The sequence below is a fragment of the Anabrus simplex genome, chromosome 5 (assembly GCF_040414725.1).
Source record: "Anabrus simplex isolate iqAnaSimp1 chromosome 5, ASM4041472v1, whole genome shotgun sequence".
NCBI classification, from domain to species: domain Eukaryota; kingdom Metazoa; phylum Arthropoda; class Insecta; order Orthoptera; family Tettigoniidae; genus Anabrus; species Anabrus simplex.
Genome location: NC_090269.1, coordinates 135,238,673 through 135,677,881, shown reverse-complemented (window position 1 = coordinate 135,677,881; position 439,209 = coordinate 135,238,673). Strand labels below are relative to the sequence as shown.

The following is a 439,209-nucleotide window of genomic DNA, read 5'->3' as shown; positions in this document are numbered from 1 at the left end:
AAGATCCTCTCCGTGGCTGGATTGCTCACTAATAATATAACGGGAGTCAGGAAATCTAATATAATGCACGGCCCATGAAATCTGGGGGCAAGCTTGCCCGCGGTAACACAATTTCTAACCATGACTTGATATCCGACTTTTAAATTGGTGGGCCTCCGTCCACGATCATATCTTTCCCCAACCTTTTCATGAGAAACCTTCAGGTTGTGCTTAGCTTTCTTCCATATATCCCTAATATTATCGGGATTTATTTTCTCTGGCAATATCTCATTAAGAGACAAAAGATTAGAGAGCGGCATGTTTGGAACAAATTTGAACATCAGAGAAGCTGGAGTGAACTTGTGAGACTCATGAACCGCCGAATTTAAACTAAAGGCTAACCAATGCAGGGACGTATCCCACCTGGAATGATCTTCATGATGAAATGCAATTAGCGCAGATCTAAGATTACGATTGACCCGCTCAGTCAGAGATGTTTGAGGATAATACGCCGATGTAATACAAGTGATATAGACAGATCAAAACAGAATTTACGAAAGAGGTTGGATGTAAATGCTTTAGCATTATGTTACGGGCTCGCAAAATTACGCTATTATGTTCATCCGTCGTCTTACCTTTTTGCCTACTTCATCGCCTTGTGGCTATCTACATTCATACTGGCATCGCTGCACTCCGTCTCCTCATCCGCCTAGTCTGCGACTGCCTGCTCGTCCTGCTGCCTGTTCTGCACTTGATTTCGTCACCCATTACAGTATGTTCTGGGCCTCGCTTCGCTACGGTATATAAATTCGCCGTATCCATCGAATAGCCGTTCAGGCATATTCTGTCAATATAAGCGGCGGGAGCAGGCACCTTTACGCACGGCTGGCCCATGGCGATTTTTAAATTATTACAGTATTTAATTCTACGAGACTTCTCTTCTTCACGGTGCAGGGTGAGCAGACTTACAATCATGTTATTTTGACTTAAAAACTTCGGCTTCTTACGCCCTAACTTATTTTCTCTTTTCGAACTCTAGCCCATGCTAGGTACTTCAAGCAGTTTAGGATGGACTATTTCTGCCCTACAGTGTTTGTGATATTTCTGCAAGGACTTTGTGCTTGGGCGAATATCTTTCTCTGTTACTAACTTTCTGTACTTCCTGTGTGCGTGTGATTTCAACGAAAACAGAGACAGCAGCCTGTTTTTTCCCTCCTTCCATCCTTGCCATTCACGTCACTTCTTTTCCTATTCCCAGTCCTTTTTCTTCCCTTTATTTCTTTTATGCTTCGATTTGTAAAATCGGCCTATACTTATTTCAAACCAATTGGTATTAGGTGTGTGATTTGTCGTGCCTTTTCTTTCTTTAAATATTCAGGATTATTGTTAGTCTCCTTCTTTAACTGCGATAGTATTACTCTGTTCTGAGCCGAAACTGCTTATTATTCCTGCAGTGTGTTCCTCAAGTGTAAAAATATGTTGTTTTTCCAGTCATCGGGTTATTACCCAGGTCTGGTCTCGGTCTAAAAGATCGCCCTTTGTAAATTCTTTGTGTAACTATCACCCTTTGAAAATTCTAGTCAAACGAAACTATTTTTGTAACTTGATTTTTACAATAGTGTGAATTTCTTGGTTGTATAACGTTTTCCCCTTTGGTCATGTTATTAATACATCTTGTGGTTTGAACCTTGTGGTTTAGAGGTGTACTTTACTTCCCCACTTTCCCTATTCTCAGGTACCTACCACGATATGCCTCCTGGGCACAGGTCCAGACAATCACTGCGCGAACTCGGCTGGAATCTTGTTTATTTTGATTTTTAACGCTTCGAACTATTTTTTTCGTCGCTTGGTGCTCGAACTCCCGTTCTTTATGCATGTTACATGGCCGGTGTTCCCTATAAGGCGTGACCTTGACCTCAGCGCTTCTGGTATCTGAGCACATACTGATTTATGAGTGGACCTTTTCATTATCTATGCATTCACATATGTTATTTTTAAGACTACATTATCTGAAAAAATGACTCGCAACTACTGAATCATAACAAATGGTAGCAGAATATTTTTCATTTTGACTCGTTTTTTAGTAACTCAATCTGTACTTCTCTTTACTTATTCATTTCTTTCCTATTTTTCATTATCCTCAAAGATGGCATGCTTTTCTGATAATTTTCCGTTGGGGAAAGGTTCTACTTCATTACCTTCCCCATTATCTCATAATTTGTCTTTGCCTAACCATCCTGTTTGTGACTTAATTTCCTTTTCTAGTTCTACTTCTCCTTCCATTTACCCATCATCTACCAGTAATACACCTGACCTATTAACCGAAGACATAAAACCTTCTTTTCAACAGTATTCTATGGCTCCGTCCCCACCTGGTTATTCTGCTCCTCTCGTACCTCAACTTGCTTCAGTTGACAGTTCACTCAGTATACAGATTATCAAGCAATCATTACTTCAAGTTCCTCAATTACAGGAAACTGACCCTCGTACCCTAACCATATGGCTTTTCTCGTTTCGAGAATTTTTAAATATTAAGGTCGCTTCCTTTCCGCAGTTAATTGGCCTCTTATCCGCTAAGACTACGGGTTTTTTCGACTTTTTGGTTAGATAATATGTTCAATTTTTCTAATTGGTATGAATTAAGGCATGCCGTACATAATTAATTTTTACCCCTTGAAATCCGATAATATAAACTGAGTACCGAATTCATTCGACGTCATCAATTGCCCACTGAGCCAGCACATGATTACCTAGATTCAATCATCACCTATAGTAATGTTCTCAATATTGCTTATAATACTTCGGAATTAATTTCCATTGTACAATTCTATGCAGCTCCTTCATTCCGTCAGCTATTTACTGTACTTAATCCTCCCGTTTCCCTTTTCCAGGTATATAATTTAGCTCACCAACATGCCATTAATTCTTTAGGTGATCATTCTTATTATGCTTCTATTCCACCACCAGTAATTCATTCTACTTCGTCACCTCAATCATTGTGTCCCTCTTCCCTCCCTACAGTTCGTGCCGTTGTAGTTTGTTTTAGTTGCAAAGAACCTGGCCACAGTCCAACATATTGTACCACTCAGACTTCGGGAAACGTCTTTCACCCACGTCGTTAGGCAGTAGACGTTTACTGGGGGAAAACCTGCCTTCTGCTTCTCAGGTATCTCAACCTTACTCTTCAATATACATTTTCGAATTTTCCACTGATTGTGCCACATTTTTACCTCGTACCTTCCACGTTCTTGTAACTGTAAGCAGTTTACCCTCTGTTGCTCTCCTTGATTCGGGAGCTGCAGTTTCTCTTATTAGTTTCCAGTTTTTTGAATCTTTAAAGTTAATTTGTCCCTAACTACATTATCTTCCATCGTCTACTCAATGTCATTCTGCTTCGAATCAACCCTTGCATGTTCTTGGTACGATCTCTTTGAATATCAAAATGCAATATTTCTCTTGGCCTTTCACTTTTCTTGTTGTAGAAGATTTATCATCTCCTATTATTTTAGGTTATGATTTTTTCTCATACCGGTCTTGTTCTTGATTCCGCGCATTCCAAGGTTTTTTTCATTTTTCTTCCAAGTCAGTTCCTTTGGTGGATACTTTCGATTACCCCCATTCTTTACATTCTACTTCTTCTAATATCACTTCTCTTCATTCCGATCACATCCAAGCTTTGCTTACTGAATTCTCTGACGTCATCACCCCAACTTTGGGTACCGTCAAAAATTTCTCTGCACATATTGATCTTACTGATACTACTCCAGTTCGTTCCTCCCCTTATTTTCTTAGCCCTCCTAGGACGAAGGCTTTGAAACAATTAATTGACAAAATGCCTAAAGATAATACTATCATTCCTTTGTCTTCTAATTACGCCTCACCTGCATTTGTCGTTGACAAGCCCGATGGATCCACTAGATTCATCGTAGATTACAGAAAGTTGAATGATAGCATATTATATGACGCCTACTCCATGCCTAAATTACAATCTGCTTTCCAACATTTTTCCGGTTCAAAACATTTTACCATTTTCGATCTCGATTCTGCTTACAATCAAATACCTTTGGACGAAATCAGTTCTCGTTACACTGCTTTCATTGTTCCCAGTGGCTTATACCAGTTCAAAAAAGTTCCTTTTCGTTTAAATCTTGGTTCCCAGATAATGAAACGTTTTGTTGATTCTTTGTTTTCTGACATTAAGTATAAGTATTTGTTTCCCTTTATTGATGACATTTTGATTTATTCTCCCGATCTTCAGTCTCATTTGTTCCACGTTCGTGAAGTCCTTACTCGTCCTCGCACTATTGATATAACCGTTAACCCTTCGAAGGTTATGATTGCACAAACTTCCATTAAATTTCTTGGACATATTTTGAGTTCCCAAGGTATCGCGGTTGATTCCGATAGAGTCTCCGCTATTCACAAAGTACCTCCTCCAAAGAACCTAAAACAATTACGTTCTTTTCTTGGAATGGTTGGTTTCTATGCCAAGTACATCCCAAATTTTTCATTAATTCTGAACCTTTAAATCTTCTTAAAAGGAAAGGCATCAAATTTCATTGGTCCTCCCCTCAACAAACTGCATTTGATATGTTGAAATCTAAATTATCTCACGCTCCCCTTTTACTGATTCGTGATTTTAATGTAACATTTGGACTTTTCACTGACGCCTCTGATGTAGCTATCGGTGCCGTTTTGCAACAAGCCTTTGATGACCACACTCTCCTCGTTGCGTATTTCAGCCGCATCTTATCATCTATTGAACGCAAATATTCCGCCTATGAAAGAGAAGTCCTTGCCCTCATTCTTTCCATTGAGCACTTTGCCGATTATCCTGATCACCGCGAATTCATTGTCAGTACTGATAATCAAGCTCTTCATTCATTCATTCATTCATTCATTAATTCATTCATTCATTCATTCATTTCAATTAATTCCAACGAGCCTGCAGGCTCATACATGGGAATTGTGCAAGACATTACATACTGGCGGGCACTTACACATCAAAATATAGTTTGTGTATATAAGATTATTAGTAAATGGTTGAGCATATAAGCACATACAATATATAAATTATGTACATCATCAATATGAGGATTGCATGGCTCCTTCATAATGCACTTAAAATAGGTCGCACCGGTAGTTGGTTGCTCCGTTTATCCCGATGCAAGTTTACTCGTAAGTTTATTTCTGGTTGTAACAATTCCCTTGCTAACGCCCTATTCCGTCTTTTTGAAGATCATCAGTCTCGTGATTCTGAAATAGCTTCTCTTCCGATAAATTCCATTACCTCTATTTCTTCTCTTACGAATTTTCCTCTTTCTTTTCAGTCTTGCTTAAAATATCAAAAACTTGACCCATACTGCCATGCTTGCTCGAGATCTTTCCTCCCCTGATTATTCTGGTCCCTTCTATTTACAGAATCGGTTAATTCTTTTCAAACCTACTCCTTAGGCTACCCCTCATCTTGTTCTTCCTTCTGCCTTACACTCAATGATTTTTCAATATTTTCATGGTACCCCTTTGGAGGGCACTTTGGTAGGGCTAAGAGCTACGCCCACATTGCTCCTCAACGTTTCTGGCCTCAAAGGCGTAAAGATGTTTATTCTTGGGTTCGCTCATGTGACGTATGTCAGAAACATAAGCCCCTAAATCATCTCCCATATGGTACTTAGCCACAAACAATTTTATTTTACAAGTAAATTTAGAAATACGAATTTTGGCAAGAATGAAACCTAAAATTTTTAAGGGAGACGAGTTAGCCGAAACGCATTGGACAGAAGACGAACAATAATCAGATAATTTACAAACAGACTTTAATTTGGAATACCAATCAGCCGAAATTAGGGAACAAAAACTGCCAGATTCTAATAGAGCCGTGACCGGTTCATAATTGAACTCAATTTTAAGAAATGGTACAGGTGTGGGGGTCTCCACCACAATCCTGAGACATTCTTTAGGGCTTTCAAATGATGGATTAGAAGACCCTTTATTCTTACCAGAGCTTTCGCTGGGTTTACCAGGGGCTGAACCATGGGAAGATGGTCGTGCCGACACAGCCGTTGGTACTAGTCACTTACGATTATTAGAGTTCGTGGAAGTTGCACCAGAAGTTGAGCAGGAGGGTGTGCTATTGGCATTAGAGCAATTTTTGGCGAGGTGAGTAAACGAGCCACATTTGAAACATCCATGCGATGACCCTGCCCCATTCTTTGTCCCACTGGATTTGATCATAGGGCACTTGTTACGGAGATGTTCCGTAGACCCACAAGCGTAGCATTTACGGGCGTTAAACGTTCGTCCAGGTGAAGGCCTGAAATTACTAGAAGACGGAGAGGACACCTACGGAGTAATGATAAATAATTTGAAGAATTTGGGAATGGGGGAGAGAAAACACAAGAGCGTGTTCTTGGAATTCAGCTAAAAACCTTAGAAAGGAAATTACATCGTTAGAAAAATTGACCTAAATCTTTGAAATCCCCCTAAGCAACATAGTCAAAGGATGAGGCAAACTACTGAACCCAGGTGACATAATAGGTAATGGCCTAGAAGGTTGAGAAGTCTGAGACACAGCATTATTTAAAAGAAAAGTGGAATGGATGTACGACGATCAGGCTCATTTTCTACTGTGGCTGATATTTGTTGCGTTGCCACAGATTTTCTACCGTCTACACCTTTGGAAGAACCTTCCTCAGCAGGCAAGTTGATTGAAGTAGCTTGATCGGATTTGGGAGTAGCTGTCCCAGACAACAATTGGTTAACTCTATTTAACATTCCAGATAGATGGTCAATTAAATTACTAGCCTCCATAGCCTGGTCTCCTTTTAACTTGAGAGACAATAGGTCCCTAACCCTATTATAAAAAATGGAACAATCTAGCTTGAACTCTCTTAAGCTGATTAGGAGATGGATCACTCACTTCAAAAAACTAACTACAGATGCTAGCTCGGTGGTGGTGTCGGTGATAGTGGAGTGAGCCTCATCAATTTCTTTCTCTCCCAAGGTTGGGATGCTATTAGGTAATTCTAATGACTCTTTGAGCTTGGTGGTATCTGCCGCATCTGTGCTTCCAGATTGAACACTCCTAATAAGTAATTCATAAATGAATTCCTCCTTCGCAAGTAGACGGGATGGAGGACTTTGCGAGGGCCAGACATGATGAAAGAAAATTTACAAATTTAGAAGAAAAAAATTCCAGCGACTGAGAAAATACTTAGAGTTCGAAACGGATACCATGCTTAGCCGTCAAAAAGGGCTTAATTGGGATACATTCAACCACGCTCTGTCACCAATGGTTTAGGGGATACCCGTGGCGCAGAAAGAGGTGAAAGAAGGTGCCGGGGTGAATGGGTCTATCTACAATGTCAAAATTAATTAAAAACTTTATCAAGGGTTATATTTCTTTAGAATTTCAAAAATCAACAAATAACAACGTAACAGGTACAATTAGCAATTTAGAAACAAGTCAAGGAAAACACAATATTAGTGAATTCTACAGGTCCTGGGCTTCAAGCCTCTCGTTTTTCCTTTCCTGAGCTCCTAGCTCAAATTTACAAAAGAGCACAAATTATTCAAGGGTAGAAATCCCCTCATTCAAGAACACATGCTCTCCAAAATACAAAAATATAGCCTCCCAGAAGCCCTCTTTACAATATACAAAACTTGAAAAAGAGCTAACAGGCTCTCAGTTTCTTACTGCCTACTCAAGGCAACGTTACCTCAATCTCTGGTCTCTCAAACTACTATTTACAAATTGAACTTACTTTCACAGGGGTATTTAATACCCAAACTAAAGGGCCTGCATGGAAAAAGATTATGTAGGTAACTGGCCCAAACACAAACTGAGTAGAGGCGTATACTTGTACTCCTAGATATGAACACAAAAACCTAAATGGCTCGAGGCCGATTAAACAGGGGCTATTCCAGCCTACTGAGGTGACACGTATAGAAATTACTTTAACACATTACAGGCAGATATCTGTCACAAAACGAAGTCACCTCAAATCAAGATGAAGGGGAGCTCGAGAGGGTACATCACTCTCTATCCCCGGTTTACACTTAAAGATTTTATGAAGTTCTTACATTAGCGGGAAGAAAGTTACGTTTTAGAAAAGTTGTTACATACTAAAGAATCGGACCTTACCATCGGGTTAAATTGATATGTGGCCATTACCTTGTAGATGTTCTAGCTGCCGACGAAAGAGGCGGCCCGCCTCCTGCTTAACACACACACACTCAGATGGACGTCGATCAATTGGCCAAGAAAGTTGAAAAGCCGCAGTTTATAAACTCTCAGGGAAGGTTCGAGATCATTCAAGACTAAACAAGCCATACTCTCTCAATTTAATTGGTCAATTTCAAAGTTACACTCAGAATCGAAGAAGAAGCCTGTGATAGGTTGAAAATTAATTACAGAAATTATTGATTGGCTAGATTCAAAACTGGCGGAAAGAAAATGGAAATATTGCCAACCCACAAATAAATGAACATCAATCAGTTACAGAAACCTAGAAATACAAAACTTCTCTAAATTATAAATTATAACTTCTTACACCTTGCCCAGGGTGCATGATCATAGTTTTTTGGTAATGGTAATGGTAATGTCATCTGTGGAGAAATGTCCAAACTTCTTGATGCATAGCTAACAAAACTAGGAGAAATTCAGTCAGTATAGGAAACTTCACAATAACAAAATTACACAATATTCTAGTGGTGACATCTTCTGATTAAAGTTCCAAGTTGGTGTAGTTTCAGTTTCACTGTTTTACCAATAGAGGAGTTCATTTAGGCCCTAGTTTTGAATGAGGTGTACCTAGCGGTACAATTCCCATGAGGAACTTCCACCCCATCAACGCAGTAATTAGAACTGAGAGAATTTTCGTAACTGTGAAACTCACAACCTGACTTTAACTCCGTTTATAATCATACCAATGCCTGCTGTCCATCTCAGAACATCATCGCAGTCATTTTGCAGTTGCTCACAACCTTGTGACTTACTTATTTCTCTGTACAGAATAACATCAGCCGTAAGAAGCCTTATATCTGATTCACCTTCTTTTCTCATATCATTTACATACGTAAAATCGGGCGAGTTGGCCGTACGGTTATGTCACGCAACTGTGAACTTGCGTCCGGGAGATAGTACGTTCGAACCCTACTGTCGGCAGCCCTGATGATGGTTTTCCGTGGTTTCCCATTTTCACACCAGGCAAATGCTGTGGCTCTACCTTAATTAAGGCCACGGCTGCTTCCTTCCCACTCCTAGGCCATTCCTACCCCATCATCGCCATAAGACCTATCTGTGTCAGTACGACGTAAAGCAAATGTAAGAAAATATAAAAGTCCAATAATACTGCCTTGAAGAATTCTCCTCTTCATTGTTACAGGGTCAGATAAATCTTCGCTTGCTCTGATTCTCTGAGAGATCTATTTTCTAGAAATATACCAACCCATTCAGTCACTCTTTCGTCTAGTCCAATTGCACTCATTTTTTGCCAGTAGTCTCCCATTATCCTCCCTGTGAAATGCCTTATATTGTTAATCGCGATACATTCCATTGGCCTCCTGAATCCAATATATCTGCTATATCTTGCTGGAATCCTACAAGTTGAGCTTCAGTGGAATAACCTTCCCTAAACCCAAACTGCTTTCTATCGAACCAAGTATTAATTTCGCAAACATGTCTAATATAATCAGGAATATTGCTTTCCAAATGCTTACATGCAATGCATGTCAAACTGACTGGCCTGTAACATTCAGCTTTGTCTATCAATCTTTCCTTTATACACAGGGGCTACTATAGCAACTCTCCATTCATTTGGTATAGCTTCTTCATGCAAACAAAAATCAACTAAGTACTTCAGATATGGTACGATATTATATCCCAAAAAATTGTTTTAGTATATTCCCCGAAAAACTTATCAATTCCAGCTGCTTTTCTAGTTTTCAAATTTTGTATCTTGTTGTAAATGTCGTTGTTATCACCGGTGAATGTTAATACTTCTTTAGTATTATTCACCTCCACTATCTGGACATTATCCTTGTAACCAACAATAGTTTTTCTTAGCCACGAAAACAGTGAACACAACAGTTGAGTTAAACTCATCGGTATGAATGGTGTTTTATTTCATTTGCGTAAATAAGTACCAGTAACCGATTATCACATGGTGAAAGACTGATAAGTATTCCAAGAATAAAGATTGAACAAATTGGCAACAGAAAGCACAATGCCTAGTGGTATTCTTTTAACTATAAGTAACAAGTGGAACCCCAATATAACAATGCGTGGCAAGTATCAAAGCGGCATTTAAGCCGTTCAGAGAAGAGCCTCTTAATGCACGTATTGTTGCCATTCCTTTCTGACGTAAGTTTCCGTTCCGAGTGTCGCTTCATCATGTTGTTCCTAGCATTCTTTCGTTGTGATGTAATTGGGTTTGCAGCTGATAAGACTGCAATTTATCCTTAAAACATTTCATGGTTAATCAAAAGCATGATGACAGATATCCTAGACAGTATAACTTAGTGTGGCATGCAAGAATTGAAGTACTTTGACTTTCAGACTAGCAAGGTAAGTTCTCTATAAGTAGACTCTGAGATCAGAAAAATAATAAAATGGCAGATATTGCTGGTGTAGTTAATTTTATAGACGAAATTGAAGAGATCCAGGAAATTATTCAGTACGTTGTGCCTAATCCTCGGCGTGTTATAAAGAGATGCACGGAACCCAGTTGAATTTAATACAGATAATGAGTTCAGAAAACGATATAGATTCGACAAACTTACAGTATTAGATGTACTAACCATGTTTGAAAACGAATTACAGAAATATAATAATCGAGGATCACCCACACCTCCAATAATACAGTTGCTAATTTCGTTAAGATTATTTTTTAACTTTACGTCACATCGACACAGATAGGTCTTATGGTGACGATGGGATAGGAAAGGCCAAGGAATGGGAAGAAAGCGGCCGCGGCCTTAATTAAGGTACAGCCCCCACCAGCATTTGCCTGGTGTGAAAATGGGAAACCACGGGAAACCATCTTCAGGGCTGCCGACAGTGGGGTTCGAACCCACTATCTCCCGGATGCAAGCTCACAGCCGCGCGTCCCTAACCACACTGACAAATCGCCCGGTCGTTAAGATATTATGCTACAGGTAAAATTACTGTTACTACAGCGCAACGTTTTTGCACTTTCTACTCATAGTGTTATCTACTTAGGTTAAGGGATGATCAGCACAGATAATGCATTCTTATGGTAAATACAATAGTCTTTCACACTTCCATGGTTTTCAGATAACTTCCAAATTGATTCCCCTCATTTACGTGGAGTAAGCCAGCCCTCAGTATGTAGAATATCGAATATCGATCCTGACTGCCCGAAAGAGACCAGAGTTTGTTTCGTTCCCAAATGAAGCTGAATGCGAAATGATGCGCGACGTTTGTATGAAAGATCCCGATTCCCTGGAGTGGTTGGAGCTATTGATTGCACCCATGTACCAATAATAAGTCCAGGTGGCAACCATGCTGAGGTTTTCCGCGATAGGAAAGGGATTTTTAGTTTCAATTATCAGGGCATAGCCAACCACGAGATGAAGTTTATTGATTTCGTTTTCAGCCATATCTTTCTTCTCTTTCATAGTTCTAGTAACACCTCCCTTTCATAGTTGTTGAAGGCATTTTTTTTTTCTTTCCATCGCCGAGAAATAAAAATTAACTGTATTAACTGGATCTATAACGCAGGAAACAGCTGAATTTCTTCTTCTTCTACCTCTTTATTAAGAAAAAACATTGAGTGATGGGAGATGCTACACTGCTCTTCCATTGTTTTCATTGCCAACTTCATATCTACTTCTTCACATCGTAACTTACCAAAGTCTACTTACGGCAGTCTACTTTGTAAAAGTTGCGTTTATGAAACAGACTTCCACGAAACTCAACTAAGCGAACTTACGTAAGTCGAAGTCAAAGTCACGTTCATGAATACGACCCTAAGGCCCCATTCACAATGCAAACGTAACCGTAAACTTAACGACGTAACGTAACCGTAAAATTAACGTAAAATTTGTGGTATTCACAATGGAGGAACGTAACATTAACGTAAAGAGTACACAGCAGCCAATCGAAACACTGCCATGTTATTTAGCACGGAAGTCGGGTTTTGGGCTATCTCGCAGTTTTATATTTCAATACCTCGATGGAATCAAACAACGTGGTAGCGGAATTCATATTACTTCAAACATCTATTGCTTTGCTCCTGGGAGCTGTGTAGGCCTACGGTACCTGGAAAGGCGATCTAAACAACAGTGCAGAAAATGGGTTCATCCCTTGAATCAAAGAAGGTTATCTCAGGGCGATTTCGGTAATCTACTGTAAGAAATGACCCTCATCAGTTCGTTTTGGACATGCGGATGAAACCTGAACTGTTTGCCTTTCTTACGATTCGCTTCCCCTTTTCTAATAAAAAGAAATGTAAGGTCTCCTTTACCGACATCTATGCCCCTATCTATCACACTCCGATGAGATGTTTGGATGATATCGTTTTCGTAAACTAGTAGTCCGTCATAATGTTAAGAAATATACAGGGATACTGTTTTATTTATGACAGGGATTGTCTCTCGTCCGTTTGCCAGCGCTGCGAGCTTGTCTCCCGCCATTTATTGTCAGATTTCATTACTGCAGGATAATTATTTCCATCTATTATTTTTCGGTACAGCGTATTTGTAATTCTTTTTCCTTCTATGATACATAGCCTATACACAAAGACTATTTTGAAAGAGAATTACAAGTGTTTCGTCGAAAGAAGTCATTATATCGTGCACAACACACAATGTTTACCTCTGCTCTGATTGGCTGGTTCTTAAAGTTAACGTAAAATTAACCGCAAGAGCTTGGAGTTTGCAATCTCTTAATTTTACGGACTCGCAGTTAAGTTTACGTCGGCGCATTGTGAATGGATCCATTAGATAAGATGGCCGCTAACTTCTAAGTTAACGTTAATTTTAAGTTTACATTACGTTACGTTTGCATTGTGAATGGGGCTTAAGCAAGGTGTTAGTCAAGGATCATATAAGAGAAATAGATCCGTCACTCCTGTATAATAAAGTAGGCTGAGAAAACAGGTCATGGAAGCTACAGCGGCCACTTTCTCTCTGCCAGCATAAGGAAATAAATCCCACGATAGTACCTCGTAGTGAACACGATGATGATAGTTGTTACTTTGTTAAAATTTTAATTGTGATAGAGATAATGATTGTATTTCAGTAGGAAAGTTGTATCTAAAGCTTCACAAGTGTCTTTTACTTGAAAAGTAATTTGCAATTACCGTATTTGTATGCTGGCAATACTGTTATAACGCTAGCTTGTATCGTTGTTTCACCGTTCGCATTTTAATGTAAATTTACATCTATTAAGTGATAAATGCAACATTGATTACTGAAAATGTTAATGCAGTTCATATAAAACCCCAAAACGCCCATACTTGCCTAAATCACGATCTAACATAACCTCATTCTTTCGTTCGTTCGTTGAACCCTTCCCACGACTTTTATGTATGGGAATGGAAAACACGAGAAGGAAAGGATGAAAGTAAAACACAGCATAATGCACACAGTTTATATTTTGAACTTATTTATTCCAAACAGCAGGTAAGAAGCACAATCACACAGACGTTTACTCACAACAGCTAGGTAGTTCAATGTGAAGTACGTTCATGATCATAATACTATTTCTTCACACTAAGAACGCGCATAATTATAATTTCACACCATACTCTCAAAAAACTGGATCAAAAATCTCGTTCAATGCGAAAGAATCTCAACAAATTTTCGTCTAACAAGCACTATTACATACCGTACGACCAAGGTCCCTTCGCGCGCAACGATAACGGTGTTGTGTTTTGAATTTGTTGTACCACGCAACTGAATGTGTAATGCTAACCTCTGCCTTCTAAACCCTCTAAAAGAGAATCTTAGTTTTCATTAGTTGGCGGAGATCGATTGGCCCATCTCAGAACTGCTTCGGACGCTCCCTATGAAGTGTCACCCCCCTGCTTCATTTCACTAACACCAGGGGGTGACACTTCATAGGGAGCGTCCGAAGCAGTTCTGAGATGGGCCAATCGATCTCCGCCAACTAATGAAAACTAAGATTCTCTTTTAGAGGGTTAATTTAGAAGGCAGAGGTTGGCATTACACATTAAGTTGCGTGGTACAGCAAATTCAAAACACAACACCGTTATCGTTGCGCGCGAAGGGACCTTGGTCGTACGGTATGTAATAGTGCTTGTTAGACGAAAATTTGTTGAGATTCTTTCGCATTGAACGAGATTTTTGATCCAGTTTTTTGAGAGTATGGTGTGAAATTATAATTATGCGCGTTCTTAGTGTGAAGAAATAGTATTATGATCATGAACGTACTTCACATTGAAGTTGCTAGTAAACGTCTGTGTGTTTGTGCTTCTTACCTGCTGTTTGGAATAAATAAATTCAAAATATAAACTGTGTGCATTATGCTGTGTTTTACTTTCATCCTTTCCTTCTCGTGTTTCCATTCCCATACATAAAAGTCGTGGGAAGGGTTCAACGAACGAACGAAAGAATGAGGTTATGTTAGATCGTGATTTAGGCAAGTATGGGCTTTTGGGGTTTTATATGAATTGCATTAACATTTTCAGTAATCAATGTTGCATTTATCACTTAAGAGATGTAAATTTACATTAACATACGAACGGTGAAACGATACAAGCTAGCGTTATAACAGTATTGCCAACATATAAATACGGTAATTGCAATTTACTTTTCAAGTAAAAGACACGAGAGAAGCTTTAGATACAACTTTCCTACCGAAATACAATCATTATCTCTATCACAATTACAATTTTAACAAAGTAACAACTATCATCATCGTTTTACTACGAGGTACTATCGTGGGATTTATTTCCTTATGTTGGCAGAGAGAAAGTGACCACTGTAGCTTCCATGACCAGTTTTCTCAGCCAACTTTATTATACAGGAGTGACGGATCTATTTCTCTTATATGATCCTTGAAATGAAGGAATGTGTTCACGAAGAGCGCTGTCTCAAAAATTTGTATTGTTTTCTTATTATTTTCTTTTTGAAGGAGGACTACAGTTCAGTTTTATGTGGTTATCAATGCGTGAACTACATTGGACCTCTGATAGTGAGACCTTATATTTGTTGTATTGCGTATCCTTTGGGATAGGAAAAAATCGTCATATTATGTATCGGTCATCTGTGGGGTGAAAATTTTGATTCAGTTGACTGTAACAAAGTTTGCCATGTAGGCCTATACGGCTAGACAAATTGGGGCAGCTTTTTTCATGTCGTTGATCCATTTGAGGGGAAACTTATAATTCAGTTGACTGTAACAAAGTTTGCTATGTAGGCCTATACGACTAGAGAAATTGGGGCAGCTTTTTCCATGTTGTTGATCCATTTGAGGGGAAAACTAATCACCCACGATCGATTTTTTTTACACGATTTAGCATAGCATTGCCTTCCCAACTGATATTTGGTAAATTCAGATCTCCCACTACAATCACATTCCTTGTATGACTTCCTAAGACTTTGTTATGCAAAATCTGACTAGGAAATTCTATATTACAAATCTTTCGCGTCACACTCCAATGACAAGATTGCTTTAGTCGATGATACTTTCAATCTGTTACGCTCATCAGACCACTGAGTATCCATGACATTGGGAGGGTTCTTATAATTTTATCTTAAATGTTTGAAGTGTTTATGTGCTGATGATGACTCCAGGAGCCGGGACGTGCACACTATTTTTTCGTAAATAATATTTTCAGATTGTAATGTCATGTATTGATCAGGTGGTTAAAACTATATATTTTTTCAAGTTATATATAGCCAGTACGGACAGATATGAATATGATTACTTGTAATATGCAATATGTTCCAAGGTGTCAGTGGAGAGATGGCGTGGAATGACATTAATAGACAAATCTGAGTGGTGTTTTTAAAAGCAATTTAGATCACAACATGAAAATGAAAGTTGGTACTCAAAGACGACGAACTGAGGCAAATATTCATTTATAGGAAGAGGAGTTAGGGATTAGTATAATTTATCAAGGCAGGGGTTCGATAAAATTCCAAAGTCTCTGAAATTATTTAGGAAAATACTAGGTAAATAACTGATAGGAAATCTGCTACCTGGGCGACTGCCCTAAACGCAATCAGTGGCGATTGTTTGATTTGTTTGATTGCTCTGCCTTAAAGTACCTATACGGTACATACCCTTGCATTTTTCACTAAAATGTGTGTGACTGTCAGTTATGCTTAGCCTACCAGCATACTGACTTATTTGGTAGATTCAATTTCCTTGTAAGCTCTTTCGATGTATCCTCACTTTCACGCCCATTTCTAACTCTATTTCTTTAAAACCTGCACCTCCTTCTTAGTCCCTTTACTTCTCTGTTATGCCATTTCTTACCACCTTTAAAGCTACAAACCTGAGTTCACATTCCTCAAAAAATGCTTTAAACCCATCCCAGAGTGGTTTACATTTTATTTACCGTTTTCCACCGAACATAGTCACTTTTTAAAAACTCCCCCATTCCGGTTTTACTAGCCATATGGTACTGCCTAATATCCCTACTTTTAAGACCTTTCTTTCTATCACATTTCTTTTTAACTACGACAGAAATAGCTTCGTGATCACTAACACAATCTATTACTTCGAAACCAGCACCACGTCCAGAATATTCTCCCCTCTAGTTGGTTCCATCACATTCTGAATCAGCTGACCTTTCCATATTAACTAATTTGCCATTTGTTAGTCATGCTCCTGTCGTTCGCATTACCTCCCCAATTGACATTTGGTAAATTGAAATCTCCCGCTACAATCACATCCCTTTCAATATCGTTTCCCACATAGGCCTAGATGATTATCTTATTAAAAAATTCTGAATCAGTGTCAGTGCTCCCCTTTCCCGGTCTGTACACTCCAAAGGCATCAAGTTGCCTATTACCTTTAGACATGAGCCTTAAGGCCGGTCTCCACTGATTAACATTTAACACCAACATGTTAAATTTAACATGTTATAATTGACATGCATATTGTGATTGTGTCTTCCAATTGACTTTGCATGTTAACTCAGAATGTTGAGGTTAACACTTTTAACATGTTGGCGTGTTCTGCGATCCAGGTGGAAAACATGTCAAGTCAATTCGTTGTTCGTGAGATGTCGGCACAGCTTCGACAACTTCCGTTCCAACAGATTGCCTAAACGACACAAACGACCTACCTACTTCTCGTGAAGTAGAATTATAGTTACAACACTCCGCAATACTCATTCTCTTTCTTATAAGCTACAAATACAGTACGCGCACGTATGTCCTTCTCTCTGTACTATAACGCTACTAAAATTTATAGTCAGAAATGGAGCGGAGCAAGGAGATTACTCTGGACTTAATGATATAATAGAAAAGCCTTGTTTGTGGGATGTCTCATCAAAGGAATTCAGTGATAAAGCGAAGAAAGCCGACAGTTCCCAGGAACTCGAAATTATCTAAAATTGTTCCCGCGAGTGCATCGAAAAAATACTAGCGTCCCTCCGCTCCCAGTGCGGTACAGTCGAGAACTGTAAAAAGTTCAGAACAGTCGGGAGCGGCAGCGGACGAAGTTTATATTTCATAGTGGTTTGCTTTTGAAGCAATGAGCAGGATGAGGGGAGGAAATGTGCCTAATTAAATTGCATTTCTAAATCATAACAAGAAGCGACAATGGCAATAACAAAGGCCAAATACTTTTCTTTTTTTCTTTTTGCTAGTGGCTTTACGTCGCACCGACACCGAGTGGTCTTATGGCGACGATGGGGGTAGGAAAGGTCTAGGATTTGGAAGGAAGCGACCGTGGCCTTAATTAAGGTACAGCCCTAGCATTTGCCTGGTGTGAAAATGGGAAACCATGGAAAACCTTCTTCAGGGTTGCCGACAGTGGGATTCGAACCCACTATCTCCCAGATGCAAGCTCACAGCCACGGGTCCCTAACCGCACGGCCAACTCGCACGGTAATCATTTTCACCTGAGTCCATTGTCCTTGTTTGAAAATACTAGTCACCACCTAAATGTAGGCCTGTTACCACAAATTGATACAACGTACTACCTGTATATAGAGAAAGAGAAAGGAAGTCAAGTTTAACATGTTTATTAAGTGTGTTAAATAAAACATTATTCAACCTTTAACGTTTAACATGTTGATGGTGTCACCAGTTAACATTTAATATGTTGTTAAATGTTAATCAGCGGAGACCGGCCTTTGCATCCAGAATTTCATGTTTATCACATTTAACATTGTCGTAGCTTACATATTCTTTTTTCATCAGAATGAATACTCCCCCTCCTGCCATTGCTATCCTATCTCTATGAAACACACGCCAATTCCGTGATAAAATCTCTACATCCTTTATATTATTTCTCAGCCATGATTCAACTCCTATTACAATAACTGGTAAGTATATACCTATTAAATTACTTAACTCTATTCCTTTTCTTCACAATACTTCTACAGTTCAACACTAACATTTTTATGTCATCCCTACTTGACTTTCAGATCCCTGTACCCTTATCACCGCTCCCTAGTCCATCCCGTTTTCCTGAATGTACCTCCATATAACCCTTCTAAAGAAATGTCTTAGTAACTTTACGTGCAACTGCGGTTTAAGAGAAGGTCATCTGAGCGCAGATCACTATCTCTTACCCATCCATTAGGATCTAGAAATTTCACTCTCGGTTTCCCACATACCCAATCAATAGTCTCACTTAAATTCCCAATTACCTTACAGTCAGTATCCCTCCTACACAGTAGCTCCAAGCAACCTTAAGTCTATTTCCGATGTTACGCCCGTATGTATAAAGCACACGTATTAAGCCTATAGCCGCCATGTTCTTTCGATTTCAGCTCCAAGTCCTGGGAAGTTAAGTTAGGTTAACGCGAGGTCAGCGTAACGTTAGGCCTGCAGTTATCCCAGGAATTGAACGTGAAGTCTAAAAGCATACGTATTAGGCTTTATGGTCGCCATATTTCCAAGTTCAGCTCCAAGACCTGGGAGGTTAAGTTTAGTTAACGCGTGGTCAGCGTAATGTTAGGCCTTCATTTAGCCATAGTATCGAACATGGAGTCTAAAAGCATACGTATTAAGCATTATAGCTGCCATCTTGTTCCAAGTTCAGCTCCAAGTTCTGGGAGGTTAAGTAAGATTTACGCATGGTCAGCGTAACCTAAGGCCTGCAATTAGCCCGGGTACAGAACTTAATCCTTCTATTCGCCATCTTGTTCCAAGTTCAGCTCCAAGTCCTGGGAGGTTATGTTAGCTTAACGCGTGGTCGGCGTCACGTTAGGCCTACAGTTAGCCAGGGTATCGAACTTCTAGCCTAAAGGCATACGTATTAAGTCTTATAGCCGCCATCTTGTTCCAAGTTCAGCTCCAAGTCCAGGGAGGTTAATTTAGGTTAACGCGTGGTCAGCGTAACGTTAGGCCTGTAGTTAGCCCTGGTATCGAACTTGAAGTCTGTTAGGTTAAGCTTCATCTCTTATGCGGTTAGCCCGTGTATTGAACTATGAGTCTCTTAGGTTAAAGCTTGTACTGTTAGGCTTCGAACTAGGGTCTGTACGGTTAACGCCCTTAGGCCTGGAATCGAATATAGCAGCCCGCACCACGCTGTGCCGTCAATCACCGGATCAGGCCTCGAGCAGATCAGTAGTGATTGACTGAAAATACTTATTTTTGCCTAAATGAGTACTGTAACATTTCTTCCATTAATGCAGTAATTATAAAGCTTTAGTCGAGCAGAAAATAGTATGGCTAGAGATGAAAATTGTAGACACGAATAAGTTACAATGCAAACGTATTTAACCAAGGAGCAAGTGTATTCTACCCGCACGACGGTTCTGCAGTGAGATTTTGCATAAGTAATAGCGATCTCAACTATCAGAACCTCTCAAATTTATGCAGTTCACCGGCATAACTGTAGAGTGACTAGCTTACACTTCCGTCTTGTTGAAATACGTTTACACAGAGCGAGTTGGCCGTGCGGCTAGGGGCGCGCTACTGTGAGCTTGCATCCCGTAGATAGTGGGCTCGAACCCCACTGTCGGCAGCTCGGAAGATCGTTTTCCTTAATTAAGGCCACGGCCGCTTCTTTCCAACTCCTAGTCATTTCCTATCCCATCGTCGCCATAGCACATATCTGTGTCGATGCGACGTAAATACATTTGCTTTCTAACCTATTCTTTCCTATAATATCCAACTCTAAATATGGCCTAATGTTTCGATTCTGCAGCTTAGTGCCGAGTGGTCAAAGAGAAAATTATTCGATTGGTCGATTCAGATCGAAGATAGCTGCCTCTGTGGATCAGTGGTAGAGTGTCGGCCTCCGGATCCCAAGGAAGCGGGCTGAAAGACGGCAGATGTAGTCGGATTTTTGAAGGGCGGGAAAAAGTCCATTCGACACCCCATATCGTATGATGTCGGCATATAAAATACATTTGGTGTTTATCCAACACAATTCATTAAATCTCAGCCATAGACGCCCAAGACAGTTTCTGTTTAAGCGGTCTGCCATCTAGTACCCTAAGACTAGAATAAAGCAGAACATTGAAATTATCGAGCAGACAGCCAGATGGCGTCAAATTGAAATGTCTAAACACGGTAGTTGAGGCCATACGATAATAATAACTAGATCGAAGATTACCGGTACTCGAAAACTTGTCCAGCTGTTGTGGACAGCGCGTTGACACCAGCTGATCGAAGAACTTTCAAGTCGGAAGTTATATTTCCTGGACTAGAGAGAAATGTACCAATATTTTGTCTTAGTCTTCAAATGTTTAAGTGCTATGCCCATGAAGAAAAAGCGCTATGTATCATTATTAGTAGACAGCATGTACGAGGGCAAGTCAATAAGTATCAGCAATTTTGCTCTAATAGTCTTTACGTTGTCTCTGTGACTTTGTATGCTCACCAGCCGCTAGAAGGCACCGTTGTCTACGTCTGTGGTAGGTTTCAGCGTTATCAGATCAATGCAGATTGCGCTGTTGCGACGTAAAGATGGCCGCGCCACTCTCTGTTTGCACAAAGGAAGAACAGCGTTCCGTAATCAGGTTTTTTGTGGTCTGAGGGTGTACTAGGAGCGGAAATTCATAGAAGACCTTCAGCACAATACGGGGATAGTGTTATGCCCCCGCGGATGCTTCCATTCCATGCTCTGACTCTCTCCGGTTCGAAGTGGCGAAACAATGTTGCATGTCCAGTGATGATCCGTTTCATATATGTTTCACCTTCCTTAGCATGACGGTCCTGTAGATGCTGACAAATTCTCGCACGATTGCGCTTCTGCTCTTCACTGAGTTGTTTCGGAACACATCTCGAACAGACTTTGCGAACGTTAAGCTTGTTAATGCATGATTTCATATGCAGAACCATGGCTAATGTGCATATGGTTTGCCACATCATCAACAGCCACTTGTTTGTTATTCAGCATCATATTACGCACTTGTTCAATATCGGCATCAGTTACGGCTGCAGATGGACGCCTGTGTCTTTTCTCATTCTCCACGCTCGTGCGACTCATTTTGAACTGTTCAATCCACTGGTAAACATTTCGCTGTGGCAAACAGGAAGTGGCGTGGCAATATTTACGTCGCAACAGCGCAAGCTGTACTGGTCTTACGACGCAGAAACCTACCATAGACGTATACAACAGTGCCATCTTGTTGTTGGTGAGCACACAACGCCATAGAGCCAGTCTAAAGACAATTAGAGCAAAATTGCAGATACTTATTGACTTGCCAACGTAGAATACATAAAGGAAGGAACTTCTTTCTTTGCGGAAATATGAAGGATTCATCGATTATGGAAATATTGATATTGAAGAACCTGAGAGTTTGGTTACACAAGCGTTAATTTTCATATTCGTTGGTTTGAGGGAGTTTTGGAAGTACCTGTACCCAATTTCTTATTTCTTTGTAGCCGGGCTGAGTGGCTCAGACGGTTGAGGCGCTGGCCTTCTGACCCCAACTTGGCAGGTTCGATCCTGGCTCAGTCCGGTGGTATTTGAAGGTGCTCAAATACGTCAGCCTCGTGTCGGTAGATTTACTGGCACGTAAAAGAACTCCTGTGGGACTAAATTCCGGCACCTCGGCGTCTCCGAAAACCGTAAAAGAGTAGTTAGTGGGACGTAAAACAAATAACATTATTATTATTATTATTATTATTATTATTATTATTATTATTATTATTATTATTATTATTATTATTATTATTATTTCTTTGTAGATGAATTGTCAGGGTTGAATCTAGCAAGTTTAATCAGGGTTCACCTAACTTCGACAGCAGAACATGTTATCTCTGTTTTGTAACTAACTTGTGATTGTTGTAATGTAAATGTTGAAGCTCTGAAGCAACCAGGGTGTCGCTGTGTGAATAGTTCGGTGGACACAAAACATCACTTCAGTTATTCTATGTTCAATTTATATGTAATTCTTATACATGCCATGTTCTCAACACGCAATTGACTTAAAAGTGTTGCATGACTCAGATGCAGTGGCGTGCACTGAAACCCAGCTACCCCAGTGCTGCTGCGGCAAATAATTTTGTATTTAGATGTTATTATATTCCTTAGAACGTTTCTTTGTCAAGTTAAAAAATCTGGAAACAGCTAAGTGCAACTGTGTCGGTAACCCGCTCGCTCTACCGCAGTCCTGGGGCCTGTACCACGAACGAACTTTGCAACTTTTCACTTTGCACTTTTCAGTTTAGATTTTGTTCCACCATCACTTTTCAGATTTAGCTTGCAAAGTGAAAAGTTAGGAATCTTTTCACTTTTCAAGCCTATTATGTTCCTCCATTGGTAAAGAAATGCAAAGTGCAAAGAAATGAAGTGAAAAGTTTCATAAATCATGCAAAGAGATGATTCCCTTTTCGTCTGTTAATTAACAAGTATGTGCACTAGTTTCTCGGCGTAGAATTTTGTTTAGTGATATAAACACGTTACGACGTGAGCTTTTGTTAGCATCAAGCGAGGACGGTGATGAAGAATCCAATAAGGGAACGTACAAAGACGAGATTAATTTTCATAACCTCACTTCGACGGACTTTCGCGAGTGATTTCGTATTACCCCAACACAGGCTGATTATATTCTTGAAAGTGGTGGTGATGGTGGTGATTATTGTTTTACGAGGAAGTACAACTAGGCAACCATCCTCTATATAACACTAATCAGAGAGAAAAACGGAAGGGGTCGACACTTCGAAAAATGAAGGCATCGGCCAAAGGAAGACAAGGGCCACGAAGGACGTGAAAATGAAAGACTCCCTAGCCGTCGCAAACCTAATAGCGTCGGGGTCGGAAAAGAACAAGAGTTGACCAAGAGAGGTCAGATAGGATAGATGAAAGTGAGGAGCCTGGCACAAGTAAGTGGAAGCAATTCCAGGACTCAGCTGAGGGCCCCGTGGTCGCCAACCCACGCTCCAAATTTCAGAGCCCCTGGGGCCCTTTTAGTCGCCTCTTACGACAGGCAGGGGATACCGTGGGTGTTATTCTACCGCCCCCACCCACAGGGGGGTATATTCTTGAAATGATCGGTCATTTATTGAAACATGCAACAAAAAGAAGTCAATTCCTTTCAGAAAAATAATAAATTCTTATATGCTTATATACATTGGTTAATAAATGGTGCCCAGCTGCACGGTGTAGCACCAATGCATGAGACATCAAAATCAATTATTTGCAGAACTGTTACCAAAGTCGTAGATGTTATAGTAAATGTAATATTCCGTTTCCTAACAATACGGTGGCCTGATATTCCACATAATATAGCGACGGGATTTCTAATGAAGGGTGAATTTCCTTCTGTGTGTGAATGTGTTGACGGTACTCTCGTTAACATTGATGTGTGTCATCATTTGAGAGGTTATTTTTAAAGTTGTCAAAAAGGATGTCACGTTTCTCCTTGACAACTTCCAGCACAGCCAGCTTCTTATAGGCTAATACCAACCTTCCTTTCCCATGATAAAAACTTAATCGGTACGACAATTATACCGTCAAGTTCGCCGCGAAAAGTAAAGCATTCAAATAATAGAGTATTAGGCCTATACAGTTTGCTCGTCGAATAGAGGACGAGTTCGACAGCCGTAGTGGAAGGACGTGTTCCTCCCGCTCGCTCTCTCTCTCCTTGCCAGGCGCTCTGTACTTTCCCAGTACTAGTCAGGCAGCTGTACTTGTTAGTACATCTTCGAAAGAGCATTGTCTGAGCTGTAGCACTTTTCAGTGCTCGCTCTTTCTTCTGTTTCAGGAATTCTTACAGGAGGACCAGGATGGAGAAGCCGACCCTACCAGTGAGGCTGGTCGACTACGACTACGAGGGAGCCGTCGACAAGCTGCTGGACGCGCTCGACGCGACGGATGTCCCCAGCTACGAACGCCCGGGACTGGTGGTGTTCAACCGGCTGGGGGAAGGCGACCACCAGGGGACGCTGCGCGTCTTCGACAACCTGAATGCGACTGCGGAGTTCATCGGAGAGCCTCTCCTGCCGATCATCGGCATTATGGTTCCTAACTGGGCGATCATCATTCGCCCTAACGACGCAGCCAGCTCCAGGATCTACGAGGAGCGCGCGTCCCAGCAGTTCCAGGTTGCCCGGCTACCAGGACTCAGGGAGCACCTGGACGTCTCGGGCTACCAGGAGGCAGCCTCGCAGACGGAGCCAACGACCGAGGACGACGGCGGCGCTCCCGAGCGCCGCGACGGCGCGACTCCAGTTGGAAAGCGGTTCTTTACGAAGTTCACGCAGACCAACAAGGCGACAGCCAGGGCGAAGTGGTCGCAGACACAGGCCTACCAGGAAGGGCCTGTTACCCGGGCGCAAACCAGGAACGCGCCCGTGTTGGTGGAGAGCAGCACAGCGGTGGAGAAGGACGCCCCCTGGCGTACTGATACTGCTGCCCAGGTCCAGCCTGCCTGCACGTCTGTCGAGTTGCAGACCTCGATGTGCGCCCCCCAGGACAGGGAACGCAGTCGAGTGTTAGCACCGACCGACGCCACCGCCGCCGCCAGCCAGGAGAAAGAAGAAGATGGCGACGCAGAGGAGTCGGCAGCTACCCCGGGGTCACCAGGCCGGGAGGAGGGCCACCAGGGCGAGGCCTCTTCCCCCGCCGAGAAGCAAACCTCGGGAACGACCGACGCCGCCGCCAGCCAGGGGAAAGAAGAAGACGGCGACGCAGCGGAACCACCAACTACCCCGGGGTCACCAGGCCGGGAAGAGGGCCACCAGGACGAGGCCTCTTCCCCCACCGAGAAGCAACCCCCGGGAAGAAGAAGAAGACGACGCCGCACCAGGAAGCAGAAGGCGACGCTGGCTCACCAGGAGAGGACCGCCAAGCCGCAACCCAGGACTGCTCCCAGGACAGCAGTCAACCGAGGAGCCAACCAGGAGAGGACCTCAGCAGGTAGCGGCTGTCAGGTGAGAGTGAAACGTCCCCCTCAGCAGCTCTTGCAGTGTTTCCGCTGTCTGAGGTGGGGCCACCGTCAGGTCAGCTGTGGGCTCGAGGTGAGGTGCAACCGCTGTGGTGGTGATCACTACTACACGGCCTGCGCAACACTTAGAGACGCGCCGGTGTGCGCCAACTGCTCGGGGGGCCACCCGGCCTCCCATCGCAGTTGCCCTGTCTACCGGGCCATGGCGCGGGCAGAGAGGAAGGAGGCCCGGCGCCATGACCCACCCCTTTCCAGGAGGCCCCCGCCTCGGCGGGCTTGGCCTCATTCTCCGGGATCGGAGACTGGGTACGAGGTACCCCAAGGAGGTGGAGTCGTGCGACAGGCCCTAGTGGTACTTGACGCATGGCTCCGCAGCCGGCAAGGACCGCGCTAGTCACAGCAGTGCCCAGAAGGACTGATCCCCTGAATAACTGGAACGGCGAGGAACTGGTTTATGTTTTGTGCATGTTACCTGTTCCTAACTAACACAACCTCTGGTCTTTTTCCAGCCCACATCCTTGCATGTGCTATCACAAGATGTCAGGTTTTACATGTAGGCTCTTTCTTCTTTCTGCCTATGTGGTTTTTCCCTGACCCTTCAATACCAAACTTCAATACCATATACCTAATACAATATCGCCTGGTAGCGTGTTTGACATGGAAACAGGCAGATACTCCTTGTATCACTTCCCACTCTTCCCTGCTATCTCTTTCTTCTTCTTAGAAATAATAGCATGTCGGAGGCCATGTAGATTGAGTCGTTGGTCACGCGGGGGGAGCGGGCTTCGGGGGCCCCCCCGAAAAAAAAAAAAAAAAAAAAATCGTCGAATAACCTCGATCGGATCACTCATTCGCAAAGACTTTTCACTTTGCGAAGAAATTGAAAAGTACAACCTAGATCATGGCGGAACAGCAAGACTTTGCAAGAATTGAAAAGTGCTAAGTTGAAAATTTGCAAAGTTCGTTCGTGGAACAGGCCCCTGGTCTCTGCAGCATGCTGGCGCGACGCGGAAGATAGTTACCCTTTCGAAATTAAATCCGCTTGGTTGATGCATAGGATTTAAGCCTTCTTTTCTTGGGGAGTCGGGGTTATAGCTGTTGGCTTCGCTTGAGATTCACAATACCTTACGGCAAAGAGAATACGGTGGCGGAGCGCCGCTAGCTAGGGTACATGTCATTTCTTACAGTTAAAACTCGAAGTGTTCAGCGCACACCATAGCCTACAGGAAAAAAGCAGTATAGACACTTGCCACTTGCACACAGTCTTGGTAATAAAATTGCCATTTCATGAAATCAAATATAATAAAAGTATTTATTTTACTTTTGGATTTGGGCATATATGAAGTTTTTGGGAGAGATTCATTGATGGAAGCAGTAGTGGCGATTAGAGGGGAGCGAGGCGGGGCAGTCGCCCCCCCCCCCCACCTACTTTGTGGAGAAAACTTTACATTTGTATTCCATTTTAGCTGGATGAAACAAGGAACTATAGGAATTATTAAAACAAGCAATTTGTACAAGGCCTGTTGTTTTATCAGCTAATGATTTCTTTAATTAATTAATAACGAAATTATTAGCGGAAATACGCAACAAAGTCGTTCACGCGGTTAACCGATTTGTATAGCGCCAGTGGAGACTTTTTATGTGCTGTGAGGAAGGGTACGTGCGTATTCGTTAGTCTGGCAGTCTCTTTAGTGTCTGTTAGTTTTTTTTTGTGTTTAGTCAAATACTAAATGATTTTTAATTATATAATCACGCCGTACGTCTATTTAATTGTAATACATGTGTAATATTGTTCCTCTCGTGAAAGTATTATTGTATAGTATTGAATCAAAATCTCAAATAAATATTATCAACACAGTTAAGTTGTTAGGCTGAGAATCTTTACCTCTCTGTCGAAATTCTATTTAGTAGCTTTCTTTTCCAGTTTTAATGTATAACGTATATATACCCCCCTCCCCCCCTACCGCTATATTCCACAAACTCGGGTACTTTTTTGTCTTTACATTTTTTGCCCCCCTACTTCTAATTCTCAACCGCCGCTACTGGATGGAAGGTACAGCGTATATTTTTCGATGCACGTGGAAAAATATTTAAGTTGCCCAGCATGAGCACAGAGTCAAGCGCGAAGTACAAGAATTTCGTATTTGATTGTTGTATACGAGTGGGTTTGCCTGTAATGGTGCTTTATTGTGATTTTTTTTGTAACGTTCCTATTGTATTATAGGTGAAGATTTCGCGAGTTCTGTGGCATTCTTCATGAGTATAACAGTAGTATAAGCTGTGAGGAATATTTTCCCTCGTTTGTCGTTGATGTACCTACGCTCAGTGAGAGAGTGAGCTGTATACAACTTCGGTAACGGTAAAATACCTGCTAAATTCTGCTCATTCAGTTTAGGTTAGACTTTTTAAGTTAAATAAACAATAAGTTAGTCCCAGTATACGTCCGTGAAAACCATGACTGTACTTTTACGAAGCGTCAGCGGGTGAAACTATAACTACATTGTTTAAAATCTGCTGTAGCTTCATTAAATTACTAGCAGAAGTACCCGTTCTTCGTACGGGTTATCAGAAACTGGCTTTAGTTACTCACACTATCGGGGTGACTGACTTCATTAGATATTTATGTCACTATTGTATTTACTTAAGTATGTAGAAATTATTTGTCATGTTTGGAATTATAGATTATCTTCTTCTTCTTTTCTTCATGGGGGCCTGTAAATATTAGTTCCGAATTAGCGTCGACCTCTAAGATCTTTTGCTACCATGTTTTTCCTTCATTCCGACCTAGATATACCTGCTCCCTTCACAAAGTTGCAGGTTTAGTGTAAGTATGCTTTCGCCAGATAGTACCACAAATATAGATATTATTGAATGTATTTGTTCGATCCGACATTTCATAACTATTACAAATGATAAAGGAAATACGCTATGCATAAAAGAAACTACTATAATTATCGAGAATTATAATTCTCAGAGCTTGTCACTCATGTCGCACATCATATAATGAATCTGAGTATAAATGTTGAAAAATTTTTTCGTCATCTTGACAATTGTGTACAGTATATAGGTCAACATATACTATGATTTGTTTACCAACTACTTTAAAATCATTAGCTTTGATTGTAAGAGTATTAGGAGGTTGATTTGGATATGAGGTATCTAAGTTTTCTTTGTCTTATAACTTATTATCCTTAAAGACATTTATGATATCTAATTTACAATGATCGTAAAAGTGGACCAAAATATCGGCACTAATAACATCAGTGATCCTACTACACCATGATTTGATAGAAAATAGTTTAAACTATAGGTAACAGACTCCGCTAAATGCTGAAACCTAAGCCAGTACGTAAAAACGGAAGCCCGTCGTCAACCGCTGGTCGCTGTACTACGGAGATCTCCGGGGCTATTATTTTTATACTTCTCTCCCTTTCCATCCCCGCCCAAAGGAGTGCTATGAGCGACTTACACAACAATTAATTTTTTCCAGATAGTAAGTCATATGTGTATGAATTTTGGTTGGCAGCTATGCCCAAACGTACATGCATAATCTCGCTGCTGTAGAATCCTGGAGCTGACGTTGCCATGGTTACGGCTGTTCGTTTCTTTATCCGATTCCTAGAGCAGTGGTAGTGTGGTTCCAATATCTCCATAACGGTTGGTTTTAGGGCCTTCAAACATGGTTTTCGAACCCGAAGGGTTTACCGAGTTTTGTTCTTTGCGTCAAGGGGCTTAAAATGAGCTTTGTCTCGTCCTTGTACGACAAATTCGATTTCGCCTATATTAGCCTATTATTTTAATATTTTTATACTTCCCCCCGGTTTGTTTTGAAAATAAAATACAGCCCATATTACTCACTGGCAATGTAGCTTTCTACAGGTGAAGTACTTTTTAAAATCAATTCAATAGTTTTTGAGTCTATCCGTTACAAATATACATTTGTTTCCTCTTTATAATATTAGTATAGAAGTATAAATTACATCCCTACACATACGGTTGCCGTCAGGAAGGGCATTCAGCCGTAAAACAGGGTTTAATCTACATGTGCGACACAGTTCGCACCCGCAACCCCACAGGTGTGGGTAAAGCGATAGAAGAAGAAGATACTCATTTTTTTAATTCACCCGCTTTTTTAAATCTTTTCACCCCCTTAAGTGGATTTTCCAAAAAAGTGTGTTCACTTTTAAAGGAGATTCCAAGTACAAATTTTAAAGTCTGTAACATCTTCTTTCTTTGAGATATATGTATCCTCATATAAATAATTCAACTCCTTCTCCCCTTAAGTGGAATTTCTGAAAAGGAATATTTGCGTTCTTTTATTTTTAAATAGGATTCCAAATATCAATTTTCATGCCTGTAACATGTTAAGTTTTTGTGATTTATTGTAGATAATTTCGCTGCTGTAGAATCCTGGAACAGACGTTGCCATGGTTACGACAGTTCATTACTTTACCCGATTCCTATAGCAGGGGTAGAGTGGTGCCAATATCTCCATAACGGTTGGTTTTAGGGCCTTAAAACATGGTTTTCGGGCCCGTAGGGCTTACCGAGTTTTGTTCTTTGCATCAAGAGGATTAAATTGAGCTTTATCTCGTCCTTATACGACAAATTCGATATTTTGCCTATATTAGCCTATTATTTTTATATACCCCCCGTGACCCCCACTTCGAATTGTTTTGAAAATAAAATACAGCCCATGTTATTCACTCGCAATGTAGCTTTCTATAAGTGAAGAAATTTTTTAAATCGGTTCAGTAGTTTTTGAGTCTATTCGTTACAAACAAACAAATGTTTCCTCCTTATAATATTAGTATAGAAGTATAGATTTTGGTGTGGTCACTGCCGGTAAATATGTTGGATGTGGTTGAAAATATTCTTATTCACGTAAGTTATAATTTCATAAGTTCTTTAATACCTAAATTGTCTTATTAATTTACTTACTAATTTATTTATTTATTTATTTATTTATTTATTTATTTATTTATTTATTTATTTATTTATTTATTGTCTGATATGTTTGCTTGTTATATTTTCACTTAGTTATTGAGTGAGTTTATAAAATAGTAATGTTTAGCTTTAGAGAGAGTGGTGGAACTGCGATTGCGTTTTCAAAAATAATTTTTGCAGCTGGGGTAATGAATGTGTTCATCGCACGCCACTGCTCAGATGACAACGTTATAAAATAGGATCATTTTGTAGGAGTGTTCCAAGGATCAGAACAAATACAGTTGGCTAACAAATTGGGTATAAATATATATAATTTCGTGTGGCTATTTCTAGCCGAGTACTTTTTTTTTTTTTGCTTTACGTCGCACCGACACAGAGAGGTCTTATGGCGACGATGGGACAGGAAGGGCTAGGAATAGGAAAGATGCGGCCGTGGCCTTACTTAAGGTACAGCCCCGGCATTTGCCTGGTGTGAAAATGGGAAACCACGGAAAACCATCTTCAGGGCTGCCGACAGTGGAATTCGAACCCACTATCTCCCGGATGCGAGCTCACAGCTGCGCGCCCCTAACCGCACGGCTTAGCCGAGTGTAGCCCTTGTAATGCAGACCCTCCGATGAGGGTGGGTGACATCTACCATATGTGAGTAACTGCGTGTTATTGTGGTGGAGGATAGTGTTATATGTAGTGTGTGAGTTGCAGAGATGTTGGGGACAGCACAAACACCCAGCCCCCGGGCCATTGGAATTAACCAATGCAGGTTAAAATCCCGACCCGGCCGGGAATCGAACCTGGGACCCTCTGAACAGAAGGCCAGCACGCTGACCATTCAGCCAACGAGTCGGACAACAAATTGGGTTTGAAGCACATTCAGTTTTATAAACACAAGATGAATGTTAAAGTAGCTGTATAAACCTTGAGACCATTCTGTTTATGCAGATTTTTGATAGAATTGTTGACTTACTGAATTCCAAACATCTCTTGCTACTGGCTTCCAAAAGCCCTTTTCTGGAGATAATTTAATCATGGTGATAAAGATGATTGATGACTCGATTAAGTAACTCCTAGGTTTGAAGATCCCAGACAGTCAGCTACTGATAACCCAAAGAAGGGAAATATTTGTACTCGGATTTCTTGTTTCTTCACCGAGTCTCAAATTGTTAGTATTAGATTTACTGAGAAGGTAGGTAAGGGTTATTCTGCCCGAAGGCAGGTCCGAACCTCCGCAGAGGTGTTCCTGAGCCGGAGTTCACGTGCGGTAGGATAGCCAGTTCCACTGCCTTCGTAATGTCCAGGCCGTACTGTACCTCTGATGACGTCACGCTTTGGGGGGGACTTGAAGGCGATACGCATACGCTCCGCTTGAATAACACACTCGTTTAAATTACTTAACGAACTGTTAACACCTTATAAAACCAAAACCTATCCTCAAATATTTGTTAATTCTGACATACAACGCATATCCTTCTCTGTAACGTTCTATTTCTCACGTATACACGTTCGTTTGCGTGAGTACAGCCTAACATTTTGAGACATATTCTTGCGATTTTATCCATTTTCTGGTCAACTGGAACATTCACATCATACACACTGACAGAAAACATGCAGCCAATTACCATTACTATTTATTACAAATATAAATTATTTCTGTACCTCACTGTTTCCACTCCATGAACACTGCAGCTTTTCTGGACCTCTTACAGGAAGTTACACCAGTATGGAGTAGGTCTGCTCTCTTTGAAGCACTTTGTTGAATACACAAGTCGGTGTGAATTTTGGAAAAGTTTTTTAAAAATATAATCACCCAAATATAAATAGGCCTACACTGTCCGGCCAGGTCTTCCAATTTCTTCCCACAGTCACAAATGACTAGGGAATCTGCCAACTGCATTGACTCCAAAGCCAGAGATTTTGTGCAACACTTAGGATCGTCAGAATTTAGAAATACCATCTTATATGTATCTGACACTAACACACAAAATACTTTGTACACCTCAATTCCAAGTTCTATAGACATGTCTGGTGGATATTTTAAGCCCCCTCGATTTAGGAAATTCAGATATCTTACTTCTGAAGGTAATTCATATATAAGATCTGAATCTGTCAGAAGATAAGATTTACATAAATCACACTGCTATTTGATACTTTAATTTTTTTATTTTTTTTATTTTTTATTTTGCTATTTGCTTTTCGTCGCACCGACACAGATAGGTCTTACGGTGACGATGGGACAGGAAAGGTCTAGGAATGGGAAGGAAGCGGCCGTGGCCTTAATTAATGTAGAGCCCCAGCATTTGCCTGGCGTGAAAATGGGAAACCACGGAAAACCATCTTCAGGGCTGCCGACAGTGGGGTTCGAACCCACTGTGTCCCGAATACTGGATACTGCCCGCAGTTAAGCGACTGCAGCTATCGAGCTCGGTAATACTCATAAATATGACTTGCATGTTCAAATACACCGAATTCAGATAAGCCGTGGGTCTGATTACGTAAAAATATAGGGCCTACCTAATGTTACCCATGTTTATGACATAATAAAACAAATTAACTCACCATCTGGACGGGACACTCTTATTTCTCTCAGGATGTGATTTTCAGGAAAGTGCTTGATACACACAACTGTGTTGTGATTAATTAAATTCTCCCTGGGAATAGCCTTCTTCCATAACTTAACTCGTTCTTCATCAGAAGGAAACACAAATACCGTAGTGTACTCTCCTTGTTTATAATTGGCTTTGCAGCCAGGCACACAGCAACTGTTAGGCATGGTGATTTCCCTCACTGATCACCTTAATTCAAGTATATACAATTCGTGGTTAATAATAAAACACAGAATGCACTAACTCAATTAATTTTACATTATAAATATAACCTTCCACAAACAAACTACAAAATTAAAACACTGAAGAACGATCTTCTTAACCTATAGTTTCACATATATACACGCTCACACTAAGTTTTCTTCACTAATTAACGACTTTCCACTTAATAATTCCGTCGATGACGACTCATTCTCACATATATCTGAGTGAACACTCGGCCATCGTTAAAAATTTCAATAAAACTGCGAAAATCTATGTTTAACTCTACTAACTCATGTGCTAAACTTCCCCCCTAACGATCAGCTGATTGCTTTCCCGCGCTCGTTACAGTACGGCCTGGACATCACGAAGGCAGTGCCAGTTCCTTTCCGCTCCTCCATTCCCTTACCCACCACCAACAGCGCGTGGCAACCCATCCAACTCCTGACCACGCCCAATGTTGCTTAACTTCGGAGATCTCGTGGGATCCGGTGTTTCAACACGGCTACGGCCGTTGGCTACTGAGAAGAGGAAAGTGATAAATTTAGCTACCGGTACTTGCTAACTTACACATTCTCACAAGATCATCTTGAACTATTGTTTTCACGTATCAGAGCCAAGAATGTTTTCAGTAACAACCCTGATGCTCAGCTGAAAGCAAGATTGAGAAGAATGTTAATTAGGAATTCCATTTTCCCCTCAGGATATTCTGACTGTTTGACTTTCGGTACAGATTCAGTTAAAATGGAGGAGATTCTCAAAATTTTCAGAAAATCTACTCACTGAACAACCTCTGAAGACATTTGGAATGCCCTGTAACTTAAACTCTGTAACCTTGACAGTTTCAAAGAAGCAATTTTGTGTTGTATTGGTTCTTATATAATAAGGCAGAAGGAATAACTTACATACAATGAGATTGCGTGAAGTAATACATCTAGCGGTATATATACATCATTGGGTCAATCCCTCTACATCAAGGCTGATGCCATAAATCTAAATATTAAAATCACCTAGGCCTATACGAAAATAATCGTCTTCATATCGACTGGTTGTGTCAGTTTGTCCTGTTAAGAGTTTCTCTACTTAAGGAGTAAAAGATGAACTATAGGCGTTTCGAATAAATTGGTTTAACTGATCATTTTAGTCTAGTGTCACCATGACCTCAGACAACGATGGTAGATCTTGTTTTTGCGTAGTAAGTGTTTCTGCAATGACGTCTTTAGGTAAAATATCAACCAGTTTTTGTGGTAAAGATAAGTTTCGATATTCTTCTTCTTCTTCTTTTTTTACAACCGGCTTTACGTTCCACCGACAGAGATAGGGATAGGAGAGGACCAGGAGCGGGAAGGAATTGGTCTTGGCCTTAATTAATGTACAGCTTGCTTGGTTTGAAAATGGGAATCCACGGAAAGCAATCTTCAGTGTTGCTGACAGTGATGTTCCAACCTACTATTCCCCGAATGCAAGGTGATAGCTACGTCACCCAAAACACACAGCCACATGCTTGATCTTCTATTTCCTCATATTGTTTCTCCTAGTCTTGAGATGTTTCCATTGTGATAGAACATGTAGTAGGCTTAGAAGATGAGGTAGAATTAAACAGCTCTTATAGAAGTGTACCGATTTAAGGTTTCAAAAATAAACCAGTATCTGCTCGAACAAGTTTGAGCTCTTTAAACTTGCTTGGAATATTATTTCGTGCATGGATGATACGTTGGCTAATTTCCCCGCTTGATGGTGACATGGCATCGGTTTCAGATCAAGTACAGTCTGTAGCCCAATTATAAATACTTATAAAATGGTCAAAGCCTATGCCATACCGATCGCGATGAACATCACTTTCTTTATCGATAGCCAGAAAGCTGTAACGTTACGATAACCAACATGTAACACACATACTTTATAAGTAATTGAATGCGATATCAATGTTAAAATGATCGTCACACACAATGCTGAGCTCGTCTTTTTGGAAAAGCACAGTGATACTGGTACCGTCACTTATCAACTGTTCAGGCACACGGGAATAGGTTTAACATAAATTCATATTCATGGCATCTCGTATTTAGGTAACCAAGAATAATGTCTTGGAGTTCCGTAGCGACGTCGTCAAAGATCATAAAAGAATTGGGAAGCAGAGACAGTACTTGCTCACTTGTATTAAATTGAAAATACCTCAAATCACTCTTTTAATCAGATCCTACATGATCACTTGTAGAATCATACACAGCGGTGGGTACAGTGACTTTGAAGAAATGTAAGTATTCTGAAGTCGTATGCCATTTGAAGTGGTAAACAGTCTGAATAAAATATTTGTCTTACCCCATCCCGATGATAGAGTGATCCAAACCAAACCAAACCAAATCCCATGGCAAAACAGCCCCGAAGGGCCATAGCCTACCAAGCGACAGCTGCTCATTCCGAAGGTCTACAGATTATGAAGTGTCGTGTGGTTAACATGACGAATCATCTCGGTCGTTATTCTTAGTTTTCAAGAGCGGTGCCGCTATCTCACCATCAGACTGCACTTCAATTGCAATCACAAAGGTTGAGTGGACCTGACTTGGCCGGAAATAAAACCCTCCGGGCCTCTGGGCAAGAGACTGGCCAGTTACCCCCTGGACTTTGGGGCCGGCGATGGTACAGCGATCGTACATCCAATTGTAGATGAAAATACTGTTCCATGATGATTTTGCGTAATTGTAACAGACTTAGTACAGGAAGTGCGTTTTGCTGCTTCTTCATGTTGACTGAATGAAAATGAAGAACACGATGAAAAATATGTAATGTCGGATAGGTAAAACGAATGACAAGAAAAGTAATTATCAGTAAACAAATCATTGTTGAGGAGAGACGTCGTGTGCAGAATGGTCAAACAACGGCGTCCAGAAAACATCCGCAATCATGTTTGGCCATGCCCCTGGCCATATGATGCGTGAAGTTGCTGGACTGTTTGGTGTTTTGCAGCAGACAGTTCAACATGTCTGTAACCAGCGGTGTACTCTCGTGGACAAAAAAGAACACGACATCAGAATTTTGGTCGGAAATAGATCCTGACTGGGAGGGACTGGAGACGCGTTTCACAGCTTGTGAATGAAAATCGCTTCCAAACCCGACAGGAATTGCTGCAATCAGTGAATGAAGGTCCATCCCAACCGGTTAGCGAGAGAACATTGCAACGGGAACTGCATGCAATGAACGTTTGGAGTCAGTCACCTCGCAAGAGACCATTGCCCACACAGGGACATAAAGCTGCGCGTCTTGAATGGGCTAGAGATCATCGAACGTTAGCGGTAGCTGACTGACGTAACGTAGTGTGGTCTGTGTGTGGAGAGTTTTTGCCTGTATTCCAACGACGCACGCCGTCGAGCGCCCCGAAGGCCAAATTAAGCTTTTCATCCTGGATGTGAGCAAGGTCATGTTCAAGCCAGAGGTGGATCTGTGATGTTTTGGGGCTGTTTTTCGTATCATGGATTGGGCCCGCTCACTGAAGTGAGTACTAACATGAACCAGCATGTTTATTTAAACATTCTGGATGATCAGGTGTTGTATTTGAGACAACATATGCATGGTGAGTATGCTACTGATACCCTGATTTTTCAAGATAACAGCAAAATTCACCGGGCTGAACGCAAATGTGACTGGTTTTATGAACACTCCCCCACCCTATCATATCTCGATTGGCCTGAAAAATCACCTGACTTGAACCCCATTGAAAATCTGTGGGATCTGTTGGAACAGTGGGTAAAACGCCGACATCAGCATCCCCGCCATTTGGCGGAATTGCGCAATCAAATCCTCAGCGAGTTACTTAACCTGGATGCGACGTACCTGCACAACCACATCTGATGGACTGCTTGGACTTTCCTATTTCATAATAATGGTATCACTGGTTTTACGCCCCTATTAACTACTTCTATGCTCGACTATGCCGAAATATAAATACAGTATTATATGCCAGAAAACTGAATCATAATGTGGCTCATTATAGTTCAAGTTTCATTATGATGCAGGTTCTCTACCAATCGGAGTTCAGATTTCCATTATGATACAGGTTCTCTACCCAGTCTAAATCAAGTTAGCAACGGAAGTGGATGTGCTGAGTGGAATGTGCAGAGTAATGTTTGGTGTAGAACAATGCCGAGCAGCTACAGGGAGGTGGCAATGGCGTATGAAGGTGAAAACAACTGAGAAAAGGGAGTACAAGAGTGATTTATGGAAGATAGGAGAGATGGTGCTGATGGTTGTTGTGGTTACGACGCTGTTAGTTACTGGGGGCGTAGAACTCAACCCCGGCCCGAATGCTAGCGGAAAAATGAGCTGGGACGATATAGAGGCTCATCATCATCATTATCTAAAGGCTTTGCCTTGTCGCTGCAACTATTGATCTCTTCTCTCTGCGAACCTTTTCATCTCTCCATAACCTTGACATCTCATCATCTCACCTACCTATTCAATGATCTTCTTCCGTGGTTTCCCTCTGCCTTTCTTTCCCATCACCTTGCCTTCGAACAAGTTCTTTATGAAGTCAGATATAGAGGCTATTAAAGGAATAATGAGGGAGGCGGTGAAGGATTTTTGTACTACAGACCAACTAAAGGAGATGTTCCAGATCCAGTCAAATAAATTTGAAGAGATGGAGAGATGGATAAAGGAGAACACAGAAGAGGTAACAGCGAAGACGGGAAGTAATGAAGCAGAAATCGCGAATCTGAAGGAGTAAGTCAAAAACCTGGAAGATGAGGTGACGAAATTGAAGAAAATAGAGGCGAACTGTTGTCAGGAAGGGATGAAGAAGTGCATATTCATATATGGAGTGAAGCAAGACGTAAACGAGACTAAAGATTCAGAAAGTGGTGGAACCAACCAGAGGGAAAAATATCCTGGATGTGGTACTGATAAAACCAGATGAGCTCTATAGTCAAACTGAAGTAATAGATGGTATTAGTGATTATGAAGCTGTTTTTGTGATAGTTGAAAATAAATGCGATAGAAAGGAAGGTCTTAAAAGTAGGACTATTAGGCAGTACCATATGGCTGATAAAGCAGGCATGAGGCAGTTTCTAAAAAGTAACTATGATCGGTGGAAAACGGTAAATAAAAATGTAAACAGACTCTGGGATGGGTTTAAAGGAATTGTTGAGGAATCCGAAAGCAGGTTTGTACCTTTAAGGGTGGTAAGGAATGGTAAAGGCCCACCTAATTGTAATAGAGAAATAAAGAGACTAAGAAGGAAGTGCAGACTGGAAAGAAATAGAGTTAGAAATGGCTGTGGAAGTAAAGAGAAATTGAAGGAACTTACTGGAAAATTGAATCTAGCAAAGAAGGCAGCTAAGGATAACATGATGGCAAGCATAATTGGCAGTCATATAAATTTTAGTGAAAAATGGAAGGGTATATATATATATAGGTATTTTAAGGCAGAAACAGATTTCAAGAAGGACATTCCAGGAATAATTAATGAACAGGGGGAGTGTGTATGTGAGGATCTTCAAAATGCAGAAGTATTCAGTCAGCAGTATGTAAAAATTGTTGGTTACAAGGATAATGTCGAGATAGAGGAGAAGACTAAGGCCAAAGAAGTAATAAAATTTACATATGATAACAATGACATTTACAGTAAGATACAAAAGTTGAAAACTAGAAAAGCGGTTGGAATTGATCAGATTTCTGGGGATATACTAAAGACAATGGGTTGGGATATAGTACCATTTCTGAAGTACTTATTTGATTATTGTTTGGTCGGAGGAGCTATACCAGATGAATGGAGAGTTGCTATTGTAGCCCCTGTGTATAAAGGAAAGGGTGATAGACATAAAGCTGAAAATTACAGGCCAGTAAGTTTGACATGCATTGTATGTAAGCTTTGAGAAGGCATTCTTTCTGATTATATTAGACATGTTTGTGAAATTAATAACTGGTTCGATAGAAGGCAGTTCGGTTTTAGGAAATGTTATTTCACTGAAGCTCAACTTGTAGGATTCCATCAAGATATAGTAGATATCTTGGATTCTGGAGGTCAAATGGACTGTATCGCGATTTACCTGTCCAAAGCATTTGATAGGGTGGATCATGGGAGACTACTGGCAAAAATGAGTGCAATCGGAATAGACAAAAGAGTGACTGAATGAGTTGCTATATTTCTAGAAAATAGATCTCAGAGAATTAGAGTAGGTGAAGCTTTATCTGACCCTGTAATAATTAAGAGGGGAATTCCTCAAGGCAGTATTATCGGACCTTTATGTTTTCTTATATATATAAAGGATATATGTAAAGGAGTGGAATCGGAGGTAAGGCTTTTTGCGGATGATGTTATTCTCCATAGAGTGATAAATAAGTTACAAGATTGTGAGCAACTGCAACGTGACCTCGAAAATGTTGCGAGATGGACAGCAGGCAATGGTATGTTGATAAAGGGGGTTAAAAGTCAGGTTGTGAGTTTCACAAATAGGAAAAGTCCTCTCAGTTTTAATTACTGCCTTGATGGGGTGAAAGTTCCTTTTGGGGATCATTGTAAGTATTTGGGTGTTTTTATACGGAAAGATCCTCATTGGGGTAATCACATAAATGGGACTGTAAATAAAGGGTACGGATCTCTGCACATGGTTATGAGGCTGTTTAGGGGTTGTAGTAAGGATGTAAAAGAGAGGGCATATAAGTCTCTGGTAAGACCCCATCTAGAGTATGGTTTCAGTGTATGGGACCCTCACCAGGATTACCTGATTCAAGAACTGGAAAAATCCAAAGAAAAGCAGCTCGATTTGTTCTGGGTGATTTCCGACAAAAGAGTAGCGTTACAAAAATGCTGCAAAGTTTGGGTTGGGAAGAATTGAGAGAAAGAAGAAGAGCTGCTCGACTAAGTGGCATGTTCCGAGCTGTCAGCGGAGAGGTGGCGTGGAATGACATTAGTAGACGAATAAGTTTGATTGGCGTTTATAAAAGTAGGAAAGATCACAATATGAAGATAAAGTTGGAATTCAAGAGGACAAACTGGGGCAAATATTCATTTATAGGAAGGGGAGCTAGGGATTGGAATAATTTACCAAGGGAGACGTTCAATAAATTTCTTTGAAATCATTTAGGAAAAGGCTAGGAAAGCAACAGATAGGGAATCTGCCACCTGGGCGACTGCCCTAAATGCAGATCAGTATTCATTCATTCAAAGTCGATCTCATATATAAGGTGGTCGAAGTATTACAGAATAAGATGAAGATCAACTTTAGCGAACTGGATATTGACGATGTTGAAAGGTTGGAAAAGCAAGAAAGATTAGGCCAATAAGAGTGAAGTTGCTATCAACTTTGATGGCGGAAATCATATTGAGAAATGCGGACAATTTGCAAGGCGAAAAAGTTATGGGTGGGAAGAGATATGGGGAGTGATGGCAGCAAGTGCATAAGGAGACATCTATGGAGGGCAAGATACCAATGTCTTAGAGCACATATCAGGGGCCAACAGTTGATAGTATCCAACGGTAAGTGGTTGAGACGTCGGCCGGTGAAGAAGTTGCAGATGATCGATGACAAACTGAAGCGAGAAGAAATCATGGAATCAAGTCAAGACGACAGATAGGTGACAGAGGAAGCAGTGCGGATCAACTAAGTAAGCAAGAAACGCACGCCAGGGGTCAGTGTACCGAGCAGTTCAACGAGCAGTGCAGGAGCAGAAGTGGGGAGTCAGCAAGTGCTGACAAGATGACTCACAAGAACCGGAAAGCTCAAACGTAATTAGGCAACTGCATAACAGAACAAGGAGCACGTGAGGAAATAAGAGGGCGGGACGCTCTGAATAAAGGGAGAAGTTTAAGTCTAAAAGACCGATGGGGCAAGAAAAGCAAAGCTGTGGGAGAGAAAGAGGACAAGGTGCGCTCCAAAGTACAAAAAATAGAAGGATTGGGTATAGAAGGGGATAGAGCCATGATAACGAGAAGTAAAAATGAGGGAGGGAGGCAATGAAGAGGGACGGGAGGTTAAGTCATACTTGGACTAGAAGATATGGTTTATAAATTTTGAGGGATTATTAAATAAGCTAGGTAATGAGGTAGTTATAAACATGTAGAAAGCGTTGACATTGTGGCGCTCCTAGAAATATGGCTTGAATTCGGGAAGGAGATAAAATGGAAAGGGTATGAGGTAAAGTATAAATCCAGAAGGAAAAAGTGTGAAAAGGTGAAAGTTCTGGGGTGAATAGCGTTATTGATAGAAGAAGAGATTAGTGAGCTAGTAGATGACATTAAAAATCAGATGGAGGAAGTATTCTGGGTTAGGCTTAGTGAGAAAAATAAGATATGTCTGGCTTTTGCATATTGTCACCCCCAGGGTGCTTATGAGAACGAAAATTGTTATGAGGAATTATTACTAGAAACAAGTATCATAATAGGGAAATTTGATGAAGATTGAATGTTGTTATTCGGGGACTGGAATGCTAGAATAAGAGAAATGTGCCCTGTTTACAGCAAAGAAGACGAGATGATGATGAGGGTAGGAAAGCGGAGTGAGGATAAAGATAGGAATGGTTATGGATCAAAGCTGCTGGAGCTATGTGCCGCTGGCAAATTTTATATTTTGAATAGATGGAGGGAAGGAGATGGCGGCGGGGTGGGGGTGGGGGGTGGGGTAAGCTGACGTTCATTGCGGAACAGTGTGGGAGTGTGATTGATTTAGTATTGTGTTCAGAAGGCATGTTAGGGAAAATCAAAAAGGATAATGGTTAGCGACTGGACGGAATCCCATCACGCACCAGTTTGTGTGATGATAGAAAGATGTAAGAGAGAAATAGAGGGGCGAGGTAAAGAGGTGTATTGAGAAAGGCATTAGTTATACTAAATACAGATGGACGAAAAAACAAAACAAACTAAATGCCTTTCTAGAAAAAGAGCTGGATTTAATTGGGTGTGGATGGAGGAGGCCTTAAGAGTAGGCAATACTGATAGAGCGTTAGAACTAAATGAATGCCCAATTAAAAGGGTTGCACAGGCGAATATTGTCCCAAGGAGGCTGAAGAAGAATGAAGAGGGTTGGTACAATAAAGAGTGTAAAGAAAAAAGAAAATTAGTGATGTAGGCGATAAAAGAATTTAGGAAGAAGGGATGGTATGAAGAAAGAATGGACTTTTTGTAACTCAAGAAAAAGAATACAAATTTAAAATTGCAGAGAGGAAGAAAAACTGAATGAAAGAGCAAGCCGAGTTAATAAATATTGAGTGCAAGATGAATCAATGGAGAGGATATGGGGCAGAATAAATAAAATAAATAAGGGAGGGAAGAGGATTGGCAAACCGAATATAGCTGACGACCAATGGCTTGACTATTTCCGGTATCTATTAGGGGGTGAAGACAAATGGAGCAAGGGGAAAAGGGAAATGGCATTAGGGAGAATTTTAGAGGTACAAATTCAGGAACCTGATGAAGAGATTTCAAGGGATGAAGTGATAAGAGTGATGGGTAATCTTAAGAGCAAGTCAGCGGGAGGATGTAATTGTATTAACAAGGTTTTTTTCAAAGAAATGGGCAAATACGAACAGATGATCGAGGGTATTAAATTTTTTAACAGAATTTTTGAAGGTGGGAAGTACCCAAAAGAGTGGGAAGTTGGAGTAATATGCCCAATTTATAAAAAGAAATGTAGCAGAAACTTACCAAAGAACTATAGAGGAATAACACTATTGGACTCCCTGAGTAAGGTATACACAGGAGTATTGTCGGACAGGTTAAGCGTCTGGGCAGAGAGACAGTCGATATTGTCAAATTTTCAAGGGCGTTTAGGAGAGGACGAAGAAGAATAGACGGTATAATGACCGTCAAGATGATTATAGAAAAATATCTGGATAGGAAATGGGTTAAAGTGTAGGCCTACTTAGCTGCAATAGATTTTGAGAAAGCCTTTGACACGGTAAGTAGAAGTGCATTAATAGAAAAATTAGGGAAGGTGGGGACGTCAAGGGAGATTATCAAAGCGATTCAAGCGTTATATGAGAAGGTTCTCTACCAATCAGAGTTCAGATTTTCGTTATGATACAACTGTTTCACCAATTAGGTAAGAATAGTACCGCTCCTGCGCTCAACGCACTAGCTTCGCACTTGTTTCCAAAATCAAACATGACGGACACATATATCGACATCAATGCACCTTCTACTTCCAATATTCTACAACCACACGGCACATTCCCAAAAATATACTTCACCAATTGTACAATAAACAAGTTGAATTTGAAATAAAGCTATGTTATGATAACCTTCTAACAAATATTTGAAAATATATGACATTGAAAAGGTCTCTTATCCACTCATGGAAAATCAGCGCTCTGCGCTCTGTTCAGTAAACTCAACTGTCAAGCGACATCTCGAGAGAAATGTATGAATATTTAAAACATAGAGTTATAATTATCGTCCAGTACAAACAGTCGTATGCAACTCATCTATAATGATAATAAAGACACTTGTATGGAAATTATAAACATACTCGTGTCTTAATTATTGCCATTATAGGCTTGTTGCATAATGTACTAAAGTTTTAGAAGTCGAAGAGATACTGGAATTTCCTCCCGCACTTCTCTTACGTGCCAATAAATCTACTGACATGAGACTGACATATTGAGTACCTGACTGAATTGGGACCGAACCTGCCAATTTTTCAGTTCAAAGGATCAGTGTTCTACCACCTGAACTACTCAGTTTGGCACTTAACAGGATATTTTTGTTATTCTATTTTTTTTACAAGTTGCTGTACGTCGCACCGACACAGATAGGTTTTAACTTGACGATGCGATAGGAAAGGGCTAGGAGTGAGAAAGAATCGACTGTGAGCTTAATTAAGGTACAGCCCCAGCATTAGTCTGGTGAGACAATGGGAAACCACGGAAAACTACCTTCGGGGTTGCCGACAGTTGAATTCGAACCCACTGTCTCCTGAATGCAAGCTCACAGATGTGCGCCTCTAACCGCACGGCCAACTCGCTTGGTTTTGTTATTCATTCTACGTCGCACCGACTCAGGTAGGTCTTATGACGCCGATGGGATAGGGCAGGCCTAAATATAGAATGGAGAAGGAAGCGACCATGGCCTTCATTAAGGTCTAACCCCCAGTATTTGCCTGGTGAGAAAATGGGGAACGTCGGAAAAACTACCTTCAGAGATACAGGCAGTGTGGCTCGAGAACTGTTTCCCGAACGCATAACCGCGCAACCGTTCGGTACTTTAGACTAATGTTGCAGAGTCCAAATGTTCCAGCGTCCTATGAGACCAAAGATCACCGTCGAATCAGCAGTTCGAATAATTTTATTTCATTTTTTGTAGTTTCAATAATAATAATAATAATAATAATAATAATAATAATAATAATAATAATAATAATAATAATAATTTAGCACGGGAATGGAGGTTATTGGCCGACCGTCCCTACAGGACAATGAGGGACTGCCTCTTGGCCGTTCGTGTTCGTCCTCTGGCTGCTTCGCGAATAAACTATTCCTTAGTCAGCCTAAGACCACATTTCCTACTCTTTTAAAAAAGTGCGCTTTGAATTGGCTACGGAGGAGTGAAACTGAGGAGGATAATCCGAAAGAACTTTGTGTACAGTTTCAAAGCTTCATTATGATTTTATTCTCTAGTTTCCATAGTAGCTCTACACATTTCTAGAATCTATTGAACTTCTATTATTTATTATGTACTTATTTCATCCGTTCGCCCTCCAGAATTGTCCTTTTCCCTCGGACTCAGAGAAAGATCCCACTTCTACCACCTCATGGGCATTGTCCTAGAGTGTGAAACATTTGGTCAGGGATACAATTTGGGAGAAGGGCCAGTACTTCGCCCAGGCGGCTTCACCTGCTATGCTGAACAGGGACCTTGTTATAGATGGTAAGATTGGTAAGGACAGGCAAGAAAGAGGGAAGGAGGCGGTCGTGGTCTTAAGTTAGGTTCCATCCTGACATTTGCCTGGAGAAGAAGTGGGAAACCACGGAAAACCACTTCGAGGATGGCTGAGGTAGGAATCGAATCATTTTCTCAGTTGACTTCCCGAGGCTGAGTGGACCACGTTCCAGTCCTCGCACCAGTTTTCAAACCTTGTAGCAGAGCCGGGAATCGAACCCGAGCCTCCGGGGGAGGCAGCTATTCCAGGGTGGAAATCCAACAAATTTACCCATATCACCATTCATTGTAATAATCGTCCACCTCTGTGTTGTAGTGGTTAGTATAATCAGCTGCCACACCCGGAGGCCCAGGTTCAGCCATCCTCGAAGTGGTTTTCCGTGGTTTCCCACTTCTCTTCCAGGCAAATGCTGGGATGGTACCTAACTTAAGGCCACGGCCGCTTCCTTCCCTCTTCCTTGTCTATTCCTTCCAATCTTCCCATCCCCCCACAAGACCCTTGTTTAGCATAGCAAGTGAGGCTTCCTCGGCCAGGTACTGGTGCCCCCACGCGCCCACCACAGCTCTACCCCCGACCCAATGTTTCACGCTCCAAGACACTGCTGTTGAAGTGGTAGAGGTGGGATCCCTCGCCAAGTCCGAGGGAAAAACCAACCCTGGAGGGTAAACAGATTAAGAAGGAAAGATTGTAATAATATTTAAGCTTATACCGGACCATGACTTTAGCCGACCATCTCAAGTGTGGCCTTCCTCACTCCTCCTGGAGACAAGTGTGAAAGCAAAGCAAGTGGCAAGCATCTTCGGGACCTGCTGTTTTACGTGGAATTCGAAACACAAGGGCATGACTTTTCACTATTTTTTTTAAATAACAGAACCAACACATTACCTAAATAATAGCTCAGTGGTAGAGCGCCAGCCTCCCTATCCCAAAATCGCGGGAAAAAATTTCAGTCGAGAGTCGAGACTCCATGCCGTCTGATGACACGTACGTAGTTCACCCGACAAAATTAATTAAAACTCAGTCATAGACGCCCAAGAGGGATTCGGGTTACTTTGGCATTTCGCTTATTTCGGCCTCTCTTTCATTGAGTGAAGTTCCTGGCAAATCGGGTTGTTAAAAAAGCCTCCATACACGTACAAGCAATTTGCGCAACAAAGGGTTTTGCACAAACATACTCTACTGTATTTGCTTCATCTACCTGAGTCCGATTTAGTATGGCGTCAACAAAAAACGTTAATAAAGAATTCTGACGAGAGTTCATCTCAGTTTATCGCGAGTTGCCTGAACTGCGGAAAGTGAAGAGTGAGGTGTATAAAAATAGGAATATGAAGGATGCGACGTGTGAGAAACTGGTGGAGAAGCAAAATTAATACGGTACCCTTCGTACTTCGTACCGTAGAGAACTTAAGAAACTCAATAACAGCAAAACATCCGGTGCAGGAATGAAGATGTGTATGTACTCAATTGATGGTATTTCACCGATGTAGATTTTCTGAGGGACCACAAGGCTCAAATGCAAATCCATTAGAAGATTGTTTTTGTAATCTATTGCAGAACTTATTTTTAGCTCTGCTATTAAACGATTCTGGCTAAAGTCACTCCTCTTCTTCATCCATATTCTCTGCTATGTTTTTCGCTTTGTTGTTTTCTTTCCCGCAAACAAGCAATAACTATCGCGGCGCAAGTAGCTTCTGTGTCGGACATCCTCTTCCGAGAATTTCAAATTTTTTTTTTTTTTTTTTTTTTTTTTTGCTATTTGCTTTACGTCGCACCGACACAGATATGTCTTATGGCGACGATGGGATAGGAAAGGCTTAGGAATGGGAAGGAAGCGGCCGTGGCCTTAATTAAGGTACAGCCCTAGCATTTGCCTGGTGTGAAAATGGGAAACCACGGAAAACCATCTTCAGGGCTGCCGACAGTGGGGCTCGAACCCACTATCTCCCGATTACTGGATACTGGCCGCACTTAAGCGACTGCAGCTATCGAGCTCGGTATTTCAAAAATTAACTGAGTCTTGCACAAACCATTGCAACGTGTATGTACCAAAGTTTGCGCAAACAGGACTTTGCACAAACCCTTTGTTGCGCAAATTATTTGATCGTCTATGGGGGCTTTTACACTTGGCAGATTCCCCTCATTAGTGGGGTAGAGTGGTTAGCTTTGCCCCCAAGAATTAACCTGGTACTCATTTGAGGTGTAGGCTGAGAGAACCTCACGGTCGTGAGCACTTCCGGAAGTGAAAATCTCGTTTCTTAAATTCTTCGACTTCATGACGGGGAATCGAACCCACGTCCTTCCGGGCGAATCTCTTCGATCGGGCAGCCTTTTGCCATCTAGCAGGCCTAGAGTAAAACGAGACATTGAAATTGAAGAGCAGGCAGCCAAATGGCGTCAAATTGGAGTGCCTGTATGCGGTAACAGACATGCGAGTATTTATCTCAATAATGCTTGGAACATTTACTAATTCTAGTTCCTGCTAATTATTATAGACCTGATTCTTGTTCTTGTTTATATCTGAAGCAATAGATAAAGAATAATATCGACATATTTATGGTGGCAAACTATTTAAACTGATAGCACATTATGTTAATGAGGTCGTGTTTTGTTTAGCCCCATTTATAGTATGCGCACTTTTTAGTGATAGATTTTTGTACTCGTTGGAGAAGTAAGAAGGGTTCCGTTAATACTGCCAACAGAATGGAAATGAAATCTGAATTGAATCGATAATATGATCGATCGATATGAATTTTCTAAACCTTTATTATTTTAAGCAAACAACTGAGTCACACACACAATATATAATAGTATATAACATTTCCCGTTGCGAAACGTGTTCCTAGCATGAATTCTATAGTTTGGCTTTGCTGTGTAAACGACAACAGTACGAGTACTTAAAGTGTACGACAGATGGCGCACAACGATGATAAGCGATTCTTAGTTTGTGTTTCAAAGGTTGCCAATACGAATCTCGAAGATAACCAAAGTCGACCGCTTCAGCACTATAGGGTGTAAATCTATCACTAAAAAGTGCGCAGATAGTACTTCCCTCATACAAAGTTAGCTGAGCGTGTGAAGGGAAGTAACCGTAACCGTAAATTTGAGAGGGATGCGAATACAAATCCTACTATCGGTCATTCTAAATTGAATTTCTGTAGTTAAGCCAAAAAATGTCAGCGGCGAAATAATAGTCTTCTTAATCTGTTTACCCTCCAGGGTCGGTTTTTCCCTCGGAGTCAGCGAGGGATCCCACCTCTACCGCCTCAAGGGCAGTGTCCTGGAGCTTCAGACTCTGGGTCGGGGGATACAACTGGGGATGATGACCAGTATCTCGCCCAGGCGGCCGCACCTGCTATGCTGAAAAGGGGCCTTGCGGGGTATGGGAAGATTGGAAGGGATAAACAAGGAAGAGGGATGGAAGTGGCCGTGGCCTTAAGTTAGGTACTATCCCGGTATTTGCGTGGAGGAGAAGTGGGAAACCACGGAAAACCACTTCCAGGATGGCTGAGGTGGGAATCAAGCCCACCTCTACTCAGTTGACCTCTCGAGGCTGAGTGGACCCTGTTCCAGCCCTCGTACCACTTTTCAAATGTCGTGGCAGGGCCGGGAATCGAACCCGGGCCTTCGGGGATGGCAGCTAATCACACTAACCACTACACCACAGAGGCGGACGAAATAATAGTATTGTGTTAATTGTTATGACGACATGCTTTCCGGAAATAATCACAGAGTTAAATAACGGGATTACTTCGCTTTGTAAGTAATATTCTTGCACAAATGCATAACTTTCTTTCTTTCTTTCTTTCTTTATCTGTTTACCCTCCAGGGTCGGCTTTTTCCTCGGACTCAACGAGGGATTCCACCTCTGCCTCAGGGGCAGTCCTGGAGCGCGAGACATTGGGTCGGGGAAAACAACTGGGGAGGAGTACCAGTACCTCGCCCAGGCGGCCTCACCTGCTATGCTGAACAGGGGCCTTGTGGATGTATAGGAAGATTAGAAGGGACAGGCAAGGACGAGGGAAGGAGGCGGCCGTGGCCTTAAGTTAGGTATCATCCCTGGAGAAGTGGGAAACCGCGGAAAACCACTTCGAGGATGGCTGAGGTGGGAAGCGAATCCACCTCTACTGAGTTGACCTCGCGAGGCTGAGTGGACTTTTTTCAAATTTCGTGGCAGAGCCGGGAATCGAACCAGGGCAGCTAATCACACTAATCACTACACCACTGAGGCGGACTAGAGAACACAACACCGAGGTAAATGAAGTAGTTGGACAGGCGCTTACCTTTTAGGGCCAGTATCAACGCAGTCTGTATCTTTTAGGAGGGCTTTTAATCGCGAGAGATTTATGTCCTTAGATTTGATAGGACGTTGAAGAAACTCTTTTCAGGACAATTCTGGCATTTCCGATGTATTATTATTATTATTATTATTATTATTATTATTATTATTATTATTATTATTATTAGCCGGACTGAGTGGCTCAGACGGTTGAGGCTCTGACCTTCTGACTCCAACTTGGCAGGTTCAATCCTGGCTCAGTCGGGTGGTATTTTGAAGGTGATCAAATACGCCAATCTCGTGTTGGAGAATTTACTGGCACGTCCTGCGGGACTAAATTCCGGCACCTCGGCGTCTACGAAAACCGTAAAAGTAGTTAGTGGGATGTAAAGCAATTATTATTATTATTATTATTATTATTATTATTATTATTATTATTATTATTATTATTATTATTATTATATACGTTCAAACGTCCGATCAAGTAATAACGTGTGGTCAAGGAGTGAGGATAAACTATCATTGAATATCCTCCCTGGATTCTGTGTTTCTATTGCACATGTCTGGAAACTCCCACACTGGTTTCAGTAGGTACGCATACTATGGTTGGTTTTCTTCATGAACACCTTACGATCAGTAATACAATAAAATCAAATCTATGCGCTGATGTGGGTGATCTATTTCACTTTTCACTTGTTCTCAGTCTTTTCCACATGCGAACTGTTTACGTTCTGTGCTGCTATCTATAAGAGAAATTCAGAAGCCTCTTCGACTGTGCTGCTATCTATAAGAAAAATTCAAAAACCACTTCGACGGTGTTGGTTGTTGGTGGAATTTGAAACTCCCAATAGTCTCATTCCAAGACCAACAGTATGGTCTGTTAGACATGTAAGTTGGTGTGTTGTGTCGGAAGTGTTGGTAGTTTTGTTCATTCACAACCACAGTGGCAGGTTTAAATGGTGCTTGGGAGTTCATGTGTTTTCTGTCAGTAATGAATTTACAGTGTTAACGTCGTGTGCTTCTAAACTACAGAGATTAAGTATGGCTCGACTTACAGAAGAAATGGTTATAGCCCGGACTAAAGCATCTGATCTTTCAAATATACGGAAATTAAATTGCTGGTAAGTAACAGCTTACCTGTGTTCTCACCTTTCTTTCATTGAGTTCTGATTTTCTCTAATCGATGATAGGAAAACACCACAAGTTGTGTAAGATTTCATTATAGATGTTTAAATGTTACCATTCATCCTTCAGTAGGCTATTTGTTTACAGTGTAATGGGGGCAATACGTACGGTGTTTTCCCATATTATAAATGAATTACATTGTATTTTGAACATTTTTCACCTTTCGAGGGGACTATTTGACGTTTGGCAGATTTGAGTATTACTAATCATCCCTAAGTATTTGTTTACAGTGTATTGGAAACAATCTCTATGATATCTTCAGTTCTATAAAAGACTATTTAATTGTAAACCTCTTACCTTTCCAGGGGTAGTGAGCTGTCAGATGTTAGTTTACTAAGAAAGATGCGCAATGTTGAAGTATTGTCATTGAGGTAAGTACTATAGTCTGTTTACTGGAATTCAAAATAATTCATATAGCATGGCATTCATGTTTGGTCAGTTGTGTAGTGCTTGTAAATCACTCGTGAAAACTAATCTTAAATTATCATTTCGTAGGTGATTATTTTAGAGTATGTAAGCAATGTAGCATGTGATTTTTCCTTTGCCTTCGTGTCGACTTTTTCTTTGTAACCAGGAGGGAAGTGTATATACTGTATAGGTAAGGATGTAAAGGAGAGTGCATATAAGTCTCTGGTAAGACCCCAACTAGAGTATGGTTCCAGTGTATGGGACCCTCACCAGGATTACCTGATTCAGGAACTGGAAAAAATCCAAAGAAAAGCAGCTCGATTTGTTCTGGGTGATTTCCGACAAAAGAGTAGCGTTACAAAAATGTTGCAATGTTTGGGTTGGGAAGAATTGAGAGAAAGAAGAAGAGCTGCTCGACTAAGTGGTATGTTCCGAGCTGTCAGCGGAGAGATGGCGTGGAATGACATTAGTATACGAATAGGTTTGAATGGCGTTTATAAAAGTAGGAAAGATCACAATATGAAGATAAAGTTGGAATTCAAGAGGACAAACTGGGGCAAATATTCATTTATAGGAAGGGGAGTTAGGGATTGGAATAACTTACCAAGGGAGATGTTCAATAAATTTCCAATTTCTTTGAAATCATTTCGGAAAGGGCTAGGAAAGCAACAGATAGGGAATCTGCCACCTGGGCGACTGCCCTAAATGCAGATCAGTATTGATTGATATTGATTGATACTTCCATGACCTGCAACTGTTTAATGTACTGTATATAAGTATGGAAAATTGTTTAGTAGTATCAAATGTAGGCTGTCGTTACCATCCCATATATTTACTACTGTTGCAGTAGCCAACAGTATCAGTAAATTTCATTCCAGTTATTATACACAGAGTATTTTATAATTATGTCATTTCCATTACATTTGAGATTTGGGCATGTGTCCTTTGAACAAGCAAAACCAAAGGTTCGAATGAAGTTGATGGGAAGACACTAAAAGCATCATGCTATTTAAGTTATGCAGTTATCATAGATGTAGACCATTCTCAATTAAGCTTATTATGTTGAAGTAGGTGTAAGAATTGTGGGAGGCAACTTTGAAGAAAACCAGTTCATGCTACTTCTTCCAAAAATCATTTTTGCCTTGCTTGTTCCCTGCTGTTGGTAATGATCGTTCAAATTGCAGTATGTCTCTTTTAAAATTAATATGCACCAGCATGAGAGGATATGGTTGTAAGTTCCTTTGTGTTTACTGCGTTTTACAATATTAAGTCTCTTAAAAAGCTTAAAATGGGCAACTTTTTGAAAAATGGAATTAGAGATTCGATCAATTTGATATTTGTTGTTCCATTTGGAAATTTATTGCATTTATCAAGTGTGTGTTTGCTCATGCAACACACATACTTAAATTTGATGGAAAGGGTTTGGCTTTTACAGAAATATTCTATATTCAATTTGCAGGCTAGCTTGATTAAGCTGGACCAAAAAAATAAATTTGATTTGAAGGATGTCTGTATAGAAAATGTCACAGAATGTTGTTTGGATAAACCAAATTAGAGTTTTAAAAGAAAGTTACACATATTGAAAATGAATATTCTCTCAAGAATATAATTACAATGAGGAAAAAGTCCAGTGCATCATAATTAATTCTCTGATATTTTGACAATATCTCGAAGCTCCTATAGTTAGTTCTCTAATTATTATTATTATTATTATTATTATTATTATTATTATTATTATTATTATTATTATTATTATTATTATTATATTTGCCTTTATTTTGTAGTGGCAAAGTTAGGACTCATGGTCCTCTCTTTTTAACCACACTTCATTAACATTGTACATCTGAGAGCAGTATTCATAATCTTATCTTAAAACTACCATTACAAACTAGAAATAAAATATAAAACAAAATAACATAAACTCTATAAATATTCTTAGTCATGTCTTAAAACTATCGTTACAAATTAAAAGTTGATTGACACTAAATACCATAAGCACAGTAAACGTACATTCATACACACATTCACTCTACCAGATTCATTCAGCCTGGCGGCACACATCGAGGAGATGCTCACGGCAAGACAACTTGAAGGAATTTAAGGATTTTATGGCTCTAATGTTTAATAACTCCATTGTATTGTATAAGAAGTGATGCTAAACCAGTATGATGAAACAGTGTTGATATTAAATTCATTACATAAGGGTCTCAAAGTAAATGATGCAGTATGGCAAAAAGCTTACTGGTCCAGTAAACTTTAGTGTTAGCGTAAAACGGATTTGTAGTGAGCTGTAAGGAATCTTGCCAGACTGAGTGGCTGAGAAAGTTGAGGCACTGGCCTTCTGACCCCAACTTAGCAGGTTTGATCCTGGCTCAGTCCGGTGGTATTTGAAAGTGCTCAAATACATAAGAAAACTGCTGCGGGACAAAATTCCGGAACCTCGGCGTCTCCGAGAACCGTAAAAGTAGTTAGTGGGATGTAAAGCAAATATTATTTTTATTATTATTAAGGGAATCTTAAAGTATAAATATTCATCCATCTACTTTTGATAGGTGTGGTTATTGTGAGAAGCAGTTGCTGTGATGGTTTGTCATTTTATTGTATAGTCCCTAAAAAATTAGCGCATACTATTGAGTAAGTTCCTCGCAGATACACTTTTCTCAGAAACAATTGAACCTATAGATATAGGGCCTAATGTTTTTATGGGTATCATAAGGATTGTATCTACATGGAAGGTGAATTAGATTTTGATACTAATTCAAATTAAATATGTTAAAATATTAAAAACGAGGAACATAGGAAAATACAATACCACATACTCATTCTTTTTTTGAGCGACTCTACAAGAGAGTATTCTTATACGTTTCGGTCGTATAGGCTACATAAATTTTTTTTTCTTTCTTTCTTAATCGGTTTTCCCTCGGACTCGGCAAGGGATCCCACCTCTACCACCTCAAAGGCAGTGTCGTGGAGCGTGAGAGGGGGATGAAACTGGGAAGGAGTATCAGTAGTACCTTGCTAGGCAGCCTCATCTGCTATGCTGAACAGGGGTCTTGTGGGGGGGATGTGAAGATTGGAAGGGATAGACAAGGAAGAGGGACGGAAGCGGCCGTGGCCTTAAGTTAGGTACCATCCCGGCATTTGCCTGGAAGAGGAGTGGGAAACAACGGATAACAACAATGGCTGAGGAGGGAATCGAACCCCCGCCCCCCTCTGTACACACTTGAGGCTGAGTGGACCCCGTTCCTGTCCTCGTACCACTTTTAAAATTTCGTGGCAGAGCCGGGAATCGAACCCGGGTCTCCGGGGGCGGCGGCTAATCACACTAACCACTACACCACAGGGGCGGGCATATTAATTATAGTCACTTTTAAATTGCTAGTCCAATTTAGACTGTTTTAGCTCCTGTAAGTATATCACTTGAGACATCATGGTTTACGATTCCGTGCACTTGGTGATTGCGAATTCTGTCTTGATACCCAGTGTGGCAGGCAAGAAAGCAGTAGTGACATTCGCTGCTGCTGCTTCTCAATCTCTATCCCGAAGCCTGAACGAGGCGAGTCACTAAGTTGCTGTGGGCGTCATGGGTTGACGGGCTTTCTGGGTTATTTGGTCCAGCGTCACCTGTTTTGTCTCCATTATATAGCTGGGCGAGAAAGGATATCTGTATAGGAAATTTCTCAAAGAATGTAGTTTGGATAAACCAAATTGGAGTAAATAGTCTCCAGGTCGTTCTTGATTTGCATGGCTGAAGCTCTCTTTGGAGACAAGATTTTCCTCTGCATTGGAAATTGCCGCCAGAGTAGTCTAAATGTAAAACTCTGTTCTTTCATTCTACATGCATGACGAAACCAGCGCAGTCGCCGGTTTTGTATTTCTTCATCGGTATATTGTTCGTTGTTCACAGTAACACATTCTAATGGCAACCACGTGTGATATCCAGTATTCACTGGCATTACAGGCGGTCCTGCACCAGCGTCTACGTTTCTGCTCCATACTGTAGAACTAGCAGGACAAGAGCCCGATACATTGCGTGTTTTCGTTGTCCACAGGCACTAATTCAGTGATCCCAAGGCGCCAGATGCAAGGGCAATTTTTGTGTATACTTCTGCCGTCGACATGTTTCGTTTTCAATTCTTGGACTAGGAAACCTAGCTGTTTAAACTCAGGGACTTGTTTTGTTAGGACTCCGTTGAGTCATTGGTAGACATTTCTTTCTCAGCGTTCATGCTAAGGTGATACGAGTGGGCGGTGCTACCAAATTATACAGGATGTCAGTGGCCTCAAATTCATCATTTGTCAGTATAGCACTTTCCTCAGTAAACGTAAGATCGGTTATAACGTAATTTTACTTGTAGTTGGAGGGTGAAGCATGTTTCTTAGGCTGAGTTCACCCTCAAACCGGTAATGAATTCATGACTTCTGGGAATCCAAAAATTTTACGTCTCACTAATTTTTTACGGTTTCGGAGTCTCGGATGTGCCGGAATTTTGTCCTGCGTGAGTTCTTTTACGTGCCATTAAATCTACAGACACGAGACTGACGTATTTGAACACTTTCAAAAACCACCGGACTGGACCAGGATCGAACCTGTCAAGTTGGGGTCAGAAGGCCAGCGCCTCAACCGTCTGAGCCACTCAGCCCGGTGGGTTTGATCCGAGGCGAAGTTTTTACAACGTGTCCTTCTAGGCATTCGGTTTGTGTTACAGTATCTCGTCTTGAATAGCACAATTCATGCTGTAAAATAGTGCCCCGGCATTGCACAGTGTTAGTCTCTCTATTATGTCGCGTGGCTGGTTGGATTCTCAAAATAGGCATAAAGAGGAATAAGGCAGTATGCCATTGCTTTCATCACTGAGCCAGAAAGTGCCACTGCAGCAAGAACAGCACCTTTCATAACATCTGGCTCCAAATGTCATGAGTCAGTACCACACATTTTATCTCAGCAGCTTATATATCCTCGCAACCATAAATGAGACTGGGAAAGTGTAGGTAGTGGTATGGAGAAATCGGTACATAAGTTACCAACCGGAGATTAGGGAGGTATCCTGGTTTTCAGCCTTATTACACAGTACGGGTCGTATAGCTGCAAGTTTGGATTGCGGACATTGTCTATTCGAACCCCACTCTGAAGATGGTTTGCCGTATTTTTCCATTTTCCCTCCATTACAGCCCATGGAGGGTCTAAGACGAGTGGAAGGAGGGTTAGTCTATGCTCGGCTACTTTTGCCACCTAGAATAAATTCATATTGATTTCTGCTGTAGGCTAGCGTCGATGCCATGCGCCCCCCTTAAAATAAAGTCTTGTTTCTAAATTTCTCGATTTCCTACCGGGGAAACGAACTCCCAAGTCCTTCCTGATAAACTAGTAGACCCTTACCGCCTTGGCTAAGCAGTACCTTGCTCTTGGTGCAACACACCGAGGATTCCGTTTCACGCCGACGATACAGTACGTTTACGACACTCACTGCAGAAAATGCTGGCATAGTGCCCTCCTTTATACGTCCCACAATTCCGAGATTGTGCCTTGATTAAGACCAGGGATGTTATTTTCCCATCTAGAGACTTGCACTGAGCTTGGAATAGCTCTCAAACCGCTACGCCTGTTCGAGGCTGAGAATGGGACTTGCAGGACTTGACTCTTTTGAGCCAGCAGTGAGTCTACATTGTCTGTTTATTTGAGCCTGCCGAGCTCATTGTGCCAGGCTCACTGGGCGGATGGGCGGGACGTACCACACTGAGGCGAAACGAGTTTCCTTAAGGCTCGTGGGTCGGTTGCGGCTGTCACTTGAGGCCGAAACTCGAAGGCATGGTGTTGTCTAATGAGGCCATTCAATTTGCGCACTTTAATAGGTTTTCAGTGGGCGTGGGAAGTAAGGGCCGCCAAACTGAATTTCGATTAATCTTCTAGTGAACTTCTCAAATAATTTCAATATTTGAATGACAATAAAAAGTACAATTAGCAGTAGCATACATATCTCGGAGCATGGTGAGTCTCAAACTTGACTCTTGTTCCGACTAAACTCAAACCCATTCCAAACTTAGCCGGCTCTATCTCGAGTCTGTGAGTTTTTCTGGGCATTGAGCTTGAAATAGGTCCCAAAGTGGTTCGCAGCTCAAACACAGCCAGCCTCGCCGAGAAAGCTCAAACAAGCTCATGAGCCGGGTATGGGCTCTAACAGTGGTGATTGTAGTTAACACTAATCAGACGGAAAGAATGGAGGAGTCCGACAGTTCGAAAAATGAAGGTATCTGCCAAAAAAAGGGGGGGGGGGGCACGAAGGGTGTGAGAATGAAAGATTCCGTAGGCCTTGATGCCTAATACCTTCTGGCCGGAAAAGGACAAAAGGTCGGATAGGATAGATGGAAGTGAAGAACCTGGCACAAGTAAGTAGAATTGATAGGACTCAGCTAAGGGCCCAGTGGTCGCCAACCAACTTTTCCAATTTAAGAACCCCTAGAGCCCCTTTCAGTCGCTTCTTACGACAGACAAGGGATAGTGTGGGTGTTGTTATACCGCCCCCACCCACAGGCGGTGGGCTCTAAAGGCGACGGAGTTATGAACACGGTCAGAGACTAATGAACCTAACGAAACTCGATTTGCCCACACAAACTCATAGACTCGAGCACGTTGGACTGATCGAGCCGACTGAGTTTGGAATAGGTTTGAGCCTAGTCGGAGCAAGAGTCAAATTTGGGACTCACCAAGCTGAAAATTGTGTGTTAGCTACTGGGGTGTTGCCAGCTGCGCCTTTTACTCTCATAGAAGAATTTTAATCCGTTCAGATGTTTTCTGGACTGTGGCACAGAAATTCACTTCGACGGTTTTTTTCCTTTGCTGATGAAAGCCTATTAATGCGCGCAAAGAGAATTCAAGAGGACAAATATTCATTTATAGGAAGAGGAATTAGGGTTTGGAAGAATTTACCAAGAAAGGTCTTCGATAAATTTTCAAATTCTTCGAAATTATTTAAGAAAAGACTGGACAAACAACTGATCGGGAAGCTGCCCTCTGTGCTACTGTCTTAAATGCACTTCAGTAGTGATTGATTGATGACGTAATTTGACAACACCGTACGTTTGAGTTTCGGCCACAACCGATCGATGAGCCTTAAAGAAACGTATTTCGCCGAGTCTCAGCGCATCTTATCTACCTGCCCAGGAAGCTTAGCTCAGTGAGCTCGGCAGGCTCAGATGGTGGTGGTGATTATTATTTTAGGAGGAGGTACAGCTGGGGAACTATCATCTATTAACATTAATCAGAGGGAAAAAAAAATGGAAGGGTTCCGACACTGCGATAAATTAAGGTATTGGCCAAAGAAAAGCAAGGACAACTAAGGGCATGAAAATGAGACTCCCTAGACCTCGAATGCTCTAATACTGTCGGGATCGGAAAAGAGCAAGAGTTGACCAAAGGAGATCGGATACGATAGATGAAGGTGTGGAGCCTGGCAAAAGTTAGTGGAAGCAATGCCAGGGGTTTGAGCCTAGTTTAGGCCTATGGTTACCTTCCTGTTAATCTGTTGCTACTGTGTTGGTAAATGTGATTTGGTCAAAATTTTCTTGGATACTTGTAGCATCTTTTCTGCATAATATTTGATTAGAATTAGCCTAATTTTAGTTATTATCAAAATGCAATTCACTTCCCATGTAATTAGGTTACAAACCCTGTGGATGCCCACAACAAACATTTCTTTCTACGTAAAATGTACCTGCGAGCAACTTAAACAATATCATGCGCTCACTTCTATTTTTGAGCGACTGTACATATGTCCGTGCCATTTCAGTGGTTTTAAATCTTCATTGGTTGGCAATTATAAGCAACTATTCCCTTTATATACGTATTGTAAATACCTTGATGTTGGTATTTTGTCCATCCATCGTTATCCTTATCCGTCGAGGTATAGAGGCCACTAGATTCGAGGGCAGTTACAGATTGTCCATCTCATGATTCCACTCATGAGGTGATGAACCCAGAGATGGTCTTGTGTTCATTGCGTCCGATTTGACCTCTCCGTCAAGGGTTTAACCTTACCCTTTCTCCCCTGTAATATTAAGGTATCGATTTATAGTTACTTTTCTTGCTGTTGGGTCTTTTTCAGTGTCGGTAACCATACAGTTTAGGGACCCTACTTGCCGATACGACGTCTTACATTTACCGTTAATCTGGCACGTTGGCAACGTTCAATCACTGTTCTAGCGTGAATTGCGTGTTGCCACCGCATTGCCGTTAAAGTCACTAGTGATACATTTGCGAGAATATTTAAAGCATATTTTCTTTTTCTGTGTGATTGTAAATCTATTTATCTAATACCAGGTAAGTAAAATTGTGGCATGTTCGGATAATGCATTTAATAACATAGTTTGTGTGAAATGATGAGTGTTCAAATACGCCAGTCTCATGTTTAGATCTACCGGTACATGAAATACGAGTAACTCTTGCGGGACGAAATTTTGGCAGTAGAACTTATAACATTATTATTTTCAAATCCGCAGTGAACTTGAAAGCTGACCTAATTTCCGTTTACGGAGCTTGGCACGTTAGAATTCCTATATGCTTCCTGATAAGCTTGAAGATATAACCAGCCTGCAGGCTGAAAATATGCCCAATAATCTCTCTCTCCTTACTGGTTACCGGTACCGTATTGAAGAGAGAAGGAAATGTTCGCGCAAAAGAAAGGTAAGTTATTGGATGTCTGGAACTTTCGAAAATCACACTGCAAAGACTTATTAAATAAATTACATCGTTTAACACGCCCCTCTTTTCAAGAATATGGTTAAAGTTCGCCTAATGTATATCAAAATAAAGACAGATATATGTAACATTTATTTGAGTGAGAAAGTGTGTTTATTTCCTTAATTCCTCATTGAGCGTGGAAATCGACTTAATTATGAATATCTTGATTTATTTTATCTTAACTTTTATCATTTCCTAGGGTAGGGAAACATTCATAATCGGTGTTTACATTGAGGTTAGTTTGTTATGGTTATGTCTGGTGATTTTAATATGTAACCAGGCAGGTTGGCAGCAGTGATCAGCCATTACAAAAAAGAGAAAAGAAGAGCATCGGGCGGCGATATTTACTTTCTGGGGTATTGCCTTACGTGGCGATTACTATATATGACGCTACACTTCGCCCAGACAAGTCTGAAGCTCGAACAGGCCAATCAGTAAGTTCAATGTATGCTTATTGAGCAAAACAAACTTGAACTCTATGGCTGGTATGAGTAGTTCAGGAGAGGTTCAGCTACAACTGGATCATCATATCATGGAAACGCATTCTCATACTCGGAACCATACAAATGTTTTGCATGATATACACATTTTGGATAATAGTGTGATCATCTTTTTTTTTTAGGAGCACCATGACAAACGAGGCCGGCGTCATGTAATCGGTTGCAACAGTCTGGAAATATTCCATAAAATCGATGTCTTCCTTAAGATGTAATGTTTTCAAAAATGCATTCTGCTCTGAGGTAGTAACCAACAAGTTGTCATCCTGAAACCTTTCTCAAACACTTTCCTCCGTAGTGGCTGATTTCCTCTGTCAGTTGTCAGCGTCTGGATGTTGCGATGTGAAACGCTATTGCTGCGCGAACAAGTAATCCACCATCCTGAATGAAAATTACTACACGCTCACTTAAGCGTGTGTGTATTGAAGTGCTATGATTTAAATGCAATGTATTAAACTTAATCGAACACTTAATAGGCTAAGTGAAGCTAAGTTATATTATTGTTCTTTTAAACACACCTCATCTAAAGTTTGGCATAATTCCGTAATCGTTTTCTGGGTCGGCTAATAATGCAACAAATTCTTAGTCTATTTTTACAAGGTCAAGAAGGATTAGTCTTGTTATTTAACATCATTGATGGGAAAAGTACAAAATAAACTTAATTGGGTTCAGTTACAGTTCCTCTTCTTCTTAATCTGTTTACCCTCCAGGGTAGGTTTTTCCCTCGGACTCAGCGGGGGATCCCACCTGTACCGCCTCAAGGGAAGTGTCCTGGAGTGTGAGACTTTGGGTCGGGGGATACAACTGGGGAGAATGACCAGTACCTCGCCCAGGCGGCCTCGCCTGCTATGCTGAACAGAGGCCTTGTTGGGCATGGAAAGATTGGAAGGGATAGACAAGGAAGAGGGAATGAAGCGGTCGTGGCCTTAAGTTAGGTACAATCCCGGCATTTGCCTGGAAGAGAATTGGGAAACCACGGAAAACCACTTCGAGGATGGCTGAGGAGCGAATCGAACCCCCCTCTACTCACTTGACCTCCCGAGTTTGAGTGGACCCCGTTCCAGCCCTCGTATCACTTTTCAGATTTCGTGGCAGAGCCGGGAATCTAACCCGGGCCTCCGGGGGTGGCAGTTAATTACACTAACCACTACACCACAGAAACGGACTCAATTACAGTTACTAATTACTTTTCAAAAAGTAATCAGTAAAATTACAATTACCTCACAGAATGCAATCCTTAATCATTGACTTTTTTTTTACATGGTGATAGAATGATACTAAAGTTTGCAAAGAAGAAATTACTCAATTTTGTTTTTTCTAGCATAGAGACAGTAAGAGGCTATCATCACTAGATGAAACGTGCGCCTCTATGGGTATATGGTTAGCGTGCTGGCCTTTGGTCACAGGGGTCCCGGGTTCGATTCCCGACAGGGTCGGGAATTTTAACCATAATTGGTTAATTTCGCTGGCGCAGGGGCTGCTTGTATGCGCCCTCTTCATAATCATTTCATCCTCATCACGACGCGCAGGTCGCCTATGAGCGTCAAATCAAATCACCTGCATCTGACGAGCCGAACTTGTTCTCGAACACTCCCGGCACTAAAAGCCATACGCCATTTCGTTTTACTAGATGAAACTACCCAGATTTTCATAATTATTGCTCTCAAGCAAGATTTGCATGTCTCTTTCATGTTTCCAGGATTTTTATTTATTCATTTATTGAAATTGGGGAATGGAAATGCCTTAAGCCCTTCAGTCACATGTTTATTTCGCTCAGTTCTCGATCACGTAACTTCTGCGGGCGACAGCGGTAGAATAACATCAACCAGTAACCGCAATAACCTGCGAGTAAGTGAAAGAGTACGCTTTTTTGTGTTTTGTTTCGGGGGAGGCCCTGAAGTCCGCAACCCCGCGTAGCGATCAGTTCCTATCTACATCGGCTTTGACATGCCATTATGCCAAGTTTACACGATGCCAGTTGATGAGACAATTGTCAGAACACAGTTGATTGGCTTACAATTATTGTCTACGTATGAACATTTCGGTCCAGTTGTCTAGGCGGTTGCCCTCACAATTGCCCAGGCAATCGATTGTCTCGAGGAGTATCCCTCTGTGGGTGAAGGCGATGTAATAACACCCAGGGTTTCCCCTGCCTGTCGTAAGAGGCGACTATAGCACGCGTTTTTTAGTAACAGCATACTGTATATTTTTCCTTTTTATGGTTTTCCGTGGTTTCCCATTTTCACACCAGGCAAATTATTTATTCATTTATTGAAATTGGGGATTGGAAATGCCTTAAGCCCTTCAGTCATATGTTTATTTCGCTGTACCTTAATGAAGGCCACGATGGCTTCCTTCCCACTCCTAGCCCTTTCCTATCCCATCGTCGCCATAAGACCTATCTCTGTCGGTGCGACGTAAAGCCACTAGCAAAAGAAAAAAGAAACCATAAATCGAAATTAACGCAACATTCAAATTCTCAGATCATTGTCCTCTTCAGTGGGATGATGTAATTTCTTGTGATCTTCATTTGAGTCTGAATTACCCTCCATAGCATTTTTATAGAATGAAAAATCATTCATATTTCTCCACTCGGACCCGAAGTGTTTCGTCAGTAGAGCATCCGCAGCTGAAAGATTTTCTTTCTTTACGGAAACTTGATTTGATTGTGTCTCTCGTCTCCTGAGATATTGTTTTCCTTCTCTTCATGACTGATTTGAATGCTTCTAGATCTGATTTGTATTTTGCTTCCCTCTTAATCACACTTTTTTGTAGAATCAGTTTTCTTGAGAATGAGTCTTTTTGCTGCAGAAAATTTGAAATTTAAAGGATGGAGAGAATATTGGAACCAAAACAACAAATAATAGTAATCTTGCTTATGGATGGAAGAAGTTCTGAAAATAATTCATGTAGGGAAAGAGATGGTTTTAAAGCAATACTCATGGTGGAATGAGAGCTTTGAAAAAATACATCGTCTTTAAAGTTAAGTTACGCAGGGAAAGAGCAAGTTTGGCCATGAAATGGGCAACGGATTGGTTAGAAGCGTTGTTTGAAAGATTGAAACCGCCATTACCTTATTTTTTTAAAGTAGAAGGAAACTGTTTTGGAAGAGGAGTCTTCATCCTATATGATTTTAACAAATACTCGAAATGCCTAACGTGATTATTATAACCCAGATATGTACAGTACAATAGTATAAATTACTAGCTGATGTACCAGTGCTTCGCTACGGACTTCTAGGTTAGGTAGTGTACACGTCGCAAGCAAGATTTTATTAAATTGTATAGCTCTTAATGGTACCCCAGAAACGCGATGGGGAAGTCGCCATACGTCTTTCCTCATGTGAAGACTGGGTTTGGGAATTTTCATTGTAATGGTAGGCCCTCTTGCCTACCATCACTCCCAGTCAAGTTGGAGAATTTTCATTATAATGGAAGACACTCTCCACCTGCCTTTTTACAACCTCAGAAAGGCTGGTTTTCCCAGCTGAAATCAACACAGGTCATTATAATGACGTGAGTGGGAATGTTGCGATTAAATGAAAAACCACACATTTTCTCACTTTTAACGAAATGTACTACGCTGCCAATCTATGCTATCATTCCGTTAAATGTGCACGCTGCTCATTCCAATCAGTGCCTCGGAGTAGGGATAGAATAGCTGGAACACTATGATGAAGCAGTGCGTTACGTATCGGTAATATCAGAAAATGAATGAACCGGAGAAATGGCATGTTAAAGAAGAAAGTTATCTTGTTGCTTGTTGTTTTAAGGGGCCTAACTGAAAGTTATCTAACTTCCCAGCTACTTCCCGCCAATATTCAGGCAGGCTGTTATACTCGGTTCACAGCAGTAACCCCATCTATCGGAGAAGAGTGACAGCAGGAGAGATAAAGAACATCACAACAAATATTGGTCAGTGTAATGTTATTGTTGATCAGTTTTATGAGTTTTCGATATCGTAGGCTTTCAGATTTAGTTTCCTCCCGTCTCTGAAATAACACTTATCATAGTCGGTACGGTAAAACTGAATAAAACATAAACAATAGGAAATTGTATTCTGTATAACTTTTGTTATGTAGTACTTTTTATAGGACCAATAACATAGGTATTTAAAAATTAAAATTTTAGGCGCCTTCCCCTAAACTACCATTTCATCCAGGGTGAATAAAATTATTTATACCCTTGACTGTAGTTCCTTGTTCTCCAACTCTGCATACTGATTTTCATTAAATTCTGTTTACCTATTATCTCATGGCTTGGCATTGATATGGACTTGGCAACAAAAATACGAATTCATGAATATCTCTGTTATCATAGCCGTACCCTAAATTAAAAAATGTGTAAGACATAAATGATCCGAAATTTAATACTATATAACTTTATGTAATATTTATCGATAGGCCACTAATAACATCAATATTTGAGGATTACATTTTAGGCCTTCCCCATAACTACCATTTCACTCGAGCATTAATAAAATTATTAATGGCCTAGATTATAGTAGTTATTTGTGTTGAGAAATGGCACCTAATTAAGGGTTCATTCGAATCGATGGTAACCTTTCCTCTTGTTGGAGTTCATTTTGAAGGAGAAGTGCACTGTTGTTCTCAGTGAGATCGAATTTCTACGTTATTGCTATGTCTTCCAACGTCACCACCTTTTTTTTTTTTTCCCGAGTATTTCATGTGAGATTAGCGTACGTCACATTTTATCATTGGTGTTGAATTGATTTTTTTCTGTTATCTGGGTTAGGTTTTACTGACTTGTGTAACTACAGTGTGTGTTTGTGTCCGTGCTTAATTTCTCAACTCGCTGAGCTGTTGTGATTTCTTAAGTCCTTACAGGTATGTTAGAGCTCCTTGTTGCTGCCGGAACTCAAGTCGTGTGGTCACAGTTTTGACCATGTGTGGTTGTACATATGTTTCTTATCCTCGTCCTGTGTGGAGCTCTTCATATAAAAGTATCATTATAATGTGGTCTTCCGCCTTACCAATTAGAAGCCTTACGTTTTCTTGAAAGGAACTCTTTCTCTCTCACACACACCTGTTCTCACGTTTCCGCTATGTGGTCATCATTACAACGCGTAGCGGTACACTTTGTAGTGAGCCAACCACACTGGTTCATATTTCCAACATTTGTCGTAGCTTAGCTCATTCATGTTTCGGTCAGAATGTCCATAATTGGAGTGGCTTGTTTTGATACAGAAAAGGAGTGTACATTTTCTGTTTCTTTTTTGTTTTAAAGGTCTCGTAACATAAGGAATTTGCAAGTTATCTTTTTTTAAACTGTGTTAATTATTTCTGGGTGAAGTTACGTGGAATCGAGTAATTGCGATTTTTGGCCTGATGAAAGGACGTTACACGTTCTCTATCCAGTCAGTAGTCAGCATCGCCCATTCACATTCAGAGGAAATCTACCACCTATTTACTTCAGTACCGCCGGGCTGAATAGCTCAGATGGTAAAGCGCTGACCTTCTGAACTAAAGTTGGCGGGTTCGCTCCCGGTCCAGTCCGATGCTATATGAAGATGCTAAAATTCGGGATTTACTGGTACGTAAAAACTCCTGCGAGGCAAAGTTCCGGCACCTCGACGTCTCCAAAAACCGTTAAATCTAGTTAGTGGAGCGCAAAACAAATTTTTATTATTATTATTATTATTATTATTGTTATTATTATTATTATTATTGTTCCGAGGTATCTGTGGTACAGCAGAGGTGAAAGAAGGTGCGGGGTGAACAGGTCTCAGGCTACGAAATTAAAGTTAATTTAAAATTTAACAAGGTTATATTTTCTTTGCAAAATCAAGAAATAACAAGCATGGCAGGTACAGAGTAGCAAAGCAACAAAAGTACAATTACAGTATTTACAGGATTTGGGCTTCGAGCCCCGAACTCACAATTCTTGAGCAATTAGCCCAGCTTTACCCCAAAACAAGTTTCAACAGAGGGGCAAAAAACCCCATTCATGTCCAGGAGCACTTGCTCCAAATTACACAGTAAAGCCTCCTCGAGGCACGCAGAACCAAATTTCAAAAAGAGCAAACCGCTCTCAACGTTCAAGCCTATAAAAGGCCACACCAAACTCCACCTTCAAGTTGTCCTCTAAGGACATACACACAGGGGTAAAATACCCAACCTACTGAGGCCTATTAAGTGAGAAAAGGTTAATTACATGGCCTCTAAAATACTAATTTGAGAGGAGGCGATCTGCACTCCTAATACATTTTGTTTAAAACCTAATCTGGCTCTAGGCCGCTAATGCAAGGGCTAATCCCATACTAAAGAGGTGACTTTAGAATGAAACAATTTACATTACGTTAAGGAAGAAACGGTTGAGAAAAAAAAATAGGTTCACCTCAATGCAATATGAGTGGGAGCTCGAGAGGGTTAAGCACTCTCTATCCCAATATGCAGCTTAAGAGAGAATAGATACTAAAAGAGTATTTACATTTTAGTAGTGATGTGCGCGAGTGATGCCTGGAATCGCGGTACTCGATTCTTTCGAGTCCAGGCTCGGACTCGCTTCGCTTGCGAAGGCTCGATGATAGCATGACGTCACACGTTCGCTCACTCGCCGGCTCGTAGATGGATGAAGCATGCGTACAAGCGGTCGCTGAGGGTTTATGGGATTGCGACAGCGCGGTACGATATGAAAAAACTGAATGAATGCGGAAAAGGAATAACCTAAATTTGATAATTACTTGAGAACGATAATAATGCCACTTAATACGCATAATAAGGTATGAAAATATCCGTTTACGGCGTCTCGCACACACTTCACTGAATATGCCATCTATTCTAATATTGATAATATAGCTTATCTGGCCTTCATAGCCCAACTTGGCCGGTTCGATACTGGTTTATTCCGGTAGTATTCGAAGGTGCTCAAATACGTCAACCTAGTGTCGGTAGAATTATTGGGACGTAAAAAATCTCCCGGGGGACTAAATGCGGTACCTCGGCATCCCCGAAAACCATACAAATGTACGTACTTGGACGCAAAAGTTATAACATTATTATTATTATTATTATTTCAAATCCCTGTCACGGTATGTATGTTGTAATTAGTGTATTTTAAACATGTGCTATTTTTTTTTTTTGCTAGGGGTTTACGTCGCACCGACACAGATAGGTCTTATGGCGACGATGGGATAGGAAAGGCCTAGGAGTTGGAAGGAAGCGGCCGTGGCCTTAATTAAGGTACAGCCCCAGCATTTGCCTGGTGTGAAAATGGGAAACCACGGAAAACCATCTTCAGGGCTGCCGATAGTGGGATTCGAACCTACTATCTCCCGGATGCAAGCTCACAGCCGCGCGCCTCTACGCGCACGGCCAACTCGCCCGGTAACATGTGCTATTTGTAGACTATAGACGGTATTTCTGCACACATTGTATTGCTTCGCTACTGGTAAATTATATCTCATGTAGCCATTATGCATATACACGGGCGTAGATGTGCTAATATGATCGGTAGTATGACAGATTTATTGTAACCATAGCCTATTGCTAACCGTGCCAAAGCCTACAATCGTCCGGGGGAACAGGTGAATTACAGCAGTTTATATGTACATCTTACTTTCGACAGATATAATGTCGGGTATTAAGATGAGGCGTCCAGAATGTGACGTACGTTCACGCAGCAAATCAGCGGACAGAACGTCATTCTGTTCTAGCTAAACAGCTGACAGTTTGTTAGTAAGTCACAACCTTTAGTGCCTATGATGATGATGATAATAATAATCATAACAATCGAATTATTGACGACCGATGACTGAATAACATCAATCATCAGCAGAAAACATATTGCACTCCACACCACAAAAATATTCTGTGGGTGACCCTGAATGCCGTGCACTCCAGTACAGTATATTTTAGTTCTAAGGCATGTCCACAGATAGCGACACCAGTATGCTTGGACTCGAGTCTGGAGTCGAGTAATACCGATTCTAAGAGCACATTACTCGATTCCGTCGCTAGCCCATCACTACATTTTAGGGAAAGGTTACATGGTGGAAAAGCATCGGACCTGCCCCGAGAGTTAAACTGCTGAGCTAGCAAGAAAAGAAGTTATTAAACGGCCATTACCTTGTTGTTGAACTGCTGCCCGAAGAAAGAGGCGCTTCCCGCCCCCTGCTACGTACTTTACACACCAAAAGATGTTACTGGAGTGGCGCGGCGACCCGAAAATCAGCAGTTTATATACTCTCGCGGAAAGTTCGAGCCGTTTCAGGAATGAGAACACCCGCCCACAATCATTTCATTGGCTAGGGTTAAGCAACATATCCCCTTTGGGGAAGATACACCTTATTGGTCATAAATTAACTAAAGAAATTCGGGATTGGCTAAACTCAAAACAAGGGGAAAGAAAGGGTTAATATTGCCAACTTAAACCATGACTGCAAGAAATTTAACAAAGAACAAACTTATGAATTCAAATTTTCTCCAAAAAACAGTTCTTTCACTTCGCACTAGGGTGCACCATTGTAGTTCTTCAGTAGTGTCCTCAAGAAGAGAAAGTTCACACTTCTTACTACAGGCAAAACAAAATACATCGAAAACGACCCAGTTCAGAAACTTCAAAATTTCCAAGCAGTGACATCTTCTGAGAAACTTGAAAATTAACCCCTTAGATAAAGTTCAGACTTCCTCCAGTAGGGGAGTTTCAACTGGCGCAAAGTTTGAATTAGCGACGTGGAGGTGTACCGCCCGGTACAATTATTATTAGAGCCTCCGTGGCTCAGACGGCAGCGCGTCGGCCTCTCACCGCTGGATACCGTGGTTCAAATCCCGGTGACTCCATGTGAGATTTGTGCTGGACAAAGCGGAGGCGGGACAGGTTTTTCTCCGGGTACTCCGGTTTTCCCTGTCATCTTTCATTCCAGCAACACTCTCCATTATCATTTCATAGCATGCATCACTCATTAATAAATCACCTTGGGAGTGGCGACCCCATTGTAATAACAGCCTATATACGTTTCATTCATTACATCCCTGACCTGGTCAGTGACTAGAAAACAGGTTGTAGGTTTTCATTTTCATTATTATTATTATTATTATTATTATTATTATTATTATTATAATACTTCGGTATAGGATTTTTTTACCGCCCGACTTATCTAAGTCATTTGACGTTTTTTTTTTTTTTTTTTTTTTTTTTTCTGGGTTTAGCACACACTAGCTGATGTACTTGTGCTTCACTACGGAATTCCACACTGTATACAGAATTCTCGTAAGTAGTGTACACGTTGTGAGTAAGATTGCATTAAATTGCATAGCTCTTAACGTTACCCCAGAAACGCGACGGGGAGTCATCATACGTCTTTATGAAGACTGTTTCCTACTGTCAGTCACAATCAAGTTGGGGAGTTTTCATTATGATTGTAGGCCCACTTGTCTGCTGCCAGTCAGAATCGAGTTGGGCATTTTTCGTTGTAATGGCTGACGCTCACTGTCCATCGCCTTTTTACACCCTCAGAAAACCGTCTGTGGTTTTCCCAGCTGAAGTCAACAAAGGTCATAACAATGGCGTCAGTAGGAAGGTCGCGATTAAAAGCAGTGCTGCCATATAAATACTTGATCAAATGAAAAACCGCACATTTTCTCACTTTTAACGATCTAACTGTTGATCTAACAGTCCAAAGTTCCAGAGCTTAAATTACCAGGCCGCAGACAGCCCTGAGCACTCCTCTCCCATTATTTCGTTAAGTGTGCACACTGTTCATTACAATCAGAGCCTCAGCTTAGGGATCGAATAGCTAGAATACAATGATGAAACGGTGTGTTACGTACCATTAGTTACCAGCAAATTTATGAATCAGAGGAGCAAATTTATGAATCAGAGGAATGTCATGTTAGAGAAGGGAGTTATCTAACTCCCCAGCTACTTTCCGCCGATATTCAAGCAGGGGGTACACTCGTTACGCAGCAGTAGCTCTATCTATCGGGGATGAGAGGCAGTAGAAGACACAAAGCACATCATAACAAACAATGGTCAATTTAATATTATTCTTGACCAATATTATGTGCTTTCGATATTGTAGGCCTTTACATTTAGTTTTCTTCCGACTCTGTGATATTAGGGCATCAAATGTAAAGCGAGTCCTTCTTTCTTTCGAAGTGTCAGACCCCTTCCACTTTTCCTCTCTGATTAGTGTTATATAGAGGATGGTTGCCTAGATTACTCTTCAAACAGTAATCACCACCACCACCAGTCTTATAGTCTGTACGGTAAAACAGAATAAGACATAAATGGTCGGAAATTGTATTCTCTATGACTTATGTAGTACTTTTCGATAGGACCAATAACATAGGTAATTGAAAATTAAAATTTTAGACGTCTCCCACTAAACAACCATTTTAACCAGTGGATAACATTATTTGTAGTGTAGACTGTAGTTCCTTATTACCCGACTTCATATACCAATTTCCTTTAAATTGTGTTCGCCCATTTTTTTTCATGGCTCGGTGTTGCTATGGACTGACAACACACGTTCATGAATATCTCTGTTATCATAGCCGGTACGTTAAAAATGTATGACGGAAATGGTCGAAAAGTTAATTCTGTATCACTTCAGTTGTGTAGTATTTATCGGTAAGGCCACTAATAACACATATTTGAAAATCACATTTTAGGCCTTCCCCTATACTACCATTTCACTCAGCGTGAATAACATTATTAAAATCCTAGATTGTAGCGACTTATTCCCCGACTTTACATACCGATTTTCATTAAATTCCCTCAAGTCTATTTCTCGTGATGAGTGTAGATACAGACAGAAATTCCGGGAAATTAAAAAGTGCATTTCCTGGTTAGTGTGGACACGACCGATATAGGAATACCATTCTTTTTTTAATTCTGAGCAATGTACAGACAAAACTCTTATTATATATATATATATATTATTATGGAAAATAAATATTTCATATTTCGCCGTTTTAATCCAATGTTCGTATATCCGGTATATATATAATCCAAGAATACAAAATACATTATAATTTTAAGTCTATCATTACTGGTTACGAATAAAAGAACGACGTTCGTAGGGGTGGAAGCTGGTATAAAGGCAGGTCCGCTGTTTGACTTGCATCAGTGATAAATGTAAACAGTTATAGCGTGGAGGTGTCTGCAAACTCCGTACAGTTCACACTTACAGCAGTTGTAATAATGTCACGTAGAAAGCCTCTCCCGGCGAAGAGCAAGCAAGTATTAAGGCTTACAAAGAACTGGGCCTGTCTAATCGCCAAATTGCTAAGAAATTAGGGCTTTCAATTTGCGTTATTGATAATTTTGTCGAAATGGGTGCACAGTACGGACGAAATGGCAAATATGTTCGGACAAGAAAATTGTCAGCATCGGATAAGCGTCTGATTCTCAGTAAAGCAAAAGTCAACAGCTTGAGTTTCTCTCAAATCGTAGCTGATTTGCAATTACCAGCCACTCCTAGACGCGTTAGACAAATCTTGGCTGAAGGCGAGAATCTTGCATTCAAGAAACGGCTTCGTAAGCCACCTTTAAACAATGCTCTATGGAGGCTAGATAGAAGTTTTCTGAAGAACGTATGTCACGGATCTTAGAATGGAATAAGGTAATATTCGGTGATAAGGAGAAGTTTTATTTGGATTGTCCAGATGGTTTTCAGTATTATTGGCATGATCCCCTTAAAGAACAAGTTCGGATGAGTAGAAATTTTGGCGGTGGCAGCGTAATGATCTGGGCAGCATTCTGAGTTAAAGGTACTTCTAAAATAGCATGGCTGCACCCCGAAATGACATCTGATGATTATACAGAAATGCTGGAATTTGAATTGGTTCGTATGTATGAGGAATTTGACTATGATAATTTAATTTTGCAACAAGATAACGCTGGGATTCACTGGTCTGCCAAGACAAAGAAGTGGTTTCAAGATAAAGGAGTTGCGCTTATGAGCTGGCCATCAAGAAGTCCAGATTTAAATTCGAATGTGGGACATCCTAGTAAGACGTGTCGGTTTCCCATTTTCACACCAGGCAAATGCTGGGGCTGTACCTTAATTAAGGCCACGGCCGCTTCCTTCCCACTTCCAGCCCTTCCCTGTCCCATCGTCGCCATAAGACCTATCTGTGTCGGTGCGACGTAAACCAACTAGCAAAAAAAAAAAAAAAAAAAAAAAAAAGTAAGACGTGTCTATCACAATAGACAGCAGTTTGCGACTATGGCTGAGCTGAAAACTGTAATTCGATTGGAGTGAACCTCAATCTCAGAAGTGATCACTGCTCTTATACAATCAATACCCGAGAGGATTTTCAGTTATTGAGAACAGTGGAGGTTCCGCTAAATACTAGGTCGTTGTTCTGATATGTTTACTGTTTACCGTAGTTTATTCTAACAACAATACAAAAGTGCCTTTATATCAATTTCCACATAGGTATAAGATATGTATTATTATTTTAAGTAAAAATGCTATACGTAAAGCGATAATGTATTTTCTATGCTTTGATTTGTAAACTGTACGGAAACAAATGCGTGCAATATTAAATCAGTAAATAAACGTCCCCCCCCCCACCACATAAAACCACGTGCCTTTATACTATCTTTATAATTTCCACTACTGCATATTTATATTTCTGCAATAAAAACAACAAGAATTCTTCTAATTTTCTTTGATAGAAAGTGTAACAAAGCAGACGAATTTATCAGTTTATACAAAAATAGTTCTTAAATGTGAATTATTTGAGAAGATAAGGACTTAGTGCAATATCAAACATCCTTTTGAGTTTGGTTGTCAGTCAGTATTCTGGTCATCTTTCATTCCAGCCACACACTCCGATTTCATTTCATCTGTCAGTCGTTAGTCATTGCCCGAGAGGAGTGCGACAGGCTTCGGCACGATTCCGGTCCTCGCCGCCACATGGAAGCTTCATTCTTTTCCTGACCCGGTCGAATGACGGGAAGGAGCCTATGGATTTTGATTCATTGCATGAGATAGCATTGTGTATAGTTGCTTCATGTAGAAGTGGAGGACAGCGTGGACACAATCACATCTTATTGTCTATGTGTAATCTCATTTTTGTAGTGTTTGTTATAATTATTCGGACACAGGGGAGCAGGAAAACATAAACATAGTTTTATTCCAGCATTTGAGTGTAGCGAATATTAAAATGACTTCGGTATAATCGCTATTATGCCTTTGCTGGCGAGTTGTAGTGTTTACAGTGCACTATGTACGGGCTAGAATAAATTTTGTTACTTTCATTGACCTTTCTGTCTCACCCTTGGCTTTGACAATTTGAAAGTGACGGATGTATGAGCGATGCTAGGAATACCATTCCTTATGCATCCAGTCCCTGTTGTGAATGGTGTGGAAATATCGCTCATAGGGTCGGTTGATGCATGCATTTCAGTGGGCTTGGCATACTGATATGTAATAACTTCTGGCCCGATGAGGAAAGCAACGCGAAACTACCTCACTCCTCATTTCCCTAGTATACCTCTTCAGTGATACATAGGCTATCTATGAGAGATCTTGGCAGAGCTGTGGAGGATCAAACCAGCCTTCGGGCTGAATACCCAACATACACACATAACCGCTATTATCGCCGGAATTCGGACTTAAGGTATTTTAATCGGTGCGCGCTCCCCTCTAATCCACGCTATTCCGTAATTGTTGGACTTGTGTGTATTAAGTCGCTTACCTTCCTTATATAAAAAAAAATGCATTTCATCTTTATATCGTTGTAAAATACGTTGACAATAAATATTCTGGCGTTTTAAATGATAACCTGAGTGTAAATTATTTAAAATCTGTTTGTCGATTTTTCTTGTTTACTGCATCCCTAGTGTAACTGTATTCCAAGGCCTGCCAAATGAAGTTCTGGCAAGTGTTGTTTAGACTGTAATATAATTCCATTCGAACTCGGCAAGTAGGCGTCGGGGGCAACGACTCAGTTCTTTTTGTTTTAGTTCTAGCTCTTAATTTCCTATTAACTTGAGGATCATTAAGAAGACTACAGAACATCCTTCCGCTGACTCAAACTAGCGAAGGCGTTCTCTAGAGTCACTGCTAGTCGTGAATAGATTGTTTCAAGGAGGATCTTATATTTCATTACATCTGGGGATGCACGCAGTCTGGAGTGAAATATGACTTCAGTTTTCTGTAAAGATCTTACACGAACGTGTTTAAGCAGTTCAAGTATGTGTGAAAGCAAATATGAAAGAGCCATATCAATTGTGCTTTTCCCGCAACTGATCAAGAAAAATGGCTGTGAGACTTAAGAATTGCTATTTTAGTATCCTCGTGCAAAACATCATTTACATATTTTCATGCGTTACGGATAACATGAACATTGTGCCGTGGTTTGCTTTCACTGGAGCACTATTTTTATCCTGCATGTGTTGCACTGTTACTTCTACCAAGATTAATTTGTCATGATCTGCTGAAAATGCGACCGGGTTTTCTAATTGAAGATGAAACTTCTCAATACACTGGACAAATATCGAACCTGATTTGGTTTTAGGGCCACTGTGTCTCAGAAATTGGCCTGTAGTGCATACTGTAAACATGCTTGTGGTACCATGACGTACATAATATGGAATCGTATTATCGCCGAGCGAGTGGCCGCTTGGTTTGGGGAACGTAGCTGTCAGCTTGCATTCGGGAGGTAGTGGGTTCGAACACCACTGTCGGCAGCCCTGAGGATGGTTTTCCATTTTCACACCTCACACCTGTCCTATCGTCGCCATAAGGGGTGTGTGTGTGTGTGTGTGTGTGTGTATGCGACGCCAAACAAATTCTAAAATAAAAATCGTAATGAAATTGAGCACTGTAAAAGCAAAATGTTAAGACTTCTCAATATAATTACAAACTATTTTAAATTCAAAAGCATGTTTCTGGCCAAGCTGTTGTTGAATTTACTTTTAAACCGTTTTGTTTTCATACTTCTCATTTTTTACGCTTTGGCATATTGATAAACTCTTCCTTCGTACTCTTTTGCAGAGTTTACATGATAATCTTCTCCTGTCGTTAATGTGCTGACTCGATGGCCGGGCGGAGTGGCTGCAGTGCTTCGTCTTATCGTCTTCCAGTTCTTTTTTTTTTTTTTTTTTTTTTTTCTAATTTGCTTCATTATTTTACTTTGTATTGTTGAGGTTATCTTAAATCTCGTCCAATATATGTATCTGTAAAAATTGAAAAGCTGTTGAGGCATTTCAAAGATCACGCTCAGACGGACAGGTGTGTTGCTTTCTTACGTATGTAGATGTTCTGTTAAACTAAATTTGTTTGTCCCTTTTCCTCCCAGTACGTTGGGCAGCCATATCAGCTTCAACTGGGCGAACTACGAATGCGAGAGAATTCTTTCATTGGTACTTCATTGCGAGCTTTAATATCTCACCCATCTGCATAATATGTTTTCGTGGGAGAGTTGAGTCTTATCAGACTGAGATCTATGACAAAATAAACAGCATCAATAATCCGCACACATCTTAAACAAAGACAAAATAAAACCTTTCTTAATCAAATAATTTTCCACGAACCGCGCCAAAGTGATCACTTTACACGTGTTGAAAGCACGTTGTATTCTTTTTTTAAATAACATAAAGACAAGAGGGCGTGAATTTTTTGAAGAATTTTTTGTAAGTGTTAAATATGGGCAATGTTAAATATTTTTATGATACTGAAAATACAAGCTGTTGTGTTGCGAAAGTGTGATGCAAATGTACAGTCCGCTGAAAATTATCAGCATGTTTCCTTGGACCTACGTTTTGGACTCTCCCCTTCCCAGTGCAGTATACAGTACATCGTTAAGTAATTCTCCGCTTCGTACTTTTCAGCGCAATTTACCACTGTCCGTTTTCCCAAGGTGTTCATTATTCACCAAAACCCGTTTCTGGATCTTATGCCCTTGCATGGAGCTGTGGATGTAGTTGAAATTTTGCGTTGAAGATGATGGTGGAGAAAAGAGAATTGGTGTGGGTCATTGAAAACGCAGGAGGCTTAAATGGTATAGATGTTAACTTCGATGTGAATATTTTTATAAATATGTATTTTTTAACATGAAACTATCCAATGATTTCGTACGCGTGTCTGAATTAAAACGGCGGCGGTTTGCAGTCTGGTGTAGGCTAACATCAGTGGGTATGCATTTAACTTGAGGATATTGCAGTCTCACGTTTTAACGGTTTCTAAAGGATTCCCTGGTGAATAGCGGCTACCGCCAGAGACTGTCTGTCACGCTGGTTAACTCCGCTTTGAATTCATACTCATGATGTTGCTATTGGAAGTAAGGAAGGTATAAAATAGACGCGTTCCTTTTATTTTGCTGTGCAGGTGACAAGAATTTCTTCGATATGTATATTAAAAACGAACATATCCGAGCTTTTTCATGTCAATAACATTTCTTGAGAATCATTGATATTTCTATGAATATTGAATTTTCAGGACCGCATTGTAATCGAAACAGACTTTCAACCTATTAGGTCGTGTTACGTACATTTAGTACGTGTTGAAGAGATTTGTACAGAACAAAAATGGCCAACCAGACACCAAGTGAGATCCGAACCCACAACCTCCCGATTTCGCATAGTACCAGACCTGTAGTTCAGATCCTTTCCAACAGAACAAAGATGGCCTAGGCCACCATCGCTCAATTGGTAGAGCAACCGACGCGAAATCGGGAGGTTGTGGGTTCGGATCCCACTGGTGTCTGGTTGGCCATTTTTGTTCTGTACTTAACATCTCTTCAACACGTACTAAATGTACGTAACACGACCTAATAGGTTGAAAGTCGGTTTCGATTACAATGCGGTCGTGAAAATTCAATATTCATTGACTTGGCCCTCAACGGACAACTTAAAAACGCACTCTACAGTGTGAAGGTAGTAGTACCAGACCTGTAGCTCAGATCCTTTCCAACAAAACAAAGATGGCCTAGGCCACCATAGCTCAATTGGTAGAGCAACCGACGCAAAATCGGGAGGTTGTGGGTTCGGATCCCACTGGTGTCCGGTTGGCCATTTTTATTCTGTACTTAACATTTCTTCAACGCGTACTAAATGTACGCAACACGACCTAATAGGTTGAAAGTCGGTTTCGATTGATATTTCTGCTTCAGTCTCTTGTGTAATTTAGAACGTGCATTTGCGTTTTATCAGTTCTCATAATTAGATTCATGTCAGGTGTGCATGTCCTCTTACCATATACTGATAAATTTTTTTGATCTTTGCAATTTGTTCGAAGACTTCGGTTTTCGACTCTTTTTTTTCGCATCTACTCCATACTTCCTTGTAGAACAAGAACTTTTATATTCAGAAAAAATTGAGTAATATGTAATTAACATTGTTCTTCATATTTCTGTTGTGATGGTTTGTCTGTTGTTGTTGTTTGGGTCCTCAGTTCATAGAATGGTTTGATGCAGCTCTGTATGCCACCCTATCCTGTGCGTATGTAATTCCTACTTCTGCTCTAATCTGTTTCTCATATTCATACCTTGGTCTTCCTTATCGTCCTTACCGCCTGCACTTCCCTGGGTGTCTTTAAGATGTGTCCTATCAGTCTTTCTCTTCTGGTGAAATTTAGCCAAATCGATCTCCTCTTACCGATTCGATTCGGTATTTCTCATTCGGGATTCGATCTACCCGTCTCACCTTGAGCATTCTTCTGAAACACCACATTTCAAAAGCTTCTATTCTCTTTCTCTCTCAGCAAGTTACCGTCTATGTTTCACTTTCACACATTGCCACGCTCCAGACGAAAGTCTTCCAAAACTTTCTAATTATTCCTATATAAATCTTCGAAATGAGCTAATTTCTGTCCTGAAGAAAGGGCTTTCCTTCTTGTGCTACTCTGCACTTCTGCCCGCGTTGGTACCCAAGTAACAGTATTCATCGTGTACTCCTTTTCCGAGAGTGTATCCATACCTGTCGGCAATTTCTCCAGATCTTCTGTAGACTCAGATAAAATAATATCGGCAAATCTGAGTTTTGATTTCCTCTTCCTGGATTTGTGATTCCTTTTCCAAATCGCTCTCTGATTTCCTTTATCGCCTCTTCAATATAAAGATTCAAAATGAGAGGGAACAAACTGCAGCCTTGTCTCACTTCTTTATAGATTGCTGCGTTTTCATAATCCATGATTTTTATCACTGCAGGCTGATTTTTGTATAATTTGTAAATAATTCTTTTTCGATACCTTATCCCGATCACCTTCAACATTATCAAATACCTTTTCTAGATCTACGAACGCCAGGTACGTGGGCTTGTCCTTAATTTGATCCTCTAAGATCAGGCGTAAAGTCAGGTTTGTTTCACGTGTTCCTTCATTTCTTCTGAAGCCAAACTGATCTACTCCCAGTTCAGCTTTTACTTGTCTTTTCATTCTTCTGTAAATAATACATGTTAAAATTTTGCTGGCAGGAGATACTAAGCTAATGGTGCAGTAGTTTTCACACTTGTCAGCACCTGCTTTCTTGGGAATGAGTATAACAGCATTCTGTCTAAAATCGGATGGCACTTTTCCTGTATCATACATATTACACACTAAATGGAATAACCTCGCCATGCTGCTTTCTCCTTAGGCAGACAGTAATTCTGAGAGTATATCATCAGTTCTAGGTGCCTTGTTTCTACTCAGGTCTCTCGAAACTCGTTGATTTCTGACCTCGAAATTGAGTTTCCCATTTCATCAGCAAAAAGAGCCTCTTCCTGTTCCATGACCTTATCATCTCATTCTGTCCCTTGGTACAACTGTTGCATATGTTCCTGCCATCTTTCTACCTTATCTTCTTTCCCTGGAAGTGGTTTTCTATCTGAAATATTAATATTCATACACCCAGTTTTTTCTTTCTCCAAAGGTTTCCTTGGTTTTCCGGTATGCAACATCTACCGTTCATACGACCATATGGCACTTCTCCTGCAGTCTTCCTTTCTTAGCTGTCTTGCACTTTCTGTCTACTTAATTCTTTTACCACTGAGCTTGATAGCTGCAGTGCGGCCAGTATCCAGTAATCGGGAGATAGTGGGTTCGAGCCCCACTGTCGGCAGCCCTGAAGATGGTTTTCCGTGGTTTCCCATTTTCACACCAGGCAAATGCCGGGGCTGTACCTTAATTAAGGCCACGGCCGCTTCCTTCCAATTCCTAGACCTTTCCTACCCCATCGTCGCCGTAAGACATATCTGTGTCGGTGCGACGTAAAGCAAATAGCAAAAAAAAAAAAATATTTTATCACCTGTATTCTTTTCTGCCCTCCTCATTTTTTTTTCATTTTGCATATACAGTACTTTCGCCGTTCGTCAGTTAGGTCTCTCGCGTTATGCAGTGGTTCTTATTTCATCTTGTCTCTCTTTACAGCCTTTCTCATCTGTTGTGCTTTCATTTAGTCCTTAAACAACTTGTTCCTTTAAACAATCTCTAACACACTTTTCTCAACTCGCCTAGATCCCTCTCCTTGCTTTCCTTTCTTTCTTCAATTTCTTCAGCTTTGTATGGCATTTCATGACTAACAAACTGGTTATTGTCCACGCCTGCTCCTGGGAAAGTCCTGCAATTCAACACCTGGTTTTCTGACCCTTTGGCTAATCATAATTAAGTATATTTGATACCTTCCGGTGTCTCAAAGTCTCGTCCATGTATACAACCATCGTTTGTGTTGTTTGAACCAAGTATTAGCAAGGAGTAAATTATGATCGGTGCTGAATTCAACCAGTAGACTTCTTTTTTCATTCCTTTGTCCCAGTTTAAATTCTCCTACTGCATTAACTTCTCTTCCCCGACCTGCCACTGCATTCCATTCCCCCATCACGATTAGATTCTCGTCATAGTTTACATATTGTATTACATTTTCTATCTTTTCATATATGCTTTCGATTTCTTCATCATCCGCTGAACTAGTAGGCATATAGAGCAGCAATATTGTGGTGGGCATTGGCTTGGTATCTATCTTCACAACAATAATCCTTTCAGTATGCTGGTCATAGTAGCTTACCTGCTGCCCTATTTTCTTATTCATCATTAAACCGACTCCTGTATTTCTCCAGTTTGATTTTGTGTTAATTCTGTAGTCACCTGACCAAAAATCCTACACTTCCTGCCAACGTACAGTACTTCACTTATAACAGCTACGCCTAACTCTTGTTTATCCACTTCCCTTTTCAGATTTTCAACCCACCACAATGATTCATGCTTCTAACCTTTTACGCTCCGACTCGCAGAATATCAGTATGCATCTTCCCCTCTCGTGCAGTCCCCAACCGGAGATCCGAATGACGGAGTATTTTACTTCCTGAAATTTTACCTGGGAGGAAGCCATTATCAGTAAATCATTCAAACATAGAGAGCTGCATGTCCTCGGAAGTTAGTTACGGCTGTAGTTTCCCGTTGCTTTCAGCCGTGTGGCAGTATCAGCATAGCTGCGCCTTGTTAAATATTATTACAATGCCATATCATTCAACCATCCAGACTGCCGCCTTTGCAATTTCCGAAAGGCTGCTACCCCCCCCCCCCCCCTTTCGATGAACCTTTTGTTAGTCTGGTCTGTAGACAGATGCCCATCCGATATCGTTGAACCTGCGGCTCGGCTATCTGAGCTGGAAGCCAGCAGTCAATCATACTCTGCACCCTGCTGAGTTAACGAGTTCAAAGTGATCCTTGTTTGGTGTGGAGAGGTTGTCAAACCCTTTTCTTCCACACTCTCTTCAGTCTTTACCCTTTCGTTGTGTCGAGTGCAGTGGACGATTTGGCAACTCGGGCTATAGTAGACCATACCTGCCAACTTTTACGGTTTGTACGTAAAATTTACGGAAATTGCAGCATTTTACGGTTTTACGGATGGACGGTGTCATTTTACGACTTCGCGGACAAAAATTTGAAACGTTAACATTAGATAATCGCTCCACTTCCGTACAATCGATTGTTTGCGTGGGTCGAAGCACGCTTGGTCTTGGCAAGACCGACTACAATATATCGTAGTCTGTCTTGGTCGAAGGCAAGTCCACGATAGTCGATAACTCATCCTTTGATATGTCCGACTCGTTGGCTGAACGGTCAGCGTACTGGCCTTCGGTTCAGAGGGTCTCGGGTTCGATTCCCGGCGGGGTCGGGGATTTTAACCTTAATTGGTTAATTCCATTGGCACGGGGGCTGGGTGTATGTGTTGTCTTAATCATCATTTCATCCTCATCACGACGCGCAGGTCGCCTACGGGAGTCAAATAGAAAGACCTGCACCTGGCGAGTCGAACCCTTCCTGGGATATCCCGGCACTGAAAGCCATACGACGATTCATTTTTTCATTCTTTGATATGATTGGTATTTTTAATCGTGTGATGTTTGTGTCGTTGTTGGAATTGAATTCAAAGCCGGGATAACAGTACTTCCGTGTGAATCTTAGGTGTCGACAGGCTCTGCTCCGCAAATTCTTTGTTCCGCTCCGTTCGTTGGATTGTGAAGTCAAATTTCTGGGAATTGTAGGCTGCTCTTTCCCTTTTCTTAATCATTTTTTATACAAACTATTATGATGCTCCGTTCGCTTGTTATTTAACCTGTATTATTTGACCACGTGATTGTTGTTCTTTGGTGGCCTTTTGAGGTTATGACATATTTTGATGAGGGGTTCGAGGTTTTGTGTTATAACTTCATGCTTCGCAGTTTTCTGTATTCCTAGGACTAATTACACTCGTTCCGATGACTGGGTATACCGCTATTAGCGAAGCCCCTTAAATGACAAAGAACAACAATTACATTCGTTCCACGTGCGTATGTTTTTTACCATGTGCACATTCTTCATTCACGAGGTTGGCGTCGTGTTCATTTAATCTTTTAAGGCTTGTTGTGTTCTGCCATGTTTTAAGGAAGTGTTTGACTGCCTTGAGTGTTTGTTATAATTTTATGTGACGTTCAGTGATCCTGGTTCCTTTCGATGTTTGAATGGATAGACATTTTGTTCTCGGCCAGACATTTAAAGAATCATATTCTGTTGATTTTCCGTGCATACTAAAGTGAAGAAAGGGAGAAAAATTTGCCTTTTGTACGGTATGTGGGTGTGATATTAATATTGCACATGGTGGAAGAAACGACTTAAGTAATCATGTGAAGTGCGGTAAATACGTAAGTTACGTTAAATCGAAGGAAGACAATAATAAAATCAACACCTTTTATTCCAAGTCTGGAAACGTTGACAGTGACGTAATTAGGGCTGAGTGTTTACTTCCTTTTTGTTGGAACACAATGTGCATTTAAATGCGGCTGATCATGCTGGTGCTTTATTTAAGATGGTTCCCACATCAGATGTTACAAAGAAATGCAGTTGTGGTCGCACAAAAACGGCATGCATTGTAAATAAACTGGCAAAAAATGCATTATCTAAAGTTGTTAAATGCCTTCAGAATGGACCCTTTTCTTTGGCAACAGATGGAAGCAATGATACGAATGCCAAGTTATATCCTATTGTTGTTGCATTCTACGATATTCCGCGGGAAAAAGTAGTGAGCACTGTGCTATCCATACCAGCGTTAGAGGGGGACTCAACAGTGCGAAACGTAGGTAACCTGATGTTATTACAGCTGAATTCTCATAACATACCAATTAAAAACTGTGTGGCTTTCTGCTCCGACAATGCTCCTGTTATGATAGGACAAAAAAAAATGGGGTTTCAGCAGTTCTGAAGGAAGTTCAACCAGGTATTGCCGTCTTAGGTTGCATTTGCCACCTGATTAATCTTCTTGATTGTTATTTTCATCTACAAATCATTGGCCTGTGATTTAAGTAGATTTGATTTCATTGAAATATTCTGTTTAAAGCACGAATTATTGCATTTTGTAGCTCAGAAGTATTAATATTTTCGTCAAGCCGGGGTATGTCGAAAATCGTTAGATTTTTCGTCGCGCGTGAGTTTTACTGATAGCCCTTTTCAAAAGTTGGCAGGTATGGCAGATGTAGTGAATGCTATAAGCTGCTAGTAGACACCGGGCTACCAATAGAGAGAAGTGGTGTGGAGCGAGGTCGTCATGTTTTGTACCAAAGTGTACCTACGAATTGTTACATCGTTGGGACTTGAGTATGCTTGAAGATGTGCTAGGACATGCCATACGGATAGTGAGAGTGCGATTTGTATTATTTTCAAGTAGGCAAGAATATTATCGTTATACATTTCTTTGAAGAATATACTTTCTTAAATTACAGATTACCAACGTTTTGAATACTGCTGTAAGTTGATTTAATGTGGAATCATAACATAATAAACTGTGCTGATTTCCAGTAACGTATATTATCGTGAAGTATCTCTGAGTAATAATGAAACAAATTAGGTGATTATTTTCATTTCGGGTCAGGAGGGAACGCGAACCTAGGTTTAGGGTTTGTCACTTGGCAACCAGCGAAATTTGAGGAAATTATACTATGCATCTTTGACATAGAATATTCCTTGGATGCAATTTACCTGTCTTATATACTTGTAATCGTACGGTTAAAATGACTATCCTTGGAAAACGCACATCGCATTTAAAACTTGTCGTTGGGCCTATTGTAGAGAAAGACTGCTTAAAACAGCGGAAGTGAAACAGATTCGTTCTTCTTGGTCTTTTCCTAATTGATTGAGATCGGCACTGGGTGTGTATTTGTCCAGTTCTACGTCCGATTACTTTTCCTGACCCCAACCCTATGTATGAAACTAAAATCAAATTGAGCGTACGCGCACTTGACAAGGCAAAGTGGGAAGGAGGACTGATCGTTCGTGGCCGTATCATACTCGTGCACAATGGAGTCAATAAGTGAATTTCGGTATTCGTACCTCATCCAGAGAGGATGGTTGCCTAGTTGTACTTCCTCTTAAAGCAATAACCACTTTACCCAGAGGAATGAGAGTGCTATCATCGTTGCCTAGCCTATTAATTCACGCTCTGTTAAAGGGCTAACAACTGCACTGTTCGAAGATTCGCGACGCTAACAAAGACCGTCTTACATGTAGCTTCTCCACCTATCAGTTGTTCAGTCGGAAAGGAACAAAAGTTGGATAATGGAGACCGAGAAAGAAAGATGAAAGCGCAGAGCCTATTACAAATCAGTGGAGTTCCATGGTGGCCACTGACTTTTCATGCCGCTGGGAGTGGTAAATAGCTGACATGAAGATTCGTTGATAAAGAAAGCAGTATTTACAGAGTGGAATTGTGAGGTCTAATTTATCCTGGTCCTTTTGTTAGTAAAGCCAGGTATTGGGAAAACACCTTGAGTATCTGTTTTAATGGCTGTCTGAGTTAATTGATTAGTAAACTAGAAGTGTTTACTAAATATAACGTGAGTTGCGTGCTAAGCTTGTCGTCTCCTGCTTGTTGGTCGGAAGGGTACGCGTGGTATTCCTGGACTCGTGCCAGCATCATTATAAAGGTCCACGGCTCAATTTCTCGGCGATGGCGGCTGGAAATCTGAAAACAGTATGCGGTAGTATACAGAATATACTTAATCTAGATCCATATCCCTTACCCGACCTCCTGATGGACAGTAGGATGTCATTTGACCAACGTAACGGTTAGTCTCAGTTATTTTTTTCCGACATAGCATCTGTAGCCTGTTTCGTGAGTCGTAGCCCTTACGGCGCTTGTTGAACTGCACTAGATCTTCATGTCAGAATATGTAAGACGCGCCGGGAAATCGAGCTCAGAAACATCTGGATGCCATCTTAATCCGGTAGACTGGAAGGCGATCTGAATTATATTGATGTTTGTTTTGTCCTTCATTTTGTCTTTATGTTGAGAATCACTTATACTAGGCTGTTACCGCTGATGTAGGACTAAATGTATCATCTTTGTTTCCCTTGTAGACATAGCGAAGGAATCATCCTAGAGATGAATTGGACAGAATATTTCTTGCTAACTGTGCGATTCTGCCCATGCTAGTGAATAGATCACTTAACGAAAAACACCTATTCCGTCTTTTAGTGATGAGTGGGGGGTTTATTTTTTTAATTAACAAAACTTATATGCAGATCATGCGTTGTAGGTGTGCAAAGAGACCATGAGTTTGCTTTGTCGCATCAAATTCATAAGTTCTGCATAGTTACTGCTTTAAATATTATTTCATTCTGTTACAGCCACAGTCGAACTAATTGGTTTTATTATTGGTCAATGTTGTCGGAATTAAGCAAATACTAGTCCAATTCTGTGCGATTTCTTTAGTTACATTCACCCTTACTCGTACATTAACATAAACGAATGTAGACGAAGATTTTTTAAGACATCGTTTCTTTTAGCTTTTGCATGTCATCCCATGTTGCCTTCTGTTGACTCTCGAACACAGTTTGTGGGTTGCCTATTACGGTATAACTAAGGTTTTGATCATTATGTTGAGTACAGGAATTCGACATGAAAATATACTTTAGATTACGCATAATTGCAGGTTTCAGTTTCTTCTTCGGATGTGTATTTAGGCTATCTATATTTAGCTCTGTGAAGTTGACCTCAGCTACCAACAATGACACGGCTTTCTTCCGTTTTGTTTTTGGCCTAACTTTGGTGATGCTAGTTGGGAGAATAACCCCATGGCACTACAGCCCTTGAAGGGCCTTGGCCTACCAAGCGACCGCTGCTCAGCCCGAAGGCCTGCAGATTACGGGGTGTCGTGTGGTCAGCACGACGAATCCTCTCGGCCGTTATTCTTGGCTTTCTAGACCGGGGCCGCTATCTCACCGTCAGATAGCTCCTCAATTCTAATCACGTAGTATGAGTGGACCTCGAACCAGCCCTCAGGTTCAGGTAAAAATCGAACCCGGGGCCTTCGGGTAAGAGGCAGGCACCACGGAGCCGGCAGTTCGGAGAATCTTTAAGGAAAATTTCGACAACATTTCAGTAATTGTGGAGTAATTTTGAATTCCCTGTCCAAGCAATTATCGGTCTGTTTACTCTGGTAGTTCTGCGAAGGGTTGTTTAGAATTTTTAAGTAATCGTTAATTGGACGATTTTGTGATTAAAAACTGTTGCATGGTATCGGAAACTGTATCTGCAGGACAATTGTCCTCAGGAATCTACCTTTTGATTATAAACCTAAAAATGAAAACATAGTTCCGAACTTTTAAATATAAGTCGCGTAGATACTGGGAAATTTTGGATCGAGACTGCTTATGTTGATTACGTTATTTATTCATAAATACTCATCTAGTGCTCCTTGGCGAGTGTTTTATGGGGTTACGCATTTCACTTCCAACACGGCGGTTAGCCGTTTCACCACGGTGGCCGCGGTGTGAATCCCGGCCAATGCATGCGGAATTTTTGTGGTTCGGATTTTGATGTAAAACTGGAAATCCTGGTATCAAATCATGAACAACCTCAAGCTGGTCTTCTTGCTTTTCCAACCCGATAATGTATCATGACATACCTACTAAGGTTTTTTGCTAGTGGCTTTACGTCGCACCGACACAGATAGGTCTTATGGCGACGATGGGATAGGAAAGGTCTAGGAGTTGGGCGAAAGCGGTGGTGGCCTTAATTACGGTACAGCCCCAGCATTTGCTTGGTGTGAAAATGGGAAACCACGGAATACAATCCTCAGCGCTGGCGACAGTGGGATTCGAACCCACTATCTCCCGGATACAAGCTCACAGCCTCCCACTATATATAATTTCCATTTATTTTAGAAAGACCTCCTGTACTTACAGGCTGCCGCTAAGGACAAGGTAAAACATATAAAATTTTCTGTACATATCTATTACTTAAAGAAAATTCAAAATTAGCTGTAGAGGTGGTGTCTCAGGATGGAGATACTTTTCTTTCTTGCCGGGCTAAGTGGCTCAGACGGTTGAGGCACTGTCCTTCGATCCTGGCACAGTCCGGCGGTATTTGAAGGTGCTCAGATACGTCAGCCTCGTGTCGGTAGATTTACTGGCACGTAAAAGAACTCCTGCGGAACAAAATCCCGGCACCTCGGCGTCTCCAGAAACCGTAAAAGCAGTTAGTGGGACGTAAAGCAAAATAACACCTTTCTTTTCTTTCTTTCTTTCTTTCTTTCTTTCTTTCTTTCTTTCTTTCTTTCTTTTTTCTTTCAGTTTTAGTCTTAAGTTTATAGTTGAAATTTATGTGTGTACATATATTTAATGACTGTACGAGTAGCAGAGACTGTGTGGTATTTCTAATTATGTTAAGCATGGTAGGTTTGAGATGTAGTTTTTACCACACATTACTCCAATTTAGCAACTTAAGTTTCATGGTAAGTTTTATTGTCGTCAAACCTTCACACTGTGGAAAGGCTTTGAATAAAGTTGAAACCAAATCTTTGAATTGGAGTCATTTTTGAACTTTATCTCAAGCATCACTGTGAAATATAGGCAGTTTGTATACGGAGGATATTACGGTTAAACATATCATTCCTTGATTTGAATAATGCTTCCTATTCTGTACTTCACTGGTACGCCTGTGATCAAGCGGAGATTAAATGATCCTTAAATTCTCTATAACTTGGACACTATATGAGGGTGGATCAGAAAACCTTATACATTATTGTTAGCTATAAACATTAATTGCCGGGCTGAGTGGCTCAAACGGTTAAGGCGCTGGTCTTCTGACCCCAACTTGACAGGTTCGATCCTGGCTCAGTCCGGTGGTATTTGAAGGTGCTCAAATACCTCAGCCTCGTGTCGGTAGATTTACTGGCACGTAAAAGAACTCCTGTGGGACTAAATTCCGGCACCTTGGCGTCTCCGAAAACCGTAAAAGAGTAGTTAGTGGGACGTAAAACAAATAACATTATTATTATTAAACATTAATCAGCTAATTTAGACAAAGTGTTTTTGAAAAAAAAACCCGATCTTTTCAAATGTGAATATTACTCATATTAATGTACCTTTTCCTCATCAATTTCCGGCTCCATGCCTAAATGGTTAGGCTGCTGGCCCTTGGTCATAGGGGTCCCGGGTTCGATTCTCGACAGGGTCAGGAATTTTAACCATCATTGGTTAATTTTGCTGGCTCGGGGGCTGGGTGTATATGTTATCTTTATCATTTCATCCTCATCATGACGCGTAGGTCGCCTACGGGAGTCAAGTCAAAAGACCTGCACCTGGCGAGCCGAACATGTCCTCGGATACTCGCTGCACTAAAAGTCATACGACACTTCATTTTCCTCAGCAATGCTCGTCCTGTTCCTTGTAATTTTTTTAGTGATTTTGTAAGATCCTGGTCATTTAATGCTTACATACGTTTTTAATCTCATGCCTATTTTGATTTTTAAAATGAAATGTACTTTTTCTGTTTGTAAAGTCAACAAAAAAGTATGTATACATTAAGCTCTGAAGTCCAAAAAATTACATATTTTGTAATTCTCTTGCAGGAAAATGTGTTGTAGCCTGTCTGGCTATCAAGTTTCAGATTGATACATTTAATAGTTCCAGAGAAGGAAGGTTAAATTGTCATGGAAAAGAAGTCTAGGAAATGGCGATTGAATTTCACAACACGCAACCTCGTACTGTATTTTTTTTTTTTTTTAAACCGCGGTAATCGCCATGCATGACCAACCGGGAATCACGCTTCACAGCCTTCTTCAATACTCCCAAGTGTGATGTCGTCAACTGCCTGACTAAACAGACTTAAGGTGTTCAGCGAAAATGAAAAAAAAAAAGTAATGCATGAAATAGGGGGCGTGGCACCTGACGCGCATGTGTGTTAGGAATTTAGTGCATAGAATTCAGCTAAATTCTAGGTCGCCAACAAAATAAGATAGCAATTTCAGCAAACAAAACAAAAACGAAAAATAGTTCTGAAGCATTTCGTTCACGTCTCCCCAAGTCGTATCTTCTGAACCTTTCATGAGCTTCACGCCGTGGCGTACTTCAGTCCGGCAACTCCTCGTGCGGCTGAGTGCAGCGGGTTGCAGGCTTGTGCTGATTTATTCCGGGCAGAGGGGTTTCTGCTGCGGCCAATCGAAAAGCAGATACAGTATAATGTAATCACTGGTAAGCTACATCTGTTAGAAATGCTTTAGGATTTCATAGATGATCTACTCATCTCTTTGGCCCTTCTTCCTGTTTTTAACTTCATTTTGGTCCTCTGTCTAGGACAAACAGGTCGTACGATTGTTTTTGTCGCCTTAAGGTAGTTTTATTAGAAGTGACTCCCGCGATAGACTCTTAACGAGGTCTCCTCTTCTGAGTTTGTATTTTCCTACGTGCGATGATCGTTAGTCACTATCGTCGATTATTGTGCGGCTGTAGGAGCAATCATAATAGCAATCGTTAGCGTTCTTTTATGTGAATTCAGCACGTTCTCCCTTCGCCAGTTGTAGAGTGCAAGAAGCGTTGGAAAAGCACCAAGGATATCTGTGACCGAAACATGACAGAGTAAACACCAACAGGTTGAACGTGAGAAGAAAATAAAGTAATGGATGGCAGTTAGCAGGGAAATGGTAATTCATTCAGTCTGCAGGTAATCAGCGGAAGAGGATCGCCATCCCGAGCTTCTCAGAGTATGCAGCTTAGAAGACATCGGGGAAGACGGAGCGGAAACTGATGTTCCCCATATTTCAGATTTTGTTGAATCGAATAATGAGAGTACGCCTACTGCCAGTGTATATTCTACTCCTCCACTTACATCTGTTTATTCAAGTCCTGAAACCTCAGATAAGCTGGTAAATAAAGTAGTTCTGGATTAGAAAGAAAGGGAAATAAAGAGAGAGAAAAGATAAAGAACGTAACGAAATCTTCATTTACTTGCAGAAGAAGAGGATGATATTAATTTATGTTTTAAAATATCACCAAATCAGTTAAGAGGTTGTATCCAGATCTCAGAAATCAGTCAGGCCGAATTGTAAATTAATATTAAAAACTTCAGTTGTAAACTTTACATCTTGTTGCCAACCTTGAGAATCGCATGCAGACGTCACACTGGTTTTCCTCATCATCCACACCAGTCAGTAGGCTACATACTCTGCAACATATGTTTCCCCTCCCTATATGACAGTTTCATAGATCGAATCAAACATTGAAAATACTGATGGAAATGCAAGTTTCGATAATTTACTCGTACTGTACGAGACAGTGGCAAACGTAATTTGTAGGCGGTTTTGTTCTTTAAATTTAAGTTAATCGTTTGATATAGGCCTACATTGAATTTTTATTGTATATGTTTGGCATTTACTGAAGATTCAGTTAATTAAATACGCCTTTCGACAGAAAGCTCGGTTAGAGAAAAATCATGTACCGTACTTATTATCCACTTGCCTCAAAGTTACAGCAAAGGTTTTTGCAGGACTGATTGGGTACACATTTCTATTGTATGCTGTCTTATTGATATCTCCTTCAATTAAACTCGAAATAAAATCGAACTTCGAAGTAAAATATTCTGGGAACTTCTCAACAGCTACCCTCAGATGATTTCGGATGAGTTGGAAGAAACCAACCTTCCTCGTTTCTTGCTTTGAACGTTTTATGAACTTTTCTGGAAGAACGCACCGTTTGCTCGGCAGTCGCATCGTCATCTTCCTGTATTAGTATGTATACAAGAAGAATTATTTTCTTCAAGCTCATTATACAATTCACAAAACCACCGATTGTATCAGTTAATTATCTACTGATAAACTGCTGCAGTAGCTACAAAAATAAAATAAAAAATCACAACTTTTCGTCTTCAACTGTTTTTGAAACTTTCTTCTGACTATAAGATTCGTTTTTTTTTTCATGACGACAGCAGGCGCCACCTCTGCGCATGGGCAGTTTCAGCTTGGTCTGCGACATGTTTGTGAAATTAATAACTGGTTCGATAGAAGGCAATTCGGTTTTAGGAAAGGTTATTCCACTGAAGCTCAACTTGTAGGATTCCAGCAAGATATAGCAGATATCTTGGATTCTGGAGGTCAAATGGACTGTATCGCGATTGACATGTCTAAAGCATTTGATAGGGTGGATCATGGGAGACTACTGGCAAAAATGAGTGCAATTGGACTAGACAAAAGAGTGACTGAATGGGTTGCTATATTTCTAGAAAATAGATCTCAGAGAGTTAGAGTAGGTGAAGCTTTGTCTGACCCTGTAATAGTTGAGAGGGGAGTTCCTCAGGGCAGTGTTATCGGACCTTTATGTTTTCTTATATATATAAATGATATGAGTAAAGGAGTGGAATCGGAGGTAAGGCTTTTTGCGGATGATGTTATTCTCTATAGAGTGATAAATAAGTTACAAGATTGTCAGCAACTGCAACGTGACCTCGAAAATATTGTGAGATGGACAGCAGGCAATGGTATGTTGATAAACGGGGCTAAAAGTCAGGTTGTGAGTTTCACAAATAGGAAAAGTCCTCTCAGTTTTAATTACTGCGTTGATGGGGTGAAAGTTCCTTTTGGGGATCATTGTAAGTATCTAGGTGTTAATATAAGGAAAGATCTTCACTGGGGTAATCACATAAATGGGATTGTAAATAAAGGGTACCGATCTCTGCAGATGGTTATGAGGGTGTTTAGGGGTTGTAGTAAGGATGTAAAGGAGAGTGCATATAAGTCTCTAGTAAGACCCCAACTAGAGTATGGTTCCAGTGTATGGGACCCTCACCAGGATTACCTGATTCAAGAACTGGAAAAAATCCAAAGAAAAGCAGCTCGATTTGTTCTGGGTGATTTCCGACAAAAGAGTAGCGTTACAAAAATGTTGCAATGTTTGGGTTGGGAAGAATTGAGAGAAAGAAGAAGAGCTGCTAGACTAAGTGGTATGTTCCGAGCTGTCAGCGGAGAGATGGCGTGGAATGACATTAGTAGACGAATAGGTTTGAATGGCGTCTATAAAAGTAGGAAAGATCACAATATGAAGATAAAGTTGGAATTCAAGAGGACAAACTGGGGCAAATATTCATTTATAGGAAGGGGAGTTAGGGATTGGAATAACTTACCAAGGGAGATGTTCAATAAATTACCAATTTCTTTGAAATCATTTCGGATAAGGCTAGGAAAGCAACAGATAGGGAATCTGCCACCTGGGCGACTGCCCTAAATGCAGATCAGTATTGATTGATTGATTGATTGATTGATTGATTGATTGATTGATTGATTGATTGACACGCGGCGGTTGTAGCTTCAGCCGCCGCACTGGTGCAGTGAGCAGTGCTAGCGACCACAGCCGCTGCGACAGTAGACAGAAGTAGCTGTTGTGTAGTACGGTATTTGAGGGTGCGGTACATTGTCGAAGCAACGAAAAGTCGAGGGAGTATCCAGTCACTCGCATGATGTAGCTCTATGCCACGCGTTTCCAAGCATAAATATGTGTAAGATTTTCATGTCTGTAACGACCGTAGATTTACTGATTGTTACGTCTTACTGTAGAAACATATACAGTTTATTCAGTTGAGCTAAACACTGATAAAATATTAACATTTTTGTAATTAAGAGTGAATTAAAGTTTCTCAGCTGGGTTGATGTGCTTCTTGTACCGTTTGCACGGGGTTTTCAAAATTTCACTTCTTATAAGTTCCAGAATATAACTGAACTGACTAACACCGAGTATGAAATATTTCCTGAGCTTTGTCTTATCAGCTAAAAGATGCCTGTTAATTAAAATGTTATAGCATCCTTCTCCGGTGTGTGATGCAGATATGCTTTCCTTCTTTTGCTGCCGAGATACCACATTAACATTATTTCGTCATCGTCTTCTTCTTACATTAAAATGTCAAGGAAAGCCCTGCACTAACGAAAACACACGTGCTCTCGTCTATTTCTGACTGGACTGCACGTCTGGAGTCGTGTCTGAGAAAACACCCCACATGCTGGTCGCTGGCGGCTGCTGCTGTCAACGTACGACGACCCCAGTCGTACGGCTCTGTCTCTAAGGAGAGCCAAAGAGTCCACCAATAATATTGTCCGTTAAGTTTGCATCCATTCTTCCCAATGACCATGTCATTCACTGGATTTTTGAAGTTGTTGATTTCATCACATGTTCTATGTACTCATGAGAGTGACAATAAAACACTTACATTATTACATGTTCACTGTGTTATTTGGTTTTTTTTCTGATTCAGCGGCTATGAAACAAAAGCGTTGTAACTCCAAAATGCTGTAGGCCTAATTCAAACTTTTTTTTTCTCGGGCGTGAGTCAAGCACGAGGACTACGCGCCAGATATCACCCTTTAATATCTCCAAAAGTACTCGTTTGATTTGCCAAATAAACACATCACTGAATTTGTCGTTCGAAATGTTCTATTGGGTGAAAATAGTGTATTCACATTTAACAAAACACATTTGCTGCCGGTTTCGCACTAGTTACGTATGTAATGGAAAGGAATAGGACAGTATTTTATGAACCCCTTAATACAATTTAAGAATCTGAAAACAGGATGAAGATATTTGAGGTGAAAACTTAGCTGAATCACCCTGTATGTCTATGGCCTAAATACTTATAATACCCTGTTAAATAGCTATTGTATTCGATGAAAACTCGACTTTGAAATTAACGGAATAGTATTGCTAAGTAGAGGGTTTTAACTATCGAACAGAGGATCAGAACTAAGACCTAAGCTATTTTACTATTCTCTACAGTCTATAATGCAGTAAACATGCCATTGTTTCAGTCATTTCTGTGGACATTTTATTTGTAATGTTTCGCCGTTATGCTTTGTGTATTGTATGTATGGATGTCATATTTTGTGTAGATGTTCTATGAATAACATTTGCTGTCACGCAGTGTAAATGGGTTCCTAGTTTTCTTTAGTTGTCGCATCATAAGAATATACAGTAGCCTACCTCTAGGTGGGCGTGAAAGTTTCAGTGTCTGCATTGCCTTACCAAGATTATACGTGCTGTGTGAGTCACACGGCTAGTGAGTCAGTGGTCGGTGTTGTGGGACGTCGAGCAGGCTGGCACCACCCTCTGCTAGCTCCGGGAGGAATGAACATAAATTCTGCTTTATACAAGTTATATACATCACATATGGGTTTCTGTTTACATGCATATTTTATTTACTGCGTGGAGGATGTGAGGAAGAGCAGGGAGTTTTACCTCGGACGGTAGAAGATTCCAGATACGAGTGGTCCGTGACAAAAAACCCATTTAAATATGAGATTGTTCTGGCGAGGGGAGGGATAAGAGTAACTCCTTGGCCTCTCTTAACAGAGCGGTAATTAAGGTGCAGGCGGTGTGTGTTGAATGCAGGTATTTGCCATCGATTATTTTTCTCTGATTTTCAAGGCTGGTCATTTCGACACTGGTTAGTAAATTTTTGTGTGGGACCTCACATGAGTACAAGCTATGTGTTTGGTGATGTAGGAATCTTACAAAACGTTTTTGCACTGTTTCGATATATTTATAGCAATTTGGATTCCAAACAACGCTAGCATATTCCAGTTTTGTTCGTACAAAGGCATTATAGAGTGCTATGATGGAATTCGTCTTCCTGAACAGTTTAGTGTTCCGTGTTATAAATCCCAATGCCCGGCAGGCCTCTCCTGTCACCTTGTTTACGTGAGCTGTGAAAGTAAGACCTTTGTCAAGCCGGACAAGGTCACAGACTTGCTCAGATTCCTGGAGGGCGTTTGGACCCATCTTGTGGGGAAAGATAGTTTTAACCTTTTTTCCGGGTGAATGACATTGTTACACATTTCGAGACGTTAAATTTTAACTTTTTCCTCTTGTTCACCACTTTTGTTCAACGTTAAACATTCTCTGATCCGTATTATTATTTTATATATATATATATATATATATATATATATATATAATTCTCTGGGGCCATCAAGGACCACGTTAAGTCTTGTTGCATTTGACACTGAACTTGGCCTTCTTTAGAGCCCAAATTTCCCTCATTCTTTGTGAGTGGGCCTGCTTACGCTCCTCTGTCCAAGGGGCACCGTGTCTTCTCTTCGGTTGCTCGTCTCGGTTTAGCCCGTTCGTCAATATTTTCTTGCGGAAGAGATCTCTGTTAAAGGCGTCTTCAGCTGAGATATGTAGCATTTGCAGATCTTCTTTGGTATTTCTAAACCAGGGAATTGTGGTTTTGGGGTTTGAATAAAAAAAGTGAAAGATTTCTTTAGTTAACTTTCTTCTGTCCATTCTTTTCAGATGACCGTAAAATCGTGCCCGTCTTTTTCTGATTGTGTCGGTAATTTTCTCTATTTTGCTGTAGACTTCCTTGTTGGATCTCTCTTGATGGATTCCATTTCTGTACTTTGATCCCAAGATTCCTCTCACAATTTTGCGTTCTCTTTTCTCCAGTTCTTCAAGGAGTCCTTTGTTGACATTTAGAGACAGGGTTTCGGCTGCATATAGAACTACTGGCTTCAGAACTGTTTCATAGTGACGTATCTTGGTGTTTTGGGAAAGGCATTTTTTGTTGTAGATTGTGCGGGATGTTTGGTAGGCTATTTCCAGTTTGCGTACTCGCTCCTGAAGTACTTCTTTGTCCAGTCCATTTTTCATGATGATCTCACCCAGGTATTTGAATTTGTCTACTCGGGTGATGTCCCCGTATTTTGTATGGAGTTTTGGTGGAGCCTCTTTGATGTTAGTCATTACTTCTGTTTTCTCAAACGATATCTTCAAACCAGTTTGTTCGGCAATTTCCTTTAAAATTTCAACTTGAGCTCTAGCGGTTTCTATGTCGTTTGAGAGAACAGCAATATCATCGGCAAATGCTAAGCAGTCTGTTGCGATCCTCTTGGATTTGGTTCCTATTCTCAATGGACTATAGTTGGTTTCCTGTAATCTCACCCGCCAGGTTCTGATGATGTTTTCAAGAACACAGTTGAAGAGTATCGGGGATAGCCCATCACCTTGTCGGACTCCTGTTTTGATGTCAAAGGAATGCGAGAGACGTCCGTGGAACTTCACCTTGGATTTTGTATCGGTCAGGGTGGCTCTAATTAATGCCAGCAGTTTCAAATCAACTCCAGATTCATTTAAGATGTTTAGCAGGACTTCCCGGTCAGTGGAGTCGTACGCTTTCTTAAAGTCCACAAAGACAAACACATACTGCTTGGACCTTAGTGTACATTATCTGATGATCGTTTTGAGATTTTGGATCTGTTCAGCTGTTGAGCTACCTTTTCTGAACCCTCCTTGGTATTCACCTATATAATAATAATAATAATAATAATAATAATAATAATAATAATAATAATAATAATAATAATAATATTATTATTATAATTATTATTATTATTGTACCTTCATTATAAACCGTTATGCCTTTCAGCGTTTAGTCTGCAAGCCTCTTTGAATTTATTAAATGCCGCCACAAGCTTCTATTTGTAACTAGTTTTTGGCCTCGTTTAGTTCTATACCTCTTATATTTAAATGATTAGAAACTGAGTATCATCGTCGTCTCTACCTACCTCTACTTCTCTTGCCCTCCACAATAAAGTCCATTTGAAGGTGCTCTTATACGTCAGCCTCGTGTCGGTAGATTTACTAGCACGTAAAAGAACTCCTGCGGAACTAAATTCCGGCACCTCGGCGTCTCCGAAAACGTAAAAGTAGTTAGTGGACGTAAAGCAAAATAAAAATGTTAATAAAGTCCATTATCTAGTAGGTAACCTATCCTCCTCCATTCGCTTGACATGACCCCGCCACCGAAGCTTCATCCAAAGAGTTAATTCCTAACTTTTTCTTTATCTCCTCTTTTCGAGTAACCTGCCACTGTTCCGCCTTTTCGTACCAGCAATCATTCTCGCAACTTTCATGTCTGGTACTTCTAACATATGAATAAGATATCCTGAGTCCACCCACTCTTCACTGTCTTACCCACTCTTCACTGTCTTAAAGCAAAGTTGGTCTGAAAACAGACTGATGTAAAGATAGTTTCGTCCGGGAGCTGACTTCTTTCTTACAGAATACTGTTGATCGCAACTGCTGCACCTTGATTCAGTCTCGCTTATTATACTACTATACTGGCAGAACACATCCCACATGTTCGAGCTTCGTATTCTCAACCTATCATTCGGTTCTCTTAGGTTTCTTACCTACTGACATCACTGCAGTCTTGGAAAGGCTAACTTTCGTATCATACTCCTTGCACCTTTTTTCAAGTTCGAAGATATTAGGCTGTATGCTTTCAGCACAATTTGCACTTAAGCCAAAGTCGACGGTTTAGGCCAAATTGCGTCCTACATTTCCACCTAACTGATTCGCTCCCTACCACTTTATACTTAAATACAGGGAAGCGTATACGCTCTGAATATTTACAATAAGGGGAAAACGACTCCCATCTCATAAACACCACTGGGAGAAATCGGATCAATAGGACTTATTTAACAGAGACAGGCAAGCTTTAACATAGTAAAGAGAGAATAGTCAATTCAGTTCAGAGAAAGAGTGCGAAGCTTCTGAAATAAAGTTACACAGAATGGGTCTCGAACCCTGAAGTATAGTTTACAATTTATATCTTACAAACCTCTTTTATGGGACAAGGAGATGGCATAAGTGTTTAAACTCAAACACCACTGACACTTGAAGCAACAGATAGATCCAGCTTTAAGAACTTAAGAGGCGAATTACCTTCGCTACCCTTATTTGGCAGGGGATGCAATATTCGAAAGATCCACGAAGTCTACAGGAGCCAAAGCCCCTGCTACACGGCCATAAATAGGAAAGAGAAGACAACGGTTAACGAGAGAGCCTGAGAACAAAGGGAGAACAACAGAGGGTGAAAACACTCGATCACTCCAACATTTATGACCGAAGAATCACCTAACAGGGCGGAAGGCCCGATGACGCAATGGATAAGCCATACCACTAGGTGACTAAGGAGAACAAAATTGAAAACCGAAAGGAAGGTAAATGAATTTAGAAAATAGAAAAACTTAAGTCACCCGGAACAAAATTGAAGAAGTGAAACGAGGGCACAATCTTGTAAGTCCTCACATTTTACAGAATCTCCGTTAGGGGTTCATTACTTAAGGTCCTGTGACTGTCCAGAGAAATCTACATTTTAAGTTTAGTCAAAAGAGAAAGCCTTACATTAAAGTCAAAATAAACGCAGGTCGGCTTAACCATTATATGCTAAGAGGAAACGCTGGAATATTCCCTTTCTTCACACGCAGATGACTTTCACATAGATGATAATTCTGCCTTTGCGTTGTGATGCCACCTTCTCACGCCAGCCCCCGCCCGAACATTTCCCGAGGGAATCTCCTCAGTCACGTAGAACACTAGAAGATACAATGCAGAAGACATCTTAGCTCAAATAAAGTCGCAGCTTTTTTAGGGGGCTGGCAGATAGGTCTAGAACAATGTCATGTATATCGTTATTGGTGGAATTGAATTTAATAAGGCAGATTTTGATAGGCGGATAAACCTTAGATTAGGGATAATAACTACAAAATAACAATAACAATATTGAAGGGTGATTAGGTTACCAAACCTGCAGACACAAACCTTCTCAATAATTAGTTATAGTACCCAACACAAGGTAGCACTACAAAATTGCTTCTAGGGACTTCCAGGGTATAGCAAGTTTGATCTGTCTCTGGTAGATTACAACACAGCCACGCGGAAAAGCGGAGATTCGAACTCCTAATCAGCTTAATTGGAATTATTGTAAGTATTATTAGTCTAGCACAGCCACCTCTCGTAACATGAACCCCACGCTCTCTCACAAAACGCACCAAAAAGGGAAATCACCATGACAACTTCTGTAACTGACTTAACAAAATTATTAGTAGTAGATAACTCAGTCATAGCTGCAAATGTCTCCGATTTATGCATGGAGTTTTACCGGTTTCTAACTCTGCCTGTTACTGTTTCTTTCACCGAAGGACCCGAAACTAACCATGAAATAATCTGACTCAACAGAGATTCACTAAAATCAGCCTCCACAGCATCGAATATGAAAGGGCAAAATCAAAGATCCACTGATGTCAGTGAAATTGAGAGGGGAGGCGATTGGAACATTGTTTTTTTCCAAAGTGCCTTGGAGTCACCCTGGACCGGGCCCCAACACACAGGGCGCAGTGCACGAATAGCGGACGAAAGGTCTCAGTATCCTTCCTAAACTTTGCTCGACCAAGTGGGCGCTTGCCTCATACCACTACTTTCCAGTGGCAGCCCGGTATCTATTAGCGGCTTATAGGATTTACTATTTACTACGTCTGTTGTAGCCGGAGTTTCCAAATCGTATACTGCTCTCGACACGAAGAAATGGTAAACAGTGTTGCCAACTCAGTTTTCATTTATTCATTTCAGATAGTTGCGCTGAACTGTATTCCTCTGAAATTTCTGAAAGACAGCGACAAAATGATAAAATGCACTCTGAAAGAAATCCTCCAGCTTCCTGGCGACACACCTGTCGGTCTGATATATACACACAGGAAGTTCAAAGGTCTAGGACTTCTCCGATCACAGTGGGAAGCTGTCCTGCAACAGATTAGCGCATTTGTTACCCTGCAAATAAATGGCAACCCTTATATTTTGGGAAGTAAGAATCTCTCTGAGAGAGTAACAAATGCCTACAAAACCTGCACATTTTACCTTGCGTCAGCTTATTAAATTCCAAATATGGCCTTTTGGATTCCAAGAAAATAAGAAAATTACTGAAAAGTCAGGAATGTCAAAAATGGTGTCAGCTTCCTTAAAAGGGAAAATTTATTTAAATTTATTTTTTAAAATTAAAATTTATTTAAGGAAGAACTTTCAGCGAACAGTTGGATAATACTGCATGATGGTCTGTCGTGCAGTGACTGACGTGATGCTCTAAAGATGACCGCTGACGTCGCAGCCTTTCGAGCCGTGCCAGGCAAGTCCCAGGATAATAACTGTTGTCAGCATTGCCATAACGAGATGGAAACACTTTCTCATCTCCTGGGATACTATCCTTACGGCGAAACCCTGCGACTTACTAGATACTATGCCATACGAAGCTCCGTCGCTGTCATTGCGAGACCTGGTCACCCAGTGCACGAAGAGCTGCATGGATTGTCGGAGTACGGCAGTACTTACTAAATAACAACGGTGGATATATTATTGATCCTACGGTTCGGTTTGAATCGCACGCTAATCAGCCCATTGAAGTAAACGAGGAAAAGAAAAGCATCTACGAACCAACTATCCCCTTCTGCCGACGTGAATACGGACTGGATAACATCGAGTTTATAGGCCTTACGATCGGTGCAAAAGGAACACTTCCTAAGTTTATCGAAAAATTTCGCTCAAGATTCAATCTAACCGAGTCGTTAACGAAACATGTGCTCCTCAAAGCCTTGAAAGGTTCATTATCCATACTGAGAAATCATTTATGTGGTCATAAATATATATAGTATACTTTGTCCCCATGGGCAACCTCCTTATGGGGAAAGTGTTTATTCTGTCTGAAATATATATAGTTAAAAACTAAGCCAAATATTTATAGTACTGCTCACCGGGTAGGGAAAGAAATTGTTCTCTGTTCTGTTCAATTAGCAAACTACTATGACCGCAAACCATGGCTATTTATCTACACTGAGCTAGTCTTGAAAGGTGGGGGTGATGGTAATTATTGTTTTAAGAGGAAGTACAACTGGGCCACCATCCTCTATAAAACACCAAACAGAGTGAAAGAAATGGATATATTAAGATATCGACCAAAGAAAGACAACGGCCACGAAGGGCGTGAAAGTTAGACTCCCTAGGCCTCGTGACCTAATACCATCGGGGTCGGAAAAGAACAAGCGTTGACCGAAAGAGGTCGTATAGGCTAGACAAAAGTGAGGAGTCGGGCAGAAGAAAGGAAGTTTTCTGGGGTCATGGGACGACAGTAAAACTGCAGTATGAGAAGGGGTATCATAACATTACATCATAAAGGCATATTCCATGCTCCTGCTGGACCAGTAGTGCGTCACGTACCATGATCATAGCTAGTTTTGCTGTTGCTACCACGTCATACAAAGGGAGAGAGGGAGAGTTCATACTGGGGGGATCACATTACCAAATAACATGAGGCATGTTGGATGAAATAAGGCAGATTTAGCGGGGAGTAAACTACAGCGGGAATATTCTTTTGCCGCTAAACGTTGGGCTAGATTTAGCGGGGGGAAAATCTGAGTTGGCAACACTGATGGGAAAGCCTGAAGATAGTGTGAAATGAAGTGGTTTGGCAACCTCTCCACACCAAACAAAGATCTCTTAGAACTCGTTAACTCAGCAGGGTGTGATTGATTGCTGGCTTCCAGGAACTGGGGCCGTCATGTTTTGTCTCCAAGTATACCTCAGGAATATCAGCTCAGCTGGGCTACTTCGAGGCATATTTTACTGTCAGATATGCCCTGTGCAATGTGCACTTCAAGACCTCGTGCAGGTGACCAAAAAGGGAATTGCTGTCGCTGATTATTCGATGGACTCGGTGTGACCGCACGAATTATATCTGTAATGTACCATGCATTTTGTGTATCGTAACGTGTATGTTACGTTTATGTATAGTTATATTGTGTAAGGGCCGATCAAGAAGTTTCCGCTCGACGGCCGTACAGTTCTGAATCGGGGTGCCAATCAGGCAAAATCGCCGTGACCACTGGGCACTCATCCCACCGACGCATCAGGTTGAAGATCCCCCGTGTGGTAAAACATCGTGTCCTGCTGCGTGAAGAAGTCCGTAACCGCCTGCTGCACATCCTCGACCGACAGGAAGCGTCGACCCTTTTGAGAGGGGACCGAACGCGTGATAATCGCATGGGGAGAGATCAGGATATAGGGCAGGTGCTCGAGTTAATTCACGGAGCCTTGCAGGCTGAACGCTTAAAAGTATAGCATTCTATAATGAATATGTATGTATATGTGTAATATAGTGAATTATTATATAATTATGTCGATGATGTTCAGAACTTATACTTAGATCCGAATGTTTTCGAAATTATCACAACTTTCCATTTTGAATTGTAAGAAGATAACACAAATAAGTTTGAAAAGCATAACACACTCCATTTGGAGATCAAGTTGTCTAGATGACATACATACACAACAATCTTATTATTTGTAGATCCTACCTGTAACAAACAACGTGGGAGAACTTAACTATGTTACATTTAACTTGACATACTTAGGTGTACAACAGAGAGGTTATATTCTGAATCTCTTAACGAGGACTCTTCACGTATGCGTTATCTTTTCAAGTCTTGAATTACCTTTACTGTACCAACATACTGCCTAATTCCTCGGAAGTCAGATATGCATTAGAAGCTGGATGTTACCATAGTTATCAGTGGTTCGTTGTCATATCCTTATTTCTTACTCAACGACTATTTACTTGCCAATTGCACATAACTACTTTTGGCCAACACACTTCCATGCTTTTCTTTTCAATCTGTTTTTCGTCACTCTGACACAAATAGGTCTTATAGCGACGATGGTTTAGGAAAGAGCTTGGGACCGACCGTGGTCGTCATTAAGGCACAGTCCCAACATTTGTTTAGTGTGGAAAAGGCAAACAACCGAAAACCATCTTCAGGACTGGGTTCGAACCCACTGTCTCCCGAATGCAAGTTGACAGCTGCGTGACCCAAACCGCGTAGCCACTCGCTCGGTCGTGTCCTTTGTGAAATATTAAAGAACGGAATACGATAATCTCATGAATTATATTGATACATGTGTAAATGGTATTATAAGGAATTATTTCAAATATAGTTTCCTTTACACGGCACACGAACTTAAGGAAAAACAATAATTTCGTGGTTATACATTTCCTGTAAGTTTTCAGTCGTTGATTTCACCGATTAGCTTATTTTAATTTTGACACTGTGGGATGGTGTCTAGGGGTGACTCTTATTATATATGTCGATGTGAAACAGTAGACTAATGTTGAATCTGTCAGTTGATACAAAACTGAAAGCCGCTGTTGGCTTTCCAAGACTACTACTGCCCTCTTAAATGGCCTGCGGATATTGAATAAATATGTAATATGATCAGCGTAACGACTTCTTCAGACTTGTTGGTTATTCTTTGGCTTCCTCGATCGTATCCGCTGCTTCCAGGTACTTCTTAATTTGGTCTCGTGAGGTTCAGTGAACCTCATTCCAGCTCCTCACTCTGGAGATCGAATCCGGATGTTCCGAATAAGAAGCACGCGCTCTACCCATACACCATGGGACTAACTTATAATTTTGTCAGTAACTGATTGTTTAAATGTCTTCTGCACAATGGTAGTAAATACTTCGAAATGTAGCTTCCTTGCGTATTTCACGTTTTCATTACCTTGCTGGAGAGGAATTCCTAATTGTTTCCTAGAGTCTCTCACTACAAGTGGTTGACCTCGAGGTATAGACGGTCGAACCCGTTCCAACTGCGTGACTTTGTATCCTTCCTTTGACCACTTGATAAGATACTCTTCAAATGCTCTTTGTTTTATTTGTTTAACATTTTTTTACTTTTAATTATGTCCTTTTTTTCTTCGAGAACTGAATAATACTGCTCTTATGTCTTGGTACATTTCCATAACCACAACCAAAGTCAGTATTTAAATTAAGCGTAGTGTATATTCTGTTCTTCATGGAAATACAAACAGTTTTACAGTAACTGACATAGACATTCGATTGTTATATACATTTTAATATCTAGTTTGGTTTTATTCGTTATCTACCGTTTGTTTAAAAAATTGAGCCCTACATCATATGTTGGGCCCGGATTTATATGCACTAAAACCTGAAAATATGCATGCAAATATGCATTAAAAGTTAGAATATATGCACGGAAAATAAGGAAATATGCTCTTAAAACATGCAATTTTATTCACTTACCTATTTACAGGTATAATTTATTGCAAAAAGAAGCATCACAATAGGTAACTAGTAGTCTTTCAATGTTTTCTGGAGACAAGCTATGTCTATTGTCCGTCAAAATGAGTTTATAGGCTGAGAAATATAGTTCTACACCAACTGACGTGATTGGACAGTAATTATACATCGGCACCAACGTTTCGGAGCATACATCTGGCAAGGATAACCTAGTTCCACTCAAGTATTGACTAATTAACTTAATCTTTTTCAGTCCTGGGTTCGAATTCAACACCTTTTCTAACTTACATTTAATATTCTCTCCAATTTCGCCTGGAGCGGAATTCGATGAAGATGCAACTTTCTCAACGAGATTCAAGTGATTCATGGAGGGGAGTACCAGAAGATTCTAAGCTCTCAATGGCTTTTGGAAGTTCAGAAAAATATGCATGAATGAAATTCACATCTTGATAAACAGTAGCGGTTTCAAACAACTTTTGCATCACGGACACACGCAATATGCTCATCTTCAAGTTTTGTAACCACTTCTTTCACTCCATTAAAATTTTCCTGATAAAATGATACTGCAGATAACCTTGTCCCCCACCTAGTCAGGACAGGTTCAGGTGGCAAAGGAACTTCAGGTAGACAATCTTTGTAGAACTGGACACGAACTGGTGTTTTCAGAAACCTTCTTCCCACATCCAATTAAATTGTTAACAGCTGGAAACTGTATGCGTATTTCTTCTGCAATGCGGTGTAATCCGTGCGCTAAACAGAGTACGTGTATGAGTTTTGAATAAAATCATTGGAGGGCCTTTGCTGCTTTCAGTATATACAAAGCTGCATCTGTGAGCAGTGCAAGCACTTTACAACAATTATTCTCAATTTCAGATGGCCACAATAGTCGCAGAGAATCATTTACAAATCTCGTTGTTGTGCTATGGTTGGTTTTCTCTACTACTTTACAAGCAAGAAGATGCAGCTTACCGGGTTCGTCTGGATGTAATTTACCAACCACGAAATTTGCTATGTAACGGCCATATGAATCCGTTGCCTCATCCACCGATATCCAGACACAGTTCCTTCCGATATCAGAACGGATGAATTCCAGGGTAGATTCATATAGCGGAGGTAGGTAATTTTTCCTAAGAGTTCATTCATCTGGTATTTTTTGATTTACACAATATTTCTCGAGAAATAATTGCAGAACTGGATCGTTTAATTTATTTCATGGAATGTTGCTGCATAGGAAAGCCCTACAAAGATCATTTGAAAATGTATTAAGAATAAAGAGAGTCGAAAATGCCAACTAGTGAGAGATGCACATAAAATAGGCAAGTAGCCAGGGATGTACAAAAAAGATTTATTTTAATAGTTCTTGTAATTGTCCTTAAATTCAGATATTATGTACTGGAATATGCTGTTACGTCTAGAATATGCACTAACCCTCAAAATATGTCAAAATATGCAATTGCAAATGCGCATATGTACTTTTAAAAAATCCGGGCCCTAATCATATGGCAAGTAATACAGTTATAAGCAATAATCAAGTAAAGAATCACTCCTTCAGTAGCAAATACAAATTAGAATAATGTAACTTGAAAGAGTCATACCATGCACTCTCGTAAAGATTCGGTTTCTTCTTTCTGAGAATTCGTTTTTCCAGCAATACTTAGTTGTTTATGAAATTATATGAACTGTTACCAGTTACAAGTTTTATTAAATGATTTATTTCACAACATTTTCCAGAGACTTTTCTCCATCGTTAGGTGGTAAAAGTGGTGACATGTTATAATCGTTGCTCTACTTGATACACAATTATATCAATGCACAATAAGACCTTTAATGTATGTCACCATTTTCACCACCTGACGATGGGGAAAAGTGTCTGAAACGCGTTGTGAAGTACAAGGTGTGTCTAAAATGTACGGTTAATGGACCGAAATCGCAATAGCAACGTGCGATAACTGCGTGCATGCGAAAGAGAGGACATCTCGAGAAGCGCCACGTAGCGTTGAACACATGGAGCTGAAGCAGGTTAATCTGCTGCTGTCAGTAGAGATGAGCTTAAATGATATTTCAGAATATCTGTGACTTTCATCTGTGATTCATTCACAGGAAGCACGAGCGTATGATTATCGTCACGGTCACCTTTTGGTCGCGGGCGGCTAGTATGGAAATCGGAAATACTTCTAGTTGATGGCAATGTCGGATCGTATTTTTTCGGAAGTTTCGGGACTTGGAAGTTGGAAAAATAATATTCACATTTATAATTTGAAGTTTTAATAATACATAAGGGAAAAGGTGGTTGTGCAGTAAAAAACAAAAAACAAAAACACGGAATGTGATTACCCCTGTCGTGTCTCCCGGATATCAATTCTTTATAGTAAGTTACTTAATGTAGATTTAAAAATAAAATGACTAAAAATAATAAATTTATGAACTTAATACAAAGATTAGTAGCAAAAGATCTTAGAGGTCTACGCTAATTAGGAGCTAATATTTATTTAATACAAAGTTTTCTCGCATGTACAAGGTTATTCAGCAAAGTTGTCCACGGTTAAAGGTATTGACATTGTTTTCACTTTCAGTATTGGTATCAAAGGGATAATAATCGGAATTACAGCACTGTGTCATGGGGTTAATACTTTCTGATATCATAGTACTAACTTCGCTTTTTTTTTAAATGGTACCACACTATTTTGTACACATAGCGTTAAATCTACAAACATTACAAATTCAGCACCGTGATTATTTTGGATATCGGACAAGTACTCGAAAAAATATTATGTATTCAAACGTGCTTCATTAGCCAGCTGGGGACTGATCTGTTCGATTCGCGCTATGTATGAAACATGAGCTAGCTATTGACATATCGAGTTGCTAGATAGGCATTCTCTCTTCTGTGCTCATAAATACAGTATGATAAAACGTAAGATTTAACACCTTTCATATCGCCGTAGGTAACTGTTAATTGAAAAACGGATATAGACCTTGAGCAACAGCAGATAACATAGCCCCGTGAGCGTGATTCAAGTACAAAACTTAAACGATACATTCGTGACAACGTATCCGATATATCGGTGACAGAAAAATATCTGTGACAAAGTAGCAGGCCGTGATTTACCAACCATCTCTAGCTGCCAGTCGAACGTAGTGCTTGTAAAGACTCGTGTCATAGTGCACATCATATGAAGTTGTGTTACAAATTGAGAAAAACGGAGGTGCCTGCGATGTTGGTCAAAGTGTACGGAACAGAATTCGTAAGCAGAAAATGCGTTCACAACTGGTTCACACGCTTTCGGGATGGACTGGAAACCTATTGATGATGCTTACGACTTCTGTTTCGTACACTTGGCAACAATATCGCATGCGTCTCCGTCGCCTTTCTCCCCAGTTTGTAACGAAACTTGATGTTTATGCGTTACTTCATTGCATTATGACACTATCTTCACACGCACAACGTTCGACTGGCTGCAGCAGACTAACCTGCTTCTACTCCATGTGTTAAATAGTGAGATACGTCTCTGTTCACATGCGCATGCGCGCAGTGTTGCCACACGTTGCCATTAAACGACATCGGTCCATTCACTGTAATTTTTGGACACATTGTAAATCATTCAATACAACTTATCACAGTTTATATTATTTTATAAGGAATTAATTCGCAGTCACGGACTAGGCCTTCCTTTAAAAAACATGGTTGTGTTTAAGAATACCTAGCTGAATACCTTTCTGGGGTAACACAGCATTCAAACGCTTGGACATACTTCAAACTCTTCTTAGTATAATCTGATCAAATACGACTTCATGATACATTCAGCCTTTTTATCAGTTCTGGGATTGAGGTGATTGGCGAGGTCCTTATGTTTCGATCCACTTTGTCCCATACATTTTCAGTGGGATTCAGATCAGGAGGTTCCGCCGGTGTCTGAGTCACCTTCGAACAGTTGTGTAACAGCAGAGAACGCAGATCATGAGCAGTGTGCTTGGGATAGTTGTTTTGATAATATTTGGATGTTTCCATTATCCCTAATTTTCGGCATTTATATCGCTAATTGTCCTTACGTTCTTGTAGGAATTTCTGTGTCCGCTGTACCGTCTATAAACATCAGCTCTCCCACTCCACCAGTACAACCCTCCCTCACCCCCCAACAAACTATCACACTGTCGTGCTGAGTAGCTCTCGCCTTTTGACTCAAAGTTGCTGGTTCGATCCTGGCTCAGTCCGGTGGTATTTGAAGGTGTTCACTTACGCCAGCCTCATCTTGGTACGCTTACTGACACGTAAAAGAACTCCCGCGAGACAAAATTTGGCTCGTCGGTGTTTCTGAAAATCGTAAAGGTAGTTCGTGGGACGTAAATACAATAACATTACTATTTATAACTATCACACTGCCTCATCCATGTGTAACAGTTGGTTGAAGGTTGTTTATTGTCTTCCCCCTGTGGGTGGGGGCGGTAGAATAACACCCACGGTATCCTCTGCCTGTCGTAAGAGGCGACTAAAAGGGGCCCCAGGGGCTCTGAACTTTGGAGCGTGGGTTGGCGACCACGGGGCCCTCAGCTGAGTCCTGGCATTGCTTCCATTTACTTGTGCCAGGCTCCTCACTTTTATCTATCCTATCCGACCTCTCTTGGTCAGCTCTTGTTCTTTTCCGACCCCGACGCTATTAGGCTTGCGAGGGCTAGGGAGTCTTTCATTTTCACGCCCTTCGTGGCCCTTGTCTTCCTTTGGCCGATAACTTCATTTTTCGAAGTGTCGGACCCCTTCAATTTTTTCTCTCTGATTAGTGTTATATAGAGGATGGTTGCCTAGTTGTATTTCCTCTTAAAACAATAATCACCACCACCACCACTGTTTATTGTCTTTCTTAAGCTCTTCATTAGGTATGTCCCACTCCACCATCCGTCCATCATCTGCGAAAATGACATAATTCCACCAATCTTATACTTTTATAGTGAGGTTCTTAGCGAACTTCAGCCTCCTCTTTCTATTTACTTCATTCACATATGCTTTCTTCGTGGCTGCTTTTCTATTAAAGGCGACTTTTTTAAGTGCCTTTCTAAGTGTCGATGGACTTATATCCTTACGAACTTCTGCTGCAGTTTGTGAGATACTTAATCTGATCGTGTTCTCACTTACCAGAAACACTGCTCGAACACCAAGCAAAAAGTGGCGTCCAGAAACAAGATTATAAGGAAGATAACGGGTACTACCTGGGAGCACATCCCAATACTGTGAGAACCTCTTCCATTGTTCTATGTTACTCTGCAGCGGAATATGCATCCCCAGTATGGTACAAGTCAAGTCACGCCAGGAAGGTAGATGTTGCTCTAAACGATACCTGTCGCATCATTACCAGCTGTCTAAAACCTACTCCGTTGAATAAATTGTACAGTCTTGCTGGTATTGCCCCTTCTGATATCCGTCGAGAGGTTGCAGCAAAAAACGAGAGGAAGAAGGCGGAAACATCTGAAGCTCACCCTCGGTATGGATACAGGCCAGTTACTCCAAGATTCGAAGCAAGGAAAAGTTTCCTCAGAACAACAGAGGCTCTTAACAGGACACCTCAGCAATCCCGAATTGATATGTGGCGTGCAAACTGCACTCGCTCCGAAGAATGGTTGACCAAGTGAAGAATTATCACCTGGTCACATGGAGAAATGGAGTACTTGGAGATCACTGAACAGATTACGAGCAGGCGTGACAAGATGTAAAATTAACCTGCAGAAGTGGGTTTTCAACATCGAGTCGTCATTGTGTGAGCGTGGTGCAATCCAGACGACGTCTCATTTGTTGCAGTGTAGTAAGTGCCCTAAAACATGCACAGTACAAGATCTACTTCAGGCAACAGAAAATGCACTGGATGTCGCCAGTTTCTGGGCAAAAGTAGTATAGACTTTTTTTTTATAAGTGTGACTTTGTATATAATGTATATAATTCAGTAAGAGTATATATGTATTTATAGTATTAATGCTTCTGATACGAATAAATAAATGTGGAATTTGCTATTAACTGCTGTAGTAATACATGTTCTTTTTCATTTAATTTCCTTGGATGACCTGGTGGTTGTAACAGTTCAATCCTGTCATCATTTTTATATCATCTTATTATACCACCATCTGTATTGTTGAGGATATTCACAATTTCTGCTATTTCTGTGTACTTCTGAGCTTTAGCGTGGTGAAATATACAAAGATGCCTTTGTTCGAAAGTAGTATTATTTCCTCTTTATTCTCTCCGTCTTGCTCACACTGTAATAGTATTTAATATTCAATGCATTCGAGGCAAAATTGCGTTATGTTTCATGTATGACATCTCATCATGTACGGTATATTTTGGAGTAAAGAAATACAGTGCGGTTGTACGCTGTAATATGAGCTATGTTTGTAAGGAGAGGGCTCTTTAAGTGTCCTTTTAACTGTCGATGGACTTGCGTTGCTACGAACGTCTGGTGCAAATTGTGGGACACGTAAACTTGAGTTTGTTCGTAACCTTTTTAGTATGGGGAAGAGAAAGATTGTCCAGATTTCGAGAATTTGGGGATGCTAAGTGACAGATGTAGGCTAGGTGAAATTCCCTGTCCGACTGTCATTTTCGTCTCCTGCTTTCAACTTGACAGCATCTTAATATCCTGTCTGCAAACCTGAATTTTGTGTTTATTGCCGGAAAAGATGAAAACGGGATACGCAGTAGTGATGACTGGTGATTATCATCTTGAGGGGAGATCTAAACGGAACTTACTGCGCCTAGTGAGATGCTGTATTTCCAAATTGCATGGGACAATCTCCATAATCCGGCTTTTTTTTTTTTTTCGCTTAGCGTACTATGTTGAAAAATTCGGATGTGAATTGCGACTCGTTGTAGTGTAGCTTCTAAAATCATCCACTATCTTTTTTTTTTTTTGCTAGGGGCTTTACGTCGCACCGACACAGATAGGTCTTATGGCGACGATGGGATAGGAAAGGCCTAGGAGTTGGAAGGAAGCGGCCGTGGCCTTAATTAAGGTACAGCCCCAGCATTTGCCTGGTGTGAAAATGGGAAACCACGGAAAACCATCTTCAGGGCTGCCGACAGTGGGATTCGAACCAACTATCTCCCGGATGCAAGCTCACAGCCGAGTGCCTCTACGCGCACGGCCAACTCGCCCGGTTATCTTTTTTTAAAAAATTGTCATTCATTGTATTATTGTCATGATAGGTAGGCCCTTACAGTTTTTATGGTTCTGTGTTCCTTGTGCTGCCTGTTTTCGCCTGTATGAGTGTGTGTCTCAACTGTGGTTTGATGAACACTTTTGAACTAAGAGGAATGCAAGCACGAAACATTATCGTTTGATATCCTTAAACTGGATTGAGGTGAGAAACAAAATAATTTAGCGAACACATGTTGTGTCCGACGTGCAACAATCTACAATATTGGAAATAACCTGGTGGTAATCGAGACTTACGTTAAAACTGTTTCAAGTGGAATAGGTGAGAGACAAATTGTGAAAATTGTGGATAACCCAAAAGTTGACGAAGCACTCTATGAATTTTTTACTTTACTGATACTGTGTTGTAATTTCCAAACTGCATGTGCTATTATTCAGGTGGTAACATAATGCGTGTATCCTCTGGGGTATATTTTCCATTAGAATTCTTCCGCGAGTCGATTATGTGGTAGGCCTATATTATGGTTGATCATATCTTGAAGTTTGTTTTGATATTTTGTTGCGCCCCATTTATGGTAATAGTCTCTTTTGTGTTTTCATCGTGTACACTTTCGTAGTTTCCCTGACGGATTCTTTTACTTATCTTAATCATCAGAGCGAAAAGAGTTCGTGATGCCTACTTGGGATGCAGTCAAAAGGAACGAGACCACATCGACTGAGCGGCGTACTGAATCTTCCTCTTTTGGCAGTTTAATAGTCTCCGCATAGTTGATCGTTAGCAGTATTTACTGTTGGTAGAAATACACGACAAATTACCCTTTTGTGTGGTGTGTTACGCTGAGAATTTTGCTTGCAATAATATGTGACACACATGCTTTCAAAAATACTAAGCATTTTATTTTAGTAGTTGTACTTTAAATCAATAATACTTAATGTTGACAATGTATGCAATATTAGTGCTTTCACTTGGATGAATGCTGTTTGATTTGAGGAAGAATTACTTGGCTTCAAGGATATCGAACGCAGCCGTGCGGAAAACACACATCCGACACTACGCGCCATTATGTTCGAGAATGGTAAGAAATGGGGGAAGTCTGTTATCGGTGATAAAAAATGATAGCCGTAGCATGGTGGCAGATAAGAGTAGCCTGATGCATCATATTCGAGATCAAAATAGTATTATTATGTTTTGCCACTGCATAACCCACGTATTATTATGTTTTGCCACTGCATAACCCACGAAACCGTATTGTGCAGCAAGTTGTCTCCTGAATTGCCTAGCGTTATGAGTACAGCCACTCGTATGGTTCATTTTTTATGTGAGAGATCATCACTGACACGCACACTTTTCAGATCCTACCTTGAACTTTGTGCCATGGACACAGATATTTTGCTTCACAACAATGTTCGCTGGCTTAGCAAAAGAAACAAGTTTTTCAGATTCTTTGAACTGAAAGACGAAATTAGAAGTTTCTCTATATGTGTGACGTTATATGCAGTAACCAGAAACGTCAATTCATAAACTTCGTCGACGTTGAAGATACAGTACAATTCAGCAGGTTGCTTTCATGAGTCACATACAGTATTTTACTACTTACAGGCACCATGAAAATTGGTTCATGAACTATATGAAGCTATCTTATATCTCTGTATGCAAGACTGAAGGAGGAAAAGAAAAAAAAACATTTTCGTTCGGTATCTTGTAACGAAAGTTTGTAGCGAAAATTCTCGTAATTTTTGTTCCAGTCAAAGAGAAAATTTGATGAACGAGTTATGAAGTACAACAAATTGGAAGAAATTTTCCAGGCTGCGACGATTCTCTCTTCCGTCGGTCCTCGAGGAGAATGGTGTATCATTGAATTGTGGAATTTTGACAAGGCAGAATTGCAGATGGAAATGCTACAGCTGCAAAGAACAGAAGGGTAGAGAAAATTGGTTTGTCGTTTTGGTGTTGGCTCTCTCTCTTGATAGAGATGCATACCGTAACTTGCGCAAGTTTTCTAAATATGTGATGAAGATGTTTGGGTCGACATGTGTGTGTTAATGTATGATTTTCAACATGAATTTGTGAAAAACATTCTCAGATCCAGAACAACTCGTGAGTACTTGAGGGACTGCTTAACCATTGATACACTCCAGACAATGAAAGTATTTCACAAAATGAGACGTGCTATTTAGCCTGGAGGGAGCGCTTAGACTTATCAATAGCTTCTCGGTAAGCGCTAACTCATATCAAAGACGTACAGGTAAAGAACTGGACAGCTTCTCGTCATTTCCCCGTTGTAATTCCACTAATGAGGGATGAAGGAAAATCAAAAGAAAAACAACATATTAACTATGTACAGAAACAACGGTTAGGTATAGATGGAGGAATGAACATTGAGATGTATTTAGAGATTATTATAGGGGGAAAACTGTTGAAATTTTAAAGATAGGTATTGAGAACATGATAAAGAATAACATAGAAGAAGCAATAAAAATGGTTGACAGATCAGTATCAATAGCTGGCAAAAAGATTGTTCTAAGAAAGAGAAGGGAAAATAAACAAAATGTATGTTACAATGATGACTGTAACGAAAACAAAATTGAAGTGGTAAAGCGTACAGAAATGAGGGATCTCAGGACTTACGGACGTCATGTTCTCCCGAAAGATTTCTGATGAAGTGGCAGATGCAGCAAAAGCGATGGCCGTAAACTCCACAATCTATTGTTTGGCAAATGATCTACTGGATGATAAACACTGGGACAGCAGTCAGGAACAGCCTAAGTATAAAATCCTTCTATTGGGTCAACGAAGTATTAGTATTTAAACTATGTTAATATTAATGTTGAAGCTATGATTATAAACACGTATACAATGCGTGACATAATCGACGTTTTGCCATTTCCTCTAATTGTTATGTGTATGTGTGGACATAAGTAGTATAATGGGAGAGTTCGGCCGCCGCCACCGCCACCGGCTCCCAGAGGCCACCTCCACCACCACCACAGCCAGATGCCTCCTCCACCACCACCACAGCCAGGGGCCTCCCAGAGGCCTCCACCATCCGCGGGAAATTTGAATTTGTAAACAAAGCCACGTGCTTTTTGACAGCTGTCATCGACAACAACGCATCGCTAACCTCAGTACTGCCATCTTGACGGGCCTAAACCTCAGTAGTGCCAACTTAACCTAACTAGCGCGAGATAAACAAAGCCACGTGCTTTTTGACAGACAACAACGCACCGCTAACCTCAGTACTGCCATCTTGACGGGCCTAAACCTCAGTAGTACCAACTTAACCTAACTAGCGCGTGGTAAACAAAGCCACGTGCTTTTTGACAGCCACGTGCTTTTTTGACAGCTGCCATCCGCCATCTTTAAACCACAGAGCACTGTGCTGCCCTCTTTATCGTAGTAGATGTAAATTCGTCACCTGTCATCGGCAGTGCTGCCATCTTGGCGGGCCTAAACCTTAGTGCTACCAACTTAACCTAACTAGCGCGTGGTAAACAAAGCCACGTGCTTTTTGACAGCCACGTGCTTTTTTGACAGCTGTCATCCGCCATCTTTAAACCACAGAGCACTGTGCTGCCCTCTTTATCGTAGTAGATGTAAATTCGTCACCTGTCATCGGCAGTGCTGCCATCTTGGCGGGCCTAAACCTTAGTGCTACCAACTTAACCTCACTAGCGTGAGATAAACAAATCCACGTGCTTTTTTGACAGCTGTCATCCGCCATCTTTAATCTATAGAGCACATTGCTGCCCTCTTTAGCTACTTACCTTTGAAATGTGGTGGCGGATAATTTGAAAAATGCTTTTGACAGCAGCCATCTTTAATTTAGAGAGCACCGTGCTGCCCTCTTTAGCTAGATACCTTTGAAATGTGGTGGCAGACAATTCACATGACAGCAGCCATCTTTAATCAAGAGAGCACCGTGCTGCCCTCTATGTGGTGGCGGCAAATTCTACATGCTCTTGTTTGGAAACAAACTCACGCGCTTTTTTGACAGCCGTCATCCGCCATCTTTAATCAACAGAGCACAGTGCTGCACTCTTTAGCTAGATACCTTTGAAATGTGGTGGCGGCAATTTGAAAAATTCTATGTGCTCTTGTTTGGAAACAAAGCCACGTGCTTTTTTGACAGCTGTCATCCGCCATCTTTAATCAGTAGAGCACTGTGCTGCTATCATGCGGACAATTTCGTCAGCTGTCATCCGCCATCTTTAATCCACAGAACTCCGTGCTGCCCTCTTTATGACATGTAGTAGCGGGCAATTTGAAAAGTTCTGTTAGCTGTCATCCGCCATCTTTAATCAAGAGTGCACCGTGCTGCCATCTTTAGCTAGATACCTTTGAAATGTGGTGGCGGCAAATTGAAAAATTCCACGTGCTCCTGTTTAGTAAACAAACTCACGCGCTTTTTTGTCAGCTGTCATCCGCCATCTTACATCGCAAACCTCAGTGCTACACTCTTTAGTTGAAATATGGTGGCGGATAATTTAAAAAGAAAAATACTACAGCAGCCATCTCTCGACGCTAATTGCACAAGATGGTGGCTATACATGACTCCTTAAAGGTGCTTATGCAAGATGGCCGCTATACATAGGTTCTTATGAGACACCCTTGGGATGCTTGCGCAAGATGGCGGTTATACATGGCTCCTTATGAGATGCCCTAGGGATGCTTGCGCAAGATGGTGGTTGCTCTTATGAAGAAAGCTATCTTAGAGGCTAACGTGTCGTGCTAGTTCGATTCATTAAACTTGGGGTTTAAATGCAAAATGTTAAATATCTCGAAAGCGGTGCATCGTAGAGCAAAACGGACAAAAAATTTTCTGCCCAGTACCTCGGTTCGCAGTACGAGGAACAAGAAAAACATAGTCTAATGATGAGATCAACGGTTCGGTTCCTACTTAGGCCCTTTGGCATTCGCTCTGTTTTAGCTTGTATTGAAGCAAGTCTTCGTAACATGATCAGGTTTAGCTATGGTAGAGAGTATAACGTGCCGTGCAGGTTCGATTCATTAAATTTGGGGCTTAAATGCAAAATGTTAAATATGTCGAAAACGGTGCATCGTAGAGCAAAACCTTATAACTAGGTTTGCAGTATCAGGAACAAGAAATAAACATAGTCTAATGATGAGATCGACGGTTCGATCCCTACTTATGCCCTTTGGCATTGGCAGCTATCTAATTCTACAAGATGGGGGCTATACATAGCTTCTTATGAGGCAGCTTAAGAGCGCTTGCACAAGATGGCTGCTGCTCTTATGAGACGCCCTAGGGGTGCTTGCGCAAGGTAGCAGCGACAAGACGGTGACTATACACAGCTCCTTATGATACGGTCTAGAGGTGCTCACACAAGATGGTGGCTGCTCTGATGAAGAAAGCTAGGTTTGCATCGTGCAGGTATCTTTACAGCACTAAACCTCATACCTTTGAAATGTGGTGGCGGGTAATTTGAAAAATTCTACGTGCTTTTTCTTAACAGCAGCTATCTTTAAACAATAGCGGCTATACATAAGCTGTTAAGGCCTCCTCTTATGTCAAGGCATCGTGATAGCTAGAGTAAGCACGTGCTGCAGTGATGACGTCATTATGCATGTTTAGACTTGCAAATCACTAAAGAAACATAACAAGACTAGAATCGAACACTGCACTCTATGCCGTTAACTTTATCATGTGATCGGAACATTGATTGAAGTGTTTAGAACACTAAATAAGTAGAACCGAACACTGTACTCGATACAACATGTGTTTAGAACATGTCAGCGGATACCTTTGTTCTAAGAAGATTAGATTACCGCACATTCCTTGTAGGGCTAATAGGCTAAAGGGCTAATGGGCTAAGGGGCTAATGGGCTAAAGGGCTAATGGGCTAGAGGGCTAGGGTGCCTCTCCTCTTTTTATCCGGGCTTGAGACCGGCTCTACAACTAGAGACGGAGTTAACACCCTAAGGAAGGAAGAATGTTGGGAAATAATCTATACGAATATAGCTACTCGATCGACTATATACTACAGATAGATGACTTAGGTGAGGGTAAGCGCTTACTTAATAATACCTACACTACGTAATTCATACTCTATTTCAAAAATATCTTCTTTGTACTGTGTGTAACCAGCATCATGATAGGCTCTTAGCAGTTGTAAACGTTTTACGAGTACGTTGGGGTCTTTACAGTAGCTTATATCTACATAGGGTAACAGAGGCTTGTTGTGAACTTTGAGTCTATATGCAGACAGTTGATGTGCAGGGACTTGTTTTGATGTAATACGTGCTTCAGCAGTAGCGTTTCTAGGTACAAACTTAACTTGTTTCGATAGCGATGAAGCGTTAAAATTTCCTTCTTTACCTTGCATCTCTTCTTGAGATGTTTGCACTGCGACAGAACGTGTAGTAGGCTTAGGAAATGAAGTAAAATCATCAAGCTGTAATGGCAATGAAACGTTAAGATTTTCTTCTTCTACTTTCCCTTTACTACTGTTTTGATCAACATCATTATCCTTATTATCATAACCATGATCTTGCCTCTCTTTATCTTGAAGTTTGTGCTTAGTAACAGAACTTGCAGCAGGCCTAGACAACAAGGGAGAATTAAAAATCTCTCGCAGAGGTGTACTTTTCAAACATAAATCAGTGTTCGCTGGAATATGGTTGAGCTCTTTGTATTTTGTTCCCGATGAAGCTACATTACACGCAGCTTCATGACGTTGAGCGTTGTATGCGTTCTTGAACTCTCTTCTACAATGTTTGCATTGAAAAATTGTCCTACATGATATCTCATGACGTCTCTTGTGATAGCTTCGGGAAAATGCTTTTCCACACTCTTCGCAAATATACCTAGACATAGGTTTTTCCATGACGGACTTTTATCTTCTGCTAACAGATTCTTCTTTAAATCTACTCGACATTTGTTACTCTCTACTGCGATGATGCGAACAGCTTAGCGATTAACAGTAAACTAACACAAAAGCGTATAACCAAGGTAGCAACAGTAAGGTGGCAAGAGTGAGGTTAGCGACGTTCTGCTGTTGGATTTTAAATTCCGCGCTATAACATGCATAAGGTGGCAGCCTTGAGGTTTACCGCCGAAAAGATGGCAGCAGTGAGGTTAGCGACGCTCTATTGTCCTTCAAAGTGAGGTTAGGGTTCGTCAAGAAGACAGCTGTCAAAAAAGCACGTGGCTATGTTTACCAAACAAGAGCACGTGGTCGTGACGTCACGGTCACGTAATCAATCAACGAAAATACCGAAGGAGGAGAAGAGACATGCTTGTTCTAGAATTACTGGTAGGTTAAATCTACATATATAGGCCTATAAAATGCGAGTTGGCCCTGCGGTTAGGGGCGCGCGGCTGTGAGCTTGCATCCGGGAGATAGTGGGTTCGAATCCCACTGTCGGCAGCCCTGAAGATGGTTTTCCGTGGTTTACTATTTTCACACCAGGCAAATGCTGGGGCTGTACCTTAATTAAACCGTGGCCGCTTCCTTCCAACTCCTAGGCCTTTCTTATCCTATCGTCGCCATAAGATCTGTGTCGGTGCGACGTAAAGCCACTAGAAAAAAAAGAGTTTTGTCTGTACACTACTCAGAATTTAAAAAAGGATGGTATTTCTGTATCAGTAATGAAAAATCGGTATGCAAAGTCGGGGAATAAGTCGCTACAATCTAGGCTATAAATCGTATTCATGTGAGAAAAATCGTAGTGTAGGGGAAGGCGTAAAATGTAATTCTTAAATATTTATGTTATTAGTGGTCGTATCGATAAATAATACATAACTAAAGTTATATAGTATTAACTTTGCTATCATTTATGTCTTATACATTGTTACCGTACCGGCTATGATCACAGAGATATTTGTGAATTTGGATTTTTGTTACCAAGTTCATATCAGCGCCGAGTCACGAGAAAATGGGTAAACAGAATTTAATAAAAATCGGTATGTAAAGTCTGAGAATAAGGAACTACAGTGTGCGCTATAAATAATTTCACAGAGTCGAAAGAAAACTTAATGTGAAGGCCTACAATTTAGAAAGCTCATAAAATTGATAAACAATAACATTGCATTGACCATTGTTTGTTGTGATGTGCTCATCGTCTTCTGTTGCCACTCATCTCCGATAGATTACTGCTGCGTACCGAGTTTTTTAAAATTTGCTTTACGTCGCAACGACACAGATAGGTCCTACGGCGATGATGGGATAGGAAAGTGCTAGGTGTATGAAGGAACCGGCTTTGGCCTTAATTAAAGTGCAGCCGCAGGATTTGCCTGGTGTGAAAATGGGAAACCACGGAATACCATCTTCAGGGCTGCCGACAGTGGGGTTCGAATCTCCCGGATGCAAGCTCATAGTTGCGCGTCCCTAACCACACGGCCAACTCGCCGGGTCGTACAGAGTGTAACAGCCTGCCTAAATATTGGCGGGAAGTAGCCGGGGAGTTGGATAACTTTCTTCTTTAGCAAGCCATTCTTCTGGTTCATACATTTTGTGATACTACTGGTACGTAACACACTGGTTCATCATAGCATCCGAGCTATTCAGTCCCTACTCTGAGCCGCTGATTGGAATGATCAGCGTGCATATTTAACGGAATAATGGCAAAGGAGTGTTCACAGCAGTCTGCGGCCTGGGCGTTCCAGCACTGAAACTTCGGACTGTTAGATCGGCACCGTAGTAGTGTTCGTTAAAAGTGAGAAAGTGTGCGGTTTTTAATTTGATCGAGTATTTTATATGATAACATTGCTCTTAATCGCTGCATTCCTACTGACGTTTTTGTAATGACCTATGTTTAATTCAATTAGGAAAACCACAAAGTCAGTCTTTCTGAGATCCCGTAGCGAAGCACGGGTACATCAGCTAGTAAAATATTAAATGTAGTAATATATAAATTGTTGTATTGTCGTGTCATTACCTTTTCTTTAATTTATTTATTAAATGCAGGTGATTTGATCGAGAACCTTTCTTTCTTTCTTTCCTTCCTTCATCCACTCACTCTTAAAACTCTCTCCCCAGCTGGTGGTTATCCGTGACTGGGAGAGAAGACTGCTAATTAATTAATGCATGAACACAGTTCAATCATGGAATCATCCTTTGATCAATTCGTAATTCATGAAACTCTCTCACCTGTTGCTGGCTATTCGCGACTCGAAGAGAGGTCTTGGAACACAGTCCATTCATGCATGCACTCAGTCACTCATCATATCAATGAATGCTCTCTCCCCAGTTAGTGCTGTCCGTTACGGGTGAGAAATGTAATTCATTCATGTAGCACGACCATTCAATTCAGTCATAATGTATGTTGTAACTCTATAAGACTTGTGATACAAAAGTAAGCACTAAATAAGCTTTGGAAATGCAAGATGCATGTTGTCCTAGACTATATAACACTGTTAACGTCTAGGACAAAATAAATAATATTTGGTGTGGTAATATTCAAATTATTGTAAGGAGAATGTAAAGCATGTAACGAATTTAATAAATTGCAATAAACGAACCCTTTTTCTCCACTCTCAGGCGATCCGGAACTATGGGATGGGACCGTGCTCTATCCTGTTCGAATAATATATTTCATACGTGCATATTATCAAGAATTTAAATATCATTGATCTACAATTTTGCCTCTGTGTGAATGTAATGTATGTAAACACTCCACTGGTTGAAATTTAAAAAAGAAAAACATGGGCGTACACTGCTAATTTATGCTAATATGCACTATATTTACTTCTTTTCTGTAAACATTATATGGTGTAACCAATCCCCGTAAGCAAGACCAGCACCTTTCTTCTTCTTCTTCGTCATCATCATCATAATCTTACAGTTCCACTTTCGCAGGTACTGGTGGCGAGCCTCTTCCATTCTGTTTTATTGAGATACGTTCTGTTGTTAATGACGTCCTCCATTGTCCTTCCCCGATCTACAATGCCCATCCAGTAGGTTTTTGGTCTTCCCACCATCCGTTTTCCTGCCATATGTCTCTCAAAGTTAACACATGCTGTCCTTGTTGGCTCCATCCTCATGATATGCCCAAATTACCTCAGCCTGGACATGCTGACCTGATCTAACAATGATGTCTCAATCCCAGCTTCCTTTCTAACCACGTCACTCCTTAACTTGTCCAGTTTGTTTTTTTGAGTTGTGGATCTAAGGAATTTCATGTCAGATGCCTGCAGCCTTGATGAGTCTTTCTTACTGAGGGTCCAGGTTTCGATACCATAGGTTAAGATCGGTATTAAGTATTGATTGAACATCACCTTTGTTGGAATGGGATCCCAGAGGAGTGTTCGTACGTGCTGGTAAAAGTGAGAGCTCTTCTGCACTCCTTTGTGGCTAATGTATCTCGATATTACACTGCCGAGGTATGTTAGGTTTTCCACACTTTCTAGTGGATGGTTTCCTAGCATGGTATTCACTGGTCGTCCCTCTGTTTATTGACCTCACTACTGTTTTGAGTTCGCTTATCGTCAGATTGAATTCCAGGAACTTAACCTTCCATTCATTGAGTCTCATGTGTACTTATTCGTGCTCAGATCATATCATCAGCAAATCATCATCCTAATATTTGGGCCCCAGAGCACCCTTTTTTGAAATACTACCATCACTCCTAACCCCAGGGAAAAATAATTGATGACGCCTGCTCTAATTCATCCGGAAGGAATCCGAAAATCTACCGTGCGCAGTTTTATTGTTTGTTTTTTAGATATGATGCTTTTCAAATTACATGTATTTCCAAATGCAGGCACAGGCGTGTGTTCAAAGTTCCTAAATTTGAGAATAGGTATTTTTATGAGACCATAATGGTAGATTAAAGTTGCTGAGTTGAATTTGCCAAGTTCTTTATCCAGGAGCTGTTTTCGAGAAAGAACAGTCCTTTCATTTTAGTTTGGGTAAAAAAATCACTTTCATTAACATTTGTCTTCGTTAATTGCTATACAAGTATTGAAGCTTATACATATTACAAACATGAATAGAATTGATGCGTTACGTGTGTGAGCTGGTCTGGGAGAGTCTGTGAGATACGATGATCAATAAGTCTGCAGCACAGGTTTTCGTTGTCACGGCTGTCGTTCTGCTGCTTCATGGACCATGTTTTCCCTTTCCTTAATATGAGCTCTCCGCAAAGCATGCCACAAGATGCTTCTTTCATACGTAGATCGAAACTTGTCTGCTTGGGCTTGTCAGTACCTTTTCTGTCTTAGTTTCGTATGGAGTATAGACAGTTATGAGTGTTATGACACTATGTAAGTGACATTAATTTATGAAGCTGGAACTTATAAAGCCTAGGTAATGATTGAAAGAGTTGGAACCTCATTAGGCTGCTTCATTACGTAATCATGTGCTTCATATTTTATTCTGGTGAGAAGAGTCATTTTATGTTTTAACATGCATGCACAAAATTAAGTCTCGAACTAGGATCTAAATCACATATCCTCCACAATTCCTGAGCGTATCACTGTGAGAAGAGTCATTTTATGTTTTAACATGCATGCACAAAATTAAGTCTCGAACTAGGATCTAAATCACATATCCTCCACAATTCCTGAGCGTATCACTGTGTGTTAGACAATAGGACACGGCATAGGCTATTTAAACGAAAAAATGACCAAGCGATTTGACGTCGCAGTTTGAGGCGCGTAGCTGTTAGCTTATAATGGATTGGGAACTTAGCGGCCGTGATCTTAATTTTTTTTTCTATTTTATTTACGTCGCGCCGACGCAGATAGGTGTCCTGGCGACGATGGGATAGAAAAGGCTTAGGAATGGGAAGGAAGTAGGATTTTTTTCAGTTAAACAAAGTAATAAAAATCATAACTAATAAAATTAAAATTATATCACAATGCTAATGACATTTAGACATATACGTGTCTAAACTATGCACAAAATATTCATCAAAATATTACTAACAAAACTACATGCAGTGAACATTTGGAGTCGGTCACCTCGCAAGAGGCCAATGCTCACACACACACATAAAGCTGCGCGTCTTCAATGGGCTAGAAATCATTGAACTTGGACAGTAGCTGACTGGCGAAACGTAATGTGGTCTGACGAATCACTTTTTTTGCCTGTATTCCAATGATACACGCCGTCTAGTGCACCGAAGGCCAAATTAAGCATTTCATCCTGGATGTGTGCAATGTCAGATTCAAGCTGGATGAGGGTCTGTGATGTTTTGGGGGTGTTCTTCGTATCATAGATTGGGCCCGCTCACTGAGGTGACTACTAACATGAACCAGCATGTTTATTTAAACATTCTGGATGATCAGGTGTTGCCTTTCAGTCAACATCTCTATGACGAGTATGCTATTTATACCCCGATTTCTCAAGTTGACAACAGCATAGTTCATCGGGCTGGACGCATATTACATCTCGATTGGCCTGAAAAATCACCTGACTTGACCACATTGAAAATCTGTGGGACCTGTTGAAACAGCGGGTAGAACGCCGACGCCACCATCCCCGTAAATTGGTGGAATTGCGCGATGAAATCCTTGGCGAGTGGATGCGACGTACCTACACAACCTTGTGCACTCGCTACCTAATCGAATCCAGGCAGTTTTCGAGTCCGGAGGCGGAGTTACACGGTATTAAATGATGCTTGTAATGATTTCTCCAGGACTGACTAATTTTTTTGTCCGGTGAGCCTACATCTCTTGGTCTTAAACATTGCACTTCTGTGACTTTGTACGGGTTAAATTTCAGTTTTCTTGCTGCCCGCCATGTAAAAGAATATGGAACCTCGCTCTTCTGAGCCAATTTTCTTAAGTTTTTGTATGTGTGGGGGGGGGGAGGGGGGAGGAAATCGCTCAGTTCTTTCACAGATATCCTGATTTTTGTAATTTAAGACTGTCGGTTGTATAACTCGTTTCTTGTTGAGCACTGTACCCACAGTTTTGAAATTACTCGCATTTTTCTCAACTCCATTACGCGTTAGCACTCGCGTTCCAGGAAATTGTTCGCGGAATCATCTTTTCACTTTCCCAGCAAATTCGTGCTCTAAGAATCTACAGCACACAAAAATATGCTGTTCAACATTTAATTCAGTAGCCATGGAAACACACTAAACCGAACAATTCCTGCAGTATAAGCAGGTGAACATCATACTACAGACCATGGGGAAGTCCCTTATTGCGAGCGGGGTTTTTGTATTATTATCAGTTGAGTTAATCGAGTGAATAAACATAGATCGAAAAAATATAGAATTAGACCTCAAGACTAAGTTATTTGAAATACCGTACTTACTGCGAACTCGAGACCTTTTCCCAATCTCGTTTGGTTTTTATCAGGAATTGGATTTTCACCTGGGAAGTCGGTAAATTTGTGGGTAACAGTCGTATCATTTGTAAATATTAAACTGTTATTTGTGAATTCTGAATTTTCAGTAAATTGGTTTGTTTCTGATTGTGTATCAAGTGCACAGTCACGGAACACAAGGAAGATTAATTACTGTAAAGTATTAATATGGAAGTATTAGAATAGGAAGCAAACTACGAATGCTTATTTTAATTCCATTTATACGCGATATAGATTCATATTTTCGTGTTGCCGTTGTCAGTAGCTTCTATTTTCAACATTGAGTTATCGATTATTCAGATGTAGTTTAGCAGTTTAAGTGCTATTCTTACTTCCTTATTGTAGCTGGGGAATATAAACATTTCATAAGGGATGGTCATCAGACTTTGTTCAGGGAAAGAGAAGAATAATGTCACTATTTTTTAGAATGATTTCTTTCAGATCAGTAGGTCACGCTGTTACATGTTCGCATGTGCCTGCGGCTTCGCCCACGTTCATTAATTCAACCGCGTTAGATTTTTCTAAACCGTTTATTTAAAAGCAAAATAAATATTTATTGACACACACAGTTTTTACATGAATTGCATGAAATATATTCTTTTTTTATTATATTGTTCTACATTATTTTTTTGTTACTTTTAATGCTTAAGATACCGGGTTGGTGAATGGTACAAATATTAAAAGTTAATATTTAATATAAAACAGACTAATTTTATCTTAAAAAGCTTCCGGGTAAACTACGTATATTAAGTGTCCTTCAGTTTGGAGTTAAGGTGTATAGTGTGTTTGCCTTTCGACTTTCGAACAACCCACGTACAGTTTAGCGTGGGAGAAGCACCTTTTCCGAAGATAGAGTCCTACAACTCTAAGCGATTGCCCTTGTACCTCTTCGATGCACATAGTTAAACTCAATCAATAAGGGAATTGCAGACGTATAAATTGAAACGGTACATCCGAAGGGAAGGTTTGAATCCGAAGAATGAATACTACTTTGTTCGCGGTATGTCCAGTCATGATGGTGGCTTCAACAATATCCGGCATCAGTTTCTTAACCCTTTCAGGCCTCTTTCTTATTTAATTTGGAATCACTGTTCTGTTTTATTCATTTTTCCTAAAATTGTATGCATTTTTGCACAGAAACTTTATTTATAACTATGCGATTTTCAAGAATTTGTGCATCTTATAATCATTAGTTACAGATCGAGGTTGCCGCACGTTTGCTTAATTGAGTTCAATTTTGGAGAATTCGGGGGCACTTTCTGCATTTGACGTCGGTTCAAATCGGTTCATGCTAAGGGGGTGAATGTAGCTTTGAATGAAACCTGTAGAGTTGTTTCAGGATTGCTGAAAGCAACCCCCTACTTAGAAGATTCACTGCCTAGCTGAGATCGCTCCTCCTGATATTCGAAGGGTAGTGGCGACAAGATATGAGATGACAAAGGCGGAGAACAACAGGAGTTGCTCGCTATATGAACTTCGACCGCCTCCTAAAAGATTAAAATCAAGAAAGAGCTTCCTCAACGTCTCTGCCACTTGAAACGAATCACCAGCTGTAGCGAGCTGAGACCTATGGCGAAGTACAACACCTTTCGGAGTGGATGGTACCTCATAAATCTTCTCCACTGGATATCAGCTCAGCTGGGCTACTTGAAGGTCATTTAATCGTTTGTCTAGGGACAACCTCAAGAAGTGGGGGTATTTAGGGAAGCAGACAGAACTGTGATTGCGGGAGAAAACACTACCCCACACATGTATAACTGTCGACTCTGCCCTGTCCTATGTACACTTCAAGACCTCGTTCAAGAGACCAAAGAGGGAACTGCTGTCGCTGATTGTTGGATGGACTCGCTGTGATCGCACGAATTATATTTTTAAAGTTCCGTGTATATTATGTTTATTCGTATTTATGTATATTTGTTCTGTTCTTATTGTATCGGCGCTATAATAATAATAATAATAATAATAATAATAATAATAATAATAATAATAATAATAATAATGTCACATGTGAAATGCCATGGTGTGTACATACGATGTACGATAGTTCTACTGACCACATATCATTCGTTGTTTAGGGTTAAAAAAGGCGATTTATCTGAATTCTAAAAAGTGTTGATTATCGGCATTCGGACCTAGGATGACAATATTTCTAAAACAGTGCATTTGGAACTGTTCGCTACTGCTATGGTGAAAGTGTATCGTGACATTGTTGTGAATAATCAACGTGGATACTGTGGGCTGCACATATCATTGATGAGGATAGTGAACGTCGGTTATGAAGGTGCGTGAGGATCGACCGGCATGCTACAGTGGAACATCGCATCGTCGCGGCGAATGAACCAGGAGTCTACCGGACGTATATCTAAACTGATAATACAACGAACCCTTCCGAAATAAAGTGATGTCATTGCATCTATGCTATCGAAAGCTCATCGGTGGGAAATGCTTCAGTTAGCACGGTTAGCAGAATTCGAACCCCACTGATTGACTCTCCAATGAGTCGTATTTTCCGCTTCGTCCTACTGTTTGGCGTTGATGTGTCCGACAAGAAAGAGCGGCAAGCCAACATCCTTGCAACCCTTACTTGAAGGACCTAAGCTGGTGCCTGCAGTGTTATGGTCCTGGGAATGTATTTGTGACATTCTCTGGGATCTAGTACACCCGACAAGTTTGATTATATGCCCATCGTTGCAGACTACATGTATCCATTCATGCTGATTGTTTTTCCTTGGGTGGTTAGGATCTTCCACCAATATAGTGTGACACGTCACAGTTACACGTTTACAAATAGCAGACAGTGGTTGGTAGAACATGGCCAGTTCTTCCAAGTATTTCTCTGACTTTCTAATTAGGCCTACACAGACTTGAACCCTATTGAACATCTGTGGGACTACCTCGACCATTGTGTTCGCTCTGCGCATCCTCGGCCTTGCTCCCTCCAGCAGCTCTGCACTTCAAAACCCATGGCCCCAGATGCCTGTGACAACCTGCCAACACCTTATTGTATTACTCTGTCAGTTTAACTGCTAGCCGTGGTGCACACGGTGGTTACTCTTGATATGAGCTGGTAACTTTTCAACATTGCACTTTTCACTTTTCAATTCATGTAAAGTGCAAAGTCTTTCTGTTCCACCATGATCTAGGTGTTACCTTTCAGTTTTTTCACAAAGTGAAAAGTCTTTGCGAATGAGTGATCCGATCAAGTTTATTCCATGGGCAAACTGTATAGGCCTAATACTCTATGATTTTAATGCACGTTTTTATCATTGTTATTGTTATTACAAGAAGCTAGCTGTGCTGGAACTTGTCAAGGAGAAACGGGACATACTTTTTGGCAACTTTAAAAATAGCCTCTCGAATGATGACACGCATCAATATTAACGAGAGTACCACCAACACATCCACACACACAAGGAAATTCACCCTTCATTAGAAATCCCGTCGCTATATTAAGTGTATTATCAGGCCAACGTACTATGTTAGGAAATATTACATTTACTATAACGTCTACGACTTTGATTTTCATGTCCCATGCATTGTTGGTACATCGTGCAGATGGGCACTATTTACTAACCAATTTAAGCATATAAGAATTATTCTTTTTCGGAGAGGGATTAACTTCTTTTTGTTGCATGTTTCAATAAATCGCCGATTATTTCAAGAATATAGACAGCCTATGTTGGGATAATAAGAAATCACTCGCGAAATTCCGTCGAAGTGAGGTTATGAAAATTAATCCTGTCTTTGTACGTTCTCTTGTTGGATTCTTCATGACTGTCCTCACTTGATGTTAACAAAAGCTCCCGTCGTAACGTATTTATATCACTAAACCAAATTCTACGCCGAGAAACTCGTATCCATACGTGTTAATTAACAGATGAAAAGGAAATCATCTCTTTGCAAGATTTCTGAAAACTTTTCACTTCATTTCTTTGCACTTTGCATTTATGTATCAATGGAGGAACATACCAGGCTTGAAAAGTGAAAAGATTCCTAACTTTTCACTTTGCAAGCTAAATCTGAAAATTGATGGTGGAAGAAAATCAGAACTGAAGAGTGTAAAGTGAAAAGTTGCAAAGTTAGTTCATGGAACAGGCCCCAGTAATCCCTTTTCTACGGAAAACAGGTAGCCTAGTGAAACACCAGTTAGACTTATACAGACCTTGGTCAAGACTTAAACGCGTTTGTCAGAATATACAATACTTGTTTCCTTTTTCTGCATATTTGTTAGACTACTTACCACAGTAGTTCGAATGAATTAATAATGGATTAAGAAACTAATAAATCAGTCACCGGGCGAGTTGGCCGTGAGGTTAGGGTCGCGCAGCTGTGAGCTTACATCCGGGAGATAGTGGGTTCGAACCCCACTGTCGGCAGCTCTGAAGATGGTTTTCCGTGGTTTCCCATTTTCACACCAGGCAAATGCTGGGGCTGTACCTTAAGGCCACGGCCGCTTCCCACTCCTTGGCCTTTCCTATTGGATCGTCGCCGTAAGACCTATCTGTGTCGGTGCGACGTAAAACAAATAGAATAAATCAGTCTGCCTCTCGTAAGTAATGAAAGGAATAAAAGGCTGGTGAGGGTGAGACCGAAAACAGTCTTCTGGTATAAGTTGAAAGTTGGAGCTTGCCAGAAGGTATCGAATTGGTTGAGCTTAAGGTAGAAGTATCTGCATTTGAGCGCACGAACCATAGTGCGAGTGAAAACAGATTTACGGAGCGAGTTAGCTGCGCTGTTTGAGTCGGGTAGCTGTGAGATTGCATTCGGGACAGTGGATTTGAACCTCACTGTCGGCAGACCTGAAGATAGTTTTTCGTGGTTTTCTATTTTTACACCAGGATGTACCTTTAAGGCCACGATCGCTTCCTTCACAGTCCGTACCCTACCCTATCTCATCGTCCCCATGTCCGGCTCCATGGCTAAATGGCTGGCGTGCTGGCCTTTGGTCACCCGGGTCCCGGGTTCGAAATTTTAACCATCATTGGCTAATTTCGCTGACACAGGTGGTGGGTGTATGTGTCGCCTTCATCATTTGATCCTCATCACGACCTGGTGAGCTGAACATGTCGTCGGAAACTCTCGGCACTAAAAGCCATACTTCATTTCATTTAATTTCATTTCATCGTCCCCATAAGACAGACCTGTGTGTGTCGGTGCGACTAAAAAGAAAAAAAAAGACAGATTTCCTGATACATCTGGTCAGCCACGGCACACGATAGGGGCCAAGAAGAAAAAAAAATCGAATTTCATGAAAGCTACAATGTGGCCGATTCTCTACAAGCCTACGTTTCGTGCAGTAAATCAGCCGTACAATTCGGTTGTGATAATGGCTCTCTGAAATTAAACGTTGTTTGTAATGGGTAACGGTGAATTTTGCGCAATTCGCTATGGTTTATTGGAAATTAAAGTACCGTTTTATGTTACTCAAAACTTTACTACCCTGATATACTCGCAGCAAAAAGTAAGAAATGATGATGATAATTGTTACGGAGATATCCGTGGAGCAGAAAGTGAAAGGAGGTCCTGGGGTGAATGGGTCTATCTACAATGCCAAAATTAATTTAAAATTTGAACTGAAGGTTGTATTTCTTCAAAAACTACAAACTTAACAATTTTTCACTTGGTGAAAATAAGTGATATCTCATGTCAACGCCAAACTAGAGTGGAACACCCCAGAATAGAGAATTTAACAATTTTGGGCTTCAAGCCCTCGATTTACAAGATCTGAGCTACAAGCTCAAGTTTGCAAAATTTACAATTCAGAATGAGGAATACTTTAAGGGCAGAAATCTCCCGATTCAAGAGCACTTACTCCAAAAATTACAACCTCTAGCCTTCAAGAGGTACCCCTCACTATTACAAAAACTTATGAAAGAGCTTACATACTCGCAATTTCTTACAGCCTACTCCAGGCAACATTACATCAAAATCTTACACTCTCTGGCCTCACAAGGCACGATTTACAAATGGAAATCAACAATCAAGGGGACTTCTTTTACACCACTAGTAAGAGCATCTTTGCTGTACAAGTTAACACTTTCCAGGGCTATCAAAGGCGCAACCTATATTTAATAAAATTAAACAATACTCATTGTCTTAAATGCTCAACAGTCCGATATCCTTAACATGAAATGAATAAAATAGAGTTTAACAGGGGTAAAAGTATCCATTCTACATGGCCTTTGATAAAACGAAACCAAAACTGACTAAAAACCAAGGAGGTGAACTCTTGCACTCCTAGAATTTACAGAACTGTATAAAACCCTATTTGGGCTTATGGTCCGACGTTACAGAGGCTAAGCCTATTGACGTCCGAAACGGGGGAGGAGCTTACGGTCAGCTGTTTCCAATATGGCGGCGAGATAGTGACGGGAAGTAAACACGACAGTGATCGGGTGTGCGTCTGTAGGATTTATTGAGTGTTCAAAAGACATGCCAAAGCGTTAGCCAGGTGACGGGGGAGTTACCTGTCTTGTAAACTGTAATCTTGGGGAAGAAATAAAATAATAATTCTACTAAGTAAATGTTGTAAAGCAAATAAATCCTAGGCTATATACAGGCTTATGTTGGCACAGCCCACATCCTATCTTAATATTCTTCCATTTTTACCATCAGCAGAAAAGTTAGAACTTAGAACCGACAATAATAAGTATAAAAATTATAACTACCTACAGAATATGCAGAGCAAAGTTTGAAAATTATAATTTAAGAGTACTATAACCTCTACAGTCACAGCTGTGTGGGGTTGAAGAATACTTGGTTTGTCCAATTCTACCAAATAATTAGGTTATGGCTTCTAATTTATGATGACCGGACGAGTTGGCCGTGCGGTTAGGAGCGTGCAGCTGTGAGCTCGCATCCGGGAGATAGTGGGTTCGAACCTCACTGTCGGCAGCCCTGAAGATGGTTTTCCGTGGTTTCCCAAATGCTGGGGCTGTACCTTAATTAAGGTCACGGCCGCTTCCTTCCCATTCCTAGACCTTTCCTGTCCCATCGTCGCCATAAGACCTATCTGTGTTGGTGTGACGTAAAACAAATAGCAAAAAGAGCTCATTTATGATGGCAAAATACTACATATTTTCTTTCATTGATAGAAGTTTTTTATAGGCAATTTAAATGCAGTGCTTAATTACTACCAGTTAAAGATATTACTCACACGTAGATAGTTAATTTACTGTCTGCTGTTACACATATGAAGAAGTTTACAAAGAGCGGATTACATTCTATGTGCGGCGCGGAAGTATCAGGCTACAAGTTTATCAGTATTTTTGATGTAGCTAAATCTTTGTGAATACATATTAGAGACAATAACTATCAATGAGTACAATAAACAGTATCGGTACCTACGCTGTGCAAAGAAGTCGTCTTCTCGAGAATGCAGACTGCACACTGTCATGTATCGCGTAACGCGTTTTCCAATTGACAGCGCGGAAGCCCATCTTTCTCTCTGAACTTTTTGTACAGGAAAGTAGTGAAGAGATTTCGCAACCGTTTTATACGATTTGCAACCGTATACAGAGCAGTACCTCCTCAAATTTGACCATTTTCTTTCTGTTTCCATCACGACGTCAATGCTTCGCCATGTAAATAAACCTCACCAGTCACTATGTTGCAGCTTCAACATTCTACCGCGTGGCTGCGCCATCCAACTTTTCTGACGTCAATACTACGGAGGTGACTAGATGGAGAAAAATATTTAAGGTGCAGAAATTACAAGATAGATTTTAAAGGTTACAAAATCATAGTTGCCTCAAGATCAGGTTGGTAGAGAATACAAGAGGATACCTCACTCTCGATTCCCTGATTTCGGTTAAGTTCTTTCGACCTGTATGAAATTTACATTTAAAGTTAGAAATTTACATTTTAGAAAATAAAGTTACATTATTAAAGATTTGAAACCTTCCCCTCGAGCTAGCTTTGAAGTACTATACATGTTAAACAGGATCTGCCATTACCTTGAGTTGGTGGACCTCACGAAGATGGATGAGGCGGCCCCCGCCTCCGTTACAAACACACTCTAGACTGGAGCGATCACAAAAGACAGCCTGGTCCGAAAAGTGCCAACTTTTATAGCAGAGGGGAAGGTTCCAGAAAACTAAGCGCCAAGGTCCTGACACACCGCTAATTCTCACTGGATATTCAATTAAATATAAAAATAAACATAATATTTTTATAATTGGTGATAGATAGGTAGGTAGATAGATGGATAAGGAATGGGTGAGCCCTGCCTTCGTAGGGCTCCACACGTAGGTCTGTGAAGACCCTTTGTGTCCCTTAAACGAGTTTGCCTAGTCCAGCCCTAGTGCTCCTATAAAGGATACCAGTGTCCGGATATTGGCATTCCCGATGTCTTCCAGGCTCACAAAATGTGAGCCAAGATATCGATGTCTACTGCTTGCAAGAGCCTCGCACTGACACAACGCATGCGCGGAGGTCTCTTCCTCCCTACCGCATCTTCTACACATCGGATCCTGACTGATTTTCATGATGTGTAGGTGTCTCTGTAAGGTATTGTGGCCTGTCAACAGTCCAACTACCATTCGCGTTCCGGTCCTATTCAATTTTTTCAGGACCTTTTTATAACTTTGGCTGGGCCATTTGATAAGTTCACGTGCCTGCCTTGCTATGGTTAATCTCTTCCAAATGTCTAAGTGAGACTGGTTCGTTTACTGGGATATTACCAATTTCACGCTTCGGAGTGACACTCATAGGAAGGGCTCTGCTCCTATGAAAGGACCTTTTGAGCCTTGTTTCGCTAGTTTGTCAGCTTCTTCATTTCCACTGATTCCTGTGTGCCCAGGGACCCATAATAGGGTAACTGGGCTAAATTCACACAGTTGATCTAACATCCTGTGGCACTCCCATACCATTTTTGATGCGGTTACTACGCATAATGCTTTTAACGCTGCCTGGCTATCACTGCAAATGGTGATGCATCTTCTATGTTAAGGCATGTTCCATATATATACAGCACAGGCCAGTATTGCATATACTTCGGCCTGGAAAACAGTAGCATATTTACCCATAGGAAGGAAGAGCCTTGTCTTAGGCCCCCAGACCCCGGCGCCTGTGCCCGTCTGTGTCCGCGAGCCATCTGTGTACCATGTACAGCCCCCCAGACCTAAGACGGGCCCCAGCATCCGCGGCCCACTCCTCCCTTGTGGGTATCACCACTGTGAACTTATAATTCAGATTAACACTAGGCTTCATCAGGTCCTCGATCATGATTGTCGTAGGGCAGGTATGGTGAAGCCTTGTAAGAATGGAAGCATGACCTCTATTCGGATTTTTGAAGGACCATCCTCCAAGTGACCAGAGGTGGAAAGCACTCGTTCCCGCTATGTCCTTACCATATCAATGTAAGGGGGAAAGACCTAGGATGGCCTCCATTGCACATTATGGTGTAGTATCCAGTGCCCCTGTTATTCCTAGACACGCAAGTCTTTGGACACTGTTTAACTTGCTGGTCACAGTTTTACTCTCCGAACCTGGCCACCAGACTAAAGATGCGAAGGTGATCGTGGGCCGTACAATAGAAATATAGAGCCACTGGACCACCTTAGGTCCTAGGCCCCAAGTCTTTCCGACGGCCCTGCGACAGGCCCACATAATCTTGCGAACCTTATCCACCTTATGGTCTACATGTTTCCTCCAACTCAGTCTTGCCTCAGGGATTACCCCTAGGTACTTAACTGAGGTTGTCTTAACTAGTTTTTTCCCAAATAGGAAAGGCTCTGACAGTCCGTCTAGCCTCCGCCTCCTGGTAAATACCACGAGCTCCGTCTTGTCGGGATTAACTGACAAGTCCGTGTCGTGGCACCATCTTTCCACCCTACGTAAGGAGCTCCGTACGATCTCTGAAACCGTACTGGGGAAATTTCACACCGCCATCAGGCTAATGTCATCTGCATAGGCTTGGGCATAAATTCCTCCAACATTTAACCTGGTAAGTAGTTCATCCACTACCAGGCACCATAATGTTGGTGATAATACTCCTCTCTGTGGACACCCCTTGTCTATATTAGCTCTCAACATTACTGCGTTGAGGGTAAACAGAACTTGACGGCCATGCAGTGAGGCCATAATCCATTTTGTGACCATCCTGCTCACTCCTCTTCTCTCTAGACTAAGTTCTATGGAGCCCAAAGATGTGTAGTCAAAGGCCCCCTCTATATCTAGGAATACCACCATAGCAAGTTGTTGCTGATCCAAGGCGCTCTCCAGCCTAGAAACAAGCTGGTGTAGTGCCGTTTCAACCGACTTCCCTGGTTGGTATGCATGTTGATGAGGATGCAGGGGACAGTCTCTTAATACTTTTTCCCTGATATGTCTGTCCACCAGTCTTTCCAAAGTCTTAAGAAGAAAAGACGTTAGACTAATGGATCTTTAATCCTTAGGTCTAGCATATGAATACCTTCCGGGTTTAGGTATATACACTACTTTCACCTGACGCCACAAGGAGTACACGTACCCCATAGTGAGACAGGCTTTAAAAATTCTGACCAGGTATGGTATAAGGACAGCACCCGCTTCCTGAAGAAGTGCTGGGAAGATCCCATCCATTCCTGGGCTTTTATAAGGGGCAAAAGATTCTAATGTCCACTTTACCCTTCTTGGGGTAACAATCTCTGCGGCTTCCTTCCAACCACTTCTATCAGGTCTGAAGGATCCGCTCGATTCTACTTCACTATTCGTGACTACTGAACCTGGAAAGCGGGCATCAGGCAATAAGCTCAGGGTCCTCCCCCCCCCCCCTCTGTGGATGAATATCCACCCGAAGGGGACTCCAGTGAGTCCAGCCTTGCCCTTCCATCTAAGGTTAGAATTTTATGAAGCCTGGCCGCTTCATGTTGACTCTTGATGGAGTCACAAAACTGTCTCCAAGATTTCTTAGAAGCCTTTTTGACTTCTGACTTGTATTTTCTGTGTGATTCTTTATAAGAATCTAGACTTTCTTGATCTTGAAGTTCCCTGTATTAATTCCAGAGCCTTCGTGTGTTTCTCCTCAGGTGTTCAAGATAACTGTTCCACTTGAAGCTTCCTGTTACTCTTTTTGCCTTAACAACTGGGCAGTTTAATTCATAAGAGGTAACTAGTGTCTGTGTGAGAAAGCTCACACTGAGCTCCAGCTTCTTCTTGTTCTTAATTATATTTGAGGGTCCTCCTTCCAGTCCCCTCCTCACGTCCTCCCTAAAAGACGTCCAATTGGTTCGTCTAGGGTTTCTGTAAGATGAGATATCAAACGAGCCCTCTATATGAAACAGTGTGTCTGTGATCTTACAAGGAAGGCTCCAAAGAAAGTTTGCAGTCTTTAAATTCCTCTATGATTCCCATGGAACCCAGGGTAAGATCTATGATCCCCTCACTCCTATTATTGATGAAGGTAGGGGTATCACCTATGTTCATGATCTCAAGATCAGTTGTACATGGAAATTCTATGAAGTTCTCAGTTCTCTCCCCCTCGGTTTGTGTATTTACTTCCCCAAACGCTGTGATGAGCATTGGCGTCACATCCTACTATGAGGTTAAGTCCTTATTTCCTACAGTATATCACCAGTCTCTTGAACTCCTCCGGCGGGGGTGGAGATTCAGAGTCTCCTGGGAAATATGCAGAACAGACAACCAGGTCTCTTAGCTGTCCGCCCTCTTTATATCTCACTAGAACTGCTACAAGGTCTGTAGTAATGAAGCCCGGTATACCCCAAGCGTTCTGATCCTTAACTAGTATACATGCTCTAGGCTGCTTCTCCGCTACTCCACTGAATAGAGTGAAGCCAGCACATTTTAGCCCCTGTCTAAGCCAGGGTCAGGGCGACCGAAAACCTACCTTTCTGGATACTTCTTATAAGTACCCTACTGGCCGCTATATGTATATTTGCTTGTATGAAAGTAATCATTCCTTACCTTCATGCAATACTTTACCTTATGCGGTCTCCGGAACGTGCAGCTCCGTCTTCCGCGATGAATCCTGAGGCTTGGCTGGCCCCGGCTCCTGTCCAGGCCCCTGCTCTTCGCCCCTGCTAGTCTCAATGTTGTTTCTGATGGGGTTGGTCCTCTGCTTGTCGCGATTGCCCTCCACCAGGGTGAAAGTAGCAACATGCACCCCGCAGAAGATCTTCTTCCCCACCACTTTTTCCACATCTCTGGAGTCCATGCTGACCACAAGGCGGACACCTCTCTTCTCCTCCTTACTGTCGTAGATTCTATAGCTGTTGGGATTTAGGCCATGGTTCTTGCGTGCTATTCTTCCCAAAAGGACGTTGTTGTCCTTTGGTTGTCCTGCTTTCCAGACCATGACTCTCTATAGGAAAGGAGTTTATCCATGCCCACAGTTGTGAGCCTGGCTCCTTCCCACGGTTGCATATCTGTAACAAGACTAGAAAGCCATGCTACAGTCTCGTCATTCTCTGCGATAATGATGGCCGCACCTCTCGACAGATAGCAGTCCAGGAATTGAGGCTTAATGGGCCCCTGCTCCGGAAGCTTACCTATCAGATTGGTGATAGCCTCCTCCACAGACTCCACCTGTTTTTCAGTTAGCTGCTGGTCAGGATATCCTACAGGCACCATGACCATCCTGATCCCAGCTTTAGCTATCCTGGCATACTCCACCTTGGGTCTTTTATGGGCTTGCCGATCTTCTTCTGGGGTTGCCGCGACAGGAGTCTTTTTCCCACTGGCGTCTTGGTGGGTGGAGTCCTCTGTGTCCTTGAAGCAGAGCCCTTTTCAGGGTCCCGCCTCTTGTGTCCATTGGATCCCCCCGCAGTCGTCGCTGTCGTGGCAGTAGAAGGCCTCTCAGCTCCAGGAGTTAGGCCCTCTTTGGCCTGCTCCCGGGCCTTTAAAGCCTTCTTGTACTTCCTCTTCTCAGCGCCGGAGCGCTGTTTCTTCTTCTTCTGGACTAGGAGATTGCCCACCTCTAGAGTGAGTTCTCTTACTGTCGAGGTCGTACTATCCGAGGGTATCTGCGAAGAGTCCACATCGGTTGTTGTCGAGCTGGTGTTTCTCTCGGAGGCCCCAGAGGAGCTCTCCGGTTTTTGGGTGGCTACGGTACTCATGTAGGTCCCACGAGTAGCTAGGGAAATATAATGTCCGCCCAGGCAGAGCCCCGCATACCCGGGTAAGGCTACTTACTTTGCGAGGGCGCCAAGTATCTCGAAGGCTCCGTTCAAGACATATCTCCCATCTCCCATGTGCCATGCACCCCATCGGCACGGGTCGCGTTACACCTTAGGGTTGGGTGGTGCTTTAGCTTCCTCCTCCTTGTATACCGAATGGTTACCCAGTAGGACTCCATTCGGCATCGCAAGAAAGGAGCTACTAGTCCCCCTCACCACGCAGAAGATCTTCAATTGAGGAGGGTAACCGAGGTTAACCCCCTACAATTATAGAAGCACACACGAGGGGGTATATTTGGTGAATAAATCTATATATATGAAGTAACTTGTCCTGACTGATTCATCATCGCCGAGCCAAAACTACTGGACATACAGAAATGAAATTTTGAGGATACATTCATATTAACATGTAGGTGCTCACTAAGAGAGGATTTTTGGATATTGCGTCGCTAAGGGGGTGAAAAGGGGGAGTGAAATTTTGAAGTGAGTGTATATCTCAAAACTTTAAAAGTTTACAGATGTAAAAATTGGCATTTGGAATCTTCTTTAAAAATAAGGAAATACGTATTTTTTTGTTTTCAGAAAATCCCAAAAGGAGGGGTGAAAAGGGGGTTGAATGCCTTTAATCAGGATACCGGTACTCATATCTCAGAAACTGAACATATTACAGATCTGAAAATTTGTACTTTTGATCTCTTTTAAAAATAAACACGTATTTTTTGTTTTCGGAAAATCCAGTTAATGGGAGGGTGAAAAGGGGGGTGAATTTTTAAAATGAGTGTATCTATATCTCAAAATTTTGAAAGTTTACAGATGTAAAAATTGGTATTTAGTATCTTCATTAAAAATAAAGAAACACGTATTTCTTTGTTTTCGTAAAATCCTAATAGGAGGGATGAAGAATGGTGAAAAACGGATTGAATGCCTTTAATGAGGATACATATATCTCAGAAACTGAAGGTATTACAGAACTGAAAATTTGTATATGGGATCTTCTTTAAAAATAAAGAAACACGTATTTTTTTGTTTTTAGAAAATCCAATTTGTGGCGGTTAAACAGGAGTGACAAATTGGGGTGAATTTTTTGAAAGATTATATATACAGAATACCTGAGAAACGTAAAATGTTACAGACGTAAAAAGTGGTATTTGGAATCTCCTGTAAATGTAAAGAAACATAGGTGATTTGTTTTTGGAAACTCCACTTAAGGGTAACTAAAAAGGGGGTGAAATTTTAAAATGAGAATTTGTACAGTATATCTCAAAAAACTTAACATGTTACAGAAGTGAAAAATGGTATTTTTTATCTCTAAAAATACACGTTTCTTGATTTTTAATAGTTTTCCAAAATACCACTTGGGTGGAAAGGGGGGGGGGTAAAAGTGTCTGAAAATGGTGTTGAATTATTTTAATTAGGCTACTGATATCTCAAGAATGAAGATTTTACAGACGTGAAATTTAGTATTTGGAATCTGCTTTAAAAGTAAAGAAACACGTATTTTCGGAAAACCCAATGAAGTGGGGGGGGGGGGGGGGGCGGAGGTGAAAGTATTGAAAAATTGACTTAATTATATGAGAATACTTTCATCTAATAAAAACTAAAGTTGTTACAGACGTGAAAATTGGTATTTGTATCTCCTTTAAAAACAAAGAAAAACGCGTTTGAGGGGGGGATCATCTTGGGGGGCGGGAGTAAAATGGAGAAATAAAAAATTGAAGAAGTTAGAGTCGTGATAATTGGTATTTAGAAGATCCTTTACTATTAAAGAAACAAGTTTTTTGCCGGAAAATTCACTTGGTGGGGGGGGGGGGAGTGTGAAAAGGAGTGAAATAAAGTGAATTATTGTTATGGGGATACTTATATCCCAAAGCTGAAGGTAATGGACGTGAACATTGGTGTTTGAAATCTCCTTTAAACATAAAGAAACATGCCTTCTTTTACTTTTTGTGGGGGGGGGGGGGTAAATAAACTTCACGGCGGTGGGGTGTAAAAGGAGGTGAGTCCAGTTGATTTTACTGTTCATAATGTACTTATAAGGAGCCTCCGTTGCTCAGGTGGCAGCGCGCCGGCCTCTGAAAGCTCGGTTCCGTGGTTCAAATCCCGGTCACTCCACGTGACATTCGTGCTGGACAAAACGGAGGCGAGACGGATTTTCTCCGGATACTCCGGTTTTTCCTGTCATCATTCATTCCAGCACACTGTCTAATATCATTTCATTTCGTCATTCGTTATCCATTGCCCCAGAGGAGTGCGACAGGCTTCGGCAGCCGGCACAATTCCAATTGTCGCCGCTAGATGGGGGCTTTATTCATTCCATTCCTGACCCTGTCGAATGACTGGAAACAGGCTGTAGATTTTCGATGTACTTATTCTGATCATAAACCGATCATTTTTAATCTTTCCTGGGTTCGTTTTCAAGAGCCATCTTTTTCTTCGGAGAACGTTCTTAGATTACAGCAGATTCTCCTGGCATATAAATAAAAATTTAAACACCTTTGAAATAAACGATAGGAATGAGATTGACCGTCCAATTGTTCACCTCTCTAATGAGGTCAATAATACACGGAAGTATGTCATTCGTATCGCCAGAAATCCCGCACACTTCCCTACGCGCGACAATGGTGCTGGTCACAATGTCAACAATGACAATGGCAGCAGATGTAATTTACCGCCAAGTAGCGGTCTTGCATCTTGCTATGGGATCCAGAACATCTATAATAATAATAATAATAATAATAATAATAATAATAATAATAATAATAATAATAATGTTCCGGACCGTCGCCAAATGCGTGAACCGCGCTGGAAACGGGTCCTGGACGGGTAATGACTAAGAATGCAGTCCGGCCGCGGGTTCAGTACCGCCAAGGCACCCAAGACGAAACCACGCCGGATCTCCTCAAGGATTTGATCCATATTAAAAATGCTTATAGGAAAAGATGGCAAAGATTTAGGAACCCAACTGACCGGGTGGAATACCTGGACCTAGCCCGGGAAGTACGAAATCGATTCCTGGAAAGAAAGATTGAAAAATGGGAGGAAACTTGCCGTAATATATTAGAAAACGAGTCAGATTGCGAATTTTGGCGGATTCTCTCAGAAAACCAGTCAGATCGCGAATTTCGGCTGATTATTATATAAAACAATAAGCATTCAATTATAAATTTCAGTATAATACCGTAGCGAAGCACGGGTATCTTGCTAGTTAATTTATACAATTTGTGATTGGCCAACGCCTTAAGTTGGCGGAAAGAGATAGAAGTGTTGATAACTTTTGAACATCAAAAAACAAACACTAAAGCATTCCAGTGTAGGAAACCTTAACATACAAAATTACTCTCGAATTTTAATACTTCATCTTCACCCCAGAGGGCACAACCTAAGTTGATAGTAAAGACATCTGTCGAAAAATGTCCAAACTTCTTGTACTAGTAGTTTTAAAGTTTGTTACCTTATACAAGACTCTAGTTTTAAACGTACGGAGCGGGTGTACCTCCGGTATAGGCTTGTACATAACAAATTACTCTTATCAAATATGGGGGGGGGCTTCCAGCTTCAAATATTAAGGATAAATAGTCAAATGAAATAATAATAATAATAATAATAATAATAATAATAATAATAATAATAATAATATCTCGTATCTGTGAATACATTGTGAGGGTGTGATATATGTATCATCATACCGTTGATGACTGAAGTCTCGAATTCATTGATTCTGGATATTCCTTATCTTTTTTCGAATTACCATTTATCGTCTCTTGTTCCTTTGATGTGATTTTCTGTTGGGACGTATCTTAACCGCAATAATACCAACCACCTTAATGTAGCGGTAGGGTGACCTCCTCTTACCTTGAGGCCCTAGTTTCGATTCCTGGCTCAGCTCTTATTTTTTAGCTGGGCAGAGGGCTGAAACGGAGTTCACTCAGTCTCGTCGAATAATATTATGACCTGCGCGTATGAGGGACAGTGAACTCAGTGGAGAAGTGCAATTGAAAGTCACCACAATGAGCACGTGGCACTCAAATACTGCAGGTTATCTGACGGGGCATCAGTCGTTCTGGTAGGCCATGGTCCTTGATGAATTTCATGTAACCCGAGATTTTTTAAAACTGCAATTATCATCTTCACACACAATGTTATTAAACAGTCCTAAGCTAAGGATTGTGCCAGTGCATCGTTGTAGATAAGCATTACTAGAGCAGCTCAACGGTTTTATTAATCGCACGTGATCAGAACATTAAATAAAATAATGTCGAGTAGTTGAACACACCGCGCGAGTAGGCTGCGTGGTTAGGGCTGCGCAGCTGTGAGCTTGCATCCGGGAGATAGTGGGTTCGAACCCCACTGTCGACAGCCCTGAAGATGGTTTTCCGTAGTTCCCCATTGTAACACCAGGCAAATGCTGAGGCTATACCTTAATTAAGACCACGGCCGCTTCCTTCCCACTCCTAGGCATTTCCTATACCATCGTCGCCAAAAGACCAATCTCTGTCGGTGTAACTTAAAGCAAATTTAGAAGAAAGTAGTTGAACACATCTTTACTAAGTTATACTGCTGAGCTGTCTCCTCTGTGTTCTTGTCAGTGCGCTCGACTTACGGAAGACTTTTCCTCTTTCATTTTCTCTTTGTGGTCTGTGTTGTTAGAGTACTTTCCGTTCTTGCGAACATATTGCGTGGACTTGCCTCGCCTTTCATGGTTGTTGTCCTTGGAGCAAGTTCAGCTTGACTCGATTCCATCTATGAAACATCCCACGTGCTCCATCGTAACACAAACATCTCGCGTTGCTTATCGTCTTCCACGTTCTGGGATCCTCATAGGCTATAAATGTCAGTTTCGGAATGACTGGAATATTTTACTGTTGATTCGGAAAACCAGAAAATTGTTCAGTTGGAGAAACAGAATTGATTTTGTTAACTTGTGTTACATTTTTATATTTTTTTATTCTAGAACGTTATATGTATACGTAGTTAAAACAAAATAGTAAAATATGTAGCTTTGCTAAATACGTGTGTCCTTAATATATGCTTATGTAGTAGTAGTAGTCTACACTACAGCAGAGGTAGCGGACGATTTGAATAGCCGGGGAGGCGTAACTCACGGTTCAGTTTATATTGGTGTGAAAAGAAAGGAAATTAAAATTTCTCAAAAGCTTTTCTCGGAAGCCTCCGTGGCTCAGGCGGCAGCGGGCCGGCCTCTCTCCGTTGAGTTCCGTGGTTCAGATCCCGGTCACTCCATATGAGATTTGTGCTGGACAAAGCGGAGGTGGGACAGGTTTTTCTCCGGGTACTCCGGCTCCATTCATTCCTTTCCTCACCCGGTCGAATGACTGGAAACAGGCTGTGGATTTTCATTAAGGTTTTCTCGAACTTTGAATTGTCCTTTGTCCAGCCATTCACCCTTCATGCTCCTTTCCCTCTCTCCTCCGCGAAAACACGTTAATACGTTTATTATTCATATAGTTCGTTGCGTGTTTCGTTTTCCCGGAACAGTGTCGATTAGGCATGCGACTCGCTCGTCTGTAATTTCGCTGCTACGCTACGCGATTGTCAGGGTCGGGGTCACGGATCAATGCTACCATTACGAAATGTGTGGCGAATACATGTGACCTGTGAATGACCTTAGCCTCTAATGTTCAGGTAGGTTATACTGCAAGACTGCCACATAAACTGAACCAGGAATTGTTACGACTTGTAATATACTATTGTGCGCTTCCTTTGCATTTTAGTTCCGAGAAAATAATGTTCAGAATTATTTTAATGAAGTAGTTACAAGGTTACAGAAGTAAAGAATGTGACAATCCTATACTTTATTCGCTTCAAAATTCGCAAACTGGGGGTGTTTTTATTATTATTATTATTATTATTATTATTATTATTAACCCGCCTGGTGGCCATGATTGTTAAGGCGTTGAAGTCTAAACGGTCTGACACCGTGGTTAGCCGGTTCGAGTCCTGTTGGTCGAAAACATTTCACCATCAGAATGTTGGACGGCGGGGTAGAGGTGGTGTTGGTATACAATTTCTAATCACTAGATTGCGTGCCAAAAGACTGGATTAAATTCCAAACCTCACCGCAGTGCTCATATGGAGTGAGGGCATATGACGCTGTTGATGGTGATTCGTTCGTCGGACGGAGATGTTAGGCATTGAGCAGAGCCCTTAGTGCTATTCGACAGTAGGCTATGTGCCGGCACCGAGTTCCACCCTCTCCCTTCCTACGATCGTACATCGTGTTATTCATTTCATCTCATTAACTCCTCTGATGGAGTCGACGTCAGGAAGGGCATCCGGTCATAAAAAACCCGCCACGACAGATTCATCTCACCTCTAACCCGACCCCGTAGAGTAACGGGACAAGGGTTGAACAAACAAATACACATTATCAGTCTGTTATTATTATTATTATTATTATTGTTGTTGTTGTTGTTGTTGTTGTTGTTGTACCGGGTGGTACACCTCAACTTCACACATTTTAAATAAGTGCCTTAAGGGACGCTATCTCTCATACAAAACGTGAAACAACTAATGCATGAAGTTGGGACATCGACCAGAAGAGGTCACCATTGAATTAAGTAATGTGTTATTTTGAAGTTGCCTAACTGACTGGATTTATTTGTTTCGTGTTTGTTTACTTCAAGAATGTTGAACCTTTTTCCATAAATGTAATTACAAAAACTGAGGTAATGCACTCTGCTGCAAGGTAGAAGAACTAGTGATTTAAAGAAATGTTGTGTTTATAGGTTTTCACAACTAAACTAACTTTCATTTCTATATTTCAAGGTTTGCAGCACTTCCTTCTCATTCCGCCAGCTTTTAAATCTGGCCAATCACAAATTTTCTGTAATTATTTTTCAACCAATAGTAGGCTTCTTGTACCTTTAGAGTTTGCCAATAAAAATGAGAGGGTGTGTCCGGATTTAGTCCAGAACCCTCTCGAATCATCCCCTCGGGTATATAAGCTGCGGCTTTTCAAGGTACCTTTGTCTTATTGATCGTCGTCTTACTGAGTGTGTGTGTTAAGACAAGAGGCTTCGCCAGGCAGTTCAACAGCCCAGGTAATGGCCACCAGTTTTGTATTTCTGTAGCTACCTCCGCAGACTTACACGATGGGAAGGTTCTAATTTCTAACTATGTAACCACCTGTTTTCTAAAATGTAAACTTTCTTTCGGCTAATGTAAAATTTCATAAAGACTTGAATTGTAAATCGGGGATAGAGAGTGCGTTACCCTCTCGAGTTCTCCTTCAATTTATCTTGAGGTGACTACGATTTTGTAATTGCTTTTCTCCTTAAATTACCAAGTAACTTGTTCTTCTAGTCACCTCGGTAGTGTGGGATTAGCCTCTGCATCATCGGGCCACAAGCCCAAGTAGGGTTTTAAAACCGAGTTTCAAGGAGTGCAAGTGTACGCCTCCATATATGTTGTGTTCGGGCCAGTAATTTAACCTCTTCTTCTTTCCACGAAGGCCCAGTAGTAAGGGGGAATAGATACCCCTGTGTAAATATTGTAAATTGTACGTTGGGCCTAGAAAGGCCAGAAATTGTAAGATTTTGTGTAATGTTGCCTTGAGTAGGCTGTAAGAAATTGGGAGCGCAGTCTCCTTGGTTAAAGTTGGAGAACATGTGAGCTCTTTTCTGTGATTGCTAATTTTACTGTAATATTGAGGGGGGTCTCTGGAAGGCTGTAAATGTGTATCGGTTGGAGCAAGGTGGTCTGTTTTGGGAGATTTCTCCCCTTATATGTGTAATCGCTACATTGGCGAAATTGCTAATATGTAAACTAGGGGGCTTGAAGCCCAAATGTGTTAAATTCCCTATTCTGGGGTTTTCTATTCTGGTATCTAAATTGTCATTGTATCTGATACATTGGTTTTCCTTCACTAAGTGAAGACTTTGTTAAGTTTTGAGATGTGAAAAGAAATATAACCTTTATTTTAAAGCTTTATATGAATTTTGATATCGTAGATAGACCCATTCAAGCCCGCGCCTTCTTTCACCTGTCTGTGATCCACAAAAACACGGTAAGAAGTGGTAGCAGAGCGTGGTTGAATGGGTCTAAATAGAGCCTTTTTGACGGCTAAAAGCAGGATCTGTTTCGAACTCTAAGAATTTTCTCGGTTGCTGGGAAGTCTTCCAAATTATTAACTCTTCTGTCAACATGTCTGGTCCTCGCGAAGTCCTCGCTCCCGGGTATTAGCGCAAGGAGGAATTGATCTATGAGTTACTCATTAGAAAGGTCCAGTCTGGAGGCACGGTTGTGGCAGATATTGCCAAGCTCAAAGAGTCATTGGAATTTCCTATTTCTATCCCAATCTTTGGGGAAAGAGAAATTGATGAGGCTTTATCCACCATCACTGACAATACCAGCGAGCTAGCGTCGGTAGTGAGTTAATTTTAAGTGAGGGATACATCAGCTAACCAGCTTAAGAGAGTACAGGCTAGACTGTTTCACTTCTACAATAGGTCTTGGGACCTATTGTCTCTAAAACTAAAGGATGATCATGCTAAGGAGGCTAGCAATTTGGTCGAACATCTGTCGGAAATGTCAAGTAGAGTTAGTCAATTGTTGACTGGGGCAGCTGTTTCCAAAACCGACTAAGTCCCTTTAATAAACTTGGCTACTGAGGAGGATTCTTGTAAAGCTGTAGAAAGTAGGGAATCTGTGGCAACTCAGCAAATTTCTGCCCCATTGGAAACCGAGTCTGATCATCCTAGACAAATTCCACCTTTCTTTTTGAATAATGCTTTGTTAGAGATCTCTCAGCCTTCTATGCCGTCACCAATTATGTCACCCGGTTTCAGTAGTCTGCTTCATCCATTGGCTATGTTGCTGAAGGGCATTTCAAAATATTCAGTCAACTCAACTAATTTATTTCCTAAGTTTCTTGGCGGAATTTCAAGACCATGCGTTAGTGTTCTCCCTATCGCATTCTCAAATACTTCAAATCATGTATCCATATTCCGTAGGCGTCCTCTCGGACAGAATAGTTAAAGCTATAGCCGATAGATCATCCATAGAAGACTTCCACGCCCACCTCCTGGCAAATTTCATTCCGGCCAGAGCCATGTCATCATTGATCCAAAAGTTATATTTTAGGGTACAGCGATTGGATGAAAATCTTGCGGACTTCATCCAGGATATTAAATTCTACACCAGGGTTTTCGCTCTGAATTTTTCCGAAGATCAAATAGTGCAAACAATTGTCGAAGGCATCTCTCCGCCCTATAGGTCTTATCTATGTTTCGCGTCTCGTCCTCAAACCTTTTCAGAGTTAGAAGCTATGGCTGTATCAGCCGAAGGAGTAAGGTACGCCGACACCTTACGAGTCGCGAAGGAGCCCCCTCAGTCTTCTAACAGTTCCTGGCCTCCACCTCGCCGAACTTTCACCACCCGCAAATGTTATGCTTGTGGTTCAACGGAACATTTTCGAAATAAATGCCCATTGACAAAATGGAGTGGGACGAAGAATGGAGCAGCAGGTTCATCTCAACGTTGCTTTAAATGTGGCTCTTTTACTCACCTTGCCAACAATTGCACTAATGTCAATAGCACCCCGTCCTGCTCATCTTCTGTTGCAACCTCCGCGAACTCTGAGATTAGGAAATAACTAGTATCATCGGCTGAGTCAGTATGTTCACCTTCCCGAGGCTCAGCCCTTGTTGAACCCAGTAAAAGTTCTGGGGTAAAGTTGCTTCTAATTCATCATTTAAAGGCCCCAGAGAATGCCTCAGAATTGCAGCAGAGACCTCAGATTTGTGCCATTCCTTAGAATTGAAGTAAATAATGAACCCATCACCGCTCTATTAGACTCGGAGTGTGTGTTCCATAATTTCGGAAGAATGGTACTCTAAATTAAACTCTGTAAGTTTCCGGATGATAGTTCCTCTTCCGTTAAATGCCTTTCGGCTAACTCATCTACATTAGAAATTTTAGGTTTCATTTTTGCTAAAATTCGTATTTCAAAGTTTACCTGGAAAATGAAGTTATTTGTTGCTAAACACTTGTCTTGCCCGGTAATATTGGGGCCGATTTAATGTCTTCTACTGGTCTTCTGCTCGACATTCAGAGCAAGTCGTGCACCTTAATATTTGATAATAACTTTAAGATACCCCTGTGTACAAAAATTGTAAATTATAGGTTGGGCTTAGAGAGGCCAGGAAGTGTAAGATTTTTGTGTAATGTTGCCTTGAGTAGGCTTAAGAAATCGGGAGCCAGTCTTCTTTGTTGAATTTGGGGAGATTGTAATCTCTTTCTGGTTTTTGTGTAATATTGAGTGGGGCCTTTGAAAGGCCGTATTTGTAACCTTTGGAGCAAAGTGCCTGTTTCTTGGGAGATTTCTCTCCTTATCTGTGTAAACGCTACATTGGCGACATTGCTAATGTGTAAATTAGGGGCTTGAAGCCCAAATGTGTTAAATTCCCTATTCTAGGGTTTTCTATTCTAGTATCTAAATTGCCATTGTATCTGATACGTTGGTTTTCCTTCACTAAGTGAAGACTTTGTTAAGTTTGGAGATTTGAGAAGAAATATAACCTTTATTTTAAAGCTTTATATTAATTTTGATATCGTAGATCGACCCATTCACGCCCGCACCTTCTTTCACCTGCCTGTGATCCACAAAAACATGGTAACAAATATTATTATTATTATTATTATTATTATTATTATTATTATTATTATTATTATTATTCGCTAGAGAGTATGTAGACGGTAGCTGTGCCTAGTCTGATCGGTTACATATACTCAAAGGCAGAAATATTCGCCTCCGTGGCTGAGTGGTCAGAGTCTTGGTCGGTCTTCGGGGTCGAGGGTTTCGATTCCCGGCCGGGTTGAGTGATTTTATTCTTTTAGGTATGTTGGGTATTCAGCCCTAAGGCTGGTTGGATCCTCAACAGATTCCCCATTAGCTGTCATAATGGCCTAGGTGTCACTGAAGAGGCGTACTAGGGAAATGAGTTGAGGTAGTTTCCCGTTGCTTTCCTCACCGAGTCAGAAGTTGCTGTTGCACATCAGTCTGCCAAGCCCACTGAAATGCCTGCACCAACCGACCCTATGAGCGACATTTTCACACCATTCATAGCAAGGACTGGCTGCATAAGGAATGGCATTACTAGCGTCACTCATACCTCAGCCACTTTTATATTGTCAAAGCCAAGGAAGAGACTGAGACAGGTCAGTGAAAGTAACAATTTTATTCTAGCCCATACCAGAAGACGTAGCGCACTGTAAACACTACATCTTGCCAGCAAAGGCATATTTTATTCTTAACCAGTTAATTCCCTTAGCTCAGGGACTGGGTATTTTTACTATCTCAAAGATTCCTGCAATTCATTTATCACACGCAACCCTACCCTCCACATCACAAACACGCAGTTTCCCATACACTGCAGACGCCGCCCACCATCTTCAGAGGGCCATTGTTAGGGCTGCCCCAGGGTAGCAAACACCTCACTTTCCTTTTTTTTTTTTTAAGGTACAGGTTAAGGCGCTATGTTTCGATGAGCTGCCTAACTTCGTGTCTCACTGATCCTCCCTGCATTTCCTATCGTTTTGCTGGTTGACCAAAAAGAAGTGTTTTGTGTCGGACATGGATAGTTAGGCTAGCGTCTTATCTTGGAATTACGTATTGTTTGACTTTTCAAGACAATCTAGTATTCTTAGTGCTCTTAAAATAACTTCCGATTCGCATTCTTATCCTTTTTGTTTAAATTCAGGAAAGTTTTGAAAGTACAGTATTTTAATTTTGTATTTAGGGCGTTTATAAAGTTGTTTTAAATCAAATTTGTCGTGTATTGATCTCTATAGAATTTACTATTCAGAAACAATAAAATTAATTTAATGCTTCGTTACATTGAAAATACAGGCCTTCGGGAAACACTGAATTCAGTATGAAACAATAAGATAGCATGATGATTCCCCCTCCCACTTCTTTTGTTGATAGCTTGTCTACTAGTGCATGGTTCTTAAAAAATATCGGCAAAGTTTTTTGTAGTACCATAATGTATTTTAACCTAATTTAAGAGCGGTAGCAGCCTTTTCGTTTTTTTTATTTTAAAAATTTTTTTTAGGTTACCAACTAACCCTCAGCGATTGTCCAAGCCAAGGGTAAGAAAAAGACAGGAAAATGAAAGAAACAATATTTTCTTGCCTATAGACATAGGCCTAGTGCAATGTGAACACTAGGTTTTGCCAGTGAAAGCACATTAAAAAAATCGTTTTGCTCGTGTTAAATTTGACGACACCACTTGTATGTCACACTGCTGAGCGTCGCTCCCCGCAGTCGCTACAACGTTAAGTCTGTGTTCCTTGAAAGAGAATGGGCGTAACCCTAATTAATTTGCACCATAGCTTAGTTTCTCTTTGTGAATCGATCTTTATTTCTGAGGCTAATTTTATTTCTGAGGCTAAATGTGTATTTATTTAGTATTTAATGCCCGATTTGTTTTTGGTATAATATCGCCTTCATGCCGCTATTTTTATTTTCTAATCCAGTGTGTAGTTTTCACTTACTAAATTTTAAACCCGTACATTCCTTTCTAATTTTGATTCGGACCCCGAAGAATATTTTTTTATAGTCATCTACAGTCAGTGATGTGAACGATTTAAAGATTTATATCACATTTACAGGAGAACGTGAATCTTTTACTTAATAACTTTCTTTTCGTTTCCCTTTATTCCTTCTAGTAATTCTGATCAGTCATTGAGTTTCGAACCTCATTCGATCGTGTGAAAGGCAACATCCCTGTACAAGTGTGTCGAATGTAAATGCATATCTATTTGTTCCACACCCCCTCCCTGAGAACATACGATACGAGATTGGTTGATTGCAGATGATAGACTCTGCTTGCGTGCGAAGTTAATACTAATATGTACCGTGTAATATTTCCTTTAAAATTTTGACATGTGGAACTGCTTTAATATCCTTGACTGTTCTTTGGCAATTTAGACTTTTAACGACCTTCTCTGAGCGAGTATTAGAGCCATGCTGCGTTGTTTTCGAAGGCAAACGAGTAGTCAACAGTGCTGGTTGCCAGACAGTCTGTAACATGGAGACGAAACACAACATTCTATTTTTTTTAATATATAGTCCGTAGATTCGCGTCCCAAGTGAAGCTTACTGGTGCACCGCATCCACCACCTGCTACTAGCTATGAGGTCACGTTTCTACGGCTTCCAACCAAAGTGCGGAAACGATGAGTTTGTTGCATTACTCCGTGCATGCTATCGGTTTCATCAGCTTACACCGGTTCTTAATTTAACCAGTATGGTTGAACATTCTGCCAGTGATAGAATGTGAAATTTTGAAGGAATCTAATAATAATAATAATAATAATAATAATAATAATAATAATAATAATAATAATGTTTGTTTCTACGTCCAACTAACTACTTTTACGGTTTTCGGAGACGCCAGTGAATCTATCGACACGAGGCTGATGTATTTCAGCACCTTCACTTTTCACCGGCTGAGCAAGGATCGAACCTGCCAAGTTGGAGTCAGAAGGTCGTCGCTTCAACTGCCTGAGCCCTCAGCCCGGCGTAAGGAATCGATACCTTTGACCATCGATAAAGACCATCGCCTTCGACAAGAGTTCCTCAGCCTGCTGCATGGAAATCATATAAACTCTGTAATGCCCGAGCTAATTGATTTTCATTAGAATTACTTCATTTAACCTGAACCTACTGTCTTTTATATTTAATAACTTAGACTCTGTCAGTCGTTTCAAGCCTTTCATTTTTATATGACTTATTTGTAGCATTGGGTAGTACATGCCAAACGAATAATTTACAAGCTACAGGTTGCCTAAAGAATGACCTTATTTTGTACTATTCACTGAGATATGTGACTTAATATCGTAAGCAGCACCTGGTAGAAAATTATTTTACTTCAACTCTTCGGTATTTCTTGCCAATATCTTGATGTGTTCGACATTTACTGCGAAAAAATCGGACGTATTTGTATGCTCGAGTAATAACTGAAATTATTTCATGAGCTCAAAGGTCTGCGTATATAACTGGTAAGTTATAAAATGTACAGTTGATTCGTGCCTGAATTGCTAAAATACTATACATGGTATGGTATGCAGTACATCATTTCAAGATTTTGATGTGTTTATTTAAGTACTGTACTTTCTGTGTCCGTATTCATTGTGATACCAAACTGAAACAAAATGACTCATTTCTAACTATAGGCTAAGTAGAGATATTTTCATAAAAACTATAAAACTTCACGGTTGATTAACTATCTGTATGTTGCTCACCCTGCTGTGGTTTCTGTATGTTGCTTCAAGCCGGGTGTGGTACCTTTGAGATCGCCATTCGCTGTGGCTTTGTAAACATTTCACGCTTTCGTGAGCCACTGTTTCCGCTGTACGCATAAAATCACCTTTCTCCCTAGAGCACTTTCTCCTCTTCGTTTTTAACTAACACCTCACTGTTGATTTGAAGTCCGTGTCTTGGGTGCGTCGTAATTCAGCCATCCGCTGCCTGGGAGACTGATTACCTCGGATCGAATAGGGGTATTTCAGTCGCCTTGACAAAGAATACTGTAATGTATTCGAAACGTCGGCAAACTGTACGTTATGTATCGAGCAACAACACGGTTCAACCCGGAAAACAAACTAAATAATTGTACACACCGTGGAAGCGTCACCTGTAAGATACGCTAAAATTTTATATCGTGTCTCCTCCTCCCCTTCCCTTTCTGGAACGTACAATTTCTTGCACAGCCTTTATTCTTCCTTCGTTTCTTCCCACTATTCGTACTTTGTAAAAAAAACGCTGCTCATGAGATTAATTAATAATAATAATAATAATAATAATAATAATAATAATAATAATAGGCATGATAGAGCAGTGGCTTTATTGCTTAGTTCCCACCGACAGGCCGAGCTTCGAGTATCTGTTACACGGGGTTAGGATTTTCATGTGAAAAAATCGTGTTGCCTGTAGGTAGGGCCTTATGTTCCCGGCCAAATCCAAACTGAGGAAGGGCGGCTGCCTCGGCCTCATAAATACTTGAGAACAGTGCTAGAAGACGAAGAATTTAACAAATCTACAGTATATCCAATTAGCCTCCATGCATATTTATATATGATCATAAAACAGAATGGCAAAGACCAAATTAAGAATTTTCCACTTACGCTGAAACCAAAACATATACTTAAAGCACACTAAATATCAGCATTTTAATGCAAAATAATCCTGTATGTGTATTACTCAAAACCTACCAGCAACTCACATTAAACTGTGGCTGGTTAAAATATCCAGGCACTATGGTCGTTCCTGGTTATTCACAAGAATGTTGGAAAGTCTAGTCAATGCTCGATTTCTAGAAATAGAGGTACCAGAACCTTCTGGGGGGGGGGGGGGGGAGGGCTGGAGAAACCTCTTTCACATTCACTCGACGATATAGCTGTCGAATACATTGACTGTTTCAACGGGCTGAGATTTCCCGGGAACAATCTGGGGTGGATATGCTCTCGGAATCCTGTAATTACTTGCCTTTCACTGAGTTCGAACTTAGTCAAGTTTCCGCATTTCAATCGAAACAGACTTTCAGCCTATTAGGTCGCGTTGTGTACATTTAGTATGTGTTGGAGTGATATTAAGTACAGCCAACTGGACACCAGTGTGATCCGAACCCACAACCTTCCGATTTCGCTGCGGTTGCAAGTTGCCACTTCAAGTTGCTTCTTGGGCCATCGATGAGTAAAATCCTGAAACAGATTTTCTTTCCTCAAACAAAGCTGCTGTAATTTTAAACGTTTTGTTAGCATAGCTTGTATGAGCGTTGCGATGTTGCAAAGCTTCACTTAACTCTTGACAGCTCTCGCAGTTCATCAGCCATCAAGCCCAAGTCTAGCATGACATTCTTGTTTGCGTAATCAGTCTATAGACGGGTTTGATACAGCTGTTCATGCCACCCTATCCCGTGCTTTCATTTCTACGTAACTATTACATTCTACATCAACTCTAATCTGTTCGGCATATTCATACTGCCCCCATCATGCCGGGCTCAGCTCGCCGGTGAGCGAGAGTCTCAGAGGTAGACCATTCGCTTATCGGCTGTGCAGAAAATTTTAAAGGCAGGAATAGATGAAGGACTAGCGACAAATGAAAAGAAGCTAAAATAGGTTTATACATTTATTAAAAACTATCACTCTTCCAATAAACAATTAAATTTACAAAATCTGGGACTAATTCTTGAAAATCTCTTCTCCTCGTGCTATCGTCTATAAGGAATCTTGATCAAATTAAAGCTCAACGAATGTTCTTGTCTGTAATAATAATAATAATAATAATAATAATAATAATAATAATAATAATAATAATAGGGATCATTAATTTACTATAAACTGGATTGAAAATCAAAATACTATCTGGTATCACTCTCTCCAATAATGATAATTAAATTGCTTAAATTAAAATATTCCTTCTGGATCTCACTTAATTCTACAAGAAAATGATCATTTTCTTTCCCTTATTAAAATTATTGAAAAATGTTTAATTCAAGAAATTGTGGTTACTAAGTCTTCCTTAGACTTTCCCTTCATCAATCAATTCATTTTTATAATTATTAAGTGACTGAACTTCTCATAATTAATTCTTATTTGATCTCGTATCAACCTAAACGTTACTCGTTGTTATGCAATAAGTGAGTGTACAATAACTAAAAATTCAGCCTCGTGACATCAATCCACGGACGTTGCCTTCTCTTATTCAATTTATTTTAGTGAATTAGATCCTAATCTACCTTAAATTATAATAAAATCTTCTAAAGATTCATAATTCATCAAATCACGGACACGCGAAAATAACGTAAATCGGTCAAAATTTGACGCGCGCAGTGGAGAACATCATCATAAAACCATTCAAGAAAATTCACAAAACACAGAATATAATCAAATCACACATCACACATTCACACATAGGTACACGACAATATTACAATATTATTTACTCGAACACTAACCCATTATTATTAAATTTTGGGTTTATTCCAAATTAGGGAAATCATTCTCTAGATGACAATATCATGTATATTCCAGGTATCGATCTAGGACGTGATAGAGTTGAGGTTATCACTTTTATGCAGAAATTAATTATACAACGATGTTCAAGGGAATTCTTTAAATAGAAATAATTCAAAATAAGCAAGTAAAATACCTACAGCACAGGTCAAAATATTAGAATACGCGCTTACGGTACATGAGTTGCGGCATTTATTCTTATTTTCCTACGATATCGTGGCTCTCGATTAATCTGCACTCAAGCTCGAAGAAATCATGTCCAGTGACACATTTCTTCCAAAAATGACTCTAATGGATGCATAAATTATCACACAAAATATAATGTCCATCTGCAAGTCATAATCAAATTAATAGCACAGTAAAATATACGTATAATTCATCATTACTCCGCCTACTTTACATAAAGTGAGCACACGATAATTCTTTCCAAGAACAAACCAACATTAAACCCATGACCTTATTCAAATTTTAGCCCGTAATTAGGTTAATTATTTTTACTTATTATTATTATTATTATTATTATTATTATTATTATTATTATTATTATTATTATATTTGTTACCGTGGTTTGGTGGATTAGCAGAGGTGAAAGAAGGTGCGGGGGTGAACAGGTCTCAAAATACGAAATTAAAGTTAAAATAAAATTTAACAAGGTTATATTTTCTTTTCAAGATTAAGAAATAACAAATAGAACAGGTACTCAGTAGCCGAAACACAATTCGAAAATGTACAATTACAGTGATTACAGGATTTGGGCTCCGAGAGCCAGACACACAATTCTTGAGCTATAAGCCCAACTTTACGATATACAGAATTCAACAAAGGGGCAGAAGACCCCAATCATGCCTAGGAGCACTTGCTCCTCTTTACACGGCAAAGCCTTCTCGAGGCATACAACAACTCAAAATTTAAGCCTATCAAAGGCCACACCAAACTCCACATTCAAGTTGTCCTCCAAGGACATGAAAACAGAGGTAAAAATACCCAACCTACTGAGGCCTATTAAGTAAAGAAACAGGTAAATTACATGGCCTCTAAAATACCAACTTGAGAGGAGGCGTTCTTGCACTCCTAATACACTTTATATAAAACCTACTTGGCACTAGGCCGTTACTGCAAGGGCTAATCCCATACTAAAGAGGTGACTTTTAGAAGGAAACAATTTACATTACGTTAAGGAAGAAACGGTTGTGAAAATAAGTTCACCTCAATGCAAAATGAGTGGGAGCTCGAGAGGGTTAAGCACTCTCTATCCCAATATGGAGTTTAAAAGATAGAATTGATACTAAGTGTCTTTACATTTCAGGGGAAAAGTTACATGGTGGAAAGGCTTCGGACCAGCCCCGAGAGTTAAACTGCTGAGCTGACAAGACAAGAAGTTATTAAACGGCCATTACCTGGTGGCTGAACTGCTGCCCGAAGAAAGAGGCGCTTCCCGCCCCCTGCTACGTACTTTACGCACTGATAGATGTTACTAAAGTGGCGCGGAGACCCGAAAATCAGCAGTTTATATACCCTCGTGGAAAGTTCGAGGCGTTTCAGGAATGAGAACACCCTCCCACAAAAATTTTATTGGTTAACGACGAAAACCCCTACACTAGATGAGGAAGAAACACCTTATTGGTGGAAATTTAATTACAGAAAATTATGATTGGCCAGTTTCAAACCTGGCGGAAAGAAAGGGTTAATATTGCCAACTTAAACAATAACTGAAAGAAATTTAACAAAGAACAAACTTATGAACACAAACTTTCTCCAAAATCATAGTTCTTTCACTTCGCACTAGGGTGCACAATTGTAGTTCTTCAATAGTGCCATCTGGAAGAGAATGCCCACACTTCTTACTACAGGTAAAACAAAAATACATCGAAAACGACCCAGTTCAGAAACTTCAAAATTTACAAGTAGTGACATCTTCTGAGAAACTTGAAAATTAACACAGTAGATAAAGTTCAGACTTCCTCCAGTAGAGGAGTTTCAACTGGCGCAAAGTTTGAATTAGCGGCGTGGAGGTGTACCACCCGGTACAATATTTATTGACCGTGCCTAATCACACTTGCAAAGCTATCGTACGAAATTATTCAGATTACTCTAAACGAACTAAAGTCCACAGAAATGTCGTATAATCGTAGAATGAAATTGGACACTTATAAAAACACTAGAACAATGTCCTAATCTGTCTCAATTAATTTTCTAACTATTTCAAAATCATTCAAGATTAACGCGGAGGTCATTTACCTTTATTTCTCTTGCCGTCTTAAATTTTTAGGACAGTTGAGGTCTCTCTCGATGACATTCACTCTTATCTCTAACTAATAGAACCGAATACACATTAATTCCAGAGCACAAACTACCTCCCACCGAGGAAAGAAGAATGAAAAGTCAAACTACTGCTAAACTAATAGAAAATCTAAATGAATAAGGTAAGGCTACGTTTTACAGACATTTTACAGAAAGGTAGAAAGATGAATTCTTAAAGAATACTCATGTGGCTGGTGTTAACTGGATTCTGGCTGATGACCTAGTACGTGGTCACATCACCTTCCATCGAACAAAGTCTTGCCCATGTCCGACGCCTTACATAATTAGTGACTCATGGAGGAGATGAAGGTGCACAGGAAACAGTAGGATTCATCTCGGAAAGGGATAGCCATCTTGAAGCGAGCTCGAACCAACGACCTTCCTTCTTCGGAGTTCTCGTAGAAAAGCTGAAACTAATAAAAGTCTTAGCAATAGTCCAGGATACACACGGGATGTTTAATAATTTGGAGATGGACACTTATCTTATGACAGTCATAAATAAATCGTAGAGAAGTTTTTCAAATGCCTGAATTGCAGTTCATTCAGTCCCAGTGCCTTCTCTAATGCAAAGTCTCCCAGTAAAGCAAACGACGTCCAGTCTCGACCGTAGCTGCATTCAGAATGACGCTCAAATCAAGTGTTCAGAAGTAAAAACCCTCTATAAAATTTTCTTTGGAATTACCATAAATTCACTGTCTTAAGACGGAGGTGTGCCTCTTGATTATATTTGATTGGTGGATCTGTTGCATTCCTGTGAAGGTTGTCATTTTTATTGGCTGTCCTAGTTTCACGTCACACGACCTTGCAATTATTGATCGATTATAATCATGCTGCCCGCCCGATCACGTGGCACCCACACACATGTGTCTGAAGGACACCTAACAGGAATTTCACTCTGCTTCCTCGTTCTCTTGGTAGGTTGGGAAAACCGGTTCGCAGGCGGCTTGTTCACGCTAGCACGGGAGTGTAAAATCTCACCCTCCCGGCGATCGAAATAATGTTTCAACTCACTGATGAAATAAATCATTCTCCATTAATTATTTCCACTTTTGAAGGGGACAATACCTTGGTCTACCCCTGCCGTTCTTACCGCTTACGCTTCCTTAAAAACCAGACTGAACAAGACCTGGGTATCTTAAGATGTGCCCTATCATTCTGTCTCTTCTTCTGGTCACATTTCGCCAAATGGTTCTACTCTCACCAATTCGATTCAGTATCTCTTCATTTGTGATTCGATCGACCCATCTCACCTTCAGCATTCTTCTGTAACACCGCATTTCAAAAGCTTCTATTCTCTTCCTTTCTGAGCTCGTTATCGTCCACGTTTCACTTCCATACATTGCCACGCTCCAGACAAAAGTCTTAACTCCTTTCTAATTCCTATATCATTGTTAGAAGCGAACTTCCTAGCCTGTGCTACCCTGCTTTTTATGTCCTCCTTACTTTGCCATCATTAGTCACCCAAGTATTCATCTACTTCCTTTAAGACTTCATTTCCTAATCTAATATTTTCTGCATCACCTGACTTCACTCGACTGCACTCTCTACCTCTGTTTTGGATTTGTTTTCATCTTGTACTCTTTCACCAAGTCTGTGCAGACCATTCAGCAATTTCTGCAGATTTTCTGCAGACTCAGATAGCATTAACAATAGCATCTTAGAGTTTTGATTTTCTTTATCCCCAGTTCTATGTAAGAATTAAAAAGGGGAGGGGACACACTGCAGCCTTGCCTCACTCCTTTCTTAATTGGTACTGCTTTCTCATAGCCTACGATTCTTATCACTGCAGACCGATGTTTTGTACACATTGTAGACACTTTTTCTTTCTCGGTATCTAATACCGATCTCCTTCAGAATCTCAAATAGCTTCGTCCAGTCAACATTATCGAATGCCTTTTTTTATATCTACGAATGCCATGTACGTAGACTAAATTCGATCCTTCAAGATCAGACGTAAAATCAGGATCGCTCCATACGTTCCTACATTTCTTCTGAAGCCAAACTAATCTTTTCCAAACTCAGCTTCAACTTGTCTTCTGTAAATAATACATGTTAACATTTTTCAAGCGTGAGATACTAAACTAATGGTGCGGTAGTTTTCACACTTGTCAGCACCTGATTTGTTGGGAATAGGTATAAAAAAATTCTGTCTAAAATCGGATGGCACTTCTGCTGTATCATGAATCTTAAACACTAAATGGAATAACATCCCCATGCTGGTTTCTCCTTCGGCAGTCAGAGTTCAGAGGGAATGTCATAGATTCCCGGTGCCTTGTTATTTTTAAGTCTCTCAAAGCTCTGTGGAATTCTCACCTCAAAACTGGGTCTTCCATTTCATCAGCATCAACAGCCTCTTCTCGTTTCAGAACGAGATCATCTACTTTATTTTCCTTGATACAATTGTTGAATATGTTCCTGCCATCTTTCTGCCTTGTCTTCTTTTCCTAGAAGTGGTTTTCCATCTGAATTCCTAATATTCCTACACATAGTTTTCCTTTCTCCAAAGGTTTCCTTGATGTTCCTGTATGCAGCATCTACCTTTCCTACAACCATATAGCCTTCAACATACTTGCACTTCTCTTTCAGCCACTCTTCCTTAGCTGACCTGCACTTTCTATCTTCATTCTTCAGTCGCCTGTATTCTTGTCTGCCCTCCTCATTTTTTGTATTTTCGCCCTTCATCAGTCAGGTCTAATATCTCCTGAGTTATCCACTGATTCTTACTTGATCTTACCTTTGTTCCTAACTTTTCTTCAGCAGCCCTACTGATCTCATTATTCACGACTGTCCACTCTTCATCTATTGTGTTTCTTTCATCCTTTTCATTTGGTCCTCCTACAACATGATCTTAGAAACAATCCCCCACACTCTTTTCTTTCAACTTATCTGGGCCCCATATTCTTGCAGCCTTTCCTTTCTTCAATTTCTTCAACTTCAAATGACATTTCACCACGTTGTGGTCAGAGTCCACGTCTGCTCCTGGGAACGTCTTGCAATCCAACACCTGGTTTCTGAATCTCTGCCTAATCATATTGAAGTCTTTGATACCTTCCTGTGTCTCCATGTCTTATTCACGTATAGAGTCGTCCTTTGTGGTGTTTGAACCAAGTAATTAGCAAGGACTAAATTATGACTGGTGCAGGGTTTAACCAGCCGACTTCCTCTTTCATTCCTTTGTACCAGTCCAAATTCTCCTACGGCATTACCTTCTCTTCCTTGGCCTACCACTGCATTCCACTCTCCCATCATAATTAGATTTCCGTCCCCTTTTACATATTATCGTATTACATCTCTCTTGATACGAGGGCTGTAAGTAAAGTACTAGCAACGTAGTCCAGACACTCGCAGGAGATCGAGCATGCGCAAATAGGATATGGGAGCGGTCACGTGCTGCTGTTGTCGATGTGTAGTGTGCATTTGATGGATATCCACTTGGGAGTCTTGTTGCTCTGTGGCGTTGGTGTGAAGAATGTCTATTTCACCGCTCTGAAGTCCGGCTCCATGGCTAAATGGTTAGCGTGCTGGCCTTTGGTTACAGGGGTCCCGGGTTCGATTCCCGTCAGGGTCGGGAGTTTTAACCATAATTGGTTAATTCCCCTGGTACGGGGACTGGATGTATTTGCCGTCTTCATCATAATTTCATCCTCATCACGACACACAGGTCACCTACGGGCGTCATATCAAAAGACCTGCAGCAGGAATCTCCGGAGGCCACACGTCATTACCGCTCTAAAGCATGTTTTCAAAAGATGTTAAGCGTTCGTGGATTAAAATAGAGGTTGCCCGTGGCAAACATGCATCAGAATGTTATCAAGGATTACGTGAAACATGTGGCGAGAATGCATTACCGTATGGGACGGTTGCGCGATAGGTCAAGGCATTTCGTGGAGGTCGGAATCAGACTGGGGCTTTGCATCCTCAAGATCGGATTGACATCGTGAGTGGTCTCGTTTCCGGCATTTACCCGTAGAGGTTGGTCTTAGTCATCAAACGGTGTGGCGCATTTCGACTAAATGTCTTAACATGAGGAGAATTGCGCACCGTTGCGCACGTACAGAAATGGCACCGATATACACTGGCTGGTATCCACCTGGACATATACCGCAACGAAGGAGACGCATTTCTGCAGCGTATTGTGGCCATTGATGGGGCGTGGGCACGAGCCTACGGGCCTGAATTAAAGCGTCAGTTGAAGGAATAGAGTCCACGTCCACAGAAATTTCGGGTCAATCTTATGCTGATTGTGGCATACAACTACGACGGTGTTATTCTTAGGCATGCTGTGCCTGAGGAACGAACGGTCAACGGTGACTACTATTGCCGATTTCTGGAGCGGCATCTACGTCCAGCTATGCTGTGCAAACGTCATGTTTATTGCGAGATGATGGCCCTATCGTGTTGCATGACAACGCACGTTATCATTTAGCAAACAGTTTCAAGCTCTTATTGCAACGGTGGCATTGGGAGGTCTTGGAATACACTCCGTACTCACTAGACATGAGTTCTTGTGACTTCGACCTGTTTCCAAAGTTGAAGGAACCTCTCCGAGGCCGCAGATTTCCTGACGTAACGTCTGTTCTCATCGCAGTAGGGCACTTCGTTGCTGTCTTCAACAGAGAACGCCTTGCTGACGTTCCCCAACAGCTTCCCGACATTTGGCAAAAGGTAATAGACTTTCTGGGTGACTACATTGAAGGAATGTGATGCAATTGTCCTTGTTAGTTGATTAAATACTATGTTCTATCAATATTGCCACTAATTCATGTACACCCCTCGCATATTCTCTCGATTTCTTCATCTGCTGAACTAGTGGGCATATAGACCCGCGCTATTGTTTGGTGTCTCCTTTGACAACAATAATTCGTTCACTATGCTGGTCGTAGTAGCTTACCCGCAGCCCTATTTTCTTATTTGTTATTAAACCAACTCATGCGTTTCCCGTACTTGATTTTGAAGCTATCTGCTTCTTTGGGAAGCGCAAGACTCTCCACCGCAGCAAAGTGGCGAGGTTCACAGGGGAGGAGAATGAAATCTCTTCGAGGCTTCAAGCCACACTACAACCCGCTGCTGTGAAGTACCGGTAGTCGCAGTTCTTAGTACTGTGTAGTAACGCACAACACACTACCCCTAGGCACACGCAATAATCGATAATTATCACCTGCGAATGGTTCTTTTACGTGGAATGTAACAAGTAGTAGCTCACGCCCACCCACTAGCAACAGAATAATATGTGATTACATTAATGTCTTTAACTCTTTACAACTCTAAAGCGAGGTATCGGAATGCCGTTACGGCGCGTCCCGTGTCAAATCGAGCCCTGAGTCTAGTTCATGGTTTACGCACAGTAGAGCGATGTCCACGGCATCCCTCTCTTTTGAACAGGTATATTTCCATTGTGCCTTCCTGTAACTGGCAAGGGTCCCCCTCTGCCAGGGTTGCAGGGTGGGCACTTAAATATGTTAAAATGAGAGACTTAAGTCAAGACCATTTATATCTCAGTCCGTTCCTCTGGTTAACACATTTAAATGTTATCTTTTCTTATAACCATTGCATCATTTAGACGCTATTGTGATGAACTCATTCACCAACTTCATCTCTTACATCCTAAGGATTTTGGAAAAATGTTCAAACACGAATGCAAGAAGTAGATCTTCAGGAAGCTGTAGCCTCGTTAAAAAAATATTGTTTGTCGTTCCTGTATTAAGTGGTTGTAATTTAATGTTCTGTGATTGAAAAACTTCTGAAATAGTTCCAAAAATAAATCCCTCATTAGGCTTGACTTGTTGCCTAGTATTATGTTGTATGTGATTTGGCATACATACCTTCTTTAATTTAAACTTAGTTTAGAGAACTCGGTATTAAATCCAAAATATTGGATAGTCTTGGATATTTTTAAAAGTGTTTCGCATTGTCTTTAATGAGGCCTAGTTCAATATGTAATTGTTTTTTTTTTTTTTGCTATTGGCTTTACGTCGCACCGACACAGATATGTCTTATGGCGACGATGGGACAGGAAAGGGCTAGGACTGGGAAGGAAGCGACCGTGGCCTTAATTAAGGTACAGCCCCAGCATTTGCCTGGTGTGAAAATGGGAAACCACGGAAAACCATCTTCAGGGCTGCCGACAGTGGGGTTCGAACCTACTATCTCCCGAATACTGGATACTGGCCGCACTTAAGCGACTGCAGCTATCGAGCTCGGTGAATATGTAATTGTGGAAGACGTATTGTTCCTAGTGACACTAGTGGGTAGTGCTTAATTCTTGCTTGGGTCGTAATCTCCTCCAAAAAATCAATCCTTTATTACAAGTTACATTTTTGTTTGACTATTCGTTAAACGTTAATGCTTACATACGCCGGGCTGAGTGGCTCAGACGGTTAAGGCGCTGGCCTTCTGACCCCAACTTGGCAGGTTCGATCCTGGCTCAGTCCGGTGGTATTTGAAGGTGCTCAAATACGTCAGCCTCGTGTCGGTAGATTTACTGGCACGTAAAAGAACTCCTGCGGGACTAAATTCCGGCACCTCGGCGTCTCCAAAAACCGTAAAAGCGTAATTAGCGGGACGTAAAGCAAAGAACATTATTATTATTATTATTATTATTATTATTATTATTATTATTATTATTATTATTATTATTATTATTATTAATGCTTACATACATGAATCTCTTTCATCCAAGCAGCAACGTTCCAATCCTCTCATCATACACGGATACACTAGCGATGTTCTTATAATGTATGACATTGTGTTACATTGACTTATTCCCTCGGGTTTCTTTTTTTCATAGCTACTGCATTCCACTGCGGCTTTTATCAAATCCGCATAGAAACTTACTCAAATCGAGCGAGTTGGCCGTGCGGTTAGGGTCGCGCAGCTTGCTTGTGGATTTGAATTCCACCGTCGGCTGCCTGAAGATGGTTTTCCATGGTTTCCTATTTTCACGCCAGGAAAATGCTGGGACTGTACCTTAAGGCCTCAAGCGCTTCCGTCCCAATCCTAATCCTTTCCCATCCTTGCGTCGTCGGAAACCTTTGATGTGTTTCTGCGACGTTAAACCACTAATCTTGTTTAATCGGTAAACTAAATCCATTCTTCTTGATCATATTTAAGACCTAATTAATTCGTCGACCCATTCACATATTGGCAGGTACATACGAGCACATAGTTTTATATTGCAAAATAGCTTGTCTGCTCATCGTTATCTAAACATTAAATCTTGATATCGTTTGCTAACGAGCTCCAACGTTAATGTTAATAGCTTCGCATGTTTCTCGGAAATGTTTAAATCTCCAGCTAAGTCATTTAATTCTACCTGCTTAACCATATCATGTTCGATATTAAAGTTGAAATTAGCAGTCTTTGAACTATTTTGATGGCTCTTGTTCTTCACGAATGACTGAAGGACAGAACAAAGTAGATCAGCTGAGTTGGGATGTCTTTAATTTTCTTTCACAATCCCTATGTTTTCATGGAAAAATAATGGTCATCCTGAGGACTGGTAGGTTCTCGTATGCCATTGCAGTGCAAGATGCACTCCGTTCTGCTTCCCCCTCAGCTACTTAGCGAACTTTACAGAACAAACAGCTAGTAGTCATGATATTTTTCTTATTGATTGTCGACTATAAAGCTACCTTAAATGGAATCTTAAAAACGAGAATGCTAATAATATCAAACACATTAAAGAAAGAAACGGCGTTTTATGTAAATAATTTGTCGTGTCCACCCCAGTCTTGAGCTCAGGACAACCACTCTTCGGAGGATCGAACCTGTGGTCGGGAACGTAGGAAGGATGGTGTCACCGAGACATGAGCTGATATTAAAGGGGATAATGTGAGTATATAATTATGTCTATGTAATGGCAGTGATGCCAAAATAATATGGAAACTATTAGAGGAGAGATTCAGTGTAAAATAAGAAACATAAGGGTCTTGGAATGTGAAAGTGTACTTGATGTAGAAGGTAGCAAGTTGTGCAATCAGAAGAAATGGCTTGGTCGAGCAATGGTTAGTCACGTAAGCCAGGAAACTGCACCCTCTCAAGTGCGTAGATTGTCTTCTAGAAAAGACGAAAAGATGTTGAACGAAAATGGGAGTTTTCGTTCTGATTGGCTGAAGTCAGTTCCCATAGGGTGGAGAACTTCGATTCTGTTCCAGAAATACGGGCGTGACAAGGAGTAGGTATAAAACCAGGGAGTACACCCTGGACGGGGCTTTTTGGATCAAATCTACCGGGAATTGCGAGCGGAAGCTCTGTCAGTCTTCAGTTAATAATAATAACGCCCAAGACTTAGAGTTTGGACTTAGAATAATTTACCACTCAAAGTCGACCACGCCAAGTCTTCAACATAATTATCATTGGAGGAGGAGCATGTAAATACTGTATATAAGTTCATCTGTCTGCAATTGAAGTGGTATAACGGAAGCTGTGGACTTCAATTCTCTCACGCGTAGCGGATCGCCCAGGCCCTTAGAATGAATCTCCCAAACCGCTCGGGGAATCTGACTAAACAACACTTCACGCCGTGAAAATACTAATGTCACGACAAATTAATTATTGACACGTTTTTGTTATACGATCAATAAAAGATAACGAAAATATGTAACATATATGAATCTCTATGACTAGCTCACATACACACAAATGTATCATAATTTAATATTTTCATCCAAATTATGAAAATTCTGTCTACTAGTTGGTTGTTATTTTGCATCTTCTGGAAGTGTTTCATTCGGTGTTAATGTTGGCCTGTTAAAATACGTGTCACATTTCCTTGCATTGCTTTTTGGGTGACAGTTACGCCATTCTCGTGTCGGTAGGTTTACTGGCACGTTAAGGAACTCCTGTGGGAAGAAATTCCGGCACCTCGGCGTCTCCGAAAACAGTAAACTTAGTTTGTGAGACGTGAAATCAACATTATTATTATTATGTCAGTTACGCCATTACGTAGTCTGTACTGATTCAAGTTAGGCTTCTGTCTATGAAAAGTAAATAAAATAACACCTGAAATACACTACACCCTCTTTCTTGTTTGGTGTATGATCTTGGCCATTTGGGAATGCAGAATTAATAAACAAGGCGTGGGTCCATTCCGCAACGAGCTGCTAGAATCGATGTTACACATGCGCTTATCGATTACATTTCTTGGGGACGAAGTGTTTTGCTGCCTGGGGACAGGGTTCGCCTGACTTGCGCCCCACCTCATTCACTCGGATTTCCTAGCAACTTAAAAACATACTAAAGCAATAGGCCATCAAGGTTCTTGGGAGAGTTAAAAGTAAACGTTTACACTATCCGTAACCTCGATGCTGTGTGGAAAAGAGTGGTTAGCTCTATATTCGGCCCTCTTTTGCTCTAGGAATTAACTGGTTACTCATTGCGACGACTTTCAAGCACAGGTAGCAGGTTTAGAAAACATGATTCCGAGAAAGAGATACTGTACGAACGTACCCCGACAAATACCAAAAAGCATGCTAATACTTCATTTTTTGGTTATTTTTTAGGAAAGCAGAATGAGAAATGCGCCTCAGGGCTATGATAATTAATGTATAAGGTTTTAATTTACCTACTTTAGCTCTGTCTGTTTGCTCTCAATGGCTGGAATGGTGTAATCTCGATTGGTGGCAGAAAAATTAATAACCTGCACTTTGCAGATGGCACTTCCCTCATCGCTGGTAGTGAAGAGGAACTTTATGACCTGCTTACAAGGGTGAAGAAAACTAGTCTTCAGTATGGTCTAGAGATAAACATCAAAAAGACCAAACTAATGATAGTTGATCTGCAAGGTCAAATCCAACTTACGGGTTGCCTAAAGGACCTGAATATATTTAAGGAAGTTGTATACTTGGGGTCTGTCATCAATGACACGGGAAGCTGTGATAAAGAGGTCGTGCTGCATTGGTTAAACTTACTAAGATCTGGCAGAACCGGGCAATATCAAAAGCCACGAAGATGCGCTTGGTAGAATCACTATCTTTTTGTACGGCTGTGAGACCTGGACCGTGAATGCTAAACACACAAAGCGCGTTGATGACTTTGAGATGTGGTGTTGGCGGAGAATGCTACGTGTACCCTGGACAGAAAGAAGAACTAATGTTTCCATTCTGGACGAACTCTGCGCCAAGAAACGCCTATCTTTCCGAGTGAGTGAGTGAGTGAGTGTGTGAGTGAGTGAGCGTTACCTCCAGTTCCTTGGCCACATTTTAAGACGAGACGGAGAGAACTTGGAAAAGGTCATTTTTGCAAGGCAAAATTGGGGGCAGTAGACCACGAGGTAGAACAACAAGTAGATGGATAGATCAGGCGAAGAAGATCACTGGTCTACCACTTCAGATCATATTAAAGAAATGTGAAAACCGCTCGGGATGGAGACATCTTTCGGGGTTGCAACACTGAAATGATAAGAGTTATGAGGTCACGACGCTCAGCAATGAGCACAACGACTAATGATGATGATTGCATGATTAAATGTGTCTGCTGTGTTATCGCTTATCACTTTTGGGCACGTGTAATGTTAGTAGTAATACCGTAGTACTTGCTACGTATTACTAAAATGCTTAAGTCATATTTTACTATTTTAGGTCATATTTAGCTAGTTTCTATGGCATATTTGCTTGCGTATTTTTTACTTCTTTAGGTCATAAACTTCCAAAACATTATTATTATCATTATTATTATTATTATTATTATTATTATTATTTGCGGTTTAACCCCTTAGGTTCATGCTACAATTTTCATTTTTTCTTTGAAGTTTCCTCTTCATCCAGTACTCCTTCATACGGGCGCTATGCTATTTCTTCTGTTCATCCGTCCAGACTCTTCCCGTCTTTGCAGTTCTATGAACATGATACCCTTCCAAATTTTGATTCATGGTCCGAAATGTTTTTCGGTTTAAAATCTGAACTTTCTGGATGTTGGACTTCTCCAGATCTTTACGAACTTCCTTAATCCATACCGTCGTTGTCTTATTGTTCTACAGGTAGTCTAATAACTTTTTGGTTAGTCTGGTCTTGTACATTCTGTAAAAATGTCAGAGAAAAGATAACCTCCTCTTTTTATGGTCTCTGAGATTGTCTCCACATTTTTGTACACTTCACAATGGATTGGGCCCAAGATTTTCGGTAGTATTCTTCTTTCTAGGATTTCCAGTTTCTCCAGTTTGTAATTAGAGAGGCATTCGCTGACATAAGGTATTATTATTATTATTATTATTATTATTATTATTATTATTATTATTATTATTATTATTATTATTATTATTATTACGGAGATTCCGTGGTGGACAGAGGTGAAAGGAGGTGCAGGCATGAATGGGTCTATCTACTACAATCTAAAGATTAAAGGCTTTAAAACTAAAGTTATATTTCTTTACTCCTCTCCTTTTTTTTTTTTTTTTTTCAAATGCAAAATATTAACAAAACAAGTCGCTCAGCGACAGGACAAGATTTCAGGTACAGTAGTTTAAATACACCGTAGGAGAGATCAGAAAATCAACAAAATTTGTCATTTAATCATCTGAGCTTGAAGCTCCCAATTTTACAAATGTTACTTGAGCACCATTGCTCCATACACTCAAGAGTCAAAGGAGACAGGTCTCCCACTTTCATTTACAGAGTTGTACTAACACTTCTACAAAATGGAGAGAGCGTCGATGTTCTGTGAATTGTCTAGGAGACTGCGTTCCTAACCTCATACCCATACTGCCTTATCGAGGCAACCAGAGCATCTTTGCTCACTAAAACTTACACTTTCGAGGCCTCTCGAGGCACAACCTACACTTTATAATACAAACAGAATTCACTGTCTTAAACTCTCAACAATCTAACCGCTTAACCTAAATAATTTTACAGGAGTATCGAATACTCATTCTACCGGGCATTGAAAAAAAAAAAAAAAAGAAAAAAAAAACCACACACAGGTGAAAGTTACTGGCCCATAAAACAAAATGATGTGGAGGCGGACATTACCACTCCTTGAAATTTAAAACCCTAGTTGGGCTCACTGCCTGACGTTGCAGAGGCTAATCCTATACTACTGAGGTTACTAGAAGGAGAAAACTTAAGTTACAGACAGAAAAACGGTTACAAAATCATAGTCACCTCCAAGTCAAGTTGATAGGAAACTAGACTGTGTTAAGATTCCAATTCCATATAGTATAATATGTGAAAAGTTACACCAGTAGTAACAAAATGTTTGAATGTGTATACAACGAATAATTTGAAAACATTAAGCAATTCAACAGATTGTAAATGTATTGACATTGTATTTTAAATATTAGAATAAGGTTTTAAAGGTTGAAACTTAATTATTATTTTCAATAAGACGACGTAATATAGGCCTACAAACGTTTTAATATTTAAGAGTTTTTTTCAAAGCTTATTATGGATAAGTTTGTCAATGGCAAACCATAAGTGTAAGTTCTAAAACAATGTTATCATTTAACCTTGTAAGAATATTTATAGCTGAAGATGTTCAAAATATGAACGAAACATGTCCTATGTTTTGATATTTAAGCAATAAAATAAGGATGAGATCCTAATTTTATAATTGCTTTTAATGTATTGAATAGGTGGATACAAAAGTTGTATTGTTTTTTTTAATAGACTTTCAATACGGAAACACGAGGATAGTCTCTTGCAACTCGAGAGGGTGTCACACTCTCTATACCCGAATTTAAACTAAGTGCTTTTAGGCTTGTTTGAAATTTACATTTTAGAGGATTGTAAATTTAAGGTTACATTATTGAAGGTAGGAAACCTTCCCCTCGAGCTAGCTTTCAGATCACCTAATTATTACATGGCTGCCATTACCTTACTGCTCTGGACTGCTCGATGAAGGCGAGACGTCCCCGCCTCCACTATTAGCACACGCGCTCAGTACACTGGACGATCAAGAAGACAAGGTAACTCGAAAAATTGCCAGTGTTTATACCCAAGAGGAAGGTTCGAGAGAGATCTGGACTAATACCCGACACCCCCCCCCCCATTTTTATTGAATAATTAAATATGTAGAAGAAAACGCTGATTGGTTGAAAATTAAATACACACAATTTTCTATTGGCCAGTTTTGAAGTTGGCTGAAGGAGGTCGAAGTGTTGACAACTGTGATTTAAAAAAAAGAAACAAAGACAAATCAACTCAGTTTAGGAAACCTTAAAATAACAAGTTACTTTAGAATTTTAATAGTTCCTCTTCACACTAGAGGGCATAACATACGTTTTCTTTGTAGAGACGTCTGTGATTAAAAGTCCAAACTTCTTGCCGAAGTAGTTGCGATTGTTGTTGTTGTTGTTATTATTATTATTATTATTATTATTATTATTATTATTATTATTATTATTATTATTATTATTATTATTATTATTGACCGGCTATGTAGCAAAGAGGCTGCCTGGTCGAGGCGGTAAAGTTGTGCTCGGTTCGCCCGGGAGGACGTGGGTTCGAATCCCCGTCAGGAAGTCGTCAAATTTAAGAAACGAGATTTCCACTTCCGGAGGTGCGTATGGCCCTGAGGTTCACTCAGCCTACACCAAAAATGAATACCAGGTTAATTCCTGGGGGCAAAGGCGGCCGGGCGTAGAGCTAACCACTCTAGCCCATCACATGCCGAGGTGGAAGCCTTTACCTTCCACTCCTCCAAGGGCCTTTATGGCCTGTACGGAGGTGACTTCGCTTTTTTTTGCTATGTAGCAGAGTTTATGTGCTTACCAATGCTCTATGCTTAAAGGGACCTCGACGTCAGAAACAAGCCAGAATTGGCATTTTTAAGTTTTTGTCACCATTATCTAGAGGGAACCTTCGTGAAGAAAAAAAAAAGAGCATATCTCCGTCCCAAGTCCATTCAGATAGATTTATATTAAATCAATTACTGAAGAACCGGCACTGCCATAAGTTTTATTTTCATGTAAAATGTATGTTTTAAAACCATGTTAGATTTATCTCTCAAAATCTTTTTGATAGCTCCATTAACTAACTTTTCTATTTCCCATATCAAAGTAAGTTTACTTCGTTGAAAATGTCATTATATTGCAGAAAACTTCCTATTACCTTAGGATATAAAACTCTTTGTACAAAGAGAGTATCAGCATGTGAAAAGTGGCAGGAAATGTCATCGGGGTAGTAAAGGAACGAGACTTTTAATAAAATAAAAAGAAAGCCATACTCAGTCATATTGACAATCATAACTTTTGTCTAAAAATAGTAATTAAAAGAACTACAGTTGGCCAATGGAGAAGCCCGCCTGGTGGCCATGATCGTTAAGGCGTGAAGTCTATATGGTCTGATACTGTGATAAGTCGGTTCGAGTCCTGTTGGTCGAAAAACAGTTTTGCCATCAGAATGTTGGCCGGCAGGGTAGAAGATGTGGTGGTATACAATTTCTAATCACTAGATTGCGTGCCAAAGACCTGGATCCACTTCCAAACTGCTCCGCAGTGCTCGTATTGAGTGAGCGCATATGACGCCGTTGATAGCGATTCGTCCGTTGGATGGAGTTGTAAAGCCTTCAGCAGACCGCTTAGTGCTACTCAAAAGGAGTAGGCTATGTTCCGGCAGCGGGTTTCTCCCTCTCCCTTCCTACTGCCATTCAAGTCATTCGTTTCGTCCCATCTCATTAACTCCTCTGAGTTTGACGCCAGGAAGGGCATCCGGTCATAAAAACTCGCTACGATGATTCATCTCGCTGCATACCCGACCCGTTACGGAAATGGGACAAGGGTCATACATACATACATACATACATACATGTAGTTGACCAACGGAGGTTGGGCGGGAGGGATAGGCGCCTAGTCTAGTAAGCCGCAAGATCACCTCACGAAATCAGAGGCACTGGCGGTAAATTGAATATTCTGGATGCGAAAGATAGTGAATGATCCTGTCTCATTATGCTCAGTTCTGCTCGAAGAAAAGCAGTCGTGTGTAGGTCGAACAGATTTCAAGGAGGAAGTAGTGCAGAGGAATTTTACTATAATTCGTCTTTATCGAATACATTGTATTTGTGCTATTGTATGTGTGTCCTAGAATCAGGATAGATACCCGGGAACTATCCCATTTTTCTGGAATGAGTGCACAAAAGGCAGAGAAAAAGCTCACTCACGTGGCTGTTTTTTAGCGATGCTATTCGAACTTGACATCTCCGACTAGTGCAGCTTTTCCGACCTGTCGTGGAAGGGACTTAGTTCACGTGGCCACGAATGTAGGTATATTTTCAAATCAGAGAGACCACACTTATATTTAATTATTTTGTTTAACTCCAGGTGATTACTGGGTTGGCTTCTGTCGCTTCCTTTTCAGTTGTTGCTGAGGTACAGACACCACTGATCAGATCGTGCTCACGTTGTGCTGGAAAATGATCACTATGATCTTCCGTCCTTTAAACTTTCCATGTTATTCTCTCTAACGCTATCCTCTGACGATTGTTGATGTTGTAACTCACTTTCTTCCCGTGCTTGTTTACTTGGCATTGATGAGATGGAACATTGCCAGCCACACATTGTACAACTGCGGAAGATACACCGCAGTTACACACCTTTTTCCAGCGGCCGTGCCTATGACCTGCTTGCATTTTTAAAAATCGAGTGTTTCTCTTTATTTTACTCTTCTGGAGAAGGGGAGAACCACGATTACTGAGAATCTTTTGGAAGTCGTTCTAGGTGTCTTCTCGAATGCTACTTTATGCCTGATTGTTTCCCGCGACGTTGATAGTTGTCGATGTGCTCGTGTCCTTGTCATTACTTGGTTCTAGCATTGAGGTATACCATTGTGAAATAAGATACTATTTCAGCTTTCTCTTGGAGTGAGAGGAGAGCTACCTAGAGAAAAATCACTTACCTTAGGCTAAATGGTGTAAGTCATTCTGACTCGGGATAGGGTCTTAAATCTCCTTGTAGCAAGCTTTTTTCGTACGCTTGGCTATGATAATTATATTCTGTATTGTGCCACTTTCTCTAGGATTTAAAGAAAGAAAGAAAGAAAGGCACACATGCTTGTAATTACACGCGACTGTTGATATCATGATCATTGCCACGGGACCTCCGGTTTTACGTGGAGTCCGAGCCACTGGAACGTGTATTTTCATTTAAAAATTCCACGTGTACGAACCGGAATTTGAACCGCAGCCGTCTTGTTGAAAATGTAGTGACCGGGCGAGCGGTTAAGGGCGCGCAGCTGTGAGCTTCCATCCTGGAGATAGTAGGTTCGAACCCCACTGTCGGCAACCCTGAATATGGTTTTCCGTGGTTTTCCATTTTACACCAGGCAAAAGGGCTGTACCTTAATTAAGGCCACGGCTGCTTCCTTCCTACTCCACCCCCTGTGGGTGGGGGAAGCAGACGAAGAATACACCCACGGCATTCTGGTAGAGTGTTTATTACTGTTAGTGTTTATTTTCTCGAGATCTACAGTAAACAAATACCCTTTTGATCTAATAAATGAGAAAAAGAACAGTGTAAAACCTACAGCCATATTTAAACTGGAATGATATAAACAACAAATGCTGATAAATGGCCCTGCACTACTCCTTTCCGTAGACCCAATGGCCATAACCCACGGCATATCCTGCCTGTCGTAAGAGGCGACTAAAAGGGGCGACCAAGGGATGATTGCATTAGAACCATGAAACTACTTTTGATTAGTACCATCACGCGGGGAACACCATGGGTTGCCTGTACTTGCGAGTAGTACCACTATATTAGGTACGAAATAGGTTTGTGATTAGTAGCAGCAGAGAGTGTGTCACTGTGGGTTTCCAGTACCCGTGAGTCGTACCCTTGTGAGCAACGCCACGGGTCTGAGCGTTGCCTGTGATTAGTACCACTATATGAGCGGCACCGTGGGTCTGCGTTGCCTGCGCTTAGTATCCACTATGTGAGGAACACCACGGGATTACCCTCGCCCGTGATTAGTACACCTAGGTGAGGAACACCATCGGTTTGCGTTGCGTATCTGTGGCGCCATTATGTGAGGAACACCATAGGTCTGCGTTCCCTGTACGACGTCCAATACTCGCGAGTAGTACCATTATGTGTGGAACACCGTGAGTCTTCGCTCCTTTTGATTAGTACCCCAACATGACACATACCATGGTTCTACTTTACTAGCGTTACGTACCATTCTGAAGGGCCTTTGACCTGGATTTTGGACCCCTTTAGACATCAAGCATCCTCGATTCAGGATTGTGCTTTAAAAGTGGTCACTTGGTCAGTAATACTACTATTTATGATAGTTTTTTGAGTCATCCACTGATTGTTTTAAATTCATGTCCATCCCTTCATTCTTCACGACATTTTTTAATTTTGGTCAGTGGATGATTTTGAACTTTTACTTCGTCATTTCATTTCGTACAATTAGGGGACGATGACCTCGACGTTCGGCCCCTTTAAACAAGTATCATCATCATCACCTTCCTACTCAGAGCCTTTTCCTATCCCATTGTTGCAATAAGACCTATCTGTGTCGGTGCAACGTAAAACAAATATCAGTAAACAATAATGAAAATGTAGTGGCAGTTGGAACCATGCACCAGAGATTTCGAATTGTCTATACTATATAGGCTTATCGTACCACTTGTAAAAGAGTGAAAACAGAACTATACATGTTGCACATTAAATCTATTGTGCTGAAAATGGACGTGGGCTGGAGAGAAGTTCTCCGACGATGTCCATGTAGAGCAAAGGTACTTCAAGGTCGCTCATTCCGTGGGCCCGCTCGTACACGTGGGAAGTGTCGGAGGCTCGCTACAGCTTGACTATTCTGGTACACCCTCTTCTTGACACCACGGTTATTTTAGTGTCGCCTGGCAATAATTTAATCAAATTACTGACAGTGTTCCCTGTTTCTCTCGCTGTAATGGATTGGAGGAGGAGCTAACCGTTACTCATCAATTTCACTACATAAATAAGGTTCTGAAGGACCCATCGTCTTTATTATTTCCGTCTCAAGTTTTCCAGGTGTCCTCATTCTTAACGGCCATCAGTGAGTAGTCGATTGAGAGAATTATCATTTGACATGCATAGCGCAGAAAAGGAAAAGTTCGACAGCGGACGTTACCGAGGGTACATAAGATTTGGCGGAAAAAGCGAATTGGTTGCTGCAATGTCCTTATAACTCGTAAAGCTAGTTGAAACATCAGATATTTTCTGACACCCAGAAAGAAGGGAAGCGTAAGAGCCGAGTGAATGTTTTGTTTCCATATTGTTTATGGAATGAATAAAGGTATTTGAATACTACATGAATGCCTTTTTTTAAATCCATAAACCTACCTGAACGTATGAAAAATTCATTATTTTCTACAATATGCGGGGTCGTACGAATACTTTTTACACTCACTGTAGGCTACATGGGTGAACCTGGACGTCCTGAACTGAATACAAATTATGGCAGGTCATGTTTCTGGCTTCATAAGTGGAATAAAGCCGAACATCCTTTTTTGAGTTTGGTAATACGCCACAAACCATCTCTCATGTGATAATGGAATGTTCGTTATGCAAGTTTTATTTAATTTTATTTTTACAATTCGCTTTACGTCGGACCGACACAGATAGGTCTTATGACGACGGTGGAACAGGAAAGGGCAAGAAGTGGGAAGGAAGCGGCCGTGGCCTTAAGGTACAGCCCCATCATTTGCCTGGTTGGAAAATGGGAAACCACGGAAAACTATTGTGACGTACCCACTTGGCCCACAGATGTATGACAAAATTATAACGTGGCGGGTCACTTTAATATTAAAATAAATAAATGATATGTCATTGTTTCTCCATAAACAGTATCCCAAGGGCGCCAGTCTTCAAGCTTATGGCTTGAAAACAAAAGTAGATAATTAATAATAATAATAATAATAATAATAATAATAATAATAAGTAATGAGACTCAAAAAACTCCCAAGGGTGGGGTGACGGGACACAAATTCATTAAGTACACTAACTTGGAATTTAAGGATCATTAATAATCATTTCATAAAATACGAATGAATACAGCTATTTATTAAGATGAAAAACGTGACGTAATGGCTTATTAACGAAATCTGAACTTATGGAAGCAAAAGAAAAATTGAATGAGATTAATTTTAAAAATGAACTGTTGCGCGAAGACTTGCAGTAACTTATGCCTTTAGCTCACCAATTGTAGACTCTGTTGTCTTGAAGCTGATGATATGAGGATCTCTCGTGCCGGCTGCTTCCTCTGTTGTTGGATTCCAGTCCTACTTCCTGTCTTCAACACATTCTACTGTACTCCTTACATAAAGTCGTAATGAGTCCTAATTTTAAATGCAAAACCACCATGGGTTATGTTCATGGAGAGAATACACTCGTATTCTTCCGTATTACGGAACAGTAGTGTAGCTAAATTCATAATAAAAGCTCTCCTCCCCTAACTAGTCAAAACCGGTCTCCCGTTGACTACCTCTCGTCATTGAGATAACAAGTCCCAATGAGAGTAACTTTTGAGTAGAATATACTCAGATGCGAAGTGAACTAAATTAAAATCTTCTCCGACGTGCAGACGTAGAATCGTAGTAAGAGTCTCTTCCAAGAGTGAGAATCAGAATGTCCAATAAGAATGTGAATGTGAATCTGAAAGAATAAGAATGCTAATCTGAATCTGAATAAGAATGCTAATGTCCTCTCCAGTTCTTGTCGGTGGTATATATCGGTTCAAAAGTCTCCTTCCATCAGCCATATCACATGGTCCAGTAAGATTCGAGGTCTCATCCCTTCTCCGATGTATTGCTGTGAATCCATCACGTAGCTTCATTACGTTCATTCACATAGGCTGAACTTTCCCGCTGAAATAAAGCGTCCCGAAGCGGAGTTTGAAAAGTGGGTGTTAATAATGTATCAACTGTCTCTACATGAGGTAGAGAGGGTAAGGTCTCTCGTAACCTAGATGACGTACTTTTCCTGGAATTGGGCTGAAATTAGCCTGCTGACTCTGGTCACCTCACAACGGCTATTGGAAAATTTACTGCAAGTTATAAATATGCAAGATGTTGAAATACTTTACCCAATAATTTGTTCGTTCAGAATACGTTATAGCCGCGATACAAAGAAATGAAATGATGATTGAAATGGATGATAAAAACCCTATATATTAATTTAAACATGACCTATCAGTGATTAAATATACACATCTTATCAATTAAGTACATAGTTCAATAATTAAAAAACATGCAGTGATGTCCCAAACATCACACTATCTTGAGGGCTGCCGAGAGTGGGGTTTGAACCCACTTTCTCCCAAATACTAGATAGGCTACTGGCCACACTTAAGCGACTGCAGCTATCGAGCTCGGTTTGGAAGAGAGAGTTCTCAGAAATAAATCTTCACATCGTTCCCTTTCTTAGTGGGACGTGATAGCCGAGTGGCTTTCCACCAAGGTGACCGCGTTCGGAACCTCTGCCAATGCATGTGTGATTTTTGAAGTGAAAAGTTACGTCCCTGCGATTCGGATTACGCAAAAATAGACACCTCTAGGCTATGATCATGATATCAACAAGCCTTCTGGATGCGAGGTTCTGTGCAAGAAGTAAACTTCATCAAGGGTATTGTGTACTCTCCTTCGATGCTCAGCCCATCGTAATCCCTTCTGTGAGGTTGTACGAATCCTCTGAAACTACTCGTGGATTATACACGAAGTGAGGGGTATTAACAATACTCTTAATTTGTAAATAAACCAACACTGTAATATCAAAAAGTTATGTTCAGTTTCAAACTGGGATATTCCATATTTATTACGTAAGGTAGGAAGTATAGGTTCGTACAATTCATCGTACTAGTTGCAATTATCCGGGCGCTGTTATTGGGCAGATGAAGGATGTCGTGGGTTGAGTGGAGGGCAATCGATCCAGTTCGGCGTCGGGAGAGAACCCGAAGAATAACTGTTCCGGGATGAAACGCCACTTTCCCGTAATTTTTTTTGTATGTGATGTGCACAGTGACAGTATGGACGTCTGTGCGCCTTGTATGTAGTACGTTGGACGAAGGTCGGACGCTTCGACCTTGTCCCGCTCTGTCCTGGCACGCAACATGCTTATTGAGTTCTTTGTATGCTGTGGTCATTCGGCCGCCGCCTTTGAGGTTGGCTATCAGTTTAATCTCGATATAGTAGTAACACTGCGATTATGAGGTTCAAATTCAAACTCTGAAAGAAGCCATGAAATGTGTTGTGTCTTCCACTTTGACTACTTTCTCTTCTCTTTACTTCTGGTCCCGTACATTCGTTCCCGATCATGGGAGAAAATTAGAGATAGCACATCAGTCTTTAGCGAGATACAGTATACACGCTGTCGTCTGATATGAGCTGGGACGAGTTTGTTACTTCTATATTTCTGTCTCAATCTCATCATTGGCTTTAACAATATGAAAGTGTTTGAGGTATGAGCGATGTTAGTAAAACAACAATTCCCAATGCAGTCACTCCCTGTGCTGAATGGTGTGAAAGTGTTGTTCATAGAGTTGGCTTTGCAGACTGTTATGTAACAACACAGGCTGGTTCGATGAGGAAAGCAACGGGAAACTAGCTCACTCCTAATATAGTACACGTCCTCAGTGGCACCTAGGCTATCTCATGGTGGATCTGTTGAGAATGCAACCAGGCTCGGGTTGAGGACAACATACATAACATACAGGCATATTAAACGAAATGAACAGTCCAGACTCTTACATAATATTAGCTTCATATCCGCATTGACACTGTTGAATTATACAATTATGAATCTTTATTCAATCCTCCTATTCAACACACAATTCAAACCTCCGTGAGGGAGTCAAATGTTCATGTCTAATGTCCATCAAAATTTGAGGTCTTAACATACGTGTTCAAAAAGGTTCGAATATTTGACCCCCTCAGGGAAGTTTGAATTGTGTATTGAATAGGAGGATTGAATAAAGACTCATAATTCAGTCCAGACTAGTCGACGGCGTTGTCGGTAACCCTTGGAGCAGTGATGTTTGGCTGATTATTTATAGCCTCTTGTGCCACAGCACAGTCTATTGGAATGCAAGTTTGCTGAAGTGCGCGAGATTCATGCTAGTTTTCATAAAGAAGGAGCCACCGCTGCTCAACCAGAAGGCCTGCAGATTACAAGGTGTCGTGGCTGTTCAGTCCGGGACCGCTATCTCACCCTGACCTGGCCGGGAATCGAACCGGGGGCCTCAGTTAAGAGGCAGGCACACTACCCCTGCGCCGCGGGGCTGCCGAATCAAATATATACTGAAGTAATATTCCATTCATTTACCAGGTGTATGCATAAGTTTCTTCCGGTTACACTAAGAGATGGCGCCAGCGAACAGTACGCAGCGTATGAATTTGGCACATACTGTACATCAGTTTGTTCGTCTGATATTAACCTACCGACACGCACAATTGAGTCCGCCAAACGCGAGTCTGTGTTGTATCGTTCAGTGATCATGTCGACGTATGTGCCTGAAAAAGAACATTTGCGGCACGCATTGCTTTTCTTATTTAATCAAAAGAAAGACTGTGGACAGTCATCGTTTGCTGGTAGAAACATATGGTGAACACGCTCTATCGATTATAACATGCGAGACATGGTTTCTACAATTTAAACGTGGTGCTTTGTGTGTGGTGGGACCAGAGCGGTATTGTGTATTATGAACTCTTGAAACCCGGTGAAACCGTTAATGTACAACGCTATCGCCAACAAATGATAAATTTAAATCACGCATTGATCGAAAGACGACCGGAATGGGCCAGAAGACGTGGCAAAGTGATTTTGTTACACGACAATGCGCCGTCTCACACAGCAAAACCAGGAAAGACACCTTGAAATCGCTTGGATGGGACATCCTTCCGCACTCTCCCTACTCTCCCGACCTGGCGCCATCTATCACCACAGACTGTGCTATCACCTCTTCGCATCAATGAGGTACGCGCTCGCAGAGCAACACTTCAGCAATTTCGAGGAAGTTGGAAAATGGCTCGACGAAGGGCTTGCCGCAAAAGACAAGCACTTTTTCTGGCATGGTATTCATAACTTACCTGAAAGATGGGCGAAGTGTCTGTGGAAGCCGATGGCCAATATTCTGAATAAACAAAAAATGAATTTCCTTTGAAAATTACGTGTTTTCTTTACCACAAAAACCAGCAAAAACGTATGCATACACCTGGTAAGGTTCAGCCATTCAAACAAATCCCTAATTCTTCTATCTACTTATCGAGTCCAGGATACGCAGCTGTATTTTTGAGTGACACCCATGTCAGCCTACAGCAGTAATTCGAATTTTGTCTGTGAAGCATACATATACCGAGTTTCACTGCTATACAGTACGCTAAAACTATTCGTTATAAAACTGCATGGAATGGACCTTGAAAGCCGGAAGAAATCCCAGAAAGCAGACAAACTGTGAATTATTATTATTATTATTATTATTATTATTATTATTATTATTATTATTATTATTATTATTATTATTGTTGTTGTTGTTGTTGTACCGGGCGGTACACCTCTACGCGACGCAAGTTCAAATCTTGCGCCAATTGAAACTTCTCTACTGGAGAAACCCGGAACTTTAACCACTGAACTAACTCTACTAGTTATCAGAATAGGTCACTGAGTGTTTTTGATTTGCTTTTGTTTTTCATTGATCTCTAACAGATGTCTCTACCAAAAAAAAAAAAAAAAAAAAAAAACTATGGTAATACACTCTGGCGCAATGGAATGAACTCTCTTGAAGACATTTTGTATTAAGTTTTGTCTTTACTAAATTTTGTTCTTTTATTTTTGGGGTTGGCAATATTAATCTTTCTGTCCGCCAGTTTTGAACTCAGCCAATTCCGAATTTCTTTAATTAATTTCTGACCAATAGTGTCTTTCTTCTTCGATGTTGATGTATAACTTTTAGCGACCCAATAAAATTGAGGGGGTGTGTCTACTCATTCCTGAAAGGTCTCGAATTTTCCACGAGGGTATAAAAACGGCTCATTTTCTTGTCTCGGGGCCACTTCAGTAACATCTTAGTGTGTGGATATGTAGCAGGGGGCGGGAAGCGCCTCTTTCTTCAAGCAGCAGTTCTTCTACAAGGTAATGGCCTTGTAACTTTATTTCTTGCTAGCTCAGCAGTCTAACTCTCGGGGAAGGTCCGAAACCTTTAATATGTAACCCATCTTTTTAAAATGTAAATTCCTTTTCAGTCTATGTAAAAACTACAAATCTCTTTAATTGTAAAGCGGGGATAGAGAGTGCTTTACCCTCTCGAACTCCCCTTTCATTTGGAAATTGAGGTGACTACGTTTTCATAACCGTTTCTTCTCTTCCTTAATGTATTAGTTCTCATACGGGTCACCTCCCTAGCTTGGGATTAGCCCCTGTGTACCGGCCTAGAGCCACTTAGGTTTTAAAAGTGTATTTAGGAGTGCAAGTTCACGCCTCCAGTCCTTTCTGTACTTTGGGCCAGTAACTTAACCTGATGTTTTGTTTTCTTCTCGAGAAGGCCCGGTAGATTGGGTACGAGGTACCCCTGTACTATTATATGTGTGCCTTGAGGGCTGTTAGTGGAAAGTCAGTTTATGGCCTCTTAAATAGGTTTGAAAATTTTGAGAGCAGGTCAGCTCTTTCTTGTGTGTGAAAGGTGCCTCTGGGAGGCTTGAGTTAAAAGTTGGGAGCAAGTGCTCTATGCATCTAGGGGTTTTCTATCCTTTAGCAATTGTGGTTGTGAGCTTTGAGCTCAGAAATTATACTGGGGGCTCGAAGCCCAAATCTTGTAATGAACTGTAATTTATAATTTCTTAATTTGTTGATCTGCTACTTGGTACCTGTTATACTCTGTTATTTGTTGATTTCGAAAAGAAAATATAACCTTTGTTAAAGTTTTAAATTAACTTTAATTTTGTAGTTGAGACCTATTCCAGCCCGCACCTTCTTTCACCTCTGCCTTCCACGGATAACTCCGTAACAATTATTATTATTATTATTATTATTATTATTATTATTATTATTATTATTATTATTATTATTATTATTATTATTATTTAGGCATAGGTATATGATGATAATAAAGTAGAATATCCATCAATGGTCGTTGTAAGTGCAATTTGCAGTTTGATATTTTCGACTTCTCTTTTGCAGTGATACATTCATTTGTTCTGTGTCTTGTAGAGTTCGTTTTATAATGGATTGCGATTATGAACTATTTTCTATTGTTTTATACACCCTGTAGTTGAAAATCCCGTACGTCAGTTTGAATCTCTCAGAATGGTGCTGACATTGTGTGCCGTAGGGTACGGCAGGATTATTTATTTATTTATTTATTTATTTATTTATTTATTTATTTATTTATTTATTTATTTATTTAAAGGAGTGGTTGACCGGAAGATAAACTTGCAGAATTTTCGAATAATTTCCCTACAGCTGACGTTCAGTGTTGTTCACTATTACTAGGCTTCTGCAGTATGTTCACCGGTCGACTCTAGAAGAACGCTCTTGCTTGTCGTCTATTATAAACAAATAGTAAACTCACTCGGAATAGCGGCCAGAAGTTCTTACTTCTGGGAGTGTAATCAGTTTCTGTTCTCAGTTCATTGAAAACGATTCATTGAAGCGCTGCTATGCCATTAACCGAATTGAACTTGTTGACGACATGGAAGGAAAATGATGCCGTATAAAGGCCCGCTCCCACCTAGTGGAATGGAATCGAATCGAACCGAACAGAATTTTTTTTTAACCTGTGTTTAAATGGGAGGTAGAGATGGTGATCGCCACGAGTCGAATCGAATCGAACCGAACGGAACAGGATTCTCTGCCAAGAATATTTTTCGACTAGCGGAGCGGAATCGAACAGAATTATCAACATTCGTGTAACTTCGTAAACGATCGGCATCTTTCGGACGGGGATTTGGCGGCAAATGTGTATCAGGTGGAAGTCAGCTGTTTCCTACAGATTGAAGAGACGTTTTTGTTTTGCGATAGTTAATTTGCTTTATTTATAATAATGGACACAGAAAAGCTGATCAGTTTAGTTCAGAAATACAGTTTTCTCTATGACAAGTCCCACAAGCACTACTGTAACAATAACGTAAGAGACAATGCCTGGGAGGAAATAAGCAAAGAAATGAAAAATCAAACAGGTTAGAAAGATAATATACAAGTTATTTCATAATTGTTGTTGACCTTACTATAAAATTGTATCATGTTGAAGTACACGTATAGTATACTAGTATGATAATTGACAACACTTAGGCCTATATTTATTATATTTACAGTAAAAGAAATATTTACAGTATTTACAATAAAAAAATTACCATATATTTACATTGAACAATTTCATAAGTGCTACACTTTGCTGCGGACAACAAACACTTCACAGATTTTAATTTGTGTTCAGTCTACCTCTATTAATGATGTCGTTTTGCCATGGTACGCAACCTACTGCATTAAAATAAGTTTTAAATTCATCACGTACTTCCATTGCAACAGAAGTAGCATTTCCTCCTGTAAAATGCAACCGCTGCAGAGCTGCTGAAGTTGAATTTAATGATTCCTCTTCAACGAACGAAATTACATCGTCTCTCAAGAAATTGTGCAGTACACAAGTTGTGAAAACTATGTTCTTTACATGTTGAGGAGTTTGCTGCAAACGTCTTTGATACAGTCTAAACTTTTGAGCCATTATTCCGAATGTGTTCTCCACTACATTTCGCGCTCTACTGAGTCTGTAATTAAATATTTTCTTTTCTTTGTTGCCATTTAATTGAGCTTTGGAGTAAGGTCGCATCAAATAAGTCTTTAAGGGGAATGCTTCATCCCCTACAATAACATGGGGTAAATGGATATCTGTACCAGGTAGATTCTTCTTTTCCGGAATATTCAAGTTTTTTTGTTTCCAGCGCTTTTCCCAAATTTGAATTTTGAAAAATTCCTCCATCACTGTTAGAACCAAATGCTCCAATATCCACGGCTATGAATTTATAGTTCGAGTCCACCAATGCCAAAAGAACAATAGAAAATGTGCCCTTGTAATTATAGAACAAAGAACCACTTTTATTTGGTGCTTGTATGATGACATGTTTCCCATCAATGGAACCTATACAGTTTGGGAACTGCCATCGTTCTTGAAATCCCTTCTCAACACTTTTCCATTTTTCTTCAGTCGGTTTTGGCATGTATATAGGATGAAGAATGTTCGATAAAATTTCACATGTTTCATTAACAATTTTGACGACTGTGGAATGTCCTAACCTGTAGCTGAACGAAATTGTTCGCAAGCTGTCCCCTGTAGCAAGGAACCTGAAACAAAATAGAGAACAGTTCACTATATTTTGCCTTATATAGTATTTATGTTACAAATTTCAATTATGGTACTTATGGGCCTGTTTTCTTTTCCAGCGACTGAATGTAAAGAATCCTGGAAGCGTTTGAGGGAATGCTACAGGAAATCTCTGATCAAGAAAGAAAAAAGTGGAAGTCAGGGAGGGGTAAAAAAATACTGGAGATTTCAGAATGAGCTGTCATTCTTGAAGCCATACCTTGCACCAATTTCCCCACAGTTATCCAATATTTCCACAGAAAACACATCCCAGAATTTAATAATAGAACCAACCCAATATTTTCTTTTGAATGACAATGACACCATTATACCAACCGAACCTGTAACACCTGAGTGTGCAGTGTATATTGAGCCAGAAACCACTGAAGGAACTTGTGCTGCAGATCCTAACCAGTTCACACAAGAAATTCCATCTACTTCACAGGCAACAATCTCACCATCAACAAAAACAGTGCATTCTGGTATTAAAAGGAAACGATTCCAGACACCTCCATCCACATCTGTAGCTACAGTTTTGTCTAATTATCTGGAAAAGGTGAACCCTTTTGAAACAAACAAAACTGATGCGATAACACACTTCTTTTTAAGTATGGCAGAGACTGTAAAATCTTTGCCTCTGGACCTTCAAATTGCTACGAAGAGAAGGGTACTAGAAGCTGTGACAGATGCTGAGATGGAAGCAGTCAACTGACAGGGTTATCAATGAAGTGTACAAAAAGTACATTATTTTGTTTTTGTTCTGTTCACTGCTATAAGTTGTAATAAAATAGATTATGTTAAGATTCAATTACAGTTTTTATTAAATTTAAAATTATTGCAGCTTACCTCAAGTAATTATTCTCAGAAACTTCAAAACTGGGTAAACTTTTTTAAAAAAATATACATTAGTCCCTCATATTATGGTGTATTCCAAGAAACCTTCCTATATATCACATGTGTTATAAATGAATGCTACTTTTAATCTCTCTATAGTGGTATCTACCTTCGACCTGTTACGAGTTATTCAAAATTAATATCAACTGCTTCCTATAACTCATATGATCCGGTCCCAATGAATCAAGAAATTAGAAAATATCTTACTGACAGGTTGTAAAAAGTTTGCTAAGAGACCTGCCTGTATGTTTATTACAAGATCTCCCATTAATAATGTTTTAACATAGGTACTGGAGACAAATCTACTTTCATCAACCATGTTAATACTACTGGTACAAATATCATTCAAATTAGGTTAACAATTAGTAGGCCAACTTATTGGGAACAACCTCAAACAAGAACTAAAAACAAAATAAAATTTGTTTTAGTTCCAATAAGAACTTGGGGCACCTTCATTATCAGGTACAACCAGAGTGCAATTAAAAATTAGTAGCCCTAGTTATTCAGTGAAAATTTAAATTTAAGTAATTCAAGCTTTGAGTTTTAGGCCTAAATTCTAATTAGGCCTACAGCCTATATTGCAATAAAATCTTGATCATGACCTTTTAAAGCATTATAAAACCTTTCATTTGTTATTCTGGCTACTGACACCCTACAGCTATACTGTTTGACCTTTGATTTTCCACAGGACAGCAAATTTAAATTTAATAATGTTCAATAAAGCTGCTGTCAAGCCTAATGCTATAAACTTAGAGGATTTAAATTATTATTCTAATGAGGATTCTGTGCAGGACTATTCCTATCTGTATACCAATAGGCCTAGTATGAAATGAACAATTTTCTCTAATTCAACTTTTTCTGATATTCTGGGGGTAATTCAGTTGTTGGTGTTGAGAGTATTTTACGTTCCTTATTCTTTTTTTTAAGTTTGAACATATTTCCTTTGATATTTTTTATGAGAGTTCAAGTTCCACTCTTACAATCTATAGTCCTAATTTTACAGAACATAATAGCCCACTAATACTTGGAAAGCACTAAACTAATTTAAATTTGCTGTCCTGTAGGAATTCAAAAAAGTAGAACAGAATAGCTATAGGTTGTCAGTAGCCAGAATAACAAATGCAAAGTTTTATAATGCTCTAAAAGGTCATGATCAAGATTTTATTTCGATATAGGCTGTTATTAGAATTTAGGCCTAAAACTCAAAGTTTGAATGCAGCAGAAAAACGTATTTATAGCCATTAATAACGAATATATGAATAAGGATAAGTCATTTATCTTATAAGTTCACACCGAGTAGCTTTCTAACTTCACAAAACTCTTATTCGACAGGGAATAGAACAAATAAGTAAAATTAGAAGGTCACGGCGGGATTAAGCCAACTTGCTCTTTCCAGTAAATTTCTACAAGGTACCGGTAGAGATGCATGCGATGGTTATTTCACGGTGAAGTGATGGAGCTAGTTTGCATTTCTACTGCAGTAATTATATAAAAATTATTGCTTTTATTTACTTCCATTGCTAACAAATTTCCCAGTCAGCTGACGACTGGTTAGGCTTTACGTTCGAGTTGACGTTAAATATCGGTACTGCTATGGAGAAATTAACATTCTCCGTAACAGCTCGCTAGAATTTCGTCAATAATTTGTAATAAAACTTGCCCACAACAAGCTCACTTGCCGGAAACACTCAACAGGATTGATAACGAAATGTCTAAACATAGGCCTACCCACATAATTGTCATTACTCTATTCATATATTATGATTTTTTTTTTTTTTTTTCGGTTTTGGCTTCAAATTTTTACAACTTACCTCAAGCAGACGATCATTCTCAGAAGACGAGGTACTGGTGCACGAAATCTTGTGAACTGTTTCGTTAAATGTGGTTCTGCCATCTGAAATAGTTGTTGAAATTTCAACACACTCATTCTGAAGTACTGCCGAAACTTAGCTTCATCGCGCAATAAATATTCAAATAAAGTTGCATACTCTCCTTTCGGCTCTCTTGTTAAATTAATTTCATGTACCCAGAATCTTCTCCGATCTCTTTTCCTCTCATTATCTTCATTTTCCGCCTCTTCACACAAAAGTGCTACCGCTATTAAACTGTCCATTGCGTGCCTTATATTTCCCGCGTAGAATCCCGTTCGATTCTATTCCGCTGCTGGCTGCTAGATGTGAGCGGCCGAGCGGAAATTTCGACTGTTCGGTTCGATTCGATTCCACTAGGTGGGAGCGGACCTTAACAGGGTTTCTCCAACCTTCAGTCTAGCGTACCTCTATAAACTGAAATTCTTCCGTCGCACTACCAGACATTGTTTCGGGGTTTTCAGTGCTAAAATTTAAAATGTCAAATATGACTTGTCATTTTGGCCGGTACAAATAACTAATGCTCATTAATTTTACGCGTAACTTTGGGCCTATATTTTTTTATTGCTTTATATACACAAGTGAATAAAGTTGGTTTTCTGATATATAAAGTGAAGTACAGTTAGAAATTTGACAGCTTTCTCAGAAAAAAAATGCTGTATGGATTACGTGTTCTATTGGCATTGAAGTCTGAAATAATCTTGTAATTACCGAGTGAAATGGCTGCGCGGTTCGGCTCGTAATGGTTGTAAGGTTGTATTTAGGAGATAGTGGTTCGTATTCCTCCGCCGGCAGTCCTGAAAAGGATTTCGTGTGCTTTCCCTTTTCACACCAGTCAAATACCTGGGCTGCATGGGGCCATGGACGCCACCTTCCCAGTCCTAGCCCTTTCCCATCCCAACTCGCAAAAATGTTATAATTATGCGATAATAATATATATTCTTCCTGGCACTAAGTGATCGAACGAGTGAATGGACTCCGCGGTTCACGTAGCTCTGAGCTTGCATTCGAAATATGGTGGGTTCGAACTCAACTGTTGGCAGCCCTGAATATGGTTTTTTCTGGTTTCTCATTTCCACAGCAGGCGAAGCCTGTTTCGATTTCCACGGTTCCTTTTCCTAGTCTGCAGCCTAAGTTAATTACGACCACGCTTATAGAAAGACTCCACGGTAATAGAGTTAGAGAAGAAACATACAAAAGTTCAAAAGAGCGATGACCTCCTTGACCTGTATTCTAAAAACCATTATAACCAACAAAAGATACAGAAAACCTTTCTTCCTAGGGCAGCAGATTGTTGAGGTAGAGAGTGAACTGAATTGTTCTTTTTCCGTTTATCTCTTTATTTTTATTCGCTCTGTATGTTTGATTAATCGGTTAAAGCGACAACCCAAGTTATAGGCTTTGCAATTAAAACAGCATAGTTGATGTGTAGGTTGATAGCATCTGCAGCCGTGTTCCATTTAAGGATAGTATTCACGATTCAGCGAGCAGGCTGGGAATCGGGCTAGTCCGGAAGTTCTGGTTGCCAGCTTAAATACACTATTGTGTATACTATTCAGAAGGTCCATCGTAGATGGCCGCGCTGAACAGTAAGTCGCCCTGCGATAGTTTAAGCGGAAAGAATAACGAATTAATGTTTTATAGAAATGTAGCGGCACTAAACAGACGGCCCCCTAGAAAATGCCGCTGGCAATCTCAACAATATTGAGTTTATTAATGCAAGTGACCTCCAGTCCAGTGACTGGCATGTCAGTCTCCAATCAGACCAGTCCAAGCAACCTGCTGACATCTACCATCTACCACGGGGACAGCGTGGCACTTAAATGCACTTCGTTGAATGGAAATGAAATGAAAATCCGCAGCGTGTTTCCAGTCATACGACCGGGTCACGAATGGAATGAAACCCCCATCCAGCGACGAGGATTGAAATTGTGCCGGCTGCCGAAGCCTGTCGCACTCCTCTGGGGCAATGATTAATGACTAACGAATGAAATGAAATTATAGTGGAAAGTGTTGCTGGAATTAAAGATGACAGGGAAAACCGGAGTACCCGGAGAAAAACCTATCTCGCCTCCGCTTTGTCCAGCAAAAATCTCACATGGAGTGACCGGGATTTGATCCACGGGACCCAGTGGTGAGAGGCCGACACGCTGCCGCCTGAGCCAAGGATGCTCAGAAGTGATGTTATTACGACAGTTAATTCACTCATTTAGTTTCAACATTTGGAGATACGTTTGGAAAAATGCGTATTTATATTTTTCATAAGAGTTCATCTATTCGCTTATTTCAGTCGATTATCCATCCGACACACTTAAACCGAAAAATGTATTCATGACGCATCCGAATATTCTGTGCGATACAAGTGAATATTTGAAACTCTTTCGATTATTTTATTCGATTATTTATTCGATTACCTAAATAATCAGACATTACAAATATTCGATTATGTCATCACTACTCCATACTGGGGCTGGGAAGCAACTGAGCTAAACGAAGGAGAAACTTGTGCATTCGCACCGAGCATTATCTCTGTCTTCGTCTATCATATACCCTACTTCCCCTTCCTTTCCTGAAGCACAGCAGCGGGCAGCGGTTTGCGTTCTAGCGCAGCAAATGGGCGAATTCGTCAATTTGAATCGCGTGCCCGGAATTAACCTCATTTTCTCGAAAAGACAAATTTTCTCCGCCCATCCGATTGCGCCGCACGAAGAGCATCCCTGTTGTTTTTGTCGGTATAATTTAGACACCCCCTGTATTAGTCTGCCAAGCCCACCGAAATGTACGCACCAACTGACCCTATGAGCGACATTTTCATCATAGCAGGGACTGGGTGCATACGGGATGTTATGACTAGCATCGCCCATTCCTCAGTCACTTTCATATCGTCAAAGCCAAGTATGAAAAGTAGCAAATTTGATCTAGCCCATGCCAGAAGAAAAAGGGCATTGTAAACACTAGGTCTCGCCAGCAATATGGCCTGCAGAATGTAATAAAAGTGTAAAACCAACAGATAACTGTGAATTCTAAACATCAATTATTCTGGCGTTGACTTTACTCTTTACTACCTATAGAATTAGGTCTAACTAGTTCTGGTATGGGTTCAGGCTGACACAAATAGGATTTCCTAGAAGAAATCCCTCTCACGGCATTATTCAAGTTATCACCATTTAAATTTCATCTCTGTAACATTTCTGTCTCTGTAATGAGGACATTATGAATTCTGAATCCCCGATGTCTGTTTTAATATCCATAAAAAAAAAGTTTGTCTCAGACGATCCTAGACGGAACTAGAGGAAAGTATTTCAATATGGTGTTGTAAGTTGTTGGTCTAGAGAACATGGCGTGTGGTATCAAAGCTCTTTGTTATGGCCAACCATGATGTTTCCTTGCAGGCGACATTCAGCTGTTAATCATGTGAAACTTACAGTGACCGGGCGAGTTGGCCGCGTGGTTAGGGGCGCGCGGCTGTGCCGGGAGATAGTGGGTTCGAATTCCACTGTCGGCAACCGTGAAGATGTTTTTCCGTGGTTTCCCATTTTCACACCAGGCAAATGCTGGGGATGTATCTTAAGGCCACGGCTGCTTCCTTCCAACTCCTAGGCCTTTCCTTTACCATCGTCGCCATAAGACCTATCTGTGTCGGTGCGACGTAAAAAAAAAAAAGGAAAAAAAGGAAAAAACTTAGTGGCTTATTATCATAGCCGTTTTATGTTTTCTCAAAGAAATGAACTCTTATTGAACGCAAAGAGGATTTAAACTTAAACAAAATGTTGCGTCCTGGACTGAAGTTGGTAAAAAAAGAATGACATTTTGTCCCTGCTCAAGTTTGACTCCAGAAAATTTAGAGTGGTTGAAGAAAGTTGTAGATGGTGTGCCTTCCGATGATTTTAATGACTTAGAATAATATGTAAGTGACAGTGGAGAAAATGGATCAAATTTGAAATGACACTGCATCTGTATGATCTATTATTTACCAACATTTTTCCATGTACTGAAAAAATAAGTAAATATTGATTTCTCATGAATGTCCTACTGCAGAAGTGTATTTCGTTGTGATTTAAACATTTTTTAAAGACAAAATATGCATTTAAGAGTTAGAGCAAACACTCATTAACTCGGAAACTTACGTTTGAAATATGTTCATGGACTAACGACTTAAGACGTGTCTTTTGTGATTGAACATATGCACTAGATAAACAGTATTTCGAGTTAAAGTAAATGCCTATTAACCCTAGGAATTAATTATACTAGTAATATAACTTCAAAATAACAGCCGATATATATGTATGTTTTCGAGTGGCGGAGATTCTATAACTTTGATCGCGTTTTTCTCAGAACTTCATTTTCTGGCATAAGTCGTTAGTCCACCCATGTCCTCAATTTCAGAATGCGTAGCAATTCTTTGATATATATGACCTGAGCAGGTGAAGAGAGGTGCCAACGGGCGCAACTCGGTGAGGCACGTTAAATTACCGCACCATTGTGCCAGGCTCCCTCCACCTGCCTCGGTCTGAATTGCCGGAAATTAAGCTGCAACGACATTGTGCGATAACACAGCCTTGCCCCAGGCTGCACTAAAGGACAGATTTCGCAGAACGCAGTTTTCTATGTAAACAGCTTTAATACTGTTATTTCTCCCAAACAATGGGAACATCCTAATTTTACCAGTTTAAGACATGGTAACTGAATTTGCATGTTATTTGTTATGAAGTAATAACTGGGAAATGTGGAATCCAACCAGTTCGCCGAATTTCATGTCACTATAATCTGGAGTGCAATGTGATACATTCCACAATATGAACGTGCCCTTCCATCAGTTTTCCATCTCAACTCTCGCACAATAAAAAGTAACATTGCATAAGGGACACATTTTAAAATTTTAAAGAAACAATTTTGTTTTACTAAAGAGAGAAGTTTAGAGGTCGTCACAGAACCAGGCTCTTAAGAGTACTGGACGACAGACGTGCCGAACTGTCTCTCACCTTCCGTAAGATGATGATGATGATGATTATTATTATTGTTTAAAGGGGCATAACAGCTAGATCATCGGCCCGTAATGGTACGAGGTGCAACGAAATGAAACGATAATTAAAACTTCAAAATGGATGCATTGAGTAGAATCTAAAACGCATGATGACAAAATGACAATGAATCAAAAATAATCAGTGGATCCAATTCACAAAGCCTTATTTTCTAAGATGATGCTTGTTGTTCAAAGGGATCCAAAATCCAGGCCACCGGCCTCTCATAGTTATCACTGGTAAAGCAGAACCACGGTGTTCTTCCTATAGTGCTACTAGTTACAGGTAATGTAGACGCATGGTATGTCACACTCAATAGCACCACTCACGAACAACGCAGACCCATGGTGATCATAACATAGTGGGACTAATTACGGTCGTCGGCTAGATCCGTGGTGTTCCTCACATACCGTCGTGGTACTAATCACAGGCCACGTAGTTGTACTAATTATAGGCAATGTAGACCCACGGTGTATCACACATTATGGTACCACCCACTGGCAACGCAGACCCACGGTGTTCCTCACATAGTGGTACTAATCACAGACAACGCAGACCCGTGGTGTTCCTCACATAATGATGCTACTCTCAGGCAACGCAGACCCATGGTGTTCCTCACATAGTGATACTAATCACAGGCAACGTAGACCCATGGTGTTCCTCATATAGTGTTACTACTCATAGGTAACGCAGACCCATTCTGAACACATTGGAACCAACACATTCGAGCGGAGAGCTCGGCCAGTACCTACTAATACTAGTATTAGTAGGTACTGGCTCGGCACTTTCCCACTAGCGCCCAGTGACAGGATCGTACTATGAACCAAACACGAACCGCGCTTCAATGCACTGAACGAGGCCGCGCTAATGTAACTGTTCGAGTTAACAGTTGCTGTTATCGCAAGGTGACTATCTTTATCCGGTGGTTTTATTTCGTTTTGATCGTTTCATTTTCTTTTCTTTCTTTCGCTGTTGTTGTTCTGTTTCATTTTGTGTGGTTTTTGTGAATAAGAAGATAGGCAATACGGCTATTCTGTAAGTTCAGTATGTTTACGAAGTGTGCACGAAGCAAGAACTACTTTGCGGAGGCGTGCAAAACAGAAACATCCTCTGAAACTTGAAGAGGTAGCGAAAAACTCACGAAAACCTCAGGGTAGTGGCATTCATACGTGTAACATATCTAATAAAAGTCCGGCTCCATGGCTAAATGGTTAGTGTGCTGGCCTTTGGTCACATGGGTCCCGGGTTCGACTCGCGGTAGGGTTGGGTCGAGAGCTGGGTGTATGTGTCGTCTTCATCATTCTTTCATCCTCATCGCGCAGGTCGCCTACATGAAAAGGCCTTCATCTGGCGAGCCGAACATGTCCTCTGACACTCCCGGCACTAAAAGCCATACGCCATTTCACTTCTTGTAATAAAACTTCTGTTCAGCAGTCGTGTCTGAAGCGGCATCTGATACTGTGTGTCCTTCACTAACTTCGTACTTTGAAAGTATTTTATAAAATACCATTTTGTAGATAAATGTGCGTGTAAAATATCATATTTACTTCCTTTAAGTAAGAAATTGTGAGTGTTCGTTTTCAAAGTTCACAAATGCTTGTGTTGTTTGCTGTCTTCTGAATAAACTCCCCGTCGACTATAACTGCGTGCTAAACTTGTGCTCATTCAGCAGCTTGAAAACACTAAGTACGTGTACTGTATTATACGGAATATTACCCCTCCTATTGCGTAGACTCTATTTTATGTGTTTCCTTTCTGCTGTCGTAATGCGCGCTGTAGCTTTTTGGCTCTCGCTGTTTGCCTGCTGTGTTACGCATGCGCACATTGGAAATAGTTCATAGTAAAGGACTGTCTTTAGGCGCTTGTCATTTTCCCGCGCTAGACACAATGTGTGCACTCGAGCGCCCGCTCCTCCGCCTCAGTGATATGCACACGATGGTACTAAACACAGCAAACGCCCAGACCGTGGTGTTCATCACATAATGGTACTGCTCCAAGGTAACGTCGACCCATGGTGTTCCTCACGTACTGGTACTAATCACAAGACGTCTCATGGTTCTGAGTCCATCATCCATTAGTCGCCCATTTTAGTCGCCTCTTACAACAGACAGAACATACCGTGGGTGTATTCTTCGTCTGGGGTCCCCCAACCACAGGGGTTAACCCTTAAGTAAGTGGACGTCTTACAAATTACTGAACAGTCTTCTGGTTAAAATGAAGTGTACTCCTTACATAAAATGAACTTTCTACATATGACAGAAAATGAGTTTTGAATGTCTGAGTTATAGAGAAGTAAAGGAAAGAACTAGTTAATCCGTGAATAAGTGACTTCACACACGACTGGAACGGAAGTGTTATTAGGAAATAGTAAATTTTATTGTATAAAAAATGAAATGGAACCTGTATTGCGGATGATCGAGACAAAAACAACGTTCTTGCTTAACGTCGCGCCGACACAGATGGGTCTTACGGCGACGATGGACAGGAAAGGCCTAAGAATGGGAAGGAGGCGGCCGTGGCCTTAATTAAGGTACAGCCCCAGCATTTGTCTGGTGTGAAAATGGGAAACCACAGAAAACCATCTTCAGGGCTGCCGACAGTGGGGTTCGAATCCAATATCTCCCGGATGGGAGCTCACAGCTGCGCTCTCCTAACCGCACGGCCAACTCGCCCGGTCTCTTCTTCTTGTGTTCCAACTTTGGCGCAAATTCATATTTTCCGATGGGACGTTCTTACATGCATTTCCATTAGTATATAGATGCTTCGTGAAACCGTGTTCGAGTCTTACTGTTGGCATCCTGGAAGATGGTTTGACATGGTTTCCGACTGTCACACCAGACAAATACTGGGCTTTACCTTAAGACCACGGTCGCTGCTTCCAATTATTACGAGGGAGATCAAATATAAACGGGATTTTATTTTTTATTTAAATTCATTTATTGAAAAACTAGCAAATGTACCCGTGCTTCGCTACGGTATTCTACATTGTATACGGATAGCGAAATAAATACTGTACGTGCAGTACGTAAGATTGTTTTAAAATTGCATGTTTCTTAGCGTTATCCGAGAAATGGCATTGGGAGGTGCTCATACGTTGTTTCCTATGTAAAGTGTGGGTTGCGGTGTTGTGATAACGGCAGGCTCACTTGCCTACTGCCATTCACAGTCGAGTTGGGAAGTTCACATTAAAATTGCAGACCCCATTGCCTACTGAGTGGTCACAATCGAGTTGGGGAGTTTTCGTTACAATGGCAGGCCCCCTTTCCTACTTCCAGACAGATAACAGTTCAGGAGTGTTTATTATAATGGCAGGCAACATCCCTACTACCAGTCAAAAATTGAGTTGTGCAGTTATTATAATGACAGGCCCTTTTTCCTCCTGCCAGCCAGCTTACTGCCAGTCACACACAGTTTGTGAGTTTCCAGTAAAATAGCAGGCCACTATGCCTAATGCTAGTCACATTTTAGATGGATACATTTGTTTATAATGGCGTGCACACTTATCTACAGCCAAACACAATCGGGTAGGGGAGTTTTGAACAAAATTTCATGCTCCCTTGTCTTCTGCAAGTCAAATCGAGAAGTGAATTATTCATTACAATGGTAGGGCCTCCTTACTACTGCCAGTTACACAGGAGTTGGAGAAGGACCCCCATTCCTACTGCCAGTCAAAGTCGGTGTGGGGAGTACTGATTACAATAGCAGACACACCCTTTCTCGATCGATACAAATCGACATCAGTGAATATATAAAGATCGGCATACGAAAGTATGTGCATGTTAACGATATTGCAGACCTTCATTTACAGATCAACTGCTGCTAAACGGCACGTCATATCGACAAAGGATTGTACCATAAGTCAAAATATTTAGCGGCGTAAATGGCTGGTCCTATGATATTTTCTCGCATCTCCCTTATTAATCCCCGTCTTGAAAAAATGCACATGAGAAAAAAAATTAGAATAGGATTTCCATCAAGTTTGGTCGATTTCCAATCAGGTTGGTCTTGTAATTTATATATTGTGGGAGAGTAAAAATCACCATTTCGTTTCCCTATAAGACCCCATTCCATTCAGCGAATTTGAAATGTTATTGACCTTAAAACATACCCTTCGACAGGTGAATGCTAAATATAAAGTTAGGTTGAAATACTGTATATTCTCTAGTTTTCAAGTTGTAAGGAGTACGCTTTACATGCACCCGCTTTTGCGTTGAGTCCGGTTGGACTTGCACCGAAAAACGGTCCGTTTATGTAATCTCCCTTATTAATGCTGTTATCAAAATGGTGGACATGAGAAAAAAGGTTTAGAAATTAATTTTCATTATGGTAGGTAGATTTCCATTTTGGTTGTGTATGTTTTGAGGGAGTGAAAAATCACGGTTTCGGTTTCGTATAAACCCCCCCAATCAGTTCAGGAATTTAGAAACAATATTTGCCCTAAAACCTACCCAAGGACAGGTGGATTCTAAACATGAAGTTTGGTGGAAATATATCCAGTAGTTTTCAAGTTATAGGACAGACACACAGACAGACACCAAAGCTAAAAATTATGCAGATGGCCATTATTACACCTAAAACGGATAACTGTACGGAAATTTCGCCAAAATGGTCAATGTACAGACAGACGGTCGTTACGATTTTATTTGTATAGATAGAAGATACAAGGCCATTACAATTTATTTTTTCCACGTAGTTTCCTGCTTTGGAAATACATTTGTCCCAGCGTATGGGCAGCTTTTTTATGCCTTCATCGTAAAAAGAACAGGGTCCTGTCACCAGTCAGTTGCGCACGAAGTCTTCCACACTCTCATCTTCAAATCGTTGCCCTCCGAGAGCTTCTTTAAGCGGTACGAACAAATGGAAATCGCAGGGCGATAAGTTTGGACTGTAAGGAGGATGATCAGGTGTAGTCCAGGGCAATTCCTTTAGCTTGGAGACAGAGCTGCAGTTTTGGACCGCGCATAGTCGTGGAGGAAGATGACCTGTCAATCGGTTGGTCTCGTCTTTTATGGTGATATGCAACCTTCGCCTTGTTCAACAGCTCGCAGTGGTATGCAGCATTGATTGAAATGCCTCGCTGATCGAAAAAACGGTTGCAAGAACCTTGCCAGCTGACAGTGGAGTCTTGCCTCTCACCGGTACTGCCTCCCCTTTCCTCCGCTACTCCTTACTGTCTTGTTTGGATTCGGGAGTGTAGTGGTGGACCCATGTTTCGTCGCAGGTGACTATCCAACTACCGAGCTCGATAGCTGCAGTCACTTAAGTGCGGCCAGTATCCAGTATTCGGGAGATAGTAGGTTCGAACCCCACTGTCGGCAGCCCTGAAAATGGTTTTCTGCGGTTTCCCAGTTTCACACCAGGCAAATGCTGGGGCTGTACCTTAATTAAGGTCACGGCCGCTTCCTTCCCACTCCTAGCCCTTCCGTGTCCCATCGTCGCCATAAGACCTATCTGTGTCGGTGCGACGTAAAGCAACTAGCAACAAAAAAAAAAAAAAAAACGATCCGACTAAAAAATGCATCACCTTCTTCCGCAAAGCTTGTCACCACACGTCTCAACTTCAGATTTTCTGTCAAAAGGTGAGGAACCCACCTGGAACACACTTTACGAAACTGTAGGTCGTTTGTGACGATTACTTGACAGCTCCCATAACTGATTCCGACTTTAACTGCACGAATGTTTTCGTCTTTAATGCTGGTCCGAGGACGGCGATTCGTGTTGCTGATTATCCACACGTTCTCGCCCTTCCTTGAACTATTTATGCCAGGCAAACACACGCGTCCCTTGACATTGTTTGATCATCGAACTGTGCAGTCAATCTGTGGCAAATTTCCACCGCTGTAACTCCTTCACGAGCAAGAAATTTTATAATTATGCGTTGCGCAGTGGAGGGGTGCACCTGTTGCTCCGACATCGTGAGCGTTACTGACGAAACGGTGGGAAATATCTTACAGCACGCTCTCCCCACTCCTAATGGTCCTGCCTAAGCATAGCAAAAGCGCGGGACCAGTCCTACCAACTGTTGATATTCAGGAACAAAAATCCCGTTTATATTTGATCGACCTTCGTAGCTTTTCCACGTCCCAGAGTTGTCGAAAACACTGAGTTGGTGAAGCCGTAGAGAGATGAAACAGACAGCAAGTGGCTGCGTGATTTTGGGCGCGTAGCTGTGAGCTTGTACGTGGGGAAGATAGTGGGTTCGAAGCCCACTGTCGACAGTTTTCCCATTTTCACACTAGGCAAATGCTGGGTATGTACCTTTAATTGAGGCCACGGTCGCTTCGTTCCCACTTGTAGCCCTTTCCTATCCCATCGTCGCCATAAGGCGGTGTATTGATGCAACGAAAAGCAATTTGTAAAAAGGAATAGCTGGAGCGAAAGTGTGTTTTAAATGACGAATCTCATTGCCGAGATTAATAGGATTGCACTTGTGCCTAGTGACGCAGCAAATCAACTCTGGTTGCTGGGCTAGTAAGATAATTATATACAAGGATCATTGATTATGATTAAATTAATATTGTTTATCGTCCCTTCAGTAGCCATGGATTTTAAAAAGATGGCGCATTGTCTGAATCTATCTCCCTGGTGTTTTTGAAGTGCCGGAAGCGAACGGCATAGAGTAGACACATCCTGCATCACCAAAAATGCCTCAGATTCCAACCAGTATCGAACCCGCTGTCTTGGGAACAGGTCAAAGAGCTACGGACTGCGTCGCTTAGATCAGCTATTGGCTATAGAGTATAGCTTAGATAATCATTGTTGAGAACACACTAACTTCTGATGGGATACGGCGGCCTTCTCTCAAGGCGAGGAGATGTATTGCAGTGATTTGTGATGAAGAGAAGGTGAGGTGGAAGCGGCGAAGGTGAGAGGGACGCGGCCATCCCCTATAAAAGGCATTCGCCTTAGTGAGGAGAACTGAAAACCATTCTCAGGACAGCCGATGGTGGGACCACGGTAGCCGAAGCTACTGTGCTTGTCCAGCTCCGTAATCTGAAAGGTAGGGCGGGCCTCGTTCAGGCCAGGGAGATTTGTGGTGCGAAGAAGGCGGCCGTGTCCCGGCATTTGCCTTAGTGCAGGAGAATGAACAACCATTCCCAGTCCACGGTGGGGACCAGCTCCTCCGCCTCCCGCATGTAAAGCTGCAAGACTAGCCAGAGCTATCCGCTGTTAAGCAAAAGTCCGCTTTACTCGTTGTTGTTCCTGATAGCCATGTTCTAAATTGAGATGTTTCAACGAGACAATACCCACCACGACTATGCAGTATTCCCGGAGCAAGCATTTCAACTCGGCAGTAGCGGGTCTGGTACTCGTTAGTCAGCCGTGTTTAATATGATTGGTAGTCGAATTACAATGGCTGTCTTCCAACGTTTCATATGCTATAGCTAATACAGCGTTACTAATATGTCGCAATGTATCTTTCCGAAACATGAATCTCCCTGCACCTAAGTGTTGAGTATTCGCAACCTACCAATAGGGGAAAATTATTTCGTTAATGACCATTCTATTTGCATCAAATGCATTTATTATGGACATTTATTTCATCTAATGAATGTTTTTTTCCTTCAGATTTCCCACGCCTCCTTCACTACCTTCTTCCATAATTCATTACAGATGTTTATTATTGCAGATAGTATAGTAACACAATGTTTCGATCTCTCACTCGCTGAGATAGCACAGGCGTGTTGTGTTAGTTCGTTGGGGCGTCCTCCACGATGATTGATCAGTATCTTGATAAGATTATACTGTATGACATTGCGATAATAAACACGATCTTTTCTATAATCCGAAGTATACTATTATATGGCAAGGAAGAAAATGTAAACTAATATGGGTAGGCAGTTTTTGTTGTAAATTTGTATGTGTGGTTCATAATGCTATTTTTCCTTACTCCTTTTGCTTTATGAAACTGAAAACCTCACGAGAACAATGTTCAGAGTCAGTAAATTAAGTAACAATAATATATGTATTGTTTGTCTGGCTCCTTGGATGAATAGAGTGAACTGGTCTTCGATTCAAAGAGAACCGGGTTCGGTTTCTGGCCGGGTCCAGGATTGAATTGCATGTAGTTAATTCGTCTCGCTCGGGGATTGCGTGCTTGTATTCCTCTTAATTCACTTCTCTTCGTCTACCTACATTCAATATACCACACAACCAACGACCACAGAAACACGCAATACTTGAAAACGTCCCCCTACATAGGGTTGGCATCAAGAAGGATATTCGGCCATACGATTGGGCTAAATCAGAATCGAGTGCTGACTCCAATAAATTGAGAAAAAGGTCAAGGAAGAAGAAGATTGTTCATTTATGTAAACAACTTTCAAACATTAGCTCTGTATTCATTTTTACGTATCAAAGTACTAATAACACCAGCTTCATATAAATTATTATCGTGTGATATTTTCATTGTTTATTATTAATGGTGTGTTATTTTCTTAATTATAGTCAATGTCTTTCATTTTCAAATTCGTTCATATGTCATGTAGACTAATAACGCAGCTCTTGGAAGTAACAGTGCCAGTAATCGATTCCGGGCCAGGCGGAGGAGGTTAAAGCGGAAGTACAATGTCTCGTTCATATTGCGAGAGCAGGAAAATATTATTTTAGATGGTAATGGCGTTAAAGATAATGTATTTCAGTTCATTTTTATCCTTCTTAAAATATGCAGAACATGTTTCACAGTGCTCTCGCGAGGCCACATTGTGTAAGTGAATCGTCAACAGTTTTGTAGGTTTGGTAACAGAACCTCTTACGTCAGGTTAAATTCTTGTGTTAATAAAAACCCACAGCCTGTTTCCAGTCATTTGACCGGTCAGGATTAGAATGATTGAATTCCCCTTCTAGCGGCGAGGATGGAAATTGTGTCGGCTGCCGAGACCTGTCGCACTCCTGGAGCAGTGATTAATGAATGATTAATGTAATGAAATGAAATGATGGAATGAAAAATGACAGGAAAAACCGGAGTACCCGAAGACAAACCTGTCCTGCCTCCGCTTTGCCCAGCACAAATCTCGCATGGAGTGACCGGGATTTGAACCACGGAACCCAGCGGTGAGAGGCCGGCGCTCTGCCGTCTGAGCCACGGAGGCTCCTCTTGTGTTAATGACTTTAAAAAATCTCATTTCTACATTATGACTTAGCCCAGATATGCCTAGCATCCTTTTAAACGGACAGCTGATACTCTGTTATTATTTGTCAGTCACTGTTGCTGGCCATGAGTTCGGTTTAATAATGTTGCTGTATTAGAGAGAAAGGTATGACTTGCACAGTTCAGCTGAGTGAGAGTATGTATGTGGAATGCGTCTCTAAAGCAAAACCCATACATATTAGTCATGGAAGACAACGCGCTCCGACAAACTCAACGGTAATAAGATTATTGTTATAAGTACCTCATAGATTCTTTTTTCGTACCTTATATTGTCTTCGCATTTATTATATTTCGATATCGCTTAATGGTTTAGTTTTATGCTTGCCACGCCAATGGCAGGAGAATATAGGTGTCGTATAAAAAGGACAGTAGGCAAATATGGGTCTACGACAACCTTCGTTTATGTTTTCAGGTTTATGACTCTTGGTGAAATTGTGAGTGCATTGTAGGAAGATGATGATGTAGACGATTTTAGTAAACTGAGTTTTCTCATAAAGAGAAGAGAACCTCTCTGTAACAACCACACCTCTTCCATGAGTAGGACTACAACTCTGGAATGGGAGGAGTGGACGGGATAACCAGACTGTAAGCCTCTAGAGAATTTCCATTCGTGGAAATAAATTGTATTTTCCGCTTGTATCTCACTGTATTGATGTGTGTGAATAAAATGCGTGTCAGTTGCACAGACTGAATGAAAGAAAATTAGACCGCCTGACCTTCCGCAGACGGGTTATAACCGCCCTTCTAGAAACAAGCCAGCGGACTACTGCAAAAAGGTGTCTAAATTAATATAGTTTTTCTTCCAAGCTAATGTTTACCTGTACTAACTCATGCGTTATAGAACATAAAATCATGAACCCATTAAAAAAAAGGCATATCTGGGTTAACTTTTATAATTGCTTACCATCCATTACTGTATCATTTTTCAGTACGTGTTTAGGCCTGTTTATCTGTTACACGAGTTCATACATTCTTTGGCTTGGAGTAACGTAACCTACGTATCACAGTTTTCAGAAAAGTATATACACTGATCCAGTATTATAGCTCTATCGGGCTCTAGTTGGTGGGTTCTATCCCAACTCAGTCCAGTGATATTTGGATGCGCTCAAATACGTCCACCTCGTGTTGGCTGATTTTTTGGCACGTCAAAAGAACTCCTGCAGGACAAAATTCCAGCGTTTCGGCTTCTCCGAAAACCGTAAAAGTACAGTAGTTTATGGGGCGTAAAACCGATGATATTATTATTATTATTATTATTATTATTATTATTATTATTATTATTACCGTGTTTCCGTGGCTCACAGAGGAATAGGAAGCGCCTGGGTTAAGTGGACAGACAAGCGATATTCAAAGTATAAGTTAAACTAACAAAATTCCAGACATATTATTTCTTCTCTAATAAACTTAGTTTGCATCACAGTAAGTTCACAATTCTTAGAAGAGCAAGGTTGCTCGATAAACCCTTGAAACACCTTGAAACAATACTTGAGCTCATCAGTTCGAGAAAACAAAATAAGAGCTAAAGAGCTCTGATACCGGTACAACATGAGCCTATTGGCTCCTAACAGTTACAATTATCAAGGGATTGAGCTCCCATTTACATGGCCCCACTCATTCCGATTACGGGGCCTCGGTTGAGTCCCGTGTCGTTATTTTTCGGCACTACCTCCCCGTGTCGGGAGTGGGTAATTTGCGTGCTTGCTGCCTTCCTTGGATGTGGTAGCCGTTTCTCAGGCTCCTTCTCCGGAATCGAACCCTGGTTCCCCGTTACCCGTTAAAACCATGGTAGGCGCAGAACGTACCATCGACAGATTTGAAAGATGCGTCGCCGGTACGAGGACCGTGCGATCAGCGCAAAGTTATTCAGAGTCACCAAGGCAAACGGACCGGACGAGCCGACCGATTGATTTTGATCTGATAAAAAGTGTCCCTTCCACTTCTGGTCGGGACTCTGTTTGCATGTATTAGCTCTAGAATTGCCACAATTAACCTAGTAAAGTGGTAGTTGGTTTATCCTCTATTCAAATAAAGGCTATCCTTAACATTTGAGAAAGAGACCAGGCCTCCATTATCACACGTTCGAACTTAGGTCACAACCCATTTCACGATTCTTTTACAAGATCAGCCCGATGATGAACTATTGTTAGTCTTCCAATTTGTATTAGTAATCACAAATTCATCTATTAGGTTGAAGGGCCCAGATCTAGCTCACTTACTAAGGTTACCCTTAAAGAAACTTACATAGAGGCCAAAGGCCTATACTACTTCGCCACAGCAAAACAAATTTTGAAAAGGAAATCTTTACGATAAGCCGACATCAAGCACTCCAAAATTAAAAGATTCAAACCCTAAGTGGGCTGATGACCCGATGAAGCAGAAGCTAATCCCATACTGCGGGGTGACTAAGTGGGAGAAACATTTAAAGCCAAAAAACGTAAGTTCAATTTTAGAGTTACAAAAACTTAGTCACCCAGTTTAATTTGAATGGAAGAATTACGAGGGTAACCACTCGTGCTGCCTTACCTTCAACCAGTTTTCCGCAAGGGAAATAATTATTTAAGTTTGGAGACCACCCTGCATTACGATGAGGAAAGAAAGCCGTAACGGTTACATTTTTAATGAAAGCTGCGAAAATCTTCCCTGCATTACACACGCAGTTAAGTACATTTAGATAGGTTTATTCCGCCATAGCGTATTTGTTGGAACTTCCTTCAGGCCGAAAGCCCCGCCTCCATGAATCCGCGGGGGGTACTCTGTGTTTCATGACGCGCTCACAATTACAACAACAATACAAGCCGCTGAGGGTGAAAATGTCTCAGGATCCAAGGATCGGATTGGACGGCTTTCATTAACCAAGAGAGACTCAGATTGGTCAGAAATATTACGTTGTAACTTAAGGTAGGTGGTAGAGGAAGTATGTGCAACGTTGGAATTAAAAATAACAGCATGCAAAATATTTTACCAACATCGAAATACAAACTTCATTTTAGGATTATTTAGGGTTTTGCCCTCAAGAGGTCTCTTAGATATCGATGGCAGAGCCATCTAACTATAGAAGAAAAAGCTATTACAATAATCTCAAAGTTCAGAGTCTTGAGTAGAAATGGACATCGTAGAGAACAACTTCATGGAACACCTAAAGAGAGACACTGTACCCCCGGTACAATTATTATTATTATTATTATTATTATTGATAATAATAATAATAATAATAATAATACACCTCCTCTTATTTGATTCTCGAGTCTGTGTTATGTTGTGAGAGGGCCTAGTTTATTTATTGTCTGTGAATTAAGTTTTATATAAGTAATTGACTATTGAAGTTTCCCCCTGCAGAATTTTATATATATATATGAATTGTGTTTGTGTTTTGTTCCACATTTTTATAACTGTTTGGTTCCTCTTTGGTTGGAGGATATATTGCATCCTCGTTATCTCCTATCCGTCGTAAGAGGTGACTAAAAGTCCTTCAGTGGCTTCCAACTGTGGGGCGTAGAATGACAATCATTGTTTGTATTTACTTGTGCTACCCTACTCTTTCATTTTTCCTGACCGATCTCCTTTGGCCATTTCTTATTCGTTTCCATCGTGATGAAATTAGGTTTGCGTTATCTGAGGGGTCTTCTGTATTCATTCCTTACACGGCTTTTCCCTTTCTGTCGATAACTACTTTCGTCTAGCAATCTACCTTTTTTCTTTCTCTCATAGTATTGGAGTAAAGATTATATATTTATCTCGGCTGAAATGATCATACTGTAGGCCTAAATAGTGTATGGAGAAATTCCGTTTTCAGTTATCTCCTGAGTTAATTGATGCAAATAGCTCCACCTCAGCCGGCTGATCGTTGGTGAAGGGTGTCCTAACAGGGTCAGTATTTTAAGCTTGTTTTACTTTAGTTCTTGATGTATTCTTGAGCTGGTACCTTGTATTTTAGTTTATTTTTCAACTTACCTCCCCCACGTCCCGCGGGCCGCAGGTGTTAATTTAAAAAAGAACGCCTTCGTATCCTAGCAGTCAAGCCCGCTGATGATGATAGGTTTAAAGTAACTATCAGCTGCTAAAAAGGTTGACGTTTCTATGACATTTCAATAACGTTGAGAACTTACTGATATTTCTTGTTTCACTTTCCATTTCTTGGTCTGTAAACTTAGCCTTAATCGGAAATAAATCTCCCTATTTAACTACATTTCTCCGAGACCTGATTTTTTTAAAAATATCTGGAATGGTAAGCTTTAAGGCTGCTACTATTTATAGAGTAATTTTTGTAGAGGACGAAATTATGTGCTGGTGTTGAATCCCCATCATTTTCACTATTAGAGGCCAGATGCCACTGAAGGAGCGTGGTAAAGGAGCTGGAACGTGCTGTTAGATGCCAATCTACCAAGTCCAGTGAAAAGCACATACCGTGTGAGCAACACTTTTGAACCATTTATCACAAGGACTGGCTGCAGATGGAGTGTTACTACTTACCTCAGTCAAAGCTAAAGATGAACTTGAGAAGATTTAAAGAAAGTAACAAGCTTGATAGCCCCTATCGGAAGATACAGTGCATTGTCAACCAGAGCTGGATCTGGGCTTAGAGGATGAAGTATTAAGGATAAATGCCAAAGAAAACTAGTTTCAGCAATGAAGTCTGTACACCAACACATTCCTTGTTTAGTTGGGCTAATATTTAATATTGGCGTGGGTTGTAAATGCACGACCACGCCTAGCAGTTCCACTACAGTATTGCATTGCCAGATCTTCACGAGCTTGCCCAAGGGCTATATCATTTATCTTGAAGAGGCCCACTCTGTGGTACATTATGTAGGATGCTCGCTTCCTATGCCAAAACTCAAATAATGATAAAATGGAAGAGGTTTTCTGGGGCATATTATTATTATTATTATTATTATTATTATTATTATTATTATTATTATTATTATTATTATTATTATTCCGAGGTATCTGTGGAACAGCAGAGGTGAAAGAAGGTGCGGGGGTAAACAGGTCCCAAAATACGAAATTAAAGTTAAGATAAAATTTAACAAGGTTATATTTTCTTTTAAAGATTAAGAAATAACAAATGGAACAGGTACTCAGTAGCCGAAACACAATTCGAAAATGTACAATTACAATGATTACAGGATTTGGGCTCCGAGAGCCAGACACCTAATTCTTGAGCAATGAGCCCAACCTTAAGCTATAAAAGTTTCAACAAAGGGGCAGAAGACCCCAATCATGCCCAGGAGCTCTTGCTCCCAATTACACAGTAAAGCCTCCTCGAGGCATACAGAAACATTTTTTTTTAGAAAGAGCGACCCGCTCTTAAGTTCAGGCCTATCAACGGCCACACCAAATTCCACCTTCAAGCTGTCCTCCAAGGACACATACACAGGGGTAAAAATACCCAACCTACTGAGGCCTATTTAGAGAAGAAACAGCAATATTACATGGCCTCCAAAATACCAACTTGAGAGGAGGCGTTCTTGCACTCCTAATACACTTTATATAAAACCTACTTGGCATTAGGCCGTTACTGCAAGGGCTAATCCCACACTAAAGAGGTGACTTTTAGAAGGAAACAATTTGCATTACGTTAAGGAAGAAACGGTTGTGAAAATAAGTTCACCTCAATGCAATGTGAGTGGGAGCTCGAGAGGGTTAAGCACTCTCTATCCCAATATGTAGTTTAAAAGATAGAATAGATACTAAGGGTCTTTACATTTTAGGGGAAAAGTTACATGGTGGAAAGGCTTCGGACCTGCCCCGAGAGTTAAACTGCTGAGCTGACAAGACAAGAAGTTATTAAACGGCCATTACCTGGTGGTTGAACTGCTGCCCGACGAAAGAGGCGCTTCCCGCCCCCTGCTACGTACTTTACACAAAGATAGGTGTTACTGAAGTGGCGCGGAGACCCGAAAATCAGCAGTTTATAAACCCTCGCGGAAAGTTCGAGGCGTTTCAGGAATGAGAACACCCTCCCACAAGAATTTTATTGGCTAGGGTTAAGCAACATATCCAAGTTGAAGAAGATACACCTGATTGGTCATAAATTAATTAAAGAAATTCGGGATTGGCTAAATTCAAACCTGGCGGAAAGAAGGGGTTAATATTGCCAACATAAACAATAACTGAAAGAAATTTAACAAAGACCAAACTTATGAACACAATATTTCTTCAAAAACATAGTTCTTTCACTTCGCACTAGGGTGCATAATTGTATTTCTTCAGTAGTGCCATCTGGAAGAGAATGTCCACACTTCTTACTACAGGCAAAACAAAAATACATCGAAAACGACCCAGTTCAGAAACTTCAAAATTTACAAGTAGTGACATTTTCTGAGAAACTAGAAGATTAACACAGTAGATAAAGTTCAGACTTCCTCCAGTAGAGGAGTTTCAACTGGCGCAAAGTTTGAATTAGCGGCGTGGAGGTGTACCACCCGGTATAATAATAATAATAATAATAATAATAATAATAATAATAATAATAATAATAATAATAATACAAGGTGTACAACTTTGTTTCCGCCGTTTGTCGATGGATGGCGACAACGGTTCGTAGCGATCGAACGAAACAGATCGCAGACGTCAGGCAGTTAGCTTGGACCTCGGTCAACATGACCCCATTCAAACTTAGTCGATGTGTGTCTGCATCATAAAGTTGTTCTCGATTGAGCATGGCAGTGTACGAGCCAAATTCTCGGCATTTGCGGGAGGTGTTACTGTTTTGTTTCAATATGAAGAAAACAGCGGCTGAGTCTCATCGAATGCTCTCACGTACGTATGGCGAGGACGCTATTGGTGGAAGAACGTGTCGTGAGTGGTTTCAACGCTTCAAGAACGGTGATTTTAACGTCGAAGACCGGCATAGTGGTGGAAGAGAGGACATTTTCGAAGATGCAGAATTGGAGACATTGCTGAGTGAAGACTCGCGTCAAACTCAAAAAGAATTGGCACGATCAGTGGGAGTGACACAGCTAGCCATTTCAAAACGTCTCAAGACCATGGGCATGATTCGGAAAGGAGGAACTTGGGTCCCGTATGAGTTGAAACCAAGAGACGTTGAACGGGGACGAAAAATGGGTTCAATACGATATCCCTAAACGCAAAAAGTCATAGGGATATCCCGGCCATGCTTCAATGTCGACGGCAAAACGGCTCCAAGATCATGTTCTGCATTTGGTGGTGTTACGGAGATATCCGTGGTAGTTAGAGGTGAAAGAAGGTGCGGGCGGGAATAGGTCTCAACTTACAAAATTAAAGTTAATTTAAAACTTTAACAAAGGTTATATTTTCAAAACTTAACAATGATGACATAGAATTTGTAAACTTAACAAGTCAACAACAAGCCAAAATCAGGTACAAGGAAATCACAAGATTTAGGGGGGGTTATTACAAGATCCGGGCTTCGAGCCCCAAAAATAATTTCTGAGCTCTCAGCTCACAATAACAAGATACCAAAGGGCAGAACACCCTTACTTACATGGAGCATTAGTTCCCAATTTTACATCTCAAGCCTCTCTAAGGCACTTTTACCACAACACTATAAAGAGCTGTCCCGCTCTCGATTTTACAAGCCTATCAAAGACTACAACAAACTTCATTTCTATCTGCCCTTAAGGCACACAAGGAAACAGGGGTAATTAATACCCAACCTACGGGGCCTTCGCATGAAAAAAAAAACAAACAGGTTAAGAAAAATGGCTCAAAATATACAAAATGAATGGAGGCGATAACTTGCACTCCTACCCCAAGTTTTTGTCTAAAAACCTATGTGGCGCTAGGCCGATGATACAGGGGCTAATTCCAATCTATGGAGGTGACTAGTCGGCAAATAAGTTTAAGACTTTAAGAAGGAAGAGAAAAACGGTTACGAAAACATAGTCACCTCAAATTCAAAATGAAGGGGAGTTCGAGAGGGTGAAGCACTCTCTATCCCCGCTTTAAGATTTGTAGTTTGTAGATAGACAGAAAAGAATTTACATTTTAAAAGGGTAGGTTACATACTAAAGGTTTCGAACCCTCCCCGAGAGTTAAACTGCTGTGCTAGCAAAAAATGAAGATGTTAACAGGCCATTACCTTGTAGATGAACTGCTGCTTGGAGAAAGAGGCGCTTCCCGCCCCCTGCTACATATCCACACACTAAGAAAGATGTTACAGAAGTGGCACCGAGACAAGAAAATCAGCAGTTTTTATACCCTCGTGGAGAATTCGAGACCTTTCAAGAATGAGTAGACACACCCCCTCAATTTTATTGGGTCGCTAAAAGTTACACATCATCGAGAAGGAAAGACACTATTGGTCAGAAATTAATTACAAAAATTAGTTATTGGTTAAATTCAAAACAGGTGGAAGGAAGGATAACTGTTGCCAACCCCCAAACCACAGAACAAAATTTAGTAAAAACAAAACTTATGAATGCTAAATTTCTTCAAGAAAGTTCATTCCTTTACACCAGAGTGCGTTATCAAAGTTTTGGTAGAGACATCTGTTAGAGAATGTCAAAACTTCTTGATACTGAGCAAACAAACACAAATCAAAATACACAGTTCAGAACACTTCAAAATTACCCAATTTACAGTAGTGACATCTTCCGAAAAACCGTTGAGTTAATTCAGTTTGTTAAAGTTCGGGCTTTCTCCTGTAGAGGAGTTTCCACTGGCGCAGTATTTGAATTAGCGGCGTGGAGGTGTACCACTCGGTACAGGTGGAACCAGCTCGGCGTCGTGTACTATGAAGTGTTAAAACCCGGTGAAACAATCACAGGTGCTTGTTATCGAACGCAATTAATGCGTTTGAGCAGAGCATTGAAAGACAAACGGCCGCAATACAGCGAGAGGCACGATAAAGTGATTTTGCAACACGACAACGCTCGACCCCACGTTGCAAAAGAGGTCAAAACATACCTGGGAATGTTAAAATGGGACTTCCTACCCCACCCGCTGTATTCTCCAGACATTGCTCCTTCTGATTATCACCTGTTTCGATCAATGGCGCATGGCCTGGCTGACAGACACTTCCGATCTCATGAAGAAGTCACAAATTGGATCGATTCGTGGATCGCGTCAAAAGATGAACAATTTCTTCGACACGGGATTCGAACACTGCCCGAAAGATGCGAGGAAGTCGTGGCCAGCGATGGACACTACCTTGAATGATAGATGTGTAAGTAATCTGTTTCATTAAAGCCTCCAGTGTTGGGGACAAAACGGCGGAAGCAAAGTTGTACACCTTGTAGTAATAATAATAATAATAATAATAATAATAATAATAATAATAATAATAATAATAATAATAATAATAATAATAAGAGAACTAAGGGAAGAAAAACCCAAGAGAACTAAGCCCCAAGGAAACTAAAAAAGGAGAGAACGAACTATTTCAGGCAGGTAATTAACGGCGTAAAACAAATAAGTCCACGAGTAATACCGAAAGAAAACAAAGCCTTCTGGTTTCTCTTACATGATTTTTTTTTTTTTTTTTGATAGCGGCTTTACGTCGCACCGACTCATGTCTCACGGCAACGATGGGATAGGAAAGGTTTATGAGTGAGAAGGAAGCGGCCATGGCCCTAATTAAGGTACAGCCCCAGCATTTACCTGGTGTGAAAATGGGAAACCACGGAAAACCATCTTCAGGGCTGCCGACAATGCACGGCCAACTCGCCCGGTACATGCATTTTATTTACCCTCAAATTCCATTCAGTAAAATAAATTATTCCCTTTTTTTAAATGATCGTGCCCACAAAATATCGGTAGAATGATTTTTACACCCTCTGACTCACTCTTTTTTGGGTTGAAAATTCACAACGATCGCTCCTCGTAATTATTTCGCGAACGCGATTGGGGCGATTTAACTAGAACCATAGACCACCAAATACCAAAATACGACCCCTAGATCAAGAATTTTTTTAATTACATTCAAACCGAAGTAAACCCTAACCAGCATAAATATGAAAGTCAGGAAAGGGTAACCTAACCATAAAATGAATCAACATTTAACAACCCGAAACAGGTTTTAAGCCAATGGCAAATAATTAAAGAATTTAAAGAAATAATAAAGATTCGCATAGTAAATACGAAGGACGATTAGATAAGAATCTACATATCACAAAGGTTTACAATGTTAGATTTTCATAGTACCATCGGTACAATAATTTAGTTAATTTATTTTTGCCATCAAATTATTTTACCGATTCGAGAGTTAGATGCTTAATTTTCAAATGCATTTCCTAAATTTATTACATACAATTTAATTCCATATAGTCAAATGTTTCCAACGCAACTGATAATATTGGTATTGACAAGCCGATGCGTTGACATCTGGAAAATCTTGTACATACACTGCTAGAAATCAGCCATTATGAAAAAGTGTTTTTAAAACTTACATTTGAAGACTTTTACAAGTTCATGGTAGTGCTCGGAGTAGTTCCTCGAAAATGTATTCACACGGAAGATAACTTATGTTAAACGTGATAATGATATTTTTGCTCACGTTATTCTTGCTGAATGCGGTACTTACAGTTCACATTATGCAAAGAAAATCACAATCCATGAGAAACACAAGACGAGAGGAGATGCTGGACTAAGGAAGATTGCACATCTTGCCCTTTAGTCACCCTCAAGGTGGCTTATTTCAATAGATCCGACTCATAATTGGCATGCTTAATACACTCTCGCCATCAACTTTCTCTATTACAAAGGGTTCAGTAGCCAGGATAACCTTAGGAACATCTTGAGCCAACAGGGAGAATGTGGTAATAATATCAGCGCCTTCAGCTGTCTGATTATAGCATTAATAAATAATTAATTTTCGTGCAAGAAATAAAATAGCATCACTGACAGTTTTCAAAGTCCATAAGAACAAGACCAAACAAGATATGGTAGATACCCTTTCTACTTCCGTTAGACTAATGCTCCATAAATGAAAAGACACGATTTTCCATGTCCCGTAAGGACTAGACCCGAAATAATTATCTTGTTACAGTTCGAATCTCAAACGTCGTTCATTATTAGAGTTATATGGAGGTCTGAGTTGAAAGCTCTTTTACATACAATATTGTGTACACAGAGCTGATGAATAAAATGATGCCGGTATTATCTTTGAATTAACTCTCTCGGGAAAGCCCGACTTCCTTGATTGCATTTCTTCAAATAATGCGTTCAGCGTTATCCCCGTTGTGTTTATAGAGCGTTAGAACTCGTGTTATACGAGTAGTTTCCTGAAGGTCAAAGTTAAAGTACCTACATCGTGGTGTAAGTTAAAAAACATAGGTTTTGGGCGCTGGCGACATTTAAAATAATTTTATGGTATGTTAGGGCTGAAAATACGACCGACTTTGGAACCCAAACCCGAATTCTGATGTCTGTACGGACGTATTACTATTACCACTAAGACGGTCGACGCCCAAGAGTAGCACAATAAGTTCTTTTCAAAGCTATTTTTAAATATCAAAATTTAAGTGCCAGAATGCTCGGAATATGGCTACGTGGGTGTATAGGAACTGCCTGGCAGATATCTCCGTATACATCCAATTCAACGCAAGTGAGCTGCATCTCTCTATTGTATGTTGACTCTTGTAGCGGACACAGTTAATACAACCACGTGGAGAGAGGCGATTCGGTTGCGAATCCTGCAAGCGACTACATTTTTCAACTCCCCAATCATTCATATCGACAGTTCTCTGTGGAGAATGTGTTCAAATCCTGCTGCTCCGTATCGAACACATGATTTTGCACACGTATAGTAGTTATGCGACTCAAACCATTCATTGACGACAAGTAAAAACATGATAGTATGTAAACTTCTAATAAACTTGTGTCCGGGAGAGACTTCAGTCCCATGCCATGTACAGTAAAAGCATATCCGGTCGGAATACATTTCTCAAACTTTTCATATTTCAGGTTATCCCGAGGCTAGGATAACAATCTTGTTGCAACTTTTATATGAAATTTTCACTGTCTATTTGCTTTACAGATTGCCATTTTTAGTTAAGTGTATGACTTACACACAAAATTGGCATTACTTATTTATTCGATAATAACGCTGGGATAAAATTCACTCTCTTAGTATTAGAACGTGCCTGTTGCTGTTCCTTGCTGGATGCTGTATTTTTGCGCCTGTCTCTTGGCACACTCCAGAGAAAAAAGTAGCTTCCACCGAAGTCTCACATTTATGGTTTGGCAATATGTAAACTGCAAGATAAGGGTGATGTTGAGTAATAACACGTATATGAAGAGCATGGCTATACTGAAAATATTCCTTTATTGGCCATATAAAACCTACAGATTACTGACGAATACCGAGGCAAGAGAAGCAAGGTTTATTTTTATTTCATAATGCAACTTGTGTGAGGCATATGGGGATTTACAACATAAGTATACGATTCCGCTGTTGTGCAACGACTGTCAGTGGCAGTTTCTCACAGTTCAAAAAGCTGAAAAAAACCCACCTGTGAGTGGGATTGCAAAATACAATGTTTTCAGGAATGTTGTAAATATTGTAGTCTCGTCATTCGGAAGGTAAAAACGAATTCATGATCCCCTCATGACAACACTTCTGCAGGTAGAGGGCGGTTACGAATATAAAGCAAAGTACACATTATTATTATTATTATTATTATTATTATTATTATTATTATTATTATTATTATTATTATTATTGTTGTTGTTACGGAGTTACCTGTGGAGCAGAAGAGGTGAAATAAGGTGCCGGGATGAATGGGTCTAACTACAATGTCAAGAAAAAACTTAACTGAAGGTTATATTTTCGAAAAACAACAAACTTAACAACATTTCACTTAGTGAGATAACAATGCCATTTCAGGTCCAAAATTAGGAACAAGACTTAGAAAAATCCGAGATTTCAGAACTTTAACACTCTCGGGCTACAAGCCCGTAGTTTTACAATTTTTGGAGCTCCCAGCTCACATTTTACAGACGAGCATAAATTTGTTCACAGGGCTGAAATCCCCTAAATTCATGGAGCACTTGCTCCCAATATACAATATCAGGCTTCTCAGAGGCACTTTTACAGCACTAGAAAGAGAGCTGACGTGCTCTCAGTTCTCAAGCCTGCTCAAGGCAACACCCAAAATATCTTACACATTTTGGCCGTCCATGGCCCAGCCTACAAATTGAAACAGGGGTATCTTGTACCCAACCCATAGGGCCTTCGTGTAAAATAAATAACAGTAAAATAAATGGCCCGAATACAAAATGAAAGGAGGCGAATGCTTGCGCTCCTAGATAAGAACACTTAAAACCTAAGGGGCACTAGGCCGATGAAACAGGGGCTATTCCCAAACTATGGAGGTGACGCGTATAATAATAAATTAGAACATTACGGAAAGGAAGAAAACCAGTTACAAAACGTAGTCACCTCAAACCAATATGAAAGGGAGCTCGAGATGGTACATCACTCTCTATCCCCGATTTACAGTTAAAGATTTTATGAAGTTATTACATAAGCCGGCAGAAGTTACATTTTAGAGAAGTTGGTTACATAGTTAAAGTTTCGGACCTTTACCTCGGGTTAAACTGCTGAGCTAGCAAGAAATAAAGATGTTAAGTGGCCATTACCTTGTCGGTGTACTGCTGCCTGATGAAAAGGCGCCGCCCGCCTCCTGCTTTGACACACACTCAGTAAGATAACTATCAGTTGGCCAAGAGACGAGAAAATCGGCAGTTTATAAACCCTCGGGGAAAGTTCGAGACCTTTCACGAATAAACCAGCCACACCCTCTCAATTTATTGGTCAGTTTGAATGAAGTTACACTCAAAATAGAAGAAGAAAATTACAAAAATTAGGGATTGGCTGGATTCAAAACTGGCGGAAAGAAAAGATAAATATTGCCAACCCAAAAATAAATGAACATCAATTAGTAAAAAAAAAATGAATACAAAACTTCTTCAAATCAAAGGTTCTTTCACTTCGCGCCAGGGTGCATGGTCATCGTTTTTTGTAGTGACATCTATGAGAGAAATTCCAATCTTCTCAATGAAGGGCAAACAAAACAAGTATGGTTCATTCCACGTTAAGAAAACAGTATTGCTCTTATGACAACAGGGTTGCCATATCGAACGGCTCTGCACAACACAATCACGGGTAAACGGCGGCACACAAATCTGTGAAATTCAATATTTAACTTCAAGATAACAAGCGGAATAAACTACGCTGCAAATAATTTGGATGAACTAAAGGTTTTACAACATAAGTATACGATTCCGCTGTTGTGCAACGACTGTCAGTGGCAGTTTCTCACAGTTCAAAAAGCTGAAAAAAACCCACCTGTGAGTGGGATTGCAAAATACAATGTTTTCAGGAATGTTGTAAATATTGTAGTCTCGTCATTCGGAAGGTAAAAACGAATTCATGATCCCCTCATGACAACACTTCTGCAGGTAGAGGGAGTTTACAGGCGCTATTTTTGGCTTGTACAGAATCAGAGGTAAACTATGGCACATAAAAAACCTCAGCATTGAAGTGTATGGTAAATCGGCGGAGAAAATAGACAAATATCTTTTTTAGCTCGAAGGGTGAAAGATGAATATAATAAATTTCCCCAGACGGCCTGTGTGGCTCAGACTGTTGATGCGCTGGCCTTCTGACCCCAACTTGGCAGGTTCGATCCTGGCTCAGTCCGGTGCTATATAAAGGCGCTCAAATACTTCAGCCTGGTGTCGGTAGATTTACTGGCACGCGAAAAACTTCTGCGGGACAAAATTCCGGCACTTTGGCGTCTCCCAAATCCGTAAAAGTAATTATTATTATTATGATTATCATTATTAATATTATTCACCAGATAACGTGGGGTACTACTGCGCTGTCGTATCGCTTAACAAAATACAATAGTAAAAATTAAATGCGGTCTTAAAGAACACAGCGGTAATTAAAATACGCTTAAGAAAGTACAGCTAAATAACAAAACCAAGCACAAACAAAACACATGACAAATGTTTGTATGAGTACAAGTTATACCATGACTTATCGCTGCACACCACAGCATCAGAATCTTCAGTAACAACTTCTGAACAGTACGAAAATAATACAACACACACATACTATGCAATATACAACCAAAGTAAAATATCTGCCATTAGACAACTTTATGGTCTCACTCAACAGAAGATTATTATAACAGAAGACAAGTACGCACTGATTTACAGCCTAAAAACACACATTATACGTGACTTCACTACTGAAGTGAGCTGCCCACGGTTCACAGATGCTTGTATCAGAGCAACATAGAAGGCAAATGAAGCGAGGCAACGAAGCGATGGCTGTTCCCGCCATTGTACATCCTCCCTACGAATGTATTTATGAAAAATGTTGTATAGTTATTTTAATAACTCACGGGCAAAAATGCCTCATCTTCTTTATCTATCTTTCATAATACATTACAAAGTACAGTATAATATCTCTTAATCACGAGGAATTATGGGTGTCTCAGAGGGGGTGTGTTCAGTCGTTGTAGGTCCGTAAGAGCAGTACTGTTTTTTTAACGTGGAATGAGCCATAGAAATTCACACAGTACAGGAAACTTCACAATAACAAAATTACATCAGATTTCTGTGGTGACCTCTTCTGAGTAAATATATAAGTTGGTCTAGTTTCAATTTCACGGTTTCCCCAGTAGAGGCGTTCTTTTAGGCGCTCATTTTGAACGCGCGGCGTAGAGGCACATATTATGCGAACTTATCAGGAATGGAATGAACTCGAACAAAGCTTACTAAGTACACAGTGCAATAAGATATCTATCATATTAAATAATTGTTTTGCTACATACCACTGAGATTAACTATTCATAGCCATCTACGTATGAAATGAGAGTTGGTAACGAACCCGAATAACATACAACCTGATATATTTTCCATATTTATACAGGGCAAAAATTTGTAATTCGTCAAGTCAGTTCACCAGAATATCTAACCAAACTGAAGGAAGCTCCTGACTTCAGGAACAGGTAACAAACCTAGGGAACTACTTGGCGCTGCGGAAGCCTTTTCACCGACCAGAAGTCTAACATCAAAGGGTCCGCTAAGGTCTTGAGTTGACTCTCAGTATAGTGCTTCTGGATGTTACGAAAGGTACTAATCACAAGATTAGCTGTGTTGCAGTAGCACTCTCTGGCCAAGTGAGGAAAGTAGTGGCGAACAGCCTCATTCGTCATGAGTTGTTGTGCCTCATTATGTCACCTCCGGTTTTTGCGGCTTGCCTAAAGCCGCATACAATTTGGTGGTGGTATTTGAGGATCCAACCAGCTTTTTTTGCTAGGGGCTTTACGTCGCACCGACACAGATAGGTCTTATTGCGACGATGGGATAGGAAAGGCCTAGGAGTTGGAAGGAAGCGGCCGTGGCCTTAATTAAGGTACAGCCCCAGCATTTGCCTGGTGTGAAAATGGGAAACCACGGAAAACCATTTTCAGGGCTGCCGATAGTGGGATTCGAACCTACTATCTCCCGGATGCAAGCTCACAGGCTGAAGTCTTAACATACATTGTTAGAAAACTGCTACAATAGAACAGCCCGCAGTTATTATCACCGGTGTAATATAAAAAAGAAGTCAGCTCCTTAACGAAACTGTCTTTATATCGGTCTGTTTTTAGACAGTTTGCTGTACGAGAATGAAAATTGGGTGGACTCATGATATCTTAATCTTAAGTTAAAGCAATAGACATGGGTGGTGTAGCGAGAATGATTGCTAGTAAAACAGGTTGGGAACAATGTTGGAGGTTACTCAGATGAGGTGGTAAAGACTACGTTAAGAATGATCTCGATGGATGAAGCTGCACGCAAAAAAACATCTGTGGTGGTGGGGTCACACGAGGCAAATAGAGGAGGATAGACTACATAGGAGAATAACGGACTGGGTCATGAAAGGTAAGGGCAGTAGAGGGAGACCAAGGTTGCGATAGTTTGACTCAGTTTTAATTGGTTTTATGATAAGACGTATGGAACTAAACGAGGCCACAGCGCTTGTTGCAAATAGAAGAGCCGGGCTGATTGGCTCAGACGGTTGAGGCGCTGGCCTTCTGACCCCAACGTGGCAGGTTCGACCCGTTCGTATTAGGTGTTCAGATACGTCAGCCTCGTGTCGGTACATTTATTGGCACGTAAAAGAACTCCTGCGGGACAAAATTCCGGCACCTCGGCGTCCCGAAAACCGTGAAGGTAGTCAGTGGGACGTGAAGCTATTATTATTATTATTATTATTATTATTATTATTATTATTATTATTATTATTATTATTATTATTAACAATAATAATAATAATCCGCGGATATCCGCGATGTTAGTGTCTTGGCGGATACAAACCGAATGGCAGTGCGGATAATTTTGCTGATAATTTCTAAATAATGACGTTTATTGATTTTCACTTAGGTATACTCTTGTTTTTGCTTGTAGTTAGGCGATCCTTGACAGTGGTTTGAGACCACAAAGCCGTAAATCTGACCTAAGCCTAACTGGCTCCTGCCCACGAGTAATAGAAGGAAGGAACAAAGGTCAATGCAACGGTAGTTGTCGCAAGAAAAAATCCCTCATAAACCTGTGACTGTAGGGGTTCTGGTGCCAGATGTTAGGACTGTTGTATTATGTTTACAGATCTATCCGTTTCAGTACCTTCGGTGTAATATACTGGAGTTAAATATTTAAATTATCCGCGGATAAGCATTTCGCGGATACAGTTGCGGGTGCGGATGAAGAAAGTGCGGATGTGGAGCGAATGCGGATATTATTTTGTATATCCGCGTAGGACTCTACCTAGAATGTATGTATGTATGTATGTATGTATGTATGTATGTATGTACGTGTGTATGTATGTACCATGTGTAGTTGACAAAAACAACGGGAAAATCAGTCGAAATATATTGTCATTGCGAGGCTTATACTGTATATAGTACTTATCAGTAGGATCAATAAATTCAAGTGAGAATAGGTTAGAATGCAAATGAATATGAAGATATATCCTCTTGTCCTCAGTGTGGTGAAGTTATGAGATTTCCATAGATATATGCAGCACAGCACGGCATGTTATAACCCCTCTTATTTATGCAACTCTCCCAACACAACTGCAGAGCGGGCAAGAAAGTATTTGATACAAGTTTCCATTCTAACGGTTAACCTATTCTTCTTCTTCTGCCGCTTTTCCCACACTGGTCCTGGGTGCGAACTGCTGTGCACATGTGGATTTGGCCCTGTTTTACAGCAGTTTGCCCTTCCCGACGCTAACCCTATGTGGAGAGATGTATTCACTGTTGCACGTTTGTGTGCAAATTTTCGGCTGAGCAGCGGTAGCTTGGTAGGCCATGGCCCCTTCGGGGCTGTTCCGCCATGAACCTCGTTTTTCTGCTTTTTACGTTTTTGTGATGATTGTGGTAGTGTGTTGTGTTGTGTGTGTGTGAAGAAGTGTATGGAGGCAAACGCAAACAAATACCCCCCGAGCCTGAAGAATTAACCGGACGCGTCTAAAATTCCCGACTCGTCGGGAATCGAACCCTGGACCCTCTGGGACGAATCCTTGGACAGTGACTCTTCATTCTAGAAGTCTGACCTAACGGCTAACTTATTATGGCATGAATAATAATAATAATAATAATAATAATAATAATAATAATAATAATAATAATAATAATAGTAGTAGTAGTAGTAGTAGTAGTAGTAGTAGTAGTAGTGTTTCGGGGTTTTCCGTGGTCAGCAGAGGTAAGGTAGCGTGTGGGGTGAATGGCTGGACAGTGCACAAATCAGGGTGTAAGTTACACTAACAAATATGAGAAAATATTTATTTTCTCACGCATTAAAAGATTTAACACAACAGCTTCAAGTTAACAAGATATGAAATGGCCGAAATCTCAAACAATAACCAGAAGAGCATTGGTGTTCAGTAAATATTTACAGTTTTAAAAATTACTATTTGACATTTATAGAGCTTGTCAGTTCCGAATACATAACAAAACAGCTCGAAAACTCTAGAACAGGTACAAGAGTGAGCATAGTAGCCTTTAAGAGGCACAGTCAGTAGGGGAGGCAAGTGGCATTTCACAGTCGGTTTTGCAAAGCTTGAAGTTAAATTTCAAAAAGAGATTAATAATAATATTTGCTTTACGTCCCACTAACTACTTTTTAAGGTCTTCGGAGACGCCGAGGTGCCGGAATTTAGTCCCGCAGTTCTTTTACGTGCCAGTAAATCTACCGACACGGGGCTGTCGTATTTGAGCACCTTCAAATACCACCGGACTGAGCCAGGATCGAACCTGCCAAGTTGGGGTTAGAAGGCCAGCGCCTTAACCGTCTGAGCCACTCAGCCCGGCGAAAAAAAAAAAAGAGATTAGCCTCAATTGTTAAGAAGTTTCATATCAGAGAAAGAGACCACGTCTCCAGAGATTTAAAATTCACGGGTCGCAACCCAGTAATACACATTACGTAGTTTTACAAAATTTGCCCGGTTATGGGCTATAGAAATAATTTTCTAGGTCCCCTTAGTAACAACAATCAGTAATTACACAGCAGTACGTTATAGTTCGCTTAAATGGCCACATAACACGAGAAAAGTAGTGTTTGCAATTAGCTGATAACTTCGAAAGGAGGCGGAAAATCAAGCACTTCCGAAAGTTTGCGATTCTCCAAAAACCCTAAGTGGGCTTAAAGTCCAAAGAAACAGAGGACCGGGCGAGTTGGCCGTACGGACAGAGGCGCGCGACTGCGAGCTCTCATCCGGGAGACAGTGGGTTCGAATCAGCTGTCGGCAGCCCAGAAGATGGTTTTCCGTGGTTTCACATTTTCACACCAAGCAAATGCTGGGGCTGTACCTTAATTAAGGCCACGGCCGCTTCTTTATAGCTTCTAGGCCTTTCCTATCCCATAGTCGCCGTAAGACCTATCTGTGTCGGCGCGACGAAAGCCACAAGTCCATGCTACCGAGTAACGAAGTTGGAGAAGATAAGACCCTAAACTGCAAGTCAAATTCAGATAGGTAAAGAAAACCTCAGTCACCCAGTTCAAATTTGAAGAGGAAAATTACGAGGGTAACCACTCTTGCTCCCTTATATTATGCTATTTCCCATGAGTGAATATAATTAAATCCGAAGACTGCCCATAAGAACCTACATTACAATGGAATCAGATCGAGAACCTTAACTATTACATGCTAACAAAAGCTGCGGAAATCTTTCGTACACTTGACACGCATCACATATTATTCTGCCATACCTTTTTAGTTTGGATTTCTTCAGGCCGAAACCCCATCTCTCATCACCCGAGGGAGACCGTCTCTGTCCCTCGTCAGGACGCACACACAATCACCACAGCAATATCAGACCAGGTGACCAAAATGTTCACGGCATATATAGGCAGAGGGCAGAATAATCTAGATGTTTTGTATCCAGAATACTTAATGGACAACCTCAGATAGTTATTAACGTGTATGATTGGTGAATTATTTTACATTCTGTCTAGTGATAGCCGGACAGAACAGAGGTAGATTTGATAACTTCAGAAAAATAAATAACAGAATATATATAGGTTTACCAACAGCATTGTATATACATTATCTATGATAAGTAATGGGCTTTGACCCCAAGAGTGCGCTAATAACAGGGAGTAAAGAATACAGGGAGATGCCTTGGATCTCTGAGAGTGAAGCCCAATGACAGTGGCCTACATAGGGGGCGTAGTCGTAAATAGGCGCGAGAACGCATGCTCTTTCTTGATGGTCAAATCTGTCACGGCTCATTGAAGTGAATACGGTGTACGCACATTGCAATTGCGGGAATTTTCAGACGCAAACACTGTACGACACGCAAAAATGTAAAAGAGATACTAATATTTAGTTGATGTTGTAGCTCTTACAATGTTGTGTTGTGCATACGTTTGCAAGAATCGGAAATCCAAAAATATTCCTGGAATAACATTTCACAGGTAAGATTCTAAGTATGGCTTTTAATATGTAGTATAGCACATTATACTACGCCCATTGTCTTTCGGAGTCTCAGAAGCACCGTCCACTTTTTGTAAGAATTTTTAGGTTAAACTTGTTGTTTATCGTCAATTTTTCCTGAGGTTTCCTGTTCATGAAGAAAGGAGAGCAGAGTGGATTAAGGCCATTAGAAGAGAAAATTGGATACCTTCTCCTTACACCAAAATATGTTCAGCACATTTCAAACCGGAATTATTTGATCGGTCCATGAATAAAGTTTTTTGAAGGTGAATGCAGTACCTACTAGTTTTGAAGCGTTCCCTTCTTACCGACAGAATTAGAGCACTCGAGGCCTAGGGATTTTTTATTTATTTCCACGCCCTTCTTGGCCGTTGTCTTCCTTTGGCCGATACCTTCATTTGTCGAAGTATGGGATCCCTTCCATTTTCCTCCTAATTAGTGTTAATAGAGGATGATTGCCCAGTTGTACTTCCTGTACGGTAGAATAAGGCCCACGGTATCCCCTGCCTGTCGTAAAAGTCCCTGGGGAGGTGGGGGGTAGTAGCACAAAACCCACGGTATCGCCTGCTTTTCGTAAGAGGCCACTGGAAGGGGCCCCAGGAGCTCTCAGTTTGGGAGCATGGGTTGGCAACCACGGGGCCCTTAGCTGAGTCCTGTCATTTCTTCCACTTACTTTTGCCAGGCTAATTTCAAATATCATGTCCGACCTCCGAAGGTCAACTCTTGTCCTTTTCCGACCCCGAGGCTATAAGAGGATTCGAGGGCTAGGGAGTCTTTCATTTTCTCGGCCGTCATAGCCCTTTGTCTTTCTTTGGCCGATATCTTCATTTCTGTCTGACTAGTGTTAATAAGAGGATGGTTGCCTAGTTGTATTCCCTCTTAAAACAATAATCACCACCACGTGTCTTAAAAGGCGATTAAGGGCCTAAAGGTCTCTTAACTTCGGAGTGTAGTTTGGCGTCCAAGGGGCCCGTAGCTGAGTTCTGCGTTGTTTCCACTTGTGTCAGAGAATGGTTTACTTGATGGTTTTACTTCCTATTAAAACAATAATCACCACTACCACTCCAAAATATGTAGTAAGCAATGTTGCTGTGCCCAGTTTGGTGATTTATTGCTCTTTCCCCTAAATCATTCAGACTGCGGTATGCCATTATTAATAGCCTACCGGGTACTCCTTATCTTTACTGATATCTAGTGAAGATTTGCATCTACTGTTTTTAATATACTGGGTTTATAGTATCGATATTCATCTAGCGAGAGGGTAGATTTAAGGCTGCGGGACATGAGAAACGCTTTCTTAGAGCTTAGTAAAAAAGCATTAATAGGCCTGTTTGCCAAAAAATTTGTTACAGTTACTCGCCGTGTTATTTTGAAACGATTCTACTTAATTCAGCGAATCGAAGTTTCCCTACTCCCGAGAAAATGTCTGTTTGTATATATCCACAATGTAAGAACTGCCATGTTTTGGTAACCATAGGGGGGGGGGGGGTTGGCCGTTAGCTTCAAGCGATAGCCACACAGTAGTGTAGCGGGCAGCTCCCTGTATTCTTTACTTCCTGTCTAATAACCAGATGGCAGAGCCATCTAACCATTGGACAAAAAGTTTTAGAATGTCACAAAAGTTCTTATCAGAGATGGACACAGTAGAAACGGCGCACAAAACAGACGGAAGTGCTGTACAAACGGTGCAATAATAATAATAATAATAATAATAATAATAATAATAATAATAATAATAACTGAACCATGAGTTAAGCCTCTCCGGCTGTTTAAAACTACCGCTGACCGTCTGCTGTGATGTTATGTGTTGTAGTAACTGAACTGTCGTATTGCAGAAGTTTCATCTGTAAAGACCAGATGTCTCTTGTGTCTATTTATTATCGAAACCTAGTGTTTAGAAACTTATGTTGAGAAAGTTATTGCTTTCATGTTGGTCATTTAATTTGCCTTCTTTCGTTTCAATGCTCCCAGCCCTGTAATTAAATTGATCCACCAATCATATGGCTTCACATCTAAATCCTATCCTCCAGTCACAATTTCTCTGACTTATTCTTTCTGGTAAATTCTACTTATCTGCTATATAAGGAGTGCGTTGTTCTGAAAGCAATGTCTTGCGGCAGTGGATTATTGAGTATACTACGTGAAGGGAGGCCTCCTGAGAAGGAGATGCTGGAGGTGGGGGACAGGCCAGACGGCGTGAGGAGGCAGTTTTAACCAGGTATAGTAGAATATTAGATATGTGAAAACCCGCCTCCCCTCCCCCCCCCCTCTGCCTGTGAACGTAGGGAAGATTTGTACATCCCCCGTTAGAATGTAATGTCAATTTCTGCCTTCTTTGAACGTAAATGTAGGTTTTTCACTTTCGTAAATTAAATGTAAGCCTTCTTTCCCAGTCTTCGGACGTGCATATCTAGTTCTGTAATGGCAACTTGTAAAATATAAGGAAGCACGAATGGTTACCCTCGGTAACTTGCTTTCAACTTCGTTTCTTGTGTGCGGCCAGTATCCATTAATCGGGAGATAGTGGGTTCGAGCCCCACTGTCGGCAGCCCTGAAGATGGTTTTCCGTGGTTTCCCATTTTCACACCAGGCAAATGCCGGGGCTGTACCTTAATTAAGGCCACGGCCGCTTCCTTCCACTTCCTAGGCCTTTCCTATCCCATCGTCGCCAAAAGACCTATCTGTGTCGGTGCGACGTAAAACAAATAGCAAAAAAAAACCCGTTTCTTGTGACTATATTTTCTAACCTCTAAATTTATGTTAATCTGCCCGATCTTTAAAATTTCCGCAACTTAGTTACATTGTGGCAGGCTTATACTCTGTTTCAATGGACCATATGCTCAATTAGGTATTGTAGTATTAAAAACATGGATTGCTTGATTTCCGCCTCCGGTCTCATTTTGGTTCTCGGTCGTTAGTAATTTACCGTCAGTTATAATGTTTCTGTTCATGGCCAGGTAGTATGGGGCTTCTGCTCCTGTTTATTATGCATTTTCTCATCCCTTTTTGTATAGCTCCTTTAACAAGAGGGGTACCCCAGGTTGTAGGTTAATCTGTGGGTAAGATGCCCATTATGTTTTCAACGGTCTGTGCTGCCAGATATTTTGTAATTAGCATACTCCGCTGACCCAAACAAAAGGGCGTGTATAAAAACTGTTCTAAATTGAACTTTAGGATTTGAAAAACCGCATGATGTATAATTGTTGTAGAAGCTACAGGCTTCTTTTGGTAAGTTGGTACTTGGGTGATACGTGTGTACTTATTAAAGAGGAGTACAACTACATTGTGTAAACAAGAAGGCCTATGGAACTCATCGGCAGCACCAATAAGGAAACACATACCTATAATGACACGCCTACGCATGGAAATCCAACAAAAGAGGAAGGAAGCAAAAAGACCAAGTATATATACTAGAAAAATCCAGCGGGAAACAGTAGAAGAAAGCGAGGAAAACATCGGGAAAGCTAGAAACCTAATAGAAGAAGAAAGACTAGAAGAAGCCCTAGAAACAGCCACCAAAGTAATAACGAAAGCTATTATAGTAAAGGAAAGAAGACACGCACAAGCTTGGTTTGACCAAGAGTGTTACAAGGAAAGAAAAGCAACTCTAAAGGCCCTGAATGCAGCAAAATTATACAGACGCCCAGAAGACTTAACAGCATATGCAGAGAAAAGGAAAAAATATAAAGAACTAATAAAAAAGAAAAAAAGAATATACAGAGAAACAAGGAAGGAAACAAGCCGAGGAAGCAAAATCAGACCCATACATAGCGCTGAAAAAGAAGACGTCAATTGCAACAGGAGAAATTCATATGGAGAAGTGGGAACATCATTTCTCGAACATACTGAATAAGGAAGGGCTGAAGCAAGCATATGACATAGAAACAGCAGAACCCGCGCATGCTGTGGAGCCAATAACAACGTATGAAATTAGGAAAGCAATACAAGGAGGGAGAAACAAGAAATCCGCAGGACCAGACAAAATTTACATGGAACACTTAAAAGATTCACTTGGCGAGATGGAAGAACTGTGGAAAGACCTAATGAACAAATGTATACAGACTGGGAAGATACCAGAGGGGTGGAACACAGCGACTCTAAAAGATATTGTTCAAAGGAAAAGGGAGCAGAACATCACTAGACTCATTTAGAGGAGTAGCACTAGAAAATGCATCCTTTAAAGTTTTCACGAAGATACTAAATGAAAGATTACTGGAAGCCTTCAGTGGGTACATTCCAGAAAATCAATTCGGTTTTATGAAAGGCAGGAGTACGGTCCAGGCAGTGAAATACCTAATAAATCAGAAGAAGCCTTAAGACACAAAGGAGAGAAATATCACGCAGTCTTTGTTGATTTCAAGAAGGCATTCGACTCAATCGACAGGCGAAAGCTAATCGAGAAAATGAAATTGACAATCGGCGAGAGAGACCCACTAGTGAGAATAGGTGAAGCATGTCTACGGAGGAACATAATCCGAATAAACAACAACGTAGAAATTTCTGAAGACATAATACAGACGAACGGAGTTATGCAAGGGGTTCCCATGAGTCCCACACTTTTCAACATTTATACAGCAGATGTGAACCGCATAGTAGAGGAAGGATCAAAAGCAGAGCTGATCCTATACGCAGATGACATGCTGATCGGAGCGAAAGAAAAGGAGGATGTGCAAAGGGCAGTCCGCAGACTAGAGACCTGGGTGGAGGAAAACAGCCTACAGATAAATGAAGAAAAGACAGTACAAATGACCTTCAGAAAAGGTGGGAAATCAACGCCCAAAGACAACATAACATTACACCAAAAGCCATTACAAAAGGTACGAAATTACAAATATTTGGGAATAACACTACAGACAACGGCGGCGTCCTTTGGTATACATATTCAAGAAAGAACGGCAGCAGCAATCAGAGCCTCATACAGCATCCAAAACATTTCAAACCTTTCAATCAGCACGGCGATGAGACTTTTCAAGACGACAGTAGCGCCAGTGATAACATATGGAATTGAGATCGTGTGGGAAAAGCTGAAGATCGGAGAGCTGATGAGAATAGAAAGAATAAAAGCAATGTTCATGAAGAGGATTACCCGAGTCGGAAAGACAGCGCCATCCCGGATGGTATACGAAATGCTGCGGGAGACGTATTTCATAGAAGAGATACGATCACAGTTCTACCTACAATCAACGGAAGCAAGCAGGGCACTAGTAAACATCAGGGAAAGGAAGAAAAGTGAAATCGACCTCGACTTCTACGCCTCACCAGCGATGACGGACGATAGATGGACTAGAGAGTGCAACACACAGCGCCACGTGATAACACTACTCTCCATACATGGGTTTCACCACAAGGTATGCGTAAACCAGAAGTTCCATGAGCCAAACGAAGATTGTAAGTGCATTTTGTGTGGACAGAAGTGTAGTAGATATCACATCATAACATGCACGAAAAGAACCAGGACAATTACAGACTATAGCAAAGACTAAAATGTGAAATTTATTTAATGCTCAAACTTGAGTGTACATTTCTCTATTAATTAATTATTAAAGATTATATATAAGAGAATTGCTGAATTCGAAACGTTTCAAACATGTAATTTAACATGGGAGTTTCCTCCCTTCGAGAATGTAATGTTCCAGAGCTTTTGTGCTCATGTGTTATTTATTCTGCTATTGGCTTTACTTCGCACCGACACAGATATGTCTTATGGCGACGATGGGGCAGGAAAGAGCTAGGACTGGGAAGTGGCCGTGGCCTTAAGGTACAGCCCCAGCATTTGCCTGGTGTGAAAATGGGAAACCACGGAAAACCATGTTCAGGGCTGCCGACAGTGGGGTTGGAGCCTGTTATCTCCCGAATACGGGATACTGGCCGCACTTAAGCGACTGCAGCTATCGAGCTCGGTCATTTATTGAGATTCCTTGTAAATTATTCAGAAGTGACAAGCTCTCTTACTGCTTTGTTTTGGGACATCTCAAGATACGGTACCTTATTGTACAGTTCATGAGCGTTTACGCCTGATCTTTCTGCTCTCCTCTTTTATCCTATTTATCCTTTTGAAATACAATTTTCTCACGTGTTACTAACTATACTTACTCTGATTTATGCTTTGTTTAGCCATTCACCCCTCACGCTTCCTTCCCTCTGCGAACCAGAGAAATAACTGTAATAGTAGTAATAATAATAATAATAATAATAATAATAATAATAATAATAATAAACACAGAGACGATCCGTAATAGACGGTCATCTCAAACGGATGGGCGGAAACAGGCTGACTAAACAGATCTTTTATTTTTTTGACTCCAAACTCAAAACCACAATGCCCAGGGTTATGAACACCAAGGAAGACCTCCAAATGCTGCATATAAAACCCGAAGACACCTTCAATAGAGATCTCTTCCGCAAAAAAGATACTGACGAATGGGCTAAACCGAGACAAGCAACCGGAAAGAAGACAAGTACCACCTGGACAGAGGAACGCAAGCTGGCCCACTCACAGAGAAGGAGAGAATTCTGGGCTCAAAAGAAAGCGAAGCAAACTGCCGAATGTAACAAGACTTAACGTGGTCCTAGATGGCTCTAACAGGCAAACGCTGGGTCTGTACCTTCATTAAGGCCACGGCCGCTTCCTAGCCCTTTCCTGTCCCATCGTCGCCATAAGACCTATCTGTGTCGGTGCGTCGTAAAGCAACTTGTAAAAAATATGGCCCCAACGCATAATAATAATAATAATAATAATAATAATAATAATAATAATAATAATAATAATCTGGGTAATTCAGAGCTGCTTTCTTCGCGTGCTATAACTATACAACTTTACTATGTACAGTATTTGTCCCTTCTTTCGTCACGAGCACCGTAGTGTTTGATGTAGAACTCTACATTGTAGCGGTGTCACGGTTTGTTAGTGAACTGTGACTAGCGCGTGTGTGTACGGTATTCTTCTGGCATGCTGCGGTTTCGTTGGGAAGTTTCTAGCTCTTCTCCTTCATTGTCCACTTCCTTGTTCATTCGTGTGTACGAGGAATGGTGAAAACTACGTATTATTTCCACTGGGAAAGTTACAGGGCCATTACTCATGGCGTTTTAGACCTTTTTGTGCTGGTATGTACTGTAATGAACGGTATTGTAAGATAACATTCATCCGTTCATTGTCTACTGAACATTCACATAATATCATGTTCTCTATTTTAAACAGTTCGATTTTTGTACGCCAGAGGCTTGTGTACGAGGTTCCGGTATTTATGGTGCATTTGTTGTTAATTTTTAGACCAAACTAGCTTCTAGTACAAAGTGACATTAAATTCACTGTTCATAATCCACTGGACCGGTTCGGTATCGAATTGCATCTGAACTCGATGAACAGAAACTTAGCAGACAAATCGCCAAGTTATCATTGCCGAATTCAGGGTTATTTTATGAAAGTGAGATGGAGAGAAAACAATTATTTGTGCCCTACAGTGCGTCAATCGATTTTCCCCATTATCAGTTTTCTTGCCCGTTAAAACACCAAATTCCTGTTTTCGTTCCTTAGCTTAGAATTTCGTGATCCAAAACGCACTGTTTGGCACTAGCTACTGCACTTGTCCTTACTGGCATTAAACGGTGACGATTGTAGCAGTAGGTACGTAACAAACTGTTAGTGTAATATGGTTATTACCGGGTGAGTTGGCCGCGGTTAGAGGCGCGTGGGTGTGAGCTTGCATCCGGGAGATAGTGGGTTCGAATCCCATTGTCGGCAGCCCTTAATATAGTTTTCCGTGGTTTCCCATTTTCACACCAGGCAAATGCTGGGGCTGTACCTTAATTAAGGCCACGGCCGCTTCCTTTCAACTCCTAGGCCTTTCCTATCCCATCGTCGCCATAAGACCTATCTGTGTCGGGGCGACGTAAAGCCACTAGCAATACGATTATTAGTTCTACAGGCTGTGGAACGCGTGTTTCAATTCGTAAAAGCGTACGGTAGTTTCCTGGGGAACAATTTAGAGTTACAGAAAAAAAAATGCGTATGGCCTTTTTTTAAAGGATGCTGGGATTTATTTTAAAACTAAACATATGCCCATTTTGTTTTTAGCGAATAATACACGCTCAAGTTCAATAAATAGCTTCGTGCTAACGGTCGCCCTTTTGAAGAGATTAGTTACTGAAAAATCAAAATCTAATTTTAAGCTGACTGTTTTTTGCAAATAATTTGGCAGATATATTTTAGCTCAGCATTTTCAAATACAATATAGTTATTTGTGTAACTGTTTCGTCTGAGAAAGTTTGTGTAACATTTCTTGAAATTCTGCCACGCGGTTTAGTCGTGATTTTGAAAGGAAGGTAGACAGACAGACGTCATGCCATTTTTATGTTGAGATTCGGATAAGCTTTATTTTATTGAGTTTCTTTGGTAGAATACTCGCTTTATCAAAACATTCAGTTTCAGTCTAGAGCACATTATTTCTTTCCAGATAATCCGGACGAAATCAGTTTTAAGAGTTAACCTATGAGGACTAAGGTCTATATAGTACTATATAAGCAAGCTAGCTGGGATACGTGGAGGTACGGGAACATTGCAAAGAAGTGTGTCGTTTCGCCTTTTACTACAGAGGAGACGAATTAGCTATAACTGCCACAGAAGTAGGGAGCAAATGATTACCACATGGTAATTTCCCTTCGTGTATTTTAAATTTTATGCTGATAGACAGTAATTCTGAAATATCAATATACTCGTAGATGCAGTTTGACTAAATTTGACATTGTTCTTCCGAAATACACTGGGGTTACGATTACCGTCACCTAAGAATATGCTACCGTACTAGCTTTTATGGATATTGGATCAGCAACTTGTCTATCGCGTGAACATTTTTATAGTGGGATTATTCCTAAGCCATTAACTGCTTTATATAATATTTTGTTGTTTGTGGGAAATAAGCAGTCGTTAGTTATACATTTAAAATCATCACAGCATTCAAATGGAGTTGAAATGGGGAAGCCATGGGCTGATGATGATGAGGATGATGACCTCTCCAAGTGTGTTACCTGAGACAGACTGCATTTTACCCTTATCTTTCAAAATCAGAAAATAATTCAATATTCTGTTGTGAACATAGATTAAAATTATTCTTGGCGTTCAGCTAACTACACAGTGGGGTGAAAATCAAAACATTAAGAATATTTAATATATCTTCATTACTTCGTCGGACTATTTTATGATCTGTGCTTGACTTCAAAATTACATTATTCTTACTAACCTGCCACATCACTATTGTTACAAGTCGCTCCAGTTCCAACTTTTGACGACTTTACAGTTTAATTCTTCATCGAAATGTACAGCCTTACATAGTTAACAAAACCTTCCCAAGTTATCAGTGTCCGCTTCGATACACTTCGCTGCACATTTAAGCAACGTAGATATCCATGCCTCATTTACAGCTTCAGTATACTTACCAGTTAAAGAAAAGATTCATCCTGAAGAATTCATTGTTACCAAAATGAGTAAAAGAATTTCTTACAAATAACTTTCAGATCGATGTTACCCTATTGGGAACAGAACCCGGGTTTATGTGACGTTTTTACTGAAATATTTTTAGAAATAAGTTTTTACATGTTGTAATCACTCCTTGTAAATTACCTTGTTTTGTAATTTAGTAGTAATATAATTGTGTATCCTATTCTTTGTATAATGATTTCAAGTACCGGTACGTAATACATTGTCAAGATCCCACTGTCGGCAGCCCTGAAGATGGTTTTCCGTGGTTTCTCATTTTCACACCAGGCAAATGCTGGGGCTATACCTTAATTAAGGCCACGGCCGCTTCCTTACAGCTCCTAGGCCTTTCCTGTCCCATTGTCGCTATAAGACCTATCTGTGTTGGTGCGACGTAAAGCCACTAGCAAAAAATAATAAAAATAATAATAAAAATCCAACAAAGAAGTGTACAGTAAAATGGAGAAAATTACAAAAACAATCCGTAAAGAGACGGGCACGATATTACGGTCATCCCAAACGAATGGACGGAAACGCTTACTAAACACATCTTTCACTTTTTTGACTCCAAATCCAAAACCACAATGCCCAGGTTTATGAACACCAAAGAAGACCACCAAATGCTGCATATAAAACCTGAAGACGCCTTCAATAGAGATCTCTTCCGCAAAAAGATACTGACGAATGGGATAAACCGAGACGAGCAACCGAAAAGAAGACAAGGAACCACTGGACAGAGGAACGCAAGCTGGCCCACTCACAGAGAATGAGGGAATTCTGAGCTCAAAAGAAAGCGAAGCAAACTGTCAAATGTAACAAGACTTAACATGGTCCTAGATGGCCCCAACGAATAATAATAATAATAATAATAATAATAATAATAATAATAATAATAATAGCTTCGTGCTAACGGTCGCCCTTTTGAAGAGATTAGTTACTGAAAAATCAAAATCTAATTTTAAGCCAACTCTTTTTTTTTTTGCAAATAATTTGGCAGATATTATTATTATTATTATTATTATTATTATTATTATTATTATTATTATTATTATTATTATTATTATCCACACGGTTGTATTTTGTTTCCCACATCAGTAGGCTATATTTTCGCCGCCTTCTGGTATGAATTTACAAACACCAGGAAGAGGATCTTAACTCTGGGACTGAGTTGAGTCCAGTTCATTTGTGTGATGGTCCATTGTGGCGATATCATCCTAGCGTTTTATGTAATGAAGCGTCCGACTCGTTGGTTGAATGGTCAGCGTACTGGCCTTCGGTTCAGAGGGTCCCGGGTTCGATTCCCGGCCGGGTTGGGTATTTTAACCTTCATTGGTTAATTCTAATGGCCCGGGGTCTGGGTGTTTGTGCTGTTACCAACATCCCTGCATTCACACACCACACACAACACTATCCTCCACTACAATAACTCGCAGTTACCTACACATGGCAGATGCCGCCCACCCTCATCGGGCTGCACTCAGCTAGAAATAGCCACACGAAATTATTATTATTATTATTATTATTATTATTATTATTATTATGTAATGAACCCTTTAATTCTATTTGCAGTAGCACGTGTCAGGTTTCAGCTGACTCGGCTGCATCTTGTCACGTGCAGCCTTCTAGGTTACAAAGCCAAATATTGGATTGTATAGTACGCGCACCTTTTCTTGAGCCCTGGTTCCCATTCGTTACTATGGAGATCCGGGCTCAAGAAAAGGTGCGCTACAAGTATAGGACAGTACAGTCCCATCACTGTAGTTCGTCACGTACCGTTCGATGTGTTTTCTGGTCCCTGGTTGTAGTTCCGTGTTCACTGGTGCACTTTACTGTAATCGAATTCCCTGTATACTGCAATGTGTATGGCATCTATGAAAATAGAGGCTAAAAAGATAAATGACTTGCTTCTTGAATGTAGACGCCTTTCTAGCATTTGCACAGAGTGCAAGTAGGAAAACAACATTTCAGATGGCGAGCGAAAATCACCTTTTGTTTTTGTTGTTGTTGTGCATTAGAGTGGAAGATTTTTCACCGTCTGCTATTACAACACAGCCATCGATTGCAGTACCTCCAGCCAACTGTATTCCATCCTCCCAGCAGATATTCCCTGTAAACTATAAGAAAGGTGAAGGATTACGGATTGTCTTACATCCATGACTGTCGAGAACTTACAGGTTCAATTGCCTTTGCAGCATAATTGTTAATATAAAGGTATTTGACTACCTGCAGCAATCTACATTTGATACCGGTACTATAAACGTTAAATTCGGCCAGAAACTTTTTGCTTGGTATTCTGCATCAACCTCTCGTGATCTACTAGTAATATAATTACCAGTTTCTTTCGTAGCTTTTGTGACCACTTCGTCGTCTAGACCTACTGTCTTCAATTCATTTACTCTCCAGAAATAATCGTACGCATTTCCACAATGGCTGTGAATACTTTGCTGATTCTGTTATTTTATAAAGTAAATCCTACCTCGAATTTCTCGTAATTTCTGGCCGGATAAATTCATTCCAACTGATTTTTGGTAATATCGTTTATTTACCCCCCCCCCCTCCGATTTCCCTAACTGTGATTTCCAAATCATGGTCATTTTTATCCCTGCGAGTTGCATTTTCTGAATCTATGTCAGACAAGTTATCTTTATTTTATTTGACCTATAGTAGTCAGATTCCATCACCGGTTAATATTATTATTATTATTATTATTATTATTATTATTATTATTATTATTATTATTATTATTATTATTAATCTGGATGTTTTTCGACTAGGCCTTGTTTCGCAAAAAATGAATGATTGGTGTTAAAGTGGCAGTGGCAATAGAATAGTTGTTAGAGATCTTGATGTGTAAAGAAGAACCACTAAAAGGCATTGGACATTTAGCTCTGTAGGCCTATTCGTTAGAAAATACTCCACATCTTTCCTGAGCTATGAACGACTATATCTGAAAAACTCTCTAACTGTGTAAGGTTATTTTAATAATGTTATTAATGATGTTACTGATTTTACGTCCCGCTAACTACTTTTGCGGTTTTCGGAGATCTCGAGGTGCCCGAATTTTGTCCCGCGGGAGTTATTTAATGTGTTGGTAAGGTAATGTGTCGGTAAATTTACCGACACGAAGGTGACGTATTTGAGTACTTTCAAATAGCACCGGACTGAGCCAGTATCGAACCTGCCAAGTTGGGCTCAGAAGACCAGCGCTCTACCGTCGGAGCTACTCAGCTCTGCTAGGGTTATTTTAATTTGGCATGCAATCAGTTAGCAATTACAAAGTTTAAGCATTGACGATTAACTTTGGTCCTAGTCTTTTTCCTTGATCAGATGACTAATAAATTGCATTGTGTGGAGTAGAAAAACCACACTTCGGATGGCAAGTGAGGTCACCATATTTTCTCTTTTTGGTGAATTAGAGTTACTAGTTACTGGTCCATTTATAACACATTCCACACACTGACACTATCGTCTTACTGAAATTCAAACAACTAACCCAACATTAGTTTTTCATTGGTGTCAATTTGTAGGCTTCAGACTCTATTGTTAAGACTCCATGGCTAAATGGTTAGCGTGCTGGCCTTTGGTCACAGGGGTCCTAGGTTCGATTCCCGGCAGGGTCGGGAATTTTAACCATCATTGGTTAATTTCGCTGACACGGAGACTGGGTGCATGTGTCGTCTTCATCATCATCTCATCCTCATGATGCGCAGATCGCCTACGGGGTCAAATCAATAGACCTGCACCTGGCGAGCCGAACATGTCCTAGGACACTTCCGGCACTAAAAGCCATACGCCATTCCATTCTGTTGTTAGAGAAAAGATTTGGTGCACGACCCGTATGTCCACAGTAAACCATATGTGGTAAGATTACTAGATATTTTGTATATAAGCATATATTTCAGTAATAACCTTGATGATAAATTTGCTAGCTTACTTCTGTTGCAAGAAGCAAAAAGGCCATTAACTTCCGGTGTCTTCTAAATAGGCGAACGGCCATCGGAGACTATACCATCTTGTTCCATATGTTATGCAGAGGTTTAAAATTCGTTGCAGACCTATGGTAGATATTGCAATATGACGAAATTTGTTTTCGCTACCCTCTCTTGTCGGTCATTATCCAGACATGTTTGACGCGAATACACGAATGTAAGGCGCACACATCGTACAGAAGCTCTTTAACCACGAAGCTTATCTGGCTCGTGAGTGGAGCGGCAGGTGGTAGCTTAACTAACCCGCGCAATTAGTGGAGTCCCACGCTGAACGGGATTTGCGTGGGTCTCTCGAGTCCTAACATGGAGCGGTGAGTTAGATGGAGAAGGTTCAGTTTTATCTCTGCTATACTCAGTCTTCCATCGTGTTTTCCACACTGCAACTCTTTTAGTAAGTTCCTTTCCTCTTCAAATACAGTTGTATTAGTTGACCACCCTGAGTATGAATATCTCGTTAACTACTATAAATGCTTCCCTTTAGAAGCAGGCAAGTACCAACGTATCGAACCTGAACTATGACATTTAAGAGAGAATGCAGCTTGGATCAACTTTCGTGTTGAAACCAATATGAAAACGACTTTGGCGTGCTATATATGGAGACTTTAGAGACTATATCAACTGTGAGACACAAGAATTGGATTTTTACTTCCGAGCTATTCGATTTTGACACAATTATGTTCCTATGGATAAAGCAATCTAATGAATTCAGAATTGTAAAACTTCCCCGCCTGAGTTGAAAATGAAACTTAGGCTTTTCTCAGTAAGCTTGCTTATTCTGGTAAATAATTTATCACTACAAAGTGTTGTGTGATTTTGTCACATTCTACAGCTTGCAGGTGTTATTTTGCTATGTTCACGTTCTTTCCGTTAGTCTTGGAGTAGACGTATTTTGCGGAATTTTCTTTGTAGACTAACATTGCTCTAATGTGGCGAGTACTTCAAACCACCTGCCTACCTACTTGTTTATTTAACGGCAAATAACAGCTTTAATCATTTCTGTATTCTGTGGAACACTTCCGTGCAAAAATTGTCCTCCTTCCGTCCACACTATAGACGTACTGTATATAGACTCGTAGACTTACGTGTGACTTGGGTCAATCGTTAGAAGTTACGGCCCATTTACCTCAAGCGATCACATGCATTATTCAGGGCGGAAGGCAATTTATAGAAACCGCGGCTGTCAGTTCGTCGGAGGTGCTTATTGTGGTAATTTCTGGTTCCTCGCTAGCGGAGTCAGCCAAATGAGGCATGAAATAATGTCGTCTTTTCTGCATCGTTGAATATAACTTTTGATGTGTTGAGCATAACGTGTTCATACCTTCTGTCATATAATAATAATAATAATAATAATAATAATTGTACCGGGCGGTACACCTCCACGACGCAAATTCAAATATTGCGCCAGTCGAAACTCCTCTACAGGAGGAAGCCTGAACTTTAACAATCTGTATTAAATCAAAAGTTTCTCGGAAGATGTCTCTACTGTAAATTTTGAAGTGTTCTGAACCATGTCTGTTTCGATTTGTATTTGTTTGCTCTGTAGTAAGAACTGTGAACATTCTCTTCTAGATGGCACTACTTAAGAACTACAATTGTGCACCCTAGTGCGAAGTGAAGGAATTTTTTAATTTTTTTTAATTTTTTTAAAAAAGAAATTTGGTATTCATAAGTTTGTTCTTTGTTAAATTTCTTTGTCATTGTTTGGGTTGGCAGTATAACTCTTCTCTTTCCGCCAGTTTTGAATTTGACCAATGAGTAATTTCTGTAATTAATTTTCCACCAATAAGGTCTTTCGTCTTCGTCTGGTGTATTAGTTTTTGCTGTTATCCAATAAACATTTATGGGCGGGTTGTAATCATTCATGAAACGTCTCGAATTTTCCGCGAGGGTATATAAACTGCTGATTTTCTAGTCTCCTCGCCACTTCAGTAACATCTCTCCTAGTGTGATTATGTAGCAGGGGGCGGGAAGCGCCTCTTTCTTCGGGCAGCAGTTCATCTATAAGGTAATGGCCATTTAATAACTTCATTTCTCGCTAGCTCAGCAGTTTAACCCTCGGGGCCGGTTCGAAACTTTTCTCATGTAACCTATCTTTAAAATGTAATAGACACTTGGTAAAACTTCGTCTCTTTAACTATAAATTGGGATAGAGAGTGCTAAACCCTCTCGAGCTCCCACTCCTATTGTTTTGAGGTGACTTTGTTTTCACAACCGTTTCTTCCCTTCTTAATGTAATAAAGTCTTCTTATACAAGTCACCTCTTTAGTATGGGATTAGCCCTTGTGTTTTTAAAATATATTAGGAGTGCAAGTTACGCCTCCAGTCAAGTTGGTATTTTGGGCCATGTAATTAACCTGCTTCTTTACTGAATAGGCCCAGTAAGGTTGGGTATTTATTACCCCTGTTTTTGGTATGCCTTGAGGGCAGTTTGAAGTATAGTTTATTGTGGCCTTTGATGGGCTTGAACCTTGAGAGCGGGTTTGCTCTTTCTTAAATTTGGTTTCTGTGTGCCTCGAGGAGGCTTAATATGGTAATCAGGAGCCAGTGCTCCTTGGCATGATTGGGGTTTTCTGCCCCTTTGTTTGAACTTGGTATATAGGTAAAGCTCAAGGTTCGTGAGTGTCGGGCTCAAAGCCCAAATTTTGTAATGAACTAAAATTGTACTTTCTTAATTTGTTGATCTGCTACTTGGTACCTGTTATATTCTGTTGTTTATTTATCTTGAAAAGAAAATATAACCTTTGTTAAAGTTTTAAATTAACTTTTAATTTCGTAAGTTGAGACCTATTCCACCCAGCACCTTCTTTCACCTCTGCAGTTCCACAGATACCTCGGAACAACAACAATAATAATAATAATAATAATAATAATAATAATAATTTTACGTCCCCCTAACTACTTGTATGGTTCTTGGAGACGGTGAGGTTTTTAACGTGCTGGTAAATCTAGCCTATCGATACGAGACTGACCTACAGTGCATAATAGTCTTGTTTGTACGCCCCACTTAGCAGATATAATGTCCTCAGAATTTCTAAATAGTACATAACCAGTGCACGAGACTTGGATAAGTTATTGCACAAGGTGTTGCGAATTTGATGTTAGTGTCTACAGTCTCGGTACATCACTTTATAAGAACAGCAGCGAAATATGTTGTGTAGTGGCCTATTTGCATGCAACAGTCTTGTTTGTACACGTTCACTTTTTCGTATTTGCTCGGAAACACTCCTAGTTAGCTGGTGTATATCTGTGCTGTGCTATATACAGTATGTCTGTTATTCGTACAGGCTTCAATTTCTTATGAAATCTCGTATATTCACATTAACGATTGAAAAATTGAAATAAAACATACTTTACGGATAAAAACATGGTTTGTCAATGATAATTCGTTAGTAAAAACCATACTTATTTCTATAAAGGCAAGAATATTTGATATGAATGTGCCGGCATCGACAAATGCGTGTACCAGTTGTATTCGTACACATGGACAGGATGATGCCAAATTTTTGTTTGCGATGCACGGAGAATTCTCAGTGACGGCATACCACTGATCAAGTGCATTAGTCTTCTTCCTAGTGTATCTGTGGTGGACATGGGTAGGAGTGCAGAGTTAAGTACGGAGCATAAGAACACTATACTTAAACCTGCACTTAAAGGATTTTCATTACGAAAGATTGGACAGCTGGTTAATAGAACACCTTCTACGGTGCAATATGTGGTTGATAAATTTAAATACAAAGGCAATGTTAAGAACACGCCAAGGAAACCCAGGAGAAAGTGTTTAATTGAAAGGGAAGGACGATTTGTTGTTCGGCTGATGAAGTCAGATTCCAAATTAAGTGCACCAATATTGAGGCAACTCACGGAGGAACGAACTGGAAAGAAAATCAGCAACTCCACCATCAGTCGGATCCTGTATCGGCATGGGTACTATGGAAGAATCCCTCGGAAAAGGCCATATGTAAGTAGAAAAAACAGAAGGTTTAGACTGACATTCGCTAAGGAGCATATAAATAAGGAGAACGAATTCTGGAATGATGATGTCTGGTCTGATGAGACAAAAATAAACCTATTTGGGTCAGATGACATCCAGAGAATATGGAGAAAAATTGGTACGGACAATGATGTGGCTAACACACTCCTAACTCTAAAATACGGTGGTGGGTCTGTAATGCTTTGGGGCTGTATGTCGGTCAGAGGTGTGGGTAACATACTATTCATTGACAGAATAAAGAACAAGGAGGGTTGTAATGCAATCCTGAGGGTAAAACGTGAAGCAGAGTTCCGAAAAAATAGGGATGCCGCCTGTTTATATGTTCCAGCATGATAATGACCCAAAACACACTGCAGATATTAATAAGACATGGTTGATCTGGAACATTCCTAAGCAGCTTAGAACACCTCCCCAGTCTCCGGATTTAAATCCCATGGAACATCTTTGATCTACGTTGAAGAGGAATCTCCGTAGGCAACATGTGCGTACGAAGGAGGAACTTAAAAGTGTGATTCTTCAGGAATGGCAGAAAATCAGCCCGGACATGTGCAAGAAATTAGTGTATCTATGCGGCGACGATGTCAGGCAGTTATAAAGGCTAAGGGACATTCCACTAGATACTAACATGTTCCAGGAATCCTGTATTTTTTGTTTATTTCAAGTGTTCAATTTGCTTGTACGAATAGGAAAGACACAAGATTATGGGCGCGCTTTTCTTGATTAGAAACTGTATGTTTTGTTAGCATGGTTGCAAACAGATATAGTAGGCATATGTTTTATGAAGGCTTTGTTGAATATATGTTCAATGAATAAAATCCTTTTCGGTTTATTATTTTCTGACAGTGCGTTGAAGTACTAAAGCAAACAGCCCGTACGAATAGAATAGGTACATACTGTAGTGTGTGTAGTTTCGCAGTTAGTGCGCCAGGCTGTGTGTAACATAATGAGGAAAAGAACGGAGTTAAATGACGAACTAAAAATGTAATTGTATCTCTCGGATTGCAAGGGTATTCTCTGCGTGAAATTGGACGCAAAGTAAATAAACCGCATTCCACAATGTACTATGTGTTGAACAAATTCAGATGTAGAGGAACCACAACAAATTTGTCAAGAAAAGCAAAAGAAAAGATACTGGATAAGCGAGATGAACGTTATATTGTGAAACTAGTAAAACAGAATCCACAATTAAGTGCGCCTAAGATCCGCGTAATGCTGGAAGCACGAAGAAGAAAATGTCAAGTCAGACAATTCGGAGGGTATTGTGGAAATATGATTATCGCAGTAGACGACCACGGTAAAGGCCGTTTGTCACTAAGGAAAATCGAGAAGACAGAATTAAATTTTGCAGAGAGTATGAAAACAAGGATTGTACGTTCTGGAACAAAGTTGTCAGATGACACCAAAATATTTCTATACGGCTCGGATGGAAAGTTATATGTGGAGAAAAATATGTACAACCAACAAACCTGCAAATACGCTACCCACCGTAAAACATGGAGGTGGATCAATTATGATTTGGGGGTACATGTCGTCTTGTGGAGTGGAGAATGTCGAAATCAATGGCATCATGGACAGATGGGATTATTTAAACATTTTAAACAACAATGTCAGAGTGCAATGAAAATGGGGTTGGGGTCTTGCTACATCTTTCAGCAAGATAATGACCCCAAGCACACAGCTGATATTTGCAAGCAGTGGCTGATATGGAACGTACCAACGCAACTGCGAACTCCTGCCCAATCCCCTGACTTGAACCCCATAGAACATTTGTGGGTCGATCTAAAAAGAAGGGTTCATGCAAGGAAACCGCAATCACTAGAGCAGTTACGAAGTATAGTCAACGAAGAATGGGGTAAAACCGACCCAAAAAAGATATGAGAAACTGGTTCATTCCATGCAGCGAAAGTGCAAGGCAGTTCTCAAAGCCAGAGGATACTCATCGGGTTATTAAATCCAAGGTAGCAAGTGTTTATGAGTAAACTTTTCATTTTCTTCTGTTAGTGTACGAACAAGATTGTTGCACAATGAAACGCCCGGTTTTGGTACATTGCTTGCATTTGTGTTAAATTGTAAAATCACAGATCTGTTTTTTTTATTATTTACATTGTTTTTTAGTGTATTACGATATGGTCAATATAATACAACACAATAATTGTATTCAAAAATTTAACCGTTACTTAGTTGCAGTAAGTTGGTGTACAAACAAGACTGTTACGTACTGTATTTGAGCACCTTCAAATTCCACCGGTTCGAACTCGCCAACTTGGGATCAGAAAGTCGCATCTCAGACCGGCCAGTGATTGTTGTGTTCATCAGTTAAATGAAATGCGTTTTACTGTTATTACGTATCGACAGCTATAAACAACACTATTAATGTACGTAGGTATACGCTCCAGAATAATTTATTGTGGGCTGATTGGCATAGGAAATTGTTCTTATGTGTGCCAAGGATTGGGTACTGTATTGCCTTTTTCCCGGGTGTGGGCTGGCGAGTATAGGTGGGGCAAACTTTGGAATATCTGTCAGAGCCAATCTTTGATTTGTAACATTCAGTGAATAATATACTCAATACTTGGAAATATTGCTGTTATCATCCCAACATTATTGATCTTCAGCGTTATCTACTTAAAAACTACAATCGTACTGATACAGGCTATGGATATATTAAAATTATAATATCCTCATTAGGCATAGTACCGACCTATGTCTACTGGCTGTAATCATAGAATGTTTTCCATTGTTTCTACAACAAAATCACGAAACCCTGGCAATCATTTTGAATAACCCTGTATATGGACGAATAAGTTTGAGTGGTGTTTTTAAAAGTAGGAAGGATCAGAATATGAAGATGAAGTTGTAATTCAAGAGGAAAAATTGGGGGCAAATATTCCTTTATAGGAAGAAGAGTTAGGGACTGGAATAATTTACCAAGGGAGAAGTTCAATAAATTTCCAAATTCTTTGCAGTAATTTCAGAAAAGAATAGGTAAACGACATATAGGGAATCTGCCACCTGGGCGACTGCCCTAAATGCAGATCAGCGGCGTAGATTGATAACAGTAACAAGCGTATGTCCTCAGCTACGGTGCGCAGGCATTGTAATTCGATGCTATCTAGTCTGCCTGCGTATCAATTCCGACATTCTGCTTTTCTCAACCAGATGGGAGAGAAACTGATCTTTGTTGGGCGATCTATAGCTAAGTTTTGAAAATTATTTTTGTCGGGCAAAAACCTAATGTGTCAAATCTTTTAGATATCATTATTATATGACATGGAGTGTCGAATGGTCGTTTTCTTTTTATCTTGCTGAATGGTCAGCGTACTGGCCTTCGGTTCAGAGGGTCCCGGGTTCGATTCCCGGCCGGGTCGGGGGTTTTAACCTTAATTGGTTACTTCCAGTGGCGCGGGGGCTGCGCGTGTGTGGCGTATTCAATACCAGAAATCATCCTAGGTAGGGCCCTCATCTTCACAGACATGCAGGTCGCCTAATAGGCCGTCTATTAGAAAAAGACCTGCACCAGGCCTCTCCGGAGGCCATACGCCATTATTATTATTATTATTATTATTATTATTATTATTATTACCGTTCAAAAATCGGACTGCCTCTGTCGGGTTTTAAGCTGCGATCTTGAGGCTGGCACTCCTACCACTGATCCACTGAGAGAGCTTACTTTTGGATATGTGGTTCTCATTGTAGGTCGAGAATCTCGTTGCTTAGAACCTTTTCAACGGCAATAGACAACAAAACAGCTTCTATTGTTAAGGTTGTTATTATAATAATTGTATCATTGTGTAGTTGTTTGTGATGTGCGTATGAAGCCCGTCATCATTTATTTTTCGCTCCAGTAAGCCGGGCGCGGGTGTTTGAGTCTCTTCCAGTTCGTCCTGTCCATCCACAGCTGATGTTCTACCTTTTGCTGGCAGTTTACATCACGTTTGGCAAGGTCTTTGAAAATTTACTTTTCCCATCTATCCTCTGGGCCTCTTACCAACAACATTCCTTTCATAGTATGCTCTTGGGGTCCTCATATGTCCATACCATCGTAATATGCTTAATTCTAAGGTTTCCAACAGGCTCCTATCCAATCCAAGTTGTCGCCGAATACTTTCATTCCTTATTTTGTCTCTCCCTGTCTTTTGGAGACATGACCGAAGGAACTTGATTTCAGTGGCCGGTAGGCGACTTTGTGCAGATCTATAATAGTCAACGTTGCTGCTTCCAGTCCGTATCTAAGAACTGGTACAATATATGTTTTGTACAGCGTGAGCTTGCAAACTCGGGGAAATGAGTCATCCCAAAGTAATTGACGAACGGAATGGTAGTATTTTGATGCCGCTTGTATTCTATGCAGGGGCGTAGCCAGGGGGGGGGGGTTACTGGGGGTTAGAACCCCCCCCCCATTGAACTTTCACAAAAAGAAAATAAATAGAAACTGACAGTAAACAATAAACTTCTTTTATGTGATCAAGATAAACTCCCTGCAATCTACTGCTTGTTGAGAGTGTTTGCCACCCTACCTGTCACCACTGCAGCCAGTGAGAGATCATTTTCAACATTAAGACGCCTTAAAACCTACCTCAGAAATACCACAAGTGAAAGTCGACTCAACGGGTTGGCTCCCTTGAACATTCACAGAGACACAGTTGTAAAACCAACAGATGTGTTAAATTTATTTTCTAGGAAGCCTCGAAAATTAGATTTTAGATTGTAAACTGAACATACCGTTTGAGATAAAACTGCTGACCTCGATCATATTGTTCTTGTTCTGTATTTTAAAGTAAGAATTTTGTAGTGTATTGCAATCTGAATATCACATACAGTAATTCACTCTTGTATCTGTATCCTTATGACAGTCATGCATGCGCGTACCAGACACGCACAAGCACAAGCACTTTCATTATGTTATATCTTATTTTTGTAACTGTAACCCCCCCCCCCATTGGCCGATCCTGGCTACGCTACTGATTCTATGGTCTATTTCCTGTCTGATTATCTAGCTGTTATATCGATACTGTTATCTATATTGGGTTTTATACCATCCCGGCATTCACTTGAAGTAAGGAAATCCCATTAAACCACATTTGTTGAGAGTTACAGCATATTTAATCCATTTCTCTTTCTAGTCTTCCTCACGAGGCTGCGTGTGCACTCCAACCAACCTTGAATTCGTAGCAGAGCCGGAAAACGAGTTCGATGAACAGAGTGGGAAGCTACTATGCCACCTCTAGACTGTTGTTATCCCATGATGAATGCTCCTGTTTATCAGGTGCAAGGGTGGTGTTAAATCACTCAGCACGCTCGCTCCCCTGCAGCGTACACGTGCTCCTTGTTACTACGTTTTGTAAACACGGAAACCTCTTTCCATGGCTGTTTAGGCTTCAAGGTGCGTGTGTGCTGTTTGTAGAATATGAGAGCGTTCTCATGCTTACCCTCTAAAATAAGACTCATATGATAGTCGTTTGATCAGTTGTTACTGCGTGATAGGGCGATTTAAAAAGTGGTCGGCGAAAGTACATTCATACGATAATTTCTTAATCTACCAATATTCTAATATAGTCTTAGGGAAGTTACCAGAATTCAGTACAGTAGTTAGGTGAAGGGATGTACTATAGTATAATATCCCGAAAAGTATAGCACTCTGACAAAAAATCGACGATACGCAGCTCTTATAAGTGATCCCACTGTGGGTGGGGGCGGCAGAATAACACCCATCGTATCCCCTGCCTGTCGTAAGACGTGACTAAAAGGGACCCCAGGGGCTCTTAACTTGTGAGCATGGGTTGGCGACCACGGGGTCATTAGCTGAGTTCTGGCATTGCTTCTACTTACTTGTACCAGGCTCCTCACTTTCATCTATCCTATCCGACCTCACTTGGTCAAGTATTGTTCTTTTCCGACCCCGACGGTATTAGGTCCTAGGGAGTCTTTCATATTCACGCCCTTACTGGCCCTTGTCTATCCTTGGCCGATACCTTCATTTTTCGAAGTGTCGGAAGCCTTCCATTTTTCCCCTCTGATTAGTGTTAATAGAGGATGGTTGCCTGGTTGTACTTCCTCTTAAAACAATCACCACCACCGCCTCTTACAAATCAATGTGACAGGGGATATTGTGAGAGGCACGTGGCCCATCTCCGTGGCGAATGGCGGGGGGGGGGGGGTGGCCCTAACCGGCTTGTCGGTGGACTTGAGCGAAATAAAATAGCTCTTGCGGACCAAACGCACAACCCCCTATGGGCGGGGGACGCAGACGAAGAACACGCCCACGGTATCCCCTAGCTGTCGTAAGAGGCGACCAAGGGATGATCGAATTAAAACCATGAGACTACTTGTAATTAGTACCATTACGTGAGGAACACCATGGGTTGACGTTAGTTGCAGTTAGTACCACCATGTGATGAACTCCATGGATCTACGTTACCAATGAGTAGTGCCTTTGTGAGGAACACCACGGTTTTGTGGTTAGTAGGGTCTACGATCGTGTGTATTCCACCGAAGCGGGGGAGCGGGCATTCGGCTGCGTGCACTGATGTTCATGTGCCGTAACGCTGTGCTGGAGTGTGTTGGTTCCTCTGGGTTCAGAACAGGTCTGCGCTACCTATGAATAGTACCACTTTACGAGAAACACCATGGGTGTGCGTTGCCTGTGATTAGTACCACTATGTGAGAAAAAAACATGGGTTTGGCTGGCGCCCGTGGTAAGTACCACCATGTGCGAAAACCATGGGTGTGCATTACCTGAGAGTAATTCCATTATGTGACGAATACCATGGGTTTGTATTGCCTGTGGTTTTTACCATAATATGTCATACACCGTGGGTCTACATTACCTATTATTAGAAGCACTATGTGAGCAACACGATGAGTATACGTTGCCTGCGATTAGTTCCACTTAGTGAGGGACACCACGGGAATACCGGCGCCCGTGATTAGTCCCACTATGTGCGGAGCAACATAGGTCTGTGTTGCTTGTGTGTGATGCCATACGATAGGTTGCATTTCCTGTGATTAGTACCACCATTACAGAAACGCCATGAGTCTACATTACCTGTGATTAGTACCATTATGAGGGTCCGGCGACCTGGATTTTGGACCCCGTTAGATAATTGTGGCTACTCCAACCACTACTCTTATACCTTCATATCTTCCACACAATATAAATAACATTTGTTTGAGCGCCAGTTGCTTTTTTAAGAAAAACAACAAAATTCGGTAGAGCATACCTCTTATATCAATTATCTCAAGGCGTGAGGTGATAAACTCATATCTGGCAATATACAGGGATATGGATCAGGACAATATTAAATTACTGTTGCATTTCCACAATTGAGGATTGTACATGGAACTGGAATCACTTATTATAATTTTAAAAAACTGAGTTTATGACTATAATTTACGTCACAATGAACAATCATTGACGTCTTTTAATTTAACAAAAAAATATATCGTGAGATTTGCGGTACTAATAAAAGGAAAATTTAATCTAAAAAAAAAAGCTATTGGCATGAACTTGAAGTGAGATGTGATATCGCCGCTGATTACATTCTTCTTCATGTTATGAATGCATAACATGTCTGATGCTTTAATTACCTGATGTCTGCATTCACCGCTGTTGAACTTGAAATTCTTGGGAAAACCTATGAGCTGAAGTTGGGAGCCGTCTGCTGTTATCTTCTTATATAACAAGGAGTTGGCCTACATACCACGTACGCGTGTAGGGAGCTCCAATGTAATTACGTCCACTCAATATATTATAAGAAATTTGAAAATATTATTGAAACATCTTGTGAAGTCCATCCTCACAAGAAGATGATGTTTCTTTATCTGCATAGTACCCGTCTCTGCTCGGATACAACCACCACTTGTAGACCTCCTCGATGATTACAAGACCTCTTGAAAACACAACTCTTAGCTCTGACCATCACACTAAGACCACTTCTTCCATTTGATACCTCTGACTGTTTCATATGATCTGCACAATATGATCTGAACGATATGATCTGAATAATATGAACTGAATAATATGATCTGAATACCTCTCCCCACCGTTGCATCAACTTATATAACCTCGCGATGATGACTCCTCTCCCTACTCACTGTTCATCCCTTCCACTTCCACATACAGTAGCTGGCGAATACTGACACTTGGTCGCAATCACGTGCCCACGCACTGATGTCATCAGTCAAGTGTTGTCTAAGCGTGCCCAAGCGGATGGAGGATGACTATGCTGAATGCGTCACCGGGAAATCTACTTGCACAGTTAAACATAGCCTCGATTGCAAAATACTATGCCAGTTCATCTAGCCAGAGTTACAAGCCACAGCATGACAATATGAAACCAACAAATCTCACTTACTACAATACAGAATAATTACAAACAAATTTCACTTAACCTATGATTAAATACAATAATATACGCGATACCTAATTATTACAGTCTAAATGATGAGAAACAGAATATATAAAATCTAATGAATCGGATTAATAATAATAATAATAATAATAATAATAATAATAAATACTGAATGGAATCTGTAACCCTGTTGTACGGTTACAGAACGCCTCCCTCATGAAATAATCGATTAATTGAATCGATTGATTCATGAAATATATACATAATCACCTGAAATCGAGTACACCAATATATACATGTATAAAAATGCCCTTTACAAATTGGGTACATAGTATCATCCATCTGGATGTTCGTTGTTACACATACAAAACATTGATCAATTATCATTTTCACTTTGATTATACAGTATTATTTACATACAGAGATTACATTTCTTTCTCACTTCTGTCGTTTCAAACGTTCATTTAGTGTCCAAAAGTAATTCTCGAAAACATTTCATTATATACACTTTCTCCAAGCACTGGAGTTTATTGCACTGCCGTGCTCACTTAATATCACAACACACGCTAATTTCACTGAAGTCCTGTTCGCAATGCCAGCTTCATAAAATCTGGTGAATTAATATAGTAATAAGAATTAATCCACAAACTCACATGATATATTTCTTAAGATTTCTTATATTGTATGTGCCTAAGATATTTCCTTCCTTGTCTTCTAATGAATAAGCACATTTCCCAATCCGTTTCACTACGGTGAAGTATCCCTGATATAACAAGAAAAACTTAGAAAATTGACCAGCTTCTGCTGATGATGGGAGTGGCACTCTGAGTAAAACCTTGTCACCAAGTTCAAATTCATCCAATTTAGTCTTACAAAAATTATCATGTACAATCTTACCGTGTTATCCTTCTTAGGTATAATAACAAGTGGATTCAAATTATATTATAATCTAGCATAATGTCAATCTGCTCTTCCACAGCGCTAGCATATTTTAACGGAATGGGATATTTCGGTCCTACAAAAGTTGAGTTATCAAGAACATTAAATTTGTGTTCGTAAAGATGTGTTCTACCAGGCCGGTCACTAAAAACATCACTATGTGATATCAATAATTCACACAATTCGTCCCTCTGACTCTCCGCTAAATTACATTTCTCCACTGTCTCATACAATTCATCTCTAGAATCTCTCTGTATAGACACATGGCAGACATCAATATTTTTCCTAATATTAGGAATTTCACAAGGCCCTTCTATACTAGAACACACTTTATTCGCACTAATTTCTGACAAAACATCGTATGGTAAACTGACTTCCCTGCTACTCTTTCCCCAAATAAGATTGACATTACACAGATCAAAATTTAATTTAGCCTTGTGACACGTTAACCAGTCGGTACCTAAAATAACGGCATAAACTAAATTAGGCACAACTAAGCATGGTTGGAAAATACATTCTCCACTTATGCTAATGGGGACAGCTATTTGTTTATTCACTCTTTGAGACTTGTTTCCAACAGCTGTTACGATGAACGTATTCCTCACTGGAATTTCCGCTACCTCATACTTCTCTCTCAAAACTTCCTCATACAGCTTGGAATTTACACATGACTTCTCACTACCAGAGTCCAACAAAATCTTAACTTTTCTGCCCCATATCAGCAGTTCAATCGTCGGTATAACAGTAACACTACTTAAATTATCCTCATTACATAATATAAGATCACTTAACAAATCTTGCCTTATATCTAAATTTAAATTACACTTATAAAATTTATTGTCTACGATTAAGTCGTCACTTAAAACATTTGAATTATTGCTACTTAGGTCACAATCATGTTCACTTACAACTATAGGCTGGTCGACATTAACATACTTATCTACCTTATACGTGAACTCACCATTTACGGACTGTCTCAGTGACCTGTTTATACAGTCCGTTGCGCGTTTAAAGGACTTGGTTCGGTTACAACTTGTTGGTTACACACCTCAGTCGGCCTCCCCTGTTGCCTAGTTCCTCTAGCTTCATTATTATTATTATTATTATTATGGCCTGTATTCTCCCGCCTCCCAGCTTCTGGTTGATTACCATAATCACGCCTCCCACTCCTGAAATTTTACGAACTATTTTGATAATTTCTCTCCCTGTGGAAATTATTATTAGGTCTCTCCTGATATTCTCTTCTGTAGTTACGATTATTCATAGGCCTGTCCTGATTATTAGATTGGTTACCCCTTCCTTCTACATTGCTATTTAGTGTCCTACTATTATTCAAACTACTACCTAAAGCATCAAAACTTTCCAACAAAATCTCCATTTCCTTAATAGTCTCCACTCTTTGCATACAAACAGCTTCTCTTATTCTATCGGGATAGTGCTTAGCCATAAGTCTAACTATATCAGCCTCAGGTCCAATACATTCTAAATTTCTCCACACCAAAACATGAGCCAAAAAGTATTCAGTCATTCTAACACCCTCGTTAGAATTATACCTGCCAAACATTACTCTCTCTCTCTCTCTCTCTCTCTCTACTCTGAACACCTTCACTCCAAAATTTAGCCATGAATTTCTCCTTAAATTCAGTTAGACTAGACATCGAGCTTTTATATACTTGAAACCAAGACTTAGTCTCTCCTACGAAAGCATTAGATAAGATCTCCAATACAGTTTCCCAGCTAATAATATTGTCTCTTAATTGAACAGCAAATTTCTTCTCTACTACTCTCATAAATTCCATCGGGTTAAATTCTTTCCCAGAAAACTTAGGTAAATCATGATCTCTAGTGATTAAACCATTATTTACAATTATCTCACGTACATTCTTACTATCACGCACTTCTTGCTGGAGTACTCTCTGGCAACTCAGAAATTTTTCTTCCACTGTTTCCTCAGTCTTTTCTTGAATTTTTCTTAATTCCTCCTGCAACTTTTCTTCCGATTCTCTCACCTTCTGTGATAATGATTTTTGTTCACTCTCTAGATCACCTACTTCTCCAAGTTTTCTTTCCACATGTTCTACCCTACTAATACATTTCCTAGTTTCTTGCCCCACTGTATTGGTTATCTTTTCAAACCTTTCTTCTACTAACTCATTGATTTCTCCTTTATTAGACTCGATCTTGGCGCCTAATTTATCAATCTGTTTGATGCATGTCTCACTAATTTGCTCTATTTCCGTATGGAGATTGCTCCGACCCAATTCCATCTCAGCTCTGATGTCACTACACTCCCTATTTACCTTACTTTCTAAATTATTAATTTGCTTACTTATTTCTAACACCTTATGATCTATCTTATTACTAACATCATCAATCTTCTTATTAATACTATTTATGACATTACTCTGAGCTTCAATTTTCCCACTCATAATATTATTCTGAGATTCAATTTTCTCACTCATAATATTATTCTGAGATTCAATTTTCTCACTCATAATATTATTCTGAGATTCAATTTCTCACTCATAATATTATTCTGAGATTCAATTTTCTCACTAATGACCGCTTCAATTTTCTCACTCATAATAATATTCTGAGATTCAATTTTCTCACTAATGGCATTATTCTGCTCAGTCATTTTGGACATCTGCAAATTAAATAAACCCAGGTCAATCACCCCTTTACTTTGATCTTGCGTGACAGTGTTTTCCTCACTTTCTACTATTTTCTGACTTTCAGCAGGTCCCAACTTAGTCACCAACTTCCTATTTATGTTACCACCTTGGATTTCCTTGGACACAATAACCTCAGCCTCATCACCTGACTGCATATTGCTATCCTTGTCCATCTTCGGTTTCCTACTAATTTTTCGCGATCTCAAAGCTATTTCCCCTTGCACTTCCTTTGACATTACCCCTTAAATACAAACTTCAACAAAATGACCTTCCTAACATTACTCGGTGAATTTAACATGTGCGTACTCATTAAAAGAACTGATCCATGTATATTGCCATTCAGAAACACTTTTTCTGAACCTTTCGAGTCCCACGTTGCTGGCGACACGTTGTGGCTACTCCAACCACTACTCTTATACCTTCATATCTTTCACACAATATAAATAACATTTGTTTGAGCGCCAGTTGCTTTTTTAAGAAAAACAACAAAATTCGGTAGAGCATACCTCTTATATCAATTATCTCAAGGCGTGAGGTGATAAACTCACATATCTGGCAATATACAGGGATATGGATCAGGACAATATTAAATTACTGTTGCATTTCCACAATTGAGGATTGTACATGGAACTGGAATCACTTATTATAATTTTAAAAAAACTGAGTTTATGACTATAATTTACGTCACAATGAACAATCATTGACGTCTTTTAATTTAACAAAAAAAATATATCGTGAGATTTGCGGTACTAATAAAAGGAAAATTTAATCTAAAAAAAAAAAGCTATTGGCATGAACTTGAAGTGAGATGTGATATCGCCGCTGATTACATTCTTCTTCATGTTATGAATGCATAACATGTCTGATGCTTTAATTACCTGATGTCTGCATTCACCGCTGTTGAACTTGAAATTCTTGGGAAAACCTATGAGCTGAAGTCGGGAGCCGTCTGCTGTTATCTTCTTATATAACAAGGAGTTGGCCTACATACCACGTACGCGTGTAGGGAGCTCCAATGTAATTACGTCCACTCAATATATTATAAGAAATTTGAAAATATTATTGAAACATCTTGTGAAGTCCATCCTCACAAGAAGATGATGTTTCTTTATCTGCATAGTACCCGTCTCTGCTCGGATACAACCACCACTTGTAGACCTCCTCGATGATTACAAGACCCCTTGAAAACACAACTCTTAGCTCTGACCATCACACTAAGACCACTTCTTCCATTTGATACCTCTGACTGTTTCATATGATCTGCACAATATGATCTGAACGATATGATCTGAATAATATGAACTGAATAATATGATCTGAATACCTCTCCCCACCGTTGCATCAACTTATATAACCTCGCGATGATGACTCCTCTCCCTACTCACTGTTCATCCCTTCCACTTCCACATACAGTAGCTGGCGAATACTGACACTTGGTCGCAATCACGTGCCCACGCACTGATGTCATCAGTCAAGTGTTGTCTAAGCGTGCCCAAGCGGATGGAGGATGACTATGCTGAATGCGTCACCGGGAAACCTACTTGCACAGTTAAACATAGCCTCACCGGGCGAGTTGGCCGTGCGCGTAGAGGCGCGCGGCTGTGAGCTTGCATCCGGGAGATAGTCGGTTCGAATCCCATATGTTACGGTCTTTGTACTTGATAGTGTCTTTGCTTACTATCAACCTGCTAGAAATAGCGTTGTAATTGAGATTTGCTTTTAAGAAAGTGCCCTTGATCGGGACACTGGACAACAAGATATCAAAGTACCCAGAACTGACAGAACACAACCGCGCAGAGTGCCGAGAAGCGTGCAACGTGAGAATATTACAGTTCAATACATCGTGTCAACATTACCGTAAACAGTGCAATTTAGAGCTCTATACGTGTGCATAAACAAGTTAAAGGGCCGCTTCTCGGCACTCTGCGCGGTTGTGTTCTGTCAGTTCTGGGTACTTTGATATCTTGTTGTCCAGTGTCCCGATCAAGGGCACTTTCTTAAAAGCAAATCTCAATTACAACGCTATTTCTAGCAGGTTTCCCATTTTCACACCAGGCAAATGCTGGGGCTGTACCTTAATTAAGGCCACGGTCGCTTCCTTCCAACTCCTAGGCCTTTCCTATCCCATCGTCGCCATAAGACCTATCTGTGTCGGTGCGACGTAAAGCCCATAGCAAAAAAAAATAAATAAAAAAAATAAACATAGCCTCGATTGCAAAATACTATGCCAGTTCATCTAGCCAGAGTTACAAGCCACAGCATGACAATATGAAACCAACAAATCTCACTTACTACAATACAGAATAATTACAAACAAATTTCACTTAACCTATGATTAAATACAATAATATACGTGATACCTAATTATTACAGTCTAAATGATGAGAAACAGAATATATAAAATCTAATGAATCGGGTTAATAATAATAATAATAATAATAATAATAATAATAATAAATACTGAATGGAATCTGTAACCCTGTTGTACGGTTACATAATAGATAATAATGCATCATCCCAATAATTCAGGCTTTGTGAATTGGATCCACTGATTGTTTTTGTTTCACTATCATTTTTTCATAATTCGTTTTAGATTCTAGTTAGGGGTCGATGACCTAGTTGTTAGGCCCCTTTAAACAACAAACATCATCACCATCATCAACAAGCTTTACCAACATTTAGAGAGCGTAACATCAGCCTTGGGAAAGAGGAGACTTAACTTCTATGTTCACATAGCCAGAATGGACAACAAAAGACTGACCTCAAGAATCATCAACACCATTTCTAGAGGGAAGGGAAAACTGGTTTGAAGAGACCTAGAATTTTAAAAAATTGATTCCAAGGATATATTCAACAGGGATATATTTAGAATGTCGATCAGAACATCTGACACTCTCCAATCACTGACAGCTAAAACATTGCGTCTTGAAGTAGGGGTGAAGTGGACTCGGAAAAGGAAAGCAACCCACACCGCAAAGATGAAGGAATACTGGGCTCACCAGGAACCACGTGCTCCAAGGGGCCTCAGCAAAACAACAGCCATAATAATCATTGTTACCGTGTTTCCATGGCTCACAGTGGAATAGAAAGCGCCTGAGTTGAATGGGCAGACAAGCAATATTCAAAGTGTAAGTTAAACTAGCAAAATTCCAGAAATGTTATTTCTTTCTTTAATAGATTTTGGTTTCGTCACAGTAAGTTTACAATCCGAAGAGCAAGGTTGCTCAATAAACCCTTACAACTTAGAGACAGTACTGTAGCTCATCAGCTCGAGAAAACAAAATCAGAGCTAAAAAGCTCTGACACCAGTACAACAAGAGCCTATTGGCTCATAACAGGTACAATTATCAAGGGATTGAGCTACCATTTACATGAACATGACCATGATAAGAGTCAAATTGATTCATTGTCAATTCAAATAGAGTCTCGCCTTTAAAATTTGAGAAAGAGACCATGCCTCCATGATTACACTTTTTTAACATGGGTCACAACCCATTTCACAATTCTTTTACAAGATCAGCCCCACAATGAGCTATTGATACGGTCTTTCAAATTACATTAGTGATAGCAAAATCACCTATTAGGTTGAAGAACACACATCTAGCTTACCCTAATGTTACCCTTCAAGAAACTCATATACAGAGGCCAGACGCCTACACTACTTGGCCACAGCAAAACAATTTAGAAAAGGAAATCTTTACAATAGGCCAATAACTAATTAGAAAGGAGACCGACATCAAGCACTCCAAAATGAAAAGATGCAAACCCTAAGTGGGCTGATGGCCTGTTGAAGCAGAAGCTAATTCCGTACTGCAGGGTGTCTAAGTGCGAGAAACATTTAAGTCCGAAAAATGTTAAGTTCAATTTTAGTTACAAAATCTTAGTCACCCAATTTTATTTGAATGGGGGAAATACTAGGGTAACCACTTGTGCTCCCTTACATTCAACCAATTTCCTATAAGGGAAATAATTATTTAAGTCTGGAAGCCACCCTACATTTACGATGAGAAAAGAAAGCACTAACGGTTACATTTTAAATGGAAGGTGCGTAAATCTGCCCTACACTTAACATGCAGTTGAGTTCAATAAGGTAAAGTTTATTCCGCCATACCTTATTATTTGGAACTTCCTTCAGGCCGAAAGTCCCGCCTCCAGCGAATCCCCGAGGGGAACTCTGTCCCTTTCACTATGCGCACACAATCGCAACAGCGATGCAAGCTACTGAGGGTGAAAATGCCTCAGCTTATATAAAGAGAGAGCCTGAAACATCTAGATGTTTACAATCCAGTGATCAGATTGGACAGCTTCCATTAACCAAGAGAGACTGAGATAGGTGGGAAATATTAAATTCTAGCTTAGGAAAGGTGGATAGAATGGGAAAAGGTGGTAGAGGAAGTATGTGCAACTTTGGAACTAAAAACAATTCCAACAGCATGCTATCACTTTTACAAACATAGAGATACAAATTTTCTTTCGGGATTAATTAGGGTTTTGCCCTCAGGAGGTCTCTTATATATCGAACATTTTCCAACATCTCTTGCATCATTCTGTTGATAACTCATAATGTTGCTGATAAGGTTGATGTCAGGTAGTTCAGTTAAACTGGACAAAGAAAAGACTCATGTGCTGATTCTTGACGCAGAAATACAATAGCATTTCAGTCGGCCAGTAAACATGAGTAGGAGCAACAAGCGTGTTTAGATCTCGAGACAAGAAAAGCTGTATTGTGAAAGGGCTCTCAGTGAGAAAGGCTCCCTGAAAAATTAAATTGAGGGAAAACACAATTGTGAAGAATAACAATTTAAGTAAGTGGGAGGAAAATAGGATTCGAGGAATGAAAAGAAAGCAGGAGTCAGTTTTCACAGAGGAGAACATTACGATTGAAATGTGTCCGAGCAAAGAAACTGAAAGAGTTGGCCAATGTTGAAAAAAGAAAGGTGCGAAAAATCGCAAATGATTTGAAAGTTGAGATTAATTGAATAAAGAATCTGTGTGTCATGCTGAGTCATATTCACTTTTCGAGAATATCCCAGTGAAGAAAAATGTATTTAATTTGTACACCCAGCTGAATTATTACTTCCCGAAGCTGTAACGAATGTAAAGACTGTAAAGTTACTTGAAATATCTCCCAGGAAAATATTTAGTTAGACATTATTTAGAGTAATCAAAATAAAGATGTGTGCTTATAGTTAACCCTTTCAGACCGAGTACGCACAATTGTGCGGGTTCGTATTTTAGTTATCCCTGACCGTATTTGATGTTTTTTCGGCGCTACACCGGACTGCAGTGATTGTGCAGGACACGTGGCGTGTATTTCAATTGATTTTAGTATGCGCTTGACCGCCAGGGCGAAGGAAGAAGAGTTTAAAAAGCACAGTTGATCGGCGAGATGGCAGGAAGCAGTAGTGCCGAAAGTAAGTATTTATTTACTGCGTTTATATTAATCCAGAAGCTTTACTGAATACCGGAATATATTCAATGAAGTGTGTACATTGGTTAGTGAACGTAAATTTTGAAGCTACACTATCGTACGTGATACGAGGTTTTGAATTTTGATACGCACAATTGTGAGGGTCCTGTTTTTCGGATGTTAGTTTTTATTTTGTAAAATAAACTATTAATATGTGTATTGAGGAGCATTTTAGTCAGTTCTTGACGTACAAACAAAAATTCACACCTCCAGTTTTCTTTCAGGTCTGAAAGGGTTATGGTGGATGCTCAATTAATTTCTGCAACCTTGTTTTAGCAGACACCTCTCGTAATGGACACTTTTCCATGGAACTTATGTTGTCCGCAGAAGAGAGGTTCGACTGTAATAATATTGTGGATAATATTCTTTTTAAACTTCTAGAACTTGCAGAAGAATGTAATGTAATCTATCTGCAAGTTCTTCCTTCCAGCAATGAAATTCAATCTCCTCACTTATTTTGATTTGCCTTGTTGCAGTGTTAATAAAATAGACAACCTGTCGGACTTCCAGTTCTGCCGCAATCTCCAGGAGCTATATGTTCGTAAGAATGAAATCAGAGACTTGAACCAAGTGTGCTACCTTCAAGACCTTCCGCAGCTTAAGAACTTGTGGCTGGGTGAGAATCCTTGTGCTGAAAATGATCAGTAAGTATAGATCTACTTGACTCCTTATAACTAATAAATTCATCTTCTAGAGATAATTTTTGTTAAGTATTTTTAAATACTTGGGTAAAAAAAATTAACAGGAGAGAATTTTATGTATTAGGAAACGGTGGAGAGCAGTGACATGTAAGCATGCATAGATAGGGTAGGCATACACATAAGAGACATGGATGGCTCCACAATTTTAGGCAATTGGATTTGATTATCCCCCAAAGCCGATGCCCACCTCCAAGGATAACTGGAGGAAGGCGTTTACTGCTAGCCCATCCAATTGGTTGACTGCCAGATTTCCCTGTCCCCAGACCCCATAACGAACTAAATCAAGTTCCCTTCATAACCACATATCCTGGTATTAAAAAAATAAAAATATTGAAAGGCATTCAGTCCTCTCTCACCCTCCCCCAACACCTGTGATCTTTTTTAAAAAATCTCCTTTGTCATAAAGACCCACCAAATCTTAAACATTCTCATTTGTTTATGAACCACATCAACCCCTACCCTAATTTGGCTTTTCCCCTGGTGAACACACCACTGCAAGACCTGCCGTCTACATATACCCAGCACTACTTTTATCAGTAACATCACCAGAATGTTTTTCTCATCACAAACTCATAATGATTGCACTTCATCCAACATCATCTACCAACTTCAGTGTAGAATCAACCAAGCTTTCTATATTAGCCTAACTACTGACACACTGGACTTCGTTTCCCCATTCATATCTATCTCCATCACATCACATTTGATGATTGTTTCACAGTTAATGAAAAAAAATCAATCACAGTTAATGTTCTTAAACATTTACCCACCCTTCTGCCCTTACAGATTCTGAAGTTGATGCTCAGGTCTAGGAAAGCACTGACTTAACATTGTAAAATTAGTATTCAATATTTTCCCATCCGTACGCCACACCTGTGATATCTTTCTCCAAAAATCCCCTTGGTCCCATTCAGGCACCCATCAAACCTTGAAACATTCTCACTCGCTCTGAACCACACCAACTCCTAACCCCTTCTTCCTCTTTACCCAGTGAACACAACCGCTCCTTTTTCTGTATTTTTGTCTCGCCTAACCCCTCCTTACTTATATCTCGCAACAGCATCTACGTGTCAACAATGACCACTACTGTTCCTATTGTATCCTCCAGTGATAAAGGATGCAGCAAACATTTTGAATCCTTGACTTTCTTTCATGTGTACTCCATTCACATGCTCTTACACTGTAAATCACTGCTCTCATTCGTATTTCCTATGTAGTGGAAACCCTCTTTAACTTGCCTGCTCAGGATCAGTCCTTGGGTAAGACAATGAAATGCTCAATACTAATACCGACAATACTAAAATAAGCAGTGCGTGCCGTGAACATGGTTGGTATTGAGCAGTACTGGGCCGCGATTGGGAGGTGGCAATTGAAGCAGAGGGAGGAGGCCAAGAATGGACTGGTAATAAGAAAAGAGGTAAAAATGGGTGAAACAGTATTGGTAGTAACAGTGTTAGCTGTGCTTCTGGTTAATTGGAGGGGGGGGAATTAAACCCAGGCCCGAATACCAGTGGCAAATTCAGCGTGGAAGATTTGACATTACTTAAGGTGTTAGTGAGTGAAGTGATACAAGAAAATTGTCTATGGGATAAGATGCAAGAAATAAAGGACTTGATCGAAGAGCATAGAAAGGAGATAGGGAACATGAAGAAATGGTTAGAAACGAAGACTGAGGAATCGAACAATAGAGTGTGCAACAATGAGAAAGAAATGGTTATTAATTTCAATATTACACATTATTTTGAAACATATTAGGCTTATAAACAGACTAAAAACGGCATCCATTTTTATAAACAATAAGAAATAAGTTGCATCTTGTCTGCGAGTAGAGTGGAGTAGGAGGCAGTGAGAAACTGAAAGCAATGTTATTCACCGGGTGGGCTGGTATTCCGATGGCTGTTTAAGAGGGTGTCCACTGTACAAACAGGGTGTGATTGAAATAAGGTACATCCATTTAACATGTGATAGGTACTCGAAGCAACCTCATCATCATCATCATCATTTCCTCTTATCCAGCTCCTGTCGGGTCAGGGTATTTATGGCACTTCTCCATCTTCCTCTTTCCTTCCACCATTCTTCTTCCATGATCTTGTCCCAGTCTAAATTTCATCCTCTTATGCTGCTCTTCACTGATTCAATCCACCTTGCACTTTGCCTCCAGCATCTGTCTTGGAATTCTATTCTCCTCCATCCTCTTTACATGTTTCAAACCATTTTCTTTTATTCTTTTCAACTCTGTCGCTTAGCTTTCCTATCCCACCGAGCTCGATAGCTGCAGTCGCTTAAGTGCGGCCAGTATCCGTTATTCGGGAGATAGTAGGTTCGAACCCCTGAAGACGGTTTTCCGTGGTTTCCCATTTTCACACCACACAAATGCTGGGGCTGTACCTTAAGGCCACGGCCGCTTCCGCCCCACTCCTAGCCCTTTCCTCTCCCATCGTCGCCATAAGACATATCTGTGTCGGTGCGACGTAAAGCAACTAGCAAGACTTTCCTATCCCAACTTACTTCCTAACATCTTCATTTCTCACTCTGTCTTTCCTATCATACTTCTTAGGAATTTAATCTCACTGGCTTGAATTCTACTCTCTTGCCTGCTCGTCAAAGTTCAAGTTTCAGCTGCATAAGTCAGTAGCATACATAGAACATTTTGTACATTATCTCTTTACCTTTCCTTGGCACTTCTTTACTCCAAACAAGTTTTCTTACACTTTGGTAGAATGCATTACTCTGCTGCACCCTCCTGCTAATCTCCATGTCCACCCTAGCATTTTGCATTAATTCACTTCCTAGGTATTTAAAGCTGTCCACAATTTCCAGACTCTGACTTCCAATTTTCACAGCACCCCTTCCTTGCCTTTCGCCTCTCGATATCACCATAGTCTTGCTTTTCTCTGTACTGATTTTCATGCCATACTTCTCAGTTTTTTCATTCAGTACACCTAGTTGTTAATGCACTTCTTTGTCCTCCTTTCCGCAAATCAAATCATCTGCAAATAGCAGTATCTTCATCTCTCTATCTCCATAGGCTTCCTTTGTTTCTTTTACGATTTTGTCCATGACCATAATAAACAAAAGAAGTGACAGCACACTCCCCTGTCTTAGTCCAGTTTTATTCCTAAACCATTCTGTCTTTCCAACTGGGGTCAGTTCCCTGCTAATACAGTTGTTGTACATTGCTTGCACCATTTCTAAATTTCTCTTAAGAGTCCCTTTTTAACCATGGTTTCCCCACACCTTCCCTCTGGGGACACTATGGTATGTCTTTTCTATATCTACGAAAGTCATGACCAGATCCTTCCCATATTCCCAGTTCTTTTCCATCAGCTGTCTCATGCTAAAGATTGGGTCTACTGTAGATCTTCCACTCTTGAAGCCACATTGTTCCTCTTGTAACTCTCCTTCAATCTTTCTTCTCATTCTTCTTTCTGATATCCTTTTCAGTATTTTAACTACCTGTGATATAAGTGTGCTTCCTCTATAGTTACCACAAACTTTCTTGTCCCCTTTCTTAAACACTGGTATTATCCCTTTTTTTGCACTCTTCTGCTACACATTTGTTTCCTCATACACTTTAGTTGTCGTACAACCATTGTATACCAACAGGTCCAGCAGCCTTCATCATTTCCACACTGATTTCATCCATCCCTGTTGCTTTTCCCATCTTCATCTTTTGTACCGCTAACTCCACCTCCAGCATTGTTATATCATCTTCTGTTGTTGAGTCCTCACACTGTACTGCTCCTATCTCCCCTGTACAGTTGTTCACATTCAATAGCTTATCAAAATACTCCTTCCATCGTCTCTTTATCTCTCTGGGGGCGTTAAAAGTTCCCAATCTTCCTTTTTCACTAGCTTCGTGATAACTCTTTCTGTCCTCTTACGTCTTATAAGTCCATCCGCCACTTAATTCCGCTTCCATTTTTTGTGTAAATTCTTCCCAACTCTTCTTCTTTTCTTTTCCTACCACCTTCTTATATATCTGCTTGCAGTTGAGATACTTCCTTTTGCTTTTTTCTGTTTGGTCTCGTTTCCATTCTCACCAGGCTGTCTTCTTTTCTTTCTTCACTTCCCCATTCCACCACGGTGTTTCCTTTTCTTTCACTCTTGTAGATGTCCTACCACATGCACTCTCTGCTGCACTAACAAATGCCTTTTCAAAATTGGTCCACTCCTCTTCTACATTTTCCACTTCAGTAACTGAAATTTGTTGCTTCAATCTCTCCTGAAAATTTTCCTGTACATTTTTGTCTTTCAATTTCCATACTTCTATTCTGCTTTCTCTTATCTCTTTTAGTTTTTCCATTTTTCCCCGCCATAATTTTGCCACGACAACTCTATGGTCCCAATAAAATAAATCTCCTGGTAAAGCTGTCACATCTATCAACTTCTTGCGATTTGTCCTTTCCACCAAAAAGTGGTCAATTTATTTGTTTAGCTTAATTGAACTTTAATATAAAGGTCGATCAAATATAAAAGGGATTTTTGTTCTTGAACATCAATAGTTGGTAGGACTGGCCCCGCACTTCTGCTATGCTTAGGCGGGACCGTTAGGAGTGGGGAGAGCGTGCTGTTAGATATTTCCAGCAGTTTTGTCAGTAACGCTCACGATGTCGGAACAACAGGTGCACCCCTCCATTGCGCAATGCATAATAATAAAATTTCTTGCTCGTGAAGGAGTAAAAGCGGAAAATTCTAAATTCCCATGGAGGGAAATGACAAATTGCAGGAAGTTGATGGATGTGACAACTTTACCAGGATGCATTTTATTGGGACCATAGAGTTGTCGTGGCAAAATTATGGCGGGGGAAAAATGGAAAAAACTAAAAGAGATAAGAGAAAGCAGAATACAGGTATGGAATTTTTCACCAATAGAGCATGCTGTTATCAGACCGTGCCTCTTATAAGGGCTTCTGATAAGTTCACCTGCATACACCCAGCGTCTGGGTAGGGTCTGACACATCGCACTCTAATGAGTCTAGTGTCAGGCCAAGACGAAATGCTGGTTAATAGAGCAAACGCCTGAAAAGCTTTACATCTGAAGGAGTTAAAGTGGCGGAAATTTGCCAGAGATTGACTGCACAGTTTGGTGATCAAACATTGTCAAGGACGCGTGTGTTGCCTGGCATAAACAGTTTGAGGAAGGGCGAGAACATGTGGAAAATCAGCAACATGATCGCCATCCTCAGACCAGCATTACAGACAAAAACATTTGTGCGGTTAAGGACATTATTGATAACGATCGACAGGCAAAAGAATCAGAAATTGCAGAAGAAGTCTCATCCAGTTATGGGAGCTGTCAAGCAATCATCACAAATGACCTACAGTTCCGTAAAATGTGTTCCAAATGGGTCCCTCGCCTTTTGATCAAAAAAGTGAAGTTGGGACTTTTGGAGATCTGTCAGAGGCTTACAGCAAGGTTTGCAGAAGAAGGTGATGCATTTTTGAGTTGGATTGTCACCTGCAACGAAACATGTGTCCAGCACTACACTCCTGAATCGAAACAAGCCAGTAAGGAGTGGCAGAATAAAGGGGAGGCAGCACTAGTGAAATCCAAGACTACTGTCAGCTGGCAAGGTTCTTGCAACTGGTTTTTTGATTGGCAAGGCATTTTGCTGATTGACATTTGCATGAGTGACGCACAATCAATGCTGCTTACTACTGCAAGCTGTTGAACAAGGCGAGAGTTACATATCGCCGCAAAAGAAGAGACCAACCGATTCGACTGGTCATCCTCCTCCACAACAATGCGTTGGCCCCATACTGCAGGTCTGTCTCCAAGCTACAGGAAATGCACTGCACTACACTTGTTGATCCTCCTTACAGCCCTGACTTATCGCCCTGCGATTTCCATTTGTTGGGACCGTTTAAAGAAGCTCTAGGAGGGCAACGATTTGAAAATGATGAGAGTGTGGAAGACTTCGTGCGCAACTGGCTGGTGACACGACCCTGATCTTTTTACGATGAGGGTATCAAAAAGCTGCCCATACGCAGGGACAAATGCATTTCCAAAGCAGGAAACTATGTGGAAAAATAAATTGTAATTGCCTTGTGATTTTCAATAAATCAATTTAAATAAAAAACTAAAATACTGTTTATATTTGATCCCCTCTCTTATTGAATAGAATTTGTTGTAGTTGTTGTTTTAAGTCCGTATATAATTCCATATTCAATAAAAATAACTAAATATATTCATTGCCAGAAAGAAACATCCAACTTCCTCAAGGACTATGTTCGTGGCACCAGGGTATAATATGTGCACACTGAGCGGTGGTTGTGTTGGTGATTTGTTCGTCACGGACATCAGTGATCAGGTGTCACTCAGGAGGCCTGTCCATGCGTGCTCTGTTTTGACTGCAGGCAGTAACTGCTGAGGCTATAGGTGAACAGTGTTTGCAACATTCATTCTAGGGTACAACTATGCCCCACTGATGAGTATGTGCTCCTGTTGAACAATTGCAGCCATTTGAATGGGGCCGCTTTCTGGGCCCGCAGGAAGCTGGATGGACGTATCAATGGATTGCTGCACATGTTGGGCATAATGTGAAGTGGTGTGTTGCTGCTTTCAGCAGTGGTCTGTGGAACATTCCTACATCTGTAGACCAGGCTCCGGTCGTCCGCTTAGTACAACGCATGTCAAGATCGACGCACTATGCGAGCAGTGGTGGCTGACCATACGTCATCCAGGAATGAAATCCAGTTACATGTTTGCACCTGCTTTATCTCTAAGAACCACTGGGAACCGTCTATTTGCAGCAAGATTACAATCATGTGTGTCTCTGGCCAGGCTATCACTGACATCACGACACTGCCAAGCATGGCTACTCTGGTGTTGTGAAAGAGGCAACTGGAGAGGGGAATGGTGTTCTGTTGTCCTCGGTGATGAGAATAGTTCTTGTCTCTATGCAAGTGATGGACATACATGTGTACGGCGTAGACCTGGCGAGTGGCCTATTCCAGGGTGCATTTGCCCACGACACCCAGGCTTCATGGTGTGGAGGGCCATCAGTTACAACTCGCGGTCATAGTTGGTATTTCTGCAGGGTAATGTAACCAGTGCCCGCTGGGTTGTCCCCATGCTAGTGCAATTTCTTTGACAGGAAGGTGATGTGCTTTTTCAGCAGGACAGCGCATGTTCATATACAGCTGCTGCGATGTAACATGCTCTGCGTGGTATACAATTGCCCTGGACCGTAAGATCAGCAGATCTCTCACCAATTGAACGTGTATGGGACATGAAGAAGCGGGAACTTACACGTTCTCCAGAACCTGCAAGAACCCCTGCCGAATTTCACAAAAAAATGCAGGATGCTTGGGACAATCTATCGCAGGATACCATTTGGCACCATTATGATTGTTTGCATGCACAAATACACGCCTGTATTGCCGCCAGAGGGAGAGGGGGGTGTACACTGTAATGCAACTGTTCGGGCACCCTTTACTATTACGTGTGTGTCATTTGGTAAGAGTTTGTAATCCTATACTCCTGCAATGATGATGAACCTGTCACATTGCTTGTGAATAAAATGACCTTGTCCTTGAGGGTGTTGCATGTTTATTTTCCCAGCAGTGTATATACATAATTATTAGTACATACAAATCTGTTCCCTGATTATGAACTAGAATGAAAATTTGATTTTTCAGTTGACCATAAATAATTTCCTCTGCTGTAGATTAGAGAGCTAATTTTGAAATTGATGAAGAGAATTTTGTATGACCAGAGTTTATTGCCGACTTAGCTTAGTGGCTGATCTGCTGCTCATCAGTCAATCGGTAAATCAATTGACATAATCAGGTAATAGATTATCTGATGGACTGAGGAACTGCACAGGTTTCAATTGAATCCATGTCTTGGCAGTCAACTAGTGTCATACTGAATTATTGCTTTCTCTGTCAGATTTTATGTAACTTAGCCTGGTTTAATGTGGAGTTTGCTTGCAGTACTTTTCTTACTGTAGTTTTAATCCTGTTCACTGCTTGTGTTATTTAAAAATGAAATGTTTGTGTTGCTCATTATTGTACTTCTTTGACATGAGAATAATGAAAATTCTCATAACTGCAAACTTTCTTTTGGTTCTTTGTGTACAGAAATACACGATTCATGAAGGACTTTGTAGAAAAGAAACAGCATCCCATCTTTTTCTCTGTGTTGATTATGAAATTAGCACACTTGTCACATTTCAGATATCGACCAACTGTTTTACGAGCTCTTCCCCGATTAAAGATGCTGGATAATGTGACAGTTCAGCCTCAAGAAGTTGAAGATGCCATGAGGCGAGGAACAGAACTTATTCACCCTGAAGAAATGCAAGATGCATCTTCTGAGCAGCAGTGGCTCTCTGAGTCGAGTAGTCCTGCCCAGTCACCTTCCAGACAAGAGGTGAGTCTTAAATATAAACTAACATTAATGTTGCTGTGGACTTGTATTTGCGAGATAATGGATTTGAAACCTACTGTTGGCAGCCCTGAAGATAGTTTCTTTTATGGTGTCCCATTTTTGCACCAGGCAAATGCTGGGGCTGTACCTTAAGGCCACAGTCACTTCCTTGTCCTATTTCATTGCCGCCATAAGACCCGTCTGAGTTGTGGGGAAGAAAAAAAAAACGAAACCAGACAAAACCAGTGTACATCAAACCGGTATTTACAATAATAAGAATGCCAATAAGATCTCGATAATAATTATGGACTAACATATACGTATAATCAGGTTAAAAAATTTGTTTTATATTCGACGTTGCTGAAATGTAAATATTATATGCCAGAAAACTGAATCTTAATGAGGCTTATTATAGTTCTGGTTTCATTATGTTACAGGTTCTCTACCAATCAGAGTTCAGATTTTCGTTATGATACAGGTTCTTCACCAATCAGAGTTCTTATTTTCATTATGATACAACTGTTTGACCAATTAGGTAAGGATAGCATTGCACCTACGCTCAACGCACTAGCTTCGCACTTGTTTCCAAAATCGAACATGTCGGACACACATATTAACATTAGTGCACCTTCTACTTCCAATATTCCACGACCACACGGCACATTCCCGCAAATTCACTTCACCAACTGTACAATAAACAATCTGTATTTGAAATAAAGCTAGGTTATGATAACCTTTTATCAAAGCTTTGAAAACGTATTACATTGTCAAGGTCTCTTGACTCGCGGAAAATCAATAACCCAGCATATGCGCTCTGTTCAGTAAATTTACCTGTCAAGCGACATCTCGACAGAAATTCATAAATATTTTAAAAATAAGAGTTATAATTATCGTTGAGCATAAGCAAGTTGCCTATGATGGCAATAATTGAGACACAAGTATGTTTATAAAACGAGTGAAGAGAGTTTTATAATTTCCATACGAATGTACTATTTTAACATCACACTGACATAGATAGGTCTTATGGTGACATTGTTACAGGAAAGGGTTAGGAGGCGACCATGGCCTTGATAAAGGTACAGCCCTAACATTTGCCTGGTGTGAAAATAGTAAAACACGGAACCTCTTCGGGGCTGCCGATAGTGGGGCTTTGAACCCACCCTCTCCTGAATGCAAGCTGACAGCTGTATGACCCAAACCACGCAGCCACTTGCTCAGTTTATTCTTTCATCTTCTTACTGTCATCGTCATCATCTTCATCATCAACAGTGAAGCAATAAAATACACATAGTACATAAATAGTCGAATTCAAGAACACACATAGCATATTGCACCAGAAATAGGTCTTCCTGAAAGAAAAAAAAGGGTATATGACAAAGCCAGCAGTTTGATAAATGCTTCATGGTTTCATATGGAGATTGCATTTTGATCTTCGGACTCCTGTATGTAGCTGGTTGCACAAGACCTCCAGGTACACTACTTATCTCGGTACCCAGGCGAGAGTCTATTTGATAGTTGAGGATAGTGATATTTGCCAGTTGCTCATAACGTCAACATTTCAGTTCTTGCTTTAGCTGGAATGCTATAGAAGACGGTATCTGGACTTGGGTGAATTGTTTATTTCGATAGTAGTACATCTGTTAAGACCAGATCCTCAAAATTTAGCCAACATCTCAGGTGCATTGAAACTGATTGGTCATTAGTATTAAGAGGAGGGGTTAGGACACTTGTCTTGTGGCCATGCTATTCTTGGAAGGCCACTTTTTAAAATTTTTTAAATTAAACTTCCAAGTTTGGTGAGTCTTTAGTCCCTGGTAAGCTAATAGGTCTTCTGCATCAGTACACAATGGTTGACAGTATCATAGGTAAATACTGAATCATGTAACAACACCTGTTTCCTGTTTTGTACCATTCTGTGTATGTATTGAGTGAGGTTGAGAATCTGTGTTGTGAGTATTTTTGTTGCCTGAAACCTGTTTGTTATAGCATTAGAAGTAGATAAATGGCATGATTCAAATAATTCATCTGCATTCTTTCAAAATTTGTTCAAATGATGCAATAAGAATTCAGGTCTGTAATCTTTGTCACCTATTCAGTTGGGTTTCATGTCTCTCTGATGCGATTTCCTTCAGGTTTTGGAAAATGGAAGGTTCTTAGCCAGTTATTGGCAAGTTCAAAGATACAGTACATATTCCCTTACTTCCTTACTTGTTATATCCTGCTGTCTCATCATTTTTTGCAACTATCAGTGGCTGTACTCAATTCAGTATACTAAATGGCTGTACAGGTTCATTACTGGTACTTTATAACATTTTTTAAACATATACTTCCTACAAAAGTCTGTCTGTAGTAGTTGGTAGACTAATATATTGACTTTAATGTTTATGTATCCTCCTTCAGTTGTTGCATCACTACTGAGATTTTTAAGAAAATGTAAGCTCTCTAGCTATTCCAGCTAAATCTCTTTCCTCCATCAGTATCACCTAAGCTTACATTTAGATGATTGCTGAGGTCTTTTCCAGCTTGCAGTGTTTCATTTATGAAAAGGACTATCAAAATAATTCTTCAGTTGGTTTTCATTTTCAGATGACAGCTTTTATGATATAATACACAGCCTTGAACGATAGTAATTAATGGCTAGTACTTTACAGCATATCTCTGTATATACAAATTTTTTTTTTTTTTTTAATTCTCAGTTGTTTCACTGTTTTCTGTCTTTTTTCTGGGTATTTCCATCCCATCTTAAATGTATAATTTTCCAATGGTTCTTATTTGTCTGACTTTTTTCTCATCTAACTTTTCTTCTTCATCTTCTTCTGTACTGCTTCCTTTTGTCAAGTGTGCAACGGTTCTTCTTATTTTCCTTCATTCACCGTTGTTTTGTTTCAAAATTCTACCTTTGTATGTAAAAATGTGTGGAATTGTGAATCCATATTTTAGAAAATCCCTTGCTTCATTGCTGTTTGGTTGAGATACTAGTTTGCTCTCTCTAAATTTCTGACCAGTATGTGTATTTGCAATAATCACCCTGTACTCTCTAGGTGCCTTTGATTATAATTAAATTAAGATTGCATGTTTTTTTGTTTTTCTTCCATGTATGCTGTTCTCAGAACAGCAAGTATCTAGGTTTGTTTTTACTGTTGCTAACCTCCTTCTACGGGATTATCCAATGAACTACTGAGGGAACTGCATCAACCAAAAAGCCTCTGCTCACAGCCATTCTCATCACACAGGAGCCTAGTGGTAGCAACACTAGAGTGACAGACAATAAATTCTAATGCACTTAAGTCCTACACTCATCCAGGTCCTGCAGGGATGCTTCCTTCATTTTCCATACATTTCTTGCATCTGTTTGTGATGTTGTTTATTGAGCATCTTAATTCTCTTTGAGAAATAAAATGGATCTGTAGGCGGAAATTGTCTTTCAATTTGTCGAAAGAGTGCAAATTTATCTTTTGAACTTTATCATTGAAGGAATCTTTGGCTGCATGAGACGTTGTAGAATCCTGCTGGGAAAAATAAAATAAATGCTAAACCTTTTTAGGTGAATTTACCATGTGGTATGCATTATCATAAAGATTTTCTTCCATGAGCAGTGTACATTGTCTTCTTTACTGGTTATCATGAACACTTCCTGTTGCACTAAATTCATTAACTTAGGGTATTTATGAAGAACATTATGACTTCCAAAACTCGAACACCTGGGAATTTCTCTTCAAATTATCTTCTGACAGCATGAGCAGACTCTGTAAATAAACACTCATTGTGGAACAGGATAATTTGACTTTTTAGTTGCCACTTTGTATTCTTAGCAGATAATAAAGATCATGGTGATTATTCGACACATACAACTAGGCAACCATCTCCTTAGCAAACATTACTCTAGGATTAGAACATTTCTTTCACTATTCCAATGACTGACTGACTGACATGAGAAGCAAGGCAGACGTAGCAGTTTCGTTAACCTTTCCTGCTGTTAGTTGGCCTTGAGCAAGTTCCTATGGTGGCCTGGCCATCAGATGATTGGATGACCATTCCAATAAGAGTCCATAGATGGGTCTAAAATTTTTAATGAAGATCTAGAAATATTTATTTCCTTGGTCATATTAATCTATTTAGTCCATTAGTCTTGTCTTTCAGCAGATTCATATTTCCATTCTGTGCCATGATACAATTCTGAAATTACCATTTTCATAATATTTGTTTTCTCTTTCATTGTATTTTATGAGCTAGTTACACAGTTTTTCAACAATGTAACATCCACGTTTGAAAGCTTTCTAGTCTTGTTACCTCTCCATGTACATTAGTTTTTAAATGTTGGAGCCTTCTGTGGTTGTTTTTCAGCCTGATTAAGATGGTACTGGTATCTTCTAGTACTTCAGATATATTTATGAAAATTCGTGTAGTGCAGGTAGTCTTAAATTGTTATTGTGTTTAAAGTTTTCTTTCATATTATCCATAATAGCCTATATATTATTTTTATAATTTTTCTCATTATTTTAACAAGAGAAAAATATTCTTGTATATAATTATGTATTTTGAACTGAGGTGAAGGATTTTTCTTCCAAACTTTACTCTATGTAGCTATTTCATGAACATTGGAATCCACCTGTAGGAGAGAAAAATTTGTACAAATGTGTATACTTGTGTAAATTCTAATACTTTTGACTGGAAAGTGGGGGTTAATATATACTGTTATTACTGTATGTTCAATTATTGCATGATTGTGTCTAATAGGAAGCACATTCTTTCCCACTAGTATCTTATGTAACATGATATAATACCAGTAGTCAGTAGTTCAAAATAAGTACAAGCTGTGTTTCAAATTCTGTTTTTATTGCTTTATGGGGAGAAAACCAGGATATTGTATAGTTTTTAATTGTCTGTTTCATATTTGTATGAAATATTAAAATTCATGTTGTAAGAAACTGGGAAGAAAATTTCTTTGATGCAAAATAGTTTCATTGACAACATGGATTTAAATGGTTATAATTCATGGTTCATAGTTATATATTCATTTGTTTTTTTAGTATGCATTTATATCCTATTTTCATTTTAAGTTCCTGTTCAAGAAAATACTACAAGGACAGTGCATTTTGTACAATGTGAGTGTATTTCAGGAATACATTCGTCAAATGGAGACATCATTCTACGATGAATACGATGACCCTCCGGATCGAACTGCACAGACACCTAGTTCTGGCCGTCAGGTGAGGGTTGCGACCTCACCTCTGTTTGCTGTGTTGCATTGTCCTTTAATAAGCCTCTTGCTAGCTTTTTCAGTATGCTGCATGGATGTTTAAGAGCTTTGGCTATGTTGGGCAAGCTTGAAAATGTGTAGGATGCTAGCTTCTTCATAAATAATATTACGAATCATGTTATATTATGTACATGCATACAAAGTGTCTCTGAATTACAACCTCTTGTAACTCCAACAATTGAGGGTGTTTAAAGTGATTTCTATGCTCTTTCGTAGCTGGCTTATAATGTGATCCTTTTTGGGGATACACCCTTTTCATTTCCAGTTTCTCATTGATTACTTTTAATATTCTCCATTTGAGATTGTGAACAATATTCACCTAGGGAATAGCATATGTGACAAAAATTGTTAGGCTGCATCCTGTTCTTTCTTGCCATCATCCAAAAAATTGACTGACCTCCTTAGATGTTTGGAAGGATCTAGTGAGACTTCAGTGAGGGAGAACTGTTGCACTGAGATATTCACATGTATTTCACGAAGTTCAAATTGTCAATGGCAGAATGCAGGTAATAAAAGTGACAAGTTTCACTTAGAACTATTTGTTCTGAAAGCATTGAAATGCTCTGTTTCATTGTCAAAGTGAATTAATTCATTATTTATTATTTTGTTTAGGCTCTTTGGATCATGTGATTCCTAACTCTGGTGAGCTTTATTTATTTTAGGAAAGAGGCTTGCAGATTATAATTTAATTCTGGCCCATGGTGTGTGGGTACATGTCGGTCTCTTACCCAGATTGTTTAATTCACAAACAGTTCAAAGAATTAAATTCTAGACTGTGGGCTGTCCAGAGGAGTGCAACAGGCTTTGGCAGCCGGCACAGTTTCTATCCTCACCGCTAGATGGGGCTTCATTCATTCCATTCCTGACCTGGTCGATTGACTGAAATAGGCTGTGGGTTTTCATTTTCATTGAGGGCTACAATGGGGTTCACTCAGCCTTGAGAAACCAATTTAGGAGCTGCTTGATACGAGAGATGGTGTACCCGGTCACAGAAGCCTAACATGTCCGTCGCTTATTGTTTACATCTTCCCCTAATCTGATGCCATACTTCAATTGCAACTACCTGTAAGCTTCCTATTTGTAATGTCACGTAATGAGAATTGTCCAAAATTTGAAGATATTCCTCTTCATACTTTCTAATTACTTCACTGGTAACTTTATCTCCTCTTATTACTGTCTGGTTCATACTCATTATCAGTTTTCCTTATTCTCTTGTGAGGTATTAAGCATTGTCCTTCCTTCTTCTAAAATTTCAATTCTGTTTTTGTGAAGTAATTTTATCTCTACTCTCTGTGGTAATAATAATAATAATAATAATAATAATAATAATAATAATAATAATAATAATAATAATAATAATAATAATAATAATTGTTGTGATATTGGAAGAGCAGTCAAGAAGACATAACTAGTAACTCGTTTCTTTTCTTATTATTGTCAAAAAATCTAATAACATAAGATAAAACACTTGGGACACAATGATATTAAACAAAGATATAACATATAGCTCAGTCCAAAGAATGATCTCGAGTAGTGTCTATCAATTCCCAACATTCTCCCCACCCTGGTCAGCCTCTAGGGGAATGACCAGCTGAATTGGTCGGGCTATTTTGTGTCCCTGTGGAGTTCGAAGAATCACAGTCCTTATCTTCTGGTCCCTCCCTTCTAATAACCTCTCTATTCTTGCTCTTTTCCATAATTGGCGTGGTCGTCCATCTTCTTGAATCAACGCCAGATCTCCGGCTCGGAACTCGATGGATCTCCCAGACACACCTCGAGCTTCACGAAAGCTCTTGAGTTCTAAGAGGTACTCCTTGGTCCATCTTTTCCAGAAGTCATCTGACAGCTTTTGTCTCAGTCTGAATTCTCTTGTCAAGGCAAGTCTGGTAGCCGGTTCTTGTCCTGTTGGCACGGTCATGACTCCTTCACCAACAAGAAAGTGTGCCGGCGTCAGGGGTTCAGCGTCATCTCCATGGGAGATCGGTCTTGAATTTACCGCAGCTTCAGTGTTGACTAGAGTGGTGTTAAGCTGTTCTTCTGTAAGTCTTGATAGTCCCAGCACCTTTCTTGGGCATCACTTAACTGTGCCTACCATTCTCACCCACCATCCTCCCCACCAAGCGGCCTGTAGGGCGATGAACTTCCAAGTTATACCGTCTTTGGCGAGGAATCACTGGGTCTCCAAAGATGACAGTGCCTTCCAAAGTTCCGACAGTTCTGCATTGGTGGCCTGAAATGTCCTTGCGTTGTCTGTATATATGGTATGTGGCAGTCCACGCCTACCAGCAAACCTTTGAAGGGCCATAAGGAATGTGTCAGTCGTCATACTGGAGCATAACTCTAAATGTACTGCACATGTAACAGCACAAGTGAATAGTGCTATGTAAGCCTTTTCCATCGCCATGCCTATTTTGATGTAGAGGGGACTGGCGAAGTCTATCCCGGTAATTGCAAAGGGTTTCGACGGTCTCACCCTATCCGCAGTTAGTGGAACTTCGATTTGCTGCCCTCTAGGGTTCTTCATGATTCTGCATGGGAGGCAGGCGTGCAAGACCCTCTTAACAGTTTGATGAGCTCTAAGGATCCAGAACTCTTTCCGGAGCTCCGACAGTATTACCCGAACTCCAAAATGATGTAATCTGATATGTGTTTGCCGAATGAGTAGATACGTGAATCGATGAGTGCCGTCTAGAAATATTGGATGCCGTCGCTCCTTAGCGAGGTCCGCACAGTGCAATCGACCCCCGAGGTGGAGGAGTCCGCCTTCATTGAAGGGGTTGAGGGGTCCTATTTTGGATTCTTTAGGAATTGGTCGACTGTCTTGGAGTGCTTGAAGTTCTAGTGCAAAACATTCTCATTGAACAGCTCCTATCCAGTATGTACGTGCCTTTGCGAGCTCCACCGCTGTTACTTCTCCTGTAAGCTTCTCTCGATGGCGAGTGTTGTGTGTAAATCAAAGGGTCCAACCAGTAATACGAATCAGTTTCCAGTAGGAACTGAACTTCGAACTGTCTATAACGCTGGAATATGTGGTCGTTGTCATTACATATTTTATGTTTCTCTTCTTCTTCTCGGGAAGTTGCTCGCTTGGAGTTTGAGCACCAGATGGCCAACATTCCTCGCGATGTGCAAGCCATGTGGGTCCATTCCACCACTTGCACTCATTCTGTATCTGGTCACCACGAAGTCCTCCTCGTGTAAGGTGGTCAGCCGGGTTCTCATGTCCAGGGCAGTGCCTCCACTGACTTGGAGTTGAGTACGATTGAATCGCTGTTACTCTGTTGCAGATGAAGGTTTTCCATCTGTTTGGGTCACTGTGTATCCAACCCAAGGTGACAGTAGAATCCGTCCATAGTATTGCGTGAGTGATATCGTGGCCTGTAGTTGCGCAGAAATAGGACAGCAATCGCGCTCCCACTAGTGCTGCTAGTAGTTCGAGCCTTGGCAAGGTTACCTTCTTGATCGGGGTGAGCCTGTTCTTGCTGCAGGCCAGATGGACGAGTACGTTGCTTCCCGTATTCGTGCGAATGTACAAAACCGCTTCATATGCTTTTTCTGAAGCATCACAAAATACGTGGATCTGAACCTTGTGCGCCGTTGAATTAGCTAGCCACCGTGGAATTTGTACCCATGAAAGAGAGGATAAGGAGGATGCCCAAGTGTTCCATGATGCTCAGATATAAAGAGGTAGCAACTCGTCCCAGTCAATTCCCCTGCTCCACGTATCCTGGAATAACAGCTTACCGAGAATTGATACGGGGGATAACAGTCCCAGTGGATCATAGAATCTAGCTGTAATCTGTAAAAACTTTCTCTTGGTGATTGGTCCTTCAGGTGAAGCCTTGGTGATCTCCTCTGGGTCATTGTAAAGGTTATCAGTTTCTGTATTCCAGTAAATGCCTAGTACCTGCGTCTCTATGTTGACCTCTTGACCTTCGGCTCTCCAGATGGCCTTTAGCGAGTCGAATTAGTAGCCCATTTCGCTAGGTGGAAGTTCATCATTTTCATCAGTGCAGTAAGTTCGTAATACAGGGCAATCACACCATTGTCATTCTCTGCACCGGATACAAAGTGATCCATAAAGGTATTGTCATCTATGAGGGGTGTTGCAATAGGAAATGTCATCTTGTATCTGTCGGCAAATTCCCTCAGTGTTGCTGAAAGCAAGAACGGACTGCAAGTTGGGCCGAATGAGAGCCTAGTGAAGCGATAGGTCACTACCTCGTCTGTCGTGTGGTAACTTCCGTTACTGTCCTGGGTGACCCTGTACCACAAGAATATGGTCAAGTCCCTGTCATCCTCGTGCAAGATCAGCTGAAGAAATGCCTGTGTAATATCAGTAATGATGGCCACGAGATGTAGCCTGAATCGTAGTAGAATAGGCAATGTCTCCGGTAGCAGATTTGGACCTGCCTCTAATGCATCGTTGAGAGATAGAGAGTTGGTTTCATGAGAAGATGCATCAAAAACTATTCTCCATTTTGTTTTTCCCAGTTTCTCCTTCTTTAGAGCTTGGCGGGGGAGATAAAACGTGGTGTTTTTTGGATCTCCAGTAGGTGTGACTTCTATTTGTCCTTTCATGATATGATCCAGTATTTGGTTGTAGTACACCTCCTTTAGAGTGCTATTGTTTTGAAGTCTTTTGATCAAGGTATCAAATCAAAGTTCCGCATTTATCTTGTTACTTGAAGGAAGGACATCCTGCTTTCTTGGTAGGCAGACCACTCTCCGGAGACCTTCAACGCGATAGGTTGCCTTGAATTCTTGAAGAATAGCAGAGTCTTTCTCAGTAAGGTCTCGATTTTGATTTGCAACTATTCCCATTGTCTCTAGATCCCAGAATTTTCTTAGTTCATCATCCGACGGTGAGTTAGCTTGTCGAATGAAGTTCACAATAGCAGAATTCACACAAGTCCCTGATCGGCTTCCATTTAAGATCCATCCAAAAATTGTTGGAATCAGAACGATCGATTCAGATATTCGAGTCGGTGAACAGTCTTTCACTATTTTCCAGTATTGGTCACTGCCAATTAAGATCTCCATGGGCAGGTTTTCTTTTGAATCAGACCTATGATCTGCTAACTGCAATTTGCGTACGTGCACCAAAGTTTTGACGTCTTGTGGAGCTGCTGGTTGAGGTGAGAGTGGGTGTGCATTTTCGTAAGCATTTATGGAAACCGTAAATTTAGTGTCAACTCCCTTCATACTGAATCTGACGACTCTGCGCTGACATGATGGGTTAGTCTGGGACACAAATGTGCAAACGGTCAGTTCTCTTTTGTCGGTGGTTAGTAGCTGTAGGTCGTCTATCAGTGATCTTGATATAAATGTTGCCTGACTTCCACTGTCTAGTATACATCGAGTAAGTCGGCTTAACCCTGTAAGTCCAGTGATTCTTACTTGAGCTGTCTGCAAGAATGTGAAACCTGGTGTGGTGATATCTATTTTTCCTACAGAAGCTTGTTGGCCTGATCTTCTTGAGGTCCTGTGACTCCTCTTGTTGTCGCAAAGGGACTTACGGTGCGACTTCTTGCAGTTAGCACACACTGCCTTTCCTTTCTTTCCCACAATTGAACGCCATATGCCCTCAATTGAGGCACAGGAAGCACCTGTTAGCTCTCTTCAGCCTCTCCTTTCGTTCCGTAATGTTTGTGATTTTCTTACAGTCCTGAGCCCAGTGACCTCTTGATTCACAAAAGACGCAAAATTGTTCCGACCCCTTAACCTCTTTTCCTGCTAAGCCTTTAGGATCGGCACGGACATGAAGAGCTTCCGCCGTAGGGGGGTAGCTTGATGATATGGAGGTCTCGCCACGAATCTTTTGTGTAGTAAGCGCTCCGTCAACTTCCTCACCGAGAAACTCCATTAGTTTGAGGACGTTACCATCCGAAAGGTCTTTTCGCTTTGCGTGAATGATCCAGCGACGGCATATGTCGTCTGGAAATGCTTGGAGAATCTTCGGTGCAAGTACTCGGCCATAGGCGTTCACATCTTCCCTGAGAGCACGCAGAGCTTGAATGCGGCAATTGCAGTCAATAAACGTAGAATTAAGTACGTTCGGTGTGGCAAACTGGATGGGCTTAATACATTCTATGTAGTCCAAGTGAGCCTGTATGATTCTATTCTTGTCGCCATAGCGAGCTTCAAGAATTTTCTTAGTCTCTTCATATGTCTCGGCCGTCACTGCGATGCCCTCAATCAAGTGCTTCGGTTCCCCCCTCTAAATAACCCTGCAGATATATTTTATTAATAGTAAAGAGTGACGTGTCCTTATCGATTGACTGTTCAAACTGTTCCCAGAAACGTGCCCATGTTTCTATATTACCTGAGAAGGGTTCTAGTGGGGGAGTATTAACGCGGTTGAGGGAACAGCTGAGGCAAGTGTTGGTACAGTCTGTGTGTTCATGAGTCTAAGATTCGACATCGCGCTTTCAAGTTTTTTCACCATCCCATGTGAAATGCGAATGATATCGCGCTTGGCGTTCTCTATGTATTCCTTACATGTACTTATGTCATCAGCGTACGCGGTGTCATCCAGGAGGTCGTGAACCTCATCGTCCAGGGCTCTTAATTTATCCAAAGTCTCTTGTAACCTATCCTTACAGTACTCGTAATCCTCGGGAGAGGTAGACTCAGTAAACTCTCGTGCTCTCTCCACGAGACGTGTGATGTTTGACCTTTCCCTAGCATGTCTTCTTTTCAATTGGTGTAGTCGTGTGTTTGCATTACCGCCTTCCATACTGGACCTCTAGACGTGAATTTGCTATAGTAAAATAGAGTATTTGATAGGGACTTCGTACTAGCATGGGAAATATTTCGTTACTCGATCTATTATTCATCGTACTCGGAGGTATTGTGACGTAGTTCAAGGAAAGCCAGGAGATGGCAGCACTGGTCACCCAGTCGTGTGTGAAGTCTCCTCCAAGTGACGTAAATAAACAATATGGCTACCCTTCCAGCTTAACCAATAAAGTATCTATGCATTTGTACTACAAATACTATCTATGCCCCCTTTTTTAAAAATCTTACTATGCCTTATGCGGTATTTGGAAGTTCCTTAAGTATCTCAGATATTAACAGGAACAAAAATACACATCTGAGAAATGTTACCGTACGTTGATGACTTGGCGTGATAGATTTTATTTCCACGGCAGCAATTTTCCCGTAGACTCTTTACGGAACGTGTAGTAAACCAATTACTATTTAGTCTCTAGTATATTGCCCATTCGCGCTGGAGTGTAGTTCTTCCTGGGTTTCAGCACCAAAATTATGTCGTGATATTTGAAGAGCAGTCAAGAAGACATAACTAGTAACTCGTTTCGTTTCTTATTATTGTAAAAAAAATCTAAGAACATAAGATACAACACTTGGGACACAATGATATTAAACAAAGATATAACATATAGCTCATTCCAAAGAATGATCTCGAGTAGTGTCTATCTATTCCCAATAATAATAATAATAATAATAATAATAATAATAATAATAATCATAATAATAATAATGTCAAAGTAAGGATTCGGATCACTATCTCTCTGAGATAAAAGTAAGATTCCAGCCAAATAGATCTAAACCGAGACAGCAGAGGAAGCCCAGGATCAATATAGAGACTCTGGAGCAGAATAAATTAAAATACCAACAGAACCTCTCCAAACTAAGGATGACCAACTGGGATGAAATCAGAGATTCCATGAACAAAGCTGCTGAAGGTTTGGGGAATCCTCCAGGGAAGAGGAAACATAGATGGTGGAACGAAAAATGTGACGATGCATTAGAAAGTAGACTAAAGGCCTGGAAGAGATGGCATTCGAACAGCAACAGCGAGAACTTGGAAGACTTCCAGGAAGCAAGGAAGAGAACAGCTAGGATCATAAGAACAGAGAAGGGAAAATATGACAGGAATAGGATAGAGAAGATAGAAGAGGAATTTAAAAGGAACAACACCAGAGAGTTCTACAAAACCTTCAAAGAAGACCTAAAGGGATACACACCATCAAATCTGTGCTTCAGACGAACACACGGTAGCATAGCAACAAATGATAAAGAAAACTGCCAGCTCTTGGCTAACTACTTCCAAACGCTGCTCAACTGTGAAGAACCGCATGAAAGATTGCCTGTCCTGAAACTATCCAATGAGAATCCAAATTCCAAACCACCAAGTCTAGACGAGATAAAATGTATAATCAGAGAACTTAAAAACAACAGAGCACCAGGGGAGGATGGCATTGTGGCAGAAATGTGGAAGATTGGAGAAGAAGTGGCTGCAGAAAGAATACATCACCTCATAAGAGATTTGGAAAACTGAAAGGATTCTGAACGATTGGAAATGGGCGCTTATCCACCCACTCCACAAGAAAGGTAGCCGAATGGATATTAATAACTACAGAGGTATCTCTTTACTTTCACTCGCGTACAAAATATTCTCCAAAGTGCTACTGAACAGGGTTGAAGAACAAATAGACTCCCTCATTGGAGAATACCAAGCTGGTTTCAGGAAAGGGAGGTCATGTACAGAACAGATATTCAACCTCAAGGGTATTCTAAGGACTAGAGCATTGAGGGGCCAGAACACTGATAATCTTCATCGATTTCCAAAAAGCATATGACTCAATTGATAGACAGACATTGTTTAATGTCCTAGAAGAGTTTGGAATTGACAGGAAAACGAGAGAAATAATAAAACAAACCCTGGCAGACACCATCTCAAAAATTAAATTTGCTGGAGAAATCTCTGATCCATTCCAAATAAAGACAGGAGTCAGACAAGGAGATGGATTATCACCCATCCTGTTTAACATTGTATTGGAGAAAGTCATAAGAATCTGGGAAAACTCTCTGAAAGTAGAAGGCATACAGGGAATTCATCTTGGGCGGAAGGGACAAAACTTGGAAATTAAATGTCTGGCTTTTGCTGATGATCTTGCTCTCTTAGCTCAAAACAGAGAGGATGCCCAAAGGATGCTGGAGCTTCTTCATGACATTGCTAAGAAAACAGGTCTCAAAGTCTCCTACGAAAAGACGAAGTACATGGAGTACTGACATCAGGGAGAGAAAAGCATGGAAGTGAAGTGCGAAAAGGTTAGAAGAGTTTAAATATTTGGGAGAACTGATCCAACCCAATGGACTAGACAAGGAGGCAAACAAGGAAAGAGCTAGAAAATTAGAATTGGCCTACAGACTGACACAGGACAGGTACAATAAACGGGCAATATCCTACAAAGCCAAAATTAAACACTACAAAGCTGTTGTAAAACCAGAGGGGCTGTACGGTTCAGAATGCCTTATATTAAATAAAAAAGGGGAACGTAAAGAAATTGAGAAGAAGGAAAGAAAAATTCTGAGGAGAATTCTTGGACCTCAGAAAGCGACGGATGGTACGTGGAGGAAAAGGAGAAATGAGGATCTCTACAAGTATTCTGGAAAGATCACGGACACAATGCGAAAACAGAGACTGAAATTTTACGGACATCTCGTCAGAATGAATGACAACCGCCTGACTAAAAGGATATTTAAATATATAATTGGATTGAGGAGAACAACGAAATGAGTGGAGGAGGTTAAGAAGGACGCAGAAGAAATTAAAATAAAACCAGAATTGATCCTCAACAGAAAGAAGTTCAGAACTCGAGTAGATGACCACAAATTTCATGAAGAGCAGCGGAAGAACAGGCCCAAATTTGTAATATCTGAGGAGCAGAGAAAAATAAGGAGTGAACGAATGAAGAAGTTTTGGGAAGAGAAAAGAAGACTCTCCTGAAAGCATTAAGTTTCACGTGGTCCACAGTTGGCCAAATTTGGAAGCAAGAAGAAGAAGAAGAAGAAGAAGAAGAGAAGGAGGAGGAGAAGAAGGAGAATAAGGAGAAGAAGAAGGAGAATAAGGAGAAGAAGAAGAAGGAGAAGAAGAAGAATAATAATATAGGTAGCAGATAGGGACCCTCTTTGGAGGCAGCCCTGCCCAAGGAGTAGCGTCCCTGCCTATGTGAGTCCCGGAGCACACTGACCTGGTGTGTATCATCTGGTAGGGCTCCCTGCTCAGGTTTACGAGTGAAGACCTCAACGGCAGTGAAGGCTGAGATGAAGATCATCGGTATGGTGGAACTCGTGGAAGAGGCATCCTTGCTTTTTGGGATAACAATAAAAAGCCTGTTTAAAATCCGGGTGTGTCTGAGTGGTATCCACCAGCTTCCTGGTCCACGTCTGACACCTTGTGCGTGCAGCAACAATACCAAGCTCCAGGAACTAACAATCCCTGGTTTTAAGCTCCCAGCACTGCTGGATCTCCTGTTTCAAGCCAAACATGATTCATGAGCGTAGTAACATTACCCCAGGTGGTATCCAATCCATCCATCGCATTGAGACGGCAACCAGGCTTTCGGATTCTGGGGAGCTTGGGCGACCACGAAAACATGGGAGAGAGTCAGAGCTCTCTGGTAAACTGTCCCACAAAATCCCCATATACATTGGTACATTCAATATCAACACTTTAATTCAACCAGGAAAATTACTAAATTTAGTCGCAGAACTTGATCGTCAAAAAATTCTTATGCTTGCCCTGCAGGAAACTATTTACTGATGATGCCACCTTGTATTATGGAAATTATTGTATATTAAAGAGTAAAACAGACCAAAAGATTCTAAATAGGACCCCTTTGTTTTGGTATGAGCTTCGTAGTGCAAAAAAGTTTACTGAACTCTATCCAAGAAGTTAACTCCATCAACATTTGCCTAATGATCATGAGGATTTAGTGTGCCAATAATTTTTTTTTCAATTTACTTTACGTTGCGCTGACTGAGATAGATCTTATGGCGACGATACCAATAAAAAATATACATTAATAAATGCACATGCCCCTACAAATATAAACAACAAGAAGAACCCCCAAAATGTGGACAAATTTTGAAATAAAAAACTTGAAAAGGTAATGTCAAAAATTCCAAAGGATGACTTATAAATTCTCTTAAGCGATTCCAACGTACAAATCGACTAAGAAAAGGAACATGGGAAAACCGTCGGACTCCATCCGGCGCAAAAATTTACCAACAAAAATGGTTCAAGACTCATTGAACTATGTCAACAGTGCAACCTTAAAATCATGTCCACATCACTCGGGAAGCATCCCAAGAAACGGAAAACCTGGGGTCCCCTATTGAATCCATTGGCGAATTTCAGATTGATCATGTAGCTATCTCATATCCGCTACAGAAAGGGGTACACAATGTACAAGTGAGAAGAGGAGCAAACATCAACTCTGATCACTATCTGACAAGAGTTAAGGTAAAATTTACTCCAAGAAAACACCATCCCACAAAAATCAAACAACAGAAATTTTACATTAAAAGGGTTCCTGTTACTGATCTAAAAGCAGCATTGGAAAATTAACCAGTGAAAACATGGGAAGAATTCCACACCAAAATCATACAGAAAGCACGAGAAATGGTACCCTTAAAAAGGAATACAAAACACCCCTGGTGGAACTCAACATGCAACCAAACCCTAGAGATAAGAAAATCTGCCTTTCAGAAATACAACAGTAGAAAATCCCAGAAAACTCAATGAGAATTTTATGAGACCAGAAAACAAGTATCCAAAACCGTCAGGCAAGAAAAAAGAAAGCACCTGAAAGAACAACTGGACTCAATTGAAGAAAACTTTAGAAACCACAACACAAGGGATTTCTACAGAACATTCACAGAAAAAATCCGAGGATACATTCCACAGAACTTATGTTTCAGGAAACAAGACAGAAAATTGGCGCTTACTAATAAAGAAAACTGCCAAGAACTTGCATGATACTTCTCAGCACTTCTTAACCGCCCCGAACGCACTGAAAGATTTTGTTAAGAAGCATCCAGTTTCATTCACCCAGAATCACCTCCACCAAACCAGGAAGAAATTCAGAGCCACATTAAATGACTAAAGAACAACAGAACCTCAGGAAAGGACAGGATTGTTGCAGAATTCCTTAAGAATCTTGGTCCAAATTCACTCAAGGAACTTACAGAAACCATAAAGAAAATCTGAAAAGAAAAAAAAACTCTCCGAAGACTGGAAATGTGCCTTGATTCACCCACTTCACAAAAAAGGAAACAAAACTGATGTCAGCAACTATAGGGGAACCTCCCTACTTGAAGTCGGCTGCAAAATTTTCTCCGCACACCTGTTGAAAAGAATATAAGAACAACTCAAGCATAAGACTGGTGAATATCAAGCTGGGTTCCACCCTCACAGATCGTACACTGAACAGATCTTCAACCTCAAAACTGCTCTAAAATTCAGGGCCCTCAGAAACCTCCCAATCATCTTACTTTTGTGGATTTGAAGAAGGCTTATGATTTAATTTATCATCAATGTCTGTTCAGCATCCTGAAAGAACAAGGACTAGACTCTAAAATGCTAAACTTGACCTAACAGACCCTCACTGACACAAAGTCAAGAGTGAAATTCATGGCAGAAATCTCAGACGAATTCCTGATAAAAACTGGTGTCCGGCAAGGAGATGGATTGTCACCCTTTCTCTTCAACCTCGTCCTAGATAAGGTGATGAGGGAATGGGAAAAAGAACTGAAAGTGCAAAATAGTTGGAACCCAGTAAACATTGGGACAAAAAAAAAAAAATCTAGCTTGAAATTCCATGCTTAGCCTTCGCATATGAGCTGGCCCTTTTGTCCAGCGATGAAGTCCCAGCAATAAAGCAAGTTGAAATTCTCCAAGAATGTGCCAAAAAAGTAGACATATCTCCTTCCAGAAAACTGAATTTTTATGTTCAAACTTAGACATCCATAGTCTCAATACAAAATACGGACAAATCAACAGTCCCTCTCACTTCAAATACCTGGGCTAAATCCTCGAACCAACCGGACAAGAAAAAATAGCCCAAAACAATTGTGTCCAAAAACTCAGAAGAGCAAATGGGAGAACAAGAGAAATCTACAACAACAAAAAAAGTATGTCTCTTCACGTTAAGATTAAACATTACAATACTGTAATCAAACCTCAGGCTTTGTATGCAGGGGAATAATGCTTCATAAAAAGGGCGAGCTCGAAAATATCCTAAAAGAAGAGTGAAAAATCATGAGGAAAATTTTAGGACCAAGACACACGGAAGAAGGGTACTGTCTCCAATCCTGGAAATCCACTGAAAAATTATCTAATATAGCTGCAGACCTCGGGAAAAGAAGGCTAAAATTTTATGGACATGTTAAAAGGCTTCCAGAAACCAGAATAACCCACCAAATTCTTGAAATTCCAGCAATTTTCGTCACCTTGGTTCTTTACATCCTCATGATACTCGCTCAGTGTCCCTCCTAGAAATACCTGTCCACCGAACAACCACATACCATCGATCATTTACTATCACCGCTTCGGGATGGTGGAATGCTCTTCCCAAAGACATCAAGGATGTTGCATCAAAAAGTATATTTAAAACCTCCTACCAGCAGTTCCTCGTTAAGTGCTTCCAGCAAGGTACAGTACCTGTATGAGTGGAACGAGTGATTGTGTGTGAAAATGATATATTATTGCACAATAAATTAAATATAGGTTTAATATGATTATGGAATAATAACAATATGTGTGTGGTTAAGTGTAAGAAAGGGCCAAGAGCCTTAACTTCGCCACAGAGAATAAAGGCTTTATCTAATCTAATCTAATAAACTGAAGAATTTCCCTTGGACACAACAAACAAAAGCAGACATGAAGAACGCACAAATTCAACCTGAAGAAATTTTGAATTGAAATATATATATATACAAAGAAAATTGGCAAGTAGGAAATTACTCCAGGGAATGAAGTACCAAAACGAGCAGGTATGAAGTGGACGGAAGAAAGGAAGAGGATCTTTAGTGAACAGATGAAAGTATCCTGGATCCTCCGCAAACTAAATCATAAATAAAGCTTCATGTGTTCCAGAAGGGGCCATTCATGCATAATAATAATAATAATAATAATAATAATAATAATAATAATAATAATAATAATAATAATAGACAAACAAATTGGTGAATACCAAAATGGGTTCAGAACAGGCAGATCATGTGTAGAACAGATTCTAAACCTGAAAACTATAATATGAGACAGGGTTACAAAGAACAAAAACCATGTGGGCTTAAAAAAAAGCGTACAATTCTGTAAAGAGAGTTTTGCTACTGAACATTTTAGAAGAATTTAGAGTCGACACAAAATCAGTTAACATAATTAGCCAGACTCTCACTGAAACAAAGTCCAGGGTGAAATTTCTGGGAGAGATTTCAAATGGATTTTAAATTAAAGCCGATGTCAGGCAGGGAGATGGGCTTTCTTTGATTCTTTTCAAAAGCGTCCTAGAAAAGATACAGTAAAAAGAGTGTGGGAAGAAAACTCAAAAAAAGAAAAGAATAGAAAAGAGGGTTTTATCATGAGATAAGACAAAGCACAAAGGGGTTGGTGTAAACTGTTTGGCCTTCACTCATGCCATAGCAATCGTCTCTGGAAGTATAGAGACTGCATTGGAACAAATCACCTTCTGGAAGAAATAACAGAAAAAGTTGGACTTAAGATATCTTTTGAGGAGACTAAAGTCATGACCACAGAATGGATTTATATGTATTCAAATTAATGAAATATGTATGTATATTTTATGTTTTTTTATTGAAATATGGAATTATATATGGACTTTAATATTAAAGTAGAAATGTTTTTTTGTAATTTAAAGTTTAATTAAGCTAAACAAAATACATCTACATGAAACATAATGTTGCACTTCTCATCTCAAAACTTTGAAGAACACACACTCTTTTATTCTCTGTTATCAAAAGCAATAATAATAATAATAATAATAATAATAATAATAATAATAATAATAATAATAATAATAATAATAATAATATAATAATAATAATAATAATAATCTGTTTGTTAGTAATTCATTGTGAATCTGACCGTTTCTTCTTAAAAGTTTATTTTTAATATTTGTTTCTAGTGTTTAACTTTGTGTTCTGTTGGTGCCGTCAGTTCGCATTCGGACCCCACTGTTAGCAGCTCTGTGGTTTCCCGTTTTCACACCAGGCAAATGAAGGTCACGGTTGCTTCCTTCCCACTTCTTGCCCTTTCCTATCCCGTCATCACCATAAGACATATCTGTGTTGAAAAAGAAAGTTATGTTGGTACAGTAGCTTCATATCTATTTCAGTTATACTGCCCGTCTCTTTTAAATCTACAATATTAATTTCTTTTCTTTGTTATTATAATCACTATAAAGTGCAGGCTATTGTCAGTGATAGACCTCCTGTTCCCTCCAAATTTAATACTACAGTATTTTGTTTGAAGACCAGTAATGAGGTAGCCTTGTCGGTTGGTGTGCTGTATGATGTGTACTGGTATGCCCAACATAGTCTAGTAAAGACATTATATCAGGAGATAATGAGGCAGCAAGAGGCTTGGCATGTTGGGATTAGCATGTGGTTCAATTATTCCTTCTCTTTTGTACTTTCTAGTTGCTGGAGATCATAGTATGGCTGCACGTATGAGCAAGTGGAGACAACCTGATATGCAATGCTTGTATGTTTGTTGTCTTTCTGTGGTTCTTTCTCTCTCAGCTGCCTCAAAACATGGATGTGGCATAGAAGGGAATGTAAATACAATGCAATGCTTGACTTCTTGGGACTGAAATCTTCTTATAGTTTCTGCTGGTTGGTGGCTTCTGTTTTTCCTTCATTTTAATGCTATGTTATTTGTAATGCTCATGTATAATGTGTGTATAACTTGTCTCTTTCTCCTTAGTTTTGATATTTCCTGTTATAATTATTCTGCTTGAAGTATTTTAGCATTCAGCTCCTCATAGGGTAGATTAAATCTTATATTACTTGAAGAAAACGTGAGTTTATAATAATGTACATTGTAGACTGGTAGAAAAAAAATTATTACTTGGACTTTTAAGCATAATTTTGTTTTGTTGGTTACATGAGAAAACATTGTATCCATTAGGTATACACTATTTTCTGTGATATGTCATATTTTCTATTTATGATGTATTCTAATAATGATGGAAGCAAAGTTTTGGGTCAAGAGTTAAAACACCAAATTGCTCCAAGATGTAGGATTATTTTGACTGACAAGGACTATTGCACTCCTTGGGTTATAAACAAATGATAATATAGCAATAGAGACAAGAAAGAATTAGTAACTGGAGGTCACAGAGAGAGCCTGTACTGCTTTGGTGCTGACATGAACATATTTCTCATATAGTTAGTAACATTTAAAACTGAGTAGCAGTTAATCATATGAACTGTCTGATAATAACACAGCTTGGAAACGCCTTCAAACTGAACAGAAAACCAGAAAAGACTAATCCTTTTCAGGATAACATCTTGCTGTTCAGTATACAAACAACAACAATAAGAGTTCATGGCATCAACCACTGCACTGTTGACAAGTAGGACATTCTGTTACCATGATGCTGAAGCAGTAGCAGGGACCGATGATCCAGATGTTGGGCTCCTTAATGCGTGACCCTACTGAATTTTCTCTCTTTGTTAATTTTAGCCTGATTTACACACAATTCAGTGAGCAGTTAATGTAGTCTAAATTAAGAACAAATCTCAATTTGGTTGAAATTGAGTAAGGTTTGGAATTATGGCTCTCTTTTTTTTTTTTTTTTCCTATTAAAAAATGTCTTCTCCAAAATGCTCTTGGTGTACCTTTTCTTCTTTCCTGGTTTAAAAATTAAGCTTAGGAAGGCCAAAGGAATAATTTGTAGTATTTTATTTGTTATTAGTTAACACTTTTGTTAATCAGTGGCACAGATCTTAAAAAAATGTTTGATTTTCCATGCTTTGACTCAAGGTATTTCTGAAAATTTTCAGTCATTGTTACAAATTATGACATATTGATGCACATATGAAGTTAATCAGGAAAAGTGGTTTGTCTGGAGCATTCTGCATTTCAGCAAAGTTACTTTTATGAAAAAGCAAAGCTGGATTGGGCCAGTTGAAGCGATGCACAGATCTAATTTAAAGGTCTGAGCAGAACCTGTAAAAATGGCTGCATGTGCAAGGAAAGGGTTTCACCATGTGTCCCAAAGTAGGGAGTGTCTACTAGTACTAAAATCTCTTACTTGTGGCCATTTTTGTTCCAAAACCTTAGTAGTTCTCCCCCTTAAAACAACAGTTATCATCATAATCTGAAGCTTTAGTACACTGTTCTGTACTGCAATTTGTGTATTAATATGTTGTAGAATCAGAAATGAACTGAATATTTCTGAAAACATTCACCACATGACATGCAAGCTTTAGTAGTCTTCAAAGTAAAATCTTATGCTACATATCAAAACAGTCCTGCTGATTATGTTTGGTGATCTGCTTAAGCATATGGAAAATAAGACCTGGAGCTTCAACTTGGGAAGTGTATGGTAATCAGCTGGAGTGAGAGTTGGGTTGTTTGACAACTGAGGATGGAGATCCTGATTTTGCTACCAGCTCCTGTTCATTCATTCATTCATTCATTCATTCATTCATTCATTCATTCATTCATTCATTCATTCATTCATTCATCCATTCATTCACACATGGCACATTTTCAAATTGTTACGGAGATTAGCAGTGGCAGTACACAATCAATTGAACTGGGTGTGCACCGCTTCTCTTTCTCTCATACACCAATAGGCACATTAACAGAAAAGCAGACGTACCCATTGACACACCCTATCTCTCTAAAGGTTTATACCACATGGCGTTACCGGAAATGCTGGAGATGAGCACATCGGCAAGTAGCAGGGCTGCAGAGACTCCACATCATAACATTTCTTTCACTCGATTGGCTTGGTGTAACATGCGTAAGTAATGAAACTTACTGGGGGTGAGTGAATATTTAGGGTTTCCAGGAAGAGCTGCACCCTGACATTGAAGTTCTTTGGACTGTGTAAAGGTCTCCTACATCACCTGCTGCAACTCACAAAAATGTATGCGCACAAACTAGTTCATTTTCTTTGTTACTGTTTTTTGTGGATCAGAGGTGAAAGAATGTGTGAGCATGAATGGGTGGACATACAAAAATCAAAAGATTGATATAAAACTTTAAAATTGGCAGTTTTGTTTCCTTCCTTAACTTCCCACCCCCACCCGTCTTTTTTTTTTTTTTCATTTCAAATCTTAATACTTTGACAAGTAATTTACATTTAGTTACAAAAGTTAGCTCATAAACTTGAGAGATCTTAAGAGAGATCTAGAATAATCAGATAACAAATTTGCAGGCAGAGCTTGAAGCTCCCAATTACAATTTTTACCTGAGCACTACTGCTCCTTTCAATCAATTGTCAAGGAGACGGATCTCCCAATTTCTTTTACTCATAGTAGGAGCATCTTTGCTGTACAAATTTACACTTTCCATGCCTATCAAAGGCACAACCTACATTTAACAAAATCAGACAGTATCCAATGTCTTAACTGCTCAACAGTCTCATATCTTTAACATGAAAAGAATGAAATAACAGGGGTAACCAGTACTCATTCTACAAGGCCTTTGGTGAAAAAAGGTATAATTTACTGGCCCAAAAACCAAAATGGTGAGGAGGTGAACACTTGCGCTCCTTAAAATTTACATTAAATGCATAAAACCCTCTTTGGGCTTATGGTCCGACGTTACAGAGGCTAAGCCTATACTGCAGAGGTGACTAGATGGAGAAAGATATTCAAGTTACAGAAATTACAAGATAGTAAAGGTTAAAAAATCACAGTCACCTCAAAATCAAGTTGAGAGGGGAATATGAGATGGTACCTCGCTCTCTGTTCCCTGATTTTGGTTATGTTCTTCTGGCTTGTTTGAAATTTACATTTAGAGTTTGAAATTTACATTTAGAGTTTGAAATTTACATTTTAAAAAATAAAGTTACATTACTAAAGATTTGAAACCGTCCCCTCAAGCTAGCTTTGAAAGACTATAACATTTTAAACTGGATCTGCAATTACCTCGAGCTGGTAGGCCTCCCGAAGATGGATGAGGCGGCCTCCATTACGAACATACTCTAGACTGAAGCAATCACTAAGACAACCTGGTCCGAAAAGTGCCAGCTTTTATAGCAGAGGCAGAGGTTCCAGAAAACTGTGGGCCAAGGCCCCGACACACCTCCAATTCTCATTTGATAATCAAATATCAAAATTTTGTTGTTGGTGAATAAATAAATGTACAAAATTTCTGATTGGCCAACGCCTTAGGTTGGCGGGAAGAGACAGAAGTGTCAACTTTTGAACATCAAAAACAAATGCTAAACCTTCCAGTTTAGGAAACATTTACATACAAAATTTATCTACAGTTTTAATAGTTCATCTTTATACCAGAGGCCACAACATAAGTTTATAGTAGCGACATCTGTAGGGAAATGTTCAAACTTCTTGTACTAGTTTTTGCAAGGATTATTATTTTAGGTGGCATTCTCCAAGGTGCTTAATTTAAATGTGGGGTGGGTGTACCTCCGGTACAGTCTTCTCTAAATGTCCTTCATGAGACTCCTCCGCTAGCAGTTTTGGTTCCATAAACTCATAGCACCACTTGCATGATCCCAATATTGCGATTCTGCAGGAAACAACGTTCTTGTGAAAGGCGACAATAGCAGTGATAGTGTGCACAAATTGAAAACATTTACGTTACTGGAAACTTGTATTTTCCTGAACATTATTTATTTTAATGTAAACGCCATGCAGTTAACCAATTCAGGTGTGCTCTTGCGAGTGTGCAAATAGCCAGGAGCCACCACTGGAGATTACGCATGTGCCAAGGTTGTCTGTCGACTGTTGTGACCGATTTCTACAGCATCGCTGCTGATTTTGGACTGATGCATGGCCAGACTACACTAAGGCCATGACACAGAAACTTGGCAACACTACTGCTACTCCTTGGAGTCTTACTTGTAACACATAGGAAGTTAACCTTCAATAATGTTTTCTCAAATAAAACGTTGCTGGAAGAGCATTTTTCATTGGATACATATAAAACAATGTGAAAATTGAAATAAATATGTCAATATAAATATGAGAATAGACAAACATATGGCTACAACCAGAATAAACAATACAATGGGCTTTGAAAAATGAACCATGACCAATGACAGGATCAAATTTTGGGATAAAAGAAGGTTTTAGCTTCATCACACAGATTTAACTCATTATTTACGACAGATTTAAGGAAATGAACAGTATCAAATAAAAAGTAAATAAAAGAATCACATAATTTAAACTTCCATTTAAAAGAGAAAACATGTTGCGATTTATCTAATTATTATCAGAAGTAATGCTAAGCACAGTATAACCGCAACTTTGGACAGTACTTACAGCTTTTTTTTTTTTTGGTCAAGTTAGCTAAGTCATCACCTGTTACATTTTTTACTGGCTCCAGTGCAACTACAGCAGAAACACTCCCAAAAAGAGAACTTATTATAAAGGCCTGAATGTTCTAGCTAACTTTCCTGTTTGATTCTGAGCATGGCCATGCACAACATCTGACTTGAACTGTCAGTACGAGTTCACATACATTTCATCCAAAAGGAATTTACATATCGCTGTCTTACAGAAAGACCATGTGCTATACTCTTAAGAAAACTGTCATTGTCTTGATCAGGTGGCATATGTAATGCACTATCTATGCGTTTGAGATGTCTAGAATGAGGAAAGAACATAATGTTTTGATTGCGAATAGCAGCATAACAAGAAGATACGTAGTAAATTAGGAATGAAAGAAGGAAGGAATATAACATCTTGGACACACACAGGAGTTGAAACTGATGGCTTAAAAACTGCCTGCTTGGAGTCTGGAAATTCTTCATCTGAGTGAGATTCAATGAAAGTCTCAAGATCTTACAGCTGGCCTTTGATATGGTTAACCATTTTCTTGTAATGCACCTGAGGTTCCAGCTCATTATTTGCATGGCATACACAGTAATTGTTCAGAATGTCCCTGAGTTGTGACCACTTCTGTAACTTTCCCTTTCCATTTTTCCCTTTCACAAACACTGACAGCTCCAACAATACTGACACTTTTATTGCTACATCAACTTTTGCTACCTGATTGATTGACAGAATGTAAAATACAAATTCACTTTCACTACTTTCTGTCAACCATCCGTTTTCTAAAACGGTCAGCACGGAGGGTTTTACAATCTTTACAAACAAGTTTTTGAAATACTTCCTCCTCTCTTCTGAATTTCTTTATGCCTGTCATGTGGAATTTTTCTTGTAGATGGACTGTGTTTGGTTAAGTAGTACGGAAGGTTTGGGAAAAACCTAGGGAGAGCACCAGACTTTAATGTAGGCCTGTCTTTTTGCTTGTTTTTCTTTCAACATTGTGATCAATGTAAGTCTCAAATATTTCCACATCTTCAGGAGCAAAGTGTTTCGCACAGACTACACTAGATGAAGTAGGGTTCCAGTTGTCTCTGGGGATACATTTCAACCACAAAGCTTTCATTCAATCATCCTTAGGAAATCTGAACACTGAAATGTATCCTTCCTGATTGGAATCATAGTTGCTGGACCACAAAGGAACACAGCAATGCCTTGGCATCTGAAATTAAGTCTAGATTTAGTTGTGGTTGTCATACTTGTCATTCTTGTGCAACATAAAATAACACAATCGTGGCACACTTTTAAACTACTGCAATTTGAAAAATAATCATCGCCATAAGACCCATCTGTGTTGGTGCGACATAAAGCCACTAGAAAAATACAAACACAGAATGGCTTTAAAAACAATGTGGATTGTCACTATTATACATACCGGTACTGCGACATGAGAAAGCTCACCTTTGCCATAAATTAATGTCGTTCCAGGATACCAAATAGTGTGTTGGTTAATTTTTTAAACTGTAACACATAAAATATTTTCAGTATACTCTCAATTTCAAACAGTGCCATCAAGTTAATTCACGCACAACACAAAATATAATGATACACTGCATCAGACTTGTTTAAAAATTACAAACACAGAAGTCACAGGCTTGACTCCAAGCGATGTTGCCGGATCTCCACTGTCACGGCCTTATAGTGTAATCAGGCCTTGATTGATGTGATTTGCATCATCTGTCGATGCTATGTGACCTTCCATGGATTCCTTGTGTCCCTACTTCTGTGTATAAAAGACATCTCCTTTACAGGCTATGAAGGCCCTTGGAGGAGTGGAAGATGAAGGCTTCCACTTTCCGTAACCTCAGCAGTAAGTGGGGTAGAATGTGGTTAACTCTAAGCCCAGCAACCTCTGCCCCTGGGAATTAATCTGGTAGTCATTTTTGGTGTAGGCTGAGTGAACCTCATCCAGAGAAAGAAATCTCATTTCTTAAATTGTTTGGCTTTCTGTTGGGGAATCGAACCCATGTCCTTCCGGTTGAACCGAACAGGCTTTTATTGCCTCGTCTGGGTAGTCCCTTACTTCTATGGTTGTATGTCTCATATAAATAACAAGGTGCATGTCTCCATAAACATGTTGTCGAGTTTAACACAGAATTTAATGTTCACTTACTCCTTTTACTCCTTTACGTGCTGTTGTAGCATTGTGATAGCACAACTGAACTGTTGTCTAAACAATGCAAGCTCTTCCAGCTCCAATCACCACTTTGTTCCTATTATAAAATGGCAAGTCATAATCTGCCTGATGGGTAACAACAAGACACCGGGCAAGTTGGCCATGCGGTTACGGGCGCGCAGCTGTGAGCTTGCATCTGGGAGATAGTGGGTTCGAACCCCACTGTCGGTAGCCTGCAAGATGGTTTTCTGTAGTTTCCCATTTTCACACCAGGGGGGGCTGTACCTTAATTAAGGCCATGGCCGCTTCCTTCCCATTCCTAGGCCTTTCCTATCCCATCGTCGCCATAAGACCTAACTGTGTCAGTGTGACATAAAGCAAATAGGAAAAAAAAAAGCGACCATTAAAATTTGGTTTACTTTTCTTTTTTTTTTTTTTTAAATTCTAACCTCAGAGTGCCTTAACATCTGATACATAAAATAGTGAATCACTGTTGTTATGCCATTTTTATGAACTACCCATCTTGATATTAATTGATGTTCACAGAGAAAGAAAATGGTGCTCTAGCTTTTATGTAAATAGACCTTGCTTAGTGTGTAGTTTTTCATATACTCTCTGTAAATGAACTCTATGTTGAAAATTTTCTTTCTTTCCTGTATCGTACCAAAACATTTATATAGCCTTCCCACTCCTGTACAACATGCAGGATGAATTGTGGATTAGTACTCAGGTAACAAGGTTTCAAAGTTATCTTCCAAAGTTATTGCATTACTTTTAAATTTGTATCTGTAATTTTGAACTTTACTTCCTTCAGTGCTTCTATTCTATTTAACTGGTACTGATATTATGCTTTCATATTTGTCTTTTCCTGGTGAAATATTGTTTTTAAGGAAGCAATTGGCTTGGGTAATGACCAAGTTATGAATCCTAACTGTCATCGTTTTTATGGCTATTCTGCCTGCCTATCCTTCATTTACTGTATCTGGCATTCAAACTGTTGTGCTTAATTCTCTTCAAGAAATCATAAATTCACTGACTGATTTTAACAGATAAGTCACTCGTAATATGGTGTACCTAGGTAGAATCGGAATGTATGTAAGTGGAAATAAGATCAGTCTTGTCTGCATATGGTAGTATCTACATCGCTGAGCAAAACTTAATGATGAAAGTAGTGCTTGCACCTTGTATCACTGCCAAGTAACATTGTTATTATTATTATTATTATTATTATTATTATTATTATTATTATTATTATTATTATTATTATTATTATTATTATTATTATTATTATTAACAAATACATTGCAAATGGGAAATATCCTGGTGGCAATGGTTACTTACAATACAGTAGTGTAATAATAAATTATAGTTAACATAATTACCCAACAACAACAAACAAACAAACAAACAAACAAACAAACAAACAAACAACAAGAGTATAACAATCAATTCCATGGAAAGAAAATATTACAAGAAATACTACTAGTTTAACATTCTAAATCCAGGATCATCGTATACAGTTTCATACACAACTTAATTATTTCCATTGCTTAATACTATGGCTTACGATACTATAGCTTGAGCTTACTACTAGCTTAACATTACAATGATAATAAAGTAAAGTTAAAAACATAATTACACAACAACAACACCAACACCACCACCACCACCAACAACAACACCAACACCAACCCCTGGAAAGAAATATTACAAGAAATACTACTAGTTTCACAATCTAAACAAAGCAGAAAATCACAAATTGAGTGTCTGTAATTTACAACTTTTACTTTCAACTTTACCACTAGCACTAATGGTCTTCTTAAATGACTTGATACTGGAGGGGAATCTATCAAAGACTGCTGCAGGTATGAGGGCTATGCCGAAAGTTTTTAGCAGAGTGTGAGAAAAAAAAATTTATTTGCAAAACAACAATTACAACTTTCCAAAATACTCCCCATTAGCACGTATACATTTTTCCATTCTCTGAAACCACTTAGAAAACGTTTCAGTCCAAGCTTCTTTCGGAATGTCACTTAGTGCACTCTCGTATGCTGCAGTGGCCTCTTCATTTGACGAAAACTGCTGCCCACGTATTTTTTCCTCGGTCTTAGGGAACAGAAAGAAGTCACATGGGGCCAGGTCAGGTGAATATTGGAGGTGAGGTAACACTCGCACTTTTTCCCTTTCCAAAAAGTCCATTGTTCTGGCAGCCCTGTGTGCAGATGCATTGTCGTGATGCAGCAGAAGGTGCCCACTCTTGGACTTTGGGTGCTGTGACCTCCAGGTGGCGAAGACTTTGGGAAGACAGTCATTCACATACCATTCAGCATTGACTGTACGACGTGTGTCCAAGGTCACAGAGGTGAGATGCCCCATTTTCGTTTTAAAAAAAAAGAAGTTGCCACCATCTTCTTTCCGGAGCTCCGACTTCGTCAAACTTTTGTGGGTGGTTCCTCCCCTGAAAAGCACCACACAGAAGACTGTCTCTTCGTTTCAGGGTCATAATGGTAGACCCATGTTTCATCATCTGTGACGATATTGTAGGTGTCTTCGGACTGCCCTCAATTTAATTTTCCTAGCATGAAATGACACCAGTCTACTCTCTCCTCTTTTTGGCTTTCTGTCAGGGAATGTGGCACTCTACGGGCAAATCTCTTGGTAGGGCCTAAATAATCGTGAACGATAGTCTGCACTGCTCTTGACCCAATATTTAAGGTCCCTTCAATTTCACAAAATGTAAGATATGGATCTGCTTTGATCATTTCCCTCACAGCATCAATGTTTTCTTGAACCACAGCTGTTGCTGGGCGACCGGGACGAGGTTCATCTTCAATTGACTGCCGACCCCTTGAAAACTCGCGAAACCAATTTCCAACTGTGGCTCTAGAAGGCGCAGCCTCACCAAAAATGCGTAGCAAAGAAGAATGGCATTCTTCGGCACTTAATTTCTTTTCATAATCATAAAAAAAGTCATTGCTCGAAAATTGTGGCGCGACAGATCCATCTTGCATCGTGTCTGACTCAGCACTGCCTGTGCTTTCTTCCCTCACTGTGGAGGAACTACCGCTAGGAGGGGTTGTGCGCGCATGTTCTAAGGTCTAAAAACATCGCTCTTTCAAATGAAAATAATCCCATTGTCCTCAGAATTACGGTTTACACACTGCTAAAAACTTTCGGCATAACCTTCCTAATTTATTCCAGTCCCTTATGATCCTGTTTACAAAGAAAAACTTGCCCACTCCCATATGCTGCTTTCTGGCCCTAATTTTATGCTTATGATCATTTCTCGATAAGTACGAGGGAGGTTCTAACCTATTCCTAATACTACTCCAGGCAGCCCTTCCCGTATAGCTCTTATAAAGACCACACAGGCGAGCTCTATTTCTTCTAGATTCAAAACTTTCCCAATTAGTGGTATTCCTCCTATTCCCGGTTACGAAATGCATCGCTCTTCTTTGAACTTTTAGGGAATTTATTAAACCCACCCTCTACGGATCCCAGCACGCAGATTCATCTTCGAGAATCTGTCTTACCAAGCATTTATAAGCTTTACTTTTGGCACCAGAATTAACTTTCTTGAGATTCCACATAATAAAATGTAACAATCTGCAGGATTTCCTAACTACATTTTCCACTTGCTCTGACCAGTTTGTCTTTTCCAATAGTAACACCTAAGTACTTACAACTATCAACTTCAACAACACTTTCCCCTCCAATTTTGTAATCCCTCTTTCCTGTCATTTTCTCTTTACTGAAACACAATTTCTTGCTTTTTCCGCTGTGGATTTTAATTCGACTTTCACTCGCCCATGTTTCAATTGTATCTAAATCCTGCTAAAGCAATAGTTCGTCCTCCTTTGTCTTTATCTCCTGGTATATGATGCAATCATTGGCAGAGAGGCGCACTTCGAATTTTATCAAATCAGGCATATCATTCATGAAAAGTATGATAATGCTACCCTGAGCCACACCAGACAAAACACTTGTTGGAGGAGACAGTGTTTCTCCCATTGAGGAGTTCTCGTATCCATTTCACAACTCGGATGTCAATGCCCTTACGCGCTAACTTGTTAAGGAGGATGTCATGTGGCGCAAGATCGAATGCCGTAGCAATTTCAATTACTATTGCGCCAATCCTTGACCCACTGTCAAGCTTATCCGATATATCTTGACATATGGAACAGAGCTGACTTTTGCACGAGAAGCCTTCCCCAAAAGCCCCTTAAATATCATTCCAGAAGAGTCTCATTTTAACCTCAAATAATCTACTAATTTTTTTTGCTATTTTGATGTTTCATGTTTGTGGGTTACTGTAGTCATGTCCTAGTTTGTGAACCATGGGCAATGGATGAGTGGCCTAGTAAGTGGTCCTGAGAGTCGGGATACCAGTTGCTATGGAATGGGAGTGGGCATCTCGGACATATTCTGAGTCATGGCCCTCCTTGTGCTCAGGCGGCTAGGACTATACAATTCACCGGTGGTCCATAACCGTTAGAGGAGAGATCCTCACTTGGACTATGTGTAAGTAGGGTAGCATCCTGCTTCATGAATTTACCGAGCTCAGAACATTTTAAGCAAGCCTCGGACCTATGGGAGTAACTGAGTCCCACTCCCATTTGACAGGCAAGGGACTCCTTGGAAACAACTTGGCGAACGAAATGGAATTCGGTGGGGAGCTATCAATATTAATAGGGCTTATGGAAGAAAGAAAGTAGAACTGGCTGAGTCAGCAAAGAGGATGCATCTGGATGTGCTAGGAGTAAGTGATATTTGGGTAAGGGGAGATAACGAGGAAGAGATAGGAGATTATTAAGTGTACTTGACGGGTGTTAGAAAGGGAAGGGCAGAGTCTGGGGTAGGGGTGTTTATCAGGAATACCATTGCACGTAACATAGTTTATGTTAGGCACGTAAATGAGCGAATGATGTGGGTAGATTTGTCAGTTGGAGGAATTAGGACTAGAATTGTGTCCATGTATTCACCATGTGAGGGTGCAGATGAGGATGAAATTGACAAATTTTATGAAGCATTGAGTGACATCGTGGTCAGGGTCAACAGCAAGGATAGAATAGTGCTAATGGGCGATTTCAGTGCGAGAGTTGGGAATAGAACTGAAGGATATGAAAGGGTGATTGGTAAATGTGGGGAAGATATGGAAGCTAATGGGAATGGGAAGCGTTTGCTGGACTTCTGTGCTAGTATGGGTTTAGCTGTTACGAATACATTCTTCAAGCATAAGGCTATTCACCGCTACACATGGGAGGCTAGGGGTACCAGATTCATAATAGACTATATCTTAGCAGACTTTGAATTCAGGAAATCTGTTAGGAATATGCGAGTTTTCTGTGGATTTTTTGATGATACAGACTATCTGACCTGTAGTGAACTAAGTATCTCTAGGCCTAGGGTAGAGAAAGTGAAATCTGTCTGCAAACGAATAAGGGTAGAAAATCTCCAGGATGAGGAAATTAGACAGAAGTACATGGATATGATTAGTGAGAACTTTCCAACAGTAGACAGTAAGCAGGTTCAGGATATAGAAAGTGAATGGATGGCATACAGGGATGCTGTAGTAGAAACAGAAAGGGAATGCTTAGGAACAACTGTGTGTAAAGATGGGAAAATTAAAAATAGGAAAGAATTTCCACCAATCAATACTTGTTTTTTTAAAAATTGCTTATATTAAGCTACAGGACCGGTTTTGACCCCATATACAAGGTCATCTTCAGCTGAACCATGAATACATATTTATATGATGAAGCTTTGATTAAATTGCATTGTCAGAGGAATGTTATATGATGATGTGCATTTAGTCACATACAAATGGGGCATGTCTTTTCGTGAATTGGCATATATGTCAGTATGTACAATATTGCAACTGTATGTCTAAAATATTATGTTGAGGTCCTAAAATGAGTGTATAAAACATATCTTCACTTAAACTAACTTATATATATGTACAGGATAAAATACAATATATAAAAAACATTTAGTGCACATAAACATTCGTATCTTGCTTGTTGGTCAATTCATCAACTCTCGTATTGTAAGTCTCATTTACATTTGTACACTCAGCTGCTGTTCTTGGAGTTTAAAAGATATGGTTGTAAAATTGCATGAGTAAAAGATTAGTCTTCATGTGGGATAAAACACTTTCCAATTTTAAAAAAGGTTGCCAGATGTATGGATAAAATTCGGCTAAAATATGTTCAGCTCTGCTATGTATGTTGCCTTATGTTAGAATCAAATCTTGTTGTCCTGTGGCGTCCGTAAAATTGGGTTCAAAGTAATGGCTCCTTTCCCATTTGTAGCTGTGCAATGGTGTTATATTTATCTGTGGAAGATAAGATTGAGCTATGAGAGATATTATGTTGGAGGAATGTCTAAAGGTTATGTGTGTAAATTTGAATATGTACTTACTATTGTATGTGACTAAATGCACATGATCATATAACATTCCTTTGACAATGCAATTTAATCAAAGCTTCATCATATAAATATGTATTCATGGTTCAGCTGAAGATGACCTTGTATATGGGGTCAAAACCGGTCCTGTAGCTTAATATAAGCAACAAAAAAAAAAAAAAAAAAAAAGTATTGATTGGTGGAAATTCTTTCCTATTTTTAATTGTGTAATTCGTCAATACGGAAATGAAGATTATAGATTACGAAGATGGGAAAAGGCGAACATCTTGGTGAAATGATGAAGTGAGAGCAGCTTGTAAACGTAAAAAGAAGGCTTATCAGAAATGGTTCCAAAGAAGGGCCGAGGCAGACAGGGATTTGTACGTAGATGAAAGAAACAGAGCGAAATAAATAGTTGTTGAATCCAAAAGGAAGTCATGGGAAGATTTTGGTAACAACCTGTAAAGGCTAGGTCAAGCAGCAGGGAAACCTTTCTGGACAGTAATAAAGAATCTTAGGAAGGGAGGGGAAAAAAGGAAATGAACAGTGTTTTGAGTAATTCATGTGAACTCATAATAGATCCCGGGGAATCACAGGAGAGGTGGAGTGAATATTTTGAACATCTTCTCAATGTAAAAGGAAGTCATCCTGGTGGTGTTGCAAACAGCCAAGCTCATGGGGAGGAGGGAAATGATGGTGAAATTATGCTTCAGGAAGTGGAAAGGATGGTAAAAAAAAACTCCATTGTCATAAGGCAGCAGGAATAGATGAAATTGGACCTGAAATGGTGAAGTATAGTGGGAAGGCAGGGATGAAATGGCTTCATAGAGTAGTAAAATTAGCATTGAGTGTTAGTAAGGTACCTTCAGATTGGACAAAAGCAGTAATTGCACCTATCTGTAACCAAGGGAACAGGAAGGATTGCAACAAGTATCGAGGTATCTCATCGATTAGTATACCAGGCAAAGTATTCACTGGCATCTTGTAAGGGAGGGTGCGATCAGTAGTTGAAAGGGAGTTAGATGAAAAGCAGTGTGGTTACAGACCATAGAGAGGCTGTCAGGATCAGATTTTCAGTATGCGCCAGGTAATTGAAAAATGCTACGAGAGGAATAGGCAGTTGTGTTTGTTTCGTAGATCTAGAGAAAGCATATGACAGGGTACCGAGGGAAAAGATGTTTGCCATACTGGGGGACTATGGAATTAAAGGTAGATTATTAAAATCAATCAAAGGCATTAATGTTGACAATTGGGCTTCAGTGAGAATTGATGGTAGAATGAGTTCTTGGTTCAGGGTACTTACAGGGGTTAGACAAGGCTGTAATCTTTCACCTTTGCTGTTCATAGTTTACATGGATCATCTGCTGAAAGGTATAAAATGGCAGGGGGGGATTCAGTTTGGTGGAAATGTAGTAAGCAGTCTGGCCTATGCTGACGACTTGGTCTTAATGGCAGATTGTGCCGAAAGCCTGCAGTGTAATATCTTGGAAGTTGACAATAGGTGCAATGAGTATGGTATGAAAATTAGTCTCTTGAAGACTAAATTGATGCCAGTAGGTAAGAAATTCAACAGAATTGAATGTCAGATTGGTGATACAAAGCTAGAACAGGTCGATAATTTCAAGTATTTAGGTTGTGTTCTCCCAGGATGGTAATATAGTAAGTGAGATTGAATCAAGGTGTCGTAAAGCTAATGCAGTGAGCTCGCAGTTGCGATCAACAGTATTCTGTAAGAAAGAAGTCAGTTCCCAGACGAAACTATCTTTACATCGGTCTGTTTTCAGACCAACTTTGCTTTACGGGAGCGAAAGCTGGGTGGACTGAGGATATCTTATTCATAAGTTAGAAGTAACAGACATGAAAGTAGCAAGAATGATTACTGGTACAAACAGGTAGGAACAATGGCAGGAGGGTATTCGGAATGAGGAGATAAAGGCTAATTTAGGAATGAACTCGATGGATGAAGCTGTACGCATAAACCGGCTTCGATGGTGGGGTCATGTGAGGCGAATGGAGGAAGATAGGTTACCTAGGAGAATAATGGACTCTGCTATGGAAGGTAAGATAAGTAGAAGTAGACCAAGACGACGATGGTTAGACTTGGTTTCTTACGATTTAAAGATAAGAGGTATAGAACTAAATGAGGCCACAACACTAGTTGCAAATAGAGGATTGTAGCAACGTTTAGTAAATTCGCAGAGGCTTGCAGACTGAATACTGAAAGGCATAACACTCTATAATGAAATGAAATGAAATGAATGAGATTGCTATTTTGATTTACGTCGCACCACAATTCGTAGGTCTTATGGCGACGATGGGATAGGATAGACCTAGGAATGGAAGGAAACGGCCGTGGCCGTAATTAAGGTACAGCCCCAGCATTTGCCTGGTGTGAAAATGGGAAACCATGGAAAACCATCTTCAGGGCTGCCAACAGTGGGATTCGAACCCACTATCTCCCGGATGCAAGCTCACAGCTGCACGCTCCTAACCGCAGAGCCAACTCGCCCAGTAATAATCTACTATTAATTGTTTCATTTGTTTGCATACGATTGACATCAAACTTACTGGTCTGTGGTTATTCAAGTCACTCTTGTCCCCCCTTTTGTGAAGAGGAATTACAATGGCTGATTTCCATTCTTCTAGAAACTTTGTATTGTTCAGTGGTATATTAAAGATCCTTATTAAATGTGGTAGGATCGCTTCAGCCCCGAGTTTAAGTACCTCTCAGGAAATAGAATCTGACTCACAAGATTTACTTCTGAGTTCAGAAAGACCTTTATGCAATAATGAAGCTTTAATTTGGAAATCATTTGTTTTCGGAAAATTATCCCTGAATTAAAAACCTTTCCTTAGTGCTTATTTAATGCTTCTGCTTTATCTATATCTGTTGTCGCCAATAAATTCCCTCCTATACAAAGAGAAGGAACTGACTTGTTCTCTCCCTTCAATCTTCGTATATATTTTCTTTTTAAAGGGTTCCAGGAATTTCGATTTTTCATTTAGGATATTGTCAAGATACTTCTCTTCAGCCACTTTCTTTTCTGCTAGCAAAAGCTTCACCAAATCTCCGTACTCTGCTTTGCACGCATCCAGTGTTCTCCATAGGTCCTTTTAGTGGGCTGTTTTTACAGACCGCCCTGCTAACATAACCTAGATATGTGCTAGTCGCATACTATTAATACATATCTGACCGGGTGAGTTGGCCGTACGCGTAGAGGCGCGCGGCTGTGAGTTTGCGTCCGGGAGATAGTAAGTTCGAATCCCACTATCGGCAGCCCTGAAAATGGTTTTCCGTGGTTTCCCATTTTCACACCAGGCAAATGCTGGAGCTGTACCTTAATTAAGGCCACGGCCGCTTCCTTCCAACTCCTACGCCTTTCCTATCCCATCGTCGCCATAAGACCTATCTGTGTCGGTGCGACGTAAAGCTCATAGCAAAAAAAAAAAAAAAATACATATCTGAGTCACTGGATATTCTAAATTTAAATATAAATTCTGTAACTTTCTTATTTAAATGATAAATCTTCATTATTGTCAGCATAATTGCATCAATGTCATCGGAGTTTAAATGTTTAGCTTGACTATCATGTATACAATACCGTGCGCGAGCAGCGACTCGATTAGTATGGAATCGCATGCGAGTACTCTATTCCTCATGATGTCATGAACCTGTATGGCTTTCCACAGCAACCGAGAGGTAAGTCTCAGTGTTACATGATTATGAAGGAGCAGTAGAACACTAGAAGTTCAAAATAGTCGTGTCTTGGTCGTGATTCGTGATCAGTTGATAACACTAAAATAGTTCAATTTTGCAGTTAATGTTCACCTGTCTGATATTGTCGGTGCCCTGAGGGGAGTAAATTTAAATTTTATCGTATTAATTTCTTATTACTTATTCTTATTACCTATTCCTGCTGCCCAGCTGCCGAAAATTTCTGCGGAGAACACTGGCATCGTTACTATATCTTCTGTTGAATGCTCTCCTAGTCTTACGTTTAAGCTTTCTAATAGTCACGGTATAATACAGTGGATCTGAATTATCCCTAATTATCCTTTTGGGAACACATTTATTCAGTCCAGTATTTAAAATGGTTTTGAAGTTCTCTCAAATGCCATTCATCCCCTTGTACTCCTTTAGCCAATTAGTATAACACAACCTCAGATAGTTTTGAAAACCTACAGAGTTTCCCCTCGCATAGCACCAAATAGTTTTAGAAATGCCTACGTGCCTCGTATTACAAGTTTCCCAAGGGAGATCAAGTATCACTGCACTGTGGTCACTAATTCCCTGAATTACATCACGGGATATAACTATGTCATCCGGTCTGACAAAAATAATTTAAAACAATCGAAAAGTGTGCGTTTACGCGTGTTCTTTGTAACGACATGGGAAAAGCCATTATTCCATACTAATACGTTAACTGCTTCCTGTGATAGGTGTCGTCGTCGTCCCCCCCTCCACAAAAGTTGATCTAGCCTAGCCCAGTTTACTGGCGGTAGGTTTAGATCCCCTGCAATTATAGTTCTTTTCCCGTAGGTTATATTTGCACATATCAGTTCTGAAAAACGAGTGATCGTGTTTAAACCTGATTTTGGCAGGCGATAACCTCCAATAATGACTATATTTTGTTTATTGGGTGCATTATTTAGCTCCACCCCAATTATTTTGCTGTCATTGAGAACAAATTTTAATGTACTGCTTAGCTCTGACCTAACACAAATGAAAATTCTTCCCACTTTTTATCCTCTATCCCGTCTAAACATTAGAAATTTTGACCTGAATATTTCTGACTTGCATATATTATCCGATAACCAACTTTCCATTCCCACAATTATATCAGGGTCACTCGCATCAACTGAGTTTTCAAATTTTGCCTTTTTATTACCAATACTTCCGCAGTTTACTGCAACAATTTAAGAAACTTACCTGATCCGGTATCGCTGCCTCTCACAATATCAATATATCATAGCTGGATGAAACATGAACCACACATCGGAAGAACTGCTACAGTATGGTACGGTAGGCAACTGAAAGGAATATGCGATGAGAGGAACAGAAATTATACTTTTATACCGAGACAATAAATTACATGATGGTCCCCTGCACATCACAAAAGAAGGGACATGGTTCTTAAAAAGGTGTGTGATCACCACGTACAGCAATGCGTGCTCTGCAATGTGTTTTAATGCTGGCCACAAGATCGGTAAGGAGTTCTTGTGGTAGGGCATTCCTTTCCTCCACCAGCGCAGTTGACAACTGCTGGATGGTCGTTGGTGCATGTGAACATGCTGCAATACATCTGCCCAACATGTGCCACATGTACTCGATCGGATTTAAGTCAGGGGAATGGGCAGGCCAGTCCATTTGCTGAATATCCTCCTGTTCCATGAGTTCCTCCATCTGCGCTGTTCAATGCGGTAGTGTGTTATCGTCCATAAAAATGAAGTCAGGGCCGATTGCACCCCTGAAAAGATGCACATGGGGAAGAAATGCACTGTCATAACAACGTTGGCCGGTGAGTGTACCCCGTTCAAATGTTAGGAGGTAAGAATGCCCATGCAACATTATGCCTCCCCACATCATAACACTTGGACCAACAAAATGATGATGTTCGACAATGTTCCTGGGTGCGTTACGTGTTCCCATCTCTCACCAGGTGAGGGTACGTCCAGAATCACTACTCAGACTGAATCTGCTGTCATCTGAGAAGAGCACATGACCCCACTCCTTGTCAGTCCAGACCCGACGCTCTTGGCACCATCGCAAATGGTGCCGCTGATGTGAGGGTGTCAGCAGAACACAACGTAATGGTTGTCGGGCAAACAGACCACCCCCATGTAGTTGCTGTTGAGCATGAGATTGGGTGCCTTGCAATCCTGTTAAATGTGGTTGCAATTGCACCTTCTGTTTGAAGTGAGTCTCTTCTTGCCTGATGCACAATGTAGCGGTCATCTACTGCTGTCGTTGACTATGGTCGCCCCCTCTTCTCCTCCTTTAGACAGCAGAGCCTGTGGTTTGGAATGCTTTCCATGCACGTGAAACAATGCTGTGAGCAATACCAAACTCCTGGGCTACACTCGTCACACTTTATCCTTCTTCCAGTTTCCCAATGATTCTCCCCCATGCGAAGTCATCTACATGTTGTCTCCAGGCCATGTTGTAATGAATAACATCACCACAGTGCACCGTAACAGCTCGCTGATTGACTCACACTGTTTTGTCCCGTTCCTTCACCTGCCTCGTTTTGTGGGGTCAGACCCATTTGGCGCTATAGTCGTTCTGACCTCACATCAGATTTCTGTGTACGTATGGAGACCTCTGGCAACATGTTACTGCACTTCGTTAATTTCCACAGAGTAGTTGATATGTCGCTCATCCGCAAGAAAAGTGACACAACTCAGAAATGCTACATTTTACAGGAGAAGCAAAAGAAAATTGACGTTCTTATGCTGCAACATAAAGCCACGTCATTTAACTCTATATGTAGCTGTAAAAGTGTACATAAATGTGTAACACCTTTACAAATGAGGATATAGTAAAGATAGTGAGGATTGAATAAATTTAACCCTCCTTCAACCGCGTTTACATAACCCCATGTGGAGTTATGACACTTTTCTTGTGGCACAATGTATCAAATTTTAGTTCTGTCTCAAAGTAGTACATACAACAGTGTGAAGTTAGAGCATTCACAATTTTATATTAAATGTTATAACTTGCACCAAGACAAATTCACATTCAAAGCAGGGTTTCTAGGAATTTAAATGCAAGAAAAAAATTAATATTTTCAAAATCTTAGGTAAATTTAACCACATTACAACGAAGTTTTAATCTTACAATTACCGAGCTCGATAGCTACAGTCATTTAAGTGCGGCCAGTATCCAGTATTTGGGAGATAGTAGGTTTGAACCCCACTGTCGGCAGCCCTGAAGATGGTTTTCCGTGGTTTCCCATTTTCACACCAGGCAGATGCTGGGGCTGTACCTTAATTAAGGCCATGGCTGCTTCCTTCCCAGTCCTAGCCCTCTCCTGTCCCATTGTCACCATAAGACATATCTGTGTCGGTGCGACGTAAAGCCAATAACAAAAAGAAAATTTAAAAGAATCTTACAATTAAACTGCAGCTAAATGCAAAATGTTACAAAATGCATGTACAAAAGCTATTATCCTACAAATAAATCATGTTTTCTTACTTATATCCCAATATCGTTGGTGACAATGGAAAATCAAATTAGGCAAAAACTATTTACTAGTAAACAACACTATAAACTGCATTATTGTAAAAAAAAAAAAAAAGAAGTACTTAACACAACATAACAATCGTACAGATATTTTTTCAATTCTTTTGATAATTAAAAATAAATTATTCTACATTATGCCAAACTGGACCATGTTTAAAACAGTCTTGTATGGGTGCAACAGCAGTCTTACCTCCTTCATTACAGGGTAGAGAAGAAAGGTGCATACGTTTGCGGAATATGTTTGGAAGCAATTAGGAACAAACAATCTTGTTTCTTCCATTCACTCAAAGGAAATGGTCTCGAATATGTTTTGTGTAAAGAGAGAAGCCCGTCTTTCTTATTTGTAGTTAAAATTCCAACTTCATAAAAATCAGACTGTTCATAAGAGTACTTGAAGCTGAATTAAGGTTTTGATTGATCAAATTTCACAATTTTTGTTCTGGAAATCTCAAAAGCATTACCCTCAATACCTTTCAGAACCTTAGCACAACCCATTTCTCCACTGAGTCATTTTAGATCAACAAAATCTGAATGAACTAACTCGTTAAGAACAAAAGGACGCCCCTTTTTCTTGGCAGTTCTAATTAGTCTTGCTACTGTTGTGGATTATAAATTGGGCCAGTTTTCTTTGCTTTTTAATTTGTCTTTCTACCTATATAATGGCATCGCCTTCATTCTGCGTGTGCCCACAGATCAAGAATTAGTTATTCTGTTTATTTTTCGTGTCTGTATGAATAATGAAATAATGTATTTATTTTTATTTTGTCCACCACAGTAAAAACTGGTGTCCGGTTGGCCATTTTTGTTCTGTACTTAACATCTCTTCAACACACACCGTACTAAATGTACGTAACACGACCGAATAGGTTGAAAATCTGTTTCGATTACAATCAGTGTTGCCAACTTAGTGGTTTTTCCGCTAAATTTGGTGGAATTAGAAGACTGTCAACGGAGAAATATATCATTTAGCAGACAGCGGAATTTTTGGCGGAATTCTAGATTTGTTATAGCGGAATTTAGTGTTTGATCCATTTTACGTTTTTTTAAAAATTTGTACTCCAGTCTGTCTTCGAGCTATTCCGTATTTCTTGTCAGGAGCTAGCAGTCACATGAGGAAAAGTTATTTGGATCTGATCACAGTCTAATATATATTAGACTACCAAGCTCGATAGCTGCAATCGCTTAAGTGCGGCCAGTATCCAGTATTCGGGTGATAGTAGGTTCGAACCCCACTGTCGGCAGCCCTGAAGATGGTTTTCCGTGGTTTCCCATTTTCACACGAGGCAAATGCTGAGGCTGTACCTTAATTAAGGCCACGGCCGCTTCCTTCCCTCTCCTAGCCCTTCCCTGTCCCATCGTCGCTATAAGACTTATCTGTGTCGGTGCGACGTAAAGCAAAATACCAAAAAAAATATATATATATATTAGACTGTGATCTGATGTTACGAGATCATGGTATCATAATTTGTAATGCGTGGGGAATGGGTACTTGTCTCTTAGTTGACAAATGATGACAGATAATGAAACTGTGAGAGAGTAGCATTTATATTTATGCTATGAAGGAAGACCGTTTTATGAAATGGCCTGTTCTGTGTGTGGCCCTTGAGGTAGGGGATTCCTAGTTTTCACCCGGCAGTAAAACGCCTACAAGGTTTAGCTCGCCGGCTCGCAGGCAGGGGTTAATCCCAGTGAAACTCACAGATCAGGTGAGTGCAGACATTTACTTTTATTATTTTTTATTATTATTATTATTATTAATGCTCATTTTTATTGCTCATTATTTGAGATCGGATTTCTTGGCGGAATTTTAGTGGATTTTTAGTAGTATTTAGCGGATTTTGAAAATATAAGTTGGCAACACTGATTACAATGAGGTCATGAAACTTCAGTATTTACTGACTTGGCCCTCAACAGACGATTTAAACGCACTCTACAGTGTGATGGCAGTAGTGCCAGACCTGTAGCTTAGATCCTTTCCAACAGAACAAAGATGGCCTAGGCCACCATAGCTCAGTTGGTAGAGCAACCGACGCAAAATCGGGAGGTTGTGGGTTCGGATCCCACTGGTGTCCGCTTGGCCATTTTTTTCTGTACTTAACATCTCTTCAACACACATCGTACTAAATGTACGTAACACGACCTAATAGGTTGAAAAATCTGTTTCGAATACAATGCGGTCGTGAAAATTCAGTATTCATTTCTTAAATGCATGTATTCACTGTCGTTAGGCAATGTACACAAGATAGGCAATACAAGTCAAGGAGTCAAAGTCCATGGCACAGGAAGCCATTTTCGGTCCTCGACACGAACAATATTTAGTGCGTAACATCTGGAACTATTTGTCTGTGTGTATATGTGTGATGCCCAGCCAAATCTATGGCAAGCAGAAATCTGAAATTGTTAACAGAGGTGTATTCTTAGATGAATCTGTATACAGGTTTCATTTAGATTGACTAAACATCAGCTTCACTTTTTGATTTAGGTAGAAATTCATAAAAGTACACAGACATGTTATTCCTTGTGGATCTTAAAACAATCTCTAACATATTAAAAAATTAAATGTTGAACCTTTGAAGACTTGAGAGGGGACGGGGCCGGAGGGGGGGGAGAGGTTAAGAACATAGCTATGTCTATTTTGGTAAAAACTTATGGTTAATAAACATTTCTAAAAGCATGTTATAATTAATGACTAGAAAATGTCTCACTCATTCCTTCTCTTATTTCATTGATGCAGAATTGATTGTAAATAATAGAATCCTTTTAATAATGGCAATAATGGTATGTTCTTCATAGCAGAGTCCTCCTCGTCGACAAGTGCCCTCAGAACATGACTCTGAACCTGAATCTCGTCGCCAGGATGAAGAACTTAGCTATTATGATACAGATAGACGGAATGCCAACTATGAGCCAGAATCAATGAGGTGAGTTATGTTTTATATACCGCTTACCTCCAGTGCAAACTTTATTCCATCTAATAGTTTGTATCAGCCATTTTTGTCTTCATTTTCCAACAAGAGTGATATTTGAGCTATATCTTCCATGATTTGTTATATTATGAAAGTTCTCTTTGTTCTTTGTTTATTTACTTATTTACCTGGAAAACTAGGAAAGCCAAATTAATTCTGATTTGTGTGAAACTTAACCCTCCGCTGAGTTGAGCCATAGCATTCATACTGCAAGATGTAATTTCTAGAGTCTCCGTCAATATTGCGGGTTCCACGACTGTGAGCGTGAGTGAAAAGTTTGTTTGTTCCACTATCGGTTTAATTATAGCAGAGTTGTTTACTGAACAACTATTTTTTGAAAAGCTTGGCATGTAATGAATGCACACCTAGAACATGGAAATCTCAAATGAAAAAACTAAAACACTCACTTTCAAAGGTAAAGAACCAGTTCCTTGTAAAATTATACCGAATAATAAGTCAGTAGAACAAACCACTTCAGATACCACTTAGCAATACCGATATTGGATTCAGAATTACAAAATTTAATGAAACCATGGGTATTATCAATTCAGTCATGAAACTGTTCATAGTCCAGAGGAACACAAGACTACGCCTTTATAGAACACTAGCCAGACTTGTTCTCCTGTACTGAAGTGAAGCATGGACTGTTAGGAAAAGAGAAAAATCCTGAATCACTGCTGCTGAGATGAGATTCATGAGGCGTAGAACTCATGTTAAAATTCATAGGAAAATACCAAAATAACTGGAAGAACCATGCCCCAGAAGAATCTCAAAGCAGATCTGACAATACCAGCCCAGAACAATTTATTCTGTTGGATGCCCCAGTAAGAGATCGATCGAGACCGTAACAGGCCACTCGGCGTAATACCTGGTGATGATGGTGGTGATGTAGTCTCACATATGAATCAAATTGTTGCAAGAATTATTGGTTTCACCTAACCTCAGACAGTCACTCTAGTGAAAGGTGTGGAAATATCTGGTAATAAATGGGAAAGAATGGAAAGTCACACACTTCATTCAAACCCCGTGATGAAAATAGGAGATTTGGGCCTTTTCATATTCTGTATATGCAGTTACCTGCATCAAAAATGATTTCTATGGAAAAAGGCAAGCCTATTACAGTAATAGAGTTGTAGACTTTAAATTCTATTGGCAAGTTTTTGAAATGGATAACTGCCATAACTGTGCAAGTTTGAAAGTTCTACCACAAAACGTCTGCAAATTAGACCCCTCTCTATTTCAGCGCTTTTCAGTTGTTTGGTAGGTAATTCTGCTGCAAGTGGTACAAACTTTCTTGTATAAAATCAGAGTGATTTGAAATCAATGACCTAATGCCTAATAGACGTGTTAAACTTACTATACCAGCAAGGAAATGAGCTGACAGGAACTTTTATTGGGGAATTAAATTGCCTCATTGATGTATTAAACACTTCTTCACCAACAAGGCCTCTCTATCACGATTCAATATGAAATCAAACCTTTATGAAAAGGAGAGATGACCTATGTGAAAATAAGAATATTTTTGCTTCAGAAAGAACTCTTGAATCCCTTAGAGTAACTGTTGAGATCTCCAAACAGATGTCCGTAGAGTAATGGATTCTGATGTGAGCTTGGAGCAAAATTTGAAGAAGTATATTATGTTAAGTTGTGATGATCGCCTGTCAACAATAGATTTTCTGACTTGACACATGTTGCTGTCTATTTATATCCCAACAAGAGTTTTCCTTGTCATCAGGTAGTAATTGTGAGCACAAATATGAAATTTCAGTGGCATCATTTGGTAATCAATTGAGAACACTGGCTAAGAAGACAGAAGAGACAAGTGAGGCTGTGATAGAAAAAGCACAGAATAAAATGAGGCAAGACCTCTTACCGGACTGGGAGAACAATTTACTTAGTAACGGTAGACAGTCGTGCTAAGGAGAGTTTGATTTTATTAGCTAGGGCAGGGGTCGGCAATGCGGTGATTGCGGGTGCGATGGCGCCCTCCGGCAAGGTATTTGTTGCCCGCCTTATATCTTGTAATTCTGTGCAATTTTTGTCATAGTTTCCTTTGATAAATATGAATTATTTAAGTTTATTTATTAAGCAGTCCTCATTGGCCAACCAATTTGAAACTCCGTTATAGAACTGTCCTTAGTGTTCTACGAGCAAAACGATCAGGAAGGCTGTGATTTTGCCTTATAGTGATGGGGGTAGAGACGGGGTTGGCAAGACTGCCTTACGATAGCATATTGGCTAGCACGCAATTGTCAGTATTTTTATGTTGTGACAGATAGTGCAGTTCTGTTTCAAGAGTGAGTAATAACAAGAGACAGAGAATTCAGAGAAATAGAGAAATTATTTTAACAATGAATCTACATAAACATCTCATAGATATTTGGAATACTGCTACAATGCCTGAAGAGTGGAATATGGCAATAATTCAACCATTGCATAAAAAGGGCCGTAGATCTGATCCAAATAATTATCGGGGAGTATCATTATTGGATATTACATATAAGATTTTATCTCAGATTATCTATAACAGAATACAGGGTCATCTTGACTGTGAACTAGGGGAATATCAAGGTAGATTTCGTCCAGGAAGAAGCTGCCCTGTCCAAATCATCAGTTTAAAATGGATTATGAAACATCATAGATCTAGAAACAAAAATTTAGTTATTACGTTCGTTGGTTTTCTAAAGGCGTATGATAGTATACATCGTGAATCACTGTTGAATGTCCTTCAGGAATTTGGTCTACATTCCAAACTTATTAGCCTGATTGGTATGACTCTTAAGAATACTCAATCTAAAGTTAGATTCAGAAATGAGTTATCTAAATCATTTGCAATTACAACAGGCCTCCGCCAGGGAGATGGACTTTCGCCATTATTGTTCAATTGTGTATTGGAAAAGGTCATGCGAGAGTGGACTAAGGTATGTCCTCCAAAAGTCAAAATTGGAAAAAATATCAAACTAAATTGCTTGGCATTCGCAGATGATCTTGCGATACTGGCAAATGGTTTCGAAGAGGCTAAAGTTCAATTGGAAGAACTTGCAAATGTAGCGAAAAAAGTTGGATTGCAAATTTCGTATGATAAAACAAAAATAATGCCTACTTTCAGAACTTCAAATTCAAACAAATTAAAAATTGTAAGTACATTTAAATATTTGGGTGAAAATCTCACTTGGAATTGCAATGAAAAACCATCAATAGAGAGCAGAATATATAAACTGAAGCAGGCACAACGGATAATTTGGCCTACATACAAAAAGAAATGTCTTTTGATTAATGCTAAATTTAGGCATTATAACTCTGTTATTAAACCAGAAGCAACTTATGCTTGTGAAACATTATTTAAACTCAATACTAGATCAACAACAGAACGCTTACGAGTTGATCGAAGGATACTCAGGACGATCATAAACAAGAAACATCAGGTGGATGGACAGTGGAGATTGTTGCCGAATGAGGTTATCTATCGGGAAAGAGAGTCCATCACAGATACGATGAGAAAAAGAAGAATTGCCTTTTTTTGTCATATATTTCGACTAAGTGATAACAGAGTTTTAAAACAATTATTTAATTACTTTTGGAATAGTAAATCAAAAAGCAATTGGTGTACAGAAGTTCAAAGCGATTTGGAGGAGTTGAATATTACCATGCAAACCATAGAAAACAGAGGCGAGAAAAGTATTTTGAAGAATAAATACATCAGGCTTCCTCTGACCACTGTACAGAGGAAGCAATATGTTATAACGGATGCGGAGAGGGCAGCCAGGTCAACCAGACTCAAGACTTTTTGGGAGAAGAAAAGGAAAACAAATTTGTTGTAGTCTGATTTAAGTGCTCCAATGTGGGTGTAAACTCTGTAAATAAATAAATAAATAAATAAATAAATAAATAAATAAATAAATAATGAATGGGAGCAGCAGTTCTGTTTTGTACAAGTAAATGCGTATATTTACTATCACCAGTGTATCTATGAAAGTGGATCAAATATAAACGGGAATTTGAATGTACCGCTGCTGTTAGTAATAATTCTGAGGCGGGGCTTTGCCAGGATCTTGGTTGGGGGTGTCTGGAGAAGGGGTCTGCGTGCATGAACAATGGTGGAGCTGGGCTGTTTCAGTGTGTCATGAGTGAGCAAGAGGTGCACATGTCTGTTGTGCAACACGTCATTATAAAATTTCTTGCAAAAGAGGGCACAAAACCTTCTGAAATTTTGAGACAGCTTCGTGCACCATTTGGGGAAAAAACACTTTCGCAGACTCAAGTGTATGAGTGGGCTAAAAAATTTGTGGCAGGAAAAGAAGCCGTAGAAAATGAACCTCATGAGAGGAGACCACAGACAAGCATCACTGCAGACATCGTTGCCATTCGTGACATTATTGATGAAGATGGGCGAATAAAAATTTCACATATTGCTTTAGCCATAGGAATAAGTTACGGAAGTGTTTAAACCATCATCCGAGATGAACTCCATTTCAGAAAATTTGCCAGTTGATTTCCTCGTCTTTCCAACCAGGAACCAAAAACTTTACACTAGGAGGTTTGTGTCAGAGACTCCTGCCTCACTACAAGGAGGAAGGAGAGGATTTCTTGTATCGTATTGTGACTTGCGATGAAATTTGGGTGTATCATTACATCCCAGAGTCAAAGAAAGCAAGCAAGCATGGAATGGCGGTGAACAGATGAAGGAGGTCCAGAAAGGTGCTTGCAACCATTTTTTGGGACTCCACAGGTATTTTGCTGGTGGATTTCCTTCACGAACAAAGAACAATTAATGCAGCCTATTACTCTCGCCTTTTGGATGAAATAAAAGCTGCGTATCACAATAAGCGATGCTGGCAACTGATCTGAAAAGTCATTCTTCTCCTTGACAATGCAAGGTCACATACTGCCACTTTAACGTGGGAAAAGGTGGAGAAAATTCACTGGACACCTCTAGAACATCCTCCGTACAACCCAAATTTATCGCCCTGTGACTACCATTTGTTTGGACCACTCAAACAAGACCTAGGAGGACAGCAGTTCGATGATGATGCAAGTGTAGAAGAGTTTGTGCGCAACTGGCTTGGCACACATCCCTCTTCTTTCTATCAGGACAGAATCAAAAACTTACCAATCCGATGGAGAAACTTTGTATCGAAGGCAGGACACTACAATCTCTATATGTGTATATTTTTTTTTTTTTTGGTTGATGCAATAAATTTAAAAAAATAATTCCTGTTTATATTTGATCTGCACTCATATTCCCAATAAAAGCGATGTCGAGAGGCACTTTAATATAGTTCACCTATCTTATAACGATAGTTTTGATGTGGATTCAGAAACAAGTAAAAGAAAAGTTAGTGATTTGAAATTAATTTTATCAGTCAGTTTTTACCAAACAAGCTATCATCAAATGCAACAATTGCCTCCTTTAAAGTTTCTCACATATTTTACTCGTATTTGAAAATGGTGAAATATTCAAAGAAGTGATGATAGCTGCTTTGGAGTGGATTTCAAAATAAAACATATTTCTGTTATCAACAAAATACGTTGGTGGTGTTGAAGTAAGTATTGTTGCTATTGGCTAGATTCTGCATTTCAAGTGATTTTTCAATCCACCATTGGTTCATGAGTGTTTGAGTTCTCCTCTGCACTTCAGCTTTGTCTTCTTGGTATTGTAGTATTGTTGCATCTGAATTTTGCTATGCCTTTTTTTGTTTTTGTTTATGAAGCTTTGAATTTCACTATCATTTTCATCAAACAGTTATTGATGCTTCCTTTTGATGAATCATACAGATTCCTCACAGGGTGAGAGTACAACTGGTTTAAGTACTGACCATTGCTGTTTATTGTCATCTGGGTATTCAGGTTGTTGTTTTTTCATAAAATTGCTTTAGTTTTCTCCTCTTTAATGCACTTGGTATTCAGTGTTTCTTTGGCTTCCAGTATTTTTGAGAAACTTGCAGACCATGTACAGATCGTGTATGGCACTACACATGAACTCATAATGGAAATTCTATCAGACACAAAGGCAAGGGTGAGATTCAGAGGAGTACTCTCTGAAGAATTTGATATCAACACTGGTGTCAAACAAGGAGATGGATTATCACCAACGTTGTTCAACATAGCTCTGGATGAAGTCATCAAGCAGAGGAGAACAATGAATGAGACAATGGGAATACCAAAGACGCATGTTGGGGACAAAAAGGACAATAGGGCCTAAGTAGATTGTCTAGCCTTTGCGGACGACATAGCTATAGTAAGTGAGACATAAGAAGATGCAAAGACACAACTCAACAACTTAAGCAATATAGCCAGAAGGGTAGGACTGAGGACCGCCTACAACAAGACAAAGACATTGAATACTACCGAGGATTGGACAACACTGGAAGGCACCGTGCAAAAGGTGGACAAATTCAAGTACCGGGGAGAATTTATAACAGGAAGGAATAGGAGCAATGAGGGAATAACAGAGAGGATAAAGAAGATGCGATCAGCCTTCTGTACGACCAGAGATACATACAATAAAAAGAATATATCTACAGACGCAAAGATTAGACATTACAAGGCAACGGTGAGAAATGCTGTATTATATGCTGCTGAGACAATAGCACTAGGAAGAAATGGTGCGGAACAACTAGAGAAAAATATTGAGGAAAATACTAGGCCCCAAGAGAGGAGGTGAGAGATAGATGAGGAGACCCAGGGAAGAACTATACCGGAACATGAGAACAATCTCAGAAGAAATCAGACTGAAAAGAGCAAGGTTTGCGGGACATGTAATCAGGATGAGTATGGACAGAATGATGAAAAGAGTATGGGAAACAACAGCGAGGACACGAGGAAAGACAGGAACCAAGTGGGTAGTTGAACTCCAGAAAGATTGGTCGGAATTGGGGATCAAGGTGGAAGAAAAGGAAAATTGGAGAAGCAAGTACATACCGACTAATATGCCAGAGATCAGTGATAGGGATGGATACAGGAAAAGGATTGAGTCACCAGTGGAGTAGACAAGAGAAGAGGATACTGAATATCTCGGAAGAAGAGCGGGAGAGAAGAAGAGAAAGGATGAAGAGGGTCTGGGAGGAGAAGAAGAAAATGCAATCCATGAAGGAGCTGTCCGTGGTCCTACAGAGGCCGTAACGCAAGAAGAAGAAGAAGAAGAAGAAGAAGAAGAAGAAGAAGAAGAAGAAGAAGAAGAAGAACGTACAAATGGCAGTTAGTCCAGTATTTTGATACAATATACCAGTTTATCATGTATAAGTTAGCTACCAAACTAAAACCAAACTCTATAGCACTACAGCCCTGAGGGGCCTTGGCCTACCAAGCAACCACTGCTCAGCCCGAAAGCCTGCAGAGTATGAGGTGACGCATGGTCAGTGTGACAAATCCTCTCGGCCGCTATTCTTGATTTCCTAGACTGGGATCGCCATCTCAGTTACATAGCTCCTCAATTGTAATCATGTAGGCTAAGTGGACCTGAAATAAGTTAGCTATTTTTATGATTTTTTTTTCTATTTGTTTGACGTTGCACCAACACAGATAGGTCTTATGGCGACGATGGGATAGGAAAGGCTTAGGAATGCGAAGGAAGCGGCCGTGGCCTTAATTAAGGTACAGCCCCAGCATTTGCCTGGTGTGAAAATGGGAAAACACGGAAAATGATCTTCAGGGGTGCCGACAGTGGGGTTCGAACCCACTATCTCCTAGATGCAAGCTCACAGCACTCCTAACCGCAGGGCCAACTCGCCCGGTCTTTTATAAATTAATATCCTCCTTTATACGGTAGAAAAATATGTATTATCGAAATCATGTGAGGTAAGGCAATGCATTACTACTTTCTTTTTTATTTATGAAATGTAAAATAAATAAAAATAACATTTTATCTTTAAGTAGTGAGCTTATCAGTCCTTTGATCCTACCAAAAAAATAGCAAGCCTAAACTAAGAAATCTTGCAAAACTTATAGATTTGTTTGATTTTTCAAAAGTATTGTTGTATCAGTTATCAGTTTTGTATTTACAAGAAATAAATAATGAATATTGCAAGAGATTCATTAGGTAATAGTAATAGATATGAAAGAACCTAAATCATTAATCAGATCACTTTATTTTAGTTGGTCGTATGAGTTGAACTTTCTTCTAACCTCAGATCACTTTATTTTAGTTGGTCATATGAGTTTAACTTTCTTCTAACCTAAGACCATTTATTTCAGATATACAAGACAACATACCAGCCAATATACCAACTCAAATTATGAGGTAAGTCTTGTGTGGTTTTTGTTATTGACAAGTTATTGTATTTAAAAATTCCTGAAATAAATATCTGATGTACAAATCACTTCTATTCTACCATAAACACACTGTAATTTTTTGTACTTACGTAACTCTTAAGTGTGTAATGTCATCTTTATTAAATATCAAAAGGGGAAAATTATGAAATATTATAAATTAATTGGGTATTTTGTCACACATTGTTTAGGACATTAATATCACCATACCAGTGCAAGAGTACGATATCAGCAAAAATAATGTTGTTGAGAAATAGGGTTTTGAAGTTTTCTAAAGATTCTTAATGTGGCTGTGCGCTGAAGGTGAGTGAATTCTCCTTCAGTTTTCAGTGTAAAACATGCATCTGCAGATGATTCTGTTTTGCACTGAACATCTTAAAAATTGAACAATAAATACAGTAGTCCAATGTAAAACAAATTTATTTTAATTCAAGGGTCTATTGTTATAAATTTGGCAGTGTTTACACTTTTACTTTGAAGATTAACACCAAAATACACCAACTAGTGTAAAAATAAAAAAAATATACGTATTGTGGTTTTACACTGACCTGTAAAAATTGATCAAAAGACATTTACATATCTGATATAAATGCCTATAGAAAACAAAATTCTTAAGAAGTAGAATACAAACCCATCTAGTGTATAAACATAGATGTTCAGAGATATAAAGACAGCTTTATTTATGCAATATAGGAAAGTTATACATTTCGGGTCTCACTGAAGCTGTAAGAGTTTTCCATGTCCTAATGGTGCATTGTGAAATTGAAGAAAAGATTGCTCACACTTCAGATACATCTGTTACTTCCTAGTTTCTTAACATTAATTATGGTTAGGTCTTAAGACTCTATTTTTATTGACCTGCTTCGGGATATTCGGCCATGTTGACATTCATATAATAAAATTACAATTTTATCTATACGCTTCAGATTCATGTCTCATACTTTGTCTTTATCTCGGATTAGATATATGAAAGTCAAAAGTGGGTTCTGTTTGATTTTCGTGTATGTTTTTGGTTCTTTTGTCTGAAATCACCCAGAACAAATCATGCTGCTCTACTTCGGATTTTTTCCGGTTGTCATAACAAGTCATCCTGTTGTAGTTCCCATAGTCTGGAACCATACTCTAAATGGGGTCTTACCAGAGACTTACACTCTCTGTCCATTTCATCCATACTACAACCTCTAAATACCCTCATAGCCATTATGAAGAAATATGTAACCTGTACTTTCAGCCTCATTAATGTGATTACATCAATGAAGATCTTAACTTATATTACGCCTATGTACTTACAGTGATCCCTATGAGCAAGTCAAAACATAAATTGGGGAAAGTGTTCATGATGGGGGGGGGGGGGGGGGAAATCCCGCACTACAGTATAATTATCAGGCACATTCGTATTTAGTTTTTTTCCTCAATAAGGACTCTGAAGTTCTGTTAGTTACTGACTATTTCAATGGTGGAAATATTATTTTTAAGCAAGTTCCTTATCACTATAGTATCTCAACAATTAACAGATGTTACTGACTGAAAATTATCTATGAATGTGAGCATTTAAAAAAACTAAAGGTACAGATGAGATATCCTTTATTTAAAGCTAGTGTTTATTGTATATTGAGTTACAATTTCATCTCAAGACATAGCAATATTATTTTGAGTTATAAAATAACTTTACTTTAGGACCGCTTCCATTATGAATTTTTGGCTTTATCTTTGACTAGATTACTTTTTCTGTGGTATATGAATCACGATTCATAATTATGTTTTGAAGTTCAAACTTCCAGTGTTCTTCTAAAATATTTTCTTCTCATTAAATCAAATCATAAAGTTGTTAAAAGTTACAATTGTAATGAATTTCTTATTCAGTGGTATGTCAGAATGTCTTGGACTGATAATTCTATAGTAGGCCTCTTAAAATAATAATAATAATAATAATAATAATAATAATAATAATAATAATACCATACGTTATCATTATAGACCATTATGCCTTTCAGCGTCCAGTCTGCAGGCCTCTGTAAATTTACTAAACATCGCCACAATCCTCTATTTGCAACTAGTGCTGTGGTCTCATTTACTTCTATACCTCTTATCTTTAAATCGTTAGAAACTGAGTCTAACCATCGTCGTCTTGGTCTCCCTCTACTTCTCTTACCGCCCATAACGGAGTCCATTATTCTGCTAGGTAACCTATCGTCCTCCATTCGCCTCACGTGACCCCACCACTGAAGCCAGCTTATGCGTACAACTTCAATCAAGTTCATTCCTAACTTAGCTTTTATCTCCTCATTCCAAGTACCTTCCTGCCTTTAGCTGGCCATACTCGAAAAGGAATTGTGGCAGGCGAGGCCTTTTGTGACGTGTTCCTCTCGTTAGTGAGCGAGATCAGTTCGAGGCGTCATCTGCTACAGGCGAGACCTGTTGTCAGCGCCTCAACGGAAGGACCTCACCTCACAGATCAAGCCTCTTGTAAGGAAAGCATGGAGTGGACAAAGGTATTCCTAGAGAAATTTATTGAAATGTACAAAGAGCGGCCGTGTCTCTGACAATTAAAACATGAGGTGTCGCAGTGTCGCAATCAACCGTTCTTCAGTGTCCTCCTTTTCTCCTTCTTCAGCTTAGAAGCTACAATATCCACAGTAAATACGCTTTCAATTAGACTGTTCTCCAGTAATAGCTACGCAAAACAAGTAATTTTTTTTACTAGTGGCTTTACGCCGCACCGACACCGATAGGTTTTATGGCGACGATGGGTTAGGGAAGGGCTAGGAGTTGGAAGGAAGTGACCATGGCCTTAATTAGGGTACAGCCGCAGCATTTGCCTGGAGTGAAAATGGGAAACCACGGAAAACCATCTTCAGGGCTGCCGACAGTGGGATTCGAACCCACTATCTCCCGGATGCAAGCTCACAGCCGTGTGCCCCTGACCGCATGGCCAACTCGCCCGGTACAGGCTTACCTAACAGCATATCATAATCGCTGTGGTCCATTCGCAAATAATTCTTGTAATCGTCCAGTTCATTTTCTCTCAGGTGTTGTAGCAGACTCATGTGACTAAAGCTGTCTCTCTCTCCTATCCATGATTTCATCCACTTTTGATTTTTTTGTTTGTATGATTTAACATACCGGTATAGCAAAATGCACATTCCATCAGCTGCAACAGCTTTTCTTTTTTTCCTCTGGACACTGTCTGCTTTGATGTCCATCGCACAGTTCTAAGTACGGCAGGCCCGACCGGCAAGGATTTCAAACTAGTTTGCAAGGCCAGCGGATGAGGCTTGGCCTGCTGAGAACAAAGGGATCATTCCATTAATGGGAGGGTCTGGAATGTTGACAGATTATGTTGCACAACACGACAGGCTTGGTGTCACAGTTGATGGTGAGCTGCAGGCCGGGTCTCTGAAGGTCACGCCTGGCAGGCGGTCTGTCGGATCTGGCCCCAAAGGCGTGGCCTGCAAAAAAATCTGTCCATGTATGGCCAGCTATTGTTCTCGCCTGTTTGTACCAGCAATCATTCTCGCTACTTTCATGTTTGTTACTTCTAACTTATGAATAAGATATCCTCAGTCCACCCAGCTTTTGCTCCCGTAAAGCAGAGTTGGTCTCTGAAAACAGACCAATGTAAAGATAGTTTCGTCTGGGAGCTGACTTCTTTCGTACAGAATACTGTTGATTGCAACTGTGAGCTCACTGCATTAGCTTTACTACACCTTGATTCAATCTCACTTACTATATTACCATCCTGGGAGAAAAATACTTGATATTATCTACCTGTTCCAGCTTTGTATCACCAGTCTGACATTCAATTCTGTTGAATGTTTTACCTACTGACATCAATTTAGTCTTTGAAAGGCGAATTTTCATACCATACTCATTGAATCTTTTTTCAAGTTCCAAGATATTAGACTGCAGGCTTTCGGTACAATCTGCCATTAAGACCAAGTCGTCAGCATAGGCCAGACTGCTTACTACATTTCTACCTTACTGAATCCCTCCCTGTCACTTATACCTTTCAGCAGATGATCCATGTAAACTACAAACAGCAGAGGTGAAAGATTACAGCCTTGTCCAACCCTTGTAAGTACCCTGAACCAAGAACTCATTCTACCAACAATTCTCACTGAAGCCCAATTTTTTACATAAATGCCTTTGATTGATTTTAGTGAACTACCTTTAATTCCATAGACCCCCAGTATGGCAAACATCTTTTCCCTCGGTACCCTGTCATATGCTTTCTCTAGATCTACGAAACATAAACACAGCTGTCTATTTCTCTCATAGCAATTTCAGTTACCTGGCGCACACTGAAAATCTGATCCTGACAGCCCCTCTGTGGTCTGAAACCACACTGGTTTTTATCCAACTTCTTCTCAACCACTGATAGCACCCACCCTTCCAAGATGCCAGTGAATACTTTGCCTGGTATACTAATTAATGAGTTACCTCGATAGTTGTTGCAATCCTTTCTGTTCCCTTGCTTATAGATAGGTGCAACTACTGCTTTTGTCCAGTCTGAAGGTACCTTACCAATACTCCATGCTAATACATCCCTGCGTTCCCACTATACTTAACCATTTCAGGTCTAATTTCATCTATTCCTGCTGCTTTTTGAAAATGGAGTTTATTTACCATCCTTTCCACTTCCTCAACTGTAAATTCACCATCATTTTCCTCCTCCCCATGAGCTTGGCTGTTCTCAACACCACCAGGAAGATTTCCTTTTACGTTGAGAAGATGTTTAAAATATTCCCTCCACCTATCCAGTGATTCCCTGGGATCTATTATGAGTTCACCTGAATTACCCAAAACACTTCATTTCCTTTTTCCCTCCCTTCTTAAGATTCTTTATTATTGTCCAGAAAGGTTTCCTTGCTGCTTGACCTAGCTTTTACAGGTTATTACCAAAATCTTCCTGTGACTTCCTTTTGGATTCAACAAGTATTTCTTTCACTCTGTTTCTTTCATCTACGTACAATTTCCTCTCTGCATCGGCCCTTGTTTGGAGCCATTTCTGATAAGCCTTCTTTTTACGTTTAAAAGCTGCTTTCACTTCATCATTCCACCAAGATATTCGCTTTTTCCCATCTTTACACACAGTTGTTCCTAGGAATTCCCTTGCTGTTTCTGCTATAGCATCCCTGTATGCCACCCATTCTCTTTCTATATCCTGAATCTGCTTACTGTCTACTGTTCAAAACTTCTCAGTAATTGTATCCATATACTGTGCCACACCCTGCACACATAGGATTAATCACACAATGCATAACATATCATAAGCTAAATATTGAGGCCCGGATCGCGACTGGGAAAGGCCACAAGCTACAATCCTTGAGCTGGAGATGAGCCTCTCGGCAGAATAATACCAAAAGACTAATTTTCAGAACAAAGTACCAAGAAATTCAAGAAATAACAAGGAAACGTTTATTGAATTAATAAAATTTTTAAAAATTGGAGAAGGTAAATTAATTTTAAAATAAGGAAGGGTAATCAACATAAAAATTATACATACGTAATTCCCCTTTCACAGAGATGTAGCAACAGTGTCACTGCGACGGTATACTGTCATTCAAATTATTTTTCAATCAGATGAACCGCTTATGAGCGTGCAATTACATTCAGATTATTCCCTCACAAACACTATGCAATCCACATTCATTAAAAGGTGGTCTAATTTTCCAACAGTTATTAATTTTACCTTCTCAACATACCTCCACTCCCGTATATCACACATCTCTTCTTCTCTCTCTCTTTTTTTACAACAATCCGTGACCCCAAAAGAAAAAAATACTCTTACGCAACAAAGAGCAGACTAAAGGAAATAATTATCATAGAACCCCTGGAGCAGATTTAAAAGAATGGAAGGGGCCAAAAGTACGCTCGGTGCATACATGAAAGAAAGATAAAATACGTCAGCCGAAAATGATACAAGAAGCTAAGATAGGTGCAAGGCCCGAAAGGAAAATGCTCCAAAAATAAGGTGGATAAATAAAATTAAAAAACAAGAACCAAACCAAATTCAAATAAAGATATTCCTTCTTGATACCCCACCCATTTACACTCACGTCCGTACACACATACAGTCAGACAACCAAACAGTAATAGTGAAGAGCGGTCCCAAGTGTCCATCAAGGATTCAAATTCTTCAATAATACGTCACAAAGGTTGGTAGAAGGCGGTTCCCAATTATGAGGGTCGCATGTATAAATGAACATAAAATTGGCAATGTGATCAGCAGGTCCCATATTCACATCAAAACCCATCCAGATTGCGATTTGTACAGAGCGAGTGAAACCTCGCGGTGACATAAATAGCCCACACAGTACGGATGGGAGGTAGACGCAAAAGAATACACACATGTAGTAATTTGAGGACCACAGCATTGAGAATAAACATAACCACACCAATCACAGAGAATCACGTTTCATTCATACCGTGGGGTAAACAAGGGATATCAACAACCAAGATTACATAAGGAAAAGAGGTTATTAAATGATATCGTTACCTGAAGTAATATCAACGTGCAATGAAAGGTGGCTGATGGTAGAAGAAAATCAGCTTGAAACGTTTAAAAACGTTTCGTTACATTAAAAATGCTGCACCTAGATGCATGGAGTCCATCTTATATTTTATTAAAAACGGACATACGTTCCCCAAGTCAAAGAAAATAGGAAGAATACATTCATGTGGAAAGTTAAACCATCTCTGACAGAAAACACGAAGACTGCCATCTTTCGTGCTATCACAGAAGTTACGGGATCGTCCCACTTGAAGCAGTAATGAGCCATTTTGGCAAATATACCCAAGTCGGGACGAAACCGAACTGAGACAAGGATCAAAATTGGCTCAATACTTCTGTCTAATTTCCTCGTCCTGGAGATTTTTTACCCTTATTCGTTTGCAGATAGATTTCACTTTCTCTATCCTAGGCCTAGAGATACTTAGTTCACTACAGATCAGATAGTGGTCTGTATGATCGAAAATCCCCGGAAGTCTCGTACATTCCTAACAGACTTCTTGAATTCAAAGTCGGTTAAAATATAGTCTGTTATGGATCTGGTACCCCTAGCCTCCCATCTGTAGCAGTGAATAGCCGTATGTTTGAAGAATGTATTCGTAACTGCTAAACCCATACTAACACAAGTCCAACAAGCTTTTCCCATTCCAATTAGCTTCCATATCTTCCCCACATTTACCAATCACCCTTTCGTATCCTTCAGTTTTATTTCCAACTCTCGCATTGAAATCGCCCATTATTACTATCCTGTCCTTGCTGTTGACCCTGACTACGATGTCACTCAATGCTTATAAAACTGTCAACTTCATCCTCATCTCCACCCTCACATGGTGAATACACTGAGACAGTTCTCATCCTAATTCCTCCAACTGCCAAATCTACCCACATCATTCGCTCATTTACGTGCCTAACAGAAGCTATGTTGCGTGCAGTGGTATTGCTGATACAGTCCTACCCCATACTTTGCTCTTCCCTTTTTAACACCCGTCAAGTACACTTTATAATCCCCTGTATCTTCCTTGTTATCTCCCCTTACCCGAATATCACTTACTCCTAGCACATCCAGATGCATCCTCTTTGCTGATTAAGCCAGTTCTACTTTCTTTCTTCCATAAGCCCCATTAATATTGATAGGTCCCCATTGAATTCCATTTCGTTTGCCAGGTTGTTTCCAAGGAGTTCCTCGGCTGTCAAATGGGAGTGGGACTCTGTTACTCCCATAGGTCCGAGGCTTGCTCAAAATGTTTTGAGTTCGATAAATTCATGAAGCAGGATGCTACTCTACTAGCACATAGCCCAAGTGAGGATCTCTCCTCTAACAGGTTGGGGACGACTGATGGATTGTATAGTCCTAGCCTTCTAAGCACAAAGAGGACCATGACTCAGAATGTATCCGAGATGGCCACTCCCATTCCATAGCAACTGGTATCCCTACTCAGGACTACCTACTAGGCCACTCAGCTGTTGCCCAATAATAATATGCATAAAATGTAACAGCAGCCCACAAGCCATTGAGAACATCATCAGCAATTGTAGATTTCGAGCACCAACATAATAGACGGACATAATGATGTATCCAGAATTATTCACCAAGAAATTGCCCTGACCCAATGCTGGATCCACAACAGGGTGCCTTACTACAAGTAGTCCCACAAAGTGTACTTGAAAATTACAACGTTTAACTCTACTGAGATTGTATGATACAAAGGATAAAACAACTCCTCACAATAGACCAGACATAACATTAAAGAGGCAAAAAGAACCACCACACGTATCTCATTGACATCGCTATCCCTAATGAGCATAATTTATAACAGCAATACAGGGAGAAGATTGATAAATATATTCCTCTGGCTATGGAAGTAGCGAGAATCTGGAAATATGAGAAGGTGTCAATTCTTCCTCTTCTCCTTTCTCCCACTCGTCTTACACCAAAATCAGTTCCAGGAAACTTACAGATAATAAAGCTCTCCATCTACAATGTCAGTGTGGCACAAAAGGCTGCAGTTTTAAAGACCTGCAACATCGTCAGAACATTCCTGAATGCTCTGTATGGACCATAAATAGTAGAGGCTGCAACCTCTGTAATGAAGAGAATAATGAAGACGTATATTGTAAATTTATGTAAATTATGATTAAGTTCCAATTCTTATACTTACTGTATCAAAATATGAGCTACATTATGAACTATAAAGTTGTGAAATAAATAATAATAATAATAATAATAATAATAATAATAATAATAATAAATCTATCAGAAGGATTTACGTCCGTGTCCTATGATTGCAATTTTAGTGCATTGCCCTTAGGTCTCAACTGGTCAGACCTGAATTTCTCGCTCTCCAGACAGCTGCAGTCACATTTTCTGCTCTTTTGTCTTATGTCTTGTCTACATAATTATACAGTTTTGTTGTCAGGCTTGCATAGGGTTACCAGACGTCCATATTTACCAGTGTTGAATAAGGATGAAGGGTTTCCACCTGTTCAATACATTGACATAGTGACTTAATTAAAATATCACATTTTTATTATCATTATGGTACCGGTTTCGGCATCTCCCATGCCATCATCAGTCAATGAAAAATTTTTCAAGGTATTATAAGTGATTGCATGAAATATTTATGCACTATAGAAACTTATACAGAGCATGCTATCTAGTGTTCTGAAATTATACAATTTTTTATATATATATATATATACACATTAAAATATGTGTGATTAAAATACAAAGACCGCTTAATCTTTTAAGATGTTAGACACGTCATAAAATGCAACATTTTTTTGTGTGTCAAAAAGATTTTGTACAACTAAAATATAAGTGAATAGCCTTGAAGAGTACAAGGTGTTCCTTTTAAAATTTTTATCTTGAGTCTTTAAACAGTATTCAGTACGTCAGATGGTGACCTTGAAGATACTGTTAAATATCTTTGTGCTAAAGGTGTACACATTGATGATGTTAGATTATTTGACCAATTTGTATATCTTCAAAAGTATGTTGAAGTGCAAAAGCAGAATGAAAATTTCTTGAAGGAACCAGTCCATAAAAAAATGGGATGGTTTTCTAAGTGTCAATATTACATGTTCTTCCGAGCTACTGAAATTGGCAGAAGTGTATTTTGCAATTCCTGCTCATGATGCCAACGTAGAAAGAACTTTTTTCTTTAATAAATGCACAGTGGACCAAAGAAAGAAATAGGTTAAATGTTGACTCTGTGAAATGGTTGGTGTCAGTGAAATTTAACATGAGAGACTTCATTGTAACTAGTTTTATGACTATTTAAAAGACAATAAGGAGTTGCTCAATAAAATAAGGAGCCCTGATTAGTACAATCAACATGAATAAGGTGTCGGTGACATTCCTGCTTTCTAGACTTCACTTGTGGCCAAGCAATATGAATAAGGTAAGGTTTTAATAAAAAATTTAAGCAATTTTAATGCTGTCCTGGTTTTGTCCTGCTTATTGAACTCAAAAGCCCTGCTTTCGAGTCATCACCTGGTAACCCTACTTGCATGACCATGGCAGATCAGTCAAGCAAAAGTTGAGTGGGCAGCAGTGAATGAGGTTCAATGACATGCAGATGAGGTGGAGCTCTGTTTTTCATGCTAGACGTTTGTCTTAGAGCTTCTTCAGATATACAAGGGGGAATCAAATATAAACAGGATTTTATTCATTTATTGAAAAACACAAGGCAATTACAATTATTTTTCCACATAGTTTCCTGCTTTCAAAGTGCATTTGTCCCAGCGTATGGGCAGCTTTTTAATGCCCTCATCATAAAAAGAACAGACTCATGTCACCAGCTAGTTGCGCACAAAGTCTTCCACACTCTTGTCACCTTCAAATCGTTGACCTCCTAGAGCTTCTTTAAGCGGTCCGAACAAATGGCAATCGTAGGACGATAAGTCTGGGCTGTAAGGCAACAAATGATGTTTCATAGTTCACGGCGGTAATACTAGTACGTGATATATCTGTCTATAAAAAGAACTAAGTTTCTTTTGTAGGTTCTAGGGAGTATTTCTGTCCTTATTTTGTGTTCTAAATGTGTGACATTGTTATCTAGCGTATCTGTGGTCGTTGAATGGTGTTTTAGGACCATATTTATCTTTATTTTTGTGCCCTAAGTGTCATCCATCTTGTTTATTATTACAATCGATCCACAGATATTACTATTTAGAGGGTAACTCATTTATATTTGATCATTAGCTTTGCCCTAACTGGCACCCATTTTGTTTCGTTTGTCGTCGTAGCCACTGCCACTTAGAGAGTTTTCAACATGCCAGAAATAGCTACACAGAGCGATCTAAAGGGTTTCTGCAGAATCTGCAAGAACGATTTTGATAGTGATTGCTATTTGGTGGAATGCGAAACTTGGCATCATAAGAAATGTGCTGGTTTAACGCAGGGGGAATTCGACACTTTAAAACAAACTACTTGCAAATTCACATGGGTATGTGATGAATGTAAAGCAAAGATGAAAAGCTTGGGGAATTATGAGAGCACTCTGTTCAGAATGATGAAAGATATGGAAGATGTTCGTAGAGAACAATTCCTCAAGAAGCCGCGGAAGGGAGGCAGATCTAGATATAGATATAGGGAAGAACATAAGTGAAAAGGAGACCAGGCCAGAGGACGAAGTAGCTCACCCCCCCCCCGCAAGATTGCAGAAACAGCGTGAATAGTGAAAAACTATCATGTGAGATCTCCCCAGCTGAGCAGATAATTATAAACACGTCCTCTGTGGCTACTAAGATCAACACAAATGAAAAGAAAGGGAAGGGCGATCATAATAAGTCATGGAAAAGTGGAAATCGAGATGGAGCGCAGGTGAGAGAGGAAGTTTACCAGTTGGTGGAAGAAGATGGCAGAAGATAACGCAAGCAAAGGTAGAAATAGGATTGTCTCTCAGATAACGAGACAACTTAGACCAACACCCAGACAGGACGCAAACGAAGTTCAGAAGGGACTCATCAGACGATGAGAAAGGAAAGATACGGGCGGCTATACAGATGCAGGCCCGCATGAAGTTACCGTGCGAAGAGAGGGCGACACTACCCCCTGGAGAAGTGATGGGAGGGAACCTGCAAAAGCTGAAAATACCAGACTCAAAATGATACAAAGAACACAGAGGGACAGCTATAACATCCAAAGGCAACTTAAAACTAAGGGCGGCAGACAGGATGGCTTGGATTTATATAGGGCGAGTACACCAGGACATAACTCCAAATGATGTAATCGACTACTTGGTGGACAAGGGAATCAAAGATGGAGTTAAATGTGAAGTACTCCGAACCAAAGGAGAAAATAAAGCCTTCAAGGTCAGAATTCCTCTAGAAAGCAAAGATAAAGTGTACGAGCCAGCTTTCTGGCCAACGGACGTAATTTTTCGGCCCTTTCACTTCAGCTCAAATAGTCGGTAAAACTTCAAGGCAAATGAGTGACTCAGAAGTGAAGCTATTACTATGGAACGTTGAAGGCCTGTTAAATGTAGCCAACTTAGAGCCAGAGGATATTTTTGATCGCTATGACGCAGTGATAATGTTAGAAACCTTCCTGATCTCAGAGTGGACAGCAAACAAGCATTACACAATTAACGTACTAGCAGAACAAAGACTCGCAGGAAGACCAAAAGGAGGAATCACATGCCTCCTCACGCCGAAATTCACGCCCCTTAAAGCTATACATAGAACTAATAATGTCTTAGTAGTAAAAACTAAACTGTGTATTTTCATTTGTGCATACTTCCAACCGGACTTCAACTCTCTCCAAATGATAGATGAAATAGGCACAGCCTTGAGCACAACAAACAGAAATGATGGCATCATCCTTGCGGGTGACTTCAACTGCAGAGTAGATGTTCCTTCGCAAAAATCAAGAGAAGTCTTAGAATACCTGGAAGAGGAAGGATTATCCATGGTTAATAGAAACGAAGACAAAACATATATATGTCATAATGGCACCAGCAGCATAGACCTGATCTTTACAAAGCTGGGGAACTAAAACCAATAGGGCAGAAAATTATCCTAAACCCAGTAAGGAAACATCAGATGGTAGAAACCATGCTTCTGATTAAAGGTGATTATGATCGAGAGGAGATTGAAACCCGTAGGATATCGAGGAAATTCCTCCAGCACGAAGTATCTGAGACAGACAACCAGGCAATTGTGAAGATGGTGGTGGAAGGCAACCTGGAGGAAGCGGCCAACAAGCTCGAAGATTTACTACAAGGCGCAGACATTTCAGAGCCTGCATTTAAAAAGAAAGCAAAGCCTTGGTTTAAGAGAAATTGTTACATGGCAAGAAAGACTGCACTGAATGCACTGCACGCAGCCCTTAAAGCCCCAAGCACCAATCTACTGGAAGATTACACCAACAAGAGACGGACCTATAAGGCACTCATAAAGCAGGAGAAAAAGCTGTTTCAGGAACAGGAAGAACAAAGATTGATAGAAAAAGCAGAGCAATGGCCGTATAAAGCTCTTAACCTAAGATGCCCAAAATATCCACGAAATATTCGTATTGAGGTTTGGGAGAATCATGTGGGCCACGTATTAAGTACAAGAGACACACATCCTTGCAGTATTCTAGCTCAAACACCCATGGGAGAAGACCTAGACACTGAACGGTTTACATTCAAGGAAGTAGAAGATGCTATAAACAGCTCCAAGAATAATAAGGCTTGCGGTCCGGATAATATCTACAATGAACACATCAAAATTACTTTCCCGACACTGAAAGAAGCAATAACATATGTCTTGAACGAATGCCTTAAGCAAGGAACGATTCCAAGCAGCTGGAGAAAGTCCACAGTCAAAATTATATATAAAGGAAAGGGAAGCACTGAAGATCCAAACGCTTAGAGAGGCGTCTCTCTCGAATGTACGATGCTAAAGATCCTAACAAAACGCTTATGTCAACGCCTGACTAGAGAAGTCTATTCCAAACTACCAGAAGGACAATTCGGTTTTAGAAGAGGGAGGAACACGATTCAGGCCATCAAGTGTCTACTGGATGATATTGAAGCAGGTACAACTAGAGCGGGAGGCAAGCTGTACAGCATTTTTGTCGACTTCTCCAAAGCCTTTGACTCTATCAGCCGAAAAATCATAATGGAGAAACTAGACAGATTAATGAGAAGTAATGCAAGTCTCAAACGCCTAATTCAGAACATACTGGCCTCAAACTGCATAGAAATTAGTGACGGAATAGTGAAGTCCAACCCAATTCAACAAACCACCGGTGTACTACAAGGGGATCCACTAAGCCAGTACTATTTATAATTACTACGGTGGACTTATAGAAGTAATCCCTGAAGAAACAAGCATATATATGTATGCAGACGATATCGTGATTGCCTCGAGGTTCAGCAAGAAACTGCAAAACACACTTGACGCGTTGGTGAAGTGGACAGAAGAGAATAAACTTCAGTTAAATGAGGAAAAGACAGTATCAGTGACATTTAGGAAAGGAGGTAAAGCATCAGTTTCATATACATGGGAGACCTCTAAAGAATGTATCGAACTTCAAGTATTTGGGAGTCGCACTACACACTAGAGGTAATGTTTTCTCTACTCACATCAATGACAGGACAAATGCAGCAATCAGAGCCATCAACGACATACAGAATTTGTCTATCAAAACAGCCCTGAAATTATTTGACCTCGAAGTGTCACCAGTGATCACCTATGGATTAGAAATTGTATGGCCGCATCTAAAAATGAAACAGTTCGAACAACTAGAAAAAGTGAAAGCTATGTTTCTGAAAAAAGCACTATGTGTCTCGAAGTATACGCCTTCAAGGCTTGTATATGAGTTAACTCGCGAACCTTTCTATGTAGAGGATCTCCGTTGTCACCTACCGCTACCAACTACACCAACATATCTACAGTTCATAGAGAAATTAAGAGCAAAGAAGAGAGACACATGGAGCAAATTTTACTCGACAGACACAATGATTTACAAAAACTGGCAAGGAGGAGGATATGAGCTCAGACACTTGATTACACGCTTTGCAATACACGGATTTCATTATAAGTTGTGTAAAACAAAGAAATTCCATCAACCAGGCACGGACTGTGTATGTGAACGTTGTGGTAGGAGCTGTGAACGTTATCATGCCATGATTTGTACTTGTCGGCGCGAATCGATGATAGCATTCTGTAGAGATGACTAATGCTGTGTATTAATGTAAATATCTTTTGGCCATTGGCTGCAATTAAATTTATTATTGTTATTATTATTATTATTATTATTATTATTATTATTAAGTGTAGTCCAGTACATTTCCTGTAGCTTGGAGACAGACAGAGCTGCAGAATGAGGCCGCGCTTTGTTGTGGAGGAAGGTGACCTGTCGAATCTGTTGGTCTCGTCTTTTGCGGCGATACGCAACCCTTGCCTTGCTCAATAGCTCACAGTAGTAAGCAGCATTGATTGTGCGCCACACAGGCAAAAAGTCAATCAGCAAAATGCCTTGCCGATCAAAAAAAAAAAACCTGTTGCAAGAACCTTGCCAGCTGTCAGTCGAGTCTTGGCTTTCACTGGTGCTGCGTCCCCTTTTCTCTGCCAGTCCTTACTGTCTTGTTTGGATTCGGGAGTGTAGTGGTTGTTGTAACCAAGGTTGAGATTTACAAAACACAGCTTTATTATTCGCTTCAAATGCAAAATACACTATTTACACAAATAAAACTGAAATTTAACTTGAAGCAAAATGAATTAGGAATCTTGAGAAAGAGTCTATCTTTTGTACACTATATACAAGTTTGCAGTATTTACATCCACTACTATCTCGAAAAGATAGTCCTTGATATGAAAAGTCGATAGTCGAAAACTAACAGAAGTACTGACATAAATGTTTTGGAAAGTCCTTCCTTGCTGAGTTCATAAAAGCAAGTTCAATGTTGGAAGAATTCTTACTTGGCGAAACCAAGGGAGCTTGCATTAATTAGGGAAATATAACGGTATGTAATAGTATGACTGGATATGGGCAGCGGAATAAGAGGAGCGGTGACCAGAGGTGAGACCTCGTACTGCCAGAAATTCAGTCCACCTAGTCGAAGCACATTTTCAAGAGGAGTAGCCTCCGTGCTCGACGTTGGGTGTATTCTGGAGCTGGACACCGGGGGCAAGTGGGCATCTGGACAGGCTGGGAGTTCCTCTTTATAGTACACACACGATGGTTCAGGCACGCGCACTGAGGGCTGCGCGTCGAGGCTAGAAGAATGACACTTGGCGCGCGTGTAGCTGGCTGGCGGAGCGAGAAGGGAGCGCCGGACATACAACACCCTCTCCTCCTAAATACGCCGGTACGGCGTGAAACGGCGGCGGCGCTGGCGGCGGCTGCGATGCTGGGCCGGAGCTGCTGATGTCTCTGTTGGATTGTCCGGAGCTGGGACCGGGCGGAGTGGCGCTGTCTCGTCCTGAAAGGAACCCATGGTTATTAAATGGTCTAAAGCTCGTTCAGCAATAGATTTATCTGGCTGAGCAATAGAATCAATAGCTGGACATGGGCGGTAGCGCAGACGTATCTGGTCTTGATGGCGGCAGATATGTTTCTCCGTAGTCTGTATTTCGTAGAGACGATGACCCAAAGATCTGCAGATGACTCCAGGTATCCAGAGAGGGTTTGACCTGAATGTCCGGGTGTAGACCTTGTCGTTGACTGAGAACTTCGTTGGTGAGGTCTGAGACTGGGCCGGAAGAGGCTGCAACAGAGAAAGTAAAGTTCTGTGAGGTCGTCCATGGAGCTTCTGTGCAGGAGTGACATTATCAGCGCCGGGCAGAGTTCTGTAGTTGCTTAAGAGTTGGAGCAATGCTTGGTCTTTAGTTAAGCCTGAAGAGACAGCTTTTTTCATACTTCTCTTAAATGTTTGTACAAAGCGTTCAGCTTCACCATTAGATTGAGGGTGAAAAGGCGGTGCTAGGATATGACGAATGCCATTATATGTACAAAATTTCTTAAAAGCAGTAGCTGTAAATTGAGGTCCGTTGTCCGAAATGAGTACTTGAGGTAAGCCTTCTGTAGTAAATATTTTCTGTAGAGCACGAATGGTAGCTTCTTTCTCTATCTGTGAGTATCGACGTTGATGGTCATTAAGTGTTTTCGAAGCGAAAGCGATGGGGCGTTCTCGTCCATGACGATCCTTCTGGGAGAGAACGGCACCGACACCGTAGTCTGAAGCGTCAGTAGCTAGCGTGATGAGCTTGTCGGGCTGAAAATGAGTGAGTTGTATAGCTTGAATTAAGGCGTTGTTGATGGTTTTCCATGCCTGTTGGCATTGCGGAGTCCATTGAAATTTAACACCTTTTTTACGTAGAGCATTTAATGGAGCTGCCATTGTAGCGAAGCGGGGAATGAACTTATTATAGTAGTTCGCTTTGCCTATGAAGGACTGGAGCTGCTTGAGGTTCTGAGGTGCTGGCATGTTGACGATAGCTGAGACATTCTGTGCACTAGGGCGAATTCCAGTCTTATCAAGTATATGTCCTAGGTAGTGAACTTGAGGCTGAAAGAATGTACATTTAGCGAGATTCGCTCGTAGGCCATTGTCTTTCAATTTCTGGAGAAGGAGGCGTAGATTGTTTAGATGTTCCTGATGATCTTTTCCAGTAACAATAATATCATCCAGGTAGTTAGCACAACCGGGAATGGAGACAGTAAGTTGAGCTAAATAGCGCTGAAAAATAGCCGCTGAGGATGAAACACCGAATGGGAGCCGCTGGAGCTGGAGCAGTCCGAGAGGAGTGTTGAGTGTTAGAAATTTCTTAGAGTCTTCGTCTAAAAGTAGCTGGAGATATGCTTCTTTAAGATCAACTCGAGAGAAGAATTGTCCACCAGCGAGACGACGGAATAAGTCTTCTGGACGTGGAATAGGAAAGATATCTGTGTCGAGTTGTGCGTTGACTGTAGATCGAAAATCGCCACAAAGTCGAACATTACCATCAGGTTTCTTGATTACCTCTAGTGGAGTAGCCCATTGACTAGAAGTAACTGGTACCACAATTCCAGTTTGTATCCATCTTTCTAATTCTTTCGTGACCAGGTCTTGAAGTGCTAGGGGTACTGGACGTGCTTTGAGGAAGCGAGGCTTAGCTCCGGATTTCAGCTGTATGTGAGCTGTATAGTCTTTTGCTGTTCCGAGCTGAGAGTCGAAGACTTCAGGAAACTGCTTTAGGAGATCGGTAACGTCAGAAGTAGGATGCAATGTAGATACAACGTTAATGTTGTCATGTATCTGGAAACCAAATAAGTTAAATAGATCCATGCCCATAATGTTGGATGCAGTGTAGTTGTTAACTACGAGAAGAGGAATGGCCTTCTGAATTCCTTTATAACTAGCCTGAAGCTGGATTTGACCTTTAATGTCAATTTTCTTTTTGTTAAACGTCACAAGCTGGATGTCAGCTGGAGAGCATGAAGGGGAACCTAAGTCATGGTAGGTAGCCAGATTAATAATAGAGACAGGTGATCCAGTGTCTAAGTGAAAATCGACAGATCGAGTAGAGAATGAGAGAGGAACGATGATCTTGTGAGAATTCCTTGTGGGAAGAATAAGATTGATCTGATCAACTTCCATGTCTTGGCGGGGCTGTATATGCTTCGGGCGTGCTGCAGGAGTCTTAGCAGGGCGGAGCGAACTCCGACATACAGTCTTAATGTGTCCAAGTTTATTACATCGTTCACAAGTGGCTTTGAAAAAACGACAGTCACGACGTTCATGATGCTGGAAACAGCCTCGGCAGGAAGGCAGGAGTTTCGAGGTGCTTTTAGAATTGGGCTTCCTTGTAGCATTACGAGAGGGAACCTGGCGAGAATGCTTGGTAGAGAGCGCCTTATCTGGACGGTTCACTGTAGCAGGGGACTTGCGGGCCTGAGTCGAAACTTGAGCAACTTCGTGTGGAGAAGCTATGGCTGCGGCAGTCTTGGTAGTAAGCTCATAAACCGTAGCAATACGCTGGACGTCTTCTAAAGAAGGGTTACTCTGCTTGACAGCGTCAAAACGTATCTTGTCCTCAGGAGTATGTAAAATTACCATGTCCCGAATGAGAGAATCAGTGTAGGGTGAACCACAACCGTCCTTGGAGCATATGAACTGGCAGGGTTTAGCTAGACCACGCAATTCAGTTATCCATTCAGTATGTGTCTGATGGGGTTGCTTTCTGCTCTGGAAAAATTTATAGCGAGCAGCCACTATGTGAGGAGCTTTGGCATAATGTTCAGTGAGACGGGCCAGGAGCTGTGCGAATGGTACCTCAGAAAGGTTTTCTTCTGGACCTAATTTACGTAGTAATTCACACGTAGCATTGCCAACTGAACTAAGAAATAGTGCGCGGCGGCGTTGATCATCTGTGACAGAATGGCAGATGAAATGCTGTTGTAAGCGTGCTAAATAAACTGACCATTCTTCCTTAGCCGGATCAAAAGCAGAGAACGGAGGAATAGCTGATGGCTGTGTAGAGACAGAAATAGCTTGAATAGCCTGAATTAATGCTGCCTGTTGTTGTTGCATAAACTGTTGTTGTTGCTGCTGTAAGGCTTGGAATACCGTAGCGAGTTGCTCAGCTGTAGCCATTGCGAGATGCCTGCAATAAAGAGCAAGGAGAGCTGTGTGTCAGAACTGGTTGTAGGCGCGACCTTGACCGGTATATGCTGGGAGTGAGAGAGAGAGCAAGCAAACACGCTGGAGCGTGCCACACAGGTGGAGCGCACGTCAGAGAGCTGTGGAATGTCTGTTGAGTGGGCGACACACTGAGCACTGATTGACTTCGTCGCCAATGTCTAAGGGTATGAGGGCACTGAGTTTGCTGTACCTCGTTGTGAAGGAGTGGATGAATAGCAAGTTATTATCCTGTCGCCACAGAGTTGGTTGACTGGGGCCGATGAAGTGGAGTGTTTGTTGCGTCCTTTTTTTTTTACCTCGTCGCCATAGAGTTGTGTTGTAACCAAGGTTGAGATTTACAAAACACAACTTTATTATTCGCTTCAAATGCAAAATACACTATTTATACAAATAAAACTGAAATTTAACTTGAAGCAAAATGAATTAGGAATCTTGAGAAAGAGTCTATCTTTTGTACACTATATACAAGTTTGCAGTATTTACATCCACTACTATCTCGAAAAGATAGTCCTTGATATGAAAAGTCGATAGTCGAAAACTAACAGAAGTACTGACATAAATGTTTTGGAAAGTCCTTCCTTGCTGAGTTCATAAAAGCAAGTTCAATGTTGGAAGAATTCTTACTTGGCGAAACCAAGGGAGCTTGCATTAATTAGGGAAATATAACGGTATGTAATAGTATGACTGGATATGGGCAGCGGAATAAGAGGAGCGGTGACCAGAGGTGAGACCTCGTACTGCCAGAAATTCAGTCCACCTAGTCGAAGCACATTTTCAAGAGGAGTAGCCTCCGTGCTCGACGTAGGGTGTATTCTGGAGCTGGACACCGGGGGCAAGTGGGCATCTGGACAGGCTGGGAGTTCCTCTTTATAGTACACACACGATGGTTCAGGCACGCGCACTGAGGGCTGCGCGTCGAGGCTAGAAGAATGACACTTGGCGCGCGTGTAGCTGGCTGGCGGAGCGAGAAGGGAGCGCCGGACATACAACAGTGGTGGACCCATGTTTCTTCGCAGGTGATGATCCGACTCAAAATGCATCACCTTCTTCCGCAAACCTTGCTGTAAGCCTCTGACAGACCTCCAAATGTCTCAACTTCAGATTTTCGGTCAAAAGGCGAGGGGCCCATCTGGAACACACTTGACAGAACTGTAGGTCGTTTGTGATGATTGCTTGACAACTCCCATAACTGATTCAGAGTTGTTCTGCACTTTCTGGTACTGTTGCCTGTCGATCGTGGTCAATAATGTCTTTAACCGCATAAATGTTTTCATCTGTGATGCTGGTCCGAGGATGGCGATCGTGTTGCTGATTTTCCACACATTCTCGTCCTTCCTTGAACTTTTTATACCGGGCAAACACACACATCCTTGACAATGTTTGATCACCGAACTGTGCAGTTAATCTCTGGCACATTTCCACCGCTGTAATTCCTTCACGAGCAAGACATTTTATAATTATGCATTGCACAGTGGAGGGGTGCACCTGTTGCTCCGACATCGTGAGCGTTACTGATGCAACGGCAGGAAATATCTAACAGCACACCCTCTCCACTCCTAGCAGAAGTGTGGGGCCAGTCCTGCCAACTGTTGATGTTCAGGAACAAGATTTCCATTTATATTTGATCGACCTTCGTATTGTTGTATACTTGAGGGCCTTGCAGCGAGTCTTTCACGAGAGGTGATATCGCTTCTCGAAGCAGTGTCTTGTCTTTACATTTGTGGGGTTACAGCCCTCGTAACTTGATGTAGGCGTTCATATGTATTCATAGATAACTACACCAATCATCTGGAAAGACTAAGCAGAAGACTGCAAAAGCATGGGTAGGATAGATGTGAAGCTTTAATCTCCTATCAAAATTTCACAACTCCACTCCATTGTGGAGGACTAATGACAAATTGGGGTGTGTACTGGGCCTTGCATAGCAAATGAAGTATTTTCTTGTCACATTTTCTGCTCTTTTGTGTAACTAATAGAAAGATTTTTCCGTTATTCTTTAATCAGACTATTTTACCTATCCTTAAAAGAACCCCCACAAGGACAGCAGCTAAACTGAAGACAAGAAATAACATCCTTGGAAAGCTATGTGGTACCTTCTATCTTAAGGTTATCATCCCTTGGCATTGTCTACTCTGCGGCAGGGTACTGCTTCCCTGTTTAGCTGAATAGTTGGCACCACACTAAACTAATCAACATCCAACTAAATTCAACTGTGTTCATCATACAGGTCCAGTGAAATCCACCTCAACTTTTTGGTTGTCAGCCTGACCTGTTAAGAAAACATACTTTAGTCAGAGAGTATAAGAAGAGAACTGCCAAACTTAAACTGGCTTTCCATTAGAATATTGCAGGCACTGAAGTAAATAGGCTCCGTTTTATACAACCTCCAATCAGGACAGTTAAGAACCTGGCAGCCACAAACTTTCAAATGAATGTAGCCTGGAAGCAAGAATAACTCTCCACTGCAGCTGCATAGTTTTCTCAGTATTAAACATGATTCCCTGATTTTTCCATGCAGAACATGATTGATGCTGAACAGGATCAGAACAAATCATTGTGCCATCTGTTGTACAAATGAAAGAAAATCCTAAATCCAAGGTGCAAATTCAGAATTCCTCCCCCCCCCCCCCCCCAAAAAAAAATAACATCGTTATGTATTCTTAATCTAAAAATTTCATGGATTTTGAAAGTTACTCTAGAGGCTTTAAATTTACAAATAATTTATATGTAGATTTAGTATTTTCTCGATATGTTTATTAGTAATGTTTTTAATGGCATATGTTAAATAAATAAATAAATAAATTAATTAAAACCTGACATAAAATTACTGGAAAAAACTGAAAAGATTTACTGTGTGTGATAAACTACCTCCTGTAGCATTTCAACTGGTGCTTGACCTTGCTGGAAGAACATGAGGGTAAGATACAGAACATCTTACATGGATGAAATTGAGAGTGGAAGATCATACTATACTCATAAGAACTTGCCTGGATAGAGAGAAAGCTTCTTCTTTAAGGACACATTGACCTGCCAACTGTTTGGATTTGGAGAAGTTGAAGTACAGGAACATTGTAATCATTTGGAAGTCATTTAACAGGCCTTAAGATTGTGTACTTTCCCATACTTTGTTATTTTGGGACCAAATTGTATGGTTCTGTGGATAACTGGTTATCATGCTAGCCTTTGGTCCCAGGGATACTGGGTTCAGTTCCCAGCTGGGTCAGGGACTTTTATCTTCATTGGTTAATTCCTTTGACTCAGAGTTGGATGTGTGTGTATGCTCTCTTCCGCATTAGATTTCATCCTAGGTAGGGCCCCATCCTAGCAGACAAGCAAATCGTCTAAGGGTGTCGACTTGGAGGCCATATGACATTAAATTTTGGGATTAAATTAAGATTGTTACAATTACAAGACTGGTGTAAAACTATGATCTAGTAAAGTTAGGTACATTAACAGCATAGAATTACAGGGGACCATAAAAATGTACAAAAATAGAGATGACTGTATTTGCTTTCTAGCTCCGTCCTCAAAATTTAAATGGCCTTTCGCTGCCAATTGGTAGTGACTTCAGTGGAGCTTTGAAGTTGCTGATGAATATACTGGGTGCAGGTTCTTCTCATCTTCGTTCAGATCATCTTCTAATTCCACTTCTGACGTACTGCTGCATGACTCTCCAAAATATTCACCGTACAGTGGTGAGCTATATGTTCCGCTTGTCCAGCAGTTGTAGAGCACAATACTGTCTTCTAGTGCAAACAAAGTAGCTGCTCATTTAGATACATGCTGGACCTGTGTTCTGTCCTCCAGTCCTTGAGGTGGGAAAATGTTCACCTTATCATTGCACCTGGCATACCCATTGGGTTTGTGTGTTTTAATTTAAGATTAATTTGAGTCATTCACAGTAAGATTTTTCACACTGCAAAATATGTAGAAATTTAGAAAATAAATTAGTACTGTGTAATAGAAGCTACTTAGCTGTGAAGTTGATCCTAATATGCTCTTTGCACTAGCTTACTGGTCACCTCCAAAGGAGAGAAGCTATGACACAAGATAATAATTATGTTGATTTCTTCCATCTGTCATATCATTGGAAAACCATACTGGGTTCTGTTCAGGCTAGTGAGAAGTGCTTCCCCATAGTGGCATATATCTAATAGTGTTTCAGAATTACTGAATGTTCCTTCATGCCTGCAAGTTTTTCTTTCTTTCTTAAATCTTTGCACCACTGATTTTCATGCTCTTAAATAGTCACATGGTAACCTGTGTTAGTTCACATGTTTAAATGCTAATGCTATCTCTTCTGCTTATATAAGTTTTAAGTTGGCAACAAAAATTAGATCTGAAAATGAATGGTGTGATTAGGACTCATAGCATGTATATGTCAACTAAGTACAAGTACAAGCACAAGTTTTTCATAAACTAAAATGAAAGATTGGACAGACCCCTTTTCTTGTGTGTATTTAGCTTTATCCTTACCTTACATTTTTCACATCATGACTGATATCTGTCAAGATGACCCTTCAATGAGTGTTGAAGTCCACCCTCCTGATGAAGCTGGGAAATGGAAACAAGCTTATCGGTGGCTGAGAAGAAATGGATGATGAAGAACTGGGATTTATTAGGAGGAAGCTTATCTCTTTGAAGATGACCTCATCTTCCTGTGTTTTCATCTCATTTCTGATACTGTAACCCATTGGCAGTGGGCTCTCAGGAGCACATAAGCATGTGCACACCGAATTCTAATGCATATTCACCCATTCATGGATAATTCAAAATTGTTTCCTTTGTTTCGACCTGATTTCATCAATCGATCACAAGCATTCGACTTATATCGAAGTTCCATTACACTGACAGTTGTTTGCTTCAACTGACAAATTGTTATTATTATTATTATTATCATTATCTATATATTTAAAACACTAGGCTAATTTGCTACAGCGAATTTGAGAGAACGGCTGAACTGATTGACATTGTGAAGCGTTGTGACGAAAGCTCTTGGCCTGTAGATTTGCAGAATGTCTTTAAAAGCATAAACATTTCTTTCCATATATTTTTAAATTATTAAAGAAAATGTAGCATTTTGATTGGCCAAAGCACTCGTAGTACTTAAAGGTCACCTGGCCTGTGGGAGCACTGTGGCACACAATGTGAGAAGAGAGGTGGAAGGGGGCAAGCACACACGCGCAGTTGGATTTCTTTCTGGTCACCTGTTCCAGTCTGAGTCGTGTTGCAGAGTCACTCAGCCAAAAAAAAAAAAAAATTATTCAGCACACTGTCCCTTTGTAGCTCTCCCTCTATTTGCTAGCTTGAAGTAATGTCGGCTAAACATCTATTCATACATTATATAACATTAGTAGATAGGTCTTACTCAAATACCACCACAGGTCCGTTAGGTTGTCAGATCAGACTGACCAATAAACCTACACCCTAAGATCAAACAATAAGTTGTGGCTATTTGTTACTGAAATGACAAATTAGGTTAGCAACATGAAACACATAACAAGATAAACATCATGACGGTTGCAGTATCAGAAATGAGCTAAGGACAAACATGAAAATACAGAAGGATGATGTCATCTTCAAAGAGATAAGCTACAAGCAAATTGCTAATGTGCCAATTTTAAATTCTGATTTGGCCAACATTGTTCTCATAGCAAACCAGGAGTAACTTTCAATAAATTAATGGAATCTTTGACAAGCCCCAAAAATCAACACAAATGGCAAAAATGCATCTTTCGTCAGTGGTCTCGTGTGCACTGGAAAAACATATACAGTATATACTGATGCTTAATACAAAAGCGCTTCCATTTAGGGCTTCATGTTATATTAGTATCGTGGAAAGGAAAAGCCACCATTTTGCTTCAATAGAGAGTTATAATCCCTCGAGATGATTTAACTACATCAGATAAAACACTTCCATTTTCATATAACTCACACCAGTTTATAATTTGCTTCGCAATTTTTAATACGATCAATAAAACTCGAGGGGAAACACTGGAACTGAAGGTTTCAACTTACCTCGGCCAGTTTTCAGCCATGGCATATGTTTCATTGTCGAGTGTGAACTTTTGACGGCCTTAAAATTGTAATACTGCCAAAAAATAATTGTATAAAGAATGTTGTATATATGGATATGAAAATCCACTGCCTGTTTCCAGTCATTCAGCCAGGTCAAGAATGGAATGAATGAAGCCCCCATCTAATGACAAGGATAGGAAATGTGCTGGCTGCCGAAGCCTGTCACACTCCTCTGGGGCAATGGTTAATGACCAATAGATGAAATGAAACTGGAGTACCCAGAGAAAAACCCATCCTGGCTCTGCTTTGTCCACACAAATTTCGCATCGAACGAGTGGGATTTGAACCATGGAATACAGCCGTGAGAGGCCAGCTCGCTGCAGCTTGAGTCACGGAGGCTACTTGTATATGGAAATTATTATTATTATTATTATTATTATTATTATTATTATTATTATTATTATTATTATTATTATTACTAATACGTACAGTGACAAGGCATTGCCTTTAGTAGATGATGATTACCTGCTGTACTCTAACAGATATTAAAACTGATGTTAAGTTAAATGCTGAAATATTGAAAATAAGGGGAAGAAACAGTGACTCAATACCTTCTCTCAAAACTATGCTGGAGACGTGAGCTACAAATATGGAAACATACACATCAGCTGATTTACTCAACTGAATGCCAACAGAGGAATATTTGAAGTGAATTGCAGCAATTATCACCAACAATGCAAAGACAGTTACCTTTTGTCAACAAAATACATATATTCTCTTGATGATTAAAAAAGAAATTTCTTTAACTACACTTACAATTCAACCAGTATTGTACTGCTTATTTAAATAAATTGTTTCTTTCATGATAGGTGCAACAAATTTAAAGTACTGTCCAAAATATCATCTTTTTATTTTTTTACAAGTTGCTTTACGTCGCTGTATATCATGTCTTATACAAATGTAAATGTAGAAAGCATGGAAGGTACACCACCATATAATAACCTGTCTTTATAGTATCCTACCAACAAAACTATAGAAACCAAGCAAGCTGGCTGTGCGGTTAGGGTCTCATAGCTGAGAACTTGCATTCGGGAGATGGTGGGTTCGAAACCCACTGTTGGCAGCCCTGAAGATGGTTTTCCATAATTTCTCATTCTCACACCAGGCAGATGCTGGGGCTGTATCTTAATTAAGCCCATGGTCAGGTTCTTTCCAATTCCTAGCCCTTTCCTATCCCAGCGTTGTCATAAGACCTATCTGTGTTGGTGTGACGTAAAGTAAAATTGTAATATTATTTCCTATTTCCCGCAACCAAGGCGAGGTGTGACCTAGTTGATGTAACCTACAGCACCAGCAGAACTACTCAATGTAAAATTTAAAAAATAATCACTAATCTTGATTACTACCATCAAACGCCTACACAGTTTACATTATCACCATCAACAGCTGACCGTTCACTAGCACGTCCAACAATCGATCCCAAGGTGGTGGTTGTTCAGATCCTTGCAAGTGAATGAAGGTTTTTTTGAAATGAATAGTTTTATCTGCCTCATTCAGAGTCAACATAAAACTGTAGGTCCTGTGGCTACAATTACTATATCAGTGGCCATGTAAGCCTCATAATTTTTTGAAATCATGAAACAACTTGCAACCTGATTTTTTAAAATATGAAGACAATGAGAAATGTTCTATAAAGAGACCTAATATCATGGTTATCACTCCATGAAAAATCCTAATTTAATGTATGTAATTTGTGAATGAGTTAGAATTGTTTAAAAGGATCCATCATTCGAATTGGAGCTTACCAATAAAAATTTTATTCTCTTTCAAGTAGTAATGAGGTAATGTGGTAAAAATTTCATTATCAAAATTGTTGTTGAGTTCTTCGATTCATAAAGTATATATTTAAATTAGCTTCATATATGGTCAAAAAGCATTGATGTAGAATAGTATAGGCATTATATTTATTTGCTTATTTTATTTTAATTTTTTAGCCAACATAGGACAACTTAGTCAGGTTTATGGAGGTTTTCCTTCTTTTGTCAGCCCCGTACTGTCTCATCCTTTCTGAACGTAATTTTCTTTCTGCATAGGCATTTTATATGAATGGTATTTCATGTTCCAAATCATATATCTCATGTAATTATCAAGGGAAAGTGGTGTAAACCTAAGTGTTGTTACTGTCTTGTCATTGTGTGTGATTTTCTTGCTTGGTGCATCCTACTGCTTACTTAAAATGTTGGCTAGAACTAACAGCTTATGTTTGTAGCGTTCTCCTTCATCTACTAACCGCATGGAGGAACCATCACCATCCAACAGCGTTCGTGATCTATTGTCACCACAGTCGCCTATCTCCATCCCCATGAAGGTGTGTTTTAATTCAGTTACGAATATTAATTGTGTCTAGGCTTGATGAAAGATTAGAACTCATTCCTTGGAGGAGTTTGGTAGGGAGGTATATAAGAATAGCTCTAAGATAGCTGCAGCATTGAAAGAAGTTAAAACCATATTCATTATGTACCCCAGTATTTATGGTGAAGTATGTTTGAACACATCTCCATAAATATTAAAGGCACTTGAAGAGGTTTTGTATAAATGGTTATGAACTAGAAATATGCTATTTAAAACAAAACTAGGGTGTGGTATTCCTTTAATAATTATGTTCCTTAACATACCATTGGAGGTATTTTGCTATTTAAAAAAGAACAAATATGCAATATTTCTTAGATGAATATTCTCCCTATAAGCAGTTATTCTTGGTCTTAGTTTGCATCAGAGTGCAGCCCACTCTGGGCCAAGCTCATTGCTAGTCAGTTGCTCCATTGGTGGGCAAGTTTCCTCGCACCTTTCTACTAGCACAACTTTAAAACCCTTTCAGTTACGTATCCATGATAACGGACATCACATTTACCCAACATATCTTGGAAATCAGCTGTTGGATTTCTTCAGTAATTTGAGATACACTTCAGTGTTCTCCTCAGAAATTTTCGTCAGCCGGGTTGTCGGGGATGAGTAGCCAGGCGGGGAATACTACGTTAAGAATATGATAAAATTTGAATGTATTCCCCTCAGGGCATTAACAGTAATATCAGACAGGTAAACATTAACAGCAAAATTGAACTATTTTAATGTTATTATCCCGAACAAGTCATAACAGAGTACTTCGACCTTCTAGTGTTCTACTGCTAGTTCATCATCACATAGCTCCGGAGCCTACCATTCTGTTGCTGTGGAATACCGTACGGGTTTGTGATGTCATGCGAAATAGAGTGCTCGGTTGCGATTCCACGTCAATGCAGACATCGCTCGCGGACGACATTACATGATAGTCAAGCTAAATGTTTAAACTCCGATGTAATTGATGCAATTATGCTGACAGTAATGAAGATTTAATATTTAAATTATCAGTTTTACAGTATTTAGGCTATATTTTAACCCCTAAATACATAGCACTGCATTTTTGCAAAAGAGAATGTACTTGCTTGTTATATCTGCTTCACAATTTTAATAACAATCTTTATTTTATGATTTTTCATGCTAATCAGCTGGAGTGAAGTGTAAACTTTAAACAGTTAAGGTAAAACAAATGAAATGTTGTTTATTCAAAGAGTTTGTGAGCAAGAGTATCCCTATGATTGAAGTGTGGCAGTAGCTACAGTAATTGTACAGCTTTGCATATGCCGGTATTTTGATGAATTATTTTTTTAAAAATATTCTTCTGATAATAATGTATTACATTTGGAATGAAAAACTATCATATTTAAAAGAAATAATAAATTGCACTTTTAAGAGTTAATTTGGACTCAAATATGTATCAATATTATGTAACTAGTACATACTAGGTTATGTTTGCTGGGTGGTTTGTGAAAACAGTTGGGCCTAGGGAGAACACTGCACTTTCCTGTGACTCTGTTTCAGTCATACTGCAGCAGATATTTTGAAAAATTGATGCAAATTCATTTGTGACTGAAGGGAATAAATAACCATATTAGTAGAACAGTTTTTCTTTCTGTTACAAATTAAATTGCACCAACTTTTAAGAAAATATTGTTGGAGGATTATTGAAATAATCAAAGAAAAATGTTTTTCAAGTGTTCTGAAGAAATCCAAGGAATTAAATAGATTTTCTTTTAAATTGGTAAAAATTAATTCGTGACTGAAAAGGTACAGTACAGTACAGTACAGTACAGTAATATAATTTTGAAATTTGATAATAAGTACTAATCCCAGTTATTGTAGTATTTTGATATGGTTTTACACATTCCCGACATCTCTGAATGTAAAATCAGCTTCATGGTCCGTATCGCACTTCAATAGATTCACAATTAAGTATTTATTTATTTTCCACCTAGTCGATACAATGATTGCTTAAGGCAATTTTTAATGGTCAAAAGTGGTACATGTTTCGTATATTATCAACATCTTCAGCCACATAACACTGTTTAGATGAAAAATATATAAAATTGACAAAATAATGCTTTAGAGGAAGTGTCCTTAAAATTAACATAAGATTGACAAGACTAAAACAAACAAATAACTCAAGAGAAAATATATAAATTATTTCTACAATAGAAAGCAGTCGTCAAGGAAACACTTGTACAATATTCCATAGAGAAATTGTCCTAATAAATATTCTTTTCTTAATAATTCATGAAACAAGATCAATTTATAAATTAAAAATTATACAATTTATAAGTAATGAAGAAATCCTGATATCACAGTGCGGCTCTTATTATTAATGTAGATGAAAATATAACTAATTCCTATTTGTCAAATCTTATTAAGCCTGCTTTCCTTTGGAACAGTAACTCCTGTCATTCTTTCACAGTTTTGCGCCGGGTGTAATATTGGTGATGCGTTCTTCCTTGCTCTTGCACCTGAGGAGGTGGAGGAGCGGGGGATATAGGTGTGTCAAGAACTTCCTTGCTGTCACCTATAGCTTCAACTGAGGAGGAATAAGCTGTAGGGCTATCTGTAGGTGGAGAAATTCCAATTCTTTTTTCGTGATCCTTCTCAAGCATTTTCAAATATACTAGAATTTGATAATATAATGGATTCTTAAATTCTACAGCCTCATTAAGGTTATCATTTTTCTTTACAAGTTGGTCTAGATGAATGTACAGGTCTTCATATGTGTTCATTAAGCTGCCCTTTTTTAACTTTTTTATGATGGTCAGGTCTTGTTCTATGTTGGTAAATTTATGACCTGTGGCCGTCATGTGTGATCCCATTGCTGAGAATCTTCTATGTTTTTCAGCATAGAAGATTCTCAGCAATGGGATCACACATGACGGCCACAGGTCATAAATTTACCAACATAGAACAAGACCTGACCATCATAAAAAAGTTAAAAAAGGGCAGCTTAATGAACACATATGAAGACCTGTACATTCATCTAGACCAACTTGTAAAGAAAAATGATAACCTTAATGAGGCTGTAGAATTTAAGAATCCATTATATTATCAAATTCTAGTATATTTGAAAATGCTTGAGAAGGATCACGAAAAAAGAATTGGAATTTCTCCACCTACAGATAGCCCTACAGCTTATTCCTCCTCAGTTGAAGCTATAGGTGACAGCAAGGAAGAACGCATCACCAATATTACACCCGGCGCAAAACTGTGAAAGAATGACAGGAGTTACTGTTCCAAAGGAAAGCAGGCTTAATAAGATTTGACAAATAGGAATTAGTTATATTTTCATCTACATTAATAATAAGAGCCGCACTGTGATATCAGGATTTCTTCATTACTTATAAATTGTATAATTTTTAATTTATAAATTGATCTTGTTTCATGAATTATTAAGAAAAGAATATTTATTAGGACAATTTCTCTATGGAATATTGTACAAGTGTTTCCTTGACGACTGCTTTCTATTGTAGAAATAATTTATATATTTTCTCTTGAGTTATTTGTTTGTTTTAGTCTTGTCAATCTTATGTTAATTTTAAGGACACTTCCTCTAAAGCATTATTTTGTCAATTTTATATATTTTTCATCTAAACAGTGTTATGTGGCTGAAGATGTTGATAATATACGAAACATGTACCACTTTTGACCATTAAAAATTGCCTTAAGCAATCATTGTATCGACTAGGTGGAAAATAAATAAATACTTAATTGTGAATCTCTGAATGTATCGATTGATGCTTTTGTAATGCTGAATAGTAGACATTTATATTTTTTTAGGTTTAAGCAGTGTGAAAGATACAAACTGTAGTCTTCTTCGTTGGATATGAATGACAACTGTTCTAAGAATGCCAGAAGGTTTTAATTCAATTGACCATTGTGCCGTTAATGAAATGATACCTTCGTGTCATCATATTGTTTGCTATGTGGTACCATATTTTTTCTAAAAAGTAGTCCATGTTGCCATTCTTCCACCTTATCAAAGAACAACATTTGAAATTTCAAATGATTCTTCTGACTAGCCTCTGAATAATGGTATGAAAAGTATGAAAAGCATTTACTTCCATTATATAATTCTTATGTATGCTGTAAGATAATGGTGAAAGAAATATGAAGAGAAGGTAACTTATCAAAGCAAGTACTACAGGTAAAAGCAAGCAAAATAAGCATTGAAACATAAAAATATGATGAACTTAGTATTGTATTATGATTTAGGAGAAGAGAGATTGACTGAACTTGGTTTTCCATGGTCTCTCATTTTCACACCAGGCAAATGCTGGGGCTGTACCTTAATTAAGGCCTTAGCTGCTTCCCACTCCTAGCTCTTTCCTGTCCCATTGTCACCATAAGACTTATCTGTGTCAGTGTGACACAAAGGGACTAGAAAAAGAAAGGAAAAAAGAGAGAGAGATTGAGTCATATGACGAACTCTACAGTACTTCGCAGGTTGATGATGCTAATGAGGAACCATAAAAGTCAGGTGGCTAGTACACCAACAAGAGAAATTGTTGGGTTTGACCACACCAATTGAGATAAAATCTGGTAGGATGATCAATCATGACATTGTAAACTTAGTGGTAATAGTCATTCTGTCATAAAAATAATATTTACCTACTTATGAGGTACTATTTTTTTTGCAGTTGTAAATGGAACATGGTGTATCTAATCTTCATAGAGTGATCAATCAGAAAATACTGCATGCCCACCATTGTTACACAGGCTATTCACAGTTTGACAAAATGGGTGATTCTTACCAGGAATCCAGCAGTTTCCTTGTTTATGCTGATAACATTTTAATAACAAGCATTTTTGTATATAGAGAACCAAGATTTTGTTCTTCCTCTTCTTCTTCTTGGTCTGGTTCAATTTTGAACATTGTGACTCTTCACGCAATTCCTTGAACAAGAGTCCACTATATACCACAGTCTTCGAGCATGTGCATTATGCTTTCAGGTGGCAGATTCGTCATACTCTTTATCTGGTCAGTGTAACAGTTCTTGGCATTTTCCCTCAGCCATATTCCATTAGCTTTGCCTGAAATGATATGCTTCTCAGTGCCGTCTCACCATATGAAGTGGTACAAAAATTTCAAGATTTGCCTTTGGCTGTTTGGGAGTAGGCATGCATTATGAGAAATCCCTAACTCGTTCAGAATGGAGTCATTCAGTCATTCGTTCTTCTTGCTACTCATGATGTTCATAGCATTCTTTGACAGCACATCTCAAAGGCTTCACTTCTGTATGGCTTAACATTCATTACAACCGATACAAGGGTATTAAAACCCTAATATTTTAATATATTCATATGCTGTACGCATTAGTAAAATGCCGTATTTATGCGAATAATCCCTGCACCCTAATTTTAGGAATGATCATTTTGAACATATCAAATTAACTAAAATTCCTTCCATTGAAAGAGTAATGTAGGCATAAACAAACATTTCATATCACTCCGCAAGGTCCATGTGGTCTTCACGCAAGTTGAACGTGTAAATTTACGGATATAGCTGCTTTGCTTGAACATATTTGAGTTGATAGAAGTACATTATCCCTGCTATAAAATATATTTGCCATGAAAATTAGCAAGTAGGCCTAGGATTTTATTAATCTGAACTTATAGTAGGCTCGATTTCCTGTAGGTCGGAAGATTAGTTGTCTCTTGCATCACTAGAATCCTCTCTTAATTTACTTACACATTCGTCTTACTCCGCGTCTAAAACACTTTTCACATGCGGTCTCTTTTTACTCGGATATTAATATGACCAGTGGTGGATAATACTTTTCGTGCAATGTAAACAGTTGAAACACACACACCAGCGAACTCGGATGTTAGTTTTACTATACAGTAAAACCTCGTTAATTTGAAATCGTTGGGAAGCAAAAATCAGACTTCAGATTACATGATTTTGAATTAACCGCCAACTCATATCTCAGAAATGCCAACCCTTGCCGCATCACAAAATATTCTGAGACCCGTTACTGCATGCAATTAACATTGATTCACAGTTTTAACCTTTCAAATGCCATGGAAAAGAACTATTTCCAGAATGTATCAAATAAGGTGCATTTACATTGTTCAAATAATGCACTTGGATAGCTCACTGACAAACATAACCTCGTGCGACGAAAGAAAAAAAAACACGATTCAAAGACGAGGACAAATTATCCTGGATCCCCTGTGCAGGTGCTTTATTTTTTGGATTACTGTACTGTTTGCATTTTTAGATGTCTTGTACTTGCACGGAAAGTACCCAAAGTACATAAAACATCGTGGGTTGTCAAACTTTCTATGACGAGGGGAAGAAGTCTTCCACTTTTGTCTGCATTGCAACACAGTACAGTGACCCAGTCTCCTTTAAAAGTCTGTTTGTGCTAGGCATTAAAAAAAAAAAAAAAAAAAGCAGTTTCATTGGCATTGACAATATTGTTCAGTGCATAGAAATTGATTAGAATTATGAGCTACACTTTTTTGCCAACTGTTGGCATCGGCAGTGTTCGCGGATTCTTCTTCTCCGCATTCTGCCTGTTACGTGATATTGTGGCATTCCTTAACATGCTGAATACCAAATAATTATGATTTCACTCGAATGTAGCACCTATGAAACACACCGTTGCCACACCAAAGTGAAAGTGCGGAAAGCTACCCCTGCACGTTCCTGAAGACGCATTCTATCATGACACAGGAAATTTTGAATTTAAATTATTATGTAAAATGCTGTATAAGCAGTTTTAAATTAAAAGTCTGAATTTTTTCAGTTGAAACACGACAAATGCAGGCAGTTTTCTTCCATCGGTGGTTACACAATGCATAACTATATACCCAACATTGGCGCAAATACAACCTGCACCCCAATTTCGTGCCTCAAATTTTTTAAAAAAATATGCGGGGATTATTTGCATAAATACGGTACACTGAGGGGCACGAAAAACACAACACCCAATAAATGTGTAATTATTGTCAAAGTGAAGCACGTCAACCAATTTTTGAAGACTGAGTATGTTATTGGCGTTGCTTTGTGAGCAAACAATGAAGTGTTGATTGTTTATTGCGCTAGCCTCAATTGTTTTTTTCCCACACAACCTGGAAAACACATCACTGGATGTGAGCCAATAATGTTTTCCTGGTCCTGTAGCTCTTATTGTTGTATCTTTAATTGCTCCCCTTTCAGTCACACATGTTTGTAGGATCTTTCTGTGATTCTCTTAATCAACTTTCTGGAATAAACATGCCGTTAAGCCCTGAACAAGCTGCGAAAGCTGTTGCTTTGGCAGAAGATGGTCGCAGCATGCATTACGTTGTAGAAGTGTTGAGGACTACACCTTATCTTCTATCTTCCATTCTCAGTTCAATACGGACAGAAATGAAATTCTTAGATTTAAATGACTACACCTTATGCGATTTCCAGAACCATACGAATGTACAGGGAAACTGGAGGTTTTGCAAGGAGACCAGGATCAGGCCCAAGAAGAGCAACATTGGAGAGAGATGACTGCTTCTTAAAATTTTAAGTTCTCTGCAACTATCACACCACTGTCGTTGAACCACGAAATCGACTTCACCAAGTTCGAGGGGTCAGTGTTGGTGAAAGAACCGTTCGAAGAGGACTGGAAGAAGCCAATCTTAAGTTCAAAAGACCTGCTACAGGTTCGGAACTCACCAGAGAGCATCGCACAGCTTGACTACATTTCACAAGTGAACATCTTGGCTGGACAGTACAACAATGGGATCAAGTGTTGTTTACCGATGAGTCGCGATTTGGCCACCGATCACCTGACGGAAGAGAGAGTGTCTGAAGATGGCCAGGGGAGAGGTATTCCCATTGTACATTCTCATTCAGGACGCCTTTTCAGGTTGGTTCTGTGATGGTGTGGGAAGGAATCAATACAGCTGCAAGGACGGATTTGGTCTTCGTGGAGAATGAGAGCCTTACCGCACATCGGTATGTGGAGGAAATCCTTCTGGAACGTGTTGTACCTTTCACTCCATTTATTGGTGATGATTTTACACTAATGCAGGACATTGAACGCCCACATGTTGCGAGAATTGTGCAAGAGTTCTTGGATGAAACAGGGATTCGTGCTATGGCTTGGCCTGCTCGAAGCCCTGAGTTGAATCCTGTTGAGCTGGAGAGAAGAGGCCGTCAGCACTATCCAGAGACCATACAGGACCTACGGAACGCCTCCTGGAAGAATGGCTTGTGATTCCTCAACAGGACATTACCACATTAATCAGGAGCATGCCTGAAAGGTTGAATGCTGTCATTGGTGCAAGAGGTGGGAATACACGCTTTTGAAGATGTGAAGACAGGTCCCAGAGATGGTTTCCGAGGTCTGTGAAGTGTATAACATCAAAACAGAAGTGCATTAGTTTTATGAGCTTACTCAGTATTTCGTCTTTTCTTTTCATTGTTAGACAATCAGATGGGACCATACCATAATATTCTATCACAAGATCATGAATTAGTGTCATATATTTAAAATAATAAATGCCTTTTCTGGCAGGACGTAGTGTTTACAGTGTACTATGTCTTCTGGTGTGGGCTAGAGCAATATTGTTGCTTTCATTGATCTGTCTCAGCTTTATCCTTGGCTTTGACAAGATGAAAGTGACTGAGGTATGAGTGATGCTAGTAATGCCATTCCTTATGCAGCCAGTCCCTGCTATGAATGGTGTGAACACGTTGCTCATAGGGTCAGTTGGTGCATGCATTTCAGTGGGCTGGGCAGGCTGATATGTAATAGCAACTTCTGGCTCGGTGAGGAAAGCAACGGGAAACTACCTCACTCCTCATTTCCCTAGTACGCCTCTTCAGTGATGCCTAGGCCATTTATGACAGCTGATGGTGGAGCTGTTGAGGATCCAACCAGCCTTCGGGCTGAGGATTAAACATACACACACATTTAAAATAAATTTTAGTTTTGAAAGAAATTGAAGTGTTGCGTTTTTTGTGCCGCTCAGTGTAGGTTTAGACCATGAAATTTTATTTGTGTTGTCAAAATCTAATTTATGGTATAAAGCGTTTTATGCATTTTTAAACAGAACTGTCTAGAGTGCATATGAGAGGCGCAGTCAGCTAACTGCGCAAAGCCACCCAGCTATTTTTCAGCAGTCCTTTGACACCACCTTTGAGGTTACTGTAAAATAGTTTGTTCTTCACCTCAGCAATTTCCCACAGATCTTTGACTGCCACTTTGTCCAATCCAACCTATCTTTAGGGAGCATGCTGATTACGGTCGGGTCCTTTTTGCCCACATCTTTGGCTGTCCACGTTATTGCTTGCCATTGATGTCCAGGCGGTAAGCAGTTTTGGTCATGGAAATAGGTGCTGCTCTGAGGAAGTGCCTATGCCAGCGCATCTGACATTCGCTCATATTTCAGTGATAGATGACACACACTATTTATGTCGGATGTTATAATAAGTCATGAATGAAAGAAAAGTTCCACCTAATCAATACTATTTTATTATCACATGTAGGACCGGTTTCGACCTCTCAGAAGGTCATCCTCAGCTACACTAGAAATGCATTTACATACTATGCCTCATTATTGAGAGCTAATGACATACTCTAGAATTCAACAATTTTATAGTGGTTATATCCATGCTAAGAATTCAATGTTTGACATAGTTACAATTACAAAAATTAATTGCTCTTATTACATTCAATATATATGTAAGAACTAATATGAGTTCATCTTTTCTTTTACGTGATGAGTATGTCGGAGTATTTTTATCATATGCATTTGCCTAGTCAGTTTAATTGATCTCCAATCTTATGAATATTTAGTCCTGTATGAAATTAACTTAGTTGAACAATTTTAAAATAGTCGGTATTATAGTCGTTTTAACAATAATTTACACTAAATAGAGAAATACGTGTTGATAGTTCAATAAAACAAATGACTAGCCATAATATAACATTAGTAATGGTTTAACATGCTTGACTGCACTGTTTATTGTCTAATGCGGCAGGTAACAGTGGTTCTTGCGTTGTACAGTTCGTGTTATATTAGAATAATAAGAAGTTAGCCCATAATCAGAATACTTAAACACATTAAAACAATAAAAGTCACAATAAAACATTAGTAAACATGGTTTAACATGCTTAATTGCACTGTTGACTGTCTAAAGCGACAGGTAACAGTAGTTCTTGCGTTGTCATAGTACGTATTATGTTAGAATGATGTGAAATTAGCTCATAAACAAAACTCTTAAAACACATTAAAACATTCAAATCATTGTAATATGCGTTTGACGTAAACTTCAATTGACAGTCCAAAGTAACAAGTGACAGACACCTTATGTTGTTTGCAAGTTATAAGCTTAAATTATTGTAATCATTGCCAATATGCATTGAATATTACTCAACCACTTTCTAATTTAGTATTTGTAACTTGTGGATAGTCCTATTTATTTGACATTAACTAATGTTCTAGAAATTGTTCACTTTTTGAATCCAAGGTCGTTAATGGTGGCTCTTCCCTTTCTTATGATGGTGAATATCTGCAAGTCGAAAATGATTGAATTAGAAATTCTGATTGAAATAAAGGTTGAATACTAGTGTATGAGTTCTTGAAAATTTACTTACTGCTATGGGGTGGTTGAGATGTTTGCTGCTTGGCTGTCTGTCGCGTATTGTACCTTGTACTTCTGATAATGTTATCGGCTGTTGTGAAGGGGTTGGAGGGGTGTGTGGGAGAAGCCTTGTTGTGTGTATGGGCGGGGCCGGGCATGTCCGCTGTCTGCGCTATGGCTTGCGTATGACGCTGTTTGTTGACTAATCTGATGTAATCATTCTTTACGATTGGGATAATTTTATTAAATAAAATGTTAGTTTTCTCAGTTAGTTCGTTAATATTATAATTGGGATTTGTATATTCATAATGTTATGTATAATTCCTCATATCTATTAAGCAAAGGGCCTTTCGGATTTGTATTTAATATTTTCAGATCGTTATCTATATCCGTAAAATTATGCTTGTAATCGTGCATGTGCTGTCCTATTGCAGAGAAATGATTATGCTTAATAGCGTTGACATGTCCATTATACCTTATCGCAAAATTTCTTCCAGTACGCCCTATGTAACTTGTTAGGCAGTTGTTACATCTAATTCGATATACTCCTGATTGAAAATATTTGTTGTTATTGTCGACTGATTTGGTAGTATGTATAATATGCCTGCTGTTATGTGTAGTTCTGAAAGCTATTTTAAGATTATGCTTCTTAAAGACATTAGATAGAGAATATATACACGTGATGTTAAAAGTGAAAGTTGCATAATCTTTTCTAGGTTTATCTGGTTTCAGCAGTGTAGTTTTGGGTCTGGATTCGATCTTACGAATAATGGAATTTATCATCTCTTTTTTATAACCATTTTTTTCTGGCTATTTCATGAATTAATTGTAACTCTTCGTTGAGGTCTGTTTTTTATAATGGTAAATTAAAGGCTCTGTGGATCATGCTTTGGTATGCTGCTTTCTTATGGGAGTCAGGATGAACGGATTCAGTCTTTATAGTATTTATCGTTTGAGTGGTAAATTTTGAAGGTCAGGTGTTTTTCATGCCTAGTAATCATCAGATCAAGGTCCGACTCGTAGGATGAACGGTCAGCGTACTGGCCTTTGGTTCAGAGGGGTCCCGGGTTTGATTCCCGGCCGGGTCGGGGATTTTAACCTTAATTGGTTAACTCCAACGGCACGGGGGCTGGGTGTATGTGTTGTCTTCATCATCATTTCATCCTCATTACGACACGCAGGTCGCCTACGGGAGTCAAATAAAAAGACCTGCACCTGGCGAGCCGAACCTGCCCTGGGATATCCCGGCACTAAAAGCCATACGACATTTCATTTCATTTCATTTCATTTCATTTCATTTCATTTCATCAGATCAAGATAGTTTAGCTTACAATTATTCTCGGATTCTTTAGTGAATTGTATAGTACACTACGGTCTTTAAGAAGCATAATCTTAAAATAGCTTTCAGAACTACACATAACAGCAGGCATATTATACATACTACCAAATCAGTCGACAATAACAACAAATATTTTCAATCAGGAGTATATCGAATTAGATGTAACAACTGCCTAACAAGTTACATAGGGCGTACTGGAAGAAATTTTGCGATAAGGTATAATGGACATGTCAACGCTATTAAGCATAATCATTTCTCTGCAATAGGACAGCACATGCACGATTACAAGCATAATTTTACGGATATAGATAACGATCTGAAAATATTAAATACAAATCCGAAAGGCCCTTTGCTTAATAGATATGAGGAATTATACATAACATTATGAATATACAAATCCCAATTATAATATTAACGAACTAACTGAGAAAACTAACATTTTATTTAATAAAATTATCCCAATCGTAAAGAATGATTACATCAGATTAGTCAACAAACAGCGTCATACGCAAGCCATAACGCAGACAGCGGACATGCCCGGCCCCGCCCATACACACAACAAGGCTTCTCCCACACACCCCTCCAACCCCTTCACAACAGCCGATAACATTATCAGAAGTACAAGGTACAATACGTAACAGACAGCCAAGCAGCAAACATCTCAACCACCCCATAGCAGTAAGTAAATTTTCAAGAACTCATACACTAGTATTCAACCTTTATTTCAATCAGAATTTCTAATTCAATCATTTTCGACTTGCAGATATTCACCATCATAAGAAAGGGAAGAGCCACCATTAACGACCTTGGATTCAAAAAGTGAACAATTTCTGGAACATTAGTTAATGTCAAATAAATAGGACTATCCACAAGTTACAAATACTAAATTAGAAAGTGGTTGAGTAATATTCAATGCATATTGGCAATGATTACAATAATTTAAGCTTATAACTTGCAAACAACATAAGGTGTCTGTCACTTGTTACTTTGGACTGTCAATTGAAGTTTACGTCAAACGCATATTACAATGATTTGAATGTTTTAATGTGTTTTAAGAGTTTTGTTTATGAGCTAATTTCACATCATTCTAACATAATACGTACTATGACAACGCAAGAACTACTGTTACCTGTCGCTTTAGACAGTCAACAGTGCAATTAAGCATGTTAAACCATGTTTACTAATGTTTTATTGTGACTTTTATTGTTTTAATGTGTTTAAGTATTCTGATTATGGGCTAACTTCTTATTATTCTAATATAACACAAACTGTACAACGCAAGAACCACTGTTACCTGCCGCATTAGAAAATAAACAGTGCAGTCAAGCACGTTAAACCATTACTAATGTTATATTATGGCTAGTCATTTGTTTTATTGAACTATCAACACATATTTCTCTATTTAGTGTAAATTATTGTTAAAACGACTATAATACTGACTATTTTAAAATTGTTCAACTAAGTTAATTTCATACAAGACTGAATGTTCATAAGATTGGAGATCAATTAAACTGACTAGGCAAATGCATATGATAAAAATACTCCGACATACTCATCACGTAAAAGAAAAGATGAACTCATATTAGTTCTTACATATATATTGAATGTAATAAGAGCAATTAATTTTTGTAATTGTAACTGTGTCAAACATTGAATTCTTAGCATGGATATAACCACTATAAAATTGTTGAATTCTAGAGTGTGTCATTAGCTCTCAATAATGAGGCATAGTATGTAAATGCAATTCTAGTGTAGCTGAGGATGACCTTCTGAGAGGTCGAAACCGGTCCTACATGTGATAATAAAATAGTATTGATTAGGTGGAACTTTTCTTTCATTTATGATTTATGGTGACTATCAATATGGAACAAAAATGAAATTTACCAATCAAGATATGTCGGATGTTGTCGTTGGTGACATTGTCGAATAAAGAATATGAAGATGTCCATTGTTACCACCTAACTTTTGATGCCATCCAGGCTGTATTTACCCTTGCTCTCACGTCTTTCTTATCCATCCATTGCCCTACAGAATGGAGCCAAGATACCAAAAGGTGTCAAGATTATTTCAGTTCTGTCCATCGATTTGAAGTGTTGCTGGAATGTCAACAGTCTCCTGATACAGTCATTCCCCTATATACCGCTACCTTTAGTTATCGCCCATAGTGAGCAATGAACAAATATTCCTTTTGAAAGTAGCATAGTACTTACCTCGATATTATGTCATCCCTGCCTACCTCCCTGCAAACCCTATGGCACTACAGCCCTTAATGGGCCTTGGCCTACCAAGGGACCGCTGCTAAACCCGAAGGCCTGCAGGTTACAAGGTGTCGTGTGGTCAGCACGATGAATCCTCTTGGCTGTTATTCTTGCCTTTCTAGACTGGAGCCACTATCTCACAATCAGATAGCTCCTCAGTTCTAATCAGGTAGGCTGTGTGGACCTTGAACCAGCCCTCAGGTCCAGGTAAAAATCCCTGAACTAGCTGGGAATCGAACCCGGGGCCTCCGGGTAATTGGCAGGCACACTACCCCTACACCACATTCCTGCCTACTGCCATCTGCCAATGGTAGCACTGCTACAGAAGTATTGTATAGTGTTAAAAGTGTGCTCAATATATTGCCAACTGTTGATCTAAAAATTGGTAGCAATCCGGAGAATTTATCTTCAAACGGGAACATGGCTTTTACTCAATCCTTTAGGAATGTGAGCAGGCTAGATGCCACTGACCCTCATTAGTAGCTCATTATCTCGTCTGGCATAGCCCAAGGGATTTACTGTACCTGCTGTGGATGAGTGATAATGGCATTCAATGGGAATTTCCTTATGGCTTAAACACTGTGGACTGGTTCTGAGAATAGCTTTGGAACCTTGAACCAAGCAATTTGAGGGTAAAGAGCTTGACAGTAGCTCACCTTGACCTGTTATGAACTTCAGTCCTGTCCATGTATGCTTCATTGAAATCATTTTTCAGACCTGAATAAATGTACTTTACTTATGATAACTGTATAAAATTTGCTTGTAACCTCTATCATGGTAGGGTACAAATACAGAATACCTACATAAATTAAACGTTGAATTAATACTATTCCAGAAAATCCCTCTACAATGTATCATTATGTAGCATAAGACATTCAAATTAATGTTTTGAAAGATGACCTCGATTTAACACCACCCTCTTTATTGTACCAACTACACTGGGAGCAAATGATGATGATGATGATGATGATGATGATGATTATTTTGTTATAACGAGGTATAATTGCACTCGGTTTTCTATGTGTTAAGGCAGAATTCAGACTGATTTAGGCGGTCATTCCACGCTCGGACCTGTTGCTGGAGTTTGTTTCTAGAGGCAGCAGCTATCCTGACATCATGGGCATAAAGCTAAATCTGTGGTGTTTTCTGCTGTAGGTTCCATGTGATGCTGTTCATGACTAAAATGAACAGAAGGGACAAAAGTGGTGATTGTATACACCAGCTCTCACTGGAAAACAGGTGAAGAGACCAGCTGAGCATTATACGCAACTGTTATTGTTCTTGTACAGCATTTTGACCCAGTCGATGAGTGGTTTGGAGGATGTACAAGATGAGTTGGTGCAGGAGGTGGTTAATTGCCTTTTTCAGGTCTGAGAATGCCATGTGCAATGGTATTTCTCGATGAGCTGATGGGCGACAAAAATGTGATCAGTCTTTCTGCAGTCTTTAACGAAATGACACTGATTAATTGCATATGTATTGATCCAGGAGCCTTTCAGAAATCTTCATGGTGTATGGCATAAGGCAGATTGGATGCTAGTGGCACAGTGAGCTCAGTCCCCTTTATTCTTGAAGATGGGGATGTGTGCTTGTTTACCATTCAGTTGGAACATAGCCAGTGCTCATTATGACATAAGAAATCGGTCGGACAGGGTTCTCCCGTGTTGCAGACATCTTTCTGTTTCCAGAAATCCACTGGCAGATTGTCAAAAGCACGTGCCTTCAGGTTCTTTATGATTGTTACCATTAAATTTAGGATGCGTTAATTGATCCTCCACCTAGGTTTCATTGAAATCTGTCTGATCCACACCAAACAACTGTTATTTGAGGAAGCAGTTTTGTAATATTTACGGAAGATAAATGAATTCCACATGAATTTTTGACTAGAACTGCTATAGTATGAATTAATTCACTGTTAAGTAGTTGTTAAGGGAGCTTCTTCATGAATGGTAAGAAATCTTTTATTAGGCAAGTGTGAGGATTTTCCAGATCAGTGGAAATTGTGGCAAAGGAAATAGCTAATTTTATTGATAATGGGGTAGTACTGATTGCATGATTCTTCTGCATAACTTTTGTAGATGAAGGATTTTATGTAAGTAAAATAGTACTGTACGTATGGGCTGGAGTATGTATGTCGACCATATGTGGCAAAATTGAAGATTTCAGATCATGTTAGTTAGAAGAAAGTTCTCTCTCTTTTCACTCATGTATACTACCACAATGCTATCTTGTCCTCTTAGTGAGCAGTATCAATAGAGTATTTATCAAGAGCATTGTCAGGCCAATTTTTGCATGGTAGACTTTTTTAGTCTGCTGTTCACTGCTTTGCTCTCATAAGTGATGTTTCCTTTCTATTTTTTTATTTTTCTCTTTCATGCTTATTAATTTTTTCTGCCACTGCACTACCTTTATGTGATACGATGAAGTTTGAAGTTACCTGCTGTCCTTTTTTGTGTAATAAATGTAAATATTCAAAAGAGGACATGAAGAATGAGATTCGATTCTGATTAGTAAATTGTGTGTTCACTTACTATCCTCTGTTTGTGTTATTAACATCCCTCTCTCTCTCACACACATTATATACATACTGTATTTGTTGTTCAGTTTGTACCATTGTATGAGCACATTGTAACAACATAATTTTCAGAGGAACTAGTCGTTACTAATTGACATTTGTTATGATGAGGAGTGCTGAAATTGGCATGGTTCTGTGGTTCTGATGTGGTCCAAACAGAGCAATAAATGTATTCATAACACATCTGTAGTCAGAAGTTCCAACAAGCTAAGGTCAGTTAAAAAGCTAAGTTGAGTTCAGATATGCGTCCTAGATTATATATGGATGTTGCTACAGGATGTATCCCCCAATTCTGAAGATGGGTACCGTGTCCGATCTGGAAGATTCCACAGTGGACATGAACCTAATCGATCTCATCATGGAGATAGCAGCAGTGAAGGTAGCACTGGCAGCCATTACAGCAATCGTGGACAACTGGTGAGATGGGATCTAGATCTTGTTTCCATTCTTCGGTAGCATGCAGCAACTCTTTCCTTTTATGATCATGTTTTCATATAACATTTGCCGTGTTATTAGTCACATTGATAACTGTTGTCACTGGATATCATGTCTTATTTTAAATATTATATTCCTTATTTTTATTTGTGTATCTTTCTTTTGTGAATCATCTTAACTTGTTTGTTAAATCTGTAAGTTTATCAGCATGGGAACTTGCTTTCCTCTGATAGTAAGGGATGAACAGCAACCACATCATTTTATCTCGAAGGGTCTTCAACCTTTTTGTAACCCTACCTCAGTCTATTTGTGGGCAATTGTTATTTCATAAGATTAACATTATTTTGCAGTGTAGTTGTTTTAACATAATTATTCTTACTTACAAAACAGACATAGAAATTACTGTAGCTAGTTATATTTACTAGAAACTCTAATCAGTTTATCAACTTCACTTTACAACTGTTACCTTTTCTGTGAAAGCTGACATTACATGCATTGTTCCACTTACACTAGTGGAAATGCATTTAAGAACATTCCTTAGGAATACACATGCCTGCCTCCAAGTTCATACACAAAGAAGGAGAATGTTGTACTGATCAAAACATCAAGTCTGTGGGACATCCAGATTATGAAATGCAACACATACAGTGCACATTTTAATAAGGTGTGTAACCACCCTGAACAGCCACACATACAGTGTCGTACAAGTATAAGACAGGGACAGCTGTCCCTAACTTGGCCAGGATAAATAAATTATCTATCTAACAATGCTCTAATGTCTCTCTGTGGTATGATATTCTACCGTCACTGTACTTCTTTGTATAGCTGGACAGTGGTCATTGCCAGGTTGGGTTGGATATCAAGTGCCATTACAATAATTAAAATTAATAGGGGTCCTCCTATTCAATACACAGACATTTATTGATGTGAATCAGTCACATGTCGTTCACATGAGGTATTAGTTTCGGCACTAAACTTGTGCCATCATCAGCCAACGAGTCAAATCACACAAACACAATAAATAAAAACAACTTTAAAACACACTGTAACACCTGCATAGATGAATATTAAATAAAACATGGTACATGATGATATTGCACTTCAGTATAAAGTCTTTTTAAAACAACGATGACTCAGTTGTTTTGTACATATGATGGTTTGTCAAGCTTGTATATGTCTTTATTTCTTTGATCTTGTTGCAATTATGCTGCAGAGTTTAGTCATATAAAGTTAACACTTTTTGATCTGTGGTTTGGTTCCGAAAATGAACTTGCATGTGATGGACTTGGTTAGACTCAAAGAATAAATTCTCACTTCAATATGGGGTTTTTGGAACCTGGAGAAGAAATTAAAAGCCGAATTAGGCAAAACATAGGAAGGAAAGACTAAAACAAAGAACGAAAGACGAAAAAGAAAAATCTAGAAATGACGAGAAACGACTAGAAACGAACTCGTAAGTTATAGACGAGAAAGGTTCCACCTTATCAATACAAATTTATTTATACAAATATCTACAGTACCGGTTTCGACTCTTTACAGGTGCATGCCAGGCAGCCAAAGCTAGCGCATCACAACCACAATAGCAATCACACACATCGGCATTTGTAGACCGGAGAAGACCCACCTTCCTGCATTTGACACTCACAGAAAATAAATTACATTCAATACTCCAGCCATATTCAACCACAGCTGCACACATCTACCTCAGACAATACATCAGATTTGTTATTAATGATTGATAAGTCAACCATAAACTAATGAATAAGCATAATATACAGCAGAAAGAAGAGCACCACTTACAAAAAAGCATAGACATTCTCCATATCATATTGAAGAAAATCAACAAATGCAAGACCGGAAACTTACTCTAAAAAAATTGTTTCCTATTTATTGTAACGGATCTTACATGAATCTGCACATTTTAAGATGACATTCTACATGTACTATGTTGTTGTTTGAGTCATCAGTCCATAGACTGGTTTGATGCAGCTCTCCATGCCACCCTATCATGTGCTAACCTTTTCATTTCTACGTAACTGTTGCATCCTACATCTGCTCTAATCTGCTTGTCATATTCATACCTTGGTCTACCCCTACTGTTCTTACCACCTACACTTCCTTCAAAAACCAACTGAACAAGTCCTGGGTGTCTTAAGATGTGTCCTATCATTCTATCTCTTCTTCTCGTCAAATTTAGCCAAATCGATCTCTCACCAATTCGATTCAGTATCTCTTCATTCGTGATTCGATCTATCCATCTCACCTTCAGCATTCTTCTCTAACACCACATTTCAAAAGCTTCTATTCTCTTTCTTTCTGAGCTAGTTATCGTCCATGTTTCACTTCCATACAATGCCACGCTCCACACGGAAGTCTTCAAAAACATTTTTTAAATTCCGATATCAATGTTTGAAGTGAGCAAATTTCTTTTCTTAAGAAAGCTCTTCCTTGCTTGTGCTAGTCTGTACTTTGTCCTCCTTACTTCTGCCATCGTTAGTTATTTTACTACCTAAGTAACAATATTCATCTACTTCCTTTAAGACTTCATTTCCTAACCTAATATTTCCTGCATCACCTGCCTTTGTTTGACTGCACTCCATTACTTTTGTTTTGGACTTATTTATTTTCATCTTGTACTCCTTACCCAAGACTTCATCCATACCATTCAGCAACTTCTCAAGATCTTCTGCAGTCTCAGATAAAATAACAATATCATCGGCAAATCTCAAGGTTTTGATTTCCTCTCCTTGGACTGTGATTCCCTTTCCAAATTTCTTTGATTTCCTTTACTGCCTGTTCTATGTAAACATTGAAAAGGAGAGGGGACAAACTGCAGCCTTGCCTCACTCCTTTCTGGATTGCTGCTTCTTTTTCAAAGCCCTCGATTCTTATCACTGCAGACTGATTTTTATACAGATTGTAGATAATTCCTCGTTCTCGGTATCTGATCCCTATTGTCTTCAGAATCATAAATAGCTTGCTCCAATCAACATTATCGAATGCCTTTTCTAGATCTACGAATGCCATGTACGTGGGCTTGTCCTTCTTGATTCGATCCTCTAAGATCAGACATAAAGTCAGGATTGCTTCACGTTTTCCTACATTTCTTCTGAAGCCAAATTGATCTTCTCCCAACTCAGCTTCAACTTGTCTTTCCATTCTTCTGTAAATAATACGTGTTAAAATTTTGCAGGCATGAGATACTAAACTAATGGTGCGGTAGTTTTCACACCTGTCAGCACCGGCTTTCTTGGGAATAGGTATAACAACATTCTTCCGAAAATCGGATGGGACTTCTCCTGTCTCATACATCTTGCACACTAAATGAAATAACCTTGCCATGCTGGTTTCTCCTAAGGCAGTCAGTAATTCAGAGGGAATGTCATCAATTCCAGGTGCCTTGTTCCTATTGAGGTCACTCACAGCTCTGTCAAACTCTGACCTCAAAATTGGGTCTCCCATTTCATCAGCATTAACAGCCTCTTCATGTTCCAGAACCAAATTATCTACATTTTTACCTTCATACAACTGTTGGATATGCTCCTACCATCTTTCTGCTTTGTCTTCTTTCCCTAGAAGTGGCTTTCAATCTGAGCTCTTAATATTCATGCACCTAGATTTCCTTTCTCCAAAGGTTTCCTTGATTTTCCTGTATGCAGCATCTACCTTTCCCAGGACCATACAGCCTTCATCATCCTTGCACTTCTCCTTCAGCCATTCTTCCTTAGCTACCTTGCACTTTCTAGCCACTTCATTCTTTAATCGCCTGTGTTCTTTTCTGCCCTCTTCATTTCTAGCATTCTTGTATTTTCGTCGTTCATCAATCAGGTCTAGTATCTCCTGAGTTATCCACTGATTCTTAGTTGATCTTTTTTTCCTTCCTAACATTTCTTCAGCAGCCCTACAGACTTCATTTTTCATGACTCTCCACTCTTCCTCTATAGTGTTTCCTTCAGCCTTTTCATTTAGTCCTTGTGCAACATGTTCCTTGAAGCAATCCCTCACACTCTTTTCTTTCAACTTGTCTAGATCCCATCTTTTTGCATTCTTTCCTTTCTTCAATTTCTTCAACTTCAGATGGCATTTCATGACCAACAAGTTGTGATCAGAGTCCACATCTGCTCCTGGGAAAGTTTTGCAATCCAACACCTGGTTTCTGAATCTCTGCCTAATCATAATGAAGTCTATTTGATACCTTCCAGTGTCTCCAGGTCTCGTCCACGTATACAGCCGTCGTTTGTGGTGTTTGAACCAAGTATTGGCAAGCACTAAATTATGATCAGTGCAGAATTCAACCAGCCGACTTCCTCTTTCGTTCCTTTGTCCCAATCCAAATTCTCCTACTGCACTACCGTCTCTTCCTTGGCCTACCACTGAATTCCAGTCTCCCATCACAATTAGATTCTTGTCACCTTTTACATATTGTCTTAAATCTTCTATCTCCTCATATATTCTTTCGATTTCTTCATCATCCGCTGAACTAGTAGGCATATAGACCTGCACTATTGTGGTGGGCATTGGTTTGGTGTCTATCTTGACGACAATAATTCTTTCACTATGCTGGTCGTAGTAGCTTACCCGCTGCCCTATTTTCTTATTCATTATTAAACCTACTCCTGCATTTCCCCTGTTTGATTTTGTGTTGATAATTCGGTAGTCGCCTGACCAAAAATCTTTTCCTTCCTGCCAACGTGCTTCACTTGTACCAACTACATCTAACTTTAGCCTATCCATCTCCCTTTTCAGATTCTCTAACCTACCACAACGATTCAAACTTCTAACATTCCACGCTCAGACTCGCAGAATCCATCTTCCTGATGATCGCCCCCTCTCATGTAGTCCCCACCCGGAGATCCGAATGGGGGACTAGTTTACCTCCGGAATATTTTACCTGGGAGGAAGCCATCATCAGTACATCATTCATACAGAGAGAGCTGCATGTCCTTGGGAGTTAGTTACGGCTGTAGTTTCCCGTTGCTTTCAGCCGTGTAGCAGTATCAACACAGCTAAGCCATGTTGAGTATTATTACAAGGCCGTACCAGTCAATCATCTAGACTGCCGCCCTTGCAACTACCGAAAGGCTGCTACCCCCCTTTCGATGAACCATTCATTAGTCTGGTCTCTCAACAGATACCCATCCGATATGGTTGCACCTGCGGCTCGGCTATCTGCATCATTAGGACACGCAAGCCTCCCCACCGCGGCAAGGTCACATGGTTCGCAGAGGAGGACATGTACTATATGTTTTTAAGAGTGTTTATATAACTGTACTTTTAATAATAGTCCATTTATACGATTTTCACATCACATTGAAGAAAATCAACGTACGTTAGACGAAAACTTATTCCAACAAAATGTTTCCTATTTATTTATTATAACGGATTTTACTTGAACTGTACATTTTAAGACAACATATTACATGTATCACATATATTTTAAAAAAAGTGTTTACGTAATTGTACTTTTAATAACAGCCCATTTACATGATTTTAGGCCTAAAAGATTCACCTACACATTTTAGATTGTACATAGTCGAATTCACCCTGAAGTATGCTCAATTAGAAGTAAGATATATCCTATTATTAGGACTATTATTATGGACAAGGCAAATCAACTAATTTGATTTATGTGAAGGTAACGGTGTACAGCTGAGGATGACTACATGTAAAGAGTCGAAACCGGTACTGTAGATATTTGTATAAATAAATTTGTATTGATAAGGTGGAACCTTTCTCGTCTATAACTTACCATAACGGTCAATGTGAAAAATGAAACTGATAAATCAAGATAGAAACAAACTCGCCTTGAGCAGCCTGTTTGATCGGCAGACGGAGTTGGACTGATGGATGGAATCATGAGGTTAAGGGCTAAGGCAGAGGGGAGGGCAGGGGAGGGGTAGAGGCGGAGTAACTGTCAAAGAGCTAAGGTGCAGCGGAGGGATGTGGTAGAGGGGTAACTGATAAGGATATATATTATTTATGCTTTCACAGAAAAGGTAAGAGTTGTAAAGTGAAGTTGATAAAGTGATTAGATAAACTAATGATCTGTTTCAAGTAAATATAACTAGCTAAAGTAATTTCTGTGTCTGGTTTGTAAGTAAGAAAAATTAAGTTAAAACAACTACACTGCGAGTGCCATCCCATTATATTCCACATATGCTCGATGGGGCTAAGGTCTGGGCCAGGGGAGCATACGTACACCGTATGTGAAATGAAGACGCTTGTTATCATTCTGGATGATTGGTTCCTGCAGTGTGTCAAGATATGGTTAGAAGACAGGTTTGACGACAGCACGGATGTACGACTCGTTCATCATGCTTTCGGAATTAATACCAGGGGCAATCGGGATGTGCGGGCTTTCCATACTGTACTCCCAGGGGAGGGTCCAGTATGGCGAGTGCGAATATGTGATGGATTGCTCTTACTCGCACATCTATGAATGTGTACACGGACATATCTAAGACAGAAATTACTATCTCATTGAAAACAGCTGCTCTCCATTTGCCTCTCTCCTGACACCATCAGACAAGAGGATGAGCAAGAGTTGGTGGTAAGCATGCCAGAGGAAGTGGGGGTAGGTGGCTGTGGGAACCATCGTCTCCTATCTTCTCCACCACCAATAGAGTTATGCCCCAAGTGAATGGCAGTTCTACAGAACATCCAGCCACCCTCTTGGAGTCCCACTCTACAGCCACGTTCAAAGCCACCTGATAGATCAATACGAAAGGGTATTGAGTGTTACCGTATGCGCTACTGGAAGAAAAAAAGAACTATGTACTGCAATGCTATTCTCTTTGGCTATGCTTGCTGTAATAGGTGATGGCAGAAAGCTTGCACCTTACGTTGTTCAATAACGAAAACCAATGCCTAAAGTAAATTTCCGTGAGGGATCGACGTTCATTCGTTGGTCTAATGGCTACAGACTGGTGCAAGCAAGTAGTAGCCTTCCACATAGTCAGAATGCCTTCTACACACAGTTTGTTTTGTGAAATTTGTTTGTTTGGATTGGATTATGTTTACTTGGTATTCCTCAGTGTAGATACACTAATATATTTAACTTACTTTATAGGGATTAGTGTTAACTGCCCACTCAGTTGTTTCTAGCTTGATTTTTGGCTTTACCCTATAGAGGGACTCAAGACTATTCATTATCTGATCAAAACTTAGCAGGCCACCCCTCCGTACACATAGAGTAGAGTCTAAATGTCGTCACAACCACCACCGCTACTATAAAAGGCATCCGAGGGCTTGATGTTTCTCAGTATGTCAAAGTACCTGCAGAATGGGTGAAGCAGGGAAATTTAATGACTTCAGATATGGAATACCATATTTTTTCGCAGGATTAACACACTTTCTTGACAAAAAATACAGCTGAAAACTTTGAATGCATGAATTATTCAAGGAATCCAGGCATTTAAAAATATATTTAAAATTTATTTACATGTAAAAGATACATAAAATGTAATATACACGCAATTGGTTCAACTCATTTGCGGTTAATCGTTAGCTTATCAGGTAAGTTGGATGCATGGGTTTGAAGTACCGACACTGGAAAATATTCTTCCTGTTACGAGCTGACAATACGACCTGAAGTGAAATAAACGTGTACTAATAAAAGTACAATTCATGTAAGAACATAATAATGACATGCCTGCAAAAGAAAAAAGGAAAGTGTCCAACACGAGTAGGGATGGGCATCGAAGGAGGGAATCCTGCTATATTTCCCCAAACTGTCCGTATCCAATCTTGTACAAGTGATGTGTCCATCAACCTTTGTTCTAGGATACGAATGAGGATCCCTCACGGAAATTTACTTTAGGCATTGGTTTTCGTTATTGAACAACATAAGGTGCAAGCTTTCTGCCATCACCTATTACAGCAAGCATTGCCAAAGAGAATACCATTGCAGTACATCGTTCTTTTTTGCTTCCAGTAGCACGTATGATAACACTCAGTGCCCTTTCATATTGATTGTTCGACTTTGTGGCATACAGAAACTGATTGGCGGCTGACCTGTGGTTCCTATTTTGGAGATAAAAAATTCCTTCATTTTACGCTTCTCAGTCACAAAGCAATGAAAATCAATTTTTTGGTTGAAATCATTCGGCATTTTGTGGCATAATGGTGTTCTTCGTCGAAGAGAAAGTACATCACTCTTCATAAAATTAATCATGAAGCCTTGACTAACCTTCAAATCTGAGACACTGGTTCCATGTGCAGCAGCTATTTCTTGTCCTTTAAAATACAGCATTTCATGAGAAACGGCACATCCAACGTTGCGGAACGAAGTCTCATATTTAAGCAGATCCTCCCCTACTTTCGGAAACTTGCCGCTTTTTGGTCTGCGATATGCTTTGCGAGACTTGTTCGTCGCTTGACGTGCACTTCTCCATTACCGCAGTAGTGCACTTTGCATTCGGACACTGAATATATGCGGCCCACTGCCTTATTCCCGTATGTTTCAGCGTAACTGATCACCGCGAGTTTATATGATGCAGTATTAGTCGAATACTGGCTCACTGTAGACTAACAAACAATTTTGAGGTCAGAGAAAATGCATGTCCCGTACCCGAAACGCTCATAAAATACGTTTGTACCAGATTGGAAAAGAGGGTCACTAGTCACTTCTGCATTGATTCTCTCACTGAACTAGTGCAGTGGTATTTCCTACCGGCTGATAACAGCACCTTGCCTGGTATTTGGAATGCCCGGTTTTGCAATAGGAAGGCTGCTACCTGAGTAGTTGACATCTTTATTTCAAAATGCATCCGGAACTGCATTGTGGATGTTCAAAGAAGTGGGTGAACATTTCTTTTACTCCACTTTGAACCCAAAAATATTGGGGTGTGTAAATTATGCAAGGACATTAATTACACTAGCCTTCAAAAAAAAACTTTTTTTATGCGGTAAAACCGAAAATAGGTGGGTTTTATGAATTTCCTAATGCAGAATTCGAGAAGAAAATTAGTTTCTGGTGTATCACATCTGGTTTAGTGGCAATTTTACAAAATGTTGTTTTGTTCTTACGTAAAATTGTTGATACTTAGTATTGATTAAATTGATATATTAATGTAAATTTCAGCTTGCAAAACGTAACCATATTTTGCATGCATTAAATACACATAAATGCTGCTTTGTAAGCAAGTAGATGGTTTGTATTATATTTTTAATGTATATTGAAATTCGTGAAACTGAAGCATAAAGCGCCTATTTAGTTTTGGCTGTACAGTTGCTTTTAAATTAATATAACTGTACCTTGAATAAAAATGACATGGTTAAACATACATAGATTTGTTACTTGCATTATGTGCAGGTTAGATTCACACCTCTGTCTTTTCCCGTTTTCCGTGGAATTTCCGGGTTTTTGAAGTTCTTGAATGGTCTCTAGAAGGGTCGTCTCGTGCAATCGACCAACAGTAATCGGCCATCATATTCACATCCCAACGTCCCTGATAGCGTCGTTTTGCATCTTTGAGATCCTGGTGAAACCTTTCACCTTGTTCTTCACTGACAGCTCCTAAATTTGGAGGGAAATAATACAGATGCAAAGCTAAGAAATGAAGCTTAAGGCTCATATTACAACCAAGTTCCTTAAACTTTACCAACATTTTCCTTACAATTTCTTTGTATTGAGGGTCCTTAATGTTGCCAAGGAATTTAGTCACTACACGTTTGAATGCATTTCATGCCTCACATCGTGTCTGTGAAATTTTTATCTTTCATCAGTTTACGAATCTGTGGTCCATCAAATACGCCTTCTTTGATTTTTGCATCTGCTAATGAGGAAAATTTAGTGGATAAATATTGGAAGCATAGGCTACTTTTATCTAATGCCTTGATATACTGTTTCATCAATCCTAATTTGATGCACAAGGGGGGGAAGTAGAATTTTTTCACGGTCAATAAGACTTACATTCAAGACATTTTTGGATCCTGGTTGTATTTGTTTCCTTTCTGGCCAATTCACTGTATCCCAGTATTTATCCCGTGCCCTGCTATCCCATTCACATAGGAAATGGGGACATTTTGTATAGCCTTTTTGTTGTCCAAGCAACAATCCAATGATCTTCAAATCACCGCAAATTTGTCACCCATGCTCGTGATATTTAATTTTTTCAAGCACCAACTTTAAGGTCTCATATGTTTCAGACATTTTTGTGGAGTGTGCATGTGGTACGGATGGCAGAACATTTGTATTATGAAGCAAAGAGTCAATAAAAACACGCCAGTTATTAGGATCATACTCTTTCTCTCCCAATTGATGTAGAAGATTTGAAACATCCGTACAAAATACAAGTTCATCTTAGTGAGTATAATACTTTTGGACTGTTACCTTTGAAAGGAAACTGCTTTATCAGTTCATCATAAACATTGCATAAGGGCTGGGGCTTTTAACACGTCTGTTTATTCAAGTGGTCTAAGATGAAAGACAAACGCTTAACTGTCTTATCTTCAATCCTACATACCTCGTGGTCTATTGCATATCTGGGGGAGTTTGTTATGAATTTACCAGGAAACCCCCAACTACAAAATGAAAATTTAGACAGCAATAAACCTATAATAAAATGCAAACAGTAACAAATCAAATCACCTAAAAAAAGTTGCGCGAGAACATTTCTGAACATTACATCTTACGAATTCATGCAGATATTATAAAACACTGAATTGTGTCAAAACTAGACGTGATAGGAAAAAAATAGCATCTTTTTCGGAATCAGGGCAGCGATGTCCACAGCAATTACATATTTTCTGTTTTACCGCAAAATCATGTTGGCTAGTGTTATACGAGAAAATAGGGTAATTATTGGTTGCCACATCATTAACCAATTGGGCAGTACCATTTCTGCCCTTCTCAATTTGCTGGACTCAACTGTCACCAGTGTGGTTGTAAAGTGGAGACAGGAAGACATAACCACAACAAAACCATGGCCAAGCAGACCATCTGCATTGACCGGCAAGAAAATTCAAACATTGAAGGAGTTTGTATAGGAAAATTGTATGACATCATGTGATACCATCACCTGAAAATTCTGCAGTGCCACTAATTGTGGAGCTAACATAAAGACTGCTCGCTTGATGATACATGGATGGGGTTTCAGATATCGCGCATCTGCATATGAATTGCACATTTCAGCAGTGAGCACTTAAGTGCTGCATTCAGTGGTGTAATGCATGATAATGCTTCCTGCTATAAAACAGGATCCTTCCAAGAGTGGTTTGTGGGCAATAAGGTTCTGGAAATATACTGGCCAGTCTAGAGCCCTGACCTTAATCCTATGGAACACCTCTGGTATGAATGTAACAGCACCTTCTCTCTAGACCCCTACAACCCACATCACTAACTATGCTTGCTACAACACTTCAAGAATAATGCTGCGTCATCACTTAGCCATCCTGAAAGTGTTTGTCTTTCGTTTTCTCACTTAGTGTTGAACAACAGGATTGTACATAATAAATAAGCCATGGTCATTTCCCTCCCAATCCTAGCCACAGTTAATTACAAATGCAGACAGTATTGTTACACTTGTTATGAGGCACTTGTCACATGAATGAATACTTGCATCTGTTGATGTGTCCCAGACCTCTTTACTTGAAGCAGTACAAACGTTTAGCTGACTGTTGAGTCAGATCAGGCTTACTTTGTACACCATTGCAAGTGATATTTTTGTTGTCTAGGAATTGGGTGTATTTGACTTTAAGACAAGTTAGTCGATCAGTTTCAGTTAAGTGAAAAAAAACCCTACAAACTGTTTTCCAGTCATTGACCGGGTCAGGGATGTAATGTATATATAGGCTGTTATTTCAATGGGGTCGCCACTCCCAAGGTGATTTATTAATGAGTGATAAATGCTATGAAATGATAATGGAGAGTGTTGCTGGAATGAAATATGACAGGGAAAACCGGAGTACCCGGAGGAAAACCTGTCCCACCTCCGCTTTGTCCAGCACAAATCTCACATGGAGTGACTGGGATTTGAGACACGGTATCCAGTGGTGAGAGGCCAACGCGCTGCCGTCTGAGCCACGGAGGCTCCTTTCAGTTAAGTAAACTTATAAAAACTGAACACCTATCATTTTGTCACTATGAAAAGAAAAGATGTACTTTCAGAGATAAATATTACTCAAAGCATATAAAATGTTATTAAAAATAATTCTGCAAATAAAGTTCTGATTTTGCTGGTAATTGTGCAGCAAAGTACAATCATTTTCATGTACCAATCACCAAGAATTTAAAATTTTGAAATGCTTTTTTTTTAAGGTGTTTTTTTTAGAAAAACTCATTTAGGGATTGGGGATCTTTACATACCTACCTTGCTTATTAATTTTTCAGTTATTCTCTCATTTCTTCCTGTATTTTCAGACGATTTTCTCAGAAAGCAAGATACAAAATGTGGGCAGTTGTGATACCATTTAATTTATCATGGCATAGAAGTAGATCATTTTCTGATTTAATTCAGTGATGAGCTTGTTTTCTTCTTCAATTACTGTTTAACCATTGCCTCATTTGTTAACATTGATGCTTTTATGGCCTGTACCTGTAGACATATATAATGTTTACATTGCCTTATTATTTGAAATATCGTGACCTATCGGTATTTTTTTAGTTGAGCCTTATCAATATGCATTATTGAATCATCAGTCCATAATTTGACTTCGTAAGTGCCAACATTTGGTCTGCCACAAAAGTAGGTGAACTTAGACATTTAAAAATACAGTAGAATGTTGATTATCCATGTTATTCAGTGAAACAAGGTGAACAATTAAATGAAGGAGGGTAATCTGTGTTATGAATTGTAATGGATTGTTGGTTTTATTTAAACAGCTTTAAACAAGGTAGGTTTTATTCTTTCTTCTACACTTTACTATTTTAGTATATAAACTCATTCAAACATGTATGACTGTGGTGCGTGCAGAAACAAAAAAAATCATACTTTCCACCTACTGATAATTTTATAGACATACCCAGTTAAGTGGTCTTAGTTGCAATATTTCATTCTCATCCTGGCGTGGACACTATCAACATGTCCTTTAAAGCATTTAGTAGGCTTGAGCTCACTCAAGGGCATCACACACATCTGGCAATTATGCTGGACAGGGAAAGAACAAGTGACAAATGAAATTGCAGCAGCATGAAGCACCATTGCTTCTGCTACCTATCATAAGAGGTCTTAACTAGCTCAGTGCTAGTGTTAATACAGGTCTGTAGAAGAGTGAACGATGTGGCAAACTGTTCTGTAGCACCTCCCTTGTGTAGAAGAATGCTCCTGTCCTCAACCAAGAAAATTAAAGTTCAAGTCATTCAGTTTGAGATACTGTTGCTCTGAGTGGAGTGGCGAGGATGTTTGCAGGAACCTTGGTAGAAGTGAATGCACGCCACTCAGCACGTGTATTTGGAGCGAGCTCTAACAAACATCAATATAGACCAGGACAAAGTTGAGCCAGTAAAACAGTTTAATTACTTTGGAACTATGATCTCTCACAATAAGAGAACAGAATAATGGCAAAGACAACTTTTCAAGATTAAAAAAATTAGTGACCAGTAAGCGCACAAATGTAGAAACACGGAAGGCCTTTGTGAAAACTGTTGTTTGGAGTGTGTTTCTGTATGGGAGTGAAGGCTAGATGTTAGGAAAGCAAGAAAAGGAAAGGATATAAGCAGCGGAAATGTGGATATGGAGGAGAAATAATTGTTTAAGTTTGATGAATACGAAAAGCAATGAAGAAGTTCAGAGAGAACGGATGAAACAAGAGTCTCATTAGCATTATCGAGAAAAAAGGGAAACAGGAAGTCAAATACCGTGGCTACATTCTGTGCCATAATTACTTCCTTTGTAACAACTTTGAAGTAAGAATTGCTGGAAATAAAGGTTATATCTCTAAAATCTGTATTGTTTTTGTGTTCCAAGATGTTTGTTCAAGTCTCAGCTGACTCCAGCTCAGTCTGAACTGGTTCGTGATGTACTTCCTCGTTTCCTTCACTTCCTCTAGTTATTGTTTCATTGTCATCTGCCTCACTCTGCCATGTGCTGTTAGTTTCTATTTTACCATTGTCAGTACATTTCAATATTTAGCCATTCCTTAATGTTACTTTTGCCCACCATGTAAATAAACATAATTTGTTATAACCTTCAGGATATTAGAAGTGATGTTTTCATGACCCAGATTAATAGACATGATATTTCTTGGGTTTTTATAATGTGAAAAATACTAACTACAAGAGATCTTTGTTTTACAAAGATTTTGTTGAGTTTCTCTTCCGAGGATGTGAAACAATCAATCATTGTTCTAATAACACTGAGAAGTTTGAATTAGTCTATCCTTGCTCTGTTGATGAAATACCGTAAAACTCTTGCTAGTCACCAGTTGGCAAATATGGACTACTGTATTAAAAAAAAAAACCTAAAAATAAAATAATAATAATAAATTGCTACAAACCTGCTACGCTGGCACAGCAGGGGAAGAGGTGATACTCCCACGTGTTCGCGTCCCAGGTGGCAGATGGGGGGTCCTAATTGGCTTGCCGGCGGACTTGAGGGAAATAAAATACCTCTCGCGAACCAAACACATTCCCCCTGTGGGTTGGGGAGGCAGACGAAGAATTCACCCATGGTATCCCCTACCTGTCGTAAGAGGCGACTAAAAGGGGCGACCAAGGGATGATCCAATTAGAACCATGAAACTACTTGTAATTAGTACCATCAAGCAGGGAACACCATGGGTTGCATTTACTTGCATGTAGTACCACTATGTTAGGTACGCAATAGGTTTGTGATTAGTAGCGACATTGTGTGCTATATGAGCGACACCATGGGATTAGCGACACCATGGTTCTGCCTTACCTATGCTGAGTTCCAACTATGTGAGGAATTCCACGGGATAGTACGAGTCCCTGTGGTTAGTCCACTTATGTGAGGAACGCCATAGGTTTGCATTGCCTGCAAATAGCACCGTAATGTACGGAACACCATAGGTCTGTGTTACATGAGCTCATTAGACTACCTGTGAATAGTACCATAATGTGTGGAATACCGCGAGTCTCCGCTACTTTTGATTAGTACCACAACACGACACATGGCATGATTCTACTTTCCTAGTGATAAATACCATTATGAGGGGCCGATGACCTGGATTTTGGACCCATTTCGACTGTACGCATAATAGATTGAGCATCGTGCTATAGAAGCAGTCCCTTCATCAGTAATACTATTGTTTTATGCCAGGTTCTGTGCATGTGAGGCACTGTGGATCTGTCCATTCATTCATTCATTCATTCATTCATTCATTCATTCTCATGCTTTGAATTCTGGTCAGTGGAGGATTTTGGAATTTTAAGTTGTCATTTCAATTTGTCTCATTTCGTACCATTAGGGGCCGATGACCTCGATATTAGGCCCCTTTAAACAATAAACACATCAGTCAGTCAATCAATCAAAAAAAATGTATATTTCTATTTTTGCTCCAGATTTTTCTTTTTGAAGAAAATAACAAGGTTATCACTAATAAAAGAAGGATGAGAATAGTAATGAAAAATAAAGAGTAATGAAAGAAAAGTAAAGGGAGAAGTAAGTCAGAAATGGGAGGGAGGGGACAGAAAAGATGGACAGAAAAAAATGTTAAAGAGGTAATAGGGGGGGGGAAAAAACCCTTCTTAGGTGGTCATTTAAATGGCCTAGCTTCTGCATGCTAGTTGGTATTAAGTTTGCTAGCAGAGTAAAATTTCGTAGGACTTTAAAGATTGTTACATTATTCAGGAGCTATACAAGTTAATAGTATAACATTTTCAGGGTGACTTATCAGTGATGTCTTAAATGTCCCTGGATGTAATGTAGTTGATAGCTATGGATAATCCACAAATTTTATACGGTTTTATTCTGAACTTTAAACTGGTCCTTATATATAATTTGCAGAAAGATTGGAAACTAAAAATGCATCCTTACTGAAATAACTGGGCTTCTGCTCTATACCCATTTACATATGGAGACCAAACACTACACAAATTTTATCACCTGTCACAGGCTTCCAGTTTCTAACACTCGGTTTTGGCTTCCAGACAGCCGTACTCAGCATACCTGTTTGTCTCCTCTCCTATGATATGTACAACCTTCTCATCGATGAAGAGTAGCAACACATCTAAAACACCAGTAAAATTCTTCTGTCCAGGGTAGTCCAGTGAAAGGAATTTTTCACTCATCATGCACAGTATGCATCTTGCATACTGAATGCCACTATAAGTAGATGTTTCATTGACATTTTTTTTCTCTCTTTTCAGGAGGCAAATATTATTATCAAACATCACGTGTGTCATCTTCACACAGTCAGAATTACTAACAAAACTGCCAACACTACTCTCCTAATTTCTACTTCTTCAGCTTTCCTTATTTTGCTCATTGATATAAAGTAATGCGTTATTTTACTCATTTTTAACGATTTTTAACTTTGTATTCAAAATTTACATGAACATCTGAATGTTGCAGAGTAGATACAGAATGATAGTCTGACATTGGAAACAGTCTGAAAGTGAACAGTTTTGTTTTTCTGGTTGTGCTACCAACCTCTGATGCCTGTGAAACACAACTTAAGTTATAAAAGAACAGTGTGCGAGAGACTTGAACCTAACCTTAAAACATAAAAGTTCGACGAATTTAGCTTAACAAAAACTTACACTTTTAAAGGGTCACGCTATGTGGTCACAATTGATGAAAACCTACTTTGATGTTTACATGTCAATTTTCAATGGGCTAGTCCCATATATGCATTTCATTTACCAAGAGTAGAATAAATTTACATATTAAAAAGAAAGTGAGAATATACAAAATAATAAAAGTTAAAGGGGAATTCCTTCCCGATAGCAAAAAATAAGATATGAAACATTTGATGTTTTACACACTATTACGGACAAGCTTTATGGAAAATTAAAGTTTAAAGTTACAAAATTGTGGGTATTTTTCTTTTTCTTCTTTTTTAACTTGCTTCAAAACAAAGTTGATATGGGAATAATTGGCAAATTACCCTATTTGAAATTCTTGCAACCTTTTAGGTTAAATTATGATGGATTACATTGGAATTGTAAGTTACATTTAAATTGAATTAAAGATTACTATACCTCTAATATCTAAATTTGAATTGACATTTCTTAGAGAGAGGTCCGTTTACTGCCTGCCGGGGTGGGATAAAGGGAGTGGGGGGTGTGGTTGCCATGGAAACGAGAGTGGGGCGACTGCGGTTGCCATGGAGATAAATCTTCTGGCTAGCTAGTCTTGCTTGGAGTTGCCAAACCTCTCGCTTCTGAGTTAAATCTTGTCGCAAGCAGTTTAGTGTGAGTGGCTTTCTGTTTCTGTTTTGTGGCCGTTATTAAGTATCTAACGGTATTTTAAATACTAATTCCATACAATCATTGTATTTCAATATATATTTTGAGTACGATGAATACCCCTCGAGGGAGAGGAAGGCCCAGGACTTGTCCACCTCGTGAAAAAATACCGCCGGCCGTGGTGTGACAATTCATCACCAAAGAGACAAATTGTTTTATGACCTATATTTATGCCAATAAGGTGTACAGAGACAAAGTATAGGACAAAGGGCATGTTGAAGGCTATAGGTACCAACCCTGTTAAAGAATAATAATAATGTGATTGATTTTACGTCCTGTAGCACTTTCAAAAACCACAGACTGAGCCAGGATTGAATCTGCTAAGTTGGAATCAGAAGGACAGCACTCTTCTGTCTGAGCTTATCAGCCCGGTTCCTTTTAAAGATAACAGAACATGAGACCAAGTCAGTCAGTCTGGCCAGGTAGTCTACAACAGATCACAGCGGTCCGAATGAATGAGGGAACAAGTGAGCCGGAAGTGAGGAGTAAGAGAAAGGAATGCTAGAATGTGACATCATCGTGAAATGGCACGTGCAATGCTCCTCCCTCCAGCTGTCAGAATGGATCTTTAGTTATTAGAGGTATAGTTGGTTACCCCAAGAGAAACAAGGAGCATGGAGCACACTTGACAACACGTCCATTCGACCAGATTTCCAAAATCAGAATGCTCTCACACTACAGCGTGCTTCTCTAGGTGGTAGAAAATTATCATAATCTATATCCTTGAATTTAAATTAGGCCAAAACTATAACAGAGAATTAAAACACTGGCAGCACATGCCTCAGTTATAATTGGCTTTTCGGAAACTACATTCCATCGGCAGTAAAATTACATTGACAAATTTTAGGTGGATAGTTTAGAACTTTAAATGTAAATTTTATTGATGATTGAATTTAGTTTCCAGAACGCAGTTATAATAAAGTTCTAATTTATGCTGATACAGACTGGTTTGTTATTTGCTTACTAGGTATAGTTTCTGTTTTATCTCAACAGAGTGCATAAGGCAAATTATTCGTTATTCATTGATGCATAAAGTGACAAGCTTATAAAATATTTGTTGTGAAATAAATGGTTGGGGAAGATCAAGACTTTTAGAACTTACTGTTATACACACAATTTCTAAGAATGCTTCATAGATTCTATACAAAAGCCATTTTGACGTAGTTCTGTGTGGAGCATCATCAGTGTCCCAAGGAATTTGGTATGGAAAACATTGACAAAAGCACAGATTGGGAATGCAGATGGTAATAGTATTGTATCAAAATTGCAAAAGCTATATTAGAACCAAAGTGGGTCAAACTGAATCGTTGACAGTTGAGACAGACTTAAGACAGGGAAGTGTATTGTCTCCCTTACTCTTCATTATCATCATGGATACAATTCTGCATAATGTCAAGGAGAAGATAATGGGCAAGCAAGTATAGTTTATGCTCTTTGCTGATGACATTGTAATTTGGGGAGATAATGAAGAGGAAATGAAGCCTCCATGGCTCAGGCGGCAGCGCATCGGCCTCTCACCGCTGGATACCGTGGTTCAAATCTTGGTCACTCCATGTGAGATTTGTGCTGGACAAAGTGGAGGCGAGACAGGTTTTTCTCCGGGTACTCCAAGTTTTCTCTGTCATCTTTCATTCCAGCAACACTCTCCATTCTTATTTCATCTCATCTATCAGTCATTACTAAAAATCACTTTGGGAGTGGCGACCCCATTGTACTAATAGCCTATATATATATATGATTCATTCATTACATCCCTGACCCGGTCAATGATGGGAAAACAGTTTGTAGGTTTTCATTTTTCATTTTCAGTGAAGAGGAAGTGCAGACACATGTTAATTTATGGAATGAGGAAAAAACAAATTTTGTAATGAGGATAAGTACTGCGAAAAAGCAAGACTTTGATCGTGATGAGAGCTAACAGAAAATCCAGGGGAATGATAAGAATAGTAAATTAACCTCTTGAAGTAGTGAAAATTTTTAAATATTTGGGCAGCATGATGTCACAAGATGGAAATTTGGATGGAGAATACTGCAGTCTGCAAGTTTCTATCAGTGTGTGAGAGACATTATATGGAACAAAGATGTGGCAACAAAGTGCAAGAAGGTATCCTATTACAAAGTATAAACCTATACTAACCTATGTTTTAGCAGCCTGGGCATTGACAAGCGGAACCAAAGTAAGATACAAGTAGTTGAAATGAGGTTCTTGAGCATACAGGGAAATACAACACGAGATAGAATGCAAAATGAGGAAATGAGGAGAATCATGGGAGTGTGTAAACTTCAACATACCAAAGGTGAAATGGTTTGGACACATGAGAATGCCAGGAGAGAGAATACCAAAGATAACATTCATGGATACAGGGACTCCAAAGAGCCTAGGGGACGGTCTAGAATGAGATGGAGAAGCTATGTTGTGGACTGTATTACAAATAGAGGAGTTGATAGCAATATAGTACTAGAAGAGGAATGGTGGAAAGATAGAGTAAGGTGGAGGGCTTTGGTACACTACCCTACCCAGAGAGAATCTGGAAAAGGGAATGGATGGAGAAGACTGTATGGAGCATACGCACATATGGTTCACCACTGCAGTGGCTATTAAGCGTGAACGGACACACGTGAAGAACCGGCCTGAGAGGTTAAACAGTGGATGCACATTGATTATGAATATGAAATGCATTGAGTGAACCACTTGGTTATCAGGAGAATACAAATTTGGAGAACTGAAACAAAATAGACAGTGAAGGAGGTTTGACAGAGGTATGGAGATAATTTGTGGTGTGAATGGAAGATACTGGAAAACTTTAAGACTCCCTGGATCTTCTATATCAACAGCATTCTTCATTTAAATTCATGATGGAGATTGAGTTGGTTGGGTGCTTTCCCTTCTTGGACATTCTAGTGAAAAATAAGCTAGATGGCTCCCTAGGGCACACTTGTCTACTGCAAGTGTACTCGCAGAAATCCTTATATCCATGCAGAGACTCGCTGCCTTTGAGCACAGAAACACACTACTCGCTATACAGATTTATAGAACCCTGCATCTCAAAGAGAATAATAAGCAGCCATCACAGAATGAGGAAGTGAAGGAAAATGCTCTCCTCCCTTGGATCCTTAATCGTAGTTGGCCAATATTCATATCCAAGTATACGTTCTGTGTCTGTTCCTTTTGTTCATCTATGACAGTGTTGTTGACTTAGTAAGCCAATCCTTGAATAGACCCACTGAGATATTTGTGTGCCAGCGAGTGTGGTTTTCTGCCTGAAGATGCTAGGTATTCAGATTTATTCCTGTGCTTATCATGGTCTTCTTGAGCGTAGTTTTGTAGAACTTCAGAGGAGCACCGCAAGGCCTTTTGCCAGTGCTAAGTTCACTAAACAAAATTTGTCGAGGTAGTTGGTTGTCATTCACACATTGAATGTGACTAGTCTATCTGAGCTGGTGGCAGATGATGGAGGCTTCTATGCTGTTCATCTGTCCTCTTTTAAGAACTGACACATATATAATACTCCCATCTAATGTTCATAATGGCCCTTAGCTTTGCTGGTGAAAATGTTCCAATTTCTTGATGTCATGGCAGTAAAGGTTCCAGGTCTCACATCAATACAGTAATGTTGAAACTACAACAGCTTGTTAAAATCTTCGAAAGTAGTTCCAGGAGCAGGTTATGCAAGCGCCTTAGATTTTTGAGTGCTTATGGTGAGACCAAACCATTTACACATGCCTTCTTGAAGCATTTAACTGATAATTGCTGCTCTGTATGTGTATGAGCTTGAAAAGTATAGTCATACTGTAATTTAGTTACTTGGGTGAGCTTGATTGGTTGTTTTGAATGGAGCCTGGTCTGATTAAGTCCTCTACCAAAGTGATAACTGATTTCTACACCTTTGTTGTTAGCCGATGGTGTCTCGTGGAGTATGACTGCAAGGTACAGGGCAAAAAGTGTAGGAGCAAGGACACAGCCTTGCTTAAGCCCATTAGTTATTCAGAATTCTTCTGGTATATCGTTTTGATAAAGAACCTATCCAAGTATACCATCATGAAGTGCTCTGACTAATTCTACAAAATGTTCAGGGCAGCCAGAGTTCCTCAAAACCATCCACATAGCTCTCTAGGTACAGTATCACGGGCCTTTTCCAAATCGTAGAACATTAATAGCAGAGGTCCAATCGATTTCTTATGTCATAATGAACACTGGCTATGTTCCAACTGAGCATAGCTATGATTTTGTTCACCACAAGGTTCCACAGCAGAGGCGAAAGAACTCCTCCCTGAGCACAGCCTCTGGTGGCCCTAACCGTCAGTGTTCCTTCAAACTGGGGTGCTTTTATCTTCCTTCCGTCTAACATGGATTTAATCCATTTGACGACGGTTTTACTCACCTTGCTCTTTTCCAATGCTTTAATCATAGTCATAGGTTGTATTGCTGAAGGCTCCTTCTATATCTAGAAATGCTGCCAGTGCACTTTCTTTATATTCTAGGCTTTCTTCTAGTTTACATACCAACTGGTGGAGTGCTACTTCAGTGGATCTGCCAGGTCTATATGCAAACTGATTTTCATGTAACGTTGAGTTCAGTTGCACCGTTCTTCTGATATATTTATCCAGAATTTTCTCCATTGCTTTCAGCATGGAGGAAGTTAAACATAATGGTTTGTATGCTTTGGCTTGGGCATAGTTTTCCCCTCCCGGTTGGGTATGAATACTGCTTTAGCTTCAGACCATGATTTCGGCACGTACACTAAAACTAAACACTAGCTCTGAAGAGGTCTGTCAGGGCATTGATGAGTATCTCCCGTCCTTCCTGTAGGAGCATCGGAAATATCTCATCTGGCCCCGGAGCCTTTATAGGGTGAAACGTGTCGATTGCCCATTTTACATGGTTGTGTTTTATTATTCTGTTGGCACAGTTCCAGTCTGCTCTTCGAGCTCCGGTCTCTGTTCCAACCGTTTCTTCTTTTGTCATCTCCAGCGTGTCCTTCCCCGCCTGAGTAAACGACCCATCTGGTTTTTCCAGTGTCACCACCTGATTTATATGGGTTGCTTTAAGAACCTTCTGGAGCCTTGCTGTTTCAGTGTGCGATCCCACTTTCTCACACAACAATCTCCAAGATTTTCTTTTTGCTTTCTGTATCTTTAGATTATACTCATATATTTCATGTTCCCTTTGGGAATCAACATCTATATTTCCTATGATATATGTCCCACATACAATTTCTAGATGATATTCCATACAACATCCTAACCTCTTTTTTAATTTTGGCTAGTTTGTTGTTCCACCACCTTACTTTTTTGGTGTTTTTCTTTTCTTTGAGAGGACAGTTGTCATGAAACCTCTTCTAATAGTTCCACTGCCTCATCCATTTCTTTCTGTCCTCTCACATTAGTTGGAATTTTTTGTACAGCCTTCCCTAGAACTTCTCTGTATCTATCCCAGTTAGTTCTTTTTGGGTCTCTGTACATCTCAATCCCACATAGTCTCGCGTCTATTGCAAATTGGATGTGCTGGTGGTCTGCCAATGATGGTTCCTCCAGCACCTTCCAGTCTTTAATAAAGTCTGCAATATGTGTAGTGCTTAGTGTAATGTCTATTAGCTCCCTACGATTTTTATTTATAAATGTAGGCTTGTTTCCTAGGTTTAGTATCGTCAACTCAGTTCCAATAATAAACTCTAGTAAAGACTCTCATCTTGCATTGCAGTTCGTGCTGCCCCATGCCGTGTGGTGTGAATTTGCATCTGCTCCAAGGACTAGGTGTTCGTCTTTGCTCTGTGCATTGCAAATTAGGTTCTAAACTTCTTCTGATGGGGTCAGATTAGTTGAGTCATATGGGAGGTATGCAGAGCCTATGGTTATTTCTCTGGGACCTTCCCAATTTCCAAGTTTTATCTTAGCCGTCACTAAGTCCTTTGAACAATGTTCCTGCAACAGAAGGCAATTTAGTTTTCTGCTCACAAGTAAACATGTTCTAGGCATATTCGATGTAGTATCGTACATTAGCTTACCTCCAGATTTTGCCAGTCCTGCTACTCTGCCCTTAACTACCTATGCTCTTGTATAAGAGCCACATCAGTAGCCTCAGACTTGAACTTCCTGACGAAATTGGCCACAGCTGATTTTTTATGTTGTAGGTTGGCCTGTAGAACTTTCAGTACCATCCATGCTAACGCTAGGTTTTGTTTCTCCCTTAATTACTTGAAATTCGATCTGCCCAAGTCCAAGCTTGGCCTTAAGGCCTCTCTTCTTGAGTTCTTCCAAATCTCTTTCATTAAGGGCCAAAACAATTGTCCTTCCTGTGTCATCAGTAGTTGTTGCATTCACCACTCTCCACTCTTTCGTCGGAAGTTTGGTGTTATGCTGATGTATCCTGACAAGCACATCATCAACCTTCATCTTGTCAAATGAAGGAGGAAACTTGGTGATGACCTTTGTAGTATTCAGCACCTTCTTGGCTTCTGCTACCTCCCAATTCTCCCCTTTCCAAGGGTTGCAATTGGCCACTGTCTGTTCCAGCCAGCTTTTAGTTTCTGGATTTGCACAGATCAGTACCATTGCTCCACTTTCCAGCCTTGGAAACTCAAGGAAGCCTGGAAGGCATCCATCTGACGGCTGTTTCGTTTGTGCTATCAGAGCTGATGAAAGTTCCTTCACGTCTTCCTCCTTCAGTTTCCCATCTGGAAAGATTTTAGGTATTATTGCTACCTTGATTGAAGTTAGTCTTTCCGAAAAGGACATGACCGTCTCTTCTTTCTGTTTCTTGGTGGGCGGTTTAGTAGCCGAACTTGATGGCATACTATCCCCTGACCTTTACCTTTTGGGCATTGTAGGAGGGATAGCCTCTCGTCGATCTCTGTTCCTTGGCTGCTTCTCCGTCCGATTTCCAGCCGCTATTTTGGCTTCCTTCCTCGCTCTCTTCCTTTCCTTGTAATATGCACTGTTGCGAGGTGGTCTGTTGATATGAAATCTGTTGACTTTGATGCAGAAATCTTCAGTTCTGTCTCTACGGACGTTCCTGGTTTGCTTGTGGTAGCAGTCTGCTCCACTGGAGCTTCTGTTGCCATTTCTTGTTTTGAGTTTGCAGGAGAAAGAGTAGTGTATCAGAAATGTTAAAGGAATTTGGGTGGGAAACTTTAAGTAAGAGAAGGGAGAAAACTAGACTTATAGGATTATTTAGAGCCTATATAAGAGAAGAAGCATGGGGAGATATCCGTGAGAGGCTTCAGTTGGAAAATGATTACATCGGCAGGACAGACCACAAATATAAAATTAGAAGGAATTTTAGCAGAAGCGATTGGGGTAAATTTGCATCAGGTTCCATGTTAGGTTGGAGATCGTCTAATTATGCTATTATATTTTACACAGGCTTTTAAACTCATTTTAGAATTTCCTTCTAAAATATATCTTTTTTCAAGAATTTCTTTGTTGTATTAAGTCATAGCCTTGCATTTCCCTCCATCTAAGTTGGTTTCTATTACATTGTATGACTCTATATCATATAATGTTGTGAGAGGGAAATATTTTGTATCTCTATGCATAATTATTGTGATTCCTTATCTCATTTGAAATGTTGATCCTCTTTTCATCCATGGTGGATCATATTTCACTTCCAGTGAGCATCTTTTATAAATGGCCTCATTTAGGATGGGATATAGAATGTGTTCCGCATATTTGATAGGTTATTGTATCTCCAGTTTTTATGAATGATAAGTTATGAATATCTTGTGGATTAATCTGTTGATTGTTCCAGTGTGATGAGGATCTACGACCAGCAGAGGAACGGTATCGACAGCCATCACAGTTGGATCTAAACCAACAAAGGGTAGCAGATAAGGGCTCATTCAACAACCGTCCGCCATACTCGCGGCGGCCTGTCACAAGGGTATGGGTAAATATCCAGGACATTCTTTTTGCAGTAGACATAGTGCCATCACTGCTTCCAAGTGGACATATGACAGATCAAATGCACTGCTTTTCATCAGCCTTACACTAAGCACATTGGTGTATTTGCCTCAAGGGTATGGAGTAACCACATGGTAGAAATAGCTTCAAAACCACCAGTTTATTATACCTGTTCCCTTCTCTCTCACTTTGTATCAAATAGGCTGGAATCACAAAGTTATTTTACTCTGCTTTCTGTCTCCTTAATTTTCACTGTATATGTTATATTTACTGCTTCTTCTGTGTTATTATTTGGAGCTTACCATGTAGTTATACTTAAACAAAGGGTCTTATGCCTAAAACAAATTTCATCTTCCGGGAATGAAATATATAGTTTTATGTGCAAATTGCCTGCATTTCTATACTTAGGTCTAAAAATGAAAATTTGAACACAGTCAGAGAAGTAAATATTTTATCAACATGTACTGAAAGGTACCATAATGTACAGCTCTTTGGCTGAATTGTCATTGTAGTGGTATTTGGTTCAGAGGGTCCCACATTTCATTCACAGCTGGGTCGGGGATTTCAACTTTAGTTAATCCTCTAGCTCAGTGGCTGTGTGTTAGTGTTCAATTTAGTACACACCTTCATTTACATACAAACACCACAGAAACATGCAATAGTGAATGCATCCCTGCACAGAGGGTTAGTGTCAGGAAAGGCATCCAGGCATAAAACTGGGTTAAACTGGTTCAAAGTGCCATCCTCAGATAATTGGGAAAAGGCCAGGAAAGAGAAGCAGACATAAAGTAACCATAATGCGGCATAAAAATTACCCATATAAATTAGTATGCACATATTCCTTCTCCTTTATTATCTTTGGATTTATTGTCATTGGCTATTTAATTTAACTGATCTATTTAGTGGGAATGGACCTGGTTGAAGAGTATCACTGTTGTCTAATATCTAAGCTTGCCAAAACAATTTTCTTAGTCTGCCCCTCAGGTTCATTGTGGCATGTCATGAGAAAAGTTTCGTTTGAAATACCGTTTTCTTCAACTAGAAATTAAAAATGGTGATATATGATTATTCATTGTACATTATTATAATGTAAGTAAATAGTACCTAGGTTAGCAAATGTATGACATGGAACAATGTTGCCAAAATTGAAACTTGATTTTAAGCATAAATCCCTTGCCTTTGGGTAGTTTCTCATACTGGACTGGTACATTTTAATATGTTTGCTTCCAGTCTGACATATTTTACAATGATCTTGGGAATGAAGTTCAGTATTTTTGATGCTGATGTGTAATATCAAGACTATCTACAAAAATATCAGACCTTAATACAGAATCAACATGGCTGACGCATCGGTTGAAAGTAAACAAGCCTGTGATAAATAAACATTACCTTCTGATTATCGTATTGAATTGCTAAGTTGTCAGTAATAACGAATAGAATATTTTACTTTGGGTAATAGACCAATACTGTCTAGAAACAGCCTATATTTAGATAAGCAATATGCGGAAAATTCAAAATATAGGTATTTTCTATGAAATAGTATGCCCAGGAAATGGGCAATGTAGGATTGCATTCTAAAATAACAGTCCTGGGGGAATATCTGATACGTTTCAAAGTGTGGCAGTTTTAATTCAATAAGTCAATCGATCAATCAATCAATCAATCAATCAATCACCAACAATCTTAATTTAGGGCTGTCGTCCAAGTGGCAGATTACGTATCATTATTGTTTATCTAGTCTTTACTTAAATTATTTCGAAGAGGTTGGAAATTTTTCAAGTTGGTGTAGATATTGGTAAATTATTCCAGACTGTAGGCCAATTCTTCTTTCTCTAAATCAATGTTTTAGAACTATATTTATTTGAATTACCTTTCTGTTACCATACGCTTTTAAATGTAATAGTCTACCTCATTCAAGAAATGTATTAGAAACATTACCTTGTCACGAAAATCACTTCTCTCATAACACAGAGTCTGATAATTATTCACCAAACTGCTATACTACATCTGTTTCACTAAGATAATCAATAGGAAAATCGATCTGAAGTTCTGGTGGCATATGCATTTTTGTGTAAAGCACTTTAACACCCTTAATCATTGGCAAATTAAATACATACTGTAAGTGACAGTATATCAGTTGACACCTTGTCCTTTAATTAACAAAGAGAATATAATCTTCATTCACAGATAAAATAAATAGCTTTATCACTCTTTATAACCTCACTTTTAAAAACCTTAAAAGGTATAGTAATTAAGAAATGTATTAGGATAGGCACCAACACAAAGTTTTGGCCTTATGCAGAAAAAATAGCTCATCAAGTACATGGAAAACATCCTCTCTATTCACAAATTTATCCTCGAATGTTTTAATGCACCCTAATAAATTATTTGTAGCTACGAAATCATCACGATGCATTAAGTACACTTGATCTAAATGTGAGTGCATCTGTTGTAATATGAATTACATCCAAGCACACTATACGATCAACACATCCTAATATTCACAGCAATTATAATAAGAAGTATTTCTTATCCACCTATTCAATACAAATCACCTTTATTGGTGTTTACATTTTCATACCACTAATTCTTTTAAGGGACATGTTTCGGTCTTATAAAGAGCATCTTCAGCCATTCATTTTGTAACCCCCCCTTTTGCAAGAAGAGAGCACATAATACAAGGTACATATAAAACAAGTAATGATTTAATAATCCAGAATAACAAATCTGAAAGAATGTCAGCCGATGATACTCCAGGAAAAGCATTTATTTCGACAACACATGGCTATTTTACAAAAAACTTAACTGTATTAACTTATGTTTGTATATATTGTATATAGTGTATATATTGGTATGTTTATATTGGTTAAAAAGGTCCCAAACCTTGACCTAAAGGTTGTTTACAGGCTGAAGATGCCCAAAATAATGGGTGAAACATGTACCTGACCAAATAAGTCTACATAAAATCATGTAGATAATAACCACATTAAACGTGGAAAGTATTGAATAGGTGGTTTTTTATTAAATTATCCTTGATATCTATGCCTAACACATGGCTATGCAGGGTTACCAACATGACAACTAGAGAAAGGATGTATGGGAAGCAGGCCAGAAAACCCTACAGAGGACGAGATCTTACGTGACGTTGTAGGGAAAGAAACGCGAGAACATTAACCCTTTAGTCTGTTTTACTCAACATATAGAATTTTAACAAGATATTAAAACACCAATTAAAAGGATAACATTATCAATTACGGAAAGGTTAAATCGAACCACCAGGTTCCTATCAGTGGTTCTTCAGTAAATCAAATAACACAATATTACAATTACATTTAAGAAGGTGAGCATAACTTCGACTATGAAATTTACAAGGAAAATTTAACAGGGAATATGGCATAATTACAACCATCTTACAAGGCAAATCAAAAGTTTACAAGGAAAGAAAACAACAGGTATTAAATTTAGCACAGAGACCTTTAGAGGTGCAGTCCTCTCCTAATACCCATCAGCGAGGGACGCATAGCTCAACAGGTTTACGCTAAATTGACGCGGAATTACTGGAGGCAACTCAAATGGAAAAATTAAAATTTACATTTACACAAAAGGTGAATAAAAGGAATTGCCTCCAAAACAAGGATATGCCTAGCTGACAAACTAAGGCATTACAAAGCCAAAACGGTGAAAACCAGGGTCTAAGGTAAACTCTGAACAAATGAATTTACATATTAATTTAACTCTTGAGAAAAGAAAACATGCTTACCCCGGGATGACTGGAGCCGCTGGGCGGACCACCTTACAAGGTGCGTCCGATCGTTAAGACATACGAAAACCAAAGACACTGAACAGAGCCTTGTTCCTGCTAAGGAGCCAAAAGGCCAGGAATTGAGAAATACTCAAACAGCCAATCAGGGAAGCTACCTATGATTCGACCCAAAGTTTCACCAATACAATTTATTGTTATTTTTGCCAGTCGCATTCCAGCAGCATATATGGTAATGTGGGAAATATATTCTAGAGGTTTCGATTGCGAAACTCAGCATTTTCATGATCAAAGCCTCCATGTGGCAACTACAGGGTGATACAAAATGGGTTACAACATGTACACTACTGGAGGTCTCCAATACCCCAAAATCAGTCTCTTTTTCTTAACGCTAAATATAATTCTCTCTTCTGTGAGTCCTGAAAAATTCTTTAAATCCACAAAATTTCACAAATAAAACACAAAAATTTACAGCAACAAAAAAAACCAATATTTAATTGAATTCTTCAAAAATGTCTGTTCCTTAGTTTCTTTCATGACGGTTTCATGAAGTCAAGATTTAAATAATTCCACCGACTATGAACTCACCACCGGCGACAAATTTTAATCTTAAAATGATGTTCGTGAACAGTCATAAACATATTAAAAAGACAATAGTCACAATTAACATTACAGTAGTCTAAAAACCTAATTACATTACATCTAAAATACAACATTAAAATACTTCAAAAACATGATAACATGAACATTTAAAATTATCACAATGTCCATTCAAAACCTTGTGTCTGAAACTATTATTGAATCTTCGTCTTAAAAACAGTAGTAATTTTTTTTTATAAAAACAGCACGAAGGAGAACACCACTCCTACGGAAAAACGAAAATTAAAATGCAACTTATGTGACGTGGTGTTTCCAGAATGTAAGTTAAAATAGAGTGCCCACAAGCTGAATTATGAAAACACAATGATCCATATTGCTTTAAATATAACAGACAGGACGTAGAACGTGTGCAGGAGTCAAATGTGGGCTCTAGTTGAAAATGTTGATTAACTTGTTTACAAATGTAGGTAGTAAGCATACGTTATGTTACACAAAATTGCGAGGTATAGAACGTCAAATTCCACTATCTGTACAAATTGGTCAGAGGTCAAGTACGAGATACATCACTACACTAACGTCTCCTAATGAAACCAAACCAACAGAAAGGACTAAACTGATGCTTCGCACATGCTAATGTTTACATTTGAACAAACCAATCGCGGCGCCATTTTAGCTGATATCGATAGCTGCATTAAGGTCTGATATATTGTAGTTTGTCTTGGTAATATTCATGGTTGACAGAGAGCTGTTACTAGATCAGTGATGTCTTATCTCTTTTGCTGTGTACAACTATAGTTATTTGGGACTAATCAAGTCATATGTAGAAAGATGGGAGCATGAAGAAAAACTCATAATAGGATAAAAGTAACAATAGGTGTGGGAAGAGAAAGCAACAGAAAGAGGAGACGAGGACAAACAGGAAAAAGAACCAGGCCAAGGACAGTCTCTCATCTTTGTACACTGCCATCCTCAGACAGGTTGGCTCTCTCCTCACCAGTCCCAATTCTTGTGTATCCTTCTCAGCACCCTAATAAGCTTGATTTCACTTTCCTGCTTCCTCCCTTCATCACTTATTGAAGGGCCATCTTGATGGATCTCGACTTATACCACCTTTATTCTTTGTGAAGTGTGTGTTGATATAGATGTTGATTCCCATAGGGAATCTGAAATATTTGTCCTGAATGAGTAAATTTATAATACCAATATAAATGGTCCATTATTGGACATTATAAATTTTCCAGCTAACTCAATCCTGGTTGCCAGCATTTCGCCACTGGAAAATTTATAATGTCCAATAACGGACCATTTATATTGGTTCGAACCCCACTATCGGCAACCCTGAATATGGTTAGTTTAATTAAGGCCACGGCTGCTACCTTCGCACTCCTAATCCTTTCCTGACCCATCGTCACCATAAGACCTATCTGCGTCGGTGCAACGTAAAGCAAATGGCAAAAAAAAAATATCTCTGTATTGTAAAATTGCTGCAGGCGCATTAGCTGATTGATTTGGTTGCTAGCTTCTTGCTTCACACCATGCAGGCGTGGTTCAAATCCTGGTATATGCATATTATATTTATAAATGTAATATTTTCCATGTTGGTCAGATTCGTGATATTTGAAGCCATTTCTTAAAAGAAATAAATTGATAAGACCATGTCATGTTATGACCATGTATATATTATATTATGCATATTAAACATTTTTATATGAGCTTGCATCCGGGAGATAGTAGGTTCGAATCCCACTATCGGCAGCCCTGAAAATGGTTTTCCGTGGTTTCCCATTTTCACACCAAGCAAATGCTGGGGCTGTACCTTAATTAAGGCCACAGCCACTTCCTTCCAACTCCTAGGCCTTTCCTATCCCATCGTCGCCATAAGACCTATCTGTGTCGGTGTGACGTAAAGCCCATAGCAAAAAAAAAAAAACCAACCCATTTTTATATCGGGTGAGTTGGCCGTGCAGTCAGGGTCGTGCAGCTGTGAGCTTGCATCTGAGAGATAATGGGTTCAAATCTGACTGTCGGCAGCCCTGAAGATGGTTTTCCATGGTTTCCCATTTTCACCGTTATATTACCATTATGTTATGAATTTACTCATTCGGATCACATATTTAGGTTCCCTTCGGGAATCAATATCTTTATCATGTGATGGCCGCGCAGGCATCAATTTTTGAAGATGAGACAAAGTTTCTCCTAGTGCATTGACGCTGCCGGCGCCTCCAAGTAGCCTACGCAGTGGCCTCCATGGTATGGTAGGTGTGCTATTTACCAACTGATGAGCCCAATTTAGCACACAGGGGCCAAACGCTGGCAACCAGGAATGAGTTAGCTGGAAAATTTATAATGTCCAATAACAGACCAACATAATTTATAACTGTCGAGTTCCACAGTCTGTCAAAACTTCAAAACTAATTTATGAATAAGTAAATTTAGAAACTGCCTGAAAAAAAACCCCTCACATGATAACAAATGTATTTGTTTGTTTGTTTGTTTGTTTGTTTGTTTGTTTGTTTGTTCCAGTGAGTTATTAGCTCAAGGGAAGGACTGCACTTTAGGCTCCTTTCACACGATCCACTGCTTTCCACTCCACACCACTCCACTCCACTCCACTCCACTCCACCAGAGGTGTAGAAAGAGGCCTGTAGCATTCACACAAGGCACTTCATGTGGTGCAACCTCCCTACGCTCTCATCAACAGCAGGCTACTGTCAACCAGCCTGAAGTGTCTTTCACTCTTGGCGACTGGAAGCTCACTAAGGGCCTGTACTATGACAGCCAGATAAAAGTGCGGTATAAATTTATTTGGCAGTTTGGACATTTATCTGGAAGTTCGGTTGAAACCGCGTACTACAACTTTCGTTAATGTGCAATCTGGGAAAATATTCTCGAGTATAGCTATGCCGAAGTTGGAGAGGCTGTTAACGCTCTTGTCTGGGACTTGGCTCTTATCGGGGACGCTGCTGTAAAGAATCAAGATGGCTACTCATGAAGATGAATCTACATCTGCATGATGCTGTGCGAAATTAAGTTGTTACAATGTAATTTATGTATATATTTATAAAGTATGTCATGCTTCCTGTCCAACTATCACAGAATTATTAAAAATTTCCCAAGCTAGTAAGTTGTTGCTACTGAGTATATCAGTAGTACACAAGCAGTCAACCGTAAGTTTCATGGTTAGCCGTGGTCGTTAGGGCATCAAAGTTTGCTGATAAGTAGTTTTTCTTGTGTTCGAGTCCCAATAGTCTAACATTTTTTTACCTTGTAAATGGTAGTCGGTAGGGTACTAGAGGTGATAGTACACATTTCCTAATCATTAAAATGCGTGTCAAAAGCGTGGGTTCTATTCCAAATCTATCCGCGACGCACATATGGAGTTAAAGTATACGACGTTGTTCATGGCTATTCGTCCGTCGAATGAGGATTTAAGGAGTAAGGAGTTTATATTTCTTTTACTTCATAACAACTTGCTACAAAAGTATTTACGCGAAAGTGAGATAAATGCTTGCCAGTTCCTATTCTCACATTGTATTGAAAAGAAAGAAACTTAACTACTTATTCAATGAGCAAACAATAAATTGAATTAATAATAAAATTAATGATCCCACGCTGCATCAGTGGCATTAATTACGAATATAAACTTTACTTTCGTCGTAACGCGCAACCTCGTAAATAGTACTAGACAAAAAAGATACATAACCTGAATCTTAACTTTTGCGTCCAGGTTACATTTTTAGTCTTTTTATTTTCTATAACAGTTTGTTTAGTTATACAGTTAATTAATTTTAACATTTCTTCGTATGTGTATATTTCAGTCCTAATTCTGTTTTTGACCTGGACTTCCACATTATAGCTTAATAAGAGTCTGATATTGGATTCTAGTAATACAATTTCAAAAGGAATAGAGCTAAACAAACGAAAACACCAGGGAACACATATACCACCACGCTAAATTTCACTATATTTTCAGTAACCTTATTACCAACCCAATAAAAATGATACTACATCTTCCGCATTACAATCCCGCCGTTAAAATTCGTTGGTAGTACGCAAGAAAATATTTAACTTCTAGTTTGCAAAACTGCAGCCTGACAGTCGTAGTACAGGCCCTTAATCAGATTAGTTCGTTCAGATGGTCAACATTGTGTGCGCCACAAATTCAAAGTTTTTGTTTGAAAATGTTGGTTCCATTCATAGATGTTGAAAAGTTAATAATAGAATTACAAAATCTTCCTTATCTGTGGGATTTACAAATGACGGACAATTCAAATAAAATTGAAAAACTTAAAATGTGGAATGAAGTTTCCCATGAGGTGATCCCTAATTTTGCCGAAATGGACGACTCCAAAACGAGAGGATTTAGGAAAGACAATAGTATTGTATATGTTAACTATTTTTATTCAATATTACAATATCGTATGTCATTGAAAAAAGAATTAATCAAGGTTTTTAGCAGTCTTTATTTCAAAAGAATTGTTTCCAATTAAATTACATAACATTTTCTTATTCGTGAGAACTACCAGTGTTTTATTTACAGAAATTATGTATAGGTAGCAAGGCCATACTGGTAGCTCACTAAATCAGTCATTCAGATGGTGAACGTTGTGTGCATCAATCAATCAATCAATCAATCAATACTGATCTGCATTTAGCCTTTTCCTAAATGATTTCAAAGAAATTGGAAATTTATTGAACATCTCCCTTGGTAAGTTATTCCAATTCCTAACTCCCCTTCCTATAAATGAATATTTGCCCCAGTTTGTCCTCTTGAATTCCAACTTTATCTTCATATTGTGATCTTTCCTACTTTTATAAACACCATTCAAACTTATTCGTCTACTAATGTCATTCCACGCCATTTCTCCGCTGACAGCTCGGAACATACCACTTATGTCTCAAATATTATTACAATATTATAAGTCCACCTGTTCATACGTCAACTTCAATACGGAACCAAAATGAGAATAGTTACTTCTAACATACCACTTAGTCGAGCAGCTCTTCTTCTTTCTCTCAATTCTTCCCAACCCAAACATTGCAACATTTTTGTAACGCTACTCTTTTGTCGGAAATCCCCCAGAACAAATCGAGCTGCCTTTCTTTGGATTTTTTCCAGTTCTTGAATCAGGTAATCCTGGTGAGGGTCCCATACACTGGAACCATACTCTAGTTGGGGTCTTACCAGAGACTTATATGAACTCTCCTTTACATCCTTACTACAACCCCTAAACACCCTCATAACCATGTGCAGAGATCTGTACCCTTTATTTACAATCCCATTTATGTGATTACCCCAATGAAGATCTTTCCGTATATTAACACCCAGATACTTACAATGATCCCCAAAAGGAACTTTCACCCCATCAACGCAGTAATTAAAACTGAGAGGACTTTTCCTATTTGTGAAACTCACAACCTGACTTTTAACCCCGTTTATCAACATACCATTGCCTGCTGTCCATCTCACAACATTTTCGAGGTCACGTTGCAGTTGCTCACAATCTTGTAACTTATTTATCACTCTATAAAGAATAACATCATCCGCAAAAAGCCTTACCTCCGATTCCACTCCTTTACTCATATCATTTATATATATATAAGAAAACATAAAGGTCCGATAATACTGCCTTGATGAATTCCCATCTTAATTTTTACAGGGTCAGATAAAGCTTCATCTACTCTAATTCTCTGAGATCTATTTTCTAGAAATATAGCAACCCATTCAGTCACTCTTTTGTCTAGTCCAATTGCACTCATTTTTGCCAGTAGTTTCCCATGATCCACCCTATCAAATGCTTTAGACAGGTCAATCGTGATACAGTCCATTTGACCTCCCGAATCCAAGATATCTGCTATATCTTGCTGGAATCCTACAAGTTGAGCTTCAGTGGAATAACCTTTCCTAAAACCGAATTGCCTACTATCGAACCAGTTATTAATTTCACTAACATGTCTAATATAATCAGAAAGAATGCCTTCCCTAAGCTTACATACAATGCATGTCAAACTTACTGGCCTGTAATTTTCAGCTTTATGTCTATCACCCTTTCCTTTATACACAGGGGCTACTATAGCAACTCTCCATTCATCTGGTATAGCTCCTTCGACCAAACAATAATCAAATAAGTACTTCAGATATGGTACTATATCCCAACCCATTGTCTTTAGTATATCCCCAGAAATCGGATCAATTCCAGCTGCTTTTCTAGTTTTCAACTTTTGTATCTTATTGTAAATGTCATTGTTATCATATGTAAATTTTATTACTTCTTTGGCCTTAGTCTCCTCCTCTATCTCGACATTATCCTTGTAACCAACAATCTTTACATACTGCTGACTGAATACTTCTGCCTTTTGAGGATCCTCACATACACACTCCCCTTGTTCATTTATTATTCCTGGAATGTCCTCTCCCCTTGTTCATTTATTATTCCTGGAATGTCCTTCTTGGAACCTGTTTCTGCCTTAAAATACCTATACATACCCTTCCATTTTTCACTAAAATTCGTATGACTGCCAATTATGCTTGCCATCATGTTATCCTTAGCTGCCTTCTTTGCTAGATTCAATTTTCTAGTAAGTTCCTTCAATTTCTCCTTACTTCCACAGCCATTTCTAACTCTATTTCTTTCCAGTCTGCACCTCCTTCTTAGTCTATTTCTCTATTATAATAAGGTGGGTCTTTACCATTCCTTACCACCCTTAATGGTACAAACCTGTTTTCGCATTCCTCAACAATTTCTTTAAACCCATCCCAGAGTCTGTTTACATTTTTATTTACCGTTTTCCACCGATCATAGTTACTTTTCAGAAACTGTCTCATGCCTGCTTTATCAGCCATATGGTACTGCCTAACAGTCCTACTTTTAAGACCTTCCTTTCTATCACATTTATTTTTAACTACCACAAAAACAGCTTCATGATCACTAATACCATCTATTACTTCAGTTTCCCTATAGAGCTCATCTGTTTTTATCAGCACGACATCCAGGATATTTTTCCCTCTGGTTGGTTCCATCACTTTCTGAATCAGCTGTCCTTCCCATATTAACTTATTTGCCATTTGTTAGTCATGCTTCCTGTCGTTCGCATTTCCTTCCCAATTGACATCTGGCAAATTCAGATCTCCCGCTACAATCACATTTCTTTCCATGTCGTTTCCCACATAGCTGACTATCCTATCAAATAATTCCGAATCCACGTCAGTGCTACCCTTTCCCGATCTGTACACTCCAAATATATCAAGTTGCCTATTATCTTTAGAAATGAGCCTTACACCTAGAATTTCGTGTGTCTCATCTTTAACTTTTTCGTAGCTTACAAATTCTTCTTTCACCAGAATGAACACTCCCCCTCCCACCCTTCCTATCCTATCTCTACGATACACACTCCAGTGCCGTGAGAAAATTTCTGCATCCATTATATCATTTCTCAGCCATGATTCAACTCCTGTTACAATATCTGGTAAATATATATATCTATTAAATTACTTAATTCTATTCCTTTCCTTACAATACTTCTACAGTTCAACATTAACAATTTTATGTCATCCCTACTTGATTTCCAGTTCCCTTTTCCCTTATCACCACTCCCTAGGCCATCCCGTTTCCCTGAATGTACCTCCCTATTACCCTTCCAAACAAATTTTCTAACTTATACGTACCACTGCGGTTTAAATGAAGGCCATCTGAGCGCAGATCCCTATCTCCTACCCACCCATTAGGATCTAGAAATTTCACTCCCAGTTTCCCACATACCCACTCCATAGTCCCATTTGAATCCCCAATCACCCTCCAGTCAGTATCCCTCCTACGCAGTATTCCACTAATAACAATCTCCGCTTTCTTAAACTTCACCCGTGCTGCATTTACCAGATCCCACAGATCTCCAACTATGTTGGTACTTATATCAGCTTGCCTTACGTTGTTGGTACCAACGTGAAACACTACCACCTTCTCCTTCCCCTCCTCCCTATCTTCTACTTTCCTCAACATCTGCCTCAACCTAATTCCTGGATAACATTCTACCCTGGTTCCTTCTCCTACACACACTTTCCCCACATGTCTAACGATGGAATCCCCCATGACCAGAGCCTCAACCCTACCCACCTCATTTGACCCCCTTATCTCCTGGTCAGCCCTGTCTTTCCTGATAGCTACAGAAGCTACTTCCTCCTCGCTTTTCTCCTTCCCATGAACCTGTTCCACCGGTCTTTTCCTATCCTCTACTCTACATTTTCCTATCCTACCTTTTCCCTTCCTCCTACTTCCACACATCTCAGCAACAGTTCCCTGTCCCTCATCTTCCCTCTGTTGTTCTACCTGGAGTGACTCGTACTGATTTCGCACAGACACCTGTCCTGAATTCTGATCCTGAATAGAGCCCTTAGCCTGCAATCTCCTTCCCCTTAGAACATTAGACCACCTGTCTTCTACAAATCCTCCCTTTCCTTCCCCTCCCTCTTGTACACCTACTGTAACCTGTACATTGTTTGAGGGAGTCCTATCTTCCTTCCTGTCTTCTGTGAGAATCCTAATTATCTCCCTCAAACTTTCCAACTCCTCCCTCATACCCCTCAATGCCTCACCACACTCACAGTAAGTACACTCGCGCTCCTTAGCCATTCTTTACTGGGAAAAAAATGAAATTAAAAATAAAATATCTTATTTGCAAAAAATAAATGAACGGAGGGATATATTGTCTGGGATAGTACACAACAATAAGGTAATTAATATACGACAACACTACAATACTACTTAGTCGTGTTCTATTTTTTTTAATCCTACAACCCCTGACAGGATAAAAACTGCTGTTAATTACTGAATATCGAAAGTAATAGCCTACACAAGAACTACACAATTCCAAACTGCAATTAAGCCTATTCTAATTACAACAGTATTTTAGTAAGAGTTTCTACGGATACCTCTACTACACCAGTACTACACAAATATTTTACAATAATAAAATAATCACACTAAATTCTAATAGGATATTACTCATATACTACTGTACAGTACACTACAGTAATTTTAAACTACTTTCAGACGTATCCTAATTACGATACCGGTACCGTGCCGTATGTCACTAAACTAAGCACAACAGAAATGAAATTTGCAAGAACTACTGTACTCAAAGATTACCAACGAAGCTAAATGCTTAGACAAATTATTATTAGTATTACGGTCTAATAGATACACGAAAAATAACACACGAATATAGCAGGCAAGATACGGCACTATCTAAATGTACTGTATCTATACTACAATGTATCTACACTACACTACACTACACTGCGTTTGGTTAAATGCTTAAGTATCGAAAGGATTGCTGTACATGAAGAAAAACACGAATATACCTGGCAAGATACTATCTAATATATTATACCTTATCTTCACTACAATTCTACTGAAATGTGGTTATGTGATTATTACAGCTGGTGGATTACTATTATTTTCCGTACTCCACGGGACGGAGAATGAAAGTGTCCTTAATTAGGCCTACTGAAAAATACGAGGTTGTCTACAGTAATTTCTCAAATATTTCTATCAAAACTACTACTACTCCAGGGACTTGAACTGCAATTACTGGGGTATATGAACTTTATTATTATTATTAGCTAACCGCTCATAAATACTGAAAGATCGAGGGAGCGAAATATAAATTATGGGTACTTTAACTACCTACTCAGAAGTACAAATGAATGGAATACAAGGTCAGCCGATTTTTATTTATATTCACTTGACTACACTACACCCTTTGTTCATGACTGTAGCCAACAATGCAGTATTTGAATATGAGGAGCGACAGTAATCAATAACAATACGACGACTGTTAACTATTACCATGTAATGTCTTTAACTTCTTTTTGAATGGAAGTTTACAGGCGTATCGTGTTTTTTAATGTAGTAAATTACTATCTTTGCGATAGTTTGAACGGATATCTATACGAAATACCGGAGAAGTTGCTGCAGAAGTCACGGTACTATTCCTTATGATAATCTGCCTTTGTAAGTATAACCAACGAACCTACAGATATTTACAAATATTTTTAAAGTTAATATTATTACCTAAAATATTTCCTAAACCTAAAATCGAAACAAGGTACACCTAGCTAGCCTACTTAACCTAGAAAACGTAATTTACTGAAGACCAACTGAATTATTTGTTACAAAATTTAAATAAATATCACTACTCCCAATTTCTACCAACAAGCACTAAACACCACTATATAAACAGCACTAAATGAATCAGATATACACAAAATTTAGCTATTTCAATAGGTTTTCACTACTTTATCACTACAATAACGCAAGAGCTCTCTCAACAGCCAACCGTTCTCAAGCGCATCACAAGTAGGAAGTTTGTCTCAAAGTGTCGGTGGAGTACATTTTCTCATGTTGGTGTCCTGACGCTGTAAACTTGGTTCAAGGTTTGACAGCAGTTCATCAAACGAATTTGCACTCGTACGAAAGTAATTAAAGAACTTTTTTGGATGACTGGTTCGTTCATCTAGAAGAAAACAATGAGCTCCTTCTTCTAGGTGATAAGAATTCAGTGGATTGATCCAATGAACCCTAGTACTTTTCTTTTTCTCAACCTTCTTTTCGTACGAACATAAATCCCGAGGATAACTTTCACGTCCATGGTCCAAAGTAAAACTGAGACTGAAAAGATGTGGTGGGGACTACAAGTTGCCAGCAAGTTGCTGGAAGTGGACAGGAAGGGTAAACAGTGACTGAGAAGTGGCATGGCATGGCATGGTGTGGAAAGCAAGTGGATTGTGTGAAAGGAGCCTGACAGTTAAGAGTTCACAATTAATGATAAAAATGTTTAATATGCACAATATAATATACATGGTCACAACAATATTATATTGGGAAAATAAATGGAATAACTTAGTTTTGACAGGCTGAAGAACCTAACAGTTATAAATTGGTCAGATTCTACATAAAAGTTTAGGTCTCGTGGTTTTTGAACTAAAATTGACATATATGTAAAACTCCATAGCGGAGGGAAGGTTAACCTAGGAGAACAGTGGAGACAATCATGAAGGGTAGGAGAAGTAGAGGGAGACAAAGACAATGATGGGTAGACTTAGTTTCTAATGGTTTAAATATAAGAGGTATGGAACTAAAAAATGCCACAGAGCTAGTTTTATATATAGGGGTTTGTGGAGGCCTTCAGTTATTCACAGAGGCTTGCAGATTAAACTCTGAAAAGCATAACAGTATATAATGAAGTATGTATGTATGTATGTATGTATGTATGTATGTATGTATGTATGTATGTATGTATGTATGTAAAACTCCAAGCTTGCTTATTTGCTTCATGATTTTGCTAAAAGTCTTAAAATGTCAAAATATTGTCTCCAATTTTATAAACATTTTGTGTAAAGTATAACACTAAACTTGCTAGTAATCATGGAACATTAATGTGTAAAATATAGGTATATCTGAAGACAGGAGGCTTGGAGGAGTTAATAGAAGAATTAAATGAACAAAACAAGAAACTACTACTACTACTGCTGCTGCTACTACTACTACTGAGACAAGTTAACTTTTGGATGGTAAATAATAAATTGAGACTGGCTCCACATAAGACTGAGGCTGTAATTTTGAAAGGTTTCAGGAATTGGAAGAATGTCTGCTTCTTATTAAATGATACAGTAATTATCCCTGGGAAGTCTGTACGATACCTTGGGATTCTTATTGACAGGAATTGCACATTTGGTGCACATGCGAAGGCAGTAACTCAAAAGGCAGAGAAGAAGGCATTGGCATTAGCTAGACTTATGCTTAACATCGGGGGACCAAGAACAGTTAAGAGACAGATTATGTGCTCTGCAGTATATTCCATTTTACTTTATGCTGCACCTATCTGGCACAATGCACTCAGGAGGAAGATTCACTGAAGAGCTATGAAAAGAGTACAGAGGAAAATGCTGCTCAGAATTATTTGTGCATTAAATGTTATAATTCTCATGTTTAGGTCCATATTGAAATGTACAATGAAGTCAAATAAATATTGAAGTTCATTTATTCCACCTATTCATTATCTGTGCATATCGAACTGTTTCTTTTTTTTTGCTATTAGCTTTGTGTCGCACCGACACAGATAGGTCTTATGGCGACGATGGGACAGGAAAGGGCTAGGAGTGGGAAGGAAGTGGCTGTGGCCTTAATTAAGGTACAGCCCCAGCATTTGCCTGGTGTGAAAATGGGAAACCACGGAAAATCATCTTCAGGGCTGCCGACAGTGGGGTTCAAACCCACGATCTCCCGAATACTGGATACTGGCCGCACTTAAGTGACTGCAGCTATCGAGCTGGGTCGAACTGTTTCAACAGCAGCTTTACAAGTTGTAGCTGCCAGTATTCCCATTGACCTCCTCATGGTAGAGAGAAAACTTTGGCATGAAAGGGGTGCGGCTATATCTGCTGAAGAAAAGAAAGCCTTGAGGAACCAGCCGGCAAGGCCGTTGGGATGGTGCAACGGATGTTGGCCAATGGACAAAAAAGCTAATACCCGACATAGGAAGCTGGCTTAAATGTAGACATAGACATCTGTCGCACATCCTGACAGGACATGGAAGATTTGGCGTATATGCCATGAAGATCAGAAAGACGCAGGGAGATGGTTGTTGGTACTGTTCTGAAAGGGATACCGTAGAACACATTACTCCATTCTGATGTCATGCCGTCAAGCAGTTACAGAACGGGCTGATGATGATGATGATGATGATGATGATGATGATGATGATGATACTACTACTACTACTACTACTACTACTACTACTACTACTACTACTACTACTACTACTACACAGTATGGAAAAATGAGAACTTGAAAGGAAACGTAGAGTGTGTCTCACCTAAGGGTTGTTAGACACTTTTTCTCTGGTGTTTTGAAAGATATTTGCAGTTTTTGTTTTTTGTAACATATAGGTAGTCAGCCGAAACAAAGAATGCTCATCGGTAATGTCATGTGACGTTCAGTGTGAATGGGAGATATCGTTTTGATTCTCACTGCAAACATTTTTTAAAAAGTGCAATAGAGCTGCAATATTCCGATCAAAGATTTTTTTTTTCAATTTGCTTTACGCCGCACCGACACAGATAGGTCTTATGGTGGCGATGGGGTAGGAAAGGGCTAGGAGTGGGAGGCAAACAGCCGTGGCCTTAGTTAATTTATAGTCCTAGCATTTGCCTGTTGTGAAAATGGGGAAACCATGGAAAACTATCTTCAGGGTTGCCTACAGTGGGGATCGAACCCACTATCTCCCGAATGCAAGCTCCCAGATGCGTGACCCTAACTGCACGGCCAACTTACTCGGATGGCTGCTTCGTTCCCACTCCTAGCCCTTTCCTATCCCATTGTCGCCATAAGACCCATGTGTGTCGGTGCAACGTTACGCCAAGTGTAAAACAAGAAAAAGAAATCATTTAACCTATTTGTGGCTTTTGCTCTTTCTACATCTTCATCAATTGAGAAATTTTCTGATGTGAGAGGGTATCAGCAACAGCAATTGCATTGACCACATGCGAAGATTGATCAGCCATCTGTTGGTGGCAAGACCGAAAACTGATATTCATAGTAGAAAGATGTCAAAGATTGAAGGACAATCAGTTATAAGCAATGTACAGAAGTTAGTAGAAACAGAGGAAGAAATGAATCAGAGTAGAGCCAAAAGCAAGGGCCCACTAGAGAAATCTAAAATTTGAACGGGCTTGAACACTGGCTCTAAAGATAAAGCAAGCTTTACGTGACCATTGATATCATTCTCATAGCCATGGGACCTCCAGTTTGATGTAGAATTCAAATTACATGAATGTGACTTTTCATTTCAAAAATCTTGCATGTATTGGTCAGGATTTGAATCTCGGACTCCTCGGTGAGAAACCATCGACTATGGATGCTTCCCTAAAGATAATGGTGATGGTGTTCATTAAGAAATATGTATATACAATAGAATCTGAAGGATATATGAAACAGTGGTGGAGGATTTTGGAAACGGTATTGCCTAAAATGTTCATTGAGGTGGTGGAAATATGAAAGATTTACATGCCAAGATTTTAAAAAACTGAAACTTGGGCAACTTTTTCGTTCCTAGGACCCATAGTCTCTCCTGTCTTCAGGGGGTCCTATATTGTAGAATTTTTCTGGTTCCCATATTGACAAACTCGTAACCATGGTAAACCTCTTTCTCTTATGTGTTCATTGAAAGTAATATTGAAAGTTTAATTAATCTTAGAGTAAAAGGAATTATTATTTTACTTGTAATTAAGCTACCAAAACAGAAAGTTTCACAGAGTTTTAATTCAACGTTTTGTTATGTTAATGAAGCATTTTTGAAGAAAATTTTGAAGTTGAATTGTATTCACAAACATGCACACATTAGATGCTGTCAATTGTGTACACTGTTTTATTTACAAATTATATACACATTAATAGTTGCACATCAAATGAACCACCATCTTGAACTCAATCGGCTGCCACATTAGCATGTCGACCAACTACAGAACACTACCAACACAACATAACCACAACATGAGTTCACTTAGGCCTACTTAACTCAACCAGCATCTCTCACTAACAACTCAACTACCCAAGACCATCCTATTATATACCTTATCTGGCCAGGATTCCAGAAAAGTATGACATAACATGCTTTCACGTATCTTCTCGAGTCTCCAATATCCGCTGTACAAATGAATAGAACATTCTGTAAAACTCGAATGACAAAGGTGCGTTGTTCTAGACTCTTACCTTGTGTTGCACAACATTACATCAAATTTATACATCATATTTACAGGTAATGATAAATTATATACTGTTAATTGCGTGTTCTTACATCAAATAGTCGTATTAACAAAGATACAGAAGAAGTACCATGACATAACCTCACATGTTCTGTTACACAGGACAGATCATACAACACACAAATAATAAATGATACAACCACGATTTATACCAAATAAAGTCCGTACATAACTACATAGATGATGATAATTAATGTTTTCCTCATGGTCTTTTGAGTTGTTTTTTTATCATTAGTAGGAACATGGGCATTTGTTATAGTATAGATTTTATTAGATGCCTTTAAGGTGAGCGTTGAGAGTAGTGGAGACTGTGATTTGAATTCTTGAACTGAGTTTATTTTAAGGCTGACCAAAAATCCTGTCCCAAATTGTGGGGAAATTCATCACTCTCTTCCCGGGTATACCTTTATAAAATCTGTACCCTTGAGATTCCAAGGCATCCTGGTCATTTTTTCTAATTTCCTGCAATCCCATGATAAGAATTTTGTGTTAGTCCATTATGTCGGTGATCACTTTTAGTTAATTAGTTTGCATGAGTGAGTTTATTTTGTGTGTAGAGAAGTAGGTTATCTGCTTTGGTTTGATTCGTGATTTTCTCATTCGTGTATGTAGTACTGGGGTATTGCCATACCTCTGACTTCACAGTATCTTTTAAGTGGCAGCCCATCATATCCAAATGCTGCCTTCTCTGAACTCTTGGTTCAGCCGGTGGAGTATTCCTTAGAAGACTTTCCATGGTTGACCGTCAAGATGTCACCTGTGTAGAACTAGGTCCCGAATTACAACTCTGGATGTGATCCAGTGAGGTGATAATGAGGCCGCTCCTATGGAGTACAGATGCCTTGTGTAGCCGCCCCTAACCTGGAGAACAGACGCTGCATAATGGATTCGAGTGGCATTTCCTCCACTGTGGGGACCATCACCCCACATAAAGGTGCTCGTTCGCCCGAAGCCGTTGGCCCCCTTAGGGATTCAGGTTATTCCCCACCGCCCAACACCCGGTGCCAGACCAGCAAACCTCCTCCTTTCTCATTCCGGACTTAAGACCGGATAGTGGCGGAGTACTTTTCACATATACATAAAACAATGACAAAACTTATACATTAAAATTGGGTGATGTGCCCTTGAGCTGTGTTATGAAGTTCGATGTGTCTTAAAGAAGTAAAATTTTGCATCTGGTGACATTACAACAAGTGTGAATTCTTGAAATTAAATTATTTTTTATCTTTTATTAAATGATATTTGTTTGTGGTGTTGACCTCTACAAATAATCTTTTGCCACTACTTTCACCATATGGGACGAACCTGCATGTAAGTGGAATTGTGGAAGTGTAGTGTGTTGAATGTGAGGCAAGGAACATTAAGGACGACACAAACACCCAGTCCCCAGACCAGGGATATTAATCATTTGCAATTAAAAACCCCTGATCCGGCCGGGTGACAGGTGGACGCGTTGCCCCCTACCCCGCGGGGCTGGACTGAAATTAAAATTACTTCTAATGACGTTCACATTGAATAAAATAATATTTTGATGAATGTCAAATTCTTCTCATTTGATTAGAGTTTGTGGAAAGTATGTTTATGAGAATTTCAGCATTCACTATAGTCATGAATGTCGCAGAGTGCTATCAGTTGAAACCCACGAACTGCATAATAAGATAATGCTGAAGAGAAATTGCCTGTGTTTAATTTGTAAACTTGTATCATTTTCCAGAAATTTGAAAATGAGATGTGGTTAATTAACATCTGTAGAACATTGAGTGACCGTGCTCGAAGGAATAAAGGTTTCTGACTGTTTGGCCATACTTTCCAGCTCCAATGTGGTGTTAAACTGTATATAAATTTGTGAATTGTGCCAGTACGGGTTGTTGAAGATAGCGTCTCCAGTAGCACCGTCACTGCTGATTGTATACAGACTAAAGCTGTATAATTAAAAATAGTCGCATTGTGATATATATATTAATAGTCACACTTAATAAATAGGTATTGATTAGGTGGAATCCTTATTTCTACTTATTGTAATTGTATCAGTATGGACAAATGTGAAGAAAATTTCATACGATAATCTTCTCTTCCACATCTCTGAACCTTTGAGCCAGGAGGCAGGTATCATTTACAAAACCAAGGTCTTCTAGCCTCTGACCTTTGACACCAAGACCGTCCTCGAAGGAATAAAGGTTTCTGTGTACTGACTGACTGTTTGGCCATACTTTCCAGCTCCAATGAGGTGCTACAGTTGCCAGAAGTTTGGCCACACCTCATTGCGATATAAAGGTTCAGTGACCTACAGAATGTGCAGGAAAGGTGAGCATGCTGGTGTTGACTGTACACCACCACCTATGTGCGTCAACTGCCCAGGTGCATATGCTCCAATCTCCAAAGAGAGTCTCGCATTCAAGCAGGAGAAGAAGATCCAGAAGATCAAACCTTTGGACAAGCTATCTTATCCAGATGCCTGGAGAAAGTTTCAATCCATGGCTGCTCTGGAGTTGTGTCTCCTTTGCTCAAGTACAGATTACACCAGAAATCTTTGTACCAGCATTGAAAAAGTCAAAGTAGCTAGCAACAAGAGTCAGAAAGCAAAGAAACAGGAGATCCCAGGAAAGTATGTACCTCCTAAGAAACCACAAATTGCATCACTGCCCACATTGCCTGACAGGAGCCCTTTCCATTAAGACAATATTGAGTGTACTTGTAAATTGGAGTTTTACTTTGACATCTATAGATATCTGTACTTCAGAGAACAATACATTCATCCATACATTAATAAATACATACATAAATATATGCATGCGTCTTCATTATAGACTGTTATGCCTTTCAGCATTCAGTCTGTAAGCTTCTGTGGCCTCATTTAGTTCTATACCTCTTATCTTTAAATTGTTAGAAACAGAGTCTAACCATTATTGTCATGGTCTCCCTCTACTTCTCTTACCCTCCATGACTGAGTCCATTATTCTCCTAAGTAACCTATCCTCCTCCATTCACCTCACATGATCCCACCATCGAAGCTGGTTTGTGTGTGCAGCCAAATCAATAGAGTTCATTCCTAATTTAGCCTTTAAGAATGTTATTTGCTTTACGTCCCACTAACTACTTTTACGATTTTTGGAGAATTTAGCCTTTAACTTATTCCAAGTACTCGCCTTCCATTGTTCCAATCTGTTTGAACCAGCAATCATTCACTCTATGTTCATGTCTGTTGCTTCCAACTTATGGATAAGACATCCTGAATCCACCCAACTTTCACTCCCATAAAACAAAGGTGGTCTGAAACAGACCGGTGTAAAGATAGTTTTGTGCGGGAGCTGAGTTCCTTCTTACAGAATACTGTTCATCGCAACTGTGATGTCACTGCATCAGGTTTGCTGTACCTTGTTTCAGTCATACTTACAATACTATCACCCTGGGAGAATGCACTTCTTAAATAATACAAGTATCTACCTGTTCCAGCTTTGTTTTCCCAACCTGACATTGTTTTCTTAGGTTTCTCACCTACTGACATCACTTTAGTCTTGGAAAGGCTAATTTTCATATCATACTTGTTCTTGCACCTAATTTCAAGTTCTAAGATACAGTATTAGTCTGCAGGCTTTTGGCACAGTCTCCCATCAAGACCTAGTTATCGTATTAGAAAAAACTGCTTAGTACATTACTGCCTAACTGAATTCCTCCATCAGCTTGCATTCAGGAGATAATGGACCCAAACCCCATTGTTGGCAGCCCTGAATATGATTTTCCATGGTTTCCCAATTTTACATCAGGCAAATGCTGGGGCTGTACCTTAATGAAGACCACGGCCGCTAAATTCCCACTCTTAGCCCTTTTCTATCCCATCGTTGCCATAAGACCTATCTGTGTCAGTGTAAAAAAAAAAAAAAAAAAAAAAAAAAAGCCTTGTCTAACACCCTTTAAGTACCTTGAACAAAGAGCTCATTCTACCTTCAACTCTCACTGCAGCCCATTTGTCAACATACATGTCTTTGATTGCTTTTAATAATCTACCCTTAATCCCATAGTCCCCCAGTACGACAAATATCTTTTTCCTGACATACGCCTTCTCTAGTCTAAGAAACATAAACAAAACTTGTCTATTTTTCTCGTAGCATTTTTCAGTTACCTGGCGCATACTGAAAATCTAATCCAGGCAACCCCTCTGTGGTTTGAAACCACACTGGTTTTCATCCAACTTTCTCTTAACCACTCACCATACCCTCCCTTCCAAAATGCCAGTGAATACCTTGCCTGGTATACTGATCATTGAAATACCTCGATAGTTGTTGCAAGCATTCCTGTTCTCTTTCTTATAGATAGGTGCAATATTTCTTTCGTCCAATCAAAAGATACTTTACTAACAAACACTCGTGCTAATCTTGTTATTCTGTGAAGCCATTTCATCACAGCATTCCCACTATATTTCACCATTTCAGGTCCAAATCCTCTATTCCTGTTGTTTTATGACAATGGAGTTTATTTACCTTCCTCTCCACTTCTTCAAACATAATCTCACCAACATAATTTTCTTCCTCCTCATGAGCTTGATTGTTCGCAACATCATCAGAAAGATTTTCAAAATATTCCTTCCACCTGTCCAGTGATTACCTGGGATCTATTATGAGTTCACCTGATTTACCAAAAATACAATTCATTTCCTTTTTCCACTCCCTTTCTAAGATGCTTTATTACTGTCTTCAGTCTTTCTTCCCTGTGATTTTTCTCTTCCAGCAGTTTGGTTAGAAAAATGAGATAATAATTACTGTAGTTCTATTACTGGCTGGCATTGACCCTAGGCATTAGCCTGGTGTTCATTTCTTTGTATCTTTTGCTTCTTATCTTTTCCTGCATTTATCCAACTTTCTTCTTACCGTACAATTCTCACATCAAGTCGGAAGCTTTGTTAAGATGGCGTCTCACTGAATATTAATGCCCACCATCCTGATAAAGTGGGGAATGTGGAAACGAGCTTTGCAGAGGCTGAGAAGAAATCAGTGCAGAAGAACTGGGGTTGATGAGGAGAGAGCACATCTGCTTGAAGACAACAGTGGTTTTTTTGTCTGTCCTTTTCCTTTTTTATTGCTGTCTCCTCCCCTGACTTGTCACTATGTTTATCCTATTGTGCATTCAATTTCATATTCCTGTCTCTTAATATATAACTTGATTTGACACTTATTTGTTTCTTCCGATTACTTTTATATGAACTTAAGTCATGTGCCTCTCCATAGGGGCAGTAGCGGCAAGTAGGGAGGGCGAGCCCCCTCCCCTCACTTTCTGGAGAAAATATTACTTTTTTTTTTCTTTTTCATTTTAGCCACCTGAAACTGGGAATTACAGGAATTATTAAAAATAGCAATTTGTACAAGCCCTGTTGTTTTATTAGCAGAAATACGCACAAAATACGGTTTGTCCCGGCTAACCAATTTCTATAGCATCACAGCAAGTCGTGGAGACTTTGCATATGCTATGAGGGTATATATATATATATATATATATATATATATATATATATATTTTTTTTTTTTTTTTTTTTTTTTTTTTTTTTTTTTTTTTTTTTTTTTTTTTTTGCGAAAGTCATGGACACTGAGGTATGGTTCACCCTTTTGCTGCACACATTCGTCAGTGTTGCAGTCTCTTTAGTGTCTGTCAGTTTTTTAGTGTGTTGTTAAATAGTAAATTATTTTAATTGTATAAGCACACTATACTTCTTTTTAATTGTAATAAATGTGTAATATTGTTTCTTTGGTAAAAGTTCCATTTCATATGATTGAAACAAAATCTCAAAACTATTATCAGTGCACTTAAATTGGTAAACTGTCAACCTTTACCTCTCTGTCGAAATTCGCTCAGAGAGCATCAAAAAACTTTTCTTTTTTCAGCTTTGATATATATAAGCCTCCATCCGCTATATCCCACAAACCCGGGTACTGTTTGTTGTCTGTATATTTTTTTGCCCCCACAGTTTTAATTCCCAATCTCCTCTGCTGCATAGAGGGAGGTGTTGTTTATAAAATTTGTATTTCCTGTCAAGGAGTCAAATCCACTTCTTTGTAATAAATAAGCTTGCACCTACTAGCATGCTAGGCAGCTCTGTTTAATAACAAAAGCTTAACTAAGTTCTTTCCTGTAAAACGTTACTATAGCATATTAAAATAGATCTGTGTTTGTGCTACAGTTTTCAGATTTATAAATGTTACTATATATATATTTATAACCCTACTTCATTTATCTTTCAGAATTCTAACATCCTCTCTGCTGTGCTGTGCCTGATCAAGGAGTTGGACTATCCTAGTCTTGAGGTGGTAGAGATGGCTGTCCGCTCGCGCATGGACGAAATGTGAGCCCACTTGGTCCCGAGAGGGACCACTGAGATGTTCGCGCCCATTGCACCCCGTCTCAACTGTACCCTGCTTGCCATCTTCCGAATGTTTCGTGCTAGACAAAACTAAATCTCTGTAATGAATCTGTAAGAAATATTTCGTCCTCGTCACTTTCTTGTTGATTGAATGGGGGTAGTTATTTAATTAACGACTCATTTATTTGTTAATAGAGTATAGAATAATATTTTGAATTTACTAAAATATTTGCGTTCTAAATGATACACCACATGCTACTATGTAGATCATTGGGGGCGATATAGCATTGTGATGTGAATTTAATTCCAAGGTTTGGTTTTCAAGCAAACATTTTTTTGTTCAGCCGATGAGTTAAAGTAGCTAGATTGTTGTTCAACTGAGGCCGCCGTGGAAAGTATGAAAAATGCATTGAGGAAAAAGTATTGCTGTATTTTCAAATTATCTTTGTACTTATATACCTTTTAATTCTGTATATGATTAATTTCTGTTACTATTAAAATGGACACAAATGGGGCCTAAACAATCAGTATTGCCAGTAGATGTTTTCAAAGTGTACATTTCTTTGCAGTATTTTAAATTGACTCAGCTATATATATCAAGATGTAGCTTCTATATTTTTTATTTTATTTTTATAGTACTTCTCAACATAGGTTTCAGTGTATTCCCGTATAATATTGTTGTAGTAATGAAAAGTGTGTATACGTTAGTAAAGTGTCACTCGTGTGTGAGCACTTGTAGATGATGAAATAAAATCTGACATTACCTCTTTAAGGACAGTAGTGACGATGTCATCTCTGAGGTTCGTAGGTAGTCCATAGTCATGACAAAACTTCCTGAATGATGTCAGAATATCACCACATGTACCAATAAGAACTTCTCATGTAAGGGATTGTTGGGTCATATATTGTCTTTTCATCATTGATAGCTGTTGTTTGTTCAATACCCTAGCAAAGTTGGTTGTAGGGTTTTTTATTCAGCCACATCTTGAAGTTTTGGAGTAAGTGATTATGTCCACATAATGCGTTGGGTTATTTGCTGTTCTAAATACAAATTCCATTTTATTTTATTAGCTTCCTGAAAATGATCAAGGCTGCCACAAGAACAAAGCAAATAATATGGTGAGACAGTTGCAGCTAAAAGATAAAGAAAATTTGAAAATGCCTATCTTTTTACACTTTTTAATTTTGATTAGGTTTCAACATTCCAGAACATTGTGATTTAATATTCTTACATTATATATATTCACTTCTTTTCTTCATGTATATATTTGAATGAATTTTAATTTTGAATGATTTTCCTTGTAAAGTTTAATGTTTTAATCTCTAACTTTATGAAATGACAGCCATTTTAAATTCTTTAGACACTCATATTAATGAAAAAACATTCAAATTCTTATTGGTATAGTAGAACTCAATTGATCTGTGCTTATATTTTTAAATGGTTTGTATGTTTTTTATGTATTTTCTTGAAGAAGCCCTTTCAAGAAGCAGTACAGGCCAGGATACATTGGAGGAACAACTTATACATATTCTTCTCATTTGCAAAGACCAGCTTTTTCTGAATTTTTATCCAGAGATTTCAGTGTTATTTTTCTGTAAATAACATCAGTAACAAAAGGAAAAATTTGCTTAGTTCCATGTTTTCCTTGTCAAACAATACTTCATTTTAGAGCATGAGATACTAGTGATTAAAAACAGTTCTGTATCTCTTATGAGTGGAGTAAAGACTTTTTCACTTATGTATTGTTCACCCCAAATAATGCTAAATACTAAAAATTCACTTACAATTATGTGAGAAAATGTAAAGATAATTATTTTCACGGATAGGTTTGTAGTTGAAGTTCACTTTTAAACCCTTGACTTGGCTTTGTTTTAAGTTCTTGTAGCCTGAGATTGAAAGGTAGAAGTTTCTGTTGGTGTTGTTTGTCAACAATATCCATGCACTTTTTTTATACCACTACACCATATTTATGATTGATAATTTTATATGTAATGCAAAATACTGCAGGGTTTTTGTACATGAGATGTATGACTTTGTATACAATTATATAACACAGCTCATCCCTATAATGAACAGTACGAAAATGTCACTCATAGGTTCGGTTGGTGCATGCATTTCTGTGGGCTCGGCAAACTGATATGAAATAGCAACTTCTGGCTTGGTAAGCAAAGCAACGGGAAAATCAACTCCCTCATTTCCCTAGTATGCCTCATTAGTGATGTATAGGCCATCTACGACAGCTGATGGCAGAGCTGATGAGAATCAAACCAGCCTTCAGGCTGAATACTCAATATACATGTTCAGGTTACGTTCAATATCAGTGGTGTCCATTTTAGATTAATCTTCTTCTTCCTGACCTTTTTCCAAATTAATTGGGGTCAACTCATCATGTGGACTTGGCCCAGTTTTATGGCCAGATGCCCTTCCTAATGTAATTCCAATGTTGAGGGATGTATTCACTATTGCATTGTTTCTGTGGTGGTTGGTAGTGTGGTGTGTTGTATGTAGAACAAGACAAACACAAATACCGAGTCCTAGAGCCAGAGGTATTTCCGTACAGGTTCACATCCCAGGCGTGGCCAGGGTCCTTCAAACTGATTAACACTCCACTGAACATTCATCATAGGAGAAAGAAAGAAAGAAAGAAAGAAAGAGATTTTCAGCATATTGCCTATAGTGATTCTTCCATAATGACTTTTTAACGTCTGTACTATACTGGTAAATAAATTCGTATATAATAGCAATGATATTTCCAGCTGGATTCCAGCTATTCATAAGTTAGAATCCGCCAGAAAACCTGATAGCCGCTGTCATTGATTTTCAGCTGCTAACTTAACATTAAAAGCCTTTGGATCTAGCAGAAAACCCGCTGAATTGGCGACAGTGGGCCCCACACACAACTACACAAGTTTCCTATCATTGCAACCCCGTTCAGATTCATATATATTCATAATAGTTCATACATTTACTTCCTTTCAGTTGCCAGGCATTTGTTATTTCCTCGTTAGTGGCAAACTAATGCTGACATCGAAAACTAAATGAGCCGGGAGTGTGTTGCCAGCCGTTATGCAAATAAAACCTGCACCCCAATTTTATACCTCAGTTTTTTATATATTTTAAATATGCAGGGATTATTTGCATAAATACAGTATTACAAAACTGACAAATACAACATTAGACCTTTTGCTTATTGTTAGTACATGTGAACATTTCTTCAGTAAGTTGACAGCGCTGGGGAAATTGTTTTCAATCTCTCTATACGAAACATATGCTGTCGATGGAAGGTAGGTTCTTACTACATGGATAAAATTTAATCCAGTGCACAGTGTTGATCTTGGCAAGTTACATAGATTACAGATAAGCAATCATTGAACTCTGGAAAATTCTCTACTCACTGTGTTTCTGCAGAAATTGGTAGTTCCTGTATGTACCGATTGGATAATATAGTCTTGGTCATCTTATGTTGTTCTAAAAATTGTAAGACCTTGTATGAGTTAGAAAACCAGTACTGCATTTTTAATACTGAAAACTAGACATGTGACGAGAAATATATTTGCAGAATAGGTATTTGAAAACATATGATCGTCCTGTGCATATACTTATACAGAATAGTTCCTAGGGGCATAAGTCCTGGTGACGGTGGTGGTGTTAATGATGTTGTTGTTGTTGTTGTTGCTGTTATTATCATTATTATTATTATTATTATTATTATTATTGCCGACACTGTGTGTCGTTTAGCCATTCTTCGGTTCCCAGGATAGCTGGTTCTATGCCGTCTGAAATCAGTGGCGTTTGAGGGTGTTCAAATGCAACAACTCCATGTTATTGGCTTCTGGCTTGGAAGAAATTCCAGCTTGTAAAATCCTAGCCATAATGAAAGTTTTCATTGTTTTAATTTTGAGTATAGGGAAAAGTTTGTTAATAGCTCATGTACATAAATAAATATCTCATTTTTAAAAATATATCAGTATAGTGACGATAATGATGATAACTGTATGGCCTCATCTACCATGTGCAGGCATTCTGGTTTGATGCCATCTAGGCTGCCTGCATTTCAGTTTTGACATTCGTTTTACTCTACTAGATGGCAGGGTGAACCAGATCTTGGGCAATTTATGGCTGAGTTTTATTTAAACACTAAATGTGTCGCCAGAGATCCTTGTAGATGCCAACATCGAATGGACTTCTTTCCACCCAAGTCCAACTACTTCTCCCAAGTTTAAACCTACAATTTTGGGATCTGGAGGTTGACACTCTACCACTGGAAGCTAATTTAAGGAGTTAGTGTGTGTAATTTTAGGACAATCGTGCTCCTTTCCATGGGTCACAGAATCACAGCTCCTTTCTGATTAAGTTGTTCTGCTTCAGATATGTCGCCCTATTGCTATGTTGAATCATGGAGCATTGTAACTCTGTAGTTGATTAACCCTAAATTAATGTTAGTGGTGGAAATATTTGTTATGGATTCATTACAGATGGAAGATGATTTACTTGTATTTTGAAACACACTATTATCATCAGCTCAAGTAGGCATTTGTGGACCTCGTACTTACACTGTATCCTAAAACGTGTTTATTTCATGTGTATTAATGAAATGTGAGTAATTCTTAGATCACTATTTTTAGGTGAAAAAAATGCAGTTGCATAAAATTAGACTGAAATGTCTCGCATCATTAGGAGAGAACAAGAGTAGCCTAAAGTTGGACATCAAGTTTGAAACCTTTTGGTGTAAGAATCGAAATCTGTGTATAAATGTTTTGTAAATTAGCCACATATTTAATGAGATTTGTACTTACTAATTATCAGTTTTAAGGACACAGTATGAAATGCTTTGGTACCTACTGGATTTGTTATTTATAAGTGTTAATTTATATGTATAATGTACAGTACATATTTTAGTTGAGTATTGTTAATTTACTTTTACTGACTTAACTGCTTTTAGAAATATTTTGCAAAGTTGTTTCTCAACTGATGGCAGTGTTGCAGAATGATTTTTAAAAATCTTCTCCTAATGATTCTATATCTTACATTTTACCAAATCATGTGGTATATACTGCTGCTGAGCATTATATTCTGCCAGGAATTCCATTGTCACCACTTTTAACTTTATCTTCAGCATTAGTAGTACTTACCTACTGTAGAGGTACATGTAAGGTTTTATGCATATTATTTTAACTTACATGTCACATTCTTTACCATATCAAAGGCAAATGTAACATAAAAGCTTTTCAGTCTGTTGAACACACAAGTGCAATATAAATATTGCACTATAACATACCTGCAAAAAAAATGAACGAGGAATAAAAATACAGGTATGCTATAGTGTAATGTATATATATATATTTAAAACTTTTGGTGCAAGAATCGAAATCTGTGTATAAATGTTTTGTAAATTAGCTGCATATTTAGTGAGATTTGCACTTACTAATTATCAGTTTTAAGGACACAGTATGAAATGCTTTGGTATCTACTGGAAAGTTTTCAAGTTACTTTTATATGAAGTCGACACTGCAAAGCATGACTTCCTTCTTAATAAACAAAAAAATAAAAAAGGCAACTTGTTTCATAGGCATTTACTGTAAAAGGCAACTCGTTTCATAGGCTGCTATTTTCCAATAAAACTTGTCTAACCGGGCGAGTTGGCCGTGCGCGTAGAGGCGCACGGCTGTGAGCCTGCATCCGGGAGATAGTAGGTTCGAATCCCACTATCGGCAGCCCTGAAGATGGTTTTCCGTGGTTTCCCATTTTCACACCAGGCAAATGCTGGGGCTGTACCTTAATTAAGGCCACGGCCGCTTCCTTCCAACTCCTAGGCCTTTCCTATCCCATCGTCGCCATAAGACCTATCTGTGTCGGTGCGACGTAAAGCCCCTAGCAAAAAAAAAAAAAAACTCGTCTAAGAGACCTTGTTCCTCAGATTGTAGAATAATGGATGAAATGAGGAAGATTGAGATCTTTAGATCTGAAGCAAGTACTGGAATTCCCTGAAAATATGGGTAAGGTGCTGCATGATGCCCAGTAGGTTTTGCGCAAAAATGGATGAGTTGCACCTGTAGGCACTCTGTAGTATGTTAGATATGAAATATAGTTTCTGTTCTTGGTTTTAGATGATGTCTGCTAGTAAGGATTCAAACCTGGAAAAGCTCCTCTCTACTTCAACTCAAGCAAGTGGCGGATACTGAAGGCAAACAGTGTCTCCTCGATTTTATTCTCAGTCACCGAGAGAAAAATTTTCACCTGACAGTCTTCCCAATTCAACACAATATTCTCTATAGTGTGTGTTGAAATGGAAGACACTAGTTTAAGATACATAGTGTAGTACGCCGGCCAACTACAGTAAAACTTCTTTTATTCGTCTTACGGCAAGTTATTTCATTTATACATCTTTCAATTATAGTTTACGATTTTTACACTTAAATACTTATATCTTCATTCCTCAAGGGCAAAATGCATAGTTTATACATTCACGATGCTTTCCATCTTAAAAAATAAGCAAGTCAGTAGAGAGCTGGACTCCACAATCAGAGAACAAGGGTGATACAAGCAGGCCACGTAACACTAAAATCAGATGGTTCAAGTTCAATAATGCTTATGTATATCAACCCAGGTCGGAACACAAAAACTAAGCCAACAGTATACAGGTACTAGTTGAACCACCAAAGGACAACAAAGAGCATTGAAACAGAAAGACTTTCAGCTCAAGATTGTTTTAATGATCAACTTTTCACAGTTTTTAAATTTTCATCATGCTTTTTAAAACTTTTTAGCTAACATTTCATTTTGTGTGTTTCCTATGTTTTTAATCATCATACATGTCTTACTGAAGATGACCCAATGCCGGGTCGAAACATGTCTATACTGGGGCTGTATCTTAATTAAGGCCACGGCCGCTTCCTTCCCATTCCTAGGCCTTTCCTATCCCATCATTGCCATAAGGCATATCTGTGTCGGTGCAACGTAAAGCAGATAGCAAAAAAAAAAAAAGAGTCTATTTATGTGTGAACTTTTGTCTTAATTGGATGTAAAAATATATAGTATTGTCTAGGAGGATTAAAATAATTTTGTACAATTTTGTAAGAAGTTTAGCCGTTAATACAGATTCAACAATGAGATTCATAGTCTATAATTTGTTGATGCTTAACCACATCACTGCAGAAACCATGACTATCTTTGAGATAGCCGAAGACGCACAAAGGGTCCTGAGCGAGGACTGTATTGATGATGACGACGATGATGATACCGAAGAGCTACAGCATACTTCAGTGGACTTTAGTGATGCTGTCAATGCTATGTGGACTGTTAAAGCATTTTGAGATGCACTATAATGTTTCTGAGGAAATAATAGCCAAATTGCACCAGTTTCAGATCACTGTGCATGCTGTGGTTGTGGCCAACAGGAAACAAGCCAAGATAACATGATATTATATAGGCTTTTGGGCTTATGCTGTGTCAAGAAAATAAGGTGAAATTCTTAACGTTTCGCAGAAAACTGTGCTCTGCATCCTCATAAGAAATCTCGACTGTCCACGAGAAAGGCTTCTTAAACAATGACGCTTTTGAATTTGGAACGTTATAATAGAAGTGGAAATGGTACGTTCATTCGCCACCAGATGGCCCCCAGGACGTGGCACAACGCTAGCGTGCGAAGCGGTGCTGACCGAACCATCACAATAATGCGTTTGTGTAACATATGACAGGTGTAATACATAGACATAAGCCCGGAATGAAACATCTGGCGACGAGGAACGTACGAAGTTGGAAAACATAGAGGTGAAATAACAATTGTGAAGGGACAGGGAAGGGAACTACCTACGTAAATTCTTAATGGCTGGCAACCCGGTATTACTTAATTGATAGCCGGTGTCCCTGTTGAAATTGTTAGGATTTCTACGTATTTCCACAGCTTCCCGTATAATCCTGGGCCTGTAGTGTCTAGTGTGGGTAAGAGCTCGAGCATCTTGGAACATGACATCATGACCCGACGTTAGAGCGTGCTCAGCTATTGCGGATTTGTCAGGTTGGTTGAGACGAATATTACGTTCATGTTCTTTGATACGGGTACCAATGGACCGTCATGTTTGGCCGATGTATACTTTACTGCACGTACAGGGAATTTCGTAGACCCCAGGATGTAAAAGTGAGGACAGTTTGTCCTGGTGAGCAATTTTTGGTGGCAGTGCCAAACACTCTTTGTATAATATAAAATAATATCATATATACAATACCATGTCTATAAGTATGGGCCGTGAAAGCATTAATGGCAAGCCAAAATAACGTTACGTTATTCCGTAAAGTGACTCTTTCCCATCTCTTTGCATTCTTTTTCTATCTGGGTGCTTTTCTTTTGTGTTTATATTGTTTCATATTGCCATATATATTTTGGAATATAACTCGGCTTCATGGTTATAAAATTTTACTTCAGCGATTTTCACACTTATGCTTTTTTTCCTTCGGTCCACTGGAAGATGTATAAACAAAGTTTTACTGTAGATCTGTATTGCATCAATTTGACCGGGGTAGTACTAACATACAGATCAGAGGTCTTCCTCTTACGGTAAAGTAAATTCGTGTCCTCATCCCGAGGCAGTGCAGCTCTTTTCAGGCACACCCCCGATGGAGGTGAGCTGCATGTACCATGTTAGCCACATACCAGCCCTCCTGCCATTCTTAAATTTCTGGCAGTATAGGGAATCAAACCTAGCTCCCCCCCACCAAAGATGGCAGCTAATAACACTAACCGCTACACTACGGTACACATTGTAGAACCAATATGTAAATCCACAGCCTCCTGTTTAGGCTATTTCTCATGGCTGGTGGTCTTCTAAAAGTTAGCAGATGTTTTACATAGTGACAGTGACCTTTAAGAAGTGCTTGGGCTGTAAATTTGTATATAAAAAGAACTTATATACCACTCTTGCTGAAAAGATGCAAATAAATTGTTTGTTATCAGTATTTGAGTTTGTCATCATCAGTCACTGCTGATCTGCATTTACGGCAGTTGCCCAGGTGGCAGATTCTCTATCTGTTGTTTTCCTAGTCTTTTCTTAAATAACTGCAAAGAATTTAGAAATTTATTGAACATCTCTTCTGGTAAATTATTCCAATCCCTAACTCTCCTTCTTATAAAAAACTATTTGCCCCATTTTGTCCTCTTGAATTTCAACTTTATCCTCATATTGTGATCTTTCCTCTTTTTAAAAACGCCACTCAAACTTATTTGTCTACTGATGTCATTCCACGCCATCTCTCTACTGACAGCTCGGAACATATCACTTATTTTGTAATATCTGAAGTCGTCTCTCTTCAGTTTTGACTCAGTTAAATTGTTTCTTTTACAGGTGAAATCCTGTTACCATGTTTTCTCTTTGAGGTAATTTATAAATCAGTTTTCTCCACAGAAATTTCCGTCAACTGGGTGGTAGGAATGAATAGCCGGGCGAGGAATACTACGTAAAAAATTAATATGATGAGATTTGAATTTATTCTCCTCAGGGCATTAACAATAATATCAGCCAGTTAAACTAACTGCAAGATTGAACTTTTATAGTGTTATTATCACGAAACAGACGTAACAGAGTATTTTGAACTTCTAGTGTTCTATTGCTCGTTCATAATCATGTAATACTGGGGATTATCACTCGGTTGTTGTAGAGTGTCATATGGGTTTGTGATTTCCCGTGGATTTGTGTGCTCACATGGGATTCCGCATTAATCCAGATGCTGTTCACATACAACATTGTGATAGTCATGATAAACATTTAAACTCCAATATAACTGATGCAATTATGCTGACAATAATGAGGATTTATCATTTAAATTAATAGGTTTTTAATTTCGAACACCTGATGACTCAAATATGTATTGATAATGCTTGTTGTTTAAAGGGGTCTAACCTCTAGATCATCGGCCCCAAATATGTATTAATATTATGCAACTTGTATATATCTAGGTTACTGTATGTTAGCCAGGCGGTGTGTAAAAACGGCACAGCAGTGCACCCATTTAAAACATGCTTGGGAGAACACTGTAAATGTATTTACTCGCAATTAGTTTTGGCAGACTGAGGAGCCAAACATTTATGAAATAAAAATACAACATATTCCAGCTGCTTGTCTCCTTTCTCCCAAGTCTTTCCAGCCCAAACTTTGCAACATTTTCATAACGTTATCTTGTCGGAAATCGCCCAAGACAAATTGAGCTGCTTTTCTTTGGATTTTTTCTAATTCTCAAATCAAATAATCCTGGTGAGGGTCCCATACACTGGAACCATACTCGAGTTGGGGTCTTACCAGAGACTTATGTGCCCTCTCCTTTACATCCTTACTACAACCCCTAAATACCCTCATAACCTGGTGGAGAGATCTGTACTCTTTATTTACAATCCCATTTGTGTGATTACCCAAATGAAGATTCCTTGTATCAATACCTAGGTATTTACAGTGATCCCTATAAGGAACTTTCACCCCATCAGTGCAGTAATTAAAACTGAGAGGACTTTTCCTATTAGTGAAATTTACAACCTGACTTTTAACTCCATTTATGATCATTCCATTGCCTGCTGTCCATCTCACAACAATGTCAGTTTCTTTTTGCATTTGCTCTCAATCTTATAACTTACTTATTACATACAGAATAACATCATCTGCAAACAGCCTTATTTCTGATTCCTCTTTACACATATCATTGATATATATAAGAAAACAAAGGTCCAATAATACTGCCTTGAGGAATTCTCGTATTAATGACCACAGGTTCAGATAATTCTCTGAGTTCTCTTTTCTAGAAATATAACCATCCTTTCAGTCACTTTTTGTCTAGTCCAGTTGCACTCATTTTTGCTAGTAGTCTCCCATGATCCACCCTGTCAGATGCCTTAGATAGGTCAATCACGAAACAGTCCATTTGACCTCCTGAATTTAAGACGTCTGCTATATCTTGCTGGAATCCGACAAGTTGGGCTTCGGTTGAATAACCTTTCCTAAACCTGAATTGCCTTCTGTCGAACCATTTATTCATTTTGCAAACATGTCTAATATAATCAGAAAGAATGTTTTCCCGAAGATTGCATGCAATGCATGTCAAACTGACTGGCCTGTAATTTTCAGCTTTATGTCTATCACCCTTTCCTTTATACGCAGGGGCTACTATAGCAACTCTCCATTCATTTGGTATAACTTCTTTATGCAAGCAGTAATCAAATATGGTACTACATCTTAATCCATTGTCTTTAGTATATCTCCAGAAATCTTATCAATTCCAGCTGTTATTCTACTTTTCAACTTTTGTATCTTATTGTAAATGTCTTCTTTATCATAGTAAATTTCAGTACTTAGTATTGGTCACCTCCTCTATCTGGATATTTCATTTATTGAAAGGCATAAATTGTGATTATTAGCTTTTCACAAAGGAAAAAGTTTTTTTCTTTATTGTCTGTAGTTTTCCAGCCTCTTCTTCCAGGAAACTACAAACTTCGGATGATACAACTTGTTCAGAGGAATATCAACGTAAGATAGGTAACTTAAAAGGGTCCACTTTTTCTATACAAATAAATGTTATAAGTTTATTTACAACATATTTTTACTTGGAACTAGTTTCGACGCTGTTTAGCGTCGACATCAGCCAAAATGTGGGAAATAGGCATAGGCATATACATGCAGACATGTAGATTATACAAAATGTTACATCATTGTGATTAATAAGAGTAAAAGAGACGTAAAATAGTGAATTACAAAATCAGAAATTGTCAGTCGACAAAATGGTCCATGAAGGGTGAATCAAAACTGTATAAACATGGGTTAGGACTCAAAAGCATAATCACGTAAAAAACATATAAACCGCAACAAAACCACGCGGAAGTTCGAGATGAACTTGGCATTGGAGATTCAAATTTTTCAGACACTCTTCCATTGAATGTTGCTTGTCGCGAGTGTAGTACAAAACATAGGATTCAACAAACACAATCGTCTCAAAAATGCACATAACATTTTAAAAAAAATTTGGGTTGAGATGAACTTGGCAGTTAGGGATTCAAATTTGTAGTCACTTATTCACTAAGCGTCAATTCAAAACCGGCTGCGAAGAGTGAAATAAAATTGTACAAGCACGAGTTTGGACTCAATAAATGCAATCTTTCGAAATACATAACACATTTGAAATTGTAAGTTCGCGATTAATTTGGCACTTAAAGATTTGTCCACTTATTCATTGAATGTCACTGGTGCGAGTGTAGTTCAAATACGAGTTAGGACTTAACAGAATCAATCTTCTCAAAATTGCACATGACATTTGAACCTTTGGTTTGAGATGAACTTGGCAATTAGATGTTCAAATTTGTAGTTATTCATTAAATGTCACTTCAAAACAGTCCATGAAGGGTGAAATAAAATTATAAACTCATACGAGTTAGGAATCAATAAACACTAATTTCTAAATAAATATAACACATTCAAATTTTACGTAAGTTCAAGATGAACTTGGCAGTTAAAGAATCAAAATTTGTAGACACTTTTTCATTAAAAGTCACATAGGCCGAGCGTAGTATAAACATGCCTTAGGGCTCAACATATACAAACTTTTACAAATGCATATAACATATCAAAATCCAAGTACGAGATGAACTTCGCAGTTAAAGATTCACATTTGTTGAGGGTGTAGTAAACATATTCAGTTTGACAAGAATACAAACTTCGAATTATGTAAAACGTTCTTCTAAGAGCTTAGAAGTTGACTGAGCTATTATCTGAGGTCTATTGTTGCAACGTAACGTGTAGGGTGGAGACAGTTTCTATGATGTTCGCAGTTCATTGTGGGACCTGAGGCGGTAAAGCTATGGAGCGAGATGAGCGTGGTGGATAGTTTAGGTCGGGGGAACGGCCATTTGTTGGGTTAGGAGGGGAGCGGTAGGGGAGGTGTGAGGAGTGGCAGGAGGGGGAATCATGGAGGGTGATGCGGTGAAAATGTGTGGCGTGACAAAGTATTATGCATAATGTGAAAGACAGATCCGTTATTCGGAATATTAATATTTTTGAAAAATTCAATGAGAAAGTCGAACAGGATCTTTGGTTTCTCAGAGATATCATTTAAGTTTAGGTTTGTATTGAAATATTGATCTAAATGTATATTAGCAGTTTTCAGTGACATCTAGTAAAGAACCTTTGTTTAGAATTTCCAACACCTTAAGATCTTGATCTATTTCAGTAAAGTTGTGCTTAAATTCTTTTATATGTAGGCCGACCGCGGAAAAACGGTTGTGCTTTATAGCATTGACATGTTCTGCATATCTGATTTTAAAACTGCGTCCTGTTTGACCTAGGTAGGAGCTATTGCAGTCTTGGCAAGAAAACCTATATACACCTGATTTTATTGCGCTTTATATGTTTTTTATGTGATTACGTATGTTTTTGAGTCCTAACCCATGTTTATACAATTTTGATTCACCCTTCATGGACCATTTTGTCGACTGACAATTTCTGACTTTAATTCACTATTTTACGTCTCTTTTACTCTTATTAATCACAATGATGTAACATTTTGTATAATGTACATGTCTGCATGTATACGCCTATGCCTATTTCCCACATTTAGGCTGATGATGACGCTAAACAGCATCGAAACTAGTTCCAAGTAAAAATATGTTGTAAATAAACTTATAACATTTATTTGTATTGAAAAGTTGGACCCTTTTAAGTTACCTATCTTACGTTCTCAGTTCAGTATGGACAAAAAATGAAATTCTTAGATCTAAATGAGGAATATCAATGCAAAAACATAATATGCATAATTTCTCACAAAATAAGCAAAAATCATGAATAAGTTTCCCCTAGATGCAACTGCTGTACACCACATTTATGTTTCTCTTGTGATATGTATTGTTCTATAAAAACATTTTCTCAATAGCCATCCACCCATAATAATGTTTCTCTGTTAGAGGAAAAAATATCCACAACTTTCAGCTACCCCACTAGTGCCATTTGTGGCATATTATCTCACTTGTCCATAGAACAGAGTGGAGATAGGTATTTCACTGGAAGTATAGGCAAGTCTATTAAGTAAATTCCTTGGAAAGCTTTTACTATATGGCTATTTTTTTCCTGGAAATTAAATTACTTAAATGAAGACAAGCAGAGACAGGAATTTCTGTGCAACTGCAGCAGAGTCCGTTCTGCTCATTCCTTGAAAAATGAGGATAAGAGCTATTATTATTGGTCTGCTTGTACAAGAATAAGCAGAAATACTGAATAATGATGTATTGATGTATAATAAAAATGCCATTACCTTCCAGGAAACTATTAAAAATGCTCTGAAATGAACTAAAATTTGCCAAAAAGTGGACCTTCTCTAAAGAAACCAACAATAATAAAAAGACAGACACCTCCGTACAGGCCATGAAGGCCCTTGGAGGAGTGGAAGGTAAAGGTTTCCACCATTGTTAACCGCGGCACGTGATGTGGAAGAGTGGTTAGCTCTACGCCCGGCCGCCTTTGTCCCCAGGAATTAACCTGGTATTCATTTTTTGTGTAGGCTGAGTGAACCTCAGGGCCATATGCACCTTCGGAAGTGGAAATCTCGTTTCCTAAATTTTACGACTTCCTGACGGGGATTCGAACCCACATCCTTCCAGGTGAACTGAGCACGCCTTTACTGTCTCAGCCAGGCAGCCCCTAAACCAACAATGCCAAAAAATAACAACAAATTGCCTTTTTTAACCAGTATTTTGTATGTGTAAGTAATGGAAAAAAGACATCTTAAAAAAATCTTGCCTTAATAGTTATTAAAAAGAGAATATAATGCTCATAATTAGTAATCTCTGTCACTAGAGGAGTATATCAAAAAGCATGTTAAGTGTAGCATAGAAATTAGAATTAATAAAGATATTGGAAAGGTGTATCTTTTGTACATGATCTGTGTTTGTTGCATAAAGGAATGGTTTGATATTTTTAGTGCGGAGTGGTCAAAAAATTGACTGGTGAAAATAGAAACTATATATGAGAAAACCTTCAGTTAAGCAATGGTCTGTTCAGTAGAATTGCAGTGGTATTGCTATTTGTAATGTTGAGTTGTAGACAGCAGCTGAAAACTGGGTAAAGCAACTAGCATTAACATTTCAGGTGATGATAGTTAGCTGTTAAGGAAATATTGTTTTATGACTATTTGTCTTATAAAACTTCAATATATGCCCATTATTTACAAACCTGCCTTTTCTCTTATATTGTAAGAAGTGCTGGAAATCCAGGATTATAACTCCAAGTAAGCTCACAGTAAAAAAAAAAAATTAACACATTTTTACAATTTTTATAATTCAGTAAAATAAACTGCCATCCTATAAATAAGACAGAGATCTATATCCACATCTTTTGGATGTATGTTCAGTTTTATTTACTTTCTTGCATCTGCCAACAGATACTGTAACTATAAAAATATATAGATCATTTTAAAAAGTGTATGAGAGTGTCTGTAACAAAATAAAACCATACTGAAGCCCTTCCTACCCACAGTTTGTCATTTTACGGATAGACTAGACATTAAATAGAGGTACTGAATCCGTTCAAACCATGAATTTGATATCTTCATGTAAAAGCAAACAAAAAGTAATTATTCTGTACATATGACAGTGGTAAATAATTCAGATTTGGCATGTTTTCTGCACCTTTGATCCAATGTTCATCCCTCTAATCTGTTGAGGTGAGAGTTAACTGTATTTTTCATTATTAGTTGTGATATAAAACACAGTTACTTGAAAGTTAAGTTCCTGTCTAACATGCAATTTCTGGCTTTAGAGCTCATTTCCAGTTATATAAACTTCAAAATTTTCTGTTACAGGAAAGTAATGGTATAATCATTTGTCTGCTGAAGCTACTGTAATACGAATCATCTGTGGCTCCAGTCATGATATCAGTAGTCATGTAAAACTACAAGATTGCTTTGATTAATATTTATCAGTTAAATAAAGTGTCTAACAGACTGCTTACTTCTTAAAGGCAAACCATTTCATAATGAACTCTTTTTAAAAAAATGTTATTTTCTATATACAGCTGCTCTTTCCATTTGGTAGGACCTTAAATTGAAGCTATCCACAGTGCAAAAGTACAACATAATGATTTATCTAGTTGGATGGATGGGAATGTTAATCTCAGTATTTACATGGAACATTTGACATATTTGTCAGCCATTTCTTTCCATACACAAAACATACCCCTTCTGTAGAGAATTTTCAAGTTACTCGTTGCAGTTTTCATCTTTCTTCAATCACATCAAAATTTGGTGTAAAGTACCAAGATGAAACTGCAGGAAACTTGATGCAACAGGAAAACCACTCAGCTCTACTGGAATACAAGAAAGCTGATGGACTGGAGTCTGGATTAGACATAAGCAATAACAACGCTTTCTGATTTCCATGTTTGGAGTCGGGCATTTTCCTCCCCTCATATTTCTGACCCTGGCATTCATTCATTGTGTGAAGTGTTATTGTTTTCCAGTTAAATACCCTTTGGTTTTGCTTTTAGTACATCCCGGCATTATCCTGCATGATCTAGAGCCAGTTGTGTCCTTTGCTCAAGCAGCAAGCAATCTATCACTTAACTGACATTGTCTGATACAAGAATAAAGCAAACAGTATTTGTGATTTTGTTTACCAGTTGGAGACTCAGAAAAGTAAGAAGTGGGTTGTGAAATTTTTCTAGAATTGACCTTTACCTTAATTAGCCTTGATGTTTGATTCTGCATAATCATTTTAGGATGCGTTCTGGAATACAGGCTGTAGATGTCTTCTTCTGTTCATGTCAGAAAAGTTTTTCAGTATTTCAGATGTTTTTTCTTTGCTCTAGCATGTTATTAAAATGTAGCTGATATTCTTAAAAAAATACGAACACTTTTTTATTTACTCACTCAGTTTTCACCAATGGAACAAAAATCATATAAAACCACTAGACAATAATTAAAACTGAATTTCCATACAGCTAATGGAAACTGGATGTGCTTTATGGCACACAGGATCTATCTATATTAGTCGTATATCTTCAATTCACTAAATGTCAAATGCTTTGGCTCTTTTCAGAAAATAGCCTGCGACTGCCCCAGGTAGGGCCTACTGATTGTACTTCTGTACTAATTCAACTTTGACTTGATTTGCTACTTATTAAATGAAATGATGTGAAGAAAGTATGAAGAAGAAAATTCTATTGAGGATAACTGTCCTTGTTAAGTTTTACCAGTCTTTACATCCTACTGATTGTCTTGAAGATATTAATGGTAAAAGGTATAAGTAATGACATTTTCAAGTTATGTATAAAAATTTCATCTTAAGAAGAAAATACATTGAATTATTTTAATCTGATCAGTATAATTGATTATAAACAATACCTAGGGAGGACTTATAATATGCAATGTTTTAGTATATTAATTACGATGATTTAAAACTATTTACTGTATATAGCTTTATTCATTGTTGCTTCAACTAGGTGATAATTTATTAAAGTAGTATATGACTGTTCTTTGTTAGATCAATGAAAATTATTTTTCAGAGAACTTGCCACTGCATTACAGTTTTATGGACTGATTTAATCACTGGTACAGAGTATCAGTTTTGTGAAAAATTGTGATTGTAAAGTAGAGTTTTCCTTTTCTTTCCCATCTGCACATTGTATCAGAGCTGGATTACTATCTAGTTGTAAGTTCTATGATGTATAATTTGAAGCGCTTGAAATAATCCGTCTAGAAGAGTGTTGTATAACTTTGTAAATAATGAGTGTACAAGCTGCCATTGCTTGCCCAGATGCATTGATGTTATGTAACCTCTTGTATACTTCTTAGTTGCAATGACATCCATCTCCTGTTTAACACTCTAGTCCATTAATGAGATTTAAACTGTTAATTGTGTGTTGAAGTAGTACCAGATTCATCTTACTGTGTTAAGAACTTCTCTTCTCTTTTTTTGAACTAGCTAGCTAGGTAGATCAGGAATAAAGAATTTCTCTTCAGATCTAGAATTTTGATTTCAGCCGAGTTAGTGATATTTCTGAAGTGCAAGATAATTTATTGTTCTCCTTGTCTGTATGATATATTTATTAATCTGTCAAATCAAATACATGTACACAGTTTATTTTTTGATATCCGACACATTTTGAAGTTATAAGGGGTAGTCAAATGAAAACCGAACACCCGCTACAACGTGACCATGGAATTGTTTTATTCAAAAGTAATTACCAAACGTGTTAATACATTTATCCCACTGAGAGACGAGATGATCAATTCTAGTTTTGTAGAAAGAGGTCTTTTTTTTTTTCAGGTCGCCAAAAATGTGAAAATCATAAAGTGAAAGATCTGGGATGTACAGAGGATGTTGAAGTGTTTCTCAACCAAATCGCTGAAGCTTAGCCTTCACCAGATTGGAAGTATGGGGGCGAGCAATATCATGAAACAGGATGACTCTGTCCGACAGTATTCGAGGGCGTTTTGACTTTGCAGTGTCTGCACAATGTCTTCATAGCGTTCGCATTGATTGTGTTTCCATGCTTGAGGAAGTTGACAAGCAGAACACCCCTGCAGTCAAAGATTGAGGTCATCATAACTTTACGGGAACTTGTGTGAACAGCTTTGGATTTCTTTGGTGGCGGAGAATTGCGATATGTCCATTGTTGGCTTTGCCATTTGCTCTCGGGCTCAAAATGGTGGCACCACATTTCATCCCCTGTGACAGTACGGGACAGAAAACACGTACTGCAGATGACCCAGACATGATGCCATTCTGTCAATCTTTTGTCCCTCCGTCAGTTGATGCGGAACCCCCTGGATGTATATTTTGCGGAAATGCAAGTGATCTTTGATAATGGCATGCACGGAGCCATGGCTAATGCCAACCTGAACACGAATTTCTTCCTCCATGATTTGTCGGTTTTCCCCAATAAGGGCATCAATCCTACCTATCACATCAGGAGTAATGGCTCAGTGGGCTTGTCCTGAGCTCTCATCGTTTTGCGGTAATGTGCGCCCTTCTCGGAATCTCCTATGCCACTCGTACACACTCATTGTGGACATGTTGTGCTCGCCATACACAGCAAGCAGACATGCGACAATGAGTTTCACGTACACCAGCACCCTCAGCCACCAGAAAATGAACCACACTTCACTGCTCTTTTTTGTTTGCCTCCCTTTTTACAGCTGGACAAACACACTAGGCTAGTCTGTGCATCATCAAAGACATAAACCAACAACTGCATGCACCTGTGAGTTGTCACTAAGCAGTTCACCTACCACAGCGATGGCAGTATCAATACATAACAGTGCTACCACCTTTCGCGCAGAAGGTGTGTTACGGTGGGTGTTTGGTTTTCATTTGACTGCCCATTACATACAATATAAAACAAATAAATTATGTGCATTTTATAGTCTAATCTTATAATATTACAGTATTTTAATTTAACCTTAACCTATTTAGATATTCCTCCACAGAATATAATCAATGGTACCCCAGATATGTGTTCAATAATCTTTCAGATGTTTTTATTTTGAGGGCAAATTTGAGGTCCTGTCATAGTTTGTGTAATTTCATCCCTGTATGAAATATTCCTTTTTGATATACAGGGTGATTGCAAACAACCGGGATAGAGGAGGGTAAATTATAATTGAAAATGCATGAAATAGGAACACATAAGCCTCAGATTCTGATTTAGTGTTAAAAATTGATCACTAAAATACTGTATCATGTTTTTCAGGTGCCTGATTTTAGAAGTGCTGTTTAATATTTCTTATATTTGTGTTCATTTAGTTACTATCCAAATATTTTGGTGGATCGGATGAGGAAAAATAAAACAAAATGATCATTTCATAAATGTCGTTGACATGAACATCAAACTTCTAAACATATATCTGAAATGATCTACAGTATTCTAGGTATCTTCTTTTTCGTTGAAGAGTTTTGTGATATATCAGATGATTTTTGTTACCCCCTGTGTTTTGAGTTTCTCGCTACTTTCCCTCCAAAATAAGGGAGAACTTCGTAGTTAGTATTGGTAATACTTTATTTTCACTATGTACATTGAGTAATAATATAAATTGAATGGGTCACATATACACAACAGTGTAACTAGGTGGTCTGCCCAATGACGAATGCCATCTATTCAGAAACACCTTAATTGTAATAACACTAGTTACACTATATTATTTTGTAGGAGTTAACAATAATCACTGCTGTGGAAGACAAAAACAGTTGCAAGACACACTATAGCTCATTCCATGTTAAGAAAACAGTATTGCTCTTATGGACCTACAAGGAGTGTGAACACACCCCCTCTGACACACGCATAATTCCTCGTGATTAAGGGATATTGTGCAGTACTTTGTAATGTATTATGAAAGACATATAAAAAGGATGAGGCATTTTTGTCCGTGAGGTATTAAAATAACTAGATAACATTTTCTTTTTCATAAACATATTCGTAGGGAGGAAGCACAATGACAGGAACAGCCATCACGTCATTGCGTTCCTTCATATTATTTCTATGTTGCTGTGGTACAAGCTTCATGTAATCCCTCACTCCGTGAACCACCGGCAGCTCACTTCTGTAGTGAAGTCATCTACAGTATTTATTTGTTGCGTGTGTGTTTTTAGGCTTTAAATCAGTATTTGTCTTGCGTTGAGTGAGAGTTGGTTGTATATTGCATAGTATTTGTGTGTGTTCTATTATTTTTGTAGTGTACAGAAGTTGATACTGAAGGTTTTGGTGTTGTGGTGTGCAGCGATACGTCATGGCATAATTTGTACTCATAATAAAAATTGCTGTATGTTTTATTTGTGGTTGGGTTTGTCATTTAGTTGTTCTTTCTTAAGCGCATTTTAATTTTACCACTTCCTTTTTATGACCACATTTAATTGTTACTGTTTTTTTAGCGATATGACAGCACAGGCACAGTAGTATCCCGCGTTGTCTGGGGAAATGTTATTACATTCCTCACTCCTCGAGCCCATAAAAATATTATTTTTCTATTTTTCCCCCCAATTTGCCTTACACTTCAATGCTGAGGTTTTATATGTGACGTAGTTTACCTCCTCCATACAAAGCAAAAATATTCCCTGTAAACTTCCCGTCCCCTTTAGTTCATAAAAATAATTTGCAGCTTAGTTTATTCCTCTTTTTATCTAGAAGTTACGATACTGAATTTCACAAGTTTATGTGCTGCCGTTTTCCCATGATGGTGTTGAGCAGAGCCATTCGATATGGCAACCCTGTTGTCGTAAGAGCAATACTGTTTTCTTAACGTGGAATGACCTATAATTACCAACATGTTTGTCATTCAGCGTGAAACGAATGTTTCTTATGATTGTGTAAAATGGTGATCCTTGATATGAAGAGTGGATCCTGTATGTGAGGGAAAACGCTAAGTCAAAGTAGTAGTAGTAGTATTACTTTATAAGACACAATATGAACCACAGGATTTTAGAATCCTGTCTTGTACATTCTCGTGTACTTGATGGGAATTGAACATACCTTACGCCTGTTCCCTGTCTGGGCTGCATGTGTGTCCAAGGAATGTCAGAGAGAATGTACTACATAACCAGATTCTACTTTGGAATTTTTGCGTATATCACAGTTGACAAAATGTTTAAGTCTCAAGGTAACAAAATGTAACTAACTTAATAAATTGATAGTTACTTTCTTTCAAAATGTGGTAGATGCTTCAAAGAAGAAGAAAGGTAATTCCTTTACTGTATCTTGCTGTGTGTTCTGTCCTATTTGTTATATCGTCTACATCGTCATTTTTGTTAAACATTTCCTAACTTATGTGCTTCCATATATTAGTCGTATAGTCATAACCATGGACTTCATTTCATGAAGTAGCATCTTAATTACCTACTTCAATACACAATGAACAGATGTTTTTCTTTTCACAAATAAAAAAAGGAAAACTAAACTAAAATGGTCCCCTAGCTTTAAATAATTACTCAGATATTGTGTATATATGCTTATTGAGTGCATATGTGTGTGCAGCTAGTATTCACATTTAGTTATGGATGAGAAAGTGTATAATGATCTTGAGCTTGGAGTTGCTCATTGCTGAAATTAGGGAAACGTTTTGCAGAATTTACTTTGCTTAAGTTTTATTTTGGATGATGCAAAATCAAAAATTATTCGTTTATTTTTCTGCATATTTCATGGAACAGAGTTCATAAGAAACAAAATGCTACTTTTTAAAAACATTATTGTCAGGTTAACTTCAACAATGGGCTTCTCACTTATATCCATAAATTGTGTGACTAAAATAACTGACTGAATTAAAAATAGAATGAAATATGATCTAAATTAATAATGATGGACTGTACTGTGATGTAAGAATAAATTAGATTGATTGTTTATTGCCGTTTCATTTATGTATTCCTGTTAATAAATAGTTTACTTTAAAAGGCTTGCAAGTTTGGAAAGAAAAATCCTTTTCTTAAAAAAAAAAATTCATTCATCCTTTGTTGGAAGCAAGAGTTTTAACATGTACCCAACTGAAAACAATTTTGTTAAATTTTTAAAAATATGTATTTTTGGCAGATTTGGGAAGAATACAAGGAAAAAGTAATAGGGTTGAATTACAGTTACCTGAGAAATATTTTACTCAGTTACAATTACAAATTACTTTTTCAGTAAGTCATCATGATCATTTCCCCTTTTCCAGCTGACATCAGGTGGGGGTAAATATGGTTTCTCTCCACATCGTCCTCTCTCTCCACCATTTCTCATCCAACACTGTGTTCCAGTCCAGGTTATGTTTTTTTTTTATGCTGTTCTTTACAGAGAGCATCCATTGTAATCTTGGTCTTCCTGATCCCCTCTTTCTATCATCTGTCTTTCCAGTGCTTGTCTTGGCAGTCTTTTCTTCTTTCACCTGCTTGATGTATCCAAACCATCTCAGTCTGTTCTGTCCAGTTTGTCATTTAGTTTTTACACATTTAGCTCTTTTCATATGTCTTAATTTCTCACTCTATCCCTCCTTGTCTTCTGTACCATACCCCTCAGGAATTTAATTTCAGCTGCCTGTACTCTGCTCCCAACTCTGAGTCATTATACATTTTTCTGCTGCATATGTCATTATAGGTAAGTTACAATTACTCTGTGGAACACTAATCTTAAGGGACCCTGAAGATGGTTTTCCATGGCTTCACATTTTCACACCAGGCAAATGCTGGGGCTGTACCTTAATTAAGGCCAGGGCCACTTCCCATTCCTAGGCCTTTCCTCTCCCATCATTGCTATAAGACCTATCTGTATCGGTGTGACATAAAATAAATAGCAAAAAAAAAGTCTTAAAGGAATTACAGACTACTTTTTTGCCTGGGGCTGGATAATATTTAAATTTGCAAAGAAAAAAATATATCATGGTACTTCATTGTTTTGTTTTTTAGCATAGATAGAAAAAGACAGGTCTTGAAGAGAAAATGTTTCTTTTATAAGCTGATGCCATTCTTTATGAACTTGTGTTTTCCGGACAGTAATTCTCTATGGTAAGTCCATGTTCTCTCTTACTTGATCCACCCATCTTTTTGCGACCCGTCCTAGTGACCTTGTGCCTGAACATTTTCCTTAGACAATTAATTTTTCCAAGTTGTCATTCTCTCTTCTCATAATGTGACCTAAGAATTGCAGGATTCTCTGGTTCACAATTTGGCATAGACCTTGTTTTCCAATTTCCCGGATGACAAAATCATTTGTACGCCTGGCTGTCCACGGTATTCACAACATCCTTCTCCAACACCATACTTCAAAGGCGTTGATTCGGTTCCTGTCTTTAGCTTTTATGGTCCAAGTTTCGCATCCATACAGGAAGATCGAAAACACAGGCGAATGGACTAATCTTTTCTTCGTAGTCATAGATATTGCTCTATCTTGCCAGATCTTCTTTAATTTTGCCATAGCTGTACGTCTTAGAATGAAGCGACATTTGATTTCTTTTTCGCAGCTACTTGTATGATCGATTATTGAACCAATATAAGAAACTAACAGACTCTTTGGAGATTGTTAAGGTGCTGTGGCAGCTGAATCTCTGCACCTATGTCGACAATCATTAGTCTTGTCTTGCTCCAATTAATTTCCATGCCAAGATGTGACTTTCCTGTTGTACATGGTCCATTACCTCAACAAGCTCCTGTACACTGCTGGCTACAAGTGTAGTGTTGTCCGTAAAACGGAAGTTATTAATTCTATTCCCTCCAATCGAAAATCCTCCTTCCCAACTGTCAAGAGCATGCCTCGTGTTATATTCACCATAGATGTTAAACAATTGATGTGATAAGATGCATCCTTGTCTCGCACCTTTGCAGAATTTGAAACTTTATGATAGATCACCATAAACTCTGACTTTGGCCAAGTTGTTATCGTATAAGCCTTTTATAAGTGAAAAGATATCTGCACAGTTGTTCTGGTTAGATGTTTATTTAACAAGTTGTCCCAATATCAACACACAAGAATGATAAAAGTACAAATATTTAAAATGGCTTTCAACCCAGCATTACTCACTAGGTCTATACGAGTGTTGTTACTCGCTAGAGAGTGCAGCCTTCACCACTGTGTTTGAAGGCCATTATATGCCTATATGAAGATTGAGGTGTTTTTAATATGTCAATCTGAGATAGCTATTTATTTAGGAACACGGCCGAGCGGAGTACTCTGGAGCCAATCTCTGCATTCAGGAGACGCACCAGTTCGAAACCCACTGTCAGCTGTCCTGAAAATGTTTTTCTATGGTTTCCTATTTATGCTTCCAGGCAAATACAGACAGAGTATCTATTCATAGCCTGTACCTTCCACCTGCTCACCGATATTCACTCACCATCATTCTTGTCATCTTCATTAGCTCCTCAGCAGAGGTGGGCATCCGACCGTAAAACACCTCGCCTCATTCCCAACTGCTACTAAGGGGTAGACAAACTATTTAGGAACATGAATACTTAAATTTAAACAAATTGGAGATGGGAGGATTATGCTTAGAACGAACTAAATAATGCAGATATATAATCCTGCATAACAAGAAACAAAAATTTTACACAACCATCACTTCTGTAGCTTTCAGCATCTTTCCTGGAACAATCTGCAAATTTTGTTTTTGGGTTCAAACATTTGTAGCGGAACCATGGAGGCCGCATGTGGTAATTCCATCCTTTCCTAAAATGAATGGAATACAGCCTTCATTCAACTAAGTGCCTCTTCTTCCTGAGAACTTGTAGACACACTGTTTCAGAGTTATGATCACTATCATTTCCCAATAATCTGTTTGAAAGGTATAGGGAGGTTCAGAACTAGGGGTC

The 439,209-nt window shown here is 39.7% G+C and overlaps 1 protein-coding gene, 2 non-coding genes and 1 pseudogene across 3 annotated transcripts; 3 read left to right on the top strand and 1 right to left on the bottom strand.

Annotated features, from left to right (window-relative positions):
• Positions 1-50,265: 50,265 nt before the first annotated feature.
• LOC136874690 (cilia- and flagella-associated protein 410) lies at positions 50,266-416,581 on the top strand. The gene is made up of 8 exons (XM_067148329.2): positions 50,266-50,505; positions 50,875-50,940; positions 257,165-257,332; positions 265,574-265,769; positions 309,948-310,075; positions 318,314-318,359; positions 388,245-388,382; positions 413,808-416,581. Exons 1-8 carry the CDS (start codon positions 50,426-50,428, stop codon positions 413,910-413,912), a joined length of 927 nt encoding a protein of 308 aa, XP_067004430.1. The 5' UTR covers positions 50,266-50,425; the 3' UTR covers positions 413,913-416,581.
• TRNAL-CAA (transfer RNA leucine (anticodon CAA)) lies at positions 77,120-77,193 on the top strand. The gene has a single exon. It is a non-coding gene; the product is annotated as a tRNA-Leu (tRNA).
• LOC137500975 (uncharacterized) lies at positions 182,644-186,906 on the bottom strand (annotated as a pseudogene).
• Positions 309,154-309,229, top strand: TRNAL-CAA (transfer RNA leucine (anticodon CAA)). The gene has a single exon. It is a non-coding gene; the product is annotated as a tRNA-Leu (tRNA).
• Positions 416,582-439,209: the final 22,628 nt, after the last annotated feature.

Coding starts and splice junctions, on each gene's coding strand:
- LOC136874690 (XM_067148329.2), top strand. CDS start 50,426: ATGGCTCGACTTACAGAAGAAATGGTTATAGCCCGGACTAAAGCATCT. Junction 265,770..309,947: donor AGTCACCTTCCAGACAAGAG/GTGAGTCTTAAA, acceptor TGTTCTTCATAG/CAGAGTCCTCCTCGTCGACA. Junction 388,383..413,807: donor GGCCTGTCACAAGGGTATGG/GTAAATATCCAG, acceptor TTTATCTTTCAG/AATTCTAACATCCTCTCTGC.